The sequence below is a fragment of the Schistocerca cancellata genome, chromosome 3 (genome assembly GCF_023864275.1).
Source record: "Schistocerca cancellata isolate TAMUIC-IGC-003103 chromosome 3, iqSchCanc2.1, whole genome shotgun sequence".
In the NCBI taxonomy this organism is placed as follows: Eukaryota; Metazoa; Arthropoda; class Insecta; order Orthoptera; family Acrididae; genus Schistocerca; species Schistocerca cancellata.
Genome location: NC_064628.1, coordinates 392,219,241 through 392,706,827, shown reverse-complemented (window position 1 = coordinate 392,706,827; position 487,587 = coordinate 392,219,241). Strand labels below are relative to the sequence as shown.

The 487,587-nt window shown below is 40.9% G+C and overlaps 2 protein-coding genes across 2 annotated transcripts; both read right to left on the bottom strand.

Moving 5' to 3' along the window:
* Positions 1-11,157: 11,157 nt before the first annotated feature.
* On the bottom strand, positions 11,158-368,615 carry LOC126175117 (serine/threonine-protein phosphatase 6 regulatory ankyrin repeat subunit C-like). Its single transcript, XM_049921671.1, has 17 exons — positions 368,264-368,615; positions 280,214-280,302; positions 267,417-267,617; positions 257,734-258,033; positions 245,017-245,067; positions 194,869-195,177; positions 151,037-151,138; positions 126,446-126,550; positions 126,264-126,344; positions 114,405-114,503; positions 95,658-95,759; positions 81,593-81,703; positions 44,567-44,665; positions 37,472-37,891; positions 28,963-29,253; positions 21,110-21,211; positions 11,158-12,487 (listed from the first exon to the last, which is right to left on the bottom strand). The coding sequence occupies exons 2-17, from the start codon at positions 280,274-280,276 to the stop codon at positions 12,029-12,031; spliced, it is 2,895 nt and encodes a 964-aa protein (XP_049777628.1). The 5' UTR covers positions 280,277-280,302; positions 368,264-368,615; the 3' UTR covers positions 11,158-12,028.
* Positions 368,616-464,610: 95,995 nt separating this feature from the next.
* On the bottom strand, positions 464,611-481,988 carry LOC126176725 (uncharacterized). The gene is made up of 2 exons (XM_049923895.1): positions 481,826-481,988; positions 464,611-466,574 (listed from the first exon to the last, which is right to left on the bottom strand). Exons 1-2 carry the CDS (start codon positions 481,985-481,987, stop codon positions 465,576-465,578), a joined length of 1,161 nt encoding a protein of 386 aa, XP_049779852.1. The 5' UTR covers position 481,988; the 3' UTR covers positions 464,611-465,575.
* Between the last annotated feature and the right edge of the window lie 5,599 nt (positions 481,989-487,587).

Sequence of the window (487,587 nt, the reverse complement as noted above, 5' to 3'; positions counted from 1 at the left end):
GTTCAAAACCTGTGTGACGATTCACATTCAGTAATCTCCGCACCGCCCAAGCACCCACTACGCGCAGTGCCTCGTGTTTCAAACAGTGTCTCTGATAATAGTCGCTCGTGCAGCACGACCACGCCCACCACGCAGGCAGCCGCCCTGCTTGTTGTCAAACATTCCCCCTCTCCCACGCGCCAGCCAAGCAACTCGGTGGCCATCGCTGTCCCTTGCGCGATGCCAGCACCTCTCTCGCCGGTTACCCAAGGCAAAGTTAACAACAGACAGTCACTGCGCGTCCCACTCCGCTCTGTGCTGCCCGCACAGCCGACCTCTACAAACAAGCACACGCCACGCTCGGGTAATAGGCATGTGACTTTCGTGCTGCCTTTTCCCACTCGCGCTAACGGCTATGCCTCATCGAGCCCCACTCGTCCCAAAACTCCAGGTCAGAACGTTACTCAGCCTCGTGTGCAGTTCTCAGTCTCTTCCATCACTGACGGAATGACACGCAAGATAATTACCATTGCCAGCCCTCCTATTAGACACAAGGTTAGATTCCTCAACCTCATTAAGTTGCGCGCGGCCCGGCAGCAAATTAACGAACTTCTGGAGGCAGGCATCCTACAACCATGGGACAGCAACTGGTCTTCACCAATTCACCTTGTCACCAAGCATGACAGTTCTTTTCGAATGTGTGGTGATTATAGACTTTTAAATGCTCGCACTGTCATGGACAATTACGCCATGCCATATATAAACGATTTCACTCATATATTATTGGGCGCCACAATCTTCAGTGTGATTCACTGCAAACGTGCTTATCACCAGATACCCGTAGCGCCGGAAGACATTCCAAAGACTGTGATCATCACACCACACGGTTTGTTCCAGTGCAACTTCATGCCATTCGGTTTAAAGAATGCCGCACGAACGTGGCAACGTTTCATTGAGTCAATCTTACGACAATTCAATTTCTGCTTTGCATACCTGGATGACATACTCATTTTCAGCAAATCGATTGAAGACCACGAAGATCATTTATCCCAGGTCCTCCAGACTTTGGCATCCAAGGGTGTCGAGGTCAACATAGAAAAATTCCAATTGCGTCAGTCTTCTGTGACATTCCTGGGTTATACTGTCTCCAGAGATGGAATACAGCCTCCCAAATCCTGCGTACAGGCTCTCACTCCCAGCTACGTACAAAGAAATCAGACATTTCCTAGGTACTATAAATTATTAGGCAACGGCCTTGCCGCAGTGGATGCACCGGTTCCTGTGAGATCAACGAAGTTAAGCGCTGTCGGCACTTGGATGGGTGACCATCCAGTCCCTCATGCGCTGTTGCCATTTTTCGGGATGCACTCAGCCTCGTGATGCCAATTGAGGAGCTACTCGACCGAATAGTTGCGGCTTCAGTCAAGAATACCATCATAACGACCAGGAGAGTGGTGTGCTGACCCCACGCCCCTCCTATCCGCATCCTCCACTGAGGATGACATGGTGGTTGGATGGTCCCGGTAGGCCACTAGTGGCCTGAAGACGGAGTACTATAAATTATTACCATCATCAACTACCTTCTGCCACCGCCGTGCAGGCCCCGCCGATGGATTCGCTCTCTGGCAAACAAACTTCAGGCGTTAAACCAGTCCGTTGGACCAAACCCGTGCTAGAGGCTTCAGGGCTCTTAAAACAGCTTTAGCTCACGCAGTTGTACTCGCCCACCCTGATCCGTCTGCTGATTTGTTCACCACTATGGGCGCCAGCAACGTCATAGTCGGGGCAGTATTACAACAGAGCAAAGGCGACACAGTTTCATCACTTCATTTCTTCTCCAAAAAACTGTCTACAGCACAGAAGAAATATTCTGCTTTTGATAGAGAGCTTCTGGTGTTGTACGAGGCCATGAAACATTTCTGCACTGACATCAAGGGCTCTCCTTCCTTCATTCTTACTGATCACAAACCGCTGACGCACGCCTTCTGCAACCTGCCAGAGGATCCTCCCCCTGCTCGGCGCTTCCGCCACTTCACTCTGGTCTCTCAATTTACTACAGATGTACGGAACATCAAAGGCATGGAGAACATCCCCACTGATTTCCTCTCGCGGATCAATTCCGTTTCAAGTATCGTCGATCTATCCGACCTTGCCACTCTGCAGGTTTTGGAAGATGACACTCAGGGTATCCGCAGCCTTTGCTCGTGTTTACCAACGCTAAATTCCATGGCATTTCAGACGAAGTGTGGTGCGACTCTTCTACGGACATTCTGCGGCCTTTGCTCCTGCCCACGCTGTGCCGACAGGTTTTTGACGCCTTGCCTAATCTCGCCCACCCTGGCATCCGAGCCACTACTCGCCTCGTTGCTGAGCGTTTTGTGTGGAAAGATGTGAAACCGGACTGTCAAACATGGGCATAGAGCTGCATTTCCTGTCAACGAAACAAAATAGGACGTCACACCTCTTCACCACTCGGCAAGTTTGACGTCCCTAAGGGACGTTTCCGTCATGTACATATTGACCTTATCAGTCCCCTGCCTCTGTCAGAGGGCCACAGGCATATCCTGTCCACAATAGACTGAATGTCTCGTTGGGTGGAAGCTGTCCCCTTACCCAACGTCACAGCAGAAACTGCAGCCAAAGGATTCGTTTCTTCTTGGATCACTAGATTCAGCTGTCCGTCCACCATCACAACCAACCAGGGTCGACAGTTAGAATCTGCACTTTTTATGGTTCTCTGTAATCTTTGTGGTATTAAAAAGATCCATATGACAGCCTACCACCCGCAAAGGAAGGGGTTGTTGGAACGATGGCAACGCACTCTTAAAACTGCACTCAGGTGCCAAGACTGTCTCTGGTCCGAGGCACTTCTTTGGGTGTTCATGGGCCTACATTCTACATTAAAACCGGATTTACATGGGACGATTTCCGAATTCGTTTTCGGCGAAAATCCGGTTTTTCCTGGGGAACTAATTCTCCCCCAAGATCCTGGGGATTCCTCCTCCTTCGCATACTTTATCAGAGGGGTGCGTGCACACTTTAGAAACACCCAGCTATATCCACCTGTCAGCCATTCACCAACTGACACTTATGTGACGACCGCACTCAGCTCTTGCTCAGACATGCTCAGGGACGACTCTGTCAGACACCCTTACAACCCCCTTACCTCGGCCTCTTCGAAGTACTCCAGAGGGGCGAGACGATGTTCGACATTATGATAAAGGATCGCCCGCAAACCATTTCCCTACACAGGCTGAAGCCTGCCTTCATAGACTCCGACACCCCTCTGCCATCCCAGTCGGACTGCCCGAGCACATGTTCTTTTGATGAACCTGTTAACGAGCCCGTTCAACCTACAGTTGGGTTTTCTCTGTCCAACGATTCACCACCACAGTTCATGGGTTCCTCAGGCATGTCATCATCATCCCCATTCACAGGTTTTGAAGACATTTCAAGTTCTAGAGACACAGATGCCCTGTCTTTCGTTTTGCGCTGAAACGTACCAAGTGACCGTGTCGAAGACATGTCGATTATGGTTAGATAATCGTGTGCTTTTACTGTTCATCGACAGCACAGACCCGAATCTCACCAAGGAACTCAAAGTCAATATAGTGGACAGCTTGTCCTTCCCATAAGAGTGCGATCTGTCATGTGCTCGAGCTTTCATTTCTTCGAACAGCTCAGTATGCATTCAGGGAAGGCACGCTCACACACTACACCACCATTGGCTAACGCATCATTCCCCGACCCCCCCCTCCCCCCCCCCCTTCACACACCGACCCAACAGTCCTGCGCCTGCTGCCACAGGGGGGTGGCCTGTGTGGTGTCGATAGGTCACATCGACCACACAAATTACAATATTTGGAACATGAACTGCTCTGACGAGACCACATGTTTAATTCAGTCTGCCTTTGTACTTAATGCAGTGTTCATGTGTATCAGTCTTTATGGCAAAATATATGTTTATATAGAAAACTTGGTAACTATTTGTTACATTTATTATGATCCGTATCCAGAATCCCATTGACTGAACATGTTGATCAAAGCATTTTTTCACCTTCTACGTGACAACAAAGAGGAAGTTAGTACTCAGCTGCAAAAGCTTTTCGTGAATTTGAAAGATGAATTACAGGAAGCTCGAGGAAAATGTTTTGACTGAAAGAATTTTAAATGACAGAATTTTATCCATAATAGGCAAAAAAAAAAGTGAGAGACGATTCTGTCCGAAAATCAAAATGTGAGACTTTTTATTGAACAATTGTATGCAACTGAACTGTTTGATTAAAGTACAGTTGAATCAGCTGCATTTGTTGCTCATGCTGGTCCTAAGAAGAGAATTCAGCGAAATAAAGTTGGTGATAGTGAAAAATCGAAAAAGAATATGGAATGTGAAAACCAAAAATTTCCTTGTTATAAATGTGGGCAGTTAGGCCACTGGGTAGCAGAGTCTCCAATAAAAGACAGATAACAGCATTCACATAAGTTTGTCTGAAAAGAATATTGCATTTTTGTCACATGTCTTCGTTGCTCCAGTCAGTAATTGTGTTGATGTTGACAGTTGGTACTGAAAAGTGGTTCCACAAATCACATCACTGTGAACAAACAATGTTTTGTATCTTACACAAACATCACTGTTCCTGAGAAGATTTCAATTGGGAAAAGAGGTGTAAGCAGACGGAACTGTGAAAATCCTAATGCAGTTGAATATGCAGGTGCAACTATAATCAGTGTGACTTCCTGATTTTTTTAAAAAAAAAGAACCTTACCTACAAATCCCGAGGCGCAAAGACAGTATCACAAAAACCACCATTATCACACTGTTTGGTCTCTCTGAATATTTTTTCATGCTGTACAGGTTGTAGAACACAGCCCAGATGTGGCAAAGCTTTATTGATGGCATACTCCTTTGGTTCAATTTCTGCTAGGACTATTTAGATGACATCCTCATTTTTCTTTGCCATCTCAGAATACCACAACTAACACCTCAAACAAATTCTCACTATCGAAAGTAATGGAGTTGTGATGATCAACAAGGACAAATCTCAGCTACACAAAGTAGAAGTTATCTTCCTATGGCACATAGGTAGTACCACATGGATTAGACCAGCTCTAGACAGATAACATCATACAACTTCCCATCCCCCAGAATCATTATGACCTCCGTTGTTCTTCTGCTGGCGGAACCTGCCACAATCGGCGGCTTTACGGGTACCCCTCACTGACACACTAGCAGGGTCTAACAAGCAATGGAAAAGGAAGACTGAGTGGACAGCCTTGCACATACAATCATGTTGGCCCACCCCATTCCAGACATGCAGTTCATAGTTGGAATGAGTGAACTGCAGTTTACATTGTTATGCATCAACTAGTGACCAGGGAGGCACAGCCCCTCCAATACTTCTCAGAAAAACTTACATCTCTGAACACAAATGGTTGGCCTTTGACTGAGAACTTCTTGCCATTTACACAGCAGTGAGATACTACCGTGGAGATATGGAAGGTCATCTTGTTATAATGTTTACAGACCATAAACCACTGGTCAGTGTCATCTGGCATCTATCAAAGGAGATGCTTCTGAACCTAGACCCCATCTCCCACTACACTATGGATATACTGCACAGAGGTGACAACACCATTTCCAGCTATTTATTGTGAGTCAGTGTCATCTCCCTCCAATTTGACTGTGAAAAAAAAAAAAAAAAAAAAAGCTACTGACAAGCGCAAGACACTGGGATTGTGGAGTTGATGTGCAAACACAATACTGGCCTACAAATTGAACAACACACTGTCCTAGGAACTGAAATACTGAAACTCTGCAATATGTCCCTCAACTGGATTTGGCCATTAGTGCCACAAACAATGCACTGTACAATTTTTGACCAACTCCAGAGCCTGTCCCATCCAGGTGTTAGAACCACAGTCCACCTCACTACAGAATGCTTTGTAGGACTGCTGCACCAGGACATAAACATGCTTTCTATGCCAATACAGTAAACTCAGAAGACACGCTCAACCACAGTTAGATCAGTTTGAAAGTCCAAAAGCCCACTTACATGATGTACACATTGATTTTGTTGGCCCTGTATTGTAATCAGAGGGTCTGAGGTATTTACCGTCAGTTTCCCTCAGGGACAACATAGCAGTCCATCAGCCAAACATTCATACAAACATAGGGTGTTTTGGCATGGCTGCCAGTCTGAGTCAGCATTCTTTGATACACTGCATAGCCTCTGTGGAGTGAAACATAATCACAGTACAGCCTATCACCCCTAGAGGTAATGGGTTAGTCAGAGGTGGCACAGGACTCCCAAAACTGACCTTATGTGCCATGTTAGATTGTGGATCAAAGGTATGCTTTGGGTACTACTCAACATTTGAACAACCTTCAAGGAGGACCTACAAGTGTCCCTTACCGAAATATTACACAGATTTCATCCTACCATGCAAGACCCCAAACATATCGACTGCCTGGCACTAGCTCAACAAGTGAAAACCCCACGAGAACCATTCACTTGCCACATCTCATTCCGCACTCAGTGACTAAGGCCTCAGTACATAAAGCACTTTCCAACTGTGAATACGTCATGCCGTGGGATGACATGATCTGGCTGCCACTACAGCTGTCCCTTCAAAGTTATTAAGAGAGACTTAAATGTTTTTGACATTCTGATTAATGACAAACCAAAAATGTTTTGATTAACTGCCTGAAACCATCATGGGTTCTCCAGGACAACATCACCTTAAACAGCAATGACGATGACTGCCCACTACCCAATGCATTGACTATGTTTCCATAGCATCTCACCTTGCAACAGATGTCAAATCACTCTCACCTGTCTGAGGGTCCTATCGTGATCACTGCCTACACCTTCACCACAGGATGGGGTAAATCCTGCTACTGAGGCAACCACACTGCTGTCACTTCCTTCTCCCCCAGACACTCTGCCAGAGTCCTGGTTTGGGCATGGCAGGTGCCTTCCACACCACTTGATCGCATACCAGCTATACAACACTGATGCCACATGTGGCACAACTTCAAGAAATGGACCATCTGTGCACTGCAGTGCAACTAGCCACAACAGCTGGTCAAGCACACCTATGCATGCCAGTCCAGCTAAACGATGACACAGTTCAAATGTTCCCTTCAGTGCTCCGCACTGTGACATGCGTAGCTGGTGAGTGAGGAGAGGTACATCTGTGGATGGGTCAAATACTTCAGTGGATTCTGATGCATCGTGGACATGCTATTGTATCATTATTGATGAATAATACAAATGTGTAATTAACCAATTTGACTCAATTATTGGGACATCCCCTGGCATTCATAGGAATACTCCCCTAAATTTTTTCAGCACCCTCTCACTGGGATTACCCTGTGGGTAATATTATGAAATCTTTATGTGTGTTACCCGGTTCTTTCAGCTTATTACCCATTAAATGTAACCATTGTCTGACACTAATAGAGTGGGTTTGACCACTTGAAAAAATAATGCTTTTCCAGTTAGTCTATTTATTCTTTTGCCCTTCACTCATCTTAGTGTATAAAGTTTCACATGTTTAGAGAACAGATCTAAAACTGTGAATATATGAGTGCAACTCCTTCTATACACAAACAAAGGATTCACTGCAGAGTGATTAACTGCCTAGGTGCTCCCAGCTGAAAGCTCTGCCAAAGCCCCTGAATTGATACGCTAGCTGTTCATGCTTTTTGACACTGATCAGATGCAGTGATCCGCATATGCATCCATCTCACGTGTTCTCTCTTGTAATATGGCCATATGCTTGCATGCTCCATGATGTCCACATCTGTCATGAATCAAACCAATTAGAGCATCGACAAGCTGACTCAGAAAACACAACTTCTAGTCTTCTGTTGGTTGGTTGATTTGGGGAAGGGAACCAAACTGTGAGGTCATTGGTCCCATCAGATTAGGGAAGGATGCGGAAGGAAGTTAGCTGTGCCCTTTCAAAGGAACCATCCTGGCATTTGCCTGAAGCAATTTAGGGAAATCAGGGAGAACCTAAATCAGGATGACTGGACATGGATTTGAACCATCATCCTCCCAAATCCAAGTCCAATGTGCCAACCACTGCACCATCTCGCTTGGTCTTCCAGTCTTTCTGATCTTCCTTTCTTATCTGAATTTGTAGATTTTGTAATATATCTTCACCTTCAGATGTTGTCAAGACCCCACAATCTGTTTCATGTGGGCTAGGTGGTTATCCTTGTTCTGTTGAATTTCATGACAGATTTGCCAAACTGTGACTTGGCTTCTGGCCCCTTTCATAGTCCTCCAGAATTTGTCACTTCTCAGCCTTATCCCCCTCTGCAGGTAACATGGAAAATGCATCTGCTATGACATTATCTCAGTCATAATTGTACCTGAACTCCAGGTCAAATTGTTGCATATACATGGCCCCTCTTGCTAAATGTGAATGTCTAAGGCATCACTTTTTCATAAAACTAAGTGCCTTATGATTCATCAAAACTATAATGACCAAGCAGTTGATAGCACACTGGACTTGCATTCAGGAAGATGACAAGTCAAACCAACATCTGGCCATCCAGATTCAAATTTTCCATGATATCTCTAAATTACTTCAGACATGTGCCAGAATGGTTCCTTTGAAAGGGGACAGCCAATTTCCTTCCATTAGCCGAGCTTGTACTCCATCCCTAATGACCTCGTTGTTGATGGGACATTAAACACTAATTATTCCTCCTCCTCCAGATCGAAAGCTATAGTGTGGTTTGCCAGTACATGTCCTTCAAATTTCTGAAAACTATGCATTATAGTTAATGCCTCCTGCTCATCGACTCTGTAATTTTTCTCTGCCACTGTCAACATCCTACTCACAAATTCCATGGTATGGTGATCAACCTTACCCTCTTCACTTTCCATTTGGCAGATTTCTACAATTCCATACACACAAGTATCTCATGAAACAAAGAAAGGCTCCACGAAATTTGAATGGTATACAATTTTACGCTGAAGTAAGTGCAACTTGAGCTCTTTGAAGACCACTTCACAGTCCCCCGTCCAGACCCATATTGTATGCTTTTTGAGCAGTTGATTCAGAACTGGACTGTTAAAAGCCTGAGTAGAGGCAAATTGCCTGTAGAAGCCAAACAGACTGAATATAGCCCATAACTGATTTTTAGTTTTTGGAATATGAAACTCCTGTGCCCCTCTGAGCTTTCCGCCTTCACGCGCTCTACCAACCCTGTTAATTATATGCCCTAAGAACCAGATCTCACTTTTAACCAATTCGGTTTTGCTCATTTGGAACTTCATTCTTCCTTCCCCCATGGCCACCAGTACTTGCTCTAACAAGTTACGATGTTCCTCCCAGTAGGGGTAGCTAACAATACAATATCTACACACATCCACCAGTTGCTCCATCAACTCTGGACTCAAAACTTCATGTTTTGCCCTCACAAATGCCCAAATCTTAGTGTTCATTCCAAATGGTGCCACATAAAACTGATAACACAAACCCACTTTCTGGACTCGGCAGCTGACCTAAGATTCTGGTATCCTCAGTCACACTCACAGACAACAAAAATTTTGCACTGTGAAACCTCTGTAGCAATTTAATCCACAGATCCTATCAATTTCTCTTTCCATTATGTAATTTAACTTCCATGCATCTACCACCTAATGTACACACTTAATTCTTGGCCTACTGCCTGCTCCTATGCTAAATACTTTTGTTCAATTTGCTCAGTGAAAGTGCAATGGACAGTGTCATGTTCTTCCAACCTTTATGCTATCTTTCCTTCAGTTTCCTTAACTCATGCATCAAAATTTTTGCACTCTTCATTTGGATCAGAATCTACTTTTGAATCTACTTTTCCAACTTTTCATCGACCTGCTGCTCTAATTTTCATTGGTACTGAGTAAACTGATTTTCCAAGTCAGACTTTACATCAGATTTTAACTTTGTCATTTCTTCATTGCCCTTACTTATTAGAGTTTGCAATTCCTCTTTGAGGCTGCCTAACATTTCGGTCAGTGACAATAACAAAACATTTTTCTCATCTGTCTTTACCTCTGCAGCCAACTGTGTCTCCACTTCATCTATCATTAACTCAGTATCATCAATGGCTGCAAACAGTGAATAACTGCAATTAATTTCCAGTGTTTCCACTTTCACATGTTCTGACACTAGAATGCTTGGGGATTCTAAACCCATTTTCTCCTCTCAAAAATTCTCGTCCAATACATATCAGTACTAATCACTTCTGTGCTACTTAGTTCCTTCTTAATCCTTTTCATGTCAATTAGGGTCTTCTACATCATCTTGTGAAGTGGAGTGTACTGGGTCTCTATCGGAATTGGTCATTCTTTTCTAGAAAGTTACTAGCGTGCCCGACAGCTGACAAAGAATGTGATAGCTTAGCTCTGTATGTGGACAGCACAGCATTGTCAGCTGCTGGGTCTGCTTTCTCCATGGAGGCTTGGAGCTGCCTGCAGCACTGACCCTCACCATCGTCACTTGGTGCCATCCCCTTGCCTTTTGGCCTGCTGGGACCACCTGTAGCCACAGCTATATGATCTCATTCAGCAATGCTATCTGATTTGGGTAAAGTGCCTGACCTATTTGTACACTCTCATTTTTATTGCCACAAGGAGGATGCCTTTTCACCTCAAACTGCTACTGCTCAACTGCAGCCTGCGAACCACATCCGCCCGAACCAAGTAAACGTGCGGCCTACAGTTCTCCGACATAGTTTATAGTAATGCACATCTAGTGACTAAGCTGAATCCAAAAACAGCAGTTAATGTTAAAAGCTTCTTACCAGTGTAGTTTTCCTGTTCAGTAACAAAAATACTTACTGAGACAGCCATATTTTAAGATGTGCTTAGCTGTAATTGACATTGTTTAGTTTGGCCAGCAGGTAAGTAAATCTGGTAACTTACCTCACAGGCAGAGCCACTGCCACTGCTGATTTAGAGGATGTGAGAGGAGGAATATTTCATTGTTTGTCTTCTGACAACTCATGGGCATGTGACTGGAGAATGCACATTCTACAGATGGTCATCTTCAAATGTAGGTATTTGTAGGAAAGAATATGAAATTAAAATAAGGGTGCTGTAATACAACACAATGAGTAAAAGATAAATGACATTCAGAATGTTTATTAAATACACAACACTTTTTCATGCACTTACAGTGTCACAACTTTGGGATCACTGAGGATGGCAGCAATGCACAGAACAGTCCACACAAAGTATTCTGAACTGTGCTCTCTTCTAAAGATCAGTACTTGGGGGACAGCAGCCAAATTACTGCATCCTTATTATAGACAGTTTTTTAGGGCTCATAACATACTAATTTATATAGGTTACCAATTTATAATAAGATTGGTACAGATGCAGCTTGATGTGTTGCTCGACAATCTGCATATTGGCCATTAAAAATAAAAGTTTGACAACTTCTGCTCTAAACTATACTAAACCTTTCTTGCTACTTTCTTAGCAATATCACCCATTGTTTCAATATACAATGTACTGCTTTGGAATGGTGTTTTACTGCATCTTCAGCAATATCCAAACTGTTTTCATGCCCGATATTGTAACCTATACATTTATCGCAGCTTGGTTTGACAAGAAATGAGAAGGAAATTTCAAATATTGTGTAATATAATGTACTGCTGTGCAAAATCTTGCTTAATGTCACAATATACAGATACCCTGGTTAATAAATTGGTGTATGTTAAACACTGACACATATTCATATTTTAATTTTTTCTAGAAATTAATTTTATTCATACATAAACATGACACAATGGGAATATCTTACAAAATGTTTAGTTATTCATTCCAATGATACATCAATCTGATATAAAGAACATAAATACTCTGCGGCCAAAAGCTATAATGTGTAATGGTCTTTTCGTTGTGCCCATCTGCAACTCAGTGGGTCATGTTTACACTGAGTAGCAATCTATCCCTTTTCCTAACATTGTTAATATTCCAACCTGAAGTGTTTAAAAACACTGTAAATTAGACCTGACCAACATTTGCCTCTTACCTATATACAATCAAAGTCGATACTGCATATAATGTAGTAAATCATGAGTTGTTTCAAACCAAGGCCTATGAGCCAACTGGTAGACAGTCTTGCCATCTTTATCTTGAGCACTGATATCTGCTCCTGCATTCACCAGAATTTCAAGCATGTCACATACATCAGTAAAATACCAGTCACTGCTGACTGCTAACATTAAGGCTGTTCTGCCATCAGCATCCCTGTCATTCACCGGAACATGTGCTTCCTCCACCAAGTACTTTGTTACTATGTAATTGTTTGATGTAACTGCAAGGTGCAATGGTAAACATCCTTTGTGGTCATGTGCATATTCAGTTTGACCACTGCCTATTAGTTTCTTAACCATTTGCACAGTCGACTGTACTGCGCAGTGCAGCAGTGTAGTATTGTGCTCGGGATCCCACCAGCAGTCAGCCAGGGACTTTCCCAAAGAAATCAAGTAGTCCAACATCTGCAAAACAAAAATACATAGACTAGCAAAGTTTTTACATTTTTAGTATTGACGGCTCTTTAACCAAAAGCTAAGATTAATACAGAGTTATGATTGATTTAACAAAGGGCCATTGCAAAAACATTTCTAATGACACAGCACAAATAACATGATGAGTGTATATTCTTGGTCAAAAATTAATGCTTTGTTGTTTAAGTAGCATATAGGGTATGGACTGAAATGAATGAAAGTTTATTAAAATATTCGAAATGGGAAAGGCAAGAAGTAAGAGGAAAACTTACAGGGAGCAGCCGAATAAATGAATGAAGCAATGGAATATTATGAGCACTGTAATTATCACTATGACACAGACTAAAGTATCTTATGGTTTAGGAAGAGGTATAATGTTTAGGCTGTCATTGGCACAAATATAATCGTAAAGCATACCTCTCCAACAAATTCTGTGTATGAGGTGTTGCACATGTGTGGATTTATGAATTATGAAAAGGACACAATATCTGTACGTAGGTAACAAAAAAATACTATCCCATAACAACAATACGAAATATCTGGATAGTTACTCACCAAAAAGAGAAGATGATGAGTAGCACAGAGGCAATTAAAAAAAAAGGACTTGTACATACAAGGGTGTGCTGAAAAGCAATGTCTCTGAATTTCTGATGTAAAAACTCTTAAACATTTTAAAATAAAACAGACTTTATTAACATTCTACATCTTTGAAACTTCCTGGCAGATTAAAACTGTGTGCCTGACCGAGTCCCATTGCCAGGAAGTTTCATATCAGCACACACTCTGCTGCAGAGTGAAAAGCACATTCTGGAATTCTACATCTTTATTCTTCGTGTTTTTATATTTATTTCTCAACATAATCACCCTGGCAACAAACAAATTTCTCCCAGCAAGAGACCTGTTCATTGATACCGTCGCTGTAGAATGTTTGACTTTAGTGACGGAGTCACATCATCATCTCTGCTTGCACCGCTTCATTACTGTCAAAGTGAAGACCTGGAAAGTGTTCTTTAAGTTTCAGAAAAAGATGAAAATCAGATGGGGGCCAAGCCATGACTGCATGGAGGATGATCAATGACAGTTAACCAAAGATGTTGGATTGTTACAAATGTCACAACCATTGTATGTGGTCTGGCATTATGCTAAAGGAGAGGATGTCCCACATATGTACAAACTAATTGAATTCAAAACTCAATTATAGCATGCTTTTTCCCATGCACAGACATAGTTACGTTACAAACTGCCGTGTTCCACAAAAAAATTCAGAGCCTTCTGGCAGAAGAGGGCTTTAAATGTTTAAGCATGAAGAATAAGGATGCACTATGTTAATAACATTTCTTTTATTTAAAAAGCTTTAATAGTTATCACATAAAAAATTCAGTGGCATCACTTTTCAGCAAGTCAACTACTCTTTTAAACTTGAGCCAGAGTTCCTCTACTTGCTCCTGACCTGTGCTGAAAGTTTCAAGTTCCTCATTGAGGTATGACACTGCTGATGTTTTTTTCTAGTTTACTTAACATATATATATTTCTGTTGTCCTTTGTACTTTGGTAATCATTGTTGCCACAACCATGTCATTGTCACTGATACCAGTTTTGATGTGGACATTCTCAAACATGTCAGGTCTATTTGTTGCCATTAGATCCAATATACACACATCACCTCAGTTCCAAGAGTTCTGGAACTTGTACAGAAAATTGGAATAGAGATCATCATAAACACTATTCCTCCCCTTTTTATTGCTCGTGAAAACCACACATTGCATGTTGTACCACCATACAGTGAGACCTTCAGAGGTGGTGGTCCAGATTTCTGTACACGCCGGTAGCTCTAATACCAGTAGCACATCCTCTTGCATTGATGCATGCCTGTATTCATCATGACACACTATCCACAAGTTGATCAAGGCACTGTTGGTCCAAATTGTCCCACTCCTCAATGGCAATTCGGCGTAGATACCTCAGAGTGTTTGGTGAGTCACATTGTCCATAAACAGCTCTTTTCAATCTGTCCCAGACATGTTCAATAGGGTTCATGTCTGGAGAACATGCTGGCAACTCTAGTCAAGCAATGCCATTAGCCTGAAGGAAGTAATTCACAAGGTGTGCACTATGGGGACTCAAATTGTCATCCATGAAGACGAATGCCTCACCAATATGCTGCCAATATGGTTGCACTCACAGTCGGAGGATGGCATTTACGTATCATACAGCCATTACGGCGTCTTCTATGACCACCAGTGGCATACCTCGACCCCACATAATGCCACCCAAACCAGCACGGAACCTCCACCTCGCTGCACTTGCTGGACAGTGTGTCTAAGGCGTTCAGCCTGACCAGGTTGCCTCCAAACACATCTCCGACGATTGTCTGGTTGAAGGCATATGCAACACTCATCGAAGAAGAGAATGTGATGTCAATCTTGAGCGGTCCATTCGAGTGTTGTTCATTCCATCTGTACCATGCTGCATGGTGTTGTGGTTGCAAAGATGGACCTTGCCATGGACGTCAGGCGGACCTATTGTGCACAGTTTGAATCGTAACATGACATCCTGTGGATGCATGAAAAGCATTATTCAACATGGTGATGTTGCTGTTAGGGTTTCTATGAGCCATAACCCATAGGTAGCGGTCATCCACTGCAGTAGTAGCCCTTGGGAAACCTGAGCAAGGCATGTCATCGATAGTTCCTGTCTCTCTGTATCTTTTCCATGTCTGAACAACATCACTTTGGTTCACTCTGAGATGCCTGGACACTTCCCTTGTTGAAAGCCCTTCCTGACGCAAAATAACAATGTGGATGCAATTGAACCATGATATTGACCGTCTAGGCATGGTTGAACTACAGACAACATGAGCCATGTACCTCTTCCTGGTGGAATGACTGGAATTGATCGGCTGTTGGACCCCCTCTGTCAAATAGGTGCTGCTCATGCATAGTTGTTTACATCTTTGGTAGGGTTTAGTGACATCTCTGAACAGTCAACAGGACTGTGTCTGTGATATAATATCCACAGTCAACATATATCTTCAGGAGTTATGGGAACCAGAGTGATGCAAAACTTTTTTTGATGTGTGTATTTCCATTGTGAGAGGGGTTCCTAACTTTCCGTTCTAGGCAGTTTTCAGAGAAGACATTTAATGAAGTTTCACATGATGCCTTATCATGCCCACCACTAACAAAACTGTAATTTACCCAATTAATTGTTGGATGATTAAAGTCTCCATTGATGATTACAGTATGATTGGGGAACTTATGCACCTGTGAACTGAGGTTTTCTCTAAGGTTTTCAGTTACAATAGAAGATGAGCCTGATGGGCAATAAAAGGATCCAATTATCAGTTTATGTGCACCTCTGACACTGAGTCTTGTCCAAACAGTCTCACATACAGTATCAATTTCTATGTTGGTGGATTTCAGTTTCTTGTCTATTGTGATAAATACACCACCTTTTGCCTATCTTTTTGTTATACCTTAAAATTTCCCCAAAAAACTCACTGTTACGAATTTCAGGTTTCAACCAGCTTTTCTGTACTTAGTATTATGTGAGCTTTACTGATTTTCATGAGCGCTTCAAACTCTCGCACTTTGTTGCGAATGGCTATGCAACTTACTGTTAGGATTTTAATACTCTCACCTGTAAGAGGCATTTCTTTCAATCTTACACTGATATTTCTGTGTTTCCTACAGCTACTGTTATCTGGATTGGATGGAGAGTCACCTACTCTAAAAAACCCTTGCACCCCTGAGTAGCAGCCTCTGATGTGTAGTACGCACATGACCTATTTATGTGGACCCTACGGTTCTCAACCCTATGGCACAAGTCCAGGAAGTCACAGTGCAGTTTGCAACAGAACAGATACTGATGATACACTTGTCTCTAAGAAAACTTGCAGTTGAGGATGATATACTGGGTTCTATTACTGAAGGAGTCTTTGAGCCACTCATGTATCTGGGAACCTAATACATGTACTTGGACCTTTGTTAACAGTCTGGAGGGGGGCACCATGTCAGTTGCTTTCTGGCAATCTAGGAATGTGGAACCTGCCTTTTGCCCTTCATCCATGGTTCATTGGACATCATGTGAGAAAATGGCAAGCCATTATCCTATAACAACAGCATCTAAATTTCCAAGACAGATTTCCAAGACTTCTTTGGTTTTCCTGATTGCAGTGAAAACATAAAAAGATGATTACAGGGAAAGTTAGGTGGAAAATCTCTGACATAGGTATCACCTTCAATTTCTACATTAAGTAAACTATAAATGAGGACAAACAATTTGTACTACACAGAGAAAAAACAATGTCACTAGTGCAGCACAGGAAGTCACAGAAGGCAGTTAGATAGTTATAACAAAAAGTAAGTTAAGATTGGCTCTTGCATCACATATTTCTACCCTCTCTGAGGACAAATCCAGTTCATGACATAACCAGCTTCATGTGTTCTTGATCAGCACTTCCTGAAGGAAAATCTACAACTATATCTTCTAAAACAGTGATAATTAATTCTTTAAATTTACATAACTGTATTAACACTCTTTGTAAGTGAATCTTCCTGGTAGATTAAAATAGTCCACTGGACTGATATGCCATTATGTTTCAAGTAGGCCAGGCTCCAGCTTTGAGACCAGGTGTGACATGAGAAGGGGCAACCTCCTTCACAGAAGGAAAGGTTTATTATGACTCCCTGTATGCTCTTAGTACCACTAACTTGAATATCCAGCTATAATTTGTGGCACAGCTACTCAGTAGAATAGTTATCCATCAACACTTGCTTCACCTCCATTAACAGAAATCTGTTTATTACAATAAGTTCACTGAACAATGTTGATGACATGAATTTTGTAATTGCCAAAAGTGAGGAGTTATTCACCAGCAATTACTAGCTGACTTCCTTCCAAGGCCATCTCCTTTATTCTGCCAGTTTTAACTTTTGACTCTTGTCACTATTTTGATGAATTACTACAAACTGACTGGGAATGATGAAACATCCAATGTGCTCAACTGATCTGAAAATAAATGTACCTGAAGATGCTATTTTACTTTTGTGAAACTGGTGCATGTAGTAGGGCCTACTATTAAAGATTCATAAACAGCTGTTTGCGTTTTATCTTTAGCTGTGGAAACCCATATTATAATGTTTGCTTTCTCTCTAACTTTTACCATTTATTCAGTGGTGCCTACTAAGTATACATTCTGGATGTTCACAAATTTTTGGGGTCAGATAAATATGAGAGCATGAAATTAATAGCATCTGCTGTATAACAGTTAATCACTGCCAATATTAATAATAATAATAATAATAATAATAATAATGTGCATAACTTGTTTGAAAAAAAGTAAGATTTGTTTTTGTGGTATTTTGTTGTTTTGTACATGATTAAGTACCATTAAGGGCAAGAAAAAAACAACATTTAAGCTTTCACTACTCTACGCTTCACATTTTTGTGAGAGGTTTCGTGCATTCTTTTTTCTGGACAAACATTCAAACCCCTAACATTCTACATTCTACATTTATACTCCGCAAACCACCCAACGGTGTGTGGCGGAGGGCACTTTACGTGCCACTGTCATTATCTCCCTTTCCTGTTCCAGTTGCGTATTGTTCGCGGGAAGAACGACTGTCTGAAAGCCTCTGTGCGCGCTCTAATCTCTCTAATTTTACATTCGTGATCTCCTCGGGAGGTATAAGTAGGGGGAAGCAATATATTCGATACCTCATCCAGAAACGCACCCTCTCGAAACCTGGCGAGCAAGCTACACCGCGATGCAGAGCGCCTCTCTTGCAGAGTCTGCCACTTGAGTTTGTTAAACATCTCCGTAACGCTATCACGGTTACCAAATAACCCTGTGACGAAACGCGCCGCTCTTCTTTGGATCTTCTCTATCTCCTCCGTCAACCTGCTCTGGTACGGATCCCACAATGATGAGCAATACTCAAGTATAAGTCGAACGAGTGTTTTGTAAGCCACCTCCTTTGTTGATGGACTACATTTTCTAAGGACTCTCCCAATGAATCTCAACCTGGTACCCGCCTTACCAACAATATGTATTAGTTAATGAATTAACTTCTGATCTGAAGATGAGACACTTTTATGTTGCACCAACACAACAATTTATGCTTATTATAACTTCTTTGTTAAATGTTCATTTGCAGTCACAGTTATTTGATTTTGTCACTTTCTCAGTCAACAGATCTTTTCTGTGAGGCCCTTGTTCCTTTGCACCTAACTTTGCCTGGTAATTGTCTTTTCTGTTAGCATTCAAAACAGATTTGACAGAGTTCATACTGACATTACACAAAAGCTGATTCCTGCACAGTAAACAACCAACTCCAGGTATAAACTGCCATTTGTGGAAATGATTAAATTCAAGCAGTATTGTCTATCAACATGGTCACTTAACTAGAATAAAATGACATGCTGAAAACCAAAAGGGTCAAAAGCACATCATTGTTGATTCCACATTTAAATGAATGTCAGAGAAACCAGCATTTCATGAATGTGCATGTAAACGTGGGTCTACAGCACAGATAAACCTAACCCACCATAAGATTAAGAGATGTCAGAAGCATGAATAAATGCTACAGTCTCACAATCGATGATGGTGTGCATGTGCTTCTGAGAATCTCAAGTAGACTACTGTATGATAAAATCCAAAACTTAATAAACTATAATCTCATTGAGAATCCCACAAAATAGGTTTTTCTGTCAGTATAACTATAACATACACTAATGTCCAAACTAATTTTAGCATATAGTGAGTGAACTCGTATATCTGAGGAATGTGCTACTATCTAGTGGGATTAATGGCAAGCGAATGAGGATAAAAATCTACCGCAGTGTGCTATCACCTGGTGGGACTTACGTAAACTTGTAGCTGAGTGGTAACCGCTAGCTATGCACGCTGTGAACTGTGCACATTGTTTATCAGATCCCTATGTATTTGGCCCATAATGCAATTACATCACACCAGCTGCACATGTGCAAAAGCTTCTTAAAACATGTACAACTGCAGGTGTGCTCACGACCCTGTTGCCAAGTTTTGTGGAGTCTGCAGGAGTAGCAATGTAGGATAGCATGGTAAATTTAGATTACCACATCTACATTTTGTTTAACAGCATTCAAAGAAAAATAACCAATAAATCCACAAGGAGTCAAAACGTTGGGTGTTAACATGCTCTTGTGCTCTTACCCAACAGGCACTGCTGCATTTATTCATTGATAAAGTTCTAGCAAATGATAAGTGGCTGACTTTCCTGCATTTTGGAGGGCATACGTACACTGACTTCCTTAAAAGTGGCCATGTTTGAGCAGCTAAAATTCAGTGCACAAATAATCTGATTGGAATTACCTGTTGCATTCATACACACATACACCTCACTTTTGTCTGTTCGAAACATTAAAAATACTAACAGTAACTTCAAAGTTTAAGGGGCATTCAAATGAAACCCAGTCACTAGTGTAAAATAATGCTGGGCATTGATGGTGGTTCCCCATTCCAGGAACTGGACAAGCAGTGGGTCCTTGTGGTCTATAAAGGAGGACCTCATGACCTTACCAGAACTGGTGTGTGCAGCCTTTGATTTCTTTGGAGGTGGTGAAGTCGCATGTTTCCACTGCTTGCCCTGATGTTTGCTTTCCAGTTCGAAATGGTGGCACCATGTTTCATCACCTTTGACAATAGCGACAAAAAGCCATATTCCTCCTCATGATAACATTGTAGATGACTCAAAGACAACACTATTTGAGTACTGCACTGTTCAGCGGTCAGTTGGTGGGGAACCCACTGCGCACAGATTTTTCGAAAGTTCAAGTTTTGATGCATTATAGTGTGGGTGGTGCCCATGCTAATACCCAGTAACCAATGGATCTTGTCCACAGTGATTCTGCGGTTGTCCAGGACTAAAGCAGCTACTTCCACAACCATTTGTGGTGTGATGACACGATGAGCCCATCCAGGATGAGTATCATCTTCCAGTGACTCACACCCCTCAAGGAACCATTTGTATCACTCTACAACATTTGAACAACTCATGCTGTACTCATTGTACACAGCCTACATCTGTCGATACATTTCACGGCCTCCAATTCCCTCTGCCACCAAAAATTGAATCATTCCTCATTGTTCCTGCTTACTCACCTGCATGCTCTATAGTGGATGATAACTTGTGTGACCACCTTCTCTTCGGTGTGAAACCACATTGGTGCTATGCAGCATCAAATGGTGTGCACACATCAGTCTCTCTATCAACAGATGCATCATACCTGCAGTTACGTGGTGCTGCCTTACTTGCAAGGCAAAGGTAGACACACTGACCAGGTTTCATTTGAATGAACCTCATACATTTGATGAACAACAGAATCTGTTAATGGAGGCCCAGTTCATTTAAGTACAATCATGGCATTAAGAAAGTAGTGTAGCACACAGCAATAAAATTAATGAATTTTTTAATTTACGTTCAGTAATAAAAGAGCTGTTAGGTAACATAAATATGTTCAAAAGTAATCTAAAGCTGGTTTGGAAGGGAGGGAGGTTTGTTTGCAAACAATAATCTCAGCACAATAAATATAATTCTACCTAAATTCACTTCAAAAAGCACTTTAGCTTACCTCCACATCTCCTGCTGTCACAGCTAAATGCACTGCCCTGATGCAAGATTCCTGTGGAATGTCCATGAAGCTGCTTCCTGCCATCCATAGGGATTTCACTGCCTGCACCAGAAAAAAATTAAGGTCAAAAAACATGTCGTTGTGTTAAGATATTCCCCATCTTAGTTTATAATTAATCCCACACTCACATGACTCTATGTATAAAATCTATTTTATCAATAAAGCTTGAATATTCATCTAATTGCTGCATATCCATCCAGTGTGTGTGAGTGTATATCTGTCCTTTTTTCCCCCTAAAGTAAGTCTTTTCGCTGCTGGGATTGGAATAACTCCTTACCCTTTCCCTTAAAATCCACATCCTTTCGTCTTTCCCTCTCCTTCCCTCTTTTCTGGTGAAGCAACCTTGGAAGCTTGAAATTTGTCTGCTGGTGCCACCAGGGCACCTGTGGAGGAGCAGATGGACAAGCACCCTTGCCCTCACCATCCCTGCTCGCTGACCCCATGGACCTGGACCCACCACCACCATCACCGTCATCACCCCAGGATACATCCTCAAGCCTGGATGTGTGCCCTGGCAGCAGTTTTCTGGAGGATGTTCCTGTTGCCTCACAAGCCACATGGCTAGGTACAGTCAGGAGTACACCATCCTCTGCAGTTACGTCTCCCGGCTCATCTTTACATCCAGCGAACTGCCTCCCTCCCCGTTGTCATTTGCAGCCTCAGAACACGACAACGGTGCAGCGTTTTGGGGGAGAGGAATGTGCTGGTATAAGCTGTTACCAGCACACTGGGGGCAAAGAGGTTGCAAGAAGATCAATAGTAGGCACAAGCAGCGAGCCTATCAGGAGAGAGGCCAATGACAGATTTGCAAGTAATGTGCCACCAATGCCCTCTCGACCATCAGTATTTATCTCTTTGCCGCAGACTGGAGGGGCCCAGTCAGTCATCCAGTGAGTCACCGAGTTGAATAGTCAGTCACAGTTCCAGGCAGTCACCCATTCACAGTTGGAGTCACAGTCACAGTCAGTCAGAGCTACAGTCCCTAGCTCAGAGTCAGTCAGTGCACAGTGATCAGAGTAGTGTGCACCCCCCCCCCCCCCCCCCCCCCTCCAGTGGGACCTGTCCTTCACAAGCAGAACTATTACTGAAGAGCTTGTACGACAACAACTTGCTTAAAGATAAATAATTTTCTGTTCTGTGAAAAAAGAACTCTGTTATACATGTGTGCAGTTGTGTTCTAGAAAGAGGATACTGGCCACCAAACAACATCCTCTCCTTGCTTCCCATGGCACAAGCCTACAGTGGCAACAAATGGCAACAAAAACTAGTACCCTATCTTGCCCTGCCTTAAAACCAATATATTTGAAAACTCTCTTTGCTGCTCTCTGCCTTTGGACCAAGCTACCCTTCACACAATTCAATACACTGTTTCAGTTAAGAAAACCTAAAATATTTCTGTCAGCCTCATTACTTATTCCTTAAAAATTGATATACATGGCCTGTTTCTCTCTGTCAAACAAATGCTCCCATGTTCCCCTACTTATACTTCTTTCTTGTTTTGTTTCTCAGTCAATCCCCTACATGTTTCTTTCTCCCTTTATTAATTGTGTGTGCCCTACAATGTTCTTCTTACTCTCCCTCTCCCATATCCATTTCCTTTGGTGAAATCTACCTACCTGCAATCTGTCTTTATTGCTCTACTTTTCATTAACTTGTTCTGCAGTAGCTACTACTATTATCATTAATTTTGTTATTTGTAAGTGTTGGATTTCATATTAAATGTAAGAGCTTTTATAACATAAAAACTAGCATTAAGAAAGTGCTGAAATAAGGATAATCAATCTGCTGTAGTTGTAGATTGTATGTCAAATTTTTCTTGTTAAGTTATTTACTAATTTCGGGTGGTTGATGTAAAATACTCTCTAAGACCAGGAATTATGCAAATGGGACAGAAACTGGTAGATGTGATGTACATGGACAGACAAACAAATGTTTATAATTTCAGATAAACTGGATGATTTATTGAAAAGAAAGAGCTTCACAAACTGAGCTAGTCAATAATGCATTGGTCCACCTTTGGCCCTTAAGTAGACAGTTATTCAGCTTGACATTGATTGATAGAGTTGCTGGTTTCCTCCTGAGGCATATTGTGCCAAATTCTGTCCAATTGGTGTGTTAGGTAGTCAAAACCTTGAGACAGTTTGAGGGCCCTGACCATAATGCTCCAAACATTCTCAGTTGGGGAGAGACCTGGTGATGTTTCTGGCCAAGATGGGTTTGGAAAGCATAAATACAGGTGGTAGAAACTGTCACTGTATGCGGACAGGCACTATCGTGCTGGATTGTTAAGTGCAGGATGGCTGCCATGAAGGGCAACAAAACAGAGTGTAGAATGACGTCGACATACCACAGTGCTGAAATGGTGCTATAAAAACCACAGAGGTTCTGCTATGAAAAGCAGCCCAGGCCATGACTCCTGGGTGTCAGGTTGTATGGCAGGCAACAGTCAAGTTGGTATCCCACCACAATCCAAGGTGTACCTGGACACATCTTTGCTGGTCATCAGGGCTCAGTTCAAGGCAGAACTCATAATTGAAGATGATTCTGCTCCGGTCAATGAGATTCCAGGCTGCAGACAGGTCTAGAGATGTCTCAACAGGGGAGTGGGATACCAGCCTGACTGACACCTGCCATGTGGCCCAAAAATAAGGTGTGATGGTCTGGAATGGACCACTGTGGTTTTCATGCATGGCACCTTTACAGCACAGTAGTATGTTGGTGATATTCTGTGCCCTATATGGAAAGGCATCCTGGTCTTACATTTCAGCAAGATATTGCCTGCCTGAACATGGTGAGAGTTTCTACTGCTTGTCTTCATGCTCGCCAAGCCCTATGTTGGCTACCAATGTCGCCCGATCTATCCACAATTGAGAACGTTTGGAACATTACGGTCTGAGCCCTCCAACCATCTCAGGTTTTTAACAATCTAACACACCAACTGGACATAATTTGGCATTATATACCTCAGGAGGGCAGCCAACAACTCTGTGAAACAATGCCAAGCTGAATAATTGCTTGCATAAGGGCCAGAAGTGGACCAATGCGTTATTGACTTATTCAGCTTGTGAAACGCTTCCTCTTGAAAAACATCCAATTTTTCTGAAACCGTAATCATCTGTTTGTCTGTACATGTATATCACATCTACTGATTTCTGTCCCATTCAGATAATTCCTTTGTGGTGCACCAATTTTTGCCTTAGAATGTATTTTATGAAGGTTATCTCAGTAGCAGTTGAGAAACAGATGAGAATTAGGCCTCATATTAATCATCTTCTCTACGTGTTTCAAATGACATACAGATCTGATTAATTGATTTGTACAGCGAGAAGATAATGAAATATACTAGAAATGTAATTTGTGAAGTATGAGAATAGCTCAATCTTAGCATTCATGCAAAATGCATTGCAGTCAGTTTGCTCAGGAAGAGTGGTGAGGCTGGAGATGAGCTACTCATTGGATATAAAATTATTGTGTGTCCTGTGTGAATAGTCAAGTGCATAATCATAGCACAAAAAAACGTGAGCAGTGTGTACCATTTTACCACTATAGACCTCTTAATGCAATGATACTGGCACAACTAACCAAATCATGAAGTTCACAGAAAGAAACGACTGAGGAGCAGAAGATTACCGAGCAACAGGGAATGGTAGTTATGAAGACATTGATGAAGTTTGTTACATGTAAACCAAAATAGTAGTGAATGAGATCACAGAACTCACAACCATTATGGAAAATTGACAGGACATGATGTTTTCCACCTTGCTGCTACCCATCAAGCATACCCACAAAAAAATGGTATGAGTTGTAATGACTGGAACTAAAGCTGCAAACTGGGTTACAAGAACAGAGGTAAGAAATTAAGATCCAGTTCTTAACATGTATAGAAGAAAAACCAGCAATGTGTAACAGATGGAATGATGAATCTAGGATATAACGAAAACTGTGATACTGAGTGACACTCCAACAGCAGTACGGAGTATGTGGATGCTCTATTACTCTGCCTTTAAAAAAGTGTCAGATTTTAAAAACAAAGGTCTTGATCAGTACATACAATTCTTAAATTGTTTACTTATTGCTTTGTATATAGTGAGAAAATCTGATCTACCTCAAACAGAAATGTGTAAGTCGTGAAATAGAAAACATGACATCTATGTCTGTATTACAGGAAATACTGACAAGCATAAATACATAAGTGTATTTTGAATACTGTAACCAATATTTTTTCCATTTAGTGTTAACATACACAGTGTCCACAATTAAAGTTCCTTGAACTTGATATGTAAGTGGCTAAGGCCAATTAGTTTACATAATCTCTGTTGTTATTACGAGGGGCATTCAAGTTCTAAGGCCTCCGATTTTTTTTCTCCGGACTGGAAAGAGATAGAAACATGTGCATTGTTTTAAAATGAGGCCGCGTTCATTGTCAATATGTCCCAGAGATGGAATTTTACTGCCAGCGGCGAGAATGAGAACTGTTTTAAATACTTAAAATGGCAACATTTCCCTTACTTGAACAGCGTGCAATCATTCGTTTTCTGAATTTGTGTGGTGTGAAACCAATTGAAATTCATCGACAGTTGAAGGAGTCATGTGGTGATGGAGTTATGGATGTGTCAAAAGTGCGTTCGTGGGTGCGACAGTTTAATGAAGGCAGAACATTGTGTGACAACAAACTGAAACAACCTCGGGCTTGCACAAGCCGGTCTGACGACATGATCGAGAAACTGGAGAGAATTGTTTTGGGGGATCGCCGAATGACTGTTGAACAGATCACCTCCAGAGTTACCATTTCTGTGGGTTCTGTGCACACAATCTTGCATGATGACCTGAAAATGTGAAATGTGTCATCCAGGTGGGTGCCATGAATGCTGACGGACGTCCACATGGCTGCCCGTGTGGCATGTTGCCAAGCAATGTTGACGCGCAACAACAGCATGAATGGGACTTTCTTTTTGTCGGTTGTGACAATGGATGAGACGTGGATGCCATTTTTCAATCCAGAAACAAAGCACCAGTTAGCTCAATGGAAGCACACAGATTCACCGCCACCAAAAAAATTTCGGGTAACCGTCAGTGCTGAAAAAATGATGGTGTCCATGTTCTGGGACAGCGAGGGCGTAATCCTTACCCATTGCATTCCAAAGGGCACTACAGTAACAGGTGCATCCTACAAAAATGTTTTGAAGAACAAATTCCTTCCTGTATTGCAACAAAAGTGTCTGGGAAGGGCTGCGAGTGTGCTGTTTCACCAAGACAACGCACCCGCACATCGAGCGAATGTTATGCAACAGTTTCTTCATGATAACAACTTTGAAGTGATTTCTCATGCTCCCTACTCACCTGACCTGGCTCCTAGTGACTTTTGGCTTTTTCCAACAATTAAAGACACTCTCCGTGGCCGCACATTCACCAGCTGTGCTGCTATTGCCTCAGCGATTTTCCAGTGGTCAAAACAGAGTCCTAAAGAAGCCTTTGCCGCTGCCATGGAATCATGGCATCAGCGTTGTGAAAAATGTGTACATCTGCAGGGCGATTACGTCAAGAAGTAACACCAGTTTCATCGATTTCGGGTGAGTAGTTAATTAGAAAAAAAAAATCGGAGGCCTTAGAACTTGAATGCACCTCGTATTCTTACGGCCATGTTTAATGTGTTTTGGTAGTACCACCATATGTGTTGTATTAGAGTAATTTGTGGTAATAAAATTGTTTGGTCTCCAGTAATACCTTTATGTTTAAAATGTTACCACTGAATACTTTTAAAACCTTCCACATGTTATGTTGTAGGATTTATGGGTTGACTCATTGACAAATCCTAACATCATGTCTGATGAAGTATCAAACAGCTAGTGTCCATATTATTTCATGTAACTGGCCAGACTTATGTATAATGGGGTGTGTTGTCAACACTGAAGGCACCAGTTAATGCAAGTGTTGTTTTCATGTGGTGTGTCAATTGAGACCTATGTTTGAGGATTTATTGTTAGATGATTAGCTTTATTAGTGCTTTGAACTGAAACCCCCAAATAAAAATCATTGCTCAGGAAAATTGTTAACATGCTTAATTTAATGGCGGCCAGAGCTGTGAATTTGTTTTTAAAAAAATTCTGGTGTTATTTTTGGCCAGGGGCCCCAGATTTTAAAAAAAACTTTTGGTGTACTGCTGAAGTTCAAATGGCTAGTGTCAATTCAGATTGATAAACTCATTGGAGAATTTAAAGACAGCTAAGTGCCAAGTTAAAATTAAAATTTATTCTGTTTGTGTAAGCTGTTGAAAAGGCATTTCAATATTTCAATATTTAACTACTTGTGTAGTTTGAAAATTTAAACAGCTAGTACCAATTCAAATTTTGAATTCAAAAGTGGCTAAGTGCTGAGTTAAACTCCATGTTTTGTATGTTTGCACAATCTTTGGACCACAGGTAAATTTATTTTATTTTATATTGTATGTAATTTGCAATTTAAGTGGCTACTGCTGCTTCAAGTAGAGAAGTCGAGTTAAGCATTTTAAGGCAGCTACAAGCCAATTAAATTCTGAGTGTTGTAATCATGTAGACAATTAGAGCCCTGGCTGATTTGAATGATTCTTTGCCTTATGTGCCAATTGGAACTGAGAATAAGAAATGATCCTTTTAGGTGAGAGTACTGAGAGCCATGGGGAATACTGAGATCTTATTGTCTTGGAATTACATAGTAACAAAAGGCCTGTTGAATTCAGATTGTTTGTTAGTTTGTAGCATTTGTTTTAAAGACAGCTAGTGCTAGATGAAACTTAAGAACCCTGATCAGTCAGGTCTTATTGAATGAAATTACCAACTGGAATGTGTTAGTATGTAATGTGGGTAATGCTAATGGTATGTTGTTTTTCTTAACAATTCTGTGCATTGCTCGAGTGGCAAAGTATGATTTTGTCAATGAAGTTAATTTCTTTTTTTGTGCCTATTACCTTTTACTTCAGAACCATCGTGTCCTAGCTACCCTTGCTTCAAAGGGTAGCCAAGAAATTCCAGAGTGAATGTTTGTATTGCTGGAAGGACAGCAAGAATTGTCTCCTGAACACAGGTGATTTTGGATGGATAGCAATTCAGGTTGTTTAGAATAGGATTTTATGCTCCATTCTCGCAGGCTTGTCCAATGTTTGGGCAATTCCCTGTGCATTGCATGTTTGAATGCCACCACTCAACCCCTCCTGTAAGGCTGTGGCCTAATCTCTGACAAGCGCTGATCATTTGCTTTCCTCCCTCTGTCACATTGTTCTTCTAAAGAACCTATCTCTTAGAATTTTGTAATTATTTTCTCTGGACCCCATACCCTTGAGTGTCCAGAACTTTTGCAGAGCTACTTGTGTACAATCATCATTCTTGTAAAAGAGCTTTACCAGCAGCATGCAATCATTCATGGGCACAGTCATGTTGGGTATCTCGGACACAAACTGAGAAACAGCCATGTGCTGTGCATCTGTTGGTGGGCATATTCTAACGGCTACAGTGCTGTCTATTGGTCAGATTTTTGTTAATTTTTTCTCTGGAGATTGGACTTATGGCCTTCTGCTCAAAGAAGAGTGAGTAGTATATTTTCTATCCTTATTTTTCGTCAAATCTTAAATACTAGTAAGCTTGTTGCCAGTGAAAATGGCTTCTTTTGCAAAATAGCATCTATAAATAACAGTTACAATCACAACTTGTACATGACTGCATTCTGATTTGTACTCACAACTGCAATCACATCAGAAGAAACACACATTTGACCATGAGATGCCTCTTTCTGTAGTGCAAACAAATGCACTTGGAACTTACATCATGGCTGCCACGGTCTGTGGCTTCTTGCAGTGCTGTCCTCCCCGAGTTATCTCTCATACTAACACTTGCTCCATTCCTGAGCAGTAAATTGACTGCATCACCACTGCCGACAGCCAGCATCAGTGCTGTCTGGCCGCTGTTGTCCTGTTCGTCAGCGTTCACTGCCTTGTGCAATAGTAACTCCAGACCATCTACATTGTGTGCCTCAGCTGCCCAGTGCAGTGGTGTTCTACCCATGGCATCCTTTGATCCAATATCTGCTCCAGCTACAATCAAGACTTCCATTACCTAAAAATAACTTACTTTTAGATTTATTATCATGTAACTTTTAAGCTGCATACATTATTTGATTATAAACCTCCTGTAAATTTAATAACAATTTAAAATCAACTGATAATATTATCTTACAGATCTTATACAACATAGCTTTTGCACCTAGATTTCTTCTTTCAGGAGCTCATGTTTCACATAGCAAAAGTTATTTGGACAACAAAAATTTGAGAGAATAAACAGCCAATGGTATGTGTGAAGATGACAGCTTACCACATACCGGTTGCATTGTTCAAGTACTCAGGTGCTATAACAAGAAATTAAAGCATATGTGAACTCCATGACTGCAAAGACATCACTGGGGGTCAACTGTGACCACATGCATGAACTCTGGCTGTTAGTTCACTTAATGGCTTCTGTGTTGTGCAACTGTATCTGACTTGTATGGCCATAAGCAAAACAAAAACTGGGCTCTATCAGATTCATGTAGTATTATTATACCTCCTGAATCTTATGCATCTTATCCATACAGCACAGCACTACAAACATATAGGTCTGTTTTTAAGATTTTCTTCCTCTTGAAAATACATGACTCTGTCTCTCTCTCACTCTCTCTCTCACTCACTTTCTCTCTCTCTCTCGCTCTCTCTCTCTCTCTCTCACTCACACACACACACACACACACACACACACACACACACACACACACACACACACCTGCACAGCAAAATCTTGTGTTCTCCTTTTTTCTTTAAAAAAAAAAATAAATAAAAGAAACAAGAAGAACAATACAGTAAAATCTATTTCTTAAACTATGTAGAAGTCAGCAGAACAGGTTCACAAGATTTCTGAGTTTCCTTCTATGCTATATAGGATCAATGGGGTTTCATACAGCAAAGCACACAGATTGACAGAACTTGGGTATGTTTTCCATGAAATTCCTATGACACAGTTTCTCCACCTGACCTAATTCCTATTCAAACAGATCATCCAAGAATGTGGTTTGCCATTGTGGGAAAATTCCTTGCCAACCACAACACAATGGACAATACTTAAAAGTTTTCTACCCCAGTAGACAATGTTGGGGAATATGCTTACCTAATAAGTGATGAGATTCAGTTACCTCTTGCCACCTATGAATTTAATACCACAAAAGCTACCTTCCTCCAACATTTAACAAAAATGCCAGACCAACAAATACAGTAGTTTTGTATCATAGTTATAAGGATATCATGTGAAAAAAGGGCAAGCTGAGTTTCACATGAGTGATGCTTTCTAAAACCATGCTAATTCATGGACAGAAGCTTTTCCATCTCAAGAAAATTTATGATATTTTAGCTGACAATATGTTCAAGAATTCTGTGGAAAACTGATGTTAAGGATATTCGCTTGTAAATTTGCAAGTACATTCCATCCACTGAAAACTGTTATCGAAGGTATGAGCATACAGAACAGTTTCTGAGAGATATGAGTGCCTCAGTGACTTCTTAAGTAACCAGACCCAATATATTGTCCCAGTGGCATGTGTTCATCAAAAACAGGGATATCATCAGAGATGCCCGAGGGAAGAGTGATAGGACTGCTCTTATTCTCTCTATATATAAATGATATGATGACAGGGTGAGCAGCAATCTGTAGCTGTTTGTTGATGATGCTGTGATATATGGGAAGGTTTCATCACTGAGTAATGGTAGGAGGACACAATATGACTTATACACTATGTGATCAAAAGTATCTGGACACCCCCAAAAACATACATTTTTCATATTAGGTGCATTGTGCTGTCATCTGCTGCCAGGTAGTCCATATCAGCAACATCAGTAATCACTAGACATCGCGAGAGAACAGAATGGGGCACCCCACGGAGCTCACGGAGTTCGAATGTGGTCAGGTGATTGGGTGTCACATGTGTTATATGTCTCTATGCAGGATTTCCACATTCTTAAACATCCCAAGGTCTACTGTTTCTGATGTGATAGTGAAGTGAAAACATGAAGGCACACACACAGCACAAAAGTGTACAGGCCAACCTCATCTGTTGACTGACAGAGACCGCCAACAGTTAAAGAGGGTTGTAATGTGTAATAGGCAGACATATATTCAGACCATCACACAGGAATTCTAAACTGCATCAGGATCCACTTCAAGTACTATGACAGTTAGGTGGGAGGTGAGAAAACTCGGATTTAATGGCCGAGTGGCTGCTCATAAGCCACACATCACATCGGTAAATTTCAAAATACGCCTCGCTTGGTGTAAGGAGTGTAAACACTGGATGATTTAACAGTGGAAAAACATTGTGTGGAGTGATGAATCATGGTACACAATGTAGAAATCTGATCGCAGGGTGTGGGTATGGCAAATACCCAGTGAACGCCATCTGCCATTGTGTGTAGTGCCAACAGTAAAATTTGGAGTTGGTGGTGTTATGGTGTGGTCATGTTTTTCATGGAGGGAGCTTGCTCCCCTTGTTGGATTGCATGGCACTATCACATCACAGACCTACATTGATGTTTTAAGCACCTTCTAGCTCCCCACTGTTGAAGAGCAATTTGGGGATGACGATTGTATTTTTCAAGATGACCGAGCACTTGTTCATAATGCACAGACTGTGGTGAGGTGGCTACATGACAATAATATCCCTGTAGAGGACTGGCCTGCACAGAGTCCTGACCTGAATCCTATAGTACACCTTTGGGATGTTTTGGAAGGCCGACTTCATGCCAGGCCTCACTGACCTACATCAGTACCTCTCCTCAGTGCAGCACTCCATGAAGAATGGGCTGTCATTCCCCAAGAAACCTTCCAGCACCTGATTGAACGTACACCTGCAAGTGTGGAAGCTGTCATCAAGGCTAAGTGTGGGCCAACACCATATTGCATTCCAGCATTACTGATGGAGGGTGCCATGAACTTGTAAGACATTTTCAGCCAGGCATCCGGATGCTTTTGATCACATAGAGTACAAGATTTCTAGCTAGCTCTAAATGTATTAAAATGTAAGTTAATGCAGATGAGTAGGAAAAACAAACCTATAATGTTTGAATACAGCATTAGTAGTGTGCTTCTCGACTTAGTCATGCTGATTAAATATCAAGATGTAACATTGCAAAGCAATATGAAGCAGAACAACCATGTAAGGATTGTAGTAGGAAAGCCGAATGTTTGACTTGAATTTATTGGAAGAATTTTAGGAAAGTGTGGTTCATTTGTAAAGGAGACTGGGTATAGGACACTATGCAACCCATCGTTAAGTACTGCTCAGGTGTTTGGGATGCACATCAAGTCAGATTAAAGGAAGACATTGAAGTAATTCAGAAGCAAGCTGCTACATTTGTTGCAGTAGGTTCGGACAACAAGCCAGTATGTTGAAGATGCTTTGCAAGATCAAATAGGAAACCCTGGAGAGAAGGCAACATTCAAGGAACTCTATTGAGGAAATGTAGAGGGCCAGAATTTGAAACTGACTGCAGAATGATTCTACTACCACCAATGTACATTTTGCTTAAAGACTACAAAGACAGGATTAGAGAAATTGGGACTCATAGAGAGGCATTAGACAATTTTTTTCCCTCACTCTGTTTGCAAGTAAAACAGAAAAGGAAATGACTAGTAGTGGTACCCTGAATCATGCTTCACATGGTGCTTGTGGAGTAGGTATGTATATGTAGAACTGACTCACCCAGTGTACCTGCTGGGTAACTTGCTTTGAACTCTTTGGTTAAGTAAGTTGCCACCATAAATACAGACTAAAATGAATACAATAGATGGGAAGGCAGATTACAAATTGCAGGCAGAATTTTTGAACTCTCACACCACTGGCAACACTATTATGGCAGCAGCAACACCTTATACTTGCGGCAGTCCCTAAGATGTCTGCCATGGCAACAAGACACTGACTGATGCTAAGCACTTATGGAGAGACACAACAATGCCACATGTAAACAAAAAGGCCACTGCAGCTAACAGGAGTCCCAGACACCAGCCTGAGATGTAACAAGTTGGAGTTTAATCCATCTGTCATGTTTCTGCTACCAAAAATAACTATTTTTTTTATTTTTCATACTATATATACTGCAGATGCACTTTTAAGTCACCATCAGTACAGGAACATGTGAAATCAAATTCTATGCGAGGTCTCTTTTGAATTTATATCTTAGTTCTTTATATTTATGTTCCTAATTACAATAACACAATTAGGTTTTTGGAAAGCTTTAATAATTAATAGATACAGATAATGAAAGTTAGAGCATCATGCGAAGGAATATCTTTGAAAGCTAATCAGTAGCTGAGGAATCATTGCTAGCACTAGGCAATCCCAACATTCTGAGAACATAATTGGAATTATTGAAATGTAATTAACTTATGAAATAATTGACATGAAAAGTTCACATCCTAGAAATTTCAATCACTTTTTAAGAACCATGGACCTTACCATTGGTGGGGAGGCTTGCGTGCCTTAGCAATACAGATTGCCATACCGTAGGTGCAACCACAATGGAGGGGTATCTGTTGAAAGGCCAGACAAATGTGTGGCTCCTGAAGAGGGGTTGCAGCCTTTTCAGTAGTTGCATGGGCAATGGTCTGGATGTTTGACTGATCTAGCATTGTAACATCACCCAAAATGGCCTTGCTGTGCTAATACTGTGAATGACTGACAGTAAGAAGAAATTACAACTATAATTTCTCCTGAGGGCATCCAGCTCTGCTGTATGGTTAAATGATGATGACATCCTCTTGGGTAAAATATTCCAGAGATAAAATAGTACCCCATTTGCATTTCTAGGTGGGGACTGCTTAGGAGGATGTCATCATCAGGAGAAACAAAATGTCATTCTGTGGATCCAAGCAAGGAATATTAGATCCCTTATTTGGGCAGGTACACTATGTGATCAAAAGTATCCAGATACCTGGCTGAAAATAACTTACAAGTTCATGGCACCCTCCATCAGTAATACTGGGCTTCTATATGGTGTCGGCCCATCCTTAGCCTTGATAAGAGCTTCCACTCTCACAGGCATGTGTTCAATCAGGTGCTAGAAGGTTTCTTGGGGAATGGCAGCCCATTCTTCATGGAGTGTTGCACTAAGGAGACGTATCGATGTCATGCACTGAGGCCTGCCATGAAGTCAGAGTTCCAAAACATCCCAAAGGTGTTCTATAGAATTCAGGTCAGGACTCTGTGCAGGTCAGTCCATTACAGGGATGTTATTGTTGTGTAACCAATCTGCCACAGGTCGTGCATTATGAAAAGGGGCTAATTGCTCTTCAACAGTGGGAAGCAATAAGGTACTTAAAATATCAGTGTAGGCCTGTGATGTGATAGTGCCAAGCAAAACAACATGGGGTGCAACCCCCCTCCATGAAAAACATGACCACACCACCGCCTCTGAATTTTACTGTTGGCACTACACACGCTGACAGATGACGTTCATTTAGGAAATTCGCTATACCCACACTCTGCACCTGGATCGCCACCTTGTGTACCATGATTCGTCACTCCACACAACGTTTTTCCACAGTTCAATTGTCCAATGTTTATGCTCCTTACACCAAGCGAGGCATTGTTTGGCATTTACTGGCATGATGTGTGGCTTATGAGCAGCCACTCGGCCATGAAATCCAAGTTCTCTCACCTCCTGCCTAACTGTCATAACACTTGACGTGAACGCTGATGCAGTAAGGAATTCCTGTGTGATGGTCTGGATAGGTGTCTGCCTACTACACAATAGGACCTTCTTCAACTGTCGGTGGTCTCTGTCAGTCAACAGATGAGGTCGGCCTGTACGCTTTTGTGCTATATATGTCCCTTCATGTTTCGACTTCACTATCACATCAGAAACAGTGGACCTAGAGATGTTTATGAGTGTGGAAATCTCATGTACAGACATATGACACAAGTGACATGCATTCACCCGACCACGTTTGAAGTCCGTGAGCTCCGCAGGGCTTGCCATTCTGTTCTCTCATGATGTCTAATGACTACTGAGGTCACTGATATGGAGTACCTGGCAGCAGACAGCACCACAATGCACCTAATATGAAAAGCGTATGTTTTTTGGGGTGTTTGGATACTTTTGATCACACAGTGTAGATTGGAAAATTTATAAAGGGAAGTCATTAGGTTAAAGTTAGATATAGTGTGAATTAGTGAAGTTCATTGGCTGGAGGCACAGGTCTTCTGGTCAAGTGAATACAGTGTTATAAATACAAGGTCAAATAGGGATAATGTGGGTGTAGGTTTAATAATGAATAAGGAAATAGGAATGTGGGTAAGTTACTATGAACAGCATCATGAATGCATTATTGTAGCCAAGATAGACTTGAAGTCCACACCCAGCATTGTAGTACAAGTTTATATGACAACTAGCTTCACCTATCATGAAGAAATTGAAGAAATGTATTATGAAATAAAAGACATTATTCATACAGGTGAAGGAGACAAAAATTTAATTGTGATGAGAGACTGAATTTCGACAGGAGGAGAAGGAAAGATTGCAAGTGAATATGGACTGGGGGAAAGGAATGAAAAAGGAAGCCACCTGGTAGAATTTTTCACAGAGCATAATTTAATCATACTAACACTTGGTTTGAGAATCATAAAAAGTGTTATACATGTGGAAGAGATCTGGAGACTTTGGAAGGTTTCCAAATGATTTTATAATGGATAGACAGAGATTTAGGAACCAGATTTTAAACTGCTAGACAATTTCAGGGGTAAATGTGGACCCTGACCACAATCTACCAGTTATGAACTGTAGATTAAAACTGAAGAAATTGCAATAAGGTATGAAATTAAGGAGATGGGACCTGGATAAGCTGAAAGAACCAAAAGCTGTTGAGAGTTTCAGAGGGAGCATTAGGCAACAGATGACTGGAACAGGAGAAAGGAATACAGTATAAGACAAATGGGTAGTTTTAAGAGATGAAATAGTGAAGGCAGCAGAGGCTCAAACAGATAAAAAGGACAAGGCCTAGTAGAAATCCTTGGATAACACATCAGATACTGAATTTAACTGAGGAAGGGAGAAAATTTAAAACCAGCAAATGAAGTAGACAAAAGCAAATACAAGCATTTAATAAAATGAAACTGACAAGAAGTGCAAAATGGCTAGAAGATAAATGTAAGTATATAGAAGCTTATATCATTAGGGGTAAGACAAATGTTCAAATGTGTGTGACTTCCTAAGGGACCAAACTGCTGAGTTCATTGGTCCCTAGACTTACACACTACTTAAACTAACTTTTGCTAAGAACAACACACACGCCCATGCTCAAAGCTCTGGTGGGAGGGGCCGCGCAATCCGTGACACGATGCCTCTAACCGTGCGGCCACTCCGTGCAGCAGGGGTAAGATAGATAGTGCCTACAGGAAAGTTCAAGACACCTTTGGAGAAAAGAATGAATATCCAGAGCTCAGATGGAAAACCAGTCTTAAGCAAAGAAGGGAAAGGTGGAAGGAATATATAGAAGGTCTATACAATGGAGATAAACTATTAGAAAGAGAAGGGGATGTGATGAAGATGAAATGGGAGACATGATACTCCAAGAAGAATCTGGAAGATCTAAATTGTAACAAGGCCCCAGGGGTAGATGATATTCCATCAGAATTACTGCTACCCTTGAGAGAGCCAGCCATGACAAAATTCTTCTATCTGATGTGCTAGATGAATGGGGCATGTGAAATACCCTCAGACTTTATGAAGAATGTAGTAATTCTAATTGCAAAGAAAGCAGTTGCTGACAACTGCGAAAATCACAGAACTATCAGTTTAATAAGTCATGTAATAAGCCATGATTGCAAAATAGCAACACTAAATGATTACACAAGAATTGAAAAACTGGTAGAAGCTTACCTTTGGGAACATCAGTTTGGATTCCAGAGAAATGCAGGAAGACACTAGGCAATACTGACCCTATGACTTATCTTACAAAATAGGTCAAGAAAAGACAAACCTATGTTTATAGCATTTGTAGACTTAGGGAAAGCATTTGACAATGTTGTCTGGAATACTCTCAAATTATGAAGGTTACTGGAGTAAAACACAGGTAGTGAAGGGCTATTTACTACTTGTACAGATACCAGCCAGCAGTTATAAGAGTCAAGGGACATGAAAGGGAAGCAATGATTGAAAAGGGAGTGAGACAGGGTTGTAGCAAGCTGTTGCTGTTACATAAATTAATTTTCATTCCATAAATTCACACTAACAATGATAACTCTTAGAAATTACTGTACCTTTAAATCACCAACACAGGATGCGATGTGTAAAGGAGTTTTCCATTTGTTGTCCTTGACAGTGGGATTTGCTCCTTCTGCCAGCAACACCTCTACTTCATGCTGTACAGATTTCCAATGTAAACCTTGTTCCACAAGCATTGCAAGAGCTGTCTGTCCTCCTGCATTTCTCTCATCTACAGATGCCAGCTTCATTGACAGGATATGCTCTATAATCCTCAGTCTATTGTTACTACTTTTTGTGGCGAAGTGTAGAACAGTGTTTCCATGGTTGTCACAGCCCCATACTAAGGGCCAAACTTCCATGAGATAATCGATGGCTGTGGTGTTCCCAATCTGAGATGCCCTATGTATGATTTTCTGGCCATGTATATCACTTGCAGTTATGTTAGCTCCAGCATCAATCAGTGTTTGTGCAGTCTGAAACAAATAGAAGTTTTTGACATTAACATCCTGCTTGATGTAAGTGTAGGCTTCCATTGCCACTGTCACTGTCAATAATTTTCTTCTTGGCTGTTGATCACAATGCCAATATATAAAACTGTCCAGTGTTCTGGCCACTATTGCAAGTGGCCAAAACTTCAGACAATTTTATATACTGACAATGTGGTCAACAGCCCAGAAGAATTTTACTGGCCATCCCTGCTTTAATTGAGTTTTCAAAACACACATATAGGATATATGATTAAGCTCATGAGAGCATCAAAAACCATAGCCAGTTTTAGAATCATTCTTCTCTCACATTTTGCTGGACAGGCCCAGTAACTTTCAAGAACACCACAGTTAGTAGGATTACTGACCTGCCAATTATGATCTTTGGTAGTTTCCTTCTTCACTCACTGATTAATAAAGACTTGCTTGTAATCCAAATTAAGTGCACATAACATTGTCAGGTTAGATTTCCACACCTACATATGTCTATTAAATTTATCAATCATGATTGACCATCAGCTGTAGATTAATGTTCCTATGTTTCATTTAATATGTCAGAAAACTTCCATACAAGTGGAAAAAACTGATAGTTACATAGCTTTAGATCACTAGAAAATATGCCGATTGACACAGAACTTTACATACTGGATGCTGACCTCAGACTGCCTTTAAACAATGGACTATGCATAATACTGATTGACATGGAGCTTCAACTGATGAATATTGGGCACCAAATGACTGACAAAGAACTTAAGATGTTGACCACTGAACAAAGACTGTAAATACTGTTAAGTACCATTTTATTCATAATTTAATTGTTTTGTTAACCAATGACATATTCAGGAGAATGTATTATTGTGCTATGTATCAAGAATTGTAACTGTTTTTATACATATGAAATGAATTATTCGATGCTGAATAAAGTATTATTATTATTACTTGAGGATAATACTGATTGACATAGAACATTATTTGCTTATAAATGTAAAATCACTAACACTCTTCAAAACAAAACTAAGATAGTACTTGAAACATTTTGGACAATGTTAAGGAATATTTTGAGACTAGTAATCAATCTGAAAGAATTTGTAGTACCAGGCAGCAGCTGTGCTGCATATACTGTGTCAGTGAAAAGTGCAAATGCCACTTTTTTTTTTTTTGATCAACAATCAAGCATTGTGCATAAAGTGAAATTGGTTGCTCATATCTTGTAATTTAAATTAGTAATAAAGGTTTTTGTCTACATTTCTGTTAGTTATTTATCCATATATGTATATGTGTGTTTACTGTACAATAATATAAATGTTATAATTGTAATTTACCCTGTAACTGTAAACTGTAAATATATATAGATATAAATACTGCTTCAAACAGCAGTCAAAGGTTGAATGAATAAATAAATGACTGAAGTGGTACAAATGATGGCTCTATTTTATGCCACAGACATATTGGCAACCACTTGGATCTACAAAAGCCTGCCAGGAATTTTCTGGAAATTCCAATTTTCTAACTGAATATCTCATAAACTAATGCACTATTCTGGGAAAACTATACATTTTTCCAAACAGACAGATTTGGATCGCAAGACAGTGACACTGAAATTTTGAAAACATCACTCTCTATAAGAGGCAGCCAAAGGAAAATGACACAATGGAAAAAAGTAAATAAACAGTTTATTATTTCAAAAGTAAGCATCATAACTGCTAATACATTTGTCCCACTGTGAGACGAGACGTTCAGTGCCTTCATGGAAAAATGTTTACAGTTGCCTACAGAACCAGGATTGAACCTAGGCAGGATTGTATGGAGGATGTTTAAGGGCTTCCCAGCGAAATGAATATGTGCACACCTGGGTATGGCTCCATGGGCAGCTGTAAACATTTTTTCATGAAGGCATCAAATGTGTTGTCTCACAGTGGGATAAATGCATCAACAGTTATGGTGATTACTTTTGAAATAATAAACAGATTACTTAAACAATGGAAAATACATGATGGAATGTAACAGTATAATGAAAAGGATAGTTGTTACTCACCATATGGTAGAGATCCTGAGTCACAGAAAGGCACCACAAAAAGACTGTCACACAATTAGCTTTCGGCCAACAATGTCTTCGTCAAAATTAAACAACATACACACACATACACACTCATGCAAACACAGCTCATACACACATTTGTGGGCTCCTGAACTAATTCCTCAAAATAATTTAAGAATTCAGCACAACCTCAGATGGTGTTTTGTATCTACGACCAACATTAAACATGAATTTTTGCTAACATAATGAGATTAAATTGAAGTCACAATCAACTATAAGTATATGAGTGGGTTAACTATTTGAAATGAGACAAGTTTTCATTGTACCTTTCAGTAATAAATATCATCTGAGTCATTGAGTTAGTAAAAATAACCAGTTATTCATTTATTCCGGTTGTCAAGTATAACTTCTACACATATTAACTCATTGCTTCAATTTCAATATAAGAAAAACTACTGCTAACAGCAACAAGTGCTTCACCAACAATTGCATTAACATGCCTTTTATGAATATTGTAAGGTCCCTTGTAAAAATTCTGACTGAACATATCTTTGGCTTTAGCCAGCGTTCAGTACCTACAGTGATTTGAGCTTAAGTGCTTTCTATTAGCTCTTGGAGCTCTGGTTCTTCCCATATGAGGATATGACAATTTAACACTAAGATACCAATGGTTCCTGGGTCTACCCCGTCCTGTGTTTGACTGGCACCCTTTGAAATTAAAGCTCTTTCTGTAATGTCCCAGATACCCCATAACCTAAAAAACTGTCCAGCTACTCCACATAGCAACCCTCTATCCTTATAGCCCCCTCCTGTGTGTGATGGACCCTGATCTATCAAGTAAAACCTGATACCCCACCACACTGTGGAGCAACTCAAGGAATCTGCAGCCTACACAGTCGTCGAACCATCTGAGCCTCCGACTCAGGCCCTCCACTTGGCTCTGTACTAAAGGTCCACAACTGATCCTGTCGATACTGCTAGGACAGCCTTCATCTCACAAGCAAGAGTGGTAGTCTTTACCACTTCAGATGGGTGCCAGAAACCAGAGAGAATCTCTTTGAATCCAAAGTGACACATATCATCGGTACTGACATGAGCTACTACCTGCACCCTATGCTCTTCATGGCATTCACAATAATTTATTCCACATCTAGTACAAATCCTCCTCCCCCCTCCTCCACTCTCACCCCCACTCCCCAGAATGTACACAGAATGTAAACTGAACTTCTCCCTTGCCTTGGCAGCTATTTCCCTAAGGGGCCCCGTTATGTCCCTCGCATGAGAGCTCCCAATTACTAGTAGCAATACCACCTCCTGTGACTGCCCAGGCCTTGCATGCTGAAAGGCTTCCTTTGAAACAGGGCAAGTGACTGCACTTGGCTCAGGGTCGTAGTGCCTGAAGCTTATTTATTACTTTGATGTCATATTACTCTAAAGTAAATACTTTGATAATCTTTTTCAACACTGCACCCAGATTGTGACTTTTTGCAGAATACTCTGGAACAAATAATATATTGTCAAAGTTACAGTTTGTATTTCTGAAGAGTTACAATATTTAGAAGACTGTCTACACATAAATCAAGAATGTACTTAATTCACTAGACAATAAATTAAAGGTTCCTGGTACATTTTGTGATCTATCAAAGACATTTGATTGTGTAAATCACAATATCCTTTAAAGTAAATTATAATATTATGGTGTAATGGGAAATGCTACAAAACTATTCAAATCCTATATCACTGACAAGAAACTATAGGAAAGGGTCATGAAGTAAGCCATCAAGCATCATCCAACTGGGAACCAATTGTATGTGATGTTCCACAAGGTTCCATCTTCGGGCCCTTTCTTCTCTTGTGTATGTCAATGATCTTGAATCAATAACATTACAACATGCTGAATTTATTTTGTTTTCTGATGATACAAACATTACAATAAACAGCAAATCAAGTACAGTATTAGAAAGATTGGTTAATGAGATATTTATGGACACTGATAAATTATTCCTAGTCAATCCTGTGTCACTCAACTTTGCAATAAACACATTATATGCAGTTCAAAACTTTTAAGAGGTTTCCAATATGTCTAAAATATGACAACAAACAAAAAAAATTGACAGTGTTAAATTCTTGAGATTACAGCTTGATAATATACTCAACTGGGAGGACCACACCACAGAACCACTGAAGCACCTAGACAAAGCTCTATTTGCAATGTGAATGCTGTCAGACATAGGTGATGTAAAATAAAAAAGCTAGCAGCTTTTGCATACTTTCATACCATAACATCACATGGGATCATTTTTTGGGGTAACTCATGAAACCAAGCTAAAGTTTCCTAAGTCCAAAATCATGTAACAAGAATGATCTGTTGTGTGAACTCAGGAACATCCTGCAGAGGCCTGTTTAGGGAACTAGGGATACTAATCATTGCTTCCCAATATACAGACAGTATGACTACCTGCTTAATAGTTTGTCTGTCTATCTTTGGATTTAAATACATCACTGTTTCTGCAAATCAGGAATCCAACAGTTTGTTGGTAGATTTGTGGGAGGTATGTGGCTTTAGACGTCTAAGCATAGGTCGTGTAATTCACACAAATAATGGGCCCTGATGATTGCGTCCAGTAGTGACTCAGATGAGTTCCATAGGATTTACATCAGACAGATTTAGTCGCTGAGACGTCAACATGAGCTCAATATAATGCTCCTCAAACCACTGTAGCATGGTTCAAGCTCGAAGTTATTGGCAATTATAATTATGAAAGAAGACATCGCTATTGAGGAAGACATCAAGCATGAAGGGGTGCAGATGGTTCGTAGCTGTCAGTTTGTCCTTGATTACTACCACAGGTCTCATGCAAATCCCCAGAGAATGTCTCCCATAACATAATACTGCTCCCACCAACCTACGTCTGTGGCTCAGTGCACATTTCAAGCTGCCATTCACCTCGATGATGGTGTTTGTGGATATGACCATTAACCTAGTGGAATAAAATTGTGATTCACTCGAAGGGCTAACACATTTCCATTGATCAATGATTGAATCCTGATGGACATGTGCCTACTGCAGTTGTAATTGGTGATGTCATTGGGTCAACATGTTCATCAATGTATGATGAATGGTGCACTCCAAAACACTTGTGCTTGCATCTGCATTGTGTTCTATCAGCAGAGATGCCACAGATCACCATCTGTCCTGCTTTACAGAGTAGACAACGCTCCAAACTTCCATGTTCTGTGAAGAGTTGTGGATGTACAACCGTTTGGTTCCAAGTGATAGTTTCACAGTCCATCTACCTCCTTCCGTAGATGCTGACAACAACAGCATGTGAACATTTGACCAGATTCACTGTTTTCGAGATCCTCATTCACAGACTCTGTGTAATAATAATCTGCTCTTTGTCAAAGTCACTTATCTCATTGGATTTCCCGATTGGCAGTCCATATCTTCACTAGGGCAATCCTCCATCAGTGTGTGCTCCACTTACATACTTTTGTTATTGTGTCTCGTGCTTGCAATGCCATCAGGTGGCATCCAATGTCACGAAGGTCATAATGTTTTGGCTCATCAGTGTACTTACTACTGAATGAAATTTTTATTAAAATGTATCCGTTTTCAAATGGCTCAGTTCATCAAATCAGTACTAGAAATAAGAATAATCTTCACAAAGATTGAAAGTCAGTTACTTTGGTACAGAAAGGTATCTGTTACTCAGGAACATCCATTTTCAATGCCTTGCCAGCTACCATAAAAAGTTAACTTCTAATAAAGAGCAGTTTAAGATGAGCCAAATGGATTTATTGGTGGCCAACACTTTCTATCCCACTTATCAGTTTCTTAGCAGAACTAACTGATGTGTATATGTTATCAATAATATCGAAACAACATTCTAAATTCTGGCCCTAGATTGGGCCTGGCCAACTGCCACGTAATTCTCTACCAATAGCATCACTGGATGTGGTGTGGAGGGGCATTTGGTCAGCACACAGCTCTCGTGGTCATTGTTGGGTTTCTTGACTTTGAAACCACTACTGATCAGTCAAGCAGCTTCTCAGCTGGCCTCATGAGGCTGAGTACACCACATTTCAGTCCTCCACCATGGAAAACTCCCTGGCAGTACCAGGAATTGAACCCAGGTCTTCCACATGGCAGTCAGCAGTGCTGACCACTCAGATGTGGAGGCTGCAAATAATATCAAATAATTTGAGTATTATGTACAATCTGACTTCGGTACAAATTCAGTGCAGTATATGATTATTAGAAATAAGAGATGCAAAATGATTTTTCTATTTTATGCTGCATGACTGCAATAGTCTTAGAATTATAACAAGCACCTAATTGTATAGAAAATTCACTTGTTTTGTGACAAGTTTGTTATTATCTTTCAAATGAGTTTATGTTTAAGACTTTTTGACTCCCCCCACTGAAATGACAACCATTTTCACTTGAGATCTGTGGAAGGTTCATCAGTGTATCTGCTTTTCTTAATTAATATGTATTGTGTATTTTTGTTTTCTGATATGTTCTACATCCTGGAGGATCTCCTCAATATGGATCTATTGGAATGAAAATTACAGCTAATTTAATCTAGTCTAGTAATACAAGTACACAACTGACTCAGTACCTGTGTATAGCAACGATTGGCAATCATAAGAAGTGGAGTTGCACCATTCACATCCACAGAACTAACATCGCCTCCAGCGTCAATGAGTATTTTTAGGTACTGGAATGAGAGAAATAAATTATGAGACCCTTCAGAAATATCTGTAAAGAACTATTACTCTAAGAAAGGTTACCATTAAACACAGTGTAAGCTATATAATATATAACAGTAACAGTACATGATTTAGCAGATGCAGATAAGGATACCCCCGCCCCTCACCCCCCGTCCCATGTGCGAATCCAACAGACTCTTGACAGTAAATAAGCACAAGCGTACTTTTATTTGTGTTTTGCAGTTATAGTGAAGTGACTATATCTCCAATTACAATTACTTACCATATAACAGACAGTACAGCAATGTTAACATACAGCTATGCCTCCCAAGACACACACTGTGTGACCATCTGACTCTGGTTAAAATAATCAATCAGGAATACTTAAATTTTTCAAATTAGCAATCATAAAATAAAGTTGTCTGGATAAAAGTCCACATTTCACTGCAAAATTTCCATCTCATGAATCAGTTGTTGCATAGGACATAGTTGGAGACACAGTTGAAGAAAAGAAGGCACACATGAATAAGAGGCAGTGTGATGGGTCTGAAAAGTGGAACACAAATGGATATCTCTATTTTACAATGGCTACTTTGAAATATTCAAGTACTTCTGATTGAGGATTTAAGTGCAGATAGCTAGGATTGGATAGCTGTGTGTTGTTGTTGTTGTTGTTGTTGTTGTTGTTGTGGTCTTCAGTCCTGAGACTGGTTTGATGCAGCTCTCCATGCTACTCTATCCTGTGCAAGCTTCTTCATCTCCCAGTACCTACTGCAACATACATCCTTCTGAATCTGCTTAGTGTATTCGTCTCTTGGTCTCCCTCTACGATTTTTACCCTCCACACTGCCCTCCAATACTAAATTGGTGATCCCTTGATGCCTCAGAACATGTCCTACCAACCGATCCCTTCTTCTAGTCAAGTTGTGCCACAGACTTCTCTTCTCCCCAATCCTATTCAACACTTCCTCATTAGTTGTGTGATCTACCCATCTAATGTTCAGCATTCTTCTGTAGCACCACATTTTGAAAGCTTCTATTCTCTTCTTGTCCAAAATATTTATCGTCCATGTTTCACTTCCATACATGGCTACACTCCATACAAATACTTTCAAAAATGACTTCCTGACACTTACATCTATACTCGATGTTAACAAATTTCTCTTCTTCAGAAATGCTTTCCTTGCCATTGCCAGTCTACATTTTATATCCTCTCTACTTTGACCATCATCAGTTATTTTGCTCCCCAAATAGCAAAACTCCTTTACTAATTTAAGTGCCTCATTTCCTAATCTAATTCCCTCAGCATCACCTGACTTAATTCATCTACATACCATTATCCTCGTTTTGCTTTTGTTGATGTTCATCTTATATCATCCTTTCAAGACACTATCCATTCCGTTCAACTGCTCTTCCAAGTCCTTTGCTGTCTCTGACAGAATTACTATGTCATCGGCGAACCTCAAAGTTTTTATTTCTTCTCCATGGATTTTAATACCTACTCTGAATTTTTCTTTTGTTTCCTTCACTGCTTGCTCAACATAGAGATTGAATAAAATCGGGGAGAGGCTACAACCCTGTCTCACTCCCTTCCGAACCATTGCTTCCCTTTCATACCCCTTGACTCTTATAACTGCCATCTGCTTTCTGTACAAATTGTAGATAGCCTTTCGCTCCCTGTATTTTACCCCTGCCACCTTCAGAATTTGAAAGAGTGTATTCCAGTCATCATTGTCAAAAGCTTTCTCTAAGTCTACAAATGCTAGAAACGTAGGTTTGCCTTTCCTTAATTTAGCTCCTAAGATAAGTCGTAGGGTCAGTATTGCCTCACGTGTTCTGATATTTCTATGGAATCCAAACTGATCTTCCCCGATATCGGCTTCTAGTAGTTTTTCCATTTGTCTGTAAAGAATTCGAATTAGTATTTTGCAGCCGTGACTTATTAAGCTGATAGTTTGGTAATTTTCACATCTGGCAACACCTGCTTTCTTTGGGATTGGAATTATTATATTCTTCACAACAAAGCCTGACAATAGAAAGGCAACAGTTCTGTGACTTGGACTACAATGTGCATGCACAGATAGTATTTTTTGTAGTGTCACCCCTACCGTTCAGCCTATACAACACTAAAGCTCCTATTCAGGACCTCATATATTGTGGACCCTTCAGACAGTAATTTGTCATCCCCTATACACCTTGTACCTAAAAAGATGGTTATTTTCAATTCTACGGGGACTATCACTAACTCAACGCTTAGACGATCCTTGACAATTACCTGATACCATATGTCCATGATTTCATGCAACAACTGCATGGTGTGCAGATTTTCAGCACAATCAACTCTCACAAGTCTTGTCACTGAATCCCAATGCACAGTGTGTTAACACTGCTTTATTGCATTTGTATGGTAAATAAATGTGTGGCGACTACCAATATCAGACATGTAAGGATTGATTGTAACAAGAACTACTGTGAGGGACTTCATGATTACCTTTGACCCAGTATGGTTTCAACAGCAATTGTATGTGTTATGCTTCTTGTTGTAATGTACTAACTTCAATAAGAGTCATTGCTCTGTGTGTTTGCTTTTGTGTTGGTGATCTCCTTTTTTCGTCAATTTGCTGTGAGAATAGGAATTGCCACATTAGCGATCCCTGACATCTTCCATTCAACGATGTTTTTGTGCAATGCATTTATGTCTTCACAACAAAGCCTGACAATAGAAAGGCAACAGTTCTGTGGCTTGGACTACAATGTGCATGCAAAGATAGTATTTTTTGTAGTGTCACCCCTACCATTCAGCCTATACAACACTTGCATCTGCCTACCAGGATGCACCAGACCACGAATGTGAACTCTTACCCATCTGGGTTGCAGCCACCTTCGTGAGAACTGCATATATGACAACATTTGTAGTTCCACAACGTACCACAAAACCCCAACTTCATTCTACAGCCAATCAAGCAAGACATGTCTTCACCTTCCTCAGTGCCACTGCACCAGATGTACGTACATTACGTGGATTTGCTCCAGTGCTGGCACATTCAACTTCTTCATTGACACTGGGACCACGCCAGCATGCTCCTTCAAGCCTTCTCACTGCATCACTATTACCTCACACAGCCAACGACTCTGATATACCTGTCCACAGCTCAGTTAATTTTCATCTCCAGCCCACACCAGACCTACTCTTACCTTGGACCTTCCAGGTCACTGGCATAAACAGCCCCATCCTCAGCATAAATTTCCTCAAATATTTCCGCCTCTCACCAGACCTCCAATCAGCCACACTGCTTCACCACACATCGGGCTCCCACATTCCAGGTACGTGCTACCTCAGCCTCCCCCCTCCTCCTCCTCCTTTTCTGCTCAGAGCGATACACTCATCCACGCTACCTTTGAATGCTCACGTCTGATGGCAGATCTCATCAACTTGCTGTCCCAGCTTACTACTCAATGTTTCAAGATCTTCAACCTTCACTCTGACAACTAACAAATGCATCAGTTGATTGCTAATATGTCACAGTGTATGACTTCACGGCATTGTGGCCACACAATGTCGCCAGTGCTTCACCTATTCCTGACCTGCCTCCACCTTGACCTTCACTGCAAAGTCCACAGGTCTGTGACAGTCAAACTGCCAGTGTTTTGTGAGCTCCAGTATTGTTATATATGTGCCCCTCAGTTATAGGCAGTATACAGGCACAGAACCTGCCATAGGCTAGTTACTACTGAGAGACCCCCTGTCCAGTATAAGGCTTGCTGCCACAACACCACAAACATCTGCCAGACTAAAGCTACTATCCAGGACCTCATAGATTGTGGACCCTTCAGACAGTAATTTGTCATCCCCTATACACCTTGTTCGTAAAAAAGATGGTTATTTTCAATTGTACGGGGACTATCACTAACTCAATGCTTAGACGATCCTTGACAATTACCTGATACCGTACGTCCATGATTTCATGCAACAACTGGATTTCATGCAACAACTGCATGGTGTGTAGATTTTCAGCATAATAAACTATCACAAGGCTTGTCACTGAATCCCAATGCACAGTGATGATGTACTTAAAACAACCAATATCACACCATTTGGGTCATTTGCCTACTGCTACAGGGCATACAGTATCAAAAAGCTGCACAGATGTGGCAACATTCTGTTGACTGTTTTGTTCTGACTCCCATTTTGCTATGCATGCATTGATGATGTTCTCACCTACTTCTCTTCTGCTGAAGAACACTAGCTCTATTTATCTTGAGTTCTCAAAGCAATTGCCAACAATAGCGTCAAAATGATAAATCTCAGTTATGTGCCATCAGTGTCACTTTCCTGGGTCATATCATCTCCGTTGATGGTATTTGCGTTACATCTGACTGTGTTGCATTCATTCATGATTTGCCATTACCAGAGTTATTTTAGGATTCTCTGTCATTTACTTGGAATGATTAATTTTTTCCAGCATAATATTCCTCACACTGCATCCCTGCAAGTCCCTCTGACAGATGCCTTGTCGGGCAAAAATATTTCCACCACCTGCAATGTGCTACAGTCTGATGACATGTGGAGCACTTTCAACACACTTAAAACCACAGAGGCCAAAGCTGTAGCTTGCTAACCCTATCACTGATGCACCCATTTCTTTCACTACTGATATATATGAGTCTTTCATCGGCACCATCCTGCAACAATATCTGGGTGACACAGTGCAGCCCTTTCGTTTCTTTTCCAAGAAACTGCCTGCCTCACAAAGTAAGTGGTCCACCTTTGATAGGGACCTGTTTTCTATATACAAGGCAGTCCATCACATTCATGAGAACATAGAAGGCCAGTCTGCAACTATTCACACAGATCACAAACCACTCATGGATGCCATCCATAATCCTGCTAACAACTTGTCACCCCAGCATTTGCATCATAAGTACCTCATTTGCCAGTACACTACTGACGTCTGCTACATCAAAGGAACTGATAACATCGTCATTGACTACATTGCACATCTACACACTGGCTCTTCACTATTGGACATGGGTGAGCTGGTGTGCTAAAACAAGATGTTCTGGATATCTAGTGGTACCCTCCACCCCTTTCTTCCAGCCCCACTGCACCGCAAAGTCTTCTCAGCAGCTTGTGACCTCGCTCATTCAGGCATGAAGGCCACTATTCTCCTTGTCACTGAATGCTTCATTTTTGGATGTAGATTAAGTCAGACTGTGCACCTGGACATGCTTACAGTGTCAACATAGTAAATTCAGATGCCACGCCCAACCTCCAATGGGTCAATTCAACATCTTCAAGGGACAGTTCCAACATTTTCAACTCAACCTCATCAGTCCTCTTCATCCCTCAGATGATTGCAAATACATACTGTTCATTATCAACTGCATCAGCAGGTGGGTTGATGCTGTCTTCTCCCAAACATTACCACCAATAATGTCGCTCATGCATTTGTCGCCTTTTGGATTGCTCACTTCGGTTGCCCCTCTTCTATTACTACTAATCAGGAGTGACACTTCAAATCTGTCCTTTTCAGCAGGGTGTGTGACTTGTGCAGTATCAATAAATTTCGCACAACTGCTTGTCATCCACAAAGTAATGCATTGGTTGATTGCTGGTGCTGTACCCTTAACACAGTACTAACGTGTCATTCCACTTCCTAGTCTGAGAGCCTCCCCTGTATTCTGCTTGGAATTCACATGGCATTCAAGGAGGACTTGGAGGCTTCTCTGGTTGACATAGTTTACAGTGAATTCCTGATCTGGCCCACTGAACTTGTAGATGTCTCTGTGCCCCCCCCCCTCCCCCCACTCAGCCCACACCTTCAATATCCTCTTGTGCAGTAAGCTGCTAACTGTCTCAATCAATACAATCAAGCCAGTTTGGACACTTGAGAATGACCTCCCTCCCATAGATACCTTGGCATCTCCCCATCCTGACGAGTTTTCTTCCCCCCACCCCATCAACATTGGTTGCAACACCTACTGATCAATGTAAGAAGTAGACTTTTCTAAGCTTGTCTGACAAGTGTCAAAAATGTATTTGGGCCCATCACTAAATAGCGTCTTTCAAGGAGAGAAGCAGAGAAGCAGACTGGGTCTTGCGATGTGTGTGCAGTGAGCACAAAAGGAGCCACTTCTTGTCAGTTGGATGACATGGTTGATGCTATCGACTATGTCAGCTGGACAACTGTTTCTGAATTGCGTATGATCAGAAGTGTCTGGGTGGTCCAGAGTGATAGTATTTCATGCTGGAAAGCAGTTACTTCTAGGCAGTCAGAAAGTATGTTGATCCTCTAAACTGTGGCAGCTTGGCAGTGGTTTATGAGTCACCTATGTTTCAGAAGTGTCTGGATCGCAATAAATGATAGCTCTTTGCACTAAAAAGCCATGACTTCTGGGCAGTTGGTCAGTGTAGTTCACACTCTCTACCGTGGCGGCTGGACAGTTGCTTGTAATGAGTTGCTTATGTTTCAGAAGTGGAGTGGAAGTTCTTCCAGGTGGAAGCAGTATGACTATGACAGACACATGTAATGATGTGAGTACTAAGCATATTTGTCCTTGAGTGGAGCCTTAGGAGTGTCTTTATTAGATTAAATTTAGATTAGATTTACTTCATTCCAATTGATCCGTAGTGAGGAGGTCCTCCAGGATGTGGAACATGTCAAAAAAACAACAATACACGACAAATATTTACAACTAAAACAAGTAAGCTAATGTACCATTCCACAGGTCCCAAGTGGAATGATTGTCATTTTTTAATGAACACTAAGAGTCATTTTACAAATACTAATGCACTGAATTTAAAATAAAAAAGTTTTTTATTTATTTGTAAGGTAATAAACATGTAATACAACTACTGTAATACTTATTTACAATGAACACATTACTGCACTGAAATGGTGCAGAAGTTAGATTAAACTTACACACACACACACACACACACACACACACACACACACACAAATTTTCAATGAACACATTACTGCGCTGAAATTGTGCAGAAGTTATGTTGTACTTATATACAAATCAGTGGGTTTTACTAAGAAATTCATCAATGGAGTAGAAGGAGTTGGCCACCAATAAATCCTTTAGGCTTCTCTTAAACTGAATTTCATTGGTTGTTAAGCTTTTTATGGCTGCTGGCAAGTTATTGAAAATGTGTGTTCCTGAATAATGCACACCTTTTTGTACAAGACTAAGTGACTTTAAATCCCTGTGAAGATTATTCTTATTTCTAGTATTGATTCCATGAATTGAGCTGCTGGTTTGAAAAAGTGATATATTTTTAATGACAAATTTCATTAAGGAATAAATATACTGGGAAGCAGTAGTTAGTATCCCTAGTTCCCTAAACAGGCTTCTGCAGGATGTTCTTGAGTTCACACCACATATAACTCTTACTGCATGTTTTTGTGCCCGGAAAACTTTAGCTTGGCTTGATGAATTACCCCAAAAAATAATCCCATATGACATTATGGAATGAAAGTAAGCATAGTATGCCAACTTTTTCAATTTTATATCCCCTATGTCTGACAAAATTCGCATTGCAAACAGAGATTTGTTAAGACACTTCAGCAGTTCTGTGGTGTGCTCCTCCCAGTTGAATTTATTATCAAGCTGTAATCCCAAGAATTTAACACTGTCCACTTCTTCTATCTTCTTGTCATCATATGTTAGACATATACTCTTGGGACACCCCTTACAAGTTCTGAACTGAATGTAGTGTGTTTTTTCAAAGTTTAGTGACAAAGAATTGGCTAGGAACCAGTGATTAATGTCCAGAAATATTTTATTGGCTGATCTTTCTAAGACTACACTTGAAATGCTATTTATTGCAATGTTTGTATCATCGGCAAACAAAACAAACTTGGCATCTGGTAATGTTACTGATGAAAGGTCATTGATATACACAAGAAAAGGTAAGGGCCCCAAAATGGAACCTTGTGGGACCCCACATGTAATTAGTTCCCAGTTGGATGATGCCTGATAGCTTGATACATGTCTCTTTCCTAATAACACCCTTTGTTTCCTGCCAGAGATATAAGATTTGAACCATTTTGCAGCATTTTCCATTACACTATAATATTCTAGTTTACTTAAAAGGATATTGTGATTTACACAGTCAAATGCCTTTGACAGATCACAAAATATACCAGTTGCCTGCAATTTTTTGTCTAATGAATTAAGCACATTTTCACTGTAAGTGTAGATAGCCTTGTCAATATCAGAACCTTTTAGAAATCCAAACTGTGACTTTGACAGTATGTTATTTGAGATAAGGTGGTTACAAAGACGACTGTACATTACTTTTTCGAAAATTTTTGAGAATGCTGGCAACATTGAAATTGGACAGAAATTTGATGCTATTTCTTTATCTCCCTTCTTAAACAGTGGCTTAACTTCAGCATATTTCAGCCACTCAGGAAATATTCCACTGATAAACGACTGGTTACACAGATAGCTTAATATGTTATTTAGCTCAGAATCACATTCTTTAATTAACTTTGTTGATATTTCATCATACCCACTAGATGTTTTTGATTTTAAAGATTTTATGATGGACATTATTTCTGTTGGGGTAGTGAGGGTCAAATTCATATTATGGAAGTTACTTGAAATGTCTGGTCTAAGGTAATCCATAGCAGCATCTACCGAACCTGACAACCCCATCTTTTCAGTAACAGTTATAAAATGTTTATTAAAAAGTTCTGCAACACTATACACATCTGTCACCAATGTATCATTAACTCTTAATGCTATTTGTTCCTCTTCATGTCTGGTTCTACCGGTCTCCTCCTTCACAATATCCCATATTGTCTTTATTTTGTTATCTGATATGACTATCTTTTCCTTGTAATATATTTGCTTTGACATCCGTATTACAGTCTTTAATATTTTGCAGTATTTCTTATAATGTGCTATAGCATCAACATTGGAAATGTTTCGGATTGACAGATACAGTTTTCTTTTTGTTTTACAAGATACCCCTATTCCTCGAGTAATCCATGGCTTCTTTGTAGACTTTGCTCTAACCTTGGTAAGTTTTGGGGGAAAGCAGTGTTCGAATAAGGTAAGCACTTTATTAGCAAAAATGTTATATTTTTCATTCATGCCATGAGCACTGTAAACATCAGTCCAGTGAATATCTCTGAGAAGTGTTCTAAAACAATCAATTTTTGGCTTACTGATTACCCTCTTGAGCTCAGATTTAACAGATTTTATATCCTGTTCAGTATTAACATTTAACAGAAGGAACTGCATGTCATGGTCTGAGAGGCCATTGACTATTGGTTTTGTAATATAATTTTGTTCATTGGACTTTTCTATAAAGATATTATCAATGGCTGTTTGTGAGCAAGTGGCTATCCTAGTGGGGAACTTTACAGTGGGAATTAAGTTGCATGATAGTGTTACTAACTCAAATAAGTTCTTATTGGGAGAGTCTTTAAGGAAATCTACATTGAAATCACCAGCAACCACTATTTCTTTGTTTTTGGTTGTTAAATGGGCCAGTACAGCTTCAAGGTGGTTTACAAACAGATTAAAGTTACCTGCAGGTGCTCGATATACACTTAATACTATGAAGGATTTTTTGTGAAATTCTAATTCTGTTGCACATGCTTCCATATGCTGTTCTAGGCAAAATTTATGAATGTCTATGTTCTTAAATTTATGACAGTTCCTGATGAATGTGGCAACTCCTCCTTTCTCCATTTCTGATCTACAAAAGTGAGATGCTAACCTAAACCCTGTAACACTTAAAAGTTCTATACCAGTGGTCACATGATGTTCAGAGAGGCAATTTATGTCAGTTGGGTTTGAAGACTCTAATTCATCTATGCAGATAGTTAATTCATTAATTTTATTTCTCAGTTCTCGAATATTTTGATGCAATAAAGATAGCTGACATTTCACATTGACTGAGTTAAAATTGGGTGGAGTTAAAATATCTGCTGACAGTTGAAAATTCTTAACCAATTCCATCATGGATAACTGCTATGCCCAGCATTGTGTGATGGATGTGGACAGAATCATTAGTTTGCTCCATACTGACACATATAAGAGTGAAACAGAGTAGTGAAGCAACTTAAATCACTTAATAAAAGCAAGTCTTCTGCTCCAGACAGTTTACCAATTACATTCCTTTCAGAGTATGCTGACGCAATAGCTCCATACTTAATCATATATAATAGTTCACTTCACAAAAGATCCGTACCCGAAGACTGGAAAGTTCCACAGGTCACACAAATATTCAAGAAAGGTAGTAGGGGTAATCCATTAAATTACAGGCCCATATAATTAACATTGATATGCAGCAGGACTTTGGAATATACAAGTGTCATTCAATAATTAAAGAGAAAAATTGGTCTTGAGAAAAAAGCATTTATTTTTACAAAACAATACTTTTTCTACTTTTCAACATAATCCCCTAGAACATTTATGCACTTGATCCAACAGGCAACAAGCTTTTTTATTCTGGCTGCAAAGAAATTCTTTATCTTGATGTTTGAACCAATTTTCCACAAACTTTTTCACATCTCCATTGTCCTGGAATCTCTTCTCACATAATGCCTCCTTCAGTGCACCAAACAAATGGCAGTCACTAGATGCTAAATCAGTACTGTAAGGGGGATGAGGCAGTACTCCCCAGCCCATTTGTCGATGGTTTCATGGGTGAGTTGAGCAATATGAGGACATGCGCTATCTTGCTGGAGAATCACACCTCTCCTCTGAGATTCACGACGTCTCTCTCTGATGGCTGGCTTCACCTTGTTTAACAGCAAATCTGAGTAGTACTGGCTGTTCATTGTATGCTGCTCTTCAAGATAATCACAAAAAAACTGGACCTTCAACATCCCAAAACACTGTCAACATGACTTTTCCTGCTGATGCTTGGGTTTTTAATTTTTCTTGACAGGTGAGTTGGTATGCTTTCATTCCATGCCTTGTCTTTTTGATTCTTGCTCATAATAGTGAATCCAACTTTCATCACAAGTTAAAATTTTGTTGAGGAAGTGTTCACCTTCTCTTTGATAATGTTCCTTTAGCTCTGTGCACACTCTCAACCTTGTTTCCTTGTGTAGCCACGTCAACTCCTTTGGGGCCCATCTTGCATATGTTTTGCGGTACTTCAGCTTGTTACAGATAACATTATGAACTGTACCAGCACTAACTTCAAACTTATCAACTATCATTTCCACATTCACACGACAGTCAGCACGAATAATGTCATCAATTTTACTTTCAAGTGAGGAGTTGAAACTGTAACTGTTCGGACAGAATTGTGTTCGTCAGTCACTGAGTTGCAATGATCTTTGAACTGCTGTACCCTCTTGTAAAAATTTGCACACTTCATACAACTTTCACCGTAAACTTTAGACATTCTACAGTATATATTCACTGGTTTCTCACCTTCAGCAAGTAAAACATAAATAACAGGAAGTTGTTCATCTAACTTAAATGTTTCAAGTGGACTCGCCATCTTGAAATGTACACTCCTGGAAATTGAAATAAGAACACCGTGAATTCATTGTCCCAGGAAGGGGAAACTTTATTGACACATTCCTGGGGTCAGATACATCACATGATCACACTGACAGAACCACAGGCACATAGACACAGGCAACAGAGCATGCACAATGTCGGCACTAGTACAGTGTATATCCATCTTTCGCAGCAATGCAGGCTGCTATTCTCCCATGGAGACGTTCGTAGAGATGCTGGATGTAGTCCTGTGGAATGGCTTGCCATGCCATTTCCACCTGGCGCCTCAGTTGGACCAGCGTTCGTGCTGGACGTGCAGACCGCGTGAGACGATGCTTCATCCAGTCCCAAACATGCTCAATGGGGGACAGATTCGGAGATCTTGCTGGCCAGGGTAGTTGACTTACACCTTCTAGAGCACGTTGGGTGGCACGGGATACATGCGGACGTGCATTGTCCTGTTGGAACAGCAAGTTCCCTTGCCGGTCTAGGAATGGTAGAACGATGGGTTCGATGACGGTTTGGATGTACCGTGCACTATTCAGTGTCCCCTCGACGATCACCAGTGGTGTACGGCCAGTGTAGGAGATCGCTCCCCACACTATGATGCCGGGTGTTGGCCCTGTGTGCCTCGGTCGTATGCAGTCCTGATTGTGGCGCTCACCTGCACAGCGCCAAACACGCATACGACCATCATTGGCATCAAGACAGAAGCGACTCTCATCACTGAAGACGACACGTCTCCATTCGTCCCTCCATTCACGCCTGTCGCGACACCACTGGAGGCGGGCTGCACGATGTTGGGGCGTGAGCGGAAGACGGCCTAACGGTGTGCGGGACCGTAGCCCAGCTTCATGGAGACGGTTGCGAATGGTCCTCGCCGATACCCCAGGAGCAACAGCGTCCCTAATTTGCTGGGAAGTGGCGGTGCGGTCCCCTACGGCACTGCATAGGATCCTACGGTCTTGGCGTGCATCCGTGCATCGCTGCGGTCCGGTCCCAGGTCGACGGGCACGTGCACCTTCTGCCGACCACTGGCGACAACATCGATGTACTGTGGAGACCTCATGCCCCACGTGTTGAGCAATTCGGCAGTACGTCCACCCGGCCTCTCGCATGCCCACTATACGCCCTCGCTCAAAGTCCGTCAACTGCACATACGGTTCACGTCCACGCTGTCGCGGCATGCTACCAGTGTTAAAGACTGCGATGGAGCTCCGTATGCCACGGCAAACTGGCTGACACTGACGGCGGCGGTGCACAAATGCTGCGCAGCTAGCGCCATTCGACGGCCAACACCGTGGTTCCTGGTGTGTCCGCTGTGCCGTGTGTGTGATCATTGCTTGTACAGCCCTCTCGCAGTGTCCGGAGCAAGTATGGTGGGTCTGACACACCGGTGTCAATGTGTTCTTTTTTCCATTTCCAGGAGTGTATTTTTTAATGGTATAAACAAAACAATGTTGATACGTCAGCTGATCAGGGTTCATCCCAGTGATGCCAACTTAAAGCTATAAAAGTACCAAACTTGCCCTACTAACAGTTTTTTCCCCAGACCAATTAGTCTTTTTAATTATTGAATGGCCCTTGTATATTGTGTTCAAACTCTATGAACTACCTTGAAGAAAACAATCTAGTGACACACAGTCAACACAGATTTAGAAATCATCGTTCTCATGAAATGCAACTAACTCTTTACTCGCATGAAGTGTTGAGTGCTACTGACAAGAGATTTGAAAATAATTCTGTATTTTTGGATTTCCAGAAGGCTTTTGACACTGCACCACTCAAGTGGCTTGTAGTGAAATTGTGTGCTTATGGAATATCTTGTCAGTTATGTGATTGGATTGGTGATTTCCTGTCAGAGAGGTCACGGTTCATAGTAATCAATGGGAAGTAATCGAATAAAACAGAAGTGATTTCTGGGGTTCCCCAAGGTAGTGTTATAGCCCATTTGCTGTTCCTTATCTATATAAATGATTTGGCAGATAATCTGATTAGCCATCTTTGGTTGTTTGCAGATGATGATGTCATTTATCAACTAGTAAAGTCATCAGAAGATAAAAACAAATTGCAAAACAATTTAGAAAATATATCTGTCATCATCATCATCATCATTTATTGTACATAACAGGGCATAAAGGCCCATGACAGAAAGCAAAAGAAATATTACAAACCAGAATAACACACTATACAAAGATCAATAACACAATCAGCGACACAGGAAGGAGCATTGTCCTTATCACAGTTGCAGGTATTTCCTGGAGATGTTGTTCCACTTTCTTCCATCCATTGCATCTTCCAGGGATGCTACTGGTTCTACCTTCTGTAATGTCCTCATTACCCTGTCTTTCCACCTAGTCCTTGGACGACCTCTTGGATGTCTTCCAATCAGCAGGGAATTGAACGCTCGGATGGGGATAGATTCTCCAGCTCTTAAGACATGTGCCAGCCACTGGAGTTGTCATCTTCTGATGGTCCTACGAATATCAGCTTTCCCACAACTTTGGTACAACTCTTTTTGCCTCCTTTCAAATCTTCCATTTTCTCTATTGAATGTAGGCCCATAGGTCTGAGTACTTTCCTTTCAAATGTGCAAATGCATTCTTCAAGAGTTTGTGAAGTCACCCATGTCTCGCAGTCATATAACAGAAATGATTTTACCAGTGCCATGTAAAGTTTGCATTCTTCAAGAGTTTGTGAAGTCACCCATGTCTCGCAGTCATATAACAGAAACAATTTTACCAGTGCCATGTAAAGTTTGATCTTGCTGTTTTATGAGGCCAAGGGTGACTTCAATAAGTTATTGAAACTAAAGATATACCTGTACGGTACGAAAATTGGCAGTTGACCCTAAATAAAGAAAAGTGTGAGGGCATCCACATGAGTGCTAAAAGGTATATGTTAAACTTTGGTTACATGATAAATCAGTCAAATCTAAAGGCCGTAAATTCAGCTAACTACCTAGCACTTACAATTATGAGGAACTTAAATTGGAAGGAACACATAAAAAATGTTGTGTGTTAGGCTAACCAAAGATTGCATTTTACTGGGAGGGTACTTAGAAAATGTAACAGATCTACTAAAGAGACTGCCTACACTACACTTGTCTGTTATCTTTTAGAATTCTGTTGCACAGTGTGGAATCCTTACCAGATAGGATTGATGGAGTAAATTGAAAAAGTTCAAAGAACGGAAGCATGTTTTGTATTATTGCGAAATAGGGGAGAGAGTGCCAGCATTTGGGATGGACAACATTAAAACAAAGGCATTTTTCATTACACCAGAATCTTTTCATGAAATTTCAATCACTAACTTTCTTCTCTGAATGCAAAAATGTTTTGTTGACGCCAGTCTACATAGGGAGAAATTGCACTACTGGCCATTAAAATTGCTACACCAAGAAGAAATGCAGATGATAAACGGGTATTCATTGCACAAATATATTATACTAGAACTGACGTGTGATTACAGTTTCATGCAATTTGGGTGTATAGATCCTGAGAAATCAGTGCCCAGAACAACCACCTCTGGCTGTAATAATGGCCTTGATACGTCTGGGTATTGAGTCAAACAGAGCTTGGATGGCGTGTACAGGTACAACTGCCCATGCAGCTTCAACACAATACCACAGTTCATCAAGAGTAGTGACTGGTGTATTGTGATGAGCCAGTTGCTCAGCCATGATTAACCAGACATTTTCAATTGGTGAGAGATCTGGAGAATGTGCTGGCCAGAGCAGCAGTCGAACATTTTCTGTATCCAGAAAGGCCCGTACAGGATCTGCAACATGCGGTCGTGCATTATCCTGCTGAAATGTAGGGTTTTGCAGGGATCGAATGAAGGGTAGAGCCACCGGTCGTAACACATCTGAAATGTAATGTCCACTGTTCAAAGTGGTGACCGAGACATGTAACCAATGGCACCTCATACCATCACGCCAGGTGATACGCCAGTATGGTGATGACGAATACACGCTTCCAATGTGCGTTCACCGCGATGTCGCCAAAAACGGATGCGACCAACATGATGCTGTAAACAGAACATGGATTCATCCGAAAAAATGACGTTTTGCCATTTGTGCACCCAGGTTCGTCGTTGAGTACACCATAGCAGGCGCTCCTATCTGTGATGCAGCGTCAAGGGTAACCACAGCCATGGTCTCCGAGCTGATAGTCCATGCTGCTGCAAACATCATTGAACTGTTCATGCAGATTGTTGTTGTCTTGCAAACATCCCCATCTGTTGACTCAGGGATCGAAATGTGGCTGCACGATCCGTTATAGCCATGCGGATAAGATGCCTGTCATCTCGACTGCTAGTGAAACAAGACTGTTGGGATCCAGCACGGCGTTCCGTATTACCCTCCTGAACCAACCTATTCCATATTCTGCTAACAGTCATTGGATCTCGACAAACGCGAGCAGGAATGTCACGATACGATAAACCACAATCGCGATAGGCTACAATCCGAGCATCATCAAAATCGGAAACATAATGGTACGCATTTCTCCTCCTTACATGAGGCTCACAACAACGTTTCACCAGGCAATGCCGGTCAACAGCTGTTTGTGTATGAGAAATCGGTTGGAAACTTTCCTCATGTCAGGACGTTGTAGGTGTCGCCACTGGTGCCAACCTTGTGTGAATGCTCTGCAAAACTAATCATTTGCATATCACAGTGTCTTCTTTCTGTTGGTTAAATTTTGCATCTGTAGCACATCATCTTCATGGTGCAGCAATTTTAATGGCCAGTAGTGTATCACCATGATAAAATAAGGGAAATCAGAGGTTGTACAGAAAGATATAAGTGTTCGTTCTTTCCACGTACTATACGAGATTGGAATAATAGAGAATTGTGAATGTGGTTTGATGAATCCTCTGCTAAGCACAAAAAGTGATTTGCAGAACACCATGTAGACATATATGCAGACTCAATGTGACTCCATATTGTCATGGTATGTTCTATCTGTTAAGCATTGGTAGAATTTTGTGCGTGTATACAGTGCAGTGGAAGCTGTGGATTCTTGCTATACAGATGCTGCCTTGTTAGAGTAGAATGCACTGAGGTGACAAAAGCCATGGAATACTTCCCAATATTGTGTCAGACCACCTTTTGGTGGGCACAGTGTGTTAACTTGAGGTGGCATGGACTCAACAAGCTGCTGAAAGTCACCTGCAGAAATAGTGAGCCATGCTGCCTCTATAACCATTCACACTTGCAAAAGTGTTGCTGGTGCATGATTTTGTGCACAAACTAATGTCTTGATTATATCCCATAAATGTTTGATGGGATTTATGTTGGGTGATCTGGTGGGCCAAATCATTTACTCAAGTTGTTTAGAATGTTTTTCAAACCAGTCATGAAAAATTGCAGTCTGGTGACATGGCACATTGTCATCCATAAAAATTTCATTGTTGTTTGGGTACGTTAAGTCCATGAATGGCTGCAAAACATAACCATTTCCAGTCAATGATCAACCCAGTTGGACCAGAGGACCCAGTCCATTCCATGTAAACACAGCCCACAGTATTATGGAACCACTACCAGCTTGGACAATGCCTGATTAAAAACTTCAGTCCATGGCTTTGTGAGATCTGCGGCACACTCAAATCCTGCCATCAGCTCTTACCGATTGAAATTCAGACTCATCTGACCAGACCATGGTTTTCCAATCATCTAGAGTCCAATCAATATGGTTACAAGCCCAGGAGAGGCACTGCAGGTGATCTCGTGCTGTTAGCAAAGGCTCTAGTGTTGGTCGTCTGCTGCCACAGCTCGTTAACACCAAATTTTGTCACACTGTCCTGACAGTTACATTCATCATACATCTCTAATTGATCTCTGCAGTTGTTTCACACAGTGTTGTTTGTCTGCCTTAGCACTGACAACTCTACGCAAACCCCACTGCTCTCATCATTAAGTGAAGGCTGTTGGCCACTGCATTATCTATGGTGAGAGGAAATACCTGAAATCTGGTATTCTTGGTGCATTCCTGTAAATCTCAGAACATTGAATTCCCTAATGATTCACAACAGCAAGCAATTTGTGGGAGAAGATATCTTGTTTGAGTGTACAGACCATGAAACTATGTTGTCGGAGTGTGCACACCAGTCATTTGAACTGTTTCTAAAATACCAACATTTGAGGAAATGCTCTGCACTTAATTAACAAAATACTGTTGTTCATATGTATAATGGGCAAGAACCCAGCTTTTTGTTGATATGGATAACTTAAAGTAATAGATTCTGATCTGCAAAGCTTCTGAAACAAATTCAAAGTAATTTTAGTAAGAGGGAGCTACTACAGATTTGTTGCTAATGTGGTTAAACCTTTTATCTATTGTACTATAACTATAGTGATTTTTGATTCCTTTTAAAGGGTCAAAGCTTGAATTAAACAATGATTTAAAGGCAATTGTCAACACATATAACATCTTGACTATATTGTTTGTATATGCTAACATGCCTTGTTCTTTTTTAAAATGTAACATCTGGTAAACTGCTGATTATAAGGACCTCATTTGTTAATGTAGCAGGATAAATTTCAGCAGAGTTCCTTGTCTTTTTAAAATTGATTCTGGTAAATTTGTGATGCTAAGAAGATGTATTGTTAATGTTATAAGACCTTGGAAGTGGTCCAGTCGTTATGATACATTCTGCAAAGGTTATTGTGCTTCAAAAGAATTAATGAAAATTTTACTATTTTTAAAAATAAATTGTCAGAACCTTGATTGTGTGTCCATTCTTTTCCCTAATCAGTCACTGCCAAAACAGTGCATGTGCACAAGTGGTTCTGGCAACACTAAATGTCTGTGAGTGGTTCTCAAGCTGATAGGTATCTTAACATTTGAAAATGCAAGGGTAATTGAGTGGGCAGTGTCTGGCAAATCAAAGAGGCTACTTTGTTAGGCTTGCTATGACTGACAGCTCTCAATTGTCAGTGCCTTGCAGCAGCTGACACAATAGTGGCATGATCTGCTCAGCAACCAGAGAAGGGGGCAATATCTATCTGGTCAAACCAATGAGGGGGTAATGTGATGAAGCAAGCTGGGATCTCTTTACTTCCTCTGTTGTTTTGCGATCTGCCTTCTTAAATTCATTTTATTTTAATTTTGGCTAATTATCATTAACATACATGAGTATAATCTGCATTTTCATAAAACATAAAGGTTAGCCCTCAGTTTTATGAAATATAGCACCAGATTTATTTTGTGCTTAGTTTTGTGCATGTACTCAATTTCCTAATTTATTTTGACTATTCCTAGTTTATATCTTTTGTTATGAGGTGAAATCAGTAATTGTTTCATCGCTTAGATTCTATTGTTGACTTATAAACAAATCTAAATTCTGTTATAATTATAAACATTTGGAAGAACTACTACTAGCATTGTTAAAGTATGTATTTGGCTCTATTCATAAACATGTTGGCAAATCCAGCCCTTATTTAATTCCAAAATAATTACCAGATTTGTCAAAAGCATTGCTTGCATAACTATATCTGTCAATTTCATTATTTAAACAAATAATTCAGCCTAACCTTTGTGATAGAAGGAACTGTTCAAAAGGAGATATATTTCGATATATTCAGTTAATTGAATGAGTTATGTTTCAATTGTAATTTCTGTAAATTAAATACCAAACAATGTGTAGTTTCAGTACCTATTATTGTGAGGATATATAAAGGCCAAATTTTTGGTCCCAAGACAGTCAGTCCATGGCCAATTTTCGGACAAGAAACCTGTATTGGTTGTTCAATGGTAACTATTGTAGCAGTATGCTGATATATGCCTGCAAACCATTAATGAGTGAACTGGCCATATTAACTATGTAATATTGGGGGATTGTGAACAGTGAAAGTAAAGAACTGTGAAATGCCACTGTGCAACTGTTGGCTACATCATTTACAGTAGTTGTCGTTGAACTTCCACTCCCCATTTTTCAGCCAGTATAACAACGCAGTATGTCAACACTGAGGACTATCAATGAAGAAATAAAGCAGTTGAATGCCAGATACGTGTTGAGGGCTCTGAGGAGCTATGAAAGGATAGATTGTTGTTCAGATTTTGGTAAGATCGAAGTGCTTTTTTAATTAGAATGTAGTGTACAGTGTGGAATCCTCCATTAATCTGAATTTTTCAGTAACACCAAGTCCCTTAATCCATGACTCAAATAACCTGAAAGATTTATGCATGTGGTAGTAACACTCATTTACAAAAATGAAGATAAGCAATTGACCCCTAATTATAGATCCATCTCTCATCTTCCATCAGAAAATGTTTGAGAAGTTAGCTCACAGTACTGAGGCAACTATCAGCCACTAGGACATTAATGTTCATCTTTGATAACATAATATTTGACTCAGCTCTCTTTGTCTGTGTGTCTGTGTGCCATTATGAGTAGTTCAATTGTATTGTGCTTGTAAGCTGCATTAAAGCTTCTGATAATGAATAGCTTGTTGGTGATTCCATCCTCTACCACATTGGTGACCCTGACAATGATCACTAACATCATTTTCAATGCCAACATCGTGGATTTGAGCTTTGTGATGACTGACAATGTGGCTATCTTTTGTTGGACTTCTTTGTTTGCCAGTTTTACAGCTTGCTGTATCTGGATGCAGTTATTGGAAGTGTGATGAGTATGTACAGAGGGGTCCAGAAAAATGTAGACACTCTTTGATAGTTAATATCTTTGGAACAAAATGACATATCACAGCAATTTTGGGCAGTAGTGTAATCCATTGTTTTCTCAACAGATCTTCGCAGATGTTTTCCAGCAGATGAAAATGCAGCTATGAGTGAAGTAAGATTGTTGTTTGAGGAATGCAAGACTGTATTGAAGTGATACTGGAAGTAGGAAAAAATGGCGGAGGCACAACAGCAATGGTGTAATGTGTACGGAACTCAGCCACCAACACATAAAAAATTCAGAATGGATTTGAAGCCAATGGTACTGTTCAGGACGTGCATAAGGAAGGATCTGGATAACCAAAAACATCAATAACTCCAGTCTCTGGCACTGCTATGTTGCAACATTTTACTACATCACCTCAACAACCTACAATGTGCACACTATGAATGATGATGACCTGGATCTAAGGATGAAGTACAGCAAGTGGTTTGAAGGGATGCTTCATGAAGATGAACGGTTTGCAGGGATCATTATCTGGTCTGGCGAGGCGCAGTTCAGACTGGACAGTACTGTAGAGCAAAACTGCGAGGACAGGGCGAGAGTCATGCTTGAGTAGCTCAGTTGGTAGAGTACTTGCCCGAGAAAGGCAAAGGTCCCGAGTTCGAGTCTCTGTCCAGCACACAGTTTTAAACTGTCAGGAAGTTTCATATCAGTTCACACTCTGCTGCAGAGTGAAAATCTCATTCTGAGTACTGTAGACCATCAAAATTGCATGTACTGGGCTCCTGAAAATCGTCACGTTCATGTGCACAAACATGTTACTCTACCAGGTGTTAATGTGTTGGTGTGGTCTTCAAAAATGGCTCAGATGGCTCTGAGCACTATGGGACTCAACTGCTGTGGTCATAAGTCCCCTAGAACTTAGAACTACTTAAACCTAACTAACCTAAGGACACCACACACATCCATGCCCGAGGCAGGATTCGAACCTGCGACCGTAGCGGTCGTGCGGTTCCAGACTGTAGCGCCTTTAACCGCTCGGCCACTCCGGCCGGCTGGTGTGGTCTGTCATTGCCTTGTTTGACTGGCTCACTCTTCTTTGAAGGTACCATAATGGGTGAGGTGTATCTTCATATACTGCAAACATCGATTTTATCTGCCACCTAACAGGTATTTGGAAATGAAAGATTTTATCTACAACAAGATGACGCTCCACCTCACTACCACAAAGATGTCAGAGTCCACATGGATGAAAATCTACCTGGGTGATGGTCAGGTCAAAGAGCAGCTGTTGAGTACCTACCATTGTCTCCAGACCTCACACCTTTTGACTTCTACCTATGGATTACCTTGAAAAATGAAGTTTGGTCAACGGAAGCAAGCTACACTGAATGAGTTACGAGAAACATTGGAGGCCTCCTTTCTGGCAATCACACAAGCAACAATGGCAGATATAGTTTGGTCAAAAGTTCAGCAGCATCGACATTGTTTTGCTATCAATGCGGGTCACTTTAACACATAAAATAATCATAATCGTCCCCCTGTAAAAGAATTGTAATGATGTGTCATCTTGTTTCATTATATTTACTATCAGGAGTGTTTACATTTTTCTAGACCCCTTTCTATTTTCACATGAGTACAGCCCCGGACTCACCTACACTCTGTCAAATGTTATTCTGGTGTTTATTTACTTCCAGATGTACACCTTACTAACTATGAATGCAGCAATGTACACTGTGTAGAAATCTGTATTACCCCATCACATTGTGCCATGAGACCATGAATCTCAAATGTGTTGTCCTCCATATCCTACGTTAATCTGGAGCAGGAACAATTCTGCTCTTATGTGACTCAAACAGACACTATAACATTACTGACTGCACACTGGCATGAAAACAGAACACCGACTTGAGTGTTTCCAAACAGTAATGTCAGTTTTGGCACTTTGCACATCATGCAACGTATTGACAATGTATGTTCTGGACTGGTTGTTACCTCACAATGTGCACACTTCACATGTGCACCTTACTAACTATGAATCCACACAACGTACTACATATGTCACCAATGCCACATGGTGGCCTGGGATCTGTGCACTACTTGCCACCTACAGATATCATAAGCTCCCTAGGTCGGTATGTTACGACTTCTCTGTTTTCACATTCTGCATCTTCAGCTGTACCCTCTTTGACAGTCAACCGCATTTCCGTACCTCCTGTGTCACGACTCCTCAGCTCTCCATATGGGCCTCAAGCAACACATCGCATCACGTCCACCTTCCACATGTTCATGCACCGTTATCTTTGGTGACCGCAGTTATCCCAGCCGTGCCAGCCTACTGTGCTGTCACACCTACTGCATCATGTGCTGAATGAGGTCATCACATCGTCCAACCCACAACAACCTTGAGCAATGCCTCACTGGGACACCTGCAGCTGCTCAATCCACATTTTGTCCCTGCCAATGCTGTACCACTTTCACTGGTCACTACAGATCCACCTCTTATGTGAACACTATGCAGACGGTTTTATGCACAGGTTTCCTCAATTGCATTTGTTTCTGAAGGACAATCCATGAATGTGGTTCATCTTGGCAGATAACATCTTTGACTTTCATGACATTATGGATGAAGAACTCTGTTTTATTTGCCAGAATAATCATTTGAACAACCACACTGACCTTATTGGTGACTTGGTGCTCTCTGCATCTGCCCATTGCAAATATTCTATGGCTAAAAGTACTATTATTTAATGTCTGTCACATCTGTTCTTCTGAACCCACACATCATATCATACACAATGAGAAATTAGGATATAGGACCTCATCCTCACTTTGGTAGCACCTTTGCACATCAGTGGATGATGAATTCATGCTGGATGTTGTGGGTTATCAAACTCCTAGACGAATGGCAATTACAATTGTTGTCTCATGCTTCCAATCCACTGGTTCTGCCTTTTGGATCTCCCCTGCCCCCTGCCCCACTCCACTCCACTTTGCTCAGTTGGCAGAGGCCGCATGAGAGTGTGCAGGGCTGCCCTGGATGACACACAGCCACCTGGCAACAACTTTCATACACTACCCAACTACACGCATCAACATCCTGATTGCTTCTTAGATAGTAACTGAACAGCAAGTCACCTCTCTGAGACTTCAACAAAAGGCATGCAAGTAGCAAGGGTTACTCCCCACCTCATGTACCTCCTTTTCTGGTTCCACAATACATTTGAAGATGCTGCTCAGAATTGTCACCCACCCGGTGCAGTAAACTCTGTACAAGGACTGGTTGAGGAGTCCCAGCGCACACTCCTCACACAGCATGCCTTATCACACAACTGTTGGTGAAGACTTCATCTTCCCATGGTTGTCTTTACATTACGGATTGCATATAGGGCCTTGGATTTCTCACTGATACTGATGCAGAGGCTAGTGTTATACCTATGGCACTGGTCTTTCCTTGTACATTCCTTACCAAACTGACACTGTGTGTGGTGAACAACTCCTGTGTCAGAGCCCTCAATGCTTGTGGACCTCCAGGTTCATCTCATGTCGTAACTGTGTTTCCTGTAGACATTTCAAGTCACTGATGTTGATGAACCAGTGCTCAGCATCAACTTCCTTAGACATTTTGGATTTTCATCTAACGTACAGTCAGATTCAATGCTACACCATGCACCTGGCACACTAATTCTGGGCTCGTTTGGCACAGCCCCTTCCATGCCGCCTATACAAGAACCCCTCCTACACTCCCTCTCCAAGCACTCTGTGTTATTGGACCACCTCATCATTTCACTAGTCGAGCTTTTGCTCAAGCACTTCACCATCGACACTCTTCAGGTGCACAAAGCCTTACTGCATCAACAGACCAACAATGCATCTGCGTGGACGGTGTACGATCTTCATGTAGTATGCCATCCCTCCGACACAATTTCCTCACAATTGAGTGATGCAGCTACTATCCAGTCTGCTCCACCTTTGTCACCATTGATGTCTCAGGACTCCAAAGTCAGTGACATTTGTCTCTCCAGTGTCTCACCCCAGTGTACTCCCCACTTGTACTCCTCAGGCGAGTTGCAACAATGCGCTCATGGCAGCGATCCCTAGTGGCATGTGCCGTAGAATCATTACAATGGAAGGTCCTCCCATATACCATAAGGCCTTAATACCCAAAAGTCACTACATGCCAGGTCAATTGTCACTCAACTACTCAACATCAGAAGCATTTGCCCATCAGACAGCAACTGGTCTTTCTCCATACACCATGTCCAAAAGAAATAAAGGTTTTTTGTCAATGTGAGGATTACCACGTCCTAAACTCTTCAACTGTCATAGATAACTACCCAGTCCCTCTCATCCAAGACTACACTTAGTTGCTTAATGGTGCATGGGTATATAGTATCCTGGACTGCTACAAGGCTTACCACCAAATACCTATGTTCACTGACAACTTTCCAAAAACCTCATTGATTAAACCCTTTGAGCATTGGAAGTAGTGCTTCATGCCTTAGTGCATTAAAAATGCCCCAATGTGGCAGAGATTTATTGACTCTCACTTGTACAATGTGCCATTCACATATGCTTATCTTGATGTCATTTTGATTTTTCAATCTACCACTGAGGAGAATGAACAGCGCCTGCCACAGGTCCAGGTCACACTGCACTGCAACTGTTTCGAAATCAATCATGAAAAGTCAAAGCTGACCTGTGACAGTGTTACCTTCCTGGGTTATACCATTTTTTATGATGGTAGCTGACTGATGTCTGACCATATGGAGCTCACTGGCAACTTACCTTCACCAATGGAGACTACCGTGAACTATGCAGTTTCCTTGGCATCATAAATTTCTGCTACTGCCACCTACCACATACTGTCTCTATTCAGGTCCCCCTTACCAAAGCTCTCATTGATAAGAACATGTCAGGCACTGGAAAGGTGCCTTGGACGAATGATAAGATCACAGTTTTTGTCACTCCAGATCAGCCTCACCCATACTCTCACACTGGCTCACCCACGACCCAATGCTCACATTTCAATTACCACAGATGCGAGTGACACATTGATTGGCACAGTATTGCAGCAGCATATCAGCAGCACAACCAAACTTCTTCGATTATTTTCTAAGAAACTTTCAATCTCTCAGTAGAAATGGCCAACATTCGACTACAGACTTCTTGTGGCCTACCAAGCAACAGTTCCATGATGATATCGAGGGAGCCAAATTCACCATATTTACGGACCACTGCCCACTGGCTACCACCATCCATAACCATGGAAAGGATGTTCCTCCTCAACACTTCTAGCACATGGACCTCATCTGCCAGTATTCAACAAATGTGCAGTACTTGCTTGAATCTGATCATGTCATCACGGATATTTGTCCCAGATAAACATTATCTCTACTCCCCTCTACAGGAATGAGTAGGCATGCCTACTGACAGATGACCCTGAGCTAGCTGACATGTTGACAGACACAAAATGCTCTTTAACGCATCACCTCTTCCTGAGTTTCCCCATAACCATCATGTGCAACACCTTGACATGCTCTGCTTGGTAATGCCTGTCCCTCTATACCAGTCAATCTTCACATATCCCTGCAGAGACTGGGCCAACCAAGTATCAAAGCTACAACAAAACTAAGTACTGAATACTTAATTTGAAAAAAAAAAGAGATTGTTGCACTTGGACACGCACATGTATCTCATGTCACAGTAGTAAGGTGGGATGGTATGTCAGCCCCATCTTGGACAATTCAGCATCCCAAAAGGTCATCTACACTATGTCCATATTGACATTTTGGGACCACTAGCGCCCTGAGATTGTTTTTGTTAAATTTTGTCAATCATAGACAGAGTTATGAGGAGAGTTGATGACATTGCCCTACCTGACATTGCGGCCAAAACAGTTGCCCATGTTTTTGTTAATTTCTGGATTGCCCACTTTGGCTGCCCCTCCTCATTTGCAACCAACCAGGGACACCAATCTGAGTCCCCACTCTTCTCAAAACTTTGCAAGCTGTACAGTTTCAACAAATTTCACACCACTGCTTACCACCTGTAGAGCAATGGTCTCATGAAACATTGCACCTGCACACTAAAGGTGGCACTTGTGTGCCATGGAGGTTCCCAGTCAGAAGCACTACTGTGGACCCTTATAGGGATATGTGCTGCTTACAAGAAGTCTCCAGACATCACATGCAGACAAGTTGTATAATGAGCTGCTTGTCCTACCTGCCAAATGCATTGCCACCTCTGTAGCTGTATTCTCCACCCCATGTTTTTGTCCACAAAGAATTTGCTACTTACAATGATGTGATGTTCCATGATGACTCTGTTCAGGAATCATGCAAGCTTCCCTACTCGAGTCCTCATGAGGTAGCCACTCATGGACAAACACTTTTGACATCATATTTGATGGGAAATGTCAGATGATCTTTGAGAACTGACTGAAACCTGCTTGGTCACTCTCCGATGATCTTACTCAGGCTGTACCTTCTGTCTTTCAGTGACCCAACATATGATACGTGAAGTGACAGTGAGTCACTTCCCCTTGTGGTTCCCACATTGGCCTCCTACTGTTCCGAGTCACGTGAGCAACAATAGGGAAGTACCATACTCTGCCTCCACACAGATGACTCTCACTGTGTTCACTGTTGACCTCTCTACTGAGGTCAGGAACAGTACAGCCTCCATATATATCATCTCACCACTGTCTTGAGACAATGCCTCCACCATGAACATCTGGCTCCTGAACTCTTTCAGACTTCCTCTGATCCTCTTGACACCTCCCAGGATCATATTTACACAAATATTTCCTCTGATGGCCCAGTCTCCATCATCAGCCCCATTTGACCTCTGATTATGGTCATCACTCTCGCCAACGTCCTCCCTCTTTCCCACACAGAATGTCCTCTTCATCTACCTGAGTGAATGGGAGATTTTATCATCAGTGGCATCACCTGCTTTGCACAGCCTTCATGCTCTGCACTCCCTTTGGGGAGGGGGGAAAAATGGCTCTGTGGCATCCATCAACCACTATGTCACTATTGTTAATCTTTGATATTATGATCTTTAACTTTTCTCTCTTTGTCTTTGTGACTGTGCAGTGTGATGAGTTGTTCAATTGTATTGTGCTTTTATGTTTCATTAAATTGTTTTTACCCAATTGTTTGTTGACAATTTCCATCCTCAACCACATCAACATTAGGACTGGAATTACTACAATGTAATACTGGACCACCCTTCTAACCATAACCTACCAAGAGCCCGGTTTTGCTTATGTAATAGTTTATCTGATGAGAAGGAAAATTATGAACAAGTTCTAGTAGAACTAAACAGGAAAAATTACCCTATTGATATTCTGTTACCTTGCCAAGTCTTATGTTTGTATTTATCATAAAACTGCATTAGGAAAGCTGAAGTTATAAGGAAGATCATGAATGTAGTCATATCTTAACAATAGAAAACAGAGGATCACATTAATATATGACAGAGCCTGAGTAATAATAAGTTGTCCCACAAGATTTGGTGCTAGGTCCTCTCCTGTTCCAGGACACTGGAGGATTCTTCAGAAACTCAGTTGTTTGCTGATGAGAGAAGTATGCTAGTATAGGGCCTAATACAACCACACCATACACAGACAGTAAAATGGTGACACATGCCTAAATTGTTTCACAATAAACAGCTCAGCCCCACCCCCAATCCTAACAAGACTTATATAATGTAATTCAAAAAGACATAAAACCAACTTACGGGTACCAGGAAACAAATCAATGGACAAATATTGGCCGGAAAACAAATCGATGGGCAAATACCTCTACATCTACATCATATCCCACAAGCAACCTAATGGAGTGTGGTGGAAGCTACTTTCGGTACCACTATCTGATCCATCCATCTCTTCCACACATGAATAGTGCGTGGGAAGAATGATTGTCAGTAAGCATCTGTATTGGCTCTAATTTCTTGAATTTTCTCCTCATGGTCAATATGAGAGATGTATGTGCGGGGAAGTAATATGTTGTCCAATTCCACCTGAAAGTGCTGTCCCAAAATTTCAATAGTAAATCTCTCCATGATGCACAATGCCTCTCTTGTAACGTCTGTTTGTCTAACATCTCCGTAATGGTCTCTTGCTGGCTAAACAATCCCGTGATGTAACGCACCACTCTTCATTGGATCTTCTCTATCTCCTCTATCAGTCATACCTGATAGGGACTCCCAATGGATGAACATTACTCGTGAATTGGGTGAACAGGCACCTTATAAGCCACTTCTTTTATGGATGAATTACATGTCCTTAGGATTCTTCTGATGATTATGAGTATGGTGTCTGCTTTTCCCACTATCTGTTTTATATGGTCATTCCCCTTAAGATCGTGCTTAGATATTTTATGGCAGATGTTGTCTCCAGCTGCTTGTCACCAAAAGTGTAGCTGTGTAGTAGTGGGTTTCCTTTCCTATGTATGTGCAATATATTACATTTATTTACGTTCACGGTCAACTGCCAGAGCCTGCACCAATCATCAATTCTCTGCAGGTCATTCCACAAAATTCTTATTATCTTCTGGCATTGCTACTTTGGCATTGACAACTGCATGATCTGTGAATAGCCTTAAAGAGCATCTGAAGATCCATCCTTCATGAAATCCTCCCCACTCCACCAAGAGTGTCTTTCCGCCGTCCACCTAACCTTTATAACCTCTTAGTTCATCCCTATGAAATCCCCAAACCACCTTCCCTACCCTCTGGCTTCTACCCTTGTAAGTGCCCCCAGTGTAAAACCTGTCCCATGCACCCTCCCACCACCACCTACTCCAGTCCTGTAACCCGGAAGGTGTACACGATCAAAGGCAGAGCCACGTGTGAAAGCACCCACGTGATTTACCAACTGACCTGCCTACACTGTGAAGCTTTCTATGTGGGAATGACCAGCAACAAACTGTCCATTCGCATGAATGGACACAGGCAGACAGTTTTTGTTGGTAATGAGGATCACCCTGTGGCTAAATATGCCTTGGTGCATGGCCAGCACATCTTGGCACAGTGTTACACCATCTGGGTTATCTGGATACTTCCCACTAACACCAACCTGTCAGAACTCCGGAGATGGGAACTTGCCCTTCAGTATATCCTCTCTTCTCGTTATCCACCAGGCCTCAATCTCTGCTAATTTCAATTTGCCGCCACTCATACCTCACCTGTCTTTCAACAACATCTTTGCCTCTGTACTTCCATGTCGACTGACATCTCTGCCCAAACTCTTTGCCTTTACAAATGTCTGCTTTTGTCTGTGTATGTGTAGATGGACATGTGTGTGTGTGTGTGTGTGTGTGTGTGAGTGTATACCTGTCCTTTTTTCCCCCTAAGGTAAGTCTTTCCACTCCCAGGATTGAAATGACTCCTTACCCTCTCCCTTAAAACCCACATCCTTTCGTCTTTCCCTCTCCTTCCCTCTTTCCTGATGAAGCAACCATTGGTTGCGAAAGCTTGAATTTTGTGTGTATGTTTGTTTGTGTTTCTATCGACCTGCCAGCACTTTTGTTTGGTAAGTCCCATCATCTTTGTTTTTATATATATTTCTGCTAGATCATTTATACATACTGCAAACAGCAATGGTCCTATCACACGTCCCTGTGGTACTCCAGATATTACCTTTTCATTTGTTGATTTTGATTCATTAAGAGCAATGTGTTGAGTTCTATCTGCAAGAAATTCTTGAATCCAATTGTAAGTCTTCTCTGATACTCCATAAGCTCATATTTTTTTCATTAAACAGCAATGTGGGACAGTGCCAAATGCGTTACTGAAATCAAGGAATACAGCATCAATGTGAGTGCCATTGTCCACTGCACTGCAGATCTCATGGAGGAACAGAGAGACCTGAGTTTTGCAGAATCTCTGTTTGTGGATTCAATGTTGATTTTTATAGAGGAGACATTCATTTTCCAAAAACGTCATAATTCTTGAGTATAAAATATGTTCCACATTTCTACAACAGATTGACATCAACGATATAGGTCTATAATTCCATGGATCTGTATTACGGCCTTTCTTAAAAATGGGAATGAGCTGCACTTTTTTCCAGTCATTAGATATCTTTCATTGCTCCAGCAAGCTGCGATAAATTGCTGCTGGAAGGGGAGCAAGTATTTTCACATAATCTTTATAAAATCTTATTGGTATCTCATCTGGTCCTGACACCTTTCCACTACTAAGCAATTGTAGCTGCTTTTCAGTTCCACAATCGGTTATCTCAATATCTACCATTTCGACTGTCACAACACAATTGAAAGGAGGGACAGTGTTACAATCTTCCGTGGTGAAACAGCTTTGGAAGACCGAATTCAGTATTTTGGCCTTCTCTCTGTTATCTTCTGTTTCGGTGCTGGTGTGGTCGGTGAGAGAATGAATAGATTTTACCCACAATATAACCAAAATCTGTTAGGTTTTTTACTCAGGTCGGCTGACAATGTCTTACTTTCAAAATCGTTGAATGCTTCTCTCATTGCTCTCCTTATGCTCATTTTCACTTTGTTCAGCTTTTGTTTGTCAGCTACATTTTTACTTCTCTTGAATTTGAGTTGAAGTGCTCTTTGTTTACATAGCACTTTTCTAACATGGATATTAAACTATGGTGGATCTTTCCCATCCCTTAAAACCTTACTCAGAACATACTTGTCTAGGGCATACTGAATGATGCCTTTCAATTTTTTCCATTTGATCTCCACATCTTTGTCCTCATCACTAAATATTTGATGCTGACTGCTGAGGTATTGTGAAATTTGTATCCTTCACCCTTTCTGAGCAAATGTATCTTCCTCCCTTTCTTAACATTGCTTGTAGGACCCATCATCATAGATGCTGTCACACCCTTATGATCACTGATAACTTCCTCTGTGTTAACTGATTCGATAACTTCAGTTCTGTCTATTGCCAGGAGGTCCAAGACTTAACCCTCTCGAGTTGGTTCTCTAACTATCTGCTCAAGGTAATTTTTGGACAAGACATTCAGATCAATGCCACATGAATCCCTGTCTCTGGCACCAGTTTTCATGGTATAACACTCCCAATCTATACATGGGAAGTTAAAGTCACCCCCTATTACAATGGTGTGATCAGGAAAATTACTAATGATATTCTGCAAGTTCTGTCTGAAGCACTCTACAACTGCAGATCATGACCCAGGTGGTCTATAGAAGCATCTGATCACTGTTTTGGCTTTTCTTTGTTACTCAATTTCACCCAGATTAATTTGCATTTGGAATTTGTGATAACCTCACTAGATTTTATCGAATTTTTTACTGCAATAAACACACCGCCACCATTGATGACTAACTTATCCTTAGGATAAACATTCCAATCTGAACTTACTGGTTAAGAGTCCATGTGTGATGTTCTTAGGCATCCAGATTGATAATAAACTGAAGTGGTACCAGAATATGGATGACTTGACCAAGAAGGTCAATTATGCCTGCTTTGTACTTAGAAATCTCTCTCACTGTGTTGATATGCAGTTGAACTTGCTAGCACACTTTGCTTACTTTAACTCAGTACTGTCCTGTGGCATAATCTCCTGGTGCAATTCAGCAGAGGTCAAATGTGTTTATTCCACAGAATTGTGCAGTAAAAATAGTGTGTAAAATTGATAACTAAACTTCTTGCACAAGCCTCTTCAGAGACCAAGGGAATCTTACATTTACATACCAATACATACATGCCCTACTCCTAATAGTATTTACATTTAATAACAATAAATAATTCAGAATCAGTGCAATTGACAACTGCAGTACTGTAAGTAAAATAAATTCCATGTAGATTATGTTTCCCCAGCAATGGCTCAGAATTGAATTTTATGTTCTACAACTGATTGCCAGAAGGCATCAGTATCAACTGAAAATTATTAGATACTCAAAAAAATGAGGCAAGGGAATAAGCTCAACAATGAGTCATCCCAAGAGAAATTGTTACAAGCATCATTTAATACCACGTAATTCCACCCCTGGACTCGATAACCAGCTGTATTCGATTAGGGAGTGACTCCACAAAGTTGTGCAGGTGCATCGCATCCGGATTAAGCCACTCACTGAGGATCTGATTGCACAATTCCACCAAATTGTGGGGATGCTGAAATTGTCATTTTAGCTGCTATTCCAATATGTCCCACATATTTTCTGTCACATATTCTTCCAGTCCAGTAAAGTTTGCTGCTGCCCTCCTTATGTTCCTGTGTCAGTAATGGCCTCCTGTGAGGTGACTGACTACAAATGCTTATTGCATGCAGTTCCTGGCACAACATTCTCTCTCTGTAACATGTTGTAATGGACTTCCATTCACTGCCTGTATCAATTCCCGTCAGGTTTGGAAGTAATTTTAATTCACAAGCTGTGGATATTTTTCCACTCACAGTTCTGATGTGTTTCATGGCCAGGTGTGTTACACCACTGCTTGTAGACACACTGAACAGCCTGCTGTGAAACACTGACAAATCTGGTAACACACTGTCTGACCTAGGCACATCCAAACACGATTTTCCCACTTTGCACTATGTCACTTCCTTACATTTCCCATGTTTACATAAACATCTGCTTGAGACACACATATCTCACTGATGGTTGTTGTCTTGTGCTTGCACAGAGACAGTGCACATGTAGTTGAACATGATACTCAATCGCTGCACCACCTGTAAAGGAGTAATGACTAATCTGTGCATGCACACTGAAGTGACTATTTTTTCTTCTGGTGAGCTTACTTTATTAGCCTTTCCTTTTACAGTATATCAGAATATTTTGGCTTGGAGGTGTATATTCTGACTACCTCTAATAACTGTACTAAATAGATCATTATGTATAAAATATTCTCGGTATTCTTGCCGCGTCAGTTCTAGATAAAATCTCGAGCTTTCGACGATTACCTCCATCGTCATCATCAGGAGCTGACTGTCTCCACTGCTGCTATGGTAGCCTCTATATAGCCCGAAGACGGCTTCTGATTGGTCGGCTTCTGATTGGTCGGCGATTACGTGCTGCTGTCTCAGACGGTGTCACTGTGTGCACCGGTGGCGCCACCGCTTCCGTTTGAACGTAAAGCTTGGAAGGAACGTCTCTGCTGCTTCTCTGCATCAAGCGCTCGTTTCCACGCACAGCTCAGATGGTATCCGCTATCACGGTTAAAGTTCTTTTGGCTCATTCTTATTTCAACAGCCTCCTTTATAACAGAATCCCAGTATGTGGAGGCATGGGACAGAATTTTAGTTTCATCGAACAATATTTTGTGTTTGTTCGTGAGGCTGTGCTCCGCAATTGCCGATTTCTCCAGCTCTCTATTTTTAATATGGCGTTGGTGTTCTGCACAGCGGTCGGAAACGGTATGAATAGTCTGACCTATATAATTGCTTCCACACTCACAGGGTATATTATAAATTCCAGGGACCCTGAGGCCGAGATTGTCCTTAACAGGGCGCATCATCTCCTTAATTTTCTTAGGAGGACGAAAAATCGGTCTAATACCACGTCTATGCAGGACTCTTCCTATTTTGCTGGAAATTGCGCCACAAAAAGGAAGAACCGCAATCGGTGTTTCATCCTGTGAGGTTGCAGCATTATCACGTTTCCTTCTTTTGGAGAACACTGCCTTTACATCGGGTGCACCATAGCCGTTCTTTCGGAACACGTTCTTTAGGTGATTAATCTCGAACCTTAGGTGGTTCTCATCAGAAACAGTTTTGGCTCTATATACCAACGTGTTCAATAGTAGAGAGGAGAGGGAGGGGCTCCGTTTACTTCAGAAGGATAAGATCTTGTCATATTACCAGCTGACAAAGGAAATGCCACCGTGGTCCTTAATACTACCGAATATCATAGAAAAATGACTTCAATGTTGGAGGACAGTACATATAAGTGTCTTAAACGGGACCCAACTTTGACGTACAGCAGAAAAACCATGAAGTTACTGAAGAATTCCGGGCTTCCAGACGATATTACAAAAAATCTCAGAGTCCGAGCTCCTAGACCGCCCAGGTTGTACAGACTACCGAAGCTCCATAAGGATAATGTTCCCATGAGACCTATTGTCAGTGCAATTGGTTCTCCTACTTATAAGCTGGCCAAATACCTAACAAAGTTGATGACTCCTATAGTTGGCCGGTGTGAACATCACATCAAAAACTCCCAGATGTTCATTGAGAAAATCAAAGATATTAGTGTTGGTCCAAATGACATTTTAGTCAGCCAGGATGTGGTGTCGCTGTTCACAAAAGTTCCTGTGGAGGACACTTTGAAAATGCTGGCGGATCTTTTTCCTCCTGAAACTATCAAGTTGTTCCGGCACGTGATGACGACCACCTACTTCTTGTATGGTAATAAATTTTATAAAATGACAGACGGTATGGCAATGGGCTCTCCATTGTCTTCATCACTGGCTAACTTTTTTATGGAGAATTTTGAAGAACATGCACTAAATTCCGCTCCCCTCCGTCCATCCTTATTTTATCGTTACGTTGACGATACATTTATGATCTGGCCACACGGCGAAGAGGCTCTTAAAGAATTCATTGAACACATGAACAGCATCCATTCGAATATCCAGTTCACTGTCAAGATGGAGAAGGAAGGGAGACTGCCTTTCTTAGACATTTTAGTACAACGACAGACGGACGGGCGTCTTGGCCACTCTGTATACCGTAAGTCGACGCATACCGATTTATACCTGAACGGACAGAGTTTCCATCACCCTGCTCAGAAGAGAGCCGTTTTGAACACGTTGGTATATAGAGCCAAAACTGTTTCTGATGAGAACCACCTAAGGTTCGAGATTAATCACCTAAAGAACGTGCTCCGAAAGAACGGCTATGGTGCACGCGATATAAAGGCAGTGTTCTCCAAAAGAAGGAAACGTGATAATGCTGCAACCTCACAGGATGAAACACCAACTGCGGTTCTTCCTTTTTGTGGCACAATTTCCAGCAAAATAGGAAGAGTCCTGCGTAGACGTAGTATTAGACCGATTTTTCGTCCTCCTAAGAAAATTAAGGAGATGATGCGCCCTGTTAAGGACAATCTTGGCCTCAGGGTCCCTGGAATTTATAATATACCCTGTGAGTGTGGAAGCAATTATATAGGTCAGACTATTCGTACCGTTTCCGACCGCTGTGCAGAACACCAACGCCATATTAAAAATAGAGAGCTGGAGAAATCGGCAATTGCGGAGCACAGCCTCACGAACAAACACAAAATATTGTTTGATGAAACTAAAATTCTGTCCCATGCCTCCACGTACTGGGATTCTGTTATAAAGGAGGCTGTTGAAATAAGAATGAGCCAAAAGAACTTTAACCGCGATAGCGGATACCATCTGAGCTGTGCGTGGAAACGAGCGCTTGATGCAGAGAAGCAGCAGAGACGTTCCTTCCAAGCTTTACGTTCAAACGGAAGTGGTGGCGCCACCGGCGCACACAGTGACACCGTCTGAGACAGCAGCACATAATCGCCGACCAATCAGAAGCCGACCAATCAGAAGCCGTCTTTGGGCTATATAGAGGCTACCATAGCAGCAGTGGAGACAGTCAGCTCCTGACGATGACGATGGAGGTAATCGTCGAAAGCTCGAGATTTTATCTAGAACTGACGCGGCAAGAATACCGAGAATGTTTTATACATAAGTGCCGCCGCGAAAAACTTCGTTCTCAAATAGATCATTAAATGATGTGGCAAAACAGGATTGTCATTAATTGTGCATTGCCCTTTGATGCATTTGAATGAATCAAAGTTTTATTGATAAATGAACCAATCAGAGTTTTATCAATAAATTATGAGACCTAATTGAGATGAAAGAGAGCTGAAAGTATTAATTTTACTTTGATGTGCATATTTGTAGTAATACACATTTTACCACCTGAAGGCAAGTTATGGTCAGAAATTATGTTTCATAATTAATTAGTTTCCTCAACTGAATTTTTCTTAGATCCTGCTTTATCAATATAGAACAAAATTACATTTATTTTCACCTCATAACTTCAGGAAAAAATTGGCAATATAAATCCCAAGGGATGGGTGACCCTATGCCCGATGATGTGTAGCTTGGTCACTTTTTATTTTCTTCCATGGTGCAGTTTTCAAAGTCTACATCCTCATCTTCAGGAGGTTAAATGGTTTTCATGTGCATTTCTTTCCCTTAAGATGTGGGTGTAAAACCACAAAATGTGTCATGGAAGAAAATAAAAAGTGAGTGAAACAAGGAATAGTGTAAAATATCTGGAGCCACTTTGTTTCTGAGAAATATAAAAAAAGTCTTTAGACATTTTCTACAACTACCCAGAAATTTTCCTGGAAAGGTAGACAATGTTTGGTAGACTGTGGACATCTGTCATACTGTCACCACAACACTTCCATGCAAACAATTGCCGAAGGGTGATAAGTCGGTAAATGGAATACAGTGTATCTCAGATAATTTATTCAAATGATGGAAAGTCCAGGAAGGAATAAAAGCTGCCATACATTTTAGGTTTCAGCCAAAAGGCCTTCTTCTGAAGTAGAAAACATGCACACTCATTCACACATGCACAGCAACCTCATACATTACCATTATTATGTAGTGTGCAGCCACAGCAGCCAGAGAGAGTCTCATGTGTGTGTGAGTTGTGCTTGTGTGAATGTGTGTGAGTTTTCTACTTCAGAAGAAGGCCTTTTGGGCAAAAGTTAAAATGTATAGCAAACTTTTTGTTGTGCCTGTCTGCAACTCAATGTCTCCTGCATATGGTGAGTAGCAATCTATCATTTTCATAATACAATTTATTGTAGCAACTTCTAGATGCATTAGTCATTTTATACCTTCCAATTTCCTTCTTTAGCTGCATAATGTAGTGGTGTTCTGCCATTATGATCTGCAACATTCACTCTCATTCCACTTTGTATGAGCCTCTCTGTAATCTTTGAAAATTCCTGTAATAGACCATTCATACATTAGTCACTGACATAGAAAAGAAATTAGAAAGCAATAGAAGTTTGAAGCACTGGTGCAAGAACACATTTACTAATTTGGCTATAGATAGTTTAAAAGTTTTTGTTACTAGTAGTGTTTAAGACATGTTCCCAGATCAACATTAAAGTTTATACTGCAATCATGATGTGCATAATATGGGGACAACATTCTCAGGTCACTTCAAAGATGGAGGAGAGTCACACAACACAAAAGAAACTTGTTTGAATAACTTTGCCGTTACACATCAGAATGTTAGAAAACTAAAAGAAATATTAATGAACTTCTTACCAAAACACAAAATCTAGAATGTCACAAAAGAAGTTGACATCTTAAGTCTATCTGAGTACTATGCAAATACAGGAGTCCATATGTTAAACTTAAAGGACTATAAATTAGTAGCCCATTTCTGTAGCAAAATTTAGAGACAGAAGGAGTTTTGTCATATATGTAAAAATAACATCAAGTTCAATTCTATTGATAGCAGTAATTTCTCTATAATGAACAATTGGAAATGTGTGAGTGTGAACTACTGCTACCAAAAATGCCATTTATAATTGTTACTGTGTATAGATCACCACAGAAATTTTCAAGTAGCCTCACAAAAATTTGAACAAATGATAATCTGTGCAGATTTTATGATTTATTTACTGAGAGACTGAGTTAAAAGTAAAAAAAAACTAGAAATGCTGCTTAAAATCATGTGTTGTGTTCTAATTTTTCCCACCAGGATTACACAGGAAAGCAATAAACAATACTTTTGAAAGTGAATACTTAAGAAGTGGTATAAGTATTTATCCAGTAGTGAATGACCTCTCTGTCCATGATGCACAACTTGCGATACTAAACAATATATCTAACTGCAGTGAAGTGGCATTATGGAAAACAGCTAGAACAGTTGATGAATGGATAATGGAAAGTTGACAGCCAAATAATTGGAGTCACTGCCTTTGGTGCAGGAGAACCAAGGTTTGATTCCCAGCACTTCTTTGGATTTCTGAGGTATGGAAGTCTGGAACACGGTCTAATCAGCCTCATGAGGCCAAATGATGATCTGCTTGAATAAAGAAGTAGCAGTGTCATCAGGAGTCAACTACTGGCAATAACATGCTGGAGAGGTTTACGTATGCTTGATCACATCCCATGATCATATACCATTCCTTATACAGAGTTGTAGCCAGCTGTTATCTAGTCAGAATGATGAGTGGTTTTCATGTTTACAACAAAATTTCAGTGAAGCCTAACAGGAAGCTATTTAGAGGGTTATTTACAATGGAACAGATGTTGGTTCCAAATTTTATGCATTTTTAGATTGGTTTCTATCAGTCTTTAATAACAGATTTCCCAAGAAAACAATAAAGTATGGTACAAGAAAACTATCAGAAAAGTCCGGTTTACATAATAGTCAAAATATCATGTGCAAGGAAAACGAAATTGTTTGAAATGTTAAGGATAAACAGAGGATAGGACTGGTTACACGCTACATTATTATGAAAAGCGATTAAAAAATCAAACAGTCTCCGTATAATGCCTACAATAATAATTCAGAAAATAAAATTAAATCTGTATAGATAATAATTGGAAGAAAAACTGGGATATCTGTTAAGGAATGTGAGGAGTATATTAATAAATGCAATAGTACAATAATAAATGACAACCTTCAGGTAGCAAAGTATTAGCAAGATGGAAAGCGATAAGGGATCACTTGTTGAAAATTTTGAATTTTCAGTTATTGTAATTTTTATTTTCAACATTAAATTCTGAACAATCTATTAAAAAAGTTGATTTCTATCTCTAAATTTGAGTGAGTGACGACTGGTTGAATATTTGTGATGAGAATCAGGTGTTTTGAGATAAAATGTTTCAAAGTTTCACTTTATTACCATTCTTTCATTGGAGATTTTTAAGAAACAAATTTTGCATATATGTTACCTTTAAAATGTCCTCTTCAAATGTTACCATATTTTTTAAGTTAACATTACATATAATGTGGTTTTCCCCTTCAGACCTACAGTAAATTGCAGTCTACATAAATTTAAAACCAACAAAATTGGTCCCAGATTGAGAGAAATTAGTGAACTCTGTGCTGTTTTCTTTTGGCAGATTACTGGTGTTTATATGTTATTCTCAGTTCCAGAAATATAATCTCAACATCAATAAGACCAAGACAGTGGTGATGGCAGTCAACAGATATGGACAACAAGCAAGTGTACAACTAGGAGACCACCAACTGGAGTGTGTGGACGGTTTTCCTTACCTTGAGAGTGTAATTTCCAGTGATAACTTTGTCAGAAATGAAATCACCAACAAAGTGAAAAAAAAAAAGGATCTGAATTCTACGAACAAGTAAGATCACTTTTATGGGATGACTTGATCCCAAAACCGGCCAAACTGGTGATGTTTAGTAGATATTTCATACCAATATTGACCTGTGGTACTGAACCCATGTGGAGTTGCTAGTCTCCCATCAGGCGCCTCCCCAGGTGGTGGATAGGGGAACGCTCACCAGATATGGTGGGTACTGGGGAAATAAAATACCCAGGGCAGACCAAAACTAGCAAGCCTCCACCACTCTAACAAGGGAAGGGGGTTGGCGGCAGGAAGGGTATCCGGCTGTAAAAACATTGCTAAAATAAGAGGAATGATGGATGCTTCTCAAGATAAATGTTCCAGAGTAATAGCCTCCCATTCGGATCTCTGGGTGAGGTGTTTTGCGAAGGATCCAAAAAAGTGTTCAAGATCAGAGTAGGAACTCTAAACGTGGGAACAATGACAAGAAAGGGAAGAGAGATAGTAGACATGATGCAGAGGAGGAAGATAAATGCTTTGTGTGTGCAAGAGTCAAGATGGAAGGGCAATAAGGCAAAGATCTTAGCTGAAGGCTATAAGCTACTTTATAGTAGTGCAAGCCTGGAATCAAGAAATTGAGTTATTTTGCACAGACAGCTTCAAGAAGAGGTATGTGAAGTCAGCAGAGTAAACGATAGGATCATGTATGTTAAGATGATGTTTGGCGGAGAAATGGTAACAGTGCTGACAGCCTATGCACCCCAAGCAGGATGTTCGGAGGACGAGAAGGAAAAATTTTGGAGAGATTTGGATGGAGTAGTGGTTGGAATACCAGAGAATGAAAGAGTGATAGTCGGAGGGGATCTAAATTGTCATGTTGGCGGAAGGGAAGGTGGAGAAGAGAGGTGGCATGGAGGATGGGGGTATGGCGAGAGAAATGAGGAAGGAAAAAAGATAGTGGAGTCTGCAGTGGCTTTTGATCTAGTGACTATGAATACCTACATCCAAAGAAAAAGAGAAAAACTAATAACATACAGGAGTGGCAAAAATAAAAGCCAAATTCATTACATATTATGTAGAAGGAAAAATAGTGGGGAGGTGCAAAATACTAAAGTCATATACGGTGAAGGAATAGCAACACAACATAAGTTGATTGTAGCAGATTGTGAGATAAAAGTATGTAAAAGACAGAGGCACATAAATCAACGTGAAAGGAAAATTAAGTGGTGGAGATTAAAGGATAAAAATTTGAGAGAGGAGTTTACTGAAAAAGTACTGGGGAAGGTAAAATTGGCAGAGAGTGTGCAGGAGTGGTGGAAAGTAAATAGTGCTATTATAAGGAAGACCGGGGAGGAAGTGTTTGGGTTAACATCTGGCAGAGGAGTGCCAAAAGATAAGGAAGCATGATGGTGGAATGAAGAGGTGCAGAAGGTTCTGAAGGAAAAGAAAGACGCTAAGAGGAAGTGGGGTATGTCCAGAAGCACTGAGGATGGGCAAGCATACAAAAGTGCAAAAAAGGAGGCAAAATGAGCCGTGGCTAAAGCTAAAGCTGGATCAGTATGGGAGGCACACAAACAACAACAGAAAAATCAGGATATGAGACAACTGATACAGATAGGCAAATCAAGAGATAAAGTTTCTAAGGATCTAACAGCAATAAAACAAATGAAAGATGAAACAGGAATAATTCTGCATGACCATGGAAAAATAATCCACAGGTGGTTGAATTATTTTGAGAAATTGCTGAATGCAGAAAATGTAAGAGTGAAAACTGAGGAAGGAGGGGCAAATGAAGGATTAATGATGGATATAAGTAGAGATGAAGTCGAACGGGCAGTTGAAATGATGAAAAATGGGAAGGCAGTTGGCCCAGACTAGATCCCCGTTGAGGTACTGAAGTGTCTCGGTAAAAAGGGAATTGAGCTCCTTTTGGATTTAATGAAGAAGATTTGGCGACAGGAGGAGATGCCAGACGAGTGGAGAACTAGTGTACTGATCCCAATATTTAAGGGGAAAGGTGATGTGAGGACTGCATTAACTATAGAGGTATTAAACTGATGGCACACAATGAAAATTTGGGAAAGAGTTATAGAAGCAAGATTACACAAGGAGACTGTGGTGTGTGAAGAACAGTTTGGGTTAATGGCTGGAAGAGGAACAACTGACGCAATACATGCTTTAAGGTGGATAGTGGAGAGACACGGGAAGCTACAAGCCAATCTACATACGGCTTTCATTGATTTGGAGAAAGCATATGACAGAGTCCCAAGGGAAGGAATATGGAGAAGCATGAGAGAGCAGTGCGTGCCAGAGAAGTATGTGAGGTTAGTGAAGGAAATGTACAGAGGAGCAATGACACAGGTGAGAAGTAGTGTGGGCATGACAAAGGAGTTTCTATTAAAAGTAGGGTTACATCAAGGGTCTGCCCTTAGTCCCTACCTCTTTGACCTGATTATGGATGTGTTGGTGAAAGATGTGAAGAAGGAAGCGCCGTGGAATATGATGTTTGCGGATTATGTGGTTCTTTGTGAACAGAGCATTGACAAACTTGAGGAAAAGCTGGAGGATTGGAGGAAGGCACTAGAAGAAAGAAAGATGAAAATTAGCAGGACGAAGTCGAATATTTAGCACTGAAGGATATGCAGATGAGGTCTTGCAAGATCCCGGATGATGAGCTGAAATTGGTCTGCAAATTGAAATACCAGAGGTCAAACATACAGAGGGACAGAGGACTGGAAAGCGAGATACAACACCAAATAAATTGCAGTTGGAACAACTGGAGGAAAATGAATGGAGTGTTGTATGACAAGAAGGTGAGCATTGGCTTGAAAGGGAAAGTGTACAAGTCGGTGGTAAGGCCTGCTATGATATACGCAGCTGAGACATAGCCAATCACAGTAGCCCAGAAAAGGAAGATGGAAGTGGAGGAAATGAGGATGCTGAGGTGGATTTGTGGGGTAACAAGGAAGGACAGGATTAGAAATGAATTTGTTAGAGGAGCTGTGAAAGTGGGACCCATGGGGAGAAATATACAAGAGAGCAGACTAAGGTAGTACTAACACTTACAAAGGAAAGGGGAAGAGTATATCAGAAAGAGAGGTGAAGATATAAAGATTGAAGGAGCAAGAAAGAGAGGAAGACCAAAGATGAGGTGGAAGGATAAGATATCCAGGGACTTAAGGGAGAAAGGATGGAAGAAGAAAGAGACAATGGATAGAGTACTATGGAGGAGAAGGACCCAGAAGATCAACGCCAACCCTATGTGATGTGGGACAAGGCGATGATAAAGAAGAAAGAAGAAGAAGATTGACCTGTGGTATTGAAACATGCACCCTTACAAAAAGAGAATCATCAAGACTGCAAGCAGCAGAGACGAAATTTCTTAGATCCATCATCCAGGAGGCCAAGATGGACAAGTTAAGGAATGAGGAGGTGAGGAAAGAAGCTGGAGTGAAGACATCCCTATTAGATCAAATTGGTGCATCCAGGCTTTGATGATACAGACGTGTGATGAGAATGGAGTCAACTAGAACAGCCAAAATAAATTTGGAAAGACAGGTGGATGTGGATGGGAAAAGACCACAAGGAAGACTTCAAACCTGATGGATGGACTTGATCAAGGTTGACCAGAGGATGGACAAGGTGACCAGAGGATGGACAGTGGATGATGTTCTCCATGAGCAGGTGTATCTGGACAGGATGAAGTGGAAGAGGCTCATTACCAGTACACGCGAAACTGGAACTGTTAAATGATGATGGTGATATATTCTATATTATGACCAATTGCAAAATGGCAACATCTGTAGGCATTTATAACTCTAATGTAAAAATGGACCACTTGTTTCAATTGGAATTAATTATAAAATGTTTCTCTTTTGTAAAAAACAACTCAGAGCTCCTTAAAAAGCCATTTTTTTCCCATCAGTCTTCTGACTGGTTTCATGCGACCTGCCATAAATTCCTCTCCTTTGCTAACCTCTTCATCTCAAAGTAGCACTTGCAACCTACATCCTCAATTATTTGCTGGATCTATTCCAATCTCTGTCTTCCTCTACAGTTTTTGCCCTCTACGGCTCCCTTTAGTACCATGGAAGTCATTCCCTCACGTCTTAACAGATGTCCTATCCTCCTGTTCCTTCTCCTTACCAGTGTTTTCCACATATTCCATTCCTCACTGATTCTGCCCAGAACCTCCTCATTCCTTACCTTATCAGTCCACCTAATTTTTAACATTTGTCTGTAGCTCAAATGTTTTGATTCTGTTCCGTTCCAGTTTTCCCACAGTTCATGTTTCACTACCATACAATGCTGTCTGTACTCCAGTCGTACTTTCTCAGAAATTACTTCCACAAATTAAGGCCAACATTTGATATTAGTAGACTTCTCTTGGCCAGGAATGCCCTTTTTGCCATTCCTAGTCTACTTTTGATGTCCTCCTTGCTCCCTCTATCAGTGGTTATTTTACTGGCTAGGTAGCAAAATCCCTTAACTTCGTCTACTTTGTGACCATCAATCCTGATGTTAAGTTTCTCACTGGTCTCATTTCTACTACTTCTCATAACCTTTGTCTTTCTTTTATTTACTCTCAATCCATATTCTTTACTCATTAGACTGTTCATTCTGTTCAGCGGATCATGTTAATTCTTCTCCACTTTCACTCAGGATAGCAACATCATCAGTGAATTGTATCACTCATATCATTTCACCTTGAATTTCAATTACACTCCTGAACCTTTCTTTTATTTCCATCACTGCTTCCTCGATGTATAGATTTAACAGTAGGAGCAAAAGGCTACATCCTTACCTTACATCATTTCTAATACAAGCACTTTGTTCTTGGTCTTCCACTCTTATCATTCCCTGTTGGCTTTTGTACATACTGTAAATGACCCATCTCTCCCTATACCTTACCCCTACTTTTCTCAGAATTTTGAACATCTTGCACCATTTTTCATTATTGAATGCTTTTCCCAGGTTGACAAATCCTATGAACGTGTCTTGATTTTTCTTCAGCTTTGCTTCCATTATTAACTACAAAGTCAGAATTGCCTCTCTTGTGCCTTTACCTTTCCTAAAGCCAAACTGATTGTCATCTAGTGCACCCTCAATTTTCTTTTCCATTCTTCTGTACAATTTTGAACATGTCTCACATTTGCAGCAACCGTATACACAAATTTGAAAAATATGTAACCAACTGGCTGATTTTTACATATTTTTCACATTATTATGTATATTATTCTTGTAAGTAACTTGGATGCATGAGCTGTTAAGTGGATTGTGTGGTAATTCTCACACTTGTCAGCTCTTGCCACCTTCGGAATTGTGTGGATGATGCTTTTCCAAAAGTCAGATGGTATGTTGCCAGACTCATACACTCTACACACCAATGAGAATAGTCGTTTTGTTGCCACTTCCCCCAATGATTTTAGAAATTCTGATGGAATGTTATCTAACCCTTCTATCTTATTTGTTCTTAAGTCCTCCAAAGGTCTTTTAAATTCCGATTCTAATACTGGATCCACTATCTCTTCTAAATCGACTCCTGTTTCTTCTCCTATCACATCAGACAATTCTTCCCCCTCATAGAGGCTTTCAATGTATTCTTTTCACCTATCCACTCTTTCCTCTGCATTTAACAGTGGAATTCCTCTCTTACTGCTATCACCCTTGCTTTTAACGTCACCTAAGTTTGTTTCCTGTATGCTGAGTCTGTTCTTCCAACAATCATTTCTTTTTCACTGTCTTCACTTTTTTCCTGCATGCATTTTGTCTTAGCTTCTCTGCACTTCCTATTTATTTCATTTCTCAGTGACTTGTATTTCTCTATTCCTGAGTTTCCCAGAACATTTTTGTACTTCATCCTTTCATCAATAAGCTGAAGTATTTCTTCTGCTGTTACCCATGATTTCTTCACAGTTACCTTCTTTGTACCTATGTTTTCCTTCCCAACTTCTGTGATGGCCCTTTTTAGAAATTTCCATTCCTCTTCAACTGTACTGCCTACTGAGCTATTCCTTATTGCTGTAGCTATAGCCTTAGAGAACTTCAACCGTATCTCGTCATTCCTTAGTACTTCCGTATCCCACTTCTTTGTGTATTGATTCTTTCTTAATAATGTCTTAATCTTCAGCATACTCTTCATCACTATTATATTGTAATCTGAGTCTATGTCTGCTCCTGAGTATGCATTACAATCCAGTATCTGATTTTGGAATCTCTGTCTGACCATGATGTAATCTAACTGAAATCTTCCCATATCTCTCAACCTTTTCCAAGTATACCTCCTCCTCTTGTGATTCTTGAGCAGAATATTCACTATTACTAGCTGAAACTTGTTACAGAACTCAATTAGTCTTTCTGCTCTCCCTTTCCTTGTCCCATGCCCATATTGTTCTGTAACCCCCGCAACCGGATTCCAGTCTCCCATTACTATTAGATTTTCATATCCCTTTACATACTGTATTACCCTTTCAATATCCTCATACACTTTCTCTATCTCTTCATCTTCATCTTCAGCTTGCGACATCGGCTTGTATACCTGAACTATCGTTGTCGGTGCTGGTTTGCTGCTGATTCTGATAAGAACAACCTCATCACTGAACTGTTCAAGTAACACACTCTCTGCCCTACCCTCCTATTCATAACGAATTCTACTCCTGTTATACCATTTTTTGCTGCTGTTGATATTACCCTATACTTATCTGATCAGAAATCCTTATCTTCTTTCCACTTCACTTCACTAACCTCTACTATGTCGAGATCAATTCTTTGCATTTCCCTTCTCAGATCTTCTAGTTTCCCTACCACATTCAATTTTCTGATGTTCCATGCCCTGACTCACAGAACATTGTCCTTCCATTGATTATTAAATCTTTTTCTCATAGTAACCTCCCTGTTGGAAGTCCCTTCCTGGAGATACAAATGGAGGACTATTTTGGAATATTTTGTGAATGGAGTGATCATCATGGCACTTCTTCAATTACAGGCCACATGTCCTATGGATACACGTTGTGTGTCTTTAATGCAGTGGTTTCCATTGTCTTCTGCATCCTCATGCTGTTGAATTTCCTGTATGCTGAGTCTGTGCTTCCAACAATCATTTCTTTTTCGCTGTCTTCACATTTTTCCTGCAGCCATTTTGTCATAGTTTCTGTGCACTTCCTATTTATTTCATTCCTCAGCGATTTGTATTTCTCTATTCCTGAGCTCCACCTTTAGGGGCAGTTTCCCAACCCTAGGACAAGAGAGTGCCCTGAACCTCTGTCCACACCTTCGCCTCTTTGACAAGGTCATTGGCACAATGAGGGTGACTTCTTATGCCGGATGTCTTTGGCTGCCAATGCTGATTATTAATCAAAATTTAAGCAGTGGTGGGATTCGAACCCGGGACCAAAGACATTTTGATTATGAATCAAAGATGCTACCCATAGACCATACAATTTTGTGAAGCGTTGCATACACAGCTGTGAAATTTTGAAAAAGGGCCTCTAGTCGGGTCAGTGTTATTTCCTCATAATGACAAGATGCCCCTTTGCAGAAGATTGGCATTGATTGCTTTCAATGATATTATTGAGTCTTGTTGGATTCGAACAACAGAATTCAGTAAACTATTACAAAACATAAAAAAAAACTAAAACCAATATTTTAGTCATCATTGAATGTGTTTGCTTATACTGAAAAGAGGTCCCTTTTCACTTTCCAACTCACATTTAATAATCACTTTCTTGAGGTGGCTCAAAAGACTGGCATGAACAGTTCAAGGGTTACAATAATAAAGCATATACAAGTAGCAATGCCTCATAGATACAGACAAATTGCAGTTATTTCAGGCTCTGGTAAGGAAATTAAAAATGTAATTAATTGCCTCAATAGTGTTGACTAAAATCCTGTATTCAGTCATATATGTGTAGTGATTCAATGGCGAATGCTTGCGGAATGAAGCAGAATACTAGTAAATGCAGTTAATACACAAAATTACCAACAATGGATGTACAACGGAAACGCATGTGCGTAATACAACTGTCCACAGTGAATTGAGCAGACTAGTGTGTCAAAGATATTCCTTCCTGAGGGAGGGCTAAACACATATCACTGCCAAAGAGTCTTATTTATGTAATATTTTACATCATTTACGGTGAAGCCTCACAGACACCTCCAACCTCCCACCCTCCCCTCGCCACAGTGCAGGGCACTGGCAGTGGGAAACTGATGGCACAGTGAGATCGATGGAGTTCACAGCTGCTGATATATTCTATGCACAGTTGTGCATGACCAGCTGTACCATGCCAGCTGCAAGGGAGTAAATGACAGGACCATTTCTTAGAGAAGAAACATTGTAATGGTTTCCCCTCCATTTCTCCTTTCCTTTAGCACAGGTGATAATGGGTAATGTATGTGGGGTGTCAGATAAGCCTATAGCAGGTTCGCTGGTCAGCGTTGAATTTCTGCGGTTGTTCTTGTCATTGTTGTGGACTGGTTGGTTGTGGTGGTGATGAAAGAGGTGGTGTGGTGTTGTCTTTTTCTTCTTGTGTGCTTGCTGGAGGAGACTGTTTCCTACCAGCTGTGAGGATTATGAAACCACTGGCTTATAGGTTTGATATTATCAGCCCTGATTCAATGCCATTGTGTAGCTTCTAGCTGTGAGTGAACTTTCTCTAAGTAAAGCAGTTCTCTACCTCCCATTCCTCATGCTGTCTTTCAATGATGACAAAATCGTCCACCAAATTTACACTTACTCCATTTGGCTGGAATTGTTGCACATCAAGGTTCAGCTTAAAATGCTGTAGTATACTGAATGTTTGAAGTTCCACCATGCAACATGGCAATGTGAGTGTTATTTTCTATTCAAGCAACCGTTGCATCATGTGTGCTGGGTGTATCTCACAAAATCCATGTGTGTTTCAAGTGATGCTTGGGAATGGTGACTGGCTTCACATGTAGTAGTATACTGAATGTAATGTCTCCCAGATTTAGTACTCTGTGTGGTCCAAAATATGCAGTGCTAGTCTGATTGTATTGTTCTGTAACATTATGCACTCACAGTCTGACAGGACCTTGTATACAAAAAATTTTGGTGAGCTGCAGGACAGGGGCTGCAGTATTCATATTCATGCAGTATGTTATTTCACTCCATGGGCTATTGCTTGTGGCTCTGTAGTTGCTGGTGGTTGTACTAGATATATGAAATCTGCTGGTACGTTGAGTGGCTTTCGATATAAAATCTCTGGCAAAGATGCTTTGAAGTCTTCTTTGAATGTATAACAGACACTAAGTAGAACCCAGGGTAAGGACTCTGTCCACTGGCTCCCAGAGTTCATAAGTGCTGCCTCAAATATTTGAAGACAGTGTTCTACCAGTCCACTGCACTGTGAAGTGGCAGGCTGTGGTGTGGCAGCACTCAGTGCTGCAGAGGTTATATAGCTTGGAGAACAAACGGTATGGACTCAAACTGGCAACACACTTCGGTAGTGACGAGTGCCGAAACATGATATCCACAGCTGTACAAATGCCCTCATCATCATCACAGAAAGAATATATGGTAATCTTCTCACTCCAGCAAGGGGATGATCAAATTGAAGTGAACATGTTGTATCTGGCCTTTAGATATTCTGCGTCATCTAGTATCGGATGTGTATGTCATCCAGTATTGCAGTGCTGGCAAGCCATGTGAGTTCGAGTCCTTGCAGTATCACATCACTTCAGGCCAGACAACTTGCAGAGCAACTGTGGCATTAACTGGCTGAATCACTGACATCTTGGATGCTGGTAGAAGTCAGTGAGTGTTGGGCAGGAAGTAAATAAATGTCATCTGACTCGGACATCCCGTCGGGTACACCATTCGCCTGGTGCAAGTCTTTCGATTTGACGCCACTTCGGCAACTTGCGCGTCGCTGAGGATGAAATGATGATGATTAGGACAACACAACACCCAGTCCCTGAGTGGAGAAAATCTCCGACCCAGCCGGGAATCAAACCCGGACCCTTAGGATTGACATTCTGTCACACTGACCACTCAGCTACCGGGGGCAGACGGCAGGAAGTAGAATGGTGCACATGGAGATGATTTCAGGAGAGGAGGGAGTGTTTGATGAGAATTAGTGTGGCCAAAGTGAATCATATTTTTCAGTTTAGTGGCAGTAGTTTTACCTTCCCTTGTGGACCCAAATGTATCTTGTCAGCAAAGCACCCTGCTCTGGTTAGATACTTCATAACAGCCACTATATCTTGTATCTCCCACCAGGCACTATACTGTCAGCTATGAAAGGTTACCCTCTATGCTTAGTAATCAGCCAGACAAACTCCCACAAATAATAATAATAATAATAATAATAATAATAATAATAATAATAATAATAATAATTAAGCGTATCACAGCGAGCGTGTTGTCTTAGCCACTGTGCCTGGGTGTAGGATGAGTATGCTAATTTCATACTCACAGGTGAGCCACAGTTTAGCTTGTACAGCAATCCCAGCTGTCTATTCATCTGGCAGAACTTCTGGCCACAATTAAAGCTGACCAACTTTGTGGACACAGTGGTCAATACAGAGGGTCCAATGTTCTCATTTAGGGCTATGTCCCATTACAGAACACAGCATGTCATTCTCAATGGAGAGAAGTTTTCCAAAGTAAGAGTGATTTCAGGTGTGCCATAGGGGAGTGTCGTAGGACCGTTGCTGTTCACAGTATACATAAATGACCTTGTAGATAACATTGGAGGTTCACTGAGGCTTTTTGTGGATGATACTGTAGTATATTGAGAAGTTGTAACAATGGAAAATTGTACTGAAATGCAGGAGGATCCGCAATGAATTGATGCATGGTGCAGGGAATGGCAATTGAATCTCAATGTAGACAAGTGTAATGTGCTGCAAATACATAGAAAGAAAGATCCTTTATCATTTAGCTACAATATAGCAGGTTAGCAACTGGAAGCAGTTAATTCCATAAATTATCTGAGAGTAGGCATTAGGAGTGATTTGAAATGGAATGATCATATAAAGTTGATCATTGGTAAAGCAGATGCCAGACTGAGATTCATTGGAAGAATCCTGAGGAAATGCAATCTGAAAACAAAGGAAGTAGGTTACAGTACATTTGTTTTCCCACTGCTTGATATTGCTCACCACTGTGGGATCCGTACCAGATAGGGTTGATAGAAGAGATAGAGAAGATCCAAAGCAGATTAACCACATAAGATGAGTTTCTACATGCATCTAGAATGATCAACTCACTCCTTACACTTAAATCCAATTGAAGATGCACAAAATGTTCTACACTGAGAAAGTGTACCACTGCCACAGATCATTTCCAACCCTCAAAGGGCAATTGGCAGCATTATTTCAGATCACATTCAGTGGATCAAATGAGTCAATCTACAAGTGTGGGGATCTAGTGTGCATCCTATATCACCATGAGAGGACCTCTATTCTTATACAGGCAGTCTGTATGCCATCAGTATTGACACACTGTACACAATATTTGTCACTCACAAGCCATGATGAGTTTTCTGATAAACTTACAGTGTCATGAGTTGCAATATTGACACAGTACACATTATCTCAATGTGTAAAGTTGTTTCATAGGTCTCAAAGAACCCTTAACTTTTGACACAAACAAAATTACATTACCTTATGGTCCACAGGCCTAGATGCCAACATGTGGAGCAGTGACACTCCACAGTCATCCACACTACTGGGATCAGCACCAACATCCAACAGCATGTTCAGGCCCTTAAAAAAAATAAAACAATACAATCATTCAATACAGACATACCAGCTAAACTGCTTGTTTGCCTCTACAACAATTTAGATTTGTGAATTCAAACAGGAACAGAACTTTTTGATTTAATTGACCCTAAAACAGTCAGATATATCAACTAATTATTTCAATAGGTTGAATGTTTTGTACAACAATTTTGTTGAAGAAAGTGTAACATAAATGTTTAAAATGGTAAGAACATTTTCCATTTCTCTTTAGTAGAAGTGCTGGCAATTTTAAATTCAACATAACTCTTAGAGATTCTAAAATACATTGTAGCTCACACACAAATGTATCCTAAATGAAAAATAAATGAAAGTTCTCTAAAACTTGAGACACATTAGGGGTGGTGGGAAGACATTTACTATGAAAACACAGTTGATGAGCACAGAATGTAGCCCTGTATCTCAGTGTGGGACTTTGAAAAGCTACCTATAGAAATGGCTTAAGCAATAGGGGCTCCTGCCTGGAAAATTAATGGAAATCTTATCTAAAAAGCCATTTCTAAAAACTGCAATAAATATTTAGTGTCAACTGAAATTCCTGCCAGACTAGAACTCAAATCTGGATTTCCTGAATACTGTGATCAGTCAATAATAATAATAATAATAACTGTTATAACCTTTAATTAACTAATAAATTGCGTGGATATACAAACGTAGAAACAATAGTGGGTTTCATGCTACCAACTCTGTATCTGTCACTCAACTGCCATGCCGTGACCTGCGGCCAGCGCCGTTCATAGCCAGGTGGCGCTCCCGCGCTCAGCCGAGCTGCGGAGCGCCTCTATCGCCGTGTTTGCGTACTGACGTAGCGGCACTTTTAAATCTCGTGGCACTGTCACAACACTTTTCCCCCTTGAAAAAAAAAAAAAAGACACTCACTTCCTTGGAGACACGGACAGTGCGGAGACATCCATGGCCTCTTGGGAGACCCCGAGAAGATCCCGCAGAGAAACACGAGAATATGGTCGAAAATGTCCGGGACGGAAGCTTGTGCGTGGAATGTGCCTCCTGGACAAGATGATGGGTGAAAACTCCGGAGCAGCATCCATAGGTGTCGTGGAGCTGAGGGGGTGCTCCAGCGAGATGGGTCCCGGAGAAGGCGGCGTCATGACTGGGGCCGGTTCCGGCGTACTCAGAAGCGGCAGCGACGTTGGCTGCAGCGACACGCACGGGAGATCGGCAGCAGCGACAGGACTGGCTTCTCGGGCTGGTGGAGGCGAAAGAAGGGGCGGTGGCACCAGCGTGGCCACCACTCGTGGGCGCATCTGGTCATAATGACGAACAACCATGCCGTCGTCCGTACGTATTTCACAAATCCGGCGGCCGCGAAGAGCCTTGACCACCCCTGGAAAGCATTTAGGGCAAGATCCATATCCTCGTGCCCACACGTTGGCGCCCGCCGAGTATTTTCCCGCACTAGGGGACACAGTACTAGGCCTGACAGGGTGAAGCAGGTGCAGTAGAGTGCGTGGTTGGCAGCCATGCAAGAGTTCAGCAGGGCTGCGATCACCCAGAGGCGTGAAGCGATAAGAACTCAGAAATTGCAACAGAGCGTCATCGGTAGAAAAATCAGTAAGAAATTTTTTCATCTGGCTTTTGAAAGTGCGGACAAGGCGCTCGACCTCCCCATTTGATTGGGGATGGAAGGGCGGTGCTGTAACATGATGAATCCCTTGTCCAGTACAAAAATCATGGAAGGCCTGCGAAGAGAACTGAGGGCCGTTGTCCATGACAATCATGGATGGAAGACCTTCTAGCGCAAAGATTTTGGACAAAGCCAGTGTCGTCGCCGCAGTGGTGGGCGATGGACATCGAACCACAAACGGAAACTTCGAGAAGGCGTCAATCAACAGTAGCCAATAAGTGCCGAGGAAGGGGCCGGCAAAGTCAGCATGCACCCGTTCCCATGGCTGCGCCGGATCAGGCCACGGAGAGGGCATTGTACGGGGTGCACCCAGTTGTTGAGCACACTGACCACACGCAGCGACCATGTGGGTGATGTCCGAATCGATACCAGGCCAATAAACATGCCTGCGGGCCAGGGACTTTGTCCGAGAAATCCCCCAATGGCCTTCATGCAATAGTTTGAGAACATCTTTGCGAAGAGAAGCTGGCACCACAACCCGTGGAGATGCGCCATCCATGGCCAGAAGAACAACACCCTCACGAACAGACAGACGAAGGCGCAAGGCATGGTAGTTGCGAAGGGGATCCGATGCCCGGCCCTTGGTCCTGTCCGGCCAACCCTGTTGAACAAAACCGATCACCTGACGCAGGACCGGTCCCGCGCAGTAGCCGACGCGACCTGCGAACCTGTAAGCGGAAAACCCTCGACCGCACGACGTTCTTCCTCATCAATGTGGAAACAGAGTAGTTCATCTCGATCAAAAACCGGGTCGGGGCCCACTGGCAAACGCGACAACGCGTCAGTGTTGGCGTGCTGGGCTGTGGGGCGATAGTGAATCTCATAGTGAAAACAAGACAAGTATAAGGCCCAACGTTGCAGGCGGTGAACTGCCTTATCCGGAAGCGACGCCGAGGGGCTGAACAGAGAGACCAGCGGCTTGTGGTTGGTGATGAGGTGAAACTTAGAACCATACAAAAAAACGCTGAACTTTTTTAGAGCATAAATGATAGCGAGCGCCTCCTTTTTGATTTGAGAGTAACGCTGTTGGGCATCGTTGAGGGTCTTTGAAGCATAGGCGATGGATCGTTCCGACCCATCCTCATACCGATGGGCGAGAACAGCCCCTAGGCCATACTGTGACGCGTCAGTCGCCAGAACCAAGTGCTGACCCGGACGGAAGATGGCAAGACAAGGCGCCGACTGCAAATGAGCCTTCAGGCGAACAAAAGCCTGCTCACACTCGTCGGACCAACAGAAAGGAACGTTTTTGCATAACAGCTGATGCAGAGGATGAGCCACCGCCGCCGCGGATGGAATGAATTTGTGATAATAAGCAATCTTGCCTAGAAATGCCTGAAGTTCTTTGACTGTAGACGGCCAGGGGAGAGCGGTGATGGCCGCAATGTGCTGACGTAGAGGACGTATACCTTCATGGGACAAGTGGAAACCAAGATACACAATGGAGGGTTGGAAGAACTGTGACTTGTCCAGATTGCACTTCAACCCAGCCGAATGCAGAACCCGAAATAATGAACGCAAATTGCGAAGGTGCTCCTCAGTGGAGGCCCCCATGACAACAATGTCATCCAGGTAGTTGATGCAGCCAGGAATGGAAGCCGTGAGCTGTTCCAAAAACCGCTGAAAAATGGCCGGCGCGCTAACGACACCAAATGGTAACCTCTGGTACTGATACAACCCACAAGGAGTGTTGATGACGAGAAATTCCTTGGAAGACGCATACAACCCACAAGGAGTGTTGATGACGAGAAATTCCTTGGAAGACGCATCCAACGGCAACTGATGGTACAGCTCCAATAAGTCAAGTTTGGAAAAGAACTGGCCCCCAGCGTGCTTGGTAAATAACTCCTCAGGACGAGGAAGAGGATAAGTGTCAATGAGGCTCTGAGCATTGACAGTGGCTATAAAATCACCACACAATCGCAGACTCCCGCTGGGTTTAGAAACCACCACGATTGGCGATGCCCATTCGCTGGAGGTAACAGGAAGGAGAATCCCTGAAGCTGTTAACCTGTCTATCTCAGCCCTGACAGGTGCACGCAACGCCATCGGAATAGGGCGTGCCCAGAAAAACTTAGGGCGAGCTGTAGGTTTAAGAGTAATGTGGGCTTCAAAATCCTTGGCACAACCCAGACCAGCAGAGAACACGGACGAGAATTCAGAACACAATCCATCCAGCTGTTGATACGGAATATCCTCAGATATGAGGTGCAATTCATCATCAATGGAGAACCCAAACAACTGGAAAGCATCATAACCGAACAGATTTTCAGTGCCCGCATGATCCACCACATAAAATGTGAGGGGCCGAACAACAGACTTGTAAGCAGTGGAAGCATCAAACTGGCCAACGATAGGAATTTTCTGTTTATTATAAGTTCTCAGATTTTGCGTAACTGGAGACAAGGGAGGGGAGCCCAACTCCAAATACGTGCGAGAATTAATGAGAGTTACTGCAGAGCCAGTGTCCACTTGCATGCGAATGTCTTTATCCAGAACACGGACAGTAACAAACAACTTATTTGTTTGAGAAAGCACATAGTTAACATCCATGTCCGATGCCTCATCCTCGTCGACAGGAACGTGAGGGGACTGACACACAGAAGCAATGTGGCCTTTTTTCCTACATGAATTACACGTGGCCCAACGTTTTGGACATGTGGCCCTGTCATGCTGTACGAAACAACGTGGACAAGAAGGAAGGGCGGAACGAACCTGTTTCTGTGGTTGCTGTTTTCGCTGCGAGCGTTGCGGTCCAACGCGACGTTGTTTACGCAAGTGAACCGCCACCACATCATCGTTCTCCTGGGAAACAGGCAAATTGTCCATGTCGAAAGTTGACTGTACAGCGCCTACATCACACCATGCATCTATTTGCGCGCCAGCAGCGTGAGACACTTCAAAGGATTGAGCGATGCTTAGAACTTCCGACAACAACGGGTTTGGCAGTTGTAGGGCACGTTGCTGAACTTCTTTATCAGGAGCAAGCCGTAGAATAGCATCCCTAACCATTGAATCAGCATAAGACTCATGATGAGTGTCCATGACAAACTGACATTTCCTACTCAGACCGTGTAGTTCCGCCGCCCAAGCCCGGTAAGATTGATGGGGCTGTTTACGACACCGGTAGAACGCCACGCGGGCGGCAATGACGTGGGTGTTTTTTCGGTAATAGTTAGACAATAAGTCACAAATTTCTTGGAAGGACAGAGAGGCAGGTTCCCGCAGAGGTGCTAACTGAGATAGCAGCTGATAGATCCGTGGGGAAATCCAAGATAGAAATAACGACTTACACATTGGAGCGTCGACAACGCCGAAAGCCAAGAAGTGTTGCCGCAAACGCTTCTCATAATCCTCCCAGTCTTCAGCGGCCTCGTCGTAAGGAGGGAATGGAGGCAGAGAAGAGGACGACAGATGATGAGTAAGCGACATCGACAACGCCTGAATAGCAGCCGTCAGCTGTGTTTGTTGTTCAATGAGCGCTTGCATAAGCTGTTCCATGTCTGCCCAGACACGAACGCACAATACTCCAACGCTGGAAAGAAAATATCTGACCTCATCGCCAATAAGTGTTATAACCTTTAATTCACTAATAAATTGCGTGGATATACAAACGTTGAAACAATAGTGGGTTTCATGCTACCAACTCCGTATCTGTCACTCAACTGCCGTGCCGTGACCTGCAGCCGGCGCCGTTCATAGCCAGGTGGCGCTCCCGCGCTCTGCCTCTATCGCCGTGTTTGTGTACTGACGTAGCGGTACTTTTAAATCTCGTGGCACTGTCACAACAATAACAACAACAATAACCTTTATTTGTTCGTATTAACTTTACAGTCTTTGACATCATAATTTTTTTTTGCATTTCTTTGTTCATATCATGCCATAAACATAATTAATATATACATATGCTACTGTAAAGTAAGATGATTGGTACATCCTAGAATTAATTGGTGAAACTTAAAAATTACCATCACGGTATGGTAAAAGTCCGAAATGTCTTATTATATGTATAGATTTTGAACTTTTACCAAGAGACGTTGGTAAATTTTAGGATGTACTGCAACTAAGCAGCCATGAGCAGACTGAGAACTCATAATTGCCAACAAAGAAACTTTTCTGAACACAAAACTGGCAACAATGAAACCTGTCTGAACCTGCACGATGGATGCAGGAGTCTTCGACCCAGCTTTTACCAGTTTGCATTGGTAAATCCTAAAGTTTACCAACGTCTCTTGGTAGAAGTTCAAAATCAATGCATATGATTAGAAATTTATACTACACATCAATGGTAAATCTTAGGTTTCACTGGTTAATTCTAGGATTTACCAACGATCTTACTTTTACAGTAACATATAAATCAAGTAGCACACTACACTCTCTAATATAAAGATTTACTACCACTAATATACTGTAATTTAAAAAAGTGAAACTATCTATATTGCAGCTCAGAATTCTTTAAGTGAGTATAAACATTTTTCAATTAACAACTGTTTGGCACAATTATGTATTTTAATCATTCTTATTTTGCAATACAATAATGGAACAGTTGTTGTCATTCATAGTACACTGCAAAATAATTAGTGAATTAACCATGTGCCCCAAGTGAGGAAGATGTGTGCAAACCATACAGCAATTACAAAAATCTTTTTTTATTTTTCAAGGCATCAAGAACTTGCATAATGTGTGACAATACAGAATATAAAATACATAAATAGTTTAAGTACTGAAGGTAAGAAACATCACATCCTTCTGACTTTCATATGTCGGAAACTTTAAGCTACGCAGCAAACACCAAGATAACAAGCTCAAGCTACAAGCTCTTCTATGTCAGAAACTTGCAAAAAGTTATGTCTGTTTAATTAAGGTACTCTCATATTATTTCCAAGCCTGAAATTTTCAAATTATTAAACTCCTTCTAATTTGAATATGAAGCATAGAAGCAATAATTTATGTCAATTTACTGAGGAGTATTCCTGTACACACTACAAAACATATGTAATAAGCCACTTTTATAATATTGTAACTGCATAAAAATAGATTTACTGCAACAAAGCTGCATATACATTTGCACCAAAATTTTTATTTGAAAATAATGTAGAATATGATCATTCAATGTATTTAAGAAGAAATTAACAGTGGAAACGAGGAAAGCTTATGCTTATTATTGATACTTTTAAGGAATTAAAAGTTATCACTTTTAAGACAAATTACTACACCATCTAAAATTCATAAGTATCATAAAAAAGGCAGTGAACTGGGAGCAACATTTTCAGCTGAAACTGATGGACATTCAGCAAATTAGTTAGTTATAATGCCTCTATCAAACTTCAACTAATTTTCCAGTTCCCACACTTACACACGAGTGATGTATCCAGTAACAGTAATTTGAAACTGCCTACAACATAATGCTTTATCCAAGAGCTACCTTAATATTTTGCAAATGCTTTACTTTTGCCAAAATAAATGAGCAGAGGAGTTTTAAGTACAAGGTCACTGTTGTTCTACTGCATTTAAAGGCAGTTAAGTAAACTACCAATTGATTCTATCTGACATAGTGCAAATCTTATGTCACAAGAAGTTATTCTCCAGCACCCCATCAGCAAAAATGGATTTTCCTGGCCAAATATAATTCAAGCTTTAGAAAATTTATATTTAAGCAACAAAATCTAGGACAGCAGAAATGATAGCACCTACCATTTCCAGCCAACTGTTAATATTGCTCAATTTCCAATAAAACAATTGATAAGAAAATACTGAAAACCACAATTTTCACAAATGAAAAATGTTCACACCAATATGGCAGTAAACACGTTTTTGAAAGATGTAACTAACCGTTTTATTTCGCAAAAAATCACATATCTGAAACAAAGAATGAAATTTAACTAATATGAAGTTATCACCTATATTCCTCAATATGATGTCTTTTATGTATTATACTCTAAACATAATTGCTACCAGTGGTAGTTATGTCTTTACTAGTAACCTCACAGTGTCATAAACTGTCTTCATATGAAGCAATAAATGTCATCCATATTTCTAAAGCAGCTGTGCAATTTTTACATTAACTATGAACAGCTATAAAATAACAATACAAATTAAATTCCTTTACAACACATCGAATATGCTTTCGCAAATTAGCCACAAAAGCTGAAACACAAAAGTTGTAATATTTCTGAAACTTAATTCCAAGTTAGTTCTTGTCAATTGTTGTGTCTCAATTACGATGTTTATACTGAAAATATCGGGAATGGAATTTTGTAAAGCCTTTCCAGTGTTAAAACTGTGCAATCCCGTCACTCTTGGAAGGCACAACATAACTTCTACCCAGACAAAGTGTCTATGTAATCTAATAAACCTTGCAACCACTTCTTTATCCTCTTCTGATCATCCAGTGTACAGCCCAAGATTGCACTTTCAAAATTCTTGTCAATGTTTCCAATGGATATATTTGATGAACACGAATTCATGAATGCAATACACTTGGATTTTTTCCAAAATGATCTTCACGTAATCTGATTACAAGTGAATCAATAAAACCATTCACTTGATGCAGATCTTCCTCCTGGGTTCCATCATGTGTAGTCTTCACAAGGACCTCCACAGTTAAACAGTGGTTAGCTATATGATCTGCATAGTGCAACACATGCTCCCTATCACTTTCAGACAATTCAATCATCATCTCAGAATTCTTAAGTGTGTTTAACGTTGTAAGAAGTGTGTCCCTTTCTTCTTCCAATTTTAAAGCTTCTCTTCTTAGTCATTCCACATGCAGTTCAACCTGATCCAAAACATCTACTATTCGGTCTTTTGATGACTTCTGTGGACTTCCTGGGTTGGAGTCTACTATATGGGTTACTACCTCTGCACTTTCTTTTATTACTTTTGATCCACTATCAACTTCCATTATATTCCAACTTTCAGTAGCAGGCAGTGGAATGCTATGGTCAGACAACAATGCTATGGTCAGACAACAAATTTTTCACGTACACCACACAACAAACCCTCTCACGACACCATTACCACCATAACAACTCTTGTACTCAAAGACTTCCATTTAGAAACTTGCCCTTAAAAAGATTGCCATGGAGCTGCTTTATATTATATGGAAACTTGTTATGGAGTTGTCTCCCAGTTTCAAAGGAACTGTAATCTATAGCTCCTTTATTAGTAACTATCCTATGATAGTCACATCTGGCTTCTGTATAGTAATTATGGACCTCTCTGTTCATCACACTTATTTCATCATTCTCTTTTACAAATATTATAGACTTATAGTCATACAACAAATACACAGTCAGTATTTTTTTAATTTTTGAAGTAGTCCCTACAGCACTGTTTATTTGGCTTGTATTGGCAATTATCATAATTGCTCTCTTTAGAAGCCTGAAAATCCTATCCATGAAGGCTGGGAGTACCGCATCTCAAATTTCAGACCCATATTGCAAATGTGAGTGAATTTAACTGTAGTACACTCATTTAAGGAAAAGGGGGGGGGGTGGTTATTATATACTGAAACACCAAAGAAACTGTATACGCATGCATATACAAATACAGATATGTGTAAACAGGCAGAATACAGCATTGCAGCCAGCAATGCCTATATAAGATAACAAGTGTCTGACACAGTTGTAAGATCAGTTACTGCTGCTACAATGATAGGTTATCAAGATTTAAGAGAGTTTGAATGTGATGTTATAGTCAGTGCATGAACGATGGAACAAAGCATCTCCAAGGTAGCGATGAAATGAAGATTTTCCCATACGTCCATTTCACAGGTGTACCATGAATATAAGGAGTTTGGTAAAACATCAAATCTCTTGACATCGCTGTGTCCAGAAAAAATTCATGCAAGAACAGGACCAATGATGTTCAACATGACAGAAGTGCAACACTTCTCCAAATTGTTGCAGATTGCAGTGCTGTGCCAGCAAAAAGTGACAGCACACAAACAATTCAGTAAAACATCATCAAGATGGGCTTTCAGAGCTGAAGGCCCATCCATGTATCCTTGATAACTGCATGACACAAAAATTTGCACCTCACCTGGGGCCATCAACACTGGCTTTGGACTGTTGATGACTGGACACATGTTGCCTGGTCTGACAAGTCTAATTTCAAATTGTATTGAGTGGATGGACATGTACAGGCATGGAGACAGCCTCATGAATCAATGGACCCTGCATGTCAGCAGGGAACTGTTCAAGCAGGTGGAGGCTCTGTAATGGTGCAGGGCATGTGCAGTTGGAGTGGTATGGGACCCCTGATATGTCTAGATACGACTCAAACACGTGACAAATATGTAAGCATCCTGTCTGATCACGCGTATCCATGCATTCTGACAGACTTGGGCAATTCCAGCAGGGCAATGTGACACCCCACATGTCTAGAATTGCTACAGAGTGGATCGAGGAAAACTCTTCTGAGACTTCCACTGTCCACCAAGCTCTCCAGACATAAACATTATTGAGCATATTTGGGATGCCTTGCAACATGCTTTTCACAAAAGATCTCCACCCCCTCGTACCCTTATGGATTTATGAACAGCCCTGCAGGATTCATGGTGTCAATTTCCTCCAACACGACTTCAGACATTAGTTGAGTCCATGCCACATTGTGCTGCGGCACTTCTGCGTGCTTATGGGAGCCCTATACGATATCAGGCAGGTGTACCAGTTTATTTGGCGTATTTGCAAGATGTTTTAGTAAGCAAATATTGCTGGTAACCTTTTTACAGATGTAGCTGATACATTCTTTCCATGTGAGATGTTCATCAATCAAAATGCCTAAAAACTTATGTTTATCAGATGCTTCAAATGTAGAAACTGATTCAATATGAATATTATTATAATTTAATAAGAAGTGTATTACTACGGGCTTGTCCTTATTCTGTGTAAGTTTATTCATTGTTAAATATTCTGTGGACATTTCAAAGTTCTCTTTATTGATTTGGTATGCTAGGTGCTCAGTAAGCTCACAACTAGTAAATGATATACCATTAGCATAGTTTGATAGTTTTGAGTTTTTTGGCTGTGCTATGTCATTAATATACACAAGAAACAAGACTGGCCAAAGTATACTTCCCTGTGGGATTCCACAGTTGAAAGTTCTGAATGCTGATTTTACTGCTTGGAGCTTACTTTCATTGTTATAACTTAGTTTAGTGCACTGTCTTCTACCTTGGGTATAAGATTATTAAGAATTTTGATGCTGCTCCTCTTATAAAAAACTTCCTAAGTTGGATAATAGCACTGCATGATTCACAGAATCAAATGCTTTAGACAAATCTAGAAAAGTCCCAATTACTTTGTTTTCTTTATCCAGTCTGTTCAGCAGTTCATTGAAAAAATTGCTACTGCTGTTGTTGTGGATCATCCTTTTCAGAACCTGTGCTGCAAGTTGTTTAATATTGAGTATTTACAGAAGATGGATTCAATTTGGTCAAGAATTTCTGTTTCATGCAGATTGTCAAGTGCTGAAGTCGATGAGATTGGCCTGTTATTGTTCATGTCAGTCATTGCACCTTTTTTATACAATGGTCATATCTCAGTAATTTTTAAAAGTTCAAGCAATGCCCACTCACCAATTGAACTGCTTATTAAATTATTGGTTTTATTAATTCATTTTTGCTATCTTTAAGTAATGTAAATGATATATCAACTCAGCCACTAGTTGTTTTTATTTTGAGCTTTGAGATTACTGTTATAGCTTATATGCTGTTACACTTCTAAGAAAAATGAATTACTTATTTTAACGGAGTTTATTTGTAGTAACCAATATGCCATCTGTGTACAGCTCCAGTCCGGAGTCAAACTGTTATTGTCACAAACATTTCCACCTTTGATTTCTGAAAACTTCCTCCAGGAGCTCTGCCTCAGTTCAGCACACTTACAGGAGGGCATAATGTCGACTCTGAGAATACTTCATTTGTACACTATGTGATCAAAAGTATCTGGACACCTGGCTGAAAATGACTTGCAAGTTCGTGGCACCCTCCATCAGTAATGCTGGAATTCAATATGGTGTTGGCCGACCCTTAGCCTTGATGACAGCTTCCACTCTCACAGGCATACATTCAGTCGGGTGCTGGAAGGTTTCTTGGGGAATAGCAGCCCATTCTTCACGGAGTGCTGCACTGAGGAGAGGTATCGATGTCGGCTGGTGAGGCCTGGCATGAAGTTGGCATTCCAAAACATCCAAAAGGTGTCCTATAGGAGTCAGGTCAGGACTCTGAGCAGGCCAGTCCATTACAGGGATGTTATTTTCATGCAATGACTCCACTACAGGCTCTGCAATATGAACAACATTGGGAAGCAAGAAGGTGCTTAAAACATCAATGTAGGTTGGCGTTTTAAACATCAATGTAGGTCTGTGTTGCAATAGTGCCACACAAAACAACAAGGGGTGCAAGCCCCCTCCATGAAAAACACAACCACACCATAACACCACCGCCTCCAAATCTTACTGTTGGCACTACACATGCTGGCAGATGACGTTCGCCGGGCATTCACCATACCCACAGCCTGCCATCGGATTGCCACATTGTGTACTGTGATTCATCACCCCACACAATGTTTTCTACTGTTCAATAGTCCAATGTTTACACTCCTTACACCAAGGGAGGTGTTGTTTGGCATTTACCAGCGTCATGTGTGGCTTATGAGCAACTGCTTGACCATGAAATCCAAGTTTTCTCACCTCCTGCCAAACCGTCATAGTACTTGCAGTGGATTCTGATGCAGTTTCGAATTCCTGTGTGATGGTCTGGATAGATATCTACCCATTACACATTATGACCCTCTTCAACTGTCAGGGGTCTCTTGTCAGTCAGCAGACGAGTTCAACCTGTATACTTTTGTGCCGTATGTGACCCCTTAATGTTTTCACTTCACTATCACATTGGAAATAATGGACCAAGGGATGTTTAGGAGTGGGAAATCTCACGTACAAACTTATGACACAAGTAACACCCAATCACCTAATCATGTTCGAAGCCCATGAATTCTGCAGAACACCACATTCTGCTCTCTCAAAATGTCTAACAACTACTGAGGTCATTGATATGGAGTACCTGGCAGTATGTGGCAGCACAATGCCACTAATATGAAAAACATATGTTTTTTGGGGTGTCTGGATACTTTGGATCACATAGTGTACCTTCTTATGGAATGATGTAGCTTTGAGAAGATCCTCTCCCATTCATTGACTTACTAGGACTGTATAATAAAAGAAGAATTAGAAATTCACATGTGTACTAACTATGTTAAGATGGACACTGTTACCTCTTTTGCATTTGGAGACAAGCACTTGAGATGGAGCATTTTCAAACAAATAAAACCAAGAAAAATGAATTCTCAAGCGAAAATGTTGTGGTAGGGATGCTCTATGTTCCCTCTCCATTCCCATGTTCCCCAGTGGGGGAGCGGGTGGTCACTGCCTCATTGCCAATTTTTCACATTTGTACGTGTGAATTTCACTCTCCAGGTGACATCACTGCGCAAGTAAAAGTTATTATTATTATTATTATCATCATCATCTTTATTATTATAGGATTAATTACTAAAAAGATCAATTCACAACAATAGTTTGCTGTACTTTTGTTATTTTCTACCAAGCATCCTTTTTCAGTGCATCCTCCCTGTGTACACTGTGATGCACCACTATTTTGTTGATGTGGTCATTTCAAGAATGCTGTGGTCTGCCATGTTTTCATCTGCCAGGTGGTTTCCATTCAAAAATTTTCTTGAGCCACTGATGATCTGTCATTCTCAACAAATGCCCATACAATTATAAGAATTGTTCTCATTTGCCCTCATTCTAGCTCTTACTTCATCCCTAGTTTTTTTCTCTATTCTAGATATTCTGGCACTTCTTTGTAAATAATCTTTTTATGTAGTTGTTGGTCTTCTCTTGAGGTCAGAATTTAAAATCCATAGTTCTCATCCATAGCACAAGACATATTCAACCATCAGCCAACCCACACTTTTCTTATTGTTGTTAGAAATGTATTTGTCCCATGAAAAAGATTTCATACACCCTATTGTTTTTCTGCTTTGTTGTATTCTGTATTTTACTTTTGTATTATGCAATCCACTTTTTTCAATGCCTGCCCCACAGCCTTTGAAATTCTATACCTGTCTCATAACTGCTCTGTCATTTATGTGAACTTTAAATCTAGTGTCACTATTCACTATCAGATCCTCAGTTTTTGTTAGACTCATCTGTAGTTCCCATTTGTCATATTCCGGATATAAATGTCATATCATGAACTCATGATCATATTTATCTAGTGTTAGGACACTCCGACCATCAGCAAACCTTGAAAACACCTGTACATCATTAACAATGATTGTCATTCTTCCACAGCTGTTCTTACATCTTCGGAGATCCACTTCTATATATAAATTGAGCCAGAAGGGTGACATTCTGCAGCCTTGTGTCAGCCTTTTGTTACATTAACAGGTTATGATAATTTTGATCTCTCTTAACCTGTTTTTTATCATGTCTGTACATTTTAATAAGGATCTGTAAATGACGGTCATCCATATCTATATCTTTCAAAGTTTCCTACAGTTTTGCTCTAGAAACCATGTCCTTAGTTTTTGCTAAACTTACAAAGGCAATGTGTAACTCCTCCCCTAGTGCTGTAAATTTCTCCCATAGCTGTTATAAAATAGAGAGGTTATCTGCACAGGGTCTGTTCTGTCTGAACCTACTCTGGTTCTCCCCAGTATGGAGGCCAACATTTTGTCTTATTTTCTCATACATAATCTGCCAAATAAGCATCTCATTGTGCAGTTCACACTAATGCCTCTGTAGCAATTATTGTCTCTTCTACACTCCTTGTTGAAACTGGACAACATACACTGTATGACCTTTTCCACTCTGATGGAATCTAACTCCATTGTCAACAGTTGTCCATAAAGTGCATTATTCTTTTCTTCAAACAGTGTCCTCCAGATTTCAATAATTCAACAGGAATACTTCCAGGTTGAGTTGATCAGTCATACTTCATTTTAGATGGTGTGCTGTTTACTTCCTCTATCATAATAGCCATATTTCAAATGGTTTCTTCAGTCATACCTTCTTCCTCTTTTATGTACTGGGGTTTGTTTTCAATTAGAAGAGGTGTAAAATGCTTTTTCCATTCTCTTAAAGGAATAAAGTTTTCTACTGCTTGATCTAATAATAGCCCTTCATACTTCTGTTGTCTATGGTCCACCTATTGAAATCTCTATCCCAATGCATTTCTGTTCCCACATCTTATTTTTTTATGATTAAATTGTGCCTCTTAACTCCTCATTTATTGTCAGGTAATTTTGTCTGTCTTAAGGTGATTTAGTTGATAACTATTTTTTTGTGTAAATTCTCCTTTTACTAAATCCACTTCTTAAGGTCATCCAACATTCATGAAGGATCCAGTTTGTATACACTCTTACTCTCAGTTCTTAGTATCTCTAGAGCAGTTTTCCTAATTGCTTGTTTAACATAGTTCTAATGTCATATAAAAGTTAGAATGCCAAGCAGAGTCACTCAATTAATGACAAGCTTGAATGCTGCAATAAAGGAGATGGACTTGGCTTCCAGCAGACAGTCATCTCCTGACAAAGAAGATGTTGGTTATGTCTGAAAGCTTGAGTTTCTTTCATATTGTGAGGAGTTTCAATCCATACCACTTGGCATGGGGAAGGTCAGCCTATTAGAGTTACTTCATTATGTTTGAGCTCAGAATATTGTCTACGATTCTGTGAGATATAAATGTCAGTGATACTGGATGATAGGTTTGGGGAATACTCACTATCAGGCACAGTTTCCTGATCAACAGATACACGGTACATTATGGTAAAGAGATGAGCTAACTCAGTTGTTAATTTTGAACATAATGTGTAAGAAATTTTGATTTTTGATATTTTTTCGTATAGTAGACCAGTAATTCTTACAGAACTGCAGTAGTTGCAGATCTTATGTAATCCTGATAATTTTAGTGCATTTCCTTCTTTTGCAGCATGATATTTTGAATTATTTTGTTATCCAAGGCATTCAGAAGCAGCTGTTATGTGGAGAGGAAGAAATTTGTTTAGTTCAGAACTAAACTAGGTGAAAACTGAAAAATTTACAAAATACTTAATAGTTTCTGTGGATGATGTAGAAAATGCTATTCTAACACAAAGACATAAAATATCTGCAGGTTGGGATGGAATACCTACCAAAGTTATTAAAGTGGTACACAACTGAATTACAAACCCACTAGCTCAAACAATAAATCAATGTTTTGAAAAGGGCTGTTTCCCAGAGGTACTGAAATATGCAGAAGTCAAACCATTCTTCAAGAAGGGATCAAGAGATATCATGGGAAATTATTGTCCTATCTAGATTCTCTCAGTCCTATCTAAAATATCTGAAAAACTTCATTGCGAAATATTCTATTATTCTAAACAATTAATTTGGTTTTCAGCAGTGGAAAACACCATAGATGCAGTAAACAGTTTCATTGCAAACATAAGTACATTATTAGACAACAGAAATATTGTGGTAGGAATTTTCTGCAACCTAACAAAGGCGTTTGATTCTGTAAACCATGTATTGCTTGTTTACAAACTTCAAAACTATGGCGTTATGAGCAGTGCCCTACAGTGGCTTAAATCCTGCATATCATACAGAAAGCAAAGAGTTAGCATTTCTTCAAATGGTGCATATTTTTTTCTGATTGGAAAAAAATATCTCCAGCTGTTCCACAAGGCTCCATATTAGGCCCAGTCCTATTTCTTTTGTTGTTAATGACTTACCATTAAATATCAGATCCCCATTAGTTCTGTTTGCAGATGACACTACTGTCTTAGTTGAAGATCAGGATTCGGAAAAAAATTCTCAAATCTGTGTTCAGGACCCCCAGTAGCTTAGAAACTTGGTTTCAGCTAAATGGGTTGAATCTAAACATATTCAAGACTCACATGATGCAGTTCAAAACCAAACAGTCAAAATGTGAGCAGGTTAAGACTGTACACAACAACCAAGATATAGAAGAAGTTGACTCAGTCAAATTCTTAGGTTTAAATGTAGATAAAAATTTGGGCTTGTAGGCACACATGGAATACCTAGCAAACAAACTGAGCAGCTTTGCATTTGCAATGCAAATATTATCAACAGCAACTGACACGGACACTTGAAAAATAGCATATACAAGCTACTTCAAATCCATTATTAGGTATGGTATTGCTTTTTGGGGTAACTCGACAAATGTAGTGTGGATGCTAAAAATACAGAAAAAAGTCATTTGAGATATGCACACTGCACATTGCAAAGAACCTTGTTGACCATTATTTAGAAAACTTAAAACATTAACTCTGCCATCCTTATAAATATATGAGATTATTATATTTTTGTACACCAGATGTGAGTTATTTGAGGGAAATCATTTAGTCCATTCACATGATACTAGAAACAAAGAAAATTTTATGCTCCCCACCAACTACCTCAGACTAAATGCCCAGGGACCTCAACACATGGAAATGAAAATTCTAAATAAATTAAAAGGGAACAATTTGATGCAGATGAATTTAGGTTCACATAAAGGAAAGCTATATGAGGTACTGACACCGAAATGTTATCACTCAGTGGATGAATTCACACAAGACAAACTGGAAATTTGAGATGGATACAATGTGTTACATATTCCGAGAAATATCCTTATAGTGTTATTATTTATGTAGTGCTATTATTTATTAATGTAAAAATCACTGTAATTGTACCATAAATTATTGACATGTCTCTTGTATGCAAACCAAATGGATTGCATATGTACATCATGAGATGAATAAAACACAATTCACAGTTCTAAAACCTAACACATCATATGTGTCATTCTGACTGATATTCTGTAAGTCACTACTGACACTGTCGGAAGATCTCCACCTACTCTTTTCTCATTGTGACCACTTGACTGAAGTATATTCCATGTTGTTTATTACGGTTAACTAACCATCACTGTCAGAGGACCAATCAAAACTATATGAATGTTAACTTATATATGTATAAATCCAAAACTGTTCATACATTAAGTTGCCAATCCTGAACAATTATGGTCAGAAAATTTACAAATGATATGAAGCTTTAAGTGCTTTGCACAACATGTAATTGTGTCTTACCCTGTGACACATATAAGTCTATGCAATTAAAGTAGGCCTACTTAGCAGCCATGTAAGCAGCAACCACATGATTTAAGTGGATAAGCGGGAACTCCTTCCAAAGTACCAGCTCTTTTTCTAATTTTATATGATATTCATTTAAGGACTCTTTAAGCATGCAGTGAATAAAGTTAATGATATTTAACAGCTACTAAAGTATACATTCTCTGCAATGAGCTGCCGCACTGAGAACCAAATTCTGATTTCCAATAAATTCAAGGAATTTTTCTTTTTCAGAACACTAAAATGGAATAGACTCATGCCCATGCAGACAAGTGTAGATCTACATGAAAGGGAAGTAGTTGTGCTCATTTGGAAAAGCTGATATGAATAGCTTGCAGGCTGATGTGATAACCACAGACATCTCCATTCAAATATATAGTGATATTGTTGGTAGAGGATGACACAGCTTACTTACATGCTCTATGAAGCCAAACTATGGAGGTGCTATTCGTTATAAGCTAGATAGAGGGTCATGCCTAACTCATTACATCCCATATGAAAATGATAGAATAATAATAACATGTATGATATTATAGCAGAAAATTCAAAGATATAATGAAAAAATGACAAGCACATGCTGTCTTTACTTGGGTAATTCCCTTCTAGGATGCTATTTTCTACACAGTTACTAAACAGACACATTTTTCAAGCTCTCTGGTGAATCATTAAAATCTTCTTATAAATTTTGTTTTGTGCAATATATTCATGGCAAGGAAGAGTAGCTACAAAAGTATGCATCACAGAGTTTCATTTCTTGTTTGGATAATGATATAGGGACCATGCCTTAAAACTTCCAGAACTAAGGGCTTCTTGAAGTGGTGACCAACCATGGTCATCTTTGAAATTCACGTCTGCTCCAGCATCAATCAACAATTTGAGCATCTGGAAAAAAGGGACACAATTGGTTAGGTCCATGTACATTCAAAAGAAAATTTAAAACATAAAGATAGAAAAATAAAATGTGAACCATTGTCTCTTAAACAAGAGCAAAAGTTGTTGTCCACCTGAAAGTGCAACAAACATATGTGGCTAATAATTAGAGTCAAAGAAATACTGTTATTTGGAGTCTTGTAAACCATAAGGCAAAAAGCAGCATTAAAGTGACAGAGCTCTGTGAATAACTTAACATACAAAAATACATAAATATTCAGCTCAGGTTCAATTATGAGTAAACACCAGATTGTTTCTGTGTACCATACAAAAGAGATGCAAAATTTCATTTGGACCCAAATGCCTAAAAAAGTGTAATGGAATTAATACAGTAATGTAAAGGAACTTGTTTTGATCTTATTCATTATAAAAAAAAAAAAAACCTGCAACTGTGCTTCTAAAAACAGACAAATATGGTAGAGTATTTTGTATATCTTCACTCCAGAAAGAATCAATAGTGTTTGTATTCTTCATTAACAACCACTAATAAAAATGTTTAAGCTCTGTTATTCAACATTTGTTAACACAGTTTGGGATAAGCTTGCAACTCTAATGAGGAAAAAGATAGTGAATTGGAAAACTGGGGAAAAGAGAGTGTACTGAAAAATCAGCTGACTTATAATCTTCTAGGTAAGACTGGTACACCATGTATAATAATGTACACAGCATTTAAGTGTATTGAAATGACTTTATTACTCACAACAAAAGATACAAATTATGCTGTTACATACAGGGGTTGGACAAAAATATGGAAACACCATGAAAAATGCATGCTTGAACATAAATGCAGATGCTAACCAAGCCTGCAGGTGGTGCTGTTGTATTTGACCACAAACAGCACCTGTGCAATTTTCTCAATGTATTGCAAATGTCAGTTGTGGTTAGAACAGTGTTTAGTGTAGTGTGAGAGTATTATGTTGGAACTAAGTGAATTCAAATGAGGAGAAATTACTGGCACTTATATGACTGGTGCTTTCATAACCAAGTTAGTTGAACTGTTTGATGCCTCAAGAGAAACTACATCAGATTTATATTGCACACAAGAAAAGTGATAAAACATCATCCACTAATTCAAAACATGGACGAAAGTATGTACTGAGCGTTTTTGACAGATGTTCTTTGATGAGGTTTGTGACAAAAAATTAGAGGACGAGTGGTACGAAAGTCACTGCAGAACTGAATGTTGCACTCATGAATCCTACCAGCACAACAACAAAGTGAAGGGAGCTCCATAAGATGGGAATTGTAGGATGAGCTGGAATTCCAAAACCATACATCAGTGATGCAAATGCCCCTGTCATGAAAACATGGTGCTGAAGCCAAAAAACGTGAACTATGGAGCAATGGAAGAATGTCATTTGATCAAACAAATCTCGTCTTACAACATATATAACTTCTGGCCAAAATTATGTCCCAAGAGCGACACACAGTGGGGGTTTGGCGATGACTTGGGCAGCCATATCATGGTCTTCTATAGCCCTCATGGTACCTCTGCAAGTTTGCATTACTGCCAAGGGTTATGTGACCATACTGGCTCATCAGGTCCTGCCCATGGTACAGTGTGTGTCCACCAATGGTGACACTGTGTTACAAGATGACAGAGCACCAGCCTGCATCATCCAGGACTGTTTTGTGAGCACGAGGATGAATTAACACATCTCCTCTGGCCACCACAGTCACCAGATCTCCATATTGGTGAGCCTTTGTGATCTACTTCAGAGAGAAGGGTACACGATTGCTATCCGTCTACCTCATAATTACCTGAACCTGCCACTGTCTTGCAGGAAGAATGGTAGACAATTCCCTTGAAAACCATACAGGACTTGTACATGTCCATTAAGAGACAACTGGAAGCTGGTTTGATTGGCAACAGTTTTCCTACATCATATTAGGCACAGTAATGTGTTGAGTTTTGTGATCTCTCTGTAGATTTTTCCACCCCTTTAAAAGCACTAGACACAGAGAGAATTAAAAAATACAAGTTTATATCAAAGATAACATTAACTAAAGTCAATTTTTAGATAAATTGTTTCCACATGCTGCACTTCCCCTTCCCTGTCCCCCCACCCTTGCCCCAAAAGTGTGACACACCAGGAAAGTAATGGAATTGAAACAAAGTGTGAGGCAGCAGAAAAGTAACGGAACTGAAACTTTATTCATCAGTCAGCTCGTGTACTCGTACATGGACTACTGGCCGCAGTGTCAGTGTGGCTGTATGTGGTGGTGACATTTTGGCTACAGGTTGATGGGCAGGTTGGTAACCTCAGGTGATATATGTGGCATCAGTGAGGTGTCAGATAAGAATGAAGATAGGATCCACATTCAGTTTACTCACTTCTGTGCAGTGTAGTTAGTGTGCTCTGCACTGAATTGGTAGCAGTGAATTGCTTTACATGTAGTCATTTTTGGCACACAGATAGACAGTATAGGATGTTCAGGTGACTCATGGTAAGACATAAGAAGTAAGCTGATAGAGTACTCTGCAACTACCTGTTCTATCTATATTAGTTATGTTATTTGTCCATGTTTAACTGAGTTGTGAAAATAAGTGAAGTTATGGCAGAGGCAAAGTCAGAGAGACAAGTTGTCACCAGTGAGGAGGCTTTGTAATCGTTAGTGAATCAGGTATCTCAGTTTAGAGTGGATATTATGGTTGTGAATAATATATTGGCATAGAAGGATCACAAAATAGAACTGCTGAGGTCTCACGTCCAAGGGGTGGATCTGGCTACTGCTAAACTTATTTGTCCCTTCTCTGACAGGTTGTCTAAGGATATGGCAGCATTTATGAGAGATCTCAAATCATTGTCTAACTTAGGGGATTTGTTGGACATGTAGTTATTGCAGATTGCGATGTTAGAGTTGACAGGGGGAAGTGAAGTCATTTGCAATCTGCACAGAAGTGTAGCATACTGCAGAGACTTTTGTTTGACCAAGACAGAGGTTGGAACAATGGTATAGGGAGCAGAATAGTGTGCAGTGTTTTCAGGAGCAGTTGAGTGCTGTGTTCAGAAGGCATAATGAGGCAGTTGAGGACTTTGTGGATAGGATTAGGAAGTTAAATGTTCACAACTACAAAGTTATTGCAGAATGACAAGGTGAACAAAGAGGTGGTACAACAGACAAAGCAGCAAGCACTCAATATTTTTTCTGAGGGCTTTGGAACCAGAGATTTCTATGAGGAAATGTACAGAGGTGCTAAATATCTTCATGCTGGGGTGAGGTTGGCACTGGAATACAAGGAAATTGATAGATTAACAAGTATAATTGTGGATGAACAGCTGATAAACAGGGGTAGTGTTACCAGCCATGAATGAGTGTCCATCAGTTTAACGGGAATGGTAGTAGGGTAGGTGTAGGTCACCAACAAGGACATTGGGGTGGTAAAAGAGGTGGCCCAGGGGGGAGGAAGGGTCCATTAAACTTAGGAGGGAACCCCAAAGTCACCAATAAGGGTTCCTCATAAAATTAAATGCAGTGAAAATGAATGCAGACATGGAATGTGCTACAATGGGTGTGATAGATGGTAGGAAACATGAAGTTTTGTTGGACACTGGGGCACATGTGTCAGTGGCCTCAAGGGAGTTAGTGGGAAGTAGGCAGGCATTGGAACCTACCTAACATGTTATAACTTGCATGGGGTATGGGGTACTGATATATGAACATTCAGGTCAGTAGTGATGAGTTTTTTGTTCGATGCAACCAGGTTTGAGCAATGTGTAGATATGACGATAAAATCTTCTCAGGTTGACAGCCAAGTCAATGCATTGTTCTCTGGCAATGTTTCAGCAAGTTTCTTACGTGCTATCTTCACTTCACCTGAAGATGGAAAGTAAGAAATTTGTTGAAACATTGCCAGAGAATGACACACTGACTCAGCTGTCAACCAGAGAAGATTTTGTCACCGAGATTTGCCAAGAAAGCCTGCATTCTCATACGTGTAGAAGTGGTGTCTCACGTAAGTGAGGGCTACAGCATGACTCTAGAGTTGGCCTTTCTGCATCAATATCATGCCATAATTTACCTCCAATGATGTGTAGTAAAATCTGGTGAGACAAAATTCCTACTAAGGGAAATTATTGTCACAGTTGATTTGCTGCTAAAAATGCTTAATGTGCAAAACAATCCAGTTAAACCATAAGCAATGACACTGAGGCTTTATTTGCATGACCGTGTTTCAGAAGGCACCAGGAAGATGCTATGGGTGAATTTGGAGCCTGAATTACCAGATGATATGTTATGTATACTAGAACCACTAGAGGGTAGTGAAATATTGGATGTAGTATGCTGTTTGGTGAAATGTAGTATTGTATGCATAGAAGAGAGGGATGGAGGCAATGTAGTACCCATCAATGTGGATTATTTTGACAATGAAGATGTTAAATTATCAAAGGAAATGTTATTGGCTGTATTAGAAATTCCAGATGAAGAAGATTGCCACACAGGGGGTGTTGGCTGTGATGATGCACAGGATGCTGCTAGGACTGCATTTCATGAGAAACTGACTCACTTAAGAGGAACGGATAGGCCACAAATGGAGGACCTGCTAGCATTTCAAGATTTTTTTTTCTCCTGCAAGGGCCATTGCCTGCAATTCCAGTAACCCAAATAAGTGGCAATGTATAGGAGGCTGTACAGAACCCCACAATCATTGCAACCAGCTTTGGAGGAATTTATAAACCAACAGGAATAGCGATCGTGCTGAAAAAGTCTACGGATGCCTCAAGGAAGTATCGGTTTGTTGCAGTTACCATCAACTGAACAGTAAAACTATGACAGATGCCTGACTAATTCCAAACATGATGGGGACAATACATAACCATCGGTTAGAAGATGCTCTGGAAGGCAGACCAAAAACCGCATTTTCAGCAATATACGAGAATGAAGTTTGTGTTGGAGAATGTGCCACCAACATTCCAAAAGATGCTGCAAGGAGTGCTGAAAAGAGTGAAAGTATGTAAAGGTCTCACACATCTTGATTATATAATTATCTTTTCAAGGGACAAGCAAGAATATAGACAATGTCTGAGGGAAATGTTAAAAAAAAAATTACAACCAGCTCATTTGAAACTCAGAATGGTAAAATGTTATGTTGTGCTGGAAGGGGTTAACTATCTGGGCCATATCATTAGCATGGAGAGTGTAAGAACTGATAGAACGTTAATACAGGGAGTGCAAGAGTTTCCAGTACCATGAGCAACCAAGGAATTACAATCATTACTCAGTCTTGCAAATTATTATGGAAAATTCATAAAGAGGTTTTTGTTTGTTGCCAGGCTGCTCTCAAAACTGCTAAAGCAGGGAATTAAGTTTGTATGGTCGAAAGAATGCCAGAAAGCATTTGTCAGGTCGGAAAGGGTATTAATGTTGAGTCTGGTGTTGGTGTTTCCAGACTTCCAGAACGAGTTCATATTATCAGGTGATGGGTTGAATCATACTATGGGGTGTGTTTTGAGCCAGGAGGTTGATGATCAAGAATGCCCTGTTACCTATGCATCGAGCCAGTTGAATGCAGCAACGAATAGTGCTAAAATAGAAAGGAAATGCTTAGGTTGATGTATGGTCTGACGTAGTTCTGGTGCTACCTGTGTGGAAAGAAGCTTGAGGAAGTGATGAACTGTTCTGCTTTGAAGTGGTTATTTGGTTTGAAGGTCCATCCAGTAGATTGACAAGGTGAGCACTAAAACTCTGTGAATTTGTGTAAAAAGTTACCCACAAGCTAAGAAAGAAAAATGGAAATACAGATGCGCTAATCAGAAAAATAGCTGTAATACATTCACTAGGTCATAAACTTGGAGAATAACAAGCAGTGCAAAGGGCCAATGAAGATATGGCAAGCAACAGTGGTTTAGTATGCCAGACTGATTATTATGTTGTTGTTGTTGTTGTTGTGGTCTTCAGTCCTGAGACAGGTTTGATGCAGCTCTCCATGCTATCCTATCCTGTGCAAGCTTCTTCATCTCCCAGTACTTACTGCAACCTACATCCTTCTGAATCTGCTTAGTGTATTCATCTCTTGGTCTCCCTCTATGATTTTTACCCTCCATGCTGCCCTCCAAAGCTAAATTTGTGATCCCTTGATGCCTCAGAACATGTCCTACCAACCGGTCCCTTCTTCTTGTCAAGTTGTGCCATAAATTCCTCTTTTCCCCAATTCTATCCAATACCTCCTCATTAGTTATGTAATCTACCCATCTAATCTTCAGCATTCTCCTGTAGCACACACTATTTATCGTCCACGTTTCACTTCCATACAAGGCTACACTCCACACAAATACTTTCAGAAACGACTTCCTGACACTTAAATCTATACTCAATGTTAACAAATTTCTCTTCTTCAGAAATGCTTTCCTTGTCATTGCCAGTCTACATTTTATATCTTCTCTACTTTGACCATCATCAGTTATTTTTCTCCCCAAATAGCAAAACTCCTTTACTACTTTAAGTGTCTCATTTCCTAATCTAATTCCCTCAGCATCACCTGACTTAATTCGACTACATTCCATCCTTTACTGCTTGCTCAATATACAGATTGAATAACATCGGGGAGAGGCTACAACTCTGTCTCACTCCCTTCCCAACCACTGCATCCCTTTCATGCCCCTTGACTCTTATAACTGCCATCTGGTTTCTGTACAAACTGTAAATAGCCTTTCTCTCCCTGTATTTTACCCCTGCCACCTTTAGAATTTGAAAGAGAGTATTCCCGTCAACATTGTCAAAAGCTTTCTCTAAGTCTACAAATGATAGAAACGTAGGTTTGCCTTTCCTTAATCTTTCTTCTAAGATAAGTTGTAAGTTCAGTATTGCTTCATGTGGTCCAACATTTCTACGGAATCCAAACTGATCTTCACCGAAGTCGGCTTCTACCAGTTTTTCCATTTGTCTGTAAGAATTTGTGTTAGTATTTTGCAGCTGTTACTTATTAAACCGATAGTTTGGTAATTTTCACATCTGCCAACACCTGTTTTCTTTGAGATTGGAATTATTATATTCTTCTTGAAGTCTGAGGGTATTTCGCCTGTCTCATGCATCTTGCTCAGCAGCTGGAGAGTTTTGTCAGGACTGGCTCTCCCAAGGCTGTCAGTAGTTCTAATGGAATGTTGTCTACCCTTCGGGGTCTTGTTTCAACTCAGGTCTTTCAGTGCTCTGTCAAACACTTCATGCAGTATCGTATCTCATCTACATCCTCTTCCATTTCCATAATATTGTCCTCAAGTACATTGCCCTTGTATAGACCCTCTATATACTCCTTCCACCTTTCTGCTTTCCCTTCTTTGCTTAGGACTGGTTTTCCATCTGAGCTCTTGATATTGATACAAGTGGTTCTCTTTTCTCCAAAGGTCTCTTTAATTTTCCTGTAGGCAGTATCTATCTTACCCCTAGTGAGATAAGCCTCTACATCCTTAGATTTGTCCTCTAGCCATCCCTGGTTAGCCATTTTGCACTTCCTGTCGATCTCATTTTTGAGACGTTTGTATTCCTTTTGACTGCTTCATTTACTGCATTTTTATATTTTCTCCTTTCATCAGTTATATTCAATATTTGTTCTGTTATCCAAGGATTTCTACTAGCCCTCGTCTTTTTACCTACTTGATACCTACATTATATTTCCTAGATGTAGTAGTTAGACATTCAGTTGAACTAAGCAGTTTTCCTAATCTTATCCTAATTTTGTGTTGTATGTTTCAAGGGCACATTTGTAAATATTTGATCAAGGATTGTGGCTGAGGTTTTTGTGATGTGTGTTGGCGTTTCTATAGTAGCCTTTAAATTGAAAGTTGCTAAGAGGTTCAGTAAAGCAGTTTTTTGATTAGACTCACTTGCAAAGTCAATGTTGAAATCCCCACATATAATTAGTTTGCTATTTTTTTGTGTAGTCTTGTGTAAGATATTTTCAAGGTTCTTTAACATAATGTTAATATTGCCAGTTGGCGTCCTGTATAGACAAATTATAGCAATTTTTTCATCTGTGATTTCATTTCCATTTACCTCAATATCTTTCTCTATGGATAATTTTTCAACATACGGCATACATTTAAAATTTATGCTATTCTTAACATAAATGCAACTACCACCATGTTTATACAATTTACGACTAAAAACTAACTACCCAATACAAAATTTGGAATGCATAGCATATGAAGTTTCTCTTTGTCAAGCCAATGTTCAGTAAAACATAATACAGAGGAGTTTTTCATGTCACTTTCCAACAAAATTTGAAATTCGTTTACTTTGTTGGATAGAGATTGTACATTTTGATGAAATACCATCAGGTTTGGAGTTAAACACGAGTTCTGAAACTTACTATTCTTAGTACTTATATTTATATTGGAATGTCTGCCTAGACGATATTTTTTATTTTCAATTTTCACTTTTGAATTTTCACCCCCTCCACACGGCATCAGTTTCCCTTGTTCTTGATGATTTTACAGATGTCTGTAACCATTTTACTGAAATTCATTGAGCCTAGTCTGTTAAAATGCATGCCATCCTTTCCTAAGCATCTGTCACTTAAAAATTTGTTGGGTCAACAAATATTGTCCCAAGTTCGTCACACTGTTCCCTGATAGCACTGTTTATGTTGCTTATATAAGAACTGCTTACTGACCTTCTGTGCAGAAATTCACTTATAACCAGTCTTGAGTTTGTGTACAATGCTTTGGCTGAAAGAATGATGTTTCTCGTCTCACTTACAATTTCTCCCTGACTGCTGCTTTGTATTGAATTCATCCCAGAATGAATAAAAACACCTTCATAATTGGTCTTTGGATCGTTTCCATTTTTAGTTGTAGGCTGTTTTGCACTTAAGAGATTTTTAAAATGTTTGTTGAGCTGATGATGTGTGTGTGATAGTGTGATATATACAATGTAACTACTTCTGCACCATCAGTGCAGTACTGTGTTCACTGTTTATAAGTATTCTAGTAGTTCTATTATATGTTTATTACCTTGGTCTTTAAATATGTCTGCTTGTGTCTGTATATGTGTGGATGGATATGTGTGTGTGTGCGAGTGTATACCCGTCCTTTTTTCCCCCTAAGGTAAGTCTTTCCGCTCCCGGGACTGGAATGACTCCTTACCCTCTCCCTTAAAACCCACATCCTTTCGTCTTTCCCTCTCCTTCCCTCTTTCCTGATGAGGCAACAGTTTGTTGCGAAAGCTTGAATTTTGTGTGTATGTTTGTGTTCGTATGTGTGTCTGTCGACCTGCCAGCACTTTCATTTGGTAAGTCAGATCATCTTTGTTTTTAGGTATATTTTTCCCTCGTGGTATGTTTCCTTCTATTATTACCTTATAAATAAATTTAAAAAAATTTACATTCCGTGTATTAATGCAATCTTAGTAAATGAGTGTTCTAAAATGATCCTTTCATATAGTGTTTATTTAAAAAAATAAGAAAGAAAGAAAGAAAAAGAAAAAAAAAAAGAAAAGAAAGGAAAAAAAATGATCATTCCACTTGGGACCTGTGGAAAGTAGGTACATTAGCTTATTTGTTTTAGTTGTAAATATTTGTCATGTATTTTTTTTCTGACATATTCTACATCCTGTAGGACCTCCTCACTTTGAATCAATTGGAATGAAAGTAAATCTAATCTAATCTAATCTCAGCACAGTAATCGAGAAAGAAGGGGGGAGGGGCACATCATTTCCACAGAAGAACTTCACACAGTGGTATGCGATCAAGTCATAGTTGCACTTCTGTCAGTTCTCGACAGTACGCAGTATGGACCTCTTGGAAGATGATCATCATGTGAGTACACAGCAGAATATATGTATAAGCAGACAGAAGTGGAAATTCAAAGCAAGCAATAGAGAAATTTCACATGTGACAGAATGACACAAAGCCTTACATTAATAAGCGGCCTCCAATATTTCATTTCCAATATAACAATAACACGCAGAATGGGAATGGTTTCTAAAGGTAAAACTGACATAATAAGAAGAGTCAAAATAGATATCATCCAGGACACTGAATCAACCAAGGACCAGACAGTTGTCCAAGATGCCCACAATGCAATATTCAGATGTACCAACAACAACAATGATCGGACAGCAATCCATTAGATAATACTCAAACCCCACATGAAAATGAACATAATGAAAACTGAAAGAGGTTGCGAAAATACCCATGGTATTAGTCCAGAAAACAGATATGGGCCATGAACAGAATATTGATTTAATTCACTATGATGATAAGGAACTGAGAGTAGAAACATTTAACTCCAAGAGATGATGGATAAGAGTAAATGAAAACTGCAATACCAGTACCAGTATCACAGGCACAGGAGCAGAACTGAGTGTGATTTTTCCTGAACTGTTTAACAAAGTGTAGGCTAACACTGAAGTTATCAGACACTCAGTTGTGGCAGCAGGGGGGGGGGGGGGGGGGGGGGGGGGGGGGGTAGAGGTGAATAATGAGGCAAGAGCAGTAAAATTAAAAGCTAGGTTACAATCCAGAACTGAAGGAAGTTGCATGGAGCATTCATTCATCTTTACCAAGGACTGAGATATTAATTTGATTCTTGGTGCAGGCCTTTGAGAAGAAAAGATTTTGCAAAGGGGCAGTTTATTTGCCATGGTAAAAAGAAGAGACAGAAACTGACTTGATAAATCACTACAGGACATGATAAAGTCTGTTGCCAAGTCCAATTGAAAGTGGTAGACACCAAGAAAGGGACATCACAGGAGATAGTTACTAAAGGAAAGGCTAAATAAAACTTTAAAGTTGCTATTTCTGACAAGATTATGAATCAAATTTCTTGCTAGAAGTGTTCGACACTGATCTAAAAATTACTGTGACAAGGTAAAAAAATATACTGATAATTTTGAAGAGAAGTCAGGTATTATCCACAGCTGTAAATGAAAAATTGATATCAAGTAACATCAAGCGTTCAATGTGCACTGGCAAGTGGAACTGCTGTGAAAAGGAAGATCAGTACTTCTTCATTAAACACACCAGAGCAAATTACTTTAAGGAAATAGGAAAGCCAGTTGCAATGCTTTCAGACGCTGCTAGCAGTTTATATGTGCAAAATGGAGAAACTTTCTGCATGTGATTAGCATCAAATAAGCCTTTGGCTTGAAACTCCATTCAAAAGCCGATCAAGTGGAATGTCTTTTTAGATCTACATTGGCTCATGAGGTTATATGTAACAAAGAAGGGGAGTAAGTGGTTTAATTATCGTCTGACATAAAACAAATCATGAACCAGTAATCAATTCATCAAAAAATTACGCTCAACCAGAACTTATGTTCGGAAGACACAGTGAAAATGAATGGTCACAAACATTCCCAAAACACATCCTAACAAAGTAATAGAAGAGGAAAAGTTATAACAAATAAAGATCAAGGATTAGAGAGCAGTGAAAAAAAAAAACATTTTAGTTTTAAAATAGGAAATTTTATTCTGGGAATAACTAAGGAAAAATCTAGACAAGTACATACAAAAATCCATAAATTTTTACACATTTATCATCATCTCAAAATCGATAGGGTTGTTCATAACTTAGTCCATAATCTGGGGGAAAATGTTGAAAATATATGTCCGGGGTAAGCATTTGACACATCTTAAGAGTTGCCTTAATGTTCCAACCATCTAAAAAAAAATTTTTTTTAATTCAAAAATCATCAACAGACCACGAAAGAGGATATTAATTGAGGCACTCTAAGGGCAGTACTTTCACAAAAGTCAAGAAAGAGCTTACTTACTTTTTTGGAGCGAAGAGCTTCAAATATAGGAGATTGTCCTGAGATACTAGCATGTACTTCAAGCTCTGAATCAAAGCATCCCTGTAAAAAAGAATAACATAGCATAAAAATTCTGTGTTTCACTAGAGCAGATGAACTGATTATACATGAAATTTTATAAATTACTTGGAGCTTAGACTTACTAAGCATTTTATAGTGTGGCCTTTCTCTCTTGATGGTGGGCCTTCATATAGACCTCTGTATCTACCATTTATATCTGCCCCTTCAGCAAGCATTCTGCTTATTAGCTGCAAAATAAGAAGAAGCAGAAATCAAAATCAGTATTTGTTAACATCATTCAGACACTGAATCCAGCAACAGTACATTCTCTACCAACTTACATATCTCCTGAAACTGAATGGTTATTTTTAGGCTTTAACTATTGCAAATTAATTATTATGGCTGAAATAAGACAAGTATTTAGTGAGATGAATAGGAACCAATATGACAACAAAATGGAACAAGGGGGCAAATCAGTGAATATCTTACGTGGTTGTATGCCTCGTTCAGGGTCACTTGTAGGTCATCAGAACTGGGCTATGAAATCATGAATTGAATAACAAAAGGAATAAAGCAACAAATGGAAGTCTTTAAAGCATTTACAAAATATTTAATTAAAGAACTGGTTAAAGGAGGAGAGAGAGTGAAAGGAGGAACTTACAGAATTAATGAAAGAACAGGAGGCACAATGGTTGAAGGAGGAAAGAGAACAGGAAGAGCAATGGCTAAGCAAAAACGAAGATATAAAATAAATTATTGTTTCAACGCTCTGTAAGCCATAAGAATGTGTAACAAAATGCAAAGAATTAGGAACAAACAAATGGGAAAGAATATCTGAACTTGATGCAGGACACAATGCAAACCACAAATAGGTGCAGCTGCAGATAGTGGGGAATATATCCAAGAAAGCACAGGTTTACATAACAAAGAAAATGTAGAAGTAGTGCATGATGACATACCATTGGTGCATAATGATGTTACCAAAATTGAGAAGACTGTAAAGGAAACACACAAGAAATGGTATGAACTCTATAATCATTAAATAACCAAGAACAGTAACAACATCAAAGAAGCTGTATAGGAATACGCTGAAACAAATTAAAGTCAGAGTTAAGTAGCTTACTCAGTGGCACCGTAGTATTAGGGTTTCAATCTCACTTAAATTGATCTAACAACATTTATTTGAGAGGCATGATCCACCCCATCAAATTTTTTACGAACTTCAAAATATGCTGGCCTACCAGCTGGAAGTAACAGGAAATGATCAGTTTTGAATCAAGGAAACTAAAGGGAGATGTATACAGTTGAGTGCTAGATGCATGTGGAATGACAGTAAAGGGTTGTGCAGATTCTGACACAACATTCCAGGCAGAATGATGGTTGGAAGAAAAACAAATTTAAATCAAGCTGAAGTTGGTAAGTGGATCAAACTACTGGAGAAGCAGCATAAACATGAGGAATGCATGGTGACAAAAGAAGAGGAAAACAAGAACTAGTTGGGAAGTGACAAAACAAAATGTCTATGACTGCCCCAAGAACATTGAATGTGTACCAAAGAAGAAAAGATGCAACATGCTTTACAGTGTGGAAAAGAATGGAAGAAGGAAGGAAGAGAAAGCCATGAGCCTTGTTATGCAGTAGTAACAGCAAGAACATAGTGTTGTGTGATAAAAAAAGGTTCATGAGTTTGAAAGACTTTGCTGATTTTCAAAATGATATTTGCAATGTATGGCTAAGGGCGGATGGCATCTACGGGGGCAAGGATGGATAGCAGTGGTGGATTATTGTCAAGATGTTGGTCATTTGGAATACACGTAAATAGCATCAACAGTCAAAATTTTTATTCAGCTTAATTCTACAACATTCATAGTGCTGCTCTGAAGCAAGCATGCCCCCTCTGGTCTGTAGGGTAGGTAGCAGATAGTGGACAGCTGAGACCTGCAGTCAGCCAGAGGCTAGCTCTGAGGTAACTGGCTAGAGAAGTGCTGACAGCTAGCAACTGTGTGGTGGCACGTGCACCAACTGAGCACACCACAGCTGGAGGCGGCAAGGTGTGTCAGGGGCACAAAAGCCCACAACAATTCTTACAGGGCAAGCAAGCCATCAGAAGTGGAACTCACCACTGTGAGTGGGAGTGCCTGCACCGTGCAGGAGGATGAGCAGCTGCACTGCCCTGGGTTTGAATGGTTGCCTTCCGAGGCATAAGTCTGCTGTGGCCTGAATGATCCAGAAGGTGGTTCACCAGTGGAAATGAGGCAAGTCTGAGATGGAGGACTTAATGCCTGCATTGGAACACAGTTGGTGAAGGCCAAAACTCATGGTAGTTTCTTGTAGAACCATTTTGTCACACTGCCTTATGAAGCCCTCTCGTCATGGTTTGTGCTGCCAGATTGGAATACCTTTGGCTAGAAATGAGGGGTATTAATACAGATTCAGTGCTCATTTGTTGTGCCGATGTACAGCTTCTGACCATGTTCGGTATAACAAGTCCTTTGGTTGAAGATGAGGAAACCACAGCCAGCCAGTCCTGCATTTGCCCTGTACTCTTTCTGCAACATATGTATTGCAGTGACTGACTTGACTTGGCTCACAGTACATAAACACACTGGTTGCCACAACTGCCACAATGATTTTTTTGGCTCCTGCTGGCTTCTCAGGCTTCTTCCAACTACTTGGTGAACCACTATCTCCAAAATAGCTCCTACAAAACAGTAGCTGCACAAAATTCCACCCCTCTTTGGTAAGCCTGGCCTCTAGATCTCTACCTTTGCTAGATCTGCAGACTCCACATAAGTGAACAACAGTGTACATATATATCCAGTTCCTCCTTATGTGCCGGCCGAAGTGGCCGTGCAGTTCTAGGCGCTGCAGTCTGTAACCGTGAGATCGCTACGGTCGCAGGTTCGAATCCTGCCTCGGGCACGGATGTGTGTGATGTCCTTTGGTTAGTTAGGTTTAGCTAGTTCTAAGTTCTAGGGGATGAATGACCTCAGAAGTTGAGTTCCATAGTGCTCAGAGCCATTTGAACCTCCTCATGTGCTAGTCAGCTTGAACCACAGGGTTCGGTGGCTGTGAACTCAGTCCACAAGTATAGCCCATTGGCTTTCCATGTACATATATATTCAGCAACCTCTCAGAAAATTTCACGACTAAAGGGGTAATTTTGGGATTTACTCACCTTTCTGTACCTAATATTTTATGAGCTCTTTTGGTTTTTAGGCTGCTTTAAGCTGTGTGACTTTGTTGTGAATGTTTTGGAAATTGAGCACATTGATTTTAATCTTTTCATCTGTGGGGGACCATTCTTAGGACCTTACATTAATATGTTGGAGTCTCCTACCACTATTAGTCTATCATTATCTGAACTGAATGGAGAATAATCATCTAAGCCTTAAAAAAAAATAAAAAAAAATGAAAATTTTAAAAAATGAAAAAAAAAGAAATAAGAAGAAGAAGAAGAAGAAGAAGAAGAAGAAGGCTGTGTGCACCCCACATGTGTGTTGTGTGTTGTGGTCTTCGGTCCAGAGACTGGTTTGATGCAGTCCTCCATGCTACTCTATCCTGCACAAGCTTCTGCATCTCCAAGTAACTATTGCAACCTACATCCTTCTGAATCTGCTTAGTGTATTCAACCCTTGGTCACCCTCTAAGATTTTACCCTCCACACTGGCCTCCAACACTAAATTGGTGATCCTTTGATGCCTCACACAAATTTCTCTTCTCCCCAATTCTATACAGTACCTCCTCATTAGTTATGTGATCTACCCATCTAATCTTCAGTATTCTTCCGTGGCACCACATTTCAGAAGCTTCTATTCTCCTCTTGCCTAAACTAGTTATCGTCCATGTTTCACTTCCATACATGGCTACACTCCATACAAATACCCACACACAGACAGCTATTTGGGTTGCAGCTCCTCATGTGTAGAGTACCCCTGATCCATTTAAAGGGGACCCTACAGTTCTCAGTCCTAGGGCATAATTCCAGGGAATAGCAGCCTAGCTTGTCACAGAATCTTTAAAGTTTCTGGTATCATCCTTCTACTCAAATCAGAATCAGAGACTCCAGCGCTGAAAACAGTGGGTTTCATTGAAATTCTGGGAGCAAGGCTGGTCTCCTCAACCCTCGATCAGTTGCTAGAATGACCCATGTACGGTTAGGACCCCTGATGACAGGAATCATTCATTCTATTGTCTGACACATTCTGCAATTGACTGCACAACATTTCCTCTGTGGACACTGAAATAGCTTCTTCAAAATGTTAACTGGGTCCTCCTGGCATACACACAGAAAGCACAATTTAATCCTTCACATCCTCTGTTGCAATTTCCCTATGGAGTAAAATTTTTTGCCATAATTTGAGTTGCTAGTTATTTAATATCCCTACCATTTCATGGGAAAAGGTAAAAAAAAACCATGGGTCACACAAGAGATGATTTCCAAGATGGAGGAGAGAAGAAAATTGAAAAACAAGAACACTGAAGATGCAAGAAAGATATACCGAAGGTTAAATAACGAACTGCCAAGAGAAACAGAGCAGGCTAGGAAAAAATGGCTAAAAGAGGAATGTGATGAAATTGAAGAACTGGACAGGAAGGGAAGATATGACTTACTAGACAACAGAGTAAAGACTATGACATGGGAACAAAACAGAGCAGTAAGTGCTACTATGGAAATTTTGAGTAAAGACGAAGAGGTAGTGTACAAAGATCGTGACGATGTCCTCCAGAGATGGGAAGAATATATAAAAGAGCTATATGACACAAATAGCAAACCAGAAACTCTGGAGCTTGAATCACACAACAGTGTAAGTGATGAAGAGAAAGGACCGACCATCACAATGGAAGAAGTAAAGTCTGCCATTGCTGCAATGAAAAATGGCAAAGCAGTAGGTACAGATACAATACCGGGAGAAATACTAAAATGCTTGAACCACAATGGAATAAGAGAAATATTGAGGTTATGTAATAAAATATATGACAGTGGTGAATGGCCTGAGGACTTTTTGACAACAGTAATGATTCCATTACTGAAAAAACAAGGAACCAAGAAATGCAGCGAGCACAGGACAATCAGCCTCATTTCACATGCAGCCAAAGTGATGTTAAGAATAATTAATAAAAGACTTGAAAAAGTAATGGAGGAGAATCTCAGTGAGGAGCAGTTTGGCTTTAGATGGAATACAGGCACCAGAGATGCAATAGGGCTCCTACGAATCTTGGGAGAAAGGTTTATTGAAAAGGGAAATACCTATATATGTGCTTCATCGATTTAGAAAAGTCATTTGACAATGTGGTTTGGGACAAGCTGGCGACTATTATGAGGGAAAAGAGAGTGGACTGGAAAACCAGAAGACTTATAAACTCATTATACCTTAATCAAAAAGTTTCAGTTAAAGTGAGAGGAGAAAGTACAAACTGGATCAGACTAGGGAAAGGAGTAAGACAAGGATGCTGTTTATCATCTACTCTTTTCAACCTGTACTTGGAAAATATGATTGACCAATGCCCATTAGATGACAAAGGAGTAGAAATTGGAGGAAGAAGAGTAGGGTGCTTGAGATTTGCTGATGACATGGTCCTTCTAGCCACAGGGGAAAAAGAATTGCAGGATTTGGTGGACACCATTGCAACTAACGGAAAAAAATATGGGATGAAAATTAACACAAATAAAACAAAAGTATTGGCAATAGGAGGCAATAAGGAAATAAAAATTGTGCTGAATGGAGAAACACTAGAACAGGTGCAAAATTTTAAGTATCTTGGAAGCAGGATAGACACTGACTGGAAGTGCACCACAGAAATTAAAACAAGGATAGCAATGGCAAAAGAGGCGTTTTATAAGAAAAGGAGAATCTTCTGCAGTGGTCTGGACAGAGAACTCAGAAAGAGACTCATAAAATGTCTTGTATTGAGTGTTCTTCTATATGGCACTGAAACATGGACTATGAGGAAAAAAGACAGAGAAAGGCTGGAGGCTTTTGAGATCTGGACATGGCGGAAGATGGAAAGAATAAGTTGGATGGACAGAGTAAAAAATGAAGAGGTACTGAGAAGAGTGGGAGAGAAAAGACAGTTACTAGATGTAATAAAGAGAAGAAAAAGAAATTGGATTGGGCATATATTAAGAAAGAATGACGGATTGATAAAAACAGTTTTAGAAGGTTATGTAGAAGGGAAATGGAAGCGAGGAAGGAAGAGATTCCAGATACTGGATGACATGATGGACGGTACAACATACAGGAGCCTTAAGAAGGAAGCAATGGATCGCAGAAAATGGAGAGGCAAAGGACCTGCTAATATAGCAGATAACTGATGATGATGACCATTTCATGCTTGCTTTCCCCTAATATGGGCATTAGCAGGTTTCCCAACAGGTAAAATGAATCTCACTGATTCAGTTTGAGTTTCAGTGAAAGAGAGCATCTCAAACTTGATGGTTAGGGGGATGGGTGCAACACCCTGAGTTCTTCCTGGCTCCTGACTCCCCTGTACAAGACACCTAGGACTACCATTGATGTACTACTCACAGTCAACTTGATGAGTCGTAACTGATTGAGTACTTACTGCTGAGGAGACATGGTAAACTGGAGGGAATAGTAGTTGCAGTACCTTTGGCATCTCTGGTATATGTTTCTAAGCATTTCATCACACACACCCATTGACAGCAGCTCCCAACTGCTTGAAATCAATAAGAGTAATTCTCAGCTGCTTACAAGCACTTATGCCACACCTGAGAATATCATTCACAGTGGAGCTCTATCTAATTGGAGCACTATTAAATCAAAACTAAACAATTAATTTTAAATTGCCCTCACTGATATTGTTTTAATTTTAGTTTATGTTATGTAACAAGTGTTGCAAGTTTTCTTTAAGATCTGTAGCTTCAACACCCAAGATAGTGATTCATATAAAATAATGAGTGAACAACCTGGAATAAAATGTACAGATCCTTGGAAGGTAACTTCATACCTCCAACTTTTGTCAAGTTTTCAGTAAGACACTCTTGTAACAGTGCTGAAAACAGAGGTAAAGTTTGACACATGTCAACAATATACACTACTGTTGAAGCCAAAAGCTAAATGGAATTTTGATATGGCATTTGCAATATGAGGAAAATATGATACTACAATGCAGCAGATGATATGACCATAAAATTTCAAAATCTGACAAAAGAGAAATAGACCAATGAGCAGAAGAAAGTCTAAATATTCTTGAAGTCGAAATGTTTTTGAAACTTTAGTGCCCAACTTGCTGCTTGTCCTGATGAGTCATTCAGATTTGTCAGCCAACATAAAGAATGGTTATCAGTCACAATAGAAAATCTAACATATGAACTAGAATCAGAAATTGTTTATTTTCTAAATAACTGCAAGGCTTTCTTTCTTACACAAACAGTAACTCTTCTTCAACTTGCAGAGTGATCTGTAGGCATAATCACTCCTTTAGCGCCTTTTGGATTTGTACCAGAACTGCCCCTATTTCATAAGTAGTAGCATTAGTGTATACTTCCATCTCAGCGTTCATGTCTAAAAATAATAGGACAACTGGAGTTGTCATGACCACCTTAAGGATACAGAGATATCTTTTTTATTCAGGGATACAAGAAAATTTGGCATATCCCTGCAGCAGTTATTGTAGTGGTTGTGCCATGCAAATGAAATTCTTTGTGAAACATCTGCAGTTGGAGCACATTCCAAGAAAGCCTCTTACTTTATGAATGTACTGAGGAGTTGGGAAATGTGTAATGGAGTGTCCCTTTTTCTAGATCTGGGTGGGTTTTACTTCACTTAACTAGCTGCTGCAAGATTTTAATTTCTTGAGCAACAAAGAAGCACTTTGATCAGGCTAAGATGAAGAGCTGTGTCATGAACACATCTCAGCACAGATCTAAAGTAGCTTAAATGGTCATCATACGTATTTGACAAAAACTACCATGTCATCCTGGTAGCAAAGACATGCCTTCCAAAGAAGATGTTTAAGCATACTGTCCATCATGCATTCAAAGGTGGCTGGAGTACTGAACATACTAAATACCAGGTGTAGGGGTAAGAAACTAGAATTTCCCTATAGATGGTGCTAGCCAACTGTGTAGGGCTGTGAGACTGCATCTGGAGTGCCATCTGCTTCCTGTAAAGGCTGACAATGAATGTCAACACACAGTAACCCAAGTTCCATACATTGGCATCTGTTTCAACTCATAAACATGCTGAGTTTTGTGCCTATGAACTATGATTTGTGGACAGCATTGGTTTTCTGTTATCATTTGAAGAAAACAGCTGCAGAATCACATCAAATGCTGGTTGAAGCTTTTGGCAAACACACTCTTGGGAAAATGCAGTGTTTCAAGTGGTTCAAAAAATTCAGAAGGGGTGATTTTGATGTGAGAAATGATAAGCACAGGAAACTAAAGAAAAAGTTTGAAGACAATGAATTACAGGCCTTATTGGATGAAGACAATACTCAAATTAAACAGGAACTCATGGGACAATTGAATGTGATGCAGAAAGCTGTTTCTGTTTGGTTGAAAGCTATGGGAAAGTTGTAGAAAATGGGTTCTGCATGAACTGAACGAAAGACGGCAAGCAAATCAAAAGACCACTTGTGAAATGCTGCTCACCAGTTACAAAAGAAAGTCGTTTCTCCTTCAAATAGTGACAGGTGATGAAAAATGGATATATTTTGAGAATTGTAAGCATTGTAACTCGAGGGTGAATCCAGGTGAACCATCAACATTCACTGCAACCAAATTGCTTTGGAAACAAGACAATGCTCTGTGTTTGGTGGGATCGGAAGGGTGTCATCTATTATGAGCTGCTAAAACCTGGTGAAACAGTTAACACTGATCACTACCAACAGCAAATGATTGATTTAAATTGAGCAAAAAATGACTGGAATATGGAGAAAGGCAACACAAAGTCATATTGCTCCAAGATAATGCCACATCATACACAGAAAAATGGGTCTGGAAACCATCGAGGCATTCAGTTTGGAAATACTAGGGCATGCGACTTATTCTCCAGACTTGGTTCTATCTGATTATCATCTATTTGCATCACTGGGACATGCCCTCACTGAACAATGCTTCAATTTGTACAAAAATGTACAAAAATGGCTCACTGACTGGTTTGCTTCAAAAGAAGAACTGTTTTTTTGGTGTGGCATTCATAGCCTGCTGGAGAGGTGGGAGAAATTTATAAATAGCTATGGAGATTATTTTGAATAAAATGTTGTTCATCAGTTTCAAACAACAGACTTGTAATTATTGCAACCAAATTTCAGTTTCATACTTCTACACCTGGTAGCTTAACTCTGAACTCAAAGAAACCACCACCAGGTGTAATTTATACAGTTTTTTACCCAGTCACCCCTGTGAAGATTGATGGTCAGTAGCCAGCCATCATATCAACAGCAAATAAATACTTTGTTCCCACAACACAGTGCAAGGTGTCATCAATTTTTTGTATGAGTGTAAATCTTCTTTGGTGGATTTGTTCAGCCATCAGTAAGAGATGTAAAACTGCCAAGTGCCATGTTCCTTCTTCACAAGGAACATAGGAGATGACCAAGGCCTCTCTGATTTTTGGATGATGTCATCTTGTAGCACCTTCTCCACTTCTTACTGATTTACCCATTGCTCATCTGGAGACATCCTATATAAGTACTGGCTGATGGGTGGGCAATTCTTAGCGCTGATACAATGTTTCTGTCTGCTCTTCCTCATCTCCACTATGGACTTGAGTTGTGGCTGTTTATGGTGATTGGTGTCGTCGACCTTTAGTAGTCCACTTTTGATAGTTATGATCACCACTGGGAAATAGATTTCTTTTGTGAATCTGAGTACCTTTTTACACTTGACTGGGAGTTCACAGTTCAACTACGTCTACAAATTGCTAAAGCTCTACTCTTCCTTTGACTTCAACCATTTAAAGGCCTCTGTACACACTGTAATTATTCTAATGTTGTCCATGCAGCCCCTATTGGAGTGATAGGTAAGAGTCTATAGTATACTCCTTGGTTTTGTGCTTAGTACTGGTCTTTCTTCCAGCATCTGCCCATTAAGGGTTTTTCAGCATTTCCATGATACTTTGCAGTCTGTCAAACATGTGACCTGTTACAAAACTTCAATTTGTCAGAAACAGTTTCAGCTATTTCACCATCATCAGGCAGATTTTATGTCATCACCAAAGAATACAGGTAAAATTTTCTACTCTATAAATCTCTGGTTAAAGTGTGTGCTCTCAACAAATTTTGCTAATTTTAATTTGAGCTCCATCTTCTAGCATCACCTTTCTTTATAGAAAAAGGTGATACCATAGAATTATTTCTGAATCTTATACAGGTTAAAATTATCTCAGCTGTTTCACTAAAAGAATTTCCTATGACTTGGTGTGCGATTTATTATATTTCAAGCTAAAATGTATCAAAAGAAATTAATTTGTTAAAATCAATGTGTGTAGCTAAAATTACTCTTCTTTTAGAAACATCTGAAATTAAAAAATATCAGGCGTATTTAAAATTCATATTATTAATTGCACAATGTAACACTAATTATTAAATTTATTTCTGGATTCTTTTATAAAATAATGTTGTATCTTGGTGATGATTCTTCTTTTGTCAAGAAAGTTTGTAAACTCTTTTGCTTTGTAAACTTTTTGGAATATTGTGAGTACTGCAGAATGTAAGTAGTAGTGGGCAAGCCTCTGATGGACACAGACATATTTATAATTTTAACAACATGCATTTGTGTTCTGAAGTGGAAATTGTAAAGTCAGTGTGATACTGAAAATTGTGACAAACAATAAAATTCAACAGTAAAACAGGCAAATCTTCAAACATTATTCAGATCAATAGGAACCTACAAAATGAAAATTTCAGCCTCAAGAATGTACCCCTGGATGTGAGAACACAGCCGACAACAAGAGAAAATGAAGATAACTAAAACGGTTTTCTTTTGTATGTCTTACGCCTCTCGAAGCTTATGAAACCTTCAGAGACATAGTAATTTAATTGTAATTTGTGGGAGGGTAAGATTACAGTATGCTACTACAGCTTATTTAGCATGTTCAAGAAAACTCCACAAAAGCTTCTTTAAGTTATGGTCCAAATATTTGACTGTAAAACTAGTGCAGTACAATAAAATTTTACAGCAGCCTTCTGTGTTAGGTATAAAAACATCTTTTGTCAAAATTCAATATTCCCCATTAGTGGTATTCTGAACAGGTCCACAGTATTGGTGATAAGTTGAGAAAACCTTCCCAAAACACATGTGCTACAAAACGCCACTGCTTCCTGCGTATGTACCCTGACATCAATATGGGGTATGATCACCACACACACATATACAGGCCGCACAATGGGTTGGCATACTCTGGATCAGGTGGTTGAGCATCTGCTGGGGTATAGCCTCCCTTCTTGAACCAGTGCCTGTCAGAGCTCCTGAAGTGTTGTAGGGGTTTGAAGGTGTGCAGCAATACGTCGACCGAGAGCATCCCAGATGTGCTCAACGGGGTTTATCTCTGGAAAACAGGCAGGCCACTCCATTCGCCTGATATCTTCTGTTTCAAGGTACTCCTCCATGAAGGCAGCTCGGTGGGGCTGTGTGTTATGATCCATCAGGAGGAAGGTGGGATCCACTGCACCCCTGAAAAGGCAGACATGCAGGTGCAAATTGATGTCCTGATACACCTGACCTGTTACAGTTCCTCTGTCAAAGACATGCAGGGGTGTACATGCACCAATCATAATCCCACCCCACACCATCAAACCACCGACCTCCATACAGGTCTCTTTTAAGGACATTAGGGGTTGGTATCTGGTTCCTGGTTCATGCCGGATGAAAACCCAGCGAGAATCACTGTTCAGACTATACCTGGACTTGTCCGTGAACATAACCTGGGACCACTGTTCCAATGACCATGTACTGTGTTCTTGACATCAGGCTTTACGGGCTCTCCTGTGACCAAGAGTCAGTGTAATGCACCTCTGGGCAAAAAATCCATGTCTTTTCAGTTGTCTGTAGAATGTGTGTCTGGAGAAAACTGTTCCAGTGGCTGTGGTAAGGTTCTGAGCAAGGCTACCTGCAGTACTCTGAGGCTGTCTGTGGGCACTGATGGTGAGATATCAGTCTTCTTGTAGTGTTGTACACTGTGGACATCCCATACTGTAGCACCTGGACATGTTCCCTGTCTGCTGGAATCATTGCCATAATCTTGAGATCACACTTTGTGGCACACGGAGGTCCTATGCTATGACCTGCTGTGTTTAACCAGCTTCCAGTTGCCCGAGTATTCTACCCCTCATAACGTCATCAATATGTATTCTTTGAGCCATTTTCAACACACAGTCACCATTAACACCTCTGAAAATGTCCGCACACTTACTCGCTGCACCGTACTCTGACATGCACCAACACACCTCTGCATATGTGGACTGCTGCCAGCGCCACTGTGCGACAACTGCAGGTCAAATGCACTGCATGGTCATACCCCAAGGTGATTTAAACCCACAAACTGCCCACCAGAACGTTGTTTCACCATGTATCAGCATTATCCTTAATTTATGAGCATGAGTGTTAGATTGAGGATCAAGATTTTGAAAGTGTAGTAGATTCTAAAGTAAGGGAAGCTACAACTCTTAATGACCTACAAAAGAAACAACTGTGGAATTTGTTATTGGAGTTTAGAAATGCGTTCAGTGAAAAACCAGGAAAAGTGAAAGGTTATCAGTGCATGCTTTACCTTAGAGATCATCATCCTTTCTTTCTCAAGCCATATAGTAAACATTTTCAAAAAGGAAAGATTTGGAAAAGAAATTCAAATGGTTCAAATGGCTCTGAGCACTATGCGACTTAACTTCTGAGGTCATCAGTTGCCTAGAACTTAGAACTAATTAAACCTAACTAACCTAAGGACATCACACACATCCATGCCCAAGGCAGGATTCGAACCTGCGACCATAGTGGTCGCTTGGATCCAGATTGTAACGCCTAGAACCACACAGCCACTACGGCAAAGAAATTCAGAAAATAGAAAAATGGGGTGTAGTGAGAGAAGTAGGAGTGTTTACAATAATCCTTTAATTGTGGTAAGTAAGAGACATGGTGGAGTGAGAATGGGCTCTAGACATCTTAATAAATTTCTTATCAGAGAGAATGACCATCCTGAGAACATGGACATGCTCTTACACAAATTTGATTATGTAAAATAAATGAGTAGTTTGGACTTGACCTCTGGATTTCAGCAGATCCCACTTGAAATTTATTTTAGAAAGTATACAGCAATTTTGATGGAGGTAAGTGTTTTCAGTACTGTGTGGTGCCATTTGGGCTAAATGTATTTGTAGCTGAATTCATAAGAGCTCTGGATTCTGTCTTATTCATCTCTTGGTCTCTCTCTACAATTTTACCCTCCATGCTGCCCTCCAATACTAAATTGGTGATCCCTTGATGCCTCTGAACATGTCCTACCAACCGATCCCTTCTTCTAGTCAAGTTGTGCCACAAACTTCTCTTCTCCCCAATCCTATTCAACACCTCCTCATTAGTTATGTGATCTACCCATCTAATCTTCAGATTCTTCTGTAGCACCACATTTCGAAAGTGTCTATTCTCTTCTTGTCTAAACTATTTATTGTCCACGTTTCACTTCCATACATGGCTACACTCCATACAAATACTTTCAGAAATGACTTCCTGACACTTAAATCTATACTTGATGTTAACAAATTTCTCTTCTTCAGAAACGCTTTCCTTCCCATTGCCAGTCTACATTTTATATCCTCTCTACTTCGACCATCATCAGTTATTTTGCTCCCCAAATAGCAAATGTCATCTACTACTTTAAGTGTCTCATTTCCTAATGTAAGTCCCCCAGCATCACCTGATTTAATTCGACTACATTCCATTATCCTCATTTTGCTTTTGTTGATGTTCATCTTATATCCTCCTTTCAAGACACTGTCCATTCCATTCAACTGCTCTTCCAAGTCCTTTGCTGTCTCTGACAGAATTACGATTTCATCGGTGAACCTCAAAGTTTTTATTTCTTCTCCATGAATTTTAATACCTACTCCAAATTTTTCTTTTGTTTCCTTTGTTGCTTGCTCAATATACAGATTGAATAACATTGGGGAGAGGCTAAAACACTGTCTCACTCCCTTCCCAACCATTGCTTCCCTTTCATGCCCCTCAACTCTTATAACTGCCATTTGGTTTCTATACAAATTGTAAATAGCCTTTTGCTCCCTGTATTTCACCCCTGCCACCTTCAGGATTTGAAAGAGGTATGACTTCAAAAATAGGTAAGTGTAAATTTGGTGTGGAAGAAGTTAAATTTTTAGCACAAGTTACATCTGAAAAAGAAATTCCACCTGATAAAGAGAAACTTGATACTATTGCTAATTTCCCTACTCCTCACAACAAAAAACAGCTTAAATCATTTTTTGGGTCAACTAGATTTTATAGAAAAGTTTGTCGTAGCCAAGCTTTGAATGCTCCATGCTTGTGTGAGCTTTTGAAGAAGATCACCATTGGGGATTGGAATCATGAGTGTCAGTATGCTTTTGATGATATCAAATGACAGTTCTGTCGAAGTACGATATTGTTCAGACCAGATTTGTCTCTGCCTTATTGTATTATGACAGACAGAAGTGATGTCAGTTCAGGAGATCATTTATTTCAGGAAGTTGAAGTTGATGGTGTTATTGAACATAGATCTCTTGTATTTGCTAGTAGAGTATTATAGAAACATGAAAAGAGATACACTGCAACTGAGAAAGAACTTTTGGCTGTACATTGGCCATTCAACAAATTTAAAAATTATTTACTAGGTCACAAAGTCATCATCTATACTGATAACAAAGCATTATGTTTTCTTCAGGTGTATAAGTTGTACCATAACAGAATTACTCATTGGGCCTAGTTTTTACAGCAGTTCAATTATGAAATCAGATACATTAAGGGTACAGACAATGTAGTTACTGATGCTTTGTCTAGGCTACCTTTAGAAAATAAATCATCTAATAACTTTGGAGAAGGAGAAAAAGAGTTTAAAATTATGTACTTGAGAGGTGTGAAAGAGGAAAAAGAGATCTTGAAAATTTTCAAAGACATCTGCAGCTATCAAAATCATGATCAAAATTGGAAATTGGTTAAGAGAATGTTGGGTAAGAAAGGAGGAGGAAAGACAGAACAGTATTATAAAGTACACAAGGGTATTTTATTCAGGAGACAAAAGACAGACTCAGAGGATTAGAAACTATGTTGGTTGGAACTATGTATTGATACTTTAGTTATTATACACATGAGAGTTTTGGTCATTGTGGATCAACCAAATGCACACAAAAGATTCAGGAAAACGTCTATTTTTAGAACATAAAAAGGAGAGTCAAGAAGAAGATTGCTAGCTGTGACCGATGTCAGAGAGTGAAGGTAAGTAACCAAACAAGTAGAGGCCACATGCAAAACACTGCTAATAGTAACCTTGACCTCATGTCTGTGGACGTTTATGGACGTTTACCTAAGGATTTTGTTATATTTTTGTGGTGGTTGATGTATTTTCAAAGTTCATAAAGCTGTTTCCTCTTAAGAAAGCTACCAGTAAGCAAATCATCTCTAAGTTTGAAAATCAATATTTTCATCAGATGGATATTCTTAAAACAATTTTGTCTAATAATGGTCCTCAGTTTACAACACAAGCTTGGAAACATTTTGTTGTTCATGTAAAAATAAGGCATATTGCAACCTCAGTGTATCATCCTTCGAGTAACCCTACAGAAAGATATATGAGAGAGATTGGAAGACTGTTTAGAACATATAGTAGTAAGAATCATACCAGTTTGATAGATTATGTCAGTGATTTTGAGGGTATCATGAACAGCTTACAACACTCTTAAACAAGTTGTTCACCATTTGAAATAATGTTTAATTGCACACCAACTAACTTTATTTCTGAAAATGTCGAGTTTCCACTATGTAAAATTCTGTCACTACAACAGAGAGAAGAATGTGTTAGGGAGATGATGAAAAAGAGTGGGATAGGAGAAAGCAGAGACATTATGGTAAAGGTAGATTTTCTAAGTTTGAAGTAGGAGATCTTGTGTTGATGAAAGCCTAAGAGAAATCTAAAGTGTTCACATGTGAGGTAAAGAAATTTTTCAATATTTATATTGGACCATTTGAAATTCATGAAAAACCACATTCTTATGCATACAGGCTTGTATATCCTAAATCTAAGACGTCGTTTGGATTATGCAAAATCACTGAACTGAAAACATATAGACATGATCCATAAGTAACTAATTTTTGTTTGTTTGTTCTTTTTCCAATGTCATGAATTTATTATGTAAGATGATGTGTTTTCTGGAGTTTTACCTTATTTATTGGGTTGGGTTGTTTTGGGTAAGGAGACCAGACAGCGAGGTCATCGGTCTCATCGGATTAAGGAAGGATGGGTAAGGAAGTCGGCCGTGCCCTTTGAAAGGAACCATCCCGGCATTTGCCTGGAGCGATTTAGGGAAATCACGGAAAACCTAAATCTGGATGGCCGGACGCGGGATTGAACTGTCGTCCTCCCGAATGCAAGTCCAGTGTTTAACCACTGTGTCACCTCGCTCGGCTCTTATCTATTGACTGGGCTTAAATCTATCTGTAGATTCATAAAACTATATAATTGTATTTTGTTTGTCTGGAATTTAGTATGTAGGATGACGTGCTTTTTAAAGTTCTCTCTCATCTACTGACAGAGTTAAAATCTATGATACACTATATAATTATGTTCTGTAATAGATTTGTGCTTTAGAATTTGATACATGTATGCCATGAGACTAAATGAGTTGATCTTCTTGCAATTTTGAAATGGGACAATATTCTTAATTTGTACTGTAAAAATTAGAATAGTATCTGAGCATATCTGTGCATAATACTATTTGTTAATAATTAGCCAAGACTGCTAAAGACAGTGTTATTCAGCATAAATGCATGATTTTTCAAGTAGGGGATTGATGTTCCAATACATTATATAACTTTAAATCACTTTTTATCAATTGTAAATGAATCTTCTAGGTTTTTGTGTATGTAGGTTAGTTGGTATGGGCAATTGGCAAATAGTGTGGAATGATTATGAGCTTTATTAATTTTGCTGTGCTAAAAATTTTTGCTGGTTTGTATTCAGAGTGGTATAGATTTATGAGTCAATCCTCACATCGTAAACTTAGGCCCTAATATTTTTTCATTATTTTGTTCTTTCTTGAGTCAACATATGCTTAAATGCTATGGTTTATGTGGCTGATTGATTCCCACTCATGACTGAGTATTTTCTTCTGGCCTGTACCCATCATTGTAAGTTTTTCAAGTTGGCTCACTTGTCATACACTTAGGCTTTGAAGCTTTCTCTTCTCTTTTGAAGATTTTGAAGGTTTGATTGTATGGATGTTAACTTACAATATGTAATTCTTGTAACTTACATTGTCTCTGTAATTATTTCTATAACATAATGGTGTAATCTTTTAGTTTTGACCTTATATGATTTGTCTTGTGACAGTATGTTCCACAGATATAAAAATCTGAATGCCTTATCCTGATATATATGTACAGATTATGACTTGTATAGCAGATATTTTTCTTATGTTTTCTGCAATATGTTATGTATCAGATACTTCTATACATCCATCTTCTATCCTGGGCATCAGTTTGTACACTGTTTGGCAAACCTTATAGTCTATCACAAAATATTGTAAACATTCAGTTTCCAAATTTTGTGAGAGAGATATCATAATGGGACATCCTCTTCTAGCATCACCTGTCTTTATAGAAATAGGGGATACCATATAAGTATTTTCAAATCTTGTGTAGGTTAAAATTATCTCAGCTGTTTCACTAAAAGAATTTTATATTATTTTGTAAACAATGTAATATATTTCAAGCTAAAATGTATAAAAAGAAATTAATTTGTTATAATCAATATGTACAGCTAAAGTCACTCTTCTTTTAGAAATATTTGAAATTACAAAATGTCTGGCATATTTAAAATTGCACAATCTAACACTAATTAATAAATTTATTTCTGGATTCTTTTATAATATAATATTATATCTTAATGACGATTCTTCTTCTGTTAAGAAAGTTTATAAACTCTTTTGCTTTGTAAACTCTTTGGAATATTGTGAGTACTGCAGAATGTAAGTAGTAGTGGGCATGCCTCTGATGGAAACAGATGTATTTATAATTTTAACAATGTGCATTTGTGTTCTGAAGTGGAAACTGTAAAACTGAAAAATGTGACAAAAAATAAAATTCAACAGTAAAACAGGCAAATCTTCATACATTATTCAGATCAACATGAACCTACAAAATGAAATTTCAGCCTCAAGAATGCACCCCTAGACATGAGAACTGCAGCCGAAAATAAGAGAAAATGAAGATAATTAACAAGTTTTTCTTTTGTACAGCTTACGCCTCTCAAAGCTTTTGAAACTTTTAGATACAGAGAAATTTAATGGTAATTCGTGGAAGGGTAAGATTACAGTATGCTACTACAGCTTATCTAGCATGTTCAAGAAAACTCCACAAAAGCTTCTTTAAGTTATGGTCCAAATATTTGACTGTAAAACTAGTGCAGTAAAATAAAGTTTTACAGTAGCCTTCTGGTGTTAGGTATAAAAACATCTTTTGTCAAAATTCAATATCCCCCATTAGTGGTATTCTGAACAGGTCCCACACACTTCAGCAGTATTTTAGGATGGGCTGCATCAGTGTATTGTAAACAATAATCTTCATAGACTGTCCTGCATATTTACAATATCCTACCAATGAGGCAACGTCTGCAACTTACCTCTCCAATGACCGAGTATGTGATCATTCCATTTTATATCCTTACAAACTGTCATCCAAATTAGTAGTTGAGAAGAAGGTCTGGATATAGAGAACAAGTGCTCATATGGATACAGACACTGCAAGATATGACAAGAAAATAAGTAGATTTCTAACAGAATATTTAAGTGTTGTCAGGGCAAGATAAAAAATTAAGTGATGGTTTTAAATCTTGGATTTCAGAAACCATTCACATGGGAGGATTGTACAAACATACTGTTGTTTGATCTTAATACAGACTCCCAAATGGAGGACATATTAATAGATGTTGTTGTTGTTGTGTGGTTTTCAGTCCTGAGATTGGTTTGATGCAGCTCTCCATGCTAATCTATCCTGTGCAAGCTTCTTCATCTCCCAGTACCTAATGCAGCCTACATCTGCTTAGTGTATTCATCTCTTGATCTCCCTCTACGACTTTTACCCCTTGATGCCTCAGAACATGCCCTACCAACCAATCTGTTCTTCTGGTCAAATTGTGCCACAAACTTCTCTTCTCCCCAATGCTATTCAATACCTCCTCATTAGTTATGTGATCTACCCATCTAATCTTCATCATTCTTCTGTAGCACCACATTTTGAAAGCGTCTATTCTCTTCTTGTCTAAACTATTTATCATCCATGTTTTACTTCCATACATGGCTACACTCCATACAAATACTTTCAGAAACGATTTCCTGACACTTAAATCTATACTCGATGTTAACAAATTTCTCTTCTTCAGAAACGCTTTCCTTGCGATTGCCAGTCTACATATTATATTCTCTCTACTTCGACCATCATCAGTTATTTTGCTCCCCAAAAAGCAATTCTCCTTTACTACTTTAAGTGCCTCATTTCCTAATCTAATTCCCTTAGCATCACCTGACTTAATTTGACTACAATCCATTATCCTTGTTTTGTTTTTGTTGGTGTTCATCTTATACCCTCCTTTCAAGACACTGTCCATTCTGTTCAACTGCTCTTCCAATTACTTTGCTGTCTCTGACAGAATTACAATGTCATCAGTGAACCCCAAAGTTTTAATTTCTTCTGCATGGATTTTAATACCTACTTCGAACTTTTCTTTTGTTTCCTGTACTGTTTCCTCAATATACAGATTGAATAACATCAGGGAGAGGCTACAACCCTGTCTCACTCCCTTCCCAACCACTGCTTCCCATTCATGCCCCTCTACTCTTATAATTGCCATCTGGTTTCTGTACAAATTGTAAATAGCCTTTCACTCCTTGTATTTTACCCCTGCCACCTTCAGAATTTGAGAGAGAGTATTCCAGTCAACATTGTCAAAAGCTTTCTCTAAGTCTACAAATGCTAAAAAGGTAGGTTTGCCTTTCCTTAATCTTTCTTCTAAGATAAGTCGTAGGGTCAGTATTGCCTCACGTGTTCCAACATTTCTACACAATCCAAACTGATCTTTCCCAAAACTGATCTTCCGTGAGGTCGGCTTCTACTAGTTTTTCCATTCGTCTGTAAAGAATTCGCGTTAGTATTTTGCAGCTGTAACTTATTAAACTGATAGTTTGGTAATTTTCACATCTGTCAACACCTGCTTTCTTTGGGATTGGAATTATTATATTCTTCTTGAAGTCTGAGAGAATTTCACTTGTCTCGTACATCTTGCTCGCCAGATGGTAGATTATTGTCATGAGTGGCTCTCCCAAGGCTGTCAGTAGTTCTAATGGAATGTTGTCTACTCCTGGGGCCTCGGTTTGACTTAGGTCTTTCAATGCTCTGTCAAACTCTTCACGCAGTATCATATCTCCCATTTCATCTTCATCTACATCCTCTTCCATTTCCATAATATTGTCCTCAAGAACATCGCCCCTGTATAGATCCTGTATATACTCCTTCCACCTTTCTGCTTTTCCTTCTTTGCTTAGAACTGGGTTTCCATCGGAGCTCTTGATATTCATACAAGTGGTTCTCTTTTCTCCAAAGGTCTCTTTAATTTTCCTGTAGGCAGTATCTATCTTACCCCTAGTGAGATAAGCCTCAACATCCTTACATTTGTCCTCTAGCCATCCCTGCTTAGCCATTTTGCACTTCCTGTCGATCTCATTTTTGAGATGTTTTTATTCCTTTTTGCCTGCTTCATTTACTGTGTTTTTATATTTTCTCCTTTCATCAATTAAATTCAATATTTCTTCTGTTACCCAAGGATTTCTACTAGCCCTCGTCTTTTTACCTACTTGATTCTCTGCTGCCTTCACTATTTCATTCCTCAAAGCTACCCATTCTTCTTCTACTGTATTTCTTTCCCCCATTCCTGTCAATTGTTCCCTTATGCTCTCCCTGAAACTCTGTACAACCTCTGGTTCTTTCAGTTTATCCAGGCCCCATCTCCTTAAATTCCCACCTTTTTGCAGTTTCTTCAGTTTTAATCTACAGTTCATAACCAATAGATTGTGGTCAGAATCCACATCTGCCCCTGGAAATGTCTTACAATTTAAAATCTGGTTCCTAAATCTCTGTCTCACCTTTATATAATCTATCTCAAACCTTATAGTATCTACAGGGTTTTTCCATGTATACAACCTTCTTTCATGATTCTTGAACCAAGTGTTAGCTATTATTAAGTTATGCTCTGTGCAAAATTCCACCAGGCGGCTTTCTCTTGCATTTCTTAGCCCCAATCCATATTCACCTACTACATTTCCTTCTCTTCCTTTTCCTACTGTCGAATTCCAGTCACCCATGACTATTAAATTTTCGTCTCTCTTCACTACCTGAAAAATTTCTTTTATCTCTTCATACATTTCATCAATTTCTTCATCATCTGTAGACCTAGTTGGCATATAAACTTGTACTACTGTGGTAGGAATGGGCTTTGTGTCTATCTTGGCCACAATAATGCGTTCACTACGCTGTTTGTAGTAGCTTACCCGCACTCCTATTTTTTTTATTCATTATTAAACCTACTCCTGCATTACCTCTATTTGATTTTGTATTTATAACCCTGTATTCACCTGACCAAAAGTCTTGTTCCTCCTGCCACCAAACTTCACTAATTCCCACTATATCTAATTTTAACCTATCCATTCTCCTTTTTAAATTTTCTAACCTACCTACCCGGTTAAGGGATCTGACATTCCACGCTCCGACCCGTAGAATGCCAGTTTTCTTTCTCCTGATAACGATGTCCCCTTGAGTAGTCCCCGCCCAGAGATCTGAATGGGGGAATATTTTACCCAAGAGGACGCCATCATCATTTAATCACACAGTAAAGCTGCATGCCCTCGGGAAAAATTACTGCTGTAGCTTCCCCTTGCTTTCAGCTGTTCGCAGTACCAGCAGAGCAAGGTCATTTTAGTTAGTGTTACAAGGCCAGGTCAGTCAATCATCCAGACTGTTGCCTCTGCAACTACTGAAAAGGCTGCTGCCCCTCTTCTGGAACCACACGTTTGTCTGGCCTCTCAACAGATACCCCTCCGTTGTGGTTGCACCTACGGTATGGCTATCTGTATTGTTGAGGCACGCAAGCCTCCCCAACAATGGCAAGATCCATGGTTCATGGGGGGATATTAATAGAATATTAATAGATATCCCTCACATATAGAAACAACTGAAAGAGTATAAAAAAAATGAGTCACCAGGACAGGATGGATTTCTGATATCATTTTACAGAGTATACTCTATGGAAAGGGACCCTTTCTTAGCTTGCATTCATTGTGAATCTCTCACCCAATCCAAAGCCCCCAGCTACTGAAAAATGCACATGTGTACAAGAAAGGTAAGAGAACAGAACCACAAAATAACACTTGTTTGTCTCAGAATTCTAGAACTTATTCTCTGTTCAAATATAATAAATTTCCCTGAGATGATAGAGCATCTGTCCACAAATCAGCACAGATTTAAGAAGCATCGCTCATAGGAAACTCAACTTGCCCTTTTCTCACATCATATTCTGCAAGCTATGGATCAATGGAAACCAGCAGAATCCATATTTGTAAACTTCTACAAAGCATTTGACACAGTGCCCCACTGCAGACTCTTAATGAAATCCCATATGTTAAATGAATGTTCAGTCTGTTATGTTGGAATGGGCAAATTAAGGAGTTTTTTGAGGAGCTACATTCAGTAACCTATAAGATGTAGTAGTCTTCACTAGGTTAGGTGCCATGGCACAAAATAGTTTGGCATAACTTTGCAATCTTCTTGAGTGTATATATGACTAGTTAGTTTACCACACATTCTTTGACATGAAGGAATTCATTAACTGTAATACAATGCTGTTAGTTCAGTAGCTAATACAAAGTAGCCAAAATACACATAAAATATGATAAATGGAATAGGTTACCAGATATGTGAATGGCTTGGTGACTTTTGATGTAATAGAACCCAGTATGTTGTCTTTGATGGCAAGTGTTCATCTGAGATAAAGGTATCATCAGGAGTGCCAGAGGGAAGTGCTACAGCGTCACTCTTATTCTCTATATACATAAAAAAATCTGATGAACAGTGTGAACAGCAGTCTGTGGCTGTTTACTGTTGATGCTGTGGTGTATGGGATGGTGTCATCAGTGAGTGACTGTAGGAGGAAACAAGATGACATAGACAAACTTTCTAGTTGGGTGAGATGAATGGCAGCTTACTGTAAATATAGAAAAAAATGTAAATTAATACATATGAGTAGGCAAAACAATCCATAATATTTGAATACAGGATAGTAATGTACTGCTTGACACAGACACATCAATTAACCCTAGAGTGGGCACGTCTTTAACGTAACACGAGTGGACACATGGCACACTTCATACACATGTAAAGAATGGCTGTCTATATGTTACCAAGGTCATTATGTATGCATAAAATCACAGTTTAATTTTAGTTCTATTAAACAATGATAAAATAAATTTAAATAATATGAGCTAAACCACTATTTAATTAAACAATAATGGAATAAACTTTCATTATATTACTCTGTTGCCATGGCAGGTGCTACCCCACAGTAACAACCCACTCGAAGCATTAAACAATGCAGCTGCATCAGATACCAGTCAGCCACTTATTGAATTACTAGTATCTCATAGAAAATGGTCTCATAATGAGATCATGCTGTTAGCTTCTAATATGGGCCAGTCTCTTTCACCGCTTGTAAATTTTTCTCATCTAACTCGCTGTTTATTTTATATTACTGCTGCTTGCTTGGCCATATAACAACACAATTTATAACTGTGTTAGTTGAAACAACAATGGAATGGTACAAGACTATTTTATTTATAGTTGTCACACTTTATACATAGGCGTGCCCACTCGAGAGTGTACCATTGCAAAGTGTTATGAAATGGAACAAAGATGTAATGACTGCAGTAGGGAAGGCAAATGGTCAACTTCAGTTTATTGGGCCAATTTTAGGAAAGTGTGGTTCATCTGTAAATGAGAGTGTATACAGAACACTGGTGTAACCAATTCCTGAGTTCTGCTTGAGTGTTTGGGATCCCCACCAGGTTGGATTAAGGGAAGACATCAAAGCATTTCACAGGCAGGTTGCTAGATTTGTTACCAGTAGGTTTGATCGACATGAAAGTATTATGGAGATGCTTCATAAACTCACTTGCTAATCACTGGAATGAAGAAAATGTTCTCTACCTGGAACACTATTGAGAAAATTTGAGAACCAGCATGTAAAGTTAGCTGCAGAATTATTCTACTGATACAAATGGAGACTTTGTGGGAGATAAGAGAATTAGGGTTTGTATAGAGGCATATAGAAAGTCATTTTTCCCTTGCTCTATTTGGGAGTGGAACAAGAAAGGAAATGGCTAGTACTATACAAGGTACCCTCTGCCATGCACCATATGGCAGCTCGTGAAGTATTTTTGTAGATGTAGATGTAAATAGGAGGTTAAGAGTTTTCTTTGTTTACCTCAGAATCATGTGCACCCACAGCAATGTGCAGACACTTTGTGAGAAGATCCTTCCCAAAGCATGATGTTTCAACTCCTGCTTTTATTAATGCCTGCACTGCCTGAAACAAAATGAGAAAAAATTGAACATGAGGAACAACTCTGAAAATTTGCTATTTTCATATTTAAATTTCATAATGTCAAGAGCTACAGGGAAAAATATACATATGAAATCTTCAACAGCTGTGAAGTGATAGAGATGAGGAAATAAACAAAATAAGTGTGACATTTGCCATATGTTATTCATTCTTATTATTGTCATCTACTGACATTGAATTTAAGAAAGAATTAACCAAGACACTTTGCTATGAGGCATTACTGATAAAAACAATAGCTATAGAGTTAGAGAGTGTGAGTAATCACATAAAAATTCCTGAAATGATGATTAATTACATAAGAACTAATGAAATCTCATATGCAAAATGAATGTTCAATCTGTTAAGTTGTAATGGGCACATTAAGGAGTTTCTTAAGGAGCTATATTCAGTAAGCTATAAGATATAGTAGTCTTGATTAGGTTAGGTGACATGGCACAAAATATTTTGGCATAACTTTGCAATCTTCTTGAGTGTATATATGACTGGTTAGTTTTCCACACAGTTTTGATATGATGGAATTCATTAACTGTAATACAATTATTTCAGTAGCTAACACAAAGTAGCTGAAATACACATAAAATATGATAAATGGAAATATTGTATAACAAATTTGATACAACTAGTGCAGAATGGAAAATACATGACCTGATACAAATAAAACAATAACATAATTCCACACCAAAAAGTTTGTATATGAACTTGGAAGTAGACATTTACAAAATGGATGTGCCTTATTAGTAGAGCACAAAATGGTATCAAAACAGGGAACGGGAATGTGGTTATCCTTTGTACAGTACACACAGTAGCCAGTAATGGTTGTAATTAGAGTTCTTATGAATTCCGTAATCAATGTGAAGTAGAAATTTACAAAATGGATGTGTCTTATTAGCAGAGCACAAAATGCTATCAAAACAGAGAATGGGAATGTGGTTATCCTTTGTAAAGTGTACACAGTGGCTAGAGTGCTTATGAATTCCATAGTCAATATGAGGTGAATGCTGATGTTTTCATGAAACTGCTTTCAGCTCAGGAATGGTCTGGTGAGAAGGGGTGCAAGTAGCAACACGCCATCACTTGTTAGCTTCCAACTACCTTAGTCTCCATGTGTGATGCCTGTTTATAGATATGCATAATATCGGAATCACAAAATGGTAAAATACAAAATCATAACATGGAAGATATTAACATAAAAATCAGGAAAACTGAAGGAGACAAAGACACACTACATAGAGACAAAAGTTTGTGTAATGAATAATTTTATTAGTAGAAAATGGCAAAATTATCAGTACTAATTTACTATCAGGCCAATTCACTGCAAAAAGAGATTTCCAAAGCTCACCTAAAAATTATGCAGAAGTGAAACTTTCTAATTAGGATAATTAACAAAATAACAAATTAATTTAGTTAAATTATGCATTTTACAAAACAGGCTAATGAGGGCTACAAAACTACAGTACTGAATTTTAGGACAAAATTTTCAATACAATAATGTTTGAAATACAACATTTTTGTAAAATATTTATTGAAAAGAGCAGAATAAGGGTTTTCAAATGGGCAATAACAATCTAGAATCAAACAACTTTTATGTCACTAAAAATTTCATCATCCCACTGTTTGCATGTATAGTAAATCACTAATATTTCTTTAAATAAAATATTTCCATCATTAATAAGAAAACTACACAGTTTGAACAAGAATTGGATTTTTTTAGTTACTGCACTGCATCATCGCCGGCTGCTCTTGTGGCTATCGTGTCAACTGGCAACCACTGACTGTTGTGGCATAGGTCTGAAGAACTGGGCCCTCACACTTCCTGCCATCTATGGATAATTTTGTCTTGTATTGTACACAGTACTGAATATATGTATGTATGTATGTATGTATGTATGGTCTTCTTTATTTGCTGCAGTCAGTCCTGTCAAACCAGAGTCCCCAGTCAGCTGTGCCCAACTGTGGAAAACACTGCGGAAGCTGCTGCTGAGACATGCTGCAGCCTGTGAAGCAATGTCATGTGAATGCAGTACAAATCACCATGTCAAAGTTAGGCTGGCCATTCTGATGCATCACTGCCTATGTTAACCATAATTACTGGCAACAGCAGGTGGAATCAGTATGCAGGAGGATATGGTAAGTAGGTGGTGGGATGGCTGATACATACCAGTGGTGATGGTCATAGCAGACTAATGGGTGAGTGCCACTGGCATGTGCAACCTGGCAGAGAATTTTTTTCTTTCTATCCTTAGCATTCGGTATCAAGATGATGTCAGTGGGGAAAGAGTTACCTGACAAGAGGTGTTGCAATGTCTCTTAAATGATACTGCACAGATGTAATCAGAATTTGACTGAGGAAATCTTTTGGTTTTAAGAAGCTGTGGATGTCTTGAATTTAGAGGTTCATGAAAATAATTTTATGAAGTGTCAATCTTGCAACAAGTGCACAAAAACTGTTAAAAGTGGCTTACTTTGCATTCAGTGGAATCAAAAGTTTCATTTTTGGTGTGGGAAGATTGACACTTCAGTGAGAAGTGACAATAGGTATGCGACTGTGTGGAACTGTGTAGACTGTAAACAAAAAGCAGTGACCATAAATAGCCACAAAATGTGTACTTGTGAGACAAGTAGAGCACTTGACAGTATCAAATAGGAAAACCAATTGTTTATTTCAATGATTAGAGTCTTGCAGGACAAAATTAAAAAACTGCACGAGAAATATGAAATAAACAGAACAATGAAAACCAGGATTGTGGATCTGTCAGTGAGGGTTTACAAAAAATAGGTGATGGATTGGAAATGTGGTGAGTGTAAGTTTAAATTGTTGCCAAATTGGATCTCTTGCAGGAAAGAAGAAACAGCATATCAGCGCCGCAGACTGGCTGGCTACATTCAATTCTAAGGTAGAATACTTAACCATAGAAACAAATGAACTCAACAAAGATGACTGCATTTTGATTATTGGTGGCACCAGTTATAGAAACAAGGGTAAGTGAGCACTGAGAAGTTACAGAAAGTTATTGCCACAATTACACCATACCAATGTTATCAAAATGTACGTACCAATATGATATTACCTTCCAGAGTGGTCTTGTGTTAATAGAAAAATAGAAACTCACAATTCAGTCCCACAAAAACTATATGAAAAAATCAGCTAAGTAAAATTAGCAAATGTTTGCAAAATGAACGGAGATGAACACACCCACATGGACTACACATGAACAGGGAGGAAAAATTAAGATTAGTGAATGAAATAAAAGTTCTCTGTGCACGATTCACCAACAAGAAGGAACCAGTAGCACTAGGTTATAATCCTGATGCTTTTTTAGAGGAAAGCTGCAAAATACTAATGCAAATTCTTTACAGATGAATGGAAAAACTAGTAGAAGCCGACCTAGGGGAAGATCAGTTTGGATTCCGTAGAAATATTGGAACACGTGAGGCAATACGGACCCTACGACTTATCTTAGAAGAAAGATTAAGGAAAGGCAAACCTACATTTCTAGCATTTGTAGACTTAGAGAAAGCTTTTGACAATGTTGACTGGAATACTCTCTTTCAATTTCTGAAGGTGGCAAGGGTAAAATATAGGGAGCGAAAGGCTATTTACAATTTGTATAGAAACCAAATGGCAGTTATAAGAGTTGAGGGGCATGAAAGGGAAGCAGTGGTTGGGAAGGGAGTGAGACAGGTTTGTAGCCTCTCCCCAATGTTATTCAATCTGTATATTGAGCAAGCAGTGAAGGAAACAAAAGAAAAATTCCGAGGAGGTATTAAAATCCATGGAGAAGAAATAAAACCTTTGAGGTTCGCTGATGACATAGTAATTCTGTCAGAGACAGCAAAGGACTTGGAAGAGCAGTTGAACGGAATGGATAGTGTCTTGAAAGGAGGATATAAGATGAACATCAACAAAAGCAAAACGAGGATAATGGAATGTAGTCGAATTAAGTTGGGTGATACTGAGAGAATTAGATTAGGAAATGAGACACTTAAAGTAGCAAAGGAATTTTGCTATTTGGGGAGCAAAATAACTGATGATGGTCGAAGTAGAGAGGATATAAAATGTAGACTGGCAATGGGAAGGAAAGCGTTTCTGAAGAAGAGAAATTTGTTAACATCAAGTATAGATTTAAGTGTCAGGAAGTCATTTCTGGAAGTATTTGTATGGAGTGTAGCCATGTATGGAAGTGAAACATGGATGATAAATAGTTTAGACAAGAAGAGAATAGAAGCTTTCGAAATGTGGTGCTACAGAAGAATGCTGAAGATAGATGGGTAGATCACATAACTAATGAGGAGGTGTTGAAGAGGATTGGGGAGAAGAGGACTTTGTGGCACAACTTGACTAGAAGAAGGGATCGGTTGGTAGGACATGTTCTGAGGCATCAAGGGATCACCAATTTAGTATTGGAGGGCAGCGTGGAGGGTAAAAATCGTAGAGGGAGACCAAGAGATGAATACACCAAGCAGATTCAGAAGGATGTAAGTTGCAGTAGGTACTGGGAGATGAAGAAACTTGCACAGGATAGAGTAGCATGGAGAGCTGCATTAAACCAGTCTCAGGACTGAAGACCACAACAAGAACAACAACATTATAGGAAGCAGCATAGGGGTGGAGGTGTGGCAATATTTGTGAGAGAACATACTCAGTCAAAGAAACTTATATTTATTGAGCAACATATTGAAGAGGGGATATTAGAAATAAGTGGTATTGCAATTCAATTAAAAGAGCTTGATGTCCATGTAGTAAAACATAAAGTAATAGGAATATACAGACCACCTTGTGTAGATGTAATCCGTTTTCTCAACAGCTTCAATACAATAATTATGCAACCTGATCCCAATGACCTTACTATACTTGGAGACTTCACAGTTGATGCAAACAATAATGAGAAATATAGTTACCATGGATACCAGCAGCTCAGATTGTAGCTCTACCAGGATAGATTAAGTAATAGTCAACTAAACTGCTGAAGAGACTGTTAACAATAGTAACATAGACTTTCATTACTCTAACCACCTTGCACAAGAGATAGAATATAGAAAAACAGCTCCTACAATAATACCAAAAACTTTTGAAAAGAAATGAGTTATGAGCAACAGTAACATCAACTCTCTGAGAATTAAACTAGCTGAGGAGAAGTGTCATGGAATCTAGCTTGTGGAAGGATCAGACAACATCCTACTGAGACACTTTGATTCCTGTTGTCGCATTAAAGAAATTCAGACAGGGCTAATACACAGTCAGAGTGGAAGAAATAGCAAACTCAGACTTCCAGCAAGCCTTGTTAAACTCGGGCAAAATATTTATCACCTGGATGTCCTGTACAAATCAACAAGGCTGCACATTTTGAAACAGAAATATAACACATCTATGAAAATCTTTAAAGCAGAACTTCCAAACATTAGAAAACAAGTCCACAGTAATGAAATCTCACAATATAAAAATGTAAGCAAGGCATCCTGGAAACTGATAATAAGTTACAAAAAATCACCAAAACTGTGGAAACAAACCCTTATGCATTATACAGGATGGTAATATTACAAAAGAACCCAAAGCATTATGTAACCATTTTAATAAACATTTCATACCATCAACAGGAAATCCAACATACACTTTAGAAATGTATCTAGAGATACCAAATCATACCACTCAAACAGTGAGTTTTGAATTTCATGAAGTTAAAAAAAATGGTATAAGAAAGGCAATCCTCACATTAAAGAACAAGTACTCAGATGGATGGAATGGTACATCGAGTGTAGTAGCTAAATAATTCATAAAAGAAATAGTTAAGCCACTAATGTACCTCGTAAACTGTAATATTAAAGAAAGTACTTATCCTAGTAGTCTAAAAATAAGCATTGTTAAGACAGAGCATAAGAAGGGGAGTACAAAAGAGATTTCAAGCTACCGCCCAATGTCGTTGATACCTACCTTTAGTAAGGTTTTGGAAATGGCTATCTTTTTTCAGCTCTGTGTTTATTTTACAAAGAAAAAAATTAATAGAAATGCAGCATAGCCTTAGGAAACATCGATGCACAACGACTCCAGTTGCTGAATTTCTCCATGAAGTGAACATCCTCCTAGAGCAAGGTATGAAGACAGCAGGCATATTCTTAGATTTCCAAAGTCTTTGACTCAGTCAACCACAGGTTGCTCTTTCAGAAATTGAAAGTTTACAACTCTGAGGACTCATCTATGTTTACTGACCACATACTTGACAAATTGCAAACAGTGCATTAAACTTCCATGTAAAACAGATAGTAAGGTAATATATTTCTAGTCTTCTAGAGATACGGAAGTCTAGTATGTACCACAGGGATCAATCCTTTGTCTCGTTCTCTTCTTGGGTTATGTCAGTGACATGACACAACCCTGCAACTCATATCTAGTAACCTATGCTGATGACACCTCCCTCTTATTTTATGAAAAACACTCAGAGACATTACACTCGGCTGTAACTAAGGGTGTGATGGAAGAAACCACATATTTTCTATACGATGGTCTAAACACCAATATCAGTATCCCAGCTACTAATATTTAAAACAACTAGTTCTCATGAGGCTGAAATAGACAATATTTGTGGTATTACATCAGTAGAAACAGATAACATTAAATTTTCTTGGTGTTCATGTGGACAAAAATCTCCATTGGGTAAACTACATTACTTCTGTATGTGAGAAAATCAGCAGTAGCTGTATAAACTTATTACATATTTTTCTGAATAGTAAAAACTTCTTTCTCCATCAACCTTTCTGCCTGAAGAAGGAGCCACTGGCTCTGAAAGCTTGCCAATTACAGCAGTCATATGTGTATATTCTGCCACCACTGGTTAGTAGATTGTTTATCTACCCAATTAAATACTTATGTCAAAAACTGTTTGTTTTTGTCGTTATAAATAAGTGCAGTGATATAGATAATTATGATACTAGAAGTAAGGGTAACTACTTCAGGCAGAGGACAAAATTAAAAATAACTTATATTAATGGACAGATATGGTTCTACAAGCTGCAACAATCTGAAAACCTGTGAACCAAAGCTATTCCAGAGGGAGTTAAAAGCCTTCTTAGGAGATAAATGTTTTTATTCACTCAGTGAATTCTAATCTACTTGCCCTCTGTTGTACCATGTAATATAATTAGAATATTAAGATTAATGTATGCACCACTACTGAATGTAAGTGTTATCTATAGTAATCTACTCAACCTGTGTATGACGTTTGTAAAAGACATCAGCTTGATGACCTACAAGCAAAAAACGTAAATCAATAAATAAAAATATATAAAATAAAAATAGCCAGAAGGGCAGAAACTCTTTCATCATACAGTCCCTCATCCTCACTTTCAGACATTCCAATGTCTGTCTTACTAAAACCATGAGATTAGATTAGTACTTGTTCCATAGATCATGAATATGACACTTCGTAATGATGTGGAACGTGTCAGGTTAATAAAAGGTGTCTACACAAGATATTACATTACACAAAATATTACATGGTGCACATTTTTTTTTTTTTGTTTTTTTTTTTTTTTTTTTTGTTAGGGAAATTACCCACTAACTACGTCCAAAAATTCATCTAATGAGTAGACAGAGTTGCCATTAATAAATTCTTTTAATTTCCTTTTAAATGCTATATTGCTCTCTGCCAGACTTTTGATGCTATTAGGTAAGTGACCAAAGACTTTTGTGGCAGCATAATTTACTCTCTTCTGAACCAAAGTTAGATTTAACCTTGAGTAGTGAAGATCAGTCTTTCTCCCAGTGTTGTAGCCATGTACACCGCTATTGCTTTTGAATTTGTTTGGATTGTTAATAACAAATTTCATAAGTGAATATATACATTGTGAGGCTACAGCAAAGATCTCTAGCTCTTTAAATAAGTGTCTGCAGGATGATCGTGGATGAGCTCCTGCAGTTATTCTGATTACACGCTTTTGTGCAATGAACACTCTTTTACTCAATGATGAATTACCCCAGAATACGATGCCATATGAAAGCAGAGAATGAAAATGGGCATGGTAAGCTAATTTACTCAGATGTATATTGCCAAAATTTGCAATGACCCTAATAGCATAAGTAGCTGAACTCAAATGTTTCAGCAGATCCTCAGTGTGTTTTTTCCAGTTCATCCTCTCATCAATGCACACACCTAGAAATTTTGAATAGTCTACCTTAGCTACTGATTTCTGATCGAAATCTATATTTATTAATGGTGTCATTCCATTTACTGTGTGGAACTGTAGATACTGTATTCTGTCAAAGTTTAATGAGAGCCCATTTGCAGAGAATGACTTAATGATTTTCTGAAAAACATCATTTACAATTTCATCAGTTAATTCTTGTCTGTTGGGTGTGATATCTATACTTCTATCATCGGCAAAAAGTACCAGGTTTGCATCTCCGTGAATATAGAATGGCAAGTCATTAATATATATTAAGAACAGCAGAGGACCCAAGACTGAACCTTGTGGCACCCCTTCTTGATTGTTCCCCAGTTTGAGAAATCACCAGTTTTGTGCATATTTTGTGAACTGCTTACTTCAACTTTCTGCACTCTTCCAGTTAGGTATGATTTAAACCATTTGAGCACTGTCCCATTCATACCACAGTACTTGAGCTTATCTAGAAGTATTCCATGATTTACACGATCAAAAGCCTTTGATAGATCACAAAAATTCCCAACAGGTGACTTCCGTTTACTCAGAGCATTTAATATTTCATTAGTGAAAGTATATATAGCATTTTCCGTTGAAAAACCCTTCTGGAAATCAAACTGACATTTTGTTAAAACTTTATTTTTACAAAGAAGTGAAGCTACTCTACAATACATTACTTTTTCAAAAATTTTGGATAAGGCAGTCAGAAGAGAGATCGGGTGGTAGTTGTTGACATCAGACGTATCCCCTTTTTTATGTAGTAGTTTAACGATGGCATACTTCAGTCTATTTGGGAAAATATCCTGCTTCAGAGAGCTATTACATATGTGGCTAAGAATCCCACTTATTTCTTGCGAACAAACTTTTATTATCCTGCTGGAAATGCCATCAATTCCATGTGAGCTTTTATTCTTGAGAGAGTTTATTATCTTCCTAATTTATAAGGAAACCTGGGGAAGAAGTTTTTCTGCACAAATTGAGGGCCACAAGTACCATACATTGGGTAAGTAGCTCAAGGACCAAATACTGAGTATAGCATGGCTAAAACTGGCATGTGATGCACATGTGTTAATGAAGTTTCATGAGAAGCTGTGTGGAAACTTTCCCATATTAGAAAGCTGTATTCCATGAGTGCCACCACTCAACAGAAACCACTAAGAACTACTTAATCTCAACTAAGCATGGGGAAGGATACAAAGAATTGGCAGTCATATTCACAAAGTGAACAAGAAAACATTTGGCTTAACAGGGATTGCAGAAGTGGTTCACATAGTGATCCAAGATGCTGAGCAGCACACAACTGATTGCTTCTGTGTGACTACCAAGTGAGATTTTGAGGAAAGGGTGAACAATTTTTTCCAGACACTTTGTAGAGAGGAGTGACATTTGCAATCATTCTGACAGAAATAGAATCCAATATGTGGTCAAGAGAAAAGTAGAACTTGAATGGATATGAAGTGACATGTTATAAATGTCAACAATAAAGTCATATAAATTATAATGCATCACTGTATATGTAGATAATGTTGTCAACTGGCAACCAACAAAGAGAATGTCAGCAACCATGAATGTCCACATTTGGTAGCACTTCCTTAACAGTTAAGGAAGTGTCGTTGCCACTGGTGGCACTTTTTGGAAGTAGAGCCACTGATCAGTTGTGTAACCAGCAAAATAGAACAGTGAGAAGCCAAATTTTATTAGACAATTGTCAGTTGTTACCTGTTGCTTCTTTTGGCAGAACAATATGCAACCTGTAATTCTTCAAGCTTTCCTGGCGATCTGTTGACATCTTGGATATTAGGGAATCCAGCCGGATGTTCGCGTCATTGTCGCACGATATTTCAACAGCATGCCTCACTGTCTTCTTCAGGTGCTACCTGAGACTGGTCCTTGGGTCGATCGAGTCCAGTATTTATGCCTGGGAGGAGCTGGGCGTTCCCTAATCGGTCTGCGCTGGGTCAAGTGTTCCATCTGTAGTCCGCGCCCGCCAGACTTGGCTTCAACAGACCCCTCCACTCGCAGATGTTCCGCCTGCCGTCGACGCCCGATCTGGCCGTCCTCAACAGATGTGGTTATCATCTGAGGTGTGTCAGACCCGGTCTGAAATGTTGCGTACTCTATCTCCTGATTGTTACTATGATTTCCACTTCTGTTTCGTGCTGGGCAATCCCTAATCGGTCCGTGCCGCGTCGTGTGTTCCGTCTGAGGTCTGCGAACGCCAGACACAGCTACATTGTCCCTCTCTGGTCGCTGGTGTTCCCTCCGCCGTCCGCGCCTAGCCTGGCCGTCTTCTGAAGTCGAGTTCATGATCTGGGGTGTGTCAGATCTGGTCTCCAATGTCAGACACCTTGTCTCATGGCTGTTCTCTTGGTCTCCACTTCTATTTCTTGTAGAATCCTGGAGTGTCCTGCGTTGAGTTTTCACAAGCTCAAGCGCTGGATTCCAGGCAGTGCTGATTTGGTATCCTGAGTCACGGTTGATTAGATTGTCTGTGACCTTAATCTCAATGGCTTCTTTAATGACACTGTCCCAAAATCTTGAGGTCTGTGTCACAATCTTGGTGTCATTGTAATCCATTGAATGACCAAGTTCCAGACAATGCTCTGCTATGGCTGATTTAGTTGCCTGCCTGAGTCTGGTATTTCTCTGGTGTTCTTTACACCTGATGTTCACAGTTCTGGTGGTCTGGCCAATGTACTGGCATGGTATGTTGTAAATACCTGGCTTGCGTTGCCCCAGGTCATCTTTTACATTCCCTAGCATAGCTCCAATTTTGGTGGGTGGGCAAAATATGCTCTTGATGTCATATTTCTGGAGAATCCTGCTGATCTTGGCAGAGATAGGTCCGGCATATGGCAGGTATACCATCTTCTTTGCCTCTTCTGGTTCTTCTTCTTGATCCTTTGGCTGGTTAGCAGGTTGAAGTGCCTTCTGGATATCTCTAGAGGAGTACCCATTCCTGCTGAACACTGATTGTAAGTGTTCTATTTCTGTGGCCAGACTATCAGGAACTCACCGAATTTGTGCTTTGTGGACCAGTGTTTTGAGCACTCCATTCTTCTGTGCCGTATAGTGGCAACTGCTGGCTTGTAGGTATAAGTCAGTGTGCATAGGTTTGCGGTACACACTGTGTCCAAATGTGTCATCTGCCTTTCTCTTCACCAGAACACCCAAGAACAGAAGTAGTTGTAATGGATCTGGGAGATGTGGTATTTTCTACCGGATTTGTCGATACCAAATTGTAATTTTTTTCTTATATTTTTTGTCAGAATTTTTATTATAATTTGCCTTATTATATGTTAATTTACTTATATTTTTGAGAGTGAAAGCATATTGATTACTATTAGTAAATGTATCGAAGAATAGCAAAGAGACTGATTACAAGTGGAAGCTTGTGTGTTGTGTAAAATATCTTTGACGCTGGAGTCGTCTTTGACTGTACTCAGTCGGCAGTTAACTGTTGGTGTGTGTTGACGGAAGAAGAATGTGCAGGTCGCCGTCATAAATAATTTTGAATTATGTTATTTTTTTTAATATATAAACCGTAAGAAGAAACTACATTCAAAAAATGGTATTTGAAGCACCAAAAATGTGGCAAACACATTGAACCAGGTCATTTCTGCAGCCAACAAAGATGTATTGTGGAATCATACTTCCATTAGACAACTGAAGCCAAGACCAATATCGCCTTGTATACATCTAATGGAAAAGGTACTGTCACGAAATATGCCAAATTTAAGTAAATAAAAAATAGTGAGCATATTTCAAGTTTGTGTCTCAGCCGGGATACCATATTTCAACTTTGTGTCTCAGCCGGGATAGCATATTTCAACTGGGGACTGTAGCCGGGATATTGTGTTCACGCGATCTTCAACAGTGCTACGAGGAAGAAAATTTTTGTGTGTTAATACCAGTTTTTTCAGAATGTGTGTTACAGTATTTGTGTTCATCGGGAAGTAAAAGTTTTGGAGAAGAAATGTTTCGGCAAAAAATATAATTTTCGACAGAAGAAAATACTTCAAGAATTTTGGTCAACAACACATGGATGGAAAATGTGGATTTGCAATAGTAGAAGAGTGTTCCAGATAACTCACAAAACTCTCGTATTTTGTTAAAAACAATCTTTTTATCTTGTTTTGTATTGTTGTGTATAAATTTTTTTTCTTCACAATGACTTACGAGATTTTCGAGAGTATTGTGCCTAAAGTAGAAAGTAGTAATTTAATAGAATTCAAAAATCAGGACAGGTCAAATGAAACAGAAAGAACCGATCAATTTGATTTAAAAAGTTTTCTTGTAAATTTCACAAAAGAAATTAAACAATCAGTTGACAACAATAAGACTTACTGGGATGAAAAAATTGATAACATTTTGTTGCTAATCCAAGCAGTCAATACCCAAGTGGGTGATCTTTCGAACAGAGTTGGCAGTGTTGAGGAAAAAATTGAATCTGTGAAGCAAAAGTAAATGAAATTGATGCTAAATTGAGTGATGAAATTAATACTGTAAAAAATGAGTTACTGGCAGATAGGGAAAGAAATTTAATTGATTTTAATGAGCTAAAAGGGGAAATTAAAAAGTTGGATGAGAATACAAAAGTTTTGGTTAAAAATGTACAACAAGAGACAGACAATCGTTTGGTTACTTTTTAAAAAGAAAAGTAGAGTGCAATGATTTAGAAAACAAAAAATCTGTCAAAGAACTTAGCGAAAAAATTGAAAGTTTTGACATTGAATTTCAAAGCAAAAATCACGATGTCAACATATGCAATCTTGTATCTAATATTCCAGTAAAGCACTTTTCGGTAGATGGACCCTTACATCCCATTGATTTTATACAGTATTGTAAGGATTGTTTTTTACCTCAATCACCAGATGATATGAAAATTAAATTTGTGAAAAAATTCTTGGAAGGGGAAGCTTTGACTTGGGCAAACCAGATTGTAACTGTGGGGATGACCTTTTCAGAATTTGAATCAAAATTTCTGGAAAATTTTTGGGATGATCTTAAACAAACTAGAATCAAAAGTGAATTTTTGAATGGGAGAAACTATAGAGAATCAGATGGGAGCATGAAACAATTTTGCAAAAGTGAACTTCAAAAACTTATTCATTTAACAAAACCTTTGGATGACTTGACCAAAATTGATACCTTAAAGAGAAGATTGCCATCAGCAATGCAGTTGAGTTTAGTTCATTGTCCTGGTAGTAATGTAGAGCAGTTTCTCAATCATATTGAAAAGTTGGATAGGGTAACAACAAGAACACACAGTGGGTTTACTCAGGAAGGTAATGGTCAAAATTGGGGAAATGACAATTTTCAAAAGAGGGAACAAAACAATTATCATGGTGTCAGTCAAAATTCACGGGGATATAACAATTTTCAAAAGAAGGACCATAATTTTTATCCAAAACAAGAACAACATTTTCACGGAAATAATCACCAAAATAGAGAACACTTTAGGGATCAAAATCAAAATCACAGAAATTTTGAAAGAGATCAGTACCATAGAAACTACCAACAATCAGGTAATGTTTGGCATAGGAATGGGAACAGAAATGTTGATCAGAGACATTGGCAGAACCATAATCAACAGTTCAAGCAGGAACAAGTTGTAATTCAGGAAATAAAAAACGAGTAGACGCCTCCTTGATGGTCCGTAAGGTTGAGGCAGAAGGTGAGCATGATGAAAGGACCAATGGATGTGACTATCATAAACCCAAACATGACAGTTCCAAACCTAAGCTATCACATGAGGTCATTAGTTGTTACTTATTGAAAAAATTTCAAGAGGAAAATAATGATGATATTGGTAAAGATAAAATTTTCAGTACACAAGAACATACAGTAGATAAAAGTAATTGTGATTCATTTAATTTAACAGAGTTTTACACTTGGGCAGAAAAGAACAACACTTTGTCAGATGATGTAATTTGTAGTAGTTCAGAGACGTGTGTGAAAGAAAGAGAGAATGCATGCTGTGAGAATGAAAATATTGGTGAAAGGGATCTGGTAACTTTAGAAAGGGGAAATAATATTTTAGGGGATAATTTGAATGTGTATGACCTGAATATGTATAATGATAATGATGTTGATGATAAAGCTGATTATGATAGTAATGGTATTGATGATGATGTTGAGGAAAGGTGTTTCATTAGTTTAAATAGGGAGTTGGGTATACACATGGCTGAAAATAGATTAAATAGTGAGAATATTATAGAAATTCCCAGGGATGTTACCAGGATGAATAAGGCTCACAAACTGGGTGTATGTAAAAGTGTGGGACCAGGTTGACGGTGCCTCCTGGTCTCTAGCAGAATGCACCAGCAAGAAGTCAATGGCACGCCAACTAGCCAAGTTTGAGCGCCTCAACAACAAGGCGCAACAGACTGGAGACACATGCACGGTGGTCAATCTAAGTGACAAGCAGCTCAATGAGACCACCTTAAAAGTACTTAGCAAGGGCCTCAATTTTGCAGTGACCTCTAGAAACGTGCCTGTTACAGCCTTCATCAGTGCAGTTGAGCAAGTGGCCAACACGCTACCTTCTAGTGTGGCCGAAGAGATCTGAAGAGAAACCAGCAGGGCGCTCACCAAGACCAAGCCACCCAAATCCAACATTTCAGGTGATGAAAGGGTGGCACTGAGGTGTCTCCAGGATGATGACAGCATTGTGGTGTTGCCCACAGACAAGGGGAACTTCACAGTCATCCTAAAGAAAACAGAATATGACAGAAAGGTGCAACAACTTCTGGAGGATCCTGCATACAGGTCAATAGCAAGCAACCCTACAGAGAAAGTGGACAAAAAGACCAGGGCTCTGTTGAAGGAGACGGGCCTGCCTGAACAAGTCATCAAGACGCTGTGTCCCAAAGCGCCAGCACCACCTAGACTTTATGGACTCCCCAAGGTTCATAAGGATGGAGTTCCACTGCGACCTATTGTCAGCAATATTGGTGCAGCAACTTATCCTACTGCGAAATACCTGAAGATGATGTTGACACCACATGTGGGTAAATGTGCACATCACATCCGGAACTCAGAAGATTTCCTACAACAACTGGGCCAGCAACACATCACAGACACAGACATCATGGTTAGTTTTGATGTGGTGTCTCTCTTCACACAGGTACCACTGAAGGAGTCTCTTGAGCTTATTGGAGAGAAGTTTGATGGGGCCCTCCTTGATCTATTCAGGCACGTACTCACCTCAACATACTTCCTATATGGGGGTCAATTTTACAAACAAACAGAAGGGGTGGCTATGGGCAGCCCTCTATCACCAGTGGTGGCCAACCTATTTACGGAAAGGTTTGAAGAGGAGGCACTCTCTTTAGCCACATATCAGCCCAAGTGCTTTTTTCAGTATGTGGATGATACCTTTGTCATCAGGCCCCATGGTCGAGAGAAGTTAGATGAGTTCCTGCTACATCTGAACTCTTGCCATCCGAACATTCAGTTCATAATGTAAATGGAGAAGGATGGACTACTTCCGTTCTTGGATGTTCTGGTGAAGAGAAAGGCAAATGGTACATTTGGACACAGTGTGTACCGCAAACCTACGCACACTGACTTATACCTACAAGCCAGCAGTTGCCACCATCCGGCACAGAAGACGAGTGCTCAAAACACTGGTCCATAGAGCACAACCTTTGTCAGATCCTGATAGTCTGGCCACAGAAATAGAACACTTACAGTCAGTGTTCAGCAGGAATGGGTACTCCTCTAGAGATATCCAGAAGGCACCTCAACCTGCTAACCAGCCAAAGGATCAAGAAGAAGAAACAGAAGAGGCAAAGAAGATGGCATGCCTGCCATATGCTGGACCTATCTCTGCCAAGATCAGCAGGATTCTCCAGAAATGTGACATCAGGAGCATATTTTGCCCACCCACCAAAACTGGGGCTATGCAGGGGAATGTAAAAGATGACCTGGGGCAACGCAAGCCAGGTATTTACAACATACCATGCCAGTACATTGGCCAGACCACCAGAACTGTGAACATCAGGTGTAAAGAACACCAGAGAAATACCAGACTCAGGCAGGCAACTAAATCAGCCATAGCAGAGCATTGTCTGGAACTTGGTCATTCAATGGATTACAATGACACCAAGATTGTGACACAGACCTCAAGATTTTGGGACAGTGTCATTAAAGAAGCCATTGAGATTAAGGTCACAGACAATCTAATCAACCGTGACTCAGGATACCAAATCAGCACTGCCTGGAATCCAGCGCTTGAGCTTGTGAAAATTCAACGCAGGACACTCCGGGATTCTACAAGAAATAGAAGTGGAGACCGATAGAACAGCCGTGAGACAAGGTGTCTGACATTGGAGACCAGATCTGACACACCCCAGATCATGAACTCGACTTCAGAAGACGGCCAGGCCAGGCGCAGACGGCGAAGGGAACACCAGCGACCAGAGAGGGACAATGTAGCCGTGTCTTGCGGGTGCGGACCTCAGACGGAACACACGATGTGGCGCGGACCGATTAGGGAGTGCCCAGCTTGAAACAGAAGTGGAAATCATAGTAACAGTCAGGAGATAGAGTACGCAACATCTCAGACCGGGTCTGAAACACCTCAGATGATAACCACATCCGTTGAGGATGGCCAGAACGGGCGTCGACGGCAGTCGGAACATCTGCGACTGGAGGGGTCCGTTGAAGCCGAGTCTGGCGGGCACGGACCACAGATGGAACACTCGACCCAGTGCGGACCAATTAGGGAACACCCAGGCATAAATACTGGATTCAATCAACCCAAGGACCAGTCTCAGGTAGCACGTGAAGAAGACAGTGAGGCACGCTGTTGAAATATCGTGCGAGAACGACGCGAACATCCGGCTGGATTCCCGAATATCCAAGATGTCAATATGCAACCTGATCATAGAATGAAGGCTTTCATGGCCAGATGACATAGCTGCTAATAAACCTTTTGCGATGTGAGGTCGTGGTCCAAGAAACTCTTCTGTTCCTGATGTTTTGTCCAGAACTGTGCTGGACATCCTCAGAGGCTCTCCTCTGCTGAGTCTTGCTGACTGACTGGTCAGACATCTGAGAGCGACATAAATACTGTAGGAAAGGGGGCATGGTCAAAGTAACATGTGATGAGCAGAGATAATCCTTGTCAGAGATAAAACTAAACTTTTTTCCCTTTTTTTATTGGCTTATAGCATACAAACTTTTTAGCCATCACAAATAAATGTACTGACACACATAACAAGATAACATTTTTTCTTCATCATAAATACTGTTTAGGGCATACATTCATATCTTTTCAGATCAAAATTATTGTAATCAGATTACAAAACACAGTTGACTGCTAAAAATTTATTTGTTAAATAAGTTCTTTAGTTAAGTTCAATTCATTTTAGATTTTAAAACTAAACTATTGATTATCTTCTTGTCAAAGATAAAACTTCCTAGCAATTCTGCAGAGCTACTGTCCATATGTCACTAAGTTTCCTTGCCTCATCTTTCCTATTAAAATTATCTTGATGCTTATAAATTTGAATGGCTTCTCTACATAGTCATGGATAATAATTTGACGTTGTAGATAAAATTTCCGTTTCACAAAACTTCAATTTGTGGTTTCCTGACTGAAGAACATGCTCTGCTACAGTTGATTTCTCTCTTTTTCCTAGTCAGCAAAGGCTTTTGTGCTCTTTTAGCCATGTATTTACACTCCTCTTGGTAGTTTGAGAAAAATGGCTACTCAGAGAAAGAGGTAAAGAGAATTTTGTGACCAAGAAACAGAAGACCAAAGGACAAAGATCAACCACAACGATGGAAAAAAAGTTTTTCTCCCTTTTATTAAAAAAGTAATGGATAAGATCAGTAACATTTTACAGAAACATGACATCAGACCAGTCTTTAGACCAACAAAGAAAATACATCAAGTAGTCCAATCTGTGAAGGATAAATGCCCTCCTCTGTCGGCATGTGGTGTATGCAAAATTCCATGTATGTTTGATAAAGTTTATATTGGAACTACCAAGAGGAGTGTAAATATACAGCTAAAAGAGCACAAAAGCCTTTGCCGACTAGGAAAAAGAGAGAAATCAGCTGTAGCAGAGCATGTTCTTCAGTCAGGAAACCACAAAGTGAAGTTTTGTGAAATTTATCTAGTGTCAAATTATTATCAACGACTATGTAGAGAAGCCACTGAAATTTATAAGCATCAAGATAATTTTAATAGAAAAGAGGAGGCAATGAAACTTAGCAACATATGGACAGTAGCTCTGCAGAATCACTAGACAGTTTTATCTTTGACAAGAAGACAATCAATAGTTAAGTTTTATCTCTGACAAGGATTCTCTCTGTTCATCATGTGTTACTTTGACCACATCCCCCTTCCTTTAGTGTTTATGTCATATTTGGACGTCCAACTAGTCAATCAGCAAGACTAGCAGCTAATATGCAACCTACCGTAAAATCTAGTTTTGGTCTGAAGTACTCCCTTGTGCAGGAAGACAGCTATGTTGTTTTCCTAACTTTATCTTGTATCATAGTTGGCTTAAAGTGGCATATTGTGGAGATTAGATGGGTTCCATTCTCCATGTGCACCACAACTGATGATACCAAATTGATGTGAGATGATGACGGAGGCCATAAGATTATTGCTAAATCATGATTATGGTTCCTCAAGCTCAATTCACATCACAGGATTCTGGAAGGAAAGGGATCATAATCTGTGTGGATATTGGGATTTAGTTGTCAACTGAAGCATTGTTTGCCTTGGAGTCATTGGCCGATAACAGTGACTGGAACATGGAACAATGCTTGGTATACTTTTGTACATTGTATACATGTAAGCATGATGGGTAGTGCGTAATTCCTATCAGGATGGATAATTTTGGAGATGTGGAAGCTGATTTAGCTTGCAGAATGTTCATTGCAAGCTTGCATGCATTAGATGAAGAGGAGTTGGAAAGAGAAGAAAGTTTGTGGAGGCCTTACCTGAATAAAGCAGCTGAAAAAGTAGCACTGTGGACAAAAGTAGCAAAAAATAGATGGGAAAAAATGGCTGCAGTGCTTCAAGTGATGTAGTCCTAATTGAACACTTGTAGCAGTGCATGTTAGCCAACACTGGATTCCCATCAGGAACAAGCAACCAGCATGCAGGAAGCTGTGTTGTAATCTACACCATCTTAAGTACCCAAGGAAGTGGTGGCCCAGTAGCTCCAAGATGTCATTATAGGAGAGACGGAAGGCCAAGTTTGTCAATCATTGTTGTACTTAAGAAATGTGCAAACACAGGCAAAGTGTATTGGTTCTGTGATGACTATCCTTTTTTCAGTGTGGTCAATTACAGTCAAAAATTTCTGCCCAACTATGAAAAAATTACAAGCCTTCTCATGCTACTGCTGAAAACAGAGACAAAGTTTCATCTGAACTGTTTAGTTCAAACAAGTTTTTGTATGGCTTTGGAAACTACTCCATTCTTGCATATCCAGTCTATGAAACACACTTCATCCTCTCCTGCAATGCCAGTAATTTTGCAACTATGTGTGTGCCTTAACAGGACATTAATGGAGTAGAACACCTTCAGCTGAAAAAATCCAAAAAGAGCTATTCTACAACAGAGAAGCAATTACTGATCATGATATATGGAATAATTTATATATTTAGCTACCTGTATTGCAGACATTTCACACCCACCCAGCCTTATGGTCATTTCTTAATCTTAAACACCCAACAAGCAGTCTCACAAAATGGATATTGAGTCTCAATAAGTTTGACTTTGAGTTGGAACATTGTAATGTAGATGGTGTAAGCTAGAAAGTATGTGAAAAGCAGGAAGTTGGAGTGAATGTGGAATAACAGATGTGCGTATGACATGAAGACACAAAAAGTCAATGATTTGCGACACAATTCAGCCCATGTGACAGAATCCTTTACCCTAATATATGATAGGGTCAGCAGTTATGGTCCCATTGATTTTTCAAGGCATAGAGCTATGACGAGCACATGATGCAATCCTCATGGAGCAAGATAGGAAATGTGCACTGCACTGCACAATTTTACTGGTGGAAACATAGAAATTAGAAAGTTAAGTAGCTTGTAAAAAACTGAACATATGAAATGATCACCATTATAGTGGCTACTGGAAACAGAGGAGCCATTCTAGATTCGAAATCTATGGTGTATTTGCATAGATTCTTGACCAAAATAAATACTCCGTAATGACAATTGACTATTTCTCAAAGTACTTCCCATTAGTGGTTGCATGGATCAAAGAGCTGAGACCATCACTCACACTATGTTATCTCAATGGCTGTTGATGTACTGGATGCCTGTCACCCCTAAGCAGGGTTTGAACTGCATTTCAGAACTGATGACAGAATTGTGCAGACTCATTGGAATGGCAAAATTATAGAATAGTCATTACCAACTTGTATGCAGTGATCATATTGAGTGAGTAGAGACTACATTTTGCAATATTATCACCCTTAATGTAAATGACCATTGCAATAATCATGATGATATGTATTCCATAGTAGCTGCAAACAATCCAAGTTTAAAAGAGCATACAACTCTAACTTCATGAAGTGATATAAGGCAAGAAAATATCCTCATCCATTGAATTACCTAAACTACTGCCAGGGGAATAACTTTCATCCAGACAGGCCTTTGCCAAGAGATTAAAAGCCATCTACAGGCACAGAAATGGTGCCAGCATGAAGGCTTTGGAATGCTCAAAGGGGGCTGTGGGGAAGTATTGCATGCTTCTGAAACACTGATTCAGACAATGAGTGATGCTGAACAGTTTGTACGTAACCCTAAATGTAAAAAGAAAAAAAAGTCAAAAAACTCATAGACCCACTCCAAGTGATTGAGAAGTGACCTCAAATCAATGTGAAACTACAGTTACCCACCAGGACAATCACTTTCCATGTGGGACAAGTTAGACACTTCACAGGTGCCCCAGAGATGATGCCTCAGGTGCCTGCAGATCCAGGACCAGTTGGGAGAGTGATGCCCATAATGAACACAGCAAGAAACACTGGCACGAGGAGTTTCAGAACAAAGAACTGCTGAGGAAACACACTTCTGTTAGTACTAGTACATATTATGCCATACGCACAGCTAAAGTTATATGATGAATGAAGGTGGTCCACCAGCAACAGCAGTTGTACCTCTGCATCATAAGATGTTCAAGGGGTATCAGACCACCAAGTAAGCACCTGAACTAAAAGTTGAAGGCTATGGAGCCATCACTGGTTGTTAAGCATCTTTGTGTAACATCACACTCAGCTGATAGCTGATTTCATGCAGTACATGAGGCCAACATTATGTTGTAGGAGTTACTCTCATTGCCGACTACTAGAATAAGAATTTCTGTTTTTGTATGTTATACATTAACTACAATCAATACATTTGTCATAGGCAGAATACATCCTCAGTTTATCAAGATTAGAATTAGAAAAATTCTGTACATGGAGGGAGATGAGGTAAAAACATGAACCAGATTTAGAAAAAGGGGAGATCTGACTATTTCTTATTAAGTCACAGTATTTCCCTGTGGCCTGTCCTCTGACCAGTCCCATCAGATATGCTACCAGTTGAGCATGCAGCAGAAGATGACATGGCATATATACTGTCATTGAACATCCCAAAGGAAACGAGCATTGGCAAGGATCCACTATGGTGGCACCAACCTGAAAAATCATGCTGTCTGATGTCTTGCTGCTACAGATGGGCCATTACTAGTCTTTTCTTAAATTGTACTGAATAAATGTACTGAAGTTTTCATGGTCTTGGTTATTTACTCGTCTCAGTCTATCAAATCTCTGACGCCAGTTAGCTGTGCTCAGCTAAGGTCAACACTGCTAAAGCTGTCATGATTGCCACATACATCATTAAAGACACAACCACAGCCCAGGATCCGCTGTTGAACAAACTGCATACAGCTCACCAGGTCTAGTCTAGGACGGCTGTCATGATTCATCATGACTTACACGATGTGTAGAAGATAGAATAAAACTTATACCTTGAAAAGACTTACACAGTATTCACAACACTATTAGGAGTATTGTCAGTGATGTGTGCTTGATCTCATCCTCAATTGCGTGATTAGGATTGAAGATCAAACTGTTGTCTGCACCAACAATTACATGATCGATGTTAAAAATACTACCACACTGGATGATATCACTGGGTTCAAAATGTTAGTAATCTAACAAGCATCATCTACAGAACTGACTTATGACTCCCATGATTGCCATAAGGTATTCGTGATCTTGATCTTTATCCTTTTCTTCCTAGGTTTCAGATTGATTATGTAATGGTAAGGCAAATATTTCTAAACCAAATATTAAACTGTAAGGCATTTCCAGGCTCTGACCATGATTTACTGGTTATGATCTGCAGATTAAATTGAAGAAAGTGCAGAATGCTAGGAAATTAGGGACATTAAAAGATCCAGAAGTTGCTGATAGTTTCAAATTGAGGATTATGCAACAATGAACTGAAAGAAATATAATAGAAGATGAATGGGTAGCTTTGAGAGATGAAATAATGAAGGCAGCAGAGAATCAAGGATGCAAAGAGAAAGACCAATAGATATCCTCGGATACCACACAAGATATTCAGTTTAATTGATGGAAAAAGGTAATGTAAAAATGCAGGAAATGAAGCAGGTGAAAGAGAAACAAGATGTCTAAAAATAAGATTGTATCTAAGCAGGGATCAATTGTCTACAAACACAGAGCTGGGCTGTAAAAGTGTGCATTGATTGAGGTAAGATAATTGCCATGTATAGGAAAATTAAAGAGACTGTTGGAGAAAATGCAAGGAGCTATACAAACCTCAAGAGCTGAGATGGCAAGCCAATACTAAACAATGAACAAAAGGCAGAAAGGTGTCAGGAATAAATAGAAGACATGTAAAAATGAAATGAACTTGAAGACAATATTACACAAAGAGTAGTGGATGTATATGAAGATGATGTGGAAGGTATTACTGTATGAGAATAATCTGACAGATGATGTGGAAGATATTACTCTACGAGAAGAATTTGACAGAGTACTGAAAGAGCTTTGTATGTTAAAACAAGACTACTGGAGCAGAAGACATTCCTTCAGAGTTACTAAAATTCTTGAAAGAGCTAGCCATGACAAAACTATTCCACCTGGTTTTCCAGAAGAGACAGGCTAAATACCATCGGACTTCAAGAAGAATGTAAAAATTCCAGTTCCAAAAGAAGCAGGTGATGACAGATGTGAATACTACTACATTAACATGTCATGTTAGCAGAATATCGATCTTTATTATTTACAGATATGTGGAAAACAAGTAGAGGTTGGCCTCAAAGGAAGATCAGTCTGGATTCTGAAGAAATGTAAGGACACCCATTGCAATACTGACTAAATGACTAACTTAGAAGATAGATTAAAGAAAGGCAAACCTATGTTCGTTGCATTTGCAGATATAGAGAAAACCCCTGACAGTGGTACAGGACTACACTCTCAGAAATTAAAGAAGGTACCAGCAATAAAATACAGGGAACAGAAGATTATTTACAATTTGTACAGAAACTTAATTACATTTATAAGAATCAAAGAACACGAAACAGAAACAGCAGTTGAAAGGGAAACGAGACAGGGTTGTAGCTTTTCTCCAAAGTTGTGGAAACTGCACACTGAGCAAGTAGTGAAGGAAGCCAATGAGAAATTTGGAAATTAAATGAAAGTCCAAGGAGAAGAAATAAATACATTGAAAACACTGAAATCTGCTGATGATACTGTAATTCTGACACAGACAGCAAAGGACTTGGAAGATAAATTTGTCAGGAAATCGACAGCCACATACAGCACTGGAGGGTGAAGCAAATTTTGTCTTTCAACAGAGCAAAGACTTCAGTGCATTCTGTGTCATAATTCAATGTGGATGTGTTACTGTATGGTCCTTTACAAACAAATCTTTTGTAAAACTGACTATTTGATCTACCTTATTGGGGCATTCCTCATCACCCAACAGGGAATGTTTCTTTCAGTGGTGACCCCTGTGACAACAGTTGCCAGAGACTGCAGTCATGTTTGTGTGTGTGTGTGTGTGTATGTGTGTGTGTGTGTGTGTGTGTGTGTGTGTGTGTGTGTGTGTGGTCTATTTTTGATGAAGACCTTGCTGGCCAAAAGCTACTTTGTGACAGTCTTTTTGTTGTGCCTATCTGTGACTCAGCATCTCCACTATACGGTGAGTGGCAACTTCCCTTTTCATAATATTGTTACCTTCCATCCTTGATTTTCCATTGCTTTATTAAATGTAAAAGTGCATTACCAGTAAATGAAAGTAAAACTTTAAAAAACCATTCATATATGCACATAGTCCCAACTGGACTATTCATGTCAGAGACTGAGTTCATACTGCAGTTATGTTTGCAATTATAACACTACTGGCTTCAGTGTACATCATACCAGTCTACAATTAAATATATGTCTAAGGTCAATAACTGCCAGAATAATTATGTTGATGACACGTATAACAACATAGTGAATGAAATTGTGTTTTCTGCTAGGGGTAATGTGAGTAGAATTTAAAAATATGTTATTGGAAGAAGAAATATTTTCCTTTGGTCAGATATCCATACAACGGAATGTTCCAGCTGCAATGCTTGCTGTTTTGAACAAGCTGGTAGATGTATGGATGTCAGGTTCAGCAAATATGTTGCATGTGAGTGTAGGAATGCAGCAATAGACTCTAACTTAGCTGTGCACCTTCTTGAAAGTGGGCATGGTGCACCAGCTTTGTCCTCACCTATAAAGAGGCTCCATCCATGTCAGAAGGGAAGACATATGGACCTGTAGGAGGAGTCTGAAATCTTCTGCCATCAACTATTGTCTTGTGTGACACTTCTTAATGAGCAGGTGTCCAAGAGAAGCTCCCAGTTTTGGGAACTGTTTAAAAATTACTGGGATTCTGCTGCTGGGCACCGATCCCAACAAATGCACCAATATGACAATAATTATCTAGTTAAGATTACACTCCTCCTTGATCGCATATGAGTACAACGTTTCTGGAGACAAATGTGATGTATTTCCCACATTATGCTACATGATTTAGTTGAAAGTTTATTAGTTTTAACACCAAACTGAGTAAATTATAATGTGTTTTGTGACATTCACCTGCTTTATTTCTTTGTTGATAGTCCTCGGTGTTGCCATACTGCATTGTTATATGGGCTGAAAAATGTGTGGGGGGGGGGGGGGGGGGGTAGAAGTTCAACACTTACTACTGTAAATGATGTAGTCAACAGTTGCACAATTGTGTTTCACAGTTCTTTACTTACCCCCATTATTACACAATTATATGGCCAGTTCACTATTGGTAAATGTTGATAAGAGTCATTAATAGGTTGCAGGCAACATCAGCATACTGCTACAATAATTTGCTGTTGAACATCAGTAGCAGTAAAAACCTAACCACAGTTCACAGTTCTTGCAGAATAATACCATACATGTGACACTATTTTTCAAATAAATCAAACAGACATTGTTATTAATTATTCTAACACACAGCCTGTTTGTGTTTCATTTATCCCAATGTTAAGTTGATGCATTGTTGTTATTCTAACCAATACATGTTTCATGTCTGAAAATCAGCTGTGGACTGACTGTCTCAGGACCAAAAATCGGTCCTAGACCCATGGTCTAGGGGTAGCGTCTTTGATTCATAATCAAAACGTCTTCGGTCCCGGGTTCGATCCCCGCCACTGCATAAATTTTGATAAATAATCAGCATTGGCGGCCGAAGACTTCCAGCATAAGAAGTCAGCCTCATTCTACCAACAGCCTTGTCAAAGAGGGTGGAGGAGCGGGTAGAGGTTCAGGGCACTCTCTTGTCCTAGGGGAGGGAAATTGCCCCTAAAGGCGGAAGAATCACCAATGATCAACGACATGAGGATGCAGAAGGCAATGGAAACCACTGCATTAAATACACGTAATGTGTATCCACAGGACATGTGGCCTGTATTTGAACAAGTGTCATGATGATCTCTCCATTGGCAAAAGATTCCGGAATAGTCCCCCATTCGGATCTCCGGGAGGGGACTGCCAAGGGGGAGGTTACCATGAGATAAAGATTGAATAATCAACGAAAGGATAACATTCTACGAGTCGGGGCATGGAATGTCAGAAGGTTGAACGTGGTAGGGAAACTAGAAAATCTGAAAAGGGAAATGCAAAGGCTCAATCTAGATATAGTAGGGGTCAGTGAAGTGAAGTGGAAGGAAGACAAGGATTTCTGGTCAGATGAGTATCGGGTAATATCAACAGCAGCAGAAAATGGTATAACAGGTGTAGGATTCGTTATGAATAGGAAGGTAGGGCAGAGGGTGTGTTACTGTGAACAGTTCAGTGACTGGGTTGTTCTAATCAGAATCGACAGCAGACCAACACCGACAACGAGAGTTCAGGTATACATGCCAACGTCGCAAGCTGAAGATGAACAGATAGAGAAAGTGTATGAGGATATTGAAAGGGTAATGCAGTATGTAAAGTGGGACGAAAATCTAATAGTCATGGGCGACTGGAATGCAGTTGTAGGGGAAGGAGTAGAAGAAAAGGTTACAGGAGAATATGGGCTTGGGACAAGGAATGAAAGAGGAGAAAGACTAATCGAGTTCTGTAACAAGTTTCAGCTAGTAATAGCGAATACCCTGTTCAAGAATCACAAGAGGAGGAGGTATACTTGGAGAAGGCTGGGAGATATGGGAAGATTTCGATTAGATTACATCATGGTCAGACAGAGATTCCGAAATCAGATACTGGATTGTAAGGCGTACCCAGGAGCAGATATAGACTCAGATCACAATATAGTAGTGATGAATAGTAGGCTGAAGTTCAAGACATTAGTCAGGAAGAATCAATACGAAAAGAAGTGGGATACAGAAGTACTAAGGAATGACGAGATACATTTGAAGTTCTCTAACGCTATAGATACAGCAATAAGGAATAGCGCAGTAGGCAGTATAGTTGAAGAGGAATGGACATCTCTAAAAAGGGCCATCACAGAAGTTGGGAAGGAAAACATAGGTACAGAGAAGGTAGCTGTGAAGAAACCATGGGTAACAGAAGAAATACTTCAGTTGATTGATGAAAGGAGGAAGTACAAACATGTTCCAGGAAAATCAGGAATACATAAATACAAGTCGCTGAGGAATGAAATAAATAGGAAGTGCAGGGAAGGTAAGACGAAATGGCTGCAGGAAAAATGTGAAGACATCAAAAAAGATATGATTGTCAGAAGGACAGACTCAGCATACAGGAAAGTCAAAACAACCTTTGGTGACATTAAAAGCAACGGTGGTAACATTAAGAGTGCAATGGTAATTCCACTGTTAAATGCAGAGGAGAGAGCAGATAGGTGGAAAGAATACATTGAAAGCCTCTATGAGGGTGAAGATTTGTCTGATGTGATAGAAGAAGAAACAGGAGTCGATTTAGAAGAGATAGGGAATCCAGTATTAGAATCGGAATTTAAAAGAGCTTCGGAGGACTTATGGTCAAATAAGGCAGAAGGGATACATAACATTCCATCAGAATTTCTAAAATCATTGGGGGAAGTGGCAACAAAACGACTATTCATGTTGGTGTGTAGAATATATGAGTCTGGCGATATACCATCTGACTTTCGGAAAAGCATCATCCATACAATTCCGAAGACGGCAAGAGCTGACAAGTGTGAGAATTATCGCACAATCAGCTTAACAGCTTATGCATCGAAGCTGCTTACAAGAATAATATACAGAAGAATGGAAAAGAAAATTGAGAATGTGCTAGGTGACGATCAGTTTGGCTTTAGGAAAAGTAAAGGGACGAGAGAGGCTATTCTGGCGTTACGGCTAATAATGGAAGCAAGGCTAAAGAAAAATCAAGACACTTTTATAGGATTTGTTGACCTGGAAAAAGCGTTCAACAATATAAAATGGTGCAAGCTATTCGAGATTCTGAAAAAAGTAGGGGTAAGCTATAGGGAGAGACGGGTCATATACAATATGTACAACAACCAAGAGGGAATAATAAGAGTGGACAATCAAGAACGAAGTGCTCGTATTAAGAAGGGTGTAAGACAAGGCTGTAGCCTTTCGCCCCTACTCTTCAATCTGTACATCGAGGAAGCAATGATGGAAATAAAAGAAAGGTTCAGGAGTGGAATTAAATTACAAGGTGAAAGGATATCAATGACACGATTCGCTGATGACATTGCTATCCTGAGTGAAAGTGAAGAAGAATTAAATGATCTGCTGGACGGAATGAACAGTCTAATGAGTACACAGTATGGTTTGAGAGTAAATAGGAGAAAGACAAAGGTAATGAGAAGTAGTAGAAATGAGAACAGCGAGAAACTTAACATCAGGATTGATGGTCACAAAGTCAATGAAGTTAAGGAATTCTGCTACCTAGGCAGTAAAATAACCAATGACAGACGGAGCAAAGAGGACATCAAAAGCAGACTCGCTATGCCAAAAAAGGCATTTCTGGCCAAGAGAAGTCTACTAATATCAAATACCGATCTTAATTTGAGGAAGAAATTTCTGAGGATGTACGTCTGGAGTACAGCATTGTATGGTAGTGAAACATGGACTGTGGGAAAACCGGAACAGAAGAAAATCGAAGCATTTGAGATGTGGTGCTATAGAAGAATGTTGAAAATTAGTTGGACTGATAAGGTAAGGAATGAGGAGGATCTACACAGAATCGGAGAGGAAAGGAATATGTGGAAAACACTGATAAGCAGAAGGGACAGGATGATAGGACATCTGCTAAGACATGAGGGAATGACTTCCATGGAACTAGAGGGAGCTGTAGATGGCAAAAACTGTAGAGGAAGACAGAGATTGGAATACGTCAAGCAAATAATTGAGGACGTAGGTTGCAAGTGCTACTCTGAGATGAAGAGGTTAGCACAGGAAAGGAATTCGTGGCGGGCCGCATCAAACTAGTCAGTAGACTGATAACCAAAAAAAAAAAAAAAAATGTTCCAGCATGACAAGCACTAGCACAAAGATCAAGGAAGATACAGCAGAGAGGACTGCGAGGCAACATCAGCCAATAGCACACTGACTAGGACGTCACCACAACAGGAGTGGCATCTGCACAAAGAGATTAAAAGCTTCAGACACATTAACAAAGCTGCACTAGAAGAGCAGCAGTGATATTAATGATAGCAGTTGCTTCTGAACTTGTGTGATTAGCTTGCATGGGAATTGTATATAGCAAAGGACATCGATTACTTTCATGTTGTCAATTGCTTGTGACCCATCATGTAGAAACAAAAGTTAAGTATTCAGTTCCTATAATAAACTCCATTAATATGAATTGCTTGAGAAAACAGCTTCCTAGGCACCCTATAACAGACAAGTGGGCAGGATCCCACACTTTATATATGGGCACTGAAACTATCTGATGTGTAAATTACTGAAATTACAATTAAAGCATAACTCATTCAATTAACTGAATTCCATCACAAAGGTTTGGCCAAATTATTTGTTTAAATAATGAAATTAACAGATATAATTATACAAACAATACTTTTGACAAACCTGGTAATTATTTTGGAATTAAGGGCTGGCTTTGCTAATATGTTTTTGAATAGAGCCAAATAAATACTTTACAAATCCTAGCAGTTTTTCTTCCAAATGTTCATAGTTAGTACAAAATTTATATTTGTTTATAAGTCAACAGTAGAATCTAAATCACGGACCAACTACTGATTTCACCATATGACAAAACATATTAACTAGGAATGGTCAAAATAAATTAGGAAATTAATTACATACACAAAGCTAAGCACAAACTTAGAACTGGTACTATATTCCTTAAGACTGAGGGCCAACCTTTCTCCTCTGTAAAAATACAGATTATACTAATGCATGTTGGTGGTAATTAGGCAAAAATGAAAATAAAATGAACTTAAGGAGACAAATGGCAAAACAAGAGAGGAAGTAAAGAGATCCCAGTTAGGTTCATCACCATTTGTATATGAGTTGCTTGCTCCAGTAAAGTTGAGGGCTATGCCAGTGGTAGTGTAGCTACTGGCAGGGTCACCCAACCGGACAGGCCTCAATGGAGGAGCCAGACGAAACGTGTCCCACCTAGGGAAGGGTGGTCTCTACAGGCGTGGTGAAGCCAACCCTCCTAGGGGAGTAAATCCTGATATCAAACCCGGGTCCTCCAAGTTGGAGGTTGGGTCAATGGGCCAGCACCCTATTATCCACAAAAAACTTCTAAAAGCTTGAGAATCTAAAATGGAGCCCAGAAATTGGATAGAAACTCTTTATGACAATTATTGGCAAAGAAAAGGATATTGAGAGTTGGTACATGGAATGTTCAAAGCCTGACAAATAAACACACCAAAATAGAGAATGAAATTAGTTGACTGAAGGTGGACATAATTATTCTGTCAGAAACAAAAAAGAAGGCAAAAGGGAATGGAAAATTTGGAAATTTCATCCATTTTTGGTCTGGAGTTGATAAATGTAAACAAGCAAAAGCCGGCATTTCCATTCTAATTAACAAAGCTCTGAGCGCTTGCAGCAAGGACTATGCATTTATATGCAAAAGAGTTGTCACTATTACCATCAAGTTATATGGCATTGAAACAGTTATAATAGGAGTGTATGCACCAAACGACGATGTGGCACAGCAAACCAGAGACCATTTCTACCAGAAATCAGACCATCTACTCAACCAAGTCAAAAAGCAACAAGAAGTAGTAATAGCAGAAGATTTTAACGTGAGGGTTGGCTCAGAAATAAATGATGCAGTAATAGGAAAATATGGAGAAAATGTCATTAATAGTTCTGGAGAAAATCTTGGAGAACTCCATAACCAGTATTGGTTGAAAATTATGAACACACATTATTCACATAAAGATATCCACAGATATACATGGGAGAGACCATCACTAAAGCAGATATCAATAATTGATTACATCATTACCAAGCAATGACCAAAAATGGTAGTTCAAGACTGAATACCGTATTTACTCGAATCGAAGCCGCACTCGAATCTAAGCCGCACCTGAAATTCAAGACTCTAAATTCAAGGGGAGAGATAGTTTTAGGCCGCATCTCCAAATCGAAACAAAGTTGGTCCATTGTAATATGAGAGACAATTTAGGTCGAATGAATGACGATACAGTTACAGTAGTTTGGTTCGAGTCATAACCTTAGCAGTTAAGCTTTACCAGGTAGCCATTGCTGTGTGTCAGGCGATCTGTCCGTATTTATACGGGTACCCTTCCTTTTTCACGTGCTTTGTCTGGTTTGAATCGATTGCTTATTTTTCTTCGATCTGATAAGCGCCGTTTTCTTTGTTATAGGTGTTTACGTCACTCTAAGCTGAAATGCATTATTGTACTGCGTCACGCATTGTTTGTCGCATTCTGATTGTGTGTGTTTACCGCCTGTCGCCGCTCGCGGCATGGCTTGCTTTTGTGCGCACATCTGCGCGAAACAATGGCAAGAGACTGCTATTTGTTGTTACTTACACTGCTGCTTTCTTTGATAATGATCAACAAGAACCAAATACACTGCGTATGATAGAAGATGTTCTGAACGAGAGTCTAGCGAAAATTTTTCTCTGTTTGAAAATCTTTGCAGGTGCCTCTTTAGTACATTACATTATGAACAGAAAGTAGAGTCATCTTAGATTTAAAAATCTAGTCAATTGCTGTGTTTCATTTATGACAGTATCACTATTAGTCATAAGAATAATACAAATATAAACATGACATGATATGTATATTCTTCCACGTTTGCTGTTGTCTCACTCTAGTTTCGTAGTTTATTAGGCTGACACGATTTAAATGAGATAGCAGCAAACACGAAACAATACATGGCAAAATGTTTATATTCGTATTATTCTCATGGTGAAGAGAATACTGCATGTGATTCACAATTCACAGAAGTTCCTATTTATTTATTTTATTTCAGAACGTAGAGTTGGCCATATTGACAAACATCCCAAACAGTCTTGCCAATCGGATTTTCGTAGTACATTGAAATGCTGCTACATTCGACAATACAGAATTTGTATTTACTTCGTTGGATAATGTATGAAAATGCAGTGATCAAAACTCAGGGTGGAGAACAAAAACTCGTCTTCCATCTTTTTCTTAAATTTATTTATTGACACAGAGGATTTGGTGCCAGTATTTATCTTTGTGCCTACAAAGCATGCCTGTGTAGTGCTACATATATTCGACGGCAGAAGTTAGTTGTGGCGGCACCCACCAACATTTTTCAGAACTTCGCTTGCCTTGCACTCGATTCTAAGCAACAGGCGGTTTTTTGGATTACAAAAACCGGAAAAAAAGTGCGGCTTAGATTCGAGTAAATATGGTAGTCATGCAGGGAGCCATCTGTGGGCCTGATCACTACTTAGGTTTAGAAAAGTTAACATACCCATTTAGGTGAAAACCATCAACAACTGGCCAAGTGGCTGACCACAGCAATCATGAGAAATTAGAGCAGGCAAGCTATAAGCTCCTGAAGCAGTTCAGCATCAAGGATTTACTTCAATGTAGATTAGAAAATGAACTTAAAGTGATTCCAGAAGATGAGAATGGTGAAGTACAATATGAGAATATTAAAAAAGCAATTACAAAAATTTCTCTAGAGGTACTAGGGACTGAGAGTAAGAGTCTAGGTAAACGTGATTCTCCATGGATGTCTGATGACCTGAAGATGTTGATTAGGGAAAAGAAAAATCTCTGCAAAAAAAGGTTATCAAGTAAATCACTACAGAACAGGCAAAACTACCAGACAACAAATTACAAATTAAGAAACAAAATTAAACTAGAAAAGAACACGATGTGGGAACAGAAATGTACTGAAACTGAGAGTCAAATAGGTGGATCAGAAACAACAGAAGTGTGGATGACAATTACCAGTATGAAGAACACAAGTAAACAAAGCAGTAGACAACCTAATTCCCTGAAAGGAATGGGGAAAGCATTATGCAGACCTTTTAACTGAAGATAGGCCATATTAGACGCAAAGGAATGAAGAGAAGATGGAAGTAAATATCAAAATATAAACATTAGAATAGAGGAAGCGAATTGTGCATTATTAAAATGAAAAATGGCTGATCACCTGGTCCAGGAAACATTCCTGTTGAATTATTGAAGGCTGTAGGAAGATATCTGAAGAAACGAATAACCTGCCTGATGAACAACTGTTGTAAAAGGATTGAAATTCTCTCAGAATGGAAAAAGTCATACATTATTTTTATTTTTAAGAAAGGGTATAGAAAAGACACAAACTGCTATAGAGGCATTAGTGTCAATGGTACAATGAGCTGCTTATTTGGCAAGATAATGTTTGAAAAAATTAGACAAAATGTTGGCTACCGTATTGGGGAAGACCACAGCAGGTTTAGGTAGAATGGATCATATACAGATAACCTATTTATTTTACAACAACTAATGGAGAAATTTATAGCAGTAGGGAAGGAGCTACACATTACCTTCGTAGATTTAGCAAAATCTTACAATACAGTCCCTAAATCTAAGCTGTGGGAAGCTATAGAAGACATAGGTATGGATGATCACCTTTTACAAATTATTATTGAAATGTACAGAGACAATGTGGTACAGATTAAACGAAGTTCAAAGTTATCAGAACCGATTAATGTCGCTAAAGGTTTGCGGCAAGGTTGCAGTATGTCACCCATCTTGTTCAACTTATATGTAGAAGTGGCTCTCCGAAATTGGAAGAACAGCTGCAGAGGAATGGGAATCACTGTCAACAAAGCACAGATATTTTCCTTAAGTTTTGCTGATGATCAAGCTATTAGCACAAGATGATTATGACCTTGAGTTCATTTATTTTATTTTTATTTATTTATTTATTTATTGCTCTCTGGGACTAAATTAAGGAAAAGTCTCCATGGTCATGGAACGAGTCAATACATGAAATTATAACACGATAGTAGAAACAGATAAAATGAAATATATGTAACATATTCAGGCGACAAGTCGTAAGTTTAAATAAAGAAAATCAACAATGTAACACTGGAATTTGCTTAATTTTTCAGCTCTTCCAGGAGCTCCTCGACAGAATAGAAGGAGTGAGCCATGAGAAAACTCTTCAGTTTAGACTTAAAAGAGTTTGGGCTACTGCTAAAATTTTTGAGTTCTTGTGGTAGCTTATTGAAAATGGATGCAGCAGAATACTGCACTCCTTTCTGCACAAGAGTCAAGGAAGCGCATTCCACATGAAGATTTGATTTCTGCCTAGTATTAACTGAGTGAAAGCTGCTAACTCTTGGGAATAAGCTAATATTGCTAACGACAAATGACATTAAAGAAAATATATACTGTGAGGGCAATGTCAGAATTCCCAGACTATTGAATAGGGGTCGACAAGAGCTTCTCGAACTTACACCACACATAGCCCGAACAGCCTGTTTTTGGGCCAAAAATACCCTTTTTGAATCAGAAGAATTACCCCAAAAAATAATACCATATGACACCTGTAATACTAGAAAGCATATCATTTATATAAATAAGAAACAGCAGTGGCCCCAGCACCAACCCTTGGGGAATGCCCCACTTAACAATGCCCCATTGGGACTGAACAACACTACCACTCTCAATATTGCAGAGAATTACTTTCTGCTTTCTGTTCTTACAGTAAGAGGTGAACCAATTGTAAGCTATGCCTCTTACTCCATAATGGTACAACTTCTGCAGTAATATTTTGTGGTCAACACAGTCAAAAGCCTTCGTTAAATCAAAGAAAACACCTAGTGTTCACAACCTTTTATTTAATCCATCCAAAACCACACAGAGAAAAGAGAATATAGCATTTTCAGTTGTTAAACCACTTCTAAAACCAAACTGTACATTTGACAGCAAATTATGTGAATTTAAATGCTCCAGTAGCCTTGTATATACAACCCTCTCGATAACTTTAGCAAACACCAATGACATAGAAATAGGTCTATAATTGTCAATATTATCCCTGTCTCCCTTTTTATAAGCTTCACTACCGAGTACTTTAATCGGTCAGGAAACCGACCACTGCTAAAGGAAAAGTTACAGATATGGCTGAGAACTGGGCTAACATACATAGAACAATACTTCAGTATTCTGCTAGATACCCCGTCATATCCATGAGAGTTCTTGGTCTTTAGTGATTTAATTATTAACTCAATCTCCCTCTTGTCAGTATCATGGAGGAGCATTTCAGTAACAGTCTCGGAAAACTTTTTTCTAAGAGCGCTATATGATTCCCTGTTGGGACTAGGTTTCTATTTAGTTCACCTGCTATATTCAGAAAGTGATTATTAAATACTTATCAGTAACACGGACATTCTCACTATGCACTGATTCTATATCCTCGACCTGTCTCTGCAGACCAGCCACTTCCTTTACGACTGACCATGGTTTTAATTTTATCCTGAGACTTAGCTATTCTATCTGCATACCACATACTTTTTGCCTTCCTAATAACTTTTTTAAGCACCTTACAATACTGTTTGTAATGGGCTGCTCCATTTAGATTTTGACTATTTGTAATGTCATGATATGATGTTTAAATCGGGAATACAACAAATGACTACAAATGAGTCTAACAAAAACAGAGTATCTGCTGATGAATAGCGATGCTAAATTTGAAGTACACATCAACAAAAAAGTAGTTATGAGACAGGTAGAGAAATTTAAATATCTCAGGGCACATATTTATAAAAATGGACTGGGCCATAAAGACGTAAAATATAGAATACAGCACAGCAGAAAAGTATTAGGGTGTATGAATTATTTTTGGTGAGATAAGAATATTTCCAACAGCAATACAAAAAGAGTAGCTAAGATAATGGTTGAGTCAGTGCTATGTTATGGATCAGAACTCTGGATCTTAAATGTGGATCTCAAAAGAAGACTAATAGCTGTGGAAATGGGTTACTTGTGTAGGAGTGCCAGAATATCAAGAATAAAAAGAAAAACTAATGAGGAAGTAAGAGCTAGAATGAAGGCAAATGAGATAGTGATAGATAGAACTGAAAGAAAATCATTAAAATGGTATGGACATATGATGAGAAAGCCAGATCATCGGTGGCCAAAGAGGGTATGTGACTGGAAACCATCCAGCAGATGTAAGTGCAGAAGACCATGACTTTCTTGGACAGACCATATAAATGGGATAATGGAACATCGCAGCATCGACAACGAAGATGCGCTGCATAAAGAGGCTTGGTGGAGGATAACAGGAATACAATCAAATGTTGTTATTAATTAATCTTTGTATTGATTAATCCTGTAATAATAATAGTAATAATAATAATAAATTCATAAGAGAGGACATGTTAAAGCAGAAAGATTCCTGGCCTTTCAACATACTGATGACGGTACAATGACTTACAGCACCACTCTTTCCTGTTCCAAATATGTTAACTGTACTTAGTATATAGCTTGGGTTTAAAAAATATTTTATTAAGTTATGCATTTGTACAAGACTTTTGTATTTTTAAACTAAGACTTTTGTATTTTTAAACTACGTTCAGTTGTAAAATGTGCAGCGGTAACTGGCGCCACTGGTAGGTCACACAGTTACCATTATGCATAACTTTAAAACATTAGTCACTGGTTTTGATTGCAACCACATTGTTTGTTTTATGTTCATAAGTGTGTGAAAAGTACAAAATACTAAATAAAATGATAAACCATATGAATTGTAAAATAAAGTTAATACATGTTGTCAATGTATGATCCATGTCATGAGAGCACTGTAGGTTGGTATGGTGTACACTGAAGCCAGCTATGTGGTAACTGTGAACAGCCACCTCAGTGTGAACTCTGTCTCTGACCTGAATAATCTGGTCAGGACTATAATCATATACAAATAGTTTTAATGTTTTAACTAACATTTTCTGGTATGTATTTTATGACTGACATATATTTAAAGCTTATGCAACTGTACATTTTATAATGCATGCTTGTTACCTTATTGCAACTGGTTATTTACATGTTTTTATCACGGAAGATGGTCACACAGTGACCAAAATCTGAATACACTGGAAACATCATTTGCGACTGAGATTGGCGAGGCAGGCTCTGGTGATGGGGGGCTGCACCCACAAACCTGTAGTTTCCAGCAGTGAGCAGGTGTGTGACTGAACAAGCGGCACACCATCAGCTCATTGGCTGCAGAGATGATGAAAGACAACATCCCTGGCAGCAGACAACAGTGGCCAGTATCCACCTGGGCCTGCAACCAGACCCTCGTGCTCACACCAGTAATCCCGGTGCAAAGTGGATGGGTGAATCCATATACAACAGGTGCAGTGCAGGCTGCAGAAGGTGAAGCAGTCTGCATGAAGCATCTCAGCTTGGCTCCTGTCCCCTGTACGCATGAAGCATTAGGTGCTCAGAAAACTGAAAAGGATGTCATCTGGTGAAGAATCCATAACAAACTTTTTCATTCAGAACTTGAACGTATGCCTAGTTGTTCTGTGTCACCATTCGATTGAGGGTGGAATGGCAGAGCCATGGCATGATGTATGAAAGGTGTGGTAAATGGACTGAGGCCCATTATCAGAAACTAAGGTACAAGGCAACCCCTCAATAGGAAAAACCCTTGAAAGCATAAGAATTGTGACCTCAGCCAATATCGACATGCACTGGAAAATAGATCCAAAATGAAGAGCCAACAGGAATTCGAGAAGGGATCTGCAAAGCCAACATGAATGTATTCCCATGGCTGGCATGGAGCTAGCCAGGGGGACAGATATACCCTGGGACTGCCTGTTGTCAGGCACGTCATTCACAAGCCACAACAAAATGGACAATTTCGCCATCAATTTCTGAGCAAAAAACATATCTCCTTGCTAACAGTTTAGTGCACGGAACTCCCCAATCGCCCTGGTGGAGAAGACATAGAACGTTTCATTGTAACGCACTGGGAATGACTAGTCTCAAAGAGACATCTTCCATTGACAACAGAAAAACACTGTCAATAACAGAGAGGTGATACCATAAGGAAAAATAATTGTTCAGGGGGTCCAAAGCCTGACTCAGTGGTTTACCTGGGCAGCCTTGTTGAACAAATTGAACCATCTGGTGGACAATGGGATCAGCAGCAATGGCAGCTGCTATGCGTGAGCTCGAAATTGGGAAACCCTTGACCACAGCCTGCATTTCAGTATCAAGATGGAAGCAAAGCAATTCTTCATGATCAGAGTCAGGATCAGGACCCACAGGAAGGTGGGACAAGGTGTCAATATTGGTATGTTTGGATATAGGTTGGAAATGGATTTCTTAATTGTAGAGAGACAAGAACAGTGCCCAGTGTTGTAGGTAGTTTGCTGCCTTGTCAGGGGAGGAAGTGTGAGTGTTGACAAAGAAACCAAGGGTTTATGGTGTGTAATAAGATGAAACCTGGAGTCGTAAAAAAAAAAAAAAAAAAAAAAAAAAAATAATATATATATATATATATATATATATATTTCCTTCGTGGAATGTTTCCTTCTATATATATATATATATATATATATATATAAAAATTTCTGGAGAGCATAGACTATGGAAAGAGTCTCTTTTTCCACCTGCTGCTGGGCCAGGGTCACTGATTTAGAGGTGTAAGTAGACAGTTGTTCAGAGCTGTTGGCATATTGGTGCACTGGAACTGTGCTGAGGCCATACTGTGAAGTGTCAGTTGACAATACTGTGTGTTGGCCCAGAGACAACATAGCTAAACAAGGGGGCAAGAGTAGTTTGGATTTAAAGATTTGAAAAGCATGTTTGCAATATGGTTTCCACCAAAAAGATACATTTTTCTGTAACAAGTGCAATGTTTACAAATGCCCATTTGATGAATGGATTAGCACGGGGCAATAGCCATGGTGCAGTACGTTTGTATCGAGACAGATTTCCAGAACGAAGGTGTCCCGACAGGAAGACGTTCGAAGCAATTGATCGGCGTCTTAGGGAGCACGGAACATTCCAGCCTATGAATCGTGACTGGGGAAGACCTAGAATGATGAGGACACCTGCAATGGACGAGGCAATTCTTAGTGCAGTTGATGATAACCCTAATGTCAGTGTCAGAGAAGTTGCTGCTGTACAAGGTAATGTTGACCACGTCACTGTATGGAGAGTGCTACGGGAGAACCAGTTGTTTCCGTACCATGTACAGCATGTGCAGGCACTATCAGCAGCTGATTGGCCTCCACGGGTACATTTCTGCGAATGGTTCATCCAACAATGTGTCAATCCTCATTTCAGTGCAAATGTTCTCTTTACGGATGAGGCTTCATTCCAACGTGATCAAATTGTAAATTTTCACAATCAGCATGTGTGGACTGACGAGAATCCGCACGCAATTGTGCAATCACATCATCATCACAGATTTTCTGTGAACGTATGGGCAGGCATTGTTGGTGATGTCTTGATTGAGTCCCATGTTCTTCCACCTACGCTCAATGGAGGATGTTATCATGATTTCATGCGGGATACTCTACCTGTGCTGCTAGAACATGTGCCTTTACAAGTACGACACAACATGTGGTTCATGCACGATGGAGCTCCTGAACATTTCAGTCGAAGTGTTAGTACGCTTCTCAACAACAGATTCAGTGACCGATGGATTGGTAGAGGTGGACCAATTCCATGGCCTCCACGCTCTCCTGACCTCAACCCTCTTGACTTTCATTTATGGGGGCATTTGAAAGCTCTTGTCTACACAACCCCGGTACCAAATGTAGAGACTCTTCATGCTTGTATTGTGGATGGCTGTGATACAATACGCCATTCTTCAGGGCTGCATCAGCGCATCAGGGATTCCCTGAAATGGAGGGTGGATGCATGTATCCTTGCTAACAGAGAACATTTTGAACATTTCCTGTAACAAAGTGTTTGAAGTCACGCTGGTACATTCTGTTGCTGTGTGTTTCCATTCCATGATTAATGTGATTTGAAAAGAAGTAACAAAATGAGCTCTAACATGGAAAGTAAGCATTTCCGGACACATGTCCACATAACATATTTTCTTTCTTTGTGTGTGAGGATTGTTTCCTGAAAGTTTGGCCGTACCTTTTTGTATATATATACCTCTCCTTCCCTCTTTCCTGATGAGGCAACAGTTTGTTGCGAAAGCTTGAATTTTGTGTGTATGTTTGTGTGTCTGTCGACCTGCCAGCACTTTCATTTGGTAAGTCACATCATCTTTGTTTTTAGGTATATTTTTCCTATGTGGAATGTTTCCTTCTATTATAACCATATATATATATAATTTTTTTTTAAAGTGGCTCTGGTTATTTGCTTCAGGTCGGGAGGGTAGTTACGGGATGCAAAAGCTGTTTTCAGGTTGTTGGTGTAATGGTTCAAGGATTCTGGACTGGAGCAGATTCGTTTGCCACGTTTCCCACGTGGAATATATATGCCCAAACTCTTTGCCTTTACAAATGTCTGCTTGTGTCTGTGTATGTGTGGATGGATATGTGTGTGTGTGCGAGTGTATACCTGTCCTTTTTTCCCCCTAAGGTAAGTCTTTCCACTCCCGGGATTGGAATGACTCCTTACCCTCTCCCTTAAAACCCATATCCTTTTGTCTTTCCTTCTCCTTCCCTCTTTCCTGACGAGGCAACAGTTGGTTGCGAAAACTAGAATTTTGTGTGTATGTTTGTGTTTGTTTGTGTGTCTATCGACCTGCCAGCGCTTTTGTTTGGTAAGTCTCATCATCTTTCTTTTTATATATATATATATATATATATATCCTGGAAATGGAAAAAAGAACACAAACACATTGACACCGGTGTGTCAGACCCACCATACTTGCTCCGGACACTGCGAGAGGGCTGTACAAGCAATGATCACACGCACGGCACAGCAGACACACCAGGAACCGCGGTGTTGGCCGTCAAATGGCGCTAGCTGCGCAGCATTTGTGCACCGCCGCCGTCAGTGTCAGCCAGTTTGCCGTGGCATACGGAGCTCCATCGCAGTCTTTAACACTGGTAGCATGCCGCGACAGCGTGGACGTGAAGCGTATGTGCAGTTGACGGACTTTAAGCGAGGGCGTATAGTGGGCATGCGGGAGGCCGGGTGGACGTACCGCCGAATTGCTCAACACGTGGGGCGTGAGGTCTCCACAGTACATCGATGTTGTCGCCAGTGGTCGGCGGAAGGTGCACATGCCCGTCGACCTGGGACCGGACCGCTGTGACGCACGGATGCGCGCCAAGACCGTAGGATCCTACGCAGTGCCGTAGGGGACCGCACCGCCACTTCCCAGCAAATTAGGGACACTGTTGCTCCTGGGGTATCGGCGAGGACCATTCGCAACCGTCTTCATGAAGCTGGGCTACGGTCCCGCACACCGTGTGGCCGTCTTCCGCTCACGCCCCAACATCGTGCAGCCCGCCTCCAGTGGTGTCGCGACAGGCGTGAACGGAGGGACGAATGGAAACGTGTCGTCTTCAGCGATGAGAGTCGCTTCTGCCTTGGTGCCAATGATGGTTGTATGCGTGTTTGGCGCCGTGCAGGTGAGCGCCACAATCAGGACTGCATACGACCGAGGCACACAGGGCCAACACCCGCCATCATGGTGTGGGGAGCGATCTCCTACACTGGCCGTGCACCACTGGTGATCGTCGAGGGGACACTGAATAGTGCACGGTACATCCAAACCGTCATCGAACCCATCGTTCTACCATTCCTAGACCGGCAAGGGATCTTGCTGTTCCACCAGGACAATGCACGTCCGCATGTATCCCGTGCCACCCAACGTGCTCTAGAAGGTCTAAGTCAACTACCCTGGCCAGCAAGATCTCCGGATCTGTCCCCCATTGAGCATGTTTGGGACTGGATGAAGCGTCGTCTCACGCGGTCTGCACATCCAGCACAAACGCTGGTCCAACTGAGGCGCCAGGTGGAAATGGCATGGCAAGCCGTTCCACAGGACTACATCCAGCATCTCTACGATCATCTCCATGGGAGAATAGCAGCCTGCATTGCTGCGAAAGGTGGATATACACTGTACTAGTGCCGACATTGTGCATGCTCTGTTGCCTGTGTCTATGTGCCTGTGGTTCTGTCAGTGTGATCGTGTGATGTATCTGACCCCAGGAATGTGTCAATAAAGTTTCCCCTTCCTGGGACAATGAATTCACGGTGTTCTTATTTCAATTTCCTGGAGTGTATATATATATATATATATATATATAAAGATGATGTAACTTACCAAACAAAAGCATTGATATGTTGATAGACACACAAACACACACACAAAATTCGAGCTTTTGCAACCTAAGGTTGCTTCATTAGGAAAGAGGGAAGAAGAGGGAGAGACGAAAGGATGTGGGTTTTAAGGGAGAGGGTAAGGAGTCATTCCAGTCCCGGGAGCGGAAAGACTTACCTTAGGGGGAGAAAAGGACAGATATACACTTGCACGCACACACACACATATCCATCCGCACATATACAGACACAAGCAGACATTGTAAAGGCAATATATAGATATTTATGCCTTTACACATGTCTGCTTGTGACTGTGTATGTGCGGTTGGATATGGGTGTGTGTGCGAGTGTATACCTGTCCTTTTTCCCCCTAAGGTAAGTCTTTCCGCTCCCAGGATTGAAATGACTCCTTACCCTCTCCCTTAAAACCCACATCCTTTTGTCTTTCCCTCTCCTTCCCTCTTTCCTGATGAAGCAGCCATTGGTTGCGAAAACTTGAATTTTGTGTGTATGTTTGTGTTTGTTTGTGTGTCTATCAACCTGCCAGCGTTTGGTAAGTCACATCATCTTTGTTTTTATTTTGCACGCGTGTGTGTGTGTGTGTGTGTGTGTGTGTGTGTGTGTGTGTGTGTGTGAGGGTACTATAACATTCTAAATTAAGGTTTTGAACTGCAGTAAATTTCTCCATTGTCAGACTTTACTCCTACCAGGACCACAAAAACTAACCTAATGATGAATTTCTGAATACTGTGGCACTAACATTTTATAGAAACAAGATCAATGCCTCAGCTGCATTTTTGGTACTGGAGGAGCTGTGGTTCTACAAGCCAAATTTACAACAGCTTATTCACAAATTTAGGGACAGTTACAGAATCTATGTTTTTATCCCTAACACAATTTGATGGCTGCTTCACAACCCATGCCCTCTGGATCCTTCCCTCCAGCAACAGCATTCCTGAATTACATTTGATGATTGTTACCCTTGCAACATATTCTACACTCCTATAATTTTCCTGGCTTGTGTCTTCTCTAACCTGCTGCCCCACACCCTATACCCAATAGTTTCCTCTTCCTCTGTCCTATGACTCCCTCCAAATCTATGCCTCCATGTCGTCCTCTCCATTAGCTGCACCCCACAGGCTCCAGTACCTATGTGCCACATGTATAGCCTGTACAACCACTGATTTCCCTGACTCACTAACTACCTGTTCACAACTTGTCCTGTTGCTTCCCACCTCTTTTCTCTCTACCCATTTCATTCCATTTACTTGACCATCCACCAGACATTTGTTTCACAAAGTGATGCCTGTAAAATAGTTCACATACAATGAGAAAAATAAAAAAATACTTACATCACGTGAGCCTTTCTCTACAGCAATACATAAAGGTGTCTTTCCTTCTGTATCACATGATTTGGCATCTGCACCAGCTTCCAATAGGAGCCTCACTACATATTGCATTTCCCAATGAAGATGGAAATCTGAAATAGCTCTGTGTATTGGCGTCTGCCCTTTCTTATCAACAGAGTGTGTGAAATCTTTACATTTTTCCCACAAGTACTCAAAATTTTCCTTGTTTCCCAGTGTTCTATGGAGTGCAGTCCTCCCAAGAACATCCCTTTTTGAAAGATCGGCTCCAGCATCATGAAGTAGCATTAAAACCTGCAAAATGCAGAAGTGTCTTTGAAACTTAATTCATAAATATATAGCAATATGAAGAAAACAAGCCAAAGAAATGTATAACAATCATTCTGAGAGTCTAGTGAGTCATCAAAAGATGTGGACTTAAGATCAGTATGATATATTACAAAAATGTAGAAATCCATTGCATGATTCACATGCAGACTGCAACTCTTCATCAGAAAATTCAGCTATGGATGACCTGGATGTGCCTTGTAACTGAGTTTAGTGATTAAGCTAATCAAGGACGTACCCAGCAAGTGGCAGGAAAGGGCAGCTGCAACTTCCTAGGAAAAAAACAGAAAGAAAGAAAGAAAAAAATCTTTGAAAATGGGACTCTCATACTGCCCAGCAGAATAAAACAAATGAATCAGTTTAGTATCAGTTTGAAGAAAGTCCAAATGCGTAACGAATACTAACTGGTAGCAAGTGAACAAAGAATATCTGTCATGAAATCTCAAAACTGTTATGTAATTCATTCCAAAATCATCATGATGCTCCCATCCCCCCCCCCCCCCCAATCCCTCCCCCAGAAAAGACCCTGGAAACTTCTAGCAGCTAACACATTACATACACAGAAAATCAGTGGGCCTAATTATAGAGAACTATATCAAAAGGAAAATTCAATCAGTTCTGGTCTTCACTGTAGGTGTGTTCAGCAAGCTGTCACCTGGCTGCATTCCTGTGACTTATCTAAACACAGGTTTCACAAACACAGGTTTCACAAACTGTTGTAAGATTAAGAGTTATATTGACTGCTGTGAACTAGTTAGTAAGCCAGTTAGTTTTATATTCCATGGATCATTTGTATGATTAATCACAATGGGGTGAAATCAGACTTAGCTTTGCTGTCTGTCAGACACTTCATATTAAAGAGTAAGTGATAAAAATTTTGGTGGCATCACTGTGAGCCTCTTTTTGTATTAAAGACAACATAAATATGTAAAAATGAACATCATTTTTACTTCATGTATAGTAAGTATGTACATCATTGCTCCTTTTAGCAGGTTATTTACAACGACTTCTGTGAGGGAATAAATGTACTGTAAAGCAACAGTCAAAATGCCTAACTCTGGAAACAGGTCTACAAGATGATCATGTTTGAACAGTATATATTATTCTCACAATACACTTTTTAGCAATGAAAACACTTTTTCCTGCAGAAAAGTTAACCCACAGTGTTATTCCATAGGACATTATTCAGTGAAAATATATGAACAGAGCCAGTTTGATAACATTTTCCGCACAAGCAACTTATCATTCAACATATCCCATCAGCCCACTTTCTATCCCCCCCCCCCCCCCCTTTCCCCTCTTACACGTTCACCTTTGTCAGCTTTCACAGTTAACTCCAGTATGCATTTATACAAATAAATCTTGCACTTCAGATGTACCTCTCAGTATGACACCCCAAGCAGCCACTAATAATTAATATATGTCATGTATAGAAACCTTAGATTTGTGACACCTCTGTCACTACTCGCAACTTGCCACCCCAGGTGCCAGCTTGTGTCACTTGGACCTTAAACCGGCCCTGTAAACAAAGTATGTTAAATTACTTATTTGCCTCTGCCCAAGATCTGCAAAGATTGAAAGTGTGAATGCAGTTGACCTAAGGTGTTTTAGGAGTTAAAGGATGTGTGTTTTCCAGTTTAAGTTCTTATCGATATGGACACATGAAGATTTTGAAGCTTCCACCCTAGCTATTATTTCTTCACTGTGTGTTACATTTGTCATTGTTGTAGTACCTCCTGATATGCAGAACTAAAGAGACTGTGTTTTCTTTTTAAATGGAAAGGGAGACCACCTGTAGAGAACCACTCAATAATATTATTAAGAAAATTATATGCCGTTTATTCTTTTGTCGCACATATGTCTGGACTGATTACAGTGCTAGTGTCATATGCAAAAAGAACTAATTTTGCTTGTTTTATATTAAATATAAGGCCATTTACATGTATGAGAAACAGTAGTGGACTTAAGATTGAACCATTTTGTAGCCCCTCCAGGAGGAAAATCTCTTCTTCTTACATTAATTCAGTATTAAGTACAATTGTCTACATTCTTTTGGTTAAATAGAACACTATTCATTGGTTGGCTATACCACCAGTTCCATAAAACATCAATTTATTTATGAGAGTATTGTGATTTAACACTTAAATGTCTTAGATGAATCACAGAAAGTACCAACCACTGCAATTTTGTTATTTAATGCATGTAAAGTTTAATGAGTTTTTACATGATAAGATGGATTATGCCTCAACAGCTTAGACTCTATTAAATTAAGAAAGATGTTCAGAGACATAAAACAAGGGAAACTGATACATTCTGATTGGGGTAAAAAGAGAAGGTAAAAACTGAAAATAAAAGGTACGGGTACCAAAGAGGGGATGCACATGAAATTACATTAAAAACTTCCCTACTGATGCACTGGAATATCAGTGGCTTATCTGCAGAACTACCATGTTAATGTTGTTGTTGTTGTCTTTAGTCCTGAGACTGGTTTGATGCAGCTCTCCATGCTACTCTATCCTGTGCAAGCTTCTTCATCTCCCAGTACTTACTGCAACCTACATCCTTCTGAATCTGCTTATTGTATTCATCTCTTGGTCTCCCTCTACGATTTTTACCCTCCACACTGCCCTCCAATGCTAAATTTGTAATCCCTTGGTGCCTCAGAACATGTCCTACCAACTGGTCCCTTCTTCTTGTCAAGTTGTGCCACAAACACCTCCCCCAATTCTATTCAATACCTCCTCATTAGTTATGTGATCTACCCATTTAATCTTCAGCATTCTTCTGTAGCACCACATTTCGAAAGCTTCTATTCTCTTCTTGCCCAAACTATTAATCGTCCATGTTTCACTTCCATATATGGTTACACTCCATACAAATACTTTCAGAAACGATTTCCTGACACTTAAATCTATACTCGATATTAACAAATTTCTCTTCTTCAGAAACGCTTTCCTTGCCATTGCCAGTCTACATTTTATATCTCCTCTACTTCGACCATCATTTATTTTGCTCCCCAAATAGCAAAACTCCTTTACTACTTTAAGTGTCTCATTTCCTAATCTAATTCCCTCAGCATCACCCGACTTAATTCGACTACATTCAATTATCCTCGTTTTGCTTTTGTTGATGTTCATCTTATATCCACCTTTGAAGACACTGTCCATTCCGTTCAACTGCTCTTCCAAGTCCTTTGCTGTCTCTGAGAGAATTACAATGCCATCACCGAACCTGAAAGTTTTTAATTCTTCTCCATGGACTTTAATACCTAATATGAATTTTTCTTTTGTTTCCTTTACTGCTTGCTCAATATACAGATTGAATAACATCAGTGACAGGCTACAACCCTGTCCCACTCCCTTCCCAACCACTGCTTCCCTTGCATACCCCTCGACTCTTATAACTGCCATCTGCTTTCTGTACAAATTGTAAATAGCCTTTCGCTCCCTGTATTTTACCCATGCCACCTTTAGAATTTGAAAGAGAGTATTCCAGTCAACATTGTCAAAAGCTTTCTCTAAGTCTACAAATGCTAGAAATGTAGGTTTGCCTTTCCTTAATCTTTCTTCTAAGATAAGTCGCAGGGTCAGTATTGCCTCTCGTGTTGCAATATTTCTGCGGAATCCAAACTGATCTTCCCTGAGGTCGGCTTCTACCAGTTTTTCCATTTGTCTGTAAAGAATTCACGTTAGTATTTTGCAGCTGTGACTTATTAAACTGATAGTTCGGTAATTTTCACATCTGTCAACACCTGCTTTCTTTGGGATTGGAATTATTATATTCTTCTTGAAGTCTGAGGGTATTTCACCTGTCTCATACATCTTGCTCACCAGATGGTAGAGTTTTGTCAGGACTGGCTCTCCCAAGGCCGTCAGTAGTTCCAATGGAATGTTGTCTACTCCCGGGGATTTGTTTCGACTCAGGTCTTTCAGTGCTCTGTCAAACTCTTCACGCAGTATCGTATCTCCTATTTCATCTTCATCTACATCCTCTTCCATTTCCATAATATTGTCCTCAAGTACATCGCACTTGTATAGACCCTCTATATACTCCTTCCACCTTTCTGCTTTCCCTTCTTTGCTTAGAACTGGGTTTCCATCTGAGCTCTTGATATTCATACAAGTGGCTCTCTTTTCTCCAAAGGTCTCTTTAATTTTCCTGTAGGCAATATCTATCTTACCCCTAGTGAGATAAGCCTCTACATCCTTACATTTGTCCTCTAGCCATCCCTGCTTAGCCATTTTGTACTTCCTGTCGATCTCATTTTTGAGATGTTTTTATTCCTTTTTGCCTGCTTCATTTACTGCGTTTTTATATTTTCTCCTTTCATCAATTAAATTCAATATTTCTTCTGTTAGCCAAGGATTTCTACTAGCCCTCGTCTTTTTACCTACTTGATCCTCTGCTGCCTTCACTATTTCATTCCTCAAAGCTACCCATTCTTCTTCTACTGTATTTCTTTCCCCCATTCCTGTCAATTGTTCCCTTATACTCTCCCTGAAACTCTGTAAAACCTCTGGTTCTTTCAGTTTATCCAGGTCCCATCTCCTTAAATTCCCACCTTTTTGCAGTTTCTTCAGTTTTAATCTTCAGTTCATAACCAATAGATTGTGGTCAGAGTCCACATCTGCCCCTGGAAATGTCTTACAATTTAAAATTTGGTTCCTAAATCTCTGTCTCACCTTTATATAATCTATCTCAAACCTTCTAGTATCTCCAGGGTTTTTCCATGTATACAACCTTCTTTCATGATTCTTGAACCAAGTTTTAGCTATTATTAAGTTATGCTCTGTGCAAAATTCCACCAGGCGGCTTTCTCTTGCATTTCTTAGCCCCAATCCATATTCACCTACTACATTTCCTTCTCTTCCTTTTCCTACTCTCGAATTCCAGTCACCCATGACTATTAAATTTTCATCTCCCTTGAGTACCTGAATAATTTCTTTTATCTCATCATACATTTCTTCAATTTCTTCATCATCTGCAGAGCTAGTTGGCATATAAACTTGTACTACTGTAGTAGGCATGGGCTTCATGTCTATCTTGGCCACAATAATGCGTTCACTATGCTGTTTGTAGTAGCTTACCCGCACTCCCATTTTTTTATTCATTATTAAAACCTACTCCTGCATTACCCCTATTTGATTTTGTATTTATAACCCTGTATTCTCCTGACCAAAAGTCTTGTTCCTCCTGCCACCAAACTTCACTAATTCCCACTATATCGAACTTCAACCTATCCATTTCCCTTTTTAAATTTTCTAACCTACCTGCCCGATTAAGGGATCTGACATTCCCCGCTCCGATCTGTAGAACGCCAGTTTTCTTTCTCCTGATAACGACGTCCTCTTGAGTAGTCCCCACCCGGAGATCCGAATGGGGGACTATTTTACCTCTGGAATATTTTACCCAAGAGGACGCCATCATCATTGAACCATACAGTAAAGCTGCATGCCCACGGGAAAAATTACGGCTGTAGTTTCCCCTTGCTTTTAGCCGTTCGCAGTACCAGCACAGCAAGGCTGTTTTGGTTAGTGTTGCACGGGCAGATCATTCAATTATCCAGACTGTTGCCCCTGCAACTACTGAAAAGGCTGCTGCCCCTCTTCAGGAACCACACGTTTGTCTGGCCTCTCAACAGATACCCCTCCATTGTGGTTGCACCTACGGTACGGCTATCTGTATTGCTGAGGCATGCAAGCCTCCCCACCAACGGCAAGATCCATGGTTCATGGGGGTAGAGAACTACCATACCTTAAATATATTTATTTATTTTATTTAGCATCTGTATTATCACATTCATGATATTGGACTTGTCAAGGTACAGAACAGTATAAAATATTACATATTTACACCATGTACAAAATCTTATCATTGGTATCAACACATCTTTGTAACAAAAACATTATTCTGCTTAATTTGATTATAAAATTATATATGTACATACAGACAGAATAAAAGCTACAGAAACCCCTTGGTTGATTTTACTAAAACTATTAAATACCAGTACTTCAGTTTACTAGGCATAGTAACACATGGCACAAAAGCTAGGTGCATAATTAGATACATACATGGATGAAAGAAGTTTGGTTTTATCTGGGAATGGTTGATAATTATGGATTTCTGTTTAATGAGTTATGAAGCAGACCTACAGATTTTAGCAAAATTCCAGGTATTCATTAATGCTGTAGAAGCTATTGTTTATTAGTAGCTTTTTAGCTCTTTTTTGAATGTATTAATGTTTGGTATTTTTTTTATGTTACCTGGCAATGCGCTGTACAGAATTTTTTTGTTTGTAAACAGCACTGTCCTGACAAACTGATTTTCTGTGCACATCCATATGATAGTCACCCCTGTTCCTTGTTTGATAATTCAATTTAATTGTGTGTGAAATCTTATGGGACATAACTGCTAAGGTCATCAGTCCCTAAGCTTACACACTACTTAACGTAAATTATCCTAAGGACAAACACACACACCCATGCCCGAGGGAGGACTTGAACCTCCGCCAGGACCAGCATCATGATAATTGTGGATCTCACTATTCAAAGCTGAAACTTGATGGTTTTTAATGAAGAAGATGCTTTCAAATATAAATATAGATGGTAAGGTCATGATTTTCAATTCCTTAAAGATAGCTCTACATGGTGCTCTGTAGGCAACACACTTATTAATTTTATAGCTTTCTTTTGGAGCTTAAAAGACTGCTTTGCAAAAGAGGTATTTTCCCAGAACACTACACTATACTGCAGAAGACTATACATGTATGCATAATAAGCACTTAACACTGTTTCGGTATTGCAGCAATCTTTAAGCACTCTTAATAAGTAACTACTTGCTTAATTTTTTGTTAAGCATTTCTACAGGTTTTCCCATCTTAGATCCTCATTAACTGATATTCCCAAAAATTTTATGAGATTATTTTGCTGAATTTTGCTATTCGATAATGTGAATTTTACATTCATCCTATTTTTGTTCCCTATGTCATTGAAGTTCATCCATACAGTTTCCTTGTCATCGACAACTAGACAGTTATCTTTAAACCATTTTTCTGCCACTTCTGCTATTTTGTTGATTTTTTGCTGCATGTCATTATCATTGTTCCCTTTTATAATGAAGCTGGTATCACCAGCAAATAATATAGTATCTGCTGTTGAAAACTGTTGTGGTAGGTCATTAATAAAAATCAATAATAACAATGGTCCCAATACTGAGCACTGGGGCATCCCATAATTAACTCTTTTATATTCAGAAAGGTACACATTTCCAACCTGAGAAATTTGTACTCTTTGTTTCCTATCAGTTAAATATGACTTGAACCACTCATAGGAAATATCAAGGACACCATAATTATACAGTTTTAAAAGCAATAGATTATGATTTATAAGATCAAATGCTTGTAGATCTGCCTTTTCTGAAACCATACTGTGCATTTACACGAATTTTATTTTTGTTTGGGAAGTCTAGCAATCTGTCATTCATTATTCTTTCAATTATTTTTGAAAATACAGGTAATAATGATAGTGGTCTGAAATTTTTAATGTCAAACTTGTCACCACATTTACAAACTGGTATTACTGTTCACTGCTTAAGTTTACTTGGGAACACACCAGTTTCAAAGGAGTCATGGATTATGTCCATAAGTTGAGAGACAACATTTTTGGTAATATATTTAATAACTTTGTCAGGGATACCGTCAAATCCATAGGCATTTACTCTTTAGTTTGCTGATAGCCATTTGTACTTCTTTGGGTGTTACGGGACATAGGTACATTGTCCTTTCATTTATTGGAGTTATTACCTTTGTCTTTGGATTATATTTAGTGGTTTATTTTTTTATTTTATTTTATTTATTTATTTGGTCCTGTTGATTACATATTATACTGGCAGTGTACAAGTAATATAGGACAAGTCAATTGATGCAATTACAGTAGTACATGAACATTTATACATCAAATTGCACATACATTTGTTCATTTAACAAGAACAATTACTTGCATGCAGTATTAAAGTCTGCATTATGTCAAAAACAGTTTAAGTGACTGTTTAAAATAGTAGAATAAGTAACAGTGCATATTTTTATGCTACTGACATATACAAGCAAGTAAATTTTCTTATGGTCATGGTTTGAATTGAATACAAATTTTAACTGCATTCTTTAAGAAGATGTTTAAGTGAATGCTCAAGAGAGTTGGATACATGGGAGTTAACATTTTCTCGTATTGAAACAGATAAATTTACATTTTATCACCACAATTTCAGTTAAACTACAAGTAACAGCATCACACTTTATCTTTAAGGGAGTGCTTTTCTTAGGCAGTTTTCCCCTCTCTTATACCTTATAACTCTAAGAATTCATTCATTTTATAGAAAGTTTGTTCGATGAGGAATAATTTTAGTTTCCTTTTGAAAACCTGTACATTATTTATTTCTTTTTTTATACTGATGGGGAGCTTATTGAAGACCTTTATACCTGACTCAGTAACTCCCCTACATACTTTAGTGAGAGTTGCAGAGCCTTGGTGAAAATTTTTCACATGTCTTGTGTCATGGTTGTGGATGTCACAATTTTCCTGAGACAATTCCCTGTTGTTGGCTACAAATAACATCAGTGAGTACATATACTGACCTGTGATGGTAAGTATCCTGAGAGATTTGAAGAGACCTCTGCAAGATGTCCCATTAGGGGCCCCACATATTAGCCTCACTGCTCGTTTTTGTATTTTGAAGACTTTTTCAACACCTTTTCAACACCTGCAGCATTTCCCCAGAAGATTATGCCATGGGAGAGAACAGAATGGAAATATGAAAAATATGACAACAACATTATTTCTTTGTCTACTAACTGATGGAGAGCTCTTAGTGCAAAGCACGATGAGCTAAGTTTCTTGACCAGCTGATCAATTTGTTCTTTCCATCTCAGGTGACTGTCTATCTGGACACCTAGGTATTTTGTGTGTGTGGTTTCATTAATTTTGTGATTGTTAACATGTATTTCAGGAGCTTTATTTTATTTTATTTTATTTTATTTTTTTTTTTTTTTTTTTTTGTCCGAAACTGTATCATATTGGTTTTTGAAAGATTTAAGGTTAGGCTATTCGCAGTGAACCATTTGCGTACTTGAGTAGAGACTGTCATGGCTGTATCCTGCATTGTGGAGTTGGGTCCTTTTATGAGGATACATGTATCATCACCATACATTACTATTTTTGTTTTGTTATTAATTGTGATTGATAGATCATTAATGTAGATCAGGAAAATTAATGGCCCAAGAATTGAGCCCTGCGGGACTCCATACTTTATATTTCCCCAGTCTGATTTTAATGCTGTACCTATCCCCCTTTAGACAACCCTTTGCTTCCTGTTCTGTAAGTATGATTCTAAACAAGTCAAAGATTTGTCTTTAATGCCTTAATGTGGAAGCTTTTTAAGTGTGTGTTGTGATCTATGCAATCAAATGCCTTGGCAAGGTCACAAAATATCCCCATTGGATAACTTTTGTAATTTAGTTCACTTAAAATTTTGTCTGTTAGGTTAAATATAGCTCTGTTTGTGGAGGAGCCCTTACGGAATCCAAACTGTGTAGGAGCCAGTAAGCCATTTTGTGTAGTGTGACTATAAATCCTATCATACACTATTCTCTCAAATACCTTTGAGAATACTGGCAGCAGGGAGATGGGCCGATAGTTGGATATTTCATCCCTTACTCCACTTTTGTGGATTGGCATCACTACTGCATGTTTTAATCTATCTGGGAACACACCAGTTTCCATAGATTGGTTACACAAATAGCACAATATATAACTGATAAAGTCTGCACATGATTTTAAAATCATACTTGGCATGCCATCGCATCCACAGGAATCTGAGTTTTTGAGTAATTTTATGGTTTTTTCAATTTCTTTAGGGGCTGTACTTCTGAAATGAAGTGCTACTTTAGATGTTATTTGCATGTGGTTAAGTAGTTCAATAGCTTCTGTGTGAGACAGTTTATTATGGTTCACTGTTTTTTCAGCTATAGAGAGAAAAAAATTGTTGAAATCTGAGATCGCACTATTTGTCTCACTTTTCGTGATGTGCCATATGGTTTTTATTTTATTGTTTGAGTTGCTAATTTTTTATACATAGTGCAACTGTTTGGCCTTCTTGATTACACTTGTTAGAATTTTGCAGTATTTCTTGTAACGTAACTTTACTGCTGGGTCTGTACTAGTCCTCTGTTGTACATATAGATCTCTCTTTTTGTTGCATGATATTTTTATGCCAGTAGTTAGCCACTCTTTCCTTTTACCAAAGGTTGGTTTGATTTGTATTTGTCTTTGGCGGAAAGAGGTTTCAAAATGTTTAAGGGATAAGTTCGGGAATGAATTGAACTTCTCATTCACTGTGTTAGCCTGGTATACTTCCTCCCATTGTTCAGGGCATAAACCATTTCTGAACAAGCAAATAGATTCAGCATTTATTGTTCTAGCATGTTTAACTTGGTTACAATGGCCATGTGTTATTTTTCTGCTGGCAAGTTTTAGAGTTGTCCTTTGACCATCATTATCAGACAGACCATTTGTTACTGCCTACGTCATCACTTCATTGTAATTTGTGGGATCTAGGAACAGATTATCAATCAGGGTTGTGGTGATCAGGTTTGTTAGTCTTACTGGAAACATTGCTAATTAAAAGTAATGGATAAATGAAAATTTTACTACAGCACATAATGATCAGTATTTTTGTAAATATTGGCACATATCATTAGAAAGATATTGTGATGAAGCAAGCTGCAATCTCTTTACTTCCTTTCTTGTTTTGATATCTGCCTCCATAAAATTCATTTTATTTTCATTTTTGCATAATTACCATTAACAGACATGAGAATAATCTGCACTTCCATAAAAGAGAAAGGTTGGCCCTCAGTCTTAAGGAATATACCACCAGATCTAATTTTGTGCTTAGTTTTGTGTATGTCATCAATTTCCTAATTTATTTTGACTATTCCTAGTTAATATCTTTCATTATACAGTGAAATCAGTAATTGCTCCGTGTCTTAGATTCTGTTGTTGAATTATAAACAAATATAAATTCTGTAATAATTATAAACATTCGGAAAAAGAATCACTAGGATTTTTAAAGTTTTTATTTGGATCTATTCGAAAACATATTAGCAATGCAAGCCCTTAATAATTCTAGAGTACTTACAAGTTTGGTCAGAAGTATTGTTTTTGTAATGATATCTGTTAATTTCATCATTTAAACAAAAAATTCAGCCTAACCCTTGTAGTAGAAGAAACTGTTAAAAAGAAGGAACTTTTCTATAGGCTAAGTTAATTGGATAAGTTATGTTTTAAAGACGAGGGCTAGTAGAAACCCTTGGGTAACAGAAGAAATATTGAATTTAATTGATGAAAGGAGAAAATACAAAAATGCAGTAAATGAAGCAGGCAAAGAGAAATACAAACGTCTCAAAAATGAGATTGACAGGAAGTGCAAAATGGCTAAGCAGGGATGCCTAGAGGACAAATGTAAGGATGTAGAGGCTTATCTCACTAGGGGTAAGATAGATACTGCCTACAGGAAAATTAAAGAGACCTTTGGAGAAAGGAGAACTACTTGCATGAATATCAAGAGCTTTGATGGAAACCCAGTTCTAAGCAAAGAAGGGAAAGCAGAAAGGTGGAAGGAGTACATAGAGGGTCTATATAGGGGCAATGTTCTTGAGGACAATATTATGGAAATGGAAGAAGATGTAGATGAAAGTGAAATGGGAGATATGATACTGCGTGAAGAGTTTGACAGAGCATTGAAAGACCTAAGTCGAACCATGGCCCCGGGAGTAGACAACATTCCATTAGAACTACTGACAGCCTTGGGAGAGCCACTCATGACAATAATCTACCATCTGGCGAGCAAAGTGTATGAGACAAGCAAAATAGCCTCAGACTTTAAGAAGAATATAATAATTTCAATCCCAAAGAAAGCAGGCCTTGACAGATGTGGAAATTACCAAATGATCAGTTTAATAAGTCACAGCTGCAAAATACTAACACGAATTCTTTACAGACAAATGAAAAACCTAGCAGAAGCTGACCTCAGGGAAGATCAGTTTGGATTCCATAGAAATATGGGAACACGTGAGGCAATACTGACCCTACGACTTATTTTAGAAGCTAGATTAAGAAAAGGCAAACCTACGTTTCTAGCATTTGTAGACTTAGAGAAAGCTTTTGACAATGTTGACTGGAATACACTCTTTCAAATTCTGAAGATGGCAGGGCTAAAATACAAGGAGCGAAAGGCTATTTACAATTTGTACAGTTACCAGATGGCAGTTATAAGAGTCGATGGACATGAAAGGAAAGCAGTGGTTGGGAAGGGAGTTAGTTGAATGGAATGGACAGTCTCATGAAAGGAGGGTATAAGATGAACATCAACAAAATCAAAACGATGATAATGGAATATAGTCGAATTAAGTCGGGTGATGCTGAGGGAATTAGATTAGGAAATGAGACACTTAAAGTAGTAAAGGAATTTTGCTATTTGTGGAGGAAAATAACTGATGATGATTGAAGTAGAGAGGATATAAAATGTAGACTGGCAATGGGAAGGAAAGCGTTTCTGAAGAAGAGAAATTTGTTAACATCGAGTATAGATTTAAGTGTCAGGAAGTCATTTCTGAAAGTATTTGTATGGAGTGTAGCCATGTATGGAAGTGAAACATGGACGATAAATATTTTAGACAAGAAGAGAAGAGAAGCTTTCAAAATGCGGTGCTACAGAAGAATGCAGAAGATTAGATGGGTGGATCACATAAATAACAAGGAGGTATTGAATAGAATTGGGGAGAACAGGAGTTTGTGGCTCAACTTGACTAGAAGAAGGGATCGGTTGGTAGGACATGTTCTGAGGCATCAAGGGATCACCAATTTAGTACTGGAGGGCAGTGTGGAAGTGTAAAAATCATAGAGGGAGACCAAGAGGTGAATACACTAAGCAGATTCATAAGGATGTAGGCTGCAGTAGGCACTGGGAGACGAAGAAGCTTGCACAGGATAGAGTAGCATGGAGAGCTGCATCAAACCAGTCTCAGGACTGAAGACCACATCACCATCATCATGTTTTAATTGTAATTTCTGCAACTTAAACATCGAACAATGTGTAGTTTCAGTGTCTATTAATGTGACAATATATAAAGGCCTGATTTTTCGTCCCGTGACAGTTAGTCTGCAGCCTATTTTCAGACGAGGAACCTATGCGGGTTAGAACAACAACAATGCATCAACGTAACCATGAAATAAGTGTAAGACAAATAGGCCTATAAGTAGTAGTGGTAAGATTCAAGATTCAAGATTCAAGATTCTTTATTAGCCATTGATCATGCAAGATGAAATAGGCTTCGTCAGTACATAAAATAATATTAATATTCCAGACACTATATATAAGGCATAGATATAATTAGCATATGAGTAACTTACAAATAACATAAACCTTAAGCAGGTGTCTACAATGCTTAATACATATTCTTGTTTCAGATACATACAAAGGTACCAAAAATGAGTTACATTGTAGTAGCAAACACAGTAGTTAAGTAACACATCATAACACTGGCAAATAAAGTAGTTACCTAACACAGTTGAAATACAAAGGTATTAAATATGAAATATTTTGTAACAGTATATATAGTAGTTAATTAAGTTAATTATGCAATTACAGGTTTATCTCTGTGCTACTCAGATCATAATATTCTTGCATAGAATAAAATGGATTGTCAGATAACCAATTGTACAAATTTTGTTTAAGAATTTTTGTGGGCATGTCCCGAGCAGATTGCGGTAGTTTGTTGAATATTTTTAAGGTATTCACTTTGTGTGAGTTACTACTTTTTGTTAGTCTGTGTCTTGGTATATCATAATCTGCCTTCCTTCTAGTGTTGTAGTTATGAATTTCTTCCCTGACAACACCTTCCATACCATTGTTTTTAATGTGTAACACACAGATATAAATATACAAGTTTACAATGGTCAACAGTCTTAGCCTTATAAAGAGAGGACGACAGTGCTCCGTGGGACCGACTTTACACATTATGCGCAGCATTCTTTTCTGCATCAACAAAATTTTGTTACTGTGAGAGCTGTGCCCCCATATGAGAAGGCCATATGTAATATGTGACTGGAAGAGTCCACAGTACATTGTTCTCAGAAAGTTCATGCTAATCATGTCCCTAAGTTTCCAAAGGAGATAGGAGACTCTTGAAAGCTTTTTGCAAACCTGATTTACGTGTTCTTCCCAGTTAAGTTTGGAATCAATATGCATTCCTAATAGTTTTACAGTTTTGTTTTCTATGGTTTTGGGTAACCCTAAGAGAAGCTGTTGTGTTTTCTCTGAGTTACACAGTAATTTATTGGATGTGAACCAGTGGATGGCTGATTTGAGTGATTCCTGTGTGTTATTGTCCAAAGCTGAGATGTTCTGATGTGAGGTGAGGAGGGTTGTGTCATCTGCATAGCATATGGTAGTACTATTTATGTGATGAGGTAGGTCATTGATGGCTATGATGAAGAAGAAGGGTCCCAGAACCGAGCCCTGTGGTACACCAGTACTAACTGCTGCTACAGGGGAGTAATTATTTTTAACTGAGACAAACTGTCTTCTATTATGAAGATATGACTCTATTACTGCTAATGCTGGGTTACATACACCATAAAATTCTAGTTTTGCAACCAGGGTGCCAAAGGGAATGCAGTCAAAAGCTTTGCTCAGATCACACAAGACAAGTGACACCATATTCTGGTCTTCAAAGGCTGTTAATGTCTGGTCAACAATTTCCAGGATGGCCGCAGTGGTATTTCTGCCCTGTCGGAATCCGAACTGACTACTGCTCAAAAGGTTGTGTGTCTCAAAATAGCTACTTAATTGAGTGTACATAAGTGACTCAAATACTTTAGAAAATATTGGCACAATTGAGATTGGGCGATAACTTTTAGGAAGATGTTTGTCACTGGAATAACTTTGGAAATTTTGAGGGAGTCGGGAAACACTCCTGACTGTAAACATTTATTAAATATGAATGCTAATGGTTTAGCGATCGAGTCTACAGTTTTTTTTTTTTTACTATGTAATTGGAGAGCCAGTAGCAGTCCATACTTTTAGAATTTGAAAATTTTGTGACTGTTCTTTTAATCTGAGCAGGTGTGATACTATACCAGTTAAAGACATGATCTACTGGTGGAAGGGCATTAAGTAAATCGCTTGCAGATGTATCTGTTTTTTCTATCTTACTTTCAATTTCTTTAATTGAGCTAATGAAGTAGTCATTTAGTTCCCTTGGAGTGAGCTGAGTTTCATGTGTGTGACGTGTGGGATTTTCTTGTGCTACAATCTGCCATGCTGCCTTGCACTTGTTTGTTGCACCTTCTATGTACCCTTCATAAGCAGCCTTTTTTGTCTGTATCAGCTTAAGTTTGTAGAATGGTAGTAGTGGTAATAGCTTTATTCATCTGTAGATATCTTTTTACAAGGGTATAAGACATGTCAATTCTTTACAGACGAATGGAAAAACTGGTAGAAGCCGACCTCGGGGAAGATCAGTTTGGATTCCGTAGAAATGCTGGAACTCGTGAGGCAATACTGACCTTACGACTTATCTTGGAAGAAAGATTAAGAAAAGGCAAACCTACGTTTCTAGCATTTGTAGACTTAGAGAAAGCTTTTGACAATGTTGACTGGAATACTCTCTTTCAAATTCTGAAGGTGTCAGGGGTAAAATACAGGGAGCGAAAGGCTATTTACAATTTGTACAGAAACCAGATGGCAGTTATAAGAGTCGAGGGGCATGAAAGGGAAGTAGTGGTTGGGAAAGGAGTGAGACAGGGTTGTAGCCTCTCCCCGATGTTATTCAATCTGTATATTGAGCAAGCAGTAAAGGAAACAAAAGAAAAATTCGGAGTAGGTATTAAAATTCATGGAGAAGAAGTAAAAACTTTGAGGTTCGCCGATGACATTGTAATTCTGTCAGAGACAGCAAAGGACTTGGAAGAGCAGTTGAACGGAATGGACAGTGTCTTGAAAGGAGGATATAAGATGAACATCAACAAAAGCAAAACGAGGATAATGGAATGTAGTCAAATTAAGTCGGGTGATGCTGAGGGAATTAGATTAGGAAATGAGACACTTAAAGTAGTAAAGGAGTTTTGCTATTTAGGGAGTAAAATAACCGATGATGGTCGAAGTAGAGAGGGTATAAAATGTAGACTGGCAATGGCAAGGAAAGCGTTTCTCAAGAAGAGGAATTTGTTAACATCGAATATAGATTTAGGTGTCAGGAAGTCGTTTCTGAAAGTATTTGTATGGAGTGTAGCCATGTATGGAAGTGAGACATGGACGATAACTAGTTTGGACAAGAAGAGAATAGAAGCTTTCGAAATGTGGTGCTACAGAAGAATGCTGAAGATAAGGTGGGTAGATCACGTAACTAATGAGGAGGTATTGAATAGGATTGGGGAGAAGAGAAGTTTGTGGCACAACTTGACTAGAAGAAGGGATCGGTTGGTAGGACATGTTCTGAGGCATCGAGGGATCACAAATTTAGCATTGGAGGGCAGCGTGGAGGGTAAAAATCGTAGAGGGAGACCAAGAGATCAATACACTAAGCAGATTCAGAAGGATGTAGGTTGCAGTAGGTACTGGGAGATGAAGAAGCTTGCACAGGATAGAGTAGCATGGAGAGCTGCATCAAACCAGTCTCAGGACTGAAGACCACAACAACAACAAGACATGTCAAAGTATTTACAAATTTAGATCAATTTAAAATAAGCTAATTCATATACACATATGTTTACAGACTTCTAGTTAGAGACAATCATTAGATTTACTCCTGGTATACAATACTTTTTTTACAAACAACTTATTAAATAATGTAATGCCACATTGTTCACTCATATCTCACTGTCAGTCACTGCACACACTATACACACATTGTTTCATAACACTTCACTCACTACACACATAAACACACACTGACCCACACACACACACACACACACACACACACACACACACACACACACTGGTGATCTCTGGGACATTTTCTGTACCACAACTTCCCATTTGCCGTCCTGAGAACCTGAGTCAGCATCCCCATGAGTGAGATGTTGAACTCAGAAAGAGGAAGAGGCATCAGTATTGTGCCATGCACAACTTGCGGGTAAGTATTTCTAGAAAGGGGGAAAAAAAAGAAGGAAAAAACATAAACTGAAGGTGTTACGTGGAATGTTGGTTATTTTATAATCATTATTCTTATTTTTATTTGTATAACATTTTTTTATCAAACCCCTACTCTGTTTTAGCTAAGTAATCCTTCAATGAATAAAATGTATTGCATAAACAGGTACTTTTTAGCTGCCTTTTTAAATAAGTGTATTTTTGCAATTTCTTTAATCTCTTTTGGTAATTTATTGTAGAGTTTTATTCCTAGGTAGAAAATGCTGTTTTGAGTTTTATCTTTATTTTTTCTTGGTAAATGTAATTTGTGTCTATCTCTTGTTACATGGTCATGGACAGAGCTGTTTGTGCAGTAATTACCAATGTTAGTTTTGATGTGTACAACTGACTGGTAAATGTATTCACATGGAGCAGGTAAATCCCCAGTGTTCTGAACAGATCTTTACAATGAGCTCGACTAGTATTTTTGGTTATTATTCTTATGGCTCTTTTCTGCAGTTTGAAAATTGTGTACATATTTTGTGCATTTTTCCCCAAAAAAGAATGCCATAGTTAAGAACTGAGTGTAGATATGAATAATATGTGAGTAAAAGACAATGCATGTTACACACTGATGATAGGATTCTAAGGGCATAACATGCTGATGACATTCTGTTTGCAAGTAGCTTTGTGCGTTCGCACCACTTCAACTGAGAATCAATATCCATTCCTAGAAATGTTGCATTTGTTACAATGTCTATAGAGGTGCCATCTACATTTAATTTAACATTGTCATTTTTCCTCTTCAAACTGAAATTCATGGCATTAGTTTTCTTTATGTTCAATGTCACTTTATTACTTAGTGACCAATCATAAACTTCCTGGAGAGTTTAATTTGCTTTCTTGGCAAGGAGTTCCCTTGTTTCCTCTGTGACTATAATATTGCTGTCATCAGCAAAGAGGATTTTTTCACCATGAGTAACACTACTGGGAAAGTCATTGATGTATATCAGGAACAGTATTGGTCCTAATATGCTTCCTTGTGGAATCCCTATATTAATGTATTTTGGTTCTGATAAGTGTTTACTAAATGTTTGGATCTATCTGAAGTACATGTTATCTCTACTCTTTGTACCCTATCTGTTAGGTATGATAGAAACCAGTCATTAGCTACCCATCTTATTCCTAATGCTTCCAATGTATTTAATAGAATCTTGTGGTCAACTGTAGCAGATGCCTTAGAAAGACCCAAAAATATGCCTGTGACACACTCATCTTTACCAAGAGCATCAAGTACAACTTTTGTGAATTCCACTATGGCTGACTCCATATTTTTGTCACTTCGGAAGCCAAACTGATTCGCTTAAAAGATTGTATTTATTCAGGTAATTCATTAATCTGCCTTTCATAATTGCTTCTGTTATTTTTGAGAGTTCTGACAGCAGGGAAATGGGCCGGTAATTTTCTATGTCTTCTGCATTACCTTTCTTGCCTGTTTTAACTGCTCTGGAAATTTCCCTGATGTGAAGGATTCATTTATTATATTTGTTAAGGGGACTTGTATAATCCCTATACATTGTTTCAGTACACACACTGATACTTCACCTAAGCCTACTGATCTTTTATTTTTTAGTTTTTAAATTGCTTTACTGACTTCATTCTCTGTGGTTTGAAGTAACATCATTGTATTTAGTGCAACATTATTTACAGGTTTTATATTAGTTTGGGGGAATTTTTGCTGTAACTTCTCTGCAATACTTGAAAAATGCTTGTTTACATAGTTTGCTAAGTGCTGTGGACCATTTATTACTTTATCCCCCTCCCTTATCAGTAGGTTATTCTGTGTTTGTTTGCTCTCCCCGTTTCCTTTTTTGTAACATCCCAGACTGCTTTGCTTTTATTGCCTGCATTGTATATTATTTTGTTATTAAATGACTTTTTTGCAGCAATCAGTACCTTCCTACAGGTCTTTTTGTATCTATGATAGAAATTTAAGAATTCTGGATCACTGCAAATCTTTTTCATGGAACTGAGGTGTTTAAGTGTTTAGGAGGACTTCTTAATACCTGCTGTTATCCACCTGTTTTTGTGGGATGTTGGTGCAGACATGCATACTTTTGGAAATGCCTTTTCAAAGTTCAATTTAAACAATGTGGAGAATTTAGAAAACTTCATATTCACATTGGTTTCCTTATACACTTCATTCTATCTTTGTTTTTCTAGTTCCTTTGAAAAATCTGTTATTTTGATTTCTGATAGATGTCGTTTGTCGGCTTGTAGTTTAGGGAATGATTCAATGCCTGACTTTACTGTTGTTATTTGACAGAGATGGTCTGATAGTCTGAGATCTTTTACAGCTACATCACATTTTTCCCTGTCCATATTTGTGGCCACATGGTCAATTACCGATGACGTTGTAGTAACCCTTGTTGCACTATTGACCAATAGGGACATGACAAAACTTTGAAGGATGTTTATGAAGGTTCTGCTGGATTCATTTATGATGTTAGTGTTGATGTTAATGTCCTCACACAGAATTATGTTGACCTTTATACTTGAGACTTTATCTAGAACTTCTGTTAACTTAGTGAAAAAAGTGTCCACACTACCACCGGGAGATCTATACACACACAAAATGATTAATTTCTTGGTGACATCAAGCCCTGTTAATTCAATAGCTAATATTTCAAAGTGTTTGTCTTCACTTACGGTACTGAGGTCATGTCTTGATTTGAACTGTGTTTCTTTTCTGAAATAAATGCATGATGCTCCACCCCTTGAAGTAGTTCTGCAGTAAGAGTTTGCCTTTTCATACAATGATATGTTGGATTTCTGTGTCTCTACATCAGTGCTCAGTAATACAAACTACTGTGCAGTTCAAAGATTGGAGCTCAACTTCTAATAGTCATATTTCATTTTTTATTGATTGCATGTTTTGATGGAGGACTGTTAAGTCTGTGAAATGCACCATGTTACTCTTTCCAATGGTTTGTTTTTCTTTGTGACATCTGGTATATATGATATTTGAGGTGTTAAAATCTGTCTTGTGAGTGATTGTTTCAGGATTCTTTAAAGTGCTGGAAATACTCTTTAGGCAGGGCAACCCATTGTCTGGATTTATCCTAAAAAATACCTACTTTTCCTACCTATTACAACAGGTATTTGACCATGTGTAGCCTGAGATCCCCCCCCCCCCCCCCCCTATAGTTTCATGAATCAGTCATGTTTTAAAACAATGACGATGTTTGTTCAATATGTACCGTATTATTCTGCAAGAACTGTGTGGTTGGGTTTTTACTGCTCATAAATATTCAACAGCAAACTATTGTAGCAGTATGCTGGCATATGCTTGCAAACTATTAATGAGGCTTAACAAAAGTTAATCAATAGTGAACTGGCCATGTTAAATGTGTAATATTGGAGGGGTTGTGACCAGTGAAAGTAAGGAACTATACAATGCAAATGTGCACCTGTCAACTAAATCATTTACAGTAGTCAGTGTTGAACTCTCCCCCCCCCCCTTCCACCTCCCCCCCCCCCTCCAATTTTTCAGCCAGTATAACAACGCAATACGTCGACACTGAAGACTATCAGAGAAGAAATAAAGCAGGTGAATGTCACAATATGGCTCCAAACTTTACAGTAAGATGCATGGGAACAGTGTGCTCTGTATTTGGTGTGCATCTCTGATCACAGAAAATGATCCATTTATTGTTTCTTTTATCTGTGCTGCAGAGCTGTTATCTCAGTCTGTTCTTTGAACATGATTTTCACAAAGCAGCACTTGAGAAACTATTAGACTCTATATTGTATGACTACCAAATAGTACTTGTGCTTCCCCCATCCACCTGGTGCCTAAAAAGGATGGCTCATGCATGTAATGTGGAGATTACAGGGATCTGAACTCCCATATGGCACAAGACCAATAGTTGATTCCCAGTACCCAGGACTTTACCCACATATTAGCTGGTGCTTTAGTTTTCAGTGTGCTTGACTATCACAAAGTGTACTTACAGATCTCAATGGCCCCAGAAGATACATCTAAAATTGCCGTTATTAATTACTACACAACTCAGCCCATACAAATTCCTATTCATGCCGTTTTGATTGTTGAACACCATCTAGGCTTTACATATATTCATTGACAGGATCCTCAGTAAGTTCTCTTTCTGTTTCCGTAATTGGACAAATTTCTCATTTTGTGCTCTTTGAGTGTACAGTACAAATAGCACCTACAACTGATCTTTGACACACAAAAATAGTCATTAACAGGCCAGTGGCACATGAATGTACAGACTTCACCAAACAGATGCCATGAACAATGTGTCATGAACCATGGAGATTCCTAGGGATGATAAACTTTCATCATCACCACATTATACTGGCAGCTGAGATTCAGACACCAAAAACTAATACCTTAGCTGGTAAGAACGCTCATGGCAAACAGTGTCTACAGTGGACTAATGGCATGCAGCATGCTTCTGATTCAGTCGAAGATTACTTCCACTGAGCTATTACAGTGACACACCCATTAATTTCAGTGCACTCGTCTATAACAGTTGACACCATTAAAGCTGGTGTTTCTGCAGTCTCACAGTAAAGAATAAGAAGGCCAACAACAGACACTTTGTTTTCTTTTCCTCAGAAACTCACAGAGTAACAACAGAAGTAGTCAGCCTACGAAGGATGCCCACTAATGATTTTCACTGATCGTCGCCCACCAGTGCATGCTGTACACAACCTACTTAAAGACTGCAATTCTCAATGTTTCCATCATATAGACTATATCATGCAGTTCATGATGTACCCCCAAAGTAACAGCCTTTTCAAACATTGGCACTGCACTCTTAAGGCAGCATTCATGTGCCATTCCACCCAATGGGCAGAAACACTGCCATGGGTGCTGCTTGGAGTACTAACCGCCTACAAAGATGATTTGCAGGCATCCTTTATGGAGATTTTGAAAAGTGATTGCCTCATTTTCCCAGCAGATTTCATGGCTACAGTTCCACCTGAATCTGACACTGAGTTACTTGAATTGATTAAATGGGTAAAGCAACATATTGTCCACACTCATACACTCCCTCCTCAAACTCATGGCTTGCTGAAAATGTTCATTTGTAGAACATAGAAGAATTGTGAGCATGTCATGCTTCATGAAAATGCTATCATGGCAGCTCTACAACTGCCTTACTCCAGACCACACAGGGCCATGCACTGAGGCGAACAGACATTCAAAATATTACAGAATGGGAAGTCCTCTAAAGTTTCCTTCCATTGTTTGAAACTGGCGTGGTTGCTACATGATCCAGAGATAGATGAGGGATTTCCCATCCCTCATAAAAATGCCCTACCAACAACATACATGCCGTATGATGTATTTCAGCACCATTCTTGTCCTGCAGAGACAGTCAACACTACATCACCATCCTCCCTCTTGAGTGATGCTGACCACACCAACAGCTAGCTCTCACTAGGGCCAGATCCTCTGGGCTGTGCCCAACGTGAGTTGGTACCTACAGAATTAAGGGTACTGCCATTGATGGCCTTGATGGTCAATGTGGAAACAGTCCAGCCATGCACTGCTTGGCATGTTACATCTTCAAGGTTGATCATGGTATACAGCCAACAACAAATACCATCACATTACTCAACAACACCCACAAGTGGTTCTCTTCACAATCTCTAAGATATCAGTTCTACATCTATGGTGTAGAGAAAGGATCTTGTATGTGTGTTTTATCTTTGATGAAGAGCTACTGCCACAGTCTGTTCTCATCAACTGATTTATGCAAACTTTTTTATTGTGGTGTCAAGTATTGAAGTTAATAAGGTGCTATAATTTCATTTAGTCATCTGCAAGTGTTGCATGAAGTAGTTGTTGAGGAAATGGATCATGAAATTAGTAAATTTAACATTAGTGGGATTGGCTGTTCACATTCACCTTTATAATTAGCTTTTCTTGTTATAAAATCCATTTGAATTTTATTCGGACCATGTTCAACACAAATTTATTAGTTAGAATATAATTTTCAAGGTCCTGATTACAGGAGTATGTTTAGTTTTACTGGAAATATTATTAGTTGAAAGTACCAGTAGTGGACAATTGAAAGTTATGCTGCAGCATTTAATGATAGATTTTGACTGAGCTAATAATTAGTTTTGGAAATATTGACATACAAAATTAGGAAGATATGACTCCAGACTTTATAGTAACATGTTTTAATTTTTATGAAACAAATTAACTTATCAGATAATTAGTACTGAAGTCTAGGTACATCCTAAATTACTGTTGCCTTTTGTGCCACTATACCTCTTAATTCCCAAGTTTACAACTATACGTTTGTTGCCCTAATTTTTCTGGACTGAATGACACACCTGATTAAACAATTAAGCCAGTATTTAAGGATTTGAATAACTTATCCTAGTTCTACATATGAATCTGCACTCATCAATATATAATTCACAGTGTAAAATCAAATAACAGAAAATCTAGGATGGAATAATAACAGTATTATGAAAAGGATAGACTGCTATTCACCATATAGTGGAGATGTTGACTAACACACAGGCACAACAAAACGACAACTAAACATATAAGCTTTCAGCCACAAAGCCTTCTTCCAAAATAGAAAATATATACATACATATTTACACAAACACAGCCCACACACACATGACCACTGTCTCTGGATGCTGAGGCCAGACTGTGAGCAACTGTGCATGATGGGAAAAGCAATCTGGGTGGCGCAGGTAGCTTGGGTAGGGAGGGGGAGGGACAGCAGGGTATGGGTGGAGGGCACGGGTGGTGGGGGGGGGAGGTGGTAAAGTGCTGTTTGTGGGAGCTGGCCTACTCTCTCCACCTCACCCCTGTATGCTCCTACAAATGAGCTGTGTCTGTGGGAATGTTTGCGTGTATGTTGTTTATTTTGGAAGGATGCCTTCAGGCTGAAAGCTTACATGTTTAGTTGTCTTTTTGTTGAGCCTATCTGCAATTCAGCATCTCCACTATTTGGTGAGTAGCAATCTATCCTTTTCTTAATTCACAGTGTAGGTATAAAAAATGTTTTGTAATTTTTTTTACTTTATTAACTAACTACTGGCACCTATTTTGTTGCTTGATCTTATACCCCAGTTTCATAAACAAACTAGCCTTATCGCCATGGCTTTGCTCACATACACATTCAACGGATCTATTTCACACATCTCCTCCTCACCACTCACTGTGTCCATCTCTTCCTCCCCTCTTCTTCCTGTCCATCTCCACCCACCTCCCCCTTTCTCCCTATGCATCTCCTCCTCCTTCACTTTTCCCATTTCTTCCTGGCCCCATCTCCCTATCCAATCCACCTCCTCCTCCCACCTCCCCCTCTGTCCATCCCCTCCTGTTCTTCCTCTCTCTGCCCATTCCCTATTCTCTCCCTGCCCATTCCCTAGTGTGTCCTCTCTCTGTCCATCCCCACATCTAGCCATTTCAACCCTTTTCTAGCTGTTCCCTTCCACAGTTGTAGGCATTGCAAAACAGGTCGATAAAGTAAGCTGATACTACTCCACAACATGCCTGTCATTGAGACTTGGATGTTAGAAAACTGTTTTTTTGTGCCTGATGTATAGGGTGCCCTGCAAAGCTGGACAATAAGGCACGCCAGTATTATTCCCAAACAACTAATTTGTCATGTGCACACATCAAAAAAAGTTTTGCATCACCCCAGTTCCCAGAACTCCTGAAGATAAACGTTGACTGTGGATATTGTATCACAGACACAGTCCCTTTGACTGTTCAGAGATGTCACTAAACCACCCAAAGATGTAAACAACCACGCATGAGCAGCACCTATAAGACGGAGGACGTCCAACAGCCGATTAGTTCATCATTCCATAAGGACAGAGGGACACGGCTCATGTTGTCTGTAATTCAACCGTGCCTAGATGGTCAATACCACTGTTCAATCACATCCACATTGTTAGTTTGTGCCAGGAAGGGCTCTCAACAAGGGAAGTGTCCAGGCATCTCGGAGTGAACCAAAGCGATGTTGTTCGGACATGGAGGAGATACAGGGAGACAGGAACTGTCAATGGCATGCCTCGCCCAGGCTGCCCAATGGCTAATACTGCAGTGGATGACCGCTACTTATGGATTGTGACTCGGAGGAAAGCTGACAGCAACGCCACTATGTTGAATAATATTTTCAATGCAGCCACAGGAAGTCGTGTCATGACTCAAACTGTGCACAATAGGTTGCATGATGTGCAACTTCACTCCTGACGTCCATGACGAGGCCCACCTTTGCAACCACAACACCATAGGACAAGATGGTGGCAAGTGTAAAAGTAATTCGTGTATCCCCGCGAAAAAAGTAAATTTTGGTAGTAAAAAGAATACGTGTGTAAATTGTAAGGATGAGATCTCGAAGCTAAACGAACGAATATCCAGTTTACAAATGTAATCGGTGCTTTAAAGCTGGACATACAGAAACTTCATGCAGAAAAATGTGAGTCGCTGAAGAAGCAAGAAGACTCGACCTCTGCACACAAGTGGCAAACAATGATGGGAGAAAACTGCACTGGGAAAGCACAATCCCAAAATAGCAGTGAAACTTCATTATGTATAAACAGTGAAACTTTAATGCATAAAAACTGCACTCAGAAAGTACAATCTCAAAGCAGCAGTGAAACTTCAATGTGTATAAACAGTGAAACTGTAATGCATAAAAACTGCACTCAGAAAGTACAATCTCAAAGCAGCAGTGAAACTTCAATGTGTATAAACAGTGAAACTTTAATGCATAAAAACTGTCAAACTAGAATGTATAACGACCTTGTGGAAGTATTCACTACCGAAGATTCAATGAACAGCCCAGCCGAAGTCGAAAAGTTACGAAATGAACCACAAAAACTAAACAAACCATTGCTAACATTGTAAAATACGGAAAAATATGTGTGTTAGGCAATAGCCACAGCTGTGGAATTGCTGCAGTGCTAACGGAAAAATACAATTACAGGGCAAATGGTTTCGTGAAGCCTGGGGCTCCATTAAGTGAACTGAAAAACCTTACAAAATTACGTGAAGTAACTAGTTTGTGTAAGGATGACTTTGTTGTATTGCTGGGAGGATCAAATGACGAATATAGAAATGAGTCATTCAAGGCTAGCACAGAATCGAGAAAATGTCTCAATAATTTATCTCACACGAATGTACTCGATGTAAATATCCCGCATCGTCACGATCTACCGAGGTGGTCATGTGTAAACAGTGAAATTCATGCCGCAAACAAGAGTTTCAGTGAAATATGTACTCACTTCGGAAATACAGACATTATTGACATAAACAGTTTGGAGCGAAGGCTCCATACAGTTCACGGTCTTCATTTGAATGCATTAGGAAAGGAGGTACTTATGGAAAAAATTTTTACTTGTTTTTCGCGGTGCAATGAAGTACCCATGACAAGTGGAAATCTATCGCAAGTAACAAAGTGTTCTTTTCAAGCAGTGAACAATATAGCCATCAATCAGTGTCAAATCACGAAATGGTTTAAAACCAATAGGCCAGAAAGTAACATTCAAGCTGGGAAACAAACACAAATTATGAAATGGTTCAAGCCAAAAAGAAATGAAGCACAAATTTTGCAAGCTCAAAAAATACTGGAAGACAAACAAGCTGCTGTTCGTGTGTCTTCCAGAACAAGGAAATCTCCAGAGAGGAACAGTGATTTTTTATGGCTGGCACCAGGGAAATCACTTCAGCACCATCCAGATCCAGTGCCATCAAGAATGTAACTATGGACATAAGTTAACAATATCAAAGTGACAAAGAAATGTACAAGCCAAGTCAGAAAGCTGATGGGCTGCTACAGAAGAATCCAGACCTACACTTATGTGAGGACGGCTCATTATTAAATATTAGGTCTTTAAAAAATAAAATTGATGATCTTAGTAGTAACTATATAATGCATTGTAATATAAATGGTTTAAGTGCTGAATACTCATGAGACAGAAGCTCTTAAGGTAGATGAGCTACAAGTTTTTTTATCTGAATTTCTAAATGTTAAAGTAATTTGTTTAAATGAACACTGGCTTAGTAGTGATACCATAAAAATCTTAAATAAAATTGAAAACTTCAAGGTAGCTACCAGCTTTTGTAGGATAAATAAGTCACGAGGAGGTTCATGCATACTCATTTATTCTGATTTAGATTACCATGTAAGATGTGACTTCAATTGTTTTAATGAAGAGTGTATTTTTGAAAGTTGCTGTGTAGAGTTAAAGGACTTAAATGTTGTTATAACATCAATTTATAGAATACCAGGGAAGGTGACAACTGAGCATTTACTATGTAAATTTCAGAGTTTGTTAGAATACCTCAGTAAAGAAAAGAGGAAAAAAATAGTGGTTGCTGCTGATTTCAACATCAATGTGTTGAATGAAACGTGAGGTATCAAAATTTACAGACTTAATAAAAAAATATGGCTTCAAATTAAATTTTTCTGAATCTACAAGAGAAAATGCTCAGTCAGCTACATGCATTGACAATATTTTAACGAATTACATACTTGAAGATGGATATAAATTTGGTCTAGATTAGGAATTTCTGATCATTCAGCATTATTCATTGAGCTACCCAGAGCAGGTAGAGAATTCCCATGTAAAAAAGCTTATGTAAAAAGGATCTTCAACCAAGAAACTTTGACTCTACTCCATGATAAGCTCAAGGAGACAGAATGGCACTCTGATAAAAATATTTCATGCACGGCAAATTGTGAAGCATTTCTAAGGGACTTTCTAAGTGTTTTCAATGAAATGTATCCACAAAAAACTTATATTAATAAAATGACAAAATTAAAATGGATCACTAAAGGTATAAAAATCTCCAGTGCTAAGAAAAGGCAGCTACATAAGGAACTAAGACATAATAAAAAAATTGAATTTATTGAATATGTTAAACAATATAAAAGTACATTTAAGAAAGTTGTCAAAGCAGCAAAGCAAATGACAAATAATAAATTAATCTTAAAACATGAGAATAAATCAAAGGCAGTGTGGTCAGTTGTAAAACATGAATTACGTATCAAAGCCTCTAGACATGGAATTAGTACAATTAAGCTTAAGATGAGATCATTGTAAATCCAGCTCAAATTTCAGAATGCTTCAATGAGTTCTTCATTAATGTAGTGAAACCAGAGGTTAATGTTGCAGATTATGAGAACAATGTATGCCCCTTTGGACTAAATCATAATTCTGAATGCCTCACAAAATTCAAAACAGTTTCAACAATAGACGTAAAAAAAATTATATTAAAACTAAAAAACAAAAATTCTGCAGGATGGGATGGAATACCAGCAAAAGTCCTTAAATTTGTGTGTAAAATAATAGGATACCCACTATCTAAAATAATAAAGCAATCCTTTGAACAAGGAAGCTTCCCAGAGGTGCTGAAGTATGCAGAAGTAAAGCCGTTGCTCAAAAAAGGGTCAAGAGAGGATATGGGAAATTATCGTCCCATCTCCCTCCTTCCAGTCCTATCAAAAATCTTTGAAAATGCTGCTGCTAATCAGATTCAAAATTTTATGGAGAAATATGATATTATCACGGAAAACCAATTTGGTTTCCAGCGTGCCAAAAGTGCTACTGATGCAATTAACAAGTTTATCGACAAGATCAGCACATCATTAGACAACCATAATAAAGTTGCAGGAATCTTTTGTGATCTCACAAAAGCCTTTGACTCTGTAAATCATGCACTGCTTGTCTATAAGCTCGACAAGTATGGGATCAAGGGTAATGTTCTAAATTGGCTTACTTCATACTTATCAAATAGGAAACAAAGAGTGATTGTCTCATCAAAATGGAAAACAGTAGCCCAAGGTGTCCCTCAAGGCTCAATTCTAGGACCTATTTTGTTCTTGTTCTATGTTAATGATTTACCGAACAATATAAATGCTCCATCGATTTTATTTGCAGATGACACATCTGTATTAATTGAAAACCAGCAGCCAGAAAACATCCCTCTCTACATAATAAACACAATGGACAAACTAGAGACATGGTTCCAACTGAATGTATTAAGATTGGACATCTCCAAAACCCACACGGTCCAGTTCAGAACAAACCAGTCAAAGCCCCAAGAAATTAAAATAACTCATAAAAATCAGGATATAGAAGACATAGATTTTGTGAAGTTTTTACGGTTAAAAATTTAAATTGGAATAAACATGTTGACTACCTGTTAAACAAATTATGTAGCTTTGCATTTGCTATGCAAATATTAGCTGGTGCAACAGACATGAATACAAGGAAAATTGCATACCACAGCTACTTTCAATCAGTTGTAAGGTATGGTATTATTTTTTGGGAAATTCAAGCAATATATTGCGCATACTAAAGTTACAGAAAAGAATAATAAGGAACATGAGTACTGGCCATCCAAGGACATCATGTCGTCCACTATTTCAAAAACAACAGTTATTAACAGTTCCCTCCTTATACATCTATGATATTATCATCTTTATACATAGCAATTTCGAGTTATTCGAAAAAAACTGTTTCAATCACACGTATAACACGAGAAACAAAGACAATTTTATGCTTCCCACTCATCGCTTAAACCTATATGCGCAGTCTCCTCAGTATATGGCAGTGAAAATTCATAGCAAGCTAAAAGGAAAGAATGTTCTGAATATGAACCTAGAGACACTGAAAACAAAGCTATATGATATACTTGTCAAACGCTGCTACTACACTGTTGAGGAGTTCATGAAGGATGAACTGAACATTTGAGCAGGATAAATTTACGTATAGTCTTGTGTGTAAATGTAGCTGTCCTTCACAAAAGCGAGGAAAGAAAAATAAAAGTTTATATGAATGTTAAAATTCTTTGTACCAATTAGGCCTAAGTAGTGTTATCCACTTTTTTGATGTGTCTCCTGTGCACTAATCATATGATTAGAAATTGTATGTTATGAGACGAATAAAACACTATTCACTACATGCAGCACAGTACAGATGGGCCCAACAACATGTTGAATGGACCACTCAGGATTGGTATCACATTCTCTTCACCGATGAGTGTCACATATGCCTTCAACCAGATAATCGTCAGAGACGTGTTCGGAGGCAACCCAATCAGCCTGCATGCCTAAGACACACTGTCCAGCGAGTGCAGCAAGGTGGAGGTTCCCTGCTGTTTTGGGGTGGCATTGTATGAGGTCGACATACGCCGCTGGTGGTCATGGAAGGCGCCATAACGACTGTACAATATATGAATGCCATCCTCCAACCAATAGTGTAACCATATCGGCAGCATACTGGCGAGACATTTGTCTTTGTAGATGACAATTGGTGCCCCCATCATGCACATCTTGTTAATGACTTCCTTCAGGATATGATATTGCTCAAATAGAGTAGCCAGCATGTTCTCCAGACATGAACACTATCAAACATGCCTGACATCGATTGAAAAGGACTGTTTATGAATGATGTGACCCACCAACCACTCTGAGGGATCTACTCCGAATCACCATTGAGGAGTGGGACAATATGGACCAACAGTGCCTTGATGAACTTGTGGGTAGTATGCCACAATGAATATAGGCATGCATCAATGCAAGACATGCTACTGGGTATTAGAGGTACCAGTGTGTACAGCAATCTGGACCACCACCTCTGAAGGTCTCGCTGTATGGTGGTGCAACATGCAATGTGTGGTTTTCACTAGCAATAAAAAGGGCAGAAATGATGTTTATGTTGATCTCTATTCCAATTTTCTGTACAGGTTCTGGAAGTCTCAGAACTGAGGTGATGCAAAACTTTTTTTGATGTGTACAGCTGAAAAACCATTTTCTACCTATTTCTCCACCCCTACTGGAGCTAGGAGATCTAACCCCCACAATGCTAAAACTTGTGAAATTTGCTGTTTGTGGGCCAAATTTGGTCTAAATCAATCCAGAGGCTTGGAAAGAGATACTGGACCCCCAAGTCCAATCGTTTTCATACACAAGCTTTTAAATACACCCCATCACCCAAGTGTCTTCAGTCTGAGGCCAATAATCAATCATACATATAAGATCTAAGTAACGAGCCTGCCACCAACATCTGTAAGACTAACCTCTCCCTGCTGGTATCTGTGATTATGTAGTAAAATTAGTCATAGAAAGTACTCTTTTAATAGTTTGACAGTAATCTGTGCTTATTTGGATCAAGTTATAAGTTGAAAGCCATAAAAATCAGTTTGCTGAAATATATCTCAGATAAATTACATGGATCATCAACAATATGCGGTTGTGAAACTACTGTGCAAACTTCTTCAGCTGTTGCTAACATAGACTATGCTCATCAGATTACACTTTGTAAACGTTTTGGTTTTGTGTCACAGTGTATCTTTATTCTAATAATGAGCTGTGTTCAGTTGTCTGTTTCTATAAACTGTAAATTAGAAGATAAGTAGTTTCATGATCAGCATTGCCACTGGAACTGTCACTGCATGGGTGGTCTTGTCTGGTTCTGATTATATGTTTACAAGTCTTAGAAGACGGTCATTGTCCAACAGTTCCATTTACAGTTAATAAATGTGTAACCAAATGAAACTAAAAAACAGTTGTATTGCATCCATTATTACACAACACAGTTCAATACACAAAAAGTTTTCAGTTTCGAGACAGTGACCTTATGTACTACGGAGAAGACCAAGAAGATAAGGCTCAAGTCAGGTTAGTTTGTTCCATTTGGTGCTGCCACATGAGGATCCATTCCTTTTTTTGCAATGACAAAAGAACTTATGAATTTATTGAAGCACAATATAACAAAGAACTATTTGAAAGTAGCACTGAGGTTAATAAAGAGAGAACTTAGAAATCAGTGGACAGTGTCCAAACAAAACTTTGTGTGGCATAATAGTCACAACACACATGAAAACAGAACATAAGAGAGCATAAAATAATAACGGAAAAGACAGAGTTAATTTGATGATTTACAGATGATATGGAAGAATGTGGCAAAAAGGCAACAAATTCAAATTTAGCTAATGCAAAGTTAGGAAGCAGCACCATCTTTGAGAGAAATTTCAGCCAGTAGACAATAAAGTTTGGAGCAACCAATGAGGAACAAACTGGGAAACCAGATGTTAACACTGCAGATGGATGTGCAATATGAAAGGCAGATAACAATTTTTAATGGCAACAGTAAGTGATATCAGGACAATACAAGATAAAAGTGTTTAGTACTAAGTGTTCATCCAATATTAGCAAAAGGGGCACCTAAAAGTTCAAAGTGTGTTGGAGGAGTGATGAGGAAAGTGAAATGGTATTGAAGGTGGTTAAAAGTGGGCTTGACAAACTATGTGGGGAAATACTTACATCATGGCAAGAAAGTCATGGCAGTTGAAGTTCAAAAATAAACACAATTTACAGTGATTTTAAAAGTGATATTAAAAATGAAATTCAGAGTGTACTGCCAAATTTGAGCAATGTAAGTACTAAGTTAAGTTCAATGCAAAACTGCATAGGGAAGAAGAAAAGTGCAAGGATATTCAGTCTAGCAGAGATTAAATTGAAAACCTATGTAATGAAGATATTGAAGTCATTGTTGGTGATTCTTGTCAGGCCAAGTTAACAGAAGTAGTGCAAACTTGATCTTGTAATGAAGATAATGAAATGATTTCTGATATAAAGCAAATAAATTCTGTTGATATTTCAGAATCTGAGAGCGGTTCAGGAAATTATTAAGGTACTTGCTAATATATTTGATGATGCTGAACCAGTGTGCAGGCAAGTAGTAAACAAAATTGTAGACAAAGTGAATGATGATGTGACAGGCTGTCAAGTTGTAGAAAATATTAATGCAAATGCTGGTTACTTTCATAATGGTGGGACAAAGTGCATACAGGTAGTGAGAGGCTATATTAACAAAGCTGAAATATTTAAATCATTAGTAATTAACATTAATGTTAATGAGATGATTAATTTGCATTGACAGGCCCATACTTAACAATCATATACAACTGCTTGCTTGATGAAAGATTCCTACCCAAAGACTGGCAAGTTGCACAGGCGACACCACTATTCAAGAAAGGCAATAGGAGTAATCTACTAAACTACATGCCCATATCATTAATGTCAATATGCAGCGGGTTTTTGGGACATATATTATATATGAGCATTATGAATTACCTGGAAGAGAATGGTGTACTGACACATAGTCAACACAGTTTTGGAATACATCATTCTTGTGAAACACAACTCTTTACTCGCACAAAGTGTTGAGTGTTACTGACAAGGGATTTCAAATTTATTCCATATTTCTAGATTTCCAGAAGGCTTTTGACACCATACCTCATAAGCAGCTTGTAATCAATTGGCATGGTTATGGAATATCATCTCAGTTACATGACTGGATTTGTGATTTTCTATCAAAGAGGGCACATTTTGTAGTATTTGACGTAAAGTCATTGAGTACAACAGAAGTGAGTTCTGGCAGACCTCAAGGTAGTGTTATAGGCCCTCTACTGTTTCTTATCTATATAAACAATTCAGGAGACAAACTGAGCAGCAGTCTTTGGTTGTTTGCAGATAACACTGTAATTTACTGACTAGTAAAGTCATCAGAAGATCAAAACAAATTGCAAAACATTTCAGAAAAGATATCTGTATGATTCAAAAATTGCCAATTGACATTAAATAATGAAAAGTGTGAGATCATCCACATGAGTCCTAAAAGGAATCCATGGAACCTCAGTTACATGATAAATCAATCAAATCTAATGGTGTCTTTTGCAAACGTCATAGCATTTTTTTACAAGTTTAGTACTATATATATATATATATATATATATATATATATATATATATATATATATATATATATATATATATACAATAATTTATTTTAGTTTAATATTAATATTCACTTAAAGAGTATAAACACTTGTCAATCAAGAAATGTTTCAGTGTTTCAGTTTCACTTTGAATAAGTTCCCTTTGTGGCACCTTATAGAGCTTGGTAATCTGTTGTACCATATTTGACCACTAATGCATGGACTATGGTCTGTTGTTTTTAATTTCGTTCTTTGTCTGTAGTAGCAGTCTTTATTTCTTGTATTATAGGCATGCATATCAGAGCACTTTGTTTCTTTGTTTTGATGTGTCACAAAAAATATAATTAATTTGTAAAGATACAGTGAGTAGGCTGTGAGGTATTTATGATGAACAAAGATTTCCCTGCATGAATCTCTATACCCTAATCCATGGATAATTCTGATTGCTCTTTTCTGTAGGGTTAATATTCTGTTCATATGTATGTCAGCAGCACAACCCCATATCTCTATCCCGTAATTAATCTGTGCAAAAAAGGTTCCATAATAAATTGTTTTTAATGTCTGATGTGGAACTACTTTTGATAACTGGCTGATTAGATGCAATGAACTGCTGATTTTATTGCATAAAAATTTGATATGGTTTACCCATCTTAGATTTTCATCTAGGTGAATACCTAGAAATCTGCAGCCTTCTGTGTCCACTACTTCAGTTCCACCGATGTTACTGATAGAGGTTTGGTGTGAGTTTGTAAGTTTAAATGGCAATAACTGAGATTTACTGATATTAACTTTCAAACCTTGATCTTGGAAATAAGTAGTTATTTGCTGTAGTCCCTCAGTTGCTACCAATGTTAATTCATCATTTTGTTTACCAAGAAATAACAGTGAGGTATCGTCTGCATAGGTTACCAGTTGGGAGTTGAAAGGTTGCTCTATATCATTTATGTACACTAGGAAAAGACAGTCACACCTTGTGTGACTGTCTCATATTTGGACTGGAAATTAATGATCTGATTATTGATTTTGTAAGTCAGCTTTGTACACTGCATGCAGTTAAATAAATATGTAGCCATTGTAGGGAAGGTGAACCAAAGACTGCATTTTATTGGCAGAACACTTAGAAGATGCAACAGATCTACTAAAGAGGCTGCCTACACTATGCTTGTACATCCTCTTTTGGAGAGGGATTTGGGTAATGATAGCAAGGCAAGGTTTGAGGTTAAGAAACTCTGGAAAGTTAACAGGGGGTTGTTTGGGGGCAGTGAGGGTGGATCATGGTTGGATGGAGTAGGGAACTGAGTTAGTCAAGGTTCAATATTGGTCTTTGGTTGAGTCTGATTGGTGGGGTTGGTCGCAAAACAGTGTTTTTACTGTAGGGGCCAGAAGAAGGAGAGAAGGTCTTTAACAAGTCCAGCATGATTGAATTTGGGAGTGGGGCAAAAGCTGAGGCCCTTGGAAATGACTGATATTTCTGTGGGGCCAAGGCTTCTGGAGGAAAGGTTCATGACTGTGCTCAGGTTTGTTTAGGTTCTGGATTCTGTGTGATGGTGGGAGGTAGTTTTAGAGGGTGGGGTAAGTGTAACAGGTCTGCAAGACAAGGTTTGTCAGCTATGAGGGGGCATGGGGGAGATTTGGAGGTTGTTGTAGCGGTGGTGCACAGTGGCACTCCAAGGCAAGAGTAGGAAGTGAGCAGGGTGGAGAGATTTTTGAGGTGGTGTCGTGCATGTTGATCAAGTTCCTGCAGGGCAAGAGTTTCAATGTGTATTATGGGTTCCAGGAATTTGGGATTGCATAGCAGGAGAATCTTGCGGATGGAGAGAAGGTACTGCAAGGAGGTGTGGGCTTGGTTGATATGGTTTTGCAGGACTATGATGGTGAGGGCTAAGGATTGGAGCAATTTGAACAGGCAGAAGTCATTGTGGAAGGAGGGGTGGCAGCCAGAGATGGATAATTTGATGCTAAGGCCATTAGGGGGGATTCCATGAGCCAAGCAAAAATGCAGAAACAGTATGTGGGACTGGTATCTGGCTAGGGATAAGGAGAATTTTCTGTATTGATGCAGAGGCAAGGAGCAAAAATCCATGGTAGCGGAAAAATGGGAAAAATTACGGAAATATGTAGAATAACGTCCGAAAAATTTCACAAAAATACACCAACATAAGTGTGAAAATATACGAAAAGGACAAAATGGATGCAAAAGGGTGAAACAAGATGAAATTTGTGGGAGTCGACATTAGCAACACTCGCTAAAATTGGCAAGAAGTCATAAGCATAAAAGTAAAGAATAACTGATAAAAAATATATGTATTACTGTGGTTAGCAGGTCTGAGGGTGGAGAAGTGAGAAGAATGGGGACGGCAGATGTGACTGGATGGTGGATTTTTTCCCCCCACTACTTCCCCAACACCCTCCCCAATTCTCCCCTGCCCACCGCCCAACTTGCAGCATTTCACTGTCCGCCATCCCCACCACACTACCCCTCCCCCTACTCGCTCCAGCCTCCTCCTTTCCCCCACCCAGTCACCGCTCCAGTCATACACTGCTGCTGCTGTTCGCAGTATGGTTTCAGTTGCCTGAGACTGCTGTCGGGTACGTGAGTTGCATTTGCATGTGTGGGTGTTTGTGTATGTGTGTCTATTGTTGATAAAGGGCATTGGCCAAAAGCTTTATGTGTGAAATTCTTTTTGTTGTGCCATTCTGTGATTCAGCATCTCCACCATGCGTTGAGTAGCAACTTTCCTACCCATAATATTGTTAAAAGAAAAAAAGTCTCATCAACCTTTTCCTAAAACATCAAGTAGAAATTCAAAAGGTCTACTTGACATAGTGCATTCTGATGTTCATCAACTAATGAGCAAGGCTTCATGGGAAGGAGCAAGTTATCTTCTCACTTTTATGGATGATATATCAAGAAAAGCATTCAGTTACATGCTGAAGTCATTGAGTTCAAAACATGAGTAGAGAATGAAACTGGTCAAAAGACTGAAATACTTTGAATAAATAATGGTACGGATTTTGTCAATCAATTTATCTTTGTTGGATATTGTGAAGATTCTAAAGCACACTGTCTGACTGATCCAAATTTACCAAAGACAATTCTGAAGGCCTGTGAGATGCAATTCTTTGAAAATTCAAAGTGAAACTGTGGAAACAGCATCATGAACAATAAGCCTATTGACAGCAGTGGTATGGGCATTGCTCAACTGGTGGCAGCACATAATATCATCGATGAAACTATGGAACTGACAACAACATGCTCACGGTGGCAGGAATGCAGCTTTCTTGAATTGGCCCAAGATGACACTGTTGTTTGGTTGACTTGTGGGAAAGGACCAAAGAGCAAAGTCATTGGTCTCATCGTATTAGGGAAGGATCAGGAAGAAAGTCAGCCATGCCATTTCAAAGGAACCATCCCAGCGTTCATCTGAAACGATTTAGGGAATTCACAGAAAACCTAAATCAGGATGGCCAGACTCGGGTTTGAATCATCGTACTCCTGAATGCGATTTCAGTGTGATAACCACTGTGCCACCTCGCTTGGTGAAACTGTGCAGTCAGAAATTAGAAAATCATCACATGAAACAACCAAATACTAAATATTTTAATGGTGATTTTGCTCATGTTGCTGGTATTTCTGAAACTAATTTATATAAAGAAGCAATGAGTCATGACGATTGAAAAACATGGAAGGAAGCCTTAAATGATGAATGTAAGTCATTATTTGAAAATGAGACACAGATTTGGACTTATTTACCACCAAGCAGGTTGGCAGTCTTTTTGAAATGGGTTTTCAAAGTCAAAGAAAGATCAAATTGTGCAATTGAATGTTATGAGGTTCATTTTGACACGAAAGATTATTCCAAGAAACCAGGAGTGTACTTCGATGAAAAGTTCTCATATGTTGATCATTCTACAGTTCATATCCTGTTAGATACAACAGCTGAAATTGATCTTGACACTGAAAATGAGGATGTTTGAACTGTATTCCTATATGACAATTCTGATAAAAAAAGTCTATTTTTCAATCTGAAAATTAGAAGGGGGAGGAGATGAAGGTTTGCAAGCTGAAGAAGGCAATTGATGGTAAAATAGCCATCATGTATTTGGTATCAGAAGGTAGATCTAACACAACATAAAATGAACCTAAAGAAGTCAGAATGTGAGCCCTGCATTTATTACAGAATTGAGAAGCAAAATATACTCATTATATGTTTATGTAAATGACCTGATAATAGGTAAAAAGAGAACTGAAGAAAGAATTAACGAATCAATTTAAGGTGAGAAATGTTGGTGAACTCAATTGGTGTCTTGGCATGAGAATAAAACAAAACAGAAAACAAGGGATGATTAGCATTGATCAAAGTAAATGTGCAGCAAACTTACTCAATAAATTTAGTATGAAAGATCACAGTCTGGTTGCACATCCACTTGAATCTTATTTGAAGCTACCAAAAAAAAAATAAATAAATAAATAAATAAATAAATAAAATAAAATAAATTTGACAGATGAGGAAGAACTTGTGTTACATTATATTCCTTGTCAGCAAGCCATTGGGTCACGTCTATATTTGGCTCAAGGCACAAGACCGCACACCGCATATGCTGTGAGCATTAGAGAGAGAGAGGGAGAGAAAGAGCACTGGAAAGCAGCCAAACATTTTATGAGATATATCAAAGCCATAACCAATAGAATAGAATTGGGGAGAAGAGGAGTTTGTGGCTCAACTTGACTAGAAGATGGGATCGGTTGTGGTAGGACATGTTCTGTGGCACCAAGGGATCAGCAATTTAGTATTGGAGGGCAGCGTGGAGGGTAAAAATTGTACAGGGACACCAAGGGATGAATACACTAAGCAGATTCAGAAGGATGTAGGTTGCAGTAGGTACTGGGAGATGAAGCAGCTTGCACCGGATAGAGTAGCATGGAGAGCTGCATCAAATCAGTCTCAGGATTGAAGACCATAACAACAACAAACCTATATAGGACTAACTTTCTGGAAAAGTGGACCAACTGAAATTGAGGGCTCCTATGATGCTCATTAAGTATCAGATCTCAGTCAGTGGCAATCAATGACAGCCTATATTTTCAAGCCAGCTGGAGCACCAGTTTCATGGAATTTATAGTGGCACTAAATGATTGCTCTATCAACTACAGAAGTTGACTACATGGCCCTGCAACAGCAGTGCAAGAAGCAATATACCTTCAAGGATTGCTCCATGGCTTGTGTATTAACCATTGTGAAAAACCAGTAACTCTGTCCCATGATAATACAGGTGCCATTGCACTGAGTCAGTTGTGTGTGTCATGCCTGAACAAAACACATCGATATGAGGCACTACTATATTCATGCGCTAATTAACACAAGAATGTTCAGTGACAAGTGGGTTAGTACCAACAAGCAGCAAGCTGGCATTACCAAAAGTTAAGCATTAGTGGTGCTGGCAAGCTGTGCAACTTTCAGAATTCACAAATTAACATCTCAAGAACCTGCAAGTATCAATATATGGAATAAACTGTCCCCATTAATATCTGCACATATCTATATTTTGACAATGATCACACACGTGCACACAGTACAAGGTATAAGAACAGACTGAATTAACATGGTGGCTCAGATGAGCGATCTGAGTCCCAAAGATTGTTGTTCATGGTCGATATGACCTATCAATGCCATACAGCTCCCCCCCCCCCTCCCCACCCCCCTCCCGAGCAGTATGGAGTACTGCAGAGGGAACACCATGTGGGCATTGAGACTGTTGTTGGAGGTTGTACAAGATGGTAGATGCATGACTGGGACCTTCCCCTCGACCGGGGTGGGGTGCGGAGGCAGAGCGACAGGAGGCAGGTCCACCTCAAAGTCATTGAGCCTGCAAGGATGGACGATGTGGTGGCCATCAAAGAGCAGGTGGGCGGAACGGCTTATGGTGGGCTGTAAGTGTGGCAAGCCCAGATGCTAATCGAGCTGTCCAGTGAGATGAAGGTGCGAATTGTCGCCAGGTCGCACTCACAAGGGTGGGTGAGGCTATGCACAACACTGCCGTTTAACTGGTCGTTGGGTGGTGAGGCCACGGTGTCTGTGAGTAGGATGAGAACTCGTTTGTCAAGAGTGATGTTTGAAATGTTGTACATGCAGTCTGGGGGTACGTTGCAGAGCAGGGTGACTATGGGAGGGGGTGTCTCCATAGTTGACGAGGTAGCAGTGAAACCCACACATGGGGTGGAGGGGGACGTGTCTAAGAAACCTGCGAAAGGCAACGGGGAGGCGTCGGGTAAACAAATCGGCGTGGTGGCCCGAGAGGAAACATTGTTGGTCTCCACGGCGAGAGGGAGACTGGCAGGAGAGACATTAGGAGAATCAGACTGAGCCAGCAGAGGGGTATTGGGGTCTGTGAATGCTAGTTTGAGTTGGTGTAACGAAACAGTTTGGGGACTGTCTTTGACGATGATGTCAAAAGATGTATCACCCCACCAGAGGACTTTAAAGGGGCCGAGATAAGGTGGTTGCAGAGGTTGTCAGACTGAATCGTCTTTCAGCATTACATGGGAGCAAGTGTTGAGAGCGGTTGGCATGTAAGTGTCTGGCAGGGAGTGGCTGATAGGTGGGTCCAGGCGTGCCTCTTTGAAGTGAGTGCGCATGTGGCTTATGAAATCCGAGGAGGGTGGAAACCTTTGGGTACCTGAGGCTGAATGAGTTCCCCTGGTAGGACGAGGTTCTCCATGAAAACGAATTCTGAGATAGTTCCCTGTAAGTCGGGCTTGAAAGTTGAATGGAGGCCGAGCAGCACCCGTGGAATTGCTTCAGACCAGAGCCAGTCATGGCACCTGAGTGCTATTTTTAGAGAGCGGTGCCACTGTTCCACTAACCCATGGCTTTGTGGGTGGTAGGCTGTGGTGTGAATTTTCTTTATGCCACAGACGTTACATAAAATGGTGAACAGGGAAGACAAACTGCCGACCCTGATCAGTGGTGATGGTGGTTGGACAACCAAATCTAGCAACCCACGAGGAGATAAAACTCTTGGCCATGGTCTCAGCAGTGATGTTATGCAAGGGAACTGCCTCTACCCAGTGGCACATCTAGTTGTTTGGGGATAGAATGTATCTTTGGCCCTCCAACGGTGGAAGAGGATCAATAAGATTGATATGTACATGGTGAAATCGTCCTGGGGGGATGTTGAAGTTGCCCAGTGGTGGGGTGTGGCGGTGGCTGATTTTGTTGCATTGGCAGGAGATGCAGCTGTGTGCCCAGGTCTTAAAGTCCCGTTTTATATTTTTCGAAACAAGACGCTCAGAGATGAGCTGTGTAGTGGCATGGACGCCAGGGTGAGCGAGGTTATGCAGAGCATCAAAGGTCTGCCAGCACAGGGGGGGGGGGGGGGGGGGGTGGAAGTAATGGGAGTAACGTGTGAAATAATATTGATCCGTGAGAAAAAATCTGCAGTGACGTTGTCCATGCCTTTGATGTAGCGAACATTGGTTGTGAATTGGGAGACTAGATCAAAGAGGAAGAAATGCCGAGGGGGTGGGTCATCGGGGGGGGGGGGGGGGGGGGGGGTTGCAGAAAGCATCTGCGAGTGGTTTGTGATCTATGAGGATGAAGAACAAGCGACCCTCCAAGTCAGCGCAGAAGTGTTTGACGGCCTCGTAAACCACAAGGAGTTCTCTATCGAAAGTGGAGTATTTCTTCTCAGCTCTTGATAGTTTTTTAGAGAAGAAATACAGAGGGCAAACCGTGTCTGACTTGCATTGCTGTAGTTCTGCTCCCACTGCGATGTCACTGGTGTCCGTAGTGATGAACAATTCTGCTGAGGGGTCGGGGTGGGCAAGCGTCAGGGCATGAGCTAAAGAAGTCTTTAATGCATTGAAAGTCTCCAGCATAGGTGCAGTCCAGCGAATGGGTTTGAGTCCTGAAGTCTGTTTACCTGGCAGCGAGTCAGTCAGCGGGGCCTGCACGGCAGCGGCAGAAGGCAGGTGACGACAGTAGTAATTTATTGTTCCCAGGAAATGTCGTGGTTCTTTGTAAGTAGCCAGGGGTGGCAGTGAAGTGATGGACTGTGAACGAGATTTGGGAGACTGTATTTTGTCGGTGGAGACGGTGTAACCCAAGAAAGTGACGGAAGGCTGACGCAATTGGAATTCGTCATTGTTGACCTCGACGCCATTGGAGTTCGAGGTCTGGAGGACCATGGATAAATGATTTTCATGTTCCTGAGTTGACTTGCTGAAAATGAGTATGTTGTCTAGATATGCAAAGCAAAACTTGAACTGTCGTAAGATGAAGTCAATGAAAAACTGCCATATTAGCACCGTGTTTTTTAGGCTGAATGGCATGAAGTTGTATTGAAACAAACCATGTGGCATGATAATAGCTCTTTTAGGGATGTCTTCTGGCGCTACAGGAATCTGGTGGTAGGCACATCTACAGTCAATAACACTGAAAATTGTAGCACCAGATAACATTTGAGTGAAGTCACTTATGTTAGGCTTGGGGTAATTGTCCATGATGATACGAGTGCTCAGATGTCTGTAATCACCACACATTTGGAAAGAACCATCATGTTTGAGGATGAGCTGAAGACCAGTTGCTCTCTGACGGTTGCAGGAGACCTGCCTCCAAAAGTTCGTTAATTTGCTGTGGGCCGCGTGCAACTTAATAGGGATGAGGTGCCTAATGTTGTGCCTAATAGGAGGGCCGGAAGTGGTAACTATCTTGTGTGTTATTTATTTGGTGATTGAAGAAACCGAGAACTGCACACCAGACTGATCATTGTGCTGACTCGAAGTTTTGGATGAGTAGGGCACGACAGGGCGTAGCCGTTAGCGCGAGTGGGAAACAGTAGCACGAAAGTCACATGCCTAGTATGTGAGTGTCTGCTTGTTTGTAGAGGTGGCTGTGCACAGTGTGAAGCAAGTTGGAGCACTCGGCGACTGTCTGCTGACAACCTTGCACTTGGTAAGCGGCACAGGCGAGAGGATCATTGGCATCGTGTGTGGAACAACGATGGCTGGCGAGTCACGTGGCTGGCGCAAGAGAGGGCCAATATTTATCAACACACGGGGTGGCTGCCTGTGTAGTGGGCATGGTCGTATTGCATGTGCAACTGTCATTAGAAGCACTGTTTGAAACACATGGCACTGAATGTGGTGAGCACGTTGGGGGTGCAGAGTCTACCGGACGCAAATTGCCACACGCAATTAATGTTTTTGGATTAACCTGATGAGTGTCCAAACTGGTGTCTGCTGGAGAAGCTTGATTAGGTGGTGAATCTGCGGACTGCAGTTTCAACGGCGAGGTATGAGCTGCGATGAGCTCGTTTTAAGTGTGTGCTATGCATTGTTTCAGCTCTTCATTTTCCTGGCGGAGATGTGCCGCCGAGTCATATTCTGACAGTAGGTTAGTGACGTCACAATGTCGCCTGTGAGTGTGGAGCACTTGCGTACGAACTCAGCAGGTGGATCTGTAGGTCAGTAGGCAGCTTGGCAGACCACACCGCCCACAGTGTGATGTCCAGAAGGTATGCTCATTCACAAGTAACCAAAGGCGATGCCAGAGTTGTGATGGGGTTTGGTCTCCCAGATGTTCTTCGTACAAGATCATGATTTTTAAATCTTGTGGTGAGCAGGCAAGGCACTCTATGATTATCATCTTCACGAACTCGTATTTTGATGGAGGCGGTGGCGAGAGGAGTTGATCGCAAACTAAGTCTGAATGATCATGGAAGTGCGTGATGAGGCACAGGAATTTAGAGTTGTCATCAGACATGTGATGCAACTCAAAAAGGTGCATGACAAGCTCAAACCATGACACTGTGTTGTCTTTGTATAAAGGTGGCAACCTTGGCAGACAACCTGAGGGAGGGGACAAAGGCGACTTTGGTGTCTCTTGAAAAACTGGCTGGTCCGTGACAGGAGAGGCTATACAGCAAGCCAGTGCAGTAGGCGCAGGTGTGTATCTGGTGAAAAGTCCATAGCAAAGGTGGGTTGCATTGTCCTTGATGTGTTGTGAAAACACAATGTAGCTAACATGGTCAGTACCATGGGAATGAGCGGTTGCGCAGTAGGCATTGGCAGCCCATAAACTGGGCTGTAGGCTACGGGCACTGATTTGAATTGACCCACCCTGTGGGAGAGGCGAGCAGCTGGAACCCGGGCCCCCTACGAGTGCAGTGGGGAAGGGGGGGGGGGGTGTTGCAGTAGGGGGGGGGAGCAGTTGTATGACCAAAGTGTAAGTTCTTCTTAAATGAGCATGGAGAATTGTGCACACTAAAATGTTCTTAATTAGTTTGCCAATGAGGCAAAACCGGAACAGGTTGCGGTTGATAGTGGCCGGGTGCATTTAGCAATAATGGCGGTGCTCCACTCGGCACGACAGTAACTGTTGTTGTGGCCCATTGAAAGTCAATGTACATGTGCGAATGTAAATCGCTTTGAACATTATATGATTGATCGGTAGGTACACAGTTCTGAATATTATTCACTTTACACGTTGGTGAGCACAGTCCGGTGACACAAAACCCGAGTCTGATGTTTGTGTTAGCGGTGTAGCACTCAACCTTTGTAGAGTGACAAAGTTTGAAGTTAACAAGGCTGGAGATCATGAATCACTGTGAATTAATGTAGAAATGGACATTCGAAAAGGAATGAAGATGTCTGGTGATCATTGTTGGGCTTCCAAATCTTTGAACAAAGTGTTGGGTGAGGTGGCCATGGCAGTGTGCAAATAACCTGTTGGTTTACAACACCTGGCGTGGAAGTCGCGGAAGATGTAGAAACTTCGGGGTCACCAGCATGGGAACAGGATACGAGTATTGGTATAAGGACTAAATGGTCCCCATTAATATCTGCACATATATGTATTTCTACAATGATCGTACACGTGCACACAGTACAAGGTATAAGAACAGACTGAATTAACATGGTGGCTCAGATGAGCGATCTGAGTCCCAAAGATTATGTTGTTCATGGTTGATATGACCTGTCGATGCCACAAATAAATTAATAGGAAGAGTAAACAAAGGGATAGATGTGTAATAACCAAAAAAATTCCATATGTGAACTTAATAAATGTAGGCACGTTAGACAGATCCATGCATACCAGCCATGGCCTTCATTTAAATCAATTTTTGGTAGAAGAAATCTGTCATTTAGCAAATTTGAGTCACAACAGGCATAGTATAGAAGCAGTCCAAAGTGCTTTGGACAAATGGGTCATAAAGAAAGATGCAATGTCTTTTTAAAAAGGATGAAAGACATTTTTTAGGGAAGTGTACTTTATCAAAAAAAAGTGATGCAGAACTAAATTGCAAATACACACTAAAGATTGTACACCAGAATGTTCAGTCATTAACAAACAAAGTTGGTGAAATAAATAGACTCCTCAATAGTGAATGGAAAGATGTTTCAGTTTTATGTTTTGTTAACATTGTTTACAAAATGAGTATTTTCAATCCTTAAAAATATTGTATTTTAACCTTGCAAACTGCTTTTGTAGAATAGAATCAAAACATGGGGGAACTTGTATATACGTAAAAGAAAATGTAGATTATAAGAGTATAGCCTCTTTTTGCAAACTACTTAAAAATATTGCATTTTAACCATGCAAACTGCTTTTGTAGAATAGAATGTAAAAGAAAATGTAGTTTATAAGAGTATAGCCTCTGTTTGCAAGCTAGGTTATGAAAGAGACTTTGAAATTGCAGCTGTTGAGTTAATGTCTAAAAAAACTATTATTTTATGAGTATATAAATCTCCTGTAAGCAACATAAGTGTTTTTTTTTTCAAGAAAGTGGACCTTGCTTTAGGCAAACTCAAGACAACTGGGAAAACAGTGGCACTATGTGGAGATTTTAATACTGACTTTCTGAGCCATAGCCCTCACAGGGAAAAGTTATTAAATATTATAAAAGCCTACCATCTCTGTCTGACTGTTAGCTCTCCAACACATGTAACAAAAACTTGTGTCACTCTCCTTGATCAGGTATGTGTAAACATGGACAAGTGTACATCAGAAAACTCTGATACTGGCTATAGTACCACCTTCCATAATTACTAACCATACCTGTAAATCACATTTCGACCAGTGTACAAAATATTATCCATAAAAGGAGTTATAGTCAGAAAAATATTGAATACTTCCAACATCTCATTAGTGAACAATCTTGGAGAGAAGTATGTGATTCCTCTATTACCAATGAAAAGATGGAAAGTTTTTGTAACATTTTCAAGCATAACTTTGACATATCTTTTCCACAAAGGAAATTGATTTCCAGATGCACAGATAGATTCAAAAACTGGATTACATCAGGCAATAGAGTATCTTGTAAAAGAAAGCACGAACTTTTTCTGCAGTCAAAAACTGACAACAGCCCAGAATTTCTTAGTTATTTCAAAAAATACAAGCTTGTTTTGAAACATGTCATAAAAGAGGCAAAAATTAAAGAAAATGAAAAATATTGTATGAAGTCATCCAATAAAACTAACTCCATGTGGAAAGCTATGCAGGATCTTACGGGGAAGAAGACAACTCACAAAAATATTGTGAAATCGTACAATGGCAAGAATATCACTGACTCCAGGCCAGTTGCAAACAGCTTCAATTCTTATTATGCAACTGTTGCGGAAAAATTAATGGAGGAAAAATTTGATAATCCACTTAATACAGCATCGAAAGAACTTTCATCCATTGAAATAAATAATACATCCATGTTCCTCAGTCTGATAGGACCAACAAAGCCCCTACATACCATTAATTCACAGAAGAGTAATTATCTGACTGGTATTGATGCTATTCCAGATTATACTATAAAAATAACAGTAAGACACATACTCTCTCCTTTATTAGACATATGCAATTTTTCCTTTTCATGTGGTGTCTTCCCACAGCAACTGAAAATGGGAAAAGTAATGCACCTATATAAAAAGGTGATCAGCAGTGTATGGGTAACTAGCAATGTATTGGGTAGCTAGCAATGTATGGGTAACTATAGGCCTGTGTCACTACTGTCAGGGCTTTTGAAAATGATTGAAAAAGTGTTCCTTTCACAAGTAACTACATTCTTTGACAAGAATAATATTATTTCTGCATGTCAACATGGTGTCAGACCACAGCAAGCAACTGAAACAGCCACTTTGAACCTGATAAACCATGTCTTAAATGCATTGGACAACCGCAGAAAAATCTCAGGTTTATTCTTGACCTAACAAAAGCTTTTGATGTGATTGATCATTCTGTGCTCCTGAGAAGGCTTGAATGGTATGGTGTAAGAGGTGTGCCAAATCAGTGGATTAAATCATATTTGGAATATTGCTCTCACGTAACTGAGATTAAGTACAGGGAAGGAAATGAACTCCAGGTACACCACTCAGAACCATGTGGACTAAGTCATGGTGTTCCACAGGGATCTATTTTAGGTCTCTTTCTTCTTTTTGGTATAAACTGATGATTTCCCATCACACGTTAGAGATTCTGAAGCAGTACTGTTTGCAGATGACACCAGTCTATTGATTGAAGGAAAGAAAGAAGAAAAATCTTACTGCATCTGCAAAAGATATTACAAAAGATGTGGCTGAGTGGTTTACCAGAAACAGGCTAATAATTAATCCCCCCCAAAAAGGTACCATTACTCATGAATTTCCACACAGATCAAAATAAAAACATGGCGCAACCCGTAATATGTATAGATAATTAAAACATTAGTGCTGTCACTGAAACTAAATTTCTTGGGATTCATATCCAGGAAAATCTTAAATGGAGCACTCACATCACATCCCTAAATTCAAAACTAGCAAAAATGAGCCATGTAGAAAGAATTCTTTGCAACAGTACTAGTGCAGAAACGGTAAGGGCTGTATACATTGCTTGTGTACATTCAATACTGAAGTATGGTATCATTTTCTGGGGAAATGCACACCAGGCCAAAACTGTTTTCAGGAAACAAAAGGCAATTATAAGAATAATGAAATAAGTGAGCAGAAGAAAACCATGCAAACCTTTCTCTGAAGATCTAATGATCTTACCCTTTCCTGCATTTATATACTGGAAGTAGTCATGCACATAAAAAATTCATACTGCAAAAAGAAAAACTTTTTCCTCAAAACAAAAGTGTCCATGATTACAGTACCAGGTCAGACAGTGACATACATGTTAGTCATTGTAACACCACATCATGCCAAAAAGGTGTATATAATGCAGAAACAAAACTATACAACAGATTACCAAGACATATAAAATCCCTTACTGAACTACAGAGCTTTAAAAGTCTGTGATAGCCTACCTTCTGAAAAACTGCTGCTAGTCAATCTCACAGTATCTCATGCAAGAAAAAATGTAATTTGTATCTTTAATTGTAGGAATAAGTGACAAATATACAGTTTTTTTTAATTGTAATTATTAACTTTATAGATCCAATTTGTTATAAAAATTTAAATAATGTATGTTTGATGACTGAAAAAACAATAGATAAAAATGTTTTCTGCCCAATATCCTGTGTATGATGCATGTACTGAAAAAGAGATTTCTATGGACAAATAAATAAATAAATAATAACTTAAGTATAAGAAGCTTTATTGTACCCAGCCTTGGCTGAAAAACTGTACTGTGTGTTTACATTTTTTATAAATATTGGACTAAGTCCATAAAATGTACATTGTTAACATGTAAATAAATAAACTGTACTGATCGAAAGGGTGAGACATCTAATAGATATGATGAAATATCTTGTAGGGTTATCAAGAACAGTGCCCATATTTTAGCTCAGTATTTAGATACCTGCTTTTGTTCACATGATAACCGCATTCCAGTCCAAACACTGCTGGAGATGGGGGTTGTGTGTGCTTGAGCTGCACTTGCTTGTGTGAATGAATGTGTGTGTCTTTCCTACCCTGAAGAAGGCTTTGGCCAAAAGCTAAACGTGTAACAGTCTTTTTGTTATGCCCTTCTACAACTCAGAGTGTCAACTTTATGATGAGTAGCAATCTATGTTTTTCCTTATATTTTTGTGCAACATTTCTTTTATGTGTGATCATCTTCCTGGCATATTGACAGACATGCTAGGGAATCCACATTATAAAAATGGTGAAAGAGATAACACAGGCAATTACTATCAAATTTCTTTGTTACCAGTGTTTTCCAAAGGTACTGAAAAAACAGTGTATAAGGGAGCAGTGGCACAGGTCAGTAACAATTATTTGCTGCCAGGCTCAGAGCTTGGCTTCAAGGAAGGAGTATCCATAGAAAAAGGAATTTATTATTTTCTGCATGATGTGCTAGCAGGGCTACAGAAAGAACTGAGGACAGCAGAGATTTTCTTTGATTTAACTAATGCATTGGTAATACAGACTGTGCAAGAATTCTGGATTAGTGTGAACTTTATGGGGGATTAGGGGAAAAGTTCAATGATGGTTCACTTTTTATATGTATGTAGGAAGCAGAAGGCTGTACTCCAGTGTCAAAAAACAGAGAAGAAATTTCAATTGGAGTAGAGCCATCAAAAGTAGGGTTCCACAGGATTGTCTTCTGGGTCTGTTGCTTTTCTTGATGTATACATAAACAATCTGACACTAAACAGGCCAGATGATCCAATAATTTTGTTCTTTGGATATGATTCAAGTGTTATTGTGAAAGACATGGAATGGAATGTAAATGATCTAGCTGACAGATAGTTGGTAGAACCAGCACATGGCTTTCAGGAAACAGCCTAATACTTAGTTGCAACCTAATGGAAACCATGCAGTTTTGAACACGGAACTCTAGATCTGCAGTCCATCACTCTTCAAAAACTATAATTAAAAATTTTCAGTACTTTCTCATGCTTACCTTGTTCATTCCTAAACCAGCAAACCAGTGGCTATGTGTGACTCTATCCTTCTGAAAAGAAAGACCAGAAACTCAACTGAAAAAGGTAGTCTATAGTTACAATAGCAAATAAAGTAATCACTTACAAAAATAAAGAAAGAGCTGGATGGTACTGTTGGCTGGCAGACCCTTGGGAGTAGATTCAGCTGTCGAATTGTAAAGGGGCTTCCTCTGCCATGTACACTGCCCCTTTCCCTAATGGCATCTGAAGGTTTTGCATTAAGTGTATATTTTGAGCTTAGGTGATTATAATGGATGTGTGCTTTCTGGTGTCACATTTGTTTTGTGAGTCTAAAAGAGAGGGTGAAACTTCATGCTGGTATATGTATACTCCCACATCAACTCACACAGCGCAGGTATGTGTCAGCGATCTTGGCTGCAGAAGTGGTTATTTATTAAGCAGAAGTCACCATCAAGGATATTGCATAAAGTAGATAACTGCACCCTTGTAAAAGCTGAGTCCACGTAGACTTTACCTTCTTGTCTTTCTTTTTCTGCTGTATATGTATTGTATTGTATTGTATTGTATTTATTTATTTATCCTGTGGATCACATATTGTACAAAGTACACATGATATAGGACAAGTCATTTTTCTTAACAAATATCATTTAAAAAAATGTACACAAAATTGTTCATTGATGAATATAGTAACTTCACATACAGAGAATACAAACAATTTACATGGGGAACTAAGAAAAATGTAGGCAATGTAGTGCTACTTTAAATTTACACAAATAATCACTGAGATTACAGAATAGTGAAAATGTCAACTGGAAACACAACAGTAGGACAATGTCATTTAAAAACTACATTACACATGAAATAAACATTGAGATTTCACAGACAATTAAGTTTTAATACTAATAGAATGTGTACTTGTACATTCAAAAGCAAGTTGAAAAATTTTGGGAAGTGAAACTGAAACATAGTTGTGTATAGTAGAAATTAGGTTATTATTTTGCCTACAGAATGTTTTACTCTAATCACAGTATTTTACAAAGGAACTTTATAATTTTTCATTTCCAGAAATTCTTGTACTGAATAGAAACAGTGCTTTGTCAGAAATGTCTTTAGTTTATTTTTAAATATTGGATCTGGAGCAGTTTTTATTTGTTCTGGAATTTTATTGTGTAATACGACACCCAGATGAGTTATATATTTTTGGTATGATGATGTCCTTGAAAAAATTTGATGGATATTAGATTGCCCTCTGGTATAATGAGCATGTATATCATTGTTTTGGATTAATTTGCCTGTTCTTGAGAGGTATTCCCTGGTGAATAGGATTGTTTCTTGAATGAATAGGGATGGGACGCTTAGAACATTTAGTTTTATAAATTGACATTTACAGGATTCCATCTTTTTGAGGCCACAGATTATCCTCAGTGCTCTTTTTTGTAGTTTAAATATCTTTGTACTGTGAGTTGAATTTCCCCAAAAGATGATTCCATAGTGGAGCAATGAGTGGAACTGCGCATGGTATGCTTGCATTAGTGTGGATTTACTTGTAGTAGATTTTAGTATTCTTAGTCCATAGCACAATGATGAGAGTTTCTTTGATAAGTTGTTTATATGTGTGTCCCATTTTAAATTTTGTTGGACCCATAGACCCAAACATTTTGTTGCATTTACATTTTCAATTTTATCATTATTTAACTTTACTTGGATAGTTTTTTGACTGGATGTGGGAATTAGATGGAAGTTGATACATACAGTTTTCCCACTATTAACAATTAGGCCATTTTTGTTAAACCACTCAGAAAGTTTTTTCATAGAGTTATCGGATATTGTCTGAAGGGATTCAGGGCTAGATCCAGTCAACACTATGCTTGTATCATCAGCAAACAGGATAGTTTTTTGTGGGCTCATGCGTTCAACAAGATCATCTATGTAAATGAGGAAAAGTAAAGGCCCTAGAACAGAACCCTGGGGAACACCATATCTTATTGTTCTTTCCTCCGAGAGGAAAACTGTGTTATTTATTTTATTCTGTACATTAGTATCGAATTGAAGTGATACCTTCTGTCTGCAGTTTTGTAGGTAAGAGCATAGCCAGTTGTGAGCCACACCTCTTATTCCTCTTCTTTCCAATTTAGCAAGCAGTATTTTATGATCTAGTACATCAAAGGCTTTAGAGAGATCTAAGAAGATACCTGCAGCTATATTATGTTGGTCAATTGATTTCAGTATGTGATCCAAAAGTTCAAAAATTGCTGTCTGGGTGGATAAAGATTTACTAAAACCATGTTGTTGAATGCTGATTGGTGCGTGGTTTTTTATGAAATTTATAAGCCTGTCATAAAAAAGCTTTTCCAGGATTTTTGAAAAGATGCTCAATATGGATAATGGTCTATAATTGGATACTAAATCAGGGGAACCTGACCGCCTTGGGCCTGTCAAGATGTCTCTTTCTTGTGGTTTTCTTGTAGCACTCTTTTTACCATCCCTTCTCAGTATATGTTCCTGCCATTAAATTATTCTGTTCCTTATTTCTGCTGTCACACCCAGTTCATTGTATAGTGGATTTATTTCTGTTTTTTTTTTTTTTTTCTGAATCTTCCATGCCCAGACAATGGTTCAGGAACTTGCTTAGCATTTTATTTAAAACAGTGATAATTTCCTTTTTCTAATTGCTTAGTGTCCGTGTCTTGGACCCATATGCTAAGACTACTTGCAAACATATGGAAATTAAGTTTAAAGTGAGTATTAAGGCAGGTAATCTGAATTTTTTTGGTGGAAATTGGTGTAAAGTGAGCACACTACCATCTTCCCCAGTCTGTTTAACCTGTTATTGAAGAAGGCACTAAAAAAGACAACATTGTTGGAGGTGTGAGCATACATTATGAGATAAAACTGTTAGCCTCTGCTGACAATACTGTCCTTATAGTAGATGAGGGAGACAAACTAAACACAACTGATAGAACGTTAAGTGAGACAAAAAGGTCTGTAGATCAATGAAGAGAAAATGGAATGTACTGTAATAACTTAGGGATGATGTAGAAGAAGCAGAGGGAACACTGGACATCAGAAGTATGCTGTTTAAGAAGCCAAGAGCCCTCAGATACCTATGGATTAATACTAATTTGGATAATAATAGGGATGAGGAGTTAATGACCATTTAAAATCTGCAAGGCAGTGTAAGTCTGCAGTGAATAAACTATTCATCAATAAACTGCTAACTAGAACATTAGAAATTTTGCATTAAATTGAGATAATGAATAATAACCAGCAACATACTTTAATCTTCTGTGGATAATCTTCATATCTTTCCATATGACTAATGGTCTATGCCTAAATCTCAAGAACCAAGAAACAGAGAAATACTCTGTAGCTTGCTAAGGTACTTTGGATGATACATGGAAACAGTGGTAAACATTACCAGAGACACACCTAGAAGCTATATACAGTTTATCGATATCAACAAATGACAGACACATGTAGTTACCGGATATCGGAAGTGGAAATTCCAGGATCAAGCAGAAAGAATGTACACTCACAGTCAGAGCATTTTACTATTATTATTATGCATGAGGCCAAGAATATTGTTCTGGCTCAAAATGGGAAAAGATCCTTGGTATCAACCAGAGTCTTCATATGGGATTAAGACTGAGTGATTTAACAGGCCAGTGAAGGTGCAGTAGGAAGCCTGAGTTCTCCTCAAATCAGGAATATATATGTGCAGCCCTGTAAGTATGGCTGTTCCCATTTTGGAAGATATGAGTGTCCACCGCATACTCATCACAACTGTTGTTAGCATCTCACTTAGACAATGAACTGCAATCATTTCATTCCAGAATGACAGCCATAGAGGAACTATAAGCAAGATTGTAAATCATGCCCAGGACAAGTATGTTGGTACTAAAAGGATTAAGGACAGAAAAGACCCACTGTGGTTTAATAGCAAAATTCAGAAAATGCTGAGGAAGCAAAGGATGTAACACTCTTGGTTCAAAAGAGGACACACAAATGACAACAGGTAAAGGTAGTAGATATTCGTGCATCTGTGAAAAGATCTATGCGCAAAGGATGCAACAGCTACCATTGTCACACCTTGGCTAAAGATCTGGCAGAGAACCTGAACAAATTCTGATCATATGTAAAACCACTAATCGGGTCTAAGACTTCCATTCAGTCACTCATTGACCAGTCTGGCTTGGCAGTATAAGAGAGCAAAGGAAAGCTGAAGTTTTAAATTACACAGTTAAGAAATTGTTCATGCAGGAGAATCATACAAACATGCCATCATTTGGGCATTGCACAGAGTCCCGTATGCATGGCATAGTAATAAGCATCCCTAGCATAGAGAAACAACTGAAAGAGTTGAAAACAAATAAGTCATCAGATCTGGATGGATTCCCAATTCGGTTTTGCAAAGAGTACTCTATGCCATTGGCCTCCTACTTAGTTTGCATTTATCGCGAATCTCTCGACCAGCACAAAGTGTCAAGCGACTGGAAAAAAACTGAGGTGACACCAGTGTATAAGAAGATTAAAAGAACAGACCCAAAAAACTACAGACCAATATCCTTAACATTAGTTTGCTAAAGAATTCTAGAGCATATTCTGAGTTCAAATGAAATCAATTTCCTAGAGACCAAAAAGCTCATGTCCAAGAATTAGCAAGACTTTAGAAAGCATCACTCATGCAAAACCCAGCTTTTTCTTTTCTCACTTGATATTCTGCAAACTATGGATAAAGGGCAACAGGCTGAGTCTATGTTGCTGGACATCCAAAAAGCATTTGGCATGGAATCTAGATTGCAGACTGCTAACGAAGGTATGTGCATATGGAATAGGCTCCCAGATATGCAACTGGCTTGAAGACTTCTTAAGTAAAAGAGCACAGTATGTTGTCCTCAATAGCAAGTGTTCATCAGAGGCAGGGGTAACATCAGGAGTGCCCCATGAAAGTGTAGTAGGACCGCTGCTATTTTCTATATAAATAAATGATCTGGCAGACAGGATAGGCTGCAATCTGCAGTTGTTCACTGATGATGCCGTGGTGTACCGGAAGGTGTCGAGGGTAAGTAAGTGACTGTAGGTTGATACAAGGTGACCTAGACAAAATTTCTAGTTGGTGTGATGAACAGCAGCTGGCTCTAAATGTCGAAAAAAGTAAGTTAATTTGGATGAGGGGGAAAAACAAACCCATAATGTTTGGATACATCATTAGTAGTGTCCTCCTTGACACAGGCGCATTGTTTAAATATTTAGGCACAACATTGCAAAGTGATATGAAATGGAATGAATATGTGAGGATTGTGGTAGGGAAGGCAAATGGTCGACTTTGGTTTATTGGGAGAATTTTAGGAAAGTGTGGTTCATCTGCAAACAAGACCCCACACAGGACACTAGTGTGACCTATTCTTGAGTACTGCCTGAGTGTTTGGGGTCCACACCATGTTAGATTGAAAGAAGACATTGAAGTAATTCAAAAGGGAGGTGCTGGATTTGTTACCAGTAGGTTTGATCAGCATACAAGTATTTATTATTTCTGGAAAGTTCTCTAAATTTCCTATGTCTGTAATGTTAGCATATCCAGGAATCATCAGTGTTTGTATAAAGAAAAACACTCTCCATTCAGTATAGCTGTCTCTGTATGTTGGTGTTTCAGATAAATATGCTATTGGTGCTGAGTTTGTACTTCATTAACTACCCCACTTTGGGAATTGGATTTAACAGTGGTTACAGTACGACATCTCTAGCTGTCTCCTGAAATGTGTCTGCCTGCCACTCAATGGCTCCTCTGTGAGGTGAGTAGCAAACTATCCTTTTCATATTGTTAGTCCAGCCCAGATTTTCCATTGCTCATTGTCATAGCTTTTTATGACAGCATTTTCATGCATGTTCTCTCTGGTGATAATATAAAGATTCACAGGTTGAATAGGAATGACTTAAAATAGGTATAAGTACTAGGTAAGTACGACTGGATTAATTAAAATAAGACAAGCTCATTGACTAGCTGAAATTCAGAAAGGTGTGGCAGAATCAATTTGAATCAAGTTATGATCTTACAATAAAATGAGATATCTATGTTTAAGGACTGAGTTCTCTGGGATACGGTTTCATGATGTATGGTTATTGTATGTGTTCTGAAGAAAGCATATATTAAACTGAAGAAAGTACAGTATATTTAATAGTGTTTATTGAGTGGTCAAAGTACTAACACAAATTCTTTACAGATGAATGGAAAAACTGGTAGAAGCTGACCTTGGGGAAGATCAGTTTGGATTTTGTAGAAATATTGGAACACATGAGGCAATACTGACCTTATGACTTATCTTAGAAGAAAGATTAAGGAAAGGCAAACCTACATTTCTAGCATTTGTAGACTTAGAGAAAGCTTTTGACAATGTTGACTGGAATACTCTCTTTCAAATTCTAAAGGTGGCAGGGGTAAAATACAGGGAGTGGAAGGCTATTTACAATTTGTACAGAAACCAGATGGCAGTTATAAGAGTCAAGGGGCATGAAAGGGAAGCAGTGGTTGCGAAGGGAATGAGACAGGGTTGTAGCCTCTCCCCGATGTTATTCAATCTGTATATTGAGCAAGCAGTAAAGGTAACAAAAGACAAATTCGGAGTAGGTATTAAAATCCATGGAGAAGAAATAAAAACTTTGAGGTTCACCGATGACATTGTAATTCTGTCAGAGACACCAAAGGACTTGGCAGACCAGTTGAACGGAATGGATAGTGTCTTGAAAGGAGGATATAAGATGAACATCAACAAAAGCAAAACAAGGATATTGGAATGTAGTCGAATTAAGTCGGGTGACACTGAGGGAATTAGATTAGGAAATGAGACGCTTAAAGTAGTGAAGGAGTTTTGCTATTTAGGAAGAAAATAACTGATGATGGTCGAAGTAGAGAGGATATAAAATGTAGACTGGCAATGGCAAGGAAAGCGTTTCTGAAGAAGAGAAATTTGTTAACATCGAGTATTGATTTAAGTGTCAGGAAGTCGTTTCTGAAAGTATTTGTATGGAGCGTAGCCATGTATGGAAGTGAAACATGGACAATAAAGAGTTTGGACAAGAAGAGAATAGAAGCTTTTGAAATGTGGTGCTACAGAAGAATGCTAAAGATTAGATGGGTAGATCACATAACTAATGAGGAGGTATTGAATAGAATTGGGGAGAAGAGGACTTTGTGGCACAATTTGACCAGAAGAATGGATTGGTTGGTAGGACATGTTCTGAGGCATCAAGGGGTCACCAATTTAGCATTGGAGGGCAGTGTGGAGGGTAAAAATCGTAGAGGGGGCCAAGAGATGAATACACTAAGCAGATTCAGAAGGATGTAGGTTGCAGTAAGTACTGGGAGACGAAGAAGCTTGCACAGGATAGGGTAGCACGGAGAGCTTCATCAAACCAGTCTCAGGACTGAAGACCGCAACAACAACAACATTCAGTGGTATTACATAGGATACCCAAAGTTGTGATCCCGATACTGAGTGAGTTTGTTGTGTATTTTATGTCTTCAGAGAGGCATAATGGATACTATCAAAAATGCTGTCATGAAGTCAGGATCTTCATCCACAGCCACATCTGGCAACATTGTTTCACCAGTTCTATGACCCCAATAGGAATTTTAACATCAAGTTGCCTGCTTTTTGGCCTACAAGTGCACATTTATGGCTTTCCCAGGTTGCTGCTATTTTTTTGTTGTAAGTCCTCATGTCAGACGCAGACCAATTTTCCTTGGTTATTTCACAAAAGGATCTTAATGCAATTGAGCAGGTCAATGATATTCAAAGAGACAGTGCTCCAATGCTTTGTTTTCATGTGTTGTGACACCATCTGAAATTCTTCAAGCACTTTACATGCATACAGATAACAAACTGCTGGTTGATGCTTCATTATTATATCTTTCAGAAGCTCAGGCTCTCATATAATGTCAAGGCAGTTGTGTCAGCTTTTACTGATCTGTCTGTTGACAAACTGGCTAAGAAAGCTGATGCAACTACAACTGCAGCTGAAAGTGTTGACAGTAACAAATGTGGCACCATTAAAGAGGTTGTGAATGGCAGCCCCAAACCATGCATGAATGCTATGGGCCATGCAGATACATCCCTGTTACAGAAGACACTGACAAAGTCATCTGTGGTGAGTTTGGTGAACGAGCTTGCACGCCTAAATGCCAAGTTAAACAGACAGAATTCTGAGTCTATTCCTAAGGTAAGAAACAAATTTCAATATATTCACAGCTGGTGTTGATATCATCAGTGTTTTGGAACAGCAGCAAAGTAATGAACCAAACCTTGCTTGTACCCAAACTTGACCAACGAGTGCCAATAGGCACACCTGCTCATTGATCTCATTTACAGCACGTACATTACCGCTCAAATGTCACAGTTACTGATTTTTCTGTTTCTACAAGACTGTTCATCGAAGACAAGTTATCACAAGCTGTGTTCTTGATAGATTAGTGTTATTCCTCTAACTGCAAGTGCTTTTAAACAAGTTATTAAAATGCCTATTTTAACAGCAGCTAATAATTAACCAATGAAAACCTTTGGTAAACAAGTGTTAACATTGGCAGTGGAGAATGATTTTTCACCTACTTGGAGTTTGATTGTTGCCAGTGTTTCTGGACCTATTATAGGTGCTGATTCTTGGGTCCTTTTTCTCTGGTACCAGACTTGGTAAATAAGTGTCTTATGAAAGGACATTCATGTGCTCAACTCCCTACCACATTGGGTCATGATTGGCATGATGTCCATGCCATGAACCACACAAATTTCTGAATCAACCACATTTACCTTGACAGTGCAATGCATCTCAGAGCTACACACATCTGCTTGTGGAATGCACACATGTGCATTATGCAACAAGACATCCTTTTCTCCTGTATATGTCATGACACAAATTTCAGGGCTGAATGCCCAGTGCACCACACTTACAGCTCAAATTGAGAAAAGTTTAGAAATGTGGCATGAAGAAAATGATGTGATGACCTATCTACAAGAGTGAAATCAGCACTTGTGAGATCAGGTGAAGCAGGTGCTTATGACCTTGAACTGGGAATGCTGGCAATTACAACACATACATGAAGTGGCTGCCATGCAGATCGAAGACCTGGCATCCCCATGTCCCTCACCAGAGACCACCTGGATGGCAGACAATGATCTTGGCCAGCTATTAGTGAAGGATTTTCCAGCACTTACCATTTCAACTATAACAACAAAGAGGCATCATACCAAAACTACGCTAGGACTGCCGGTGCTTAGTAGATCAATTGTTGCCTGTCTCTAGAAAAGCTGCATGCTGCCTAGCAAGTATTTGATAGGATGATTAGTGATGGTTTTCTTTCTCATTGTCTCTTACAGAGGATAAAAAAAAGAGATGAAAACTTGAGCATCTGTGGGGATTACAAACCTTTGAACTCTCATACATCCCTGACAGGTACACTGTCCCCTAATGTCTCCGATTCTACCAGTAACTAGTAGGGTGCACGTTTTTTCAATGTTCATTACTGTGCTAAGACTTTTGCACAGATTCCTATGGCTTCCAAAGACAAAATTAAGACTGCTATAACTACACTTTTTTGGTTATTTGAACACAATGTTTTGCCTTTTGGACTGTATAATACAGCCCAACCATGGCAACAGTTCACGCATGACGTTCTTCAGGATTTTGCATCTGCTTTTTGTTTTGTCAATTACTTATTAATTTTCTCTGCTATGTATGAGAACCATTTGAAATATTTACATGCAGGGGTTGGAGGATCAATAATGTTGACAAGTGTATTTTCATGAAGAAAGAGGTTCCTGTCTTAAGCTACAAGGTGTCTAGCAAATGTATTTCTCCTATGCCTGATAATATTTAACTAAACTACACTAAACTCCACCTGAAGATGCCTTGGAAGGCCCAATGGTACCGACTGGCCACCATGACATCCTCAGCCCACAGACATCACTGCATGCAGATATGGAGGAGCATGTGGTTAGCACACTGCTCTCCTGGCCGTGTGTCAGTTTACGAGACCCCAGAGCCGCTATTCTCAATCAAGTAGCTCCTCAGTTTGCCTCACAAAGGCTGAGTGCACCCCGCTTGCCAATAGTACTCGGCAGACCGGATGGTCATCCATCCAGCCCAGCCCGACAGCGCTTAACTTCAGTGATCTGATGGGAACTCGTGTTACCACTACGGCAAGGCCTTTGGCCTTGATAAGGTTACCAATATTCAAAAAATGCCTCACCCTGAGACATTCCAACGACTGCTGTTTCTTAGGCTCATTAAATTATGATCACATACACCTTCCCATACTGGCTGAAGTAAAGAATCTCTTAACATCTTGCTAAAAGGAAAGAACACTTCTGGCAAGAGAAATATTTCTTGGAATTATAGGGTACATAAAGCTGTCAAGGACAAAATCAAAACTTGCTCAGGTTTCTTGTCTAGTTTACCCCACAGCTTAAGCTTCCATTGCTCTTCTGCTGATGCTGGTCAAGTTAGCATGGGCACTGTACTTCTCAAGCATGGTAACTTCTGGCTTTATTCTCTAAAAATTTGTCAAAACAGCAACAGTCTTGGAGAGCTTTTGACAGACAGCTGCTAGTCATTTTTCTTGCTATAAAATATTTTTGTCCTTGGCCTGAAGACTAGACTTTTATTATATATACTGACCACAAACCATTAACTCCCATTTTCAAAAATGTCACAGAGCTAAATTCTCCATGACAGGTATGCCAGGCTGATTTCATAGTTCAATTTTTTACAGGTGTTCAGAATATTTAGGGGCAGGACAATGTGGTAGCAGACTGTCTGTCTCACAATTGTGCAATGATTACTGTTATTGATTGGGTAAAAGTGGCTGCAGATCAGGACAGAGACCCGCTCTTCCTGCAATATCAGCTGCATCCAGAATCAATGGGCAATGCATATCCCTGGACAGTTTTGCAAATGGTATTTGGTGTGATGTTTCTGGATTAAAAATACATCCATTTATCCCTGAAAAGTGGCATCAAATAAATTATAATTCATTTAACTCTTTGGCTCTCTCAGGGGTAAGAGCAATTATGCATTTAATAACAGAAAAAATCATCTGGCCTGGGTTACCAAAGTGTTGCCACAGTTGAGTGAGGGAATGCATCAAATGCCAAACACGCAAAATTAGCAGACATACGGCTGCTCCTATTTCTGATTTTCCCACCCCTTCTGAGAGACTGCATGTCGACTTTGTCAGCCCCCTGCCCTCTTCTGAACAACACTGTTTTTTGCTCACAATGATCGACTGATTTACTTGTTAGCCAGAGGCTGTGCCTGCTCGTGATATTTCTGAAATATCAATTGCTTGTGTTTTGGTATCTGTGTGGTTCACCCATTTGGTATTCCACAGGTTGTTACTTCACATAGGGGATGCCAATTTGAATGCCAGTTATTCACAGCTAACTAATGCATATTTGTGGCTGTAAGCATATCCATGCTACAAGTTGCCAACCCTCCAGTGATGAGGTGGTAGAGCATATGCATCATATCTTAAAGATATTATTGGCATGCCATCTAGAATCTTGGGTCTTGGAATTGCCACTGGTTTTATTGGAATTGCATACTAGTATTAAGAAGGATATGCAATGTTCCCCAGCACAGCTGGTTTTTCATGACTCAATAAATGTGCCTCATGATTTTTCTTTTCACCATCTAAACTTCCTTCCTTGCAATCTGGGGAATTTGTTGAGTTTTTTAAAACAAATTACAAAATTGTATGCAAAATTTGGTTGCCAGAAACCCTACTGGAGAGGGGACCAAACCTGTTTTTGTACATATTGACTTACAGATGTGCCACTATGTTCAGTTATGAGAAGATGATATCAGACTACCCATTACCCTTTGTAATGCAATGTTCCCCAGCACAGCTGGTTTTTTGTGACTGCATAAATGTGCCTCATGATTTATTTTTTTTTCACTATCTAAACTTCCTTCCTCACCATCTCGGGAATTTGTTGATTTTTTTAAAACAGTGAGGCAACAAAGTCTTTATGATCGACAGAAATGGTAAACCACACGTGGTCTCAACTGATCACTTAAAGTGAGCCTTTTGTGACAGCAGTATAGGAACTGTTCCCTTGTAACACAAGGACAACAATAGTATGCTCTGAACTCCTTCAAACATAAGTCTGTCTCATGTTATTCAAAATCATTCAGGTAGAAATGTTATGACAGTACCCAGAGGTGCCACAGGCTTGTAGTTATACAAAGATTTCTTAAAAAGTGTAATTTTCATTGTGTTCCTATGTACAGTGTACAAGAGATACAGCTTTCCCAAAAATGGAGGAGGGGGGGGGGGGGGGAGTTAATAATGTGGTGGAATAGATATGAATCAAGTAATGCACTCAGAATACAATGTGATATCTATGTATAAGGACTGAGATCTTTGGGACGCTGTTTTGTGATGAACGGTTATTATATGTGCTCTGAAGAAAATATATAATAAATCAAAGAAAGTTCAGTATATTTAATAGTGTATATTCAGTGGTATTACATAGTATATCCAAAATGGTATATCTAAGCTGTCCTTGGATCAATTACTAGGATAGCAAAGGATGGGAAGCAATAGAGTGGTATCAAGTAGTATGTGAAAGAGCATCATAAAACAGGTAACACAGTTAACATAAAATAGAAATATCTCTTAACAGTTACATACAATGATAACTTGACTAAAGATAACCATGTACCTCATTCCTTGGGAAGTCTGCTGTCAACATCAATGGTGTTTGTCCATTCTTGTCTTGACAGTCAACAGGCAGCCACCCCCCTTGCAGGATACATTCCACCATGTTTGGATACCCATACTGAGCTGCATGGTGGAGGACAGTCCTGCCACGAATGTCCATGGCATCCACAGGAATTCCTGACTCCTGGAGAAACTTGAAAGTCTCCACTGACTCAGTGCGTGCAGAGAGATGCAGTGCTGTCTCATCCAGTGCAGTTCTCACCAGGATATCAGCGCCAACTGATATCAAGTACCGCAAAGCCTAGATGACAAGAATTTTGTTCCAGAATGGCAGCACTATATCTGAAAAATAGATCTACAAGGCTTCAATTACCTATCATGCCCTAAAATGTGGAACATCCTGCCCAAGATCCTTTCCATCCCTACTAAAGTGGAGTTTGTATGAATGAATGTGTGTGTTTTTCCTTTGCTGAAGAAGGCTTCAGCTGGAAGCCAAATGTGTAACTGTTTTTCTGTTGTGCCTGTCTGCAACTCAATGTGTCATCTTTACAGAGAGTAGTAATTTATTCTTTTCATAATATTGTTGTTGTAGGTCTATAGGACACTTTTTAATGGCCTCAGTAACAGGCAAAATAATTATTACATGTAACATATACACTGAGATATGAGTTTACACAACACACAATCTGAACATCGAGAGGTATTGAATAATGAAGTAAAAGAAACATGTGAGCAATGAAGAAGGGGTGGAGGGGGTGGGGGTGTCAGTTATAGGAAGTGTGTCACCATTCAGATCATTATTGAGACAGATCACCAGCACATTTTAAAAGTTTGAGAGGAGGTGCTATTGCTAGAAACTTGGTGTTTACATGCACCATGTGAAGGTAGTGAAAATATGAAAATACACAACTGACAAAAAAAAGTGAAGCACGCAGAAGACATGGCTGGATGTCAATGTAACTTCACACACACACACACACACACACACACACACACACACACACATACACACACACCATCAGCAGGCATGTAAATGACTAGAATCGCAACTGTGTGCAACACGTAGAGTGCATTAGTGTTGTTCATGTTTAGTGTTGTTAACAGACTTGATTGGATGTATAAGGGATGTGAACAGCATCAGACATTGAGTGTTGACTATGCAGGGCATGGAGATGCCACATACTCATGTGAGACAGCATTATCACCACCCAGCAGAGTTGAAAGGCGCTTCACTGAGGATCTTCATTTGATCAACTGGTCAAATTGTCCAATATTCAAATTTGTGGAGGAGTCTAATATGACAGTGGCACAATGTTGGACTGCATGGAGACATGACAGTAGCCATAATCATTGTTGAAGTTTCAGTTGAACATGTCTGTCCACCACAATAGTGAATGGCTGTATTATGCACCAAGCACATTGTAACACCTTTACATCTATTCCTGCCATCAGAGAACAAGTTACAGGCTCCCTGCAACATTATGTGGCATCCCACGCCACTGTTTGGAGACCAGCAGCAGCTGAAGTGTGCCCCACACAGGCCACTGTTAACACTACAACGTAAACAGCTATGTTTGGAATGGCACTATGAATGGCAAGCATGGATGGGCATTGCATTGAGTTTGGTGAAGAATGATGGTTCTGCACTACTCCTGATAACAATCATCAGTGAACGTGGTGGTGACCTGGGGAGAGGCCCCAACTTTCAATGTTTTGTACAGGCACAGCAGTGTTACTCCTCATGTCATGGTATGGGGAGCCACTAGCTATGACTTCAGGTCATGACTGGCAATGACTGAAGGAACTCTGACAGCACAGAGATACATAATGCGTGTCCTGCATCATCCTGTGTTACCCCTCATGCAGCAGTATTGTGGTGCCATTTTTCAACAGGAAAATGCTCATCCAGACGAGGAACATGTCTCTATGAACTGTCTTGTGTGATGATGAAGTACTCCTGTGGCCAGCAAGATACACAGATGTCTCCCTGATAGATAATGTATGTAACAAGCTGGCATGTTAATTCACACAAGGTAGCACATCTCAACACACATGACCACTTTCTCTGGCCACTCTGGCCAGAGCGTCACTGGAGCAGCTGGAGATGGTGAACAACTGTGCCATGTGTGTGAGATGTGTTTGTCTGTATGAATGTGTGCGCATTTTTCTTTTCTGAAGAAAGCTACTGCTGAAAGCTTTTCAGTATGCCTGTCAGCAACTCAATGTGTCATCATTATAGTGAGCAGTAATCTATCCTTTTCATAATACTGTTGTTTACATAGTCTCCTGACTGTTTAAACTGATTTAGCAGGCTTAACTGTATCTGGTCTTCTGACATAATTATAGCCTTACTACTGTAAACCGAATGTCAATATTGTCCTAACCCTTACTGTGCAATCAACGAAGCCACACAAACTTTCAAGATTAGATACTCTTTCTTCCAAGATTGTATAGTGACAGTGAGAATGCCAGTACAGTCAAAACAACTAGCATCACATTTTATGTTGGTAGCAAAAAATCTCACATGAAAACAATGTTGACAGTCCTCACAGATTTCCATTTATGACAGATATGCAGCCGTATCAACTTGGGTTCAGAAAGGCAAAATCAACATATTAAACAATATATGAGTGGTTAAATAGTTCACTAAATCTGATGGACAGTAAACTGTCAACAATAGCTATATTTTTAAATTCACCAAATACTTTTAAAACGGTTAATAACAATTCAGTTTCAGTTTATTCATTCATCTTTTATCACTATCCATGCAGCCAATTTCATCATAGTCCAAACAAAGTAAATAATACATAACAGTAAAGAAAACAATGTAAAATGGATAACAATGAACACAACACTCAGTGTAAGCTAGAAGCTCTAAAACACAGTCGAGTTTGAGGACAATAATGTGGCAATCTGCCATGAGCATAAACAAACAAAGGTTTAAACCACCCAAGCAGAGAAGAACAGGGTGGGGGAACAAGCCTCATCTCTCTCTCTCTCTCTTAGGGGTGGCCACCTACACAAATTTTGTGCATCTCCCAAAATAGAAGTGACATTGTGATACCAACTGCCAATCTTTCTCAGTGTTGTGGGAGTCATATTTCAACCATGTGATGCACATCGAATAGCACCTGAACCAATTTCAAAACTAAAAAAAGAAAAACATTGAGCAATAGACAGCATTAAGAAAATATAATGTAATTGGACAGATGAAAAATCTAATCACCAAGTAGTGGCACACATATAAAGGTATTCTAATTTCCATGCTTTCGGAGTCAGTGCCTCCTTCTTCTAGCAGAAGGTTTGAAGGGAAAGGAAGAGGAGTGAAGGAATAAGACTGCTGAGGTTTAGGAAATGGAGAGAGTTTGGAAAAGTCACCCAGAACCCTTCGTCAGAAAAGACTTACCAGATGGGCTGAGAAGGAAAGAATGATTGTTGGGGACTGTACCAGACAAAATTTCAAAAACCTGAGGGTTCAAAGGTGGAAGACAGACATTATTCCCAAAACATCGCGCACAAGTTAATAAGAGCAGAAAGCTAAGTGCATTTTATGTGATAGAGTTGGGAGAAGGGGGGGGGGGGGGGGAGGGAAAGGTGTGGGGTGCGAATAGACAGGTAAGAAAATGAAAGACATATAAAACTAAAAGGCACTGAAGAAATCAATAGTTACTGTGAAGAAATGCTGAGACTAAAGAAACTAACATATATTAAGCCTAGGTGGGTTGCAACAACCAAGGACATGTTGTAATGTGAGATCCCAGCTCAGGAATTCTGAGAAACTGGTGTCCGAAGTAAGAATAAAGATGGCACGTGTAGTGAAACAGGCACCACTGTCACAACTATCATGTTGTAGAGGATGCTCTGAGACAGGATACTGTATGTTGCCAGTATACACCCTCTGCCTATGCCCATCCATCCTAACTGATCACTTGGTACTAGTCATGCCAATGTAGAAGGCCGAACAGTTGGTAGATGACGTGTTGTTTCATAGGTGGCTCTCCCTTTGATAGTATATGTTTTGCCTGTTACAGGGCTGGTAGCGGTGTTCATAGGAGGGTGCATACGGCAAATCTTGCTACAGGGATGATGACAGGATAGAGGCCATAGGATAGGGATATGAGTGCAGAAAGAGCACAGTGTTGAACAAGGATATTGTGGAGATGGGAGGGTAACGTAAACCTACTCTAGGTGTCGTAGGCAATATGTTACATCGAATGGACCTCACTTCAAGGCAAAATTTTATGACGTCTGAGTCTTGAAGAAGCTGATTAATACATTCAAGACTAGGATAACACTGAGTGACAAGTGGTGTACTCAATAGTTTCTTTTCTTTTTTAAAAAAAAAATGGCTGTATGGGAAAAAATGTTTAACATGGAAAGGAAGGCAACTGTCAAATTGTAAGAACTGTTATTTGTTAGGATTTTTAATGTGAGTAGAAGTGTACAGCTGATCTTTGGTGAGGATGAGCTCAATATCAAGGAAAGTGGCATGGAATTTGGAGTAGGAGCTTGTGTAATTTAATTGTTGTTGTTGTGGTCTTCAGTCCTGAGACTGGTTTGGTGCAGCTCTCCATGATACTCTATCATGTGCAAGCTTCTTCATCTCCCAGTACTTACTGCAGGCTACATCCTTCTGAATCTGCTTAGTGTATTCATCTCTTGGCCCCCTCTACGATTTTTACCCTCCACACTGCCCTCCAATGCTAAATTTGTGATCCCTTGATTCCTCAGAACATGTCCCACCAACTGGTCTCTTCTTCTTGTCAAGTTGTGCCACAAAGTCCTCTTCTCCCCAATTCTATTCAATACCTCCTCATTAGTTATGTGATCTACCCATTTAATCTTCAGCATTCTTCTGTAGCACCACATTTCGAAAGCTTCTATTCTCTTCTTGCCCAAACTATTTATCGTCCATGTTTCACTTCCATACATGGCTACAATCCATACAAATACTTTCAGAAATGACTTCCTGACACTTAAATCTACACTCGATGTTAGCAAATTTCTCTTCTTCAGAAACGCTTTCCTTGCCATTGCCAGTCTACATTTTATATCTCCTCTACTTCGACCATCATCCGTTATTTTGCTCCCCAAATAGCAAAACTCCTTTACTACTTTAAGTGTCTCATTTCCTAATCTAATTCCCTCAGCATCACCCGACATAATTTGACTACATTCCATTATCCTCGTTTTGCTTTTGTTGATGTTCATCTTATATCCTCCTTTCAAGACACTGACCATTCCGTTCAACTGCTCTTACAAGTCCTTTGCTGTCTCTGACAGAATTACAATGTCATCGGCGAACCTCAAAGTTTTTATTTCTTCTCCATGGATTTTAATACCTACTCCAAATTTTTCTTTTGTTTCCTGCACTGCTTGCTAAATATACAGATTGAATAACATCGAGGAGAGGCTACAACCCTGTCTCACTCCCTTCCCAACCACTGCTTCCCTTTCATGCCCCTTGACTCTTATAACTGCCATCTGGTTTCTGTACAAATTGTAAATAGCCTTTGCTCCCTGTATTTTACCCCTGCCACCTTTAGAATTTGAAAGAGAGTATTCCAGTCAACATTGTCAGAAGCTTTCTCTAAGTCTAGAAATGTAGGTTTGCCTTTCCTTAATCTTTCTTCTAAGATAAGTTGTAAGGTCAGTATTGCCCTACGTGTTCCAACATTTCTACGGAATCCAAACTGATCTTCACCGAGGTCGGCTTCTACCAGTTTTTCCATTTGTCTGTAAAGAATTTGCGTTAGTATTTTGCAGCTATGACTTATTAAACTGATAGTTCGGTAATTTTCACATCTATCAACACCTGCTTTCTTTGTGATTGGAAATATTATATTCTTCTTGAAGTCTGAGGGTATATCACCTGTCTCATACATCTTGCTCACCAGAGTTTTGTCAGGACTGGCTCTCCCAAGGCTGTCAGTAGTTCTAATGGAATGTTGTCTACTCCCGGGGCCTTGTTTCGACTCAGGTCTTTCAGTGCTCTGTCAAACTCTTCATGCAGTATCGTATCTCCCATTTCATCTTCATCTACATCCTCTTTCATTTCCATAATATTGTCCTCAAGTACATTGCCCTTGTATAGACCCTCTATATACTCCTTCCACCTTTCTGCTTTCCCTTCTTTGCTTAGAACTGGGTTTCCATCTGAGCTATTGATATTCATACAAGTAGCTCTCTTTTCTCCAAAAGTCTCTTTAATTTTCCTGTAGGCAGTATCTATCTTACCCCTAGTGAGATAAGCCTCCACATCCTTACATTTGTCCTTCAACCATCCATGCTTAGCCATTTTGCACTTTCTCTCGATCTCATTTTTGAGATGTTTGTATTCCTTTTTGCCTGCTGCATTTACTGCATTTTTATATTTTCTCCTTTCATCAATTAAATTCAATATTTCTTCTGTTAGCCAAGGATTTCTACTAGCCCTCGTCTTTTTACCTACTTGATCCTCTGCTGCCTTCACTATTTCATCCCTCGGAGCTACCCATTCTTCTTCTACTGTATTTCTTTCCCCCATTCCTGTCAATTGTTCCCTTATGCTCTCCCTGAAACTCTGTACAACCTCTGGTTTAGTCAGTTTATCCAGGTCCCATCTTCTTAAATTCCCACCTTTTTGCAGTTTCTTCAGTTTTAATCTACAGTTCATAACCAATAGATTGTGGTCAGAGTCCACATCTGCCCTTGGAAATGTCTTACAATTTAAAACCTGGTTCCTAAATCTCTGTCTTACCATTATATAATCTATCTGATACCTGTCAGTATCTCCAGGATTCTTCCATGTATACAACCTTCTTTTATGATTCTTGAACCAAGTGTTAGCTATGATTAAGTTATGCTCTGCGCAAAATTCTACCAGACGGCTTCCTCTTTCATTTATTACCCCCAATCCATATTCACCTACTATGTTTCCGTCTCCCTTTTCCTACTCTCGAATTCCAGTGACCCATGACTATTTAATTTTCATCTCCCTTCACTACCTCAATAATTTCTTTTATCTCATCATACATTTCATCAATTTCTTCATCATCTGCAGAGCTAGTTGGCATATAAACTTGTACTAATGTAGTAGGCGTTGGCTTCGTGTCTATCTTGGCCACAATAATGCATTCACTATGCTGTTGGTAGTGGCTTACCCACAGTCCTATTTTTTATTCATTATGAAACCTACTCCTGCGTTACCCCTATTTGATTTTGTACTTATAGCCCTGTATTCACCTGACCAAAAGTCTTGTTCCTCCTGCCACCAAACTTCACTAATTCCCACTATATCTAACTTCAAACCTATCCATTTTCCTTTTTAAATTTTCTAACCTACCTGCCCGATTAAGGGATCTGACATTCCACGCTCCGATCCATAGAACGCCAGTTTTTTTTCTCCTGATAATGACGTCCTCTTGAGTAGACCCCGCCCGGAGATCCGAATGGGGGACTATTTTACCTCCGGAATATTTTACCCAAGAGGATGCCATCATCATTTAACCATACAGTAAAGCTGCATGCCCTCGGGAAAAAATATGGCTGTAGTTTCCCCTGGCTTTCAGCCGTTCACAGTACCAGCACAGCAAGGCCATTTTGGTTAGTGTTACAAGGCCAAATCAGTCAATCATCCAGACTGTTGCCCCTGCAACTACTGAAAAGGCTGCTGCCCCTCTTCAGGAACCACATGTTTGTCTGGCCTCTCGACAGATACCCCTCCATTGTGGTTACACCTACGGTACGGCCATCTGTATCGCTGAGGCACGCAAGCCTCCCCACCAATGGCAAGGTCCATGGTTCATGGGGGGAGGAAAATTTAATTACGAGTACATATTTAGAAATTCCAAGAACTTTATCATGTCAGCACCACCATAGTCCATAGGTATCTAATCCAAACCAGGGGCTGAAGGCTTATGGATCCTAGGAAAGCCCCCTACAAGTGACCCATAAAAATATTGGCACAGTGTGATTGGGTTTGTGGATCTTAGGAATAAAGTAAAAGGTGGTTTCTTGGACTGCATGGGGAAAGAAGTCCTACAGATTGCTGCGTTAGTCCTTGTGAGGGGCAAGAGATTTTAATGACTGACTGTACATCAGTTTGTATCACAGGGATGGGATCCTGATGGCAGATGATGTATGTAGAGGTGTTAGACAGCTGGTGTAGCCCCTTTCTTACATACTCCTACTGGTCAAGTAGCACAGAAGTAGTTCCCTTGTCTGATTGGGGGATAATGATGTGGTCATCAGCTTTTAGGGAACAAAGAGCCTACAGTTCTGTATAGGACAGGTTAGGGACATGTAGTTGGAATCTGCTGAAGGGTTGTGAAGCAATGCATTGCAATGCAAATACAACAGTCTCTTGCACTTACCCAGCTAAGTCATACAAAGGAAAGTCACAAAGTTCTGCACATCATTTTTTCTAATGTATTACAACAGTATTACAAAATTTACAATGACATAATTTTTTGACACAGTCATCCCAATTTTTATGCAATTAGCCCATTGTTGCACAAGCTTTCCAACATCATCATCATAAAAAAAATTCAAAAGTGTACCAGCCACTTATGCACCACCTCCTGCACTTTTTCTTCAGAAGTGAATAAGCTGCATCTTAAACCATCTTTTAGCACACCAGAAAAATAAATATCTAATGGGGTTACCTCCTAATTGTACACAGTACACCTAAAAATGTAAATTCTGAAGACATTGAATGGTGTGGGTGGTGGTATGTGGATGCACATATTAATTCCAACAAACAATAAATCACAGCAATCATTTCAAAATGTAGGTTTCAACTCACTGTAAACTATATCACTGTAATGTTTACCATTTACTGTTAATCCCTTTTCCAGGTAATGGGCTCTTGTGCACAACAAGAAACTGTGAGCATCACATTTCCTGTACAGGTTTGACTCATAGGTTTCATTTTGACTGGAAATCTGGAGCACTTTAGTCCATGCTCTGGTGTTCAATCCCTGGTTCAAATGCATAGGTCCATGTTTCATTCTCTGTGTTTATTCTTTATAAAAACATTTTATCTTCAGTAGCATGACAGTCCAATAGCTACTGACAGATTCTCACACACTTATGTTTACACTCTTTATTGAGTCTCGTTCAGACTTTATTATGATTTAATCTGTAATGGACGATGTCATTTGAAGCACCATGACTAATTTGCATTGGTTGCCATTTCATCAACAGTCACTCATAGATTATTCAAAAAAATGGAAGGGGCCTGTTCGATATTGGCATCAGTAGTGGATATTACTGGATTACCTTCTCTTTCCCCATCCTATATATGACTTTTAAATTGTTCAGTCCACTGATAAAATTTGCCCATAATAAAATGTTGCCCCCTTCCCCTATTGTACTGTAAGTCTTCCATAGGTTTCAGCTTCTGGTATACGTTCCAACCACAAAAAGCATATTATATAACATTTTTCTTCATCAGTGCAAATGAGAGTGGCACAGTCACATTACTTCAAGTAAGGACAAAACAAATTAATGTGACAATGCTGGAACCAGCCACAAGTGAAGAGAATGGTGTCATCTAGCAGCTGATGAGCACACTAAGCAGTACTGCCCATCTAAAGATGATGAGAAAAGAAGTCCAGATACTTATTAACTTAACCTCGTAAATAAAAAATAAATAAACCAGTATCAAAGATGATAGCATATAACATTTCTAATGGAACTCACATCCAGACTTCCACATGATGCAGCAGTCAAAAGAGCTGTGTGACCACGTTTATTACGTGCTTCTATTGGAACGTGGGCTTCTTTCAGCAGATATCTGATGATTTCCACTTCATTGTAGACAGCAGCACATAACAGCAGTGGCTCATCACTGCGAACTTCTGCATTTGAATTGGCACCTTTTGATATTAGTTCTTTTAATGCCTATATATGCAAAAACCGACAAAGACCACAGTAAATAAATAATAAATTAGTCTTAAAATGCTGTAAAAATGAAAATCATTGCAAAATTATTAACGTAAGCTGTATTTACAAGAAATGACAGTAGTTAACAAAAAGAGAAGGACAACACAAATGCCATTACCTTATCCCATTTGTTGAGAAGTGCTACAGTCAGTGATTTTCGCCACAAAAATAAAGGATATAACAGTTCGCAGAGCAGGTAATGGTAATTGTGTTGTCCTTCTCTCATTTGTTGACAAGTGCTACAGTCAGTGATTTTCGCCACAAAAATGAAGGATATAACAGTTCACAGAGCTTGATTATTCCCATGTATTGTATGCTTCACTTTCTTAAAATTTAAATAATAATTTAATAATAATAATAATAATAATAATAATAATAATAATAATAATAATAAATACTTTAGTTGATCAGTTGATTGAAATAGTTCTCTGAGTGAAGTAAAAAACTGCATTTTATTGTTAAAATGAGATATAATAGTTGGCCAGCACTTACGTTGAAGAGACAGAATCCAACTGTCACCTTCCAAACCACAAACGATCTGAATTTTGAGTCACACTGTGTAATTGATATCATCCAAATGCAACACACAGCTACATGACAGCATGGGCTGCTAGTCCAGTGTCCCATGTCCCAAATTATACCCGGTTTTGCTATTATTCCTGGACCTCCAAATTGACCACACTTCCTACCTCAGATGTATTTTCCTCTGATTTTCTATATCTTCCTGTGCCATATGCACCTTGTTGAACCCCATACCTAACAACTGCCCCCCGCCCCCCCACTCTCTCTCTCTCTCTCTCTCTCTCTCTCTCTCTCTCTCCGTTCTATCGTTCCAGGACACATGTAGTGAACTCACCTACTCCAGTTACACCTGCTTCCCCTCTCTTCACACAGCACACCTCCTGTCTGCATCCCATTATTATTATCATCTTTCTGTTTGTTTTCTTTTTGATCTCATAATGCTTTCACATTGATTTGAGTTTGTTTTTGCCTTTCACTACAGACCCTACTCCCTCAGGTTTCACCTTTTTTTCCCCATACCTCATCCATTTCATCCTTTCTGTGATTTTCCCCACATATTTTTATGGTTTTTTACACTTACACTATGGATCCTTGCTCCTTCCAGCTGCACCAATACAGAAAATTCTCTCTCTATAATTAGCCAGAATCCAGTACCACACACTGTTCCTGCATTGGTGCCTAGCTCATGTGATTCAGTGCCTCCTGTATGTGATGAGTAGCTGTCTAGTCTTTTCATATTGTTAATATTGGTATATTATTATTCTTTTTTAGGTTGGTGTCAGGTTTAAGGCAGCCTCTTGTGATAGAAGTTACAAAAACAGAAAAAGCTCATGAATGATTAAGAATGAACAGAAAAGTAAGGTTAGCTTATTTCATCAGAATATCAGGGAACTGAGTAATAAAACAGAAGAGTTTGTTTGTGTGGAAACTTTAAGGAACTCTGGAAAGATAACTTACATATCCTGTGCCTATCAGAACATCACAGAGCTAGATGGTTAGAGAAGTTATTTGATTACACTCTACTATCTTTCTCACTGGGAATTATTACATGAAAACCATGAGTCATCACATACATACTGCCTGATAAAAAAATTTACCACTCAGAAAATATGGCTGGGTGCTGGTGTAACTTTGTATATATACACACCGTCAGAGGCTACAAAAATGATCAGAGTTGCCGTTCTTTGTGACAGGTAGACCAGTCACCAGGATGCAGTAGAGTTGTTTGTGCTTTTTAATGTTCCCAGGACTGGTAGGGTATATAAGGTGCTTGAGCAACTTCAGATATTGACAGATCACTGTGAAGGACATGGAGATGCTGCATACCCATGTGAGACAGCATTATCAGCACCTGACAGTGTTATAAATGAGTGTCATTGTGGGTGTCCACCTAGCCAGCTGCATATCCATATTTGTGGAGCATTCAGATAAACAATGGCCTGATTCTGGACTGCACAGGAGTGTGAGGGCAGGCATACTTGTTGTCAAAGTTCTGGTCAATAACATCCACAAGGTGAGATCACCATACTGTGTGCCAAGCACATCGTAACCTCTTGGCACCTGCACCTCCCATCTGAAAACAAGTAATGGGTTCCCTGCAACATTCTATGTTTTTGTGCACCATTTGTTGTAGACTAGCAGTAGCCAGACTAGGGAATTACTGTCCATGAGTAGGCTGCCATTAACACAACACAAATGGCTGTGTTTGGAGTGACATCATGACTAGGAAGCATGGGCTGCTGATGAATGGCATCAAATTGTGTGCAGTGGTGACTCTGGGCATTGCATTATCCTGGATGATCATCAGCCAGAAATATTCAACACTCTGAGGAGTCACAGTGATGTTAAGGTGTGGAAAGACATCAGGTGTAAGCTTCTAACATTGCAGCACGTCAGAAATCAGGAATAATTTAATGATTATAAGGAATCCACCTTGATTGCAAATAGAAACCGTGTGTTGACCTAGATTTCAGCGCAGATAACCACCCCTTCTTTGGAACACACTAATGCCTAAAGAGGAATGGTCCAACATTAATACAGAAAGCCCAAAAGCGCAAAAGACTAACATAAAATGTAAAATAAATGGTACATGTGTACTATTTCAATAGCTGTACTTAGCTCAAATGTCAGAAGTGTGCTTCCTCACCCCAACCAATGTTTGGTGGATTGCGGGCTCTCAGGTACACTGAGGTGGCCCCGGCAGCTAGGCTGTGAGAATGTCAGAAAGGAATGTGCATGCACAAATTGAGAAATCGTCTTCTTCCATGTGACTGGCATTAAATGTGTTACGAAAGTGACCCAATGACTGGGTCAAAGGTGCAGGAAGTTAATGCGTGTGTATGTATAATGTTGTAGCTTGAGGATGATTTTAGAAGACTATAGAACGTTGATAGGCTGAAACTATATATGTGGGGTGGCAAATTCCATGGATGCTCAAATTCCTTATAATTACCCAAGCTGAATATGGTGTTGCAAGGATGTTTTTAGTCATATTCATTCCAAGTCTGAGCTCTGGTTTAAAATTAGGGAATAAATCCTTAATTTTTTTAAAAAAACATTGAAGTGACGTTGTACGTCCCTTCAGGCACATACACACAACTTTGCATACCATTTTTGTAACACCTGATGGCATTAATGACTTTGACCTCTGTCGGTCAATAGATAATAAGGGTGATGAAAGCGATTTTGTACGTCCTTTCACACATGTATATTAAACCCGTTGCATTATTTGACCTTTCACGTCAACAGCTACTAGAACATAAAGGTAGTTTGTCTGTTCCATGCTATATGCGACCAGAGACCTCACTTGATTAAGCTTCATGGTTCAGTACCTCAAGTACCTGATTTTAAGAAACTAGTTTAGCTTTAGGTTGTTTTTACACTATTTTGGTACACATCTGATAGCACTATTCAAAATGACCTCTGTCAATCATTAGACACTAAGGGCCATGAAGGCGACATTGTACATCCTTTCACGCAATTACATTAAGCCCGCCATACAAATTTGACCCTTTTCTGGTCTATAGCACTTAGAATTTTATACAGTAACTTTACACGCTTATCCAAGGGTAGCCATCAAATATTATCACCGACCCCAAGAAACTGAAAAAAGGGTTATTCATCCCCTATATTTTTAGCCGGCTTCTAGCTGATGGTATTTTATCTGTCCTGCGTACATGCGTTTTGACCATCCATCGAATTTGCTATCCCACATATATACTTTCAGCCTATCTACATTCTATAGTTCTATAAAATCATCCTCGAGCTACAACATTAGACATACACAAGCATTAACTTCTTGCACCTTGGAACCGGTCATCAGATCACTTCCGTAACACATGTTATGCCAATCACATGGAAGAAGACAATTTCTCAATTTGCGCATGTGCGTTCCTTTCTGACATTCTCACAGCCTAGCTGCCGGCACCACCTCAGTTTACCTGAGAGTCCGCAGCCCACCAAACATTGGCTGGGGTGAGGAAGCATGCTTTTGGCGTTTGAGCCAGGTACAGCTATTGACATGGTACACATGTACCATTTATTTTACATTTTTTGTGAGTCTTTTGCCCTTTTGGGTGTTCTGTACTAATGTTGGACCATGCCTCTTTAGGCAGTTTGTAGTTTTAATGTGTTCCAAAGAAGGCATGGTTATCTGTGCCGAAAGTTAGGTCAACATCCGGTTTCTACTTGCAACAAGGCGGATTCTTTATAATCATTACCTCAGGTGTAACTTCAGGTTATGGCTTGTAGTGACCACACAGTAGTGTGTAATGGACATCCTGTGTCCTTATGCTCTACCTCTCAAGTGAAAGTACCATGGTGCAATTTTTCATCAGGACAATACTCATCGACACATGATACATGTCACTGTAAACTGCCTCTGTGATGTCGAGATACTGCTGTGGCCATCGAGACCAACAGATGAGTTCCCAACAGAGTAAGTGTAGGACCAACTTGCACATCAACTCTGTCCGAATGTCAGTATCCAAAATATCATGGATAAGTTACAACAGTTGTGGTTCATTGTGCCTCAGGAGAGATACAATAACATTACAACACCCTTCCCAACTGAATCATTGCAAGTATTTAATCCAGAGGAGATGCTACATCATACTGATGAGTAGGCTCATTACTGCCAAGTTTCTTTTAAACTGACTCAGTATTTTAATCAGTGAAGTAACATCATCTACCCTCTCAGCTCATGAAATCTCATTCCAATTTCTCATACCCTTCTTTTTTTGCCAGGCAGTATATAAACACAGAACATTAGTTCAAAAACATTGAAACAAAGAGATTTTGTAGAAAAAACACATAGAATGTATGCTTGTGAATTAATAGCGAAAAATATTCACTTTTAATTGTAAATGCATACCTGTCACAACTGGGAAATCCTAAAGTGTATGAGTCACATGGAGTCCTTACTGTGCTATCTATTTGATAACAACAAGCAGTTAACAGTCTGTGGTGGTTTCATCATAGATTTTCTAAATGATTCTGATAAGGAAAATGCTCTGGCAACTTGTTTTGCATCCTACAATTTGTTCTCAGAAGTTAACTCACAAACACAAGTGGGTGAAGACAATATAACTCTGATCGACAATGTTTTCTTTGATGAAGCCCAAAGCAAGAAAATAACTGTATACCCAATAAGAAATTCTCTCCCAGACAATGACGCACAATTAATTAGTACAGTATATATTCCCCGCATTGGAAGTAAGTTACAATAATTAATGACTCTAGGATATATGTTTAGTAATAGTTTACATAAGATGGCCTGGGACAAAATTTATAGTGAACCAACAGTGTTCACATGAAAGTAGAGCTACAACAGCTTTTTGACATCTCCAAATTTGCCTTCTGAAAGTTCTGTACCTGCTGTGATTGGTGTTGGGCCATTTCCTTTGCTGAAATTTTTTCCCCTTGTCAGGACACTCTTACCATGTCCACCTTCAAAACTGTTGAAGGGCTCTCCATGAAAAAGTCAAATCTTCTTGTTTTTTCTTTTCAAGATGAATTTTTTTTGCTTTTTGAATCTGGAAATGCCAGTTAGAAGTCACTTTCCTAAGCCTTCTGCATATGTCATACCAATTAGTGTCACCACTGTTTTCATTGCATTACATTTCTTTAATAATACTTTTCATGTTCTTACCTTCATTTTTTGGAAACATTTCTTTTCCATTGATCATAACACCACTTCCTTTTGTGGGAGGTGTTGCTCTCGGTACTGTTCTGGTCATTTTCAACTACTACTACTACTAGAGGTTCTATTTCTTGCAGAATTCCTACATTTCAATTACTCCCACTTCATTTCTAATATCTTCTGCATTTAAACTGCCCATTAAATAACTCATTTTCTTCAAAACACTCATGCAAATACTTCAACACATGTACAGCTGATCACCTGAGCTGTGCTTACTGGCATCTATTTCGAAACTGCGGCAGCAGCAAGAGCCTCACTGTTTCATAAGTGTTCACTACAGCGCAACTCACCTAACTCTGACTAAGAAAAATATCCCTTCTAATCCTAACAAACTGAAATTTAGCTTTAAATGTCTGGATTGGTAAGTCTGATGTCAGTTGGTGTGCTTTGCATCCTGACATGGCATTTTGAACTTGGCGGGTTTTGCAAACACTGGACATTTAGTGGGCTTTGCACCCAAAGAGAACATGCATTTGGCAGTTTTTGCAACATGATTTTCTACAGCTACTTTCTATGGTTTATAGTGGGTTTTGCACTCTGAAATTTATTCCATCGTATAGGTGCTGGAAGAAATTTATATGGCAGAGAACTCAACTCAAAATTGACAAAAAATTCATTTTACGGCTTTTGCATCTGGGCTCCTCAAATGCTGACATAAAATTTAATCTGTTCCATGATAAATTCTTATCAATATATGAAAATAGCTTTCCTCATCTGTTCATCAGAAATGACTTTACACAGTCATGTAAAAAGTCATGGGTCAGTAGAGGGATTATAGTATCTTGTGAAACAAAAGGAAAGTGTATTTGTTGGCAAGAGCAAGTAAAGACTTTTGCACTAGTTGCTCATTACAAAAACTGCACAAAATTACCAAGGAAAGATATTAAAACATCAAGGAACATGCACATTATGTCAGAAATCAATAATTTGCCAAGAACATGACAAAATCATGATTGATTTACATGGGAGAGCTATAAATGATCAGTCACAGCTAACAGGTATGTTTAATAATCATTTCTTAACTGTACTACAAAATATAGGGCCAAGCAATTCAAGATAGTAATCAAAGCAGCATGTTAGAAAAAGCAACTCCCATAAAATTTGATTAAATTTACCCACTTCCCCTTATGAAATTAAGAAAATTGTATATTCTGTCAAAAATAAGAGCTCTTCCTGATATTATGGTGTTTCCAACAGAGTAGTAAAGACTTGTTTCCACATAATAACTCCTCTCTTTCCTGAAATATGTAATGCATCACTAACTCTGATCATTTTTCCAGAAATATTTGAAATATGCCATTGTTAAACCCATCAAGAAAGGTGATTGAAGAGATTTCAATAAGAGCTGACCCATTTCCCTACTGACATCACTTTCCAAAACCTTTGAGAAGTTGATGCAGGCCAACCTTTTGGCACTCAGAAGAGTTGATCATCTGAGAATGCCATTTATACATTCACTCGCCAAATTTTATGAGCATTAAATAACAAAATAGCACTGGGTGGTATTTTCTGTGACCTGTCTAAGGCTATTGACTGTGTGAATCAAAATGTCCTCATACATAAATGGAGGTTTTATGGAATCAGCAGTATGGCCCACCAGCATTTAATGTCATATCTAACAAAAATTATACAGAAGTCTGTATTTAATATTTCAACAAATGTAAACCGAGGAAATTTTTCTAAGTGGAAAGAAATCATTGTAATCAATTCCAACTTACAAACAGCAACAGAAGAAATATTAAACAATATTCTTAAAAGTATTATTGATTGTTTTCTGCAAATCGCCTCAGTCTTGATTTCAGAAAGACGCGCCATATTCAGTTCTGCAAGGTGAATGAAGACAAGTCGAGTGACTCACCCTGTATATTGCATATTTTTGATCAGTAATGTAATATGGAATAATGCCATGTAGTAAATCATTTTTATGAAAAAAAGTTGTTACTGCTCACATACATGCAGTAACCAATGCAGCCAAATTTCAAAGCATTACGTAGTTTTCAAAACATTAGTTTATTCTTACACCAGTCTCTATAAGATGATCTCAGTCATGAAATACTCAGTCCAGGTTTTGAGAGCTAATGACTAACACCTATGTCATACTCTCATTATTTAACTCAAGTTTCTATTATGTGTATTCTGCATGCGAGGATATGTGCTCCAGTCACCACGGAACTCAAGAACTTCAGATAGATAGATAGATATCATGTAACTGGATACATAAAAAATCTACTCACCAAGTGGCAGTAGAACACACATATTAAAAAAAGGTTTTTGCATATGCAAGCATTGAGAGACAATGGCTTCTTCTTGTGGCAGAAGAGTTGAAGGGGAAGGAACAGGGATGAAGGATAAGGACTGGAGAGGTGAAGGAAAAGTGGTGGAGTTTGGAAAAGTAGCCAGAACCCCAGGTCGGGGGAAATTTATCAGAAGGGATGACTTAACCAGACATCCCATTTGCATACTGCAAACTGGTGCAAGTATTTGCAAAGTATAACACGCCAAGCATAAAAACGAATGCTTGAAGATAGTGCTGAATGTATGCTACTTCAATAATGTAGTCTACACTAGATTTGCAGTTCAGACAGTTTACTTGCACTCAGATGTCGAATGAACTACTGTTTATGATCACAGTGAGTCTCAACAATCATAATTACAGTACAGATAACTGGTTATCCACACAGTGCACTGATATCAACCAATATGATTCAAGTGCACTTACCTAATACAAATGTAATTAAGTACAATTATTAAGGTATGGCAAGTAAATCATTAATATAGCCATTGTACCAGTCACTCATTACACTGTCCTTCTTAGTAGATAATCATATCAGTTCAAATAAAATATGCACAGTAAATGTCAATAGGAAATAACACAGTTCACAATCTTATCCTAATGTCACAATATATGATGATCATTACTGGAATTTGACACAGTCCATGACAACAATTACACATTCTCTGTCCAATTAATCATTGCACTCACTGAACTATCAAACTCCCAGCCATGAAATTTAGATAAAATGCAGTACATTTTATAAACTATAATTTGTATTACATTGTCTGCAGTACACTATCCCATATTTTTTGACATAGGTCTTGTGACTTTCAAACTCACCACAGATTGACTCAAATTTTCTTCTAATAAGTGTAAAATAAATTTAAGCTAGTAAATTTACAATAATTAAACTGAGGTTTGTTATTGTTATTCACTAAATTATCATAAATTACAATTAAAGATTTTATCAGGAAGTTGGCAGTTGGTATATGTTTACTTATGAACAATGATAACGAACCTCTCATTGAATTAGGTGTACAGTAGGTGGTCTGCGTTTTTCTAACAGAATATTTCAACGTTGTACCTCGGCGTCTTCATCAGGTGCTACTTGTGACTGAATGACAGGCTGACTGTGTCCCATATTTATGTCTGGACGGTGTCTGGCATTCCCTACGCTGTCCACTCCTGCTGCAACCTTGTCGGTTGGTCACTGGATGTTCCGTCTTCCGTCTGTGCCCACTTCCGCTGTTTTCCCCGGTGGCAGCCATCTCATGGTGTACCCTACTAGGTCCGTGCCTGCCAGGCACATTCCTAGCACTGTCAACAGGCTGTGTTTGCTGTTGGTGACTGTTCTGACTTTCTGTAGCACGACTATGTCAGTTGGTCATCAGGTGTTCCATCTTCTGACCATGCCCGCTTCCACTGTTCCCCCAGTGGCGGCAGTTTCATGGCATTCCCTACTAGGTCGGTGCCTGTCAGGCGCATTCCTCGCACTGTCGACAGGCTGTGTTTGTTGTTGGTGACTGTTCTGACTTTCTCCAGTGCCCTGTCATTCTCCTAGTCTTGTGTTTTCTTCCATTGTTTTTGTAATAGGTCCATAGCCGGGTTCCATGCCGTGCTGAGTTGGTATCCATCTTCCCGGTTTATCAAGTTCTCTGTCATCTTGATTCCAATCGATTCAGTGATGATGCTATCCCAAAATTTGGGGGTCTGAGATAAGATCCTGGTTTTATCATATATAATGGTGTGCTCAAGTTCCAAGCAATGTTCTACTATTGCCGATTTAGTGGCTTGTCGTAGCCTGATTTGCCTTTGGTGCTCTTTACATCTTATGTCCATGGTCCGGGTGGTTTGGCCAATCTAAGACATACTGCATTCACATGGTATATGGTAGATACCAAGTTTCCTCAATTCCAGATCATCCTTAACCATTCCAAGAAGCGCCCTGATCTTTTTGGTGGGCAGAACACACTCTTGATGTGCTTTTTCAGTATTTTGCTGATCTTAGCAGATATAGGTGCATGTGGTAGAAAGGCTACCCTTCTGGTCTCTTCTTCTTGTTCTTTTCCCTCAGTATCAGGTCATCTGGATGGATGTAGTGCCTTGTGGATGTCCTCTGTTGACTATCCATTGTCTGCGAACACTTGCTGTACTGCCACGCTGTCTCAGTCGGACAGTGTTTTGGGTTGGTGAACAAGTGTCCTCAGCACCCCATTCTTCTGTACTGGATGATGGCAGCTGCCAACTTGAAGGTATTTTATGAACAGACTGAAGGAGTGGTGATAGGTAGTCCCTTATCTCTGGTAGTGGCAAATCTGTTTATGGAGAGGTTCAAGGATGAGGCACTTATGACCACTGCGTACAAGCCAACCTGTTTCTCTGGTACATTGATGACACGTTTGTCATCTGGCTACATGGTTGGGAAAAACTGCTCAAGTTTCTTGACCATCTGAACACGAGACACCCCAGCATTAAGTTCACAATGTAACTAGAAAATAATGGTCAACTTCCTTTCCTGGATGTCCTGGTGAAAAGGAAAACAAACAGCACATCAGGCCATAGTGTGTATAGAAAACCTACACACACCAACTTATATCTACAAGCTGACAGCTGCCATCATCTGGCACAGAAGAATGGAGTTCTGAGAACACTTGTTCACTGAGCCAAAACACTGTCCAACTCAGACAGCTTGGCAGCAGAGTTACAACACCCACAGAAAGTGTTCGCAGACAACAGATACTCAACAGGGGACTTTCGAAAGGCACTACATTCCTAAAGACGACCTGTTACTGAGGGAGAAGAACAAGAAGAAGAGACCAAGAGGGTAGCCTTTCTACCATATGCAGGACCTATACCTGCTAAGATCAGCAGAATACTGAAAAAGCACAATATCAAGAGTGTGTTCTGCCCACTAAACAAGATCAGGGTGCTTCTTGGAACGGTTAAGGATGATCTGGGATTGAGAAAACCTGGTATCAACCATATACCATGTGAATGCGGTATGTCTTAGATTGGCCAAACCACCAGGACCATGGACATAAGATGTAAAGAGCACCAAAGGCGTACCAGGCTACGACAAGCCACTAAATCGGCAACAGTAGAACATTGCTTGGGACTTGAACACACCATTATATATGATAAAACCAGGATCTTATCTCAGACCTCCAAATTTTGGGATATCATCATCACTGAATCGATCAAAATCAAGATGACAGAGAACTTGATAAACCAGGAAGCTGGATACCAACTCAGCATGGCGCGGAATCCAGCTTTGGATCTATTACAAGAACAATGGAAGAAAACACAAGACTAGGAGAATGACAGAGGCACTGGAGAAAGTCGGAATGGTCACCAACAGCAAACGCAGCCTGTCAACAGTGCGAGGAATGCGCCTGGCAGGCGCCGACCTAGTAGGGAATGCCATGAAATGGCCACCACTGAGGAAAACAGTGGAAGTGGGCATGGACGGAAGACGGAACATCTGGCGACCAACCGACACGGTTGCAGTAGGAGCGGACTGCGTAGGGAACACCAGACACAGTCCAGACATAAATATGGGACACAGTCAGCCTGTCGTTCAGTCACAGGAAGCACCTGATGAAGACGCCGAGGTATGATGACAGAATATTGTGTTAGAAAAACGCAGACCACCGGCAGTACACCTCATTCAACGTGATGTCGTAAAAATGCAAGGAAAGTCTAAGAAATTATTATTATAATGAAGTTTGAGATTTCTAATATTTCATAATTAGCATTGTCGTTGGACAAGCCAAAGGAATGTAACAGATTATAAAGTTAAGTTGGATAAGCCCTGGGTCAATATTTGGGATTTTAAGTTCTGTGCATGTCTTTAAAAATAACATTATTGGAGATCTCCAAGAATTTGACAAAAAAAAAAAAAAAAGAAAAAAGAAAAAAAGTTTTGGGGGCACGAAAAACACATCTGAAAAGGATCCACCTGCTTTGTTACACAGCGCACATACAATTAGATTTTCAGCTTAGTTGTGATCGAATCTGGTACCAGCAATTTTGAAAAACAGGTCTGTTCCATTGCAACCTGTTATGTGAGTAAGACAAATAAGAACAAAGAAAACAGTTTTCAGATTATTCAGTTCATACTGTCGAGCAGGTAAGGTTCAATAGTTTAAACCATATTAACACCTAATAATTCATTAATGACATTTTGCGAACCATTAGACATTGATATTTTATATAATTAATTAGTTCTGCAGATAGTTTTCATCAGCGACCATTATCTGGCAAACTTTAATATTGGTCTTTGTACAGGTACACATCAAATTTAATTTCAAAGATCCTTTGTAAAATTTTATGTTTTTGATGCATTTCATTTCATTATTTTTAGCTTATTACATTTATATACTAGTACAACACATCAGTTAAATGATGGCCATTGGCCAAACCTATTCAAAGGAATAAAGATAAATTGCAGCTTTTGTTCATTCTCAAAATGGAATTCATGAATGTGAAGCACAACTTGCAAAAAACTTAACTTATATTTGCCTACCCCATGAACGCCAAGAAAAACTGAGTACTCACATCAACATCTCCATTATACACTGCCTGCCGCATAGCTCTTACACTGCTTTCCTCTTGAGTCATTTCCTCTTTTGTGCAGAGTGGAGAACCTGATCCAAAAAATAGTGAAAATAGGTGTAAAGCAAGGAAAATATGTGAAAGCCACACAAGAGACCAATAGAACATAAAATATGGTCTGTCTCTTTTTGAAACAAACAAAATATATTACAAATAGCTTACATTACATGAACATGTCTCTATTTCCCAATATGCATGATTTACTCAGATGTAGATTCCTCCGAATTTCAACCAAATCTTCAGAAAGACAAATGTATTTAATCAAGTTATCTCCTGTCTCAGCAAAGCATTTTATTGTTCAGAGATACATAAAAATTCGGGTGGTAAGTTTTCATCTCACCACAAGAACACCAGGATAAACTTACTTTTACAACAAAATTTCTTCCTTATATCATCACTGAATTTATCTGTCCAGATCAACCTTAAGCGGAATGTCTATACACAAGAAATAGTAGGAAAAGCGTATGTCAGACTCAGATTCACAGGCAGAGTCTTACAGGAATATAACTTATCCACTAAAGAAGTGGCTTAAAAAGCCCTTGTTTGACTGATTCTTGAGTTCTGTTTATTACTCTGGGACCCTTAGGTACGACTGATAGAAAAGTTAGAGAAGATCCAATGACGAGCAGGGTATTTCATCATGGGATCATTTAGTTGGTGTGAGAGTATTACAAAGATGCTCAATAAACTCCATTGGCAAACAGGCATTGCACATTACAGAGACTTTTACCACTGAAAATTCAAGAGAGTACTTTCTGGGATGAGGTGGGCAACATATTACTTCCTCCCAAATATGTCTCATGAATGACTACAACTAGAAAATTTGAGAAATTAGAGCTAATACAGAGGCTTACAGACAATCATTCTTTACATGGAAAGGAGGAGATCAGTTATTGGCACCAGAAGTACCCTCCACCACACATCACCATCTGGATTGCAGAGCATTGATGTATATGTAGATGTATATTAGAGAAGGCAGTCATGACATCCCTACCAACTAACCTCTCCTCATCAATAAAACATGACTAATGTTGCTCCATTAAGTTTCGGGAATGCAGCCGCATGAATTCTGCTTCTTCTTCTAATATTTCGGCTGTATACCTTTCAGCCATCTTCAGAGAGAGCCGTACGACTGACACTCCAGCGCTCGCTCCATCCTTTTAAACTCGCAGACCGCGCCACTGCGCATGCGGCCACAGATAAACAAGGCGCCAGTGATGTTGATCGGCGGCAAAGATGTACAATATGCATGAGTTACATCTGTGGCTGCGCAATCGATCCATGCTGAGAGGTCGATGTATTACTAGGAGCTGAACTGTAGCAACGTCTTTGTAAGTTCAATATTGAAAGTGCCGGATTCCATGATTTATCTAATGTGAAACCGCTGTCTCTATTAATTAGATTGTTCGTTAAGCGTATTTCAATGGCCTCTTTTACTACGGAGTCCCAGAAAGATGAAACAGAAGTCAGAATTTCGACATTTTCATATACCATAGAGTGACCAGAATCAATACAATGCTCTGCCACAGCCGATTTACTGGGTTGTAAGAGCCGAGTGTACCTGCGATGTTCTGTACACCTCTCTTGGACTGTACGATTCGTTTGTCCGATATATGAGAGGCCACATTCACATGGTATCTTGTAAACTCCAGGCTTGCGGAGTAGTAAGTCATCTTTAACGGAACCCAGGAGTGCAGCCGTCTTCGCCGGTGGACGAAAAATCACTTTTACTTTATGTTTAGTGAGGATCCGTCCTATTTTGGATGAAAGGCTTCCCACATACGGCAGGAAAGCCATGGATTTAAATGTTTCCTCGTCATCTTCTGCATTCCTTACGGACACCTTAGGTTTTATTTGTAGTGCCTTACGTATCTGTTGTGGAGAATACCCGTTGTCCTCAAAAACTCTCTTCAGATGTAAAAGTTCGTCTTTTAAACTACTTTAATCAGATATGACGTGTCCTCGGTGTACCAAAGTGCTTAGAACACTACTCGTCTGCGAAGGATGGTGACAACTATTTGTATGTAAATATAAGTCCGTATGGGTCGGTTTCCGATATACTGCATGACCCAAAGTGCCATCTTTTTTACGCCGAACCAAGACATCCAAAAATGGAAGACATCCCTCCTTTTCCACTTCCATTGTAAACTGAATTTGTCCATGGATGGAATTCAGATGGTTTAAGTCCTGCAATTTGTCCTCGCCATGGGGCCACACTACAAAGGTATCATCAACGTACCTCCAAAAAACTGTAGGCTTCAAACTAGCAGACTCCGGGGTCTTCTCCTCGAAGTCCTCCATAAATAAATTGGCCACCAAGGTGACAAAGGACTACCCATGGCGACACCGTCAGTCTGTTCGAAAAAGTCGTTATTAAATAAAAAGTATGTGGAGGTCATCACATGGTGAAACAAAGCTAAAATCTCCTTATCAAAACTTTTTCCAATGAGATCTAAAGATTCAGAGAGAGGTACCTTAGTAAATAGTGACACTACATCAGAGCTAACTAACAGATCGGAGGTGTTCAGTTTCAAAGATTTTAATTTGCCAATGAAATCTGCAGAGTTCCTTATATGATGATCACATTTTCCCACAAGCGGCCTCAATAGTGACGCCAGGTGCTTGGCACAATCATAGTTGGGAGAACCAATATTGCTCACGATAGGACGTAGAGGAACGTCTTTCTTATGGATCTTAGGGAGTCCATAAAGCCTTAGAGGCACTGCACCACTTGGTTTCAGTCTTCGTATGACTTCCGGTGGAAATGGGGAGGCATTCGAAAGCGACGCCGTCATATCTGATGAAAGTAGTTTAAAAGACGAACTTTTACATCTGAAGAGAGTTTTTGAGGACAACGGGTATTCTCCACAACAGATACGTAAGGCACTACAAATAATACCTAAGGTGTCCGTAAGGAATGCAGAAGATGACGAGGAAACATTTAAATCCATGGCTTTCCTGCCGTATGTGGGAAGCCTTTCATCCAAAATAGGACGGATCCTCACTAAACATAAAGTAAAAGTGATTTTTCGTCCACCGGTGAAGACGGCTGCACTCCTGGGTTCCGTTAAAGATGACTTACTACTCCGCAAGCCTGGAGTTTACAAGATACCATGTGAATGTGGCCTCTCATATATCGGACAAACGAATCGTACAGTCCAAGAGAGGTGTACAGAACATCGCAGGTACACTCGGCTCTTACAACCCAGTAAATCGGCTGTGGCAGAGCATTGTATTGATTCTGGTCACTCTATGGTATATGAAAATGTCGAAATTCTGACTTCTGTTTCATCTTTCTGGGACTCCGTAGTAAAAGAGGCCATTGAAATACGCTTAACGAACAATCTAATTAATAGAGACAGCGGTTTCACATTAGATAAATCATGGAATCCGGCACTTTCAATATTGAACTTACAAAGACGTTGCTACAGTTCAGCTCCTAGTAATACATCGACCTCTCAGCATGGATCGATTGCGCAGCCACAGACGTAACTCATGCATATTGTACATCTTTGCCGCCGATCAACATCACTGGCGCCTTGTTTATCTGTGGCCGCATGCGCAGTGGCGCGGTCTGCGAGTTTAAAAGGATGGAGCGAGCGCTGGAGCGTCAGTCGTACGGCTCTCTCTGAAGATGGCTGAAAGGTATACAGCCGAAATATTAGAAGAAGAAGAAGAATTCATGCGGCTGCATTCCCGAAACTTAATGGAGCAGTCTTTGCGCCGCGAAAACTTGAAGATTCATGACTAATGTTCTTTTACAGTGAAATGTGAGATCATTAAATAACAACAGAAAAATGGTTTGAGGAATAGTTAAAAATAAAGACATCAAACAAGCTAAACACAGTGATGTGTCCCATTCTAGGGATACATCCACAATATAAGGCAAGTAATCACAATCACGCAAATTTATTGATAAACACTGTTCCGAGGCCTCTGAAGTTTCTGTGAGTCTGATTAGCACAAAAGACTTCAAAAACAAAATAAATGAAAGTTCTTCAACAAAGAAATTAATTTAAAGCACCAAGCTCACAAAATAAATAATTAAATTACACATTGCTTGAGACAGTCAATCACTTTAAGAAACCAAAACTAAGCAATATTCAGAACAAACTTGAACAGAAAAAAGCTTTCCTCAGCTCTGTTTTAGTACACAAGTCTGCAACCAACTTCAGTTTATAGGAAGAACAAACACTTGATGAAATCTTATATATGTACTTCACTTGCTGAAGTATCAACAGTCCAACAGTAACAGAAATTTATAAGTCTGAAACGGACAGAAAATTGTGATACTGCCTTGTCAGTCAGTAGAACAACAGAACAAATGACGCATTTCCCAAATGACACTTTGCTGAACACTTAAAGTCCCAGGGCCATGGAGGTAGAATGCTGTTCATGGCAGCAGCTGAGTCCTTGGCCTAGCATAGGTGAAGGTCTTCTGGTTGCTGGCTGCAATGGAGCTGCTGTCATGAGCTCATACACTGGCCTAAATAGCTGCCTCACGGATGGACACTTGTGGGCCTAGTTTCTGCACATGACACAGGAGATACATGAAGAGATGAAGTTTTTCAGCGACCTCTATTGTCACCATGTATGCTTTCTGGTGGCCCGACAGAGCATGGTTGATGCCCTCTGCTGGCCTGGCCACTGAGTTATGGGGATTGCAAAGTCCTATGTTGTCTGGACTGCTGGGACTGAGCTCGCTGCAAGGCGCCTGATGTATGTGTTGTGCATAGTGTCATCAGCAGATAAGGAAAATGAATCTTACAAGATGGCACTACTAATTCAAAATGGAAGTGTGTTAAGTCAAGTCCCCATAATCAATACATCGAGAACTCGTAATTGCAACATAAACTCATGCAGGAAAAATGCTACCATATTGCAAATCAACAGAGCACTGCACAGTTGCTGTAATGGTCACTAAATAAAAAGCCACCAGCTGATAAACTAATGACTTTATCTGATGTGTTTTGGGTAGAATCAATTCTCAGATTGTCATGAACATCTTGGTGATCAGATAAATAAAGACAGTGTGTAAGAAACAAAGCTGCCATGGAAGATCATGCAGTTGTTTGCCATGACAGCTTTGTATGTTATTTATTGTCTTTATATTTCTGGTCACCAAGATATTCATTACAATCTGAGGATGTATTCTACCCAAAATGCATTAAATAAAGTCATTGCTTTATCAGATGGTGGCTTCTTATTTAGTGACTGAAGCACCAATTGTGCAGTTCTCCTACTGAAGGCTTCTAACATCCAAGTATTGAAGGACATGCAACAAATGCTATGAGACCCATCATATGATGGACCAAACACAGTGCACTCTCACTACAAAGACCCTCACACACTGATGAGCCAAAACATTATGACCACTGCCCACTGCAAGACAATGCCATCTGATGGTGTTGTTGGGATGTTGTTCAGTTAAGCAGAGCAGAGACAAATGGGGACACTGCAAGACAATGCCATCTGATGGTGTTGTTGGGACGTTGTTCAGTTAAGCAGAGCAGAGACAAATGGGGAATCATTCAAGCAGCAATACAAGCTGAAAATGAGGAAACCCAGTGACATAAGTGACTCTGACCAAGGGCAAGTTGTTATGGCCTGGCACCTGGGACCGAGCATCTCAGAAATGGCAGAGCTCTTTCGCTGTTCACATGTTGATGTTGAGAGTATTTATTGAGAGTGATTGAACGATGGTGAAACCATGACCAGACAACACAGTGTTGGACATCAACACCTAATGATAGAACATGGAAGATGGAGGCTTCCACATGCTATAAAGCCGAATAGGTGGCAATCTGTTGCAAATCTGGTGACAGAACAGGCACAAGTGTTTCATTGCATTCCATTCAGCACACTTCTTTATTTAATTTATTGGCCTTCAGCATACAGCAAGCTCATACTTACATAAAATATACAGTTACTGATAGAAAATTAGTGTTCAAATATTTATTTGTTTGCATGGATGCACTTACATACTAAGGCATGCTGGAAAGTAATGTCATTGAAATTTTTTTATGTGAAAATTCTCAAAGCTTTTTCAATAAAACAAATGTTATTACCATTCTACATCTTTATTTTTCAAGTCTACATATTTATTTCTCAGCATAGTCATCCCAGTGACAAACAGATTCCTCCAAACAAAAGGCCAATTTGTTGATACCATCAAGTAGAATGTCTGACTTCATTGCAAGAGCCACAGCCTCACCTCTGCTTGCACTCCTTCATCACTGTCAAAATGAAATTGTTGAAAGTGTTCTTTAATTTCTGAAAATAGACGAACATCGGATGGGGCCAAGTCATTACTGTATGGAGAATGACACACAACAGTGAACCCAAGCTGTCAATTTGTTGCAAATATCATTGCAATTGTTTGTTGTCTAGCATTATCATGCTGATGGAGAGGGTGCTCCATATGTTGACAATATCTTCCAATTCAAACCTTGATTACAGCACTTTGTACCTCACACACTGACATAGTTATGTTACACATTGCCATGTTATACACTACAATTCAGAGTCCTCTAGCAGCACAGGGCTGCAAATATGTAGACATGAAGAACAAAGGTGTGGAATGTTAATAATGTTGGTTTATTTTAAAAGCTTCTACACTTTCACATAAATAATTCTGAATCATTACTTTTCAGCACATCCTCTTAGTTACAGACAGACTAGTACTGTACAATCACCGTAAAATCAAATAAAGCACTTTTGTGAAGATCATTGTCAGTGACTGTTTGTTGCAGATGCAGAGATGTGTGGTAACAGTGAATTTGTGCACTGCATGGGAAAGTCTATGATTCTATGTAGCTAACAAAGGCATCACACCGGTTGGCAATGGGTGGCCAAGCTTCACAAGTTCTTGTAAAATGATTGTCGTATTTCCACATAGTCTGGGGCACCCAAAGAAAAGATTACCTGTGTCCTCTTATACTCCACAAAAGCAGGAGGGTGGCTCTATGATGCCCATCCTGTGAACAGTTTTACAGAAACATCCATGGTTAAACCTGAGACTAGCTATTAGAGAGGCGAAGGGCCTAGGCATTGAATTTGTATCAGATTTCATGGAATAAATGACCAATGGGAGAGATGATGTGTACATCTTACCTCTGTGTGTTGTTGCTTTCTTCCATTCCTGTTACTGGTCTGTCATGCATCTGTGGAGGGCATATCGGTAACCCATACTATGGATTGCAATCCAGTTGGTATGCCATGTCACAGCAGCTTCTCTGGCTAAGTGATCTTCCATGAAATCTCCCAAGAATCTACATATCCTTGAACAAGAGGAGGACGTTCTAGTAATCCAGAAACATATCGTAAAGTATTGTATGGTTACATCTGAGGTGAAAGGTTTCACTTTGCTGGATTCTTACTGATTCCTTTTAAGAAAGAAATTGGCACAGAGATACTGCTGGCATAGATAGATTGGAGGTTCTTGTGCTTCAACCAGGAATGCATTGAAAGGGGTGGAGCACATTTCTCATGAAAAAGTTCTCAGTGCTTTATATTTGCATTCATTAGTTCTGTAGACCATCAGTTGCAGGCTCACAACAAGCATTCCAATTATCAATAACTGAATATACCATGTACAGTAAAGTGTTAGTACTGTACTGATATTCAAGTCTCACTCGCATCCTCTCATAGATCTGTTTATGCTGACAGCCATCTCATACTTCTTCACCAAGGTAGGGATGGGCAAAGTCATTCATCCTTGGGAATTAGTTCACTGGTGATCACTCTATTTTTTGGGAACCATTCATTTTTACTCATTCACCATTCATTTGTGTTTGGTAGATGGAAGGCGCCACGAGGGGGCACTTGCCTCCCCCCTCGAGTACAGAGTTTTATTCATAACAGAATTCTCACACACTCGTAATTTTTGTGATTTTGTAAAACTTCTTGTTTAGGCAACTGTAGCATTACGTGGCTGATCGCAGTGAAATAATGTAAGGCGGTGCATGAAAAACCAGCTCTGAATACAGACTGCTCACCAATTATACATGATCTGTTGACCACTACAAGCAGAATAGATAAACATGTAATAATTAGGCATTGAAGAAATAAGGAATAAGCTAATTCAAACAATAACTTCAAAACAACAGATGATGATTGCTGGGTGACAATGAGCAGTCTAGTACTTGGGGCGGATTTTTCGTGTGCCATCCTGTACCACTGAAATAATGTTGTAGAAGTTATCATACTCTCTTTACAAAATGTGACACCAGACTCTCAATTATGGAGGGCAGGCCTCATTCGGATGTAAGTCGGTCTGCCTTCCATAACAATGAACATGCTCTTTTACCTTGGATCAAAAAAACACAGAAAATGGCCACTCGTGTGTGCCGGGCTGACTTCCTTTGCATGTGTAACAACAAAAAACCTTGTCTTTTTACAGGTATTTCTTCTACTGTTTATCAAAATAGTGAAGTAAGTTGATAAGCTGTTTTGTTACCTGAAAAGATGTATGTATTACATACCATGTAATTTTTATGTAATTTATGTAATTATAAAACACATTTTAATTACCGGTCATGGATGCTGAATAGAATACGAAAAGAACCAGAAGTTCAGAGTTCAAAAACGGTTTGAAACAGACCTAGAATGGGCATGCGCAGTGAATGAAATGTACTGAACTAATTATGAGCAGTCAGCAGTGGAACTGCGATGATTGTCCACGCGAATAATGACGAGTCTGCCCAAGCGAGACCGACACTGAGGCAGGAGGGAACGGGACCAAGGCTATTCTGGGAACAAGACCGATCCCAGGAACTATAAGTAGAAAGCCACGACTGAGACCGAGACAGACAGAAATGGGACCACTAACATGCCGCAGTGGGAACGAGACCGACTGTTTCCCGTTCCCGGGAATTACAAGTAGAAAGCCGTGACTGAAGTGAACTATGAAAGACTGTTCCTTAGAATTCATTCCTTACTTGTTCTGTTCATCTTGATGAACCATTCATTTGGACCCTTTAGTTCACGAATGAACCATCTCTAGTCCCAGGTATTTGACTTGCATCTTCAAAGGGATGTTGTATGGGCCTAGTGCTACTACATCTGGCAGATTCACTATGTGTCTTCAAAACACTACTATGTTTTAACTTAGACATGGATATACATTGAAGCACCAAAGGAACTGGTATAGGCATGCATATTCAAGTACAGAGACATGTAAACAGGCAGAATATGACGGTGTGGTCAGCAATGCCTATGCAAGACAACAAGTGTCTGGCACAGTTGTTAGATCAGTTACTGCTGCAACAATGGAAGGAACCAGGATTTAAGTGAGTTTGACATGGCATTATAGTTGGCACATGAGCGATAGGACACAGCATCACTGAGGTAGCGATGAAGTGGGGACTTTCCCATACGACCATTTCAAGTGTGTAATCTGGTAAAATATCAAATTTCAGACATCACTGCAGTTGGAACAAAATCCTGCAACAATGGGACCAATGACAACGGAAGAGACACATTCAACATGACAGAAGTGCAATCCTCCCACAAATTGCTCCAGATTTCAATGCTGAGCCATCAACAAGTGTCAGTGTGTGAACCATTCAATGAAACATCATCCATATGGGCTCTCAGAGCCAGGCCCACTGGTGTACCGTTGATGACTGCACGACACAAAGCTTTAGACCTCACCTGGGTCCATCAACACTGACATGGGACTGCTCATGATGGGAAACATGTTGCCTGGTCAGACGAGTCTTGTTTAAAATTGTATCGAGCGGATGGACGTGTATGGGTATAGAGACCACCTCATGAATCCATGGACCCTGCATGTCAGCAGGGGCTGTTCAAGCTGTTGGAGACTCTGTAATGATGCAGGGTGTGTGTAGTTGGAGTAAATGGAGTCCCTGATATGTCTAGATATGACTTTGACAGATGACACATACGTAACCATCCTGTCTGGTCACCTGCATCCATTCATGTCCATTGTGCATTCTGACAAACTTGAGCAATTCCAGCAGGACAATGCAACAGCCCACATGTCCAGAATTGCTACAGAGTAGTTCCAGGAGCACTTTTCTGAGTTTAAACACTTCTGCTGGCCACCAAACTCCCCAGACATGACATTATTGAGCATATCTGGGATGCCTTGCAGCATGCTGTTCAGAAGAGATCTCCACCCCCTCATACTCTCAAGGATTTATGGACAGCCCTGCAGAAATCATGGTGTCAGTTCCATCCAGCACTACTTCAGACATTAGTCGAGTCCTTGCCACATCATGTTGCAGCACTTCTGCGTACTCACAGGGGCCCTTCAGGATCTTGGGCAGGTTTAGCAGTTTCTTTGGTACTTCAGTGTATATCCAGTCAATTTATCTTGAGCCACTGTTGGAGTGCAGACTTTGTGATTGTCAGTTGTGACTTTCAGTCCTCTCAGAACATTCTTTCCATGTAAATACAGGGTGTTTCAAAAATGACCGGTATATTTGAAACGGCAATAAAAACTAAACGAACAGCGATAGAAATACACCGTTTGTTGCAATATGCTTGGGACAACAGTACATTTTCAGGCAGACAAACTTTCAACATTACAGTAGTTACAATTTTCAACAACAGATGGCGCTGCGGTCTGGGAAACTCTATAGTACAATATTTTCCACATATCCACCATGCGTAGCAATAATATGGCGTAGTCTCTGAAGGAAATTACCCGAAACCCTTGACAACGTGTCTGGCGGAATGGCTTCACATGCAGATGAGATGTACTGCTTCAGCTGTTCGATTGTTTCTGGATTCTGGCGGTGTCCCCACAGAAAGAAGTCACAGGGGTTCATGTCTGGTGAATAGGGACGCCAATCCACGCCGCCTCCTGTATGTTTCGGATAGCCCAAAGCAATCACACGATCATCGAAATATTCATTCAGGAAATTAAAGACGTTGGCCGTGCGATGTGGCCGGGCACCATCTTGCATAAACCACGAGGTGTTCGCAGTGTCGTCTAAGGCAGTTTGTACCGCCACAAATTCACGAAGAATGTCCAGATAGCGTGATGCAGTAATCGTTTCGGATCTGAAAAATGGGCCAATGATTCCTTTTGAAGAAATGGCGGCCCAGACCAGTACTTTTTGAGAATGCAGGGACGATGGGACTGCAACATGGGGCTTTTCAGTTCCCTATATGCGCCAGTTCTGTTTATTGACGAAGCCGTCCAGGTAAAAATAAGCTTCATCAGTAAACCAAATGCTGCCCACATGCATATCGCCGTCATCAATCCTGTGCACTATATCGTTAGCGAATGTCTCTCGTGCAACAGTGGTAGCGGCACTGAGGGGTTGCCGCATTTGAATTTTGTATGGATAGAGGTGTAAACTCTGGCGCATGAGACGATACGTGGACGTTGGCGTCATTTGGACCGCAGCTGCAACACGGTGAACGGAAACCCGAGGCTGCTGTTGGATCACCTGCTGCACTAGCTGCGCGTTGCCCTCTGTGGTTGCCGTACGCGGTCGCCCTACCTTTCCAGCACGTTCATCTGTCACGTTCCCAGTCCATTGAAATTTTTCAAACAGATCCTTTATTGTATCGCTTTTCAGTCCTTTGGTTACATTAAACCTCCGTTGAAAACTTCGTCTTGTTGCAACAACACTGTGTTCTAGGCGGTGGAATTCCAACACCAGAAAAATCCTCTGTTCTAAGGAATAAACCAGCACACTTGCACGTTGTGAACAGCACATGCTTACAGCAGAAAGACGACGTACAGAATGGCGCACCCACAGACTGCGTTGTCTTCTATATCTTTCACATCATTTGCAGCGCCATCTGTTGTTGAAAATTGTAACTACTGTAATTTCGAAAGTTTGTCCGCCTGAAAATGTACTATTGTCCCAAGCATATTGCAACAAATGGTGTATTTCTATCACTGCTCGTTTAGTTTTTATTGCCGTTTCAAATATACCGGTCATTTTTGAAACACCTTGTACATATATTGGCTGTGTGTTGTACAAATTTCACCTTTCTGGGAATATCCTATGTAGGTCAATGGCATAGATATTAAACAGAAGAAGTGGCAAAACAAATCCTTTTGACAGTGCTATACTTGTAGTTCATGGTCCTATCACACGTCCTTCACATACAACTAGTAGCACTCATTCAGACAGAAAACATAACAGGTGTTCTGAAAATGTGTGGATATGCATTGCTCCTTTAGTTTTGTGGCTAGCACTGGGTGTAATGCGTTATCACTGTTACTGTTTAGATAAAAAGCCTAGTAACAGGTGTGGTAATGAAACTACGATTTTGAAACCTCCACAAGTAATACAAAATTTATTCACAACAATATAAAGGAAATACAACATGAATTTGCAATGCTTGCAATTTACAGTGCCTATCACTTGAAAATGACATCACATAGGTGGCCACCATTTTCCTTCACACACATTTCAAGCCTTTAACAAGAAAGTAGCTACCACATCTTGCAGGGCCGGCACTGGAATTAGATTAAGTTCCTCCAGAATTTAATCCTTCAGTTCCTGGATGGTTTCTGATGGTTCACACTGGAAGATCTGAGATTTCAAATGACTGCAAAGAAATAAATCACACATTAAAAGGTCAGTGGGTCTTGGAGGACAGGAAATGTCCCAGTTTTGGAGATGAGATGATCAGGAAAGATATTCCGTGGTGTTTTCGTAGTATGTTGTGAAGTATGGCATGTGGTCCTGCCTTGCTGGAAGAATGTGTTTGTGGTTACAGGGATATCAGGAAGTTGTCACACTACGAAAAAGTTCAGCATGTCAACATAATCTTCTGTATTGATAATAACAGCATTAGTTTGATCGTCTTAAAAAAATAAGGCCCTATGATTTCAAATAATGATACACCACACCACAATACCACTTTATGACTGAAGTGACGTTTCATGAAGTATTTCAAGATTTTCACATGGCCAGTATCTAAAGTTTTGCTTGTTAACAAATCCTGACACATAAAAACTGGCTGTGTTGCTCATGATCAGATTGTTGCACAGGCCTGTGTTGTTGTTCATGAATTCCAACCATTTTTGGCAAAAGTGTAATCTCTTTGGGAGATCATCCACATTTAGTTTTTGCACTATCTGAATTTTTTGAGGGTGGTACTACAGTTCCTTGTGCAATATTCGCTGCACAGTGTGATCAAATATGTCAAGCTGCAGGACATACTTGCATGCAGAATGCTTGAGGCTTGGGCTGAAGGCTTCTTCCAGTCTTGCAACATTCTCTGGTACCCCATGCTTTTTTCACTTCCACCCCTCTTCTGTACTGTATCTCCCATTTCCTCAAAGTTCTGTGGCCACACTTTGATAACATGTTCTAACAGGACTGGGACATCATGTGTGAATTTGTAATGACCATGACATACACACTTGTGGCCATGCAGCTGTCATTGTTCTTGTAAAATGCCTTCATGGCAACAATGCGTTATTCACCAGTCAGTGCCATCTTGACTGAATATCGATACCAGAATCAATGGCACAGATTTGTTATCCAGACGGTACCACTCCCTCTTTTCTCATTCCTAATGTAATGTGCTATTTCCAAGGTTGCCAAATCACCTGTTTCACTGCCATACCTGTTAGATGCACATTTCAGCTGAAACAGAGCTGTATGTTACTCACCAAATGCATGAGAGTATCTTCAGTAGCATTCCATTTGTGAAAACCTATCTGATTACTTGAAAGCAGGTCATGGTGTTTGAACCACCACTCAAACCAGCATTTGACCATTCTTTCCACCATTTTGTACAGACATTGCAGTAACATTATTAGCTGGAAGGATGCCACTGAACCAGGATCCTTCTCTAGTTTGAGCACAGGAATCATCCTGACTGTGTTTAAGGGCTCAGTGTTGTAATGTTCATATCACACTTTATTTTAAATATGGAGCAGACACTATTGTCCTTCATATGACAGAAATGACAGCACACTGTAGGGGATATTATCTTGGATATGGGGCAGTCTTTTTACAATGACAAAAGCTCTCTGCAGCTTGACATTGAGAGTGCTGTAGAAGTGGGTGACTTTCACAGTGGTTTGGACTCCCTGTGCTAGGTTGGTGTTTGATGGAAGGAGGTGTCTACTTTTTTAATAACTATTCCGCAACACAATTTGTAGGCAGCAGATTTTAGTGATGAGGTGTTGACAATTTCTTGAAGCTCTCCAATTTCTTCCACACACACACATCACATTTTAGTGCCCTTAGTACTGAATTTCAGATGTTTTTCAAACCAGTCCTCTTCTTATGTTTCAAAAAACCTTTAGGTTTCTACGTGTATTTTTTTCAAGCTGATGTAGTTTTGTTGGGTATTCTGTCTCTTATATTTCTTCAGTGCTGCCTTACTGTACAGAATGCAGAGCAGAATGGTTTGTGAGTGACAGAAGGGAGGCTGGTTTGAAACTGAGTAAGAGAATTAAAGGAAACTCATCGTATATTCTGCACTTATGTTATACTACAGAGGCCTGCCATGGGAGACGAGATGAAGAGTGACTAACAGTCTAGAATTGGGGCCTAAATAATGACAAATAAGGCATGGTAGAGGTGGTGGTACATGTCTATGCAGTTAGTGGCCACTCCTAGTGAGCAGAAAGTCAGAGACCAACAGCTTGAAGCCGTCTGCCCTTGACAAAGGCTAGTCAGAAGATGTCTGCTCCATTCGAGTGCTGGAAACCAAGAGAGAGACAAACAACCGCTCTCTGTGTCCCAGGACCCTCCAATGATCATGCAAGCACTGTGCCTCCCATGTTTCCTACTGGCTAAACTGTAGTGTGGAATCACCATTTTATTCAGTAGAGACACCATAAAAGTAGTGTAATGTCACAGCCAACAACTTTTACTGGATGGAACTGCCTCTGACCTAAACAGGCAGGCACATGTGAAGTTCTACTGGGAGAAGATGTGAAATATAGAGATTATATTTTGAAATAAATTTTTTTGAAATAAATCCATAAATATCCTCAGAATGGCAGGCCATCTTGCACATTCTGTTCATTGATGGCTCTCTGACATTTGGTATCCCACCACACAGGAAAGGTTCAAATGGCTCTGAGCACTATGGGACTTAACTTCTGAGGTCATCAGTCCCCTAGAACTTAGAACTACTTAAACCTAACTAACCTAAGGAGATCACACAACATCCATGCCCAAGGCAGGATTCGAACCTACGACCATAGTGGTCGCGTGGTTCCAGACTGTAGTGCCTAGAACCACTCAGCCACTCCTGCTGGCCCACATAGGGATGGTTCTGTTTCTAATGCAAAATGGGTCCTGTTTAGGAACTGCCTCTATGGTGACCTCAGCAATGCATGGTGTTAGTTGGGAACTGGTAAAAAACTTTTTTTAGCCAAGATCATATCAATACCTCCTTATTTTTGACAGCCAGTTTTAACAGAATTCACTGTCGTTTTCTGGTCTTCAAAAAGTTTTGTCATTAAACATGTTCATTGGGAGTTGGAATCTCATGCAAAGTTGACATATTAGAGGCATGAGTTTCCAATCCACCATGAACACGTTTTGTAACAAAACTTTTTGAAGACCAGAAGATGACAGAAAAGTCTGCAGAAACTGGTTGTTGAAACAAAGAGGTATATATGTGAGCTATTTATGTGAGCTCTCTCTGACAGTGGAAGGCTCTCTTTTACTCTGAAAACATATTTATTCCAGTCAGCTTCCTCTATTTTCCATCTGAAGTGCTGATCCAGCATGGTTCTTTCTTTGTGACAGGTAAAGTTGGAACAAATGGCAGGTGATCAGATCCCAAAGGATTTACTTTTACTTCCCAAATGGTTAGTAGTGCCAGATGAGGTGATGCAAAGCTGAGGTCTGTCACTGATCTTGTCTGTAACTGTGGTGTTATGCTTGCAGTGGCTCTGTCATTCATCAGCACTAGGTTTTCATCTTCTACGATGGTCATTTATAGCCCACCATTGAAATTGGCATTCTTGCATCCCCATGATGTGTAATGCATCTGAAGTCCCCCAGCACATGCAGTGAATGGCCAAATTGTTGTAACAGAAATGTCATATTGGTGGCATAAATGAGAGTATTAGGTGGCCTATAGAAGCAAAATCCTCAGGGAGTCACACCTAGTGATACGTGGCTAGCGACCACAGGGTCCCGAGCTGAGTCCTGGCATTACTTCCACTTACTTATGCCAGGCTCCTCACTTTTATCTTTCCTATCTGGCCACCCTCAGCCAGCTCTTGTTCTTTTCCGACCCTGACGCTATTAGGTTTCGAGGGCTAGGGGTCTTTCATTTTCCAACCTATACTTGTCATGCAGCGTCTGACCCAGAGCGGGCGGCTTCAAAAGGCATCTGTATCCCATGTTAGGGGCGGCCTCCAGAACTGCGGAAGGCAATGGAATACCACCGCAGATTATCTTCCCTGCATAATGCAGTCTCCATTTTATGCACAAAAAATGGCTTCCTCTCATGTTAAATCAGTGTCCGGAGGTAAAATAGTCCCCCATTCGAATCACCGGGGGGGAGACAACTTGAAAGGAGGCAAAAAACCAAAACGAGAATTGGTACTTGGAATGTCAGAACTCTGCTACAAGCAGGAAAACTAGAAAACCTTAAAAGAGAGATGGAAAAGAATCATATGGACCTCGTAGGAGTTGCTGAGGTAAGATGGAATGGACATGGAGAGTTGCAGTCAGATGAATATGTATTCTACTACACAGGAGGAGAAATAAAAGGAATTAATGGAGTAGGAATGATTATGACAAAGGAATTGGCTAAATGTGTGGAATATGTAGACTATGCAAATGACCGGGTTATTGGTGTAAGGCTGAAAGGAGCACAAAAAGATTTACTGATTGTCCAGGTGTATATGCCAACTTCAGATCATGATGACCAAATTGTAGAGGAAACGTACAATGTAATAGAGAGAATAATGGACAAAAATAAAAATGCTGCAAAATAGTAATGGGAGACTGGAACGCCATTGTGGGAGAAGGGAAAGAAGGAAACATAGTAGGCAGTCATGGTCTGGGAAAGAGAAATGACAGAGGTGAATCGTTAATTGACTTCTGCAGGGAAATGCAGCTGATAGCGGCAAACACATGGTTCAAGAACCATAAGAGGAGGCTCTACACTTGGAAATCACCAGGGGATAAATACAGAAACCAAATCGATTTTATACTGGTAGATGAAAGATACAGGAATGGAATCAAGAAGGTGCACACATTACCAGGTGCAGATATTAATAGTGACCACAACTTACTTATGGCAGAAATAGAAATAAGAATGAAAAAACTGAAAAAGGCGACAATGGTGAAGAAGTGGGATCTAGAGAAGATAAGGTCCAAAAAAGAACAAATTACAGAAATGCTGTCTCGGGACTTTCTAAACACATTACGAGACAAAGAAGCACCTGATAATGCCAACGAGTACTGGAATATGCTGAAAGAAGGAATCATTAAAGCAGGACAGCAAAATATAGGATATGTAAAAGGGAAAAGGTCAAAAAAAAACCATGGGTCACTCAAGAAATGATTTCCAAGATGGAAGAAAATTGAAAAACAAGAACACTGAAGATGCAAGAAAGATATACCGAAGGTTAAATAACGAACTGCGAAGAGAAACAGAGCAGGCTAGGAAAAAATGGCTAAAAGAGGAATGTGATGAAATTGAAGAACTGGACAGGAAGGGAAGATATGACTTACTATACAACAGAGTAAAGACTATGACATGGGAACAAAACAGAGCAGGAAGTGCTACTATGGAAATTTTGAGTAAAGACGAAGAGGTAGTGTACAAAGATCGTGACGATGTCCTCCAGAGATGGGAAGAATATATAAAAGAGCTATATGACACAAATAGCAAACCAGAAACTCTGGAGCTTGAATCACACAACAGTGTAAGTGATGAAGAGAAAGGACCGACCATCATAATGGAAGAAGTAAAGGCTGCCATTGCTGCAATGAAAAATGGCAAAGCAGTAGGTACAGATACAATACCGGGAGAAATACTAAAATGCTTGAACCACAATGGAATAAGAGAAATATTGAGGTTATGTAATAAAATATATGACAGTGGTGAATGGCCTGATGACTTTTTGACAACAGTAATGATTCCATTACCGAAAAAACAAGGAACCAAGAAATGCAGCGAGCACAGGACAATCAGCCTCATTTCACATGCAGCCAAAGTGATGTTAAGAATAATTAATAAAAGACTTGAAAAAGTAATGGAGGAGAATCTCGGAGAGGAGTAGTTTGGCTTTAGACGGAATACGGCCATCAGAGATGCAATAGGGCTCCTACGAATCTTGGGAGAAAGGTTTATTGAAAAAGGAAGAGACCTATATATGTGCTTCATCGATTTGGAAAAGGCATTTGACAATGTGGTTTGGGACAAGCTGGCGACTATTATGAGGGAAAAGAGAGTGGACTGGAAAACCAGAAGACTTATAAACTCATTATACCTTAATCAAAAAGTTTCAGTTAAAGTGAGAGGAGAAAGTACAAACTGGATCAGACTAGGGAAAGGAGTAAGACAAGGATGCTGTTTATCACCTACTCTTTTCAACCTGTACTTGGAAAATATGATTGACCAATGCTCATTAGATGACAAAGGAGTAGAAATTGGAGGAAGAAGAGTAGGATGCTTGAGATTTGCTGATGACATGGTCCTTCTAGCCACAGGGGAAAAAGAATTACAGGATTTGGTGGACACCATTGCAACTAACGGAAAAAAATATGGAATGAAAATTAACACAAATAAAACAAAAGTATTGGCAATAGGAGGCAATAAGGAAATAAAAATTGTGCTGAATGGAGAAACACTAGAACAGGTGCAAAATTTTAAGTATCTTGGAAGCAGGATAGACACCGACTGGAAGTGCTCCACAGAAATTAAAACAAGGATAGCTATGGCAAAAGAGGCGTTTTATAAGAAAAGGAGAATCTTCTGCAGCGGTCTGGACAGGGAACTCAGAAAGAGACTCATAAAATGTCTTGTATGGAGTGTTCTTCTATATGGCGCTGAAACATGGACTATGAGGAAAAAAGACAGAGAAAGGTGGGAGGCTTTTGAGATCTGGACATGGCGGAAGATGGAAAGAATAAGCTGGATGGACAGAGCAAAAAATTAAGAGGTACTGAGAAGAGTGGGAGAGAAAAGACAGTTACTAGATGTAATAAAGAGAAGAAAAAGAAATTGGATTGGGCATATATTAAGAAAGAATGACGGACTGATAAAAACAGTTTTAGAAGGTTATGTAGAAGGGAAAAGGAAGCGAGGAAGGAAGAGATTCCAGATACTGGATGACATGATGGACGGTACAACATACAGCAGCCTTAAGAAGGAAGCAATGGATTGCAGAAAATGGAGAGGCAAAGGACCTGCTAATATAGCAGATAACTGATGATGATGATAGAAGCAAAAGCAATCAGGTCAGATTCCAAGTTTTGCGTGGATATTTCTGTGGTTTTTATGTCTTGGTTGGTGCAGCTTTGTTGAAGACTATTGTAAGGAATATTTTCTTTGACAAATTTAGCTATTCCTCTATTCCCATTGTTTCTGTCGCTTCTACTGACATAGTAATCTGAGAAATTGAAGTCCTCCATTGGTTGGAGATATGCTTCAGGGATGGCACAGACTGAGTAATCCTGTATTTTGATGTAGCAGGTGAGACTTTATTGGATCCAAATTACCCAGTATGCCATTGCATTATGCTCTTGACAACTTTTGCCATCATTTGGAGAAACTGAAGAGATCATATCAGTTTTTCACTTCCACCCCTCTTCTGTACTGTATCTCCCATTTCCTCAAAGTTCTGTGGCCACACTTTGATAACATGTTCTAACAGGACTGGGACATCATGTGTGAATTTGTAATGACCATGACATACACACTTGTGGCCATGCAGCTGTCATTGTTCTTGTAAAATGCCTTCATGGCAACAATGCGTTATTCACCAGTCAGTGCCATCTTGACTGAATATCGATACCAGAATCAATGGCACAGATTTGTTATCCAGACGGTACCACTCCCTCTTTTCTCATTCCTAATGTAATGTGCTATTTCCAAGGTTGCCAAATCACCTGTTTCACTGCCATACCTGTTAGATGCACATTTCAGCTGAAACAGAGCTGTATGTTACTCACCAAATGCATGAGAGTATCTTCAGTAGCATTCCATTTGTGAAAACCTATCTGATTACTTGAAAGCAGGTCATGGTGTTTGAACCACCACTCAAACCAGCATTTGACCATTCTTTCCACCATTTTGTACAGACATTGCAGTAACATTATTAGCTGGAAGGATGCCACTGAACCAGGATCCTTCTCTAGTTTGAGCACAGGAATCATCCTGACTGTGTTTAAGGGCTCAGTGTTGTAATGTTCATATCACACTTTATTTTAAATATGGAGCAGACACTATTGTCCTTCATATGACAGAAATGACAGCACACTGTAGGGGATATTATCTTGGATATGGGGCAGTCTTTTTACAATGACAAAAGCTCTCTGCAGCTTGACATTGAGAGTGCTGTAGAAGTGGGTGACTTTCACAGTGGTTTGGACTCCCTGTGCTAGGTTGGTGTTTGATGGAAGGAGGTGTCTACTTTTTTAATAACTATTCCGCAACACAATTTGTAGGCAGCAGATTTTAGTGATGAGGTGTTGACAATTTCTTGAAGCTCTCCAATTTCTTCCACACACACACATCACATTTTAGTGCCCTTAGTACTGAATTTCAGATGTTTTTCAAACCAGTCCTCTTCTTATGTTTCAAAAAACCTTTAGGTTTCTACGTGTATTTTTTTCAAGCTGATGTAGTTTTGTTGGGTATTCTGTCTCTTATATTTCTTCAGTGCTGCCTTACTGTACAGAATGCAGAGCAGAATGGTTTGTGAGTGACAGAAGGGAGGCTGGTTTGAAACTGAGTAAGAGAATTAAAGGAAACTCATCGTATATTCTGCACTTATGTTATACTACAGAGGCCTGCCATGGGAGACGAGATGAAGAGTGACTAACAGTCTAGAATTGGGGCCTAAATAATGACAAATAAGGCATGGTAGAGGTGGTGGTACATGTCTATGCAGTTAGTGGCCACTCCTAGTGAGCAGAAAGTCAGAGACCAACAGCTTGAAGCCGTCTGCCCTTGACAAAGGCTAGTCAGAAGATGTCTGCTCCATTCGAGTGCTGGAAACCAAGAGAGAGACAAACAACCGCTCTCTGTGTCCCAGGACCCTCCAATGATCATGCAAGCACTGTGCCTCCCATGTTTCCTACTGGCTAAACTGTAGTGTGGAATCACCATTTTATTCAGTAGAGACACCATAAAAGTAGTGTAATGTCACAGCCAACAACTTTTACTGGATGGAACTGCCTCTGACCTAAACAGGCAGGCACATGTGAAGTTCTACTGGGAGAAGATGTGAAATATAGAGATTATATTTTGAAATAAATTTTTTTGAAATAAATCCATAAATATCCTCAGAATGGCAGGCCATCTTGCACATTCTGTTCATTGATGGCTCTCTGACATTTGGTATCCCACCACACAGGAAAGGTTCAAATGGCTCTGAGCACTATGGGACTTAACTTCTGAGGTCATCAGTCCCCTAGAACTTAGAACTACTTAAACCTAACTAACCTAAGGAGATCACACAACATCCATGCCCAAGGCAGGATTCGAACCTACGACCATAGTGGTCGCGTGGTTCCAGACTGTAGTGCCTAGAACCACTCAGCCACTCCTGCTGGCCCACATAGGGATGGTTCTGTTTCTAATGCAAAATGGGTCCTGTTTAGGAACTGCCTCTATGGTGACCTCAGCAATGCATGGTGTTAGTTGGGAACTGGTAAAAAACTTTTTTTAGCCAAGATCATATCAATACCTCCTTATTTTTGACAGCCAGTTTTAACAGAATTCACTGTCGTTTTCTGGTCTTCAAAAAGTTTTGTCATTAAACATGTTCATTGGGAGTTGGAATCTCATGCAAAGTTGACATATTAGAGGCATGAGTTTCCAATCCACCATGAACACGTTTTGTAACAAAACTTTTTGAAGACCAGAAGATGACAGAAAAGTCTGCAGAAACTGGTTGTTGAAACAAAGAGGTATATATGTGAGCTATTTATGTGAGCTCTCTCTGACAGTGGAAGGCTCTCTTTTACTCTGAAAACATATTTATTCCAGTCAGCTTCCTCTATTTTCCATCTGAAGTGCTGATCCAGCATGGTTCTTTCTTTGTGACAGGTAAAGTTGGAACAAATGGCAGGTGATCAGATCCCAAAGGATTTACTTTTACTTCCCAAATGGTTAGTAGTGCCAGATGAGGTGATGCAAAGCTGAGGTCTGTCACTGATCTTGTCTGTAACTGTGGTGTTATGCTTGCAGTGGCTCTGTCATTCATCAGCACTAGGTTTTCATCTTCTACGATGGTCATTTATAGCCCACCATTGAAATTGGCATTCTTGCATCCCCATGATGTGTAATGCATCTGAAGTCCCCCAGCACATGCAGTGAATGGCCAAATTGTTGTAACAGAAATGTCATATTGGTGGCATAAATGAGAGTATTAGGTGGCCTATAGAAGCAAAATCCTCAGGGAGTCACACCTAGTGATACGTGGCTAGCGACCACAGGGTCCCGAGCTGAGTCCTGGCATTACTTCCACTTACTTATGCCAGGCTCCTCACTTTTATCTTTCCTATCTGGCCACCCTCAGCCAGCTCTTGTTCTTTTCCGACCCTGACGCTATTAGGTTTCGAGGGCTAGGGGTCTTTCATTTTCCAACCTATACTTGTCATGCAGCGTCTGACCCAGAGCGGGCGGCTTCAAAAGGCATCTGTATCCCATGTTAGGGGCGGCCTCCAGAACTGCGGAAGGCAATGGAATACCACCGCAGATTATCTTCCCTGCATAATGCAGTCTCCATTTTATGCACAAAAAATGGCTTCCTCTCATGTTAAATCAGTGTCCGGAGGTAAAATAGTCCCCCATTCGAATCACCGGGGGGGAGACAACTTGAAAGGAGGCAAAAAACCAAAACGAGAATTGGTACTTGGAATGTCAGAACTCTGCTACAAGCAGGAAAACTAGAAAACCTTAAAAGAGAGATGGAAAAGAATCATATGGACCTCGTAGGAGTTGCTGAGGTAAGATGGAATGGACATGGAGAGTTGCAGTCAGATGAATATGTATTCTACTACACAGGAGGAGAAATAAAAGGAATTAATGGAGTAGGAATGATTATGACAAAGGAATTGGCTAAATGTGTGGAATATGTAGACTATGCAAATGACCGGGTTATTGGTGTAAGGCTGAAAGGAGCACAAAAAGATTTACTGATTGTCCAGGTGTATATGCCAACTTCAGATCATGATGACCAAATTGTAGAGGAAACGTACAATGTAATAGAGAGAATAATGGACAAAAATAAAAATGCTGCAAAATAGTAATGGGAGACTGGAACGCCATTGTGGGAGAAGGGAAAGAAGGAAACATAGTAGGCAGTCATGGTCTGGGAAAGAGAAATGACAGAGGTGAATCGTTAATTGACTTCTGCAGGGAAATGCAGCTGATAGCGGCAAACACATGGTTCAAGAACCATAAGAGGAGGCTCTACACTTGGAAATCACCAGGGGATAAATACAGAAACCAAATCGATTTTATACTGGTAGATGAAAGATACAGGAATGGAATCAAGAAGGTGCACACATTACCAGGTGCAGATATTAATAGTGACCACAACTTACTTATGGCAGAAATAGAAATAAGAATGAAAAAACTGAAAAAGGCGACAATGGTGAAGAAGTGGGATCTAGAGAAGATAAGGTCCAAAAAAGAACAAATTACAGAAATGCTGTCTCGGGACTTTCTAAACACATTACGAGACAAAGAAGCACCTGATAATGCCAACGAGTACTGGAATATGCTGAAAGAAGGAATCATTAAAGCAGGACAGCAAAATATAGGATATGTAAAAGGGAAAAGGTCAAAAAAAAACCATGGGTCACTCAAGAAATGATTTCCAAGATGGAAGAAAATTGAAAAACAAGAACACTGAAGATGCAAGAAAGATATACCGAAGGTTAAATAACGAACTGCGAAGAGAAACAGAGCAGGCTAGGAAAAAATGGCTAAAAGAGGAATGTGATGAAATTGAAGAACTGGACAGGAAGGGAAGATATGACTTACTATACAACAGAGTAAAGACTATGACATGGGAACAAAACAGAGCAGGAAGTGCTACTATGGAAATTTTGAGTAAAGACGAAGAGGTAGTGTACAAAGATCGTGACGATGTCCTCCAGAGATGGGAAGAATATATAAAAGAGCTATATGACACAAATAGCAAACCAGAAACTCTGGAGCTTGAATCACACAACAGTGTAAGTGATGAAGAGAAAGGACCGACCATCATAATGGAAGAAGTAAAGGCTGCCATTGCTGCAATGAAAAATGGCAAAGCAGTAGGTACAGATACAATACCGGGAGAAATACTAAAATGCTTGAACCACAATGGAATAAGAGAAATATTGAGGTTATGTAATAAAATATATGACAGTGGTGAATGGCCTGATGACTTTTTGACAACAGTAATGATTCCATTACCGAAAAAACAAGGAACCAAGAAATGCAGCGAGCACAGGACAATCAGCCTCATTTCACATGCAGCCAAAGTGATGTTAAGAATAATTAATAAAAGACTTGAAAAAGTAATGGAGGAGAATCTCGGAGAGGAGTAGTTTGGCTTTAGACGGAATACGGCCATCAGAGATGCAATAGGGCTCCTACGAATCTTGGGAGAAAGGTTTATTGAAAAAGGAAGAGACCTATATATGTGCTTCATCGATTTGGAAAAGGCATTTGACAATGTGGTTTGGGACAAGCTGGCGACTATTATGAGGGAAAAGAGAGTGGACTGGAAAACCAGAAGACTTATAAACTCATTATACCTTAATCAAAAAGTTTCAGTTAAAGTGAGAGGAGAAAGTACAAACTGGATCAGACTAGGGAAAGGAGTAAGACAAGGATGCTGTTTATCACCTACTCTTTTCAACCTGTACTTGGAAAATATGATTGACCAATGCTCATTAGATGACAAAGGAGTAGAAATTGGAGGAAGAAGAGTAGGATGCTTGAGATTTGCTGATGACATGGTCCTTCTAGCCACAGGGGAAAAAGAATTACAGGATTTGGTGGACACCATTGCAACTAACGGAAAAAAATATGGAATGAAAATTAACACAAATAAAACAAAAGTATTGGCAATAGGAGGCAATAAGGAAATAAAAATTGTGCTGAATGGAGAAACACTAGAACAGGTGCAAAATTTTAAGTATCTTGGAAGCAGGATAGACACCGACTGGAAGTGCTCCACAGAAATTAAAACAAGGATAGCTATGGCAAAAGAGGCGTTTTATAAGAAAAGGAGAATCTTCTGCAGCGGTCTGGACAGGGAACTCAGAAAGAGACTCATAAAATGTCTTGTATGGAGTGTTCTTCTATATGGCGCTGAAACATGGACTATGAGGAAAAAAGACAGAGAAAGGTGGGAGGCTTTTGAGATCTGGACATGGCGGAAGATGGAAAGAATAAGCTGGATGGACAGAGTAAAAAATGAAGAGGTACTGAGAAGAGTGGGAGAGAAAAGACAGTTACTAGATGTAATAAAGAGAAGAAAAAGAAATTGGATTGGGCATATATTAAGAAAGAATGACGGACTGATAAAAACAGTTTTAGAAGGTTATGTAGAAGGGAAAAGGAAGCGAGGAAGGAAGAGATTCCAGATACTGGATGACATGATGGACGGTACAACATACAGCAGCCTTAAGAAGGAAGCAATGGATTGCAGAAAATGGAGAGGCAAAGGACCTGCTAATATAGCAGATAACTGATGATGATGATAGAAGCAAAAGCAATCAGGTCAGATTCCAAGTTTTGCGTGGATATTTCTGTGGTTTTTATGTCTTGGTTGGTGCAGCTTTGTTGAAGACTATTGTAAGGAATATTTTCTTTGACAAATTTAGCTATTCCTCTATTCCCATTGTTTCTGTCGCTTCTACTGACATAGTAATCTGAGAAATTGAAGTCCTCCATTGGTTGGAGATATGCTTCAGGGATGGCACAGACTGAGTAATCCTGTATTTTGATGTAGCAGGTGAGACTTTATTGGATCCAAATTACCCAGTATGCCATTGCATTATGCTCTTGACAACTTTTGCCATCATTTGGAGAAACTGAAGAGATCATATCAGTTGCACTAAGTCTAATACTCAGGTATGGCTGGAGCAAGTTGTTGGAGAATTAGGTTGTTTTTAATTTGTTCACTTGTAGTTATCCACTGATATTGGGGAGGATATGAATTTCTTTGTTTGATGTTGCTGGGTATCAAGGGCAGGCAAGGGGGTCGCCATCGCCCTCCCCCTCTCTCGGTCACCTCAGCTTTCAGGCAAATTAGTGTAGATAGGTGTTTTTATTTCAAGAAAATTATTTAAAAGTTGGTATTTTCATGCAAATTTTAACAGATCAAAACAGAAGATTTTTTATGGCTACTTCAAGTCACTGTTCATCTTCCAAAATACTCTATACCCCAAGGCCTAGCTCACCGACACCCCCCTCTCTCCCTATAAACTAACTATTGTGTGGCATCATATGCTGGGTTTTGATTAGCCTATCACAGCAAATGGTGCTCTCCCTGTTACTTTTTTATGTGCATTCTCATGAATTGTATGTCCAGTGTACAGTGTGTCCCAAAATGAGTGATAAAAATTCGGAGATATGACATCCACTTTGTATGGATATATGCTCTATTCCAAATGGTTTCTGAGATAGGACACATTTAATGTGCATTTGGTTTTTGGGCTATTGGCGTAGATGAATGTGCCTTATCCACCCAGTCTGTTCAACATTTTATTCTATCCCAACCCACCTCATTGGATTCAACCTCTTCACTTGGTATGTCTTTCTGCCATTGAATTAGCCTGCTGAGTATGGAACCGCCCATGGTGAGTTGTAAGTGAAGTGGGGTGAGAGACTGAGAATCTATCAGAGAGAAGCATTTGTTAATTATGTTTATACACAAGCTGGCTAAAATGCCACACATCTACACGAATGAAGAATATGTCTGTGCATGTGTTGGCTAAAATGCACACATCTACACTAATGAAGAATATGTGGATATGGTGTATATTTACGACTTCTGCAATGGTAGTGCTCCTGCTGTTGTAGAGGAATACCATTGGCACTTTTTGATGCGTCAAATTTCTGATCGTAGAAAGTTTACTAGAGCCTTCAGGACATTGTGTGGGACAGGTATCCTTTCAAGGTCCCATTTTTCTTCTGAACATGTAGTTCAACAGTCTGTACAGGAATAGCAACACATTACTGAAATGGTGCAGCGTAGTCATACTACCAGCACACAGTGACCTTCTGCATATATCAGTGCCCCACAAACACATATATGGCTAACATTAAATGCGGAAATCTTGTACCCATCTCACATAAAGTGTGTCCCTAATCTTCACATCATCTATGATGCCACACAACTTAAATGATAATTGAAATTTGTTTCCATTAATATTATTCACTGATAAAGCCACATTTATGTGGATTGGAATCAACAACACTTGTAGTAATCAACTATGGTGGCAGGAAAATCCAATTTCCAAGTTCATTTTTCAATCAATGCTTGGATTGACATGACTGGTAACATGTTGACAGATCTAGTCATTTCATATGAATGAATGACAGGACGGAATTACTTGCATTTTCTGGAAGGTTCATTTGCTGAACACCTTGATGATGTTCCTTTAGCCACATGGACTGCAATGACAGATTGATTTCTAACACTGGTTTGCTTCAGAATTCTTGAAAATATTGTAAGTTCAAATATAATAAATTTCCTTGATAGGGAAAATCTTCTGTCCACAAATCAGCATGGTTTTCGAAAGCATCACTTGTGCTAAGCTCAGCTTGCCCTTTTCTCATGTGAGATCCTACAAACAATAGAAAAAGGGTGACAGGCAGATTCCATATTCCCAGATTTCTGTAAAGCATTTGACACGATGCCGCACTGCCAAATATTAATGAAGGTACAAAAATATGGAATAGATTCACAGGTATGTGAGTGGCTCAAAGACTTCTTAACTAACAGAACCCAGTACGTTGTCTTCAACTGTGAGTGTTCATCAGAGACAAGTGTATGGTCAGGCCTGCCCCAGGATAGTGTGATGAGACCATTGTCATTTTCTGTATACATCAATGATCTCATGGATAGGAAGGCAGCAATCTGCTGTTGTTTGCTGATGGTGCAGTTGTGCACAGGAGGGTGTCATTGTTGAGTGACTGTAGCTGGATACAAGATGAGAGAGACAAAGTTTCTAGGTGGTGTGATGAGTGGCAGTACCTCTAAATGTAGAAAAATATAAGTTAACTTGAATGAGCAGTAAAAACAAACCCATAAAGTTTGAAAACAGCATTAATAGTGTCCTTCTTGAGACAGTCACTTCGTTTAAATATATGGGTGTTATGTGCAAAGTGACATGAATTGGAAAGAGCATGCGAGAACTGTAGGAGGGAAGTTGAATGGTCAACTTCGGTTTATTGGGAGAATTTTAGGAAAGTGTGTGAAATGCCCTGCTAAACCTGCAGGTAGTTTAAGTTGCGGAAAGGGGGCAAAATGAGCAACTGTCAGCTACATTTGAACACACAGCCTTTCATTTGATCAAACAGTACAAGAGCCAAGAATTTTTTTTTTTAATGAAAAAAAAAAACACACAGCTTTAGTTTTGGAACTTAATTAGAGGCTGAATGCCCCATGCAATCTGATGCCTTAAGGGCAAGACCATTTCAATTTAAAAATCGCTGAAAGCGAATAACTTAAAGCTCAACCAAAACCAGCAATTTAAAATCAGCTGAAAGCCCAACACTTAAGACTCAATAACATTAATTTTAAAAATGCCAAAGGCTTTACATAAAACAGTTCTTAAATTAGGCAGAACAACTTTAATTTAAAATCGGTTGAAGCCTCAAAGAAACTGACACTTTAAGAGCAAACAACTTAAATTCAAAATTGGCTGAAGGCACAACACTTAAAACTCAATAACATTAATTTTAAAAATGCCAAAGGCTTTACGTAAAACAGTTCTTAAACTAGGCTGAAGGCCCAAACCATCTGATGCCTTAAGGGCAAAACAACCTTCATCTAAAATCAGCTACAAGCCAAACAAGTACAAACAACAAGAACAAGCAAGAAAAGGCAGTACGCCCAAGGGCGCTCAGAAGTTCCGAAGGTCGGCCTGGAATTCAAACACTAATGCTCGCTTAGGTGAGACACACAGTTGGCCCAACCATTGTCGATCTGACGACAACCCAACCAACAGACAGTCAATGGACCAAGTGACAGGATAACTTCCACTCCACCTGACCAGCACACAACAGGGAGTTCAATGGAACAATGCAAAAGGTATCAGTGCCAACAGCAGATTACACATTTAGCTATCAAACTACACACCTTGCCAGACAGTGACAACATGATGAGGAAAATACACTGCCTGAATTTACGTCAATGGCCAGGGCAGGTAACTGGAATGTTAATGGCCACAAGGCAGAAGATTCCGCTGGTGCACTTCAATTCAAATAACCAAGTACAGTTAAACTCCACCAGAGGGTGGCTAAAATCTACCAACTTGAAAACACATGTTGTTGCTTGTGGGAATATCCCAACAGCCGATAATGAACTCCAAACTACACAATGTGAACAGTCGTGACTTGCTGGTAGATTAAGTCAAAACTCAACTTTAATGTCCAGGATCAATGAGCCATGAACCTCGTACCAATGAGAACAGCACCACACACACTGACTGCATAAAAGCTGCCAGCGTGCCCAGCCAAACTATGTACCATGGAGGCTTCCTCACTGCTCCACGCCAACCGACCAACTGCTCAGGCTCGGAAACAGTGAAAGGACCAAATATACGTGGGCTGATGAGATGACCAAACAAACAACCAACCAACAGTTGTCCTGCTCCAATCTCCCTCCGTCGGACAGTTCATGTGTGTTCCCAGCATTCTGCGAGCGCTGGTTGTCGGCACCTCATCGGCACTCCATGCCCCGACTTCACTGCTGCTGTGTCCAGATTACACTGCTGGTCCATCTCCAACTAACTTCTGTGTCCCAACTGATCTCCCAACTGAACGTCAAACACACAACAGCGGAAATACTAGCTCGGACCCAACCAAGCAGAGGAAACTAGCCCACTGGCTAACTGACATCCCTGCACCAGGAAAGGACTGACCCAAGTCCGGCAAGATAACCAATTGAAGGGGCCTAGAAACAGTCAGAGAAGCAATTACATGTCGCCCAATGAGATGACTGACCAAATGACCAACCAAGAACTGTCCCCACTCAAATCTCCTTCCATTGGACAATTCATGTGTGTCGCCAGCAGTCGGGTGAGTACTGGCTGTCCGCACCTCACCGGCGCTCTGTCCCTGACTTCACTGCTGCTGCATCCCGACTGCACTGCTGCCAGACAGACAACGACCTGGAAATACTATCAGTCACTCCAGAGATGGTACGACAAGGCACTGATCAATACGCGCTGCTGCTGCCACTCACGGGCAAATAAGGCAGGAAGTTAGTGACACCAGTAAATGGAATAAGAAAACGAGGCAGCAGTACCATAACAGAGGATGACAAACAATAAATGGCATGAACATGAGCCGTGCATAGCTCAGTGTGGTTCGCTAAAAAGGAGACCACATATAGGTTGCTAGTGTGACCTGTTCTTGAGCACTGCTCCAATGTTTGGGATCCATACCAGGTCAGACTACAGGAAGACATCAAAGCAATTCAGAGGTGGGCTGCTAGCTTTGTTACAGGTATGTTTGAGCAACACACAGGTATTATGGGGATGCTTTGGGAACTCAAATGGGAGTCACCAAAGTGAAGCCGACATTCTTTTTGATGACCACTACTGAGAAAATTTAGAGAGCCGTCATTTGAGGCCGACTGCAGAATGATTCTCCTGCTGATAATGTACATTTCACATAAGAACCATGAAGGTAAGATAAGACAAATTAGGGCTTGTATGGGGGCACACGGACAGTCATTTTCCCCTTGCTCTATTTGCAAGTGAAACAGCATAGGAAATGACTAGTAGTTGTATGGGGTACCCTCAGCTATGCACCACATGGTGGCTTGTGGAGTACGCAGATGTAGATGCAAAAACGTGGATATGCTAAATGAAGTGAATGATTGCATTGTGGATGCTGCAACCTTCAGTCGGGAATGTGTAGAGGCACTCTGATAAGGAACACAATATGTCTGCAGTATCAACAGCAGATTCACTGACCGTACCCAGCATGCCGCGCTATGCACCCAGCTAACAGGGAGTAGGGATGATAGTTATCACTGAAGCAACCAGTTTTTGGTTAGCTACATTGGTTTTCTCCCATGCCAGTTTAACCTAACTGTTAAAACCAATCAAAATAACCTGTTTCTGAAATAACCATTTTAAATGTTTTGTTACTTTTATTTCCTGTAATAAACATAGAAATCGAATACAGATTGAAAAATTTTGACACTCTCAATTTAAACATGCATAGAATCAAAATTTTAAATTAAATAGGCAAATAAAAGAAAACTTAGTCCATCCAATGTCCACTGCTTTTCTCAAAATGTGATAAGTGGTTGAATACTAAATAAATGCACCATTGTTCTCCTATTGATTCTAATTTTTGGAACTCTGCTCAAAAATCATGGTGTAATTGGAAATCATACCACTATCTGGGAGTTACAAATAGTCAGTCATTGCTACAGAGTGAAAACTGAGGTTGAAGAACACCGTTTTTCATGCTAATTTTTCTGCTTCCAAGGGCTTCAAGCACATAAAGGCATATTATGTAGACACAGGCAGTAGATCAGCCACTCTCTGTTTTCATTTATGCTATGAAAGTTTTCAATTTATTTTTGTTACCATAATTTCCCTTCCCTTTTATTATTTCATAGAAATGTCAGACAAATCTTTAATCTCTTAAAGCAAATAAAGCATAGTACTTCATTGCTACATCAGTTCGTAAAAATACATCCAGACTATGGTTGCTGCCATTCTGCAATATAACCGATGTCCAGTGATGACAGTGAGAAACTACCCTATAAACCTTTGTAAAAATTTTATGAAGCCAAGAGTGCATAAACATTTATTTCTTTACAAACAACCAGTTTCAACAGACTTTATTGTCATCTTCAGTTCTTCAAAAAATTATGTTACAAAATATGCTGACTTTGAGCTGGACCTCATGCCAAGTTATCATGTGCTACATTTTATCTACATGATAGCAAATCTGTCAGAACTGTTTGTTTGTAAATGAAGTAATGCAATCACGGCTTAAGAAAGTGTTTAACAAGGAAACAGATCACTCCTTTTAATTCTCAGCATGAGAAAATTCAGCTGCATAGTCCAGCTGTGGTCAAGTCTTCCACATATACCATATTTTGCAGATCTAAATGATTAATGGAAAATCTCAAATAAGATGTGAAACAAACACTAACAAAGAGATAGAGGGGCTGGCCAGTACTTACCCCAGCTCAGTACAACCGATAGATACACATAAAACAGAACCGAAAATTTACATTCCTAGCTTTCGGAACAAATGTTCCTTCATCAGGGAGGAGAGAGGGGAAAGAAAGGGAAGAAGGGAAAGGAGATTCAGTTACCCACAACCCAGGCTATGAAGCAACAGGGAAAGGAAAATAGGGAGGGTAGCAAGGATGGAGGCATGGTTGTCAGAGGGAAGCCAAAGATATTCTACTGTAAGTACTGTGCCAGCTTCAAACCAAAGAGGATGGATACAGAAGTAAAGAGGTATATAGTATAAAGATAAACACAACTATGTAGGATGAAAAGATGCGTGAATGGCTAAAGAGGAAAGGGAAAGAGGAGAAGACTGAAGAGTAGATGGGAGTGAGGTTGTTTAACGTAGGTTCAGTCCAGGGGGATGGCGGGATGAAAGGATGTGTTGGAGTGCAAGTTCCCATCTCCGCAGTTCAGAGGGACTGGTGTTGGGTGGGAGAAGCCAAATGGCACATACAGTGTAGCAGGTTCCTAGGTCCCTAGAATTATGCTGGAGGGCATGCTCCGCTACTGGGTATTGGGCATCTCCTAGGCGGACAGTTCGTCTGTGTCCGTTCATGCGCTCAGCCAGTTTAGTTGTTGTCATGCCGATGTAAAAGGCTGTGCAGTGCAGGCATGTCAGTTGATAAATGACATGTGTAGTTTCACACGTGGCCCTGCCTTGAATTGTGTATGTTTTACCAGCAGCGGGGCTGGAGTAGGTGGTTGTGGGGGGATGCATGGGGCAGGTTTTGCAGCGGGGTCGGTTACAGGGGTAGGAACTGCTGGGTAGAGAAGGTAGTCTGGGAATATTGTAGGGTTTAACAAGGATGTTACGGAGGTTAGGGGGGCGACGAAAGGCAACTCTGGGTGGTGTGGGGAGAATTTTGTCAAGGGATGATCTCATTTCAGGGGTTGACTTGAGAAAGTCATATCCCTGGCAGAGTAATTTGTTGATGTTTTCGAGGCCAGGATAATATTGGGTGACAAGGGGGATGCTTCTGTGTAGTCTGGGGGTAGGAACATTGTTGTTGGACGGGGAGGAATGTAGTGCTCAGGAGATCTGTTTGTGGACAAGGTCTGCAGGATAGTTGCGGGAGAGGAAAGCACTGGTCAGGTTATTGGTGTAATTGTTGAGGGATTCATCACTGGAGCAGATGCGTTTGCCACGAATACCTAGGCTGTAGGGAAGGGAGCGTTTGATGTGGAATGGATGGCAGCTATCGAAGTGAAGGTACTGTTGTTTGTTTGTGGGTTTGATATGGACAGAGGTGTGGATGTGAGCTTCAACAAGATGAAGGTCAACATCCAGGAAGGTGGCTTGGGTTTCGGAGAAGGACCAGGTGAAATTCAGATTCGAAAAGGAGTTGAGGTTATGGAGGAAATTAAGGAGTGTTTCTTCACCATGAGTCCAGACCACAAAGATGTCATCTATAAACCTATACCAGGCCAGGGGAAGCAGCTGTTGGGTCTTCAGGAAAGCCTCCTCCATGCGGCCCATGAAGAGGTTGGCATAGGACGGAGCCATCCTGGTTCCCATGGCCGTTCCCCTGATTTGTTTGTAGGTCTGGCCTTCAAAAGTGAAGTAGTTATGGGTGAGGATGAAGTTGGTAAGTGTGATAAGGAACGAGGTTTTTGGAAGATCTTCGGGTGGGCGTTGGGAGAGGTAGTGCTCAAGGGCAGAGAGACCATGGGTATGTGGGATGTTTGTGTAAAGGGATGTAGCATCTATGGTGACAAGAAAGGTTTCAGGTGGGAGAGGAGTGGGAATGGATTTGAGGTGTTCTAGGAAGTGGTTTGTGTCTTTGATGTAGGATGGGAGTCTGCGGGTGATAGGTTGGAGGTGCTGGTCTACCAGAGCTGAGATACGTTCGGTTGGGGCTTTGAAGCCTGCTACAATGGGACAGCCAGGATGGTTCTCTTTGTGGATTTTGGGTAATAGGTAGAAGGTAGGGGTACGTGGCTCAGGTGGAATGAGTAAGTCTATGGAAGCCGTTGCAGATTATAAGGCAGATTATAAGGCACACTTTTTTCTTCGAAAAATTGCCTCCGTAATTCAGGTGCATCTTATACTTGAAATTAACATAAAAATGTCCAGTATTTGATTTAAAAATCCCACCAGTCTTAAAAATGGACACATTACTTGTTGCTGTGGGAAACCTATCTCTCTAGAAACACTGGATGCAACTGGCAGCAGCAGTGCACCGATGCAACAAACATGAGTTGCAGGTATCCACAAGCTTGCTAACACTGTCTCCCTTCCATTCCACCATCACAAACCCAGAACACTGTCTAGCCTATGATGTGTCACTGCAGTCTACGGTGCAATTCAACAGTAAAATATTTTTGTTAATAGATAGTATCATAATGGTAAAAAATGAAAGGCATTCATATGATGCTGGCTATAAATGGATAGTAATTGCATACACAGAAGTACATAGAAACAGAGCAGCTGAGTGGCATTTCAGCCCTCCACCAACAGAAAAGGCCATTTGTAATTGGCGTGCTAGTAAGGAAGAACCAAAAAAATGGGGAAGACAATGTGCAAACAGAGGACTGAATGCAAAATGGCCAAAACTAGAAGATGATGTATTGAAATGGATTCAAGGACATTGTCAAAATGGCATTGGAATTAATACAAACATGATTCAAATACATGCTCATGAGCTGGAGCTACAGTGGAACTTAACAGACTTTAAGGGTGGAGTTGGTTGGTGCTACAGGTTTATGAAGCATCATAGCAAGTGAATCAAAACCAAAATATCTCAAAAAATTCCAGAAGAGTATGAATAGAAAATATTATCTTTCTATCACTTTACTACTCAACATCGGAAAAAAAACCTGTGTGGAACTAAGCCAAATACTGAATAGGACAAAACTCCTCTGACATTTGATGTGCCGAGTAACAGAACTGTTGGCATGAAAGGTGTTAAAAACTTTAATTATAAAAAGAAGTGGACATGAAAAAATGCTCTACACTGTTCCCTTTCATGTTTTCCTGATGGTACTAAACTTAATCAAATGACCATTTTCAAGTGCAAAACAGTGCCAAAACCTTCTGAAGTACTGAGAGGTGTTGTTCGTGTATATGAAAAGGACTGGATGGTCTAGGCGGGACTTACTTCACAATTGCAATCTCTTGATGTCTCGATAAATAAACCATTTAAAGTGTATATACAAGAGGAATGGAACAAATGGATGATGGATGAAACCCAACATGCAAAGGGAGCTTTAAAACAACCTACAGACAAAATTTGGGTTAGTGGATAAAAAATTCAGGATCTAGAGTGAGAGATGATGTTTCTATTAGATATTTCAAGAAGTGCAGTATAAATAATGCTCTCGATGTCATTGAAGATGATCTTACATATGAAGAGGACAATGATGACAATGAAGAGAAAAAAGAAGAAGAAAGTTCAGATGACAATTTTCAGGGATTTTAAATGTCAGTTTGGTTTTATAAACTAAGAATTTTTTCAGTCTGGCTTTCCAGTCTAATAATAAAAATTGTAAAAATGTTATTTAAAAAAAATTGCTTGAAAATTAAGATGCCTCTTATGGTCTGTAGTGTCTTACAGTCCATTAAATACATTAAGCCATGACATGTGGCAACATCCATATTATTGTCTGTGCAAAACTGCACCAGTTCTTATGCAAGGTGTTTGTTGTTCATTTTTGCAGGCATTGTTACTAAAATAGCACTGATGATTTTCCCATTTCCTATAAAAACGCACCATTTTCCATAGTAGCGCAGTATTTCAAGCCAATGCCGATTTTTCATATAAATATTATGCTATTTTTAAAAAGGTTTTATTCAAAATTAAAAGTTTTAGCATTGCTGCTATGGCTAATTGATATTTCAGTGTTTTTCCTTGGTCATTAGTAAAAAATGGAAAACACCTGTTATAACCAAGACCAAGTAAATAACAAAAAATACTGGTTACTCACTCTTCCAACACTTGCAGTCTCTGAGGGAATCACAAATGCTACCAGAGGACGCTGAATTCCCATGACCTCACTGCCTGTGACACTGACTCACTAGAGTGTCTTTTTAAACAGCCGGACTTGGAGCTACATCCATGAGTCAATGTATCTTGAGATCCGCATCAACTTTAATACGATTACTACTTGTCGGCGACTTGCCTGATTATATTAGCATTCCAGCTTATTTGTTTCTATTGACAACATTAGTCTCACTGTTTGTATCTCAGCACCACAGAAGAACTCACAGCACTTCCAAGTTATGTATGTTTAAATTTTTAAGTGTACATATCCATACACATTATGAAAATGTTTGTAGATGGAGGTGACAAAAGTGTTGGGACAGTGATATACACATATATAGATTGTGGCAGTATCGCGTACACAAGGTATAAAAGGGCGATGTGTTGGTGTAGCAGTCATTTGTACTATGGTGCTTCATGTGAAAAAGTTTCCAACATTATTGTGGTTGCACTATGAGAATTCACAGACTTTGAATGCAGAATGGTAGTAGCTAGATGTGTGGGACATTCCATTTCGGAAATTGATAAGCAATTCAGTATTCCACAGTGACAAGAGTGTTCACAGAACAGCAAATTACAGGCATTACCTCTCACCAAGGACAATTTTGTGGCCAAAGGGCTTCACTTAATGACAGAGCAGTGACATCTGTGTAGAGTTGTCAGTGCTAACAGACAAGCAACGCTGCATGAAATAACCACATAAATGAGTGTGGGATGTACTACAAACATATCCGTCAGGACATTGCAGTGAAATTTGGTATTAATGGGCTATGGCAACAGACAACTCACGTGCGTGCCTTTCCTAACAGCACAACATTGGCTCTCCTCGGCTAGTGACCATATCAGATGGACCCTAGTCAAGTGGAAAACCAAGTCCTGGTCAGACGAGTTATGATTTCAGTTTGTAAGAGCCAATAGTAGGGCTCAAGTGAGGCACAGATCCCATGAAGCCATGGACCCAAGTTGTCAATAAGACTGTGTAAGCTGGTGGTGGATCCAAGATGGTGTGGGCTGTGTTTGTGTGGAAATTGACTGGGTCCCCTGGTCCAACTGAACAGATCATTGACTGGAAATGGTTATGTTCAGCTACCTGGAGGACATTTGCAGCCATTAAATGATGAAATTTTTGTGATGACAATGCTCCATTGTTCTGGGTCTCAATTATTCACGACTGGCTTGGAGGACATTCCGGACAATTCGAACAAATGATTTGGGCACCCAGATCACCCGAGATGAATTCCATCGAACATTTTTGGGACATAATTGAGACGTCAGTTCATGCATGAAATCCTGTATTAGCAATACGGCTACAATTTTTGACATCTACAGAGGCAGCATGGGTCATTATTTCTGCAAGGGACTTCCAACGAGTTATTGAGTCCATGCTACATTGAGTTGCTGCACTATGCTGAGTAAAAGGATGTCTGACACAATATTAGGATGTGTTCATGACTTTTGTCACCTGTGTTTGTACATATGTTCTACCTCTTGCTGAACTACTGTATCAGTTTCAACCAAACTTGCTACACATATCACTTATTGTCTGGAAAGAACTACAGTGGAGGTAACAACTGCTTATCTCTAAAAGTGATAAGGGTGGGCTTGAAAAACAAGCATAGCTCACAACATGCAAACAGCAAAATTATATTCATCCAGTATTTGAGAATAAGAGCACTCAATGATTTTGAGACAACTTTACACATGATTCAAAACTTCAAGACACTTTTTGTCACTGATATTGCCTGAAAAAATGATGAAAGGAAAAGAGTTTATCTATTACTATGTTTTCCCTGTTCTTGTAGTAGAACTGCCACATCAGATGTGACCTTTTAATTTATTATTTCTTTACTTCTAACTCTATGGGCAACAAATTTTGCAGACAGTATTCACATATACCATTGAGGTACTTGCAAAAATATATTATTATATGACATGTAGTTTAGGAGATGACGTATATACTCTAAGATGCATGAGAGATTGGTGCATCATGCATGAGATTTTACTTTATTGCTTCTTAACTACTAACCCTTTTGCAACATATTTCACAGATAGTATCCATGTATCCCACTGGATGTACCCACAAAATTATAGCACTGTACGACACATAGTTCATGTGGTATAACGTAATAAACATTGGGCTGTGTGAAAATGAAACTGCAGGGCAAAAATCACCAGAAATACTGGTGAAGTATGTGTACAAATGTGTGTGAAACATGTTAAATATATGTGAAATATATATGAATGTGCATACGAGGTTCAAAACCATAGGTGAAAAGCTCCTTCTACACCACTGAATCGATTTCAACCAAACTTGGTACACATATTACTATCTGGAGAGAAATACCATGGGGGTAAGAACCAGTTACAGATGGGTCAAGAGAAGGGGTGGAGGAGATGGACAGATGGTGGAGGAGCAGATGGACAAAGAAAGGAAAGAGGATGAGGTGAACACACACAAGGTGAGAAAGAGATGGACAGAGAGTGGGGGAAGAGCAGATAGACAGAGCAAGGGGCAGAAGGAGATGGATGGAGAGAGGGGCGGGATGAGATGGACAGAAATAAGTCAAGAATTGGTAGACAGGGAGTGGGGTGGAGGGGTTGGACAGAGGGAAGGGGGAGAGGGAGATAAACAGACAGAAGGGAAGCAGGAGCTGCACTAATAGAAGACTGGAATAATTACATACAATGGCAATGCCGGATACTCAGCTAGTTGTAAATAAACTTATTGATGCTTTACATTTATGCAGATGTCTCATGGTCTTTCATGACCATGTCAGTTACCAACACATGAATGTTCTCTCAATAGTGCACAAGTGCATTGAAGTTGATGAAATACTCAAACATTTATTGTGAACTCTACAACAGCTGTAATGTGATACATATCATAATGCTTATATGTGAACAACTTAGAAATATGTATTTTTCAATGGATACTTTGCAAAACGCATTTTTAGCATTTACTAACTGTTTTACTTATGTATATGTGTAAACCTGACAATGTACTGAATAATACAGAAAATAAATAACAATGTACATTAAATATGTTATATCCTGGAAACAACTCAGAACAGGGTATATGTCCCTATGAAGTTTTATGCTTCAAATGACTGTTCCTGTCAAATCCCTGAATACTGACCATTTCTTCTGTAACACCCTGCATGTGTTGTTGGCAGCTGTGTGGCTGTCCTCCATTGCTTTGGTAGTGTAGTCAGTGGGGCACTGCATGCCACATCATCAATAGCAGTGTAAATACTGGGTGTCTGGCTGCTGGAGAGGTTCGTGGTTGCTGAACACAGTGAGACAGTGGGCCAGCTGCTGACACTGGCAATGAAGGAAATGCTGTAGGGGTCTGCAAGTTGATCAGCTGCCCTGCTGTTGTGTTTGCATACTGCTTATTTTCGTAGGATGCAGAAGCTTCTTAATAACTCGTGTCACTGTATGCTATTCTATTCTTCGTTTCTATCTGTGTTAAGTATCCAGGCAAGTTTTATCCATGGAGTTCTATGTTCCTTGGCAGTTCACAAATACAGGGAGTCCTCCTTTTGGACATGTGTTAATGCTCTGTCTACCAGCGCACCGACTGCATCTTCTTTGCCTACTGCATTTTGCATTCCTTGCTACCATGTCCACTATGCAAACAGTTGTAGCAATGCAGCACTGGGGAAACCATACACAATAGATTTTAACACAGCATGGCCTCAGTTGCAATTTGAATGTCACAGCATATACTGGTTGGGGCCTCATGTTTGCATCCTCTTACATCATCCATCATCTCCTTAAAGAAACTACTGGCACATCATATTCAATTACTGGAAGTATTCCCCTTTCTGCAAATTATGCCTTGTGTTCAAGTACTTTGGTATCTGAGTTTCTGTATTGTTTACAGAGATTACTTCACAGCTAATCAGGGTGTTTGCAGTCTCAGTTATAACTTTATTTCTCTAACATTAAATTTTCAAAATACGGTTTTGTATGTTATTGCCATTCTGCCTGAGATTTTTTCTGAGTGTCATCAGATGTAATCTACCAACATTTTTATCTACGCTCTCCACAAATACTACAAAGGACCATTTTAATGTTACTTATATAGTTCACTGGGCACTTACATATAGTCTGACCACTGATACAGTTACTCACTTTGTCTGTCACTGCGAGTTGCCATTAAATGTTGTTGTTGTTGTGGTCTTCAGTCCTGAAACTGGTTTGATGCAGCCCTCCATGCTACTCTATCCTGTGCAAGCTTCTTCATCTCCCAGTACCTACTGCAACCTACATCCTTCTGAATCTGCTTAGTGTATTCATCTCTTGGTCTCCCTCTACGATTTTTACCCTCCACGCTGCCCTCCATTACAATGTGTAGGTGAAACTGTATGTTGCGTATTCCTTGTAGATTGACTGGCTGATACATCTGGAAGTTAATTGGCCTTGTTAGTGTTCCTTCGTTGATCCGATGACATTGTCAATTGCGATTGTAGTGGGTATGGGATCTCTACACCTCCTCCATGCAACCAGTATGGATTTCGAAAACATTGATCACGTCAAACCAACTCATACTTTTCTCTTATAACATACTGAAAGCCATGGATCAAGGCAGCCATGTAGATGCACTATTTCTTAATTTCTGAAAAGCATTTGACTCAGCACCACAACTATGCTTATTATCGAAAGTACGACCATAAATTTCTGACTGGATTGAGGTTCCTTTTCATGGGGTGGAATGCAGCAAGTAACATCAGGTGTACACCAGGGAAGCAAGTTGAGTCTCTTGCTGTTCATGTTGTATATAATGATCTTCTGCACTTCATTCAATATCTACACCAATACTCTGCCAACTTCTAAGAAGTGCGTGGCAATGGGCACATCCCATTGTACCAGTCATTAGGGCTGTTCCCCATTCCATTCATGTACTGACGGTTGGAAGAATAACTGTTTAAATTCCTCTGTGTGTGCTGCAATTAATCTTATCTTGTCTTCATAATCCATATGGCAGCCATATGTAGGGGTTTGTAGTATAAAGGTAGAGTCATCATTTACAGCCAGTGAGCAACATTCTAGGATGGGTCACAAGAATGATTAACAAGCAATTTCCTTCATAGACAGATTACATTTGCCCACTATTCTACCAATAAACCCAAGTCTGCTACCTGCTTTACTCATGCATGAGCCTATGTGATCATTCCATCTTGTGTCTCTTCAAAATGGTAAATCAAGGTGTTTGTATGAGTTGACTGATTCTGACTGTGGCTTACTCAAGTTATATTCATAGGATACTAGATTTTTCCTCTTTGTGAAGTGTACATTAATGAGCTTTTGAAATGTGTTGCTAATCTTTGTACCAATTTGATAGCTAATGAAGATCAGACAGAATACTTGTGCAGCTTCTTTCAGACTGAATTTCTTTACAGATAACTGCATCATCTACAAATATCCTGAGGTTATTATTAACATTTTCTGCAAGGTCTTTGATATCCAACATGAACAACAATTTTCCAATACACTTCCCTGGGGCATACCAGAAGTTACTTCTACATCTATTGATGACTCTCCATCCAAGATAGCATGCTGTGTCCTCCATAGCAAAAAGTCCTCCATCCAGTCACAAATTTCACTTGACACCCAACACAATCGTACTTTTGACAATAAGCATATGTGTGGTGCTGAGTCAAATACTTTTCAGAAATCAGGAAATACAGCATCTACCTGACTACCTTGATCCAAAGCTTCCAGTACGTCATGTGAGAAAAGTGTGAGTTGGGTTTCACATGGTCGATGATTTCAGGATCCATGCTGGCTGGCATTTTTGAGGTCATTCTGTTCAAGATACCTCATTATGTTTGAGCTTGCAGTATGTTCTAAGATTCTACAACATGTTGATGTCTAGGATATTAGACAGTAGTTTTGTGGATTACTTTTATGACCCTTCTTGTAGATGGGTCTGATCTGTGCTTTTTTCCAAGAACAGAGCACTGTTCTTTGTTTGAGGGAACTTCAGTAGATTACAGTTAGAAGAGGGGCTAACTCAGCCACAAAGTCAGTATAGAATCTGATAGCAATCCCATTGGGGCCTGGAGCTTGTTAGTTTTAATGATTTCAGCTATTTCTCAACACCTCTAACACTACCACTGATTTCAATCATCTTTTCTGTGGCATGAGGACTAATTGGGGCAATTCTTCTGGGTTTTCCTTTGTAAAGAAACATTTGAAAATGAAGTTAAGCATTCCAGCTTTTGTTTTGCTACCCTCAGTTTCAGTTCCTGTCTCTTTTGCTAGAGACTGAACACTAACTTTGGTGCCACTACGTCCTTTCCATACAACCAGAAGTTCTTTGGGTTTTGTGAAAGATCATTTGATAATATTCTGCTACAGTAGTCACTGATAGCTTCATGCATTATTTTCTTGTCAGTCAAACATGTTTCATTCAGCATCTATCTATATACAAACCTATGGTTTCTTTTACATCTATTACTCAGTAGTCTCTGTTTCTTTAGAAGTTTGTTTACAGTGACTGTATACCATGGGTGTTCCCTCCAGTCAAGAACATGTTTCTTGTTCCACTAGGTCAAAGGTCATATCCAGAAACACTGCACATCCAGATGAAGAACCGCTTGAAACATGTACTGCACTGAGGGTGCAAGCCGGAGGGGACAGTATGATGCTATGGTCTTCTATGGGACCTGTGGTAGGAATGAAAGTGACAGCTTTGGACTGCATGAACATTATTGTGGACCATGTGCATCCCTTCACACTTTATGTCTTCTCCAGCAGTGATGATGGCATCTTCCAGCAGGATAATTGTCTCTATCAGACAGTCAGAATAGTGCTACAGAACTACAGTAGTTTAGAAGTATGCTATTGAACAGCCGGTGATGCACTGGCCACCACATTTGTCCGATCTGAACCCATGTAGGACACTAACATCTGGTTTTACAGGCATCCAAAAACCTACAAAAGAGCTGTTCAATCCATGCCATGCACAATTGTTACTGTACTGCATTCCAAAGCTGAACCATCATGCAATTAAGTAAGTGGTCATAATGGTTTGGTTCTTCAGTGTATGACAGACCAACAAGAGGGGCCTCTCCATATGAGGTGACAGGAAAAATTTAATGTAATCAATATCATGAACAAAAAGTTATAAAAATGTAATGCAGCCAGTCAAAGTTTCCTTTCTTGCCTTCTTTTAATTCTCTAGTCTCTATCTATGTTTCAAGAGTTGTATTATACAGTATACATACAACTTTACTGAAACAATCACTTCCAGTCACATATTAATTTATTCCTAATTTCTAGACTGTCAATTGATACTGAAATGAAATGATAAAATTATAGCTCCAATGGATCATGTAGCTGAATACCAATAATAACAAAAAAAAAGACTCAAATGCTCATCACATAATGTAGAACACATGCAACACACTGAGGGCACACACTGGAGGGGACAGTATGATGCTATGGTGCTATGGGCTTCTGTGGGACCTATAGCAGTAATGAAAGTCACAGCTTTGGACTACACAAACACTGGACATAACTGGATGCCCTTTTTCATAACAGAGTAGAAACAGTTATGTTATATAATTGTGTAAAATTAATTCTATATTTCATGTGAGCAGTAATAGTACAGCTAATAATTCATAATTGAAACACAACAATTGATGGAAAAATGTATTGCCAATTTAGCCATTACTGATTCAAAGTCAAGATCCAAAATAAGGACAGAAAATGTGTACTTTATTTTGTCGCATTTTGCCTCTTGTCATGCATCTGTTTGGACATTATTTCTGTGTGCAGCACAGGTCAATCGCACAGATTTTTCTGTACTCTATGAGACCACAAATTGTCGGCGATGAAGTGGTAAGAAGTCAAGATAAATGCTGAACAACACACTACAATGAAACTTCTCATCTATTCGCATCGAGTTATCCGCTGCAGAAACCTCCCCTAGAATAACAGTTAAAGTTCCTTGTTGTGGCCCTAGACGAATCAGGCCCAAGCGACCATCACGTCACGCTCAGACAAAGGCATTAATGGATGTGGTATGGAGGGGCATGTTGTCACCTGACTGTTCTCCCAGTCGCTGTCGAGTTCCTTGACCTTGGAACCGCAACTACTGAGTGAAGTGGCCCCTCAATAGGCCTCAAAAGGCTGAGTGCACCTCGTACCAGCCTTCCCACAAAATGCCCTGGCAGTAACAGTAATTGTACCAGTGTTCCCATAAGGCTGTCAGGAGTGCCAACTACTCAAATACAGAGTCAGATTCACCTAGAACAGATATCGATAGTATCTGATGCAGGCAGACTCGGAAGCTAGTAGGCAGAGAAAAATATATCGCGCCACGAGGAAAGTGGTGATACTGTAGGATAATACCCCAATCTGTCCAAAGCCATCAGATTCGACACTGAGAAAGCAGTCGCAGAATAGACAGCAACAAGTGTATGAAATCTGGGACCCTTCATACCGCAGGGTACAAAATGGCAGGAGGCAATATTACAAGGTGAAAAGAAGCCCTTAGGAACTATAAAGAAAATGAAACATGGGAAAATTATGTACATCTCAGATAAATGATCATGACTCAAAAGAAGTATTGATGAGAAATAAAAGGAATAATTATGAAGACTTCTCACTGAAACTGAATTTTGATGCAACAAAAAGTCAAAGGGTTTTATATTAAAGAAGTGAGCAAAGTTACTGGGTGAAGACACACTGGATGCAATCTCACACCAACTGCCTTCACTGATGGAGACCCAGTGCTACCTCAAGTCAGGGGTTTGACACCAATGGGTTATTACAGCCTCTGAGTGAACCAGAGATAGAGGCACCCTATTTATTGAAAAGGTGCTGTATTCTGCCACATGCAGTACCCAACGTTATCTTCAGAGGACGCCACACACCAAGCAGTAACAGTGTGGCACATCACATATACACTGCACAACACAGTTAATCGATCACTTTTTCAAAACTGTAATTGTCTAACATTGCGACATAGAAATATGAAATTTGCTCTAGGGTGCCTACAGCCTTCCTCCCGTGATGGTGCAAAAGCATTGCACCCTGCAACATCACCCTTCGGCTCATCAATGCTTAACACAGCAAGGTGTTGATACACGCAAACAAAAAGGGCAAATCTCAGAAGTTTGTGTAAGGTGGTTGGTTGGTTAGTTGGTTTAAAAGAGGGGGGAAGGGACCAAACTGCTAGGTCATCGGTCCCTTGTTCTGAATAAAACACTGCCACAAGGGTGACAATAAAACAAGCAAGACTGACAACACAAAATGGAGAGAAAGGAAAAACCACAAGAATGATGGAAGGGCAACAAACACTTAAATGGAAAAAAGGGGAGAAGAAAACCACAGAAATGCAAGAAACAGCTAGAAGAGATTTAAACAACAAAACAGATTAGTATGGCTCACTGACCACGAGAATAAAAAGGAGAACCCAGCCACTCTGCAACACACTAAAACCTCCACCCTAAAAGCACTAGGGTGGAGGACACAGAGGGACAAAGGACATGCGCTAAAATTTAGATCAATTGATAAAATCCACCCTCACAAATAAAATGTAAAACTAAATCAGCCGATGAGGTGTTGTCAGATAAAATTAGTGGCAATGAGTCCAGTAACAGAAGAGTTTGTCAAAGGGCAGTCAAAATGGGACAGTGCACCAGAATACAGGCCATTGTCAACCACGTGCCACATCGACACAGAGGTGGGTCTTCACGGGGCAGGAGGTAGCCGTGGGTTGCCCAAGTATGGCCAATTCTGAGCCAGCAGAGAACCACAGAGTCCCTGCGAGAGGCCCACATGGAGGACTGCTACACATTCGTAGTCTCCCTAATGGCACGCAGTTTGTTGTGCTTACTGAGACTATGCCATTCCGTCTCCCATAGCCGAAAAACCTGGCGACGTAAAAACGAATGAAGGTCAGTTACTGGAATGCCAATTTCCATAAGCAGTTTCCGTGTAGCCTGTTTGGCCAGCCTGTCAGCTAGTTCGTTACCTGGGATTCTGACGTGCCCTGTGGTCCAAGCAAACACCACTGAACGACCAGACCATTCCAGGGCATAGATGACTCCTGGATGCTCGCTACCAAAAGATGATGAGGGTAGCATTGGTCGATAGCTTGTGGGCTGCTCAAGGAGTCAGTACACAGAAGAAATGACTCCCCAGAGCATGAACGGATGTGCTCAAGAGCACGAGATATAGCCACCAGCTCTGCAGTGAAAACACTGCAGGCATCGGGCAAGGAATGCTATTCAATATGTCCTCCATGGACATACACGAAGCCAACTTGACCATCAGCCATTGAGCCATCAGTGTAAACCACTTCATGGCCTCGGTCCATGTCAAGAATTGAGATGAAGTGTCCGCGGAGAGCTGTGGGGTTAACTGGGCCATGTGAAAGGTCCTGGCGAAGCTGCGGCCTAGGTTTACACCATGGAGGTGTATGCGATTGGACCTCGGGTATTGGTAGTAAAGGCAAGGACTCCAATTCAGATAGAAGGGATCACACGCAAACTGCAATTGTAAGCCCTGATCTGAGCCACCGATGCAGGAGATGAACAACCGTGGGTGGGAAAAGGAGACAGTAATTCAGATGCACAGGAGAACTACGAACATGTGCAATGTAATTGGTGAGCAGTTGTGCATGCCTGAACTGCAATGGAAGGACTCCAGCCTCCACAAGGACACTGGTCACCCGACTCGTCCTAAAAGCTCCTATCGCTAGCCGAACGCCACAGTGGGGCACTGGGTCGATCAAACACAATGCTGAGAGCGCCGCCGAACCATAAACCAGACTCCCATAGTCAAGGCAGGATTGAGCAAGGGCTCTGTATAGCTGCAGCAGCGTAGAGCGATCTGCACCCCAGTTGGTGTTGCTCAGGCAATGCACGGCATTGAGGTGCTGCCAGTACTTACGCTTAAGTTTGTGAAGGTGAGGAAGCCAAGTAAACGGGCGTCATAAACCAGTCATAAAATCGATAGATCTCCACTACAGTGAGGGTATCATCAGTAAGGTAAAGTTCTGGTTCCGGATGAACGGTACGACGCCGACAGAAGTGCATAACACGTGACTTTGCGGCCGAAAACTGAAACTATGGGCTAGAGCCCATGAGTGCGCCTTGTGGATGGCTACCTGTAGGCACCACTCAGCAACGCTAATACTGGTGGAGCAGTACGAAATGCAGAAGTCGTCTGCATACAGAGAGGGTGAGACGGATGGCTGTACAGCTGCTGCCAGACCGTTAATGGCCACTAAAACTAGAGGTACACTCAATACAGAGCCCTGCGGGACCCCTTTCTCCTGTACATGGGGGGAACTATGGGAGGCCCCAACTTGGGTACAGAAAGTATGAAGTGACAGGAAATTCTGGATAAAAATCGGGAGCAGGCTTCGGATACCCCCAAGGATATGATGTCACCAGATGATGTCATATGCTTTTCGTAAATAAAAAAAGATGGCAACAAGATGTTGGCGTCTGGAAAAGGCTGTTCAGATGGCAGACTTGAGGGACACAAGATTATCAGTGGCAGAGTGACCCAGGCGGAAGCTGCCCTGGCATGGAGCCAGTAGGCCACGTGACTCCAGGACCCACCTCAAGTGCCGACACACCATAGTTCCAACAGCTTACAAAGAACGTTGGTGAGGCTGATGGGCCGATAGCTATCCACATCAAGCAGGTTTTTGCCGGATTTGAGCACTGGTATGACGGTGCTCTCCCGCCAGTGTGACGGAAAGTTGCCATCGCACCAGATCCGGTTGAAGATCATGAGGAGATGTCGCTTGTAGTCAGATGAGAGATGGTTAATCATCTGACTGTGGATCCAATCGGGCCCAGGAGCTGTGTCAGGGCAATGTGCAAGGGCACTGAGGATCTCTCACTCTGTAAATTGGGCGTTATACGGTTCACTGTGGCGTGTAGTGAACGAGAGGACTTTCCCTTCAATCTGCTGTTTGAGAGTGCGAAAGGCTGGGGGTGCTCGGCAAACGCGACTGCGTCGGTAGACAACACGCCATTTATGTTAACACCAGGAACATCTCCTTGGGACTGGTACCCAAAAACTTGTTTGATCTTTGCCCAGACCTGGGAAGGTGACGTATGGCACCCAATGGTCGACATGTACCTGTTTCCACCTTTTGATAAGCTGGCGAACGTGGGCACGGAGCCATTTAAAGGCTATGAGATGCTCCAGGGAAGGGTGCTGCTTATGCCACTTTAGAGCTCGCTGACGCTCTGTAATTACCTCAGCGACGTCCGGAGACCACTAAGGGACTGTCTTTCGCAGAGGGCACCCTAAAGAACGAGGGATCGCGTTTTCTGCCGCAGAACCGATCGTTGTAGTTACCTGCTCAACCACCACATAAGTGTTACCATGTGGGGGAGATTCAATGGAGAGGTGAAGGCTTCCCAGTCTGCCTTGTTTAAAGCCCATCTGGGCAGGCGTCCGTGGGCCTGACGCCGTGGCAGTGACAGGAAGATGGAGAAGTGGTCACTACCACACAGGTCGTCATGTGCTCTCCAGTAGATAGATGGGAGAAAGCCAGGACTGCAAACCGAGAGATCAATGGCCGAATATGTGCCATGTGCCACACTGAAATGTGTGGTGGCCCCAGTATTTAAGAGGCAGAGATTGAGTTGTGACAGTAAATTTTCGACACCCCTGCCGCGGCTAGTAAGAACTGTGCCACCTCACAAGAAGTTATGAGCGTTAAAATCTCCTAATAGTAGGAAAGGTTTAGGGAGTTGATCAATCAGTGCAGCCAATGTGTTCAGGTGTACTGCACCATCTGGAGGAAGATATACGTTGCAGACAGTTATTTCCTGCGTCATCCTTATCTTGACAGCCACAGCTTCAAGAGGGTTTGAAGGAGCACATGTTCACTGCATACTGAGTTCAGGACATAGACGAAAACTCCAATTGACACTATATTATAATTGCTCTGGTTCCTGTAACATCCCTTATAGCCACAGAGGGCAGGGATCCGCATTGCCTGGAACTAGGTTTCCTGGAGGGCAATGCAGAAAGCAGGTGTAATGCTTAACAGTTGCTGTAGCTCAGACAGGTAGTGGGAAAAACCACCTCAGTTCCACTAGAGGATGACGTTATCATGAGGCTGGGAAGGCATGAAGCGCACAAGGAGACAGGTTATGCCTCAGGGTCACCTGCTGCCTCTGACTGAGTATTTGCAGCCATTTCTATGGTGGATGAGGCATCAGTGACATCCACGTCTGCAGGGAACACTAAGATCTCCATTGCATCCTCAGATGCAGAATCGATAGGCAGTGGTGGTGTTGGGGCCACCAGAGGGTCCTGTTTCTTAGCAGACTTCTTCTGTTTGCTTGCTCTCTGCTTCTCTTTAGGAGCTTGCTGGGAAGATTTCTCCGAAGCAACTTCAGGCACAGAGGAAGACCATGAAGCTCTTTGTCCAGCAGCTTATGGCTCCTTGAGCCATTGGGGAGTGTCCGCTGTGCCATTAGTGGAGCCAGAGGACGCTATTGCTTCTCGGACAGAGGGGAGGGGACTGATGACACCTGCGTTTGGGGGGCCCTTGCTCCTGAAGTAGGTGCTTTGGGACCAACGGAGGAAGATTTGTCCCCTATCACCAAGGGGGCAGATGTATCCTGGTGGCCCAGAGGGCCCACTGTTCGTGGCACAGAATGAGGACCCACTGGCTCTTTGGACGGCGATGGTGCTGTAGCTGCAGGGTATGTCGACATCAACTGAATGGGGTGTAATCTTTCGAATATACGTTTACCCTCTGTGCAAGTCAATGAGTCCAGGGTTTTGTACTCTATGATTTTCCGCTCCTTTTGGAGTACTGGGCAGTCTGGCGAGGATGCGGTAACTTACGTTTCTCTACATTTAAAAAAGCTGCAGTTCACCATACTATCCTGTATCTTTCTTCAGTTACTCAACGACGTCAATAAACAGCCGAAGACTGTTGCTCACGCTATCCGTCAGATCATTTATGTATATATAGGACATGAGAGGTCCTATCACACTTCCCTGGGGCACTCCTGACGATACCCTTGTCTCTGATGAACACTCGCCGTCGAGGACAACTTACTGCATTCTATTACTTAAGGAGTTTCTGAAGCACTCACATATCTGGGAACAGGGGCGGTTCTAGAAGTCGGTCAAGGGGAGGGCTAATTGGGGGAGGGGGCGTTTGGGGGAGGGGGAGGTTTGAGGGAGTGAAATATCGCGTAACAAAAGGAGAGTTGCGGTCCTCCACCGACAAATAGGTAACATTTGGTGTTGCTTAAAGTAGTTTTTGGTAACTGTTTTGGACATCATGAAAAAGAAACTTATTTTCACGTGGGAGATTTTATAAATTAAATAAACCACGAAAAAGGTCAACTCACAACGCGTTTTTCATTAATTTTCTGGATACAGAAGGTGACATGAATGTAAAAACTTGAACTTGGCATGAATATAAAAAAAATTCTGTAACAAAATTCACTGTATATTTCCGTCTTCTGCCCAAATTGTCATGCTCATTCACCTCTGTTTCTTTTTACTGAATATGTCAATGATATTTTCAATGTCCATATCTCTTCCTTTATGTATTTTACCCCTGCCACCTTTAAAATTTGAAAGAGAGTCTTCCAGTCAACATTGTCAAAAACTTTCTCTAAGTCTACAAATGCTAGAAATGTAGATTTGCCTTTCCTTAATCTTTCTTCTAAGATAAGTCGTAGAGTCAGTATTGCCTCACGTGTTCCAATATTTCTACAGAATCCAAACTGATCTCCCCCGATGTTGGCTTCTACCAGTTTTTCCATTCGTCTGTAAAGAATTCGTGTTAGTATTTTGCAGGTGTGACTTATTAAACTGATAGTTCGGTAATTTTCACATCTGTCAACACCTGCTTTCTTTGGGATTGGAATTATTATGTTCTTCTTGAAGTCTGAGGGTACTTCGCCTATCTCATACATCTTCCTCACCAGATGGTAGAGTTTTGTCAGGACTGGCTCTCCCAAGGCTGTCAGTAGTTCTAATGGAATGTTGTCTACTCCCAGAGCCATGTTTCGGCTCAGGTCTTTCAGTGCTCTGTCAAACTCTTCACGCAGTATCGTATCTCACATTTCATCTTCATCTACATTCTCTTCCATTTCTATAATATTGTCCTCAAGTACATCGCCCTTGTATAGACCCTCTATATACTCCTTCCACCTTTCTGCTTTCCCTTCTTTAGTTAGAACTGGGTTTCCATCTGAGCTCTTGATATTCATACAAGTGGTTCTCTTTTCTCCAAAGGTCTCTTTAATTTTCCTGTAGGCAGTATCTATCTTACCCCTAGTGAGATAAGCCTCCACATTTGTCCTTCAGCCATCCATGCTTAGCCATTTTGCACTTCCTGTCGATCTCATTTTTGAGACGTTTGTATTCCTTTTTGCCTGCTTCATTTACTGCATTTTTATATTTTCTCCTTTCATCAATTAATTTCAATATTTCTTGTGTTACCCAAGGATTTCTATTAGCCCTCGTCTTTTTACCTACTTGATCCTCTGCTGCCTTCGCTACTTCCTCCCTCAGAGCTACCCATTCTTCTTCTACTGTACTTCTTTCCCCCACTGCTGTCAATTGTTCCCTTATGCTCTCCCTGAAACTCTGTACAACCTCTGGTTTAGTCAGTTTATCCAGGTCCCATCTCCTTAAATTCCCACCTTTTTGCAGTTTTTTCAATTTTAATCTGCAGTTCATAACCAATAGATTGTGGTCAGAGTCCACATCTGTTCCTGGAAATGTCTTACAATTTAAAATCTGGTTCCTAAATCTCTGTCTTACCATTATATAATCTATATGATACCTTTTAGTATCTACGGGATTCTTCCATGTATACAACCTTCTTTTATGATTCTTGAACCAAGTGTTAGCTATGATTAAGTTATGCTCTGTGCAAAATTCTACCAGACGGCTTCCTCTTTCATTTCTTAGCCCCAATCCATATTCACCTACTATGTTTCCTTCTCTCCCTTTTCCTACTGACGAATTCCAGTCACCCATGAGTATTAAATTTTCATCTCCCTTCACTATCTGAATAATTTCTTTTATCTCATCATACATTTCATCAATTTCTTCATCATCTGCAGAGCTAGTTGGCATATAAACTTGTACTACTATAGTAGGAGTGGGCTTCGTGTCTATCTTGGCCACAGTAATGCGTTCACTATGCTGTTTGTAGTAGCTTACCAGCAGTCCTATTTTTTTTATTCATTATTAAACCTATTCCTGCATTACCTCTATTTGATTTTGTATTTGTAACCCTGTATTCACCTGACCAAAAGTCTTGTTCCTCCTGCCACCGAACTTCACAAATTACCACTATATCTAACTTTAACTTACCCATTTCCCTTTTTAAATTTTCTAACCTGCCTGCTCGATTAAGGGATCTGACATTCCGCGCACCGATCCGTAGAACGCTTGTTTTCTTCATCCGAATTTGGGACTATTTTACCTCCGGAATATTTTACCCAAGAGGACACCTTCATCATTTAATCATACAGTAAAGCTGCATGCCCTCGGGAAAAACTACTGCTGTAGTTTCCCCTTGCTTTCAGCCGTTCGCAGTACCAACACAGCAAGACTGTTTTGGTTATTGTTACAAGGCCAGATCAGTCAATCATCCAGACTGTTGCCCCTGCAACTACTGAAAAGGCTGCTGCCCCTCTTCAGGAACCACGTTTGTCTGGCCTCTCAACAGATACCCCTCCATTGTGGTTGCACCTACGGTACGGCCATCTGTATCGCTGAGGCACGCAAGCCTCCCCAACAACGGCAAGGTCCATGGTTCATGGGGAGGGGGGGGGGGGGGGGGGGGGCTTTCTATGATACGAGCCCCATATAGCCCTGCGGACACGTCTAGTGACCAATGATCACACCAGATCACGAGTCAGAAATAATACCATTACTCCATCAGGTCTATATAAAAATGATAGTTATTAACAGCCGGTACATTCTACAAGCAAACAGAAATGCATAACAGCAGTGTCCAACATGTGCAAATTACAAGTCATCCTGTCACCAACTCTGTAATCACCTGTCTGTCGGGTAAGTGTGTACACAATGATTACAGCCCCTCACAAATACCCACAGCTAACTTAGTTATGACGCTGAAGTTTCGATTTTACACCAAACACGTGACAGGGTGGGGATCGCATAAATCAAAGTGAGTTTAGATGAATGTGTCAACTTTCATCACACATGAGATGGAAGTCCTCTGATAACCAACGGGTTCACCGTTAACGATCGCAAGTAGACAGTGCTTTAAAACACATACCGAACATGTAGCCGCATACTACTAGAACGCTGGCTATATCACGTGACTAAAGCATCCAAATAGAATGTTGTTGTTGTTGTTGTTGTTGTGGTCTTCAGTCCTGAGACTAGTTTGATGCTGCTCTCCATGCTACTCTATCCTGTGCAAGCTTCTTCATCTCCCAGTACGTACTGCAGCCTACATCCTTCTGAATCTGCTTAGTGTATTCATCTCTTTGTCTCCTTCTACGATTAGAATACTGGAAAAAGTCTACTTTCAGCAACTTGTCCTTCTCTAGAATAAATGACTCAACGTTTGAATCGTACCTAGTTGCAGCTCTGTCTCAGTCGATCATCCCGTACACTGAACTTGGCTGGAGACTCTGGAACACCCTTCCCCGCCGACCTCACGCGTGCACGGCCTGCCTTGGAGCGCAATCTAAGACGCATAGGCGATATCAATTTCTCCAGTGTTAGGTGCAAATGCAACTGTCTTGAGGTCATATTTGGGGGAGGCCGAGCAGAGACTTTTGGTCAGTTTGGCAGCTGGGGGTGTTTGGGCGTGTCTGTTGCACTATTTTGCGAGCATGTCTGTGCACTTTACGGTGATTTATTTGGAGGGTTTAAGAGTACAGAGCTCGTCTGCTGATATTGTGTACTGCATTATTTAAGAGCTGTCTGCTATTGTGTGGTGAAATTAGGAGTTGTTTACGTGTTTGTGGCCTGTGTCAGATGACCACAGTCGGATCTGTCCGGGTGTTTTGTGACAAATATACTCCACGACTAAATAAAAGGGCTCCAAATAAATAGAATGCAGCCCTTCCTTACTTCCCCGAGCAGCATAGCGCAGTCTGAGTGGTTTTTGCGCAAAAACTGCAATCTGGTCAGACTGGGAGTGAGTCAACAAATAACTGGACAAATTTATCTGTAGAGGAGTTAGAGGTCTGGATTGGAATGAATGTCTTGGTGGGTATGGTTGTGTTGCCACCTGTAGTGCACTACTGGAGTTCAGAAACTGCCTTATGTCAGCCTTACATATCGAAACCTATGAGGTGCAAAAGTCTCAATAAGATATGTCCCAAACAAATAAAGTACACTCTTTCCACCTTCCATCAGCCTATGGACTGAAATTATTTCCGAAAATTAGGAGTTGTTTCGCTATTTGGACGTAAATGTTTTGCATTATTTACGAGTGGTTCGCATGTCTGTAGGCTGCGCTATGAGTTATTTTTAACTGTTTACAATTAGCACGCATGTATCTAGAACATTATAAATGAGTTATGTAGGAGTGTTTTGCAGGTCTGTATGGTATGGTACATGTTAGTGTGATACATACACTCCATTCCTAAATAAAGTAAATCGGTTCCTCCATCCATGGGCCTAGTGCAGGGTGAGTCCTTTTACATGAAACATGTAGGAAGAGGTTGAGTGCTGGTGGCTTAGTTTAGTGGTGATGAGCTTTGTTTGCAACAATTTTCTTAGGTTGGTGGCGGGAGCGCAAGTGAGCTTTCTTTACTGCCAGATTTCAAACTAGGCGCTGGTTCTTAGGAGGAAGTGGCGGTCTGGTGGCTGAGGTTAGTACAAGTGCCCTTTCCTTCCAACAATTTTGTTAGGTTGGTAGAGAAAGCGGAAGTGACCTTTCTTCACTGCCAGAATTCAAACTTGGCGCTGGTTCCTAGGGAGAGGTGACTGTCTGGTCCTCGAAAAGTAGCTGAAATTAGGTAGTTGAACACCTTTGCATATGTATATGAAATTGTAAATTGAATTATTTAATATGATTAAAAACGAAATGGAATTAAGTACTTAGGTATTTACAGAAGACTATGTCCGTCGCATGTATGGAGGATGTGTGACGTAAGCAGGGCGGCGGCCCAGCGATTGTACAGTTATTACGCACGCGAAAGAGAGAGTCAATTAGCGAGCGTTCAAGTGCGGACCAAACAAGGTGTTATATAGTCATGGCGGATTCCACTGTCGAGAAAACTTTGCCGCCAAAAGTGTAGCACTGTGTTCTCGCTCGCACAAGGACACGTGGTGGACGGTGAGCGGTCGGCATCGACAGATTTGAACGTGCCCAGGAAAACAACTTTGGCGCCAAAAGTGTGGCAGGGAAAAGCCGACCATTGTGTGATTCAGCTCCGAGGCAAACAATTTTGGTGGGAAATGTACGGAAGCGACGAATACACATGGTGAGTGGTATACACCACTTCTAACAAACACCGAACAACGCGCTACAGTACGCGGCCGCCAAATACATCGCTGGCCGCACTTCTCTGGGCGGCCCGCTGCTTCCATCACTGGCCGTTTTCACACGCACGCTCCCTTACATGGCCGAGAAATACATCACTGGCCGCACTTCTCCGAGCGGCTCGTGGCTACCATCGCTGGCCGCTTTCGCGCGCGCGCGTTTGTCAGCACACAGCAATTGGCTATGCCAGGAAACATTGCGATTGGTTTTCCCTGGAAAACAGCGACCCTAGCCGACGGCTCCATTAACTAGCAAGCCGTATATAAACCCGGCCGCCGCCGCAAACGACAGTTCTCATCGGGAAGTGCAGTACGCCGTGTTCCAGCTGCTTGTGGATGACTCGCCGCACCACTCGAGGTTACCTGGCTGCTCGGCGGAAAATCTTGCAACTTCACTTGGAGAGACTGAACTTCACTGGACTTGGGAATAATTACGGAACGTGCACCGCACCATGCACATTTGGACATTGGTATAACCAAACTTTAATTCTGCATTACTTCTGAGTGTGAGCCTGGGTAGACGCTTGGCTAACATAATTGTTAAAAAGTGATTTGTGATTTAATAAACCAGACTGAAGAGGTTATTGTGTTATTCCTGGCTATAACAGTGAGCGGACAAGGGACCGCTGTGACGTCAAACTCGGCAAGTTCCAGCGTGTCCAGCGAAAACATGTTTACGGCGTGGGAGCGATCGCTGGGCTCGCCCCCAGTGTACCGGAGGGTCCAGCGCGAGTGGCTGGCCGCCTCACGTGACAGGTGTCGGCAGTGTCTCCGCACGCTGGCCAGAGGGTGGCGAGGATTTGAACTAATTCAGTTGGAGCACAGATGTCGTGGCGACTGCACTGCGATATCAAAGATGTGTGTACTGACTGTGTTGGAGAACTAGTGATGACCGTACTGCTTGAAATAAAGTCTTCAGTCCCTTCCCCCCTGCAAAATCAAAGAACGTGACTTACGTTACTATAAGTGCAGTTTATTATTTGACGCGATTATGATTTCGTACGTGTGATCAATTATGGTGTTTGGATTTGAACATGTGATAGATTTTTGTTATTGATGTAAGGAAAATCGCTTTCTCGCCGAGAAAGTCGGACATCTTGAATAAATAATAAATGATAAAGATAAATAGAAGTATAGTTTTCGAGACATTATCGTGTTGGAATTTGAATTTGGCGCAATTTTTTAGTGGAGGTAGGCCTATAATAAATAATAATAATAATAAATAATAATGAATGATAATAAATGATAATGAATGATAATAAATGGCAATGAATGATAATAAATGACAATGACTGATAATGAATGTTAATAAATGATAATGAATAATAATAAACAAAAGTAAGGTTTTGCAGCCATTATCGCATTGGAATTTGAATTTGGATGGAATTTTCTAGTGGAGGCAGCTCAATAATAATAAATAATAATAAATGATTGTGGTTATTCCTGATGTTCGGAGTGGCGGCGAACATTAAATAACACACCAACATGCATTAATACAACTTTATTATGCGAGAATATTTACATCTTATACAGTCGGCAGCACACAACAGAATGGGAAGCAATATGGCGGCGCACAATAAGTCCACATGGGTCAGAGAGCCTGCTATGGAGGAGATATCTCACTCGTAGAGTCGATGGTCGCCACAGAGCCGCCCCTTGCAGTGCGGAGCACGGTGGTGCGCCAAGTCCTGTGCCAGCCCGGCGGGGGTGGGACACTTGATGGTCACAAAAGCACTTGTCCATGATGAAATCACACGCACAACACTTGGGAGTAGGTGTAGCAAGCTCGACTGAAGCTAGGACATAATCCCTGTGCCAACGGGGTGGAACCACGGGTCGTCCTGCCCGTGATGTAGGCTGCAAGGGGGGAGGAAGGGGGGAGGGGTGGTGGGCCCGCCCAAATCATAATGGGATTCCTGGGGAGGAGGGCAGGCGTCGTGTACGTCGGGGTCACTTGCAGAGTGCTCCTGCAAGGCCCACGCAGGTTTCACCCGGTGGAGTGAAACAGTTACTGGTTTGCCATTGTTAAGTATCGACAATGTGGAAGAGCCTCGGGACAGGACTTTAAACGGACCAGTGTAGGGAGGCTGCAGGGTTGTCCGTACTGTGTCATCACGTAACATGATAAATTTACATGTGGCCAGTTCCTTATGCATGAACACACGAGGCCTACAGTGGGCAGATGGCAAGGGAGGTTTGATGGGCGCGATGTGCCCTCAGTCGCTCTCGACGAGTGCTGGGAGCTCGTAAGAGCTTGGTAGCGGCGTATCCTCGACGAATTCAGCTGGTAAAACCAGAGGCTCCCCGTAAAGGATCTCGGTGAAGGAGGCTTGTAAGTCCTCTTTGTATGTGGTGCAGAGGCCTAGCAAAACCCAGGGGAGAGATTAAGACCACTGGCCACCATGGCACATAAGTGCGGCTTTAAGCATGCGGTGCCAGTGCTCCACAAGTCCATTGGCCTGGGGGTGATAAGTGGTTGTGTGAAACTTTGCGACACCACAGGACGAACAGAGGGAGACGAACAGCTGTGATTCAAACTGCCTACCTTGGTCAGTGGTCAGTGAGGTAGGGCTTCCGAATCGGGAAATCCAAACGGCAATGAAGGCCCGAACCACAGACTCAGCCGAAATATCTTCCAAAGGGACTGCCTCGACCTATCTAGTGACCCTATCAGTAACGGACAGGATATATCGAAAGCCCTTGGAGGGAGGGAGGGGACCTACAATATCATTATGGGCATGTCGCAGACGTCCTTTAGGTATGTCGAAAGTGCCTGGCGGAGGAAGTGCATGGCAGCCCACTTTAGCTCTCTGACATGGTATGCAGGTGCGAGCCCACATCCTACAATCATGTTTAACACCTGCCTAGCGGAGGAAGTGCATGGCAGCCCACTTTAGCTCTCTGACATGGTATGCAGGTGCGAGCCCACATCCTACAATCATGTTTAACACCGGGCCAGACGTACCTTTCCGTGACCAATCTGGTGGACGCTTTGATGACTGGGTGAGCTAGGTTGTGGAGTGCATCAAAAACAGAGTGGCGGAGAGCTGCGGGTATGAGAAGGCGGGGGCTACCAGTGGAAACATTGCACCAGACCGGTTCTGTGGTGCCGGGGAATGCACGTTGTTCCAGTTTGAGGGAAGAGATTGTGTCTTGTTGCAAGGCACGAATATCAGGGTCTTCAGTTTGCCGGCGGGCCAGGTCGGTAAGGTCAAGTGGGGTAGTGATGATGTTGACGCGAGACATGTAGTCAGCGACTACATTCTCAGAGCCTCGGATATATTGTGCATCAGTGGAATATTGGGATATGAAATCCATATGGCGGAAGCGTCATGGGGGGAGATCGCGTGAGGTGTTACGGATTACATCTGCCAAGGGTCTGTGATCTGTATAAATCGTGAACGGGCGACCCTCGACATCGGCTCTGAAATATTTGACTGCCTCGTACAGGGCGAGGAGTTCACGGTCGAAAGCGGACCATTTGGACTGGGATTTGGTTAATTTCTTGGAGAAGAAACGGAGGAGTTGGGGGGTATCCAATACATGTTGCTGAAGGACCGCACAAATTGCAGTGTCGCTCGCATCAGCTGTAGTAGAAATTGGTGTGTCGGGAGCGGGGTGAGAGAGTGTGACAGCTTTAGAGGGCGGTTTTGAGATTTTTGAATGAATCGGCCATCTCCAGTGTCCAAACGAGTTTGCGTTTGCCTTTAGTATCCTTACCCGCCAGAGCGTCGGTCAGAGGGATCTGGATAGACGCAGCATGGGGCATGTGGCGCCTGTAGAAGTTCACCATGCCTAGAAAACGGCGAAGTTCAGCGAAGTCCTCTGGGGAAGGGAGGCTCAGTATGAGTTCAACCTGAGAGGAGGCAGGGCAGACACCCTTGACCGTGACTGTGTGACCTAAGAAGGTGACCTCAGTACAGCTAAGCTGAGACTTCTCGTGGTTGATCTCCACTCCATTAGCAGCGAGCAGTGCAAGCACTCTGGAAACATGGAGAGTGTGTTTCTCAGGTGAGGGAGAGAAAATCAAAATATCGTCTAAATAGGCATAGGCGAAAGGGAGGTCAAACAACAGAGCGTCGATGAAGCGTTGCCATGTCTGTGCAGCGTTTTTGAGACCATATGGCATGGAACAGTAGTCAAAGAGGCCAAATGGAGTGATTATGGCTGTCTTGGGGATGTCGTCGGTAACATGGGAATCTGATGATATGCTTTGCTACAATCGAGAACGGAGAAGATCTGGGAACCATGCAACATCTGGGTGAAATCTTGAATGTGGGGGATAGGGTAGTTATCAATGGTAGTGCGTGCGTTAAGAGCATGGTAGTCACCACAGAGGCAGAAAGTACCATCCTTCTTCGGAACGAGATGGATTGGTGACGACCAGTAATTATCAGATTGACGGAGAATTTGGAATCCAAAAGATCTTTAACAATGTCTTTAGCACGGCGAAGTTTCTGCGTGTTTAGGCAGCGCGCCTTACGCCGCACAGGGGGTCCTTCAGTTGTGTTTATTCTGTGGCACGTGCCATTGGCAACTGCACGCAAAAACGTGGGAGAAGCCGAGGGGGTAGTGGCAGGGTGGGTAGTGGCAGGGGGGGTAGGGGCAGGGGGGGTAGGGGCAGGGGTGGCTAGGAGCAGGGGGGGTAGGGGCAGAGGCTAGCCGAACCGTTTATGGAATCACAGCTGCGGCACAATGACCAGGCTGCGGAGGCTTGTCCACGATTGCAGAGTGGGTGTGCGGCGTTGTAGAAGCTGCTCTTGTGTCTGCAACAGTTGTGCATGGACTTCGTCAATGTGAACATGCAGGCTGACATTCTGAGTGCGCAATGCATCGACGTCTGAATGCTCGCGCAAGAAAGCTGAGAGAGCAGAAGAAAGGTTTGTAGCAAGTGACATACACTCTGAAAGGGCAGAGTGTGAACAGTCAATAGGAACTTCGGGCTGAGGGGGGGAATGTTGTGACGCACCAGGAACACTCAAACCAGAGACGTGAGTCTGACAGACGGCTTGCAGGTTAGGGGAGAGGGCACAGTGATGAAGAAAATCGAGGCCCAGTACAGGTGCAACAACTTCCGCAACATAAAATGTCCAGGGGAAAACCTGATCTGGGGTAAATTTAAGTAGGAGATGTGAGGAACCTAGCACCGGAATCGGGGAATTGTTAGCAGTTGTCAGTGGCGGTACACATAAGGGATCTATGTTAGGGGCGAGGGAGGGTGGGATAACACTAATGTCGGCTCCAGTGTCCACTAGAATACGAAGTTCGGTGTTGGTGTCCTCGATGAAGAGGCGTGAAGCGGAAGACAGTGCAGCAGGCGTCGGACGAGATGCCGGTAGGCGCCGTGAGGCAGCGCGGTGGGACGTGGCGCCTAGACGTGCCCGCCATAAGCGTTTGGGAAAGCGCATGGGGGCTTGCAGTTGCGAGCCGCATCACCAAATTTAGCGTGGAACCAGCAATAAGGAGAGCCAGCTTGCGGTGCAGGAGCATGGCTGGGCGGTGAGGCAGCCAGCTGTGTGGCCGGAGTGTACTCAGGTGCTCACTCGGCTGTCTCTGGTGACCCTTGGGGCGGCAACGTAAAAGTAAGTGGTGCAGTCGGGCGACCATAGGGTGGCGGGGCCTTTACTTGCGCTGACAGCGTGGCGCGTGTCCTGCCGCGGCCTGGTTTGGCTTCTGTTACTGCATAATGCATGGGAGCGGCAGATGCCGGACTCGAATGCTGGAGGTACCGGTGTTGAATGATGCTATAGGCACGGTCGGTGATGCACAGGCGTGCTTCAAGGGGCTCAGAGACGTGGGACAATAACTGCAGTTGTAGCTCAGAAGGAAGTTTAAGCAGCCAAATTGTCCACAGTGCGACATCTGGTAGAAAGTCTGTGTCCACAAGGGCGCGTAAGTGGCGCCACAGCTGTGATGGGGTACGGTCGTCGATGTGTTCCTCATGGATGATGCGTTGGATCGACTCAGCAGGGGGATGGGATAAGCGTTCAACGATACAAGCTTTAGCAAATTCGTACTTATTCTGCATGGGAGGCGAAAGCAGCAGGTCACTAATAACATCTGTGTGATCGTGCAGGTGACTAAGAAGGCACACGAATCGGGCTCCGTCGTCTAGCACACCGTGAATGTCCAACATCTTATCCACTAATGCAAACCATGTCTTAGGGTTCTCCGTTTGTAGGGCTGGCAGTTTTGGGAATCTGTTAGGCACGAGGTACTGAGGAACGGTCGGTGCAGCGAATACACTACTTGGAGGTGCAGATGGTGTAGCAGTGTAGAGTGGTGCCAAATCTGGATTGTAGGCACCAGGAGACTGGCACACAGTAGCTGTACTAATCTGGTTATGAGGGACAAAACCACACGATATACAAGTGGCAGGAGTGCAAGAAGAGAGATCAGTCTTGACATGTGGGTTCGGTTGCATAGTGTAGGCAGGTACAGTTGCTGGGGCCCCGGGTGGTGGGGGCACGGTTGGGTGCGGAAGACTCTCCAGTACCGTGGAAACAGGTGCAGTTCGGACTGGTGAGCACGTGACCGGTGTTTGCCAAGCGAAAGAACCCGGCGCAAAAGTCGATAAAACGTTGTGGACCGGCGCGGGTGGGGCGGCCGGTGCCACCACGGGCGCGGGCGGTAGGCATGCCGGAGCTGTTAACAATGGGTTCGGGAGTGCAGTGGGTGTGGTTGAAACTGACGCAGCAGAGACAGACGAAACTGTCGGGAAAACGTGCGGAAGACGAACAGGAGCCGGGATTGCGTGCGGCGTGGGAGACGCGGCTGCATCATACCTGAGCGGTTGTAAGATGTCCGTGGAGAGTTGTGTAGTCTGCGGCTGTGGAGCAGGCGTCATGTGTGGGTGCAGCAGATGAGCAGGAACGGCAGGTGCTGGCAGTGCTGGGGCGTCAATAAGCAGAATGCAGTCCGATGGTCGTGAGGCAGCCGTAGGCGCGAGAACGTGCTGCGGCGGCCAAGCGGGAACCGTTAAGTTTATCTCGGGGTCACATAGGTAAAAATCCGGTTGACAGCGGAGTTCACTTTGGCACTGAAACTGCGGCGTGATTTCCGGAATGGATTCATTTTCCACTTTGAAAAACTGCGTCTGAGAAGTTGCATCGCAGGGACTGAACGGTTGTTGGAACATTGTTCGTAGCACAATACAAATCACTGTTAATAGCACTTGCGAATTGAACTAAAACAGATTGGGGTCACCTGTATTGTTATTCCTGATGTTCGGAGCAGCGGCGATCATTAAATAACACACCAACATGCATTAATACAACTTTATTATGCGTGAATATTTACAACGTCTTATACAGTCGGCAGCACACAACAGAATGGGAAGCAATATGGCGGCGCACAATAAGTCCACATGGGTCAGAGAGCCTGCTATGGCGGAGATATCTCACTCGTAGAGTCGATAGTCGCCACATGATAATAAATAATAATAAATGATAATAAATAATAATAAATGATAATCAATAATAATAAAGATAAGTACAGTTTTGCATGCATTATCCTGTTGGAATTCAAAATTCCCCACCATTTTTTTTCTGGAGGCTTAGGTTAGTGAATTTAGTCCAAGTGGGCTATTTTCCCGCCAAAATTCAAAATTGCCATCATTTTTTCTGGAGGTTATGTTAGTGGACATAGTACAATTGGCCTATTTCCCCATCAAAATCCGCCATCTTGGATGATGTCATGCGCTGTTGCCAAGTCTACATGCCGCCATCTTGGATGACGTAATCGCCGCCATCTTGAATAAATTTGGCAACATTGCAAAGTGCCCTGAAGCATAGGTTGTCCCTCTACTACAAAGACAATGGCAATACTTTTTTTACTTGATTGCATAGACTTGGTGAACTCTATTGCCTTCTCCATGGAAAATTTGTGATATTTTGTGGTTTCATGATGACAAAGATCTTCCGTGGGGTTTTTGTATTTGACCAATGGTTCTTTTACCAGTGTTTTCAATGGCTATAAAAATTAATTAAAAATGTCTTAGGTAAAGAATTAAGAAAAAATAGTACAAGCACCAGACCTTGTAAGCACATGAAATGATAGCAACATAGAAATTATTGCTGAACTACCAAGCTTGAAAACTATTTGAATAATTATGTTTTTGTATCTGAAGTGTTTTCGATTAAAAACGACACCTCCAAGTTATTTATGTTTTCTACCGAGCCAGTTAAAGATTTCAATTATTCAGAATAATGGAAAGCTGTAATAATTACCTGGAATCCGATTCCGGCACCTGAAGGAGAAAACAGGACACATGCAATATAAAATCCACCACGTAACATTTTACTGTGTGAAAGCCAATTGTACTGGCTCATCCATTCGTGCTTAAAACTTCGGTTTTGCCTCCCTTGTAATTGAGTAGAAAAAGATAAGTTTGCGGGAGGTTTCCAAATATTCTTTAAAAACTTATGCTTCTCATCATCACGTAAGGCGCCTTTAACAGCTCTTCCTATATCATATGTGTCATAATATGTTTCAGTCCTTTCTGGTCTTTCTTCCTGTGAATTAAATAGGCCTTAAATATCAGTATTACGTACACGTGGCTCAACACCAAGGTATATATCGTTAAATGATCATTAAATCGAAACCCTTAGCTGCCGACAGGTTTTGTTGATATACATCAATGGGGACAGCTGAAAATGTGTGCCCTGACCGGAACTCGAACCCGGGACCTCCTCCTTACATGGCAGATGCTCTATCTATCTCTCTTTTCTTTTTCTTTTTTTCTTTCTTCATTTTGTTCGATATAGTTCGTTTCGTTTGGTCTTGGCGGACGTTACAAGACATCCCTTCAAGTTGATTATTGATTCCTTGAATTAGTTTTTTTTATTACACAGAACACACTGCCTTCTGTCCGAACACATTGAGCTACTGTGCCAGCGAGATCCATCTGAGCCACCGAAGGTACTGAGGATAGTACGACTGCAGGGACTTATCACTGGTCGCTTCCTGTGAGACTCACATTCCCAACTGTCCACAACCTACATTCATAGTGTTCCTAATAGATATTTGCCCATTCACTCATTACTCGCGTCAAACTAAGCTGACGAGTCCTGTAATAGTCCGGGCAAAGCGTGCGCATTCATACAGAAGAAGGTCAATGGCCGGGTAGCCTTTAATTATATGAAGATGGTATCTGTTCGCAAAAGAACAGATACCACTCATGACCGTGCAGCTTCTCTAGAATGAAATGATAATTAAATCGAAACACTTAGCTGCCAACAGATTTGTTGATATACATCAATGGGGACAGCTGAAAATGTGTGCCCCAACAGGGACTCGAACAATGCTTATCCTGCTTACATGGCAGACGCTCTATCTATCTGAGCCACCAAAAGCACAGAGGATAATGCGACTGCAGGGACTTATCCCTTGCACGCTTCCTGTGAGACCCACATTCCCAACTGTCCACAACCTACATTTGTAGTGTTCCTAATAGATATTTACCCATTCGCGGTTTGGAAGCAATCGCAAGGAGAGGCAAAAGCCACACCACAGGGGGTACCACAGAAAGCACTTAGGGCGCGTCCCCAAGCAGGAGTCAACAACCGACCGACCAGGTGACTCAGACCCTATCGGTCGAAAAAGGCTGTGACATGGAGAATGAAAGAACCCAGGTGAGGAGACAGTTCGGCTGCAAGAAAGACAAGACGGAAATTTTCGAGGACTCTTCTCTGAACAGGCGTCAAGTGCAAAACAGGGCACATAATGCTCCGTACGACACAAAGGAGGAATTTGTGTGAACACTGCGTTCACAGCGGCTGACATCTAGCTAGAAATTAGCTGTAGCGTCGTTTAGCTCCAACAGCGGAGAAACGAACCAGCGAGTTAGTTAATTGTTCTTGAGAAAACTGACAGGGCATTATAACATGCACGCTGCTCCAGCCATGCCTGTGTATATCGCCATATTAAAATACAAGGGATGAGTACTTGTTTTCTCGCATAATGAGAAACATAGGGAGAGTTTCAGCTGGAAAATTCAGCAAAGGCTTAATAAGTTTTATAGGAATTTCAGAGGAAGAGCGCAGCCATGCATACGACAGCTCATCACAGCTAAGGTAAATATCGCGTACAGAGGCGTAAACTTGTTGATTCACCAGCTAGTGTCCACTGTAAACTCGAGCGACCTCTTGCTCAACTTGTCACAAAACTAACCATCCTCCATAGACTTGATTGTCATCCTAAATAGTACCGAACTTTGAACCAGAATTGAATGATTTATGATAGTACTAACCAACATCATAACGTAATTGTAAGAATAATTTTGTAAAGAAACTTCTAGTTAAAATTTAATATTGTTGTGTTTACGATTAGTTCAATTTCAGAGGACAAGATGCGTCATTTTCACATCTGTCTTAACATTGTCACATTGTTAACTGTGTAAAAGCGTGTATATCGGTGAAAAGTTTGCAACATTAAACAAATGTCTCTACAGCATACACAGTTGTGTCCTCAGCCATAGAATATGCATGTCACATGTTGCAAATTTGTCGATATTATTAACACCAAAAACACATATGGCCAGCTTTAGTAAAAAAATACAACAATAAAGTGTTATTTTTCAGTACCAATTACACTACTGGCCATAAAAATTGCTACTCCAAGAAGAAATACAGATGATAAACGGGTATTCATTGGACAAATATATTATACTAGAACTGACATCTACATCTACATTTATACTCCGCAAGCCACCCAACGGTGTGTGGCGGAGGGCACTTTACGTGCCACTGTCACTACCTTCCTTTTTGTTGCAGTCGCGTATGGTTCGCGGGAAGAACGACTGTCTGAAAGCCTCCGTGCGCGCTCGAATCTCTCTAATTTTACATTCGTGATCTCCTCGGGAGGTATAATCTGATTACGTTTTCACGCAATTTGGGTGCATAGATCCTGAGAAATCAGTACTCAGAACAACCACCTCTGGCCACAATAACGGCCTTGTTACGCCTGGGTATTGAGTTAAACAGAGCTTGGATGGCGTGTACAGGTACAGCTGCCCATGCAGCTTCAACACAATACCACAGTTCATCAAGAGTAGTGACTGATGTATTGTGACGAGCCAGTTGCTCAGCAACCATTGACCAGACGTTTTCAGTTGGTGAGAGATCTGGAGAATGTGCTGGCCAGGGCAGCAGTCGAACATTTTCTGTATCCAGAAAGGACCGTACAGGACCTGTAACATACGGTCGTGCATTATCCTGCTGAAATGTACAGTTACGAAGGGATCGAATGAAAGGTAGAGTCACGGGTTGTAACACATCTGAAGTTTAACGTCCACTGTTCAAAGTGCCGTCAATGCAAACAAGACGTGACCGAGACGTGTAACCAATGGCACCCCATACCATCACGCCGGGTGACACGCCAGTATGGCGATGACAAATACACGCTTCCAATGTGCGTTCACCACATGTCGCCAAAAACGGATGCGACCATCATAATGCTGTAAACAGAACCTGGATTCATCCGAAAAAATGACGTTTTGCCATTCGTGCACCCAGGTCCGTCGTTGAGTACACCATCCCAGGCGCTCCTGTCCGTGATGCAACGTCAAGGGTAACCGCAGCCACAGTCTCCGAGCTGATAGTTCATGCTGCTGCAAACGTCGTCGAACTGTTCGTGCAGATGGTTGTTGTCTTGCAAAAGTCCCCATCTAATGACTCAGGTATCGAGATGTGGCTGCACGATCCGTTACAGCCATGCGGATAAGATGCCTGTCATCTCGACTGCTAGTGATACGAGGCCGTTGGGATCCAGCACGGCTTTCCGTATTACCCTCCTGAACCCACCGATTCCATATTCTGCTAACACTCATTGGATCTCGACCAACGCGAGCAGCAATGTCGCGATACGATAAATCGCAATGGCGATAGGCTACAATCCGACCTTTATCAAAGCGGAAACGTGATGGTACGCCTTTCTCCTCCTTACACGAGGCATCACAATAACGTTTCACCAGGCAACGCCGGTCAACTGCTGTTTGTGTATGAGAAATCGGTTGGAAACTCTCCTCATGTCAGTACGATGTAGGTGTCGCCACCGGCGCCAACCTCATGTGAATGCTCTGAAAAGCTAATCATTTGCATATCACAGCATCTTCTTCTTGTCGGTTAAATTTCGCGTCTGTAGCACGTCATCTTCGTGGTGTAGCAATTTCAATGGCCAGTAGTGTAATTAAATAATTCTGGCATGTGCAGAAAATATTTTACGTCCTCATAGATGCATGGCGTCTTTAAAAACTGGCCTCACTTTTTATGTTTTCAACCAGTCGTATTCTTACCATTAGTTATCGATTAAACATAATAAGACTAATCTTACTTAATTAATCTAATAACTTCTAGTAAAAAATCTCAGTAACATGAAGAAAGTATTATTTAAAATTAAGATGATATGACCCTTACCAATTGTTTTGTGTTGTCGAAATTGTAGCATAAGCCTGTGGCGGTTCCAATTCTGTAGAGCAAGCTTCAGGTTCCTTACGAGAGTTTTTGGCTCTACGCTCAGGTTTTCCAAAATAATCCTTAAGCTTGCGATTCATTGCAGCAACGTCTCTAACCACTCACTCCAATCTCTAATACACTATTAGTTCAGAAAAAATTGACACTTCACGACGCATGATTCGGTCACGCTACTTAGTTACACACTTCAGTAATATCAGTAATCTTATTCGGGAAACAAGTGTTCGCTGACAGCACATGGAATAGTTGGAAGGACAACCGACTGTTTTAACATTCGATTGGTCAGCTATTGTTTTTTCGTCCAGTCGGTTCCTTCACTCAGTTGCTGCCGTTATATGAATTTTACACTCAGTTTCCAGGTTTGAGTTATTTTATTTACATTCTCTTCCGGACTTTTCGGTTGTATCAATTTTAGTTGGTTTTTAAAATTTAATATCAGATTCTGCCCTGTAAATTTATGTATATATAAATGAACCACACCTTTTAACATGTTTCTGCAATATCTATGAACAAAGTTGTAAGGATCGTTTTGGAACACCCTGTATTTTCCGTACTTCTTTATTGAGATAAGGAGAAGCCGCCAACAATCGGCGATCTCGCCAGACAAAATTTAAATATCATTTGCCTTCTACTCATTGAGCTGTATTAAAACGGACTTAATTTCCGTTCATATTCCTTACTGCAAACGCGTACTACGTTTGAACATGAACATCTCTATAATGCGCTTTCACAAATTCCTCTAACTCTCGTGTGTAATTTATATCTTCTGGTCGGTAGGAGGCGCGCGCCCGCTGGCGTTGCCAGCACTGCAACGCGTCTACAGAATGTATGTGCCCGGGAAAATAATATGATTCGTCCCAGACGTCCGGCGATTTCGAAGTTTTTGTCTGGGGTTACCAATTCATGTGTTGGTAGGCAAACCCGGCATATTTAGCTTTCTTGATTATTGTAAGTGGTACATTAAGCGGACCCGGAACGTCCTATACCTCCAATGTTAAATGTAAGGAACATTTTCTTATGAACTATTAACACCAGAATGATGAAACTTTTACAGTGTAATATTACATATATTTAATACCATGTACAATATGGATTTTAATTTATTAGTGTTTTTCGGGAAGATATTAATTATTTTTTACTGAAAATAATTGACGCATTTTTTGTCATAGTATCTTTGGAATAAAATCTGTTATCAATTATGTATCACAAAAAGGCTATGATACTAGGTGTATATTGGCACTGTTTACATTCCTTGAAAATTTTAAGTCTTTATCTCTAATAGTTTACCAGAAAATGTTCCTTATATGGCCAAAAAGTGCACTTGTGGAAAGCGAGTTTCAAAGTTTCACTAACATTTTAGTGGAGTCCAGCACCATAAGAGGGGTTTTCACTGTCACTAGACATCTCCCCATCTAGCCTTCTTTTCACACCTTTCATTCTTGGTCTGGCTTGCCTCTCCCATTTCCTCTCATTGCCTATCGACATCATTGCACTCACCATGTACTTTCCAGGCATCACATCCACTACTGCAGCACATTGCACTTTATAATGTTACCTTTGTTGTAGGTAGCAATGACTTCATATACTCCAAAATGAAGAGTATGAATTCCCACAAACACATTTTTTTGGGATTCTGGTCCAAATTACATTGTTCACACTCTCATTTTGATTTTGTGTATGCCCATGGAGACATTTCTTCAAAAGTTCAGTTGCAGAAAGATCTCTGAAAAATGGTTTTATAGCCTTCATGACAGTTTCTGGTAGACTGTGATTATGCTTGTATACACGTTCAGATCCCTGATATTTGTTGTATTTGCACCAGGAATTGGGTCCCTGTGGGTATAGTCCATGTAGTGGTTCCTTGTCAGTCAATAAGGTGTGGTAGTAAAGTGCCATTACAGCCTTTTCCATTGCATCAACACTGTGAGTATCTTGTCTTATTGCCAGTCCATAGTCTCTCTGCAATCTGTTGATTACCTCGTCTGTCAATCTTTTAGCTCCACCCAAAGGTTTTCCATCACTAAGTACTTGGCCTTTCATTGTGGTATTCAGTCGACGCAGCCTTGTTCCCATACGTTTCTGAACGTGGCCTACGCACTCCTATTTAGTAATGGTAACATTTCCGTAAGGCTTCAGCTCAGATACAGCAGCAAAAGACTTCGAATCACCATCACCCAGGAACTGTAGGTATCTGACCTTGTACCACGGAAGAGAGCGACTGAAAAAGTCTTTCACACCGGAAACTTCCATGGCCCCACTAGACCCACTGTAATTCCTTCGACAGTTTTCTGCATGCTCATCCTTCACTCTTTTAGGACACCTAAAGTGCTTGGATTTAATTACAACATCTATAATTTTTGTAGTATCAGCACTTGTTGCCGTTATTACCCCTTTATGTGAAGCGTGCCCGCACTTCTACCACATACCATCTAGTGCATCACTCAGGTCCCGAGGATTCTGAACATCTGGAATTTCTTCATTCACTGCCACAGCCTCCTCCACTGCTTCTTTCATGGATTCTTGGACAATATCTTCAACACAGGTTCCAACAACCGAGTTATATTTTGAGAATTTCGTTGGTGGTGGTGGTAGATTCATTACACCACAAAACATTTGACCAGCAGAGTATCGTTTACCGACTGACCTTAGAGCATAAACACATCTAATATTTACACCATAGTACTTGCTTTTCTCACTATCAGTTTCACCTTGGCCTATTTCGACATATTCTGAGTTCCAAAATGAAACACTGTAATGACAACTAGTACAATGGAGACAGATTTCTGCTGCAAGTCCAATGTGTCGCTTGACATTTACTGACGTACTCAATTTGCAACATTCCTTACACAGTACTGAACTCTCAGTCACCTTTGAGAGCAATGAAATGTTAATTATTTCGTTCACATTATCCTCCCTACACTTCTCCAATAAACTGCAGTATTTTTCAGTTGATCCATGCAATTTCTTGCTTGTGCTAGAGACAGGAGTAGATTTTACTTCACGAATAACGTCACTATTTTCAGAATCATTTCCCAAGGTCGGAGAAATTCTCACAGTTCCACTAGTGTACCTCGGAGGAGGCTTCTTCCTCTTGTAAACTCTGTTACTAAATTGAGGCATATTTGATAAGTTCCAGTTACACAATAGAAATACAACACAAATCGTGCAATAACCACCAAATACTCAATGTAAACAACAGTATCCAAAGACTACAATACGCAGACAAATCAATTGCCTATCAAATCGTGTTGCCAGCATAATATAAAGTCTTTGGAAAGACCGCAAGTTTTGAAAAACGATGTTTTCAATGAACATGTATCCATGGAAATTCAATATCGCGACATGCCCTCTTCAGCACATTATTGAAAATAATATTTTCAATACTTGGAGTTGAGCTACAGGTAAGATTAACATGTCATTTTAAAGAGGAAGATCTTTAGTATTTTATTTCACAATAAACTGAAAACCCAAAATGTCATCATTTTTAGGTTCCGGGTTCCCTTAATATACATGCAGTATATATTAATAAATAATAAGACTCCCATTTTAAGTTAAATGCTCTTTATTAGTTTAGGTAGTAAGCTGTTTGCCGCTATTATTCTTTTGTTAAAATGTGTTTAAAATACATTGCTCCCATATTACTACATAATTATATTAAAAAAAGTGATTGAATCTGTGGTGTCACCGCCAGACACCACACTTGCTAGGTGGTAGCCTTTAAATCGGCCGCGGTCCATTAGTATACGTCGGATCCGCGTGTCGCCACTGTCAGTGATTGCAGACCGAGCGCCGCCACACGGCAGGTCTAGACAGACGTCCTAGCAGTCGCCAGTTGTATAGCAGACTTTGCTAGCGAAGCTACACTGACAAATACGCTCTCATTTGCCGAGACTATAGTTAGCATAGCCTTCAGCTACGTCATTTGCTACGACCTAGCAAGGCGCCATATCCTTTGCTATTTATCTTGTGAAGCATGTACAGTCAAGAGAGATGTTCACCAATTGTGGATTAAAGTTAAGTATTCTACCAGTTACCTTCTGTTTTGCTAGTCTTATTCCTCTGACCTGTTCCAGATCTCACGCCAGCCTGCGTGAGCTTAAACGCGTGCCTTTCGGCATCCTCACATAGTGACTTGGCTGTCTTGCCAAGTCACAACAAGTTTGGCGACGAGGATGGGATCACGTTGCCATTAAGGTCCAAGTCAACAAAATGGTCTTCGCTTGCGGAAGGACAAATCTGTGTTTTTTGCTCGTGACTTACCCTATCTGGGACATGTAATCAATGCCCAAGGCATACATCCCAGTCCCGAGCACCTCCGTGCCATACAAGACTTGCCTTCGCCGCAGAATTTGAAGCAGCTACAGAGTGTGCTGGGAAAAATCAATTACTATAACGGATATGTGCGCCACACCTCTTCCATTTCAGCTCCGCTTCATCGCTTACGCCGTAAAGGTGTTCTGTTCGTCTGGACGACGGAATGCGAACGCGCCTTTCGCCAGTTGAAATAGGCGTTGCCTTCCAATACTTGCCTTACGCCATTCGATCCCCAGAAACCACTTTTGTTGATGGTGGATGCATCCGATTTCAGGATCGGTGCTGTGCTTGCGCACAAAGATGGATCGCACGATCGCCCTATTGCCTTTGCGTCCAAATTGCTCTCGTCTGCGCAAAGAAATTATTCACAGATCGAGAAAGAAGCCTTGGCTCTCGTATTTGGTGTTACAAAGTTTCATGATTTCTTGTATGGTCATCACTTTACCATCATCACAGACCACAAACCTTTGACATCGCTTTTTCATCCGACCAAGCCTGTACCTCCACGTACAGCGCAGAAATTCATTCGCTGGTCTCTTTTCCTCTCGCAGTACCGCTACGATATCTTGTATCGGTCCACTGCTAAGCACGGAAACGCCGATGCGTTGTCCCATTTGCCTGTTGCTGAGGATCGAGCATTCGATTCCTCCGAACTTGCTTGCATGTTCATTGATTCGGGAACCAATGATGTGGTCGAATCGTTCCCGATTGATTTTCGTCGTGTAGCTACAGCCACAGCTGCTGACCCTGTCCTAGCTTCCGTTTTGCGTTTTGTTGCTACGCAATGGCCCTTGTCAAAGTCACGGATCGAGGATCCGTTGGTTCACCAATTTTTTGCTCACAAGGAGAGACTTTTTGTACGACGTGGTATTTTGCTGTTGCGTTCTGATAATGATCAGTCCAGGGTCGTGGTCCCACGTTCGTTACAGTCCTCTGTCTTACGGCTTCTCCACCAAGGACATTGGGGTATAGTGCGAACGAAACAGTTTGCTCGTCAGCACTGTACTTGGTTCAGAATCGATGCTGCAATTACACAAATGTGCTCTTCTTGCATGGCGTGTGCCGAACAACAATCCGCACCACCGCGGAAATTCTTTGCATGGCCGAAAGCCACTTCCCCTTGGCAACGCTTACACATCGATTTTGCTGGTCCATTCTGGAATGCTCGATGGTTGGTTGTTGTCGATTCATTCAGTAATTTTCCTTTTGTTGTCCGGATGTCTTCCATGACGTCTTCTGCCACCATCCAAGAGTTATCCGCTATATTCTGCATTGAAGGTCTTCCGCAGACTATTGTTTCCGACAGTAATAAACGGTCACAACGCCCATATATTACTAGGGACAGAAAGTTGGCTGAAACCAGACGTAAACAGTAATGAAATCCTAAATGATTGGAATGTATACCGCAGAGACAGGCTGAACAGTGAAGGGGAGGCGTGTTTATAGCGATAAGAAGTGCAATAGTATCGAAGGAAATTGACGGAGATCCGAAATGTGAAATGATTTGGGTGAAGGTCACGGTTAAAGCAGGCTCAGACATGGTAATTGGATGTCTCTATAGGCCCCCTGGCTCAGCAGCTGTTGTGGCTGAGCACCTGAAGGATAATTTGGAAAATATTTCGAGTAGGTTTCCCCACCATGTTATAGTTCTGGGTGGAGATTTTAATTTGCCGGATATAGACTGGGAGACTCAAACGTTCATAACGGGTGGCAGGAACAAAGAATCCAGTGAAATTTTTTTAAGTGCTTTATCTGAAAACTACCTTGAGCAGTTAAACAGAGAACCGACTCGTGGCGATAACACATTAGACCTTCTGGTGACAAACAGACCCGAACTATTTGAAAAAGTTAACGCAGAACAGAGAATCAGCGATCATAAAGCGGTTACGGCATCGATGATTTCAGCCGTAAATAGGAATATTAAAAAGGGTAGGAAGATTTTTCTGTTTAGAAAAAGTGACAAAAAGCAGATTTCAGAGTACCTGTTGGCTCAACACAAAAGTTTTGTCTCAAGTACAGATAGTGTTGAGGATCAGTGGACAAAGTTCAAAACCGTCGTACATTATGCGTTAGATGAGTATGTGCCAAGCAAGATCGTAAGAGATGGAAAAGAGCCACCGTGGAACAACAACCGAGTTAGAAAACTGCTGCGGAAGCAAAGGGAACTTCACAGCAAACATAAACATAGCCAAAGCCTTGCAGACAAACAAAAATTACGCGAAGCGAAATGTAGTGTGAGGAGGGCTATGCGAGAGGCGTTCAATGAATTCAAAAGTAAAGTTCTATGTACTGACTTGGCAGAAAATCCTAAGAAATTTTGGTCTTATGTCAAAGCGGTAGGTGGATCAAAACAAAATGCCCAGACACTCTGTGACCAAAATGGTACTGAAACAGAGGATGACAGACTAAAGGCCGAAATACTAAATGTCTTTTTCCAAAGTTGTTTCACAGAGGAAGATTGCACTGTAGTTCCTTCTCTAGATTGCCGCACAGATGACAAAATGGTAGATATCGAAATAGACGACAGAGGGATAGAGAAACAATTAAAATCGCTCAAAAGAGGAAAGGCCTCTGGACCTGATGGGACACCAGTTCAATTTTACACAGAGTACGCGAAGTAACTTGCCCCCCTTCTTGCAGCGGTGTACCGTAGGTCTCTAGAAGAGCGTAGCGTTCCAAAGGATTGGAAAAGGGCACAGGTCATCCCCGTTTTCAAGAAGGGACGTCGAACAGATGTGCAGAACTATAGACCTATATCTCTAACGTCGATCAGTTGTAGAATTTTGGAACACGTCTTATGTTCGAGTATAATGACTTTTCTGGAGACTAGAAATCTACTCTGTAGAAATCAGCATGGGTTTCGAAAAAGACGGTCATGTGAAACCCAGCTCGCGCTATTCGTCCACGAGACTCAGAGGGCCATAGACACGGGTTCACAGGTAGATGCCGTGTTTCTTGACTTCCGCAAGCCGTTCGATACAGTTCCCCACAGTCGTTTAATGAACAAAGTAAGAGCATATGGACTATCAGACCAATTGTGTGATTGGATTGAGGAGTTCCTAGATAACAGGACGCAGCATGTTATTCTCAATGGAGAGAAGTCTTCCGAAGTAAGAGTGATTTCAGGTGTGCCGCAAGGGAGTGTCATAGGACCGTTGCTATTCACAATATACATAAATGACCTGGTGGATGACGTCGGAAGTTCACTGAGGCTTTTTGCAGATGATGCTGTGGTGTATCGAGAGGTTGTAACAATGGAAAATTGTACTGAAATGCAGGAGGATCTGCAGCGAATTGACGCATGGTGCAGGGAATGGCAATTGAATTTCAATGTAGACAAGTGTAATGTGCTGCGAATACACAGAAAGATAGATCCTTTATCATTTAGCTACAAAATAGCAGGTCAGCAACTGGAAGCAGTTAATACCATAAATTATCTGGGAGTACGCATTGGAGTGATTTAAAATGGAATGATCACATAATGTTGATCGTCGGTAAAGCAGATGCCAGACTGAGATTCATTGGAAGAATCCTAAGGAAATGCAATCCGAAAACAAAGGAAGTAGGTTACAGTACGCTTGTTCGCCCACTGCTTGAATACTGCTCAGCAGTGTGGGATCCGTACCAGATAGGGTTGATACAAGACATAGAGAAGATCCAACGGAGAGCAGCGCGCTTCGTTACAGGATCATTTAGTAATCGCGAAAGCGTTACGGAGATGATAGATAAACTCCAGTGGAAGACTCTGCAGGAGAGACGCTCAGTAGCTCGGTACGGGCTTTTGTCAAAGTTTCGAGAACATACCTTCACCGAAGAGTCAAGCAGTATATTGCTCCCTCCTACGTATATCTCGCGAAGAGACCACGAGGATAAAATCAGAGAGATTAGAGCCCACACAGAGGCATACCGACAATCCTCCTTTCCACGAACAATACGAGACTGGAATAGAAGGGAGAACCTATAGAGGTACTGAAAGTACCCTCCGCCACAAACCGTCAGGTGGCTTGCGGAGTATGGATGTAGATGTAGATGTGATTCATGTCCGCAGAATTTCAGTCATTCTGCAAGGCCAATGGTATTCAACATCTGACGTCCGCGCCGTTTTCGCCACAGTCAAACGGTGCCGCTGAACGATTGGTCCGGACTTTCAAGTCCCAGATGTTGAAGCTGAAAGAGTCTCATTCTCGGGAGGACGCGTTGTTGCTGTTTTTGTCCTCGTATCGCTCTCAGCCCCGCGATGGTCGCTCGCCGGCTGAGTTGCTTCACGGTCGCCCTCATCGCACCTTGATGTCTTTGCTACATCCGCCGCATCAGGTTCCTGTGCAGCGGCAGCCACCTGCTTTTGCTCCAGGCGACGTTGTATACTATCGCAACTATCGCGGTTCACGGCGTTGGCTCGCAGGGCGCATTCTTCGCTGCCTCGGCCGCGCTATGTATCTGGTTTTGGGGGTCTTTGGTGAGGTGCGCCGGCATCTCAATCAGCTGCGCCTCTGTCGTCGCACGGGATCTGCCGCTCCCCGTCTGTTTTCAGCGACGGTGCCTTCCGGTCAGCGCCCTGGGGACCTATCTACTGGCTCGCCTCATCCCCAGGTGTAACCGACGCTGCCTTCCATTTTGCCCCATGGCGACGCGCCGCCGCCGCCGCCGCCGCCGCCGCCTGTTCTCTCGCCGGTGACGCCCGCAGTGGACGCGTCGCTGCAACCGCCGGGCGCCTCCCTGGGTCACGCGCCGCCGATCGCTTCCCGTGACCAGTTGTCCTCCGCCATGGAACTCTTGCCCGCTCCGGACCATCTGTCGTCTTCGCCCGTCGGGTGCTCCGACTCGATGGAGGTCGACCCTTCGGCCCCTCCTGACTATATTCGGGCGCATACCCCGCATGTTGGCGTGCACCCTGGACTAGGTTTTCAGGCGTTTCCTAGCTCCCCTCGGACCGAATGGCAGGGTGCGGGTGGCACAGCCTCGCCTGTTGTTAGGCTTCCCACCTCGTCGCATACGTCAACATGGGGTCCTCCCCACGGCGGGCGGAAGCCTTATAACACAACCGTACGCCGATTTGCGGGGGAGGAATGTGGTGTTACCGCCAGACACCACACTTGCTAGGTGGTAGCCTTTAAATCGACCGCGGTCCATTAGTATACGTCGGACCCGCGTGTCGCCACTGTCAGTGATTGCAGACCGAGCGCCGCCACACGGCAGGTCTAGAGAGACGTCCTAGCACTCGCCAGTTGTGCAGCAGACTTTGCTAGCGAAGCTACATTGACAAATACGCTCTCATTTGCCGAGACGATAGTCAGCATAGCCTTCAGCTACGTCATTTGCTACGACCTAGCAAGGCGCCATATCCTTTGCTATTTATCTTGTGAAGCATGTACAGTCAAGAGAGATGTTCACCAATTGTGGATTAAAGTTAAGTATTGTACCAGTTACCTCCTGTTTTGCTAGTCTTATTTCTCTGACCTGTTCCAGGTCTCACGCCAGCCTGCGTGAGCTTAAACGCGTGTCTTTCAGCATCCTCGCATAGTGACTTGGCTGTCTTGCCAAGTCACAACAGAATCTATTGAAGTAATATATTCGCTGATATCTAGTCATTTTATCCGGTGTAAAATGCTACTCCATTAAGGGGGGAGGGGGGGCTATACCCCCAATAGCCCCCCCCCCTCCTTGCCACCGCCCCTGTCTGGGAACCTATTCCGTTTGCTCTGCAGTGGGGTACCATGTCAAACGCTTTCTGGAAATCTAGGAATACGGAATTTGCTTCTTCCCCTTCATCCATGATTCACTGGAGATCAAGTGAGAAAAGGCCATGTAGAGTTTCACATGAGCGATGATTATTTATCAATTTATTTATTTAGTTTTGGTCCTGTGACATCTTGTACAGGTATAGGACAGGTCATTAAATGATACAGAAGTTAAATTACACACACACACACACACACACAGATATATATACATAATAAGATCAATACAATGCTGTGGACTAGAAATATCTACATTAATACAACGTTACAAGTACAACTAGTACACTTTCATAAACAAATAATTGCCACAAGTTGTTTATTAATTTAACATTATAAAATTCTGTTTCATTCCGAGAGGTATTCATTTACAGGGTAGAAACTGTGGTCCATCAGAAATAACTTCAGCTTTTTTTTTTAACAATCTGTCTTGTTTTACCAACATGATGTTGTTAGGAAGGTGTTTATATAATTGTGTGCCTCTATGAAGGACACTCTTCTGGTCAGCTGATGTTCTGGCATATGAGACATGAATGTTATTGCCATTTCTTGCTGTGTAATTGTGCTCAGAGTTGTTCAGCTGATAGGCATTGGATGTTCTTAAATATTCTCTTACAAAGATTATTGTTTCAAATATATATAGGCATGGAAGGTTCAGTATCTTTAGAGTAGGAAAAAGAGAGCGACATGACCCTTGCCTCTTTATGTTGCAGATGATTCTGATAGCTCGTCCTGGGTTTTGAAAACAGATTGACTACAGGGTGCATTGCCCCAAAATATTATTCCATATCGGATTGCTGACTGGAAATGTGCATGATATGCCTGTATTACTTTTTCCCTATTACAGCTTGTGCTTAATATCCGTAGCATGTAACAGATTGATGATAGCTTGGTTGTAAGAGCTATAATGTGTGTATTCCACTTGAGATCACTCTGCACATATATTCATAGAAACTTAACATCATCAACTAATTTTACAATTTTGTTGTTTATTTTCAATGTGTGCTTACTAAATCTCTGCTGATTTATGGACAGCAACTTTTCTGTATCAAAGAAATTTATTATATTCGAACTTCAAATACGTTCAAGAATCCTGCAGCATACCGATGTTAAGGATATGGATATGTAATTTTGTGGTTCTGTCACCTTCACTTCTTATCACTCGCTTGGGACTTTGTGCCAAGCGAGAGGTTCATGATAAATGCAAGTTAAGTAAGGGGCAATGCCATAGAGTTCTCACTGTAAAAGTGAATTGGGAATCCGTCTGGACCTGGCAACTTATTTGTTTTCAGTTGTTACAACTGCATCTCACCGCCAGGCATGTCTATTTTTGTGTCCATACGGGACCCTGTGTGATGGTCAAACGATTGTATATAAGCTTGTGCATGAATGACTTGTTAAACGTGAAATTTAAGGCTTCGGCTTTCGTTTTGCTGTCTTTTATTGCCACGACTGACGGTCGATGAGTGATTCACCGTGCTTTTGTTCACTAGGAGGTCTCCGTATACTTTCTGCAAGCGCTCATTATTATCTGTGATGCTCTGGTTTTGCACCAAAATGTACACTCAGTGACAGCTCACAGCTTTCTGCTTAGAATGCACCTTCATTACAGACGCCATTTTGAAGGTGAAATATAGCGCCACCACCAATCGGAACATCATAAAACTACAAGGGCTAAAGCACGAGTATTTCAAGATGTCTCACTACAAAATCTGCATTCTTTCAACCGAATCTGGCCGAGAAAAAGTATGTTGCATTACTTATTGAACGCCCCTCCGGTATTTATAAACGATTTATTGCAGCAAAATAGCCATTTTAGTTATACATTAGATTTCAATCATTTGAGAGTGAATTAAAAGGATGTACTGAGTGTCTGCATAATTCTTAGTAGATTACATTCAGTGCAGGTATTATATCAGATTATCATTTGAACCATTTATTGCATAGTCTCTAATTGATCTGGTCCTCTTGTTGCATGTTTCTATATGGTATCTCTCACAAGACTGTCCACATAGTGTACACTTGCAAAGGTTTGACGGTTCGTGGTATGTTGTATTTGCACAAATTTCATGGTGGAATCCGTGTACTTCGAGTCTTGTAAGTACGTGTCTCATATCAAAATTTGCTGCTGTCCAAGTGCGGTCGATCATGGCCCCGGATCCATAGAATTCCGTTGGTAGTTCCTCTCTTTTCTTGAGTATTGATCTTAGTAGGTCCTCCGATGCTGATGTGTTGGGAAGTAAGAACATTGTCCTTAGATCCTCGATGAGGAAAGATTCTCGGGTGAGAAGGTAGACTAATCTTGATCTTGTGGTTTTTGCTACCCCTAATGCTCTTTTGATATAGGTTGCTTTTACTCTTTCCGATGTTTCTAAGTTCTTTTCATTTAGGTGTATCCATATGATTTCTATCCCATAAGCCAGTATCGGTATTATTTTTGCTTTGAAGAGTGCCATAGCTGTGTCTAGATTTAGTGTTCTGATGGAACTTATTTCGTTTATCGCTCTGATGGCCTGTGTCGCTTTCTCTGTTGTGTGTTTAGTGAAGCACTTTGCGGATGGCTGGAGTGTTATCCCTAGATATTTGTAATCTTTTGTGATAGATATTTGCTTTCCTTGTAGTGCAATTCTTGTCGTTTTTGGGATTTGCCTGCCTGGTCTGAATACCATCATTTCCGTTTTGTCGGTGTTGATTACAAACTTGTGTTTTCTGCACCATTTTTCCACGTCTTCTATAGTCTCCTGTAGTTTCTTTAAGTTTTTTGAGCCTATCACTATGTCGTCCGCGTAGGCATATGCTTCGACATCTTCGTCATGAGCGATTTCCATAATGTCCTTTGCTGCCAGAATGAACAGGAGCGGGCTTAGTGGGTCTCCTTGGAGTACTCCGTTTGTTTGCCTTATTGGTTCAGACAGGTCAAGGTTGTCCGAGATCCTTATCTCATTCCATTCATTTATGGAGTTTATAATCCTCGTCCAGACGCTGTCTCTTCCCAGGGTTTCGTCGAGCATCCTTTTTACTAATGATCGGTTGAGGAGGTCGAAGGCCTTTGTGAAGTCTATGAATACAGCATAATATTTTTGCTTCTTATCGATGGTTTCCCATATGTTTTTTAAAAGCAGCTCTACTGCTGTGATAGTGGATCTTTTTTCCCTGAACCCGAACTGAGATTCTGGGAGGTGGTCTTCTAAAGTGTGTCTTATTCTTCCTGTGATTAGTTTTGTGAATACCTTAAAAGGGTTGTTTTCCAAGGCTATTCCTCTGTATTTGTTTGTGTCCTTTGGGTGGCCCTTCCCTTTGTACATTACCCTTACTATTGATTTTCTCCACTGCCCTGGGATTTTTGCTGTTTCAATGCATTTGTTATAAAGTTTTGTCCAGGTTGGTGCTAGCAGATGGGCTGTGTCTTTAAGGTATTCGTTGTAAAGCATGTCTGGTCCCGCTGCTTTCTTCCTTTTTGTTGATTCAATTATGTTTCGGACCTCATTCGGAGTGAGTGGGGACCAGGCTGCCACCTCTTGCGGTGTGAGCTCTTGACTTGCTACCTGTGCTCCTTCTCTACCATCTTTGTTGAGAATGTCTTTGAAATGTCTCGTCCATTCTTCCATGCTTATATAGTGTGACTGTGCCTGCTTTCGGGGGCGGATTGCAATGAATGGGTCTCTCCTGGCTTCTTCAGCTAGTCTTCTTCCCTCTTCTTCCCTGTGTGCCATTCTCTTCTCCCTTGTTAGTGTTTTGTAGGATCTTCTTTTCTCAGCATATGTTTGTAGTAGTGAGTGATTATCTGCGTCCGTTTTTAGTCGGTGTAAAGCTTGGAGTACTTCTTTTCTTTGCTGATAACACTCCTGATCGAACCATGGTTTAGCTCTTCTCACTTTCCTGGGGGTAGTTGCTTGCTTTAAGAGTTTCTCCAGTTCAAGTGCTGCCTCCTCTACTTTTGAGTTGTCGATTAAGGACTCAATTTTTTCTATCTGGTCGTGGTATTCTTCCACTTTCCTTGGATCCAGTCTCCTTGAGAGCAGTCTCTTCTCTTGGTTCTCTCTTGCCTTCCAATTACTTTGTATGACTATGTTCATCGGGATGTGTTTTCTTATAGGCGTGTGGTTTGCATTCCAAAGTGGGCTTATGTCCCCTTTTATGTTTCCTCTTATGAGGGCGATATCTATAGCACTTTTGCCGTTATGGCAGAAGTACGTAGGGACATTTGTGTCATTTAGCAGGATGAGGCCTTCTTCTTGTAGTGATTCGATTACTAATTTTGTTTTGTGATTCTGTACATCCAGCCGACAGTTTAAATCCCCTGCGGTAAGTAAAGGGATGTCTTTCTTGCTCCGTCTTATTTGTTGGCTCAGTTCATCGATTATGTCTATGGCCGATTCGCTTGGCTGGAAGTAGGTTGCTAATATTGTGATGTGTTTTACTTCTATTAGAATGGAGTGATTTAGTTCTGTTGTCGCTATAATTGGTGTTATCCACGGTTTCAGTAGGACTGTTATTTCCCCTTGGGGTCGCCCCCTTTCTCCTTGCTTTTCCAGCATATTTACGCTATAGAATTTAGGGTGTTGCCAATGATCTGTGAGAAAAGTTTCTGTGAATATTGATACGTCATAACCTTCGAGAAAGTCTGTTGGAGCTATGCATGCTGCGTTTTTCAGTCCTTCTACATTCCATAACATTATCTTCATGCTTTTTCTCCCTTCATTTTCTCCTGGTTTTGTAGTCTCCGGGTACATCTGGTTTTGACACTCTAGTACTGGTGTGCTTCTCAGATTGTCTGCTATGTTGTGGGATTGCTGGTCTTGAGCCAGTGAAAATCCTGAGTTTCCTTCGATGACAGCCTCTTGTAGGTTGGCCGGTTTCCGGCTTCATTATATAGGAAGTCCTGATCCCTGATAGGTTTCTTTTTTCTTTCTCCCCTCCCATATCTTATCTGTCGGGTCTCTGATGACCTTACTTCTTTTCCTGTTTGCGTTATCTGTTCCTCTTTTGGGGGTGGGGGTAGTGGGTCCTCTTCTGTTGCTGATGATGTTGCTTCTTTTTCCTCTATCGGGCATGGTGAGGTTTGTGGGTCTGCTTCTGTTGGTGATGGGGTTGTTTCTTTTTCTTTTATGTCTTTTATGACTTTCCTGCCTCTTCCTTCATTGGTAGTATTATGGGTGTGTGTGTCTGCCCTTGTAGTTTGTCAAATTTTTCAAAAATGGTTCAAATGGCTCTGAGCACTATGGGACTTAACATCTGTGGTCATCAGTCCCCTAGAACTTAGAACTACTTAAACCTAACTAACCTAAGGACATCACACACATCCATGCCCGAGGCAGGATTCGAACCTGCGACCGTAGCAGCCGCGCGGTTCCGGACTGAGCGCCTAGAACCGCTAGACCACCGCGGCCGGCAATTTTTCCAAAATTTCTTTACACAGAATAGTTTTTCCGCGGTTGTTTCTGTGTAAACCATGCCTTGTGAAATGCTCTCTTTGTGAGCTTGTTGCATTTATGAAAGTCACATTTGGGAAGCTGCTACATATCTTCCTAAATATCCTATTTGTTCTGGTAATTTCTTTATTTACGCAGGAATCTACCATCAAGTCGTGTCTTTGAGGAATGCTTAGCACATATACTTCAGAATGAGTAGCTTTCCCTAGAGTTTCCCTCAGTACTCTTCTTGCATTGATACTTTCGTTTCTATAAATGTCGTTTCCTCCACCTATAATGACACATTTCGCACCTTTTCTGACGGATGTTTCCCAGGATTTCAACACTTCACTTAATGGCGCACCTGGCTTGGTGATTCCGCTTACTTTTAGTTTGTTTTGCATATTGGCCCCTCCGGTATTTGGTATGCACATATTTTTTTCTGTAACGTATCTGACACGTCCGATGCTGTTGTGCTGAACGATGTGGCGAATAAATAAATAAAATAAACACTAAAGACATTGATGGCATGGCTTATCAAGGAACCGAACAAACCAAATCATCAACTGAAGTTCATCACCCTCCGGTATTTGGTATGCACATATTTTTTTCTGTAACGTATCTGACACGTCCGATGCTGTTGTGCTGAACGATGTGGCGAATAAATAAATAAAATAAACACTAAAGACATTGATGGCAGGGCTTATCAAGGAACCGAACAAACCAAATCATCAACTGAAGTTCATCACCACAACCAACGACCTCATCCTGCACCCCAGACACAATTGCCAAAGCCGCGCCCTTCCCCTCCCCATGTACCCGCCGACCCTCCTTCCCCCACATAAAACTATCTTATTGCAATTTTTTTCTACACAGGTGTCACAAATTTTATAACTATGTTTAACAAAAATGAAGTTTCATTAAAATATTACTTAAATGAACTACACTGATAAAAAATTGCGTATAGATTTTCTAAAAACAAAGCAAAATATTTATCTTTCTGCTTATGGCAGCTATTGTATAATAGACAGTGAGGCTTTTGCGTGTGTCAAGAGTTTCATTTGCACAAGCGTAACAACAAAATACCTAATACTCAGTAAAGGCTACTTACAGATGTTTGAGCAATGCAGCCGATGACCAAATGGCAGATCCTACGAATTTTTTTACACACGAGGGTTCGACGTAGCTGAACAACGTATAGCTGTCTATAGGCCACGACTACAACTATCTAATATCATGAATCAACCTTAGTAGGCTTCTTGCTGAACTGTTTCTTTTTTAGGCAGCAGCACCTTTCTTGATTGCTTCCTCCAACGTCACGTCTCGTCCCAGTCCTCAACTGACAGCGAGCGGCAAAAATCTGAAGACTTCGTTCAAGTAACATAATTACTTCAGCATCCGCTTGCCAACATTTGAGATCCTACAATACTGTAGCTATTCTAGTGTTATATTGTTGACTGCTTTGGCTGAAATTTATGGCTTGATTTTTTCGGTTCATAAACATTTTATTTTTATTTATTAATACTTTTATATTATAATTTCATGTACTGACATGTTCCATGACCTTGGAGATCTGCTTCTCAATTTGTGTAAATTAAATAAATAAAATTTAATGGCGTGAACTCCATTGTTACGCATGAGCGAGATGCATATGCCCCCTGTCCCATCGTATACATTGTTAGCAATAAACGTCTGTTCTGTAGCAGTAGTAGTATCTTAATTATGCTGCTTGGTCGAAATGACACTATGGAATTGACAATGATAAAAGCGTGCGTTTACAGTCTCATACCAAGGGAAAGGCGTCTTCTTCTAGGCAGAAGATATGGATGGAATTAACGTAAGTTTCCTGGTTAGTTCTTAAACTGTCTTTCTTTCTTGCTTTTTGCTCAGTCAGTTTTTCCCGTTTCCTGTTGCCTGCCCCCTTGGCGGAGGAAGGCTGTCTCGCAAACCCCGCGGTAAGGTCCTGGCCAACACAAACCGCTTCGGTGAACAATACAAATTAGGCCAGAATGGTGGACTGAGAACATGGATCGGCCGTTGAGCATTTGGTTTTGTGTCAAGTGTGGTAGGGCAACAACCAATATCTAACGATATCTATTATAACGTATTTATTCCCATATTTCTTAAACTTACGAAAGAAGGTCTTCAATGCCCAAAAACGGGCTGTAAGAATAATATGCGGTGCTCACCTGCGATCATCTTGTAGACATCTGTTTAAGTAGTTGGGCATTCTGAGTACTGCTTCACAGTATATTTATACCATCATGAAGTTTGTTGTAAATAATCCAATACAGTTCAAAAGGAACAATGAGGTACATAATTACAATACTGGAAGGAAAAGTGACATTCATTACTCAACATTAAGGCTGTCTTTAGCACAGAAAGGGGTGCACAACGCTACAACAAAAATTTTGACCACTTACCCAGTGATATAAAATGTCTAACAAACAGCAAGGTAAAATTTGAAAACAAACTGAAAAAGTTTCTCCTTGACAACTCCTTCTATTCCGTACAAGAATTTCTATGTTTTAAATGTGTAAAAGGTGGTGGGTCAGAATTACTAACTCAATCTGTATATCTTGTTTTCATTTCGGAGGAAAAAATAATTATTATTATATGGTGATATTTGGAGTAGAAATAGATGTGCAAATTAATTTGCAATATTAATGTAAAATGACTCGTTCCACATCATGATGATTTATCGTGCAAAATGATCCATGGAAAGTAACTAACTAATTACCCAGGCATCTGGCCAAAGAAAACTTACTGGCAGATTAAAACTGTGAATCAGACCGGGACTCAAATTTGGAACCTTTGCGTTTCGCGGAAGTGTCATACCGACTGAGCTATCCAAGCACGACTCACAACTCGACCTCACAGCTTTACTTCCTCGAGCAGATTAAAACTGTGAATCAGACCGGGACTCAAATTTGGAACCTTTGCGTTTCGCGGAAGTGTCATACCGACTGAGCTATCCAAGCACGACTCACAACTCGACCTCACAGCTTTACTTCCTCGAGTGCCTCTTTTCCTGCCGTCAAAACGTGACAGAACTTCGCCTGTGAAGGTTTGAGGGGAAACTTGTGAGTTGTTCTTGGAGAGCTGACGCGGTGGAGCACTTGCCTAAGAAAGCCAGGGGTCAAAGGTCCTGTCCTGGTGCGGCATACTTTTTTAATCTGCCAGGTTACAATTCAGCACACACTCCGCTGCACAGTGAAAACTCATTCTGGCATTATCTACCACCGGTACCTACAACATTCCTATCTAACTCACAGCTAAAATGATCCACGAACGGTACCGTAGGAAAATCACAGATCCGACGATTTTCCGCTGTCGGCTCGCCACAGGGTATTGTCACCCCTATTGTTCACAAGTGATGCCCGATTTTCGCATTTTCCAGTTCGCACAAGATTGAAGCATTTATGTCGAGAGACACGACCTAAGTACAAAACAGGCAGTGATGCGTTTAGCAGCTTGCGGCATGAATAGATTTTTACAGCCCAAACTTCTTGTCTCGTAAAATTAATCGATGGCATAAACTACGTCTGACATGTTATAGTTGGAACGTGTTCATACAAAACATTTAGACGTGAACAGATATTGCTATATCAGATACCGCAAAATCTTCAAATGCTAAGCGCCATTAGCACTTCTAGCATAGCTGATTAAATTGCTTATACGGTATCAGAAGTACGATCATTTAGCATCTTTGATCTATTTCTTCGTTCCGGAATACGTAAATTTGCTCATATATCAGCAAACAGTCATAATAACATTCTTTCACTAAAATGCGTGTCCTGTCATATATTGTTACCAGAAAGATAAAATCATACACTTGTGATGAAAATGTAGAATTTCATTCTTGACGACACACTAACTTCTACACAGCCAATGCTTTATCGTAGTTAATAATAAACTCTCTCAAACAATAAACATTTGCGATAAATAGAAAGTTACGAAATTGTTTTAATGTTTTCTGTTCTCACCAGATAGTGCTGCTGTATTTACGGCTGTTTGACGTTCACGCGAGCGAGGCACGACGGGAACTAGTTAGTTTGGCTACTGCTACTGCTACTGCGTGTGTGTTATGACTAACGTAGGGAATGGGTTTATTTGATAACTGTCATTTGCACGTTGTTGAGAAATCGCAGTCCCGGACACACGGCATGATCACTGCAACACTATTGATACGAAGATTATCTCTAATATCTCATTTCTGTCGAGGCAATGTACGCTTGAGTTTTATTTAAGCAGTTCAGACTATTTAGTTACCGGCGATTTCTGTTCCTGCGAAACAATCAATAGCATTTGCTGAATTCTGAGAAGGAACTTTCTATTCATAACCTTAATTCTCAAAGATGGAAGACAGATAGTGTCGACTTTCGTTACAAACTTCCGTGTAAAATTTTAGAGTCACGCATTCAGTTTGAAAAAAAAAAAAAAAAAAAAAAAAAATAGCCAAGCCGTGATTTGATTTGATTTCTTTTCGTCGTGTAGATGACGTACAAGTAGTGTACTAGTAATATACGTCCCTGCAATACAAGACATGGAATGCATTTTGTCAGAAGTGGGAAGAAGTTCATATATATGTACATACTTTCATTCATAAATCTGGTGTGGGCTAATTGTATGGGGAAACTCAGCAACCAGCATAAAAATCTTTAGGATGCAGGATAGAGCGGTCAGGGCTATTGGCAACGTAAATAATTAGGAAACACGTAGACCACATTTTACACAGCTGAAAATAATGAGCCTGTCAAGCCTATGCATGTATGAGCATATCATGCTTTCAAATATATTTTACACATTACTGAAAATCTACAACAAAGTAAGCATATCCATAGCCACAATGCAGGAAACATCTGTTATATCCACATGTCTCAGTACAGAATAGCATTGTAGCAGCCCACCTAGGGAGTTATATCTGCAGTGATGTTAAAATTCTATCATTTCAAATGGGACAGTGTTTTCCTCAGTAAAATAATTTTTTAAACTGTAAAAAAAAAAAAAAAAAAAAAAAAAACAGCCTTATAAATTGAATATGTAATTGAGGCTAAATTCAAATTTTGTTATTTTTGTTACTTATAATTTAAGATTGTTATTTGTAAACAGAATTTTGTCTTGTTTCTCACTTTCTGCCCTCCTCTTTCTCAAATTTGACTTGTCCTGTATTCAGTATACTATTTATGTACGCAACGAATCAAAATGGACCAAATAAATGAAAATCTAATAAGGACCCAGTGGTCTCTGATAAATACAGAGAGAAGAGATTTATTAACAAAGACTGCATAAGGCTTTTTATTTATATTTCTTGCAAGTTATAGGCATTGTTATGATGTTTCGTTTCCTACTGAGTTGGAATTAAAATTACAGTGAAGACATGAGTAACCCAGAGAATATAAAAATTAGCATACACCCTAAGAACGTTAAGCGACTTTGTCAGAAATGCTTCCACATTAAAAGCATATGTTAAAATTTAAAGGAAATTATATAAGAAAGCTATAATAACGACTAAGAAACTTAATAATAACATATGTCAATGTGGGAGATAATAAATGGGAATATAGATAAATAAAAAAGGGGAAAAAAATTAAAAATGAAGGGAAGAGTGTTGATGACCTTCTGCAGATATCCAGCATATTCAATGAACAGTACACAAATATAGTAGCAAAACTAGTTCAAAGTAAATGTGATTTCTGCTCGAGAGTGTAACTCCATGTGGATGATAAAACCATATTTCTGTATCCTGGTAGTGCACTAAAGGTACAGAATGTAATAAATAGCCGGCCGCGGTGGTCTCGCGGTTCTAGGCGCGCAGTCCGGAACGGCGTGACTGCTACGGTCGCAGGTTCGAATCCTGCCTCGGGCATGGATGTGTGTGATGTCCTTAGGTTAGTTAGGTTTAAGTAGTTCTAAGTTCTAGGGGACTGATGACCACAGCTGTTAAGTCCCATAGTGCTCAGAGCCATTTGAACCATTTTGTAATAAATATGGTAAAAAACAAAATGTTTTATGGCAGTGAGGAAATTCCAAGCAAAGTAATACAAAGCACAATACATAGATTCCAAATCAGCTAACATCATTAATGGATCATTTATATAGGTGTCTTTTAAGGAAAACTAAAATATTTGCTTGTCAAGTGAAGAAGTATGACCAGCCTAGTGATATCAAGTTACTGACCTATGTCACCATTATCTGGATTTGGATTTTCAAAAGTAACTTGAAAGTTAATGCATGAGAGACTGTCTCATCACCTTAACAAAAATTAAATATTAGTTAATGGACAAAACAGTTTTACAAAAAATAGGTCAACTGACACAGCAATGTATAACTTTTTAAAACTGATCATGTTTTCCATAGACAAAAATGAATTGAATTGTGGTCTGCTTTTGGTTCTACCTAAGACATTTGATATCATTGACCGTAATTTATTGATTAGGAATCTACTTTGCTACGGGATTCGTGGAGTAGCATACGATTGGTTCAAATACTATCTTTATAACAGTCATCACCTAGTAGAGAGATAACATACCGTACAGATAAAGTTTACTCATCAGCAGACCAAAGTTTTAGGTATAGGGTGCGACAGGGCTCTGTACTGGTAATGTTGCTGTCCTTAACATTTATACATGATGTGCCAAGCCACATAGCAGCAGCAGATACAGTATTGTTTGCCAATGAAACATCTGTTTGTTAAAGCCATGAACAAAGCTGACCTACAGGAGAGAGTAATGGTAGCTACAGCAAAAACAAACATATGGTTTAGGGATAACAAATTAATTGTTAAAAAACTACCCAGTTTGGATAAACTTCAGACATATAACAAATGAACCAGGAACGAATCTAACACTACAAGCTGGGCAATGTAAGATGAGCAACCTCATCCCCACCCCTTCCCCATTCTAAATTTTTAGGAGTGTGGCTAGATGAAAATTGATTGTGGGAGAAACATACAAAAATGTTAAACAAAAAATTAAGTCAGTATTTTTACGTTCTCAGAATGCTAAAAATTCCTGTAGTATTGATACAGTGTTATGTTCGTACTTTGAATTCATATATAGCATGTTGAGATAAGGCTTCTTATTTTGGAGGAATACCAGTCTTGTGAAACACACATTTATGCTTCAAAAGAGAGCAATAAGAAATTTTTAAGGGTGAGACAAAGAGAATCATGTAAAGATTTCTTCAAGAAACTAAAAATTGTAACCCTACCAAGTATCTATATTCCTGAAAGTATATGTTTTCTGAAGGCACACCAGGAACATTCTGTGTGAAACAGTCAAGTCCATAACTACAAAGTGAGAAGTATAGAGGATTTTCTCAGAGAAATTCTGCTTTTTATCAGTCAAAAATTCTGTGCAGTGAACTACCAATGGACATTAAACGAATATCAGAATTCCATATATTCAAAAAAGAAATCAGAAAATTCTAATTAGCAAGAGTTTTTATAGTGTCAAGGAATATTTGAATCATCAGCATTCAAGATAGAGCAGATTATTTCTTTCATCGTAGTGACCCCAAGTGCTCATTTGAAAAATAAATTGTATTCTTTTATTATTCTAATTTAGCATGTTGTGAGTATTGTTATGTGTATGGTTTCATGTTATTTGTAAGGATATTTTACTAGACAAGTTTTAACTGGAAATCCTTCATGTCCTGTTATCTATGTAAGATCATCTATGACAAATCCTGTATCATTTTATAATGATGAAACACAAGGATTATACATTTCTAAGAACAATTGGCCCCCTATTGCATTTCAACCTGCAGTTTACTGCCATAAGTTTGAGTACCTGAAAATGGAGAATAAATGAAAGTACACATTTTTGTCATTATAATTTGAATTAAAATACATCATGTTATGGAGATAACATAAATAAAAGTATCACGTCCGTGTTTTAAGAATGTGTTTTTAACTAAGTGATTTCCTCTTATCTTACACTAAGGGATACCTTACAACTAAGAATTAATTCATTTTAGAAAAAAATTGATGTATGGAGAATGATATTATTTTCCTTGTGAATACCTATACATTATTAATTTCCTCATTTTATATTGGTGGGAAAGTTATATCTGACTCAGTGACTCCCTTGTATACTTTCATGAAAGTTACAGTCCATTAGTGGAAATTTTTCACATGTCTTGTGTCATAACTGTGAATGTCAAAATGTCTGAAAATATTCCCTGTTGTTGGCTACAATCAGCATTGTGGATCTATAATAGTAAATATCCGGAGAGACCTGAAGAGATCCATCAGAGTGATCTGCTAGAGACAACAAACGTTAATCTCACTGCTTAATTTTGAGGTTTGAGAGCTTTTTCAACTGCAGCAGCATTTCCCCCAGAAGATTATACAAAATTATTTCTCTGTCAAGAAATGGCCCATAGTGCAAAGCATGCTGAGCTAAGTTTCTTGAGCAGCTAATCAACTTGCTCATTCTGTCTTAACTGATTGTCCATCCAGATGCCTAGGAATTTGGTATGTGAGATTTTATTAATGTTCTGATTGCTAATATCCATTTCTGGAAATATAAGCTTTTTATTTGTTGTCTGAAACTGCACAATATTAGTTTTAAAAAATGGGTAGACTGTTTTCTGTGAACCATTAGCATGTTTGGTTAATGCCTGGTTGCATAGTGGAGTGAGGTACTTTGATCAGAATACTTGTCTCATCACTAAATGTTACTATCTTTTCTTTGTTATTAATTGCAATTGGTATATCAATAATGTAGATCAAGAAAATGAGTGGCTTAAGGATCGGGCACTGGGGGACTCTGTGTGTAAGAAAGATTGTAATCGAGTCAAAGATTTGTCTATGTTGCCATAGTGTGTAAGTGATCTTCACAGTTGTGGATTTTAGCCTGGGAAAGGGTAAAGCCAATGACTAATAATGACATGGTTGCAGATAAAATGCACTTTACTAAATAATAAAGTGCAGTGGTAATCTGATGTGTCCATACAGTGTAAAGCACACAATCACAGTCTCCTCCACTGCCACTATCATTGGTGAAGTCCCTCCACAGTCATATGCCTTAGCAAAGTCACAGAAGATGTTTGATGTATACCTTCACCAATTTAGTTCTCTTAGGATTTCATCTGTTAAACTAAACATAGCTCTCTCTGTGGAAAATCTGTTCTCAAAGTCAAGTTATGTAGGTGTCAGTTAGCCATTTTGTGTAGTGTGGTTATAAATCCTGTCATACATTATTCTCTCAGATAAATTTGAGAGCACTGGCAACAGAGAGATGGGCCAATAGTTGAATATTACATGCTTCTCTTCATATTTGTGGATGGGCATCATTACTCCAGGTTTTAGTCTGTCTGGAAGTACCATTCATTAATTGATTACACAAATAGTACTGAGCGAGGTGGCACAGTGGTTAGCACACTGGACTCGCATTCGGGTCAAATCTGTGTCCGGCCATCCTGATTTACATTTTCCGAGATTTTCCTAAATTGCTTCAGGCACATGCCAGGATGATTCCTTTGAAAGGGCATGGCTGACTTCCTTTCCCAACCTTCTCTAATCTGGTGTCTGCAGCTTGTGGTTGTGTTCTCGCTTCCCAAGCTTGGGGTCCCGGGTTCGATTCCCGGCGGGGTCAGGGATTTACAACTGCCTCGAGATGAATGGGTGTTTGTGTTGTCCTCATCATTTCATCATCATTCATGAAAATGGCGAAATTGGACTGAGCAAAGGTTGGGAATTTGTACGGGTGCTGATAACCACGCAGTTGAGTGCCCCACAGTCCAAACGTCATCGTCGTCTAATCTGATGGGACCAATGAACTCGCTGTTTGATCCGTTCCTCTAAACCAACCAACCAACCAGTCAACACAAATAACACAATATGTGAGCGATTAAATCTCCGCATGATTACTACTTGAAACACCATGGTATCCAGAGCACTGAATGCTTTTGAGTAATTTTATGATTTCTTTAGGAGTTGTCCTTTTTAAATGAAGTGCTATGTGTGATATGTTTTGCATGTGATTAAGCTGATCTGTGGCTTCTGTGGGAGATCAGTTAATATAATTCTTTGTTTTTTCATCTACAGCAAGAAAAATTTAGTAAATTTTGAGGCTGAATCTTTTTGATTATTTTGGTCTGGTCTGATCTGCACCAGAGGATGTGGTATCATTGCTTGTTCTGAGTTTATGCTCCTGTCTATCTCACTTTTTATGATGTTCCATATGGTTTTACTTTGTTGTTTGACCTGCTAATTTTTTGTTCACAGAACAAGTGTTTCATCTTCCTGGTGACACATTTGGATTTTACAGTATTTCTTGTAATGTAATTTGTCTGCTAGGCTTCTACTAGTCCTATGTTCCATATAGATTCTTCTTTTTAGCATGAGATACAGTATTTTAATAGCAGTTGTTGACAATGCCTTGCTTCTACAACAGGTAGTTATGATTTTAACCCATCGTTGGGAAAATTAAGCTTCTTCTGAGTGTGTTTGAGAAATAAGTTGAAAATTAATTGAATTTCTCAATCATTCTGCCCAACTGGTATACTATTTCTAAACAATCTAGTAAATTCAGTACATGTTTAACTTAGGTGTGAGTATTTACTGTTTTTACGCTTGCTTGTTTTAAAGTTGTCATCTGACCATCATGATCAGACAAACCATTTATTACAGTCTGTGTTTTTAACAATGTAGGAAAAGATAGATTGCTACTTACTGTAAAGAAGACATGGCATGTTGCAGACAGGGACAATTTAATTGTGCCCGCCTACAACTTAATGAGTCTCCTTTATGGTGAATAGCAATCTGTCTGTTCCTACATTGTTGGTATTCCTACTTGGAGTTCACTCTATTTCAGCCTGTGTTTTTACTTCACTGTAATCTTCAGAGAACTTTGTATCCATATGCATGGATGGATGATTTAAGAGAGCATTTTCCAAGCTACTTGAATGACATAAATAACTGAACTTTCAAGTTTTTGCATTCACACTTTCTTGTGCAACATAATCTCATATACTAAGTGAGTTGACAGATTGTCTTATAGATATGTATCTTGTGCAAAAGCAAGACAAGTATATTTTACATGCAGCAATTGGACAGTTATTTTTCGTGGCGTCCATTGAAGCAAAGACCTTCCCTCTTGTTCCTCTTGTCTTCTAAACATCTTCAAAGCATGATGCCAAGGAGCAGGTGGCCACACACATGTGGAGGCTCACTTGCTGCATCCTCATGTAGAAGTCGTGGGTTCAAGAAATTCTCCCATCAGCACATATTGTAATAATACAAGGGAGGATTGGAAAGTAATGCACAAAAATGTTTTTCTCCCTGGTATTGCAGTTGGAATGTTCAGATTTCACAATGATGTTGTGCTAAAGAGGGCATTTTGTTTTCATGTGCAGCTCTAGTGAGAGAAGCCTTGACTATGAAACAAATATGGTGAACATGTTACTGTCATCAACTTGTGAAGATTAGCAAAGTGTAGTTTGATATTTATGGGCCAAAGGGCATACACTGAGTGAAATTCATGAGGGCATGCTTGATGTGTATAGTAATGATTATATGGCTGTTGAAAAGTCTTCGGGTGGCGTGCATTCTTCCAAGAGGACCGTGTAAACATTTGTGATTCGCCATGCTCCAGGCAACTGCAGAATGTCAGAGCCATTAAGGCAACAATTTTGAATGACTGGAGTGTGCAACTGTGAACCTTATCTCAGCAGTCCAACATTTCCTATGGTACAGTGTTTGATATTGTTCATGACACTTTTAAATTTCATAAAGCTAGTGCTTGCTGGGTGCCTAAGAACCTGTCAGATTACCAAAAAGGCCAGTGAATATCAAAGTGACTCAAACTCCTAGCAAAGTGCTTTTGACAGTGTTCTGGGATATGCGTGATGTGTTATTGGTGGACTTTGCTGAACATGGGATCACTGTGAATGCTGTAGCCTACGTTAAAACTTTGGGTAAGTTGTGTTGTGCTCTTCATGACAAATGCCACATTAATGACGATGGTGTCAGACTTCTTTATGACAATGCTCACTTCTATGTTGCTGCTCCTGCTCATGAGAAAGTTGCCAAATTTGTGTGGGAGGTGCTCTAACATCCACCATTCAATTTGGTCCATGCACCATCAAGTTTTCATGTATTTGGTCCCAGGAAGAACTACCTGGCCGGCCAGTGCTTTGCAGCAGATGTTCAAGTGAAATAAGCGGTCCGCAGATGGCCAATGAAACGGGCTTCTATGGCCAGGGCATATTGAAACTGGTACCACAATGGGAGAAGTGTGTTGAGAACATTTGTGACTATGTAGAAAAGTAGGTAAAAGGTGTAATTTCATTTGTGATTTTTTTGTTTTTGTTTTGTTACCTATTAATCTTTTTGGTGATAAAATCATTGTCAGTTACTTTCTGATTTTTGCTCATACCTCCCACAGTGGGATGTCCTGATAGTGACTCGTACTTAGTGCTAAATGTCATAAATGTCTTTCATCATCATGAAAGCTTGGAAGTGGGACATGCTGTCCTAAAAATGTCATGTCACACTTCACTATATACCCTTGAATGGAATGTGATCATATGTAGTAAGTTGGAAGTTGACATTAATTATTCACATTAAGTGTTTCATTTGAAAGAAAATTAGTGTTAAAATCACCACACACTATAATCTTACTGTTATTCCTATGAAGTTTTGTAATAACTGTCGCTAGCCGGGAAAGGAGGTTTAGGATGTTTTCCCAGGTACTACGTAAACTATTGTTATTATGAGGGACTGAGTTTCCAGTTCTGATTTGATAGCACAGCATTCAGAATGCTGTTTAATACAGTACTGAGTTATGTCCATGACTTGTGATCTAATAGTATTGCTCATGTAATGTGCCACCCCTCTTTGGTCCTACAGTAGTAAGAACCAATTCTATAACTACTTAAATGTATCTGATTTATTTCTGTAGCTTCTAGATGGTGATCAGTTAAGCAGAGCACGTGAGCAATAGTTCCATCTGTGTCAGCTGTTTCTTGAGGAGAAAGCAGCAGGTCTTGGTTTTTATTTTAAAAAACTTATTATATTTTGACGAAATATTTTTAAGTAGTACAGATAATCTGAAGCATTTCTGACAAGTTGACAAGTTCCATAATGTTGCATTCGACATAAGCTAAATTATCAAAAGGTACAACATTTACTCTGTAACTTTCTTTACCGTATATCCTAGAAATGATCTTCTTTGAGTGTTAACTATTACTAGGACTTGACAGGTGTTGTCCTGTTTGCATTTAATGTTTTTGGCTAAGCAGTCTTTTTACCTGTTGAATTTAGAAGCAATTGTAATGTCACTGATTTAATGGCCATGCAGCAGTAAGTTTAATTTGCGAACAGTCTACCCACCACAATGAACTTTGAAACATAGTATTCACATGCTGCACTTGACAATTCATTGTGGACTGATCAGATTGTTGGAAGAGCGACACAATGTTCACATTGGTGTGTGATGTAATTTCAGCAGCGATTGCCATGTCTTCCTCATGTAAGTGGCTATGGTTGCAGTGTAAGCTAAACAATAAGGCTGGGTCAAGCCAGCACTCATTTTAAAAACACTGGTGACTTGATAGATTTTACTTACACAGCCATATTGCAGCTCTGACAAGCCCGTACCATGATTGCTGCCAAGCATCAGGATCTATTCTGCCATCTTACCTGTATCTTTGTCCTATGACTTATTGGCAACCCTCTGGATTGTGGCAAACCTTCTTGATTATTTTGCTCACTTTCATCATCATCATCATCATCCTTCACCACAGTGGACTGTTTGTTTGCTAATTTTTTTAGCTGAGCATTAGTTTTGTAGAACATTACATATGAAACTATAGCTTGCCACCATTTTTTATGAGAATGCTCTCTTTTTTTATACATAGAAACATTGCTTTGGAAATATGAAGTCTGTAAAAAAATCCAGAACTTTGTCCACAAAATTTTTCTGTGCTTACCATTTATTTATTGTGCCCTGTGTCCAAATTACTCTTCACCTCAATTGATATGCCACTCCAATGACTGTTTCCATTCAGAAGCAGTCTTGGTATACCTCTTGCTGAATTGAGGGAAGCTCCGTCTGTGACTTTTGTATTATCTCATCTATTGTTGCAAATCTTTGTCCTTTCAACATGGTTTTCAACTTTGGAAATAAAAAAAAGGTCCACAGGGGCCAGGTCTTGAGAGTAGGGAGGTTGAGGCAGTACAGTGATTTCATTTTTTGTGGAATAGTGTGTGTGGGTGCATTATCATGATGCAAGAGCCGTGAATTGTCTCACCACATTTCAGGCCATTTCCATCTCACATTTTCTCACAGGCATCACAACACGTCCCGATAGTACCATTGATTAACAGTTTGTCCCTGTGGTATGAATACATGATGAACTAATACTTCAAAGTGAAAGAAAACTATCAGCATGGCTTTGACATTGACCTGACTTGACGAGCTTTTCTTGATCTCGGAGAAACTTTCCTGACCCACTGTGGAGATTGAACCTTAGTCTCAACATAATAATTGTAGACCGACATCTCATCACCAGTTATGATTCTCTTAAGGAACATCTCATTCTCATTTGCATGATCCAAAAGCTGTTCACAGATTGTGAGGTGAAGGTCTTATTGGTCTTCACTCATGAGCTGTGGGACGAACTTGGTGGCAACACGATGCATTCCAGATGCTGTATCAGTTTCATGACATGATCTACTTGAAATGTTACATTTTTCTGCAATTTCTCAGACAGAGAGTTTTGATTGGCACTCACAATTTCGTTGATGTTCCTCACATGAGCATTGTCAGTAGATGTTGAAGGGCTTCCTGAAGAGGGTCATCTTTAACTTACATCCAGCTATTTTAAAACCATGTGAACCATTTGTAACACCAAGTACAACTTAAGCACTCATCACCATAGGCTTCCTGCATCATTTGGTGTGACTCTGTAAAGGTTTTCGTGAGTTTCATGGAAAATTTAATGCAGACACATTGCTCCTCTAACTCCGCCATCTCGAAATTCACAAACTGTGTGACACAACATTCTGCTCATTACTGTATTGAACAATAACTAGCAGGTCTATGACGATGAAACTCTGGCAGCTACACATTAAACACAGGTGTGTGCAGAGGTGCCAACCACATTTCGCTCCAACACATCATTGGCACGAAATTATGAATGTTCCAGAATTTTTTGAGCAGACCTCTTATATGTGAACATAAAGCAATACATGAACAGAGAGAAAAATTTATATTCTTCAGACTGAATATATAAGAGTAGATATATGGCGAAACGCAGAGTTAGAAATTGAAGATGCATGAAAAATTATTTAGGTAAGACTGTATCAAATGTGTGTATAAACAAGTAATTGGATCATTCTGTCGAGCTCCAGACTCAAGACCTGACGTTACTAAAAACTTTAGAGGAGACATCAGTTCATTAGTACAAATATTACCCAATCAAATTGTCATCACTGGAGAAGGCTTCAATTATCCAACAACTGATTGGGAAAATTAAAATTTTCCAAGTGTTGGGCATGATGAGATGTCAGGTGAAATATTTTTAAATGCCTTCTCTGAAAACTACCTAGAGTAGGTAATCAGGAGCTGACTCAGGATGGAAATATATGAGACCTAATGGCAACAAATGAAAATGAGCTCTTTGAGGATATCAGTACTGACAGTGGTATCAGTGACAATGTCGTAGTTGTAGCAACAATGAAAGTAGGGTCAAAGGGCAGCTAAATCAAGTAATAAGATTTACATATTTAGTGTGTTAGATAAAGATCCAGTTGTGGCATGTCTCAAAGAGGAACTGAAAATGTTTACCTTTCAGCAGAAGCATTTAAAGGAACTGTTGCTCAAGTACATTGCTGGAAAAAAGATGGTACACCTGGAAAGACATAATTGATTTTGATCTGATGATGGCATAAGCCAACTGGGGAATAGTAGATGTACTGATAATGGTTTCAGTGTCGTCTGGCAACAGACGCAAAGTGGCATAGCTACCAGAGTATTATCTGTGGCTATGCTTTAAGGGAATGTCACAGCCCAAAGATTGGGTAGTGCAAATGTGTGAAGCAGGCAGGCAACAGTGCCATGGAGACACAATTGTGCTTTCTACAGCTAACAAAATGAATTTGAAAGGGGTCAAACTGTGGCCTACCAAGTGACAGGATGGTCCTTTCAAAGAACTGCTCAAGTTGGACATGCTGCACCAGTTGTGCAATGATTCTTTTATCAGTGGGCACATGAACATTCTCACAGATTCTGGATTTCCATACAGCACAGATGCCCTCCAGGATTATTGTAAGGACAGCAGTGGCTGATCATACAGCAACCACAGCACAGACAAGAGGGTTTGTGAGCCCAGATGTGTCAAAATGAACTGCTGTGAATCAGTTATAAGAAATGGGACTATGGGCACGCACACCTCTATCTGTCTTACACTCATGCCAAAGCACTAATGTGCATGGCTCAACTGGTGTCATCAGAGGATCACATGGTCGATGGAATGGCGCACTGTGATCTTCAGCGATGAAAGCGGATTGTGCCTGCATGCAAGAGATGGTCATTTGTGAGTATGGTGCAGACCTGGTGAGTGCTGTCTCATAGAGTGCATTTGTCCAACACACAGTGGCCCAACACCAGGCCTTATGGCCTGGGGTGCAATAGGGTCTCATTCATTTTTAATGTTTCTGGAGGGGGTGCTAACCAGTACATGCAGAATGTTGTTACACCCATTCTTTTATTGTTTTGCAACAGGAAGGTGATGTGTCATTACAACAGGATAATGCTTGCCCATGAAATTCAAGGTGCTCTGCAACACGTGCAGCAATTTCCCTGGCCAGCATGATCTCTGGACTTGTCTCCAATCGAGCACTTGTGAGCCATAATGGGATGAGAAATGATTCACGCAACTTGTCAACCAACAACTCTTAAAGAACTACTTTAAGAGGTCAAGCAGGTGTGTCATAAAATATTCCAGGACAGCAATCACCATCTGCACAATCAACTAGTTGCCAGAGTCAGCGCTTGCATTGTCACATGTTGAGGCTACACCACTTACTAGTATGAGTGTTTCAGGACTTTTTTTTTTTTTTTTTTTTTTTTTTTTTTTTTTTTTTTTTTTTTTTTTTTTTTTTTTTTGGGCAGTGTACAAAGGAATAGTGTCCATTCATTGGGTTGATATATGCCTAGTAGAACATTTCAAGATATGTGGGTCCCATCATGATATACAGTCACTATAAAGAAATTTGTAAAGCAATAGGGACTTCTGCATAAAAGAGGAAGAAGAAAGCAAAGTGCCATAGATAGATACACTGAATGAAATATCTGTGGTTGTGAAGATGGCAATGCATGAAGCCTTCAGTGACTATCACAGCAGAATCTTATTGAAAGACCTGTCACAAATCCTAAAGAAATTATAGTCGTACACAAAGGATATCAGTGGCACCAAAGTTAGTGTGCAGACACTAGTGGACAGACATTAGTTGGAACTGTGGATGCAGAAGAAAAGCAGAAATATCTAAGGAAGACACAAATTTACTGCTCCTGTTGAAACATACCAAGTTGAGATTATTCCACTCGCTGTTGTTCTACTCCTGTTAATAAGTATCTGCTTGTCTTTCAACTAATTGTATTTATGCAATTACGACTTAAGCCATTCCAAATGATTAAATTCTTATTCACAGCTTGTTTCAGAATTTACCATGTGGTGAAGATACTGGTATATTTAGTTTCATTATGAAGATAAGACCACTTCAGCTGGAAGTTCTTTATTTATAAGTGTGACCAATTTCACAGCATTTTAACTGCATCATCATTTGCATTAAAATCAAGTCATGTTCAAATCAAGGAAAGAGAATTGGATGACTCAGCATATGTAGTCCGCAATTTTTCATTAAATAGCAGACGTCAACTGTAAAACAGCATAAGACAACATAGAACGATTACCAGTATCTGGTGAGCTAACGGGTCCCATATGCCAAAAGTGATCAAAAATCATCTATATGTGATCATCTATGGGACTGTGTACAATTAAGCAGCTCACTGTCCCTCATTTACCACCACTATTTTACATAATCCCATAGATGATTATTGTGGCAGGTTTTTGATCACTTTTTCGGTATATGGGGACCAATCAGCTCACCAGATACTGGTACTCATGGTATCACAGGAGCGTTCTATGATGTTTTATATTTGACATCTGCTACTTAGCAAAAAATTGCTGACTATGAATGTTGGATCATCCCATTCTCTTTTCTTGATTGGAACATGACTTGATTTTATGCAGCTAAAATGTTATGAAACTGGTCATGCTTACAAATAAAGGACTTACAGCTGCCCAGCAGAATATAAAAAAATGGAAGTTCCAGGTAGGAATATCAACAATGTAGAAAAAGTCAAATTGCTATTTACAGGTAAAGCTAACACTCTATAAGTGTGGTCACATGTGTGTGAAGTGTGCTTGCTTGTGTGAATGAATGGCGTGTTTTTCTCTTTTTCCGTCGAAGGCTGCACCCAAAAGCTTATGTGTACGTGTTTCTTAATTTTGTCTGTCTGCAACTTAGCATGTTATCTTTACCAGTAAATAGCAATCTATCTTTTTGTTCATTGTTGGACTCACAGCTGAAGTGGTCGTATCTTAAAAACGACATACCCAGGCTATGGCTGCCCTGACTACAAAGTCTGCTGCATATTTAGTTTGAATGAAAACTTTATTAATTAAAGGAAGTGGGTAACTGAAGTTGTCACAACAGTGTGAAGTGGTGAAATCTGAGTGATTGACTCCACTCATTAGAAAACCTTGAGAGCATCTTTCCAATGACCTGTTTCATTTTTCCTAAAACTAATTACTGTAACTGAAAATACAATGTATTCGTAAGTAAAGATCAATCACATACAAATTTACTTCTGCCAATTGTGCTATTATGCATTTTAGATTCCATGATTTGAATTTATACTTTTGTTGCCCTATTTTTTTCTGAACTAGATAACACTCTCCATCATTCAGTTAAAACCTTCACAAAAAATTTGCACAAATTAAGAAAATTTCAAATGTGGCAACTGTGTATATAAGTAGGCAATTCACTGCATGGGTATAGAGTGTGCTAATCAAATAGTACTGACAATTTTTTTTTATTTCTCCAACCAACTTCTATATGTTTTAGTTAAGTCAAATGATTGTTATGTCTATAGGTCATCTATTAAATTATTAAATTTTCACCATGCAGTTTTGTAAACAATAATGCAATTATTAAAATTAAAAAATATCATTGTGTAATGTCTTTATATTCCACACCCTCCCCAAAGTATTTCAGTCTATGAACATGTGACATTTGCCTGCTTTATTTCTTCATTGATAGTCCTTGGAGTCAACATACTGCATTGTTATACTGGCTGAAAAAAAGGGGGGAAGGGTGGAAGTTCAACACTGAGTCATGTAAATGATGTAGCCAACAGTTGCACAGTTGCGTTTCACAGTTCTTTACTTTCAGTATTCATCCCCCCCCCCCCCCTCCCCCACCAATATTACAGAGTTATATGGCCAGTTTACTATTGGTAAATGTTGATAAGCCTCATTAATAGGTCGCAAGCAGACATCAGCATACTGCTGCAATAGTTTGCTGTTGAACATCTATGAGCAGTAAAAACCTAATCACACAGTTCTTGCAGAATACATGTGACATTATTTCTGAAATAACTTGAACAGACGTTGTCATTGTCTTAACACACAGCCTATTTGTGTTACACTAATGGCACTGTTAAGTTGATGCATTGTTGTTACTCTAACCGATACAGACTTCCCATCTGAAAATCGGCCACGGACTGACTGTCTCGGAACCAAAAATCGGTCCTTTATATATCCTCACACTAATAGTCAATGAAACTATACATTGTTTGATGTATAAGTTACAGAAACTACAATTAAAACATAACTCATTCAGTTAACTGAATACATCAAAAAATTCCTCCTTTTTTAATAGTTCCTCCTACTACAAAGGTTATGCTGAATTATTTGTTTAAATAATGAAATTAACAGATATAGCTATACAAACAACACTCTTGACAAACCTGGTAAGTATTTTGGAATTAATTTAGCGCTGGCTTTGCTAGTATGTTTTTGAATAGAGCCAAATAAATACTTTAAAGATCCTAATCCTAGCAGTTATTCTTCCAAAAGTTTATAGTTATTACAGAATTTATATTTGTTTATGAGTCAACAATAGAATCTAAGTCATGAAACAATTACTGATTTCACCCTATAACAAAAGCATTAACTATGAATGGTCAAAGTAAATTAGGAAATTAATTACATACACAAAACTAAGCACAAAATTAGAACTGGTGCTATATTCCTTAAGACTGAAGGCCAACCTTTCTCTTTTATGGAAATGCAGATACCTCATGCATGTTAATGGTAATTAGCCAAAAATGAAAATAAAATGAATTTAAGGAGACAGATGGCAAAACAAGAGAGGAAGTACAGTGATTCCAGCTTGCTTCATTACAAACAGTTATCAAATGAGCAACATATGTTTAGTAAAGTGTGTCAAAGTCTGTGCCCTGAGAGCAAATGACGAACTTGTTGATGAAAGTTCGAGTCCCATCATGTGATTAGATGTACCAAAGTCCATGCAAGGCAGTCAACTGGTTAACAGCTCTGTGTCACTCACTGAGATTCCACATGTACCTATTGCATGATTAACATCTCTTTATAAAAGTGCACATTAGAGTTCAAAGCTACCAATCACCAAGCTAACATCATAGTGAAAGTGTGCTCTCAGTCATGATCACATTAACAGCTCCATTGTATTTGCATAGCTGAAAATAAGTGGTTCACTTTGTACAGTAATGTTTATTACTACCCACCTGTGACTAGTATATTATTAACTTTTTTCTTTTTTTGTGAATAATGGAACATGTATGTGCAAAAGATAATGATATGTTGTGTTATTTTTGGTGAACTGTGATTTGAAGGCTATTTAGGCCCACTGAAACTAAGTATATAACTTAAATATAATGAAAAGAGTGCATTGCTACTCACCATATAGCAGAGATGCTGAGCCACTGATAGGCACAATAAAAAACTGCCAAACAAGTCAGAATTACACAATTGCAAGCACACGTGCGCGCACGCACGCACGCACACACACACACACACACACACACACACACACACACACACACAAAAACCACAACCACAGTCTCTAGCTGCATTGTCCTGCCGGTAATGCCACTGTGTCGAGGAAAATCAGACTGCATTTACATGGGGACACGGTAGTCAAGAATAGATGCATACCTGTATTGATCCAGTGTGACCTCCAGAATGACAAGATCAGCCGGGAAATTCCATGAAAACATTCCCAAGATCATAATGCTACCTCCTTGTTTGCTTTCATATGTTTCACACCATGCACACCAACAACATCTGTCTTACAGAGCATAAAATGTGATTAGTTTAAAAAGGCCACCTGCCACCACTGAGTGACCATCCACTTGCCAACAAATGACAGACAGCTTGGGGGAACGCACTAGGTGCCTGTTACGGAGACCCACATGTACAACATTCACTGAACGGTCATTGGGGAGACACCGCTGGTAGCCTGGGCAGTCGGTTGCTCAACCGTTGCGTGTATATTCACCTGTATACATCTCCACACCCATCACTCACCCCTGTCATCTATGGCCTATGGTGCAACTCAGTTGCCTCAGCACCAGTTTTGGATCGTGCCATTTTGCCATGCATGATATAAACGGTGATTATAAATAAAGTTAAACTTTCAAACCACTGTAGAAATAACACCACTGGTCAGAATGATTGCAATGGAATATTATCAGAAAAGGGGGAAAACATATGGCAGAAGAAAAATAAATAGTTACAAAAGGCAGCAACATAATTTAATAGTGGTCAATGACAAATTAATCATACAACAATGCCTAAAGTGTACATTTGACATTAAACAAACTGTACTACTCAGTGTGCAAGGGTGTACAGGTGTGATAATGTTAGTTACATAAGCACATCCATCATGGCATGCTCATATCACATTGTATGGGAAAAATTGGTATAACTGTCATGAGAACAAAAACTGCATAAAAAGCATCACTCAAATAGGTTTTTAACTGTCCAGAGGCCAAAAACTGCATAAAAAGCATCAGTCACATCAGGTTTTAGTTGTCCTGAGGCCAAAAACCTCATAAAAAGCATTAATCAAAATCAAATTGGATTATTTATTTCCGTGTGACTGGCGCAAAACACGTTTAGTATGCTGTCCACCTTTTTCTGCAACAAGTTGAAATCAAGAAACAGCATGTTCCACAACTGATCAAAGTGTTTCTGGGGTCACATTCTGAATGTGTTGCACAATGTGTGCCTTCAATGCACCTAAGTTTGCAATCGGAACACTGAACACAACATCTTTCAGATAGCCCCACAGCCAGAAGTCACACGGATTGAGATCAGGTGATTGTGATGGCCAAGCTGTAGGGAAATGGCGGATAATAATTCTAATTTCCTAAATGGTGCTTCAGCAACTGCTTAACTGGATTTGCAATGTGTTGAGGTACACCATCTTGCATAAAAATGATTCCATTCACACATCCATGCTGTCAGAGAGCTGGAAAGACATGGTTGTGCAAGAGACACACACAACGCTTATCAGTGAGGGGGTAACAGGACCGGAAGCACCTACCTGTTCAAAAAAATATGGCCATATAATAAAAGACGCCGTAAACCTGCACCACACAGTGGACTCATCAGGATGAAGTGGGACTGGTTGATTTGCCTGTGGATTTTCCATTGCCCATATTCAAAAATTCTATGTATTGACATATCCTGTCAGATGGACGTGGGCTTTGTCTGTCCACATAATCTTCAATCATTGTCCACTTCCATGTGAGCAAGAAATTCTAAAGCAAAGATCTCTCTTGCTGGCAGGTCAACAGGAAACAACTCATGCACGTGGGTAGTTTTGAACAGATAGCAAAGAAGGATGTTTCGTAGGATTTTAGGCACTGTGCTCAGTGGTGTGTCCAATGTTTGGGTAATTCTCTGTGCACTACACGTTTGCACACCACCACTTATCTCCTCCTGCATTGCTGTGGGTACTGCTTCCACAGACGTTGAATCAATTCGTTTTCTCCTTCTATCAAGTTGCACAGCAAAGGAACCTGTCTTTTCGAATTTCCAAATTATTTTCTGCAGATCCACGGCAGTTGTCAGACCAATGCCTTTTTTCAAACCCTTCAGTGTCCAGAACTTCTGCAGAGTGACGTGTATACGGTCATCATTCTTGTAATACAGTTTTACAAACAGAGTGTGATCCTGCATTGAGACATTCATGGTGAACATCGTAGACAAAAGGAGCTGTGTACCCAGTGTGTTTATACCAACATCAATGGCTCGTGCGCATGACAGGTGTTTTCATTTACGTATTCTGACACATACAGCGCCATCTATTGATCAATTTTCACACTATTTTTTTCTTCTGCCATACGTTTTCCCCCCTTCTCCAATAATGTTCTGTTGCAATTTGACATCATTCTGGCCAGTAGTGTTATTTCTACAGTGTTTTGAGAGTTTCACTTTAATTATAACCACCCTGTACTTCAACCACAACAGCAGACAAACAGTTTACAAACTTCGGTATACAAGAAATGCTTCCATCCTTGGCCTACAAGCCAATGATCATATCCTGTTGGACTTCAGCTAAATCACTTTGTTTCTGCATTACAACTACTTTTTGGCACGTACCCCAACAATTCTATATGCCCTACACTACCAGTGCTGCCACCTGCTGTATGTGAATTGTTATTGTGCATTGATTTTGAACATAGGCTGTGGTCACATTAATGTGATTGTACAACATAGAATATTCAACCTTAACCATAGGGCAATACCAATGCATTTTCTGTAACATGTGTTACCAATTGGGGACGAGGTGGTACTACAGGCTCACCACAAAAAAAATTACAAAAATATAGATTTCATTAATTGTTGTCAACTTTTACACATAATATAATTTTTAAAAAGATATTGATATTTAAGTATGGTCCTGAACTGGAAAATATTGACTGTGACATTCATGTTGAAGAGTCACATCTACTAATAACACTGAAATGTTTGGGTTAGGTCTAACCGAAAAATTTAAAATGTTTGTGGAATATGGTAGAAGACTTGTGCCTGCCTGTGACTCAGAGTGTCCTCTGTGTAGTGAGTAGCAATCTATCCTTTGTCGTTATTCCATATTGGATTTTCTGTTGTTTAAAAACAATCAGTATATTTTTTCAGAATTTTAAAATGAAAGTACCAGATGGCAGACTTGGGTTCATTGGTAGGATACTGTGATAATGCAGGGAGTCTACAGTGGAGACTGCTTACCAGTCACTTGTGTGACCCATCTTAGAATACTGCTCAAGTGTGTGGAATCTATATGAAACATGACTGATAGGAGATATAGAACTTGTATAAATAATGGCAGCACAAAAAAACTCAGAGATTTGTTTGACCTTCATGGGAGCATCAGGGATATGCTGAAAGAACAGACCTGGCAAAAGCTTGAAGAAAGGCATAAGCTGCTCCATGAAAGCCTGCTCAGTGAGCTTGAAGAACCAAGTTTAACATGTTAACTGCCTGACTGCCACATGCATATAGATGAATGTTTCACCACTATGCCAGGCTAGGCACATAATGTCAGGTATAAGACTCTGCTGCAAAACTACCAGTGGCCTCGTGGCAGTCAACATGTTAAGCAATCATTCGTCTCATATCCAATATGTGAATGGATCTGGGAACATCGCTGATAACTGGTGCTTTGGAAAGTATTCTTTGCTATGCACTTCACAGTGGTTTGCAGAGTATGTCTGTTGATTTAGATGCAGATGTCACTACAGTTACTAATTGGTAGTGCACATAAAAATAACTTTAATAGTTATGCACAAACAGCTCTGTCCATAACCATGGTACAATATTCTGAATTTACATTTACCAAGGAAGAATAAACAAACCATTTTCTACCAGGGAATGAAGTTGTACAATGAAAATAAATTAGCCAAGGGAATTAAAGAGATTGCTAAAACAAAATTATTTAAAAAGGCAGTTGAAAATAATGTGTTAAGCATTATATTCTATACAGTGAAGGGGTAGAGGTTTCAAGAAAAAGTAACACAAATAAATAAAATCATAAAACATCTGTTATTTCACATAGCCTCTAACATTTCTGCATTATAATGTTTCTTTCCTGGAAAACCTTACTTCCACAGCTTTGGAATATGTAACACTAATGCTGTATTCTCTTTCTGAGCGTAACATCTCATTCATGATAGAGGGATGTTGACTCAATTATACAGGCAAGCAAATGAGAAGATGGGGTACACAAAATGAAAACCAAACGACTTCACTACAATTCTGTAGTGATCTAATATACAACAAACAGAAATAGTTTGTTTTGCTGGTGAACCTAGTATTATAGTCAATCAGACCATACATACAGCAACAGAAGAAGTGGTAAATAATGTCTGCAAATGTATCACTGAGTGACTTCCTGTGATTGATTTCATATCAATTCCCAAACTATAAAGTTCACCACATCTAGAGGTGCTACACTAATGAAAAGTCTAACAAATGCTGAGAAAATAATAGCTAGGGAGGACACTTCAAAAGATTTAGGTGTCCGTACTGATGAGAATGTAAGCTGGTAAAAAACAGATTTTGGAACTTCTAAAACAACTTAGTTCAGCCATATTTGCACCTTTGAATCATTGCAAGTCATGGGGAGGAACAAATCAGTAGTTACATATTTTGTATATTTTCATTTAATAATATCAAATTAATAACTCATCTTTGACAAAAAAAGTGTTCATAGCTCAAAAAATATGTTGTATGAATAATATGTAGGTTCACCCATGATCATCCTATAGACATCTGTTTAAGGAGCTCGGCATTTTGACTACTGCCTCACAGTATATTTATGCCCTCATGAAGTTTGTTGTAAACAAGACTGCAGCAATGTGTATGAGTTGCATTTGTGTGTGTGTGTGTGTGTGTGTGTGTGTGTGTGCGCGTGCGTGCGTGCGTGCGTGGGTGTGAGTGCACACACGCGCGTACATGTATCTATTGTTGACAAAGGCTTTAATGGCCGAAAGCTTTGTGAGAGTCTTTTTGATGTGCCTATCTGTGACAGCATCTCCACTATATGGTGAGTAGCAACTTTCCTTCTCATAATATTATTACATTCCATCCTGGATTTTCCATTGTTTAAAATTTTTGATCACTTATTCCGTGTTGCAAAATATCAAACTAACTTACTACTAGATGTACAGTTCTGTGTGACCCTCTTGTGGCCCTTCTCAGTGTTACAGCAGGAACATGTGATGTCTTTTTACACATGTGTGGCATGCTTTTTGTTCCACTTATCTGTGATAAACTGACTGCATATTCAATTTAAAATCCATGATTCTGTTGAGTGATTTCAGCTGATTTTCTATTTTGCATTCACAATTTTTTCTATATCTGTCATTTTAGCATCTGTGTGAGTATCCAATATAGGATCTATGTCGTGATGTTCTCCAGTGAAACAATTTAAAAAAGATTCAGTATTGAAACCTTCCTTTTCTCAACTCTTGTTTTGTTACCTTTATGACTGATGAGTATTGGAAGGACAAATTTGTTTCAAACTCTCTCTCTCTCTCTCTCTCTCTCTCTCTCTCTCTCTCTCTCTCCTCCCCCCCCCCCCTCTCTCCCTCTTCCTCCCTCTCCCTCCCCCTATCCCTTCTTCATTGTGTGCAACGACAATATATGAAACGGATGGATTGCTACTCGCCATATAGTGGAGATTTCAAAGTACAGACAGGCACAACAAAAAGACTGCTAAACAAGTAAGCTTTGGGTCAAAAGGCCTTGTTTTGAAATAGACAAAACACACACACACACACACACACACACACATTCACTCAAATGCAGCTCATACACACACATGACCACTGCCTGTGGCTGCCAAGGCCAAACAGTGTCTAAAATCTCACTTTGGAGTCCATCAAATGTTTCTTTGGTTTCCTTATAAGGGCTTGTGGTTTTTTTTTATTTTTTTAAAGGCTTCCTGCTATTGTTATTACATTATCCATGGCTGTTCCATCCATCACTATCTTCTAGGAACTACTATACCTAGCACATGGCCTACAATATGCCTGAATTTGAGCCAGAGATCCCCACATTCCCCTACCCAGAGATGAATGTTTGCTGTTGATTTAGTATGATACCTGTCTCTGTTACCTCTCCACACATTTTTTGGAAAATATGTTGTTACAGCATGATAGTGTCCTTAGTCTCTGAAGTTGAAGACTGATTCTATCGTCTACAGCCAAACTCTACAAATCATGATGGTATTTATGGCAGAGGGTACTTCTCATGTACTCTATATAAGGATTTCTTCCCATTCCATTCACATATGAAGCATAGGAAGGATGATGGCTTAAATGCCTCTGTATGTGATTTAATTAGTTTGATGATATTTTTACATTCCTTACAGGAATGATATGGAGAGGGGTGAAGAATTTTTCCATAGGTGAAGATTTTTTCCATATTCTTAGCTTAATACTCACTCTTGAAACTTTGTAAGCAAACTTCTACAAGGTAATAGTCCACCTTCAGGCATCTAGCAATTTAATATTTCTGTAGACCTCTCCTGCTTGTCAGACAAACCTGTGACTATTCATGCCAACTAGTTTTGTGTATCTGCAATACTCCCTGTTAGTCCTGTTGGATATAGCACCCACATAATTGTGCAGTATTCTAATTTTGGATGCACAAGTGCATTGCACAACTGAGCTTATGTGGTCATTCTTTATCATATTCCTACAAATTGGTACTTCACTGATTCTGCTGATTCCAAGCCTGACTCACTGATGCTGTTCTCTCAGGATACTATTTTTCTGCAATTTGTAAAGTGCACAATTTTACTTATCTGTGTGTTTAATGCAAGTTGCAAATCTTTACAGCTTGTCAAACCTTATGAAGATCTGATTGGATATTTGTGCAGCTTTTTTCAGAGAGCATTTCATTACAAACAGCTGTACTATCCACAAAAAAGTCCAAGTTTACTATTATTATTTTCTACTAGGTCACTAACGTATAACATGAACAGCAAGGATCCCAACACACTTCCCTGAGGCATGCCTGAAGTTACTCCTCCTTGTGTTGATGGTTCTCCAAAAAAAATGGTTCAAATGGCTCTGAGCACTATGGGACTCAACATCGTAGGTCATAAGTCCCCTAGAACTTAGAACTACTTAAACCTAACTAACCTAAGGACATCACACACACCCATGCCCAGGCAGGATTCGAACCTGCGACCGTAGCAGTCCCGCGGTTCCGGACTGCAGCACCAGAACCGTACGGCCTCCGCGGCCGGCGATGGTTCTCCATCTAATACATATTGGGTCCTCCGTACCAAGAAGTCTTCAGTCCAGTCTCAAATTTTGTTTCATACCCCCATATTGTTGTACTTTTGTTAATAATCATTGGTGTGATACTGAGTCCAAAGCTCCTTGGAAGTTGGAAACACTTGATCCACATCTTGCCTTGCCCCAAATATTTCAGGATGTCATGTGATAAAAGTTCACATTGGCTTTTGCATGATAAATGTTATTGAATCTGTGTTGTTTAGCACAGAGAATGTCATTCTGTTCAAGATGTGTTGCTATGTTTATACCCAAAAATCTTCTGGGATTTTACAACAGATGTACCAGCAGATGGATGTCAATGAGATAGGGCAGTAATTTTAAATGTCAGTTCTACTACTCTTCTTCTGAACAGGCCTGATCTGTGCATTCACCCAATCACTGGGCACAGGCTTTTGTTCAAGAGATATAGTTATACCAGGAGATTCAAAAGAAGAACAGATTTTGACTGTTTATTACAGACAAACTATAAATGATAGAAACACTCTGCCACTGCACATGTCACTGGCTAAAGGCAGGTTTGAAGCTTAGACACAGCTGTGCTGTTGTTTGTAGCAACATGGCAACTACAGTGCAAGAGAGATAATTTTGTGCCTCACAATTTGTACAGAGTCAATCCATTGTTCAAGTGCAACATGTATTCTGCCATTGATTCAGCAAGAAGCTGCCTCTGCACTGACATACAAAATTCTTAGAAGTCAGATGCATATGCAAAGGGAAGAGTATTGAGCGGCCTTTCACGTTTGATGAAAATGTTGAGTGTATCTAAGATGTGTTCACACAGAAACTTACTCAAATGATGATGTGGTGTGTTCTGGAGTGTCACCTGCATATGAAGCCTCACAAGTTGCAGTTACTGCACTAATCGTGTCCTGGTGGTCATAACAGAAGGTACAAATTTTGCATTTCAGTTCTCCAGGATATGACAGAGGACACTTTTTCCAAGTGACTCATATTTTTGAATGAATTGACATTTCATATACTGGGTAAAGTAAACTGCCTTAATGTAGGAATTTGCAGATCAAATAATCCAGGTTCTCCACTGAACGTGAAAGGGACTCACCGAGACTGAATGTTTTTTGTACTGTTTCTGTTGGCAAAGTTTATGAACTTTCCTTTTTTGTAGAGGCAGTTGTAAGAGGAATGTCATGCCTGGACATGCTACAAAATTGGTTGTTTCCACAACTTCACATAGATTCCAATGTTTTCATTTTTATGCATGATGGCCCCTTTCTTACATTCATCTAGAGGTGTGGCATTGTCATAACAACATCATCGCTGGCCATGGTGACCGAGTGGTTCTGGGCGCTACAGTCTGGAACCGCGCGACCGCTACGGTCGCAGGTTCGAATCCTGCCTCGGGCATGGATGTGTGTGATGTCCTTAGGTTAGTTAGGTTTAAGTAGTTCTCAGTTCTAGGGGACTGATGACCTCAGAAGTTAAGTCTCATAGTGCTCAGAGCCAACAACATCATCACACAATGTTGGAACAGAAAAGGTGGACAACAAGATATTGTTCATTGCTTTTGGCCTCCCAGGCCACCATTCCTTGCGCATTGTGAGTATACATAAAAGACAGACTCTTTGTGTCACCTATGGCAGCTACTTTTCAAAAGATGAGAAACTGAATTGTTGAAGCTGTCCATTTGGTAAACAGGGGCCTGTTATTCATGTGTGGAATGGCTGCAGGAAGCTTGGCAGTAAACAACTCAGTGACTCTTCTATTGATGAACATCCTCTGAAGTGAGACATAAGCAATACTTGCCCTGCAAACATATCCAAAATTGTGGTGGCATCATGTGCAAGAGTGCAGCCCTGCATCCTTCACATTTCTGCCCCCTTCAAATAGATGGTGCAGCCATCGCAAAGAAGTGCAGTGCCCAAGAAAGGAGATACAACACACCCAGCATGAGAGACTGTCCCAACAAGTAGAATGAAACAAGAGTACAACCAGTCAGTGTTTAAACCTGTCCCTGAGAAGTCATCAACAAGTTGCTGAATGCTGTAACACAACTTTTCATCCCACAAGCTTTAAACAGAACAAAAACATGATGTGTAATAAGAACCACAAAACTGGCATGAGCGTCTGAATAATAATGTAAGCTTACATCTAACAAGACTGCCAAACATGTGGTGCTGGAAGGCAGGAATGGCCACTGGGATGGTTGTGCATGTGGTGCCGGTGGTGTCGAAAGCAGAGCCATGTACTGCGGTTTGCTGGTTCATCACAGCCAGCCAGCTAAGGATGGGCTGGCTTGTTCTGGGCAGGCTGTCCACTCACTGACCCACCAATCCAACTAAGTCCCACTAAGCCCATGCCAGGACACTCGGCTGTGGCTGGCCTGTTCATCCCATCCACCCTGCCCACCTGTTGCTCACGAACCAGGCCAGGCCCAGGCCACAACGCTCACTCAGTGGGCGACATCAGCAGCGCACATCTCATCCACATCTTTCAGGGTCACAGCATCTCATATAACCTACATAAGTGTGTAGGGTAATTCAAGGCTGGAAGAGTTAATTTTCTAAAGCATAAATTATCTCAAGTACTTTTATACAGGGCAATTTTTTCCCACCGTGTACAAACTCTAGGGATTGATCCATGAGAGGATACGGAACAAAAATGGTCTAATGAACTTATGTCCGGAAATGCATGGTTTCCATGCTAGCGACCATTTATTCAGCCATACATTGTTACAGAGACTGCTGTCTAATATGCACTGTATCATGCAGGCACAATAACAGTGTGTTACAATGGTTTCCATGTGCCTCGACACATCCGTGTACGCGCTGTAGCATGTTCTGTCTCACACATTCACATCAGCAAGGCTGCATCTGAACAGTGTCAAAGACAGCATGAATATGGTGCCCCTGCATGAATAAACTGCTCGCGATGTGGAAAGTCTGTCGCTAGTAAGCCCTGCACAAGCTTTACGTGATAAAGATAGTGATGCTTGTCATGCGGAATGTTCCACACAGTCGTCTGGCTTACCCTGTACTGGCAAGCTAACTGTCTGATGCTGACACGGTGCTTATATCACACACTAAAGTCTACGGCTCATTGGAGGTGTAAAAAATTTAAGCTTCCACGTTAAGGGGAGTAGGAACGCCCTATCCCGACAATGTTAAATTTAGTGATTTGGCTTCCCTGTATTTCAGGAACCACTGTAGCCATCGACATGAAACTTTTACAGGACATTAAACTGTGTGTTCTGGGTCTACTGAACTAAAATAATTGCATTTCAGCCACTGGTTTTGGAAATACAATTTTTTAACTACACAGTTAAAATTTTGTGTACTTTTCTGTACACTATCCTAAATAATTTTAATTGTACATAACATTATGTTCTTCTTTTAGTTCATTAGACTCAGGCTATGTATGTTATTACTCCCTGAAAATTTGAATACTCTACTCAAAGTGGTTTCTGCGATTTAGGGAAGAATGCAACAGAAAATGTAAGTTTTCAGGAATGGCTTCTAAATTTTCAAGGGACTGTAACTTACTTAATTTTTTATTTCTATTCACTCAGAAGCACCCGGCACCATACTGTGTATCATCCTCTTGATCTTTTTCCAAGTTCTTTTCTTCTTTCTGGACTCCTTAGAGGCCAACTGTGCTGCTTACTCTGCTTTATCAATGCGAACCTTGTCCATCTGTTCAAGTTCTCTGATGCAGTTTATTCCAGGATTAATTTTGATATGCTGGAGCATTTTCACCTTACCAATGTTGCCATCATTAAAAGTAATAACAGAATCATTGACCCCTCTTTAGTGTCTTCATTCCAACAAAAACATTTTTGGTAAGCAAGTCCATATAAGATTATTGAACTACTCATTGGGATTTTGAGTCTGACCATGCAGACACTTCTTCAGTAATTCGGGATTCGTCAGGTCTCAGTAAATATCGATCTCTGCTGCCGGGGTAGAGTGTTTACGGCTGTATGAACTTTTTGAGTACTAGGCATTCTGGTAATTGCACCATGAATCAGGTCCAGGAGGGCAAAGGTGCTCTACTAGTTTTTCATCAGTTGACAGTCTGTGGAAGACAGTAGCCCATACTGCCTGCTTCACTTTCAACAAATCCTCAGTATTATTTCTAATGGCCATCCCATAATACTGCAGTAGTCCATCAATCATTTTGTCTGTCAGTCTGCCTCTTATGGTTTTACCATTAGAAAGTTTCTTGTCTCTCAAACTTTGTTTCAACTTCCTCAACCTGGTGCCCATCCTCTTCTGGACATGGCCTTTATAACACAGCAATCTACAGTCTTCTATATAAAAAATTAGCGACTTTATTAGATCTTGAAGTAATGCACGTAAAGTTTAAACATTTTCAACCAGTGTATATTATATTTAAAAAATAAAATACTTCCAATGTGAGTTTAAAAGTGATATATATACTTCTCGAAAACTACAAGTCTTGCATGACTGAATTTGCTTTCTGCAAAGGCGCTACAGGCAGGTATAGCGAAATTCTTGGCGTGTCAGCCTGCGGATGTTTGGAAAGCAGTGGTACAGCAAGTTTCATATTTGATGCTTGATCACTAACAAACACAGCATTTTGTAAGTCGTCAGTAGGAATAGCGAATTTATCTATTTCTGCAAGTAGGCCTATCTCTGTCTTAGTCACGTTTTTGTCCCTCACTAGGTAATTTTAAAGTACATAAAACTCGTGTTTTCATTTCGAAATCCTTGGTTATACACTGACCTGTTGTCAAACAATGGCGTTTGGTAAATTTCTCTGACCGTAAATCAGCTTCAAAAGCACATGTTCCCTCTTTGGGATACTGCTTAATTTGTGCTGTAAATTCAGTCCTCGACTTATCGGCATATTCAGAAATATTTCTGGATGTTGTTGATGGATGGGGTGGGATGTTATTCATATTCACATGCCCTATTCCTGGATATTGGACACCGACATCAGCGAGATGTTGAGGTAGCTAACGGAATTCGGCTCCAGTGACAAAAGTAAATGGACGCAGATCTCGAGTGCAGAGCTGCAAACAAGCATTTGCTAGACAGTCTTCGTTTTTGTCACTACTGAACCGGCAAGAGTCAACTCACCAGATTTTTGCCGTGGAAGGACTACACATATGTGCTCCATCAACATAATCAAGTTGAAGAGCCTGTTTTAAATGAATATACAAATTCACATACACTCCTGGAAATTGAAATAAGAACACCGTGAATTCATTGTCCCAGGAAGGGGAAACTTTATTGACACATTCCTGGGGTCAGATACATCACATGATCACACTGACAGAACCACAGGCACATAGACACAGGCAACAGAGCATGCACAATGTCGGCACTAGTACAGTGTATATCCACCTTTCGCAGCAATGCAGGCTGCTATTCTCCCATGGAGACGGTCGTAGAGATGCTGGATGTAGTCCTGTGGAACGGCTTGCCATGCCATTTCCACCTGGCGCCTCAGTTGGACCAGCGTTCGTGCTGGACGTGCAGACCGCGTGAGACGACGCGTCATCCAGTCCCAAACATGCTCAATGGGGGACAGATCCGGAGATCTTGCTGGCCAGGGTAGTTGACTTACACCTTCTAGAGCACGTTGTGTGGCACGGGATACATGCGGACGTGCGTTGTCCTGTTGGAACAGCAAGTTCCCTTGCCGGTCTAGGAATGGTAGAACGATGGGTTCGATGACGGTTTGGATGTACCGTGCACTATTCAGTGTCCCCTCGACGATCACCAGTGGTGTACGGCCAGTGTAGGAGATCGCTCCCCACACCATGATGCCGGGTGTTGGCTCTGTGTGCCTCGGTCGTATGCAGTCCTGATTGTGGCGCTCACCTGCACGGCGCCAAACACGCATACGACCATCATTGGCACCAAGGCAGAAGCGACTCTCATCGCTGAAGACGACACGTCTCCATTCGTCCCTCCATTCACGCCTGTCGCGACACCACTGGAGGCGGGCTGCACGATGTTGGGGCGTGAGCGGAAGACGGCCTAACGGTGTGCGGGACCGTAGCCCAGCTTCATGGAGACGGTTGCGAATGGTCCTCGCCGATACCCCAGGAGCAACAGTGTCCCTAATTTGCTGGGAAGTGGCGGTGCGGTCCCCTACGGCACTGCGTAGGATCCTACGGTCTTGGCGTGCATCCGTGCGTCGCTGCGGTCCGGTCCCAGGTCGACGGGCACGTGCACCTTCCGCCGACCACTGGCGACAACATCGATGTACTGTGGAGACCTCACGCCCCACGTGTTGAGCAATTCGGCGGTACGTCCACCCGGCCTCCCGCATGCCCACTATACGCCCTCGCTCAAAGTCCGTCAACTGCACATACGGTTCACGTCCACGCTGTCGCGGCATGCTACCAGTGTTAAAGACTGCGATGGAGCTCCGTATGCCACGGCAAACTGGCTGACACTGACGGCGGCGGTGCACAAATGCTGCGCAGCTAGCGCCATTCGACGGCCAAACCGCGGTTCCTGGTGTGTCCGCTGTGCCGTGCGTGTGATCATTGCTTGTACAGCCCTCTCGCAGTGTCCGGAGCAAGTATGGTGGGTCTGACACACCGGTGTCAATGTGTTCTTTTTTCCATTTCCAGGAGTGTATATTACAGTGCACAAAGCTGACGAATTCCTTAGAGTTTGCACAATGTATGCCGGAGAAGGATTTCTACACTACCTACCGAACTCCCACGTGCTTGTGACATTAATATGAATCCTTTATCCTTCGACCTTTGTTATACTGACAGCGTATGAGCATGAGAGGACAAACTGTATAAACCGAGAGCAGTTATTTGGGATAACACAGTGTTGTGTTTCTGATGCAGCCATCTTCGAACGTGCGTAGCTATTAAATGAGACTAGCGTTGATACTGATTCTATGAGCTGTGATATTCAACGAAACTGGCCGATTTTTTGTGTCGTTGCCTGGCAGAAATGCACCTGTGACGAGCTGATATACATCTTAGGGAAGCATACCGAAGAAGTCGATGTTTTATACTCTACTACATGGCTTCCAAACACCGAATCTAGTGAAACCAACAAAATAATAATCCAAAAGAACGTCTGTTTGACACCACCATTTTCCGCTCATAAAAGTGTCTCTCTATGAAATCTTTAGCAATGGTGTACTTTGGTAAAAATTACTCTGTTAAGTGGAGGCTATCATCGAAAGCTGGAGGCTTTATTCCTATACAAAAATCCATCCTGAGGTATTTCCTCTGAGCACTTCTTTCCTTCGACTGTCTAAATATTTACACGTTGACCCAGCAAGATACACAGTAACTGCCCGTTATTTTATTTGTGACAGAACCAGTTCAGAGCGTTCATACCTTAGCACTCGGTACAGCAACTCCCGCTAGATTACGTCCACCTCAAACCAGGCCAACTTCAACAACACTAATTAAAAATACGCAATGAATGCGGTGCCTTTCGTTCAGTGACACTACATACAAAACTGTAGTGGTGGCTATCCTTTAGACGGTAAAGAATCTGTGAACGTTCTATACTAAAATGTAGACTTTCACGGCCGGAAATATCATGTCCATTACAATTATCCGGGCTGTTATGCCGTGGTCGGTTGATGAATTCTGTGTCGATTCCCAACGTTTCGTCTCCGACTGCGGGAGACATCTTCAAGGGGGTCCGTAGCTCGATGGAAGGTCCAACTACCCACTGGGTCGCTACTGACTGCCGCTAAATTCCGTGTCCGCGCGCTGCCGCGCCGCGGCGTGACGTCACGTCACAAGTTTTGAAAACATCAGTGCAATTGGCCGCTGTCCATCGCCGTCGATCATCTTCTTTAACACCGGCATCCATATACCGTTTAATTTCACGCCCTTCTCCTTTCGGTTGAAATTATTTGGGTGTTAAGCGATTTCGATTGCCTTCCTGTAGAGCCTTTCTTAATATCCGCTTGTGGCCGCTAGTACTTGCGTCTCCTCGAAACGAATATTGTGGTTCCCTGGCTGGAAAGCATGCTCCGCAACAACTGATCGTTCCGTTTCTCCTCTTCTAAATTTCCCTTGTGCTCTTCTAAACGTTTAGAAACAGTTCTTTTAGTGGTACCCACATAAACATCACCACAGCTGCATGGGATCCTATACACTCCAGCTTTTTCCAATGGTTTGCGAGAGTCCTGGCAGGCTTAAGGTATTCCTGTATCTTCCTGGTGGGCTTGTAAATTACGGTACTATTCCGCTTCGTCAAGATCCTCCCTATTCTTTCCGTTACATTTTTAACAAACGGCAGGAAAAGCTTAGATTTTGCAGTAGCCTGTACGCCAGTATGATTTCTGCGTGGTTGCCTCAACGCACGTGCAATCGACACCGAATTTATCAACCGACCACGGCATAACAGCCCGGATAATTATAATGGACATGTGAACGTTCTGATTTTTTTTCCTTTCTTTTTTTTCCTGTGGATCAGTGCATGCCATTTCCACCAAATTCCTGTGGTGATGCAAATACTCTTATCGGGTGTGCCGTCGGATCGCATTGTGCAAATCCCACAATATTTCGTCGATACAGCTGTTCGATATCTTTGGGTGCTGGGTAGCTGCTGCGGGTCTCGAACCCAGGATCTCCTGCTTACATGGCAGACGCTCTATAAACGCTTATAGAGCGTCTGCCATGTAAGCAGGAGATCCTAGGTTCGAGTCCCGGTCGGGACACACATTTTCAGCTGTCCTCATCGAGATATATCAACAACATCTGTCGGCAGCTGAGGGTTTCAATTAATTATCACTTCTACGATAAGTTCCAATTAATATGGTCTTTCGCCCTGACTTACAATCACCAAAATTAATTAATTGCTCGCCACAAAAGTGTAAAATAATCTCACCAGTTGCCACGCGGTTTTGTTAACCGGGCGGTACACAAACAGTTACTTCCGTGTAATCTAAGCGATGCAGGACGGTGTACAGTCCTCGCGAGTTCACTTCCTATTTGCACCGAAAACATGCGTTTAGTTGCAGTCTGGATGTGACGTCATCGGAGGCAGCGCGTAAGCTGGCGTTTGACTGAAGCGGACCTGGGTGCGAAGTCACAACCTCTCTTGCCATGTTTATATAAGGGCGCAGAAATTTTAGAACGGAACCGACAGTAGAATATGACCTCTGAACTACATCTTTAAGATACCTTGTATTGATTGTTATTTACATTAAGGACCTGAAAATTGTTATATCTTTGTTATTTAATGGATGCAGTCAAGGTGCTGTAATCGGAACTTTCTATCATTTTTATTAATGGTACTTAATCTATTACAAATTAGAACGTTTTTGTTCCATATTTAGTTTTTGAGTAAATAACTTGAAAACTATTAGCGGTAGCTTAATGGGGTCACATAATTAATGGTTTTATATCAAACTGAAGCATCATACCAATTTTCATCGCTCTGAGTGTAATATTTATCGCCTCAATTTTTCGTAAAACCTCCGATCTTGACCAAAATGTTACTTCCATCAAGTTGACTTCTAACAGTTGATGCTGACATACATATGCAATTCTGAACAATGTATGGCTTCCTAGCTTTATTATTTAGCGCCACTTATTTTTCTCTTAAAACGATGTATTTAGGGAAACATATTCACCTGATCACCCTGAGATTTAATAATTTAAACATCAATATACTGAAGCATAAGTTGACAAAGTTTGGAAAACCTACTTTAATTTTTAATTTCATTCTTAGATTATGCTACGGACGGGCACGTTACGATGACGTGGCGTCAGTAGCAGTGGACTGGGTAAGTCCTGGTACGCTCGCTCACCTCTGTATCTCTCAAATGATACAACCCTTGTTTCGCCACAGTGTCTAGTTATGAGGTGATCCGTGCCATGGGTCAGACTGCCATGTCTCATTCGTAACAGGTCCCTGACCTTGGGGAAAAAGGCTTACAGCCTACGACCCTTATCACTTTGGTCCCATTCCCGTTGCCAGATGCCAGCGCACCAGAAGATTATTTGCCATTTCTGTCCGATATTTTCTTCTGTAATTTCCCTTACCTCAAGAGATCTTCCCTTCTTCAGCCAGTAGGATGCAGTTCGATATTTAGTAGTCATATCTATGGGACAGTCATCCGACACCCCACACAGTGCCTCTACTGACACGGCTGAGTGCCCCTGACACATGAGCACATTCCTCTGTCTGCACCTCACAGTCATCCCGTTCATCACAGGGACGAGTCTCTGCGCCCACACACTTTCCACGTAACATACTAACGACTCACAGAGGGCGCTGTGGTGTGCTCTGATGTGCGTGATGCGTAGTCTGTATTGTGTGGTATTCAAATGTGCTAATCTGTGCAAAATTTTCTTTACCTTATTTGTAGTTAGTTTTATGTGCTGGCTGAAGTACGTTTGTCATCAACATGTACTCCCAAGTATCATGTGGCTGTGTCTCTTTTCATGTTCGTGTAGTTTATTTTTATCGCTGGGTGTCTTTGTAGTGTGACTTTCATTACTATATGAACCGTTTCGTGCGCCACATTTGTTAATTTGTTTGTTGCACCAGTGCAGTGCTGTGTTCAGGATACCACGGGATTTGCTCTCTAATGCCAATATTGTGTCTGCTGATACAGCTACCATCAGGTTGTCAGTATGGTATCGCATATCGGTACCTCCCCATGGGCGGGCGTCATAGCAACGGAATTGCAAGTTTCTGTTCGACACCTATAGCAGCCGTGCGCGTCTCTGGCGGACCCAATGGTGTGCACCTGGTGCGCCACAACTCCAGCGGCTCTTTACCATGAGCGCCCTCTGCCAGTGCAATATAGGATGGCTGGCAGCAGCGACTCGAGCAATTCGCACTTCGTGCCTCATCGCAGTGACATCATCATTTGTGCTTAGTCCAACGAGCCTCTTCCTGGTTGACAGCTGGACTCTGTTTCTTGCTCCATCATTTATAATGAGTCTTCATTCACTTGGAGAAATACAAGTTAAGTAAATCTTTTGTTTACTGTGTTAATTGGTTCACTAATCATTTGTGCATCCATTCAGAAAAAATGGCTCTGAGCACTATGGGACTTAACATCTATGGTCATCAGTCCCCTAGAACTTAGAACTACTTAAGCCTACCTAACCTAAGGACATCACACAACACCCAGTCATCACGAGGCAGAGAAAATCCCTGACCCCGCCGGGAATCGAACCCGGGAACCCGGATGCGGGAAGCGAGAACGCTACCGCACGACCACGAGCTGCGGACTCATCCATTCAGGTTTCCTATAAAGACAGCTGCCGCATCATTCTGTTTCCCACCTCTCCTCACTGTAGTGGCATCTTCTGCCACCAAATGTAACAGCAACACCAAATGTAGCGGGAAGAGGTAGAAGGCACCATATTAAGGGTATACGGAACGCCCTATGCTTACAATGTTAAATTGAGCTAAAAGTTAGGAACATTTTCTCATTTGTTATTTGGACGATACTCTTGATTTTTTCACAGAACGCAGAGATATGTTCTGCTTTTATGCTGAATTATTAATTTTGAAAAAATAATGTATAGTTTTTCAGATATTTTATTTTTTGCAAATGTTAAAAAAAGTTATACAATTTAACAAGTATTTTAAAGTTTACACCCATTAATACAAAATAATTCCACATATCTTTTAATTCAGATATATTAGAAGGTCTTAAGGAACAACTACATAAAATTTCATCTTTCCACTATAAATAGGCCCTCAGAAAATGTACCTTATACACAAAAAAACTAAAGTTACAGGAAATTAGCTTCAAAGTTTTTACTTCAGTACAAGCCTGCTCCATAACTTGTATCATCAGAATAATCCAACAGCTTCCTCTTGATGGTTCTGCTATGCTGTCTAGCCATCTTTGAATATACTTTTATGGCATTATCTGAAGACCTGAGCCGTTCCTTGTCCAAACAAAGCATAGCTGCGGCAGTTCGTAGTCCTACACAGAGCACCAACTTCTGCAGAACTTTGCACTTTGTTATATTGCCCTGATTGAATGATGAAACAGCATCATAAACGCCAAAGTGAAGTGTGTTTATACCCACAAACACAGTTTTAGGTAGTCTATTCCATATCACATGGTTCACACACCCATTTGGATTTTGAGTCCAGCCATGAAGACATTTCTTTAGTAGACTAATATCTGCGAGGTCTCGGAATATTGGTTTTATTTCATCCATTATGGCAGGTGGCAGGTGATGAGGGTGATTGTATTGTTTCTTAGTTACCTTGCCTCTGTTGTACTTGCACCAACTATTGTCTCCTTTTGGACATAGCCCATGTTGGGGATTCTCATTGTTTGAAGCTGTATGAAAAAACAGGGCCCAGACTGCTCTTCTCATTAATTCTGCACCTGCTGTATTCTGTCTTATTGCTAGACCATAGCACTTCTGAGAATGATCTATTGTAGCATCTGTCAGTCTATTTTTCCCATCTAAAGTTTTTCCAACGCTCAATTTCTTGTCTTTCATGCTAGCCTTGAGCCGTTGAAGTCTTGATCCCATCCTTTTCTGAACATCGCCAACACACTCCAGTTTGGAAATTTTCACATCGTTACCATAGGGTCTCAGTTCCTCAATTTCTTTGAAAGCCTTTGAGTCACCATCTCCAAGATAATTTATGTATCTAACGTTGTACCATTTTACTGAGCATTGATAAATACTTCTTACACCAGCAACTTCCATACCACCACTTGACCCATAGTAATTTGCCATGCACTCCTCTTCATGTTTATTTTTCATTTTCTCCTTGCATCTGCAATGTTTGGAAAGTATTGCCACATCAACTACCTTACCAGTGTCCACACTTGTAGCTGTTACTACACCATTCAGAGATGTGTGGCCTCTCTTCTGCCAGCTTCCATCAAAAGCTATGGACAAGTCTCTGCTATTATTATTTTCAACAACTGCTTCCTCAACAGCATCTTTCATGTTTTCCTGTGCCACATCTTCTACAGCAGAGCCTATTGCAATTATGTGTTTGTTAAATTTTGAAGGTGGAGGAGGGAGGTTCATCACACCACACAACATGACACCTGCAGCCCTGCCCTTTCCTATACACCGTAATCCATAAACCAGTCTAATGTTTATATCATATAGTTTACCTGTATCTGCAGTAACATGTGAGGAATTGAAGAAAGTAACACTGTGTTTGCAATAACTGCACATCAACTCTAATTCACAAGCAAGTCCTAAATGTAAGTTTGTTTTCAATGAAACACCACATTTTCCACATTGTTTGCAGCACACATTGTTCCCCAAAACGTCTGATAATAAAGAGACGTTAATTACCTCATATTTTGTAGTCCCAGCATTTAGTTTCTTGTATTCTTCTTCAATTGCAGCTAGTTTTCTTCTTGAAGCACATTCCGGTGTAGTGGCAGCAGCATCACTCAATGTATCACTACCAGTGTTGAGGTTAGTCGCTACTGGGACATCAGATACTGATGAAGATGAATCAGACGAATTTTAGTACAATTTACTTTCTTGCGCCAATGTACACGCTTTCTAAATACCTTCAGACTAGGTCTTGGCATGTTAAAGGAAAGAAAACTCAATGACTTCTCCACATATGACTTTCACAACAATGACATGGATGTACTCACAAAGGAAACAATACAAATGGTGCAGAATCTATTGCCAACTGTCCAGCAGTGTAGCCAACAGAAAAGCTAACTCTCTTGTGCTCAATTATATCTCTGGCAAGGCTGTCTATATCAGGTATATTTCGCGTCTCATATACAAGGTGCGGAACTTCATGTGTCGAAATTATTTTAAAAAATTATTTAAAATGGTTCTATTCACGTCATCCAAATATTTTATACGTGGTATTAAACGGGAGAGTCTAAATTTTTCGAAAATACATTTACCCAAAAATCGATTTTTTCATCGAAAAACTCATTCTGTATACCCTTAAGACTTGTCTGAGCTTTCCAAGTGATTTATCGTTTCCAACTACAGTGCCTCCCTTCCTCTCGTACTGCATCTCTGGGTCCCGCAATGCTGAGGACATCACTTCGCTGTCTGCAAAATGGCTTGCGGCTTGGCGTGGAATGGCTGCCTCAGCGACCCGTGCACGCACTGCTGTGAGTCGGCCTTGTACGGCAACAGAGTTGCGTTGTCGTCAGGATGCCGGCAGTTGACTCAGCGGTCTGCTTCCCTGCCGACTCAGCTCGCTCAGTGTGAGCTGCAGGCGGCCACCTGCATACTTCTCGCCAGCATGGCTAAGATCGTGGCGACAACAAGCGCCTGCGATCCGGAGTCCAACTCTGCAACCCTTGCGTCAGGATGCCTCCAGCATGTGTCAGAAGCCAGGACGACTGCCTGCAGTAGTGAGCTGTGGAGTGGCCCGCCGCTGGCTAGCTACGGACCCCTGTCGGCCTCAGAGGGTCGAACCAGCGACCCGCTTGTGGACTGGAACTCTGGAGCCCCATCTGCTGCTGCGTGTAGCTGGTGGTGTGACACGCCCCACCGTCCGGGAGAGCTGTCACACTTGAATGAATCTCGTTAGAAATCTGCACCTATTTATACATGGCTGTGCACCTCTGTTTTGCCATATGCACCGCTTCGCGTCACATACTCATAACACGCTAGGTTGGCCAGTGGGCCCTTTCTGCCTATGATTTGCGACAAGTAAAACCGCTTGTACACTCTTTCAGCAATTTGACAGCCCTGTAGCCTCTATTCCACTTCCGCAACTGTTGGTATGCGTAACTCACCGCAATCTGGCCCGCATCTGGCTGTAACTTGTGCTCAGAATATGGCACAAAACTAACTTTCCCTATCCTAAACGGTGGTGCCGCTACATTACCATTGTGTATGATGTCGTACACAACAGTCAGCATAGTCTACGACTTCATCAGTGAAGTCATCCCCATCTAATAAATGCAGAAGGGGATCAAATGTGATCGACTGCATGTCGAGCCTTGGCGGCATCCCTTTGTAATCTCTTCCACTACTTTGCGGGAGCCCACCAGCCAATCTGCTACCCTGTTTTTACAATAGTCGAGAAAACCGCCGTACGGGGTTACTGGTACCTTAAGTTCATGAAGTCGTGCAAGCAAAGCAGACCACTGAAGATTATCAGACGCCTGCAATGTCAATTGAAGTCGCTATTGCACATTACGTTGGGTGCGCCATACAATCTACAAAACTCGTCGATTGATTTGCCTGCTCTAAATCCGTACTGATGTGAACTAAGGCCGTAGAGCACTCTGTGCGCCTGTAGGCGGTTGTACGGTAATCGTTCCTGCACCTTAGGTAGAGAAGTTAAAAGGCATATTGGCCTGTAGGATTTCGCTTCTGAAAGTCTTAGTCGGCTGATTTTCTAATTATTACAGTACTAGCTGTCTTTCACAGCTCCGGTACCACACTCAGCCACAGAGCGTCAATGTAATAAGTCTGTCAAATATGCTACTATTAGCGGTGCAACCTGTTGTATTATTACTGAGCGTATTTTGTCTGGACCTGGAACTTTCTTGTTCTCTAGTCCTGCAATTGCTAATGCGACCTCCTCCCACGCGAATGAATAGGTAACCGTTTCAGTTATATTCTCCGTGTTCAATTCGTCTCTTAGTCTGTATTGTATTAGTGTATCCGTGGGTGGGTCATCATCTGACTGGAATGTGTTTAGTAGGAACTGCGCTATACTTCTCCATCCTCGTGTCGTTGTATCATTAACCAGCTTCATTGTTGACAGAACTAAAGGGGACTTAATTGTTTTCGTCGATTATTTTGTACGGTCGACCCCAGGTGTTGCTTTGCAATTGCGCTGAGACGTTTTCCTCCCAGTGATGTTTCCTTGACGTCTGTAGTATGTCGTTAAATAGGCCCTTCGCATTTCTGTAGTCCTGTAATCTTACACTGGCGTCGAAAATTAATGCAACAAGCGGAAATTTTGCAAGGCTGCGTTTATTTTCCCACAGGTGATACTGAAGTAGAAACAATGTAAAGAATACAAAACGTAAACGACTGCAACAAGCATAACGTTAGACAAAAATGCTCTTAGCTCTTTCCAACTTAACAAATATGCACACACATTCCGAGAACTTGTTAATGTGCTCGACATGGGGTGTGACCACCTCTGGCAGCAATACAGGCCTGACAAACGACGGAACATGCTGTGAATGATGTCATCAATCTCACGTCGAGGCAATAACGCCCATTCTTCCTGCAGAGCCACTCGCAGTCTTGCAGCGCGGCTGGTGGATGCTGACGTGATGCAAGCAGTCTCCCCAGACATGCTCTATGGGATTCAAATCGGGAGAGCGCGCAGGACACGCCATGCGTGCAATATCTTCCGTTCCAGGAAAACATCAAGCATCTGTGCTCTTTGAGGGCGAGCAGTATCTTCTATCAGTACGAAGTCTGGGCCCACAACACCTCGCAACAACCGCATATGAGGTCCCAAGATCTCGTCATAAACCTTGCCACTTCACCCATACAATTTCATGAAGGGATGTTCGATTGGTCAACATAATCCCTGCCCAGACCATTAGGGATCCTCCTCGATATCGGTCTCTTTCCACAAGTTTGGGTACAGAAATCGTGTTCCACGTTCCCTCAAAATGTGGATCCGTCGAGAACTACTCTCCAGACGAAATCAGGACTCGTGTGAAAACAACATCGCCCAGTTTTCGATCGCCCAGGCGACATGTTGATGACTCCACTCTACACGTTTCCTTCTGTGAAGAAGCGTCAGAGGAACTCATATGGCAGATCTCAGACTACAAAGGCCACTCTGCCGAAGCCTTCTGTACACCATTTGCCTCGATACAACACGTTCAGTGGATGCTGCGAGCCCACGTGCCAGTTGCCGTGCCTTACTAAAGCGGTACCCGTGCCCTTACAGGCAGATGACGGACCTCTCTCCTGAAGTCACACGTGGTCAACCCTGCCCTGGTCTTTGGGACACAGTTTCGGTCTCTATAAACTGTCGCCATTCCGAGAAACAACAGAACGATTCACATTAAGCCAACGGGCCACATCAGTTTGCGACTATCCTGCTTCCTTTCTTTCTATGGCCCTCCATCGCAGAGAGTCTGGTAGGCGTCTTCTCTGTGCCATACTGCACCGTCTGTGACTGTGTACACAGCGATTGTGGATGTGGGGCTACCCGGCAAACATTACTTCGTTTCAGAGGTGCCCTGACATCATCATTATTGACATTGTTGTCCGTTGACCGGAATGCCGTCTTCCGTGCAGAAGACGATCGGACGGACGTCTGGTTGAAACTAGCGGTTTGTTGCCTTAATTTTGGACACCAGTCTGCTTGTCTATCTCTGGATGCAATAGCTCTTTGATACAGTTTTGTCTTCCGTCTCATGTCGTATCTAAGTCTGGTTATTTCAGAACTTCATGGTACTTTTGTGCTTGGCCTATTTAATATTTGTGGTATAGCTATGTTTCGCGCAGTTCGCAATATTTCAGTTAATTTGTGAGACATATTATCAGTACTACCGGCTGTATTATTCTTTAGTTCCTCTTGTGCGTACATTCTCATTGTTCCAGTTCGCTTTGCTGACGATGAGTCGAGTGTCTGTAGTTTAGTATACATTGTCACGAATGTTTATAATGATTATGTTATGGTCACTAGCCATGTGGTGTAACCGACCATGTGATGTTCGTGTTTATACTTTTGGCATTTGCTAAAGTTATGTGCCAAAGTTGCTCTTCCCATTGGTGTATCTCCTGTAAGTGTGTGTCTGGTCTCCCCTGCTTAATTCGCCTCCTTCATTTACTCCGTTTTTATATTTTCTCCTTTTATCAATGAAATTCAATATCTCTTGTTTTACCCAAGGCTGTCTACTAGCTCTCGTCTTGATATCTGCTTGATCCTCTGCTGCCTTCAGGATTTCATCTCTCAAAGTTACCCATTATTCTCCTGCTGTATTACTTTGTCCTGTTCTTGTCAATGGTTCCCTAACGCTCCCTCTGAACTATTCCGGTTCTTTCAGTTTATACAGGTCCCATACCCTTAAATTCCAACATTTTTTGCAGTTTCTTCAGTTTTAATGTACAGTTCATAACCAATAAATTGTTGACAGAGTCTCATCTCCCCCTGGAAATGTCTTACAGTTTAAAACCAAGTTCCTAAATCTCTGTCTAAATTAGGGCTCATACGGAGGCGCACAGACCGTCCTTCTTCTCGCGGTCTATTTGCGAGTGGAACAGGAGGGGAAATGACAAGTAGTAGTACAGGGTAGCCTCCGCCACGCACCTTACGATGGCTTGCGGAGTATCTGTGTAGATGTACGATAGAGTATTCTCTTGAATTACTTCATTAACAGGTTGTCCTCTGTCGCCGGTTCTATCTGCATTCCAGAGTGCTGACTGACATTAATGTCTGCAGATGTTAACAGTGAAACGTCCCCTTTTGAACAATTATACACGACTGTGCTTAAACTGACACACAATATTTTTTAGCGCAACGCAATCTGACTTTCAGAAATCTCTACAAAGGAATGGCCCTGACTAGCATTAACCTGTGCCTTTCACAAATCACTTACCTCACCAAAAATCTTCGTTACTCGAACTACTGCAATACAGCGAGCGCCACTACTGCCAGCTAAATAAAAGATTCAAACTACGGAAGTCACTAACTACTGATAGGGATAGTTAGCAAATGAAAGATTTTAATAGAGAACAAACAATGTATTTACCTTAATAGTCATATATAGCAGTTCATAATATCCAGTATAACAAATTTCAAAACTCCGCCATCTCTCTCCCCACATCCACCACTGCTGGCGGCTCACCTCCAACTGCGCAACGCTACGCGCTGTTCACATCCAGCTGCCCAACACTACAATGGCAGACAACAATGCAAACTAGCCACAGACTGCACACAGCACAGCCAGTGATTTTCATACAGAGCGCTACGTAACGTTGCCAATAAGAAAACATAAGCAGCCTACTTACAACAGCTTTGTACCTCTGGCAAAATGTGCCACATTTCCTATCATATTCGTGTAGCGATCTATATTCTTCTGTGTGGACATACTAATGGTGTCATTACGCAGGTTTGACTATCATTTTTATATGTCAATCGTTACTAAATGACGATTGCAAAGCTGAGTTACCTCGATGATACTGGAGTTCCTGTTAAGAACAACTGCCGAGATGGCTTTACGACCTCCAGTGATCGTCATGGCGTTTGATGGAAGGCAAGTTAACTGTCATTACTGACGTAAGGTTCTTTGTAGACATAGAATGTCTGGTTTACATTCACCTATGAGTCGGTGTAATTCAGCGGCCACTAGAGTGCTCCTTGTGGTAGTTAGCTGTAAGATTGGCAGGGCAATTTCGTATAGAAGAAGCATTTTGTACCTGTTTGTTGAGGGACAAAGTACACTCTACCAAGTGCTCTAACAATGTCTCTGTAAATTTCTTCTATATCTAGGCCCACCAGTCTCCACTTACATGCCGAAAGGAGCATCTCGCGGAATGCAGTTGAGTCTGTTGGCATGTTCTCTGTACGCATTATCGTTCTATCCGCCTGTTCCGCCGTTGGAAAACAGACTGAGTATCCATTTGGGTGGACTGACGGATCAAAAGCATAAGCGCGGTCTGAAATATATCTCACTGATCCATTCTACTTAATTTGAGGTTAGTTTATAGATCTCCATATTACATATGTAATTCCGCCTGTATTGTTGGTTCTTGTATGGTGTGCGTGCTTACGTGTGTTGTTTGTATATTGCATCTGGTAGGTACCACCAGTGTGTATATCTTCTTCACAATCGTGTTATTTGTCACTACAGTTGTCTATGGGTTTGTTGGTATCTGAGGGATTTTCTTTGTCCTAGTTGCTTCAGTGGCCTTGACGAGTTAATTTTATTACGTGGTGGCAAAATCATTCTGGTATTGCAGCATTAAAATTTCTTACATTTGTGCTTGGTTTAATGTCTAATTTTTGAACAGTTAACTCGTAATCAAGTTTACCACGTGCTGAAGTTCGGCCGTTCGTAAGCGGCAGGCGCGGTTTCCATGTCGTATATCTGCTCTACAAAACCTTGCGAATCAGATAAACCTCTTTCCAAGTTAGTGGATGAGCATGATAGTGGTAGGCATCTCTCTGAACTATTTCTGTCGTGGGCATGTAGATGGGATGATTGAATTATTGTCTTCCACTTCCCTTTTGTATCTTTTTCCTTTTTAATTGCGCTATTCTACCATTTTTTGGCGAATTATTTAGTTAGATTTTTTATTCAGGCACCAGTCATGTGTACTCATAGGATGTGCATCAAATTCAGTCATGAAATAAATGTGCTACGTAAAAGATAAATTCTGCGTCCTTTACCTTTCTCATTCGTGCCACTTCTCAAGTTAATATCCTATTCCCTGATTTTTTTTTATAGTGATGAACAAAAATGAGAGGAAAAATCAAAGTGAACGGTGTACTATCTCAAAATTAAGGAATTCACATTTAATTAAACAAGCTCATTGATGTACGACATACAATGCTGTTCATCTTGTTAGTTTCTTTGAAAAATTTGCTTTCTTATAATTAAATTCTTAATTTAATTAAACTGATAATTTCTAGTTCGGTCTCTTCTTAATTGTTAGGAAGGGGTTGGGCTGGTGACGACCCTGTAATTTTTAAATTTATAATTGTCCTTGTGAGGTGGCTTAACCAGAAATTGCGCACGTTAATCTCCATTATTCTTGGTACGTAACGTATCTCGAGCCTTGGCTAGGATCCGTTTACAGTTCTACATCCTTACTTCACACATTGACCTATAAACCCGCTTGCTTGCCACTTTTTTGTTTGTGACACGCTTACTTATCACACGCTTGGGTGTCAGACGCATCAATCATCTTGTCGTTGTTTATCATGTCTAGGTTGGGATTGTCTGCTATGGTTGTACTTGACTTTTGAAACTCTCCGGATATGAAGGTGACTTAACAGTATCGTGTTTTCTGCTTAAGCTTTTTGTCAGTAGTTAGGAATTTTGGTTCAATGTGACGGTCTGTAAATTGTGCTTCAATGTTCTATGACGTGGCAGGGGGTTAGAGTTGTCTTCAGTACTTTCCCATGCCTCTTTCGCGGGTACTGAAGCTGTTGTTGCTCAGGTTCTTGTATTCTGAGCGTCACTGTTCTTTAATATGGCCCATTGTTGTAGATAGTATTTTTACTGCCATGCTATTCCTCGATCAGTCAACCCCAAAAAGCATATATCTTCAATGTAGTCTGTAACGTTTAGGAAGCTCGACTGAGTTATACCACGGTCAACATTTGGTGTTGCAAGAAACAGACCATTCTGTCGGCACCAGGATATGGCTCGGAGCCAGCTTCTCGTTCTTGTGAAAGTTGATTTGTGTTTCTCTCTACTGTGTGGTGTGTAAACATTTGAGCTGGGATCAAGGCTTGGATATTGTAAGAAAATCAAACACCTACAGCCATCCTTATGTTGTCATTTATTGTGTAACTACCAGTTTCGGTGCTTCAGTGCACCATCTTCTGGGTTTAGTTGATGCTGAAGGCGTTATCACGATCCATCGCCGGCACAGTAGCTCATCGTGTTCGGTCAGAGGATTAGCTGCCCTCTGTAATAAAAAAACTGAGTTAATGGATCAACGACGAACTTAAACGGATGTCTTACCACGTCCGCCCCGAGCAGATTCAACGAACGAAAACGAACAAAATGAGATTAAAAAAAATCCGTATGTATGATGCATCAGTGACCAAGAACTGGTTTATGCAGACCGTAACTGTGATGTCATCTCTCCAGCTATCAACTGTCAGCTCCATCAGAGGCCAACAACTGGTTTACACAGACCGTAACTGTGATGTCGTTTCTCATATCATCAACTGTCAACTCCATCAGTGGCCAAGAACTGGTTTACACAGACTATAACTGTGATGTCGTCTCTCCAACCATCAACTGTCAACTACATCAGTGGCCAACAACTGGTTTACACAGACTGTAACTGTGGTGTTGTCTCTCCAACCATCGACTGTTGACACCATCAGTGGCCAACAACTGGTTTATGCAGACTGTAACTGTGATGTCGTCTCTCCAACCGTCAACTGTCAGCTCAGTTGATGGTTGGAGAGACAACATCATGGTTACAGTGTGCGTAAACCAGTTGTTGACCACTGATGCATCGTATTTATGACTCATGATAACCCCTTCACCATCGAATAAGGCCTGAAGATGGTGCATTGAAGCGCTGAAAGTGCTAGCTGAACAATAAATGACAACATAAGGATGGCTGTAGGTATTTCATTTTCTCACAACTGTGAACGGCCGTAGTCCCCCAGACCCCTGGCACAAGGATGGACATACAAAAATCAAGGCATGGATAGTTGCTCAGTGCTGTCAGGTCGTTTATAGAACTAGCAGCCATTGCGATAGCAGATTAAAGCTATGTGCCGGACCGAGACTCGAACTCGGGACTGGCGGAAGTAAAGCTGTCAGGACGGGGCGTGGGTAGCTCAGATGGTGCCGGCACAGTAACTCAGCGTGTTCGTTGAGAGGGTTTAGCTACCCTCTGTAATAAAAAAAAACTGAGTGAACGGATCAACGAACAACTTGAACGGGTGTCATCGGACGTCCGCCACGAACAAATTCAACGAACAAGATAGAACAAAATGAGATAAAAAAGATGGTAGAGCATTTTCCCGCGAAAGGCAAAGGTCCCGAGATCGAGTCTCCGTCCGGCACACAGTTTTAATCAGCCAGGAAGTTTCATATCAGCGCACACTCCGCTGCAGAGTGAAAATCTCATTCTGGAGCCATTGCCATAGTCTATTTTTTCTAGCTGGCTTGTAGGTCTGACAATCCACCCCACCGTTTGTATTACAGGATTTTCCTCTGCATCTACGTGTGCAAGAGATGCATCCAATGGTGTTTATCTCCTACTGGTACTCGGTCCTTTTGTGTCCCTCTTCGCCGGCCGTTGTGGCCGTGCGGTTCTAGGCGCTTCAGTCTGGAACCGTGTGACCGCTACGCTCGCAGCTTCGATATTACCTCGGGCATGGATGTGTGTGATGTCCTTAGGTTAGTTAGGTTTAAGTAGTTCTAGGTTCTAGGGGACTGATGACCACAGATGTTAAGTCACATAGTGCTCAGAGCCATTTGAACCATTTTTGTCCTTCTTCTCCGCCACTGCCACAAACTATTTGCTTTTCCGTGCTAAGCTTGGTTGTGTTGTCTATGCCTCAGCACTTAAAGCAGTATGGTACGGCCACAAAGCCTTTAAGGTATAATGACTGGAAACCCAGAAATACTCGGCCTTGGTTGAGGAGTAGGTTTGTCACACGTGGGCTCACTTCAAGTACGTTGTTTAAGAAGCCTTTTCCAATCTTTGGCCTGTCTAAGTTTAACCTCTGGTGCGAACTGTTTCTTGGTTGCAGCAGCATTTGTCCCGTGTATGTGCCAGGAAGGTGCTGAACAGTTGTAAGTGGTTGGCGTTTTTTTGTTGTTGTTGTTTCACTCTTTATGTCTGTAATTTGATCAGCTCTCTCTTGAAGTTTTCGGTAATCTTGCTGCGTTTCAGTTTCAATGATTAACACAGTTGGGATCGTGCGCACTGCTTTAATTTTCAGTTTCTCTTTGTAAGGGTTTATTTGGGATGTAAGTACTCAGATAACACGTTTAATCGTGATTAGAGTCTGATTTAACAAACAAAGTTACTGCTTGTTTTGATTTGGTGTTTTTTATTTTTGTTTCAACTGAATTTTTCCTTTTGTTATTAGTGACTACTGCAGCATAGGACTAAAATGGAAGTCCTGGTATGGTTTTTAATTTTTCAGCTTCCGTCTTGATTTTCTCTGTTTCTCGCTTTCTTCTTTTTAATCTGAATTTGTCCTCCTCTAACTCCTCTACAAGCACACTCAGCTTATCGTTTTCATTCTTCAGGACGCCTCTTTGACCTTCAATTCTGGCTTGTTACAGTGAATCAATAGAATGTCTTGCAATAGCGATGGTGCGTATCTCCACTTGTTGTCTTAGTCTAGCATATTCCTGTTTCAGTATGCCTACCTGAACTTCCAAGCTCTCCTGGGTTATGGCATAAGTACTTTGACTGCACCTGAAAACTGGTGATGGACTAACAGAGAGTTATGCTTTTCTTTGAGCTCCGGAGCAATGTTATTAATATGTGCGTTGATAGTTGCTAAATTTCCGTCGTCGAGCGAATCGCATACGGCGACATCACTTGGCACTTCCGCAGGGCGCTACAGTCTGAAACCGAGCGACCGCTACGGTCGCAGGTTCGAATCCTGCCTCGGGCATGGCTGTGTGTGATGTCCTTAGGTTAGTTAGGTTTAATTAGTTCTAAGTTCTAGGCGACTGATGACCTCAGAAGATAAGTCGCATAGTGCTCAGAGCCATTTGAACTTCCGCAGGGCACATGTTTACAGTTTTAAGGTCGACGCACCTCCTTTGAGGGTGTTCATTAGTAACAGCAGAAGTAGTCGGAAATGGCGTCTTTTGGAAGATCGTCGCTTGCCTCAACTCGCTGATGCACCCTCTGTGAATACGAAACTGAATACCACCCGGCACGACAACATTGCAAACTACCAGACAGAAAAGTGTTCCAGCTCGCCACACACACGTAACTCGCAGACGTCCAGTCTCGGCACTGTCCTTGTTCAAGCCTCACTCGAACACTAAGGAGAAGACTGTTTGTCAGTACCCAAGAACGTTGCACACTAACAGCTCGGTCTGAAGGGACTGTTAATAACAGAAATATTACATTACATTACATTAATACGTGTTCCATACATGATGAATTCGTAATGATGTGGAACGTGTCAGTTTAACATAAGTTTTGTTTATACAATATCTTGCTTTTTTTATATTTACTATTTCATATCCAAAAACTCATCTATTAAGTAGAAGGAATTGTCATTCACAAATTCTTTTAATTTATTTTTAAATATTGGTTGGCTATCTCTCAGACTTTTGACGCTATTTCGCAAATGACCAAAGATTTTTGTGGCAGCATAGTTCACCCTTTTCCGTGCCAAAGTCAGATTCAAGCCAGAATAGTGAAGCTCATCCTTTCTTCTAGTGTTGCAGCTATGCACTTCTCTATTATTTTTGAACTGGGATGGGTCATTGCTAACAAATTTCTAAGTGAATGTATGGATTGCGAAGGTACTGTGAATACCTCAAGTTCGTTAAATAAATGTCTGGAAGGTGATCTTGGGTGGTCCCCAGCTATTATTTTGATTACACGCTTTTTGGCAATGAATATTTCTTCTCTTAATGATGAATTATCCCAAAATATGATGCCATGTGAAAGCAGTGGATGGAAATAGGCATAGGAGGCCAATTTACCGATATGTTTATCACCAGAATTAGCAATAACGCTCACACCGTAAGAAGCTGAACCTAAACATCTCAGCAGATCATCAACGTGTTCCTTCCAATTCAATTTCTCATCAGTGCACCCAGAATTTTTGAATATTCTGCCCTACCAACAAACTTCTGTTTAAAGTCTATATTTTTCAATGGCGTCATGCCATTTGCTTTACAGAGTTGTATGTTCTGCATTTTCTCAAAATTTAGTAAGAGTCCATTTGCACAGAACCACTTCGTAACTTTCTGAAAGACATTATTTACAATCTCCTCGTGTAATTCTTGTTTGTTGCACGTGATTACTAGTGTCATCAGCAAAAAGAACTAGCTTTGCATCTTCATAAATACAGAGCAGCAAGTCATTAATATACAGCGTTATTATAAATGATTGAAGCGATTTCATAAATTCACTGTAGCTCCATTCATTGACATATGGTCACGACGCACTACAGATATGTAGAAAAACTCATAAAGTTTTGTTCGGCTGAAGCCGCACTTCAGGTTTCTGCCGCCAGAGCGCTCGAGAGCGCAGTGAGACAAAATGGCGACAGGAGCCGAGAAAGCGTTTGTCGTGCTTGAAATGCACTCACATCAGTCAGTCATAACAGTGCAACGACACTTCAGAACGAAGTTCAACAAAGCTTCACCAACTGCTAACTCCATTCGGGGATGGTATGCGCAGTTTAAAGCTTCTGGATGCCTCTGTAAGGGGAAATCAACGGGTCGGCCTGCAGTGAGCGAAGAAACGGTTGAACGCGTGCGGGCAAGTTTCACGCGTAGCCCGTGGAAGTCGACGAATAAAGCAAGCAGGGAGCTAAACGTACCACAGCCGACGGTTTGGAAAATCTTACGGGAAAGGCTAAAGCAGAAGCCTTACCGTTTACAATTGCTACAAGCCCTGACACCTGATGACAAAGTCATGTCGGTCGTGGTGGAGATCATGATCAGCAATTCATGTCATGGCCTCCACGCTCTCCCGACTTAACCCCATGCGGTTTCTTTCTGTGAGGTTATGTGAAAGATTCAGTGTTTGAACCTCCTCTACCAAGAAACGTGCCAGAACTGCGAGCTCGCATCAACGATGCTTTCGAACTCATTGATGGGGACATGCTGCGCCGAGTGTGGGAGGAACTTGATTATCGGCTTGATGTCTGCCGAATCACTAAAGGGGCACATATCGAACATTTGTGAATGCCTAAAAAAACTTTTTGAGTTTTTGTATGTGTGTGCAAAGCATTGTGAAAATATCTCAAATAATAAAGTTATTGTAGAGCTGTGAAATCGCTTCAATCATTTGTAATAACCCTGTATATTACGAACAATAAGGGACCCAGGAATGAACCCTGTGGGACACTATTCTTGATACCTCCCCATTCAGAGGGCTCTGCTAATTTTTGCAGACTATCTGTAATGTTAATTTCAACCTTCTGCATTCTTCCAGTTAAATATGCATTAAATGTGCATCTAACAGTTTCACTAATAAAGCAAAATCTACAAAATCTACGTCATGTGCACAAGACTCGGGGAAAAACTGACAGCACAAACGGCGTATCTCTGCACCAGCACTTGTAATAAAGTGAACACTACGCTATCTTGTATGCCATACGCTATAAAGTGCATCTCCAACTGTAGACGGTACGTGATCCAGTCCTCTTCGTGGCCGTCAGACGTCCGAAAATTCGGCGTAAATGTGGCAGCGGCTTGCCAAAGTGCGGCCTTCGTAGCCAAAACCTAAGTGAGCTGAGGTATGCTCTGCAATAGCTCCTGAATTTTCTAACGCTGTCACTGAATGACTTAGTGACAGCTCCGGTGTTTGAACAGACAGGATAATTCAAGAGGACACGCAAACCTAACGCGAAAATACACTGTCAGCAAATTGTAACCCGAACTATCACAGAATCACCAAAAATTCATCACATAAGCACCGACAACAATACAGACCAACAGCATTAAATAAGAGTATTCCTAACGCAACAACACAAGAACGGACCGCCTGAACTATGCACAAATGAGAACGGTTACCAGGACAAGAATTTCGCGCAGTTGCGACTGCGAAATTTCGACACAATGTGCAAAATGAAATGTAACGCACGCCTACCAAAATCAGTACAACTTATACTGGTTTAAATATAATTAGATATCATTTTGGCATTGATTATTTGTCTATTAGTTCGATTCTACTGAGTTTCTTCTTTAATAATTACAGGTTCAGTTTATTTGTGTCATTCTGATTTCTTTATTCTTAAGGTTCTGTTTAAATGCTTGTGACTTCCTAAGGGACCAAACTGCTTAGGTCATCGGTCCCTAGACTTACACATTACTTAAACTAACTTATACTAAGAACAACACAATCACCCATGCCCGAAGGAGGACTCGAGCCTCTGGCGGGAGGGGTAGCGCAATCCGTGACATGACGCCTTCAACCACGCGACTCTTATAGTTCCGATTTTAATGATTACATTATATTGCTCTACCACTGAACGTAGCCTATGATAACGCAATAAGCATTAAAACTAACTTGTTCTCAAACGAATATCCAGTAGGTTGAACACCATACATATGGATTTGAAATTAACGGTCTGCTTCAAACCAACGAACTACATAATATGCTTCGGGAAACACAAAAAGACATACGATAAACAGCCTCGTCGCTATTACTGGAGTGTCCTTAACCGTGGTCGTGTTACTAGCAGTGCTGAAATACACAACATGCAGTATCAACTATTTATTAACGTAACAAACTACGTACGGTTTCTGAGAACCGATGTCCCTCACAACGTGATAATGGAAATGTCGATTCTCGACGGTGCCCGACAGGTGCTCACTGGGACAAAGCCCGTGAACGTCGATGTGGCGGGGAACAGGGAGGGTAAGTGAACGACACGGTCCCACGAAGTGACGACTGTGTGGACAGTCACATGCAGTTAGTCTAAGACCTAAGCGGTGCCCTCGGAGGCGGTGCACATACGCGTATTTCATTCACGAAGTTGGCCAAAGTTACAACATGAAATAAAACAATTACGGTATTTCTATTAGATTCTTTATTTCTTACGTAGAATGCTATGTACACTACTGGCCATTAAAATTGCTACACCAAGAAGAAATGCAGATGATAAATATATTATACTAGAACTGACATGTGATTACATTTTCACGCAATTTGGGTGCATAGATCCTGAGAAATCAGTACCCAGAACAACCACCTCAGGCCGTAATAACGGCCTTGGTACGCCTGGGCATTGAGTCAAACAAAGCTTGGATGGCGTGTATAGGATCAGCTGCCCATGCAGCTTGAACACGATACCACAGTTCATCAAGAGTAGTGATTGGCGTATTGTGACGAGCCAGTTGCTCGGCCACCATTGACCAGACTTTTTCAGGTGGTGAGAGATCTGGAGAATGTGCTGGCCAGGGCAGCAGTCGAACATTTTCTGTATCCAGAAAGGACCGTACAAAACCTGCAACGTGCGGTCATGCACTATCCTGCCGAAATGTAGCGATTCGCACGGATCGAATGAAGGGTAGAGCCACGGGACGTAATACATCTGATATGTAACGTTCACTGTTCAAAGTGCCGTCAATGCGAACAAGAGGTGACCGAGACGTGTAACCAATGGCACCCCACACCATCACGCCGGGTGATACGCCAGTATGGCGATGACGAATACACGCTTCCAATGTGCGTTCACCGCGATGTCGCCAAACACGGATGCGACCATCACGACGCTGTAAACAGAACCTGGATTCATCCGTAAAAATGACGTTTTGCCATTCGTGCACCCAGGTTCGTCGTTGAGTACACCATCGCAGGCGCTCCTGTCTGTGATGCAGCGTCAAGGGTAACCGCAGCCGTGGTCTCCGAGCTGATAGTCCATGCTGCTGCAAACGTCGTCGAACTGTTCGTGCAGATGGTTGTTGTCTTGCAAATCTCCCCATCTGTTGACTCAGGGATCGAGACGTGGCTACACGATCCATTACAGCCATGCGGATAAGATGCCTGTCATCTCGACTGCTAGTGGTACGAGGCCGTTGGGATCCTGCACGGCGTTCCGTATTATCCTCCTGAACCCACCGATTCTATATTCTGCGAACAGTCATTGGATCTCGACCAACGCGAGCTGCAATGTCGCGATACGATAAACCGCAATCGCGGTAGGCTACAATCCGACCTTTATCAAAGTCGGAAACGTGATGGTACGCATGTCTCCTCCTTACACGAGGCATCACAACAACGTTTCACCAGGCAACGCCGGTCAACTGCTGTTTGTATATGAGAAATCGATTGGAAACTTTCCTCATGTCAGCACGTTGTAGCTGTCGCCACTGGCGCCAACCTCTTGTGAATGCTCTGAAAAGCTAATCATTTGCATATCACAGCATCTTCTTCCTGTCGGTTAAATTCCGCGTCTGTAGCACGTCATCTTCGTGGTGTAGCAATTTTAATGGTCAGTACTGTATTATTCCGATGATGCCTCCCAGTTCTGTCCATCTGAGCAGTCTGTTCTGTAGGGAACTCCATTCATTATCATTTTTAGCCTGAGGGGCCTGTCTGGTCCATTCTTTGCGTAAGGACAGTAAATGTAATCTTTGTTTTAGAAAACATTGCTGGTTGTCTTTGACCTCGGTCTCATGCCTGTTATTAATGGATAACATGTCAGCAGTAGCCTCTTTATTACGTGCCGATTGCTTACCTCTCAGGAGAACTTCCTGGCAAACGATGGCGATATAGAATAAAGCGCTTATTGCCGGCCTCGGCTGCTTCTTTTGTTAAACTACCTGTGGGTAAAAGGGCACGTTCAATGACTGTTGGGCCATGCACCAAGATCTTGTGTGCAGTGGGAGACATACAGGGGATAGGCAAAATAATGTGAACAGTGGTAGTAATGGGATGGTTGTTTACGACTACTGCACACTTCGTATTTGCATTCAGAGACAGAGGTCGACGTGCAATGAAAGACATAACAGTTCCAAAGAGGGCAGATTTTGGGGGCGCGATTAGTTTGAGCATTAGTAACCAAGACAGCCAACTTATAGAATCTTTGAAGAGCAACTGTTTCAACAGTCATGACAGCCTGCACAAACATGGAAAGACATCATCGTGTAAACGTAATAGTGGGCGCAAATCAAATCTATATGACAGAAGTCGTCGTACGCTAACACGAATTGCATCAAAACAACACAAAACTGCAGCGCTTAAAGTGACTGCAGAGCTCAGTAGTCATCTTAGAGACCCGTATCCATCGACACTGTCCACACCCCATAAAGGAAATATTCACGGATACCGAAACCATAAGTGACGACAACCAACGCAAAGAAGCGTAAAACACGGTGTCAGGAGCATAAATCATGGACGGCTGATCAGTGGAAACACGTCAACGTTTTCGTTATTTCCAACATCGAACCGGGTTTACGTCTGGAGAACACCAAAAGAAGCCTACAATCCTGATGGCCGGCCGGTGTGGCCGAGCGGTTCTAGGCGCTTCAGTCTGGAACCGCACGACCGCTACGGTCGCAGGTTCGAATCCTGCCTCGGACATGGATGTGTGTTATGTCCTTAGGTTAGTTAGGTTTAAGTAGTTCTAAGTTCTAGGGGACTGATGACCTCAGATGTTAAGTCCCATAGTGCTCACAGCCTACAATCCTGATTGCTTGGTTCCAGCGGTTAAGCACGAAGGTGGAAGTGTGATGGTGTGGGCAGCCATATCATGATATCCTGTTGGTCCCATTATTACTCTCAAGGGTCGTGTTACAGACAATAATTATGTGAACATTTTAGGTGATCAGCTGCACCCTATGATTTAAATGTTACTCCCCAAAAATGATGCCATATTTCAGGAGGATAATGAAACCATTCACACAGCCAGGACAGTACAATCGTTGTATGAGGAGGATGCAACTGAACTGCAGCGTCTTCCCTGGTCAGCACAGTCCCTTGTGGGCGGTATCGGAGCGCAGATTCCGGAGCAGATTTCTGCCTCCCTCGTCACTACAGGAGTTATAAGAGGTTCTGACCGAAGAGTAGCACAATATTCCACTGGAGACTATACTATTATTACATGTCAGTGTTCCAAGAAGACTCACAACTGTATTACGGGCAAATGGGGGTCGAACCCCTTATTGATAAACCGTTCCTAAGTAAGTAAAGGTGTTCACATTATTTTTCCTATCCCTTGTACGATGCCATGACTATAAGTCAACATACAGTCTCGCTGTTTGTCCGTACCAGCAGAAAATTTGTCTATGTCCGTCTTACGTCCACTGTAAATACACTCCTGGAAATTGAAATAAGAACACCGTGAATTAATTGTCCCAGGAAGGGGAAACTTTATTGACACATTCCTGGGGTCAGATACATCACATGATCACACTGACAGAACCACAGGCACATAGACACAGGCAACAGAGCATGCACAATGTCGGCACTAGTACAGTGTATATCCACCTTTCGCAGCAATGCAGGCTGCTATTCTCCCATGGAGACGATCGTAGAGATGCTGGATGTAGTCCTGTGGAACGGCTTGCCATGCCATTTCCACCTGGCGCCTCAGTTGGACCAGCGTTCGTGCTGGACGTGCAGACCGCGTGAGACGACGCTTCATCCAGTCCCAAACATGCTCAATGGGGGACAGATCCGGAGATCTTGCTGGCCAGGGTAGTTGACTTACACCTTCTAGAGCACGTTGGGTGGCACGGGATACATGCAGACGTGCATTGTCCTGTTGGAACAGCAAGTTCCCTTGCCGGTCTAGGAATGGTAGAACGATGGGTTCGATGACGGTTTGGATGTACCGTGCACTATTCAGTGTCCCCTCGACGATCACCAGTGGTGTACGGCCAGTGTAGGAGATCGCTCCCCACACTATGATGCCGGGTGTTGGCCCTGTGTGCCTCGATCGTATGCAGTCTTGATTGTGGCGCTCACCTGCACGGCGCCAAACACGCATACGACCATCATTGACACCAAGGCAGAAGCGACTCTCATCGCTGAAGACGACACGTCTCCATTCGTCCCTCCATTCACGCCTGTCGCGACACCACTGGAGGCGGGCTGCACGATGTTGGGGCGTGAGTGGAAGACGGCCTAACGGTGTGCGGGACCGTAGCCCAGCTTCATGGAGACGGTTGCGAATGGTCCTCGCCGATACCCCAGGAGCAACAGTGTCCCTAATTTGCTGGGAAGTGGCGGTGCGGTCCCCTACGGCACTGCGTAGGATCCTACGGTCTTGGCGTGCATCCGTGCGTCGCTGCGGTCCGGTCCCAGGTCGACGGGCCCGTGCACCTTCCGCCGACCACTGGCGACAACATCGATGTACTGTGGTGACCTCACGCCCCACGTGTTGAGCAATTCGGCGGTACGTCCACCCGGCCTCCCGCATGCCCACTATACGCCCTCGCTCAAAGTCCGTCAACTGCACATACGGTTCACGTCCACGCTGTCGCGGCATGCTACCAGTGTTAAAGACTGCGATGGAGCTCCGTACGCCACGGCAAACTGGCTGACACTGACGGCGGCGGTGCACAAATGCTGCGCAGCTAGCGCCATTCGACGGCCAACACCGCGGTTCCTGGTGTGTCCGCTGTGCCGTGCGTGTGATCATTGCTTGTACAGCCCTCTCGCAGTGTCCGGAGCAAGTATGGTGGGTCTGACACACCGGTGTCAATGTGTTCTTTTTTCCATTTCCAGGAGTGTTGCTCCTAGACCACTGGTTCCCTATCTTTCTTAGACCATTACTCCTGAGTGCAATCAGACATTAGCTAGTACCCTCAACTCCCTGCAGTCTGTTGTCCCTCCTCCCCCGCATTATCACAACTTTTGCACCTAAATAAATTGTAAAATGTAAGAATTTTCTTGGAAAACTTTTATTTTTAAAATGATGAAAGATGACTCCCATTTGTGTGTCGGCGGGGGGGGGGGGGGGGGGTGGCGAGAGGGGATAGTCACATTTAGAAGGGATTCGTGGTGCGTCGCAAGTGCTACCCACAAATCCTTATCAGATAAGAAAGCTAACTATCCACAGTGAGGGTAGACTCTTGTTACAAAACATGCTCCCCCTGCATTACTCCTCTTCACTGCGGCACTTGCTTGACCTGCACACTGCAACCCAATTTAAAATCAGTCAAGTTAAAATAAATGCACTACACTTGCTGTTCGTAAATTACTTGATTGCTGCACTCCTTACTTCTGAACCGGTAAAAATTGGAAGACTTCAGGCTGTTAAAGTTTTGTATCTAGCCACTGGTTTTCGCAAGGGACGATCATGCATAGAGCAGATCTGGAATCTGAAAATGATTCTCCAGATGAGAAAACCCGAAACACAGTGGTTACTTTTGTAGATTTTAAAAAGGCCTACGACTCAATAGACAGAGTAGCGCTCTGCAAGACGCTGGAAGAATTCAGCATTGACAGAAAGACAAGAGCAATCATTCGGGAAACATTAACTGACACAGTCTCCAAGGTTAAATTTATGGGGGATATCCCGGAACCATTTGAAATCCAAACTGGAGTGCGACAGGGTGACGGACTTTCACCATTACTCTTTAATATCATTCTTGAAAAAATTATCAGGACATGGGAAAAAGAAGTCAAAGGAATCCAAATTGGCATTAGAAAAGATAATAGACTCAATGTGAAGTGTTTAGCTTTTGCGGATGACCTTGCAATCCTCACAAATAATAGAAAAGAAGCCACTAACGCCACAGAGAAGTTACACGAAATTGCACAAAGAACTCGCCTGCAAATCTCATATGAGAAAACCCAGTACATAGAAAGAGTGCCACAAGACAAATTGCCTATTGCGACAACCCATGGGAAAATCGTACAAGTACCACTTTTAAGTACCCGGGAGAAATCATCCAGCCATCAGGGATCAACCTAAAGGCCAATGAGGAAAGAATAAAAAAATTACAGGAAGCATATAAACTCACGTGGAACTATTATAACAAAAAGTCCATATCCATTAACGCAAGATTGAGGCACTACAACACTGTCGTACTTCCGGAGGCACTGTATGCATCTGAAACAACACAAATAGGTGGGCAAACTAAAATCAAAGAAATAGAGAAACAAGAAAGGAAAATTCTCAGGAAAATTTTTGGCCCGATACGAGAGCAAGGAATCTGGAAGAAGAGACCAACACCAGACTTATATAAATACACAGACAAGATTACGGATACAATAAGGAAAAGAAGAATGCAGTTCTACGGACATATCCACAGGATGAATGAAAACAAAATTTCAAAGCGAATTCTTAAAGTCATCAACTCAGGCAGGGGGAAAACAAAATGGATAAAAGAAGTTGAAGAGGACCTCAGACAAGCACACATAACAGTAAACGATGCAGAAAATAGAACTGAATTCAGGAACATCATCAAAAAACATAAATTTGACACCACAACACAGAAGAGACCAGGATGCAAATGGACAGCGGAGAGAAAGAAACAACACAGTGAACACATGAAGAAAATTTGGGCTCAGAAAAAACATAGACAATCATCATAAAGGAATTCAAGTTCAAACGCTCTCTTAAATGGGAATAATCGAAAATAATAATAATAATACTGTGTAAGCATTATAGTAGCCCTTATGTAGTTACTGCTGTGTCGTGCTGTCAATTAATTCATTTATCCGTTTCGAAGGGAGTACGGAAGCAATTTATGGACTATTCCAGGTACTATCTACAACTTGGAGAATACATTTTCTTGAGTTGTTTAACATTTGTTAGATATATGTCTCACTTTCACATCAGCGATGTATGGGACAAGCCACAATTTATGTGAGGAACCTGTAACCTCCAGTGCATTAATGTTACTATTTGGAAAAAGTAATTATTGATAACTTATCAGTATTAGTCTTACATAACTGTGATAATAGTAATTATCTTTTGAAAATAACTTTATTGCTTGGCTGAAACAGAATCGAATCATTTAGTTTTTACCCATCAGAAAATTTCATTTTGCCCCTCAGGAGGTAATTAGCCACAGGCTGGGAGCCACTATTCTAGAAAAACCTGAATCAATAGATGAATTGCAGATTTACACCTGTGATTTCTGCTGATGTTTCAGGGTCTAAAAAAAATGGTATTTCCATCATTGCTATTTCAGTAGCCGCAGTTAATTCAAATCGGTTTCTGAAAATTTCTTGTGTGACTTTTTTCCTCTCTTGATCAAGTTTCTTTTCCTTTTTGAACGGATGTGGCACATCTTGATGTTTATTTTAAAGGACAAACGAAACAAAAATTTGAATAATCTGATTAGGGAATGGAGTATAGACAGGCCGAACTGAGGAGCTCCTGTATTTACCACTTTGGTTTTTCAGAAGTCTTTCGAGGTAGCTTTGCAAATGCAGCACCTCATTGTCGATGCTGCCTCTGTTGCTGCTGCAGACCCATGCATCTACCATAGTCATCAGCAATTGTGTGTTTTATGGAGAAATCACCCTCTGTTCTACCAGTTTTTGTTTCTTGTAATGTTCGAGTTCGTCTGTTGATGAAACCAATTTCTTCAATAGTAATGTTAGGTGTTTCATGAATAAATCTAATTCTTACTCGTATGCAAGAGCGAGAAAGTGCTGGTGTATGATTTTTCCAAAGAATTAGGTCTTTACTCGCGCGACTAATAAGTTGGAGTGGTACTAAAGATGAATGAAGTTTATTCGCATCAGAGTCATGATTGTTTTCAAATTTTTGTTTAAATTGAATTTGCTGTGAACCATCACAACCTCATTTATAGATAAGTTCCAATAGCTTTATGTCATCATTTGGAAGATCATTTAAAACTTCTTCCAATTACAAATATTAATTGGTGACATGCGTAATTAAGCAAGGCTTAAAGTTCAATCCCCGCGCAAATGGCTGTCACCTGATAGGATTGAGTGACAGGCTAGCGAAGGTTTTTAGCCTCTTGAAAGATAGTGTAACAGGCCTATACTTCTTATCAGCTGTTGTAATTATTTCGTATTGTTTCCTTATCAGTGAGGCTTCCACACAGATTGACAAGGCTTAGATACGTGAAAGTCATTTCCTTGCTTGTAAGACTCCATTACTCCGATCTAATGCTTGTCTGTATTTAGCTTCTCGTGTAGGAGATAAAGTAATACCTTTAATTCCTTTGGAACAACATTTCCAGATTCTGGGAGCTTCACTTGACTGCCATACGTTAATCCTGTGGTTCCAAAATTGTTCCTCGATAGCTATCTCTTACACCATCTACTGCGTTAACTTAGCTACGCAAACGACTTTGATGGCGTACAATCTTGAGGTTTGCAACACGTAATTTTAACTGTACTTCGCAGCCAATTACGGTTATTTTTTAAGAAGGCACTTTCAACTTTGTGTGAGGCAAGCCACAGATTCTTTAATGGTGACTTTTATATAAGACAATTTATATTCAAAACCTTTCTTCCTCAGGGAAGGTAGAATCTATTAATAAATAATTTTCCATAAAGCCCAATCTCTTCACAAACTCTTTTTAAGAACATCTCTTCATAAGGTCACAGAGGCCTTTTCTTGTTATAATTTTGGCTCTCGAAGAACCTAGGATAAAAAGAAAATACTTTCAGAATTCATTTCGGAGATAACTTTTTTATAGCCAATTACTCATTAACGTAAAAAAAATCGCACAAAATCAAACGGAATTCAGCGGCTGCTTTTTTAAATTTTCAGTAGGGCAATGATTTTTCTGTCACATTGTATTAACAAATACGCAGGGAAATACCGTGAGCTATAACAAAAAGGACGATTAGCATTGAAGTACCAAGTAATATGAATAAAAATAATTAAAAGTAACGGTACGCACCCGAATCTTTGGAATACATACTGCTTTTCGTCGCACTCCAAGTGAAAGCACACTTTAACCTATTCAAAATCTAGAGTGATTTAAAGCCAGTACAGGAGCTTCAGGTTGTAATCTACCCCTCCCTCACATCATTTGTTGATTGTCACTGTGTTTATGGTTAACTCTTTTAATAAGTTTCGAGAGGAGTAAGATTTACAATAAACTTTTTCTGATTTTCTTTTCTTGACTTCAGTTCTTCACCTCTAGGGGTGAATTTTTTTTTACATTATAGGTTCTCATGGTTCCAACTGACATAATTAATTTCGAAGTAAGCCTGTTCATATTTTTTATTTTTTTCACGATAATTTATTCTCTCACATTTTTCTGTATCACACTGTCTTTTGAATTTTCACATTAACAAAGCCGAAAATTACACTGTTCTTCCCAAAAATAAAAACACGACAGATCACATCAGAGGCATGCCCACTACTACCTCACTCTGCGGTTATAACAATATTCCAAAGGATTTACAAATTGTCTTGATAAATGAATTTCTATTAATTTATATTATTGTTTTATAAATGAACCCAGAAACAAACGTAATAAACAGTACTAAATTGCGTAATTAACAATAGAAATTTTAAGTGTACCAAATATTTCGTAATTTCAGACGTTTCTAAAAGAAAAATAATTTCAACTGTACATTCAGAGCTAGTGCATATCGATTGTAACGACGAAAATAAAGTAATTTCTTTTTACGTCGTGTACAAAATCATATGAAATTCTTTTAGATAAACAGCTGAGTTAATATTAATCTATTCAAAATTCGAAGATATTTCTGGTTTCGACTACTTCTGTTGAAAAATAATGCTAGAGGAGGGTGTCCCTTTACAAGGAACACTGCAAGCGAAGCGCAGATATAGGCTAGTTCTACTGTGCATCAGTGCGCAGTATAAGCAAATAACACACTGCCTCGGCGAGGCCCCATTTACCAGATTATCTCAGGAAGTTATGCATTTCAGAAATTACTCCATTTTGAAAAGCGGACTTTTGGGCAGCTTTGGGGCAAAATACCGCTATGTGCGGCGTACGGAAGTGCTGCGTCGTGCGCTGCTCACGGCAAGTGTGAGGGCGACGCGACACCTTGGCGGGCAGCAGCAGGGGTTGGAGTCCGGAGCTTAACTGGTGCGAGCTAAGTACGCATCCGGCGAAAGATCACACGCGCCACCTGTGTCACGTGGATACGTGACAGCGCAGACGCAAATAGGTACCTGCGATGCGACTCACACGCTCCCGGACGCTGGGGCGGTAAACATTTCAGTGACTTCTCTGTTGGTAAACATCCTCCGAAGTAACACAGGGACTAGGCCTCCTAAGTGTATCCGTAAGCATGGTGGCCAAATATGCAAGAATGCAGCTATGCATACGCCACACTTTCAGCTTGCCGGAGAGAAGAAAATCGCGTGGTGTAAGAGCTGAGCTTCCTGGTCAGAGGTCACTCATATCTGAACACCGTCGGTCAAATTGTGACCGCCATTTTTTTTTTTTTTTTGAGTCATCAGTCTTCTCTGACTGGTTTGACGTTGCCCGCCACGAATTTCTCACCTGTGCCAACCTCTTCATCTACATCTGCATCATACTCCGCAGCCACCTAATGGTGTGTAGTGGAGGGTACTTTCGGTACCACTATCTGATCCCTCCAACCCTGTTCCACTCGCGAATAGTGCGTGGGAAGAATGACTGTCGGTAAGCCTCTGTATTGGCTTTAATTTCCCGAATTTTCTCCTCGTGGTCATTACGCGAGACGTATGCGGGGGGAAGTAATATGTTGTCCGACCCCTCCTGAAAAGTGCATCTCTCAGTGATGCACAACGCCTCTCTTGTAACGTCTGTCAGTGGAGTTTGTGTAGTATCTCCGTAACGCTCTCTCGCCCGCTGAACGACCCAGTGACGAAACGCGCCGCTCTTCTTTGGATCTTCTCTATCTCCCCCATCAGTCCTAACTGATAGGAATCCCAGATAGGTGAACAAACCTCAAGATTCGGGCGAACAAGCGCCTAATAAGCCACTTCTTCCGTGGATGAGTTACATTTCTTTAAGATTCTTCCGATGAACCTGAGTGTGGTGTCTGCTTTTCCCACTATCTGATTTATGTGGTCATTCAACTTAATGTCCCTCTGGATAGTTACGCCTAGTTATTGTACGGCAGACGCTGTCTCCAGCTGTTTGTCAGCAATAGTGTAGCTGCGCAGTAGTAGATTTCTTTTCCTATGTATACCCAATATGTTACATTTATTTACGTTCAGGGTCAACTGCCAGAGCCTGCACCATTCATCAATTCTCTCCAGGTCGTTCTGCAAATTCTTACTATCTTCTGGCATTGCTACTTTGGTATAGATAACTGCATCATCTGCGAATAGCCTTAAAGAGCATCCGACGCTTTCTACAAGATCGTTTATATTTACTGTTAACAGCAACAGTCCTATCACACTTCCCTGTGGTACTCCGGATATTATCTTTACATCTGTAATCCGTTAAGAGCGAAGTGTTGAGTTCTAGCTGCAAGAAAGTCTTGAATCCAATCGCAAGTCTGCTCCGATACTCCGTATGCTCCTATTTTTTTTCATTAAACCGCAATTCGGGACGTTTCAAATGCCTTACTGAAATCAAGGAACCCGGCATCAACCTGAGTGTCGTTGTCCACTGCGCTGTGGATCTCATGGAAGAACAGAGCGAGCTGAGTTGCGCAGGATCTCTGTTTGCGGAATCCGTCTTGATTTTCATAGAGCAGATGTTCATTTTCCAAAAAGGTCATAATTCTTGAGCGTAAAACATGTCGTTAGGTACCTTTTGTTGCTCAATTGATCTACGATAAATTACTGCTGGAAGGGGGGCAAGTTCTTTCGCATAATCTTTATAGACTCTTATAGGTATCTCATTTCAGAGTAGCACTCACAACCTACGTCCTCAACTACTTGCTGGGTGTATTCCAATCTCTGTCTCCCTCTACAGTTTTTGCCCTCTACAGCCCCCTCTAGTATGATGGATGTCAGTCCCTCATGTCTTAACAGATGTCTTACCATCCTGTCCCTTCTTATCAGTGTTTGTCACATATTTCTTTCCTCTCCGATTCTGCGCAGAACCTCCTCTTTCCTTGCCTTATCAGTCCACCTAATTTTCAACATTCGTCTGTAGCACCACATCTCAAATGCTTCGATTCTCTTCTGTTCCGGTTTTCTCACATTCCATGTTTCAATCCGTTCAATCCTGTGCTCCAAACGTACAGTCTCATAAATTTCTTCCTTAAATCAAGGCCTATGTTTGATATTAGTAGACTTTTCTCGGCCAATAATGCCCTTTTTGCCTGTGCTCGTCTTGCTCCATCCGTCATTAGTCTATGAACGTGTCATTAGTTATTTTGCTGTCTAGGTAGCAGAATTCCTTAACTTCGTCTCATTCGTGACCATCAGTTCCGATGTTAATTTACTCGCCGTTCTCATTTCTGCTAGTTCTCGTTACTTTCGTCTTTCTTCGAATTACTCTTAGTTCATATTCTATACTCATTAGATTGTTCATCCCATTCAGCAAATTATGTAATTCTTCCTCACTTTCACTCAGGAGAGCAATGTCCTCAGTGAATCGCATCACTGATATCCTTCCACTTTGAATTTTAATCCTACTCCTGAACCTTTCTTTTATTTCCATCATTTCTTCCTGGATGTACAGATTGAACAGTAGGGGCGGAGGACTACATCCTTATCTTACACCCTTTTAATTCGAGCACTTCGCTCTTGGTCGTCCACTCTTATTACTCCCTCTTGGCTCTGATACATGCTGTTCATTATCCATCTCTCCCTATAGCTTACCCCTATTTTTCACAGAATTGCCCGATTTTACATTGTCGAACGCTTTTTCCAAGTTTGACAAGTCCTATGTACTTGCCTTGATTTTTCTTTAGTCTTGCTTCCATTATCAACCGCAACGTAAGAATTGCCTGTCCTGTGCCTGTACCTATCCTAAAGCCAAACTGATCGTCATCTAACACATCCTCAACTTTCTTTTCCGTTATTCTTTATATTATTCTTGTCAGCAACTTGGATGCATGAGCTGTTAAGCTCATTGTGCGGTAATTCTCGCACTTTTCAACTCTTGCGGTCCTCGGAATTGCGTTGATGACATTTTTGGTAATTTGAAAATTTGTGGTAATGTTATGGGACCAAACTGCTGAGGTCATCCGTCTCTAAGCTTACGCACCACTTAACCTAACTTAACCTAACTTACGCTAAGGACAACACACACACCCATGCCCGAGGGAGGACTTGAACCTACGACGGGAGGAGCCGCGCGGGCCGTGACAAGGCGCCTGAGACCGCGCGGCTACCCCGCGCGGCGATGACATTTTTCCAAATGTCGCTTGGTATGTCGTCAGACTCATATATTCTACACACCAACGTGAATAATCGTTTTGTTGGCACTTCCCCCAATGATTTTAGAAATTCTGATGGAATGTTATCTATCCCTTCTGCCTTATTTGATCTTAATCCTCCAAAGCTCTCTTAAATTCTGATTCTAATACTGGATCCCCTATCTCTTCTAAACCGACTCCTATTTCTCCCTCTATCGCAACAGGCTAATCTCCCCCCTTATAGAGGCCTTCAATGTTTCCTTCCACCTATCCGCTCTCTCCTCTTCATTCAACAGTGGAATTCCCGTTGCACTCTTAATGTTATCACTCTTGCTTTTAATTCCACCGAAAGTTGTTTTGACTTTCCTATTTGGTGAGTCAGTCCTCCCGACAATCATTTCTTTTTCGGTTTCTTCACATTTTTTCTGCAGCCATTTCGTCTTAGTTTCCCTGCACTTCCTATTTATTTCACTTCTCAGCGACCTGTATTTCTGAATTTCCCTGGACGTTTTTGTACTTCCTTCTTTCATCGATCAGCTGAAGTATTTCTTTTATTACCCATAGTTTCTTCGCAGTTACCTTCTTTGCACGTATGTTTTTCTTTCCAACTTCTGCGATTGCCCTTTTTAGAGACGTCCATTCCTCTCAACCTTACTGCCTACTGAGCTATCCCTTATTTCTGTATCTATAGCCTTAGAGAACTTCAACGGTATCTCGTCATTCCTTAGTACTTCCGTGTCCCCTTCTTTGCATATTGATTCTTCCTGAGTTATCTGTTAAACTTCAGCCTACTCTTCATCACTACTAAATTGTGATCTGCGTCTAAATCTGCTCCTGAGTACGCCTTACAATCCAGTATCTGATTTCGGAATCTCTGTCTGATCATGATGTAATCTAACTGAAACCTGCTCGTATCACCCGGCCTTTCCCAGGTATGTCTCCTTCTCTTGTGGCTCTTGAACTGAGTTTTCGCTATTATTAGCCAAAATTTATTACAGAACTCAGTTAGTCTCTCTCCTTTCACTTTCCTTGTCCCAGGCCCATAGTACCCAGTCAACGTTTCTTCTACTTCTTCCACTACAACTGCATTCCATATACTGTCAAAATTTTACGTTGAATCAGTGTGCAATTTAGACACTTTTCCCATGAGAATAGTACTGTCCTACGTACTTCAAATCTTGGGGGATGTTTCTAGTTGCCGCGAAATTTCAGTGGCACACTGCGATGCACCTGTTATCCGTAATGCAACAGAAATGTTTTGGAGGAAATGTGGAACAGGAGGTATGTACTCTTTTCTGACAATGCGCCTTTCTCATTGCGCCGTGGCCGTGGGATGACACGTGTAACTTACTTTCTGAAGTCTCCACGTATTTGTGGTGTAAATACAAGAATATTTTGCAGTAACTTCTTTAAAACTTGATAAACTGATTACTGATTCTTGCTATATTTATTCCTCAATGAATTATGACGTAATTATACAGTATATCTCTCCCGCAAACCAACGACTTAGTTATAGATCACTACCAGCAAGAACAAAAATCTTCACAAAGACTTAAAGTCATTCTGTTAGGTCCCGAGTGGCTTCCTTTATTCAGGAATACATATTTTCTATACCTTCCTAGCGACCACAAATGATTTGACTACTGCCAGAATACACATTAAGAAGAGCCCTTCATTGCTAGCCTACTTTTCCTACTCCACTGATGAATATCGTACCAGATCAAGTCGTTGTTCTGATATCTCAAATCTGACGTCGGCGTAGCTTCAATGCAATACAGTGGTCTGTTTAAGCAATCCTAGAAAACGTTTTTTTTTTCTTTTTGACGATGCTTGGCTACATTACTCTTGAAATCAATAATACAATTAAAACTTTTATAGATTATGAATGTGGAACTGTCAAGAATAAAGATTTTTAGAAACAACTGCGATAATTTTTCATTTTGTGATGGTCCGGTTTTTTACTATACTATGACCTGTTTCGAATCGCCTAGCGATTCATCTTTAAATAGCACAAACTTTTAATGATTGTTTGTAGCGCTATGGGGGTCGTACATCTGTAGCAAGACAGGGATGGCGAAAGAATTAACCACTGAATGTGAGGAGGTATCTGGAATCTTCTGATGTAAATTATTCCTGACACTCCTCCACATCCATTGCTTATTTGTACCGTCTCTTCAATCTAGTCACCGCTATGCGACCCCCACAATGCTACAAACAACCATTAAAAGAGTATATCATTTAGAGATGAGGTTTTACGCGATTCGAAACCGGTCATGGTATAATAAAGAATTGGACCATCACAAAAGGCGACTGGTTGCAGTTATTTCTGTAAACTTTTATGCGTACAACTGTATACCTGTGGTAATTTTTAACTGATGTTCTTTATTGTAAAACTCTTTTTTCTGTTTTTTTACACGCCCTAGAGAACAGTTTCATGTATAAGATATTTTGAGATAATTACTTTACTATGTGTTTTTGTTTTTCTGATGTGTTCCACGTGTCGAGGATGTCGTCTCTATGGTTCTGTGGGTCGAAGAGGGTATGTAATCTAATCTAAAATATCAATATGTTTAACAACGTACCACCAATGAAAAACTGGTAAAACTTTATATCTTCAGCAAAAGCGCCACTGAACTTCCAATGTCGTAGTAAAAGCAGCAGTAGATATCGTCTAAAATTGATAAACCCACACAAGTCAGACAAAAATCATCAAAGAAGGAAGTAATTATTCAGTCGTACAAGGTACGGTGTATGTCAGTTAAGTGTGTATGGGTGTAATTCAGAAAATCTGTAAACAGGAGCTAAATTACTCCAATTTTCCAGAATGGAAATGAATAATTGTTATCAGAATTAAATTTTCATATCGTCAAATTGAAGCATTAACTGCAAGATGATTTTAAATTTATATTTTGTCACAACAGATACGAAAACTGAAGTTAACAGATAGCTTCATAATTCCCTAAAGTTACACGTATTCACCGTTACCTTCTTGTTGAAGTTGTGTTCATTGGTGAGAAAAATATAACTTTTATATCTACAGCTTTCGTTCACTAAGCCACTTCGCACTACACGATAATGAAAACGTCTCCCTTCAATGTCGAACTCAGCTGTGTGCATTGCAACTAGTAGTAGTCTGAACTAGGCAACGGAGTTTATTACGTTAAATACGTTGCGTTGACCACGAACAACAGCTCTCGACGCGAAACGCCTGGAAGAACCGCAAACCTCTGAACAGACGAGTGAGTTGGGTTGTTTACTAACTCGTTTGTAGGCGAATTGGTTCTGTTGCACCCATCTAAATTTACACCGTTAAGTCATTTTTTGGATGGATTCCTGACCGACTCGCTAATGGTGTGTGGGAAGGACAAATGCCGATAAGCTTCTATATGCACACTAACATTTCTGATATTCTCACTGCAGCCATATATGTGGAAGGATGTAACATTTTGCATGACGTCTTGGAAAGGACTATCTCGGAATTTTTACCAGTAAATTTGTCTGCGATGCATAATATCTCGTAACTCTCTCACAGCCTTCGGCATTCCTGCAGTGGACCGTGTCCAAGTGTACCCATTTACTGAAAATAGCATCAGCTCTGAAGAAAATAAACCGAAATGATGTGGGAAAGTATACAACTGCTTGTTACTATGACACACAGAATTTTTTCCTAGTAATGAATGGGTATAAATATGCGTCACGGCTAATTTTGATCAGTTAGTCGAATTTGTTACTGGTTAATAAACTGCAGTGTACTGAAAATTTAATTACAGATGTGAATAATACGGGTCCCGGCGGAGGTTCGAGTCCTCCCTCGGGCATGGGAGTGTGTGTTTGTCCTTAGGATAATTTAGGTTAAGTAGTGTGTGGGCTTAGGGACTGATGACCTTGGTAGTTAAGTCCCATAAGATTTCACACACATCTGATTTTTGATTTGAATAGTACGGTTGTCAGTCCTAAAGTCCACAACAGTTTTGCTATTAATTGTATTATATTGAATCTGAACTTATATACATTACAACTAATGATATGTGCGTGAACGACGATGGCTATTACTTACGTGGGAGCTCGATTGAATATGCAAGTTATAATTAATCACCCTCCTCTATTATTACCTTTTTTCATATAGAGATAACTGATACAATGTACACTATCGATTTTTGTATAGGTTAAAATTATCTCAGCTGTTTCATTAGAAGAATTCATATGATTTTGTGTACAATGTATTAGCTATATTTCAGGCTAAAATGTATAAAAAAGAAATTAATATGTTACAATCAATATGTACTTTTAAAAATATTTGAAACTACGAAATTTCTGGTATACTTAGAATTCATATTATTAATTGTACAATGTAACTCTATTAAATTTATTTCTGGATTTATTTATAAAATAGTATTATAATTTGGTGAAGATTCTTCTTTGGTAAAGAAAGTTTGTAAACTCTTTTGCTTTGTAAACTCTTTGCAATAACGTGAGTACCGCAGAATGTAAGCAGTGGTGACTGGTTGGCATGCCTCTGATGAAAGTAGACGTTTTCTAAGTTTGTCATCAACTACGTAATTATTGTTTTTTTTAATGTGGAAAATGTAAAAACGGTGGTATGTTGAAAGATGTGACAAAGAATAAAATTCAAGAATAATACAGGCAAATCTTCACCAGTTATTTAGTCATAAAGAACCTACAAAATCGAAATTTCAGCTGCAAGAGTGTACTCCTAGACAAAACTTTCAGCCATCGACAACAACCATGAGATAATGAAGATAAGTAAAAAGTCATTCTTTTGTATATCTTACGCCTCTTGAAGCTTTCAAAATTTGTGCAAAGATAGAGAATGATGTGAGAGGATAAGATTACAAAGTGATCACAAAAATCTAATTGGTCATTTACTGCTAATTTCAACACTTTAGGAATATTTACGTTCGGAATTGACGGACTTATTGTCTCGCACGTCATGGTAATAACTACGTTGCGTGATCTCAAAGTAATATCCACTGTCACTGAGAACAACTAACCACGTCTTACAAACAGTCAAAATTCGTTACCAAGAATATAACATTTAAACATAAGTGACGTCAGAAATAAAAGCAACACTCGAAGGTAACGCCGAAATGCGATGGCCACGAGATCGATACACGAAATTAAACTCACAAAACTAAGTAATATATCTGAATAAAATAATGAAAATCATTATCGTCTACCAGATTCAATAATTTGAACATTTAATGAATATTACTTTGAAAAACTTAATATTACTAGGGTTCAGAATGTACGTAATGATTTTAACTACAAGAATTGCTCTTTTAATCTGAGACAACATTTAGCTTTATTTTCTGGCACATCTATCAGTTTTTATATTGTAACGTTCCTCTTTTTTATTATGTGATATGTGGTTGTTAGGATGGTAGGATATGGACTCTTCTTATGGCAATAATGGCTTGGTTAATTAGTTATTTATAGGATTATGACTAAGTTTCACACACTCATCAGTGTATTGTCCAAAGAAAACAACACTGGCAAGTCTTTAACAGCACTAGTCGTCTGAAATGGTACAGTGTTACTTGATGTTAGACTGGTGGCGTGGTGTGTTAGTTTAGAAGCAACAGTTATACCTGCTCTGGCTCATCTTACAGTTGTGTATAATATGTGAATGTGTTTTAGCTACACCGTGCTCACCCTTTACAGTCCTCTCGAAGCCACTTCATTAATTAGCACTATATTGTAGTCTACAGGATTACATGCCCATCACACCGTGCCGCACACGTTGCCTACATACCGTGAACACAGACACCCACTTGTGGGAGCCCTTTCTCGCAGCTACATTGCGCCAAATTTAATTCATTGGTGAGTTATGACTGTCCACTCGATCCCTCGTACGCCACAGATCCTACACATCTTCGACACCATCTCTGATTCTTTATAATGAAATGTCCGTGACATTGTCAGTGCGTCCACTTTGCAACTGTTCAGATGGAACTTTTACCAAAATATTACAGCTGATCATCACTGGCAAAGAAATAATGAAAACATGTACATACCAGATTTAAAAAAATTAAATAACTAAACAAAAGGATACTGTATCATATGGTGACATACTACACTGTAGGAAAAAATTAGTACACCCTTTTAGAGTTTTCCAGTTCACTCAAGATTTATTATTGCTACAGTGCATGTGGTGTACATGAAGTGATTACATTTACAGATCAACAGCACAAGCGGTTCTGAAGTACCAGGTAGCGATCCATATTAGTGCCTCCTCAGGTGGCAATACAGGCTCTGACTCTGGCGGCCAGTCGATCGTATAGATGGCGAATACTATCCTGGGATACGTTATGCCACACCTTCTCGACCTGTTCGTGTAGTTCTGCAAGAGTTGTTTCTTGACGAGTCACTTCTCGTCCCATCGTATCCCACATGTGCTCGTTTAGAGACAGGTCTGCATACTGTGCTGGCCAGGGAAGTTACAGTGTGTAAACTTTTAGATGGAGACCTCTCCCTAGTCCTGAATCGGTAGAAGTCGGTAAACGTCGGGAGGCTTCGGTAGGCACGCAGTTTCGACTGCTGCCAACATTACGTAGCTGACTGTGTTGTACAAGATAGCCATTGTCGTCTGCTTCGTTATTGTTTTGCGCTGTACTGTTCTGCGTGTTTTTGTTGCGCAGCTGTGCTAAACATTATCAAAATGAGTGAAGAGGCAGTTGCTGGCTCATCTCGGGAGTCGCCAACAACCACTACCGGTAGGCCTACGGTTAGAAGGAAACAAGTATTACGTAGCGATGCTCGCAAAATTATATTGCGTGTGATTGAATGCTGCGAAAGGGAACGGAAGCAGAAAAAATTGCTTCACCCCATTTACAAATCTTCAGTGAGTGCTGCTACATAGACAGGACAAAGCATGCGTAGCATTGGAAGATTCAAACAGTTTTCCAAGAATCAGCTTGGCGTATCACCACAAACGCTTGGCAAGAAAAGGTGAGTTTCCATTTCAAATATTTTGTCGGCGATCACTTTGAATGAGCCCCCTATTTCGTCCGAATCACCTTATATTTCATTTTTCTTTGCTATTGTATTGCTTTGTATGGAAACACCACTGGTTACTGTATTATTTCGAAACAAATTCATATTACAGTACATTTCCAAATTCAAAAAAATACATGCAGTGCAGGAGGCATTTTCTTATAAATCTTTCTCTCTCTTTTAACTTAGGAAAAGAAGTGGAGAAATCGAAGTAATGATCGATGATTTCAACCAGCGTGTCATTCGCAACACGATAGCGGAATTTTATTCAGTGTGGAAGATTGTGCCGAGCCTGCGAACACTGCTTCCAGTTTTGCACGATAAAGTAGGCTGGAAGTGGAGTATTGTCTCACTGAGAAAAGTACTTTTGTCTATGGGATTCATGTGGCGTAAGGTGGAAAACAAGAGGAATGTGTTGTCAGAACGTCCAGACATTGTGCACTGGCAATCTCGTTTCATTGTTGACACAAAGAACTTCAGGGAAGCAGGCTGAGAAATATTTTATCTCGATGAATTGTGGATCGATAATAACTTAACGTTTAATGAATGTTGGCAGAGGAAGGGTAACTTACGTGAAGAGAGTGTCGTTGGTGTCACTACATGGGGGAGCGCATAGTAGACAAACATACATACATATATATGGATTTTAATGTACATGACGATTTCAGTTTCGTTTACGAACAACATTTCAAGCGAGTTTTACTTCCAAGCCTTTCGTCTGCTTTCGTGTAAGTATGACGCGTAATTTGTAGTGCAACTGGTAAGCGATCCTTGTCCCCTCCTCAACGGCTCCTCTCCCCTCGCCAGCCAATGCTTGCTTCCTCCTCTCCCCGCACTCCCCTCTCAACTCTGCCGTCTTACAGTTAACACACTGTACTGTACGTCTTGCAGAGCATGTGGAGTTTCACGGACAATGTGTGGGCGAGCGTTATCCTGTTGAAATGACATATCACCTTTCCGTTGCAAGAACAGCAAAAGAATGGGACTAACAACATTCTGCACATACCGAGCGCTGCTTAGCGCCCCCCCCCCCACCCCCCGCCCCAAGAAACACCAAAGTGAACGAGAGTTGTAGCTTATCGTACCCCAGACCATAAGGCCTCAGCTGCAGCTGGTGTGACATGGACAGGCAGAATATGATTTCATTGCTGAAGACCACTGTTCGCCATTCCATCTTCCAAGCGATCCTCTGACGGCACCAGCAGAGCCGTGCACGTCGATGTTGTAACGTGAGTGGAAGACCGGCTAGAGGTGTGCGTGCCCGTAGTCCCACTTCTAATAACCTGATTGCAACAGTTCGTGTTGAGACGTCTGGGCTCTCAAGCCCTCTTATCTGTTCTACTGGTTAATTAATAGTTTTAAGAATAAAAATTACGATGGATTATGAGATGATAGTTCTTCGAGCCTTGTAGTTATTTACCCCTCTTTTTCTTTGAAGATAATGTTACAGCGTCCAGGTTGCTGTGCTTAAATTTCTTGCTCCTCCGAGGTACACTACTGGCCATTAAAATTGCTACACCAAGAAGAAACTCAGATGATAAACGGGTTTTCATTGGACAAATATATTATACTAGAACTGACATGTGATTACATTTTCACGCAATTTGGGTGCATAGATCCTGAGAAATCAGTACCCAGAACAACCACCTCTGGCCGTAATAACGGCTTTGATACGCCTGGGCATTGAGTCAAACAGAGCTTGGATGGCGTGTACAGGTACAGATGCCCATGCAGCTTCAACACGATACCACACTTCATCAAGAGTAGTGACGGGCGAATTGTGACGAGCCAGTTGCTCGGCCACCATTGACCAGACGTTTTCAGTTGGTGAGAGATCTGGAGAATGTGCTGGCCAGGACAGCAGTTGAACATTTTCTGTATTCAGAAAGGCCCGTACAGGAGCTGCAACACGCGGTCGTGCATTATCCTGCTGAAATGTAGGGTTTCGCAGGGATCGAATGAAGGGTAGAGCCACGGTCGTAACACACCTGAAATGTAACGTCCACTGTTCAAAGTGCCGTCAATGCGAACAAGAGGTGACCGAGACGTGTAACCAATGGCACCCCATACCGTCACGCTGGGTTATACGCCAGTATGGCGATGATGAATACACGCTTCCAATGCGCGTTCACCGCGATGTCGCCAAACACGGATGCGACCATAATGATGCTGTAAACAGAAACTGGATTCATCCGAAAAAATGACGTTTTGCCATCCGTGCACCCAGGTTCGTCGTTGAGTACACCATTGCAGGCGCTCCTGTCTGTGATGAAGCGTCAAGGGTAACTGCAGCCATGGTCTCCGAGCTGATAGTCCATGCTGCTGCAAACGTCGTCGAACTGTTCGTGCATATGGTTGTTGCCTTGCAAACGTCCCCATCTGTTGACTCAGGGATCGAGACGTGGCTGCACGATCCGTTACAGCCGTGCGGATAAGATGCCTGTCATCTCGACTGCTAGTGATACGAGGCCGTTGGGATCCAGCACGGCCTTCCGTATTACCCTCCTGAACCCACCGATTCCATATTCTGCTAACAGTTATTGGATTTCGACCAAAGCGAGCAGCAATGTCGCGATACGATAAACCGCAATCGTGATAGGTTACAATCCGACCTTTATCAAAGTCGGAAACGTGATGGTACGCATTTCTCCTCTTTACACGAGGCATCACAACAACGTTTCACCAGCCAACGCCGGTCAATTGCTGTTTGTGTATGAGAAATCGGTTGGAAACTTTCCTCATGTCAGCACGTTGTAGGTGTCGCCTCCGGCGCCAACCTCTTGTGAATGCTCTGAAAAGCTAATCATTTGCATATCACAGCATCTTCTTCCTGTCTGTTACATTTCGCGTCTGTAGCACGTCATCTTCGTGGTGTAGCAATTTTGACGGTCATTTGTGTATTACTACAGGCACTGATAACGCAGATAGATAGATCAGGGGAAATAAGTAACTAGTACTACCTGAATTCATATATTTCACATTACTAGTAAACTAAACAGAATTTCACGTCCTCCCTCTATCATGAAGTGGGAGATAAAAACAACAAAATCGATGAAACATCCGATAGGAGTTTTTATAAACATAATAAACTCAATGCTAAAGACTAGCACCACAGGCTTCGTTGCTGTGGGCATACCGCATTATAATATTTACTGTAAATTACTTAGGCGAAAGAATGGATAAAAATTGACAGAAAAAAATAAAACATGTTCCTGTATGTGTAAATCAGCATAAGTTCTAGTACAACTGCCCTCCCTCCCCCCTCCCCACCGCCTACTGTATACTGGCGTGTTCCCAGATTACTGAACAGCAGTATACAGTAGCAGTGCTGTTTCTACACTCATGCTCATAAATTAAAGATAATGCTGATACATGGTGAAATAATGCTCTGGTGCGTGGTTTGCGGGCTTAAATCACCTCGGGGTATGACCATGCGGTGCATTTGACCTGCGGTCGTTGCATGGTGTCGCTGGCAGCAGTCCACATACTCAGAGGTGTGTTGATTCATGTCAAGAGTACGGTGCAGCGAGTAAGTGTGCAGACGTTTTCAGACGTGCTTATGGTGACTGTGAATTGAAAATGGCCCAAAGAACAATATTGATGACGTTATGAGGGGTAGAATACTAGGGCAACTGGAGGCTAGTCAAACACGGCAGATCGTAGCATGGGCCCTCCGTGTGCCACAAAGTGTGATCTCAAGATTATGGCAACGATTCCAGCAGACAGGAAACGTGTCCAGGCGCTACAGTACGGGACGCCCACAGTGTACAACACCACAAGAAGACCGATGTCTCACAATCAGTGCCCACAGACGGCCACGGAGTACTGCAGGTAGCCTTGCTCGGGACCTTACTGCAGCCAATGGAACAGTTGTCTCCAGAAACGCAGTCTACAGACGACTGAGCAGACATGGTTTATTTGCCCGGAGACCTGCAAGGTGCATTCCACTGACCCCTCGTCAGAGGAGAGCCCGTAAAGCCTAGTGTCAAGAACACAGTACATTATTATTAGAACAGTGGTCCCAGGTTATGTTCACGGACGATTCCAGGTATAGTCTGAACAGTGATTCTCGCCGGGTTTTCATTAGTCATGAACCTACTCCTTAATGTCCTTGAAAGGGACCTGTATGGAGCTCGTGGTTTGATGGTGTGGGGTGGGATTATGATTGGTGCGCCGACCGCAGTGGCCGTGCGGTTCTAGTCTACAGTCTGGAACCGCGAGACCGCTACGGTCGCAGGTTCGAATCCTGCCTCGGGCATGGATGTGTGTGATGTCCTTAGGTTAGTTAGGTTTAAGTAGTTCTAAGTTCTAGGGGACTGATGACCTCGGAAGTTGAATCCCATAGTGCTCAGAACCATTTGAACCATATTATTGGTGCACGTACACCCCTGCATATCTTTGACAGAGGAACTGTAACAGGTCAGGTGTATTGGGACGTCATTTTGCACCAGTATGTCCGCCTTTTCAGGGGTGCAGTGGGTCCCACTTTCCTCCTGACGGATGATAACGCACGGCCCCACCGAGCTGCCATATTGGAGGAGTACATTGAAACAGAAGATATCAGGCGAAGGGGGTGGCCTGCCTGTTCTCCAGACCTAAACCTCATTGGGCACGTTTGGGATGCTCTCTGTCGACGTATCACTGCACGTCTTCACTACGACACTTCAGGAGCTCCGAGAGGCACTGGTGCAAGAAGGGAGGCTATACCCCAGCAGCTGCTCGACCACCTGATCCAGAGTATCCCAACTCGTTGTGCGGCCTGTGTACGTGTGCATGGTGATCATATCCCATATTGGTTTCCGGGTACATGCGCAGGAAACAGTGGCGTTTTGTAGCACATGTGTTTCGGGACGGTTTTCTCAACTTATCACCAATACCGTGGACTAACAAACCTGTGTCGTGTGTGTTCCCTATGTGCCTATGCTATTAGCGCCAGTTTTGTGTAGTGCCACGTTGTGTGGCACCACATTCTGCAATTATCCTTAATTTATGAGCATGAGTGTACCTACAATCATAACATATTAAAATTTATTTTCAGTTATATCTCGTATTGTATCTTTGGCCTTATCGGATGTTTAAAATACCTTTATTGATGGCCAATCTTATATTAGTGTATACCCTAGACGTGCCACTTTCGTTTTACTGTTTTGTATACGTATTCTGGAAGTTTAATTTTCCAAAGCCATGCCGCAATAAAAGGTATGTTAAGAGGTACAGTCCGCGGCTGCATTATTGCGAAGTAACCACTACACGGCTTTTGCAGGGCTACGCTCACACTCGTTAAGCGAAGTTTGTTGCGCACGCACCTTGTAAATCGGTTGTAACATGGCTAGGCGGTACACATTGTTTTCTCAGTTTTTAGATAACAACGAGGCTTATGTCATCAAAATGTCCATAGAACTGTTCCGTAGTATAGTGTGTGCAGGCGAGTGCGGGATTGAGTTTCCGATACTGGAAAGGAAAGCCCCGTCGTTTCCGATCTATGGTACTGGAACCAAGTCGTGCGTCATATATTTCAGTGTACAAGGCCAGCCCCCCAGCATCACGTCGAGATCTTGTCAAATGTCAGGTAAAGTCATAAACGTTTTCACCTTATATGGTCCCTTGAAGCAAAGTCTAGCATTCCTCGTCGCTACAAACGAACCGAAAACGTGAGCACTTGCATTTCCACTCACTATGATACACGTCAGTGTAACCTTTTTACAGCACACGCCAAGCATTTATTAATTGTATAGTTCCTCTTGACGACTCTTTTGTCAATACATATATTGTATCAAATAACATAAATAAGCATTAGAGTCCAACATCATTTGATTTAACCTAAGCATATATAAATCTATATCTACGTCTTGCTGAAACGTTGGGTACATATATTGTACACTTTATACTTTTCGCATCTAGATTTATTATAACATTTATAACTCGTGCATAAAACAATATTTCAATATCACTGCATGTTCTTTAAGATTTAATTTTCGCCGCAGGGACGCGTATTATACGCTACTGGCCATTAAAATTGCTACACCACGAAGATGACGTGCTACAGACGTGAAATGTAACAGACAGGAAGAAGATGCTGTGATATGCAAATGATTAGCTTTTCAGAGCATTCACAAAAGGTTGGCGCCGGTGGCGACACCTACAACGTGCTGACAAAAGGAATGATTCCAACCGATATCTCATACACAAACAGCAGCTGACCAGCGTTGCCTGGTGAAACGTTGTGATGCCTCGTGTAAGGGGGAGAAATGCGTACCATCACGTTTCCGACTTTGATAAAGGTCGGATTGTAGCCTATCGCGATTGCGTTTTATCGTATCGCGACATTGCTGCTCGCGTTGGTCGAGACCAATGACTATTAGCAGAATATGGAATCGGACGGTTCAGGAGGGTAATACGGAACGCCATGCTGGATCCCAACGGTCTCGTATCACTAGCAGTCGAGATGACAGGCATCTTATCCGCATGGCTGTAACGGATCGTGCAGCCACGTCTCGATCCCTGAATCAACAGATGGGGACGTTTGCAAGACAACAACCATATGCACGAATAGTTCGACGACGTTTGCAGCAGCATGGACTATCAGCTCGGAGACCATGGCTGCGGTTATCCTTGATTCTGCATCACAGACAGGAGCGCCGGCGATGGTGTACTCAACGACGGACCTGGGTGCACGAATGGCAAAATGTCATTTTTTTCGTATGAATCCAGTTTCTGTTTACAGCATCATGATGGTCGCATCCATGTTTGGCGACATCGCGGTGAACGCACATTAGAAGCGTGTATTCGTCGTCGCCATATTGGCGTATCACCCGGCGTGATGGTGTCGGGTGCCATTGGTTACACGTCTCGGTCACCTCTTGTTCGCATTGACGGCACTTTGAACAGTGGACGTTACATTTCAGGTGTGTTACGACCGTGGCTCTACCCTTCATTCGATCCCTGCGAAACCCTACATTTCAGCAGGATAATGCACGACCGCGTGTTGCAGCTCCTGTACGGGCCTTTCTGAATACAGAAAATGTTCAACTGCTGTCCTGGCCAGCACATTCTCCAGATCTCTCACCAACTGAAAACGTCTGGTCAATGGTGGCCGAGCAACTGGCTCGTCACAATTCGCCCGTCACTACTCTTGATGAAGTGTGGTATCGTGTTGAAGCTGCATGGGCATCTGTACCTGTACACGCCATCCAAGCTCTGTTTGACTCAATGCCCAGGCGTATCAAAGCCGTTATTACGGCCAGAGGTGGTTGTTCTGGGTACTGATTTCTCAGTATCTATGCACCCAAATTGCGTGAAAATGTTATCACATGTCAGTTCTAGTATAACATATTTGTCAAATGAAAACCCGTTTATCATCTGCATTTCTTCTTGGTGTAGCGATTTTAATGGCCAGTAGTAACTTCTTATGACGTTTTAAATACACAATACTTGTATTTTCTCTGACCAATCAAAGGCTACTTTTCTCTTACAGTTTTTCCATGAACAGGTAACTCTCTTAATTTCTGAGTTCATGCAATAGTATTACCTTACACAGAATAACAATTAAAATTCTTTTTCTCAATTTCTGGGTTGAAAGAGCAATATACATACCAGTAATATATACAAACCACTGTTCTCACATTTCGTCTGACTCTTGCCTGTAAATCCAGATTGATAAAGAGAAGAAATCTTCTTACACGTGAACCAACACAAACAAAAATAGCTACGCTTATCCCCACCCTCCCAAGTCTACTAGGAATGCGTTTACTGATGTACAGGGAATGAAAAGAAGAGTTTTTTAATCTGCTACTGTAATCCATCGCCTACATACCATAGAATAATTGAGTAAACTCTTCCCGCACACTTCGTTGCATCTTTGTGAAACTACTTACTTACTGTTTGCTGAATTAACTGCAGAAATCTCACAGTACAGTGTCACATAAATTATCAATATTATTTGTTTGAAAGTACCTGTTTTCCCAGCTTATATCCATCTTCAGGATACCACCTTGTGTATATAATATACTTAAATATGCAACTACGTAGGTTGTGCCTAGAGAATATTGTAGAAGAACTTTCAGATAAGTCGTCACCCTGTGTAAATGCATCATGAATACTCGTATTTGGCGTTCACATCAGTAGTTTGCGCTTTATTAATATGTGGTCTAACCCATTTTTTCCCTTGGTAGTACCAGACCTAAACTTCATTTAACAACATTCTATGAACTGTAATCTTTTCACATACACATTCATACACATATTTATATACATATAATTACTCGTATTGCGGTGTGGACCGTTTTTTTGGTATCAGCTACCTAAATTCTCATTCCTGCCTTTACCAGGGCGTGTCCTTGTATCGTTACTTGGAAAAGAAACTTAATAATAACGTATAAACTAAAAACGTAGTCGCTCCTTGGCTAACTAACTTACCATTTTTCCCCTCACACACACAACTTTTTACTTTAAGTACTTGGACGAGGAAATTCGTCAACTCCTTTTCATTTCTCAAAACCAGTTCTTTTATAAGAGCGAAAATATTCAGAGCATGTCCGTCGTTTCTACTATTTCAGTACTTCCACATTCGCGTACGATTACATCTGCAATTAATAAGTGTTGTAGACGGGCACAACCTCATACCTCGTATAGTTTATCTAGAATGTGACCATACTTCTACAATTATTATTTTTTTCGTTGTACATAGATACTTTCGCTGTAGTGTTTTATTCATTGTGTACACAACTACCGTGTAAATTTTAAAATACTATAAATAGTAGTGTATTATATACGTAGGTTCTTGTAGTTATTTATTTTTTCTTCATCTGTAAATTTTTATACCTCCTTACTGTATTACCCTTATAGTGTAGACACCTTCATTTTAAGAGTAATTAACTTATACCAAAACCTCCAGAATACAGCTTCTATTCCAGCTGGCGTACTGGACTGAACTGTTTCTGCGCTTGCAATGAGGTTGCTGACCTATTTGTTAGCTGCTACTACGCCTGGGTGTCCTCTCTGGCTTGTAATGCTACTTCACGTGTTTACTTCTTAAGTGCATCATCATATTGTATTTGGGAAATGTACCCATTGTAGAATGAATCGGCATCACTGCAACCGTGTTTGACATCAAACAGAATCTTAAACTATTGTAACGTACCTTGCTTCCATTTAAAACATATAAATAAATAAAATAAAACTAAGCGAACAATTGTTATATGTGTATTGTATTGAAATATTTCAGTTGTTCATGTACAATACTTCAAGTGAGGTTTGACCTTTGTACAATCATCTTCGATCCTTGAGTGGATAAAGTCCCTTGTCAATGCCCCTATTAGGGTAGACTAATCTGTATGCACCTAGGTGTGGAATTTTTAATAACTACAAATGGCCCTGTGCACAAAACTGCCATTTACGATTGAGCTTCCCATATTTCGTAGATTTAGGGTGCATTTGTAGTAACACCTCTTGTCCTGCCTGAAATGGTACAGTGCGCCCTAATCTTTTGTCGTACGACATTTTCCTCTTCTCAGCCCTTTGCTTCAGATTAATCAAGGCCTGGGTATCTTGGGCTATGGTTTTTCCCACTTGTAGACTTCTTTTCAACATCAATTCTGTAGGTGTAAAACAGGTTGAAGTGTGTGGTAAGTTGTTAAACATTTGTTGAAATGGTGAGACGAACTTGTGTGCTTCTGGGGTGCATAGGTGCATATAAACCTGTTAAATTCTTTGGCTATTCTTTCTATTGGACTTGCCTTCGGGTGAAAACCGGATACCAGTATTCGTTTTACCTTGCTTGTGTTAGTAAATTACTTCCATCTGGTGCCTACAAAATGCGACGCATTGTCCGTTAACAATACGTCTGGCTTCCACAGTCTCGGGAAATAATCTTCCATAATCCTCCTAATAATAGAACCTGCAGTCACAAACTGCGTACGACTTATCATATTTAACATATTTTGTGAAAACATCATACAAGGCAATGTCATATCTGACACCTCCCTTCCTTTGTGTATAGGGTCCAGCAGCATCCAAGGACACTAATTCTAAGGATTTTGTGGGTAGTATAGGATATAGATCAATCGACTTGGACTTGTTTGAGAATTTCGTCTTTTCGCAAGTAATGTACTGCCGAATTACTTGGAAAACTCTTCTCCGCAAGTTGACAAAACAGTAGTACGTACTTACCTTGTTTGTGCATTTGGAAAGCTCGTAGTGACCCCATACGTTGTGAGTGCACAAAATGAAATCACCTACTTAACTTTCCGGTAAACGCACACACCACTGTTCTTGATTCGGTGTATGCAGTTGAAGAAGGACTCTCTTGTATACAGTATAGAATTTCTTCAAATTTTCGTCGTTACTTTCAGACAGTTTCTACCTTACCTTTCTCCATTACAGGTCTCCGTCCTGCAATTGCTCCAAACTCTTACACATCTTCACAAAATATGGCTGTTGGGTTGTTGTGTCTTGTCCTGCGTAAGCAGAATCCTAATTTCAAGATTATGTTCTGTGATTTCGAAGAATTTATCGAGCACTTGAGGTGACCTTGAAAAGCCGTATGTGATTATGTTTTGTTTACCATTCATGTATGTGAACTGAACTCCTGCACCACCTGGATAACCCTCATAATAACAGGAAAGGAAGTGCTTAATGGACACAACAGACTTTGGTGTGCTTGCTCCATAAGTAGTACTTAAATTTCCTAAATGCCCATGTAACCCCGAGAGCCTCGAGCTCCGTCTCGGAGTATGATTGCTCTGATTCAGAAAGTATTCGACTAGCAAAACAGATTTTCTTGGGTGTCGGTTCCCCATCGTCTCAGTGATTTGAAATATACGTGCTAGCTAGTCCCTGTGAAGATGCACCTGTACTCAAGCAAAAATCCTGTGACACGTCAGGGTAATGTGGTATTTTTGCACATAGTAAGGCTTCCTTTATTTTGTTGAAGTCTGCTTGAGATTGAATGGTCCACATCCATGGCTTGTTTGTCCTCAAAATATTCAGCAATGCGTCACTATTCAATAACTGATCTGGAATTAATTGCCTAAAAAATGAAACCAAACCCAAGTATACCTTGAGTTGCTTATTATTTTTTGTTGGTGGCAGATGCCTGATCTAGGAAATGCCGAGTAGTATGACACAGGAATTTGACCTTTTCTTTGCTAAACTCCGAATTTGCTAAATTAGCTGTGCCCCATATTTTGCAAATCGGTATAATACCCGTGCCAGAAGCCTCACATGTTCTTCCCATGTGGGAGTAGCTGTTGGCAGGTCATCAACATAGAGAGTGACTCTACTGGCGAGTTTTGTATACACATCCACAAGCATCATCACCTACATGATTACGCCTCAATTCACAGATGACTACCTGGGTAGAGGGTTCATCGAACCACCTTCAAGCTATTTCTCTACCGTCCCACTCTCGAACGGTGGGCGAGAAAAACGAACATTTAAATCTTTCTGAGCGAGCTCTGGTTCTTCTTATTTTGTTATGACGATCATTTCTCCCTATGTAGGTGGCCGCCAAAAAAGTATTTTCGTAATCGGAGGAGAAAATAGGCGATTGAAATTTATCAAAAGTTTGTCTAACGTGGAAATGAAAATACCCACACTCATGTTCAAGCCGAACACCAAAACACGAAATTCAAAGCTTCTGACTCTACATACAATGGCTGTGTACTTCCCGCTATCTTCATGTAATGCTGAAACTTCCTGGCAGATTAAAACTGTGTGCCGGGCCGAGAATCGAACTCGGGACCTTTGCCTTTCGCGGGCAAGTGCTTTACCAACTGAGCTACCCAAGCACGATTCACGCCCCGTCCTCACAGCTTTACTTCTGCCAGTACCTCGCCTCCTACCTTCCAAACTTTACAGAAGCTCTCCTGTAATGCTATTTGCCAAGACGACAAGAAAAATGGTTCAAATGGCTCTGAGTACTATGGGACTTAACTTCTGAGGTCATCAGTCCCCTAGAACTTAGAACTAATTGAACGTGACTAACCTAAGGACATCACACACATCCATGCCCGAGGCAGGATTCGAACCTGCGACCGTAGTGGTCGCACGGTTCCAGACTGAAGCGCCTAGAACCGCTCGGCCACTCTGGCCGGCGCCAAGACGACATTTTTAAATCAATTATAATGAGGTATTTAACATTGTGAAATTTCAATAATTGTTCCTCAAGGTTGTCAAGGCGTGTCCTGACAAGAACAATGATTTTGTTTATACTTCGGGCGTGAAAGACAAGCCTGATGCTACCATTGGGTTTGGTGACAGCTAAAATAGGGCTACAATATGGGGAATAGGAGGGCTGTATGATCTTCCAATTTACCATCCTTTCAATTTCTTTCCTCACAACTTCTTTTTTTGCCCAAGGAATTGGATATGAATAAAAGCAAAATGCCGGCCGCGGTGGTCTCGCGGTTCTAGGAGCTCAGTCCGGAACCGCGCGAGACTGCTACGGTCGCAGGTTCGAATCCTGCCTTGGGCATTAATGTGTGTGATGTCCTTAGGTTAGTTAGGTTTAAGTAGTTCTAAGTTCTAGGGGACTGATGACCACAGATGTTAAGTCCCATAGTGCTCAGAGCCATTTGAACCAAAAGCAAAATGTCTCTTGTGGGTAAACGACCATTTTATACTCGTAATCCTTTATTACCCCAGGGCACATTCTATATACTTGCGCGTACCAAAGTATTGCTTCTTGTAACTCCCCCTTCTGATCTGCTGACAAACAAGCAAATTCACTTACCTTGGTTTGGACAGTCTCCGGGTTCATGTCTTCTTCAGACAGCTGCTCAAAACAGTAGGTTTGGATATTACAAGTGTCCTTTGATATCAGTAATCAGTTTGAGTGTATTTTCAGTTGTGCTGGTTTTAATTAAATTTATACATAATCTCTGTTCGTTGATCGTAAAGAAACATTTTCCTTGCCGTATGTCAATCTGTTCTTTGTAGTGTCCGTAGGTATCCGTTCAAATAAGACAGTTTACTACAAGTTTCTCCACTACCAGAAAAATACACTTTAGAGAAAAATTGCTGATGGTACTAGGTACTAGTACTTGAATGCATGAAGTTTAACTCCTTTTTATTTGATCCCCAGTGCGGTCAAAATACGACAATTGTGTACCGAAAAATTTGGTGTATAACATCGTCTTTGCAGCTCGTTAAATAGCCCTTGGCGATATTACATTTGTCTATGAACCCGGGTCAAGCAACGCAGGTACAACGAAGTAACATATCTGGGCATTAATTACAGCTTGAAGTGACTCCTCGTATCCTTGTCTAAATTATTTACATTTTCCCGACACAGTTCTTCTTTCTTGTCTACTCCTTGGTCATATCTGAGAAGGTAATTTCCAATAAATTGCATGCCATACTTCTTTTACAGGTCTGCGAAAAGGGGCTTATCGCCACCTGTTCGAGTTTTCCTGATTGGTTGGGGAGTTAGACTCTTCATTGTGAGTGGCTTCAACTATGTGCACGTTGTAGGTCTGACCTCGCCAGTTCATGTCCTGTATTGCCCTGGAATTAAATTCTCCGTGACCTTGACCCTCACTGGATACAAAATTGCTATTCCGTTCATCGTAAATGCCAGGTGGAAGACTGCCGGATGGTCTGTTTGCTATCGGTTCCCGCCAATTACTGTATTGGTTACTGCCACCTGCTGGGGTGCGTTGTGAACTTGTTGGCCATAGCCTCTCTGTTCCATATAAACTGGTCTATTATAATTCGATTGGTGATTTCCTTTGAAAGCTAGTTTGCAATTTAGGTTTTGCTTGTGTTATTGTTCGTGCTCGGGACGTACGAGTGTCAATTGTGTTGGTTATCGCCACCGTTGCCATTCTGCTGTTGACTATTTTGCAGAGGCGCACATTGCGTATTAATGTTCTGTGATTGCGACGGCCCCTTTTCATACACTACTGGCCATTAAAATTGCTACACCAAGAAGAAATGCAGATGATAGACGGGTATTCAGTGGACAAATATATTATACTAGAACTGACATGTGATTACACTTTCACGCATTTTGGGTGCATAGATTCTGAGAAATCAGTACCCAGAAAAACCACCTCTGGCCGTAATAACGGCCTTGATGCGCCTGGGCATTGAGTCGAACAGAGCTTGGATGGCGTGTACAGGTACAGCTGCCCAAGCAGCTTTCACACGATACCTCAGTTCATCAAGAGTAGTGACTGGAGTACTGTAATGTGCCAGCTGCTCGGCCACCATTGACCAGACGTTTTCAATTGGTGAGAGATCTGGAGAATGTGCTGGTCAGGGCAGCAGTTGAACATTTTCTGTATCCAGAAAGGCCAGTACAGGACCTGCAACATGCGGTCGTGCATTATCGTGCTGAAATGTAGGGTTTTGCAGGGATCGAATGAAGGGTAGAGCCATGGGTCGTAACACATCTGAAATGTAACGTCCACTGTTCAAAGTGCCATCAATGCGAACAAGAGGGGACCGAGACGTGTAACCAATGGCTCCCCATACCACCACACCGGGTGATACGCCAGTATGGCGATGACGAATAACGCTTCCAATGTGCGTTCACCGCGATGTCGCCAAACACGGATGCGACCATCATGATGCTGTAAATATAACCTGGACTCATCCGAAAAAATGACGTGTTGCCATTCGTGCACCCAGGTTCGTCGTTGAGTACACCATTGCAGGCGCTCCTGTCTGTGATGCAGCGTAAAGGGTAACCACAGCCACGGTCTCCGAGCTGCTGCAAACGTCGTCGAACTGTTCGTGCATATGGTTGTTGTCTTGCAAACGTACCCATATGTTGACTCAGGGATCGAGACGTGGCTGCACGATCCGTTACAGCCATGAGGATAAGATGCCTGTCATATCGACTGCTAGTGATACGAGGCCGTTGGGGTCCAGCACGGCGTTCCGTGTTACCCTCCTGAACCCACCGATTCCATATTCTGATAGTCATTGGATCTCGACCAACGCGAGCAGCAGTATCACGATACGATAAATCGCTATCGCGACCTTTATCAAAGTCGGAAACGTGATGGTACGCATTTCTCCACTTTACACGAGGCATCACAACAACGTTTCACCAGGAAACTCCGGTCAACTGCTGTTTGTGTATGAGAAATCGGTTGGAAACTTTCCTCATGTCAGCACGTTGTAGGTGTCGCCACCGGCGCCAACCTTGTGTGAATGCTCTGAAAAGCTAATCATTTGCATATCACAGCATCTTCTTCCTGTTGGTGAAATTTCGCGTCTGGTGCACGTCATCTTCGTGGTGTTGCAATTTTAATGGCCAGTAGTGTATGTTAGATCAATCGAGCTGAGTACTGATAAGATATACCCAGTATCATTTTCGGGTCTAGTGATCAGATTTTCCCTGATACGGGTGGACAGGCGACTTTTCCGTATTTTCAAGACATCCACATGGGAGACCGGGTTTGTCCAAGATCTGGTTTTGTTTTTCGAAATACTTCATCAGTATTCCATGTTTACTAATGTATGGTGAGGGGTCGAAAACCTCTCGAGGTAGCCTCTCTTGGATTGTTGTGGACTAATGTTTGTCCAAGAAAGTCCATAAAATTGATCATAGGCATGGCATCTCTCAGCCAAATCTGTTGCCCACAATAAAACATCGCCCTGCGTGCACCCCACACCCGATCTTCTGCGCTTCTGTCCAGTTGCGGGGAACACGTTGCGAAAAGGTCTGATAAACATTATTGGGTTCGTTCTCTTACCCTTTGTTGAAAGAATCAGAAATTGCCTATGATGGAGCTGACCATCTCTAATAAAGTATGTAAACATGCAGTATTGTTTGTTGCCGCCATGGCATTGTTCTGATGTTCAGTATTATACTCTGGATATGTTGGCGCAAGTGGTATTGACATTGGCACTGCCTGTAATTCCTTCCTTCTCCGTCTGAGGGACTGGTAGCAAATGATTGATACATATTGTCGCTATCTATTCTGTCCGACTGCACCTTATTGTTGCCATGGCGTCTCTCTTGTGACATCCTCAATGTTAACTGGACTGCTCTGCAATTTCTCTTCCGCTGCCTTTACGTCTAGCTCAATCCTAGCAATCAATTCGTCAACCCTTTCCTTTACTACCTGTTCAACTGTTTCGACATAGGTCTTATGCTCTTGTACGACCTTCTGTGGCGAGGTTCATACCCAAAAAATGTTCAAATGTGTGTGAAATCTCATGGGACTTAACTGCTAAGGTCATCAGTCCCTAAGCTAACACACTACTTAACCTAAATTATCCTAAGGAGAAACACACACACCCATGCCCGAGGGAGGACTCGAACCTCCGCTGGGACCAACCGCACAGTCCATGACTGCAGCGCCTCTGACCGCTCGGCTAATCCCGCGCGGCAGGTCGTATCCTTACTTACCATCCCCACTTCGGCTCTGTCCTCTAAATTCTTCACCTACTTTTTGATTTTTCCTTGCGCTTTCAATTTTACCGACAGCTCCTGCACTTGTTCTGGTAATTCTTTACATAAAGATTGCAACTCATTAACAGCACCTGTCATAGTTTCTAAATTTTTGCAATTTTCTGACTGAGCCTCTTTTATCTGGGTCTGCCATTGACTCTTTTGCCTGGTCTATAGATGATATTTTTCGATCTAGTTTGTTTATCCCCTGAGGCAAATCAGTGAATAATTCCACTTTTAATTTCTTCCCCATACCTGAAGTTTTGCATGTTAAATTATTAGAGGGACCAGTGCGTAGATTTTGACCTAAATTAACGAACCTCTGTGATAGATCATTCCTAAAGCCATCAAATGTTTGCTTTTGTTTATTTTTAAAATCACTAAATTTTTGATCAAGGTTTTCGATTTGTTGTGTAGAAAAATTATTAAATAAATTCTTCATTGGGTCATGAGGCATTTATACATGTCCAGCATTGAATGCACTGATAACGCATTAGCTTCTTCTGTATCTACCGTCTCTTGTTCCGTCACATTTGAAACAAGTTCTTGTGACATGGAGAAATTGAAATTTTGCTGATTCCGCACTAGCGCGTCTTGCACTGGCTTTTTGCGAGAAAATGCTTCTCGATGAGTTTTGGGAATTAGTCTTGTCTACCGTTAGCATGGCAGTGAGACATTTTTGTCATCAGCATAAACTGAATTTCTGTAATATTCCCCTCTGTCGTCGATAGGATCGACATTTTCGGTGTCACCATCATTTGTCGTCGCATCCATTGCGGCGACATTTTGTATCTCTTCACTTTTTTCATTAGTCAGCACAACCTTTTTAACTGGTTCCATTTTGTAAATCTTTTATAAAGTTATAAATGTGAAATAAAATTAAATCTCAAAACTGATTCCGAAAATTTTCCCGATAAGTATATGACGTATTCCACGGTAGTGTTGGAGCTTATTGTTGCCGTTTACAATTTTTGTGTCCAGATTGCAAAATATCAAAAAATGTTATCACAAATCTCTATTGCTTACAAAAAATGCTTCAAATTTATGACAGGCCAGGGTAAGGTACTGATACTACTTTTCATCGAGGCATTACCAAGCGCAGACATGCGAACTATAAGGTGGAGCTCTTTCCTGCCTTACAGACGATCTTCTCAAATGTTGTTGGTACAATTCGTCCGGTTAACAATTAGCAATTTACGCATTACACGTGGTGCTTGTCCTTGGTTTTCTCTCGGCAGTGTTATTCCAATCATGGAACAAAATGTATAAAAAACAATTAGCACAATAGAATGTTACACAACACTTCATTATTGCACGTGTCTAATATACCTGGCACCTACCAGGGAACGGTCGTCAGTTCTACTGGTTAGTTTCCAATTTTAAGAATAATAAATAATTACGACGGAAATTTACTGGCCGCACAAGATAGTGAGTTCACTCGGGAGCGTGTGTTTCAGCTAATTTACGAACAACGACACACACTACAGACAGTCAGGCTTATGACTTGTCGTGCACACGGAAAATGTGTGACATATGATATTGGATTATTAGATGATAGTTCTTCCAGCCTTGAAGTTATTTACCTCCTCTTCTTGTTTGAAGACAATGTTACGCCGTCCAGCTTGCTCTGCTACAATTTCTTGCTTCCCCGTAGTATTACAGGAACTATGGCGGCCGTATAACATTCCCTTAGGGTAGTCCAGAAGTTACTTTTACGTCAGACTATGTTGTCCCGTTATGAACGAACTGTTGAGTTCTTTCTGCTAGGAATCCAGTCAGAAATCTGCTCCGATTCTCTGACACTAACTGACACTGCGGAACTCGAACAACACTGTCTACAGTTCTCTGTATCTCATGGACGAAGAGACTAAAAGCCGCTTACTACGAGGGTTGCCCAGAAAGAAAATGGACCACATTTTTTCTCTCAGCCAAAAACAATGCTACGAATGCGAAATGTTACGTACGTATTATGTGAAGTCTCCTGAGAGAGCGCGCCAAGTTTCCGTCACTTCCGACAGATGCTGTAGGTGCATGACAGTTTCAAAATGGCGTCTGTGGGTGATGTACGTTATGACCAACGTGCCGTCACTGAATTTCTCACTGCAGAGAAAGAAACTGTGGGGAAAATTCACAAAGGCTTGTACAAAGTCTATGGAGCATCTGCTGTCGACAGAAGTACAGTTAATCCCTGGGCACGGAGGGTGAGGTCGGCAGAAGCCGGTAGCCCGCATCTCGTGGTCGTGCGGTAGGGTTCTCGCTTCCCACGCCCGGGTTCCCGGGTTCGATTCCCGGCGGGGTCAGGGATTTTCTCTGCCTCGTGATGGCTGGGTGTTGCGTGCTGTCCTTAGGTTAGTTAGGTTTAAGTAGCTCTAAGTTCTAGGGGACTGATGACCATAGATGTTAAGTCCCATAGTGCTCCGCGCCATGTCAGAAGCCGGTTCGGTTCGGCTCCACGATTTGCTGCGGTCGGGGAGACAGTCCACGGGCCGGCTGGAATGGCCGAGCGGTTCTAGGCGCTTCAGTCTGGCATCGCGCGAGCGCTACGGTCGCAGGTTCGAATCCTGCTTCGGGCATGGATGTGTGTGATGTCCTTAGGTTGGTTAGGTTTAAGTAGTTCTAAGTCTAGGGGACTGATGACCTCAGATATTAAGTCCCATAGTGTTCAGAGCCATTTGAACTATTTGAACAGTCCACGGCTGTCACACCTGACATGTTGCAGCGAGCTGATGTTGTCATTCGGGAGGACAGACAGTTGGTGCTGCATCTGTCAATCAGCAAAGGAAGATCACACAGTGAAGCACTGGCTCCGCCACCAGGACATGGATTGGTACCGACAGGGAACACACGCCATTGTTTCGCACTGGACGAAGGCCATGGAACGGGATTGAGGTTGCGTGGAAAAATAGGGTGCGTAGATAAAACACCATTGTTTCGTGTATGTAATTCTCATTACGTTCAATAAAAAAATGTTGAAGAAAAAAAATTCGGTGCATTACTTTCTGGGCAACCCTCGTACCTGTCTGATCTTAATCGAGCACATACGTGTTTTGAACTCACTACTAATGCCATGTAAAATAGTTCCCTTGATATAGAAATTTTTTTACCCATGAATGAACATCTATGCAATCTCACTGTTATCAATGTAATACCCGGTAACAGGCTAAACTTTCATAGGGCGACGGAAAATATGACGGGGTCTCTAACATTTCTTGGCATTACAGAAGCGTCCGAACCCACCCGTCTGCTTTGACCCATGACGTCATCAATATGGTGGAAACTGCCTCTTCCAGCTTATAGAAAATGACGACAATTAAATCACTACATACACATGTCAACAAACGAGAACAAAAATATAAATGATGCAATAAAGTCTCTCTCCAAAAATAAAACGAAACTAACGAGGCACAGAAATCTGGGGGTTTGAGGTAAGCACAAGCTAAATACACAACAATGAAAGGACACCACATCATCCCAAAACAATTAATATCCAAAAAAATTTAAATTACAACATTCTGCTACACCAACAAAAGCACAGTGTCGACAACCGACCTACCATAAATACAAACACCCACAAAACATTGAAATTATTATAGAATAAAACCGAAACAAAAATGACCAATAAAAGTTTCCGACACACACACACACACACACACACACACACTAAATTAATCAGACCTGACATAAACGCCAAACACATAAACAAAAAAAAAAAAACCTTGATAACTCACTGAAGACACTTCCACAACCCACATTACCGCATCAATTACCTAAACTCAAAACCACGTTAGCACAATGACAACCAAAATTCAAATGAACCCAATACCACACGTTAAACTCAGCACTTCCACATTCACCGCCAGAGGGCACCATCAAATACAACAATACAAATGGTTCAAATGGCTCTAAGCACTATGGGACTTGACATCTGAGGTCATCAGTCTCCTAGACTTAGAACTACTTAAACCTAACGAACCTAAGGACATCACACACATCCATTCCAGAGGCGGGATTCGAACCTGCGACCGTAGCAGTAGCGCGGTTCCCTGCGTCAGGGATTACAGCAGACGGGTGGAATCGGACACTTCCGTTGATCCACAAGAGCTTTGTGACACCCTTCCCACCCGAAACATCACTTGTATCCAGGAAAGAGCGGTGCAGCGTCATACTGATAAGTGGACTCATAAGGCCACGTTCTTCGTGAATTTCACTCCATTTTTTGATCACTGAAATAGGATCACACACTCTGTCAAATCGTGAAGTTCCATTTGGTCTCCTCCTCCCCACCTGCTTGGTTCCCTTTTTTCCTGGCTGTGAATAACCTGCTGTCGTCCACTATGTTATGCGAACGTTGTACAATAAGTGACATAGTAGTCACAAAGAGTTCTGAGCACAAACGGCCCGCTACGGTCGCAGGTTCGAATCCTGCCTCGAGCATGGATGTGTGTGATGTGCTTACATTAGTTAGGTTTAATTAGTTCTAAGTTCTAGGCGACTGATGACCTCAGAAGTTAAGTCGCATAGTGCTCAGAGCCATTTGAACCACAAACGGTCAGTGGCCTTTTCTGCCACAAGTTGGGTCTTAACGTGACGCAAGTTGGTACACATAGCTTTTCATTGATAGGAGATAATATCGAAACTTCATTGCTGTGGTTTGTTGGTTACCTTTTCAGCGGTAGTCCATATGGAAATCTGACTTTTGTGATTCAGATGGAAGTGTTTGCTAACAGCAATCTGTAGGCTGGCACCTTGGCCTGATAACAACAGAAAGAAGTGCCAGTGACTGGTTGGACAGTGACTGGTTGGGCTGCAAGAGTGCGAGTAGTGTAGTGGTTTGGGCGATTTCTGGTTGTGGGGGATGTGGCTGGGTGCGCTGTGGGTACAATAGAATCTTAGTGTAGGGCTGTGAGGTTTACTTCTTCTGTTGGGACAGTTTATAGGTGAGCAGAGAATTGTTTGGGGAATAACTAATCGGGCAGTGTCTGTTTGGGCATTGTTTGACTTGATGTTGCTATGCTGGGTGATGCTACATTTGACAATATCTGGTTGTTTGGTAGTGTGTAATGTTAATACTGGACAGTGCCTGGGGTTATCAGTCCTGAATGAGAGATGTGGCTCAGTGCTAGGTGGGTGGAGTATTCCCTGGGTGAATGGGATCAGCTTGGATAAAGACTTGGTGTATTGTATTGAGCTTTACTTCTTCTGTTCGGACGTTTCTAGGTGAGCAGATTATTGTTTTGGGAACGACTAATTGGGAGGTATCTTTTTAGGCAGTATGTGGTTTGGTGTTGTTATGTTGGGCGATGCTAGGTTGTATGGTAGTGTGTAATGATACTGTTGGTCAGTGGCTGGGGTTATCAATCTGGTTGTGAGGGATGTGGCTGATTGCTTCCTGTATGGTGTGCTCTGCGAGTGGGTGGGCTTAGGTTCGATATACAGTTGGTTTCTCCTGTTGAGGTTTACTTCTAATGTTTGGTCAGTTTCTAGGTGAGAAGAGTTGTTTGGGGTTGACTAAGTGGGAGATGCTGTTTGGGCAGTCTGTTCTCTGGTGTTGGTATGTTGGGTGATGATCACTTAAACAATGAGTTGAGTGTGTAGTAGTGTGTAATGTTATTGTTGGACAGTGCCTGGGATTGTCAATTTGGTCGTGGGTGTTGTAGCTGAATAGAATCATGTTCAATAGAGTCCTGGTGTATGGTGTTGAGGTTTACTTCTTCTGTTCGGTCAGTATCTAGGTTAGAAGAATGCTGATTGGGCAATGAATGATCAGGAGGTGTCTGTCTGGACAGTCTGTCTTTTGGTGTTGGTATGTTGGGTGAAGCTAGGTTATACAATGTCTGGGTTTATGGTAGTGTGTAATGTTATTTTTGGACAGTGCCTTGGGTTATCGATCTGGTTGTAGCAGATCTGGCTGGGAGTTCACTGGATGGAGTGTATGGTGGGTGGATGGGATCAGATTTGGTAGAGTCCAGCTGTTTGGTGTTGAGGTTTACTTTTTCTGTTTGTACATCTTCTTGCTGAGTGTGCCTGTTTGGGTAGTATGTGGTTTGGTGTTGGAATGTTGGGTGATGATAGGTTAGGCGTCTGGATGTGTGGCAGCGTGTAATGTTACTGTTGTATAGTGCTCCTGGTTATCAGTGTCTTGGTCGACGGTGTTACATTATCTCGGATGGCCAAAATGTCATGGTGTGTAAGTGGTCAAGGTGATGGGAAGGGAGAGGGGCTGGATGTCAAGGTGAAGATAGTTCAAATGGTTCAAATGGCTCTGAGCACTATGGGACTTAACATCTGTGGTCATCAGTCCCCTAGAACTTAGAACTACTTAAACCTAACTAACCTAAGGACATCACACACATCCATGCCCGAGGCAGGATTCGAACCTGCGACCGTAGCGGTCACGCGGTTCCAGACTGAAGCGCCTAGAACCGCACGGCCACACTGGCCGTGAAGATAGTGATACCGTCTCCACTCAACCTATCGAGTGGGATTAATAAAACTGCTGCAACACCAGGAGACTCTGATGGAGCAGTCCTGAAAGTACTGCCTAGAAAATTGAATCTGCGTTCTCGCTTGATATGAAAATGAAATTTCTTTGAGTTTTATGTAAAGATGTTGCTCTTGAGAGGACGTAGAGAGGTGATCAACACAAGGGTATAGTTGTTAACATTCCTTCTACTGAGTAAGATGTTTCTCCAATGTTCCTGACGCTGACTGGCTAACCTGCTGATGCCATCTACAGGAAACTATTGAAACGAATAAGCAGTGATATTCAGGAAATGGCATGACATTATAATAATATATTTCATTTGATTTATGCTTCATTTATGGATCAGAGGCTCGAAACTTTTTGAGTTGTAGATTCCTTTTAGCATGCGCATTCTTGTCTCACTCTGATTTACATTTGGTTAAATAACACACTAAATGTGTGTTGGAATAATAATATTTATTTCCATTTGCATTATTTTTGCAGTTTTTTACATGAAATATGGACATCAGCGGCGAGTGAATAAGAAACAGCAAAGGGAAAGGTCACTATTATTGATGTATCCAAGCTGATAATACAAGTCTCACATACATCCACAGTTTTAAATTCAGAAGGAATCCCATTTTATCAACTTACTAGAATATATTTCAGTTAGACACTTCTCTGGCTCATCTTAATACTAAAAAATAAAGTTTTTTTCGTAATAATAGATTCTTTTCTATGGGTGTTATCATCTTAGTGTTGTTGTGAAAGAAATTTACTTAAAAAATTTGTTGTACGTAGAGGTCTTCGCATATCTATGTGCTGTCTAAATGTTCATTCCTCGAGACATAATTACCACATTTGATGTGTTTTAGTTTACAAAAATTATTACCTTGTTATAATAACACGATTAATTTTTTTTCCAGCCAATGATTGCTTAACGACAAAACTTGTGGTGTGAGAGGACAGAAGCTTGAACAGAAGACATACATTGTTCTGTTCAAAAATTGGTCAATTGTTGAGCATAATATTGCAAATGCCTGAAAACTAGGGTGGCTAACAACCAAACACAAAAAATTATGTTAGTGATAACTTAAATATTGTAAGGTTGCACCAATAAATTTCTCTATACAATAATGATGTTGTAGATGTTATTACTGAGCAAAAAACATATTAAGCACCCTATTTGCTCAATATTTAATTTCGTGGTGTGGTGTGGGGGGAGTCATTTTCACAGAATTCTTTTTGTAACTCCCAGCATAAATAAAAACAAAAAAGTGAAAGGAAAAGTAATGCTTTATACTGTTTTTGTATCATATGCAGCATCACAGCTTGGAAGAACTATAGAATACTATTACATTAACACATATAATACAGGTCATATAACGTGATATTTCGCTCTTCTGACGATCAGTAAGGAGAAAGTCTTGCCGAAGGTCTTTGGCGCACTATGGTTGTGAAGTTTCCGGTACATAACGGCAAGTAACAATCGTCTGATTGTCGGCGTGGGTTGTGTACAGTTATGAGTAAATGGACAAAGTGGAAACTGACCTGTAAATTACACTGAATGAACTGGAGTCGCCTGTATGGTTTGTGACACAAGAAGAACTCTGGCAGTGGTCGTAGTTGTGGTAGTCATGGTCGAGGTCGACGTTGTGGAGTCCACTGGCGGCAGCGGATGCGCCGTCGTCGTGGTCGTCGTTGCTGCTGCGGATGTAGACTCTGGTGGTGGTATAGTGGGCGGATGCTCTGTTGTTGTTGTTGTTGTTGTTGTGGATGTAGACTCCGGCGGTAAGACTGTAGAAGGGTGCTGCGTTGTTGTGGTTGTCGTTGTCGATGTAGATTCTGGTGGTGGTGCAGTGGGCGGATGCTCTGTTGTTGTTGTTGTTGTTGTGGATGTAGACTCCGGCGGTAGGACTGTAGGTGGGTGCTGCGTTGTTGTGGTTGTCGTTGTCGATGTAGATTCTGGTGGTGGTGCAGTGGGCGGATGCTCTGTTGTTGTTGTGGATGTAGGCTCCGGCGGTAGGACTGTAGTTGGGTACGGCGTTGTTGTGGTTGTGGTTGTCGTTGTCGATGTAGATTCTGGTGGTGGTGCCGAAGATGGGTGTTGTGTTGTTGTTGTTGTTGTTGTTGCTGGTGTTGCCGTCGCCGTCGTCACTTTTGACGTAGACTCCGATGGAAGACCAGTTGTCGTTGGTATTAGTGTTGTGATGGTCGTATCTACCGTCCATGTTGTATCTTCCGCCGTTGTCGAATCCAGTATTGTTGTCTCATCAGTCGTCAGTCCCGTCGTACTTATTTCCGATGTATCTTCAGTAGCCGTTGTGTCAGATGTACCTATAGGCTCTTCTGTTGTTTCCGTAGGCGCTACCGTCTCCTGTGGTGTTGTGTCTATTGTAACTGTATTATCTTGCATCGGTTCTGTTGTGGCCATATATGTTCTCGACACATCTCCAGGAGTCGCCAACTTCTCTGCTGGTCTCTTATTTATATCTGCATGCTCTGCTGTTGCCGCCATCAACACCATCGTCTCGATCAGCTCGGAAGTACGTCGACTCTGCCAAGAGAAAGACACTTTTGAATCACCAGTTTATGCACAGCTGTCGTTTTCGAAACATGGGTGGACAAAGTTGTATAGCCCTGTCGGATGAAAGGCAGCTCAGCTCACTGAAAGAAGATATATGTTTCTGATGTGTTGGCACACAGTTCGTTATGCTGTTCTGTACAGACAAGCACTGTCAGAAACTACGATAGGGTCTAGCGTATCTCAAGGGCCACTGCTATACACGAGATGTGTAGAAATGTAAATGTAGCCTAATGAGTCTGTTCGCAGAGGATACAGTTGTGTACCGAGAAGTGACATCGTTAGAAACTTGTCACGGAATACCGACTTGCAGATGATCAGCTCCTATACTCCGTTCATCGTAAGAATAAACCTGATGTAAAAAAAAAAAAAAAAGCACAAACGCGATTATTGGTCATATTCCGTAGCACATGTACACTGGTTTTGTTACGCTCTTGGAAGCTACCGGGTGTTCAAAAAGTCAGTATAAATTTGAAAACTGAGTAAACCACGGAATTATGTAGATAGAGAGGTACAAATTGAAACATATGCATTAGAACTAAAAAAATACAAAAGTTAGAAAAATGTCCGACAGATGGCGCTTCATCTTATCAGAATAGCAATAATTAGAATAACAAAGTAATACAAAGCAAAGATGATGTTCTTTACAGCAAATGCTCAATATGTCCGCCATCATTCTTCAACAATAGCTGTAGTCGAGGAATAATGTTGTCATCAGCACTGTAAAGCATGTCCGGGGTTATAGTGAGGCATTGGAGTCGGATGTTGTCTTTCAGCATCCCTAGAGATGTCGGTCGATCACGATACACTTGCGACCTCAGGTAACGCCAAAGCCAATAATCGCACGGACTGAGGTCTGGGGACCTGGGAGGCCAAGCATGACGAAAGTGGCGGCTGAGCACACGATCATCACCAAACGACGTGACTGGACGCAATGTGGGAGATCACCGTCAGACATCAGGTCGACATCTCGTGGGGCCGTCTGAGAAAGGGCGTCATCGGAAGGCGTTCGTCGTCGTTTCCTGTGTTTGCGAGGCGACCGCTGTTTCCTGATGTGGCCTTCTGAATCAGAATGTGGTCGCGCGTCGTCTGACGCCGAACCCGTCTGGACAAAGGCAGACGTCGGCACGACACCGAGGTCGACGTCCATGGTTCCAACAGGAACATCGGTTTCGGTCTGCAAACCGGACGGTCCTGAAGCGAGCATTGGAGGTGACGCCGTGCTTGTGTCCTCGGCGCGTTGTGCTCCGGCGGGTGGCGTTGACGATGCTGCTGGCGCAATCGAGATTGGTACGACGGGGTCCTGTGCAACCTTGGCGTAGGTGATGTGTAAGGACGTGACCGTCGAAGCCTGGGTCTCTTCACGTAACGGCGTCTGTATTAAACGGCGGTGTAAGCATTCGGAACGTACATGTCCCTCCTGGCCACATCCTGCGCACGTTCGTGGCTGTCCATCATACATGACGATGGCCCTCACACCGCCAATCAGCAGGTACGATGGGACATGTTTCGTCAGCTCAATTTTTATTTGCCTGACGCCATTTAATACGGGGTAGGTCGTAAATGTTTGCCCCTTCTCCGCGACGTGACCCAAGACGGTGCCATATGGTTGGAAAGCGGCAATGACCACATCCTGAGGCACCTCGAACGGGAGTTCAAACACCCGCAATGTCCGGAGACCGAAACCAGCATGGGCGACTGTCACAGCACCCATATGTCCATCAGAGTGTTTAAATTTCAGTCCGGTGGCATGACGGTGAATTATGTCATTGCAAATTTCCTCCGTCGACATCTTGATGTAGACAACACTTCCAGTGATGGAAAAATGTATGCCGATTACGTCCTGGGGGTTCAAACGTAGATCCTCACGTATGAACTGTTCGACTTCGAAAGCTCTGGGTCGTGGATGTTCGGCCTGAAACGTTACTTTGATCGTTGCACGGCGGTACGAGTGCGCCATGGTGTACGTTAGTACTGGACTCGATAGACACAAACACCGCGACGCGGAAGTAAACACCGCCAAGAGCGGAGCGTCACACGGCGCGCGGAGCTGCTCCGCACGCTAGCACGGCTGCGAGCCGACTAGAACCGCTCGGCTGGGTAGGGACACTACGAATGTTGTGTGTGGACATATATGGTGAGAATGTGGGTCTCGCGGGACGCGTGCGCGAGATAGTCCCTGCAGTCGCACTATCCTCCCTACCCTCGGTGGCTCAGATGGACAGAGCGTATGCCATCTAAGCAGGAGTTCCCGGGTTCGAGTCCCGGTCGGGGCACACATTTTCACCTGTCTCCGTTGATATATATCAGCGCCCGTCAGCAGCCGAAGGAATTCATATAATTCTAATTTCCTTCATACTTGATGTCCTCACGGACGGCGACGTCTTCTTTCAGCAATATAAATGACCGGGTCGCGGGGCCAGAATCGTGCTACAGTGGTTTGAGGAGCATTATAGTCAACTCACGTTGATGTCTCGGCGACCACATCCGCCTGATGTAAATCCTATGGAACCCGTCTGGGTCGTTTTCGGGCGCCATCACAGCGTACGCAAATCAGCGGCCCGTTATTTACGCGAATCAAATGACGAGTGCGTAGACATCTATTGACACATATTTCCGCAAACCTACCAACAAACTGTCGGATCCCTGGTAAGCAGAATCAGTGATATATTTCTTTGCAAAGACGGACAAACAAGCAATTAAGCCGGTATTTATAATGTTTTGTCCTATCAGTGTAGACACTTTCGAAGTGTGTTCAAGACAAGAGATGTTGGACAGAGAGGTTAGCTTTACTTTGTCAGAGTAGACTCATAGTGTGCTAGTAGCAACAGTGTGGTAATGTACTTGGTATGAAATGGACTGAAGCTGGTCTGTCCTGCAGCGGAGGTAACATTATTTGGAGCAATTTTTGTAATATGACGTTTAAAGACAGATATGTAAACAAAAGGATTAAATATTGAATGAATGAGAAAATGTAAAATTTAAAGGTAACGTGGTTTGCCATAGTTGTAATTACTATAGTTCGCTCATTGTTATAACAGTGCTTATGGTTTAGATTTTCTGCAAAGTTTTTTGTAATGAAGTTGGTTTAGATTTTCTGTAAGGTTTTTTGTAATGAAGTTATATGGTTCCGTCTTCCACTGCAGTGATAAATGCTAAAGAGACATTTTACGAATTAGTCCGTGTATGCAAAGTGTGGAAAGCTGTATTGTTGGAATGACTTAACGAAGCTCAGTTGAAACTTAAAGCGCCGATTTAGTTCTTTCTTTGTCGCCGAGGTTGGTACCCGATTTTTCACTTGCTGTCATAGTTTTGATTGCACACTCGCATTGCACATCGCGAGTGGTGTGCTGAGTAACATTTTTGAGTATTGACGAAATCTCGACTCGCATTGCACAACGCCAGTACGGTGAGTGAAACTTAATTCTAACAGTCAGGCCACTATTTTATATACATAAAAAAAATTTAAAAAAAACAAGATCGTAGAGCAGACGAGCGATCCATTGCGCAAAGAGAAGCCATAAATTTGATTATCATTGTAGTTCATATTGTCAGTCCGCCACGATAGCTGAGTGGTCAGCGAGGCGGTCTATCACGCCAAGGGGCACGGGTTCGATTCCCGGCTGGATCGGAGATTTTCTCCGCTCAGGGACTGGGTGTTGTGTTTTCCTCATTTCTATTTCATCATCGTCAGTGGAAAGTAACGGGAATTCACCACTGGAATCACTTCCCTAGATGCTCATGCGGTGGACCTCTCGGACGAGGCTTCCCCCATGACAAGACCTGCCGTAAGGCAGAACGCAACGTAAGTTTTCGTAATGTCAGAGTGCATTTACGAGAATAATATCAGTAAAAGTTGCAAGGTCGAGTGAAATGTTTTATGAAAGTGCTACACTGCGATTTCACACAGATTTATCAGATAAAGTCAAACGCGTTTTATTCAGTGATCATTTGTTGTGTAATTAAGAAAGTAGTCCTGGTACTGTTTTCTAAATTAACAAAGATTCGCAACTTTCAGAGTCAACATTTAACCCAAAGTCATTTTGTCACAGAGGCAGATAGCGTACGTAAATTTGATTCAGAACGGATTTCTTTCTCGCAGTCGTATTATCTGATCGACTGGTTACTCTGGATTTCCAATCGCATAGCATGAGCTTCACGTATTTCCTTCTCAAATAAGCTTCAGATATTTCCAGTCAACATTTCTCAGTTACTCGCTTTGCATGTTTTACCGTCTGGTTTCACAATTATGAGAGTATTAATACATTTGAAAGAATACTTTCAAAAGGTATATGAACAGGAAAAATGATGCCATTGCACCATATGCGACTCCAGACACTGAATTGTGGTTTGCCGATAGCAGTTGCAGGTGTGGTTGTATAACTGTACAGGCGGACCTGGAGAAGTCCCAGGAGCTTGTACAGCTTGCGTAGGATACGGTGGATGATGCGCAGTCGCCAGTTTTCGTCCAAATTGCTGGGCGAGTTTATTCGTTTCTGTGGTCGGGGAGGCCGATAAGTGTTTTCCAGAATCAAGGCGCGCACCCCTCAAACGATTTTACAGAAACTATTCGGTAAAGAAATTTCATTTTTGCTTTACTTGCTGCTTTATACACTCCTGGAAATTGAAATAAGAACACCGTGAATTCATTGTCCCAGGAAGGGGAAACTTGATTGACACATTCCTGGGGTCAGATACATCACATGATCACACTGACGGAACCACAGGCACATAGACACAGGCAACAGAGCATGCACAATGTCGGCACTAGTACAGTGTATATCCACCTTTCGCAGCAATGCAGGCTGCTGTTCTCCCATGGAGACGATCGTAGAGATGCTGGATGTAGTCCTGTGGAACGGCTTGCCATGCCATTTCCACCTGGCGCGTCAGTTGGACCAGCGTTCGTGCTGGACGTGCAGACCGCGTGAGACGACGCTTCATCCAGTCCCAAACATGCTCAATGGGGGACAGATCCGGAGATCTTGCTGGCCAGGGTAGTTGACTTACAACTTCTAGGGCACGTTGGGTGGCACGGGATACATGCTGACGTGCATTGTCCTGTTGGAACAGCAAGTTCCCTTGCCGGTCTAGGAATGGTAGAACGATGGGTTCGATGACGGTTTGGATGTACCGTGCACTATTCAGTGTCCCCTCGACGATCACCAGTGGTGTACGGCCAGTGTAGGAGATCGCTCCCCACACCATGATGCCGGATGTTGGCCCTGTGTGCCTCGGTCGTATGCAGTCCTGATTGTGGCGCTCACCTGCACGGCGCCAAACACGCATACGACCATCATTGGCACCAAGGCAGAAGCGACTCTCATCGCTGAAGACGACACGTCTCCATTCGTCCCTCCATTCACGCCTGTCGCGACACCACTGGAGGCGGGCTGCACGATGTTGGGGCGTGAGCGGAAGACGGCCTAACGGTGTGCGGGACCGTAGCCCAGCTTCATGGAGACGGTTGCGAATGGTCCTCGCCGATACCCCAGGAGCAACAGTGTCCCTAATTTGCTGGGAAGTGGCGGTGCGGTCCCTTACGGCACTGCGTAGGATCCTACGGTCTTGGCGTGCATCCGTGCGTCGCTGCGGTCCGGTCCTAGGTCGACGGGCACGTGCACCTTCCGCCGACCACTGGCGACAACATCGATGTACTGTGGAGACCTCACGCCCCACGTGTTGAGCAATTCGGCGGTACGTCCACCCGGCCTCCCGGATGCCGACTATACGCCCTCGCTCAAAGTCCGTCAACTGCACATACGGTTCACGTCCACGCTGTCGCGGCATGCTACCAGTGTTAAAGACTACGATGGAGCTCCGTATGCCACGGCAAACTGGCTGACACTGACGGCGGCGGTGCACAAATGCTGCGCAGCTAGCGCCATTCGACGGCCAACACCGCGGTTCTTGGTGTGTCCGCTGTGCCGTGCGTGTGATCATTGCTTGTACAGCCCTCTCGCAGTGTCCGGAGCAAGTATGGTGGGTCTGACACACCGGTGTCAATGTGTTCTATTTTCCATTTCCAGGAGTGTATGTCGGGCTAATGATGATGTGCCCATCATTTCATTAATGGTCATAGTCATTGTGGTATTTACGTGTAAGTTGGACACTTTGCGAAATTCGGGAAAATATACAATGAAAAATAGATGTCGCTATGACTTTGTGTTTGGTGCATATAACGTAGTACACTATTGGCCATTAAAATAGCTACACCAGGAAGAAATGCAGATGATAAACGGTTATTCATTGCACAAATATATTATACTAGAACTGACATGTGATTACATTTTCGCGCAATTTGGGTGTATAGATCCTGAGAAATCAGTACCCGGAACAACCACTTCTGGCCGTAATAACGGCTTTCATACGCCTGGGTATTGAGTCAGAGCTTGGATGGCGTGTACAGGTACAGCTGCCCATGCAGCTTCAACACGATACCACAGTTCATCAAGAGTAGTGACTGACGTATTGTGACGAGTCAGTTGCTCAACCACCATTGACCAGACGTTTTCAGTTGGTGAGAGATCTGGAGAATGTGCTGGCCAGGGCAGCAGTCGAACATTTTCTGTATCCAGAAAGGCCCGCACAGGATCTGCAACATGCGGTCGTGCATTGTCTGCCGAAATATAGGGTTTTGCAGGGATCGAATGAAGGGTAGACCCACGGGTCGTAACACATCTGAAATGTAACGTCCACTGTTCAAAGTGCCGTCAATGCGAACAAGAGGTAACCGAGACGTGTAACCAATGGCTCCCCATACCACCACACCGGGTGATACGCCAGTATGGCGATGACGAATACACGCTTCCAATGTGCGTTCACCGCGATGTCGCCAGACACGGATGCGACCATCATGATGCTGTAAATATAACCTGGACTCATGCGAAAAAATGACATTTTGCCATTCGTGCACCCAGGTTCGTCGTTGAGTACACCATCGCAGGCGCTCCTGTCTGTGATGCAGCGTAAAGTGTAACCGCAGCCACGGTCTCCGAGCTGCTGCAAACGTCGTCGAACTGTTCGTGCATATGGTTGTTGTCTTGCAAACGTACCCATCTGTTGACTCAGGGATCGAGACGTGGCTGCACGATCCGTTACAGCCATGCGGATAAGATGCCTGTCATCTCGACTGCTAGTGATACGAGGCCGTTGGGATCCAGCATGCGTTCCGTGTTACCCTCCTGATCCCACCGATTCCATATTCTGCTAACAGTCATTGGATCTCGACCAACGCGAGCAGCAATGCCGCGATACGATAAACCGCAATCGCGATATGCTACAGTCCGACCTTTATCAACTTCGGAATCGTAATGGTACGCATTTCTCCTCTTTACACGAGGCATCACAACAACGTTTCCTCAGGCAACGCCGGTCAATTGCTGTTTGTGTATGAGAAATCGGTTGGAAACTTTCCTCATGTCAGCACGTTGTAGGTGTCGGCACCGACGCCAACCTTGTGTGAATGCTCTGAAAAGCTAATGATTTGCGTATCACAGCATCTTCTTCCTGTTGGTTAAATTTCGCGTCTGTAGCCCGTCATCTTCGTGGCGTAGCAATTTTAATGACCAGTAGTGTATGTTGTTGTGTATGAAATTTAGCTAACATATTGAATTTTTCTTTAGACATGGGTAGATGTATCTATCTGTCACCAATCTCGAGAAAATTGATCTGATGTAGCACACTCATTTGCGATCGCGCCGCGCCAGCGATAAAGCCGGAGTGAAAATCCACAACATTCCTCATATTTCATAAATGGTTTCAGATATCGAAATGAGATTTTGGCAAATGATAGCATGCAAAGAGGAGAGTATTTACCATATCGTTATTATCTAAAACTTCTTTATTCTAATAATTACGGATTTTTTCGGTGAAAGAATGTTATTTCTAAGGGCTATCGATAGCTGTGAAACGAGAAATGCTATGGATTTTGGAACGACATATGTGAAGACGTTACTCGTTTTTTGTACCTAGGATGTGCCTTTAATTACCTACTGGCTTTACTTTTCCTCAGTTCCTCACTTAATAAACTTAACAAATCACCGTTTCAAAATTGCCCCGCAATTGTGTCTGCACCTGTTAGTCAGAGGAGACAGTGTAAACTCCACTGAGTTTCGGCATAAGAAGCAAATTTTGACATGGCAACCGGAGAAACGTGTAGGTTTTACTCAAAATTCGTCACTCACGACCCTGCCTTAAAGTTACAATAGGTTAACAAGGAGGTGAAAATAAATCGCTGCATTTTCGGCGGAATTCTTTTTAGATACTAACGAAAGCGGGGGTAAGAAGTAGATCTTTTTGAATGGCCACCACGCAGGTGTTGGCGTGGAGGGCCCCACGTAATATTTACGTCTCGAACTACCAAAATTGGCGACTTAGCAATGAGACAGCTGATGTTTGTCTTTTTTTCGCTCATTTGATATTTACCGCTGAGATTTCGCCATTTGTGCTAAGTCTAGTTTCCTTTAGAGCGCGGCGGATTGGCACATGGCAGCTGCAGCTGCTAGTGCATCAAGGTGGCTGCAGAAGCGTCAAGGTGACACACGGGATTGGTGTTCCCGTCAGAAGCAGCAGCCGCCAGCGGAGATCAGTGGCAGAACCGAGCTATCAGGAGGGACCAACGCAAAGCGCTTGGCAACTGGCACTTCGGACAGGGTAAATACGCCATTAGGGCTCGGAATGGTGAATTGGTGCCATAGTTCTAAATGAATCCATGCTGTCCAGAGATTGTATGTTAATGACTGTACTAAGTATGTTAGAACATGTGATTAACTGTACCGCCGGCCGCGGTGGTCTAGCGGTTCTAGGCGCTCAGTCCGGAACCGCGCGACTGCTACGGTCGCAGGTTCGAATCCTGCCTCGGGCATGGATGTGTGTGATGTCCTTAGGTTAGTTAGGTTTAAGTAGTTCTAAGTTCTAGGGGACTGATGAGCACAGATGTTAAGTCCCATGGTTAGGTTAGGTTAGGTTAGTGTTGTTTAACGTCCCGTCGACAACGAGGTCATTAGAGACGGAGCGCTAGCTCGGGTTAGAGAAGGATTGGGAAGGAAATCGGCCGTGCCCTTTCAAAGGAACCATCCCGGCATTTGCCTGAAACGATTTAGGGAAATCACTAAGTCCCATGGTGCTCAGAGCCATTTGAACCATTAACTGTACCGTGAAACTACACTACTGGCCATTAAAATGCCAGACTCAGATTCATAAGAGGAACCTTAAAGAAATGTAACTCGTGCACGAAGGAAGTGGCTTATAAAGTGATTCGTCGAACGACTGTTGAGTATTGCTCATCAATATAGGATCCTTACCAGGTAGGACTGATAGAAGAGATAGAGAAGGTCCAACGAAAAGCGACGCGTTTCATCACAGTGAAACGTACCAATATATGATCATTAGGATGATTATGGATCAAGTGTTGACTTCAGGCCTCAGACTGTCACATTTACGGCTTATGCAAATTTTGCAACAACCTTACTTCAGTTATCTGGCCATTTAGAATTTAATTTACCATACTGATTCATATTCTGTCGTTAATTTCTTGCCAACTTCAGCAAGCAAACATATATCTCTGCGCTGGTTCGACTTTTACCAATCGATATTTGAAAATAAAACATCAACAATTCTCATTTTGTAATTGCAGGATAGTTTTTGTAAGGATTGAAATTTGCATTTCGTTTATATTTGTTTCATAAACTCACAGATACGTTAGGAACATTTTCCAACTCATATTCTTCATGATGTAGGCAACTTTATCGAAAAACATTTTTAGCGATAATAAATGTAAATGTCGTGTGACTAGGGCCTCCCGTCGGGTAGACCGTTGGCCGGCTTCAAGTCTTTCGATTTGACGCCACTTCGGCGACTTGCGCGTCGATGTGGATGAAATGATGACGATTAGGACAACACAACACCCAGTCCCTGAGCGGAGAAAATCTCCGACCCAGTAGGGAATCTAACCCGGGCCCTTAGGACTGACATTCTGCCGCGCTGACCCATTTTTTTTATCTTTATTTCGTTCGGTGTTGTTCGTGGTGTTTGGTCTGGGCGGACGTCACGTGACATCCGTTCAAGTTAACGGCCACCACTCAGCTCCCGGGGGCGGGCAGCGAACATATTTTACGAATTTCAGTATTAACAGCTGAAAGCCGAGTAAAAACTTCATGGACTGGTAACCAGTCCGTTTAATCCCTCTACTCCGAAAACCAACGAACCAAAGCTTCATGTTTGCTATGTGAGAGGAAACGAAATAATTCATAACTGAATGGCGACAGTCTGCGTACACTAGGAAGATTTTGATTGTAATCCATAAACTATCCGTTTCTAGTAATGGATGACGTAGGCAGTAATTGCTACAAATATACATAAGCAGTGGCGAATCAGCGGTGGAGGTGTCAGTTTTTCGATACTTTTTGTGAGTCAGTTTTGTTACGGTATTACGAAAGGAAGATGTGATTTTTGAAAGAGGCACCGTATTAGCCGGAATTTCTTGAAATTTCTCTTAGCACTACCAAATCAGTAGCTACAGTGTCAAGAGCTCAGCAAGTTGCAGCAAATTTTGGATGGAGCAGATAACTCGCAAATTTTTTCACAGCTACTGCAGCATCGGAGATCGCCGAGAAATGAAGATAAGTGTTTGCTGATTGTTATTCCCTCGAATATTTCAACGGGGCCGTTGCAGAGGTGCTCAGCAAACTCCGTTGGCAGAAGCTACAAGAGAGGCGTTGGGCATCACTGGGATGTTTACCACTGAACTTTCGAGAGAGCTCTTTCCGGAAAGAGTCGGGCAACATATTACTTTCTCCCAGATACTTCTCGCGTAATGACGTCGACGAGAAATTAGACACAATGTAGAGGCTTACTGACAGTCATTCTTCCCACTCGCCATTAGGGAGAGGAACAGTGAAAGGGGGGGGGGGGGCAAATCACTTAGTGGTACCAGGATTACCCTCTGCCAAACACCATTATGTTGCTTGCGAGGTATGATGTACACTCCTGGAAATTGAAATAAGAACACCGTGAATTCATTGTCCCAGGAAGGGGAAACTTTATTGACACATTCCTGGGGTCAGATACATCACATGATCACACTGACAGAACCACAGGCACATAGACACAGGCAACAGAGCATGCACAATGTCGGCACTAGTACAGTGTATATCCACCTTTCGCAGCAATGCAGGCTGCTATTCTCCCGTGGAGACGATCGTAGAGATGCTGGATGTAGTCCTGTGGAACGGCTTGCCATGCCATTTCCACCTGGCGCCTCAGTTGGACCAGCGTTCGTGCTGGACGTGCAGACCGCGTGAGACGACGCTTCATCCAGTCCCAAACATGCTCAATGGGGGACAGATCCGGAGATCTTGCTGGCCAGGGTAGTTGACTTACACCTTCTAGAGCACGTTGGGTGGCACGGGATACATGCGGACGTGCATTGTCCTGTTGGAACAGCAAGTTCCCTTGCCGGTCTAGGAATGGTAGAACGATGGGTTCGATGACGGTTTGGATGTACCGTGCACTATTCAGTGTCCCCTCGCCGATCACCAGTGGTGTACGGCCAGTGTAGGAGATCGCTCCCCACACCATGATGCCGGGTGTTGGCCCTGTGTGCCTCGGTCGTATGCAGTCCTGATTGTGGCGCTCACCTGCACGGCGCCAAACACGCATACGACCATCATTGGCACCAAGGCAGAAGCGATTCTCATCGCTGAAGACGACACGTCTCCATTCGTCCCTCCATTCACGCCTGTCGCGACACCATTGGAGGCGGGCTGCACGATGTTGGGGCGTGAGCGGAAGACGGCCTAACGGTGTGCGGGACCGTAGCCCAGCTTCATGGAGACGGTTGCGAATGGTCCTCGCCGATACCCCAGGAGCAACAGTGTCCCTAATTTGCTGGGAAGTGGCGGTGCGGTCCCCTACGGCACTGCGTAGGATCCTACGGTCTTGGCGTGCATCCGTGCGTCGCTGCGGTCCGGTCCCAGGTCGACGGGCACGTGCACCTTCCGCCGACCACTGGCGACAACATCGATGTACTGTGGAGACCTCACGCCCCACGTGTTGAGCAATTCGGCGGTACGTCCACCCGGCTTCCCGCATGCCCACTATACGCCCTCGCTCAAAGTCCGTCAACTGCACATACGGTTCACGTCCACGCTGTCGCGGCATGCTACCAGTGTTAAAGACTGCGATGGAGCTCCGTATGCCACGGCAAACTGGCTGACACTGACGGCGGCGGTGCACAAATGCTGCGCAGCTAGCGCCATTCGACGGCCAACACCGCGGTTCCTGGTGTGTCCGCTGTGCCGTGCGTGTGATCATTGCTTGTACAGCCCTCTCGCAGTGTCCGGAGCAAGTATGGTGGGTCTGACACACCGGTGTCAATGTGTTCTTTTTTCCATTTCCAGGAGTGTAGATGTAGATGCCGTTATCCAGGCAAAAAGCTGGTCGAAATATTAAACGCGTCACTGCCGCGATGCGGTGCAGGCAATATTATACTACGAAGGAATAGAGGATATCGACTTAGGACTCCATGAGACCTGTGGTGGTAACCGAAGGCACCGTGAGGCTGTACACTGCATAACATTATTGTGGTCCACTGACATCCGCTAATGCTTGACGTCTTCCAGATGGCAATGGCATCTTCCAGCAAGATAACCATCCGTGCTAGGAGGCCAGAATCATGCTACACTAATTTGAAGAGAATGATAGTGAACCCATGTGCCGTCCGCGGTGACCAAGTGGTTCTAGGCGCTTCAGTCCGGAACCGCGCGATTGCTACGGTCGCAGGTTCGAATCTTGCCTCGGGCACGAATATGTGTGATGTCCTTAGGTTAGTTAGATTTATGTAGTTCTAAGTTCTAGGGGACTGACGACCACAGATGATAAGTCCCATAGCGCTCAGAGCCATTTGAACCAAGTGAACCCATGTCTATGACTTGGACGCCAAATTCGCCTTAATTGAACCCGATGGAACACATCAGGAACGTTAACGGACACGGGCTCTTCGCCCGCAAACCACCAGCTCGTAATTTACGGGAATTGCGTAACCTGGTGTGCAAGATGTATGAGACAGGTGAAATCCCTTCAGACGTCAAGAAGAACGTAATAATTCAAATTCCAAAGAAACCAGGTGGTGACAAGTGTGGATATTACCGAACTGTGAGTTTAATAAGCAACAGTTGCAAAACGCTGGCACCAATTCATTGAAGAGCAATGGAGAAACTGGTGGAAGCCGACCTTAGGGAAGATCAATTTGGACTGCGGACAAATTTAGGAACACGAGAAGCGATACCGACCCTACGACTGATCTTAGAAGATTGGTTAAAGAAAAGAAAAGCTACGGTTATAGCATTTGTAGTCTTAGAGAAAGCTTTTGACATTGTCGACTGGAATACTGTCTCTCAAATTCTGAAGGTGGCAGGGGTAAAATAGAGGCAGCAAAATGCTATTTACAATTTGTACAGAAACCACATGGCAGTTATAAGAGTCGAGGGGCATGAAAGGGAAGCAGTGGTTGGGAAGGGAATGAGACAGGGTTGCAGCCTATTCCCGATATTGTTCAGTCTGTATATTGAGCAAGCAGTAAAGGAAAGAAAAGAAAGAATTGGAGTAGGAATTAAAATCCATGGGGAAGAAATAAAAACCTTGAGGTACCCAAGCACGACTCCAGCCCCCCAGGCTGTGGCTAAGCCATGTCTCCACAGTATCCTTTCTTTCAGGAGTGCTAGTTGTGCAAGCTTCGCAGAAGAGCTTCTGTAAAGTGTGGAAAGTAGGAGACGAGGTACTGGCAGAAGTACAGTTGTGAGGACGGAGCCTGAGTCGTGTGTGGGTGGCTCAGATGGTAGAGCACTTGCCCGCTAAAGGCAAAGGTCCCGAGTTCGAGTCTCGGTCCGGCACACAGTTTTAATCTGCTAGGAAGTTTCATATTAGCGCACACTCCGCTGCAGAGTGAAAATCTCATTCTAAAAACCTTGAGGTTTGCCGATGGCGCTGGAATTCTGTCAGAGACAGTAAAGGACTTGAAAGAGCAGTGGGAGGGAATGGAGAGTGTCTTGAAAGGAGGATATAAGATGAGCATCAACAAAAGCAAAACAAGGATAGTGCAGTGTAGTCGAATTAAATCAGGTGATGCTGAGGGAACTAGATTAGGAAATGAGACACTTAAAGTAGTAGATGAGTTTTGCTATTTGGGGAGCAAAATAACTGATGATGGTCGAAGTAAAGAGGATATAAAATGTAGACTAGCAATGCCAATAAAAGCGTTTCTGACGATTTAATAGATATGAAATCTTTTCTGAAAGTGTTTCTATGGAATGTAGCTATGTATAGAAGTAAAACGTGGACGATAAAATGGTTCAAATGGCTCTAAGCACTATGGGACTTAACTTCTGAGGTCATCAGTCCCCCAGAACTTAGAACTACTTAAACCTAACCAACCTAAGGACAACACACACATCCATGCCCGAGGCAGGATTCGAACCTGCGACCGTAGCGGTCGCACGGTTCCAGACTGCAGCGCCTAGAACCGCTCGGCCACTGCGGCCGGCCAAACGTGGACGATAAACAGTTCAGACGTGAAGAGAATAAAAGCTTTTGAAATGTGGTGCTATAGAAGAATGTTGAAGATTGGATGGGTAGATCACGTTAGCTAATGATGAGGCACTGAACAGAACTGGAGAGAAAAGAAATTTGTGACGCAACTTGACTAGAAGAAGGGGTCAGTTGATAGGCTAGATTCTGAGATATCCTGGGATCACCAATTTAGTAGTGGAGGGGGGCGCGGTGGATAGAAATGAGTGTAGAGGGAGACCAGGAGATGACTACACTAAGCAGATTCAGAAGGATGTAAGTTGCAATAGTTATTCGGAGATGAAGAGGCTTGCATAGCATAGAGTAGCATGGAGAGCTGCATCAAACCAGCCTTCAGGCTGAAGACCAGAACAACAAACAACACACACAGACATCTGGTGCCACATACCTCTGGAACACTACATAGGATTTGTCGAAACCACGCCACGAGGAATCGCCGCTGTATTGCGTCCAAGTGGTGGACCAATACGTTATTAAGCAGCTGATCGTAATGTTTTGACTCATGATTGTGTAATCAGATAGAATAACACATCGGAAGTGCACAACAACATCAGAATCCCTGAAATTTTTGTAGCGCCTGTAACTTTTCTACGGAGACTTCGGCACTTGTCTGTCGCTAGTTTGCACTCGCACCTCACCTTAGGCAGATGTGGACTGTTGTAGGCCTGCTGGTGATGTCTCCCATGAGGTGCCGGCGGCAGCAGCTGGTGAGTGTCGGACGCTGGAGGTCTGGCGGGCAGGGCCACCGCGTCCATCGCGCCGCCAACAAGCAGCAGCAGGAGTGCCAACAGCCCCCTCATGTCGGCGTCTGGAACAAAGTTCCGACGGGTCAGCCAGTTCACCGGGACAGCAGGTTCTGGACGCGAGACCTGCGCCCCACTTCAGCTCAGCACTCGGAAAACCTGCAACATTTTATACACAGGACGCCTCTGTTGCCCCTAAGCTTGGATTTTATGCTACCCGCAATGCATTCAAAAACCACTGCGAGATTTTAGCACATTCACTACACATGAACTGTTAGTTGTATAGAAAAAAATGAACATTTTCTCTTTCACTACACATGAACTGTTAGCTGTATAGAAAAAAATGAACAGGACCTTTAAGTAAAAAATTGAATGTAGCTAAGTTTTATACACTACTGGCCATTAAAATTGCTACACCACGAAGATGACGTGCTACAGACGCTTAATTTAATCGACAGGAAGAAGATGCTGTGATATGCAAATCATTAGCTTTTCAGAGCATTCACACAAGGTTCGCGCCGGTGGCGACACCTACAACGTGCTAACATGAGGAAAGTTTCCAACCGATTTCTCATACACAAACAGTAGTTGACCGGCGTTGCCAGGTGAAACGTTGTTGTGATGCCTCGTGTAAGGAGGAGAAATGCGTACTATCACGTTTCCGACTTTGATAAAGGCTGATTGTAGGCTATCGCGATTGCGGTTTATCGTATCGTGACATTGCTGCTCGCGTTGGTCGAGATCCAATGACAGTTAGCATAATGTGGAATTGTTGGGTTCAGGAGGGTAATACGGAACGCCGTGCTGGGTCCCAACGACCTCGTATCACTAGCAGTCGAGATGAGAGGCATCTTATCCGCATGGCTGTAAAGGACCGTGCAGCCACGTCTCAATCCTTGAACCAACAGATGAGGACGTTTGCAAGACAACCACCATCTGCACGAACAGTTAGACGACGTTTGCAGCAGCATGGACTATCAGCTCGAAGACCATGGCTGCGGTTACCCTTGGCGCTGCATCACAGACAGGAGTGCCTCGTATGGTGTTCTCAATGACGAACCTGGGTGCACGAATGGCAACACGTCATTTTTTCGGATGAATCCGGGTTCTGTTTACAGCATCATGATGGTCGCGTCCGTGTTTGGCGACATCGCGGTGAACGCACGTTGGAAGCGTGTATTCGTCATCGCCATACTGGCATATGACCCGGCATGATGGTATGGGGTCCCATTGGTTACACGTCTCGGTCACCTCTTGTTCGCATTGACGGCACTTTGAACAGTGGACGTTACGTTTCAGATGTGTTACGACCCGTGGCTCTACCCTTCATTCGATCCCTGCGAAACCCTACATTTCAGCAGGATAATGCACGACCGCATGTTGCAGGTCCTGCACGGGCCTCTCTGGATACAGAAAATGTTCGACTGCTGCCCTGGCCAGCACATTCTCCAGATCTCTAACCAATTGAAAACGTCTGGTCAATGGTGGCCGAGCAACTGGCTCGTCACAATACGCCAGTCACTACTCTCGATGAACTGTAGTATCGTGTTGAAGCTGCATGGGCAGCTGTACCTGTACATGCCTTCCAAGCTCTGTTTGACTCAATGCCCAGGCGTATCAAGGCCGTTATTACGGCCAGAGATGGTTGTTCTGGGTACTGATTTCTCATGATCTATGCACCCAAATTGCGTGAAAATGTAATCACATGTCAGTTGTAGTATAATATATTTTCCAATGAATAGCCGTTTATCATCTGCATTTCTTCTTGGTGTAGCAATTTTAATGGCCAGTAGTGTGTTAATTTTAATACTTTCTTAGTAGTTTCTATAACGCATCTTTACAGTTTTACAGAAAAGTCCTCTTAGAAGCAATTTGGTTTTCAAGTGAAAAACTTCCATCTATTTCGATGTTGTCACCTATCACTGCATGTATGACGTGGATACTTTTGTATCCTTACTTTTTCTACTGCGCGTGTGTATCAGTTGCCTAACATATCATAGACTTCGTCTCTGAATTCCGATTTTTCTCCTTTCACTGCTTATTGCAAGAACTATTTGACTATTTCTGGAAGCCTCAGAAGATATCTCACTGACCTGTCCCCTCATCACTCAGGAGATTTCGTCTTCAAGTGCTTCTAGTCCCAACTTGCTTCGTGTTGTAGTTGCCCACTTAACGATAAACATCCTCCTGCAGCGCCACATTTCAAATGTTGACAGCTTTTTGCGAACCACGTTTCCAACTAAGCTCAAGTCACATCGTTGCGGTACTCTGATCCAGACTCAATAGTTCTTGAAACCTCTGATTCAGTTCCTATGACGCCGTGTTCGACATACGCATCCACAAAGGGGGAAGGAAGCAATAGGCAGAGGAGAGAGAGAGAGAGAGAGAGAGAGAGAGAGAGAGAGACCTTCTACCCTGAAAGGTTTACCAGAAGCAACGTCATCCGTTCGTGAAAGCATTCATTCTATCAAGAAACATGATTCATCCGTCCAGGCGAGATGTTTTCATTGATCCATGGTCCCGGCCACCAATCTGGTGTAACAAAAAATACCTGCTTCAAAGGACGATACACAGCAACGTTCGATGGACGGTGGTTGAGGAGACGCTTATGGTAGCCCCTTGGTTCATTTGGGCAGTCAGTTGCACGTCTATGTGCTTGTAGACATCCGCGCTGTCATCGTTCACCTCTGTTGTCTACGGCCTGGCTACCTCTAAAAAAATGTGTGTGAATTCCTAAGGGACCAAACTGTTGAGGTCATCGGTCCCTAGACTTACACACTATTAAACTAAGTTAAACTGACTTATGCTAACAACAACACACACACCCATGCTCGAGGGAGAACTCGAACCTCCGGCGGGAGTGGCCGCGCAATCCGTGACATGTGGTTGCCTCTCGAGCCGGTTTTAGATAGTGCCATTTTGTACGCGAACAATTTACAAACTGAGCCATTTCGGAAATGTTTCCACCCTTGACCCGAAAGCCAGAGATCATATCCTTTTGGTTGACAGATAAATCGCTGTTTCCACGTTACGACGACTGCACTAGTTTCAGCGAGCCCTCCCCCCCCCCCCCCCCCCCCCCCGCTCTCCGATGACTCGCTTCGTATACCCTCCATTGCTAATGCTGTTACCTGCCGTCTGTGAGTGGTTATTGCACGTTGGCGTAAACATAGGTGGTGGTCACATTAACGTTAAGTGGATAGTGAAGATGACGATGTGACCCAGAGACCTGTTCGTTCTTCTCTTAACAAACACGTCTACGAATGGCAATTGGCCCTCTTTCTCGAGCTCAGTAATGAATTTTGTATTGCATCGGATCGGGTTTAAATGTTCCAGGAACTTTGGACCTATTCCACCACATGTGGTGAAACCATAAAAGTATTATCCATGTAACGATAGAAATACGTAGGTTTCAGCTTGGCGGATTCTTGTGCCCTTGCTTCAAAGTGTTCCGTTTATCGCTTCGCCACGACAGGTGATAACAGTCTACCGTCTCAACGCTATCGATTTGTGCACAATATATTGTATCGAACAGGCGGTGCCTATAAAGTTCTGCGAAAGAATCGTGAAACTTTTCTGCGATTAGTTCCAAGGAATCAGAAAGTGAAAGAGGGACGGTACATCGAAAATGACCATAATATCCGTATCCTGGAGCTGCTGTTGACTGAGGCGGTGTACAGACCCAGCGGATTTGCGAACGTGGTGTTCACACTTCCCCCATACTCACTGAGAATGCGTTTCAAGTATTATGCCAGCTGGTATGTGGGTGCGTCAATATTATTAACTATGGGTCTTACAGGAATTCTGCCCTTTTGTGTCTTACGACGGCTATATACTCGTGGCGTCACCGCTGCCCGTGTTTTAAGACCCTTAATGGTATTACGCAGCAAGCCTGACTCACTGAGTAGAGTCATCATCTTCCTCTCGATTGTATTCGTAGGAGGACATCTGTGTGTCTGTATGCAACGTTATTAGAAAAATCGAGAACCTTCCTACTGTAGGACGTTAGGACCACAGTGTTCCCTTGTTGGCTGTCAGAACACCCGTTTCCTTGTTCTACCGCAGACTTCTCAATGCTTCTCGTTGTCTACTTGATCCTAACATTGGCGCCTTGGTAAGTGCTCTCCAGGTTTCGCGCGAACCTCTTCTGCTTCGCCGTGCGGGAGAGAAGCTACAACATGCTCCATGGAGCTGAGATAATCTGCTACTGGTAGCATTTTTGGAGTGGGCACGCAATTCAGCCCTTTGGCAGTGTTCATAACTGCATCCTCTTCCACGTGTTTGTCATTGAGATTAATTACAATACGCCTCCTTACATCTTCTCCCGGATTTTTGAACAGGTGATCGTATTCGCTTTCTGGCGAGCACACATCTTCAATTGCTTTGATTCTCTTTGTGACCAGATCGTATTGTCAACTCATTCCGAAGAGCCTGCAGACAATTTAGCCTGCATGTAAGGATGGACATGAAGAAGCTCTTTTGAAGTAACATCTAGCAACCGTTGAGTGTCACCAATTCCCTCTCACACTGGAGCCTGGTTTGCACCGTGCATAATCCTATTTGCCACCGACATGTTAATGTAATACTCTTATTTGCTTTTTGTGAGCGTAAGTACAATTTTTTCGCCTCGACATCTTTTTAGGAAGGTCGACGTACTGAGTCATCCTTTCTGTTGGCCGAGCTTATCCAACTTGTGTAGAGTGATGCGATGTGATGTCTCAGCTTGTTCTCGGCGTCGTTGATAAGTAGTGAGCTTTCGGGTGTTTAGACGAGTTGCTTCCATTTTCACGTTTCGAGCCATCACTATCCATCACAAAAAAAAAAAAAAAAATTCGGCGCTAAAGGCTCTGGTCCATAGAGTTCGAACACTGTCAGACAAGAAGAGCTTCGCCGAAAATTTGCAACTGCTCACGAATAATGTTCCGAAGAAATGTGTACTCAGATCATCAAACTGAACGGTCCATGTGTGCTATCACCCTTTTCCTGTCACTTTTTCTCCTTTAGTGCAAATATTTAGTCTTAACTGTCCAAGCGGTGTATATGGATCAAAGACTCATTACGACTGCAAGAGAGAGAGAGAGAGAGAGAGAGATTATTTCTGACTCGTGATATAAAAGCTTTGTGGATGTAAAACATTACGTGTACTATGAACGTACTTACTTCTGATTTAGCAGTTGTGGAGAGGAATCGGATGGCATCATCGCAGCTGAACTGTAATTAGCGGCATTGTTGGAAGCTGCCATTTTGAATACGGAATGTAATTTGATTAATTATGATAACATTTCATCTCATACAAGAGGATGACATACCCTAAAATGCAGCTATGAGGATCATTTATGGAAAAATATAATTTCATGAATGGAAAAGGTACGTTTAATTCTTTGGTTATTTTAAGTTCTCCCTTATCTGTGGCTCGGATCATTATTTGGTGTGTCGTAACTCGTAGGGAACTTTGTATCTTGGGAAATCAGTAAACCCTGTACCACGATCGTGTATGCTCTATTTTGAGAGATTAATTTCTGGACTTTTGTAGAAATTAATACACAACCTGGACACTGATTCTCATGCTGCACAGTGAGTACGTCATTGCACCTAAGACGGCTCCCCCATGGCGTACGATTGTGTCTCTGACTATTTTAAGAATTTTCAGAATCGAC

What these genes read in the sequence shown, in the direction of transcription:
- LOC126175117 (XM_049921671.1), bottom strand. Translation starts at nt 280,276, where the DNA reads ATGACTCAAGAGGAAAGCAGTGTAAGAGCTATGCGGCAGGCAGTGTAT. An exon ending in TGTATAATGGAGATGTTGAT is followed by an intron (nt 267,618 to 280,213) that starts GTGAGTACTCAG and finishes TTGCATATATAG; the next exon opens with GCATTAAAAGAACTAATATC. An exon ending in TAGAGAAAGGCTCACGTGAT is followed by an intron (nt 151,139 to 194,868) that starts GTAAGTATTTTT and finishes ATTTTGTTTCAG; the next exon opens with GCAGTGCAGGCATTAATAAA.
- LOC126176725 (XM_049923895.1), bottom strand. Translation starts at nt 481,987, where the DNA reads ATGAGGGGGCTGTTGGCACTCCTGCTGCTGCTTGTTGGCGGCGCGATG. An exon ending in ACAGTCCACATCTGCCTAAG is followed by an intron (nt 466,575 to 481,825) that starts GTGAGGTGCGAG and finishes TTCTCTTGGCAG; the next exon opens with AGTCGACGTACTTCCGAGCT.